At 45.8% G+C, this 576,716-nt stretch overlaps 4 protein-coding genes, 1 long non-coding RNA gene, 1 pseudogene and 1 gene segment (V, D, J or C); 5 read left to right on the plus strand and 2 right to left on the minus strand.

Moving 5' to 3' along the window:
• Positions 1-4,576: 4,576 nt before the first annotated feature.
• Positions 4,577-40,145, plus strand: KEL (Kell metallo-endopeptidase (Kell blood group)). 18 transcript variants are annotated; one of them, XM_048821696.2, is made up of 18 exons: positions 4,577-4,837; positions 13,887-14,076; positions 15,712-15,915; positions 16,770-16,894; positions 17,832-17,978; positions 20,219-20,284; positions 22,664-22,867; positions 23,526-23,671; positions 24,116-24,242; positions 25,036-25,146; positions 27,643-27,741; positions 28,303-28,380; positions 28,881-28,984; positions 29,635-29,745; positions 31,863-31,930; positions 32,306-32,472; positions 33,611-33,706; positions 35,029-40,145. In XM_048821696.2, the coding sequence occupies exons 1-18, from the start codon at positions 4,592-4,594 to the stop codon at positions 35,203-35,205; spliced, it is 2,466 nt and encodes an 821-aa protein (XP_048677653.1). In that variant the 5' UTR covers positions 4,577-4,591; the 3' UTR covers positions 35,206-40,145. The 18 variants fall into 18 exon arrangements, 17 of the variants coding, with proteins under 17 accessions (XP_048677653.1, XP_048677644.2, XP_048677663.2 ...); XM_048821757.2 differs by having other exon boundaries at positions 4,766-4,986; positions 13,887-14,028; positions 22,679-22,867; XM_048821687.2 differs by lacking the exon at positions 35,029-40,145 and having other exon boundaries at positions 33,611-34,060.
• Positions 40,146-76,742: 36,597 nt separating this feature from the next.
• Positions 76,743-123,234, plus strand: LOC125623037 (transient receptor potential cation channel subfamily V member 6-like). The gene is made up of 15 exons (XM_048821870.2): positions 76,743-77,389; positions 92,781-92,878; positions 93,709-93,831; positions 95,011-95,151; positions 95,672-95,770; positions 96,019-96,194; positions 99,152-99,298; positions 109,769-109,981; positions 110,252-110,338; positions 110,832-110,908; positions 111,244-111,409; positions 111,753-111,819; positions 113,793-114,061; positions 116,008-116,114; positions 117,347-123,234. The coding sequence occupies exons 1-15, from the start codon at positions 77,262-77,264 to the stop codon at positions 117,621-117,623; spliced, it is 2,175 nt and encodes a 724-aa protein (XP_048677827.1). The 5' UTR covers positions 76,743-77,261; the 3' UTR covers positions 117,624-123,234.
• Positions 123,235-232,054: 108,820 nt separating this feature from the next.
• LOC125623058 (transient receptor potential cation channel subfamily V member 6-like) lies at positions 232,055-307,849 on the plus strand. 2 transcript variants are annotated; one of them, XM_048821896.2, is made up of 15 exons: positions 232,055-232,375; positions 276,133-276,230; positions 276,477-276,599; positions 278,072-278,212; positions 291,565-291,663; positions 292,504-292,679; positions 293,343-293,489; positions 294,921-295,133; positions 296,044-296,130; positions 296,212-296,288; positions 296,455-296,620; positions 297,728-297,794; positions 298,805-299,073; positions 299,499-299,605; positions 305,950-307,849. In XM_048821896.2, the coding sequence occupies exons 1-15, from the start codon at positions 232,248-232,250 to the stop codon at positions 306,248-306,250; spliced, it is 2,199 nt and encodes a 732-aa protein (XP_048677853.1). In that variant the 5' UTR covers positions 232,055-232,247; the 3' UTR covers positions 306,251-307,849. The 2 variants fall into 2 exon arrangements, with proteins under 2 accessions (XP_048677853.1, XP_048677854.1); XM_048821897.2 differs by lacking the exon at positions 278,072-278,212.
• Positions 307,850-308,554: 705 nt separating this feature from the next.
• Positions 308,555-440,456, minus strand: LOC125623041 (ephrin type-B receptor 5). 2 transcript variants are annotated; one of them, XM_048821883.2, is made up of 17 exons: positions 439,087-440,421; positions 404,542-404,769; positions 388,584-388,648; positions 387,048-387,744; positions 340,381-340,536; positions 337,454-337,792; positions 321,493-321,617; positions 320,051-320,213; positions 319,029-319,143; positions 316,080-316,135; positions 315,846-315,965; positions 314,280-314,527; positions 313,018-313,233; positions 311,711-311,860; positions 311,372-311,565; positions 309,907-310,062; positions 308,555-309,115 (listed from the first exon to the last, which is right to left on the minus strand). In XM_048821883.2, exons 2-17 carry the CDS (start codon positions 404,636-404,638, stop codon positions 309,007-309,009), a joined length of 3,006 nt encoding a protein of 1,001 aa, XP_048677840.1. In that variant the 5' UTR covers positions 404,639-404,769; positions 439,087-440,421; the 3' UTR covers positions 308,555-309,006. The 2 variants fall into 2 exon arrangements, with proteins under 2 accessions (XP_048677840.1, XP_048677847.1); XM_048821890.2 differs by lacking the exons at positions 308,555-309,115; positions 309,907-310,062; positions 311,372-311,565; ... (8 more) ...; positions 337,454-337,792; positions 340,381-340,536 and adding an exon at positions 382,370-383,000 and having other exon boundaries at positions 439,087-440,456.
• Positions 440,457-466,854: 26,398 nt separating this feature from the next.
• Positions 466,855-486,258, plus strand: LOC125632938 (lymphocyte activation gene 3 protein-like; annotated as a pseudogene).
• Positions 486,259-555,000: 68,742 nt separating this feature from the next.
• LOC142069357 (uncharacterized) lies at positions 555,001-563,283 on the minus strand. Its single transcript, XR_012665148.1, has 3 exons — positions 563,196-563,283; positions 559,079-562,095; positions 555,001-555,609 (listed from the first exon to the last, which is right to left on the minus strand). It is a non-coding gene; the product is annotated as an uncharacterized LOC142069357 (long non-coding RNA).
• On the plus strand, positions 562,828-565,197 carry LOC125623084 (T cell receptor beta variable 30-like). The segment is given in 2 exon segments: positions 562,828-563,155; positions 563,260-565,197. Coding segments are annotated over 2 exon segments (450 nt in total).
• Positions 565,198-576,716: the final 11,519 nt, after the last annotated feature.

The raw sequence follows: 576,716 nt of genomic DNA on the forward strand, positions 1-576,716 counted from the left end.
GGCTCTCAGGTAATTCAGTTACAGGCAGCATTTAAGTAGCTAGCTAGATATGTAAACAGTTAGAATAAGTTTTCTTCTATCCTCTATTGATGAACCGGGGGAAGAGACTTTAGGAGCAGACTGTATTTGCATAGACACACCTGATTAGCAGAGAGACCTGCTTTGCGAAAGTAATCAATTTTGGCTGTTTTGGGTTAATATGCACTTTAATCTTGGACCTGGGGATAATGAAATGTTATTATCCTGATTGTATGATGAAAGGGCAGCAGAACTTAATGTGTCCTAATTGAGGGGGTTACCCTCACTTTAACCTCACTCTCTTACCTCGCTCATTAAGCAGGGAGTAGTGATGCCAAATCCAAGGGAAAGTCAGAGAGGATTGGAATGGGTGTTCCTACTGGGTGATGTGGTGTTACTTAAAGAGCCTGTACCAGTTGATACTCCCCTCCAGTGTCTAAAGACAGAGCTGATCAGACTCAAAGGAGAGTCCTTGTTTCTGCTCACTAATTACTCACTAGAGGTGAAATCACTGATGGCAAGGTCTAGGGCAGCACTTCTCAAACTGAGGTCTGTGGACCCCTGGGGGTCTGCAAGGGTACTCCAGGGGGCTTGTGGGCCCCACTGATCAACTCCTCCCCCTCCCTCCCAGCGTCTCCTGTGAACTGGAGAACAGCTGTTCAGTGGCATGCAGGAGGCGCTGGTAGGGAGCGGGAGGAATGGGGACGGGGTGCACTTGGGCGAGGGTGTGGAAAGAGTCAGGGAAGAGGAGTAGCAGAGGTGGAGCGGGGATGGGAAGAGGTGCAATGGGTGATGGGGCCTGGGGCTGATCGGGAGGTTTGGGGATCCATGAAAATTTTAAAATCAAAATGGGGGTCCTCAGGTTGCTAAAGTTTGAGAACCGCTGGTCTAGGGGGTTGAACCTTAGACCTTGCGTAGAGACAGTATTGCACTGAAATACAACACAAAGGATACAGCAGCAGTAAGGTTCCCAATGAAATCACTAAGAATCACTACCCAATGAAATCACTAAGAACTGGACTAGGTAGTGGAATCATCACAGCTAGATGCAGAGATGGCAGGCAACAGCATAGACAACAGCGGTAGCAGTGAGCAGCAGAAGGGGCATTGCTCAATGCCCCCCTCAGGGGTGGGAGCTGAACCCACGTGAAAGCACCTCTGACTTCTGGGACTTTGCTGACTTTGGACAACTGACTGTGAGTGAGGTGCAGCATGTTAAAGGGACATTTGTCTGTCAGGCTTTCACTCCACCAGGGGAGAAATTGAGGCAAAGGACACTGCCCAAGATATTGTGGGGAGGTGTTCACTTGTAGTTTGCATATTTTTGAATCATTATTGTGGTGTTTTCCCAAAGTAATGCTGCATTTCCTTTCCCTTGCAATAAAAGTTTTCTTTTGTTATTCACAGACTCCTGTTTGCAAGAGGGGAAGTATTGCCTCTTAGAGGTGCCCGGGATGGTATTTAGTTCTCCCAGCTTTTTGTGTGGGGATGTTAGGATATAGATATTCAGGCCTGTCTGTAAAGGCCTATACTCTAAGAATTTAGGTGTATTCTTATCACTTAGCTAGTTACAGAGATATAAAAGAAAGAATCAAAATCACTGTCTGCTGGTGTAAGGGCCTTCTCTGACTGTGACAGTCTGAGGCCCTGTTCTTAGGCCTTTGGCTAAGCAGCAGAGGCAGCCATAAGCTGGGAAGCGAACGGTCACATCCTCACATTCCAAACTAGCCACAATGAAATAAAGTGCTATTGGGCTATTAGGAATACTGTCCTGTCCTGATAATGCCTATCGCCTCCAGAGAAAGGGAAGTGCCTAGAAGACATAAAAGGAAACTTAGTTTGATAGCATCCTGTTTGGTAAGAACTCACTTATCAATCGACGCAGCTGGGAAACCCTTATGTCTTTATAGATGTAGTTGTGAAATCCTCTCTTCTGTATTGTTTTGTCATTATACTTCCCACTTTGCTATTGTTTATTTGCATGGTCTCTGTCTGGTTCTGTGATTGTTTCTGTCTGCTGGATAATTAATTTTCCTGGGTGTAAACTAATTAAGGTAGTGGGATATAATTGGTTGGCTAATCATGTTACAATATGTTAGGATTGGTTAGTTAAATTTCAGTAAAATGATTGGTTAAGGTATAGCTAAGCAGAACTCAAGTTTTACTATATAGTCTGCAGTCAATGAGGAAGTAAAGGGGGGAATGGGGAGAGGGAATGGGGGTGGGGAAGTTGGAATCATGTTTTGCTAAGGGGGGGAATGGGAACAGGGACACAGGTAAGGCTCTCTGGTGTCAGAGCTGGGAAGGGGGACACTGAGGAAGGAAACTGGAATCATGCTTGCTGGAAGTTCACCCTAATAAACATTGAATTGTTTGCACCTTTGGACTTTGGGTATTATTGCTCTCTATTCATGCGAGAAGGATCAGGGAAGTAAGCGGGTAAAGGAATAAGCCCCTAACAGGGGGCTTGAGGCATTTCTGTTTTGCAATATTAACAGGAATCTCTAGATATGGAACCTGGCCCTTGTTGCTGCCAGCACCACCAGGTGTAAGCAGGGGTGCTAGAACAATTTGTATAGTGGGGGTGCTGAAAGCCATTTAGCCAAACTCTAAACTGTATATAATGGAAACCACTTCAAGCCAGTGCGTGTGGCAGCACCCCCAGGACCCCTAGTTCCAGCACCTCTCGGACCAAGGGTGACAGAGGGACAGAGTCAGAGAGCAGATAGAAGTGAAGAAATTTGGCTAGTTTATTCACAGATGCTTATAGGTGTCATGGAAGATTTATGTTTTGAGAAGGGATATGAAGGAGGAGAGGATGGAATGGGGGACCTATGGATGAAGAGTACAGGAGTGTGAGCCCCAGAGTGAAGGCACAGAGACAAGTGTGGCAGAGGGACATGAAAGGATGAGCTAGACACAGCTTGGAAGGGTCAGGGAGCAAAAGTAATCATGAGCTGAGCAGTAGGTAGAAGTTAAATTGTGCAGGGCCTTGAAGGCAAAGACAAAGAGCTTGAATATGAATATAAATACTGCTGTAATTCATCTTGCCAGTTGTCTGAGAGAACACATACCAAAGTGAAGACATGGGCATGAGGGTCCAGGCCACCTGTCAGGAGAGCCTTATCAACCAGTCTGAGGACAGATTGAGTACCTCAGTCACATGATATAAATCACTCTGTCACTTCACAGTTATTCTCCCTACCCTGGTTGGGGACAATAGTTTATGTTGCTCAGGGGATGACAGAGGCTGTGCTAAATAAAGGAACCACGAGGCTGAAGTGGGTTACCTATTCCCACCCTATTCAGGATCCTGGTTCATTGTTCAGGGGCTCCTAATTTAAATAAATAACTGGTGGTTTGACATAACATCTCTCAGGTCACACCAAGTCATGTGTCCCTGTGTCTGTCAAATGGTTCTGAACATTCTGAGACATGATGCCCTCAGTCTCAGAGACTTGATTTGGGGTGACCCAAGAGCTATTTTCTCATACACAGCTAGATGCAAATTCGAGGAGCATTTGTAAAATGGAGGCTGAGCTGGGGGTGACACAGGATAAAACACTGCACAAAAAGAAAACTTCTAAAGGGACCTCCATGTTCCAGGCTATTCAGAATCATCAGATGGATATGGAGATGTATGACTTGGGGTGACACAGAAGTATAAGGAACTGGGGATAAGTAATTGACTTCAGCTTCATAAGGGATCAATATCCTTATCTCATAATTATAAAACTATGAATCTGCATGTGCACTTCACGGATACACAAATAACCTCACTGTAAGATCTTTTTTTGGGGGGGGGCGCTAATATCTGGGAAATTTCTGAATGCCTGAACTGGAATCCAAGCCTATTTGTACATCCCAAAGGCAGTGTGGGAAGACAATAGCACATTCATCTGGGGAGTCTGTCAGAGTGGAGTGGTGAGGGAGGACCCTGCCCCTGGACCTCTGCTCAGGTCTAACCTTTCTGTAAACTCTCACCCCCCCAAATAGGGCCCAGCCACCCCTCTGTAACTGTCCTTCCCTGTCACTGAGCTTTAGGGGTCTTGAGGGAAGTAACCTAGACTCCCACTCCACTCATGAAACCTTCAAGGGACCACCAGCTGGTTTCTCTAAGCAGAGGAACCACGCCTCTTAAATCCTCCCAGGAACGGTCTTTTCAGGGAAGTGGGCTGCTGCTATTTTGTACCAAGCTGGAATGCACACAGGGTGCACCTGCCACCCTGGAATGTATACTGGGTGCAGAAGGAAGAGAATCAGAATTCCATTTCTTCTCCTGCTGGAAATAGATACTGGTGCTTTTGTAGAAGCAGCAGGAGAAGCACATCTGGATTTTTGCACCTTCTGTGGGTGGAGGAGCACCAGAATGTGCTCCTCATTATAAGTGTCATTATCTTGGAGGTTAGCAGAGGCCTCAGGGCCCAAAACAGCAGGTTCAGACAGGCAGTTAGAATATCAGAGCAGGCATGTGGAGTGGAGGGAACAGCAGGGCAGCTGGGGTAGGAAAGAAGAAGCGGTGAGTTGGCAGGGGGGAAAAATTGCATATTTGTGACCAACATGGGTTCCTGGCATGGCGGAGAGGGAGCAGGTCCACAGGGTAACTCAGACAGATAGGCTGTGGTGGAACCTTGTTCCCCCAAAGGGAAGGAGAAAGCGAAAATGCACTGACGGGGGAGGAACTGGTATCAGCAGGAGAAGGTGGGCGGGGAGTTGCAGAAATGTATCCATATCTCTCTCTCTCGGCCTCCTGTTTTCTTTAAGGGTGTTTTTCAAAGCCCTTTTTCTCATCTCCTCCTCCTCCGAGCACTCAGCCAAGGTGGGAAAGAGAGACTGTCTGTGATCTGAACTGTGTTCTTTACCAGCTCTTGGGGAGGAGTAGGGCATAAACAACCTAGCAGCAGCAGCAGTAACCATACAGGGAGCAGGAGAGTCTCCACAATGAATGGCATAAGGACGCCTCAGCAGGTAGGGAAAGAGCTCTAGTCCCCTATTCATATCATTTAACACACTTGTGCTCCCTCTCTTTTCCTTCCTTTCTATGTCTCTCTTTCACTCTTATCCTGCTCTGTGCCCTAAGGGGGGTTGAACAGCTGGACTCAATCGCACTTGAGAGTTGGGGTACAAAAGCACTTGCACAGGGCCCAGCACTAGGGGTTCAGGTTCCAGCATGGGGATCTACAAAGTTTGAGTTTCAACTTTGTTTTGGATTTGCCTAATTTACACATAGATAACTCCTGGCTCCCCCTCCCTGCTGCCGGTGAGACAAGATATCAGAGTTTTCTGTCTCTATATTTATCTGTATCCCCTGCTTTGCCCACATTTGTCTCCATATCTCTGTATCAGAGTGAGTGAATTTGCAGGGGAGGCTCATTTTGCACGATTCCAGTTGGTAACTGCTGCTAGAACCACCAGCTACAATTCAGAGTCATCCGAGTGGACAGTTTTGTCTTGGAGTTGCTGTCCACAGTTAAAGATTTTAGAAAACTGGTTCCCACTGGTGGCCATTTTGAGGTTATACTGAGACCTAAATGAACAATTTGCAACAAATAATGTATCTGATGAGGTTTTTTTATAGTATCCACAATTTGTCCACACACAAATTGCAGAATTCCAGATACACTCTTTATTCAGAATTATTTGCAATTTTTTTCAACATTTTTTTTTTAGTGTGAGCTCATTCTTCAGTTGAAAATATTTGCAAATTGAAAATCACATTGTATTGGCTAATTATATGTCATGTGGTTTTGTTTCTCTTTCCTGACTAGATGTCTTATGTAATTGGAATCAACATAACTGCACATTTATAATCAAATGTACATTTGCCAAGCAGTGCTAATTTGGTTAAATATATAAGATCCAAATGGAACAGAAACAATACCATATGAGTTATGTAACTAATCAACATAACATTAATTTCAAAATGTCTATTAGGTTATAATTAAAGCTGTTGAATTCAGCAAAAAGCAGAGTTCATAAGCCTTTGTTTGTATTCTAAATTGCTGTTCCATTTGTTCGTGTTCATACCCATTTTTATTTTCTGTTCAGACAAATGGGGTTTTGTTGGCATGTATATTTGGGGAATGGCTGTTTTACATACAAATACCCACATTCTCATGAGAACAAGAGTAGTTGTCATTCATTATTTCAATTTTTTATTGGCTGTTTTTATGCTTCACACTTTTCAGTCTTCCAGGCCAGTGTTCAGCAAACCATCTCTGTTCAGCAAACCACTTTAGTATATGCTTCACTTTCAATGTGTGCTTCAATCCCACATTTTCCAGGGATTTATGCACGTGCTTAAGTGCCTTGCTAAACAGAGATGGATTTAAGGATGTGCTAAAGTGTTTTGCTGGATTGGGGCTCCAAATCTGAGAGGATAAGGTCTTTGGTGCAAGTGCATCCACGGAAATCAGGCCCAGATTAACCAATGTGCACTGGGTGCACTTGCACAGGGCCCCCCATATCAGGTTTTGCCCAGTTGCCCCTCCACTATGATGGAGGGGTGTTGGGACCCTCTGCACCAGGTTGCAGCACCACTCAGGTTTGGATCAGCCAGTCCTCTGTCATGATGGAGGAGGGCGCCGGGCCAAATCTGAGTGGTAGTGTGACCCTGGGTGCCAGGTCACAATGCCTGGAGCAGGGAGCCGGACAGAGCCCCGTGGGACAGAAACCGCTGCCCGGGTGGTAAGTGTGAGGCAGGCTTGTTCTCCAACCCACCCACTTCACCCACCGCTCCCTGGGACCTCCCATCTGCCATGGGACAGTATTAGCATTGTAGTGCTGAGGCGGAGGGTGCTGCTGCTTGTGGCCAGTGCTCCCGCAGCAGGGCAAGGAGGAGGAGGCATTGTGCCTCCCATTGAATCGGGAGACTACATCCACCCCTGCATGTGATTACTGTGGCAAATCATGCCTCAGGCCCACTGAATAGCAAATGGTCAAAGTGAACAGTTTGTGAACAACCCAATGGCTGAAAATAATTCATTCAAGTTATTTAGAGAATACTTACAAATAATAGCTCTGATTCACCACTGCCTTGCACCTTTTGTTTCATCATTTACACCCATACTAACTGAGTGCAAATTAGATGTAAAATGCTACCATTCTGCTTTAGTAGTGTTTTACACCTGCTTTGTGCTCATTTTGCACAAGTATAAATGTTAATGACAAGGGAGAACCAGGCCCAGTGAATGCATAGGCAGAAATCTGTCACAAACAGAAAAAGGGCTAAATTATTTGGAGAATTTATTTGCAACAAATAATTCTACTAGCTTTAACTGTAACAGTCTCAGTTCATGTCCTCTTAGTTTATAAATCATATGGTTGTTGTATCAACCAGACAAGGTACTAACAAGCTTCAAGAGGACTTTATTTTCAAAGTGGAAATCTTTTTACCAAGCTGCTTTTGCACCCTCTCTAGCTCTCTCCCAGCCTCTCAACTCCTCCCCCCTCCTTCCTGTTTCCTGTCCTTTCAGACTCCCAACAGCCCATGCTCCCAATTCTAATAATTACAAACAACATCTAAACACCACATTTCTTAAGAAACTCTCTCAATTAAAATAAATGTTGTTCTAACCACAGGAACAAATATGAAACACGACACTATATTGTTGGCAAAAATATTACACTGAAAACACTGTAGATACTACATAAATCGTCTCTAGTCCAGACAGGAGGTCGTCTGGGTCTGACAGGCCGTCTCTCAAGCCCTGGTTCCAGTGTAATGTCTTGTGGTGTTGGTATTACGGTGAAGTCATCCACTGCAGACTGGGTGTTGGCATAATTTCCTCTTGGTGCATAGGCAGGTGCAAGATAATAAGCATTCCATACCCACCCATCAGAAAGTCAATCGGTGTAAGGTCCTTTCTTCTCTATGATTTTAAGAGGAGCTGTGAATTTATGGTCCCCTTTGCATAAAATTCCTGGTTTTCGTATTCTAACAAAGGAACTACACTCAAACTTTGGTTCCTTAGCATCTCACTGCTTGTCTGTGAAAGCCTTATACTTTGCTTGGCTCTGTTCAGCTGTTTTTCTCACATCGTCCTTGTTTGGGGCATCAGGTCTTGCCTTTAACAATCCAGCAATGTTCAGTTTAGTTTTCATCTGTTTTCCACGCAGTAACTCTGCGGGTGATCTTTGCGTTGTGGCATATCTTGTAGCCTGGTATGCTTGCAAGAAATCAGTAGTGAAGGGTATCCACAATCGTCCTTCCAGTATAGCCGTTTGCAAACTCTCTTTCAAACTTCTGTTAAACGGTTCGATTTCCCCATTGGCTTGAGGGTAATATAGGGATGACCTTCTGTGTAAAATGTTCCTCTGTGCTAGAAAAGTTTCAAACTCCAGGGAAGTAAATTGACTACCATTATCTGAAACCAGTTCTTTGGGGTTACATTCCCTGCTAAAAACTGAAGAGAGGAACTTAATTACTGTATCAGAATAGATTTGCGATGTAAACACAAATGTTTACTGTTTACTCAGGCCATTTACTGAAATAGTCTATTAAAGTCATGGCATAATGGCAGTCAGTTGGAGCAGTATCAAAGGGTCCTACAATGTCAATTGCCACTTTTTCCCATGCAGATTCAGGAAGAGGAACAGGCTGTAATGGAGGGGTACATATCACTGCTGTCTTATCATGCATTTGGCAAGTGACACAGGATTTTATAAAAAGAAAAGGAGTATTTATTTGGTTAGTCTCTAAGGTGCCACAAGTACTCCTTTTCTTTTTGCGAATACAGACTAACACGGCTGTTACTCTGAAACAGGATTTTATGAGTGCTTCAGTTTGAGAGTCCATCTGTGGCCACCAATACAGATCCTGTAGTCATTGTTTGGTTCAGACAATTCCCTGATGTGTATCTTGTGCCAGGTGTATGAGTTTTGACTGTAATTCTTCTGGCACAAGGAGCCAGTGTGTACCTCGTAGCACACAGCCATCAAACAAAGAAAGTTCATCCCGAACTCTAAAATAAGGCAGCAAAACTGAGTAGATGACTTATGTAATTAACCTACGCACTGTAAATTCCAAATTGTGTATTTTACTCTTAAATAATCAGTTAGAAATTAGCTTCCAGTGACTATACAAGCATTTGGGCTGACATGGCAAATTTGGCAAGAGTTGGTGTTAGTAAAACTTGAGTGCCTGAATTTTCATGGGAAGCAAATAGGATTGTGAACATGGCTGAGTCAAAGTACACCTTCCCCTTCAGACTAATATTCTTAGAAAATTGTTTCCTTGCTTTGTTCACCTCTAGATATATCTTTGCTTTAAATGCCGATTCTTTCTCTTTCCTCTCCCTCCAACCACCAAGAATTTCTCCCACATTCAGCACTTCAGTATCTGAGCACTTTACAAAATTATCATTACCACAAGACAAAAGCTTCTTCCTTAGACACTCTGGGTTGTTTTTTTTCAGCGATTTCCTCTCCTCCTCTATCATCCCCGTTATTGCAGATGTGGGGAAAGATCAGCTGAAGAAACAAGTTTTATACTTTGCGCTAAGAGCTGTGAGCTCTGAGCTTATTTTTCATGGGAAGTGAATTCTATCCGCTTGAGACAACTGCTGAAAAAGCTCTGCCTTCTCCTCTCTCAGGATTAATTCTCCAGACTAACATTTTCATAGTTCCTTATTAGACATCTATGGAGATGGACAAAGATCTTTTCTAGCACTGCACTAGTTGAAATTATGGGCCAAAGATTCAGCAAAAAAATTCAAAAGTAAATTGAACAGTTTTGTTTTGTTCAAAATTTTTCACATTGTTTTCAATTTTTGAAAAAAAAAGGGAAAAGAAAATTACTTTTGAAAAAATGTGTTTTGAATTTCTGGATTCCCCGCCCCCCATATCAGTTTTTACTTCTGCCCATTTTTTAAAAAGGCAAGGGGGTGTAAAAATGCGGGGGAGGGGAGTGATTTTCTCTCACTATATATACACATTTTCATACATTTCCTGTAGTGAATCATTTAAATAGAGATAGTCGGGTTTTTCCACGTATTTCTCTAACTTCTTTACCTTTCCTATCCCCCTTTTTCAGGGGAAGGAAGTTAGGAAGTAAGTAAAATTGAGAGAAACTGGGAAATTTCCAACTATTTTGAAATAAAAAATTCAAACGTTTAAAAGTTTTGGATATTTTAACATTTGTGTTTAGAAATTTTTCTAAACAAACAAGTCATCAACAATAATATATTTTTTATATATTTATTCACCAAAAAAAATTAATTAAACCCTATTTTTGGAGTCACACACACACACACACACACACACAAGTGTATCTGCCCAGGTGATTACTTGGCTTGGCTTGATTCTGTGTCTAACCTTAAAGACTGAAACAGAAAATTTGAATTTGGCCATTTATTCTGTGAGGAGCTCATGAAGTAAGCAGAGCTTTTGGGAGATCTGCTTTTATTGACATTGGAGCTTACCTTAGCCCTGCTGCACTGCCGAATGGACTTTTAACGGCCTGGTCAGCAGTGCTGACCAGAGCCACCAGGGTCCCTTTTCGACCAGGTGTTCTGGTCGAAAACTGGATGCCTGGCAATCCTATCTTTATTAACATATGTAACCTATAAATGACAGGGTCCATACCCCATTTGCCCATGCCCACCCCCCACCCTGGAATATCCAGTCCCCACAACATGGAGCAGCACTGGAAATGTGACCCACTCCTCAGTCTCCTGTAAACCATTCAGACTCCACACTCCTTCATGAATTGAAGCTAGTGATGGCTTGGAGGTGAAAGGCTCTCTATCCTCTTCCTCAGTCTCCTCCAACCAGACAGCCAGTTTACCCACTCACTCCTCTCTTACCTGGAAGGGGCAACCTGCACATGATAGGCTCCATATCCCATTCCTCAGTCCCCTGTAAGCTATCCAAATGTCTTGCACCCCACAACTTCAGGCCAGATTGGAAGATGTAAAAGCTTCCATATCCCATTGCCAAAACCCTTTGAGTATCCAGACCTACCTGAGCTGAGACCAGACTGAAGCCAGAGACTATTTGAAAAATTCTGTAGATCAGTGGCACCCCTTGCCCCCTACAGTTTCCCAGAGCCATTTTATCCCCTTTGGACCTAAGGTCAAGGGTAGTTAGTTTGTGTTGGGCCATGTGTATCTAGCCATGAGAGGCAGAGGAGGCATTCCCCCATTCTGTATCTTCTTCCCACAGCACTAAGGGAGGAGATCAGTGTCCTTTTGAGCAGACCCAGGACATTGTTATTTCAAAAGTTGAATGTCATTCCTTCAAACCCAACATAAAATACAGATAAGCTAAATCCAAACGCTATTATTTAGGAAATATGAAATGTTTTAGGAACATTTGTTCTTGTCATGATCTTCACAGCACAGACCCTAAAATCTCAGCTTCTTCGCATTATTCAGAATTGTGGGTTTGGAGGGAGCACTGTAAATATCCGGTTTGTTTGCTTGCTTGCTTGCTTTGTTTTAATCACTATTCTTTAAACAGAGGCATTATTTAATAAGGAACATATTAATACACTTTATGTAGGGTCTACTGTGAATTATAGATTACACAGCGAATGAAAAGTCATATCTTGCTGCTTCCTGTCTTCTTATACCACAACTTTCAGCATTTGAGGAGGAGATATAAGTACCCTTCAAAGACCACAAGACCACAGTACTCCAGGATTTTGAACAACTTGTAATCAGGCTGCCAACCTGAAAAACAGAGAAACATATTGCAGGGGCAAGGAGGGGGCACAAGGGATAGTTTTGGAGGGAGTGAAGGAGTTGCACACAGAAGAAAAGGGTACCCACTCCTCTCTGTTCTTAAGCCATGCAAATTCTCCCTCCCTTTCCACCCCTTCCCTGAGACTGTCTTCACTTTTAGAGTAAAACCCAGTGTGTGTTACCGTCACCGTGAGGTGGAAGAAAACCATTTTTCTTTTTTTTTTGTGTTTGGTCTGGTCACTTTCTATGTTTTCTACCCTATATGTGTAGGCCCAGCTCCTGTGTATTTGATTTCCTTTCTCCTATTCCAAATCCTGCCTTAATTAGTTGGGGGCAGATTTTCAAAGGCACAGTTATGCACCCATTGAAGGCCAATGGGAACTGGGCACCTAACTGGAATGTCTGCCTTTGAAAATCCCACATTAATGATTGTGCTGCCTTTCCTTTCCTTGGTGAAACACTGGAATGCGTTACCTAGGGAGGTGGTAGAATCTCCTTCCTTAGAGGTTTTTAAGGTCAGGCTTGACAAAGCCCTGGCTGGGATGATTTAACTGGGAATTGGTCCTGCTTCGAGCAGGGGGTTGGACTAGATGACCTTCTGGGGTCCCTTCCAACCCTTATATTCTATGATTCTATGATTCAAGGATGTAAAATACTAGTGTGCTAAGCATTATGGCCCCAGATCCATAAAAATATTGAGGCAGGTTCCTAAATTCCATTGAAATCAATGGAAGTTAGAAGCCTCAATACCTTTGTGGATCTGGGGCTAGAACCCTGCTTTTTGCTCTTCTTCTATTCAGCTCTGTATAGGATCTTATATCATGCTCATCACTATAGTGTGTGAGCAGCTTCCAGCAGAGATAGGAGCACTTTCCAGCACTGCATTAAGCAGCGGGACTAACGTCTGCCATGTCTGGTTAGTTCTCTCATATTCTCACATGGGGAGAAGAGTGTGTAGGAGTGTCATAAAAATAAAGGGAAGGGTATTTCTGTATACAGTGCTATAAAATCCCTCCTGACCAGAGGCAAAACCGTTTTACCTGTAAAGGGTTAAGAAGCTAAGATAACCTCGCTGGCACCTGACCAAAATGACCAATGAGATGACAAGATACTTTCAAAGCTCGGGGGGAGGAAGAGAACAAAGGGTCTGTCTGTCTGTGTGATGCTTTTGCCAGGAACAGATCAGGAATGCAGTTTCAGAACTTCTGTTAGTTAGTAAGTAATCTAGCTAGAAATGCGATTTCCTTTTGTTTAATGGCTGGCAAAATAAGCTGTGCTGAATGGAATGTATATTCCTGCTTTTGTATCTTTTTGTAACTTAAGGTTTTGCCTAGAGGGATTCTCTATGTTTTGAATCTGATTATCCTGTAAGGTATTTACCATCCTTAGTTTCTGGAGGAGTCCATTCCACGCTCTCAGATCAGCCCCTGAGAAAGCTCTGTCTCCTGCACCAATGACCTTATAGAATCATAGAATATCAGGGTTGGAAGGGACCTCAGGAGGTCATCTAATGCAACCCCCTGCTCGAAGTAGGACCAATCCCCAATTTTTGCCCCAGATCCCTAAACGGCCCCCTCAAGGATTGAACTCACAACCCTGGGTTTGAGCAGGCCAATGCTCAGACCACTGAGCTATCCCTCCCCCTTCTGTTTCTATACCATCTCCACATTCCTCCTCCCCCACCTGGGTTTTCTGTTATCTTTTCTCTGCTTTTATTATGATTATTGTTTATTATTAATCATGTTTATGGCAGTAGTGCCCAAGGCCTAGATACAAACACAAAGCAGCTGCTGGTCCCAGCCCAAAAGAGCTTACAGTCTGAACAGACCAGAGAGACACAGGGTTGGGGCAAGGGGGTAAAACACAAGCAGAATGAACAATAGGATGGCAGCATGTTAGTGCCATGATTTTGGGGGAGGATTTGGGGAGTCAGCTAAGTGGAAAGAAAGGGAAGGATCGCTGCAGTTGGTGAGGAAGAGGTGCAGAAACTGCTGTTGAGGGTTCTGCAAGGCATGGATAGAAGCAACTGGGGAACTGGTACAATTAGTAATGTCTCTGGTTACCACCCCTCCTGTGTCAATACTAGTTGAACAGGTGGAGCTAGGAGGGCATGTGACCTGGTGTGACTTTAATAGGAATGTTTCTCTCTTCATCTCCTCTCTTTTCCTCACTCCCCCTTTTCAGGCCTGTGAGGAGGATCCGAGAGAGGCTTCAAAGAAAGGAAGATGGCTCCGGGGGAAGAGCCTGCTCCTGTGTGCTCTCATGCTCAGCACTGTCCTTGGGTTTGCATTGCTTCTTGCCTACACCATCCTGACCGGTGGCCTGGGTACAAGACATGACAGTCCTTCTCCTTTCCCTCACACCCGACCCACCAGTGAGACCCCTTCCTCTCTCCTCTCCCTTCATTGCCTTTTGGGCTGAGCATCTATGCTAGGTCCAGGCCCTGGATGATTCCTAAATCTTAGGAAAACAAATGTCTGAAGTAAATAAATTGTAATAAAGAGATATTGCCCTACCCCTCTCCAAGCCCTCCCTGCCATGTGAAGGCCTCCTCACTCCCAAGCTCCCACACTTCCCAACCTAGTGTGGCCTGGCCCAGCTTCCATGAAGAGCAGCACTGCACCTTCTAAAAGCTATTGTATTACAGTACTCTCATCCCCTCTCTCTTACCCACAGCTTCTGTATCCCTGAGCAGTATTGGTCTGTCTGTAGGTGACCCAGCAGAAATAGGGATAAGTCTGGAATTTGGGGCTGGGGCTTGGAATTGCCCCTCCTTTCCATCCCTGAATTCATAGGCCCGTCTTAGTTTTCACAGATCCAACCAATGGAATCCTTGTACTAATAAGACAATTAGAGAGTTCCTGTCAGTGGCAGAGCTGGAAATAGAGCCCAGGAATCCAGATCCACAAGCAGTCCACTTTTCTAACCACTAGACAGATCTCTGCTATAAAGGATCTATAAATATGAAGAGGCCAAGTCATACATATCCTATTCCCCAGTTTACTTATTTTCCCCTTAGCTGGCATTTCCTTTTAACTCCTCTCCTATCCTTTCCCCATTTGTGAGGGCTGGGGATACCCTCACTATAGACCCCTAGAAGGCTGCATTATTTCAAATCTCCCACCTTTTCCCACGTACATCATACCAACCAGTGAAGGTCTGAGCCCTACTTGTATATTATACAGGAATTTGTTTAGGCCAGTGTCCTATGTCTCAGACAAAGGCCCTTCCACCCTTCACCTTGAGACATTATGCTGCAGCTTATGGCCTTGTCTAGACACAAACATCCAAGGGTTTAACTAAAGATGTATTATTATTTTGACTGAAGAGTAGCTTATTTCAGCGAAGAACTGACTTAACTGGAAACCAACATAAACCACTCTTAAAACAAAATAAGAGTGTCTACCCAGGAGTTTACACAGGCTTAATTAAATCAGTTTTTAAATCAACATAAGTTGGACTGGTACAACTTTCCTCTGTAGAAAAGGTGTGACAGATTTCACTTTTGGGAAATGCTTCCTGATATATCATTGTTCAGGTTTCTCTCTTTTCCCCTAGCTATGCCCTTCTCTTCCTCTCTGGTGTTTACACCCTTCCTAACCTTGTAGTGGTTATCATGTTCCCTTGGGGTCATTACTTGGCCAAACACCCACTGACACAGTGAATGTGGTAAGAAGATGGAAATAGGAGAAGTTCGCTGATAATCAGCTTTGTGGCCGCTTGGGTTGTGCCCAGATGGGACCTCCTCCCTGGGGTGACCCTACAGCCTTTATTTTAATGGCTTCCCTTAATTGGTACTTATTGTCATCCATCCACAAAGTCAGACATAGGATAACACTTTATCCTCTGTTCAGCAATCATTTTTCAAAGAATCCAACACTGTGCCAAAAGCATAGGATTTTTACCACAAATAAAACTTCAAAATAACCTCTTTCCTATATTTTCATACAGTTGTCCTGAATTTCCTTCACCCTGCTAATGATGGCTCCTGTCTTTGCTTCTTGCCCAGAACCTTGTGACACGGAGGAATGTCTCATGCTCCTGGCCAGACTCCTGGAGGTGAGAAATGCCACCATAGACCCCTGTGAGGATTTTTATGGCTATGCCTGTGGCAACTGGGAAGCCAACCACTTGCGCACGGAGACTATGGAGTCATCAAATGTGTTTGATGTCCTGCTGGAAGAAAACCAGCTGATCCTGAAGAGGCTCTTAGGTAGGGAGGGGAGATGGATGGTGTATGTACTGCCAGCATCCTCTTCAGTCAGAGATGTGATTACTGGACATACAACAGTGCAGCCATTCCCAACAGGGACCAAACCCAACCCGTCACCTCTCTGTCACTGCAACCACAAGCATGAGCCCCAGCATGCACCAGTATGGGACCGCACCGCTGGGAATAACACCATCCCCGTCACCACAACCACCAACATGCATCACTACAACCTTCCCCAGAAAATGATCAAACAATTTCAGTCACAATAGACACAGTGACAACCACATGGTCTCTCACTTCAGCCCCTTAAAGTCCAAATCATTTTCCTGACATCTCACACCACCACTGTTGAAGTAGCCATGCCAATCAGGCAGCAATACAACCAACTGTGCATTGACACACAACCACCCCCATGTTATCTCCCTGTCATTGCCACCAGAGCTATAACCATCCTAGATGGGAACATAAAGCTCTCTTGGGATTCTCCAGTGCTGACTTGTGACTGTATCCCTCTGCCTCTTAGAGTTCGGATGTGATCATGTCTCTCATTACTCTCTTGGCCCCTAGAAACTATAGCAGAAACCTCCTTGCTTACAGCTAAAGCTACTGCTTTGGTTTAGGTGATTGTGAGTTGTACTTTTTAGTGTGGAAAATCCAGATTTGATCTGCACTGGTGACCATGGGGTTTATCTATGCAGCTCCAGTATGCTATATTTTGTCATGGATTATCAAACAAGCTGTAGTTCCTGATTCAGGATGCACATTACCTCTTACCAGCCCCACCTCCTCACCTGATGCTGCTTCTTGCTCTTTAATTTTTGGCTTGTTAGCGTTGTGCGCTTTCCTTTTCTCAGAGGTTCCACAGCTCAGGGTTGAAGGCTCGGCCAAGGGAAAAGCCATCCAGTTCTACCACTCCTGTATGGATACCCAACAGATAGAAGCAGAAGGGGCTCAGCCCTTGAAGGAGCTCATAAATCAGGTGATCATTGTTCACACTATATTATTTCTGAGCATACGTATACCCTTACACTTCAGAAAAGAGTTCTACCAGGAAAAGGATAGAAAACAATAGGGGGAAAGGTAATCTGCTTCATTATTTGCTCCTTCATTATTGCACTTGCTAGCACCAGGTCATTGGCGACTAAGGTGTCAGTGATGGCAAGTTGGTGGCTTCTGCCCATAGAATGAGTATAATTTGTAAATGAGGAGTCATAGCCTAATTTATAACTGACGAGACTCCTTGGCACAAACAGCATTTCCCTAATAGATATGATGGGCCCAACGCTCATACTTGGCTGCCTGATTTCAGGCCCTGACTATGTATTTATTACCTTAATGTCCGTTCAGGCTAGTGCAGCCTTGCAGTTTCAGAATTCCTCCCATCCTGAAGGCAGGGATATTTTTCTTAACAGAAACTCAGTGTAATTCAATAAGATCCAGCCTGCAGGATAGGAAACTCCCTGCAAAAAACAGATGGAATTTTGGGGCCCAGTGAATGTACGATCTGATTTAAGCACCTAAATCCCCAAGTATGAAAAATGAGCCCTAACTGCCCTGCTTGAGGGTCACAGTGAAGTGTAGACACTTTCCTTTCATCCCCCTCTACCTTCTTAAGTCACCTGTGGCCATCATGTGGCTTTCTCTCATCCTCTTGCCCTCCCCTGCCCTGTATGGCAATTTTATGTCATTCCATAAAGATAAAGTGACAGGGTCACTTTAGGGTCACACAGTGAGTGTGAAGATTTTCATGGGTTCTTCCCATTCTTCTTCATTATTTATACTGATCCTGAACTTTGGCTGTCATATTCATCATGTTCCATGGGGTGGAATTTGGAAATCAGTATCCAACAGCTGTTCTTGCTTCTCTTTCCACCAATGGTGATCAGTAAGTTCTCTGTTTGTCACTCTTTCCTCAGGTTGGTGGCTGGAACTTCACAGGCCCCGGGAAACAAACCGATTTTAACCAGACCCTGAAAACACTCATGGGCAAATACAACACTTTCCCCTTCTTCAGAGTATATGTGGGACCCAGCTCTTCTGATCCCAGCACCAATATTATCCAGGTGAGAGGATCAGCAGGAGATGGCAGTCGGAAAGGACAGAGTCAGAGCAGTACCTATTGGCCTTTAGGATCAAACAACTGCTTAAGCTACTGCGAGTGGAAACTGGACATATCTTATGAGTATTATAAACACATTAGCTCCATAAAAAGATCTCTGCAAATCTATGCAATTAAAACAAACAAGAAGAACTGTTTTGCCATGCAGAGTGTAATTAAGCCGTGGAACTCACTGCTGCAGGATATCATTGATGCTACTAGATCATTGAGACTAGAAGAGGATTAGGCACTTTCATGAACTGAACCAACACCAGCAGTAACACTATGTAAGGGACAAATTGTTTTGGTCATCAATCCTCATGAGCTGGGAGGCCAAGGAGTCCTCCTTGCTCCAGTTGTATAATATTACATAATAAGGTATGCTGTGGATATTTTAAAGCCTTTGTCTGTCAGAGACTAGAGATCAGATACTATTTTGTACCAGTTCATTTTCTTACATTTTCCACTAATTTCTTAATTTTGTAATTACTTTTTTAAAAACAACAACCTTTATCATTCATTTCTGGAAATTGAGCATAGGGGGAGTGGGTTAGGGTGAGCACATGCAGATAAAGTTATTTCCCTTTCTCCCACCCTTTATCTGCTCTTGTCTAGTTATATAGTAAGCTGTCTTAGAAGGGACTGGCTCTTGTTATGTGCATAGCACAATGGGGCCCTGGTCTCAGATGGGTCTCTTGGCATCACTTATATAAACAAGTTATGAATTTTTATTTATTATATGTAATAATAATTAGGGCTGTCAAGTGATAAAAAAAGTCATGATTAATTGCATTAATTGCACAATTAATTTCACTGTAAAAACAGTATGTTTCAATTCACTTAATACAAGTACTGTAGTGCAATCTCTATCATGAAAGTTAAACTTACAAATGTAGAATTTGATGTACAAAAATAACTGCATTCAAAAATAAAAAACAACAATGTAAAACTTTAGAGCCTACAAGCCCACTTAGTTCTACTTCTTCTTCAGCCAATCACTCAGACAAACAAGTTTGTTTACATTTGCAGGAGATAATTCTTGTTTACAATGTCACCTGAAAGTGAGAGCAGAGGTTTGAAGGGCACTAATGTAGCCAGTGTTGCAAGATATTTATGTGCCAGATGTGCTAAAGATTCATATGTCCCTTCATACTTTAGCTTCAACCACACTATTCCAGAAGACATGCGTCCATGCTGATGAGTTCTGCTCAATAACAATCCAACGCAGTGCAGACTAACGGATGTTCGTTTTCATCAGCTGAGTCAGATGCTACCAGCAGAAGGTTGATTTTCTTTTTTGGTGGTTTGGGTTCTGTCGTTTTTGCATCGAAGTGTTGCTCTTAAGACTTTTGAAAGCATGCTCCACACTTAATCCCTCTCCGATTTTTGGAAGGCACTTCAGATTCTTAAACCTTGGGTCGAGTGCTGTAGCCATCTTTAGAAATCTCACATTGGTACCTTCTTTGCATTTTGTCAAATCTGCAGTGAAAATGTTCTTAAAAACGAAAAACATGCTGGGTCATCATCCGAAACTGCTCTAACATAAACTATATGACAGAATGCTGGTAAAAAAAAACACAGAGCAGGAGACGTACAATTCTCCCACAAGCAGTTCAGTCACAAATTTAATTAACACATTATTTTTTTAATGAGCATCATCAGCATGGAAGCATGTTGTTTGGAAAGGTGGCCAAAGCATGAAGGGGCATACAAATGTTTAGCATATCTGGCATGTAACTACCATGGAATGCCGGCTACAAGAGTGCCATGCAAACATCTGTTCCCACTTTTAGGTGACATTGTAAATAGGAAGCGGGCAGCATTATCTCCTGTAAATGTAAACAAACTTATTTCTCTTAGCGATTGGCTGAACAAGTAGTACTGAATAGATTTTTAGGCTCTAAAGTTTTACATTGTTTTGTTTTTGATTGCAGTTATGTAACAAAAAAATTACATTTGTCAGATGCGCTTTCACGATAAAGAGATTGCACTACAGTACTTGTATAAGCTGAACTTAAAAATACTATTTCTTTTATTTATCATTTTTACAGTGCAAATATTTGTCTCAATAAAATCAGTTTATGACAATCGTAAGCTGCTTGCAGACAAATTTCTTGAACAGATAAAGAAACAAAAGTCATTGAATACATTATCTCTAGTGTTTCTGGTATTAACTAAGTGTTTTTCCTTCATTTCGTTCCTCAGATTGACCATCCGGAGTTTGAGATGCCACCAGAGAGTGACTACAATGAAAAAGCAAATTATCCCGAGGTACCATGTCAGAGGCTGGGCAAGGCAAAAAAATGCCTACTGGGTTAAGGGATCTACTTTGAAATGTCCCCTGATTTGGAATGGTTTGTGAGTGGTGATCACATGGGCTCAGTGTCGGATGAGATCATGGGGCTATTCTAGGGCTTGTCAACACTAGGACAGGATGGGGGTGTTTTGGAACATTTTTAGCTAACAGGTTTTTAAGTCGTGGTGTAGGAAGGGCATGTTGAAGTTTTTTAATGTGTTAGCTTGTCAAGGGGAACATGGCTTACAAAAAACTTGTCCTGATTATACTAGGACTTTATAATCTGTTAGCTAAAATGTAACGCATTTCATCCTAGCGTGGATGAGAGCCCTTGGAATCAATCACCTTTGAATTCTGTCCAGAAAATCCAATTCCGTTTAGTCATTTCATCTTCTTCATCTTCCTGAACTGGATCAGCTGAATTGCCTGCAATTTACTGAGTGTGGGTCTTTCAGAGATCTTAAATACCAAAGTTCTGTCTTCCCACTGTGGATATTTAAGATCCCCTGATAATCCAAGTAGAAACAGGAGACTGGTCTGCTATCTCTGTCCAAAATTTCCATTCTGTTTGACTCACTGTCTGGAGTGGCTAACAACTGTGAGTGCCAGTCTCAGGGCAGACTGTCAGAAAACAGGGCAGACACCCCAAACTGGTGGTGTATTCTATAATTAGATTTCACCAAGCCAGTAACAAATGTGCACTCCTGGATCGCTACATCAGCCTTACCATGGAGTCATAGCCTCTCCAGCCTATCTTGCCACCCAGACAAACTGGACTTTATGATAAAAGGTTGTATAATCCAATAATCACATCACATTAGGTTACTCCCAATCCCAAAGGATCAGTCACTTACCCCAGATCAACTCTGGATCTCACATCAAAGACAATGCTGGCAGCCAATTCTCTAGTAAACTAACTAAAGATTTATTAGATAAGAAAAGAAATGAGAATTAATGAGAGGTTAAAGCAGGCAAAATACATTAATAGGTGAGTCAAAGTTTGTAAGTCCAAAATGATAGCAGCTGATATAATTAACTTCTAGTTGCCCAAAAGTCTTTTCAGGGAACACAGATGTTTCTGGGGATCTCCACATTGGACTTTTACAGGGAAGATACCAAACATGAACAGTCAGAGGTGACGATTATTCCTTTGAATCAGTATTTATAGTTTCTGCTCACAGAAGACAATCTGAAGAGGGTCTTCAACCACATGGGCCAGTAAATTTCCATTGTCAAATACAATGGCCCTTGCTTTGAAGTTAGCACTCTTCTTCATTTAAAGAAAAGGAGTACTTGTGGCACCTTAGAGACTAACCAATTTATTTGAGCATGAGCTTTCGTGAGCTACAGGTGAGCTGTAGCTCACGAAAGCTCATGCTCAAATAAATTGGTTAGTCTCTAAGGTGCCACAAGTACTCCTTTTCTTTTTGCAAATACAGACTAACACGGCTGTTACTCTGAAACCTGTCCTTCTTCATTTAGATTTCCAAGGCTCCAATCACTTTTAATGGGTAATTTAGTTACAGGGATATATACAATGTAAGAGGTAATGTAATAGCAAACAATCCTTCATTAGTTTTCATGAAGTTTACACATCAAGTACACCCTCATTTTAACACAAACACCTTTGATCTAGGGTTATCTAGTTACAGGGATATACATAATGTAATGTGATAGCAATCAACAGGTTATAGATAAGCAAAGACAATACCATTAACAGTTCTTTTGTGTGTTCACAAATGAATTGGCCTGATTACACTCCAATACCTTTTGAGAGGAAGGATAGCTCGGTGGTTTGAGCATTAGCCTGCTAAACCCAGGGTTGTGAGTTCAATCCTTGAGGGGGCCATTTAGGGATCTGGGGCAAAAGTTGGGGATTGGTCCTGCTTTGAGCAGGAGGTTGGATTAGATGACCTCCTGAGGTCCCTTCTAACCCTGATATTCTATGACACTCCTTTGATTTCTATTAGCATATGGATGAATTAGCTACAGCCCCGTCCTGAGCTGGCACCAAAGAAAACAGTACCACACTGTTGTTCACTTCTGCTTCATGCAATTAAACAGCTGCCTCCTCTCACCCAAAAGTAGCTGCATTTCAGTGCTAAAATGATCCCTATATTCAAACCATTTATAAAGTGTAAGGGAACTATAACCTATTATTTCTCACTGATAATTCAGTTTTGTTCACAGGTCCAACAGCCCTACTCAGCAAACCTTGCTCCAGGCAGATACACAGGAACATTGGGATGAAAGGGGTGGTTTGTGGTGATGAGATGGTGGGGAGCAACCCCTGAAAGATTGAGGGTTGGGTGGGATGGCTCAGATCCCAATTCATAGCTCTTCTACTGGTGAAGTGTTTTAAATCACAGGTTGTCCGTGTGTATTTCTCATACCTGATGAAGCTGGGGACATTGTTGGGAGGGCCACAGAATGTTACCTCCACCGTCATCTCCTTCGCCTTGTCCTTCATCTCCAACCTCCAGAAGGAGGTCACCCCACTGCAGGAACGGCAGGAGAGAAGGATGCTCTTCTATCACACCACTATCAGGGAGCTGCAGGTGTGTGTCTTGAACTTCCAGGTGAGAGAGGATGTGTGGCACCCCTTGAAGGAGCCTGGCAAAAATTGCCACTCTCCTGCCTCCTAGAGTCTCCTCTGTCACTGAACTGTCAATTACAGACTAACACGGCTACCACTCTGAATCAGTAAAAACAATGAGGAGTCCTTGTGGCACCTTAGAGACTAACAAATTTATTTGGGCATAAGCTTTTGTGGGCTAGAACTCACTTCACCAAATGCATGGAGTGAGAAATACAGTAGGCAGGTATAAAGATCCATCTTTTCATGTGCTGTATCTTTATACCTGCCTACTGTATTTCTCACTCCATGCATCTGATGAAGTGGGTTCTAACCCACAAAAGCTTATGCCCAAATAAATTTGTTAGTCTTTAAGGTGCCACAAGGACTCTTCGTTGTTTGAGCTATCAGTGCATCCCCAATCTGCTGAGGTTGTTCTTTGCTGGTTCCAGGGTGAGACTTCCATTCTTCACCCTTTCAGTCCTGGTAACTCCTCTCCCTGCACTGTCACCGCCCCTGAATCTCACTCTGGTGAGATTGGTACCACAAGGGGGCAGACACACATTCCTATTTTCCCCATTCAGTCCTGGGGATAGGCAGGGAAGTCACATTTCAGCATTTCTGTTTGGCTTTACCTTTAGGAAAAGGCACCCACAATCGATTGGCTGTCATGCCTCCAGGCAGCCTTCCATCCTGTGCAGCTGAACATCTCCCAGCCAATCGCAGTGCACGACATGGATTATTTGAAAGGCATGTCACGGCTGATTGAAAAATGGCAGAAGGGGAGGTAGGAGCTGATGTCTGATACCGTAGCCATTGTGCCTTGAGGAGGTGGTGATAGCTTCAGGTGTTAAACTAACCATGAACGGACTTAGTCAGTGTTCAGATGGGAGATGGCCAAGGAAACACTAAGGCACTGCAGGAGGATGACCCAGCAGGGGCTGTTCCCACTTGTAGTCATTAAAGATCCTATGGCACTTTCTGCAAACTTTGACCTGTTTCCTGGCCCAGTTCCAGCTCAGGCAATTATATTCTGCCAAACTAAATTCTTCCTGCAGTTCCAGGCAGAGGTATTGTTAATCATTCCTTGTCTTCACTGTTAAATGGTATTGCTATTTGCAGTTAAACAGCTGCCACAGTTTACCCAAGATATGAGTGCATTTGGTGCTGACTGAAGAGTTCCTTATATATTAATCCCTATAAATGTGCTGCTTTGTGTCTTTTCCCCCAGGGTCCTACAGATCTATATGATCCTCTGCCTGGTTGGAAATCTCTCCCCAGCCCTTGACAGCCGGTTCCAAGATGCACGCAGGGAGCTGTTTGAAAAGCTGCATGGAAAGACAGGGGAATCTGGGATGGTGAGTCAGCTTCCCTTCAGTTCCCCCAACCCCCAAGGGAGCTCTATAGATGTTCTGCTCCCATGGCCACCCCCACTGGCTGCTGCCCCCGATCTCTAGTCATAGAATCATAGAATATTAGGGTTGGAAGGGACCTCAGGAGGTCATCTGGTCCAACCCCCGGCTCAAAGCAGGACCAATCCCCAACTAAATCACCCCAGCAAGGGCTTTGTCAAGTCTGACCTTAAAAACCTCTAAGGAAGGAGATTCCATCACCTCCCTAGGTAACGCATTCCAGTGTTTCACCATCCTCCCAGTGAAAAAGTTTTTCCTAATATCCAACCTAAATGAAGTAGAGTTTCTCATGTTGGAGGGACAGAGTGGAAGGACATGCTGACCGTGATAGCAGCATTACTTCCTATTTCCCAGCACTTTCCCCTAGTGATGATGCCATCAAGGAAGCCAGCCCTGTACCTACCGCACCCATGGAGTCCAATCCACATTAAGAGGCTTCCACAAGGACAGGGGTTGGAGAACAACATATAGATGGGCAGGTTTCCCTTTTCTGTCCCTTCCAGCCAGGATATGAGTCCCCTCCACTTGTGGAAGTGAAGAGGGTGAACCAGCCTTGAGTTTTATGGTCATGTTTTCTGAAGTGCTCAAAGCCTTTTAGGGTTGATAAAAATCTAATTAAAATAAATTAAATTCTTGATTTGCTATGATCATTACTACACATGTACACATTTCTCTGTCCCTCTCTTTCTATGTGTTGTTCTGCCTTCCTCCTCTCTCTCTGTCTCTCCCTGCCCCCCAGGTACTGGCCCATCGCTGGAGGAAATGCCTGAGGGACACCAGCACTTTCTTTGAGCCTGTCCTTGCGGAGATGATTGTGCAAGAGATTTTCCCTCAAGAGACAAAGGAACTCGTAGGTATTCTTCTTCCCCCACCCAAACACAAACTCAGCTTCATTTGCTTCTCCTCTTTCCATTCTTAGCTGATACACTGTCAGGGTCTTGTCACTTCCTTACAAATGTCCCATCATTCTTTGGGAGTGAGGTAGGTTATGGGATCAATATACTTATTGCTAAAATAGTGAGTACTAGGACCTCCGTCCTTATTCTCATCCCTTCAGTAACAAAGCAGAGAGTGGGGCCCCCAGTACTCATGTGTGATCCTACACTAACAAACCACTGTGTGCAGCCCCAGCACTCATACAGGACCCTACAATAACAGGCCAGTGCATGCAGCCCCAGAACTCATACACAACCTACAGTAACAAACCAGTTCAGCTCTAATGTTCATGAGTATCCCTACAATAACAAACTAGTGCATGTAGCTCATGAAAGCTCATGCTCAAATAAATGTGTTAGTCTCTAAGGTGCCACAAGTACGCCTGTTCTTTTTGCGGATACAGACTAACCCGGCTGCTACTCTGAAACCTGTCAGTACTTTCATGTGATCCTACAATAACAAACCAGTGCATACATTTCTAATGTTCATGAGTAACAATACAATGACAACCAGTATGAACATCATTTATGAACAACCCTAGAACAGTAAGTGCAGTTCCAGCCATCTCATGATAACAAACTAGCATAGATTACCCAGTGCTTGTGAGCAATCCTATATTAACAAACCAAAATGCCAGGGCTTCTGAATGGTTCAGTAATAACAAACAAGTCTGCATACCCTGGGGAAGGGGAACCTTTTTGCTAAGGGATCAGATTTCCATTTCCATTTCCAAGTGTAATGGGGCGGGACTCACCCCTGCAGCACCTCCTGCTGGTCATCCAGGGAATTAGCATTTCCAGCCTCCAGAGCACCTTCTGCAGGCTGGTGTCCCGCTTGCCACTGGGCCGAAGTCCCTCCTCAACCCTGGTGCCCCTTTCAGGCCAGGGTACTGCCCCCTGGCAGTATCCCCACAGATCTGGGTCTCCCCTCCCCAAGGAACCCCCATCCTCTATCCCCACCTCACCTCAGTCTATGGCCACTGCCAGTCATCAACTAGCCCCCATTCCCTGGGGCAGACTGCAGTGTAAGTGCCACTCATCATCAGCAAGGGGGGTTTGGACCTGCTGCCTCTGCCTACCCTTGGGCTGCCCTCTGCAACCCCAGTACCTTTCTTTAGCCTTTAACAAGGCCTGCAGCCTGGGGGGTTTCCAGGCCAAAGCTCCCCAGCTCCTTTGGCCTTCCCCCAGCCCTGGTACACTGCTTAGCTCCTAGCAGCCAAGCCCATCCCTCTCCACATCGAGAGAGAGAGTGAGTGTTTGCTCCTGGCCCACTGCCTTCTTATAAGGGCCAGCTCGGCCCTGATTGGGGCATGGCTGTGTCTGTGGCTGGTTCCCCAATCAGCCGAGGCTTGCTGCTTTTCCTAGCAGCAGACCTCTCGGCCACCTCAGCCTTCTCCCAGGGATGATTTCAAGCCCTTCAGGGCAGTAGCAGGTGGCCACCCCACTACACCAAAGTTATTGGCACAAGCACTGAATTTATAAAGGGTTTGCAATGTATGGAAAATGCCATTGAAAAAATAACCCAGGGACATGGGACAATGAGAGACTGAGACCTTAAGAGGAAAGAGCAATGAAGAAGCAGAGAAGAGAAAGAGGGAAGAAGGACACAGGAGAGCATGTCAAACTACAGCACTCAGCACCTTGTAAGGGCAGCAGTGAAGTGAATTTGCTGGGCTTCCTCCAGGGCAGAATATAGGTTCCACTGTGGGAGAAGTGTATGTGTGTGTGTACATGCTTGTAGCGAAGCCCTGAACGGACTGATTGAATCCCCCTCAGATACCACCAGCAAAGAGGAGGGTCAGATTGTGTAATAGAGGGAGTTGGAACTAAATGCATTCTGAATTTTCCTTTAATTCAAGCAAAGGGAAAGTAGTCTAGAATAGATCCCATCCCATGTTAGGAGAGGAGAAGTCTAGAACTGAATGAACAAGGGATTGTGTTTTCCTCTCACCTAAGCAGAGGCAAGGGGGATGAGATGAGAAGAACAGGGCAGGGTTAAGGGAGCAGTGTATAGGGACAAGCCCATGGCTGAAAGGATATAATGTCTTCTGTAGTTTCCACGGTATGCATCCGATGAAGTGAGCTGTAGCTCACGAAAGCTCATGCTCAAATAAATTGGTTAGTCTCTAAGGTGCCACAAGTACTCCTTTTCTTTTTGCGAATACAGACTAACACGGCTGTTACTTTGAAACCGATGTAAAGAATGAATTTCTTTCTCACTTCCTGGAAAGAGGGATCCTTACCAGGGCTGGGCTGTAGCTCAATTTGTGGAGCATGGAGAGAGAGTAGCCCAGGACTGAATAAACATGGGCCCCAGTTGCTCCCCTCTCCTCTCAGACCCAGATATGGCATTTTCTAAGGAGCAGCTGCTTTTCTGTAGCCCTGAGTGTATCTCTCTTTCCCCTTGGCAGGCTGAGAAGATGTTCTCTCTGGTCCGAGATGCCCTCCAAAGTCGGCTGGATCAGGTGGAGTGGATGGATGAGCAGACCCGACAAGAGGCCAAGGACAAGGCATGTGTGGAAGACACAGGTCACTGGGGTCTTTATGTCCCAGAAGCCCCTGGAGAATGGATGGGTGTCTGCACCTGCACATACTTTGACATGCATGCTCATGTACATGATCCTACATGGACAATTTTATACATACCTGCTCAACACTTTTAGGTGGATACACATATACCATCATATGCACATGGTCATACACTGACATGTATATATGGAGAAGCTCAGTGTTTATCCATGCGGACCCACAGCTGCATACGTGCCAACATATATGAGCACCAACAAGCTTACACATGGAGGGAGATAAAAAACAATTCCATGGGCTTCATGAGAGCAGCTGCTCTTTATATCAGGGCTGCATTTGGCCTTAGGGCACTGACTTGGGAAAGGAGAAGAGCAAGGGGAGATGTGTTCCCTGGAGAAATCAAATAGGACAGCTCTTATTTTTACAGAGCTAATTTATAAGTCCTACTTACCCTGCCCTGAAACACATTATACGGACATTCAAAATGTAAGGAATCCTCTTGGTTATGTAAATTATTTAATTTAATTTTATTTTAACGATTTAAGGTTTCTAAGCTTCAGGTGGAAATTGGCTATCCAGACAGCATCCTCCAAACTGCTGAAATGGACCAGGAATTCCAGGATGTGAGTTACACAATGCAAACATACCTGTCTTGTTACTGGTAATATACCTGTTCCATACCCAAGGGCACCTTCTGCTGGAGGGGAAGGGAGCAGAGCATACTCCATACAACTAGCATACCTTCTCCTTTCCCTCCAATGTCTTGTTTTGAAAGAGGTTGGGTCTGGAGAAGCTGGGAGATCCAGCCAGTGCTCTTGCGTCTTTGCCTACTCTGTCTCCTGTTGCGGAAGGAGAAGTTGGGGGTGGCACAGTTCATCCCCCAAAGAAGGCGTGCTCTGCTTTGCTTATGATAATATCTCCTGCAGTCCTTTTCCACATCTTAGGTTGGAGATTTTGAGGGTTGGGAGAGAAAAGAGAGAATATTTGATTTTTGATTAACCCCATTTTCTGCCCTGTTTGGTGTTGTCTCTTTTGCGCCATCCTCTCTCTGATTCTCATCTCTCTCTTACTCTCTCTTCTGTGTCCTTTTAAATACGCTCTCATTGCCTCTCTCTTTCCTCAGCTGGAGATACATGACAATACCTTTTTGCTCAATGTGGTGGCCTGCCTGAAGGCTGTGAGGGAAAATTTCTCCCTGAGGCTCCTTCAGCCCCACCTGCAGGATAAGTATGTTTCAGCCAAAGGTGGTGGGGATGATGTGTGGTAGGGGGCAGGTTATAGGAGGTATATAGGCATTGGAGAGGAGGTATAGGAGCAGCTGATCAGATACAGAAGACGATACAACAAAAACAAGAGGATAAGTACTCCTTTTCTTTTTGCGAATATAGACTAACACGGCTGCTACTCTGAAAAGAGGATTTGAGATATGGTATAGGAATGGGCCAAGACAGTGGGGAGGAAAGTTGCTCTTGTGGTTAATGAACTGAGCAGAAAGTCAGACAAGTTGGGTTCATTTCCCTGTTCTACCACATGCCGCCTGCATGACCCTGAGCAAGTCTCTTCACCACTCTGTAAAATGAGGCTACTAGCACTGGCCTACCTGACAGTGGTGTGGGGAGGGTACATCCATGAATGTTTTCAATGGTAATAAGTGCCTAATAAATAAATAAAGGCAGATACAGTGTTTGTATTGAACACATGAGGTTCTGAATAATGTGAACCTATAACTCTGCCTCCTCTCTGTATGGGATTGCACTGGGGAGTCCTTTCTCTATGTCACCACCATTCCCACAAAGGTCCAGTAGGGAGAGAGATCAGGAGAAGGTCCCAAGCCATTAATAGTGGGTGTTCTCTCTCCTTTCTTTTTCTGTTTCTAGTTGGGAGGTCTTCCCTTGGTCTGTCCATTCCTACTACTCAATGAGGCGCCACACCGTGGTCTTCCCTGCGGGAATGTTCCGCAGCCCCTTCTTCCACGCTGAGTTCCCCAGGTACTAAGAGGCTGCAAAGCCACCAACATAAATCTCACCCCTTCAGCACGCTGGGTTTCCAGCATACTTTTTCACTGCAAAAAGCCAAAAAGCAGGAGGGAGGGTCCTGCTCTGACTGACCTCAGTGGGAATTTGGCCACTGGCTTCAGTGAGAGCAAAATCAAAGCCTAAGTGATTTCCATGTGGGGCTGAGATAAGCCGCTGACGCTGAGTAACCTCAGACTCTTACCCTGAGACTCAGGCGGGCAGTTTTCCTGGCCCTCACAGGCACGCAGAATATATTAGAGCAGAAGGAAAAAAGACATGAGGCTTATCAAGACAGGCTACAAAGAAGACAGTTCCTGAGCCCACCTCAATATTGAGTCACTCAAAGATGGGGATATGTTATTTTCTAGATTCCAAGAATAAATCCTGTGAAACCTTTCGGCAATCTCCTGTCCAAAATGTCTTCAAATGGATCAAAGACAACTCTGCTTCCCCTTTATAAAAAGACCACCTCTACTAAGCAACCATTTATTTATTTTTGCATTATGAGGTTTGTGTGCCTTCCTGTGAACCATCCAATAGTACAATTCTGTTCCTCTATTATAATGAGAGCACCTCTGTTGAGCAACCAGTTGTTGTCATTGAGTGGTCATTTGAGACACATCAAACATTGTTTGATGTAATTTTTTGTCCCCCTGGAGAAAGGTTTGCACAGAGAGAATAATCCCAGACTCATTAAATTCCTATTGTACAAAAATAGGCTCTCACTATGGGAAGGAATGAAACAGGTGGTCTGATCAATATAATAATTCTTTTCAGTCTATAGTGAAACTTACACCCCCTATCTGTAGAACATCCATGTGCCCTTGATGACTCATAAAACTCATAACAGGATTAAGAATGGGACACAGCTGAAATGAATAATAGCAAAACAAATATACTTTTCTAATGCTATGTGCTTCCACTTAATGAGTGAGTCACTTCGGAATCAGCAGATCTGCCCCCTGTATCAGTCTGATCTACCGATTAAATTGACTGTGACGGAAGTGCGTTTGTTACGACTGTTAGCCCAGCAGAGCCAACCATTAAGAGAGAGAGAGCATTAGATTCAGGAGTCAGACATCCAGGGTTGGTTTGTTTTTTTTCCAAAAATGCAGTTTGAGGTTGACAAAAACATTTCACGAATTCATTTTGAATTCTCCAAGTTGTTTCAGTTGAAATAAAAACAAAAAAATCAAAACATTTTGTTTTGACATTTTTTAAATGCAATGTTATGATTTTTCAATACTAAATGACTTTTCATTTTGAAATTTACTTCAATTTTATTAAAGAAACTTTTTTAAAAACTGAAAATGAAATTTCTTTTCAGGTGGAACTGAATGTTTCATTCAGCAAATTTTTTTTCAGCAGTTTGCGGAAAAAAAATTAAATTCTCGTCAATCCTGAAATAAAAGTTAGTTTTGATTTTTCAGAATGACCAGTAAACTGAAAAATCAGTTATACATCCAGCTGTAGTTGCAGATAACCTTTAAAATGTGAACTGAGTGTAACCAGTGCAGTGATGTCTACTGAGTCTGCAGAACTCTTAAAGCAGCAGCTGTTAGAGAGATGCGAGCTGCTCCTATTCACTTCAGTGACCTATTGATTCTGAAATCTAGTAATGATCACTACATACATGTCAATGTTCTTTGCTTTTTCATTATTGATCAAGACATGTAAGAAAGGAGAGGGATGATCATACTGTGGAAATTTGATTGTGAGTGGACTCATTCTGGTGTTTCAAATGGGTGGAGCTTGGTTTGTGGGTGGAGTTTGTGGAAGTACCACAACTATTTCTAGTGAAACCCCTGATTAGATTACTATCTTGCACGTCTTTAGCAGACTTGTTAACAAACATCCCGTTGCAATTGTTCACTTGTACAATCCCACTGTCTTTACATTATACATTTACTGAACATGTTGATATGGAATAACAGAGACGATAAGCGTGTAGCCCCTGATACTGGTTTTACATCATCATTTGGCAGAGTAGACTCATACTTGATGGAGCAGGGCTGTACAGAGAAACCCGTGCTTCCCCTGCCTCCTGCAGGTTTAGCAGCTGATACCTCTTTACGTTCTGTGTTTTTCAGTGCTGTGAACTTTGGAGCCATGGGAGTCATCATGGCACACGAGCTGCTTCATGCCGTCTATGATTACGGTGCGTATTGTGACCCATTCAGGGTGCAGCAACATCCCCTGGTTTGAAGTAGTAATAATAACTAAATACATGGTTTCCACTTTCAGCACCCTGACTTTAAAAATAGTTCCAGTGACCCGAACCATTGCTGGTAATTTATAATAGAATCTGTTCCCTCTGCTCACTGTCACAGGCCTCAGGGGTGTGTTCCCTCTGGAGAGCTCAGGGGAGTTCCTCCAGGACCTGCTCCCTATTTAAATGTATAGTGCAAAGGTGGGTTTGGTAAATTCAAAAGACTCAATCCCAGACCATGCTCATTACTGATGGGAGAAGTGACTGAATCCCAGTGGATACTGATATTGCATTTACCTTCTTGGATTTCCCTCTTCTCCACAGTGGTGCCTGAGAGCTGTCCTAGATGCAACAGGGATGCATTAGTGCGGGGTACAGACTGCCTGGTGGAACAGTATGAACGCTACTCTCTGCAGGGCCTGAGAATCAATGGCACTTTCACCCTGCTGGAGAATGCAGCTGACACAGGAGGACTCGCCATCGCATACCAGGTATCACAAACTACCTGCTGTTCTAGTCTTGTAGTTTCACACAACTCTGCCTGTGCCCCTCAATCCTGCCCTGCAACCACCTGCCCTGCTATTCTGGTCCTGGGCTGCCCAACTTCCTGTCCCTATGTAACTCCACAAATGCACCTCAATCCAAATTAACTGCACTCCTTGCTGATCCAGTCCTCCACCCCATCCCTCCTTCCCCCACAGCTCTACCAATGCCCCTCAGTCCTGCCCCTCAGCCCCCTGCTATTCCAGTGCTGGGCTCCCCACACAGTCCTATCAATGCCCCTCAGCCCCCTGCTATTCCAGTGCTGGGCTCCCCTCACAATTCTGGCAATGCCCTCAGTCCTGGCCTGCAGCCCCCCTGCTATTCCAGCCCTGGGTTTCCCACACAGCTCTGCCAGTGAACCTCAGACCTGTACTGCAGACCCCCTGCTATTCCAGTCCCTGGTCTTTTTTATTCCAAGACGGTTCTTTGAATGAAAATAGGTGACTATTATTTCAAGCTGATATAGGCCCCTGGGAACTAAACTGATGTCCTTCAATTCATTTGTCTTGGTCCTTGATGAATCAATACCCATATCTATGGAGGTGAAAGTACTCTGTAGAAGGAAGTTCCTCTTCAGTTTTCTGTTGCTGGGGAAGTTATGAGGTTTAATTAAATAATGTCTGTCACATGCCTTCAGATCTTTAGACAGAAGGTACCAGTGATATGAAAAGCATGGCAAGAATTTTTTGAGCATGGGTGACTCAAGTTGAAATAGTTTTTATTCAATTATAGTGCATCAAACAGCATCATCTTCTGACCTTCTGCTGCCACTGTGTGGTATTGTCTGGAATGGGAAGCACAACAGTTAGGTTGATAGGGAAGAGGGCAGGGATAAGCCATCTCAGAGAGCAAGGAGACGGGATGGGAGAGAAAAGGATGCTACACTTTCTCAGTGAGTGGGTGGATGGATGTCTATGTCCCAGCGTAAGAGCTCCAGGGCAGCACCAGCAGGCAGCACCAGCATTCACACTGGGAGGATGAAGGCTCCTGATTTCAGCTCTCCCTTGTGCGTTAAACTTTAATGATATTTGTGGGACACAATCTGAGGTTTTTTATTTTAATTTATCTGTTCCTCTTTCCCCACAGGCCTATAAGAACTGGCTGAAAAAGCACAAACAGGAGAGGAATTTACCCAGGAGTGGACTCTCACACCATCAGCTCTTCTACATCAGCTTTGCCAATGTAAAGAACATCCTGCTGATCTTGTCTGTCCCAGCCCATCTGGCCTCTTTTAATGTATCTTCCTCTCATACTTTCTGGTCTGTGTGTCTGATTATCGCCATCTCCCTCCCTCCTGGTCTGAGTCTCTCCCCCAACTTCACAGCACTGGACTGCTCCCTAGATGCTGATCAAAGGCCTCACTGAAGACCTACACCGGGCTCTGAAGCGATAGACTGTCAAAGGGACCAAGCACAACAATATCTATCTACTATCCATCATCTAAGGTTTATCTAAGGCAGCAGTCACTGGAATATCTAAGAACCCTTGGTTATGATGACTGATGATAATGAAATAAAAAAAACAAATTATATTTAACTTCCCTGTCAAAAGATAATTTACTTACCGGGGAAGAGTGGACAAGAAGAAATTTAGGTTTGCAGGAAGGAAAAGACAGCAAGAGTGAACCTGCACCGCCACTATGATGGCTTTAGGGAGAGAGCTGATCAAGTATTTTAGTGATGGGGGTCAAGCACATAGATGGATGGATGGAGTGAGATTTTTCAGGTACCTTCCTCTTAGCAAGTTTAGGGCTTATACATAACCAAACCCTTGAGCTGCAAGTGAAGTGCACTTCATAGATCACTGGTGTTATGCTCTCATAGAGGTTCAGGGAACATAGAGATCAGCCATTGTATTTGACACTAGCTGGAGCTTCAGGGTGCTTATTGATGGTAGCCCTGAGAAGAGTGCAGAAGAAGGTGATCCAGTCCTGAGGCTACAAAGGATTGGGTCACTCTGGTAAGGTCTGCATTAGAGAAGGGATGTGGCAGCTCTAGGACCAGCTGTCAGTGAATGCAGGCAGGATTAACCAGAGTGATCAACTGGGCTTCCAGCAACAATGATGAGTCCAGTATGACCCAGACACTGCAAACCACCTGAATAAAGGCTGGACACTCCCCTCCAAAGAATGACATATTCACAGCACTGCCTGTCCTATAGGTGCTTCCCCTTCCAGCCAGCATAATTTTTGCTTTGTCAGGGCTGTGACTAAATCAACACACTGAAATAAAATAGTGACAAGTTTAGGACAGATAGATATGGATACATGGAAATCTACCCCTCTACTATGTACTAGGAAATGGCAGTATCCAGGTGTTGATCTGAGTGTCATCCTCTCTCCTGGCACGGTTGTCCAGCATATCTCTCTGTCTCTCCTGTCATGCTCATGTTGCTCAGGAAGGATGACAAGCTGGAACCCTGCAGAACCTATGTGAGGGCTCGTGGGCAAGTAAGCCTTTGGGATCATTCTTAGATGCTGACATGATTGTTTTGTTTCCCTTCAGGGGATGTGTGGGCACCAGAGCCCCGAGAGACTGCGAGCCTTCCTGCACAGGGACCCGCACAGCCCCCCACCACTCCGTGTCCACGGACCCCTCAGCAACAGCCAGGACTTTGCCAGGCATTTCCACTGCTCCAGCACAACACCAATGAATCCAGCCTTCAAGTGCCACATCTGGTAATCCACATGGAGAAGGAGGGGGAGAAAGAGAGACGGGCAGATGTATGGAGACTGGAGCTTTGTAGAACTTTTCCCTGCTGAAGAATGGCCTGCCCTCACGCAGAGACATGCTGGAACCTAACCAATTCCTCCCCATCCCTTCTTTCTCATCCTTTTTCCCCGCCAACAGGTCGTGGTGGCAGAAGGTTCAGGTCTGGGTAGCAGGAGGGAAGACAGGCTAAACATAGCAGCCAGTACAGTGTGTGCTATTCCCCGACTGCTCCGCATGCCCTGCCCCAGTTAGGCCAAACTTGCTCTTCAGAGTGTGGGGGCACAGGCTTGCAAGGTCAATAGACAAGCTGCAATCATTAACAACTCGGGGGGAACCTCACAAGTCCCCATGCACACCTCCCACCCATGCCACCCACCCTGGACCACCAGGGATAGAAGAACCTGGTTCTCTCACTCTGAAAGCACATTGGGGCGGGGGGGAGGGAGAGACATGCTGGTTACTGCTTCCAGATGGGAAGATGAGACATTTAATTAATGTACATTGCTAAAAACCCCAGCTAGATATGTTATGGCACACCTGTCTTAGCACCCCCAATATGAGTGGGATGGTCCTGGGATTTTATCTTATTTTCTGCTACTTAGCCTAGTGTCCTGGATCTGACCTGCCTAGCTCTTTGGGATTGTTTTTTCCCTTGTTCCTCTTACCTCTGACCACTAGGGGCCCGGCCCAGTGCCAGCTTGAATGGAAAGCTCAGTTCCATTAACTTCATTGGACTTTGGATCAGACCCTAGATACCACTCCTCCAATGCAGCAGCTGCCTCTCTTTTCTGATTGCTCCCCCTGCTGACTTCTGCCGAGAAGGAATAGCAGCAGCAGCAGCAGCTATGCTCAAGCTTTTTCACACTCAGAAGAAGGGGAAGAGCATGCACTGGCTGAGGGAGAAGAAAGGCTGGAACGGTGGAACCCCTTCTGTGGAGAAGAGGAAGTGGGGAAGCAATTCATGGACAGGACAAGGAGTGGAATCTCAGGAGTCAGTGATGTAGATACAATGTTGCAAGTAATGAAGTTCCACCAGAACCATTGAGTTATGAGGTTATGGGGGACTTCCAGATGGAATGGCGCTCTGGCACGTCACTTGGTCCATAGGGTGGCAATGTCGCTCAAACAACTTTGCCCTTACCCCACTGGGGCCCAGGCCAGATTTGAGCGGCATTGTGACCCAGGTGACACCACTCATCACTCAGATTTGGTCTGCTGTGTGATGTGGGGTGGACAATGGGGTGAGAGGAACTGAAGGGCAGCCGCCAGCCAAGATTAGGAGTTGGGTCCCTAGCCTGGGATGGGAGCGGAGTGCTGAGTTGGGCACTGGTGAGTGGCCTGGAACGTCCTGGGGGCTGGTGAATGAGGGGTTGAGGGTGTGAGGTGTTGGTGTACTATGGGGCAAGTGGGAGAGTTGGGGGGAGTTGTGGCAGACAACTGAAGATGTGGGAGGTGGTGGGGTCGGATGTGGGCCCGATGCTGGGCATAAGCAACATTTTAGATTTTGGAAGGGAGCCCCTAACCTAGTCCTGCACCAGGGCCTCGTCGTGTACAGTCAGGAGAAAATGGGGTCTGGGAGGGTGTTAGAGATTCCTACTCGTTGCCCCCAGTCACTCCATATGAAGATAACAGACAAGTCTTGTTCCCTCTCACAAAAAGGCATCGGGTTAGGGTGACCATATATCCCATTTTGGCCGGGACAGTCTCTTTTTTTAAGCCCTGTCCTGGCTGTCCCGACTTTTTTTTTTTTTTTTGGCAAAACTGGGCATTTGTCCCATTGCTCCTGTCAACTGATCAGTTAGCAAGAGGAAACTGTACACATGCTCAGTTTTTCCAAAAAGGTTGAGTGCAAACCTTAGCGGGGCATGGAGGAACATGTGTGTGGGGGCGAGCAGCAATGCCAGCCCTTTGCAGGAAGAGGGCTTGGGAGAGCGGCTCGAGCTGGGCCAGCCCTCCACAGGTGGGTGGCAGGGAGTCTTGGGCTGGCTCCACACAGGAAGGCAGGCGGGGGTGGAATAGCTCAATGGTTTGAGCATTGGCCTGCTAAACCCAGGGTTGTGAGTTCAATCCTTGAGGGGGCCATTTAGGGATCTGGGGCAAAAATTGGGGATTGGTCCTGCTTTGAGGGGGTTGGACTAGATGTTCTCCTGAGGTCCCTTCCAACCCTGATATTCTATGGTGCCTTGGGCTGGCCCCATATGGTGTCCCATTTTCCCTTTGGGAAAATATCATCACCCTACATCAACTTAGCTAGGGCCTGGGCCTGTTTAAGGAAAGGTTGGGATGGTAGGGGATGGTTTCCAGGGTTTATGGGAGCCTCCAGAGTCAGACTAACCATCCAGATTTTAGAATGCTTCTCCAAATACCAAACTGCTTTTCAGGAATTTTTGCTATCCAGATAGGGGAGTTTTGCTGCTTGTCAAGGTTCCTCCCCCACTCTGAACTCTAGGGTACAGATGTGGGGACCTGCATGAAAAACCTCCTAAGCTTATCTTTACCAGCTTAGGTCAAAACTTCCCCAAGGTACAAAATATTACACCCGTTGTCCTTGGACTGGCCGCTACCACCACCAAACTAATACTGGTTACTGGGGAAGAGCTGTTTGGACGCGTCCTTCCCCCCAAAATACTTCCCAAAACCTTGCACCCCACTTCCTGGACAAGGTTTGGTAAAAAGCCTCACCAATTTGCCTAGGTGACTACAGACCCAGACCCTTGGATCTTAAGAACAATGAACAATCCTCCCAACACTTGCACCCCCCCTTTCCTGGGAAATGTTGGATAAAAAGGCCTCACCAGTTTGCATAGGTGACCACAGACCCAAACCCTTGGATCTGAGAACAATGAAAAAGCATTCAGTTTTTTACAAGAAGACTTTTAATAAAAAATAGAAGTAAATAGAAATAAAGAAATCCCCCCTGTAAAATCAGGATGGTAGATATCTTACAGGGTAATTAGATTCAAAAACATAGAGAACCCCTCTAAGCAAAACCTTAAGTTACAAAAAAGATACACAGACAGAAATAGTTATTCTATTCAGCACAATTCTTTTCTCAGCCATTTAAAGAAATCATAATCTAACACATACCTAGCTAGATTACTTACTAAAAGTTCTAAGACTCCATTCCTGTTCTGTCCCTGGCAAGAGCAGCATACAGACAGACACAGACCCTTTGTTTCTCTCCCTCCTCCCAGCTTTTGAAAGTATCTTGTCTCCTCATTGGTCATTTTGGTCAGGTGCCAGCGAGGTTACCTTTAGCTTCTTAACCCTTTACAGGTGAGAGGAGCTTTCCCCTGGCCAGGAGGGATTTCAAAGGGGTTTACCCTTCCCTTTATATTTATGTCACTGCTGTTATGTTTTTGTGACCTAGTATCGTTGTAACCAAATGTCCTGTAGCAATGCAGTGTAGGGGAGGCAAAGAGTGAAGATATAGTGGATTTCAGGAGCAGCAAGAAAACTGGCATTTAAGAATGTTTGTGTGTTACTAAGAAGAGCCTGAAAACTATCAATTTGGAGGCCCTGATAATTAGACCTATATTTAAAAAAACAAAAAAACCTAAAATTCACTAGAATTGGTGAACACACCCCTCCTGCAGCTCACGGATGCCTGGTTTCTTTGTAAAGCTATCTCTGGGAAATTTTTTAAATGGTGGGAGCTGTTTTATTCTGACCATTATACAGTAACTCCTCACTTAATGTTGTAGTTATGTTACTGAAAAATCCAACTTTAAGTGAAATGATGTTAAACTAATCCAGTTTTCCCATAAGATTTAATGTAAATGCGGGGGGTTAGATTCCAAGGAAATTTTCTGGGGGCAGACAAAAGGCATTATATACTGTACGGTACTGTACTGTACTGTGGTTGGAAAGTGCCCCTGGCTTACTCCACACAGGCAGAGCCCGCTGCAGGCAAGGACACTAGGAAGCACCTTCGCAGCAGCAGCAGAAACTTCCCCCCTGAAGAACAGGCTCTGACTTTGCCGGGGAATGCTCCAGGCCCGCCTCTTCCCATCCCCGCTCCACTCCAGGCCCACCTCTTCCCACCCACAATCCACCTTCTCTCTGGAGCACACCGCATCCCTGCTCCTTCCCCCCTCCCAGAAAGTCCTAACAGCTGTTTGGCAGTGCTTAGGACTTTCTGCGAGGTAGGGGGAGGAGCGGAGAAGAGGATTCTGTTCAGTGAGGAACAGCTGTTTGGTGGCAGAGGAAGCGCTGGGAGGGAGGGGGAGGAGGCAGAGAAGAGGAACTTGTGCAATGCTTCCTTGTAAAGTTGCTGCTCTTCCACAGAACCTTACAAGCAGTGGACAGAGCAGGCAGCCAAACCTGTTATAAGAAAACATTGCACAACTTTAAACAAGCATGTTCCCTAATGGAGCAGTGACGTAACTTCGAAACAACATTAAGCGGGAGGACATTAAGTGAGGACTTACTGTATTACCAGTGTGGTGATTCTTTGGAAGTAGATACTGGTATTGGGAATGAGCATCAAAATTAAAGCTGGAAAAGACCTATTAATTGTCTTATGACTGTGACAATTAGCAAGGGTTGTGGAGGATTCTCAATCTTTGGCAATTTTTAAATTAAGACTGGATGTTGCTCTAAAAAAACAGGAATTTTTGGGGGAAGTTCTATGGCCTGTTTATACAGGAGGTCAGACTAGATTATCACAATCATCCCTTCTGGCCTTGGAATCTATGAATCCAGTGCCAGCCAGCGTAGGCCAACACAGTATATTCTTCAGCAGCACTTCTTTTGAAAGACTATTCCACTGTTCTGTTCTCACTGATTAAAGCCAAAGAGAAAGTACATGAATAAAAGGTTCCTTACCTGTGTTGTTATTAGTAACACTTTTGACTGAAAAATTATAATTGAAATAATTTTAAAATATTAAATGTACTATTTACTATTAATGCTGATTGATTCATTTTTGAATTTCACTCAGTATGAGAGAATGAAAATAGACTGCTGAATTTCACTTTTTTTCTGTCAGTTTTATTTTCCAGCTCTCAAGCAGTAGGTCATTGCTGTAATATCAGAGTTACAAATGCTGCAGGAGAATGTTTAAATCCAAACAAAAATCTGTATTCCTTGGAGTGAACAAAGAAAATCATAGAAACATTTCTACTAGTCTTGAGAAAATGGTGTATATCAAACTCACATTTTGATATAAGTAATAGCACATATGCTGGTGATTTTCATACATAGATCTCAAAGCACTATACAAAGAGGGTTAGATATCATTATCTTTATTTTACAGATAGGGAAACTGAGGCACAGAGACACTAATGACTTAACCATTATCGCACAGCAGGTCAGTGACAGAGATGAGAGAATAAACCATAGGTGAAATCCTGGCTACCTTGAAGTCAGTGACAAAACTCCCTTATGATATTAATACGGCTGGATTTCACCCCAGGCCTTCCAACTCTTACCCCTATGCATTATCCACTGCATCACACTGACTCCCTTTAAAAAAAACAACCTAATATTACATATTTAAGATTACTTCCAATGAGAAACAAATGTGGATTTCTGGGGTTTTTCTTTTCTTTTATTTGTTTGCTTCCTGAATGTGTTGGCATTCCCCCCCTCCCCCAATATTTTTTCTTTTTTTTTTTACATTGGAAATTCAGGTCTTGTGAGCCATGCTTTTCTTGGAAGCCTCTTGGACTACCAGAGAGCTAGGATCTTTATGACATCAGAGAAATCATGCAAATGAAACCTGATTCATTGAGATGGAAAGAGATTTTTTTCTACTCTAACTGTTTAAAACCATTTGTTTGGTTGTTGGTGGTGATGCTTTTGTTTTTTAAACATCTGTTTAACAAACTCAAATACCTGAATAATCAGTGTGAAGCAAAGCTCTTGTAAATAGGGCATACCTTGCCCTTCCAGTATGGGCTGTGAGATCTGAGAATCTACATATCCATGTCTTCCAAGAAAGACCTCTAGCAAAACAGGAAAAACAAGATTTATTTTCCTTTTATTTCTAAGGTTAAAAAAAAAAAAGAAGGTGGTGAATACCTTAGAGCTTAACTACTCATGGAGTTATTCAGGGACAGCTATTATTGAATAACTCCATGTGTTGACACACCCTTACTTGGACTGTAAACTCTTTAGGTAGGGCTCCCTTTTTGTTCTGTATCTGTACAGTGCCTAGCAATGGGGTCCAGGTTCATGACTGGGGTGCCACCTTAACAAATCCTGTTAGGCCTTTTTTGTCCCTCACAAAGAAGAGCACAAGCCAAATGTTGCTATCCTTTGCAGATCACTCTTAAAGTGTTTACTGATTCCCACACCCGAACTTTTCCTCTGTGTTCAATTTTGTTCCACTAATTCCTAGTTCAGTCACCTCAAGCAAGACTCCCTGAAAAATACTCCTCTTTCCTTTGCATTTATTTCCTTCAGATACTACAGCCTGACCTAATGAATTATGAGCAATATATACTGAGAATGATTCAGCTCATTTTGACTCACTCCATTGTACTTGGGTTGCATGTCTCCTCCTTTGCTTCTTTACAAGAAGGCTTTATAAAGAAAACCTTTACAAAAAATAAGGCTTTCTTTTCTGGTTGGTGTTTGCTTTAGAAAGATCAGCCTGATCTTTCATGGTTTTTCCAGAGGACTTCTTGTGGGGTGTCCTAATACCTGTATTCAGAGTAACAGCTGTGTTAGTCTGTATTCGCAAAAAGAAAAGTACTTATGGCACCTTAGAGACTAACCAATTTATTTGAGCATGAGCTTTCATGAGCTACAGCTCACTTCATCGGATGCATACCGTGGAAACTGCAGAAGACATTATATACACAGAGACCATGAAACAATACCTCCTCCCACCCCACTCTCCTGCTGGTAATAGCTTATCTAAAGTGATCATCAAGTTGGGCCATTTCCAGCACAAATCCAGGTTTTCTCACCCTCCGCCCCCCCCCCCCCCACACACACACACAAACTCACTCTCCTGCTGGTAACAGCCCACCCAAAGTGACCACTCTCTTTAAAATGTGTATGATAATCAAGGTGGGCCATTTCCAGCACACGGTATGCATCCGATGAAGTGAGCTGTAGCTCACGAAAGCTTATGCTCAAATAAATTGGTTAGTCTCTAAGGTGCCACAAGAACTCCTTTTCTTTTTGCGAATACCTGTATTGTGAGCTTCCATAGCTCAGCTGAAGGGGTAGACATCCTTTGTCCAAACTGTTGATTCATTGGATTTTAATAAAAACAAAGAGTTCTGAACTATCTATAAACCTTTCCCATCACAATTGCTCAGACTTCAGTCTCTGTTGACTCTAGTAATGTCATCTTTTCCCTACTTATCCAATTTCTGTAAAGTCTTTTAGGATTGGGAAGACCTGAATTTCAAATATAAAAAAAAAAAAAAAAAAAAAAGGAAAATAAATTAATAAATCCTTCCCAGGCCAGCAAAAGTTGGCACAAGCCCAATTTTTAAAAATCCTTTGCAGGTCAATTTTAATATTTCTCATATGCTTTCTATTGGCTATTTTGGTGATTTTTTTTATAATTGGTATCTCAAAGTGTATTTAGTTATTTTACTCATAATTTTCATCATCAAAAAAAGATTGTGTTATGTCTCCAACAAACCTATTCTTTATTATTTAAACTGATGCTTACAGTAATCTACATTGGGCTCTGTTTTGACTTTTTTACTCCTTGTTAATCAGGAAAAAAACATTTTCTCTGGAATGTAGTTGAGAAAAATGTTTGTCATTCAGTAGTTTCTTTTCCAGCAATGTATGTAACATAATTGTGTAAGCCCTTTACACTGCTGCTCTTTCAAAGACAGAAACATCTTTAAATATGGGACATTTTTGGCCATTACAGTGTCTGACTTTATTACACAGGGCATAGTTGGCCTGTGGAACTCATTGTCTCAACATATTATGGAGATGCAGAGTAAAGTGGGATTCAAAGCAGGCTGAGATGTACCTGAGTAAGAAAATATCTGCAGGGACATTGGATAGGATCAGCTCTTATAAAGAATATCAGACCTACTAGTTTATGGATCAAACAAACACTAACTGCTTGCATTAAGAAATACCTTCCCCTGTAAGCACATGTTTGTATATTTATGGTGGACTTTGCAACTTCATGTGAAGCATCTGGTAATGGCCCCTGTTGGAGACAGAATACCAGACCAGAGGGACCAGCTGCTGCCCTTTGTGTAGCAAGTTCCTTTCACTCATTCTCATGTGAACAACCCATGTCATTGGTTTAACTATTAACCATTAAGTACCTACAGGGTGAGTCACTGCGCTGGTGGACCGTTAGGTATTTTGGCTGCCACACTGTAGAAACTGGGTCTCTGTCACCTTAGCAGCACCAGGTGAGAAAGGAATTGAGACTGTGACCCATAGGTAGGTCACCAACATGGCAATGCAGCGCATAAGCCCCTTTAGAGCCCCCTGGCCCAGCTCACTGAGGAGTGCTCTGCTCTGCCATAAAAAGCAGATGGGAGACAGAGGATGGAGATCCTGAGATGGGGAAGTCTGATTTATAAGAGATTCCACAAGCTTTGGATTGAGGGTTTATTGCTGTTCTCAAGGGAGTTGGGAGATGAGCCAGGTCTGGGTGATGGGGAAGGTGCCTGTTGTTGTCACTTGGTCTCACAGGTTCCCTGGGGTGTGGGTAGTGGGGAAAAGCACTGCTGCCTAGTAGGCAATCATAAAACGCAGGTAGACATTCAGGTTGTCTTCATCCATGAGCATGGCAATGATTTCTGGTTCTATGTCACGCATAAAAAAAAGAGCATGATGCTGCCTGTGTTCAAGGAGATGGCCAGATCCAACAGCAAATCCTTCACCACTGCGTTCCTCAGTCTTTGTGCATCCTCGTTCTGCACCATGTCAATCACCTCCATGCCTTCCCCTGTTGACGAGGCCACAAAGGTTTCTTCCATTTGCTCCCAGCCTGCAACCCGAGAGGGGGAATAAGCTCTCCTCTCTGCCTCTCTCAGTCCTCTCTGCCTCTTTCACTGTCCATCCTGTCTGTTCTCTCATTCTTTTTGGTCTCTTACTGCTTCTATGTCTGTCTCTCCTCTCCTCCCACTCCTTTCTCCATTCTCTCCCTCAATTCCTCCTCACCCCATCTCCATGCTCTCACTCCTTCACTCCCTTCTGTACTCAGTCCCCTCCAGCTCCTTAACTGCTTCCCCTCCTGTTCCCTTTTCTCTCTTCCGAACTCCCTCCCCTCACTATCCTTCCTCTCCTTAGACATGTCCCCTTAGCCCATCCCTCACCATATTGTTGTCATAGCTGCCAAATTCTATGTAGCTCCTTGTGTGACATGCTTATGGATTTGTGTGAAGTGAATGAACTTTTTCTACACCAGCAAAATCATCTAATGCTAATAAATGAAAGCTAATGCTAGTAAATGAATGCTACACTGTCATCCGAGGCTATGAAGGTGCTCTCACCCACCTGTGACCCAAGATCATTATAGATGGGGAAACCGAGGCAAAGAAGAGGGATGAGACTGGCCCAAGGCCCTACCGCAAGTCAGTGGCAGATCTGGCAATGGAACTCAGGAGTTCCAGGCCTGTGCATGAGCCACATGACCCTACAGCATTTTCCCTCCTCCCTTTCCCTTTCTCAACAACAATCTCTCATCTAGTCCCTCCTACCTTCATTTCTTCATGGTTGGCCCTCTCTCTCTCTTTGGTCTCTCCCATCCCTTTCACCTCCCCTTTTCTGCCTTCCCTCTTCCCACAGGGATCCAGTGCCCCTCTCCCAGAGCCTTTGCTCTCCCTGAACTTGTGAACTCTGGTCCCTTCTCCCTCATTGCACAGAAGGCTGCTGGAGGTGGAATGTGCACAAGCTAACAGCCTGCTCACTTCTCTCTCCCCAAGTGAGGTAGAAAGCAGTGGGGCCAAGTGAGGGTGGGGCAAGGGGAGGAAGCCTTGGATGCCTGTTCAGAGAAGCTCTGAGAGCAAGCCCTGCTGGGAAGGGGAGCTGAGCGGATGAAGGGGAAACCTTGCTCCCTGCCTATGAGTGGCATTTCAGCTGGCATGAGTGAGAAAATGGCAGGACTGTATCATTTAGTAATTATATTTGTAACACCGACACTCCTGGATGGGTCATCAGCAGCGGGGAGCAAACCTGAGACCTCTGGATCTTAATGCAGGAGCCCTCTGCTGCCTGAGCTAAAAGACAGAATTTTCAGCAACAGTTGCAGCAGGCTTACCAATTTCTAGTTGGCCTAGCCATCCCTAGAGAAGGACAGAGTGCCAGACGGGGTATGCATCATTTACATATCATAGTACCACTCAGAGGCCCTGGTCCAGAGTAGGGCCTTATTGAGTTGAGGCATTGCACCTATAGATAACTAAAAAACAAGCTCCTCTGAAATCGCCTCTCTTTATATGTACCCTTCCCTTATGCTGTCACTTCTTATCACCTTTCTTCCCTCCCCATCCCATTCCTTTTTCCCTCTCATTCCTCTTTGCCAACCCCATTCCCGCTTTTCTATCCATTCCCCTCCCTCTTTCTCCATCTCTAGCTGTCCCCTTGAACCCTCCCTTTTTTTTAAATCCTCACACTCTAACCCCTCCTTCACCACATCCTTTCTTCCTTCCCACTCTGCCATCTTCTCAGTCCATCCTCTCTCCTCATTGTCTCTCCACATAGGAAAGCCAGAGACAGCCTTTCTAACCTGGTGGTGAGCTCCTTCCCTCAAGCTTCCTGTCCTTGACTCCATGGAGCATGGTCTGGCTTTTTGATGGTATGAAGGCATCAGAGAACACCAAGAAGTGGGTGGCCAGGAGTGCGGCCAACAGATGGATGGTGTACCCCAGGGAAACCATCAGGATTGGATCACCCCTCCTCCACCTCTCCCGTCCAGCAGGAGATGCCTGTACTCATTGCCCCTTGAATTAATGAAGGACCCAGGATCCTCCTGGCAGACTGACTCCAGCTCAGGGTGGGCTATGACATCACTAGGCCCTTGTGACATACCGTGATGTCATACTCTGTTGTGCATCTGCCCTGTGAACTGGGGGTGGTGGGGGGAGGAAGAGTCCCCTTCAGAATGGAGCAAGGACTCACTGCTAACAAGAACCTAGAATGTGGAGAGAGTGGGGAAGCACTTTGGGAATCTGTCGGATCATGATTTACTTACAGCAAAGACTGTACAAAACTAAAAGGGAGGCTAAGGAAATTGGGCTAGCAAACTCTAAGACCATAATTAAAGGGAGACCACTGATCTGAAAATCACACTTCACTCTGAACATGTTGTACCTATGATTGTTACAAGTTTCACTTCATACATTATAACAGAAACAGACTTCACAAATCATATTTGTCTCTGTTTTTGTGCCAGGGGGAAGGGATTGTGTAGTAGTTTCCCTGTATTACCAGTTAGCTAGAATCCCTGTTGTTTGTACAGATCTTTCACACAGCGCCAGTGGAGAGAATTCAGAGTAACAGCTGCGTTGGTCTGTATTCGCAAAAAGAAAAGGAGGACTTGTGGCACCTTAGAGACTAACCAATTTATTTGAGCATAAGCTTTCGTGAGCTGCAGTGAAGTGAAGCTGTATGCTCAAATAAATTGGTTAGTCTCTAAGGTGCCACAAGTACTCCTTTTCTTTTAGTGGAGAGAATCACATTTTTAAAAATAGGAAAATGTGCTTGTAAAACCATAAAAAATGTGAAAGGGACTCAGGGGCAGAGGTGGGATCTGAAACTACATTCTACTTAAGAAGGAGATGACTAGATTTCAAGATGCTTAAATAGAAGCATATGCCCTAAAACAGCCTCCAGATGGTGCTCTAGCATCATCAGTGAAGAGACACAGCTGCTGTTATTGAGTAGTTTTATATTATAGATGAAAAAGTTATTTTAGGTCATGTCTTGTCCGTCACTTCTCTTTCCCCCAGCCTCTAGTGGATTGTCCACTACAGTTTAGCGTTCAGGTCTTTGTCTGGACCACAGTTATATGTCTCAAGTGATGGGGTTTCCAGCGTGTGGCTTGGGAAGCAATTTTCTCTAATCATTTTCAAACTCACGGTGTAACCACAACTCCATTTGCCGTTAGGAGATGCTGACAAAGTTTGTGGAATTTTAAGCAGAAAGTTTTGCACCATCATTTATAGGCTGTTCCTCTGCCCTTTGCCCTCCCGCCCCTGCACATTTTCTTATTCCTCCTATTTGTTTCACATTTTCTACCTTTCATCTATTACTATGGGACAGGCTCCTGGGCTATTTACTCTTTCCTGGATATAACTGTTGGGCAGTAGCCAGTTAACAAACTTATCTGTGTCAAACCCAAAGTAATCTTACACTCTTTCTTCGGGGATGCTGCTTCTACTCTCAGGTATTTGCTTCTTTCCTGGGTGCCTGGGATTTTTAGCCTTATGCTCAGGATACCATTTCTTTCAAGCCTAGGAATTTATCAGAAGACTGAATGGGCTGGAATATGACTTTCTACATCCTGGGATGTTCTGCGGCCATCTCCAGATTCCTGACTGGGACTTTGAAACAATCCAAAAAGAGACTTGCCCCAGGTAATCTTTCCCTGTTTCTACCATGAGCCCAGGCCATGCTGGCTGGGACAAGACTTCAGGAGTTTGTGGCCAAATGTTCACAAAGGCTCAGCACAGTGAGGGCCATTAGTGCCACAATAGGACCTGCAGTGTGCTGAGCTCCCTTGAATATCTGGCCTTTAGTGAGTGCTGTATATATGTCCTGCCGTGCAGGTGAGATCAATAAAGATCACTGTTTATGAATACCACTATCAAGTCTCAGTGCCTTGATTCAAGGATACTCTAGTACACAAGACACCACAGGTTCCATATGATCCCCAGATATAGGCAGTGCACACCGGATGGCTCAAGGGGAATGAGATTGGGCTATGGAGTTTTTCATTTCTTGATCACTACTTGCAATCAACTTGTCCCTGTTTAAAATGGGTGCAGTCGCTGGAAAGGTAACTCCCAGGAGCATGTTCCCTACAGAGACCCCAGGGGACCAACTGGACCCTGTTCCCAATTTAAGGATGGTGTAGTGTGTATCCCAGTGGTGTATCCCTATGGGGACATATTTATTGTTTAAAGGAGGTGCAGTACCTAGGGAGCTGAGTCCTAGGTTAGAAACTCATGGGCCCATGTCATAAATATAAAGGGAAGGGTAACCACCTTTCTGTATACAGTGCTATAAAATCCCTCCAGGCCAGAGGCAACATCCTGTTACCTGTAAAGGGTTAAGAAGCTCAGCTAACCTGGCTGGCACCTGACCCAAAGAACCAATACGGGGAGAAGATACTTTCAAATCTTGGGGTGGGGGGGGGAAGGCTTTTGTTTGTGCTCTTTGTTTACATGGTTGTTCTCTCTTGGGACTGAGAGAGGTCAGACAGAAATCCATCTTCTCCAACCCATCCTAATCCAAGTCTCCAATATTGCAACCAGTATAGGTAAGCCAGGCAAGACGGATTAGTTTATCTTTTGTTTTATGTGAATCTTCTCTTTGTTAAGAGGGAGGTTTATTCCTGTTTTCTGTAACTTTAAGGTTTTGCCCAGAGAAGGATCCTCTGTGTTTTGAATCTGAATACCCTGTAAAGTATTTTCCATCCTGATTTTACAGAGATGATTTTTACCTTTTTTTTTAAAAATAAAATCCTTCTTTTAAGAACCTGACTGATTTTTCCATTGTTCCAAGATCCAGGGGTTTGGGTCTTTGATGATTTTGTAACCAATTGATTAGGATATTATTCTCAAGCCTCCCCAGGAAAGGGGGTGTGTAGGGCTTGGGGGGATATTTTGGGGGACGACATCTCCAAGTGGTCTCTTTCCCTGATTCTTTGTTTAAAACGCTTGGTGGTGGCAGCATACTGTTCAAGGACAAGGCAAAGTTTATACCTTGGGGAAGTTTTTAACCTAAGCTGGTAAGAATAAGCTTAGGGGGTCTTCCATGCGGGTCCCCACATCTGTACCCTAGAGTTCAGAGTGGGGAAGGAACCCTGACAGCCCATGAAACGGGAACAGGATGATTGTATTATCTTCCCCTGATTACACAAAGGTCTGGCCACTCTGCTTTCACTTAACCCACAGAAAAATGAATCTGGCAGCAGAGCAGACACGTAACTGAGATAGCACTAACCCATACAGAGGTGCTGTAGAGAGTGATAGGACTTTGGGCTAATGCCAGCACTACTTAAAAACAGTTCTTGACTGAGCAAAAAAATCAGGAAGTAAAATTCCTAAAAATAGAGACTCTGTGCAGGGTGGAACTGGGGGGCACCGATTGGTGAGGAAGAGGCAAGTTGCCTTAGCAGCCGCATCAGAAAGAGGTGCTCAGGCACCACCCTTCCAGCACTTGAGTGTATATTGCTCTGACTTTATGCTCCCATCCCCAGATACAGGCAGGTACTCTCGTCGGAGGAAGCTCAGGGTCTGTAAGGAACTGGGAGGCATTGGGGCAGTGGGATGTTTTTGCCTAGGCCATCAAGCTAATAAAACACTCAGCACAGCGAAATTATGAGTGAGGCAATACACACAGGGGAGGAGCCTGGTAATTTCATAAGGCTCCCAAGCAACTAGTATGGTGCAATCCAGTGTTTTCCCACATTTTGAAAGCTGACTTCCCCCACCTCCCCCTTTAGGAAAATGACCCCAATCATGGCCTGTTGCTAAAGGCCTGCCCAGCTTCTGCTCTGGTCAGCTAGTCCTTCATGCCCATCCCCACCCCCATGTTTGGGAAATGCTGGTGTCAATCTTAGCAATATGATTCTTCATAGTCTTTCCTACATGCTGTGATGAACAGCATTCTCCTTTGGCAAATCTCCCTTGGTTCATCATAGGGCCCCTGCCTGGAAGGCTTTAGCAAGTTCACCAGCCAAGCCCCCTGCTGTGGAGGGTTAAGTTATCCCTCCCGCCTGTAACCTCCTCCAGAGATCTGCAGCAATAGTTCAGGTCCAACCATGTGCTCAGATGCACAACTTTAACTCTGACCTTGTATTTTCTCCTGTACAGACAACACACTGTAGATGGTTCCACTACTTGTCTGTGTATAGCACCAGGCCAACTGAATGTTTAAACTTTTATATATATTTTTTTCAGTGAAAGGGATATGGGTCAGCTGGGATGTTGGGATCTGGATTGAACAGCAGGTTGTTCAGAGGTGGGATTTTGGTTTGTGTCCCGAATGAAACCCTAATGAAAATAAGTATCAGAGAGACTTTAGCGATGTACACAATACCACTTAAGTTGGCAAAATTTATGTTGTTCAGGGGTGTGAATATTCCACCTTCCCGAGTGACATAAGTTACGCTGGCCTAAGCACCAGTGTGCACAGCGCTATGTCAGCGGGAGCGCTTTTCCCACCGACATAGCTACTGACGCTTGTTGGGGATGGATTAATTATGTCGATGGGAGAGCTGTCTCCCACTGGCATAGAACGGCTACACGAGAGATCTCCAAGCAGCACGGCTGCATCAATACAGCTGTGCCACTGTAAACTCTCTAGTGTAGGCATAGCCAGAGTAAAAAGGGGAAAAGGGAAGAGTGAGAGTGGGGGCTTGACTACACTAGGAAGTTTTACCACTTTAGCTGTGCCAGTATAATGAAATCCACTCCACCTCACCCCTAAGTATAGATATAGTTATATTGGTCTAAAGGTGCTTACACTAGTATAGCTGAGACCATGTATGCACTAGGAAGGCTTTACCAGTATAAGAATACCAGTGCACTATACTAGCCAAGTGTTCCTAGTAGGGACGCAGCTTATGTCAGAAAAGCTGCACATTTGTTAACATAGCTTCTACCACCCCCCCCCCCACCCTCCTCCCACGTGAAATAAGCTATACCTATAAAAGTGCAGATCTGCTGCTATAACTTTTGCCAGCACAGCTCAGTTGGTCAGGGATCACACCTCTTCACACTCCCTGAGCAACCGAGCTGAGTCAGCAGAAGTCTGTAGTCTAGAGTTGGCCTTATTCTGGTTCAGTTAGGGGAATAACTTGTACCAGTATAAGGCCCCTTCTTACTGAAATAACTGTGTCCACACTAGGGGCTTTTATTTATACAACTAGTTTGGTTTAAAAAAATCACCCCTTTAATCAAACTAATTATACCAATAACACTTTTAAGTGTAGTCCAGGCCTAAGAGAATGAGACCAGGAGACAGGGAGAGGGTGTGAATCAGAGGGGGGGGGGGCAGGAGAGAAAGAAGGGGGGGCAGGAGAGACAAGGTGTGGAGAAAGTGAATACGGAAGTGTTATTTACCCCTTTACATAACACAAGAACCAGGGATCACCCAATGAAATTAATAGGGAGCAGGTTTAAACTGAACAAAAGCAAGTATTTATTCACACAACACAGTCAACCTGTGGAACTTGATGCCATGGGATGTTGTGAGGGAGAAAAGTAAAACTGGGTTCAAAAAAGAATTAGATAAGTTCCTGGAGAACAGGTCCATCAATGGCAATTAGCCAAGATGGTCAGGGATGCAACCCCATGCTCTGAGTGTTCCTAACCCTTTGACTGCCAGAAACAGGGACTGAATGACAGAGGATGGATCACTCAATAATTGCCCGGTTCTGTTCATTCCCTCTGAAGTATCTGGCATGGGCCACACTCAGAGGACAGGATACTGGGCTAGATGGACCATTTATTTGCCCCAGTATGGCCGTTCTTATGTTCTTAAGTAAAGAGAGAGAGGTTAGCAGGTGTGTGTTGGAGTGGGGAGGGAGGGGGTGAAAGCCCCCTGGCTCTGACATTGCAGTGTGAATGGCCATTCTGCATTGCTGGCTTACCTGTCTGAGCTAATTGTTCTTTGTACTCAGAATCTCCTCACGCTTGGACTCCCCCAGCCTGCGCTCTTACAGATTGCAAGGCAGATTAAACACCACTTACCATTTCTGAACTAGGTCGGCTTCCCCCGTGCCCCTGGAAACCTCACCGCACTCTTCCCCCTCCTGCTGTGGCAATAGCCCCATTCTGCTAATATCAACCCTGACTCCTACAAGCTACCAACCCCGGCCCACCCCCGCTCTTCACCATCCAAAGCCAGAAACAACTGAATTTCTGTGCCCCTTGCAATGGAGTCTAGGTGCAGCTCCTATAGCCCTTGCAGAAGGCAGCCCCAGGTGTGAGAGAATAGCCTGACTGGATCTAGGGTTGCCAGTCATCCAGTTTTCCACCGGAACATCCAGTCGAAAAGGGACCCTGTGGCTCTCGTTGGTACCACCAACTGGGCCATTAAAAGTCCAGTTGGTGATGCAGCAGGGGCCCGGGGCTAAGGCAGGCTCCCTGCCTGCCCTAGTTCCACACAACTCCCAGAAGTAGCTTCCAGGTCCCTGCAGCCCCTAAATGTATGGGCAACCATGGAGACTCCGTGCACTGCCCCCACCCCTTGGGAAGGCTCTGCAGCTCCCATTGGCCAGGAACCACGACCAATGGGCGCTGCGGGGGTGGCGCCTGCGGGTGCAAGGGCAGTGTGCGGAGCCTCCCTGGCTGCCCATGCACCTAGGGACCGCACTTCAGGGACCTGGCAGCCGCTTCCTGGGAGCTGCAGTAAGCACCATTGGGACCCCGCACTCTGAATCCCCCCCACATTCCAACCCGCTGCCCCAGCCCAGTGAAAGTGAGTGAGGGTGGGACAGAGCGAGCGACGGGGGGATGGGGGATGGAGCAAGTGGGATTGGGGCCGCGGGGAAGGTGGGAGGAAGGGGTGTTTAGTTTTGTGTGATTAGAAATTTGGCAACCCTAACTGGATTCCTGTGCCCCCTAAATGGATTCTGGGATAAGCTGCTTAGAAGAGAAAGGAGGAATGAAGCAATGAAGTAGCAATGTAGGAATGTAGCAATGAAGTAGGAGGAAGCCCAGGACAAGGGCATTCAGAGGGTTTGCAGGTGACTACATCTTTCAGGGCTCTACCTAGCAAGTGCTCTCTGACATGATCTAAAGGGAGGGAGAAACAAAGGCCATATTTCCCAGCCACTCTCCAACAGAGGCAGGTCCAGCCACTGCACATGGATCAGCAGTGGGAGAGGGCTAGGACAGAAGGGTTAATGTACCCTCTTCCCCGCCAAGGTGAGTGAGCTGGCACATGAAATCCAGTCAAGCAGCTCTACGGTCCAGTGGAGCACAGAGCCATCAGCCACACCAGGGGGATTATTACTCTCCACATCTGATGACTCTCCTCTTTTGAGGCCGAACTCCAATACGTTTGCAGGGGGGAGGTGGAGAGGCTGTAAAGTCATTCCCAAGATGTGGGAGTGAAAGCCTCGAGGCAAAAAGCAGCCAGTGGAGGGAAGAAAAGAAATGGATTAAGAGATCATATCAGTGAGGTTTCTGCATCCTCCCCCCAGGTGCTGCTCCTCAAAGGACAGGAGAGAGTTAAATTACACAAAGACTCCCACAACCTGTCTGTGAGCACCAGGTGCAGCAGGCTGGGACACTGGCAGAATTAGGGGACTATGGGGGCCCAGAGCTGGGATAGAATGGAGGTTGCAGGGCAGGACTGTGGGGGAAAGAGGGAAGGGGTGGAGGACTGGATCAGCAAGGAGTGCATTTAATTTGGATTGAGGTGCATTAGTGAAGTTACACAGGGACAGGAAGTCAGGCAGACTGAACTGCAGGTCAGCAAAGCATTGCATTGGCACAGGTGTGTTGGGAGTACTGCACTAGGAGTACTAGGGGGTGCTGCAGGTCAGAGACAGGTACATTAGGAAAGCTCTATGGGAGCCCCACGACTGGACTAGAAGGGAATGTTACTGGTATGGACTAAGTGACATTGGCAGAGCTGTGGGGGAAAGTGGCCAGGGCTGGAATAGAAGTGGGTGCTGCAGCTCAGAATGTAAACCTATTGGGATGGAGGTGAAGGAGTTCGTACCAGACTCCAGGGGAATTGTCAATGAAGTGCCTCAGTCCAGAGCCCACAGTAAGACTGGCACAGTGATTACAGACTGTGATAGGAACAGCATGGTATCTGTGCTGGGAGTCAGTGAGTACACTGCAAGGTCTGAGTGGCCATTCCCCCTGGGACAGATAATCCATTACAGCTCTCTGTCCTGCTTATTATAAGGGTGTTAAGCAATTCTGCCAGAATCTGTTTTTCATGCTTCTCATATGCATTCCACCTCTAGGCATGCCCTCTTAGCTCTTTGTTTTCTCATGCAGCATTCATGGCCTGTAAGGGGGACTTGGGGGAAAGGGCAAAGTAGTACAGAAACCTGACATGGGGTTCAGCAAATAACCCCTTTCCAGCTCTGACACAGAGAAAACATCCTGCTGCTTCTCTTACTGCAGGTGCCAGCAGTTGACAAATAACAAGCCTGAGACCCTGTTACCCCAGTGTATGGCTTGCTTCTCTCTCCTTAGCTGCCTGTAGCAATAAGATGGAAGTTATGGTGATTTGTGAGCTATAAGAAAGTCATTTTAGAAGCTTTGCACAGACTGTGTCAGACATATGTTTCCTCTGCAAACTTATCTTCCTCCTCAGCATTGTGCATGAATGCCACTTCCTTACCTTGCCCTCTGCCTCTCTCATCCGGGCTTCCATCTTCTCCTCTTGCCTTAATTAGCATTACAACAGTTTTTAAAATATAATAAAAAACCTATAGGGGCTACCTGCCATAAATTACCAAACAAAACTAGATTCCCCACAGAACACCAAACTCCCCTCTCTTCACACAGCTGATTTCTCACAAAGGCCACCCTCCTCAGCAGTCCATGTGAATAGATGGGACTTACAGCATGCTCTGAGGATCAGGAGACTAGCAGTAACATTTTCAAAAGCACCTAAGTGATACAGGAGCCTAAGTCCCATTTTTAAAAGTGACTTAGGGACTTAGGAACCTTAATCTAATTGAAAGTCAATGGAACTTAAGTTCCAGAGTTCCAAGTTATCAAGTCATATTGTTTAAGGCCACAGGGGCCCACCAGATCATCCAGTCTGACCTCCAGTACATCACAGGCCACCAACATCTGCACACTTAACCCAACAACCAAAAAGAGACCAAAGTATTACAGCCCCAGGAGACTAGAATCATAGAATCATAGAATATCAGGGTTGGAAGGGACCTCAGGAGGTCATCTAGTCCAACCCCCTGCTCAAAGCAGGACCGATCCCCAATTAAATCATCCCAGCCAGGGCTTTGTCAAGCCTGACCTTAAAAACTTCTAAGGAAGGAGATTCCACCACCTCCCTAGGTAACGCATTCCAGTGCTTCACCACCCTCCTAGTGAAAAAGTTTTTCCTAATATCCAACCTAAATCTCCCCCACTGCAACTTGAAACCATTACTCCTTGTTCTGTCATCTGCTACCACTGAGAACAGTCTAGAGCCATCCTCTTTGGAACCCCCTTTCAGGTAGCTGAAAGCAGCTATCAAATCCCCCCTCATTCTTCTCTTCCGTAGACTAAACTAGACTAGTATGTGCCAGAAGCAGAAAATAGGAGTGACCAAGACCCACCAGTGCCCGAGCCCCCTACAGTGGAAGGGAAATGAGTGCCTGAGTCACTGTTAAAAATGAGACTTAGGTTACTAAGTCACTTAGGTGGTTTGGAAAATTTTACATGTGGAGGTAATTTGGATTGGTGGAAGTCTGTGCCAGAGCAGAGGGCCTCTAACAGAGAACACTCTACTGCCAGCCCCATCTCTTAAATGGAGGGGCAGCCTCTGCGAATCATAACTGTGGCAGTATGGTATGAGGGGAGAGGCCAGGTCTCAAGTTGCAGCTGTGATTACTGCAGCTCCTTTAGAATCATAGAAGATTAGGGTTGGAAGAGACCTCAGGAGGTCATCTAGTCCAACCCTCTGCTCAAAGCAGGACCAACACCAACTAAATCATCCCATCCAAGGCTTTGTCAAGCCGGGCCTTAAAAACCTCTAAGAATGGTGATTTCACCACCTCCCTAGGTAACCCATTCCAGTGCTTCACCACACTCCTAGTGAAATAGTGTTTCCTAATATCCTACCTAGATCTCCCCTACTGCAACTTGAGACCATTGGTTCTTGTTCTGTCTTCTGCCACCACTGAGAACAGCCGAGCTCCATCCTCTTTGGAATCCCCCTTCTGGTAATTGAAGGCTGCTATCAAACCCCCACTCACTCTTCTGACTCTTCTCACCCAGTTCCCTCAGCCTCTCCTCGTAAGCCATGTGCCCCAGCCCCCTAATAATTTTCATTGCCCTCTGCTGGACTCTCTCCAATTTGTCCACATCCCTTCTGTAGTGGGGGGACCAAAACTGGATGCAATACTCCAGGTGTGGCCTCACCAGTGCCGAATAGAGGGGAATAATCACATCCCTCGATCTCCTGGCAATGCTCCTACTAATACAGCCCAATATGCCATTGGCCTTCTTGGCAAAAAGGTTCTCGTCCACTTCTCGTCTGCTTCTCGTCCACTGAAATCCCCAGGGCCTTTTCTGCAGAGCTGCTGCTTAGCCAGTCGGCCCCCCAGTCTGTAGTGGTGCATGGCATTCTTCCTTCCTAAGTGCAAAGCTCTGCACTTGTCCATGCTGAACTTCATCAGATTTCTTTTGGCCCAATCCTCCAATTTCTCTAGGTCACTCTGGACCCTATCTCTACCCTTCAGCGTATCTACCCCACAGCTTATTGTCATCTGTGAACTTGCTGAGGGTGCAACTAATCACATCATCATTAATAAAGATGTTGAACAAAACTGGCCCCTGTGGTTCCCAGTTCACTGACATTAGAATCATGAGGCAGGTCCCAGAAAATAATGACACTGGCTTTAAAAGCCTGAGATTTTTTAAATAATACATTCTGGGTCGTTCTGGTTTCTGAGTACACTTGGTTCAGGTTTTTCTCTGGCTAGCAACTTATTTTTTAAAATAAAAGAAAGCAAAGATTTTTGTGTAATCACTTGACTCCAGGATCTGGAGCGTGAAGAAAAACACCAAATAGTGTGAAATGCATGCTAAAATCACAAGACTGGGCAACATCTCTTGTTTCTTTCTACTCTCTTCCCTTGCTCCCTTTGTTTGTCTGGTAACAATCCCTCCTCTGTCTCCTGACACATTATTGCTACTCTCAGAGTGGAAGCCTCTGCAGAAGACAGCCTCTATCTATTTTCCACCTCATTAGCTTGCCATCCCTTTTCAGATCTCCACTAAAATGTATCTTCTTTCTATTGAACATGAGGCAACTTGACTGAGTGGCTCAAGCACAGGACTAGGGAAGGATTCTTCTCCCCCAGCCCAGTCCAGCATGGCCCGGCCCCTGTACCAACATTAAAACCCAAGTAACACTCTGTAGCTGGTAGGGAAAAAGAGAGAATTCCCTCATCACAGGTACTGCATAAAGCACCCAAGGTAGTTCTCTGAAGGACACTGCACAAGCCCAGGTAGTGGGCATGCCAAGGGTGGAGGGAGCTGAGAGTGAGATGGAGGAAGGAGCATGCCCATAGCACAGTTTTATGACATTACCAGCAGTGCTACTGCTCATAGGGCAGCCTGAAAATTTACTATATCTTAGAGACCTCCTGTCCCCCAGGGCTGCCCAAAGTGTGAGAAGCATTGAAGTGGATTAAAGACACCTTAGCTCTGTGCACCGGAACTGTGAGTTCTGAGTTGTGCCTCTCATTGTCAGGCTCTGCCACAGACTTCCTTGGATGAGTCACTCAACCAAAAATTGGAAAGAACCCTACTTGCCCACTTTACTGGGAATACGGCTAACTCTGTCTCCACTGCATGGAGCAGGGGAAAGTCTCTTCTGTCTGAAGCTGCTCACACAATCTGTCTGTTGCAACTCCTTCCCACGTCATAGAATATCAGGGTTGGAAGGGCCCTCAGGAGGTCATCTAGTCCAACCCTCTGCTCAAAGCATGACCAATCCCCAATTTTTGGCCCAGATCCCTAAATGGCCCCCTCAAGGATTGAGCTGACAACCTTGGGTTTAGCAGGGCAATGCTCAAACAACTGAGCTCTCCCTCCCTCAACCCAAAGGGAGAAATAAATTTGGGAAAGCAGCCAGGAAAGTAACAGTCAGTAGTGGCACTTATGTCATGTACCAGAAGATGGGGTAAGTAAGATGAGACAATAGGGGGTGAGCAGAGACCCCAAGCATTCAAAAATCATGTGTAAGACTCTCAAAAAATCACGAGATTGTCTTTAAAATAATGGGATTTTTTTTTTTTTTAAGTTGAGCTAGTTTTGCTTGCCTTCTGTTTTTCAGCCTTAGGGTCCATGTTTTCAGATGTTTGTCTGCACAACCAGGAGGGCTAGAAATTTGATACTTTTTTCTTTTAAAGAAAAGCTGAGATTCTGATGTACTCAAATGGCAAGATTTAAGATGAAATAATGAGAACTGGCAACATCAAGATCCATTAGGGATTGGGGATGCTGGAGTACATGATGAGCATGTAAACTTCCAGGTTATGTAGGGTTGGGAGGGTGTCAGGAGATTGGGTCATGGGCAGTTTGGCCTAGTGGATGGAGCAGGAGTCAGTCCTAGTGGGCAGAGTGAGGGCCAGAACCATGGTCAGAGTTTTAATGCAAGAGCCCAGGGACAAGGCAGAGTCAGAGCCAGGGATCAGAGCCGAGGGTCAGAAGTACATGGAGCCAGAGGAGGCAGGAACTGGTTGGGACAGGACTGGAACAAGGCTGGGTGCAGGGCAGGGTCTAGGCTGGAGCAAGGTTGTATGCAGGTCATGATCTAGGGAGGATCAGGGCTAGAAGCAAGATGAGCACCAGGAGGCAGAGAATCTGCAGGCATGGGCATTGAGCAACCAGCAAGCTCCTGCTGTTGCTGGGCCTAAGAACCAGCGTTCTGGCTTGCTCAGCCAATCAGGCAGGGCAGTGTATCAGGCAGCCTCACTGGCTCATTTGGCCATACTCCTGACAGTGGGGCTCTCTGAATTGTGTTTGGGGACCCATCCAAACACTCTTACACTCCTGCCCTAAAGTGAGACATTTATAGACAAAGAGTGAGGGTCTAGATAATACCTTGCACTTCACCTATCCCGAAATACTTTGCAAACCAATATACAAGCTATATAAGGATCTCTCACATGCAGCACTGAAATAAAACCATTTCCACAGTGGCACCCAGCAGACATATTCCACTAATGATAAGTCTTTTCACTTCTAGATCTCTTTATCCATTTGAGTGTTCAATCTCCCTATATGATAGGTCAGTATAGTATGTAGCTATGTAGGGAGGCACAGTACAGTTACCCAAATTGGTGTTTGGCCAAGAAACCTGGGGTAACTTCCTCATTGCTGTACAAAGTTCTGTGGGATCTTTAATTTAATGAACATGAGTGCCGAGGACTTCAATTTTATGTCATACCCACCACAAGCATCTAAGCAGAGGGGCTAAGGGTCTCAGGATGGAGGCCAGAACAGCAGCACAGGGCTTCAATTAGGGAATCCATGAGCACAAGACCTTAATGGAGGGTCCTTGGGATTGCAGGACCTTCATCCAGAGCATCTGTTTGGGAGCAAGGCTACAGGGCCACAGTGAGTTCATTGCAATAGGCATGCAAGGCCTTGATTTGGGGTCTGTTGCAATGGTGGGGAACAGGGAGGGGGGCGTGACATGGGCGGTAAGGCCAGGGTTCTATACCTACCTGTCTTGCTGTGGAATCTGTGTATATCACTGCTACCCTATGTATCTTGGGTTCACCCTCTGTGAGATGTGGGCATAATGCTGCTTCTCCTCCTTTGTAACGTGCTCTGAGATATATGGATAAAAGCACCACCTCAGGGCTAGGTGTTCTTATTTCTAACAGTCGTAATTACTATTATTGATATGGGGGCCACTGGAAAGGGAGTGCAGGCTATCTACTTGGGCTACCTTGGGTCTGGGGTGCCATGCCTCAGTGAATGTGCTTACCGAAAGCAATGGTAGGAGGTTGGCATAGAGCTGCTGCACAGAGTCACTGAGTGCACTGGCAGGCCACTGCGTTCATTCCTCCCCAGGCACAGAATCACTGACATTTTTCTGACATGTTTTCTTTATGAATGCACAGTTCTGCTGGATTCTGTCTTCATTTCCCTGTTCCAAAGTAGAGCACATGATTTAACTTTTCATTTGCTAAAACATGCGAATCACTGTTGCAATCTTCTTCCAGGCTGCAATTAGGGTAGGATGAATGAGGGCAGTAGAATGTTAGGCTCTGGGTGCCAAGGAAACCTGGTGTCTGTGAAACTGGAGGTGCAGGGGTTCACTTGCTATCTCAGCTGCTGCCATAAACTGCCTCTATATTAGTGAGCTCCATCACCGACCCATTTAGATATCCCTTTCTAACAAGACAGAATATCCAGGGTTGAAAAGAACTAAGTAAATAAATAACTCTGTGTTTAAAATTTAAAAATCCTGATTATTGGAGAGATTATTCTTATTTAATTCTCATTATTCTAATCACATTCTCCAAATAGCCACTGAATATTATAATTTAACCCAGACGACTTTAACTTCCGAATTAGTAACAAAATTGAAATCACTGCAGTTTGCTTCTACTTGGAGAAGTTCCTCTTTCCCAGTCTCTCTCCCTGTTTCTATCTCTGTATTTCCCATATCTGCCATATTCATGGAGCTTATGTAGCTATGTAAATTTTGGGGTGATGAAAAAATTATCTTTTCCAGGTGTTGTACCTTTAAATATAAATGGTGAAATCCTGGCTCCATTGAAGTCGTTGGTAAAATACTCACGATTGTGAGTCATTTCAAAATGGCTGGTACGGAGAGTTTGATGCTCTGCTCTCCCATAGACACCTTATATTTGTTCTTACTTTATTTCGTTGCTTTCCTTACTCCTTACCAGGAAACAAAAGTCAGCCAGACTGAATGGGAATGTTTTGCTATTTGTGTGTGGGAAATATAACCATTTTAATTGTGCCCATGAAGGTATATGGAGAAAGAGATGGAGGACACCCATTTATATTCCATTGAAATTCATTTTCAACATAGTTTGAAAAGGCAGATGGGGCAAATGATTGCTACAACAATAAAGAACTGACCTTCCCAAATACTGGCACTGCTGGGACTTACGGTGGTGTGTGAGTTGCTCTACATATGTGTGTCCCTGTCTGTATCTCCTTTTCTTGCATGCCTGGAGCTCTCTCATCTCCTCCTCAGAGAGATTTCCTGCACAATAATCATAAAATAATAGCCAACAGTTAATACTTCCCTGTTACAAGACAAACTTAATATAAAGTGTGCACTATATGCTGAATGTTTAAAATATCTTTTTATGTTTGGCCCAAATATTCTCTGGTACCATGGCCTATCTTTGCTGTTCTCACAGCACCATGGTAGAGAATCATTCTGGAATATGCATTCTTCCCACAGTGTTTTTGACAGTATGACCTCCAAGTATCTAATCTAATCTATCTGTCTTGGAATTTGTACTATGCTCATCACTGTGATACCTGTGCTTAGATATATGATGAGTTTGTTTGTGTTTGCCTCATAGTCTTGCCCCAGGAAATAAATAGCATGGGGTTTTGTTTGGTTTTTGGTTTTTTTGCCGGGGGGTGGGGGTTTGTTTTTTTCTGGTTGTTGTGGGGTTGGTCCTTCATTCCAGAGGGATCACAGAATCATAGATGTTAAGGCTGAGTTGGATCTCAAAGGTGACCAAGTTCAAATTCACTGAGAGCTTCTTATCATGTTATATGACAACCGACCCCCAAACTCTCCATATTCACTGTAGTTATAAAGTGTGTCCCTGGTATTTTTCCACTAGAACCTTTATTTATAGCTTCTAAGGGTTGTCAAGTATGTATGATTTGAACATGCTATTATTAATAGAAAACCTTTATTTTATATAATGGCCTTCATACCAATGGATCTTAAAAGGCTTTACAGATTTAGTAAAAGTGTTACAGAAATTGCCTACATAGTAGAGTTAAGCTAGCAGAACTAGCTAACAGAAAATAATAGAAATAATTATAATATTTGCTTGGTAGTGTAAGCCATAGTTAACATTGGAAAATGCTTTCTCCCTGTTTTTATTTGTTCATAACTTTTAAAGAAATTATCCATTTGGGATTCCTCTTGGAGGAAGAGCATACAAGTCTCTATCTTCAAGTGCAAAGGAGATGTGCAATTATATAGTAATTACCAATCCACCAAATTCATGGTTCATATTTTGAAATTATTAGAAAGAATTATTGAGAAAATACTTTGTAAGGAAGTGAAGCACCAAGTAGATGACAACCACTTTGGGTTTATGCCTGGGAGGTCAACAATGGATGGATGTAGTATTTGAAACCCAAATATCGCAGAAATACAGGGAGACATGCAAGGCATTTAGTGTTTGTGGGTTTAGAGAAGGCTTATGACAAGAGTCACTAGAGAACTGATATGGTGGTGCCTGCAGATGCACAATCTGCAAGGATATATGTTCAGACTATCATGGACAAGTACAAGGGTAGCAGAACACTAGTGAGAAGAAGCTGTGGCTACAGTGAACCATTCACTGTGAGGGTAGGTCATCAATGATTAGATTTAAGTCTGTTGCTATTTGTTGTTGCAATGGACACCTTGATTCAGGTCATTAGGGGAGAGGCTTTATGTATCTGCTTTTCACCAATGACATGTTGTGTTGTGAAGATTAATACGAACTGGAAAGGGATCTAGAATGAAAAAGGGCTGCATTAGAAGAAAATGGTTTACAAATCTACCTGCTCCTGCAAACCCTGCAATTTTTCACTTTGAAACTTTTTTTTTTTCTCCACTCCCCCAGGACCAAGTCCCAGCTCCAGTCTCTAAAGGTAGTCTGTTAACTCTGCTTTTGACTTTAAAACCTGTTGTGCCAAATCATCTTTAACCACCCCTAACTAATTTACAACCCTTCAGCAGCCCTTGCTGAAGCACCAAACTTGAAAGATTACTGGCAGCTTCCCAAAATGCTGCCCTTACTTCAAACCTGTCACAAGTGGACTGAAGTGCCTCCTTTCCCTGGAAGGCATTCAGTCCCCATGGACAAGGACCTTCTTCCACTACCCATATACCAAAGGAGGGTGGGCTCCTCAACCACCTCCCATCCCCCTGGGTCCCCTAACACTGCTTCCATTTCCTTTTTAATCTCATCCCAGGTTGACCTCTGCACCTGGTATGGGTCCTGGTTCTTCCTTATCCATTTATCCAAAAAATCCTTTACCCTGGCTTGCCAGAATCCGCAACTACCATCACGAGAGTTCGCTATACCCCCTCCAAGTAGCAGTGCGGACTGTTGGGGTGGGGGATTTACAAGCTGCCACTCACCTATCCAATGCGATGCATCCAAGTCATAGCACCAAGATGTTAGAGGGCTTATTCCTTTACCCGCTTACTTCCCTGGTCCTTCTCGCATGAACAGAGATCAACAATACCCAAATCCGAAGGTGCAAACAATTCAATGTTTGTTAGGGTGAACTTCCAACAAGCAATGATTCCAATTTCCTTCCTTAGTGTCCCCCTTCCCAGCTCTGACACCACAGAGCCTTGCCTGTGTCCCTGTTCCCACTCCCAGTTCCCATTCCCCCTGGTAAAAACAGGGCCTCAGACTGTCACAGTAAGAGAAGTCCCTTACACCAGCAGACAGTGATTTTGATTCTTTCTTTTATACCTCTATAACTAGCTAAGTGGTAAGAATACACCTAAATTCTTAAAGTATAGGCCTTTTCAGACAGACCTGAATATCTATATCCTAACAGTGCTTTGTTGAGAGGGACAATGAGAAGCCAGTAAAGCTAGATGGTATAGAGTTAAAGTCTATGCAACAATTTAAATACTTTGGTTCATCATTAAGTCATGATGGGAAGGTGGATGGGAATGTTAGGAGTCGCAGGAAGAGGGAACTGACAGGAATTCTCTGCAATAAGAATATGACAAATAAACTAAAGAACAAAGCGTATACAACCATGATTAGGCCAGCCATGATGTATGCATCAGAATGCTGGCCAATGATGAAGAGAAAAGTACAACTACTTCACACTGTCAAAATGAGAATGCTCAGGTGGAGGCTGGGTAAGTTGAGAGCTGATAGGCTATGCCGGGGCAGTCAATAGGCAGACAGAGGGTCAAATGTGAACTGCAAAATGCTTTTGAGTGGACCCCCAAATTTTGTATTTATTTATTATTATCATTATTGCTATTTGTAAGAGTACAAAATCTAGTAGTCACAGAACAAAGACCACGAGGCAGACCCAGAAAATAGTGGTTCAAGACACAGAAGGAGAACATGAAGAAGGTTGGTATCAGCTTGGAAGATGCACTTAAGAAGAACTCTTGGAGACAAAGAACAAGAGCAGCTGACCCCAACTAATGGGACAAGGCGAAAAAGATCCATTTGGGCTGAAAATTTCCATTATGGTAGGTAGCGTGAGGAAAATCTCTTCAGTCATTTTGGAATTCTATGTGGCTAAAATACAGTTCTTTCTGTAAAAAAAGAGAGAGAGGGAAAGAAAAGATTGCTACACTTTCTTATCCACACAGATAACTAAAGTCTATATAATGCCAGTAGGTAGCATAAATCAGTTCATAATCATACCTCAAATATTATATTCAGTTTTGATCACATCATCTCAAAAAGGACATAGATTAAAAAGTTTCAGAGAAAAGCAGCAAAACTGGAAAGGTTAGAGCCATAGGAGGAAGGAAGGTTTCCATATTAAGAGAGATTAGATAGTTTATTGTATAGTTTGGAGAAAGAAAACCCAGAAAGTGACATTACAGAGATCTGTTATGACAGGAAGCAAAATCCTGACTGGATGAGCCAATAATCTGATCTGTTAATGGTAGGAATCAGGATAGCAGATTAGATGCATATTAAATGAGCATTGGCCAGGAGTTAATTTTTATAATTGACCAATCGATCGCAGAAAATAGGGACTTAAAGGGGGAAAGTTATTATTAAAATGACTCTTGCCTCCTGAGCTATCGACTCTAACCTCATAATTAATTTCACAGAGAGGAGGATGTGAGTGAGGAGAGTGTATTTGCTAAGCATGTCTCTGGATAAACTCAGTGACTCCAAAGAATGTAATGTGGAAAAATGCCCTTGGGTGGATGGAGGATGCTCAGATGGAAAAACACTCTAGACACAGGGTCTGGATGAAGGTCACACTGAACAGGCCATCAATCACTGACCTACGGTATATTTGGGGCAGCCCAGGAGACCTGCCCTGTATCCCAAGACCTTGAAATTAGAAGAAGCTGGGAAGGAATGAGGGCCCACAATGCCAGTCAGTAACCCTCTTGCTCTCATGAAGAATCAAGCACATGGGATGTTCAATGCATTACAGGAAGATGAACCCCAAGTTCTTACAACTGTATCCCATAGGTTTGGCGAGTGGGGAGTGACTCCTTCACAACAACAGACATGACGGTCACATATGCAAGAATAATTTATAATATTCCCAGTTTCCTTTCCCTGTAGGTATACTTGATCCTGCTGCAGCAAGGGGGGATGAACTAGATGACCTCTTGAGATCTCTTCCAGCCCCACCTTTATATGATTCTTTCAACTCGTCCATCACCCCAGACCGCCCCCTACTCAATCCTGTGTCCTTCCTGCTGCTTCCCCAACTCTCACCACCAAGCCTTTCCTCAAACTTCTACTCTAGGCTGAACCCCCACCCTGCTGCTGCATCCTAACCTAGGAGGCATCAGATTAGAAAATAGATGGATCACATGGTGTTGTTGGGTCTTGGCAAAGTTAGGAGGGTTTCTGAGTGAATCATGGGTGAAGCTGGAGTTTAGGAGGATTGGCGACAGCTTCTGGCATTGGGTAGAAGGTCACATGAGAATTACATCCTAGGTAGGACAGATCAGGAAAGGTTTGCCTCCTACACTGTAAGGTGTCCAGGGCAGTGATTGTCTTGGTGTCTAGTTGGACACTTTCTTCTTCTGAAATCATTGGTCATGGTTGTAAAAGGAGCCCCTGGAATCAGTGGATATTCACTCCTGCCATGTGACAGGGGTTATACCTTAAAACCTTTTTTAACCCTGACCACATAAAGCAACTAACAACAGGAAATAAAGAGCAGCCTTCAGCACTCCTGTGTGTCCCACCTTTACAACAATGATAAACATTCCATCATCAGAATTCAGTGGACAGGTATTAATACCAAAAAGCTATAGGTGTGGCAGCTTTTTTGCTGGTATTTCGGGAGATACTGCTCATTATTTACAAGGATTTAGATGGTTGCCAACTTATTTGTGAAGAAGTTCATAAATCCCAAAAGGTTCATGAATTTTAATGCAAATAGTCATTCATCCAAAAATTCAGACAACAAAGTTAATTGCTTCTCTTTCTCATAAATCATTATTCTTCTGTTTTAAAAGTTTCAATTGTCCATCTAAGGACTAGAAACAGTAGATGTAACATACAACCAACTGGACCCACAAACAGCAAAGAGCCAAAGATACCAATGAAACTGCTAGTTTGTGAACATCCCATAAACTGACATTTGTTTGTAAAAACTATTCAGTAAATATCTGAAAATGCTGAAGAGAGCTGACTATATTTTAAAGAATCCTTATTGAGGTTACAGGGACAAACCATCCCGATGTGTAGAAAGAATAGTAAATATGGCAGGCGACCAGCTTGGCTTAACAGTGAAATCCTTGCTGATCTTGAACACAAAAAAGAGGCTTACAAGAAGTGGAATATTGGACAAATGACCAGGGAAGAGTATAAAAATATTGCTCGGGCATGCAGGAGTGAAATCAGGAAGACCAAATCACACCTGGAGTTGCAGCTAGCAAGAGATGTTAAGAGTAACAAGAAGGGTTTCTTCAGGTATGTTAGCAACAAGAAGAAAGTCAAGGAAAGTGTGGGCCCCTTACTGAATGAGGGAGGCAACCTAGTGACAGAGGATGTGGAAAAAGCTAATGTACTCAAGGCTTTTTTTGCCTCTGTCTTCATGAACAAGGCCAGCTCCCAGACTACTGCACTGGGCAGCACAGTATGGGGAGAAGATGACCAGCCCTCTGTGGAGAAAGAAGTGGTTCGGGACTATTTAGAAAACAGGGAAGAGCACAACTCCATGGGGCCGGATGCGTTGCATCCGAGAGTGCTAAAGGAGTTGGCGGATGTGATTGCAGAGCCATTGGCCATTATCTTTGAAAACTCATGGCGATCGGGGGAGGTCCCAGATGACTGGAAAAAGGCTAATGTAGTGCCCATCTTTAAAAAAGGGAAGAAGGAGGATCCTGGGAACTACAGGCCAGTCAGCCTCACCTCAGACCCTGGAAAAATCATGGAGCAGGTCCTCAAGGAATCAATTCTGAAGCACTAGAAGAGAGGAAAGTGATCAGGAACAGTCAGCATGGATTCACCAAGGGCAAGTCATGCCTGACTAATCTAATTGCCTTCTATGATGAGATAACTGGCTCTGTGGATGAAGGGAAAGCAGTGGACGTGTTGTTCCTTGACTTTAGCAAAGCTTTTGACATGGTCTCCCACAGTATTCTTGTCAGCAAGTTAAAGAAGTATGGGCTGGCTGAATAGACTATAAGGTGGATAGAAAGCTGGCTAGATTTTCGGGCTCAACGGGTAGTGATCAATGGCTCCATGTCTAGTTGGCAGCAGGTATCAAGTGGAGTGCCCCAAGGGTCGGTCCTGGGGCTGGTTTTGTTCAATATCTTCATTAATGATCTGGAGGATGGTGTGGATTGCACTCTCAGCAAGTTTGCAGATGACATTAAACTGGGAGGAGAGGTAGATATGCTGGAGTGTAGGGATAGGATACAAAGGGCCCTAGACAAATTAGAGGATTGGGCCAAAAGAAATCTGATGAGGTTCAACAAGGACAAGTGCAGAGTCCTTCACTTAGGACGGAAGAACCCCATGCACCGCTACAGACTAGGGACTGAATGGCTCGGCATCAGTTCTGCAGAAAAGGACCTAGGGGTTACAGTGGACGAGAAGCTGGATATGAGTCAACAGTGTGCCCTTGTTGCCAAGAAGGCCAATGGCATTTTGGGATGTATAAGTAGGGGCATTGCCAGCAGATCGAGGGATGTGATCGTTCCCTTCTATTCAACATTGATGAGGCCTCATCTGGAGTACTGTGTCCAGTTTTGGGCCCCACACTACAAGAAGGATGTGGATAAATTGGAGAGAGTCCAGCGGAGGGCAACAAAAATGATTAGGGGACTGGAACACATGACTTATGAGGAGAGGCTGAGGGAACTGGGATTATTTAGTCTGCGGAAGAGAAGAACGAGGGGGATTTGGTAACTGCTTTCTACTACCTGAAAGGGGGTTCCAAAGAGGATGGCTCTAGACTGTTCTCAGTGGTAGCAGATGACAGAACAAGGAGTAATGGTCTCAAGTTGCAGTGGGGGAGGTTTAGGTTGGATATTAGGAAGAACTTTTTCACTAGGAGGGTGGTGAAACACTGGAATGCATTACCTAGGGAGGTGGTGGAATCTTCTTCCTTAGATATTTTTAAGATCAGGCTTGAGAAAGCCCTGGCTGGGATGATTTAGTTGGGGATTGGTCCTGCTTTGAGCAGGGGGTTGGACTAGATGACCTCCTGAGGTCCCTTCCAACCCTGATATTCTATGATTCTATGATTCTAAGAGATTCATAGACATTTTGGTAGGTTTGCAAATAATTCATGAGCAGAAACATGGGCCAAATTTGTTGGATACTTTTTTTTGCAGTGAATAATTCACTGAGTTCCAGCAGACACTTAGGATGATGGTGCATGAAGAATAGACTCCATCTAGAGGTTGCCAACCCTCCAATATTGTCCTGGATTATGTCATATGAGGAAGTCTCCAGGAATACGTCCAACCAAAACTGGCAACCCTAACTCCAGCTCTCAAGTTTTGGTGGCTCTACTGTTCTGACAGGAGAAAAAATGTATCTGAGTCAGTGAAGTAGGCACAGGTATGATTCAGGCACAGTGGTAGCAGATGTGTTGCGTAACGAAGTGCCATTTTTACACAGCTGTCATTTTTCAGACCTTAACCGCACTTTTAAGAAGTTCGTAAATGACAGAGAAACATGGCAAAACCTTGACCGAATACTCTCATTACATCACTAGAGGGCAGTAACTCACTTCTCGGTGCAGCGAAGAGAAGGGTTGAGAGGAATATGTACTGGTATGCATTGTTACACCATATTGCAATCATGCCACCCCTGAGCTGTGATCTCATCGGGTCTCTTAGCTAAGTAAATTCAGATTAGGACACTTGGATTGGAGACCCAGAAATAACCTCAGTGCAGCAGGTGATTCTGTAGTGGGTGCCTGTACTCTCTGAGTCAGCCTTAACTAGTGTTGTGGAATGCTAGACTGTGCAGTGCTCCCTAGCACTATGGTGGAGAATTGAGATCAGTACTGAATCAGGGAGAAGTAAGCCCCCCTACTGAGTCACCTTCCAACATAGCACTCCCTAGTATTATGCTATGTTATTAACTTCAATGCTGACTCTATGAGATGGGTGCCCTCTACTGCATCACCAGGACTACTGTCTGCAGCATCCCCAAACTATAAAAGAAACTAAAGTACTGAAATATAGTGAATAAAAATAATGTGCACCACAGCAATATGATAATCTCAGGTTTACTGGAGGCTGCAGGGGGCTAAGTGCCTGGAGAATTTTTTGAGGCATAGCTATGAAGGGAGGAAATAACCTATTAGGTAATCTCTTATCTCAAACCCTATTCCCCCAAGCACCAAGCCAATGGAACATTTTTCCTTACAGTCTATTTTCCAGCACTTCATCAAGTCTAGTTCTAAATAATTTAAGCAATGGAGCTCGCCCCATCTTATTTAGGAGACAATTCAGAGATTAGTCTATATAATCGCTAAGAAAATGAGCTTTAAATGCTCTTACTTTTATCAGCATAAGGGAAATTAAAAACCTCTGCATCCTGTGAATTTCCCAAAGAGCTGATCTCTGAAATTAAATCCCCATGGATAAAAACAATCTCCTACTCGAATGGGAAAGCACAGAAGCTTATATTTGACTGCAATGAATGTCAAAGCTGGGAGAGAGGGGTTTTGTTTTTTTTCAAGACTTTTACCCTTTTATCATGTTCCTAACTTTGCAGTTGGGGTGACAGTTCAAAATTTTTGCTACAAAGTGGAATTTTTTTTAACTCCCAACATACCTTAAGACTACTGACTTAACTGCAGCTGGACTGGAGGTTTTTCGTCTTCCTCTACTAGGGTAACCAGATGTCCCAATTTTATAAGGACAGTCACGATTTTGGGGTCTTTTTCTTATATAGGCTCCTATTACACCCCACACCCAACCAATTTTTCACACTTGCTGTCTGGTCACCCTATCCTCTGCAGCATGGGGCATGGGTCACTTGCAGGTTTAAACTAGTGTAAATGGTGGATTCTCTGTAACTTGAAGTCTATAAACCATTATTTGAGGACTTCAGTAACTCAGCCAGACATTAGGGGTCTTTTTCAAAAGTGGATGGGTGAGGTTCTGTGGTCAGACTAGGTGATCATGATAGTCCCTTCTGATCTTAAAGTCTATGAATCTATGAGACTACTTTGGGGTCTTGTGATTTCATCAGATTTCACCAGCTACATAGATTTTAGCCTATGTGCCGCTTGGATGGGATACCTACAAGGAATATCCAGACTGCTGCAAGAGCTAGTGAAGGGAATGCTCTTCCCGCTGACTGAGTATGAAGACCATTGACCGGGCATGGTATTAGGGGCACACAGTACTGCTCAAGATATCAACAAAGACATGGGCCATTAAAGAGCCCTTGACACATGACACTCTTTGGTTTTAGTGTCCTGGCCGCATCACAATTCCCTTTAAAGAAAAGTCCTATATAATTTAGTAAGGATGTTTTACCCTAAAGAATTTAAAATTTGTATGGAATTTTTAAATCACCCTATAAAATTTAATACGTCAATTAAAAATTCCATTGAAAGGCTATCAATTCTCAGTTAAATCTGTAGGACTTTTTTCTATAGGGGTTAGTTAGGTGTATTCTAGCTTCATCAAATTACCCTTGCATTTTTCAGTTGGATACAAGATTCTTCAGTTCCTCACCTAAACTGTTATATACTTGGCACAGTTCAACAGCTAGTAAGCTCCACCTTGGTGGTGGCTGCACTTTAGTGGTTGGTGGGGTGAATGATCCATGTGTATACACCCCTTTTGTACCCCTCAAGATAAAATTTTGTAAAGAGCTGTGAGATAGTATTATTAGCATGCTCTTCCTAGAATCTCTAGGCATTGTACTGTATTTCACTACTGCTTAGTTTTGTTTTACTTCAATATGTATTTTTATGCATTTACATATTATCCTTACAGGAGCATAATGTGGCTTGGTGCTGTCTGCATATGTAAGCTGCTATAACTTGGCTGAGGAACTATTGTGTTGTAACACTATCCTTTAACATGGTAGGAATGCAGTGTAATTCAAAACCTAAAGAAGTGATGTAAATGGCTTGTTGGATGCACGTATACTCTCTATCTGAAGATGGCAGCATATCCCTGACTGTATGAACCATTCCCTTGCTCTGGAATGGCTGTATCTCTCTCATGATTTGTGAAATAGGGGCCATCTAAGAGGAAACGTTTAAGAGGTGTGAACTGGAATCCATTTGTGATTCAGATCACAAAAGCAATCCTGTAATCTTGTTTCAAGCAGGTTGAACATGAAGAAGAGATTCAGAGAGGAGGGGAACAAGAGAAAGTGAAAGAGGAAGCAAAAGAAGGAGGGCGAGTGGACGGACCACAGGACTGGGAGCCATGACTGGAGCCCTAATCATGTTCTGCTACTTACTCTCAGCCTGGTCTTGGGCAAGTCACTTGACCTCACTCTGCCCCAGTTTCTGCAAGTGTAGAATGGGTGTGACTATACTTATAGCCCACAGAGATGATGTGAGTATTGGTTAGTCAATGGGCTGCTCAGTGCTTTGAAGATGTAAAACCTGTTCTAAATGCTAGGTATTGTTATTGAGGCAAAGAGCCTCGTGTGTCCATCAGGTGAGTGGCATGGATTGGGGAGAAAAGTTAAAGTTACACACAAGTACAACCACAAAAGAATGTAAGTTTACCAAAACGCTTTCGTCATGAGCAAGTTCTGTTAATATCATCCGCTGTCACATTTTCTGTTCTCTGTTTAAAAGAGATCTAAGTCTCTTCAGGAGCTATAAATGAGGGGCTCTTGCAGCATGTCAATACACATAGCTTCTTCCTTAGATGGAACATCCTCCCTCACTCTTGTAATATCCTCCATCACACCCATTAGCTGCTCTTCACATTGCAGATATTGTAGGAGAATAAGGTGCACTTACCATTTCCTCTTTGGAGAAATATTTGAAGCATCTCTTCTCCCTTGTATTTTTTTCTATTCCTAAGGAGATGTTTGGACCCTGTGAATGAAAGGGTGGGGGGGGGGGGGGAGAGAGAGAGAGCTCTCTTTCTGACTTGTCACAAGTTAAATACATTGGATCCAATCCTACATTCCTTGGGCACTCAAAATTCCCACTGAAGTCAACAGGAATTTTGTGAGAATAAGGAATGCAAGGGTCAGAGTCATTTAGACTAAAGGAATCCATACCCTATAGTGAATGAATCATTTGTGACTATAATTTAATTTGCATATGCTGGCATCAACTATTTTGATTACAGTCAAGACAATAAAACTGCCTCCTGCCTTGGCCTCAGCTCCTCCAGATGGTCAACACCCAAGGCTCTAGTGTTCCTACATCATGCTGCAAACAGACATGATCCTGATGTTGTCTTCTGACTCGACTATTATTGAAATAGACTTTAAAAGACAAGGGTCCAGTTTGCTCTAGGATAATACCTGGAATTCACGCTGGCTGTTGCGTAATGTAACTTTGGGTATAGATTAGGCCCTTTAAGCCTCACAATACCCCAAGAGTTAGGGAAGTATTGTTATTTTCATTTTGCTGATGAGAAAACTGAGGCACAGAGACGGGAAGTGACTTGCCCAAGGTCTTGCAGTGAATCAGTGTCAGAGCTAAAAGTAGAATGTAAAACTCTTGACTCCCAGTCCACTGATTTAAAACTACATTTCCTTGCACTGGAATGGGAAGTACTGGGATTGATTAGGCCATCTAGTACAAATCCACACAAAGCAAGATTTGGTGCATGAAAATAAGAATGGGAAGCACCACATATCTGCTCAGTTAGTGCTCTACATGGTTTATGAATAGCCAGCAATTGGTGGTGATGACAGAAGTACCCCATGTGCCGAAGAGAGCAGAAGGACTGTGTTATAACCATGGCAATACTATATGACCAAACAGCATGTTCCCAGTGGTCAACGTGGTCTTGCAGTTCCCCTTAACTTGTAGTAGACGTGTGCAAATGGCCATTCTCTGGCCTTGTGAGTATCTCTATTTTTCATTTGTCTCTCCACCAAATAGTACCATCTACTGATTTATCTGTGCCGTTCCACTTGCTCTCAAGGCCAGGCCTGTGCTGGCTGTGATGTACACAACACTGATTGAGCTTCCCCCAAAAGATAGGGGACCTGAATGTGTGCCACCACAGAACCATCACCCCCAAATGTCATTACCACTTGTTCTGACCATTGTGTTGTGTGTCATCTTTCCATGAGGTCACTATTACACATGCTCTGTAGCCTTCCTTCACCCACAAAGACCTTTACAATGTTTTGTCTGACAACCAGCCTTGGCCTCTGGAATGTTTTCCCATGGTGTAGCCAGCTTCCATCTGTTGTCCATGCTGGCAATTCACCTAAAGCACATCCACTGCTATAAGCAGAGAAAACGCCCTCTTGCAATGTCTGGGTGTTATGTGTGTATGTGTGTTGTGTCATGATGCCCTCCAGTGGCTGAGCCACAAAAAGGATAAGAGACCTACAATTATTGTTGGAATTCTTCTTTAGCTCAAGTGTGTTTGGAGCTGAAGGACCAGCTCCCCAAGTATGCATGTGTATGTGTTTGTGTGTGGCTGAGCTAGTAACTATGTTGCTAGTCTGCAGATGCAATGTATGCTTGTATCCACTTTCATCCATGGCTACATTGTGGTACCACTGCAAAGGGGCAGCGCTTATTGCTGCTTGGAACAGCTTTGGGAAGGAATGTGTACCACTATTCATTCCCTTTCACCTAGTCACGTCCCCTTTTAAAGTAACCAGGCCCTTGTCTCCTTGAGACACATCACTCACACTGCACTGCCCCCCCTTCCCTATGCCATTGGGCAGCAGGATGACATTAGTTACAAAATTACATTTTCCCCCCCTGCATCAGTCAAAATAGACACATTTTCCCTACACAGCATTGGGTTAGGGGGATACCCCCAGAGAGAGAGAGAGAGAGAGATTTCCCATTCCTGGCCTGTAATGGCTGTACAATCAGCACTGGATTTAACCTATTTAAATTGGAGGTGTAACATTTACACACTAGAGTCCTTCTAACTGTTAGTCTTAGCCTGCAGGTATGACAATACCCCCCCACCCTCCTCTCACCCCCCAGAGAGAGAATGCCAACTATGCACCAAGAGCCAGTAACCCAAGAGCGGGGGTGGGGAGAGCAGCTCAACTAAATGGGGACTTATCTGTCTATCTACCTTAGGTATTTGTAAGGTGCCTATCATCTTGGTATCTAAGAGCCTTATCTTACTTCGACCCTGGCTTCCCTACCCCACCCGCTCTCCAGGAAAAGCAGGAGGGGTGTGTGTGTTTATTTAATTATCCAAAGGCTGCATCCCTCCCACCACCATCTGTCTCTCCTGGCTGGCATTAATGGCTGAGCCCTCACTGACTGCAGTGAGGAATGAATGCCCGCAGAGTTCAGAGATTCATAAATTCCAAGACCAGAAGGATCATTGTGATAATCTAGTCTGACCTCCTGTATAACACAGGCCATAGAACTTCCCCCCAAATAATTCTACAGTATCTTTTAGAAAAGCATCCAATTTTGATTTTAAAATGGTCAGTGATGGTGAATCCACCACTTCCCTTGGTAAATTGTTCCAATGGTTAATTATGCTCACCGTTAAAAATTTACACCTTAGTTCCAGCCTGAATTTGTCTAGCATCAACTACCAGCCATTGGATCATGTTATATCTTTCTTTGTCAAATTGAAGAGTCCACTATTAAATATTTGTTCTCCATGTAGGTGCTTATAGGCTGTAATCAAGTCACCTCTTAACCTTCTCTTTGTTAAGCTAAATAGATTGAGCTCTGGGAGTCTATAAATATGAGGAAGGTTTTCTAATCTTTTAATCATTCTCATGTTTCTTCTCTGAACCCTCTCCAAGTTACCAACATCCTTCCTGAACTGTGGACACCAGAACTGGACACAGTATTCCAGAAGTGGTTGCACTTGTGCCAAATACAGAGGTAAATAACCTCTCTGTTTCTACTCCAATTCAAGATCCCTGTGTTTATGGATTCTAGGATCACATCAGCCCTTTTGGACACAGCGTCACATTGGGAGTTGATTATCCACCATGACCCCCAAATCTTTTTCAGAGTCACTGCTTCCCAGAACAGAGTCCCCCATTGAGTAAGTATGGCTTGCATTCTTTGTTCCTAGGTATGGACATTTACATTTAGGGGTATTACAACACATATTGTTTGCTTGTGCCCAGTTTATCGAGCAATCCAGATTGCTCTGCATCAGGGACCTACCCCCCTCAATATTTACCACTCCGCCAATTTTTGTGTCATCTGAAACTTTATCAGTAATGATTTTATGTTTTATTCCAGGTCAGTTCAGTTTGACACTTACACTTACACTGCAGGATTCAGAGAATCCTAGGAGTTAGAGATCAGAAAGACCTGTTAGGTCTCCTGCATCAGCCTCTGCAGATTAATCTTTATTCCTCCTTCCCCTGGTTATTTTGGTGCTTTACTCACCTTTCTTCCCCAAAGCCCTCCCTTCAGATTTCTGTTCCTAACTGCTGATTCTGCTTAATGTCCAATGCCAAGTCCTTCAGACTTCACTCAGACAAAATCCCTACTGACTTCAATGGGAATGTAGCCTGAGTAAAGACTAAAGGCCTAATCCTGCTCCCATTGAATCACGACAAAACTCCCATTCTCTTTGTGGATCAGGGCCTTGTTGCAGGGTTTGGCCCATAGTTTCTTTGCTCTCAGGTAATATCCCCTACTGTCTTTGCTCTGACAATGTGGCTCCTGCTTATCAATACCCCAAGCCCATGGAGTCACTTTGTGCTTCTTTCCATCAATGAAAGAATAGTACAGACAAATGGTAAATTTCACTCTCCTTCCAAATACATTGTACTGACAAAACAAGGTAGAGCAAGAAAGTAAGAGAGAATGCAAGGGAAAAAAGGAAGAGGAAAGAGAGGAGGGGAAGTCTTTCTATACAAATATCTTTAAACTCTTCTGCCACCTCCTAAAAGGTTTGGAGATTGGAAATTATTTTGTATGCGTACACGCGGGGGTGTGTGTGTGAGAGAGAGAGGTGGGGATGGGGCAGGCCGGCCAGCTCCTTAAACACAAGCTGTGTCTCTGATGTGATTTGCGGAGAGGAGAGTTGGGAGGTGTGGCCTCCTTTGTACTGTGCCTCGGTGCCTTCCCAGCAGATAGTATCTTTCATAACACACTCTCATATGCTCACAGAGCTAGATGCTGCTCTGCCTGATCTGCTCAGTCCTCTGTCTATGCTCAGATGCACCTTCCCACAGGTAGCCGGGGTGGATAAGGAAGAAACTTCTCTAAATCCTAGACCTTAGAAATGGAAAATACATGTTAGGAGCTGAAGCCTTAGATATTCCTCAGCAGCTGGGCAGGGTCAGAGCACCTGAAGCATAGGATCCCAAGTGGCTGTCTCCAAAACAGACACACTTTTGGGGCGGGTTATTTTGGGGATCAACTCGCTGCTCTGTCTGTTTTGTTTCATTCTGATGGTCGGCATGGCTCAGGATGGCCTGCTAGCCAGAGGTGGTTACATTTTTCTTTTTGAACAGATACATCTGAGCTAGCTGTGCACAGGAGATTCCGGGAAGAGTTAATAAACAGTGCGGAGAGGAGAGGCAGCCCAGGGCCATTCAGTAAGACTGCCTTAAATCTTTCTGGGTGAGGGTTGCTGGCTTCTGCTTTGGTATAGAAGGCTGCTCCAGCTGAAGAAAAGGAGGAGAAAGGGAAAAGACAATGGGGTTGCCCCTGCCTGGGAATAGCAAACCTTTCATCCAGCTCTGGAATAGGCTCAGACACAAGTTACAGGGCAAAAAATCCTGGGCTCGGCATCTGGATGAAATCCACCTGCTACAGCAGAAAAGGTACAGTGTCGCTCAGACTTCTTGCTTTCCCTCCTCCGCATGCTGCTTTCTCTGTTAAAGCTTGTGTGTCTCTCTGCCCAGGCTGTAGATAAACTCAGCAAGTGCTTGCAGCACTTGTCGATCGGCCTTTCTTTCAGACTTTTTTAAGGAGGAATATCTCTGGAGTTCAGATTGTATCTCTGCTCATCTGTGAAATGAATTTAGTGGGTCTCAGTTTCGTCCCCACGAATTCATTGTGTAAACCTACTGCATGACTGGGCACAATATGCAGTTTCTGCTCAAGAGGGATGCAGCGCTAGAATAGCAGGGTGTGTGTTAGGATAGAGAGGCATTGGCAGAACTGGGTGAAGTTCCCAGGACTGGAATAGCCAGGGCGAGCACTGTAGGGCAGTATTGAAGGGAATCGGGACAACTGATTGTAGTTCCCAAGGCTGGAATAACAGGGGGCTGCAGGATAGGTGTGGGGTCCACTGACGCATTTGTGTGGGGAGCCCAGGTAGAGATTAGCAGTTGCGTTGCTGGAGGTCAGTATTGAGTTGTATGTTGAAGAACTGTATGTGGGGAAACACACAGCATATGTCTTCATTATGCCTGCCTGTGACTCGTAGTATCTGCTCCTTGCTTTCACAAGTACTGATTTCACTCCCTTAAAAATATACCGGTTATGCTCTCTGTCCAGCTGCCGCTCATTCAGAAAGGTCATGTCAATATGAAAGCGTTTTTGTGCAAAACATCTGATGAAGCATCAGCAGGAAATTCATGTACTTGCTAATTATGTGTGTGTAAGTGCTGCCATAACGGCTTGCTTTGAAAAAATGAGGGCTTGTTTCAGAGGAATTGCTTCCTACCTCCCTGAAACCCTTTGCCTTTCTTTTCTCCCTGAGCACAACGGGTCCGAACCCTGCACAGCCACTTGCGCCAAGTGGCTATAAAATGCTACTGGATCAGACTGATGTTTTGCACCCACTTGGCACAGGCATAGGTGACTACCCAAGGTGCAGAGCAGCAATGGGCTTAATCTTCCTCTCCAGGGGGAGTTATAGGTGCTCAGAGCTTCTGTCTGTATGAAGTATATTGCCCATCACCTTAATAAGTGTTGGATCAAGCTCTTTGCTGCTGACATTGCTGCTTGTTGTGTGAAGTGTACGCTGTGCATGCTCAGTTTGTGGTCCTGTGGAATCTTTGTATAACAGACCTTTGCAGAGGTGACAGTCTTTAGGCTGATGTGTTGCACACCGTTCACTTAGAGATCTCTAAGATCTTCAGAGAGCTTCTTTTTCATATATACTTATGAAAGCCCTCTTCAGTTTATCCCTTCCAAATGCACACACTTGATAGTTGTGGGGGGATGTGGACATTCCTTCCTTTCCAATACCCCTTCATACAGTTTATGCCACTTTGGAAGCAATATAAGCAACACTGGCATGAAGTCCCCACAGGGAGTTATACCATAGAATCATTGAATATCAGGGTTGGAAGGGACCTCAGGAGGTCATCTAGTCCAACTCCCTTCTCAAAGCAGGAACAATCCCCAATTTTTGCCCAAGATCCCTAAATGACCCCCTCAAGGATTGAACTCACAACCCTGGGTTTAAGCAGGCCAATGCTCAAACCACTGAGCTATCCCTCAGCATAGCTATGGAATAGCTATAGTAGACGCAGTATGTTTATAACACTAGAGTTCTGCCAGTCACTTTCCCCATGGAGAGAAGCCCTGAGTCTTATCTTTAAACCTTTATTCTCTCCCATTATTGTTATTATTTTATTATTATTTGTATTAAAATAGCAAGACCCCACTGTGCTGAGCACTGTACAATCAGAGAACAAAAAGATGGCCCTTAGAGCTTAATCTTCTCGCTTCTGAATAAGGTGCCACTGAATTTGATCAAGCCTTTAATACAAAATATTACAGAGAGGTAATATTACAGAAGAGAGAGAAAATGCTTTTAAAGGTAGAAAAGTTTTAAGTCATACTAGCCTGTGGAAATTCTCTCTCAGAAATAGGGACAATATATAAACCTACCCAGTCCTTTCAATAACAGCTCTGTCCAGTGCATTTCTATTACCGTTTTCTCTCCAAATAGATCTAACTCCTTCCTTTGGGGAGAGGGAGGGAATGTTTTACAAGGAGCTGGAGGCTGCTTCGTGGATTTCAGTTTTGTAATCCATGTATAGGTAGAAACAGAAGGGAAACTTCTGCTTTGGTGTCTTACTCATTGAACTGTTCCTAGAAATCCTTCACTGCTCCAAGTTTTTGGGAAAAAAACTAGTGTAAGCCAGTGAGGCTTGCACCACATTTGGGTCATTTTGTTTTTGCAGTCTTAGTGGGCCATTCTTGATTAACTTGTTCTACTACTACTATAGAAAACACATACTGGATAGACAATAATATTTCTCCTTTCCCTTTCAAAACTCCAGACTATCCCATTATAATCAGTGCTGAAACTAGTGCAGAATTTGGCTCTATTTGTCTGTCTAGTCCACAAGCCTATCTAGGATAGCAGCTGATTTTATAATTTGCCTTGTTGTGTAATATTTGTATGATGGGACAATAACAGAATTTCTTCCTGATCTCTTCCAGTTGACAAAGCAGAGGGATTGATAGCTATTTCCCCATGTTTATTTCCCTCCCTCTGCCCCCACTGTTCCTCAGACGTTCTTGTCAACTACTGGAAATGGCCCACCTTGATTATCACTACAAAAGGTTTTCTTCCCCCCCTCCCTTCCCCCACCCTCCGGCTAGTAATAGCTCATCTTAAGTGATCACTCTCCTTACAGGTATGATAACACCCATTGTTTCATGTTCTCTGTGTATATAAATCTCCCCACTGTATTTTCCACTGAATGCATCCGATGAAATGAGCTGTAGCTCACGAAAGCTTATGCTCAAATAAATTTGTTAGTCTCTAAGGTGCCACAAGTACTCCTTTTCTTTCTCCTTACAGTGTGTATGATAACACCCATTGTTTCATGTTCTCTGTGTATATAAATCTCCCCACTGTATTTTCCACTGAATGCATCTGATTAAATGAGCTGTAGCTCACGAAAGCTTATGCTCAAATAAATTTGTTAGTCTCTAAGGTGCCACAAGTACTCCTTTTCTTTCTCCTTACAGTGTGTATGATAACACCCATTGTTTCATGTTCTCTGTGTATATAAATCTCCCCACTGTATTTTCCACTGAATGCATCCGATGAAGTGAGCGGTAGCTCATGAAAGCTTATGCTCACATAAATTTGTTAGTCTCTAAGGTGCCACATGTACTCCTTTTCTTATAGCAGTAGTAATTTCTCATGTGTGTCCATCCTTCTTTGAATCTTATTGTGCTATTTCCACAGCTTAATCTTGCATTATATAACAGTTCCCATAGGAGTATCAGAGTGTAGCAAACATGACAGCATTTCACACTGAGAAAGAAGGGTCTTTGAGTTCACTTTTCCTCTCCCCTACCATTCCTTTATTGCTAAGCAGCATTTCCTCCCCTGAACAGCATGCAACTGGGCATGGGATACTGGGAACTTGGCAGCTCTCATCCATGTGTCTGCTTTGTGAGGTTATCTGTGTAATTGAACTCTGAAATTTGCACAGGATTTAGGTGTATTAGCTTATAAAAAGCCAGTATAAAGGAGATGTGCAAGAATGCAGCAATTACCAGCCCATCACCTTAACTTTTCTACCTTGGGGTAGGAATAGCTCAGTGTTTTGAACATTGGTCGGCTAAACCTAGGGTTTTGAGTTCAATCCTTGAGGGGGGCATTTAGGGATCTGGGGCAAAAATTGGGGATTGGTCCTGCTTTGAGCAGGGGGTTGGACTAGATGACCTCCTGAGGTCCCTTCCAACCGTGATATTCTACGATCACGTTAAGTATTATGGAGGGGGGGTCAATTTGGGTTTATGCCGAGAAAGTTAATAATGGATGCAGTGTTTGCATCCCGAATAGTGCAAGAGGCGGACAGGGAGAAATGCATGGAGCTGCGTTGAGTGTTTGTGGATTTAGAGAAGGCTTATGACAGAGTTCCTAGAAAATTGTTCTGATGGTGCCTGTATGTACTGGTCAGAGTGCTGGCCAATGAGGAAGTGAGAAAAACAACTACTTCACACTCCCAAAATGACAATGCTCAGGTGGACACCGGACAAGACGAGAGCTGATAGTCTATGCAACAAAACAGTATGAGCCATAATGCAGATAGGCCCCATCATGGAAAAGCTGAGGGAGTATCAATAGAGATGATTGGGTCTGTGAAACAATGAAATCTGAGATATGTTGGCCAGATAGTACAAGAACCAGTAGTCATGGGACAAAGACCATGAGGAAGACCTAGAAAAAGGTGGTTTGAGAAGCTGAAGGATGACGTGAAGAAGGTTGGTGTCAGTTTGGAAGAAGCACTTGACAAGAATGTTTGGAGATTAAGAACAAAAGTCTCCAATCCCAACTGATGGGACATGGTAAAGGCGAAAAAGGAGAACTGATAAAAAGTAACATTTAGCCTGGGATTTTAGCGAGCTAGGAACTAAAAATAATTCATATTAAAATAATACCTATTTTACCTCATGAGACATTGTGAGGCTTAATTAATTTATGTGTGTGAAAAGACTTTGAGATCATCAGTTAAAAAGCACACTAGAAATTAAAGGTATAATTATAATTACATGTAAATGGCATGGGGTGTTATAAAGATTCTATTGCCATGAGTTTGGGATAACCTGCATAACTTGCAGAGAGATATGCAGGTCATTCTGAAGTAGTCGCAATATGAAGTTTATATCCCTCTACATCATCACGTATCTTGGTAATGTACATATTTGCCTTAGTTTACTGGGGAGGGTGGTTGTGTGACTCTTTAGTCTCAGGTAATTCAAAGGGGGTGGCAATCTAAGGGGAATCACACACCTACAGGAACTTGGTACAATATCCCAAGAATAGCAGCAGTATTTATTTAATCTTAGCTGGCTTTCTCCAGGATAAGTAATAAATTTATACAAAATCTCTGGAATCTGATTATAGAAACTACGCCATAAGAGAATTCCACCGAACACCCCCAAAAATTCCAATACATAAAACTTGGGTATACAGTGCAGACTAGGAGTTAGAGCAAGCAGGTGACTGGGAACTAGGATAACTGGGTTTTCTTTCCATTTCTTCCACTGACTCACTACATGACTTTGGCTGGGAAAATCATTTCACCTCTGCACACTTCCCATTTGCCCCATCTGTGCCATAGGAACAGTAATGCCTATTGTACCTCATGAAATATTGTAAGGCTTAATTAATTAACGTGTGTAAAAAGACTTTGAGATCATCTGTTACAAGGCACAAAAGGAATTAAAGGCATTATTATAATTACATGTAAAGAGCATGGGGCGTTATAAAGATTCTGTTGCCATGAGTTTTGGGACAACCTACCTAACTTGCGGAGAGCTATGCAGGTCATTCTGAAGTAGTGCCAATACAAAGTTTACATCAACATATCTTGCTAATGCCACATATTTGCCTTGCTTTATTGGAGGGGGGAAGGGGGAAGAGGGAGAGAGAATTGTGTGACTCTTGAGTCTCATCCATGCAGTTTTTTTTCCATTTGAAGTACTTTAATTACTGTGTACTCAGTGTCATAGCTGTATGAAATAAACTCAGCTTTATGCCATGAGGTTGGATGGCTCAGGATTCGTGAAGGCATACACAGAGCCTTTTGCCTCTAGATCAGTGGATCCAATCTGCCCTGTGCTGCTGGCAACAATGATAATAGCATTTTTCATCTGTAGTTCTCAATGCCATTTACAAAGGAAGTTGGTAATGTTTTAGAGAGTGAGAAACTGAGGCACATGACTGGCCTAAGGTCACCAACAAAGCCAGGAACGGAACCCAGGTTTCTTGAGTACCACTCCAGTGCTCTAGCCGCTAGTCCACAGTGTCTGAAAGTTAGTATCAGCCCTTAGCATTTCATTGGCCTAAGCGAAATGATCAGCAACTTAAGGCCTACATGTGCCATGGAGCTAGAGCTACATGCTTGCCCCCTTGAGCTTCATTCCCCTGAAGTCAGTCACAGTGTTTGCAGAACACAAACAAATGGCCTGTCACTCCACCTACAGGCTGTGGGATAGGCACCTCTCTTCTTACGTCTCCTGTGTCTGCACCCCAATGAAAACAGTAGGCCAAGATTTTCAGAAGTAGTAAATAAGTGACCTGATTTTCAAAGGTGCTGTGCAAGCAGCCCTCGCTGAAGTGAGTGGGAGTTGTTGTGTGTTCTACACCTGTGAACATCAGTCCTCTCTCTCTTTTTTTAAATCTAAATAAATATGGATTTAGGAGTTTAGCTCTATGCAGCCAAATTTTTAAAATCTTGGCCTTCATGTTTTCTCTGGGAAAGGTGTGGAAGTGCTTCTCCATTACAAGCAGCTGTCAGGGGAGTGGGCCTGTTCTAGGCCTGGCTGGTAAGGTTAATGAAGACCTGCAAGGAAGGGTCTTGTGATTCAGGACTAGCTGGTTCTTACTGAGGGGGTTAAGATTTGTGTTGCAGGATGGGAGATAAGTTTCAGAGAACAATTTAAACTTGCTATTGTCTTGGTGGATGTACAAATGATGAATTGCTGGCGCAGTTCTAGTCTCTTAGTACACACCTTAGGTCCCCTAGTGGAGGAGTCCTGGGATGTGGTTCCTGACTGGATACTATCCCCCAGGAGGAGTTTCTGTTTGCAAGCCAGGTAAGTAGTTTAACCTTTGAAGGGGGGGACACCTGGGTTTGCAACTTCTTGTCTGTAAGTATCTGTAATTAGTAACTCAGAAACACAATGAGTTTTATTTAATCTGAGTTTTATTGCTACACTTTGTTTTCACATATTCATGCTGATAGGCACCTTAGAAATACCTAACATACTTATTGTAACAAACCTGAGGCCACCTAAGACTTCACATTTGTCACTGAGCTGGAACACTATGGCTTTTTGGTGCTTAGAAGTAACATCAGGGATAAAACATGGATTCTTGGCCTCCTGCCCAAAAGCACAAGCCCCAACACTTCAGAATGGGGTCTGACATGCAGTTGGCAGTTCTCCGTGTGTGTGTCTCTCTCTCTCTCTCTCTCTCTCACACACACACAGTTCCCAGTCTCTCTCTCTCTCTCACACACACACACACACACACACAGTTCCCAGTCTCTCTCTCTCTCTCTCTCTCTCTCTCACACACACACACAGTTCCCAGTCTCTCTCTCTCACACACAGTTCCCAGTCTCTCTCTCTCTCTCTCTCACACACACACACAGTTCCCAGTCTCTCTCTCTCTCTCTCTCTCACACACACACACAGTTCCCAGTCTCTCTCTCTCTCTCTCACACACACACAGTTCCTCTGAAACAGTTCCCAGTCTCTCTCTCTCACACACACAGTTCCCAGTCTCTCTCTCTCACACACACAGTTCCCAGTCTCTCTCTCTCTCTCTCTCTCTCTCACACACACACACACACACACAGTTCCCAGTCTCTCTCTCTCTCACACACAGTTCCCAGTCTCTCTCTCTCTCTCTCACACACACACACAGTTCCCAGTCTCTCTCTCTCTCTCTCACACACACACAGTTCCCAGTCTCTCTCTCTCTCTCACACACACACACACAGTTCCCAGTCTCTCTCTCTCTCTCTCTCTCTCTCACACACACACACAGTTCCCAGTCTCTCTCTCTCTCTCACACACACACACACAGTTCCCAGTCTCTCTCTCTCTCTCTCTCTCTCTCACACACACACACAGTTCCCAGTCTCTCTCTCTCTCTCTCACACACAGTTCCCAGTCTCTCTCTCTCTCTCTCTCTCTCTCTCACACACACACACACACACAGTTCCCAGTCTCTCTCTCTCTCTCTCACACACAGTTCCCAGTCTCTCTCTCTCTCTCACACACACACACAGTTCCCAGTCTCTCTCTCTCTCTCACACACACACACTCACACAGTTCCCAGTCTTTTTCCTGGAAGCCCTTGTTCCAAAGTATTGAAGTTTGGGTTCCCCATCCCTTAGTCCCATCTCTCCATACCCCAAATGGTTACCCATTCATTTTCTCTCCTTTTCATTCCGTTCTTTCCCTTCTTATCTTGGCTTTCTAATTGAAAAGTAGTTTTGCTCCTTTTCATATTTTTTGCCTTTCTCATCATTCTATAACTCACCTGAAGGCTACATGCTGCTGGATGAGAGGAGGAGGGACTCTGGTGGTAGCAGGGAGGAGGGGGAGGGATGTCTGTGGGTGATTCCATAGTGCTGAGCTGTTTCTGTTCTCATGGCTGTGCTGGGGACCATAGGTACAGAGGAGTGAAGCTTGGGCCAGTGGGCTACTTCTGAATATGCGTGTTAACCCTGTTTATGTTAGAGCTGTGCCGTGGTATTACATGCTACCACAGGACCAGGGAGTAAAGGTTGGTAGGTTTCAAGATTCTGTCTGAGGCTTTATCTGCAGCTTTCAGAGGTACAGCAGGAGTTTGGGGTGGATCCAGCATCAGGGATCTCTCTCTGCCCTTGCTGCTCCTCTTTTCAGATTTCACCCTTTGGACTAGTCTCATGTCCTTGTGGTGAGCCCAGTCTCAGATGTAAAACCCTGACTACACACTAGATCGTTTGTTTCATTTCAATCAATACACTGGCTTTGAAAATATAAATTCTTTATTTAAAAAAAAAAACCATAAAGCCAAATTCCCCTGGGGTAAATTGCATTGAATTCTATGGGGTTATCTTAGGGATGGTTTGGGCCCATATCCTTTCCCTCCTTACCCTGTCAGCCAGGGTTCAGCTTGCAGACTCTTTAAAGAACTGGCTAAGAAGCTGTCAGTACAGAGGGAAGCCACCCCTTCTTGCGCTTTAGCAGAAGATGTTTGTGAAATCCCGTGTTTGGAACCATTTCTATTAGGAGGATACAGTGACTCTCCCAGTCAGTAGTTGACCCACATGCTCCCATCCTCATTGTTTCCTGTTGGGTTTTCCCCTGCTCCTTACTTTACCCCCATCCAGCTGATGAAAAACAAAGTGTGACTTCTGCAACATATTACTGAGTCATTTACTAATAATTATATCTAATAAATGCTGCACAGCTTTGATACACAGGACATAGGCTCAAGGAGTAACTGCAAACAGCTACATTCCTTCCCTTGCTACAAGGAATCCAGTTTAAGTTTCAAGATCTTCCTCATTGCCCACTACACTGTGGTGTGGTGGGGTTGTGCTTCCTTATAGCTTATGGGACAGTCCCAATCCAGTCTTATAAAGGGGTGTTCACTAATTAAAGACAAGTCTCTGCAGCTCCCAGGAGGCACCCTCAACTTCCTCGGCTTTTCCAAACCTCTGGAGACTGGGCAAGCAGGCTAGAAATCCTGGGCGGGATCTTTGTGAAATTCCCTCTTCTTGCCACTGGTCAGACCAGAAATACGCAGAAACAGCCTTCCTGTCTTCCAGTCATGTAAAGTGGAGCCAGAGGAGGCAGCTCAGTGAAACAGGGAGTAAAAATTAGTTGACATTTAAAATATTCCAGAAAGAATTAATATTTTCAACTGGCCCAAGATTTTGTGACTTTTTTTGGTTTGTTTCTCCCATTATCTGAACTGGTTCACCCCTTTCCTGATATTTACACACTTGGAACACTGCTGTAGCTTATAAAAGTCTGGTTCATAGTTATAATTATATGGTTTGGATGACTGCCAATTTCCCCTGTTAGGTGCCAGAAAATTAAATGAGGATGCATGTGGAGCAAGTATGTAGGTTGAGGTAGTATAATTCAGTGGTTACAGCAGGGAATTAGGAGTCAAGGTTCCTAGGTTCTAGTCCTGGCTGAGCCACTGATTTTCCTGTGGGTAAGTCCACATTTTGAAAAGTGGCCACTGATCTGGGTGCCCAACTCAAGACCCCTAAAATTAGAGGGTATTTTTGAAAAAAATTGGCCTAATCTCTATAAAATGAGGATAATAATTAATATTTTTCTGAGAAGAGACTGCTGAGCTTCAGTTCATTTGCAAATTTGACACTATCAGCTCAGGGTTAAACAAAGACTGTGAATGGCCGGCCAACTACAAAAGCAGTTTCTCCTCCCTTGATGTTCACACCTCAACTGCTAGAAGAGGGCCTCATCCTCCCTGACTGAACTAACCTCTTTATCCCTAGCCTGATTCTTGCTTGGATATTTATACCTGCCTCTGAAAATTTCCACTCCATGCATCTGAAGAAGTGGGTATTCACTCATGAAAGCTCATGCTCCAATACATCTGTTAGTCTATAAGGAGCCGCAGGACTCTTTGCCGCTAATACTTGGCTGTCTCTCAGAGGCTTCATTAGTAGTTTGCAAGGGGCATACAGATCCTTGTATGAAAGGTGCTACAAAAGCTCATCTGCATCCATGCCCTCCCAGAACAGTCTGTTGCCCAATCCTCCCTTCTCCTGCAGTTCATTCTAACAGCAGAGGGCTACCCAGTAAAGCATCAACATGTTAATTATAGCATTGTTAGTATTGTCCAAATGTCTTCTTAGCATGTCCTGGTTTGGGGGGGGGGGTGGGGGGGAGGACTTTTCCAGGAGCATAGGATCTTCCTGGGCCAAAATCCTGACAGCACAGTACTACATCTTGCAACCTTGCTTCACTTGTCCTGAAGGTTATGTTCCTGGAGTGTGATTTCCTCCCACCTTGTCTGGTCCTAGCCATAATGTCATTAAGTCCACCTGCTTTAAGCAACAACATACAAGTAGGCTAAACAGAGCATTCCTGTAACTGAATATGTGCTAGGGCAGTGGTTCTCAAACTTTTGTACTGGTGACCCCCTTCACACAGCAAGCCTCTGAGTGCGACCCCCCACTTATAAATTAAAAACACCTTTTTATATATTTAACACCATTATAAATGCTGGAGGCAAAGTGCGGTTTGGAATGGAGGCTGACAGCTCTCGACCCCCCCATGTAATAACCTCACGACCCCCCGAGGAGTCCTGACCCCCAGTTTGAGAACCCCTGTGCTAGGGGTCAGAAAGACACTTACAAGATCACATTTTAACCGCTCCCTGGCTTATTCAGGATTGTTCCCTATAGTCTGTTCTCCAGGGCTTTGTTCAACCTTGTTTTCTATAACTCAGGCAATGAGGCTCATACTGCTTCCTCAGTGACAGGAAATATTTCCTGATATTCAGTAGGAAACACACCCCTTTGTTCACTTTCACCACTTTATTCCAAGTCCTATCTGTACTCAATTCCTCCCCTCCCTGCTGTTTGCAGCCATCAAATATGCATAGGTAGTTACATCCCCCCACACACCCTTCTTAGTTGTGACTTAATCAGACTATTTTTTCCACTTATTCTTCTAATGTTTCCTGATTTTTCTTTCTTCTCTGAATTCCCTCCAGTTTGTCGACATCCTTCTGGCACAGAGATACTCAAAATTCAATGTCACATTCTAGGTGTGACTAGATGAGAGAATGAAAAAGTGGATTTCAAAAGAGCTTTTAGTTTCAGGGCTCTAAGGTAGTGCTAGCAACAGAGAGACTGAAATAAAAAATTTCATCAAGAAAAGAAATCTGATTTTTATACTTTACAATGTCTCCAACTTAAAACATTAGTTTCCTTGCAAGTTCCCTGGTAACGGTGTGGTGTGGTGTGGATTTGCATGTCAGTTCTCCATTCAATGGATTGCTGTTGAGAGACCCTGGCTGTGTGCTACTTCTCATCTCTGGGACTGCCCATTCTAATAATCAGAGTGGGTTGCAAGGTGATTTTTGTGAATAAACAAGGCTACTTCCTTTCATTATGATTATGTGACTGACCATGGGTGTATTGGTGAATATGTTCTTGAGTCCCAAATGTTTTAAAAATGTTAGAATCCAGAAATTCATCCCACAAAGTGCATAGTTCATTATCAGCTATTTCTTATATATTTAAAATGGTTTGGTCATCCCATAAGGGAGTGGAAATGATACCATAAGACTTAACAGTATGTAGCTCATTGGCCAGTTTGTAATGCCCTGCCATGGGCCATAGGAGCGATAGAACTACTTAAACTAAAGGAGAAGTTTTGCTAGATGCTAACATTAGTAGTTGGTTATCTTCTGTGGACTACCTACTAGAGGCTCCTCATGAATAGTGAAGAGTTGAAGAGAACTGTATGTAAACACTGCATAGGCTGAAATTTGTTCCCATAAACCACTGATTCGCAGAAACCAGGACTGGGTATTGTATGATTCACAAACAGAAAAGGGGTAAACTCATTGGATAATGTGTTCTGACAAATTCCACCAGTTCTATTAACAATGCAAAGCACCTTTTGTTTTGTGCAGCGCCTTTCATACAAACAGAGCCCTGAACCCACAGAAACCATAGAGCTAAATAGTAAACCATGAGTAAGAGACTTGGGAGGTAACTTTAGAATTGTCCCAAACTTTATGATTTTGATTTACAGGGGTTTGTGCCTTCTTGCTTTCATTTTGAATTTCAGGCTACAAGGATCTCCACCAACAGTGACTAGATTATGAGAAGAGACAAAGAAGCACCAGTGCCGTATAAGAGACAAAAGAGGCTGGATTCTGCTCTCACATCAGCATGACTCTGGAGTAACTCGAGTCATTAGTGGCACTTACTCTCACTAGTACACCAGTGTAAATGAGATACAAGATGGCCTAAGGCCTCTTTTAGGTAAAACAGAATAAGTGTAATGAATGTATTACATGAGTGTAGAGATCAGACAAAGTTACAGAGTTTGGATCCAGACTCAGATTTAAACTGGAATTTACCCAACGGGAATTTCATTATCAATGTTGCCAGATCTCACAATGTCATCATGAGTTTAGTGATACTTGGTCTTTTGTCTTAAAGCTTCAGCTCTTGGAGTCAAGTGACTCTGACAAACTCAGATTTCTTTTTTATTTTTTTTTATTTTTTAAGTAAGTTTCTAGGCCTTGTGGTTGAGGAAATAAAAATACATGTTCTGAGTGCACCTCAAAGGCTCAGAAACTGGGAGGCAAAAAAAAAGGAATCCAAAATTAGCCTTTAAAAAAATCATGATTTTCTGGATGTCTGATGCATGAATTTTGAACACTTGGGGTTTGACAATACTAATTTCTTGTTTGGGCCTGCTATATGGAGGCATGACCATTTCAATTCTCATCCAAACTTCATCACAGTGTGAAGGGTTTGGGTATGGTTATTTTTTTTAGACCCAGGAGACATCTGACAATGTAATAATTTGGTATGATGGGGAACCTTCATTCCCATCTAGTGAAAAGTTAAATTTAAAACTCTGCATGTGGGGTGGGGTGGAGAAGCAAGCCTGCAAAGGGCTTGGGAAGTGACTGGGTGAGGGGAGACCAGCTCCTTCTAGTCCTCTGTATGCATTTGTATTTCTCTGTGTGTGCTTCTTTCATTCATTATCCAGAAAACTGTGATCATTAACCCTTCAGTCTCAGGGTTCCTTAATCCCCCTGGGAAACCGGATACTTCTTCCTTACAAATGGGCCTAAGCTCTAGCCTGTCTCTATCACAAGGTAAACGTCTTCCTTCCCCCTCCTCCAGAGACTGAAGCCCACATAGTAGGGTTAAAGGTAACACTCCTGTTGACTATCCTTGACCCCTTTCTACTGAGATTCCCAAGGCTGGATAGAGCCAGCCGCTTCTTATACTCAGGTTGGAGGGACACAGGCAGACTTCAAGGGGTGGCCTATGGAATTTCCCCAGCCCTCTGTGGAGGTGGAGGGGCTGCACTATGACTCATTCCTCACACTGAGAGTCTGTGCATCAACTCCAATCAGGGCAGCCGTTCTACCTTGGGAAGAATGCTGGCCTGGCAGCCATCCATGCTTGGGTCTGGTGGGGCTTTCAGTTACTACTGGCTAACTCACTGAGCATATTTCCCCATTTGCTTGTTTCTCAGAATTTTTCTTACCATGTTTGCTAATTATTGAATGTAGGTGTTGCCATAAGACCTAAGACCATTGGTCCATCTAAGCCAGCATCCCACCTCTGGCTGTACTGGGTCAGATTGATGGTCCTCCTCGTGTTGAATCAACAGTGAGCTACTGTATGTGAAAACAGCAATAGCAGTTGGCAGACTGGGCCTGCAGCATCCCCCCACCAATTCAAAAATCATGAGCCAGGCACCCAAAAATCCTGAGACCAGATTAAAAATTATGAGATTTTTAAAAATAATACATTTGGGGTTCTTTTTCTTTGCCGCCTGGCTTTTGAACCTTTAGGGGTCACTTGGGTCATGCTTTAAACTCTTTCCTGCAACCATGAGGGCTAGAAACTTGCTGCTTTAAAATTGAATGTTGAGAATTTCACATCATCATGTGGAATTATGTGGGGCTAGAAGAAAAGAACCAAATATTGCAAGACTGGTGGGCGTTGACGGCCCTCTCTTGGCAAGGCTCTGTGGAGTTCAGGAGATTGATCTCATCATGGGACCCTGCCATAGGTGAAACCCAGGGCACTGTGTGGATGCAAGTTCTTAGTCAACCCAAACAAATCTGCTGAAATAATCAAGACCCTGGGGTGTGGGTAAAACCAGCCAAGGACATGCTTCTCCTAGAGTTGTTTCACTTTGTCTGGAGCTTGTTTGATGGCACATGCTTTACCGGCTCAGTTTCCCGTAGCTGGCATCAAACCAGGCTGCACAATTTCAGTGCTCCATAACTTCCATAATTCCCTTCAGCAACAGGGGAAAGATTGTTCGTCTTAAGATTTGGGTCTTTAGCTCCCACACAGCATGAGATTATCGTTTAGCTCTTAGTCCATTCATTGTGCCTCTGGAGCTTTGGGGTGTTGATGAGGGGATTTTTCTTTTTATCTCCTTTTCCTTCCTACCCATTATGGTGAGAATTTAGGTTTCCAAGTGAAGAGACACCATTTGTATAGGGATCCCTGAAATAAGGGGATGTAGTTGCTGGCTTTTTTGCTCCCAAGCTACCTGGACTACTGATAGCACAGGTCTCTAATGACTGGCAATGCAGTCTCTGAGCCTCTTTCACTGACACACTTTCAAACAAAGAAACTATCTGTTTTAAATGTGGGTAACAATCTAGAAATTGAAACAGTTTGGGAGTCACTTATTCCAAAGCATAACTGACTCTTTCTCATCTCTTTCCCTTTGCTGCCACCATGTGGTCTCATGTCAGTGCAGTAAGAATTGATGATTTCCCAGTTCTTGTTATTCTTTTATTGAGCTCTGTTTCTCTATCGCAGTGTTGTTGTTTTTCTTTTTGTACAGGGGAGGAAATTCAAAGAGTAGCACCAGTGCATAACAAGCACTTACCTATCAGAGAAGGTGCTAAGCTTGAGGGTTGCTACTGGCTCCAGAAAGCCATGTTGATCTTGAAGAATTAAATTCTAGGTCAGAGAGAAGTGGGTGAAATTGTGGTTTTTAACATTTGTTTTTTCTTGGTTGCAGAATCTGGGAATCTCCACTTCTCCAGGCTGCCAAGGAGAACAATCTCCGGGCCATCAAGAAACTGATCTCTGATGGCACCTGCGATGTCTATCAAAGAGGTAAATTGTCCCTTACTTTCCTGCTCCCTACCCATGACAGACATCCAGGTCCTACCAGTGTGAGTCTGTGGTTATTTGTCCTGAGTTTCTTCATTCTTCCTCGGGAAACCAAGACACTACTGCAGTGTTTGTGCACACCACTACCTTCCCGTGCGTGGTATCAGAACTGCCTGACTGTATATCCTTAGCCCTTTTACTGCTAACAGCTGAAGGAGAGTGTCTAAGGCCTGGGCTTTTGGAGCAGGAGGAAAGGAGGAATCCAATGGCCTAAGTACTGCCTCAAAGTAAAATTCCTAGTTCAGTCCCAATTATTCTATCAAAGAACTATTCAGCTCGTACTGTGAAACTTAGAGGTGGAAAAGACCTATTGGGTAATAGTTTGTCTAGGCCTCTCTTCTCCCTTGCCCTACCCAGCCTACTGTAGGACTGTTCTCTGCAATAAATATCTCCACCCATCACCTTTGAGAAACTCTCTTCCACACTGGCATATTATTGTATTACAGTAGTGCCTAGAGGCCACAACTGAAATCAGAGGCCCATTGTGTTAGTCACTGCACCGACACAGTAAGAAGTAATCCTTGCCCCAAAGAACTTACAAGACAAGAAGGACAAAGGATGGGATGGGAAACAGAAGCATGGAAAGGGAAAGTCAAGGTCACACAGCAGGCCAGTGGCAGTCAGAAATAGAACCCAGGTTTCCTGAGTCCCTCTATTTGCTAGACTTCACTTCCACTCAGAAAGCTCCCACCATTAATATGAAATCTGTGCTCAGCTTTGTCTTATACATATGAATGACTAGATGACTTGAATGCTTCTCCCACTCTCTCCAGGCGCAGTGGGAGAAACAGCTCTTCATGTGGCTGCCTTGTATGATAATATGGAGGCTGCTCAGGCTCTGATGGAGGCAGCTCCAGAACTCATTAATGAGAGGATGACATCGGAGCTATATGAAGGTACCATCACCAAGACATGAGACTGAACTGGGATCCCTCTGGAGAGTCAGGAAATAAATATTACCCAGTGAGGACAGTGGGTTAGAGATCTCCTGTTTTGCTGTATTGCTAAACTATAGCATTGTGAAACAAGTCCTCAAATGTCTCCTGTTTGCTTGGTGTAACCTGGGGTTGAACTCTGCATAGGAACAAAAAGAAAAGGAGTACTTGTGGCACCTTAGAGACTAACCAGTTTATTTGAGCATAAGCTTTTGTGAGGTGAGCTGTAGCTCACGAAAGCTAATGCTCAAATAAATTGGTTAGTCTCTAAGGTGCCACAAGTACTCCTTTTCTTTTTGCGAATACAGACTAACACGGCTGTTACTCTGAAACCTGCATAGGAACAGTCACACAGATACACAAAGGACAGGCTCTGGTCCCTGTTGGATCAGCTGGCTGTGCAATGGAATGTGGAAAATGATTATCATGCTATTTATACTATATTAGATTTTTGATGTTCAGTTATCTGGTCCTCAGTGATCCCAGGGTTAACTCCTCCCTCCCCTTGCACAACTACTCAGGGAAAGGGCTCTAAAGCATCAAGAGCTAGGCAGATAGTGAGGGTAAGCATATACAGCTGAAATTTTTTTAAAGATTTAAATGGTGCTAAATGGCCAGATTCAAAAATAGGGAAGGAAAATGGAGCCAGGTCTGAAAGAATAAGTGCAATTGCAGAAACAGGAATGCCAAGCTAGGATTCTAAACAACAATGTTCCTCTCCAAAATATTTTTTTTTAAAAAAGAGGGTTTTTTACCCCAATCTCCATCTTGAGAACTGAAGCTGGTGTCCCTGTCTAGTCACAGCTTAACCTGCTATTCATTCCCCGTGAGAAAAAACAGGGTCTTCATCTGAGTATTTGGGCTCTCAGTTCACTTGCCAGATGAGCCTGGCACCTCTCTGCCTCATGGAAAGCCATCGTTCAAGCTGCCCAAGTGTTTCTTCTGTCTCCACTAGCAAACATCTCAAACGTGCAGCCTGCGCATCTTCTTGGCAAGTGGCAGAACTCTTTCTGGCACAAGCCTATTAAACTTCACAATGTACACACAATAAACCTGGGCGCAGATCACTGATTTCTGCTTTAATGGCTGGAGGTGGATTTCCCAGAGGATGTGTTTTATTTGGGTGCACGTGTGTTGCAGGGCAGACAGCTCTCCATATCGCTGCAGTGAATCAGAACATTAATCTGGTGAAGGCTTTGCTCAAGAAGGGGGCCAATGTCTCCAGCCCACGGGCCACTGGACTTTTCTTCAGGCGCAGTGCCCATAACCTTATCTACTTTGGTACGTCCTGTCTGCAGCTCCCAGGACAGACTGGGTTTCTTTTCCTTCTCTCTTACTAGAGGATTGGGTGATGGAGGGAGTGTGGGGAAGGCTTGCAGTGATGCTGCCCATGCTATACCCACTCTAGATAAATACAGGGCTCTGCTCTCCAGGGCTGTCAGTTACACAGTTTTTACCAGGCACGCCAATTCATTTTAAACACAGATCATCCTAGCAGCATAGCAGCAATTCTCTCACCTGTCAACTAGCTAAATGGTGTCCTTTCTAAGAGCCTAGGTCTCCCCGAGCTGTGACCCATCCTGTCATATTGACGGGAGGAGGGGGTGGGGGGGGGATGTGTTTCACTCAGTAGTATGACTTTTTTGAGGGGTGGAATTTATTGAACTTCTGGGTAACTCTCTTCCCTTCCCAAGCTCAGACTGATCAGCATGCACAGATTCCCATACATGTCTCCGTCTGGCTTGTGTGCTTATTTCCTTGTGGTCTGGGTTGTATTTTCCCTCTGTCGCTTCCTCTTCAGGGGAGCATGTTCTATCATTTGCTGCCTGCGTGGGGAGTGAGGAGATCGTCCGGTTGCTCATTGAAAATGGAGCTGACATCAGAGCACAAGACTCTCTGGGTAAGAGTTCTTCATGGGCCAAGTGACTTGTGTATGGCCAAGTTCTGCCACTTTTACACACACTGAGCAGTTACTTTACTCCACGTGCAGTCTCTGGTATGGAGGGTGCTAGGGAAATGTAAGAAGATGTTAATGTTATCAATCAATGATATGCTCCTTAGTTTTGTTAATCAAGAATTATTTTTAATGCACATCAGCTGTTTGAGTCTGTATCATGTCTCATGGTCCCTGCATTGCTTCCTCCATAGGCAACACTGTTCTCCACATCCTCGTATTCCAGCCCAACAAGACTTTTGCCTGCCAAATGTACAACCTGCTTCTCTCCTATGACAAGAGCGATGGGAGTCTGGGAACCCTGGACTCAATTCCAAACAGTGAGGGGCTCACTCCGTTCAAACTGGCTGGAGTGGAAGGCAACACTGTGGTAAGTTCATTCACAGCACAGTTAGCTCTTCACAGAAGAAGGCTTTCAGAAATGGGTAGCTCAGGTGTTCTGTGTCTAAGGCGACTGGCATCCAGGTAGCCTATTAATTGTGTAGAAAAGGAATATCAAGTCTTGTCTTTCTTCCTTTGCTGTGGATCTTCACGGACATGGAGGACCAGGGAACTTCTCTCCATTACCTAGCCTTCATTACTCTCGATGCCATACATTTAGCATTTCTCCAGTCAGCCACAATCTTCCAAGAAAAACAGTGTAGACAAGAACTGAATTTCTAATATAAAAACTAGGGCTTTCAAGCGATTAAAAAAATTAGCACTGTTAAACCATAATAGAATACCATTTATTTAAATATTTTTGGGTGTTTTCTTCATTTTTAAATATATTGACTTCAATTATAACACAGAATACAAAGTGTACAGTGCTCACTTGATATTATTATTTTTATTACAAATATTTGCACTGTAAAAAACAAAAGAAATAATATTTTTCAATTCAGTTAATACAAGTACTGTATTGCAATCTCTTTTATCTTGAATGTTCAACTTACAAATGTAGAATTATATGTACAAAAAAACCTGCATTCAAAAATAAAACAATGTGAAACTTTAGAGCCTAGAAACCCACCCAGTCTTACTTCAGCCAATAGCTCAAACAAACAAGTTTGGTTATAATTTGCAGGAGATAATGCTGCCCACTTCTTCTTTAAAATGTCACCTGAAAGTGAGAACAGGCATTTACATGGCACTGTTGTAGCTGGTGTCGCAAGATATTTATGTGCCAGATGTGCTAAAGATTCATATGTCCCTTCATGCTTTGACCACCATTCCAGAGGACATGCATCCATGCTGATGATGGGTTCTGCTCAATAATGATCCAAAGCAGAGTGGAACAACACATGCTCATTTTCACCATCTGAGTCAGCAGAAGCTTTATTTTCTTTTTTGGTGGTTCGAGTTCTGTAGTTTCTGCATCTGAGTGTTGCTCTTTTAAGACTTCTGAAAGTATGTTCCATACCTTGTCCCTCTCAGATTTGGGAAGGCACTTCAGATTCTTGAACCTTGGGTCGAGTGCTGTAGCTATCTTTAGAAATCTCACCTTCTTTGCATTTTGTCAAATCTGCTGTGAAAGTGTTCTTAAAATGAACATATGCTGGGTCAGGAGCCGAGACTGCTATAACATGAAATATATGGCAGAATGTGGGTAAAACAGAGCAGGAGACATATAATTCTCCCCCAAGGAGTACAGTCACAAATTTAATTAACACATTTTTTTAATGAGCATCATCTGCATGGAAGCATGTCTTCTGGAAAGGTGGCCAAAGCATGAAGGGGCATACGAATGTTTAGCATATCTGGCATGTAAATACCTTGCAAAGTCAGGTACAAAAGTGCCATGCGAACACCTGTTCTCACTTTCAGGTGACATTGTAAATAAGAAGAAAGCAGCATTATCTCCTGTAAATGTAAACAATCTTGTTTGTCTTAGCGATTGGCTGAACAAAAAGTAGGCCTGAGTGGACTTGTCGTCTCTAAAGTTTTACATTGTTTTGTTTTTGAGTGCAGTTATGTAACAAAAAAAAAATCTATATTTGTAAGTTACACTTTCACGATAAAGAGATTGCACTACAGTACTTGTATGAAGTGAATTGAAGAATACTATTTCTTTTGTTTATCATTTTTCCAGTGCAAATATTTGTAATAAAAATAATAATATAAAGTGAGCACTGTACACTATTCTGTGTTGTTATAGAAATCAATATATTTGAAAACGTAGAAAAACATCCAAAATATTTAATAAATTTCAATTAGTATTCTATTGTTTAACAGTGCAATTAATCACAATTAATTTTTTAAATCATGATTATTATTTTTTGGTTAATCGCATGAGTTAACTGTGATTAATTGACAGCCCGAATAAAAACAAAATGGTGGGAAATCATCCAGACTTTCCCCTAAACAAACACACACAAAAATGTCAGGACTCTTTTTATGTACCAATATAGGACAAGAACACTTCCCCCCCTTACCAGGTTGCCTTTAAAACAGAGTAAAGGGAATTTTTTTTGCGACCAGCATGTAATTAAGCTGTGGAATCCATGGCCACAAGATGGCATTCAGTCAGATATCTTAGTAAATTTCAAACAGGTAAGGCCAGTTTGGATGAAATTCAGATCTAGATCTCAATTTGGTGATACAGGCTCAGTGCTAGATTAGACACGTACACAAAGGAGAATTGAGAATCAGGTCCTCAGCTCAAGTTGATGGAGCTAAGCTAATTTACACCAGCTGGCTAGGCTAATCCTTCTACCGCAACGCATGAATTGATCATCAGCTGGGGATCAAGAAGAAATTCCTCCCCTCCCGCCATAATATTGCATTTCTAGATGCTTGAAAATACACAGATATAAATATTGGGGCTTAATGCCTCTCTCCAGAGTATTTGTTATTGGCCACCACTGTAGGCAAGGTATTAGGCTTAGTGTTCATTGATGTCTTCCAGAATAGCAGCCCCCTGTGTCGCCCTAGATAGATCTGTGTGAAATATTTGTGACAAAAGGTGAAACTGCTCGAACTTGTGGGGGAGACGGGATAATTTTTAAAAAAACACTTTCTTACAAATGAGCTCGTTTCATCCCCGAAATTGCCTTTTTTGTGATTTTATTTTTGCTTGAAGGTGCTAAAAATGACACCTGAGCTAGAGGAGGCTTCAGCACTTTGTGTGCGGCAGATGGTTGGATGTAGAGTTTGTTAATGCAGCAGCAGCCATTTTGTCAATGGCACAGAAAAGCAAACCTTTGCAAGATATGAAAACTGCAAAAAGACCCAGTGCCAAATTTTAATGCAGAACTTGTTTTACCCAGTTTGGCATATGTGTACTGTAAATTGCATGAATTCCTGGGCATTGACTGATTCCGCACCATCCCTCTCCTTACTCCTCAGATGTTTCAGCACCTCATGCAGAAGCGAAAGCACACTCTGTGGACTTTTGGCCCTGTGACTTCTGTCCTCTATGACCTCACGGAAATTGACTCCTGGGGTGAAGACCAGTCCTTCCTGGAGCTTGTTGTCTCAACCAAGAAGAGAGAGGTACACTGTGGGGTGCGTGTGTGTGTGTCAGATTCTCTGTACAGAAAATGTTTGTTATGAAAAGAGAAATCCAAATGGACACTGAAAGTTCCAGCTGTGAGGCTATTCCATATAGCCCACAAGGTCTGGCACTTCTTGCCCATTTGAGACAGGGAACAAGTGAAATGCAGCAAACCCTTTGTGACACAGCAAATATGATTCTACACGGCAGTTACACCATAGACTTGCAGTCTGAGAGGCTGGTTTAAAGAATGTTGCCTTAGGCTCTGTGCCATGTTCAATACGCCCAAGGATGCTAAAGCTACAGGAGGCGATGTCGCTAATTCAGCAGAAGGTGCTCTGTGATTCTGTAGTATCACAGACATAAATAAGAAGTATTCTGTGCAGCTGTAATACTCCTTGCCTATATCATGGGGGTGTTGTGAGCTTTTCCTTAACAGTTATCAAGGTGCTTTGAGTTCCTGGGCTGGAAGGTGCTTTAGAAATGCAAAGTTTGATAATTATGTCCCTCATTAACTAATATTCCAAATTATCTTCTGAAACAAAAATGGATAAAACCCATCCAGGTTTGACGTTGGGGAAAAAAAAGATACCCTCCAACAACAGGTTTCCTTACAGAGAAAACGCAAACATCTTCAAGGTTCAGTTAGTGTCCTAAAGCATTAATTGTAATGACATCAACAAGCAATGAGCTAGACCTCCTAATATATGGAAAATATCAATAGATACTGAAATTATAAGAAGGGGAAACAAATCCAGCACATTGTTAGTTATGTTATTTAATTTCCATACAGCAGGAGTCTAGAAACACTTATGAAATAGATAGTCCTAGATCAAAAATGAATGATGCCTCTTCCAGCTACGAGAAACCGTGGGAAAATATGCTGATGTCACTATGTTTTTTTCCCTATATTCAGCATCCCTTAAATCCCTGAATGAGTTGGTATCTGTGAGCATTGAGAGGACAGTATACATTATGAAACAGATCTATAAAAAGTACCTGAGAGCCAGTCCAGGAGACTAATTCCAACATTTAAAATAAATTCTGATGACTCCCTTTCTTCCAAAGACATGCATACATTTGCAGATCCACAATTCTTGATGCCATGAGCTAAATAATGTCCAGAAAGCCATTTTCCCAAATAGAGGAAAACATGATGGGCTCATACTATGTAATAACTCTTTCTCAAACACTGAAAATTACATTTGTTGTCAGACTAGCCCTTCCTTTTCTATCCCATACATATATGGATCATACTGTTAAAGCACTATTTCCCATTCAAACCCTTCTGTAACTTACACACCCACTTTTGCTCTGCTGTAACTCCATTATTATAAGTTATTTGCACTGCAGTAGTATCTCGAGGCTCTAACTGAGATCAAGGCCCTATTATGCTAGGCACTGTACAAATACATGCCAAGAGATAATCCTTGTCCTTTTACAGTTTAAAAGGACAAGAATGGGAGAAATGTTCATGTCTGGGAGCTGAATCACAGAGAGATTACTGGTAAAATTTCAAAAAACCACTTAAATCCCATTTGAAAATGGACCTTAGGCTCTTAAATCACTTAGGTGCTTTTGACAGTTTTCCACTCAGTGCAGTGCCCAAGGTCGCAGAGGAAGTCAGGAGCAGAACCTGCATTGACACTCAGTTCAGTGGGATTTAGGCATCAGTTGAGTTACTTTTGTTTTACACTGATGTGAGAGGAGAATCAGGCCCTGGGCAAGGGATGGGGGGGGTGGTGGTCAGAAGAAGCTAAATCTCCTCATTTATATTCATTTGGGTTCAGCTCCATACTAGGCTCACAGAATCCTCACCTCTGCTACCATAACTGGACTAGTTCAATATCAGTGATACACTGCCACCATTTTAGGCAACTAGAGGATTTTAAGCTTATTATAGATTGTTTTCAAGACAAAAGCCTGTATTCAGGTGAATATTTGTAATTTGTGTACGAAACAGAAAATATTGTATGTACTGTGGCTACACTGCTGTTTATACTCACGCTAACCTGATGAGAGCTAGTGTATACGCAAACAAGGAAATCGCACCCCTAGCTCAGACGCAGGCTTAAAGTTTGTGCCCTTTGATCTACCTCTCTTTCAAAGTTGAGTAGATCACAGCGCACTAAGCAACTTTTAGTGCATGGTACAGGGACAGGGTCCATATACCCAGTTAGTGCGCTGTAGATTTACAGCCCAGCTTCCCACGCACTTAACTCATCATCTAGACAAGCCCTTAGACTCACACCTACTTACCAGCATGTAACTTAGCTATGCACACCCCATGCACAGCACCCACCACGTCTAAGGGAGTCTAAGCTGGAATGATGGGCTTGGAAGAGGAGTGTAGCAAGAGAAACAAAAATAGGGTATTCTAAGAATCATAGAATCATAGAATATCAGGGTTGGAAGGGACCTCAGGAGGTCATCTAGTCCAACCCCCTGCTCAAAGCAGGACCAATCCCCAACTAAATCATCCCAGCCAGGGCTTTGTCAAGCCTGACCTTAAAAACTTCTAAGGAAGGAGATTCCACCACCTCCCTAGGCAACGCATTCCAGTGTTTCACCACCCTCCTAGTGAAAAAGTTTTTCCTAATATCCAACCTAAACCTCCCCCACTGCAACTTGAGACCATTACTCCTTGTCCTGTCCTCTTCTACCACTGAGAACAGTCTAGAGCCATCCTCTCTGGAACCACCTCTCAGGTAGTTGAAAGCAGCTATCAAATCCCCCCTCATTCTTCTCTTCTGCAGACTAAACAATCCCAGTTCCCTCAGCCTCTCCTCATAAGTCATGTGTTCCAGACCCCTAATCATTTTTGTTGCTCTTCGCTGGACTCTCTCCAATTTATCCACATCCTTCTTGTAGTGTGGGGCCCAAAACTGGACACAGTACTCCAGATGAGGCCTCACCAATGTCAAATAGAGAGGGACGATCACGTCCCTCGATCTGCTCGCTATGCCCCTACTTATACATCCCAAAATGCCATTGGCCTTCTTGGCAACAAGGGCACACTGCTAACTCATATCCAGCTTCTCGTCCACTGTAACCCCTAGGTCCTTTTCTGCAGAACTGCTGCCTAGCCATTCGGTCCCTAGTCTGTAGCGGTGCATTAGGTTCTTCCGTCCTAAGTGCAGGACCCTGCACTTATCCTTATTGAACCTCATCAGATTTCTTTTGGCCCAATCCTCCAATTTGTCTAGGTCCCTCTGTATCCTATCCCTGCCCTCCAGCGTATCTACCACTCCTCCCAGTTTAGTATCATCCGCAAATTTGCTGAGAGTGCAATCCACACCATCCTCCAGATCATTTATGAAGATATTGAACAAAACCGGCCCCAGGACCGACCCCTGGGGCACTCCACTTGACACTGGCTGCCAACTAGACATGGAGCCATTGATCACTACCCGTTGAGCCCGACAATCTAGCCAACTTTCTACACACCTCATAGTGCATTCATCCAGCCCGTACTTCTTTAACTTGTTGACAAGAATACTGTGGGAGACCGTGTCAAAAGCTTTGCTAAAGTCAAGGAATAACACATCCACTGCTTTCCCTTCATCCACAGAACCAGTAATCTCATCATAGAAGGCGATTAGATTAGTCAGGCATGACCTTCCCTTGGTGAATCCATGCTGACTGTTCCTGATCACTTTCCTCTCATGTAAGTGCTTCAGGATGGATTCTTTGAGGACCTGCTCCATGATTTTTCCGGGGACTGAAGTGAGGCTGACTGGCCTGTAGTTCCCAGGATCCTCCTTCTTCCCTTTTTAAAAGATGGGCACTACATTAGCCTTTTTCCAGTCATCCGGGACTTCCCCCGTTCGCCACGAGTTTTCAAAGATAATGGCCAATGGCTCTGCAATCACAGCCGCCAGTTCCTTTAGCACTCTCGGATGCAACTCGTCCGGCCCCATGGACTTGTGCACGTCCAGCTTTCCTAAATAGTCCCTAACCACCTCTTTCTCCACAGAGGGCTGGCCATCTATTCCCCATGTTGTGATGCCCAGCGCAGGAGTCTGGGAGCTGACCTTGTTTGTGAAGACAGAGGCAAAAAAAGCCTTGAGTACATTAGCTTTTTCCACATCCTCTGTCACTAGGTTGCCTCCCTCATTCATTAAGGGGCCCACACTTTCCTTGGCTTTCTTCTTGTTGCCAACATACCTGAAGAAACCCTTCTTGTTACTCTTAACATCTCTTGCTAGCTGCAGTTCCAGGTGCGATTTGGCCCTCCTGATTTCATTCCTACATGCCCGAGCAATATTTTTATACTTTTCCCTAGTCATATGTCCAACCTTCCACTTCTTGTAAGCTTGTTTTTTATGTTTAAGATCCGCTAGGATTTCACCGTTAAGCCAAGCTGGTCGCCTGCCATATTTACTATTCTTTCGACACATCGGGATGGTTTGTCCCTGTAACCTCAACAGGGATTCCTTGAAATACAGCCAGCTCTCCTGGACTCCTTTTCCCTTCATGTTAGCCCCCCAGGGGATCCTACCCATCCGTTCCCTGAGGGAGTCGAAGTCTGCTTTCCTGAAGTCCAGGGTCCGTATCCTGCTGCTTACCTTTCTTCCCTGTGTCAGGATCCTGAACTCAACCAACTCATGGTCACTGCCTCCCAGATTCCCATCCACTTTTGCTTCCCCTACTAATTCTTCCCAGTTTGTGAGCAGCAGGTCAAGAAAAGCTCCCCCCCTAGTTGGCTCCTCTAGCACTTGCACCAGGAAATTGTCCCCTACGCTTTCCAAAAACTTCCTGGATTGTCCAGTTTATTTAGATTGAATGTGTAGTTTAAAGTAGCCTCTCAGTCCTTAATTTAATTTACAACTTTTTTCCTGCTTCTGGGTACATAAGCTGGCCAAACTTGGACTCTGTACACCTGTAAATAGATTTTGGGGAGTCTGAACTGGGTGTAAGGGTATCTAGCTCATACTTCTGAATTTAGCCCCATACGTCTCCACGTATCTCATACAAAAATCTCAGGCTTAGAGAAGACACCTAGGACTTGGTATAGTTGAAGCAAATGGGTATTGGCAACAAATGGGCAACAAATGTACAGATTGTTTAAAATATGCAAATATAATATTTCATTGGCCTGAGAATCTTACTTGTTGTCCATTGCTAATCAAATTAGGAAAGATTTACCTGCTTCTTGCCCCTAAAAATATCTGATATCAGGAACTCCTGTATTTCAGGGTGTATAGGAATGTATCATGATCCCAAATGTTTGGGAATCATAGGATTTCTTAAAGTCCTTCCTAGAACAATAATAGATCTCATTCTCTTGCTGTCTCTGCAAAGAACTGTCATAACTCAGACTAATTCTAAATGAGTTAGAAATCTGCCATCCATTTTCCTTTTTGGAGAAAGAACTCATTCACCTTCAGTGGTAAACCAACTGTGAACTCTTTGAAACATAAATTGTTTGCCAGTGAGGAGCTTGTTAACCTGGCCAACTCTCTTTGAGAGCAAACAAATAAATTCCCTGAGGTTCATTTTTTAATATGTGAATAACTTTCAAGTGAAATAACATCATATGCTGACTTCTGCTGAAGCAGTAAGCAGCTGGCTTTGAGTCTTGCCTTAGCATGTTATGACTGATGTCTGTATAAACTATTTCTCTTGACCTCTGAAGCAGACTTTGATCCACCATAAACGTATCAGCTATGTACCTAATTCTGCCTTTGAATACATGGGTGAAATTTCTCCTGAAGTCAGTGGGAGTTACGTTCACATATGGGAGAGAAAAACTGAGTCCCAAGGCCCATCTGGAATAAACCAGCATAATTCCATTTACTTCAGTTGAGCTATACTGATTTACACCTCTTAGGATCAGGACCTACATCACTACAGTGAAGTTATTGACGAGAATGGCCTCTGTGTCAATCTTTTGGCTTTGTTTTTCAGTTCAAATATATAAAATATCTCCTTTCTATGGGCCATGTCTAGGAAGTCAGACAGTCTGTGTGTATCTTCCTTTAAAAACTTTTAACCAAAGTGTACAATTCTAGAACAGGGACACAATTTGATAGCTGCTTTCAACTACCTGAAAGGGGGTTCCAAAGAGGATGGATCTAGACTGTTCTTAGTGGTGGCAGATGATAGAACAAGGAGTAATGGTCTCAAGTTACAGTGGGGGAGGTTTAGGTTGAATAGTAGGAAAACCTTTTTCACTAGGAGGGTGGTGAAACACTGGAATGCATTACCTACAGAGGTGGTGGAATCTCCTTCCTTAGAAGTTTTTAAGGTCAGGCTTGAGAAAGCCCTGGCTGGGATGATTTAGTTGGGGATTGGTCCTGCTTTGAGCAGGGGGTTGGATTAGACGACCTCCTGAGGTCCCTTCCAACCCTAATAGTCTATGATTCTATGAATACCCTAACAAGTATTTTATATTAGTAAAGAAATTTTATAGAACATTCTCTGTTACATTGGACAGGACATTTAGAGACATTTCTATAGAATCCTATTGTCTCATGCCTTTTAAATTCTATGGGCTTTTCCCATAACAGTATGTACCAAAATGTTCCCATGAAAGAACTATCTATAATTCAGAATCTTTGCAAAAGGATGTGTTAAGCATTGATTACTGAAAAGCTGTAAATGATTTTCTCAGTCTGATCCTATGGCAGATCTATGAAATTTTTTCTTCTTTTCATTCTGTAGTTACAGGCTTGATTTCAGTTTTGTAATAGCCTGTAGGTGCCTTATTAATGTTGTGGAAAAAACTCACATATGAAAACTAAAAAAACAGTGCAGTGTTATTTTTACTCTTGCAGTTAAAACCTCAATAAAAAGATTGACATACACTTATAGGATTATTTTATATCTATGAACTCCTTGGCTGGTGAACAAACAAGCCAAACCCTTTGTATAGTTATCACATGTTTCTCTTGTTTTCTCTGGACTGTTTTTCTTTTGCTGCGTTTCCCAGTCAGCTGTCTTCCAGCCCTCTCCCTTTCTTCTCCTAAAGGAGATAATTGGTTTAATGCCAACAAAATCTTTGATGTGAGGACTTTAGAAACCTACTAAGGCAAGACTCAAACCTGCTCCTTTGCAGGAGGAACTTCATCCAGCAGGAGCTACTGGAAATTCTGTTTGTGAAATCCTAAAAATGTAAAGGTGGCCAGAGGGAGAGAATATGATTACAATATATTCTTATTTCCATTTCTCCATGCCCCCATTCCTAATACATCCTTCATAGCCATTGCAGAAATGCTTTTTTCAAGTGCTATTTCAACTGGCTCAAATAGACAGAGCTGCCATCATTTCCTGGAGTCAATTATCCTACGTTTTGATGGACCCTTCCCCATTAGCAAATGTTGACTGATGGTCAGGGTCAACATCACCCCATTTATAGTAATAAAAACAATGCTTGACGCTTCTAGAACATTTCCCATCTGAGGATCTCTGCACACTTTGCAAATATTAGAGAATCAAGGGCCAGGTATTCAAAAGAGCTCAGCAACGAACAGTTACTATGTACTCTATTCTGTGTAACTTAAGTTCTTATATTACCTTCATCATTGTTATATGTGAATGCCTGTCAATAATGCATTAATCAAGGGGACTAATGTTTGTCACGTTTGGTTCATTCTCTCTCAATCCCCTGAGAGGTAGAGAAGTGTGTGTGCAGTGGAGTGTTTAGTTGTGGTAGAGTTTTGTTTTTTACAATGTGTACGGTCTCCCACAGTATTCTTGTCAGCAAGTTAAAGAAGTATGGGCTGGATGAATGCACTATAAGATGGGTAGAAAGTTGGCTAGATTGTCGGGCTCAACGGGTAGTGATCAATGGCTCCATGTCTAGTTGGCAGCCGGTGTCAAGTGGAGTGCCCCAGGGGTCGGTCCTGGGGCCGGTTTTGTTCAATATCTTCATAAATGATCTGGAGGATGGTGTGGATTGCACTCTCAGCAAATTTGCGGATGATACTAAACTAGGAGGAGTGGTAGATACGCTGGAGGGCAGGGATAGGATACAGAGGACCTAGACAAATTGGAAGATTGCGCCAAAAGAAATCTGATGAGGTTCAATAAGGATAAGTGCAGGGTCTTGCACTTAGGACGGAAGAACCCAATGCACCGCTACAGACTAGGGACCGAATGGCTAGGCAGCAGTTCTGCGGAAAAGGACCTGGGGTGACAGTGGACGAGAAGCTGGATATGAGTCAGCAGTGTGCCCTTGTTGCCAAGAAGGCCAATGGCATTTTGGGATGTATAAGTAGGGGCATAGCGAGCAGATCGAGGGACGTGATCGTTCCCCTCTATTCGACGTTGGTGAGGCCTCATCTGGAGTACTGTGTCCAGTTTTGGGCCCCGCACTACAAGAATGATGTGGATAAATTGGAGAGAGTCCAGCGAAGGGCAACAAAAATGATTAGGGGTCTGGAACACATGACTTATGAGGAGAGGCTGAGGGAACTGGGATTGTTTAGTCTACAGAAGAGAAGAATGAGGGGGGATTTGATAGCTGCTTTCAACTACCTGAGAGGTGGTTCCAGAGAGGATGGTTCTAGACTATTCTCAGTGGTAGAAGAGGACAGGACAAGGAGTAATGGTCTCAAGTTGCAGTGGGGGAGGTTTAGGTTGGATATTAGGAAAAACTTTTTCACTAAGAGGGTGGTGAAACACTGGAATGCGTTACCTAGGGAAGTGGTAGAATCTCCTTCCTTAGAAGTTTTTAAGGTCAGGCTTGACAAAGCCCTGGCTGGGATGATTTAATTGGGGATTGGTCCTGCTTTGAGCAGGGGGTTGGACTAGATGACCTCCTGAGGTTCCTTCCAACCCTGATATTCTATGATTCTATGATTCTATGATACACTGTTCTGTATTTGTGTCAGAGAAGGCAGGTTGAAGAAGTGCGCCTTGCACTTGGGGAAGATGATGGTGAAGTTGTGATGGTCCTTGATTCTTGTGGAATTTCATTCCGCAGTCTGGGACCAAACCCCAGGAAAGTTTTGTCTCCTGTGCAGATGAGCTTTACCCTGATGGTAGAAAGTTCCATTGTGCCTGAGGAGCAGGGCTGTTGAGCATGGTCTTCGTCCTGGAACATTAGCCAATCTTCTAAGGACGAGTGACCTGAAGAGGAGGACCAAGACCTTGAATTTGATTCATGATTCTATGGGAAGCCAGTGTGGAGAACAGGCCTCATATGCTCCCAATAACCTGTGCTGCTGAGGAGATGCACTGCGGTGTTCTCAGTGGCAGCTGTTGGGTGATGAGCACATTTGAAAATTTGACATCTTCATTTAGGGGCTTAAAGGGGAGTTAAGCAATTCTGAAGCTCTGGCCACAAGCCTTTCAAACCACCAACACCCAGTAAGTTAAGAGAAGTATCTACCCACTTTACAGAGGAGAAAAAGAGGCAGAGACATTAAGGGCAGAATTTTTCAGCTTTGGGGACAAGTTTTCCACAGATGCAGAATTTCCAGCACTCCAAGGGACAAGGTGGGTGAGGTAATATCTTTTGTTGGACCAACTTCTGTAAAAGATATTACCTCACCACCCTTTTCTCTCTGATATCCTGGGACTGACACAGCTGCAATTACATTGCACACAACTCCCAGTGAAGTCAATAGAAATGCCTTTGGAAAACATACCATTTATTTAGGAGCCTAAGTTTAGGCACTGTCTAAAAACTGACTTAAGTGACTTACACAAGATCACTTGAGAAATCTGTGCCACTACTGGAAATAGAACCCAATGTTCTGACTTCCAGTCCTTTCCTTTAATGACTGGATTATGTTTTTCACAGTGGAAGGTGTCTTGTCTCTTATATAACACAGGTTACCTTTAACTTTAATTGAGTCAGTCTTCAAAACAACTTCCAATCACAGGAAAAGAAGATTCACAAACTTGAACTAGTTTTGTGCACCCTATGAACCTCCAGAACAGTTCGCAAGGTTCAAAAACCACTGACATCGTGAGGTTAGCCCATCCCTATTGTATACAAATCATACAGTGTGTAAAATTACTCATAAAAGAGGTAGAGATCTTTCTAGATGGAGGAGATCATAAAAAATAGATTACTGTTTTCAAGAATACAGTTTCTTTTCTGCAGTGCCTTACATCCCCACAGATTTTATAGGGGTCATTCAATCACTGCAGAAATATATCCACCTCTGGTCTAGAACCCAGTAGTAAGTTAGCAGTACAGAGCAACACATCAGGATAGTAAGTGCGCGCACACACACACACACACACTCTCTCTCTCTCTCTCTCCTCTCCCCTCCCCTCCCCTCCCCCCAAAACGAATAAACCAGAGTGCAAGGGTGTTCCCTCTTTTCTTAGCTGGGCTAATGATGCAACTTGACCTGAGAATTCGCTTGTGTATGAGATGAATGTAGTGTCCTCATGCTGAGATGCTTTTGGAGAAATTAGCTTGTGTTAATGTCCTCCCAGGAACTAGTGCAGAGTGCCCATAAACCAATGTCTCTCACAGTTAACAACCGATCTCTCTCTCTCTCTCTCAGGCCCGTCAGATTTTAGACCTGACACCTGTGAAGGAGCTGGTGAGCCTGAAGTGGAATATGTATGGACATCCCTATTTCTGTTTCCTGGCCTTGTTCTACGTGCTGTACATGATTTGCTTCACTATGTGCTGTGTTTACCGACCTCTGAAAGCTCGATCAGAAAACAAAACGAATGACAGAGACAACACCATCTACGTCCAGAAAATGCTGCAGGTGCATTGTGTATGGGGATTGGCGGGCCACATGGGCACCAGTCTGACCTATCGGGGAAATCCTACTGTCTCCTGACCTCAGTGGCTGCAGCTAGGCCTTATTTCATTTCCTCACCCTGTACTCTTTTTCAGAGCGGGAATACAGTTGGGGAAATTCTCTGTGTCCTATTGTCTTGGGTGCTCAGGCTGGACCTGGATGGCTCTTGTGGCCTCTCCAGACACAATAGTGTTCCCCCATACCAATCAGTAGCCCCTCTTTTTCTCCTTTCAGGAATCCTATGTGACATATGAGGATGAGCTCAGGCTGGTCGGTGAGCTGATCACAGTAATTGGAGCTGTAGTGATATTGATCTTGGAGGTAAGGACAACACTCTGAGTCATGCAGCCCTGGATTCTAATCAAGAGAGCGCTTACTTAAGCTAAACAGAGACTGGCCTGTGTTGGTGACAAAGTAGGGGCTATTCTTTGAACCCTAGTGCCTCAGCAGGGTCCTATGGAGCACTATGCTACTGGAAGTGTCATCTATCAGATAAGACCTGAAACTGATGTTGTGACCACTTGGCAGTAAGGATTTCAGGCACTTCAGAGAAGAGTTAGGGTGTTGGCTCCACTGTTTTGGCCAAATGTAGCTCCACTTGGATCTGGGATGTTTGTGTAATGCTCTGTGCTCTTAAACAGCTTCCATGTTCCTCCCCATATGTTGCTGTATTTCCTGAATATCCAGGACAATTAGCTGTTAATTTAAGATCAATGGATGAACAGAACTCTATGTAGATTGAGAATTATCATTCTGATCATCTCCTTGTGCGTAACCCAGTTGATTCCCAAATTTAACAGAGTGTTCCTCTTAGATTCCAGATATCCTTAGAGTTGGAGCCACCAAGTACTTCGGACAAACCATCCTGGGAGGACCGTTCCACGTCATCATGTGAGGTTCCACCTCTTCAAATCTCATAAATAGCTTGTCTCTCATTTTCTATCCGTCTGTTCTTTACCTTGTCATTAGACCTGCCCTCTCTCCCCTTCTGGGTGTTGCTTTTCTTTGCTTCTTTCTCTTTCTGCATCAGTTTATGTGCATGAGAGAGACACCGAGAGAGAGATGCCGACAGCCAGGCAAGTGAGCAAGCACAGATGAGCATAAAGATATCACTAGCCAGTTTTCATCTAGATGTGGAACAGAGTGTACCTGTGTGTGAACAGAAAGGAAAGAAGGATGATTTGATTCCCATGCTGATCCTCCTGGCTCTCCCTCTTCCTCTACAGCATCACCTATGCCTGTATGATCCTGGTGACCATGGTGATGCGTCTCACCAGCACCACTGGAGAGGTGGTCCCCATGTCCTTCGCCCTGGTGCTGGGATGGTGCAATGTCATGTACTTTGCACGAGGCTTTCAGATGCTGGGACCCTTCACCATCATGATTCAGAAGGTAAGGACAACACAGCCTTGTTACACAGAGACTGATCCCAGTACACAAGTCCAGAATGTGGAAACCAGAAGAACAGACTTCCTCCAACAGCATTTATATTAGAACATAGGAATGAGGTCTTTTCTGTGACAGGAAGAACTCAGGGTCTTGCCCATACGGGAAAGATGCATGTCTTTTCCAGTGGACACAGGTGTTAGCCATAAGGGCTTTCTGATGCTCCTTTCTTCAACATACCTGTAACAGCAGATATATTTAGTATCACACAGTGAGAAGGGGGAAAGGTCTTTGGGTTGGTGGGAAAGTCGGGTCTCATGGCAACTATACCTGTCGCTTTGCTCTGCAGATGATATTTGGAGACCTCATGCGCTTCTGCTGGCTCATGGCGGTGGTGATACTTGGCTTTTCATCAGGTGAGACCATAATTTGTAAACCAGGCTGTGTTCCCTCTGCTGTCTCTCCATGTCTTATCTGGGTAATTCAGCCTAGCATCACCTTGTCCTCTGTGAGAGAGCCAGCTAGGGCTGTGACAACATCTGGCTTCTATTTCTACTCCTGGGGCAATTCTGCACCACTGCTCGCATGCAGAATTAATATCTGCGGTAGATTTCTTTGCTTTCGCACAGAAAAATGACTTTCTGATGGGGAAGCAAAGGGAAAATGAAAGAGTGGCCATGCGCCCCTCCCCAGCAGCACGGGCACATTGTTTCATGTGCCTGGAGCAGCCAGCAAAGAGGTAAATCACTGAGGGGGGTCAGGACTGGGGACACCCCAACTGGTGCCAGGTCAGACCCACCCCTCATCCACCCAACACCCATGCATCTATAGCCAGACTCCCTATATCCAGATCCTCTGCTGAGCCTCAACCCCTGAATCTGGAGCCCCCTGAACCTGGACCACTCCACCCCCCTCGAGCCCCACCCTCACACACCTAGCTCACGGGACACCCTGACCAGTGGTTCCTATCCTGCACTAGGATCAGCTGCTAGTCCCAGCTGGGCTGAGGGTGGGGGAGGAGCGTATTTCCCCTGCATGGAGTAGCTGGTGCCAGAGAGGGGTAAGACCCATCCCAAGAAACCTCCCACAGCTCCGCAACCCCTCCCCCACACCTTCCTGCTCCCATCATTCCTCAGCCACCAGGGAAGGGGTCACTGTATGGAGAGCTGCTCCCCCATCCACCCACCATCCGTGCATTCGAGGGCCCCCAAACCCAGACCCTCCTGCTGAGCCTCACCCCCAGAACCCAACTCCCACCGCATCTGGACCCCTCCTCCTTGCAAACGGACCCCCGCACCCAAACCCTGACTCACCAACCCCCAACACCTAGATCTCCCCTGCCAAGCCCCACCCACCTGCATCTGGACCCTCTCTGCTGAGCCTACCCCCCTGCATCCAGACTCCCACCTGTGCACCCAGACCACCCCTGCTGAGCCTCCCGCACTCGAACCCCCTCCCCAATGAGCCTCACCCTCCATGCACCTCGACCACTCCAATGACCCCCCCACACACACCTGGACCCCCAACCCCACTGAGCTCCAAGCTGCACCCAGATGCCCACCCCACCAAGCCACACTACCCCACCACCCAGACCCTGGTCAAGCTCCAACTACCTTCACTTGGGTCCCCCGGCAGAGTCCCATTGCTCCTGCACCTGGAACCCCACAGCGAGCTCCTGTGCATTCAGATCCCCGCACACCCAGGTTACCCCACACAGAACCCTCTCACCCTACACCTGGATTCCTCCACACTAAGCCCCTCCATACTTGTATCCTGCTGGGCTGAGCCTGCCTGCCCCCATCTGATGTGCCTGGTGCGGAGGGGCAGGGCCCAGGGTGTTTCTGGGGCAGGTCCGGGCCTTACGCTATGTCAGGATCGGGTGCAGCCTCACCACCAAGTCCATGTCCTGGGGGTGGTGGGGTCTGCAGGGTGATCTCCCACCTCCATGCAGCCAGTGGCCTGTGCTCCCCACTGCTGTGCTGGAGCCTTCGCATTTATTTGTGGACAAATCAAATTGCAGAATTTTGCAGAATTTTAAAATATTGTGCACAGAATTTTTTTTTTGGCACAGAATTTTTAATTTTTTTGGTGCAGAATTTCCTCAGGAGTATATTTCTGTGGAAATGATGCTAGAACTTTCCCCAGCATGGCCTTCTGCTATGTCACAGCTTGTTTATTATTAATTGCTTATATTACTGTTAAGCCCAAAGGTCCCAGTCAGGAATTAACTCCCATCATGCTGTGAGTTACACACAGAGATAGACATAGTCCCTGTCCAGAAGATCTTACACTCCAAGAATCCCCATTCTGACCCCACCCCTCAGATTCTCTTTTGCTGACCACAGGGCATTATTCCTATTTTAACTTTCTCTCTCTTCCTTTCCTCCAGCCTTTTACATAATCTTCCAGACAGAGAACCCCACAGAGCTGGGCCAGTTCTACAGCTATCCGATGTCTCTGTTCACCACCTTCGAGCTCTTCCTCACCATCATTGACGGGCCTGCCAACTACAGCGTGGACCTGCCCTTCATGTACAGTGTGGTGTACTTTGCCTTTGCTGTCATCGCCACCCTCCTCATGCTCAACCTGCTCATCGCCATGATGGGTGACACCCACTGGCGCGTGGCCCACGAGCGGGACGAGCTTTGGAGAGCACAGGTGAGGGCCCTGTCGTGTTAGGCCATGCAATGGAGAAATCTTTCCAATACAGAATGAGGAGAGTTGGCCCTGGTGGAAGTGCTGATAGGTGCAGCTACTCGCTCCTGCAGTGTAAAGAAGCATGGCCACATCACCCCCATCCTTACACGGCTCCATGGGCTGGGCCTCCCATTCATTTCAAGATTCAGTTTAACTCACCACCACCTCGATAGGTCTGCTCCAGCCTATCTGTCTCCTGTCTCATTCCCTCTGCATATCAAGTACCATCTTTTCTGTTCCTTCACATAATAGGGGCACTCTCGGTGTGAGAGCCTTCTCCTCTGAAGCTCCTGACATCTGGACCAGCCTTTCTGTCTCTTTGTGCCCTATCCACATCTCCATATCATTTCAAACCACCATCCAGAAACCTGTTTGTCCTCTCTTGTCCATCCCAACCCCTTTATATTCCTCACTTACTAACACTCCTCATAGATTCATAGATTCCAAGGCCAGAAGGGACATTGTGATCCTCTAGTCTGACCTCTTATAAGAACACAGGCCATAGAACTTCCCCTAAATAATTCCTAAAGCACATCCTTTAGGGAAAAAAAAACATTCAATCTTCATTTAAAAATTGTGAGTGATGGAGAATTCACCACGACCCTTCGTAAATCGTTACAATGGTTAATTACTCTCCCCATTAAAAAATGTACATCTTATTTCCAATCCGAATTTGTTTCACTTCAATTTTTGGCCACTGGATCATGTTATACCTTTTTCTGCTACCTCCTGCCTTTCCAAGACAGACCAGGAAGTTTAATGGTTGACTTTCCTGATGTTGCAGGGTATTGAGTTCCTGATGGTAACTAGACACTCACCCTGCTCATGGCTGTAATATTTGCATAAGCACAGTGGCATCTCCTATAGACTGTGCACTGACTGGCTTATTTCCTGCCACCATGTGTAAGGGGGACGAACATTCCATTTTCTGTTGTTTGAAGATGGTCCATGGTTTGCTCAACCCTTGGTGAAATTAAAGCAAAAATAGTGAGCAACCATTTAGTAGACAGGATAGAGATGCTGCCTCTCTTTCCTTCAGTGCCTCTAAACCAGGGGTGGGCAAACTTTTTGGCCCAAGGGCCATATCGGGGTTGCGAAACACTATGTAGGGCCAGGTAGGGAAGGCTGTGCCTCCGCAAACAGCCTGGCCCCTGCCCCCTATCTGCCCCCTCCCACTTCCCACCCCCTGACTGTCCCCCTCAGAACCCTCGACCCATCCAACCTTGTCCCCTGACCACCCCCTCCCAGGACCCCCCACCCCAACCGGCCCCCCGGGACCACATCCCCTATCCACCCCCCCCCGCTCCCTGTCCCCTGGCTGCCCCGACCCCTATCCACACCCCTGCCCCCTGAGAGGCCTCCCCGGAACCCCTAACCCATCCAACCCACCCCCCCGTCCCCTGGCCGCCCCTCCTGGGAACCTCCCCCAGGACCTCCCCCATCCAACCCCCCTTCCTGGGACCCCCTGGGAGCCCCCCATCCAACCTCCCCTGCTCCCTGTCTCCTGACCACCACCCCGAACCTCCACACCATCCAACCGCCTCCTGTCCCCTGACAGCCACCCGGGACCTCCTGCCCCTTATCCAACCCCCCCTCCCCATGCCCCCTTACCAGGCCGCTCAGAGCAGCAGGACAGGCTTATTGGAAAGCCTGGGAGGTGGGCGGGTGCAAGTCGTGCTGCCCGCGCAGCGGCATCACTGCAGGGGAGGGGGGACAGTGGGGGCAGGGCGGGGAGTAAGCCTCCCTGGCTGGGAGCTCAGGGACCAGGCAGGACGGTCCCACGGGCCATAGTTTGCCCACCTCTGCTCTAAACTCTGCTCATGGAGTCGTCAATGATTTTCAAAATGAGGTTTTTCAGATAGTGTTTTGGGTTTTTTTTCTTATTTTCCTCTCTCTTATTTGGAAAGGTTGTTGCCACTACTGTCATGCTGGAACGGAAACTCCCACGATGCCTCTGGCCTCGCTCTGGGATCTGTGGACGGGAGTATGGACTAGGGGACCGGTGGTACCTCAGGTGAGTTCCCCTCTCCGACATGTCCTTTGTGGATGTGCATGCATGTGCATGTGTGCACACAAAAGAGCTGGTTAGAAAATGGATTTTCCATCTTGTGAAAAGTTTCAAGATTTCAAAAAAATGTTCATACTGAATCAAGACCAAAAACCAAAATTATGACATTTTTCACAAAATGAAATTTCAAAAAACATTGATTTCAAGTCAATTGAAATAATTTGTTTTGATAAGTTTGAAATGTTTTGCTTAAATTTTGACCCTTCCATTATTTTTTATATAAAATACAGTAAATTTCATACAAAAAGTAATTTCAACATGAAAAATTGAAACTTTTCATCCCTGGAATGTCAAAATGGGACACTTGGACATGGTCACAAAAACAGATTTCCATTTTTTGTCCAAAAGGATGTTTTGTTGAAATCAATAGGATTTTGAAAAAAAAAAAAAAAAAATCATTTTAATCGAAACAGTATTTTCCAGTGAAAAGATGGTTTGCCTAAAACTTTCTGGCCAGCTGTAGCAGGGGTTGGACTAGACGACCTCCTGAGGTCTCTTCCAACCCTAATCTTCTATGATTCTATGATACACCCACCTGTGAGGAAATTGCGCAGCACAGAGAAAGAGAAGGGGACAGCGTCACAATGCAAGGAATGAGATTGGGACTAGCTGGCTCCAGTAGCTCAGGGAATGGTCCATGAAGCTATTCCGCCATACAGATTCCAACCTGGCTTAGGACAGAGCTGGCTAAGCACTGGTCCCATTAGAGGCAATTCAGGCTGTAGCCCACAAAAGCTTATGCTCTAATAAATTTGTTAGTCTCTAAGGTGCCACAAGTACTCCTGTTCTTTTTGGGAAGAGGAAGTAGATGTGGGGTCAAGTCGAGCAAGTCCACCAAGAATTTGCAGTTGGTCAAAGGGAAAGGAAGAAGGTGTGGTTAGGAAATCAGTAAAGGGGATAGAGAATTGGGGAGCAGGGAGGAAACAATGCCAGTGAAGGTTTTGGGGCAGTGGGGAGAATGGATAGAAGCCAGTGGAGGTGGTGGGTCTCCTTCAATAGTGTGTGTGTGTGAACAGGAGGAAGCTAAAGGAGCTCTGCTTGTGACAAGTTCCCCCATGGATGTGCTAAGCCTTGTGCTGGATGTGGTGTTGGGAGAGGGCTGCTTGGTGGAGCTGCTAGTGGTTGTTGAGAAGCTGGGATGTTTCTGGTGTATTCAACTTCTTCTCATCTTTCTACAGGGTAGAAGACAGGGTCGATCCCAACAAGCAAAAGATGCATCGTTACACAGAAGCGTTTAAGACCCAGGATAAAGAGAACTTTGATAAATACTCAGAGAACCTGGATGGGGAGATCCCCTACAAGAAGGACCTAGCACCAGTTGCTGCTTCAGTGTCCCGGAGCACATCCCAGAGCAGTTCCCACCGTGGCTGGGAGATCCTGAGGCGTACCACCTTCAGACAACTTCAAGGGGAAGTCAACCATGCCATGGAAGAGGAGGAGGTCTACCATGTCTGAGACACATCTCTGCTGACTCCACAACGTGGATGCCCTGTGCTGAAGCAATTACCTTCTCCAGATGCCAGTGGAAACTACAGTATGGACACCACACTCCATAGCTATTAAGAGCTCTCCAGATGCAACAGGATTGCTCCATGCTGCAGGATGGATACTGCTGCCCAAGTCTCCTCTCCCCCTCTTCCATGTGTCCTTGTTGCTGTGTTGGCTAGGAGCTGAGTTGAGGGGTTTGTTATTTGTCCAGCTCTGTAACTCTCCACAGAAACAGACAGAAAAATGTTCCAGCCCTGGGGTTTCATCCATTTACAGGAGATCCTGACTACAGGGCAACTATGAACTGATCAGTAACTCCTCTCTCGCCCTGTGATACATGGTATATTCCTTTCCTCAGTCCCACAAAGACCACAGTGCTTTCTGAATTGAGGAGAGCTGACTTGGGAGATTTTTTTGGTACAGAACTGAAAACAATATTTAAACTCAGGAAACTAGTAGCAGCTGACACTGCGGTGATTAAAGGGAATGTCCCCATACAGCTGGCATTCAAGAAGCTGCCAGATGTCCCTCCCTGAAGAAAGACAAACCTCTATTAGTGGCATTTTCCACACTGCTACTCGAGGAGGGACTGAGTGTTTTTCTGCCATATGAATGCACTTTAATCATATTTGTTACAGAAATGTGACTGTTGGTTTCCTAAGGATATGTCACACATTCTGTGCTGGGACTTTTACCCAGTTTTAAGAGGGTGCAGGGGCTGGTGAGATGACTCCCTAAAGAGATCCCAGGTGAATTGGTCCCAAGCAGTGTTTCCGATGGAAAAGTAGAAATCTCTGGCTCATGGTCTGATATCTGCCTGCCATCTATTATCTTTGCTGTGTTGAGACTGCAGGCTGTTTGGTCCTTGTCTTCATGGAGATCAGTGGTGCAGCTGTGGGCCTGCTGTGGTGAGGCATGCCAGCTCCAACTCACCCTGTGCTATGTCATGAGGGGAAGGGGGAGCTATATGGCCACTGTCAATCAACATGGGAAGCAAGTGCTGGGTGAGACACAGTGGGAGGTATTGCTAGGCAACTTGGAAACAAGTCTTGACTCTTTTAACAACATATAATGATGCCTGGTCCACAATGACTCTGATTCATCCACATGGTCCCCCACTCCAGGTTCAGTCCTTTTTCACCTCTTCCTTTAGTCCTCTGCCAGGACGTCCCTTCAGGAAAATGACTACAGGGAAGAAATGAGATGCCCTTTTGCAGGGCCTCATGCCCTCAGCAACTCACAGTGTAATCCCAATAGCAGAACTAATTGGAATGCAACTTGTAGCCTGACATTTCCTCTGTAACAGGTCCTGTGAATCAAATTCTGTGTCTAAGGGGAACCCAAAGATAGCTTGCTTGCATTAGACCCTACCATTGTAACAGGACATCCTTTACTGCTCCTTGGCATCCAGAACCAAGGAGTGAAGGAACAGAAACCAGTGGCTTTCTTATTAATGGTGTTATTCCCACCCTTCACAGCAACTATCCCCTGCATGGGACTGCTGCAGACTTTAGTGCCATATCCAGATGCATGGCCTTTGAGGTTATGTGCATTTTATTACATGTACTATTTCCCCCCTACTTGAATGTGTGCTTGAGTCCTAAGGAGGAGATTTTTCCCCTTGGGTTAAGATGAATACTTGTATTAGATACACTGTGATTAATTGAAGTCATGTGAGTTGGTCTTCTTTTCATCTCTATACTCCCAGCCCGTCCTGTTGAACCACAGGGATTTGCACTAAATGTTTATGGAAATGGGAAATATGTGATTTTGCACATGTACCAAAACTGTGAATTGTTGCTGTAATTGTAATTTAATTTCCTTAATCAATGGAGGAGAGAAGGGAAGGGGATTGGTGGAGTCTTCCTTAATCTTTCCACATCTGCCTGTGCTCTTCAACCAGTTGGAAATCTGCCTGAGAAACAATTAAGTTAGAACACCATGAGGTCATTTTTACCTAGCATTTCCCAGTTGTGATTGGCTTTATTTGCAAATCAAAAAATGATTGTTCTAAGTGTCAGCTGTGCATTTTCTGTCTCTGGTGTCACCATAATCACGCTTTAAACTTTTAGTGCCAGTATCTCTCCTCAGTTAGGCCTGCACAATTTCATTAAAGCCATTGGGATTGCGCAAGAGTAAATGAGAGGAAACTCCAGTTGGTCCTGTGTGTTCGTAAAGACTCACTAGCCAAAACTGGTGCATCAGGGACAAGACAAGTGAGATCAGTAGGTGTAAAACCTCTATGAATTGTTGTTCCTGTTACTTCTAAATTCTGTTTATAAAATGGGGTTAAAATGTAGACCAATGTGATTGATTCTGCTGTTTTTCACTATGACATTAACTGGAACTACTTTGTCTCATCGAATCCTCCAATTCATAATCTCTTTAGAATCATAGAAGATTGGGATTGGAAGAGACCTCAAGATGTCATCTAGTCCAACCCTCTGCTCAAAGCAGGACCAACACCAACTAAATCATCCCAGCCAGGGCTTTGTCAAGCCGGGCCTTAAAAACCTCTGAGGATGGAGATTCCACTACCTCCCTAGGTAACGCATTCCAGTGCTTCACCACCCTCCTAGTGAAATAGTGTTTCCTAATATCCAACCTAGACCTCCCCCACTGCAATTTGAGACCATTGCTCCTTGTTCTGTCTTCTGCCACCACTAAGAACAGCCGAGCTCCATCCTCTTTGGAACCCTCTTCAGGTAGTTGAAGGCTGCTATCAAATCCCCCCTCATTCTTCTCTTCTGCAGACTAAACAAACCCAGTTCTCTCAGCCTCTCCTTGTAAGTCTCGTAAGTCATGTGCCCCAGTCCCCTGATCATTTTTGTTGCCCTCCACTGGACTCTCTCCAATTTGTCCACATCCTTTCTGTAGTGGGAGGGGGGCCCAGACTGGATGCAATACTCCAGATGTGGCCTCACCAGTGCCGAATAGAGGGGAATAATCACTTCCCTCGATCTGCTGGCAATGCTTCTCCTAATGCAGCCCAATATACCATTAGCCTTCTTGGCAACAAGAGCACACTGCTGACTCATATCCAGCTTCTCATCCACTGTAATCCCCAGGTCCTTTTCTGTACAACTGCTGTTTAGCCAGTTGGTCCCCAGCCTGTAGCAGTGCATGGGATTCTTCCGTCCTAAGTGCAGGACTCTGCACTTGTCCTTGTTGAACCTCATCAGATTTCTTTTGGCCCAATCCTCCAATTTGTCTAGGTCTCTCTGAACCCTGTCCCTACTCTCCAGAATATCTACCTGTCCCCCCAGCTTAGTGTCATCCACGAACTTGCTGAGGGTGCAATCTATCCCATCGTCCAGATCATTAATAAAGATGTTGAACAAAACTGGCCCCAGAACCAACCCATGGGGCACTCTGCTTGATACCAGCTGCCAACTGGACATCAAGCCGTTGATCACTACCCAGTGAGCCTGACAATCTAGCCAGCTTTCTATCCACCTTATAGTCCATTCATCCAGCCCATACTTTAACTTGCTGTTAAGAATACTGTGGGAGACCGGGTCAAAAGATTTGCCAAAGTCAAGGAACAACACGTCCACCGCTTTCCCCTCATCCACAGAGCCAGTTATCTCGTCATAGAAGGCAATTAGATTAGTCAGGCATGACTTGCCCTTGGTGAATCCATGCTGACTATTCCTGATCACTTTCCTCTCCTCTAAGTGCTTCAGAATTGATTCCTTGAGGACCTGCTCCATGATTTCTCCAGGGACCGAGGTGTGGCTGTAGTTCCCCGGGTTTTCCTTCTTCCCTTTTTCCTCCTTTCTTACATCAGAAACTTGCAAAGCAAGGCAGGGGGAAATATAATATGGAGATCTGAGAAGCTTTTGTGAAATACACAAAGGATACTATGAAGGAGAAAATAATCTTTTTTTTTTTTAAATGGCCTTATGTATGTTGCTAATTATAACAACTTAGAAATCTTTTAAGAATTTCAAAGTCTAACTGACTTTTTGCCATTCCTGCTGTTTTTACTGACTTTAATTTGCAGTTCACACATACTGAATGGGAAGGCTTGACCTGCCAGCTTCATTCTGTCTCCTGTAACTTGGGCAATGCTATTGCATTTGGGCTTCCAACAGAACAAGGAAACATTCACATTTAAAAAAACAAACCCCCTAATTATTTTCACTTCATGCAAATGGTTTGGTTCAAATTAGATTTTGAGAGTTAGTGAAACTTCTTAAAATTACAAGCCCTACATTTTGAACCTAAATATCTTTACAGTATATCTAAGTAGCAAGTATAAGATCTCAGTCAATCATCAGGTATCTGTAGAATTTAAAATGAAAGATACTTGTAATTTTAAAAATAATTGTAAATAATAACCTCAGTCTCTTACCTGTCTAACTGTGGGCTCAGCATTTGGTATTAGGAGAAATGCCTGATAACCAGAACTTACATGGAAGTTGATGGAACTTTGGCCATTAACGGCAATAGGAATAAGGGTGGGCCCCAATAGCTGGGCTGGGAGTGTGTAAATACTCTGCTTTAGGGGCCCAAACCAGCCATAAACTGAGCTCCTCATAGGAGTTGGTGAGTGCCCTGAACTTCTGTTCACTTCAGTGCTCAGCTGAATGAAGCTGAAGAATGAAGCTGACATACTTGCAATGACATCAGGTCTCTGGGCAGGCTCCCGTTAATTTTAATTGGCTTTGGATCAGGCCCTAAAAAAGGATTCTAATCTAGTAAGGATGACTTTTTTTCAAATGCAATTTTAAGCGATCTCATTATTATTTAACCAATTTGAATCTTAAAAAGGGTTCTATATAAAAAAACCATGTTCCCATGATCTGTTTTTCTGAACTACCTTTTGCTGTAATTTAAAGTGTAATTTTTATGGTGGCTCCGTAACAATGATATTTTGTGTTTCATGGTCTGTGTTGCTGATTCAGTTTCCAGTCAAAAAGTTCTTCTAACTGGCAACTCTACAAACTACACATGGGTTTTGAAAATCCAGCTGTGTTTTTTCTATGTCTTTCCTATTCATCATTCATAAAGCTTCCACAATCATAATTTTGCTAAGTGCTCTGTTGGTGATGAGTGAAGCAGTCTCACTCTTCCACAGCTTTATTGACTCTGCAGAAGCAGAAACTTGTTTGGGTCAGGAAAGCCAGCAGAAATGATTCAGATCAAGGGCCAAATACATTGGGTGAGTTTATACTAAAACCTTTTATATCAAAACTGCACATTTGTACTGTATTCTCTTCTACCTCTGTAAACATGGATTAACACTTACACTGATGTAATTCGGCCCCAAGACTCTGAAATGTGGTACTGATTAGAACAGATGATCATTATTGCTATAATACTCAGTTTGTTTTCCTCCAGTGTTGTTGTCATTTCAGAACAGACCTTCCTCTTTCCCCCACTCTGCCAACTGTTGACCTCAAACAATCTTTAATTGCTACTGAAGCAACTTCAGGGTTTTAAGATCTTGTCTTGTATCTGGAAAATTGGTAGGTCAGAAAATGTCTCTGAGATAAGATGGATGAACTAATTTGATCTGATTTTGTTGATTAAGTAAATTTTGTTCAAAATAAAAATGTAGAGATTAAGCATGCATTGGCTTTGTGTGTGTTTTTGTTTGTTTGTTTGAATAAGAGTAATAATTTATCACAGTTCTTGTGATTGTCCCCTCATCAGCCACTGTGAGTACTAGACTTTACTTGAGTCTTTTGTGTGTCTCCAGTTATTTTTATGATCCTATCCCACCCTCTTCCCCCATCAAAAAACTGATTACAATGCATTTTAGAAAATCCTTGCTTCAAACTGTAACTGTAAAGGATTCAAATAATCATCACCAGAAGATAACATCAAGGTCCCTTATTTGCTTGATTTTGGAATAACTGAATGGGACTGGACCATATTTTCCTCTCTGTTTGTGTGTGTATATGTATGTGCGTGCTCATGCATGTGCAGCATGTGGCGCAATGGGACATAAGAACATAAAAACGGCCATACTGGGTCAGACCAAAGGTCCATCTAGCCCAGTATCCTGTCTTCCGACAGTGGCCAGTGCCAGGTGCCCCAGAGGGAATGAACAGAACAGGTAATCACCAAGTGATCCATCCTGTTTCCCCATTCCCAGCTTCTGGCAAGCCATCACTAGGAACACCGTTATCCTGATTTGAGTTTGGATACAGACAAAACTGGATACAGACAACAGTGTTTTTCTTTCCCAATATTGGACTTTTTTTTTTAAAAAAAGATGAACCTATGGATTTGATTGTCAATTTTTCGTTTTCACAGTACCTTCCCTCCTGTTCAGCTGTTACTTAGAAGAGTAAGCATATTGATCCTGGGGGAACACTTGCAAGGTCAGGTCCTAATCATGCAAACCTTTGTGGAGCTCAGCCCCCCTTCCTGTTGAAGTGCATTCAGTAGGCCTCAGCCCTAAGTGAGCCAGATCCTGCTCTCATTATGAGTAAAATTCCTATTGATTTAAATGGAAGCAGAATTGGGTCCTTGTACTGATACTTGCTTGTTCTTTTGTTTCCACTATTTATTTAGGTTTATGTACAACAATAACAAAGTGCCAGCATGATACTGGAGGCACTTTGAGAAAATCCTCCAGAATACAATCAATACAGCTAAGAAGTGCAACAGCACTTCACCCATATTCCATGAAGCAATAAAAAGATGTATTTCTAACTTCTAATTTTTGAAACCTTTTTTTCCAAACATTAATTGAGTTTAAGAAACCCCAAACACTCCAGTAATGCCCCCGAACACTCCACCTTCAATAATGTTAGTGCAGTGTTTGGGGCCATTGCTGCCTTTTTGTTTTGTTTTTGAAGGGTGGCATTTTATAATTGAGCACCCATATTGCCACAAGGTACTTCTCGAAACCAAAGACAAATTCCCTGTCAAAAAGAGCTTACAATCCCAGTTCAGACAAGACACAAGCAAGAACTGTAGACAAAAGGCACATTAAGAGAGAGGTAGGACAATCACTAGTTATCTGACCTTGCTTCTACTTTATGACTTGTTGATCAATGCAAGGAGGGTGTGTTCCACGGTTAGTTGTTTCAGTGACTGTGCATCATTCTGTCTCCCTGGCTGAAGAACTAATTTAAATTTGCCTGCAGGGTCACCTCCTTCTTTGTGTATTGAAGCCTGTTGTTGGCTGGTATTTTCTCTGCTGTGAAAGAGATGAATGTCTGCAAGGAGTGCAAAGCAGGGTGAGGTGATAGTGCAATGTTCTTCATGCCTGCAACTCCAGGGCTAATGATTTTATAAACTCTGCAGAGCTGTCCTCAGTTGAGCTGAGGATTTTCGATTTAAAATAGTAAGAAATGAAATATTTACACAGTCTAAGCCTTGTTCTTAGGGAAACCAACACCCCAGCACAAAAACCAGCTGGCTATCTTCCTCAGCGCAGAGGCCAAGGACCAAATGGCTGCTGGAAGATGAAAGTTCCTCTCATCTCTAGAGAAGGGGTCTCCATAGCTGCTTACGCTCCCAACTTTTGCAAACCTGACCTGGTTAATTTCAATTTAGATTGCCAAGAAACACCCGCCATTTCCGTCCATCCACCCTACACAAACACAGTTATAGCTCAGTTAAAAATACTTATTGATGTTGTCATAAATATAAAGGGAAGGGTAAACCCCTTTGAAATCCCTCCTGGCCAGGGGAAAGCTCCTCTCACCTGTAAAGGGTTAAGAAGCTAAAGGTAACCTCGCTGGCACCTGACCAAAATGACCAATGAGGAGACAAGATACTTTAAAAAGCTGGGAAGAGGGAGAGAAACAAAGGGTCTGTCTCTCTCGGTATGCTGGTTTCTGCCAGGGATAGACCAGGAATGGAGTCTTAGAACTTTTAGTAAGTAATCTAGCTAGGTATGTGTTAGATTATGATTTCTTTAAATGGCTGAGAAAAGAATTGTGCTGAATAGAATAACTATTTCTGTCTGTGTATCTTTTTTGTAACTTAAGGTTTTGCCTAGAGGGGTTCTCTATGTTTTTGAATCTAATTACCCTGTAAGATATCTACCATCCTGATTTTACAGGGGGGATTTCTTTATTTCTATTTACTTCTATTTTTTTATTAAAAGTCTTCTTGTAAAAAACTGAATGCTTTTTCATTGTTCTCAGATCCAAGGGTTTGGGTCTGTGGTCACCTATGCAAATTGGTGAGGCTTTTTATCCAACATTTCCCAGGAAAGGGGGGGTGCAAGTGTTGGGAGGATTGTTCATTGTTCTTCAGATCCAAGGGTCTGGGTCTGTAGTCACCTAGGCAAATTGGTGAGGCTTTTACCAAACCTTGTCCAGGAAGTGGGGTGCAAGGTTTTGGGAAGTATTTTGGGGGGAAAGATGCGTCCAAACAGCTCTTCCCCAGTAACCAGTATTAGTTTGGAGGTGGTAGCGGCCATTCCAAGGATAACGGGTGTAATATTTTGTACCTTGGGGAAGTTTTGACCTAAGCTGGTAAAGATAAGCTTAGGAGGTTTTTCATGCAGGTCCCCACATCTGTACCCTAGAGTTCAGAGTGGGGGAGGAACCTTGACATGGTGGCATAGTGGTGGGATTAACCTGAAATCATTTTGAGATCCAGTTGAGATTTTTTGAACTAGAAATACAGATTTTAAAAAGGAATTTTTAGGAAGTCCAGAAAGCAGCTTTGAAACTGAAAACAGCTTGGTTTCTCTCTGCTTTGTGGCCAAGCAGAGACAAAAGGGGATTATCTTGTGAATTGCAGGTTTTCTTTGCCTGGAGGCAGGGTACTTAACTCCTGCAGGGAAATTCACAGTCTTCCAACCCAGAGGTTTTTTTTTTCTTTTCTTCCTAAAAGTAAATAGGGGGTGTGTGTTCTACCCATTTGCTTTTTCTTTGGGCTGGGTAAGCAGGTTTCCAAGCAGTTGGAGGTTTTTTGCTTTAATTTGGGCCCAGAGCAGAGACAAGGGAATTGTCTTTTTCTGTAGGCTGACAATCACTATCAGAGAATAGGTATTCTATTGCAGCACAGCAAAATTTTACAGCCAAGTTTTGTTTGTTTATTTCTAAACCTCAGGTGTAAAGGTAGTTAAAAACAGAGAGGTTAGAATGACCAAATCCTCAGCTCGACTTCAGCTGGAATTAGCCAAATTTCAGGCTGAGGAAAGACAAAGGGAACATGAAAGACAGATAGAACTCATGCGGCTGGAGAAGGAGGTACAGGAGGCTGCCCACAAGAGGGAAATGGAGGCAAGGAAGCATGTGGAGGAGGAGAAGGAAAAAGAGAGGAAGCATGTGGAGGAGGAGAAGGAAAAAGAGAGGAAGCATGTGGAGGAGGTGGAGAGGATAAAGGCCCAGCAGAATATACCAACAAACCCTAGCAATCCTTCTCCAGGTACCACTTCCCATCCCAGAAAGTTCCCCACCTACAAGGCAGGTGATGATACTGAGGCCTTCTTAGAAAACTTCGAAAGGGCCTGCCTTGGGTACAACATCTCTACTGACCAATACATGGTAGAGCTGAGGCCGCAGCTCAGTGGACCCTTAGCTGAGGTGGCAGCTGAAATGCCTAAAGAACACATGAACAAGTATGAACTGTTTAAATCCAAGGCGAGAGTCAGAATGGGGATAACACCCGAGCAGTCTCGTCGGAGGTTCAGAGCCCTAAGGTGGAAACCAGACATGTCATTTACCCGACATGCCTACCACATTGTGAAACATTGGGATGCCTGGATATCAGGAGCAAGTGTTGAATCTCCAGTAAATTTGCCCTTCCTAATGCAAATGGAACAATTCTTAGAGGGTGTTCCTGAGGAAATAGAAAGATACATCCTAGACGGGAAGCCCAAAACTGTAATCGAGGCAGGAGAGATTGGAGCCAGATGGGTGGAGGTGGCAGAGAAGAAGAAAACTGGTCGCAGTTGGAGTGGAGACCAGAAGGGACCATCCCAGACCACACCCTATTACCGGGGGCCGCCCAAAGCCCCACCTACCTCCCAAAGAACCCTCCAGACCCCTTATCGTCCCACCACCCCGTTCTCCAGCAACCCTCCTCGCCCCAGTGACCCATCAGCTGGACGATGTTTTAAATGTAACGATCTGGGGCATGTAAAGGCCAACTGCCCCAAGAACCCCAACAGATTACAGTTCATTGCACCGGAATCACACCAGAGGTCCACAGGCCCAGATACCTCCCAGATACCCTTGGAGCGGAGGGAAACTGTGAGTGTGGGCGGGAAGAAGGTCACCGCGTGGAGGGACACCGGAGCACAAGTGTCGGCTATCCATGCTTCCTTAGTGGACCCCAATTTAATCAACCCAGAGATCCAAGTGACGATTCAACCCTTCAAGTCCAACTCTTTCAATTTGCCTACAGCCAAGTTGCCTGTCCAGTACAAGGGCTGGTCAGGAATGTGGACTTTTGCAGTCTATGATGATTATCCCATCCCCATGCTGTTGGGGGAAGACTTGGCCAATCATGTGAAACAGGCCAAGAGGGTGGGAACGGTCACCCGCAGCCAGGCTAAACAAGCCGTGAGGCCTAGCTCTGTTCCGGAAACTTCTATCAGGACCCGGTCAGAGGTGATGGACCTGGACCCCAGGCCAATGTCTGCAACAGCAGTAGTGGATCCAGTCCCAGAGACCCAGACGGAACCAGTCCTAGAACCGGAACCAGCCGAACAACCAACACCAGACCCCGTGTCAGCACTGAATCCAGTACTTGCAACCTCAACACCAGAGGGCCCCACCGAACCTGAACTGGCAGCAGCCGATAACCCTACACAAGAGGCTCAGCCGGAGCCTGAATCCCAACATAGTGCACCAGCGGAGAGCGGTTCACAGTCAACAGAAACAGCTCCATCCCCTATATCGCTTCCAGAGGGACCAAGCCTAGGTCCACAATCCCATGAGGAACTGATGTCTCCAGCATCAAGGGAACAGTTCCAGACCGAACAGGAAGCAGATGAAAGCCTCCAGAGAGCTTGGACGGCGGCACGGAGCAACCCACCGCCTCTCAGCTCTTCTAATCGATCCAGGTTTGTTATAGAAAGAGGACTTTTATACAAGGAAACTCTTTCTGGTGGACACCAGGAAGACTGGCATCCTCAGAGACAGTTGGTAGTTCCAACTAAATACCGGGCCAAGCTCTTGAGCTTAGCCCATGATCACCCTAGTGGCCATGCTGGGGTGAACAGGACCAAAGACCGTTTGGGGGGGTCATTCCACTGGGAGGGAATGGGCAAGGATGTTTCTACCTATGTCCAGTCTTGTGAGGTGTGCCAAAGAGTGGGAAAACCCCAAGACCAGGTCAAAGCCCCTCTACAACCCCTCCCCATCATTGAAGTTCCATTTCAGCGAGTAGCTGTGGATATTCTGGGTCCTTTTCTGAAAAAGACACCCAGAGGAAAGCAGTACATACTGACTTTCATGGATTTTGCCACCCGATGGCCAGAAGCAGTAGCTCTAAGCAACACCAGGGCTAAAAGTGTGTGCCAGGCACTAGCAGACATTTTTGCCAGGGTAGGTTGGCCCTCCGACATCCTCACAGATGCAGGGACTAATTTCCTGGCAGGAACTATGAAAAACCTTTGGGAAGCTCATGGGGTAAATCACTTGGTTGCCACTCCTTACCACCATCAAACAAATGGCATGGTGGAGAAGTTTAATGGAACTTTGGGGGCCATGATACGTAAATTTGTAAATGAGCACTCCAATGATTGGGACCTAGTGTTGCAGCAGTTGCTCTTTGCCTACAGAGCTGTACCACATCCCAGTTTAGGGTTTTCCCCATTTGAACTTGTATATGGCCGTGAGGTTAAGGGGCCATTGCAGTTGGTGAAGCAGCAATGGGAGGGATTTACACCTTCTCCAGGAACTAACATTCTGGACTTTGTAACCAACCTACAAAACACCCTCCGAACCTCTTTAGCCCTTGCTAGAGAAAACTTACAGGATGCTCAAAAAGAGCAAAAAGCCTGGTATGATAAACATGCCAGAGAGCGTTCCTTCAAAGTAGGAGACCAGGTCATGGTCTTAAAGGCGCTCCAGGCCCATAAAATGGAAGCATCGTGGGAAGGGCCATTCACGGTCCAGGAGCGCCTGGGAGCTGTTAATTATCTCATAGCATTCCCCACCTCCAACCGAAAGCCTAAGGTGTACCATATTAATTCTCTAAAGCCCTTTTATTCCAGAGAATTAAAGGTTTGTCAGTTTACAGCCCAGGGAGGAGACGACGCTGAGTGGCCCAAAGGTGTCTACTATGAAGGGAAATGTGGTGGTGGTGTGGAAGAGGTGAACCTCTCCATGACCCTTGGGCGTATGCAGCGACAGCAGATCCAGGAGCTGTGCACTAGCTACGCGCCAACGTTCTCAGCCACCCCAGGACTGACTGAACGGGCATACCACTCCATTGACACAGGTAATGCTCACCCAATTAGGGTTCAACCTTACTGGGTGTCTCCTCAAGCTAAAACTGCTATAGAACGGGAGATCCAGGATATGTTACAGATGGGTGTAATCCGCCCCTCTGAAAGTGCATGGGCATCTCCAGTGGTTCTAGTTCCCAAACCAGATGGGGAAATACGTTTTTGCGTGGACTACCGTAAGCTAAATGCTGTAACTCGCCCAGACAACTATCCAATGCCACGCACAGATGAACTATTAGAGAAACTGGGACGGGCCCAGTTCATCTCTACCTTGGACTTAACCAAGGGGTACTGGCAGGTACCGCTAGATGAATCTGCCAAGGAAAGGTCAGCCTTCATCACACATCTCGGGCTGTATGAATTTAATGTACTCCCTTTCGGGCTGCGAAATGCACCCGCCACTTTCCAAAGACTTGTAGATGGTCTCCTAGCGGGATTAGGAGAATATGCAGTCGCCTACCTTGACGATGTGGCCATATTTTTGGATTCCTGGGCAGACCACCTGGAACATCTACAAAAAGTCCTTGAGCGCATAAGGGAGGCAGGACTAACTGTTAAGGCTAAGAAGTGTCAAATAGGCCTAAACAGAGTGACTTACCTTGGACACCAGGTGGGTCAAGGAACTATCAGCCCCCTACAGGCCAAAGTGGATGCTATCCAAAAGTGGCCTGTCCCAAAGTCAAAGAAACAGGTTCAATCCTTCTTAGGCTTGGCCGGTTATTACAGACGATTTGTACCGCACTACAGCCAAATCGCTGCCCCACTGACAGACCTAACCAAAAAGAAACAGCCAAATGCTGTTCAGTGGACCGGAAAGTGTCAGAAGGCCTTTAACAAGCTTAAAGCGACACTCATGTCTGACCCTGTACTAAGGGCCCCAGACTTTGACAAACCGTTCCTAGTAACCACAGATGCATCCGAGCGTGGTGTGGGAGCAGTTTTAATGCAGAAAGGACCTGATCAAGAATTCCACCCTGTAGTGTTTCTCAGCAAAAAACTGTCTGAGAGGGAAAGCAACTGGTCAGTCACTGAAAAAGAATGTTATGCCATTGTCTATGCTCTGGAAAAGCTACGCCCATATGTTTGGGGACGGCGTTTCCACCTGCAAACCGACCATGCTGCACTGAAGTGGCTTCACACCGTCAAGGAAACTAACAAAAAACTTCTTCGGTGGAGTTTAGCTCTCCAAGATTTTGATTTCGACGTCCAACACATCTCAGGAGCTTCTAACAAAGTGGCTGATGCACTCTCCCGTGAAAGTTTCCCAGAATCAACTGGTTAAAATCGTCCTTGAGATGTGGAAAATATTGTTAGTCTTTATGTACTTGGTAGTATATTTAGAGATGCATGTGTCTTATTAACTCTGTTTTTCCTAGAGCTCCAGGAAGAAATCCCAGCCAGTGTTTCACCCTAGCTGAGATTTGGGGGGCGTGTCATAAATATAAAGGGAAGGGTAAACCCCTTTGAAATCCCTCCTGGCCAGGGGAAAGCTCCTCTCACCTGTAAAGGGTTAAGAAGCTAAAGGTAACCTCGCTGGCACCTGACCAAAATGACCAATGAGGAGACAAGATACTTTAAAAAGCTGGGAAGAGGGAGAGAAACAAAGGGTCTGTCTCTCTCGGTATGCTGGTTTCTGCCAGGGATAGACCAGGAATGGAGTCTTAGAACTTTTAGTAAGTAATCTAGCTAGGTATGTGTTAGATTATGATTTCTTTAAATGGCTGAGAAAAGAATTGTGCTGAATAGAATAACTATTTCTGTCTGTGTATCTTTTTTGTAACTTAAGGTTTTGCCTAGAGGGGTTCTCTATGTTTTTGAATCTAATTACCCTGTAAGATATCTACCATCCTGATTTTACAGGGGGGATTTCTTTATTTCTATTTACTTCTATTTTTTTATTAAAAGTCTTCTTGTAAAAAACTGAATGCTTTTTCATTGTTCTCAGATCCAAGGGTTTGGGTCTGTGGTCACCTATGCAAATTGGTGAGGCTTTTTATCCAACATTTCCCAGGAAAGGGGGGGTGCAAGTGTTGGGAGGATTGTTCATTGTTCTTCAGATCCAAGGGTCTGGGTCTGTAGTCACCTAGGCAAATTGGTGAGGCTTTTACCAAACCTTGTCCAGGAAGTGGGGTGCAAGGTTTTGGGAAGTATTTTGGGGGGAAAGACGCGTCCAAACAGCTCTTCCCCAGTAACCAGTATTAGTTTGGTGGTGGTAGCGGCCATTCCAAGGATAACGGGTGTAATATTTTGTACCTTGGGGAAGTTTTGACCTAAGCTGGTAAAGATAAGCTTAGGAGGTTTTTCATGCAGGTCCCCACATCTGTACCCTAGAGTTCAGAGTGGGGGAGGAACCTTGACAGATGTAAAATTTGACAGGGATTATTTCTAATGATGCATTTTTTCACTATGCTCTCGGGCAGCTGGCTCCACTGCCTGAGGCCTAGTTCCTGAGAATTGGTCTGTAAACTTTGGCTTAGAAGCATCTTCCATCCTTATGCATACCAAGGACAGAGGGAGTTTGTAAGCGGCTTCAGTGGCTCATTCAACTCCCAGATCGTGACTGCTCTGGTCTCCAGGCTGGAATCCCAGCTTGCCAGCCTCCATGTCTGGCTGTCCCGCTTCTTGGCTGTAAGAGGGGCTCCAAAACCATCTCCCTGACCCCTGAATGCCTGGCTCCAAAGAACAGTGCAGAGAACGTGCACTCAAACCCAATTAATGTCCCCCGTAGGGAAAACTGGAGAACAAGAGGCAGCTGTAGACAGAGACAGAAAACGAAGTGTCAGGGCCTGGCTGAAGAAAAATGGAAGGGAAGCTGAATTTCTATGATATTGTGAAAAAGGTGGCAAATTCCCTGACTGTTTAATTGCAAAGTCCATGGAGCGCTGACTGAGATGAATCGGGCAGTTTACATTTCTTGGTGCTATTGTTCAGGCCCCCTGCAAACTCAGGAGACCATTGCTGTATCAGTTACGCTCTCCTCACATTTCCAAGGTTCACACTGCAACCATAAAGGCGAATACACAATTTTTTATATAAAATTAAGATTCTGCAATATGGTTCTGCAGCAAGTGGTGAACTTCATGACAAATCCCATGGACACAGAATAAACTGGGCCCTGCCTCTAAGGAAATAACAGCAAAGGGGATGCTATTCTCCATGTCTGTTGTATTCTAGTGAATTGTAAGCAATTTTCTCTATCTTTTCAACTCACCCATCTAAGAAAATAAGCTAAAACTCACCAGCATATGCAACCCCCGAGCAGGGAGCTGGTATCAGCCTTCCCCTCTCCGCCCCACAGAGCTTTGTGCTTCTTTCTACTTTACATCCCTCAGCAACCCTCTGTGCTCCCTCTCTGTTTCCCTCTGCCCGGTTTCCTCCCCCAACCCTGCCACTTCAGAGCTTAAGAACACTTAGTTCATACTTCTGCCTTTACATGTTCAAAGACAGTAACTAATTAACCCTCCCAGCCCCCTCGTGCTGAGTAGGTGTTATCCTGCTTTTCAGCTGGGGGAACCAAGGCACAGAGCAATCAAATGACTTGTCCAAGGCACACAGCAAAATAGTGCAGTGCCAGGATCTGAAGTCAGTAGCGTCTGATTCCCAACCGCCATGATTGCCTTGGACTCCCCTGACTTGTGGTGTAGGAGACCTCTGAAATATTTTGACTGTCTGGCTCAGATAATGTGATTATAGAGCACTTAGACCCAACAGGTTCTCTAGTTCAAGTCCAGTTCATGTTGGCGGTAACTGAAAAATGTTATCACCTGAGGGATGACTGCTGGACTGTGTGAAGTCATTTTGGGTCTCTGTCATGTTCCGAGTGGGCATCACAAAAGACATCACTAAGCAGCCTGTTGTTGGCAGGCTCAGTGGAAGGTCCAAAGACTGCATGGGCCTTGGAGACTGAACCCAAGAGGGGAGTGAGAGGCTGCTGCTTGTGCTGCTCCTGTTCTGTGGATACAGAGATTTGTTCTCAGTTCACCTTTTTTTTACAAGGCACTGGATTTGTTTGGAAGACGTGATAAATAAACAGCCCAGCCTGAACTGGTTTAAACTGTCATTAAAGGGATTGAGACTCCATTTCCTCCAAGGTCACTGAGTCTGAGCCCCACCTTGGTTTGGCACCTTGCTCCAAAAGGGCACTGAGTGTGAAGTATGTCTGACTCAGCCTTTCCCACTGCTTTGTGGTGCTGCCAGAACACATAAAGACTGGCAAATTGCTCTCATGCTCTCATCATACCATGTGGGGTGATGCGGGGTCAGCCTCCCCCAGCCATCCCATCTGCACTGCCTGGCCCATGCAGCCCAGGGCTCCGGCTGCTGGGAGACCCAGGCCCTTTTAAATTGCCAACCCCAGGGCAGATGCCCCTTTTGCCCCCCACCTTCCCATTGGCAGCCCGGGGGGGGGCAAAAGGGGCAAGGATGTTATAGCACTGCCACGGCAGTGCTTTACCCTCGACCGCGTACGGGCTGGTGCTGGCTTCTTTCTGGTACACCGTAGTGGCCCACTTTCACCCCTGATGCAGAGTCTACATTCCCACATGCTTCCTAGAGGATCCCCAGGAATCCACAGGATCCAGCTAGGAGGATGCTTCTTCTCATCCCCACACCTCTCCCAAGTGTGAAGCAGTGGCTATATTTCTTCACCAGCAACTTCCTTACTACAATATTCAGTGAAATAGGTAAGGGATCACTTTACTCATTGCTAGTGTTTCCAACCCCAGGCACATGAAAATAATGAGATTTTTAAAAAATATTCAATTTGGGGTTCTTTACCTTCTGATTGCTCAACCATTTGGGTGCACTTACTTCACTCTTTCAAACTTTTCTCCACAACCATAAAGGATAGCAGCCTGCTCTTTTTACAGAATGAAAGCTGAGATTCTCAAGCATTCTCTTGAATTCAGCTGTTTGGGCTACTCTGAAACTAAATATCATGAGAGCTGGCAACAGTTTTTGATATGCTGCCTTCTCTGCAGTGGAATACAGAAACTCTTTAAGTGTGTGCAGCCATGTCATAAATATAAAGGGAAGGGTAACCACCTTTCTGCATACAGTGCTATAAAATCCCTCCTGGCCAGAGGCAAAACCCCTTCACCTGTAATGGGTTAAGAAGCTAAGATAACCTCGCTGGCACCTGACCAAAATGACCAATGAGGAGACAAAATACTTTAAAATCTGGAGGTGGGGGGGGAAACAAAGGGTCTGTCTGTCGGTCGCTTTTGCTGGGAACAGAAAGGAATGGAGTTTTAGAGCTTAGTAAGTAATCTAGCTAAATATGCGTTAGATTCTGTTTTGTTTAAATGGCTGGTAAATAAGCTGTGCTAGAGGGAATGTATATTCCTGTTTTTGTGTCTTTTTGTAACTTAAGGTTTTGCCTAGAGGGAATCTCTATGTTTTGACTCTAATTACCCTGTAAGGTATTCACCATTCTGATTACAGAGGTGATTCTTTTACCTTTTCTTTAATTAAAATTCTTCTGTTAAGAACCTGATTGCTTTTTCATTGTTCTTAAGATCCAAGGGTTTGGGTCTGTGTTCACCTACACAAATTGGTGAGGATTTTTATCAAGCCTTCCCCAGGAAAGGGGGTGTAGGACTTGGGGGGATATTTTGGGGGGAGAGATGTTTCCAAATGGGCTCTTTCCCTGTTCTTTGTGTAACACTTTAGTGGTGGTAGCATAAGCTCCAAGGACAAAAGGGTAAAAGTTTGTACCTTGGGGAAGTTTTAACCTAAGCTGGTAAAAATAAGCTTAGGGGGTCTTTCATGTAGGTCCCCACATCTGTACCCTGGCGTTCAGAGTGGGGAAGGAACCTTGACAAGCCACATTATAGAACATCTTAGGCCAGCATACAAAAATCAATAACAAGTGAAACTGCAGACTGGAATTTGACCACAACCTCAGAGTTACTTTGTGTTACAACACCCTTTTGCTTTTATGGGATCACATCAGCAGATATTTAATGGCCACATAGGGCCAAGAATTTTATATCCTGGTGGAGAGATAGTTTTATTAGAAATTGTACATCAATAAAGTTTTCACAATAGTAAATTGAAGACTTGCAGGTACAAGGGATTAAGTGCTGTTGAAACTCATATATTTGAAGGTGTCTGTCCATATGAACACCTCTCTTTATCAGCTAGTCTATGAAGCAGCTACTGCTAGCAGCTAGTAGAATTACTCCTTTAGCTCAAGACAGAGAGGTCAGTGCTCTTGGTGCTGAAAGTTTCAGGTTCTAAACCAGCTGCGAGGGGAGTCCTTAGAAGTGCATGTGAATCTGCCTTTCTCTGTATGTTAAAGAAACCCGAGGCAGAAGCAGCTTAACAGGAGGGAATGTGTGTTTTTTTTTTATATCTATTTTCTCTCCACATCACCCTTCACTTTGTGCCCTGCTCACACAGCTTTCTTTGAATTGTAGAAAAGGCCACGCAGCCCTCCCTGCCTTTCAAGAGCAGCTACATTCACCCCTCCGGTGCTGCAGTGGGTCAGCAGTTGGAAAATCCACTCCTGCAGACCCCTCCCCTGTGTATAAAAACATAACTCAAGAAATGCACTGGCTGTATGTGGTGGCTTTACAAACTTCTTTGTAAAGCCCTCAGAGCTGTGCAACTTATCAGAGTACAGCAGCTGCCAGTCATTTCCTAATCCTGCAGCTTTGCATGTAGAAGTGTGTGCAGGTAACTGTAACACAGAATGAGACAGTAAGAATGAATGTTCATCATTCCTCCCACTCCCATTGCAGTCCAGGGAAACTGCCAGAATGAGCTAAATCCCTTACTCTGATTTGGCAATGGACTATCCCTCCCTCCCTCAGTCCTACAACCCTAACCCAATATGTCTTGAGGATGGGAGGGAAGGGAATTCCATCTCCAACCCACTTCTGGGTGAGCAAAGATCCCTACTTGAGTCTATAGAATTCCCTTTCCACCTAAAGATGATTATTACATATAAGCTGTGTATAAAGCATTGGAAATGTGTGATACGATGCTTTACAGAATATGTAGTCTTGTTCCCTGCCCCCAGAAAATCTAAAGAAGGGAAGACACAAGACAGGAACTCAAAGGTGGGGTGTCTGTGGGATATTAATAATGAGAAGAACAGAGGAATTTCATTTTGAGGTACCTTTGAAGAAACAGAGAAGTCATTTGGCAAATGAGGACACTGTTAAGTTTCCATACATAAAGAGCAAAACAAATATTTTCAGTATAAGTCCCGGTCACCAAGAGAAAATGGTACCGATTTCACTTAATTAGTTTAGAAACTGATTTCATTAAATTGGTATAATCCTCAATGTGGACAGTAATTTCACTTTGATAGTGCCTTATATCAATTGAGTTTAAAAATGAGTGTCCACTAAAGGAGATTGCACTGATTTAAGTAAATCAGTTTCACCCATTTAGTGAAATTGATACCATTTTCTCAAGTAGACAAGGCCTGGATGGATTTTATTTTCAGTTAAGGAAAATAATAAGAAAGAACAAAAGTAAAGTCTCCACATGATAGAGCACAGTAAGTGTGTTTCCTTTGCACAGGATGCTCCACCTCTGAGAACAATATGGCTGCTGAACTCTGCAGATAGTTAGAGGTTTTAGACACATAAATGTGCAGTACACAGAATAAAAAGGCATCAACTTTTCACAAACATCACCTCTGATATCTCCTCTCTCTCTCTCTTTCTCCTCAGCCTCTTTGTCTTTCAGTTCCATGGCTCACTTGTGCGCTGCCTCTTCAGTCTCCCTGGCTTGCTTTTGGGCTTCAGCCTCCAGAGCAGCAGCTGCCTCTTTATCTTTCGGCTCCATTTCTTTTGCTTTCGGTCCCATTTTGGCTTTTCTATGGGCTACTGCTTCTGCTTTCAGTCTCATTTCTGCTTGCCATTTCTGATGCTGGCGTTCCTCTTTCTTTTCTGCTGCTTTCAATTTGGCCTGCTCTACCTTTGCTTCATCATCTCTCATTTTTACATTTTACTGTTTCTATTTCCCTCACCTGAAATAAGCAAACAGAAAACAACAAAACTGCAACTTTTCCTTGACTGTTTCCAGCCATCATACTAAAGCAAATAACAGAAATATGCAAAACACAAGACCTGGTAGCAAGTGGGGATTTTAACTATGCAGACATCTGTTGGAAAAGTAATGTGGCATAACAAAAGTCTCCAATAAATTCTTGGAATGTGCTGGGGACAATTTCTTGTTTCAGAAGCTAGAAGAACTAACTGGAGGAAAGCCATTTTAGATTTGATTCTGAGTAAGAGAGAGGAATTGGTTGCAAATCTTAAGGATGAAAGCAATTTGAGTGCAGGTGATCATTAAATTATAAATTATAAGGAAATGAAGAAATGAGAGGAGCAGAATAAGGAAAATGGACTTTAAAAAAGAAGACTACAACAGACTCAGGTAAGGTCCAATGGGAAGAAAATTTAAGGAAAAGGAATTCAGGAGAGTTGGCAATTTCTCAGAGACAATATTAAAGGTTTCAGAGTAACAGCCGTGTTAGTCTGTCTTTGCAAAAAGAAAAGGAGTACTTGTGGCACCTTAGAGACTAACCAATTTATTTGAGCATGAGCTTTCGTGAGCTACAGCTCACTTCATCGGATGTGATGCCAATTTTTAAAAAGGACACCAGAGATGCAATTATAGGCTGATAAGCCTGACTTCAGTACCAGGCAAACTGGTTGATACCATAGTAAAGAATGAAATTGTCAGACACACAGATGAACATAATTTGTTGGGGAAGATTTCCAAAAAGCCTTTGCAAGGTCCCTCATCAAAGGCTCTTAAGGCAAAGTAAGCTGTCATGGGATAAGAGGGAAGGTCCTCTCATGGACTGGTAACTGGTTTAAAGATAGGAAACAAAGAGTAAAAAAAAAAGGTCAGTTTTCAGAATGGAGAGAGGTAAATAGTGGTGTCCCCCAGGGGTCTGTTCTGGGACCAGTCCTATTCAACGTATTCATAAATGATCTGGAAAAAGGGGCAAACAGTGAGGTGGCAAAATTTGTGGATGATACAAAAATACTCAAGATAGTTAAGTCCCAGGCAGACTGCAAAGAGCTACAAAAGGATCTCACAAAATTGGGTGAACTGGTCAACAAAATGGCAGATGAAATTCAGTGTTGATAAATGCAAAGTAATGCACATTGGAAAACATAATCCCAACTATACATATAAAATGATGGGCTCTAAATTAGCTGTTACCACTCACGAAAGAGATCTTGGAGTCATTGTGGATAGTTCTCTGAAAACATCCACTCAATGTGCAGCAGCAGTCAAAAAAGCAAACAGAATGTTGGGAATCATTAGGAAAGGGATAGATAATAAGACAGAAAATATTATATTGCCTCTATATAAATCCATAGTACCCCCACATCTTGAATACGGTATGCAGATGTGGTCGCCCCATCTCAAAAAAGATATATTGGAATTGGAAAAGGTTCAGAAAAGGGCAACAAAAATAATTAGGGGTATGGAATGGCTTCCGTATGAGGAGAGATTAATAAGACTGGAACTTTTCAGCTTGGAAAAGAGACAACTAAGGGGGATATGTTAGAGATCTATAAAATCATGACTGGTGTGCAGAAAGTAAATAAGAAAGTGTGATTTACTCCTCATAATACAAGAACTAGAACCAAATGAAATTAATAGGCAGCAGGTTTAAAACAAACAAAAGGAAGTATTTTTTCACACAATGCACAGTCAACCTGTGGAACTTCTTGCCAGATAATGTTGTGAGGATGTTGTGAAGGCCAAGACCATAACAGGGTTTAAAAAAAAAAACAAAACTAGATAAATTCATGGAGGATAGGTCTATCAACGGCTATTAGCCAGGATGGGCAGGGATGGTGTCCCTAGCCTCTGTTTGCCAGAAGCTGGGAATGAGCAATAGGGGATGGATCACTTGATGATTACCTGTTCTGCTCATTCCCTCTGGGGCACCTGGCACTGGCCACAGTCGGAAGACAGGATACTGGGCTAGATGGACCCTTGGTCTGACATAGTAGGGCTATTCTTATGTTCTTAAGCACTGGAGATCTTTATCTTATGTTTATGGCAGGCCGACCATGCAGGCTTTGAGCCTGCATCAGACGAGGTCGAGGACCATGAAGGCCAGCAGCCGATGGTGAGGGCTGCCACTCCATGGCAGACTGCCTGGACCGAGGAGCTACAAGCGACAGCTTCCTTTGACGACTTCGACCTCCTCGTAGACAGGCTCACCCTAGAACTGTCTGTGGAAACCTCTCCCAGGAGAAGTTCCAACCAGGAGAACGCCAGGCCCGCCCACAGAACACCTGCTCCAAACCACAACACCACCACCAGGGGAGCCAGAAGCAGAGACGCCAGCCGCCGCTACGATCCAGCAGCGGCTTCAAGGATCCAAAAGCTGTACCGGGCAAACCGCTCGAAAGCCATGAGGGAGATACTTGACAGGCCCTCGCCCTACTGCACGATCCCATCTGAGCGTCTCTACAGCTACTTCAAGGATGCATTCGACCGCATAGCCCGGAATGACGCACAGCGCCCAGAACACCTCCGCCCCCTGCCCCGTGTTGACGACGCAGGTGTCCTGGAAACTGACTTTACGTCCAAGGAAGTGTTGGCCAGACTCTCAAAAACAAAAAACACAGCTCCTGGGAAAGACGGCATCCCCTACAGCCTCCTGAAAAAGCGAGATCCCGGCTGCCTGGTCCTCGCCACGCTCTTCAATCAGTGCAAGCGACTCTGCCGGACTCCCAGCTCCTGGAAGAAGGCCATGACGGTACTGGTGTACAAGAAGGGTGAGCGGGATGACCCCAGCAACTGGAGGCCCATCTTCCTCTGCTCCACGATGTACAAGCTCTATGCCAGCTGCCTGGCGTCTAGAATATCGTAGTGGTCGGTGAGCAGGGGAGCCATCAGCTCCACCCAGAAAGGCTTCATGTCCTGCGAGGGCTGCTATGAACACAACTTTGTCCTCCAAACCATCATCGAAATGGCCAGAAGGGGGCGGAGGCAGTGCGTGGTAGAGTGGCTCGACCTGGCCAATGCCTTTGGGTCCATGCCCCACCACCACATCTTTGTCACGCTCCAGGAGTTTGGGGTGCCAGAGAACTTCCTCCGTGTGATCCGAGAGGTGTACAAGGGATGCAGCACCACCATTCGCTCAGTCGAAGGGGAGACTGCCGAGATCCCGATCTGGAGCAGAGTTAAGCAGGGCTGTCCCCTCAGCCCCATCATCTTTAACCTCATCGTGGAGCCGTTGCTGCGAGTGATCTCCAATGATGCAGATGGCTTCAACCTCCATGGTGAGAGGGTGAGCGTCCTGGCTTACGTGGATGACCTGGTCCTGACCGCAGACGACCCAGAGAACCTCCAACGTATGCTAGATGCCACCAGTTGAACTGCCGATTGGATGGGGCTCCGCTTCAATGCAAAGAAGTGTGCATCTCTCCACATCGACAGCAGCAAAAGGGACTCTGTGCACTCGACAGAGTTCCAGATCCAGGGCGAGCCTGTCATCCCCCTGGCAGAGGGGCAGGCCTACCAGCACCTCGGCACGCCAACGGGTTTCTGTGTCCGGCAGACACCTGAGGATACCATCCAAAAGATCTTGCAGGATGCCGCCAAGATTGACGCCTCCCTGCTAGCACCGTGGCAGAAGATAAATGCCCTGAACACCTTCCTGATCCCCCGCATGTCATTTGTCCTAAGGGGATCCGCCGTGGCGAAGGTACCCCTCAACAAGGCAGACAAGATCATCCAGCAGCTGGTGAAGAAGTGGCTGTTCCTTCCCCAGAGAGCCAGCAATGACCTGGTCTATATCGCCCACAGGCATGGCGGTGCCAATGTCCCCGCATGGGTGACCTGTGTGACATGGCAGCGATCACCCACGCCTTCTGCCTGCTGACGTGTCCCGACGCCATGGTAAGGAACATCGCAGCAAACGCCCTCCATGACGCAACAAAGAAGCGGATCGGCAGAGCCCCCTCCAACCAAGATACCGCCAGCTTCCTGAGCGGTTCCCTGGATGGCGAATTCGGATGGGATGGGCACGACATTGCTTCACTGTGGTCCTGTGCTCGCAAAGCCACACGTCGCCTGGGGAAGTGCATCAGCTGCCACTGGAAGTGGTGCGAGAAGCGCCAGGAGCTGGGAGTCCTGGTGCCGCAGATCAGGTCTGAGGGCAACACCATCGTCACCCCAAGCGCCAGGGGCATGCTGGATAGGACCCTGAAGGCAGCCATCCACTCACTGTACATGGAAGCCCTGAAGCGTAAACCGGACCAGGGTAAAGCCTTCGAACTGATCAGCGAGTGGGACGCCAGCAACCACTTCCTCACCAGAGGTGGCTTCACCCGTTTCGCCGACTGGCGGTTCATCCACCGCACCCGGCTCAACTGCGTCCCGTTCAACAGAGCAATCCGCCATGGGAACCGAGACAAGCGTTGCAGGAAGTGCGGCTACTCCAACGAGACCCTGCCCCACGTCCTGTGCAGCTGCAAGCCCCACTCCAGAACCTGGCAGCTGCGCCACAACGCCATCCAGAACCGTCTAGTGAAAGCCATCGCACCGCGCCTGGGGGAGATCGCCGTGAATGGCGCCATCCCCGGTACTGACAGCCAGTTGCGACCCGATGTGGTAGTCACCGACGAGGCCCAGAAAAAGATCATCCTTGTCGACATCATGGTCTCCTTCGAGAACAGGACCCCGGCCTTCCACGAAGCCCAAGCTCGTAAGCTGGAAAAATACGGCCCCCTGGCCGACACCCTGAGAGCGAAGGGCTATGAGGTGCAGATGGGTGCCGTGATCATCGGAGCCGTGGGCTCTTGGGACCCCTGCAACAAGCGTGTGCTGTGGACCTGTGGGATCGGTCGACGCTATGTACGGCTCATGAGGCGCCTCATGGTCTCGGACACCATCTGATGGTCCAGGGACATCTACATCGAACACATCACCGGCCACCGACAGTACCAGGAGGTGTGAGCCGGTACGACAACGTGCATCCACTATGGGAAAGGGACTGAGAGGCTTTTTCCACTGGACCGTATGAACTGGAACCATAAACTCACTGAACATTAAATCCCACCAAATGAGGGTAGATCCATCTCTATCATCGTATCCGCTCATTATACTCTACACCTGAACATAGCCATTATATGGACAACATACCCCCATATCTCAATGTCTGTACTTTGACCGGTTAAACTTTTACCCCCAATCGGGGAGATTGCAGATTATGTATTCCTTATGCCACCAGCTCCTAAACCGAATTTCGCACCCCTTGATAATCTGTACCTTATTCCCTGATAACCAGAAACTTCTATGCCTAAACTCTGTACTGTTTTCTTTTTATTTCAACATTATCTTAATAAAATTATTAAATCCTTGCCTCTCAGAGGCCAAGAAGCAGAAACATACAGTTTCTCCTTGTCAAGGATTTTTATTCCCATTCCACCCCTTCTCTGGGCTGCCAGCTCAGCTGATGGGAGGAATTCACTTCTCTTCATGAGGCAGGGGAGAGAAAGCAATCAGCAACGTCTTTTGTCCTCTTTGATGTTCCACAAGCTGGTGTTGATGGGCCTTATCTGTGGGGTAGAACATAACCCCTTTTACTGTAGGCTAGCATTCCACACTAATTACTGTCTTCTTTCCCTCTGGTGATTTATATAGTTAGAGCCTTACAATGCAAATGCTCAAATATTACCTTACAATATGGGTGTGATGTTCTGTACCTTGTAGGAACACACTACACCCCCATGTTAATCCTTATAATATGACTGTGTGGTATCTAAAAGAAAGTGTCATGTCAGATGTATTCAGAAGGCTCATGATGTACTTAGCATTATTGTTGTAGTAATCGTTGTTATAGTAATGTTATAGGTTGTAATTTCATGTATATAGTTATGAGGCTGAAAATGAGTCCTCGTGGCTTAAAGTAAGCCTGGGTGAAAACTCCCCAAGAGCAGAGGGGCAGTTCACACCTCGTCAGGGCTTGTATGGGACGAACCCAGCCCAGCCTCACAGGAACAAAGGACACTGGCCTAGGCATCAACAAAGGATATATTGGACTCTCCAGTGAGTCACCCCATTTCGTTTGATCAGTTCGGGAATGGGATGAGGTAATGCTTACCTGACTCTGAGCAGTGGCGGATTAATGATTTTGCCGCCCCTAGGCCCTGAAATAATTGCCGCCCCCCCCCCAGCAGCTCCCTGCCCCCCCGCACCAGCTCACCTCTGCTCTGACTCCACCTCCACCGCTTCTCCTGAGTGCACTGCCAGGCTCTGCTTCTCCCTGCTCTCTGCCAGTGCTTGTGCACGAAACAGGTTCACAAAGGAGGCGGGAAGTGGGGGGAATGCAGTGCGCTCAGGAGTGGAGGCCGGACCAGGGTGGGGATTTGGGGAAGGGGACCAATAGGGGCAAGGAAGGGCACGAGTTGGGGCGGGGCCAGGTCGGGAGCAGAGGGCGCGAACTGACGCCAGGGGAAGCAGCCTCTGGCTGCTATTATATATTTGCCGCCCCTGCAATTTTGCCACCCTAGGCCTTGGCCTTGTCAGCATAGGCGTTAATACCCCACTGACTCTGGGGGGGCAAAGCCAAGAAGGAAGAAAGAACATGATAAAAGGGGGAGACATTTGCCATGCTCTTCCAATCTCTTCCACATCCATCTACAAACATCACCACCAAGTGACTGAAGAGTTGATCAAGGGGAGAGCCTGGCTGAAGGGCAACCAGCCAGCCTGTGGTGAGAAGCATCTAAGTTTGTAAGGGCACTGAAAGTGTTCAGATCAGCTTAGAATGAGTTTTGCTTTTATTTCATTTGACCAAATTTGGCTTGTTATGTTTTGACTTATAATCACTTAAAATCTATCTTTGTAGTTAATAAATCTGTTTGTTTATTCTACCTGAAGCAGTGCCTTTCATAGAATCATAGAATATAAGGGTTGGAAGGGACCCCAGAAGGTCATCTAGTCCAACCCCCTGCTCGAAGCAGGACCAATTCCCAGTTAAATCATCCCAGCCAGGGCTTTGTCAAGCCTGACCTTAAAAACCTCTAAGGAAGGAGATTCTACCACCTCCCTAGGTAACGCATTCCAGTGTTTCACCACCCTCTTAGTGAAAAAGTTTTTCCTAATATCCAATCTAAACCTCCCCCACTGCAGCTTGAGACCATTACTCCTCGTTCTGTCATCTGATACCATTGAGAACAGTCTAGAGCCATCCTCTTTGGAACCCCCTTTCAGGTAGTTGAAAGCAGCTATCAAATCCCCCCTCATTCTTCTCTTCTGCAGGCTAAACAATCCCAGCTCCCTCAGCCTCTCCTCATAACTCAAACTTTTCAAACTTTGGTTTGAAGCATGTCAGAGACTCCCCTTGGGATAACAAGCCTGGTTCATATCAATTTCTTTGTTAAATTGACAAACTCATATAAGCTTGCAGCATCCAGCGGGCATAACTGGACACTGCAAGACGGAGGTTCGTAGGGTTGTGTCTGGAACCAGAGATATTGGCTAGTGTCTTTCAGTTGCACAATCCAAGGAGCAACTTACATGCTAGAGGCTGTGCGTGAACAGCCCAGGAGTGGGGGTTCTCACAGCAGAGCAGGGCAGGATAAGGCTGGCTCCCAGAGTTAAGGATTGGAGTGACCTAGAAGATCACTGGTCCAGATAACACCAGAAGGGAATGTCACACCCAGCTCACAACACGGCCACACCCCTCCCCCCCACCAATGCAGCACTCATCATAGATCCTCCAGATTTTTGGGGTTGTTTGTTTGTCTGGAGCAAATTTCTAGACCTCATGGTTGCAAATAAAAACTTGAAAACATGAGCCCAAAACTAAAAAAAAGAATAACACACACACAAAATCACCATAACACCAGAGGGGAATGTCACAATGGGATACAAATGTTATAAATGAGATTAATGCATGCAGCAATTTACAAGCATTCAATAAAGTCTAAACACTAAGCACATTTTTATAACTCTAAGAACCATTTTAATAATACTAACAGGTGAACCAGATAAGGTATGTGTTGGCACTGCTGGACCCTAGGCATAACTAACAGTATGAACCAAATGCTGTGAACCAGAGGAGGCCTGGCCTTGGCAGAACAGTAACACGCTTGGTGTCAGCTAACCAAGTAAGCACATTGCTAACCAGAGAGGATGGTACAAAAACACACACATATCTCAGGTCACTACATAAACACATTCCTAAGAGATGGTACAAGAACACACTGACACCTTGTAAAGATAAGGATGGAATGACAGGATAATGGATAATGAGGATGTTTTGTTCGAACTAGCAGGTGGCAACTAACAGCATCTGGAGTGTAATATGTAACTTGGTTGTATCAACGTATAAAATGAAAAATCATAGGAGGGGCAACTTTGTACTAGTTTGGGGATGGCTGATTGAAGTGGTACCTTGTCGCAGGCATGCATGTGTTAGTGTACCTGTAGCTTCCAGGACTGTGCTTTGTCAACAAAAAACCTGGTCAAGTGCCTTCACCACTGAACTGTGGTATTTCTTATGAATAACATCAAGATCTGTCTGCTAGTGCAGCAGACATTAGCGTTCCAAGAACAGCAGCACTCTCTGCATTAACAACCCTGAAGCATCAATAAAATGGCACAGCACTAACCCTATGTAACTGTCAATATCCAAGTGTGACATGGGGACCTAGACATAAGCTGGCACCTGGTTTGCCAGTGTCACACACAGCACAGAGGGAATTATGGGAAGATATAGTTCTCCAAGGAGCCCTGCCCATAGGAGAGAATTGGGGCCTGAACTACAATTCCCATCAGGCAATGCAAAGATATGGAAATACAATTTCAAGTTTGGTTGAACTGATTGAAAATGCAATGTTTCAAGTCATTTCAAAAAATAAAATATTCTGATTGAGTCTAAATAAGTTGAAATGAAACGTTTCATTTGTCTACTTTCACAATGGGAAAATAACAGTTTTCAGCAAAAATGAAAATTTTCCTGAGAAAAATTTTCTTTTTCAGAAATTCATTTTCCATCAGAAAATCATTCCAATGGAAAATTCATGACCTTTCATGCACTCAAACTAAGTGTCCCCCTTCCTTCAACATGCCAAAAGTAAAATTAATTAAATGATTTATATTACATTATCACGCCCCCCCCACCGCAATAAACTCCCAATAAATAAGCACAAAATGGAAGAACAGAATATCTTTGGCCTGTGATGCACATCTGCTGTGCTCAGTATTTAGAGTCTAAGGTCTGGCAGCAGAGGTCTTCCACTGCTGAAAGGTAGAAGCCAGTAGTTGTAGTAATCCCAAAAGTGAAGCATTCCAGTCCTCACCGAATACCTCACCTTTGCTTTTATAAATATTCCGAAGGTGCAGCAGATGCCTATGAGCTCTTCAACATTGTTCACCAGTCATTGTAAGTGAGTAACTTTCCTCTGCCTAGCACTGCCACATGCTTCTCTTTGGTCTTGCTGTTGTTTTGGTGGGTTTTTCCCCCTCTAATTTCCGAATTTTAGTGCCTGTGGGCACATGCGTGTTTGTGGGAGTATGTAAGACAGTGTGGTCTCCTCTCATAATTTTATAATGAGGCTCAGAATATTTAATGATTATCTTGAAGCCCCAGCTCCTGGAGTCACGTGATTACATGAGAATCTCAGGTTTGATTTTTGGGGGTGTTTGTTTGTCTGGAGTAAATTTCTAGCCCTCATGGTTGCAAATAAAAACTTGAAAACATGAGCCCAAAACTAAAAAAAAGTATTCTTTTTAAATCTGAAAACTTTTAACCCAATCTCATGCTATTGGGGATTTGACTCATGACTTTTCAATGCCTGAAGTTGGTTTAATGCATGAACACTCATTAACTTTTTTCAACCTCTAATTTTCTGCCTATAAACATTTAATTTAATTTTTTTGTCATTCCTTTATGCCTCGGTGTATGTACAAGTCAAAATATTAGCCAACATTACAAAGTAGACAATTAAAAATCATAACCCATGGACTCTCCTCACCCATCAGCCTATCAAAATTATTAATACTATTCCCAGTATTTCCAATCCAAAATGCTCAAAAACCAATGACATTTTAATAATAATCCATTTTAGTGTTCTTTTCTTTGCCTTCTGGCTTTAGAATATTTAGGTTTCTCAGTTTCAAGCTTATTTTTTGCAACTCTGAGAGCTAAAACTTTTTATTTTAAATGAAAGCTGAACTTCTGGTAGATTCACAAGGCTTCAAGCACTGACGATTTAAGAAAAAGCTCAGATTTTGCTAAACCCACACTAAAGCCCTGAAAAATAGCAATCTGCATTTCCTTTACCCAACATACACACATTATAAATCCTACATCCCTCCTGGAAAGTATGGTGGACTTGATAGGCCTGGTAGAGAGTTGAAGTTTGTGTCACACTGTTGGACAAAAGGGAAAGAAAACTCCGGACACATGGATCCTTCACCACAAATGTACAACTAGTAACTTTGAGAAACTCCTGGGGAAGATGTTGTTCCAGAAGATGTGATGGTGCCTGGCTAGAAAAATGTCTCTTTGACTGTAGTGCCATTCTGCTTTGACTAGTCTGAGAAGAAATTAGATCCTGGGTACTTCTCTGCTAGAACACGGCCTTTGTCCTTTTTACAGAGAGAAAAAAATACTGAGGGATAGGTTGTTGTTGTTGTTGTTGTTTGTTGTTTGTTTGGGGGTTTTTTTCTTTCCATTTGTTGATCCAGCAAGGCTCAGCTATGTTCTGAAGGATGCAAATCAGGGCTGGATTCTATTACTGACTTTCATTACCATGGACACACACTAAGAGCCATGCAACTGACTACAAACAAATTAATGCTTCATCTAATAATTGCAATTGTAGAAGTAAACCTGACTAAACTGCTCACAGTGGATAATTTACTCAGCACATTTAGCCTCTCCTACTCTTTGCAAATAATCTATATATAGAGTTCCATCTTGCTGAATCTGTTCATTCACATTAAGACTATGTCTAATATTTTGAATGTAACCTAGTCACGATTTTGTGACCAAGGGATTGTTTGCAAACAATTCAGTGTAGCTACTGTTATGACTATTAGTTGCTAATAATTTACTACTCAATCTGTTTCAGAGTAGCAGCCGTGTTAGTCTTTATCTGCAAAAAGAAAAGGAGTACTTGTGGCACCTTAGAGACTCAGCCCCGGTCTACACTAGGACTTTAGGTCGAATTTAGCAGCGTTAAATCGATTTAAACCTGCACCCATCCACACAATGAAGCCCTTTATTTCGACTTAAAGGGCTCTTAAAATCGATTTCCTTACTCCACCCCTGACAAGTGGATTAGCGCTTAAATCGACGTTGCCGCCTCGAATTTGGGGTACTGTGGACACAATTCGATGGTATTGGCCTCCGGGAGCTATCCCAGAGTGCTCCATTCTGACCGCTCTGGACAGCACTCTCAACTCAGATGCACTGGCCAGGTAGACAGGAAAAGAACCGCGAACTTTTGAATCTCATTTCCTGTTTGGCCAGCGTGGCAAGCTGCAGGTGACCATGCAGAGCTCATCAGCACAGGTGACCATGATGGAGTCCCAGAATCGCAAAAGAGCTCCAGCATGGACCGAACGGGAGGTACGGGATCTGATCGCTGTTTGGGGAGAGGAATCCATGCTATCAGAACTCCGTTCCAGTTTTCGAAATGCCAAAACCTTTGTCAAAATCTCCCAGGGCATGAAGGACAGAGGCCATAACAGGGACCCGAAGCAGTGCCGCGTGAAACTGAAGGAGCTGAGGCAAGCCTACCAGAAAACCAGAGAAGCGAACAGCCGCTCTGGGTCAGAGCCCCAAACATACCGCTTCTATGATGAGCTGCATGCCATTTTAGGGGGTTCAGCCACCACTACCCCAGCCGTGTTGTTTGACTCCTTCAATGGAGATGGAGGCAATACGGAAGTAGGTTTTGGGGACGAAGAAGATGATGATGATGAGGAGGTTGTAGATAGCTCACAGCAAGCAAGTGGAGAAACCGGTTTTCCCGACAGCCAGGAACTGTTTCTCACCCTAGACCTGGAGCCAGTACCCCCCGAACCCACCCAAGGCTGCCTCCTGGACCCAGCAGGCGGAGAAGGGACCTCTGGTGAGTGTACCTTTTAAAATGCTATACATGGTTTAAAAGCAAGCATGTGAAAGGATTACTTTGCCCTGGCATTTGCGGTTCTCCTAGATGTAGTCCTAAAGCCTTTGCAAAAGGTTTCTGGGGAGGGCAGCCTTATTTCGTCCTTCATGGTAGGACACTTTACCACTCCAGGCCAGTAACACGTACTCGGGAATCACTGTAGAACAAAGCATTGCAGTGTATGTTTGCTGGCATTCAACCAAAATCCGTTCTTTATCTCTCTGTGTTATCCTCAGGAGAGTGAGATATAATTCATGGTCACCTGGTTGAAATAGAGTGCTTTTCTTCAGGGGACACTCAGAGGAGCCCATTCCTGCTGGGCTGTTTGCCTGTGGCTAAACAGAAATGTTCCCCGCTGTTAGCCACAGGGAGGGGGTAGTCACGCGGTGGGAGGAGGCAAAATGCGACCTTGTAACGAAAGCACATGTGCTATGTATGTAATGTTAACAGCAAGGTTTACCCTGAAAGACTGTAGCGACTGTTTTATAAAATGTGTCTTTTTAAATACCGCTGTCCCTTTTTTTTCCTCCACCAGCTGCATGTGTTTCAATGATCACAGGATCTTCTCCTTCCCAGAGGCTAGTGAAGCTTAGAAAGAAAAAAAAATGCACTCGCGATGAAATGTTCTCCGAGCTCATGCTGTCCTCCCACACTGACAGAGCACAGACGAATGCGTGGAGGCAAATAATGTCAGAGTGCAGGAAAGCACAAAATGACCGGGAGGAGAGGTGGAGGGCTGAAGAGAGTAAGTGGCGGGCTGAAGAGAGTAAGTGGCGGGCTGAAGACAGGGCTGAAGCTCAAAGGTGGCGGCAGCGTGATGAGAGGAGGCAGGATTCAATGCTGAGGCTGCTGCAGGACCAAACCAGTATGCTCCAGTGTATGGTTGAGCTGCAGCAAAGGCAGCTGGAGCACAGACTGCCACTGCTGCCCCTCTGTAACCAACCGCCCTCCCCAAGTTCCATAGTCTCCACACCCAGACGCCCAAGAACGCGGTGGGGGGGCCTCCGGCCAACCAGCCACTCCACCACAGAGGATTGCCCAAAAAAAAGAAGGCTGTCATTCAATAAATTTTAAAGTTGTAAACTTTTAAAGTGCTGTGCTTAAAGTGCTGTGTGGCATTTTCCTTCCCTCCTCCACCACCCCTTCTGGGCTACCTTGGTAGTCATCCCCCTATTTGTGTGATGAATGAATAACGAATGCATGACTGTGAAGCAGCAATGACTTTATTGCCTCTGCAAGCAATGATTAAAGGGAGGAGGGGAGGGTGGTTAGCTTACAGGGAAGTAGAGTGAACCAAGGGGCGGGGGGTTTCATCAAGGAGAAACAAACAGAACTTTCACACCGTAGCCTGGCCAGTCATGAAACTGGTTTTCAAAGCTTCTCTGATGCGTACCGCGCCCTCCTGTGCTCTTCTAACCGCCCTGGTGTCTGGCTGCGCGTAACCAGCAGCCAGGCGATTTGCCTCAACCTCCCACCCCGCCATAAACGTCTCCCCCTTACTCTCACAGATATTGTGGAGCACACAGCAAGCAGTAATAACAGTGGGAATATTGGTTTCGCTGAGGTCTAAGCGAGTCAGTAAACTGCGCCAGCGCGCCTTTAAACGTCCAAATGCACATTCTACCACCATTCTGCACTTGCTCAGCCTGTAGTTGAACAGCTCCTGACTACTGTCCAGGCTGCCTGTGTACGGCTTCATGAGCCATGGCATTAAGGGGTAGGCTGGGTCCCCAAGGATACATATAGGCATTTCAACATCCCCAACAGTTATTTTCTGGTCTGGGAATAAAGTCCCTTCCTGCAGCTTTTGAAACAGACCAGAGTTCCTGAAGATGCGAGCATCATGCACCTTTCCCGGCCATCCCACGTTGATGTTGGTGAAACGTCCCTTGTGATCCACCAGAGCTTGCAGCACTATCGAAAAGTACCCCTTGCGGTTTATGTACTCGGCGGCTTGGTGCTCCGGTGCCAAGATAGGGATATGGGTTCCGTCTATAGCCCCACCACAGTTAGGGAATCCCATTGCAGCAAAGCCATCCACTATGACCTGCACATTTCCCAGGGTCACTACCCTTGATATCAGCAGATCTTTGATTGCGTGGGCTACTTGCATCACAGCAGCCCCCACAGTAGATTTGCCCACTCCAAATTGTTTCCCAACTGACCGGTAGCTGTCTGGCGTTGCAAGCTTCCACAGGGCTATCGCCACTCGCTTCTCAACTGTGAGGGCTGCTCTCATCTTGGTATTCATGCGCTTCAGGGCAGGGGAAAGCAAGTCACAAAGTTCCATGAAAGTGCCCCTACGCATGCGAAAGTTTCGCAGCCACTGGGAATCGTCCCAGACCTGCAACACTATGCGGTCCCACCAGTCTGTGCTTGTTTCCCGAGCCCAGAATCGGCGTTCCACAGCATGAACCTGCCCCATTAGCACCATGATGCATGCATTGGCAGGGCCCATGCTTTCAGAGAAATCTGTGTCCATGTCCTGATCACTCACGGGACCGCGCTGACGTCGCCTCCTCGCCCGGTATCGCGTTGCCATGTTCTGGTGCTGCATATACTGCTGGATAATGCGTGTGGTGGTTAATGTGCTCCTAATTGCCAAAGTGAGCTGAGCGGCCTCCATGCTTGCCTTGGTATGGCGTCCGCACAGAAAAAAGGCGCGGAACGATTGTCTGCCGTTGCTCTGACGGAGGGAGGGGCGACTGAGGACACGGCTTACAGGGTTGGCTTCAGGGAGCTAAAATCAACAAAGGCTGTGCCTGTACATCAAGGAGTATTTCAGGCAGGACTGCACGGAGGGTTCCAATAAGAAATGGTGCACCTAAGTTATCGTTGTTATTGGAACAAGGAGGTTAGCCTGGCCTCTGATTGATACATGGCTAGATTTACCTCGCTGCACCTTCTCTGTGAGTGACTGCAGTGTGATCTAGACAGGGGAGGAGGCAAATGAGTACAAAACAAATCTGGTCTATTTCTTGTTCTGACCCACTCCATCTATCTTTTACATCTTTGGCTGGCAGCAGACGGTGCAGAAGGACTGCATGCCATCCACATCTCATGGCTGCTCGGTAGAAGATGGTACAGTACGACTGCTAGCCATCTTCATCTCTTGCCTGCCTGGCATAAGATGGTACAATACGACTGCTAGCAATCCTCATCTCTTGCCTGCCTGGCAGAAGATGGTACAGTACGACTGCTAGCAGAGAGACCAGAGAGATTGAAGTGTTCTCCAACTGGTTTTTGAATGTTATAATTCTTGACGTCTGATTTGTGTCCATTTATTCTTTTATGTAGAGACTGTCTGGTTTGGCCAACGTACATGGCAGGGGGCATTGCTGGCACATGATGGCATAGATCACATTGGTAGATGTGCAGGTGAACGAGCCTCTGATAGTGTGGCGGATGTGATTAGGCCCTATGATGGTGTCCCCTGAATAGATATGTGGACAATCCATTGGTGATCTTCCAGGAAAAAAACACAGTCCTGGCCTTTATGGATGTAGAAGCCCTCTACACCAACATTCCACACAAAGATGGACTACAAGCTGTCAGGAACAGTATCCCCGATAATGTCACAGCAAACCGGGTGGCTGACCTTTGTGACTTTGTCCTCACCCATAACTATTTCACATTTGGGGACAATGTATACCTTCAAATCAGCGGCACTGCTATGGGTACCCGTGTGGCCCCACAGTATGCCAACATTTTTATGGCTGACTTAGAACAACGCTTCCTTAGCTCTTATCCCCTAAAACCCCTAGTCTATTTGTGCTACATTGATGACATCTTCATCATCTGGACCATTGGAAAAGAAGCCCTTGAGGAATTCCAGCAGGATTTCAACAATTTCCATCCCACCATCATAGAATCATAGAACCATAGACTATCAGGGTTAGAAGGGACCTCAGGAGGTCATCTAGTCCAACCCCCTGCTCAAAGCAGGACCAATCCCCAATTAAATCATCCCAGCCAGGGCTTTGTCAAGCCTGACCTTAAAAACTTCTAAGGAAGGAGATTCCACCACCTCCCTAGGTAACGCATTCCAGTGTTTCACCACCCTCCTAGTGAAAAAGGTTTTCCTAATATCCAACCTAAATCTCCCCCACTGCAACTTGAGACCATTACTCCTCGTTCTGTCATCCGCTACCACTGAGAATAGTCTAGATCCATCCTCTTTGGAACCCCCTTTCAGGTAGTTGAAAGCAGCTATCATATCTCCCCTCATTCTTCTCTCCTGTAGACTAAACAATCCCAGTTCCCTCAGCCTCTCCTCATAAGTCATGTGTTCTAGTCCCCTAATCATTTTTGTTGCCCTCCGCTGGACTCTCCAATTTTTCCACATCCTTCTTGAAGTGTGGGGCCCAAAACTGGACACAGTACTCCAGATGAGGCTTCACCAATGTCGAATAGAGGGGAACGATCACGTCCCTCAATCTGCTGGCAATGACCCTACTTATACATCCCAAAATGCCATTGGCTTTCTTGGCTTCAAGGGCACACTGTTGACTCATATCCAGCTTCTCATCCACTGTAACCCCTAGGTCCTTTTCTGCAGAGCTGCTGCCTAGCCATTCGGTCCCTAGTCTGTAGCAGTGCATTGGATTCTTCAGTCCTAAGTGCAGGACTCTGCACTTGTCCTTGTTGAACCTCATCAGATTTCTTTTGGCCCAATCCTCCAATTTGTCTAGGTCCCTCTGTATCCTATCCCTGCCCTCCAGCGTATCTACCACTCCTCCCAGTTTAGTGTCGTCTGCAAACTTGCTGAGGGTGCAATCCACACCATCCTCCAGATCATTAATAAAGATATTGAACAAAACCGGCCCCAGGACTGACCCTTGGGGCACTCCGCTTGATACTGGCTGCCAACTAGACATGGAGCCATTGATCACTACCCATTGAGCCTGACAATCTAGCCAATTTTCTACCCACCTTATAGTGCATTCATCCAGCCCATACTTCTTTAACTTGCTGACAAGAATACTGTGGGAGACAGTGTCAAAAGCTTTGCTAAAGTCAAGGAACACCACGTCCACTGCTTTCCCTTCATCCACAGAACCAGTTATCTCATCATAGAAGGCAATTAGATTAGTCAGGCATGACTTGCCCTTGGTGAATCCATGCTGACTGTTCCTGATCACTTTCCTCTCCTCTAGTGCTTCAGAATTGATTCCTTGAGGACCTGCTCCATGATTTTTCCAGGGACTGAGGTGAGGCTGACTGGCCTGTAGTTCCCAGGATCCTCCTTCTTCCCTTTTTTAAAGATGAGCACTAAATTAGTGTTATACCAATAAAATAAAAACCAGCAGGATCTTATTAAAGAGGAAAAGGCAAAATACCACATTTATTGTGAATACAGAAAGAATCACAGTAAACAGTTAGTTATAGCTATAACATTCCATTCAATCTCATATTTATTCACACATTCATTCATACAAACACACACACACACACAGGTTCTGCACAGTTGTTATCATAGTTACCAGCCTTAGAGTTGCTCATGCCAAGCCACTGGCCAGGTGGCCTGGACATGAGGAGGGAGCAGGGCCTTGTCAGATGCTCATCTGATGCTCCTGGAAGTTGGTTTGCAGAATCAGACCCCAAAGTTCTCACTTTCTAGAGTCCATCTTTATAGGAATTTCTTCCTATGCCAGTCTATGGCAATTGCTACATCATATTGTTGCTGAATCAATCAGCAGATGGCACATTCCTGACGAGTCCGTGCTGCCAGATGTTATCTTGTTCTTTGGTTCTCCCATTCTTGAGGCTGTTGGGTGGATTCCAGTCTGCCCTCAGGGGGTCCTCTGGTTATTTCCACTTGACACCTTCTTCAGCTGATGGACACTGGATTCTTAGGCTGGCACCTACCTGATCATTCAGTTATTATCCACACCAAGCATCCATCCACATACATCCTCTATCTCTATTTTAATCACAATTGTTAACAAAGCGAGATGAATACAACAAAAGGGCGGGGAGTCTCTGGGTGCTGTTTCTGTTGTTACAGAGTATTACTTTGAGTCTCTCTCTGTGTGAGTAGTTGTTATTACAAAGAAATGCTTTGAGAACAGACTCTGTCTTAGAATGTACTAACACAATTAGCAGCTTGCAAGTTTCACACATAGAGGGAGAGAAACAGTGCCAAAAACCAAGAGACCTCTTAATTAGTAATACCCTGGAATTTAAACTATGGGGAATCAAACTCATTTGTGATTTTAAGACAGAACTTCTTTAATATGATCCAACATTAGCCTTTTTCCAGTCGTCCAGGACTTCCCCCGATCGCAATGAGTTTTCAAAGATAATGGCCAATGGCTCTGCAATCACATCCGCCAACTCCTTTAGCACTCTCGGATGCAACTCATCCGGCCCCATGGACTTGTGCTCATCCAGCTTTTCTAAATAGTCCTGAACCACTTCTTTCTCCACAGAGGGCTGGTCACCTCCTCCCCATGCTGTGCTGCCCAGTGCAGTAGTCTGGGAGCTGACCTTGTTCGTGAAGACAGAGGCAAAAAAGGCATTGAGTACATTAGCTTTTTACATATCCTCTGTCACTAGGTTGCCTCCCTCATTCAGTAAGGGGCCCACACTTTCCTTGACTTTCTTCTTGTTGCCAACATACCTGAAGAAACCCTTCTTGTTACTCTTAACAAGAACCTCAGCCTAGACCAGTCCACACAAGTGGTCCATTTCCTGGACACTATCATAGAATCATAGAATCATAGAATATAAGGGTTGGAAGGGACCCCAGAAGGTCATCTAGTCCAACCCCCTGCTCGAAGCAGGACCAATTCCCAGTTAAATCATCCCAGCCAGGGCTTTGTCAAGCCTGACCTTAAAAACCTCTAAGGAAGGAGATTCTACCACCTCCCTAGGTAACGCATTCCAGTGTTTCACCACCCTCTTAGTGAAAAAGTTTTTCCTAATATCCAATCTAAACCTCCCCCACTGCAGCTTGAGACCATTACTCCTCGTTCTGTCATCTGCTACCATTGAGAACAGTCTAGAGCCATCCTCTTTGGAATCCCCTTTCAGGTAGTTGAAAGCAGCTATCAAATCCCCCCTCATTCTTCTCTTCTGCAGGCTAAACAATCCCAGCTCCCTCAGCCTCTCCTCATAACTCATGTGTTCCAGACCCCTAATCATTTTTGTTGCCCTTCGCTGGACTCTCTCCAATTTATCCACATCCTTCTTGAAGTGTGGGGCCCAAAACTGGACACAGTACTCCAGATGAGGCCTCACCAATGTCGAATAGAGGGGAACGATCACGTCCCTCGATCTGCTCGCTATGCCCCTACTTATACATCCCAAAATGCCATTGGCCTTCTTGGCAACAAGGGCACACTGCTGACTCATATCCAGCTTCTCGTCCGCTGTCACCCCTAGGTCCTTTTCTGCAGAACTGCTGCCTAGCCATTCGGTCCCTAGTCTGTAGCTGTGCATTGGGTTCTTCCGTCCTAAGTGCAGGACCCTGCACTTACCCTTATTGAACCTCATCAGATTTCTTTTGGCCCAATCCTCCAATTTGTCTAGGTCCTTCTGTATCCTATCCCTCCCCTCCAGCGTATCTACCACTCCTCCCAGTTTAGTATCATCCGCAAATTTGCTGAGAGTGCAATCCACACCATCCTCCAGATCATTTATGAAGATATTGAACAAAACTGGCCCCAGGACCGACCCTTGGGGCACTCCACTTGATACCGGCTGCCAACTAGACATGGAGCCATTGATAACTACCCGTTGAGCCCGACAATCTAGCCAGCTTTCTACCCACCTTGTAGTGCATTCATCCAGCCCATACTTCCTTAACTTGCTGACAAGAATACTGTGGGAGACCGTGTCAAAAGCTTTGCTAAAGTCAAGAAACAATACATCCACTGCTTTCCCTTCATCCACAGAACCAGTAATCTCATCATAGAAGGCGATTAGATTAGTCAGGCATGACCTTCCCTTGGTGAATCCATGCTGACTGTTCCTGATCACTTTCCTCTCATGCAAGTGCTTCAGGATTGATTCTTTTGGTTATTTGACTATTTGATTATTATCACTACTGTGATAATAATAGATGGTCACATAAACACCACCCTATACCAGAACCTACTGACCGCTATACTTACCTACATGCCTCTAGCTTCCATCCAGGACATACCACACGATCCATTGTCTACAGCCAAGCTCTAAGATACAACCGCATTTGCTCCAACCCCTCAGACAGACACAAACACCTACAAGATCTCTATCAAGCATTCTTACAACTACAATACCCACCTGCTGAAATGAAAAATTAGATTGACAGATCCAGAAGAGTACCCAGAAGTCACCTACTAAAGGACAGGCCCAACAAAGAAAATAACAGAACGCCACTAGCCATCACCTTCAGCCCCAAACTAAAACCTCTCCAGCGCATCATCAAAGATTTACAACCTATCTTGAAAAATTATCCCTCACTCTCACAGATCTTGGGAGACAGACCAGCCCTCACTTACAGACAGCCCCCCCCAACCTGAAGCAAATACTCACCAGCAACCACACACCACACAACAAGAACACTAACCCAGGAACCTATCCTTGCAACAAAGCCTGATGCCAACTCTGTCCACATATTTATTCAAGTGACACCATCATAGGACCTAATCACATTAGCCACGCCATCAGGGGCTCGTTCACATGCACATCTACCAATGTGACCTCCTGAGGTCCCTTCCAACCCTGATATTCTATGATCATGTGCCAGCAATGCCCCTCTGCCATGTACATTGGCCAAACCGGATGGTCTCTATGCAAAAGAATAAATGGACATAAATATGACATCAGGAATCATAACATTCAAAAACCGGTAGGAGAACACTTCAACCTCTCTGGCCACTCAGTAAAAGATTTAAGGGTGGCAATTTTGCAACAGAAAAGCTTCAAAAACAGACTCCAAGGAGGAACTGCTGAGCTTGAATTAATATGCAAACTAGATACCATTAACTTGGGTTTGAATAGAGACTGGGAGTGGCTGGGTCATTACTGATGAAGTGAGCTGTAGCTCACGAAAGCTTATGCTCAAAGAAATTTGTTAGTCTCTAAGGTGCCACAAGTACCCCTTTTCTTTTTACATATTGAATCTATTTCCTTAAGTTAAGTATCCTCACACCTTCTTGTCAACTGTTTAAATGGGCCATCTTGATTATCACTACAAAAGTTTTTTTCTCCTGCTGCTAACAGCTTATAGATCCATAGATATTTAGGTCAGAAGGGACCATTGTGATCATCTAGTCTGACCTCCTGCACAACACAGGCCCCAGAATTTCACCCACCACTCCTGCAAAAAACCTCACACCTATATCTGTGCTATTGAAGTCCTCAAATCGTAGTTTAAAGACTTCAAGGAGCAGAGAATCCTCCAGCAAGTGACTCGTGCCCCATGCTACAGTGGAAGACGGAAAACCTCCAGGGCCTCTTCCAATCTGCCCTGGAAGAAAATTCCTTCCCGACTCCAAATATGGCGATCAGCTAAACCCTGAGCATATGGGCAAGATTTATCAGACAGATACTACAGAAAATTCTTTCCTGGGTAACTCAGATCCCACCCCATCTAACATCCCATCACAGGCCATTGGGCCTATTTACCATGTATATTTAATTACCAAAACCATGTTATCCCATCTCCTTCATAAACTTATCAAGTTTAATCTTAAAGCCAGATAGATCTTTTGCCCCTACTGCTTCCTTTGGAAGGCTATTCCAAAACTTCACTCCTCTGATGGTTAGAAACCTTTGTCTAATTTCTAGTCTAAATTTCCTGGTGGCCAGTTTATATCCATTTGTTCTTGTGTCCACATTGGTACTGAGCTTAAATAATTCCTCTTCCTCTCCGCTATTTATCCCTCTGATATATTTATAGAGAGCAATCATATCTCCCCTCAACCTTCTTTTAGTTAGGTTAAACAAGCCAAGCTCCTTGAGTCTCCTTTCATAAGACAAGTTTTCCATTCCTTGGATCATCCTAGTAGCCCTTCTCTGTACCTGTTCCAGTCTGAATTCATCCTTCTTAAACATGGGAGACCAGAACTGCACACAGTATTCCAGGTGAGGTCTCACCAGTGCCTTGTATAACGGTACTAAAACCTCCTTATCCCTACTGGAAATACCTCTCCTGATGCATCCCAAGACTGCATTAGCTTTTTTCACGGCCATATCATATTGGCGGCTCATAGTCATCCTATGATCAACCAATACTCCAAGGTCCTTTTCCTCCTCCGTTACTTCTAATTGATGTAACTTAACTAATTAATCTTAACTAATCATCTTAACTAATTAGCCTCTCACAGTTTGTATGGTAACTTCCAACTTATCTGTATTTATATATATCTGTCTCTTACTATATGCATCTGATGAAGTGGGCTGTAGCCCACAAAAGCTTATGCTCTAATAAATTTGTTAGTCTCTAAGGTGCCACAAGTACTTCTGTTCTAGTTGTCTAAAAAACACCATTTGTGTAAAAGAAGTGTTATCTCCCCCTCCCTTCTTTCCCAGCTACACAAGTGAGCCCTGAGTCATGGCCCCTTCCTCCCTCTCCTGAGAGCTGCTCATGGCCCCTTCTTCCCTCTCCTGGGAACTGCTGATTAAGGAAATTTGTAGTAACAAATTATTGCATAGAAATGTATTTTCAAGGTAAAAATGCCTGTAAAACATGTGTAATGTTGTAAACAATAGAGAGGGGTGGATATACTAATTGTTTGGTTGTTTCTATTACTTAATAATGGGTTTTGGGGTGTTGTACCGGATGTAGGTGTTTGCATACTAACTTCAATAAAAAGTGTGTTCTGTAACTAATCCAATGCTTACTTGACAATTGGGTCAAGGGGAAAAGTATTGCAATAAAGAAGCCTGTACTCAAATCCGCCTCTGGGTCAACCTGCTCTTTCTTCTAATAAGATCATTCTGAATTTTAGTCCTATCTTCCAAAGCACTTGAAACCCCTTCCAGCTTGGTATCGTCCGCAAACTTTATAAGTGTACTCTGTATGCCATTATCGAAATCATTGATGAAGATATTGAACAGAACTGGAGCCAGAACTGATCCCTGCAGGACCCCACTTGTTATGCCCTTCCAGCATGACTGTGAACCACTCATAACTACTCTCTGGGAATGATTTTCCAACCAGTTGTTTTTCTGTTCTTTTTCTTCAGGGTGTCAGAGATGATTATCAGGAGCTCTTACATGTTAATTAAAGGCTCAAGTGTTTTGAACCTAGAACAATGTCATCTTTCCTTCCCAATGCTCAATAAACATTGGAGTTAAACAGATGTTAACAAAAACAAATTAAAATTTGAAAGAGTCTAAGTATCCCTTCCTCTTTCAGATGCTCATCTTTTTGGGTAGTGTTTCCTGTGATTCTTCACTAGTTCTTCACTAACAACAGCGTGTTTAAGGGTAGAGAAAACACAATGAAAAAAATCAAGTAGGAAAAAAATCTTATTTTTTAAAACAACAAACAAAAAAAACCTGTCTAGGCCTTATTGACACACCATACTGATGTAAAAAAAAGGGCACAAGACAAATTTTGTATTTCCTCTGCGAGACACCTTTAGCACAACCAATTTGCAAGGAGGCCACATCCTATCGGGATTTGCCATGATGTTGATGATGATTATTTAAGGTAATAATACATAATAATAACAAAAAGAGTATAATTTTGAATCTAATTGAGAGTTAATTCAAGTCTCTAAAAATAATGTGAGGGGTCATGTTTTATAATTCCAGGAAAGGAGAGAAATTGGCTTCTAGGTGGGATTGGGGTCTAGTATTAGGCACAAGGATTGATGTAATTAGCAAGATTTTCAACCTGGCCTTCAATTCTGTGTCTGCGGATTCCAGCTGCAAATATTTAACTGGTTTATTTCTTCTTCCTTCTCCCTAAATGCATTCACAGTAGCAACCAACTTTTCAAATTAAACAAATCACAAATCCCAATTTGTTGTCTTTACTCCTCCATCATCCTACCAGCATTAAATACCATCCCTCTTAAATTATTACACTTTGCCTAACTCTGCCATTACTGGACTCCCTGTGGCCTTGTTTAGATCAGAATTTAAAGGTGTGACGTTGAAAACAGCTCCCAAACCCAAGCAGGCCTATAGCCACTCAAATAGAAGTGAGGTTTGGGGAGTTACGGGAGGCAAGGAAACATTCAAGGGAAGATAGTGCTTCTTTCTCAGAGCATTTTGAAATGCTTGCCCTTTACATCCAAAACGTCATGACCAAAATCAGTATGTGCTGCATTTACTTCTTTGTGGCTCATGATTGGTCTCTAGGGCAGCAATAGGCCCTCAGGATTGTCACTCTCCCAATCCTGTGGCCCTCACCTCCCCTTGGGAGAGGCAGTGTCACTCTGTGTCAAAAATGGCATTATCTGTTTCCAAGTCACTGATAACTCAGAAGAAAATGATTTTGAATGCTTCTGGATCAATATCCTAACAGATAAAGCACAAGGTATAGACCACAAAATCACACTAGGGAACAGGATGACTGGCTCCTTACACACCTATTTATGATGTGTAGCTGCATGATCATCGGGGACTTCAATTTGAGTGACATATACTGGAGATCTCTTGCAGCCACTGCAAAAACGTCCTTGGAAGTCCTAGATATGATACATGAAAATGTTCTAATCCAAAAGCATTGCATCCAACATGAGAAAATTCTATATTAGACCTTGTCTTGGTAGATAAAGAGGAATGGATCACAGAACTAAAAATTAATAGATTAGATACATTTATAATGTGCGAACAGAATAAAGTCCAGAACAGTAAAATGAGGGGGTTTTTTAGGTATATTAGGAACAAAAAGAATCCTAACAATAGTATTTGTCCATTACTAGATGGAAATATTAGAATTATCACTAACAATGCAGAAGTGTTCAATAAATATTTCTGTTCTCTATATGGGGGAAAAACAGATGATGTAGGTATATCATATGACAACACTCCACTAGTATGTTAAGAAGTATGTTAAACAGCAGCTACTAAAGTTAGACTGGTCCAGATACTTGCTTCCCAGAGTTTTAAAAGGGCTGATGAGGCACTCACCGAACCATTAATGTTGATTTTCAATAAGTCTTGGATCACTTCCAAAAGACTAGAAGAAAGCTAATGTTGTGCCAATATTTAAAAAGGGTAAATGGGATCACCCGGGTAATTATAGGCATGTCAGTATGACATCAATCCCAGGCTGCTACAGGACTTGATTAATAAAGAATTAAAGGAGAGTAATATAATTAATGAAAATCAACAAGGGTTTATGGAAAATAGATCATGTCAAACTAACATGATATCTTTTTTTGATGAAATTATAAATTTGGTTGATAAAGGTAATAGTGCTAACTTAAAATACTTAGATGTCTGTAAGGCATTTGACCTGGTACTGCATGATATTTTTTATTAAACAGGGTTACTGATACAGAGTGATCTGGGTCGCCTGGTAAGCTGACCGCAAGCAAACAATATGCATTTTAATATGGCTAAATATAAATGTACACATCTAGGAACAACTAATGTAGGCCATACTTACATGATGGGGGACTCTATCCTGGAAAACAGTGACTCTGAAAAAGATTTATGGGAGGGAGTGGATAATCTGCTGAACATGAACTTCCAGAATGGCACTGGGACCAAAAGGGCTAATACAATCATTGCAGGCATAAACAGGGGAATTTTGAGTAGGAGTAGAGAGATTATTTTATCTTTATATTTGGCACTCGTGCAACCACTGATGGAATGCTGTGTCCAGTTCAGGTGCTCACAATTCAAGAAGGATGTTGATAAATTGGAGAAGATTCAGAGAAGAGCCTTATAGTGATAGACTCAAAGAGCCCAATATACCTATCTTACGAGAGAGAATGTTGTGGTGTAACTTGATTACAGTCCGTGATTATCTACATGGGGAACAAATATTTAATAACAGGCTCTTCAGTCTAGCAGAGAAAGGTATGCTACTACTCAGTGGCTGGAAGTTGAAGCTAGACAAATTCATACTGGAAATAAGATGTAACAGTTTAATAGTAAAGGTATTTAACAATTGGAAACAGGGCTGTCGATTAATCACAGATAACTCACACGATTAACTCAAAAAAATTAATTGCGATTAAAAATTTTGATCCCAATTAATTGCACTGTTAAACGATAGTATACCAATTGAAATTTATGATATATATTTTGGATGTTTTGCTACATATTCAATATTGATTTCAATTACAATAAAGAATACAAAGTGCACAGTGCTCACTTTATATTATTATTTTTTATTACAAATAGATGCACAGTAAAAATGATAAACAAAAGAAATAGTATTTTTCAATTCACCTTATACAAGTACTGTAGTACAATCACTAGCCGGCGTTGCAAGGTATTTACGTGCCAGATATGCTAAACATTCGTATGCCCCTTCATGCTTCGGCCACCATTCCAGAGGACATGCTTCCATTCAGATGATGCTCGTTAAAAAAATAATGAATTAATTAAATTTGTGACTGAACTCCTTGCGGGAGAGTTGTATGTCCCCTGCTCTGTTTTACCTGCATTCTGCCATATATTTTATGTTATAGCATGATGATGACTCAGCACACATTCATTTTAAGTTTCAGAGTAACAGCCGTGTTAGTCTGTATTCGCAAAAAGAAAAGGAAAGAATACTTTCACAGCAGATTTGACAAAACACAAAGAAGGTACCAATGTGAGATTTCTAAAAATAGCTACAGCACTTGACCCAAGGTTTAAGAATCTGAAGTGCCGTCCAAAATCTGAGAGGGGGGAGGTGTGGAGCATGCTTTCAAAAGTCTTAAAAGAGCAACACTCTGATGTGGAAACTACAGAACCTGAACCACCAAAAAAGAAAATCAACCTTCTGCTGGTGGCATCTGACTCAGATGATGAAAATGAACATGCGTCGGTCCGCTCTGCTTTGGAACATTATCGAGCAGAACCTGTCATCAGCATGGACGCATGTCCTCTGGAATGCTGATTGAAGCATGAAGGGACATATGAATCTTTAGCATGTAAATATCTTGCGACGCCGGCTACAACAGTGCCATGCTAACTTTCTCACTTTCAGGTGACATTGTAAACAAGAAACGGGCAGCATTATCTCCTGCAAATTGTAACCAAACCTGTTTTGTCTGAGCGATTGGCTGAACAAGAAGTAGGACAGAGTGAACTTGTAGGCTCTAAAGTTTTACATTCTTTTATTTTTGAATTCAGGTTTTTTTTGTACATAATTCTACATTTGTAAGTTCAACTTTCATGATAAAGAGATTGTACTACCATACTTGTATTAGGTGAATCAAAAAATACTATTTCTTTTGTTTTTTACAGTGCAAATATTTGTAATAAAAATAACTACAAAGTGAGCACTGTACACTTTGTATTCTGTGTTGTAATTGAAATCAATATATTTGAAAATGTAGAAAACATCCAAAAATATTTAAATACATGGTGTTCTATTATTAACTGTGCGATTAATTGCACAATTAATCATGATTAATTTTTTTAATTGTGCGATTACTTGCGATTAATTTATTTAATCGCTTGACAGCCTTAGTTCAATTAAATCTACAATTTCTACCCTTCAAAGCACCATGTGCCCAGATGCATGGGTGAAGCCGAACACAGAATTTTGGAAGTATAAGATAATTTAAAGAGAACAAATGGCAGGTTATGAAGAACTGTAATGATGTCAAGACTATTAAGACCAAGCTAATTGCTCTAGAAAGCCCCTCACAACAATGTAACATCAGTATTGTGGGTGTCCCTGACAGTATAGAGAAACGTAAAAGCTTTGAATTTGTCCCTAACTTGAGAACTAAGTTGTTTGATCTGCCAGTAGATTTTTGTTTTGCCCCCTAGCTAGCTGCAGGAGATCAGCCTAGAGGACTGATTGTGAAGTTCCTGAAGTTTACTCAGGAGCTTATATTGCAGAAATCCGGGGGTGGGGGGGAGAACTGTTATGGGGAGAACCAGCAATTAACACAGTACTCTTTCAAGATTATATCTGTGATGTGGTTGCAATAAGGGCAGCTTTTCCCCAAGAAAAACAATTGGCTAGGAAGATGATTACTAGAAGTATTCTATTAAATACCAGGGAGTACTCCATATTAAGAATGGTAAGAAGTATCATTCAGTTCCCCTCAGGAGGCAGAGAAATACCTCAACAATCTCCAAACTTCTCCCTCACAAGAGGAGACATCTATGGAATGATCCTTGCCCTCTGAGATCTGATATGGTGGCTCTAAATAAGTTGATAGGCACTAGTTGATATTGATATGTTAGCTGATTTTCTTTTTTCTCTCTCTTGTTGGGGTTAAAGGGTTTAAAGGAATATTATCAATTTATTTCCTGTAGCCTTAACTCATGGGAAAGGACCAACAGTAAAATCTGTAATTTGATTATTAAGTGTATGTATATAAAATCATTGCTTTATTAGATGGTTCTTCCTTATGGACTAATGTATCAAAGTTCTATTGATAATAGGTGATTATTATAGTTGTAATGTTTGGGGCCCTAGTGGCTGTGAGGATCTCCAAGTTTTACTTGATCCAGCTGTCCCCTCTGGGTGTCATGTGTTTATTTTTGGACCATTTAAACAGATTCTTCATTTGGATTGTATGGTACTAATGTGTATTTCTATCTTCACTATCTTTTCTGTTTTGTTTTCTCACTTATTAATTCCTTTTCCTGTCTCTTTCCTGTTACCCTTGTAGCCTACAGGACTAACCTGCTTGCTTGCTTGCATATATCTATATCTATATCTATATATATATGTCTATCTTTTCTTATAGTTTTAGTATTTGATGTATTGTAATAGGTTTATAAATTTATATTAAAGTAAGTTTGGCTGTAATGCAAGAGACCTACAGGCCATATCCTGTATGTTAAGCTAAGGCAAAGTTAGAATATCTATATTAAGACCTTTTACTCAGAAAGCAAAGCTGACCTATATCTTGTTACCTAAATAGATAAGTACCCACACCTATGTCTATGACCTTTTATGCAGACCAATAGACAATGGAGAATGGCATCGGGTTTTTTTTCAGTGTTGTATCCACAGGCTTAACAAGTACACCACAAGAGACTGATGTGCGTACATACCTGTTATCAATACGCACATACATATTAGCCTATGGGGTAAACGTACCCTAACATTTTGTGGGTGAGGAATGAAATTTGGGCATAGGAGGAAAGATTTTGGCACTTTGCCCTATAAAAGAGGTGACCCACCAACTTTACTCTATCTTACTTTCATTCACTCTTTCTATTTTATTTTATTTTATTTTATTTTATCTATCTAGCATGACTACCACTATTAGTAGGCTATACTTGTTCTTAAACTTTAAGTTTCAAGGGAACTAGGCTAAACTTGGTTTCCCTAAGTTTTTATTTTTAGTTTGTTTATTAGGTTTTGATTTTAAGTTTAAGTTAGTCAAGTAAATCTAAGTTAGTTTTGATAGCTCTTAGAATGAGCTTTTTCTAAGCACTACATCCTCACTCAAGAATTGAGAAACCTGAACGGCAAGGCTGGTCCTGTGTCTCTTACCACCAGGTTATCAAGGAAGGGTGTGAGTATATTAACCAAAGCTTTGTTGCATATAATTCTATATTGTCATATGTATCTTTTGAATAGCAGTAATACAATTGTAACTTTGTAACTCTGGGTATTTTACCATTTACTTACTATTATTGATTTTAATAAAAAGTCTTTAAGGCTATATCTGTCTCAGTGTGAGCTTCCTGCCATACCCCCAAGGTTCCTTTGTAAATTCTGGGGAGCCTGATTTGGGACAAGAACTTTTATCTTCTGATCAAACAGACTGGTGAGCCTATAGCCCATACTAATTAATATTATTAATAATAATTGTTATTAATTAAAATTAATTAAAATAGAAATTAAATTGATAAATTAAATTAATATTATCAGTACACCCTAAATCAGGCTACACCCTTCCATACTGGGAATTTCCTTCCCACTCTTGTAGAATATGTACTGGAAAGTGACACTCTATTCCTGGATTATATAACTTTTGCTTCTCAGATATGCAAGAACTGTATGCTGCTCAGGAGAATAGGAAATTTGTCATTTATTCACAAAGCAACTGTATATTTTAGCCAATATTTTTGACCCGTGCTGGCTCCAATAATTAAATGCGCCTCCTGGAATCTCAAGGGTTTTAATAATCCTATTAAAAGAAAAAAATATACTCACTGTTCACAAAAGAAAATGCTCACATGACCATGCTCCAGGAGACACATCTGACGGAACTCAAAGCTTATAAACAGAAGAGAGATGGGCTAGGCCTCTCAGCTTCTCGTTGCTTTAATTGTAAAGTGCGGGGCATTGCTCTACCAATACATAAAAAGGTGACTGTTAATATTCTGAGTACAAGGTATGACAGGGAGGGCAGATTTACTGTCATACCTGAAACTGACAATTCTGTAATCATCTTTGCCAATTCCTGTGGGCCAGACTAGGAGGATTCCGAATTTTCTCATGATTTTTTTTTAGTATAAATGACGTGGGCCATCATCCTATTATTACACCTGAAGACTTTAACAACACTCTAGCACTAATCCTTGAGAAATCGTCTCCATCTCCAAATAAAACACTAGTACTAATACTTGGTACATACATGGATGACTTTGGTGTACAAGAGGTGTGGAGACTAGGTGATCCTGCAGCCAGAGACTATAGGGTTTTTTTCTGCAGCTCATTCAACATATGCAAGATTGGACTATTTCTTAGTGTCATAAGACTTGATCAATTCTGTCACTGATTGTGGCATTGGTACTATTGACTCCATACATAGTCTTTTAGGCCTCGAGGATATGCATCCCCAACTAAAATCTGGAGATTAAATACCTCACTGTTGTGTGATACGCCATTTGTTAACTCTATCCAGCAGGATTTAGAACTTTAAAAAAAAGCAAATGCCCTCACCTCTTCATCAGCTGCCACACTTTTGGAAGCTTCATCAGAGGCTGTGTCAATTCGTATGCCACCTTTCAAAAAAATTGAAAGAGCATAGAATTGATACACTTGCAGAGGAAATTAAGACCTTGCATGTAGAGTATGCTTCTTCCCCCTGGCCAGAGAAACACAGAACCTTCATAGAACCATAGAATCATAGAATATCAGGGTTGGAAGGGACCCCTGAAGGTCATCTAGTCCAACCCCCTGCTCGAAGCAGGACCAATTCCCAGTTAAATCATCCCAGCCAGGGCTTTGTCAAGCCTGACCTTAAAAACCTCTAAGGAAGGAGATTCTACCACCTCCCTAGGTAACGCATTCCAGTGTTTCACCACCCTCTTAGTGAAAAAGTTTTTCCTAATATCCAATCTAAACCTCCCCCACTGCAACTTGAGACCATTACTCCTCGTTCTGTCATCTGCTACCATTGAGAACAGTCTAGAGCCATCCTCTTTGGAACCCCCTTTCAGGTAGTTGAAAGCAGCTATCAAATCCCCCCTCATTCTTCTCTTCTGCAGGCTAAACAATCCCAGCTCCCTCAGCCTCTCGTCATAAGTCATGTGTTCTAGACCCCTAATCATTTTTGTTGCCCTTCGCTGGACCCTCTCCAATTTATCCGCATCCTTCTTGTAGTGTGGGGCCCAAAACTGGACACAGTACTCCGGATGAGGCCTCACCAATGTCGAATAGAGGGGAACGATCACGTCCCTCGATATGCTGGCAATGCCCCTACTTATACATCCCAAAATGCCATTGGCCTTCTTGGCAACAAGGGCACACTGCTGACTCATATCCAGCTTCTCGTCCCTAGGTCCTTTTCCGCAGAACTGTTGCCTAGCCATTCGGTCCCTAGTCTGTAGCGGTGCATTGGATTCTTCCATCTTAAGTGCAGGACCCTGCACTTATCCTTATTGAACCTCATCAGATTTCTTTTGGCCCAATCCTCCAATTTGTCTAGGTCCTTCTGTATCCTATCCCTCCCCTCCAGCGTATCTACCTCTCCTCCCAGTTTAGTATCATCCGCAAATTTGCTGAGAGTGCAATCCACACCATCCTCCAGATCATTTATGAAGATATTGAACAAAACCGGGCCCAGGACCGACCCTTGGGGCACTCCACTTGATACCGGCTGCCAACTAGACATGGAGCCATTGATCACTACCCGTTGAGCCCGACAATCTAGCCAGCTTTCTACCCACCTTATAGTGCATTCTTCATCAATCTATGATATGAAATCAACAAATGACTGTCCCAAAAGGCTGAATTTGCTTTATTCTGTTTGAAGCAAAACACCTTGGAATCTGGAAAAAATGCTTGCAAGCTGTTGGCACGTAGATTTAAGCAAAAGGCTAAGAGAAATAAGATTATTATTTGTTATAGTAGCAATAAACTATATTACAACACAGACAGATATTAGATAGAGGTAGTTAGGGACTATTTAGAAAAGCTGGAAGTGCACAAGTCCATGGGGCTGGATGAGTTGCATCCGAGAGTGCTGAAGGAATTGGTGGCTGTGATTGCAGAGCCATTGGCCATTATCTTTGAAAACTCGTGGCGAACGGGGGAAGTCCCGGATGACTTGAAAAAGGCTAATGTAGTGCCAATCTTTAAAAAAGGGAAGAAGGAGGATCCTGGGAACTACAGGCCAGTCAGCCTCACCTCAGTCCCTGGAAAAATCATGGAGCAGGTCCTCAAAGAATCAATCCTGAAGCACTTGCATGAGAGGAAAGTGATCAGGAACAGCCAGCATGGATTCACCAAGGGAAGGTCATGCCTGACTAATCTAATCGCCTTTTATGATGAGATTACTGGTTCTGTGTAGTCTCTAAGGTGCCACAAGTACGCCTTTTCTTTTTGCTGTCTGTATGTATGTATCATTTTTGTATTTGAAGTTATGAATATTGGCGATGTACTTGTATCGCAATGTGTTTGATTCTAAGTAACCTCAGTGAAGCATTTGGTCAGCTTCTTGAGAAAGGACTATTCTCAATAAGTGCCCAGTTGAGAAACACTTAACTAAGAATGGACTTTGGGAGACACCAATCGACATCTGAGCTTTCCTGGGAACATTAAAACGAACATGTAAACAATGGCATCGGACTGCAAAAAGCTGAAACGTTCATGGACATGTGACTTGCCCAGGTGGCTACAAACTCCATTTTGTTGCTGTGACTTTGTACAGAAGAAAAAAGGAGTTTCCGCCCCCAAAAGAGAATATAAAAGGTTCTGGAAGCCTCTCCATTTGGTCTTCAGCTGGCTTAAGAGATGGCCTCTCCACCGCAAAGAGATGCCTGAAAGGAACTGGAACAAAGGACAGTAACTATGGGGGTGTGAGTGATTGCTGGACCCAGACTAGGGAGGAGTCCAGTCTGTGAAAGAAGCTTATTGGAACATCTCTGGGGGTGAGATTTCATCTGTAATCAGTTTCTTAATGTATTAGGCTTAGACTTGTGAGTTTTGTTTTATTTGGCTTGCTAACTTACTTTGTTCTGTCTGTTATTACTTAGAACCACTTAAATCCTACTTTTTATTACTTAATAAAATCACTTTTGTTTATTATTTAACCCAGAGTAGGTCATTAATACCTAGGGGAGCAAACAGCTGTGCATATCTCTGTGATGCACTGAAACTAAGTTTTCAGGGTAAAAATTCCCTGTGTATATGTTTCAGCCTTTGGGTATATGCACTGCCCCCACCCGCCCACCCAATTGTCTTCACTCCTGAGCCCCACAGTGATTCACAGACCATGGGAAAATAGGTGTTTGGCCTGGTAAGTTGAATGTGTGGGCCCAGGCCATGGAGAGATTTGAAGATAAGGACCAAGACCTTGAACCTGATTCTAAATTCTATGGGAAGCCAGTGTAGAGAGTGGAGGGCAGGTGTAATGTGTTTGAATCATAGAATCATAAAATCATAGAATATAAGGGTTGGAAGGGACCCCAGAAGGTCATCTAGTCCAACCCCCTGCTCGAAGCAGGACCAATTCCCAGTTAAATCATCCCAGCCAGGGCTTTGTCAAGCCTGACCTTAAAAACCTCTAAGGAAGGAGATTCTACCACCTCCCTAGGTAACGCATTCCAGTGTTTCACCACCCTCATAGTGAAAAAGTTTTTCCTAATATCCAATCTAAACCTCCCCCACTGCAGCTTGAGACCATTACTCCTCGTTCTGTCATCTGATACCATTGAGAACAGTCTAGAGCCATCCTCTTTGGAACCCCCTTTCAGGTAGTTGAAAACAGCTATCAAATCCCCCCTCATTCTTCTCTTCTGCAGGCTAAACAATCCCAGCTCCCTCAGCCTCTCCTCATAACTCATGTGTTCCAGACCCCTAATCATTTTTGTTGCCCTTCGCTGGACTCTCTCCAATTTATCCACATCCTTCTTGAAGTGTGGGGCCCAAAACTGGACACAGTACTCCAGATGAGGCCTCACCAATGTTGAATAGAGGGGAACGATCACGTCCCTCGATCTGCTCGCTATGCCCCTACTTATACATCCCAAAATGCCATTGGCCTTCTTGGCAACAAGGGCACACTGCTGACTCATATCCAGCTTCTCGTCCACTGTCACCCCTAGGTCCTTTTCCGCAGAACTGCTGCCTAGCCATTCGGTCCCTAGTCTGTAGCTGTGCATTGGGTTCTTCCGTCCTAAGTGCAGGACCCTGCACTTATCCTTATTGAACCTCATCAGATTTCTTTTGGCCCAATCCTCCAATTTGTCTAGGTCCTTCTGTATCCTATCCCTCCCCTCCAGCGTATCTACCACTCCTCCCAGTTTAGTATCATCCGCAAATTTGCTGAGAGTGCAATCCACACCATCCTCCAGATCATTTATGAAGATATTGAACAAAACCGGCCCCAGGACCGACCCTTGGGTCACTCCACTTGATACCGGCTGCCAACTAGATATGGAGCCATTGATCACTACCCGTTGAGCCCGACAATCTAGCCAGCTTTCTACCCACCTTGTAGTGCATTCATCCAGCCCATACTTCCTTAACTTGCTGACAAGAATACTGTGGGAGACCGTGTCAAAAGCTTTGCTAAAGTCAAGAAACAATACATCCACTGCTTTCCCTTCATCCACAGAACCAGTAATCTCATCATAGAAGGCGATTAGATTAGTCAGGCATGACCTTCCCTTGGTGAATCCATGCTGGCTGTTCCTGATCACTTTCCTCTCATGCAAGTGCTTCAGGATTGATTCTTTGAGGACCTGCTCCATGATTTTTCCAGGGACTGAAGTGAGGCTGACTGGCCTGTAGTTCCCAGGATCCTCCTTCTTCCTTTTTTTAAAGATTGGCACTACATTAGCCTTTTTCCAGTCATCCGGGACTTCCCCGGTTCGCCACGAGTTTTCAAAGATAATGGCCAATGGCTCTGCAATCACAGCCGCCAGTTCCTTCAGCACTCTCGGATGCAACTCGTCCGGCCCCATGGACTTGTGCACGTCCAGCTTTTCTAAAAAGTCCCTAACCACCTCTATCTCCACAGAGGGCTGGCCATCTCTTCCCCATTTTGTGATGCCCAGCGTAGCAGTCTGGGAGCTGACCTTGTTAGTGAAAACAGAGGCAAAAAAAGCATTGAGTACATTAGCTTTTTCCACATCCTCTGTCACTAGTTTACCTCCCTCATTCAGTAAGGGGCCCACACATTCCTTGGCTTTCTTCTTGTTGCCAACATACCTGAAGAAACCCTTCTTGTTACTCTTGACATCTCTGGCTAGCTGCAGCTCCAGTAGAGTAGCCTATGTTGCCAAGGAGATGAACTGAAGCATTTTGTACTAATTGGAGTTTTCTAAGTAGCTGAATTGACCAATTGTAGATTGTCAACTTGTGAACTTTCATCCAAAGGAGACTGCACTGTGGCTACAAACAGTTCAAACTATTCACCTCTGCCCACCACTGCTCACCTCAGTCTTCAGTTCAGTTTCCGAAGTGCTTAAGCAGAGAACTTCGTGGAAGTCAACGCAGGTGGTGTCGGAGAGAAGGCTTTGGATTCTTTGACCATGGGATGGTGTTCCATGAAGGAGGAGTGCTGGGCAGAGATGGGCTCCATCTTACGAAGAGAGGGAAGAGCATCTTTGCCAGCAGGCTGGCTAACCTAGTGAGGAGGGCTTTAAACTAGGTTCACCAGGGGAAGGAGACCAAAGCCCTGAGGTAAGTGGGAAAGCGGGATACCGGGAGGAAGCACAGGCAGGAATGTCTGTGAGGGGAGGGCTCCTGCCTCATACTGGGAATGAGCGGCGATCAAAAGGTTATCTCAAGTGCTTATATACAAATGCACAAAGCCTTGGAAACAAGCAGGGGGAACTGGAGGTCCTGGTGATGTCAAGGAACTATGACGTGATAGGAATAACAGAGACTTGGTGGGATAACTCACATGACTGGAGTACTGTCATGAATGGTTATAAACTGTTCAGGAAGGACAGGCAGGGCAGAAAAGGTGGGGGAGTAGCACTGTATGTAAGGGAGCAGTATGACTGCTCAGAGCTCCGGTACGAAACTGCAGAAAAACCTGAGTGTCTCTGGATTAAGTTTAGAAGTGTGTGCAACAAGAGTGATGTAGTGGTGGGAGTCTGCTATAGACCACCAGACCAGGGGGATGAGGTAGATGAGGCTTTCTTCCGGCAGCTCACGGAAGCTACTAGATCGCATGCCCTGATTCTCATGGGTGACTTTAATTTTCCTGATATCTGCTGGGAGAGCAATACAGCGGTGCATAGACAATCCAGGAAGTTTTTGGAAAGCGTAGGGGACAATTTCCTGGCGCAAGTGCTAGAGGAGCCAACTAGGGGAGGCGCTTTTCTTGACCTGCTGCTCACAAACCGGGTAGAATTAGTGGGGGAAGCAAAAGTGGATGGGAATCTGGGAGGCAGTGACCATGAGTTGGTTGAGTTCAGGATCCTGACGCAGGGAAGAAAGGTAAGCAGCAGGATACGAACCCTGGACTTCAGGAAAGCAGACTTCGACTCCCTCAGGGAACGGATGGCCAGGATCCCCTGGGGGACTAACTTGAAGGGGAAAGGAGTCCAGGAGAGCTGGCTGTATTTCAAGGAATCCCTGTTGAGGTTACAGAGACAAACCATCCCGATGAGTCGAAAGAATAGTAAATATGGCAGGCGACCAGCTTGGCTTAATGGTGAAATCCTAGCAGATCTTAAACATAAAAAAGAGGCTTACAAGAAGTGGAAGGTTGGACATATGACCAGGGAAGAGTATAAAAATATTGCTCAGGCATGTAGGAATGATATCAGGAGGTCCAAATCCCACCTAGAGCTGCAGCTAGCCAGAGATGTCAAGAGTAACAAGAAGGGTTTCTTCAGGTATGTTGGCAACAAGAAGAAAGCCAAGGAAAGTGTGGGCCCCTTGCTGAATGAGGGAGGCAACCTAGTGACAGAGGATGTGGAAAAAGCTAATGTACTCAAGGCTTTTTTTGCCTCTGTTTTCACTAACAAGGTCAGCTCCCAGACTGCTGCGCTGGGCATCGCAAAATGGGGAAGAGATGGCCAGCCCTCTGTGGAGATAGAGGTGGTTAGGGACTATTTAGAAAAGCTGGACGTGCACAAGTCCATGGGGCCGGACGAGTTGCATCCGAGAGTGCTGAAGGAATTGGCGGCTGTGATTGCAAAAACTCGTGGCGAACAGGGGAAGTCCCGGATGACTGGAAAAAGGCTAACGTAGTGCCAATCTTTAAAAAAGGGAAGAAGGAGGATCCTGGGAACTACAGGCCAGTCAGCCTCACCTCAGTCCCTGGAAAAATCATGGAGCAGGTCCTCAAAGAATCAATCCTGAAGCACTTGCATGAGAGGAAAGTGATCAGGAACAGCCAGCATGGATTCACCAAGGGAAGGTCATGCCTGACTAATCTAATCGCCTTCTATGATGAGATTACTGGTTCTGTGGATGAAGGGAAAGCAGTGGATGTATTGTTTCTTGACTTTAGCAAAGCTTTTGACACGGTCTCCCACAGTATTCTTGTCAGCAAGTTAAGGAAGTATGGGCTGGAAGAATGCACTATAAGGTGGGTAGAAAGCTGGCTAGATTGTCGGGCTCAACGGGTAGTTATCAATGGCTCCATGTCTAGTTGGCAGCCGGTATCAAGTGGAGTGCCCCAAGGGTCGGTCCTGGGGCCGGTTTTGTTCAATATCTTCATAAATGATCTGGAGGATGGTGTGGATTGCACTCTCAGCAAATTTGCGGATGATACTAAACTGGGAGGAGTGGTAGATACGCTGGAGGGGAGGGATAGAATACAGAAGGACCTAGACAAATTGGAGGATTGGGCCAAAAGAAATCTGATGAGGTTCAATAAGGATAAGTGCAGGGTCCTGCACTTAGGACGGAAGAACCCAATGCACAGCTACAGACTAGGGACCGAATGGCTAGGCAGCAGTTCTGCGGAAAAGGACCTAGGGGTGACAGCGGACGAGAAGCTGGATATGAGTCAGCAGTGTGCCCTTGTTGCCAAGAAGGCCAATGGCATTTTGGGATGTATAAGTAGGGGCATAGCGAGCAGATCGAGGGACGTGATCGTTCCCCTCTATTCAACATTGGTGAGGCCTCATCTGGAGTACTGTGTCCAGTTTTGGGCCCCACACTTCAAGAAGGATGTGGATAAATTGGAGAGAGTCCAGCGAAGGGCAACAAAAATGATTAGGGGTCTGGAACACATGAGTTATGAGGAGAGGCTGAGGGAGCTGGGATTGTTTAGCCTGCAGAAGAGAAGAATGAGGGGGGATTTGATAGCTGCTTTCAATTACCTGAAAGGGGGTTCCAAAGAGGATGGCTCTAGACTGTTCTCAATGGTATCAGATGACAGAACGAGGAGTAATGGTCTCAAGCTGCAGTGGGGGAGGTTTAGATTGGATATTAGGAAAAACTTTTTCACTAAGAGGGTGGTGAAACACTGGAATGCGTTACCTAGGGAGGTGGTAGAATCTCCTTCCTTAGAGGTTTTTAAGGTCAGGCTTGACAAAGCCCTGGCTGGGATGATTTAACTGGGAATTGGTCCTGCTTCGAGCAGGGGGTTGGACTAGATGACCTTCAGGGGTCCCTTCCAACCCTTATATTCTATGATTCTATGATTCTAACTAGAAAATGGCCTCCTAGCTGAAACACCTCACTTTATAAAAGTTCTTCCTACAACATATCCTGTTTTTTTCTGGTAATTGGAGGATCAAGAACTCTGAGTTCACCTCATCTCCACTCTCATCACTGTGCCATCTCCCAAGTTTCTCGTACTAAAGGCATAGTGCTAGGGTGACCATTTGTCCCATTTTGTCTGGGATAGTCCCTTTTTTAGCCAGGTGGCAGGGGCAGGGGGGCGCACGTGGGGGAACGGGGCCATTGGCAGGCAGTGGGGAACCTTGGGCTGGGCCTGGGCAGTAGGCAGGGCGGGCTCAGAGCCAGTGTTAGACTCTCTGGGGCCCAGGGCAGAAAGCTGAAGTCCCACCATATGGGGCTGAAGCCCTTCCACCTGGGACTGAAGCCGAAGCCTGAGCAACTTAGCTTCCTGGGAGCCCTTGTGGCATGGGTTCCCAGGCAATTGCCCTGCTGACTACCCCCTAATGCCAGCCCTGGCTTTTATATGCAGAAAACTAGTGGTTGTGGCACAGGTGGGCCATAGAGTTTTTACAGCATGTTGTGCGGGGCTGCGGGGGCCTCAGAAAGAAAAAGGTTGAGAACCCCTGCCCTAGGTAGCACACATCTCAGAGCTCCAGCAGCCAGTGCCAGATTCTTCAAAGGAAAAAATTCTGTAGGGAACAGCTGGGGATAGCCAGTCCACACGGGAAATTGTTTCTAACTTCTTGCCAGTTAGTGTTTGGCTTGTTGCCTGTGTGGTGATTTGGGAACCCTGTGTATGAATAACACGTGAATCCCAGTTTGATTTTATGAATTGTCTGTATTCTTATGTCTGTCATTTTACTGTATTCTTTCCTCACACTCCTTGTGCTAAGGAGTAGGGGATGGCACTGCAGCATCTGTCTATGAATAGGCCAGTCATTAAAGACTATCAACATTTGAATATATCTTGCCCAAGCAGAACAAAGGAATAATTGAATCCTAGATAAATCCAAATTTTCCTGCCACTCACACAGCTCCCTGCCAATGACCACTGACTGTACACAGAACCTTGAAAAGCAAAATCTACCAACATGACAAGCATTCCTTCCAAGACTGAAAACTTGCTTGCATACTAACAAAAAGAACATACAAGACTATGTGTAACAGTGCCACCCGGTGACAGCAGCACATGGAGCAGAAGTTTTCACTGAACCACCACAAAGATGTCCAGGTCTTTAAATTTAAAATTAAAGACTCACAACTACAATAAAAGGGAGTATGCATTTTATGAAACTGGTACCCTTCTCTGCTGATTGAAGGCACATATCTTTTGCCCTTATTGTCACACAACACCAGTCAGGTGTGAACCAGTATTCTGTTCATGCACACCCAGTTGGGCTTAATGCTATAAAATCCTTGCTAGATGTGTAAGTAAGTTTCTGTGAAACCAGTCTGACCTTATCTTCTATGCTCAGAGAACTTTCCAGGTCATGCAGTTTGAATTTATCTCTCCTAATGAACCAGTTGGTAATTTTCTAATTTGCAACTAGGCTGCTTGCTTTTCCTCTGAACCCAGCACTTGGCCTCTATATATAGTATGCAAAGATACCTCTCATCCACTTCAGAATGACCATGTGGGACTCTACTTGTAAGAAATAAAAATCTAATAAACACAAAGCTGCAGAGTAGCCAGTTAGCAAAACCAGTGGACAAATGAGATTTTGTTTGCTTTTACCCTTTGGTGACTGGATATTTATCTGGGAGCTATAGCTTTAAGAAATTTCAGTGTCAGACATTCCAGTGTAACAAATTTCTGCATACTCACAGCAGGCTGAATCAAGAGAACATGTAGGAGTTCTGCTGCCCTCAAGTGTGCAGTTTTGTAAGAGCAGGAGCAAATAAAGAGAAAATCCCCAGTATGATATTCAGTCCAGTTCTCTGACCCATGTGACTGAAGTCTGATCTCCATGAAGAAATTCTCCCAGCTTTTTCTCCCAAACAGTACTCTCTAGCACTTCCTCTGAACACCTCCCCAAACCAGAGGAGAGAGAAGCTGCGGTAGAATCACCAGAGTTCAGATAGTGACCCTCTACCCTGCCACAGTGATTCTGAAAACAGAGAGCATAGCAGTACGATATAGGGTAGCCAGGTGTCTGGCTTTCAACCAGAAAGTCTGGTTGAAAAGGGACCTGGCAGTGTTGAGTCAGCATTGCTGACCAGACACTGAAAGTCCGGTTGCCGGAATAAGAATGTTCAGTCTCCCGCCGAGAGGGCCTGAAGAGCCACAGCTGCTGTTGCTGAGAACTGGCTGGCTCCCAGACCTGGCTCCAGCCTCTCTGGCAGAGAGGTAGGTACTGGCGCCTCTGCCACTGTCCAGGGAGGGGATACAGGAGGAGGTGACAGATCTCCCCGCCCCGGCCCCTCACTCATGGGACCAACACCCCCCCCACCCGTACTACACAAAGCACACATCCTCTCCCCCCCACTGCCCATTACTGACTCTCTGCCTACATACAACACCCCCCCGCTACCCTTTATTGCCTCCCCCCACACAGCGTGCACCCCCTCACTGCCCCTTACCACCTCTCCTCACCACACACACTCCACCCATCCCTGCTGCACATTAGTGGTCCCCCAACTCCAGTGCTCCCTCTCTGCCAGTGACTGCTCCCTCCACACCCCCAACACTTCCTCAATGACACTTACTGCTCTCTCCAAAATCCTAGTACCCCCCCCCCCCAGCATTCCCCCTCAATGCCTGTTAATGCTCCCCCATATCTTTGGGAAGTAGGGCCCGGCTACTTTTTTTTTGTCAGTTATCATGAGTGTGGATTAATACTAGGGCTGTCAATTAATCACAGTTAACTCATTCAATTACCTCAAAAAAATTAATCGTGATTAATCGCACTTATAACGATAGAATACCAATTGAAATTTATTAAATATTTTTGGATGTTTTTCTACATTTTCAATATTGATTTCAATTACAATAAAGAATACAAAGTGCACAGTGCTCACTTTATATTATTATTTTTTATTACAAATAGATGCACAGTAAAAATGATAAACAAAAGAAATAGTATTTTTTCAATTCACCTTGTACAAGTACTGAAGTGTAATCCCTTTATCGTGAAAGTGTAGCTTACAAATACAGATTTTTTTTGGTTACATAACTGCACTCAAAAACAAAACAGAGTAAAACTTTAGATCTTACAAGTCCACTCAGTCCTACTTCTTATTCTGCCAATCACTAAGACAAACAAGTTTTACATTGATGGGAGATACTGCTGCCCGCTTCTTATTTACAATGTCACCTGAAAGTGAGAACAGGCATTCGTATGGCACTTTTGTAGCCAGTATTGCAAGGTATTTACATGCCAGATATGCTAAACATTTATAAACCCCTTCCATGCTTCCATGCAGATGATGCTTGTTAAAAAAATAATTAAATTTGTGACTGTACTCCTTGGGGGAGAATTGTATGTCCCCTGCTCTGTTTTACCTGCATTCTGCCATATAGTTCATGTTATAGCAGTCTTGGATGATGACCCAGCACGCGTTTGTTTTAAGAACAATTTCACAGCAGATTTGACAAAACCCAAAGAAGGTTTCTAAGTGAGATTTCTAAAAATAGATACAGCACTTGACCCAAGGTTTAAGAATCTGAAATGCCATCCAAAATCTGAGAGGGATGAGGTGTGGAGCATGCTTTTAGAAGTCTTAAAAGATGATGTGGAAACTACAGAACCCAAACCACCAAAAAAGAAAATAACCTTCTGCTGGTGACATCTGACTCAGATGATGAAAATGAACATGCGTCAGTCCACACTGCTTTGGATTGTTATCAAGCAGGACCCACAATCAGCATGGACCCATATCCTCTGGAATGGTGACTGAAGCATGAAGGGACATATGAATCTTTAGCGCATTTGGAACGTAAATATCTTGCAACGCCTGCTACAACAGTGCCATGCGAAAGCCTGTTCTCACTTTCAGGTGACGTTGTAAACAAGAAGCAGGCAGCATTATCTCCTGCAAACTGTAACATAGTACATAGTATCTAAGCACCTCACAGTCTTTCATGGATTTGTCCTCGCAACACACCTGTGAGGCAGGGAAATGCTATTATTCCCATTTTACAGAAAGAGTAGCTGATTTACCTGAGAGGTTTCAGAGTAGCAGCCGTGTTAGTCTGTATTCTCAAAAAGAAGAGGAGTACTTGTGGCACCTTAGAGACTAACCAATTTATTTGAGCATAAGCTTTCGTGAGCTACAGCTCACTTCATTGGATGCAAATAAATTGATTAGTCTCTAAGGTGCCACAAGTCCTCCTTTTGATTTACCTGAGCTCACACAGGAAGTTTATGGTGGCACTGTAGCTCCCAAGTAAATATCCTGTCACACAAAGGTGAAAATGAATGACTGAACCCAAGTGTCCCAAATTCCAATTTAGTATCCTAATCCCCTGGATGATTCTTCCTCCCATCCTTTGTAAAACCCAATTCCTTAGCACCACAAGTCCAGATATGCAGGTCTCAGCAGGAGACAAATTACAACATTTCAAAATCTATAAAAGTTCCCTGCAATACCCTTTCCCATCCATAACTTTATGACTAAAAGGGACAGTATTGTGCAACCTACCAGGGCTCAAAACAAATGCCTTTATGTACTGGAAAAGGAGCTTTCACTTCATGGCTTTCTAGTAGCATAGAGCTTGGCTTTATAACCCTTATGGTTCACAAGTCAGTTTTCAATCCATAGGTTCACTACTGCTGCTCATCACCATAATATCAGCACACCTTCCATGCAAAATCGATAGCAATAGCTGAGTTTGTGGAGTCTCTGGCTTTTGGCATTTTTCTTTCTATCTGTCCTTTCTTTTAATTTTTGAAGGGGGTGTTTGCTTAGCTGGGGGTGTCAGTGTTGGGAGTGCCATTCTTGCTATGAAGAAAAGGAGTACTTGTGGCACCTTAGAGACTAACCAATTTATTTGAGCATGAGCTTTCGTGAGCTACAGCTCACTTCATCAGATGAAGTGATGAACATCTGATGAAGTGAGCTGTAGCTCACGAAAGCTCATGCTCAAATAAATTGGTTAGTCTCTAAGGTGCCACAAGTACTCCTTTTCTTTTTGCGAATACAGACTAACACGGCTGTTCCTCTGAAACCTGTCATTCTTGCTATGGTCATTTGAAGCTACTCAGGGGTCTGGAAGGCTAGAAGGAGCCCCAGCGGGAGAGTGATCAGTGGGCAGAGTGCATCAGAGGTGGTAAAAAAAACAAGAAAAATTGAATTTATTGCATTATTCTGTAATTTATCATCGTAGTCCTATAAGGCTTAATTAATTCATGTTTATGAAGTTCTGTGAACTCTCAGGGAATTCAATCAAGTTACACCAATGCTGATTTGTCCCAGTGGGCATTGTATAATTCTGTAAAACTTGCCCAGAGGACTTGAAAGGATAGGTCTGTTGATCTGTCCAGAATTTTATACCGAACCCATCTCTGTGATATTTGGATGCTATTGGCCAGTAGCCAAAGTCTCTTCAGGGGGCTGTGGAATTAGCAGATCAATATAGCACAAATGGCTACTGGTAAATTGAACCATTCATTTTAACATAGGATCCTCACAATTTCTCCTTTTGTTTCCTTTTCTTTTTTCAATGTAAAGACAAGGAAATTAAATCAAAATTCACAACGTTATAGTTGAGGTTCTGCATCCACCAAATACAGGAAATTCCAAGTTACAGCATTTGTCAGTCATTTCTGTTACACATTTATTGTAACTCCACTCCACCTGGGTAGCCAGGGATGACGGGGTGCAAGTCCTATACAATACATTGCCCTGCAGTCCACCAAACTGCATAACATTAATTGCTTATATTACAGAAGCATCTGCAAGTTTCCAATCAGGTTCAGGGCCCTTTGTGCTGCCAATGCCTGACTAAAGCAATGGCTGAGCTACCGAGTTTACAGCAGCGAAGCTGCACGGATGCAGCTGGGTCACTATAGTGCAGCTAGTGTAGACTCTCTAAGCCAGCAGAAGAGAGCTCTCACATCGACTTAATTAATCAACCCTGCTGACATAGTGCTGTCCACATCGATGCTTAGGTTGGTGTAACTTATGTCGCTCAAGGCGTGGCTCATTCACATTCCCTATACAAGGGCATAATGCAGGAGTAGTTCCAGTGAAGTCAATGGTGTAACACCAGCATAAGTGAGTGGAGAATCAGGCCCTGAGTCTCTAACCAAGTCTGTTGGGATGTATCCATGTAGGGATGGGAGGAGCCATGCCATTCAGACCCAGAAAGAGACCCACATCTAAACTTCCACTTACTTATTGAGGGATGGGGTTGTGTTTTCTATTCTGATTCAAACCATTATAGTGACAGGCCTGCCTGAGTTATGCAGTCAGGGTCTTGATTCTCCTCTCACTCTTGATTTACTCTGGCGTAACACCACAGGCTTCAACAAAGTTACTCCTGATTTACACCGGGCTGTGAGAGTGGTGAAACAGGTTTCTGGATTCATATCCAAACTTCAGGGAAGGAAATTCAGCATGTTATTCCCATTCAGGCCCATCTTTAGTGCCCTGAAAAGAAGCTGCAAGCTGTGATGCTCAACCCACAAACGTTCTCACCCAGTCCAGAGGCATTGCCTATATAAATGGGGAAATTGAGCAACCTCCACATTTTACAACCGGGGAGGAGATATCTACCCTAAATACCAGGGTGGGTGCAGATTCGCTTGATAAGAATCCACACATTACAGAGACAATAAAGGAAGGATGTCATATCAGGCTCAGCCTCTGTCTACACTTGTGATGCTGTGCTGATCAGGTGTGAGTAATATGGGGTAATGAAGCACATCGAAAAATGGGAACTTTAAAGAAAATGTGTCTGATCAGACAATGCATTTGGTGCACACTATGCTGGCACTGGTGAAAGGGGCAAGGGAGTTGGAGGGTAAGGCTTTAGAGTGGTGTGTGGAAAACTGTATTGAAATTGTAAGCTGTCACTTTAAATGCTCAGAGGTTTCTCCAGGTCTTGCTCACAGTCAGGGGGCTCTGTAGGGAAGTGTGCAATCTGGGCCTACCAGCAGTCAGCTTGGCAGAGAGTCAGCCAGCCTATAGTAAGGTGGATAAAGCTGTGCCTCACTGCTTTAGGGAGCAGCCTGCTTTGTCTTTCTCTGTAAGCAAGAAAATAGTATTACACTGCAGCCCTCCGGCAAGTTTTCATTAATTTTCTCTGTTTGTACACCATGAATATAACATTTTGTTCTTCTTCGAGTAATGTCCCTATGGGTACTCCACTGTAGATGTGTGTGCATCCCTGCGCTGCTAATTGGAGAATTTCAATAGCAGTGTCTGTTGGGCTCACACATGCGCTGTCTCTCCTCATTCTGTGCCATAAGGCTAGTCAGCGCACACAGGCTAATCCTCGCTGGGCTTCAAGAAGTGCTATACCTGCAATGAGGTGATCCTGGTAGCAGATAAGCACCCCCAGTGCATTCGTTGCCTCAGTGATGGCCACATTCAGCAAAAGTGTACCCTCTGCCAGCAGCTGCGGCCAAATCCCGCAAAGACAGAGAGTTCTGCCAAAAGAGCGAGAAAACCTGGATTTGTGCTGGAAATGGCCCAACTTGATGATCACTTTAGATAAGGTATTACCAGCAGGACAGTGGGGTGGGAGGAGGTATTGTTTCATATTCTCTGTGTGTATATAAAGTCTGCTGCAGTTTCCACGGTATGCATCTGATGAAGTGAGCTGTAGCTCACGAAAGCTCATGCTCAAATAAATTGGTTAGTCTCTAAGGTGCCACAAGTACTCCTTTTCTTTTTGCGAATACAGACTAACACAGCTGTTACTCTGAAACCTTCATGGAGGCAGCACTCTGACCTCAATCTTCCTGCAGACATGAGTCTTCCACACAACCTTTGACATCTAATGAAAGTGGTTCAAAGAAGCAGGTTGAGGACTCCTCTCATGAGTCCTCTGAAGAGAGAGTGGGAAGTCCTCTAAGTGAGCTCAGAGATAGCCACAAGTGATCACCATCTTGCTTGGTATCCTTGGCACGGTCAACACCAAGACCACCCCAATCCGGTTCCCATGCCGCACGATGACCGTGGGCTATCAGTACCGTCAACAGGCCCATGGACACTATGGGCACAAACCCCCAAGTCCTCGGTACCAAGGAATAAGAGTAAACACTCTAAGGAGATGCTCGTGGGACATGTGTCAACCTCGGTATCACCAGCGACAATTCACCCAGCACTGGAGATCCTGGTGCAGACAAGGTCTTTGTCCCTCCCTAACCCACCCCACGCCCCGGCACCGACACCAGGACGTTTGGTACCAGTGGAATTCTGCAGAACCAAAGACCTCAGACTATGGGATGCACCTGAGTCCCTGCCGCTTAGTGCCGACATCATGACACCAAGATTTTACCGGGCACAGAGGATATTCCCACAGCCAAGCCATGCCCCTCCACTGACTAGTGAGGGCTGAGGTAGTGAGCCAGAGGAGGTGGTCTCACAGTACTCCTCGCAGGCTCCATATCAGACCCACTACCAACAAGGCCCAAGAATGTACGCACAGATGGCTCCACCACAACCATCTTGGTATGGCCACCCATGGGCACCTCCATCAGGCTGTATGCCACCACAATGGCTGTATTGGGACCCTTGGGCTGTGCACTGACAGCCTGCTGCCTGAGCTTCAGGCCTTGCCCAAGATCCCTCCAGGCACACCTCCTCAGCTGCAGCATCCAGGGCCTCAGAGGTGCCTCAGGAGATGGAGGAACAGGAAGCTGGCACCAAGGAAGACACAACACCAAAGACCATATCTTCCTCTTCTCCAGACAAAACCATCATCTCTCACCCAACCATCTCTGGCAGACGACTTCCACCTTTTCCAGGAGCTGTCAAAGACAGTGGTGAACACCCTCTACATACCACTAGAAGAGGTCAAGGACAACCACCATCAGCTCCTTGATATTCGCCACTCTTCATCCTCCTCAAAGATTACCCTCCCAATTAATGAAGCCATTTTAGACCCCGCAAAACAGTGTGGCAAACCCCAGCAACAATGGCACCAACTTGCAAATGTACAGACAAAAAATATTATGTCCCCATCAAGGAATCGGAATTCCTCTTTTCCCACTCACCACCCAATTCCATCGTGGCGGACACTGTCAATTCCCATGGCCAGCAACACCAGTCCAGAGCTACCCCCTATGACAGGGATTGGAAGTGCCTTGATCTTTTCAGAAGAAAGGCTTATTCCTCAGCCACCTTACAGGTCCATATTACCAACTATCAGGCACTCATGGCCAAATACAATTATACAAACTGCAGTAAACTTAACAACTTTATTGATAAACTGCCAGAGATATAGCAGTAAACCTTCACGGCCATCATAAAGGAAGGGCAACTGGTGGCAAAAACATTGCTACAATCAGCCCTTGATGCCACCAACACAGCAGCGAAATTCATCTCAACGGCAGTGGTGATGCGACGGGCATCATGGCTCCACTTGTCAGGATTCCTGAAAGAGGTGCAGTCCACGTTGGAAGATCTTCCCTTTGAGAGCACGAAGCCCTTAGCTGAAAAGACCAACGCCTCTCTTCATACCTGAAGGATTCCAGGGCCACCCTCAAGTTTCTGGGAATCTATACACCAGGGCAAAAGAGACTATTTAGTCCGCAATCCCAGCATAGACCATATGTAGCTCAATACCAACCGCAGCCACGTTACGAGCTGCAAAGAAAGAAAGGGAAATTCCCAAAACATAAGTCGTCTGGCCCACACCCTTTATCCCAACCACATGCATCTAAGCATCACTTTTGACTGGCAGGTCGAGGCACTGCAAAACCACTCCCCCTGACTGACACAACTGACTATTGTTGTACACCCATTTGGCCAGAGACTGGCAGAATTCTGTAGTGCCTGGGAATGCATAGTGTCAAACCAATGGGTCTTGGAGATCATCCGATCAGGGTACTCCATCCATTTCACCTTCCTACCCACTCCACAACACTCCTCATCCCTCTTCAGGGGCCCTTCTCATGAGAGTTTACTACAACAGGAGACAAATTGCCTCCTCCAGTTAGGAGCCATAGAACCACTGCCTCACAATCTACAAGGCAAGCAGTTCTACTCTCATCACTTCCTAATACCCAAAAGGAAGGGAGTTGGAGCTCCTTACTGTACCTCAGAGTTCTCAACAAGTTTGTCAAGGCTCAGAAGTTCAAGATGGTCATGTTATTGATGATCATTCCAGCACTGGAACAAGGAGACTGGTTTTGGGCCCTCAACCTCCAGGATGCCTATTTTCACATCTCAATCCTATCAGCTCACAGACAATTTCTTCAGTTCACTCTGGGACATGACCATTGACAATACAGCGTCCTCCCCTTCAGGATCTCATCAGCCACTGTGTGCAAAGGGATCCCCTTCTTGCATCACTGTTGTTAATCCTCACCACCGACACATCACTCACAGGGTTGGGTGCACATCTAAACGGTCTTATGACTCAAGGCAAATGGTCGCTCATGGATATATCCCTTCACATCAAACTTGAGCTATGAGTGGTCAGGAACACCTGCACCTATTTCCTCCTGCTGATCACAGGATCACACACAAAGTTCCTAACAGATAACATAGCTGTATGTACTACGTCAGTCAGCAAGGGGGAACCAGGTCTCCCTACCTGTGCACAGAATCATAGAATCATAGAACCATAGAATATCAGGGTTGGAAGGGACCTCAGGAGGTCATCTAGTCCAACCCCCTGCTCAAAGCAGGACCAATCGCCAATTAAATCATCCCAGCCAGGGCTTTGTCAAGGCTGACCTTAAAAACTTCTAAGGAAGGAGATTCTACCACCTCCCTAGGTAACGCATTCCAGTGTTTCACCACCCTCTTAGTGAAAAAGTTTTTCCTAATATCCAACCTAAACCTCCCCCACTGCAACTTGAGACCATTACTCCTTGTCCTGTCCTCTTCTACCACTGAGAATAGACTAGAACCATCCTCTCTGGAACCACCTCTCAGGTAGTTGAAAGCAGCTATCAAATCCCCCCCTCATTCTTCTCTTCTGCAGACTAAACAATCCCAGTTCCCTCAGCCTCTCCTCATAAGTCATGTGTTCCAGACCCCTAATCATTTTTGTTGCCCTTCGCTGGACTCTCTCCAATTTATCCACATCCTTCTTGTAGTGTGGGGCCCAAAACTGGACACAGTACTCCAGATGAGGCCTCACCAATGTCGAATAGAGGGGGACGATCACGTCCCTCAATCTGCTCGCTATGCCCCTACTTATACATCCCAAAATGCCATTGGCCTTCTTGGCAACAAGGGCACACTGCTGACTCATATCCAGCTTCTCGTCCACTGTCACCCTTAGGTCCTTTTCCGCAGAACTGCTGCCTAGCCATTCGGTCCCTAGTCTGTAGCTGTGCATTGGGTTCTTCCATCCTAAGTGCAGGACCCTGCACTTATCCTTATTGAACCTTATCAGATTTCTTTTGGCCCAATCCTCCAATTTGTCTAGGTCCCTCTGTATCCTATCCCTGCCCTCCAGCGTATCTACCACTCCTCCCAGTTTAGTATCATCCGCAAATTTGCTGAGAGTGCAATCCACACCATCCTCCAGATCATTTATGAAGATATTGAACAAATGTAACAAGAAAAGCCAAAAAAGGAGTTTGAAGAACAGCTAGCCAAAAACTCAAAAGGTAATAACAAAATCTTTTTAAGTACATCAGAAGGAGGAAGCCTGCTAAACAACCAGTGGGGTCCCTGGACAATCGAGATAGAAAAGGAGCACTTAAAGACGATAAAGTCATCGCAGAGAAACTAAATGAATTCTTTGCTTCAGTCTTCACGTCTGAGGATGTTAGGGAGATTCCCAAACCTGAGCCATCTTTTGTAGGTGACAAATCTGAGGAATTGTCACATATTGAAGTGTCACTAGAGAAGGTTTTGGAATTAATTGAGAAACTTAACAGTAACAAGTCACCAGGACCAGATGGCATTCACCCAAGAGTTTTGAAAGAACTCAAATGTGAAATTGTGTAACTATTAACTATGGTTTGTAACCTGTCCTTTAAATCAGTTACTGTACCCAATGACTGGAGACCAAAGCAGACTGTGAAGAACTTCAAAAAGATCCCACAAAACTAAGTGATTGGGCAACAAAATGGCAATTGAAATTTAATGTGGATAAATGTAAAGTAATGCACATTGGAAAAAATAACCCCAACTATAATACGATAATATGATGGGGGCTAATTTAGCTACAACTAATCAGGAGAAAGATCTCAGAGTCATCGTGGATAGTTCTCTGAAGATGTCCATGCAGTGTGCAGTGGTACTCAAAAAAGGAAATGGGATGTTCGGAATCATTAAAAAAGGGATAGAGAATAAGATGGAGAATATCTCACTGCGTACAGATGTGGTCCCCTCATCTCAAAAAAGATATACTCGCATTAGAAAAGGTTCAGAAAAGGGCAACTAAAATTATTAGGGGTTTGGAACGGGTCCCATATGAAGAGAGATTAAAGAGGCTAGGACTTTTCAGCTTGGAAAATAGGAGACTAAGGGGGGATATGATAGAAGCATATAAAATCATGAGTGGTGTGGAGAAAGTGAATAAGGAAAAGTTATTGACTTTTTCCCATAGTATAAGAACTAGGGGCCACCAAATGAAATTAATGGGTAGCAGGTTTAAAACAAATAAAAGGAAGTTCTTCTCACTCAGCGCACAGTCAACCTGTGGAACTCCTTGCCTGAGGAGGTTGTGAAGGCTAGGACTATAACAGGGTTTAAAAGAGAACTGGATAAATTCATGGAGGTTAAGTCCATTAATGGCTATTAGCCAGGATGGGTAAGGAATGGTGTCCCTAGCCTTTGTTTGGATGGCAGGAGAGAGATCACTTGATCATTACCTGTTAGGTTTACTCCCTCTGGGGCACCTGGCATTGGTCACTGTCAGTAGACAGGATACTGGGCTGGATGGACCTTTGGTCTGACCCAGTATGGCCATTCTTATGTTCTTATGTAAGCTAAAGGTGAAAGGTTTGCTCATGGGTGGAGTGCTGAGGCAGACCACCTGGCTGCTGATTTTGAGCAGCCAGATACCAGGGCTATCAGAGGGGCCCAAAGGGGGGCAATTCAAATCAGGTTTTGAGTCAACATTTTGAAAATGAGAACCAGTAATGTATATATCTATGATTGGTACTGCAACATTATGTTACATCTAGTTTTCATAGGAAGCAATTGTGAAATCTGGGGCCTTAAATTCCAGTAAGCAAATGATTAAACTGCCTCTGTATGTCTTGGTAGTGCCTGGTATCTCAATTTGTCGGACACAAGTAAAGATTAGTTATTGTTCAAAAACTTTGCTTCTATTGCACAAAAAAACAACACACATGCACACACACACACAGGGTGGGAAAGGCGGTACCAAGGAAGAGAAGACTTTCAGAAGTGTGTGTAGGTCCAGCTATCATTTTGAAAGTTGTCCGAGGGGGTGGCGTGAATGGGAAACCAAGAACACCCAGAAAGCGGAAAGGACCGTGTGGGCAGAGTTTGGGGTCGGGGAATAGAAAAGAGTTCTGAATGTGTTGCAGGGATAGCGGGCATGCATCTGCTCAGTCTGCAGCATTATTAAGGAATTCAGCATCTGCATTTGCTCTTAAATGACTTTAATCATCCACACAGTAGTGTCCTTAATGAACTCCTGATTTTCTTTTCTTTCCTGCCTGTTGGCTTCCCTCCACTCCCTGCCAGGGATTTCCCTACATCCTCCTCGACCCCGGAATTTCTTCAGCACCCCCACTAATTGTCAACTAGTTACACGCAGTGTTGCCAAGTTAGTCATTGGTTGGAAATTTGAATTGAAATGGAAACATTAATACACACTTTAGCATATGCAGTCTATGATAAAATACTTGTACCTGAAAAAACATAATAGGTTTGAAATGTATGAACAAAGACTAGCTTCCTCACACAGCTGTTGTTTTTACGACAATGTCAGTGCATTCCTTTTAGTGGTGTTGGCCAACCTAATAATTTCAAATTAGGATTTGTAAGCAAGGTTTAATGAGCTCTCCCTGACAGCTAGCGATGAGCTGGGGGGCTACGGGGAAAGGCTTCAGTACCAGATTTTATTTACATGAACACACCTAATCTGCCTAAGTATCCAGCAGACAGAGCTGTGTTGCCCAAGTGGTCAGTTTTGGCTGGTTTTGGGTTACAAATCACCTGAATGCAGTGTTAATGAAATGTTGTTACCCTTATTGTATGAGTGAAGGGAAGCAGAACTGTGCTTAGCCTGTCCTGGTTGAGGGTGCTTCACCCTAAACTGAAATGCACTTGCTAAGCAGTGGGTTCGGATGCCAGTGGAGCGAGAAAGTGGGACAGGTGTTTTGCTTGATGGTCTGCCTAAGAGTAACAAGTACTATTTGACCTGCTCCTCTCCACTGTTTTGAGATAGAGCTGATTAGGCTTGATAGAGAGTCTTTTGTTTTGTTAAGTGACCACTACAGCTGAAATCACCGATAATCAGGTCTAAGTGCTTAGACCTGCTGTGGGACAGTGGTTCTGTGGAAGAGACAGCCCAGCCTGCACTAGCAGTTAGTATCCCCCACTGAGAGCTGGGTGGAACCTCAAGAGATCAACTCGCAGAGGTCGCAATGGCAGGTGGCAGGAGAAGGCGACAGCGCAGGGTCATCTGCAACAGAGCAGTGGAGTGAACAGTGGCACAATGAACAACAGTGGCCAGAGCGAGCGGTGAGCAGCTAGAGGACAAGCAAGGTGCCTTCTCCCCTCCTCACCACCCCCTGCCCTGGGAGGTAAACTCACGTGAAAGCATCTCTGAACACTGAGTCTCCACTGACCAAGGACAACAATGGTGAATGGGGTGTGGTGGAGGGAAAAGTGAGGAGCACGTTAAAGGAACATTTTTTGTTGGACTATGTTTTAGTGACTTATATAGCATCTTTATGATATTTTCTGTCTTGTTGTCTACCCCTTTCCTAATGGTTCTTAACATTCCATTAGCTTTTTTGACTGCCGCTGCACATTGAGTGGATATTTTCAGAGAACTATCCTCAGTGACTCCAAGATCTGTTTTTTGAGTGGTAACAGCTCATTTAGACCCCATCATTTTGTATGTTTAGTTGAGATTGTTTTCCAATGAGCATTACTTTGCATTTATCAATATTGAATTTCATCTGCCATTTTGTTGTCCAGTCACCCAGTTTTGTGAGATCCCTTTGTAACTCTTCACAGTCTGGTTTGGACTTAACTATCTTGAGTAATTTTGTATCATCTGCAAATTTTGCCACCTCACTGTTTGCCCGTTTTCCAGCTCTTTTATGGATATGTTGAACCGCATTGGTTCCCAGTACAGTCCCTGGAGGGACACTATGATTTACCTCTCTCCATTTTGAAAACTGACCATCTATTCCTACGCTTTGTTTCTCATTACTGATCCATGAGAGGATTTCCCTCTTATCCAAAGACTGCTTACTTTTCAAAAGTCAATTTAAATTAAATATATTTTTTAAAATATTTGTTTTAGAAATCTAGACCTGTTATGTGTTTTGGTGTAATTTGCATTGTCCTTATGTTAAATTTGCATTATCCTAACAAAATATTTAATTTCTTCATATCTCTTTTATATGTTGCAGGTCAAAATGAAAAGACAAAAACCAATGCAACTATTTTTTCCACTCAAAGGCCTCAAAAACTAACCAAGGTGAAGAACACACCAAGAATACATCAACATGTCAACTGAAGGTTCAAGTGGTGCATCTACCTCTGACCAGCCCGAAGCACAAATACAGCTACCTACTGAAGAAACAGTGTCTCTAAAACCTAAACACAGTTTGCAATGTTTGTTGGTAAAGTTTTCTCATTTATTGAAGTTACAAAAGATGGCTACTAGTGCACCTCTTGCAAAAAAGCTAATGAAGAAGGAAAGCTTCCCAATGCTATAATTGGTAAAAGTGGAGGAGATTGGTTTGCCAGACAGATCAGCAAAGTCAATGCTGACAAACTACGTGAAAAGACTGCAAAACATCAAGTCTCTGAACTTCAACAACATGCAGAAAGCCTTATAAGCCAGTCACTTTTCAAAGCCAATTTCAGAAGTAGTTAATGAGGCTGTGTCATGGGTCTGGCCCGCGGTTGTGCCTGCGCACCGCCAGCCGGGACTGTGTGGCATAGTGGCCAGAGTCAATCCCTGCCCCCCAGGCTCAGGGCTGTGCGGCCTAGCGGCCAGATGAAGTGGGAGTGGGGGCTTGGGGGAAGGGGTGGGGTGGGAGTAGGGCAGGGAGGAACAAGGGTGGGAAGAGGCAGGGTGGGGGCAGGACCTGGGATGGTGTGGGAGTAGAGCGCCGCCCCCCCCTCCCCCGGGTAGAGGCGAAGTCGGTGCCTAAGGCACAGCCTCCTCTCCCCAAATACTGAGCAGATCCTGCAGTTCCACAGAGGTCCAAACGGGAGAGCATTTGCTGCATGAAGGTGCCATGGTCACCTTGTAAGATGCAATGAGACCTTTCCAAGCTGAGCAAATGGGAAATGGAATTTCAAAAATTCCTGGGGCTTTAAACAGAAAGGGACAGATGGTTGTTTACCTGACTGCAGGGCAAGAGAGTTCAAACTGCTGACCAAAGCAGTCAGGATGGGCTTTGTGGGACACCTCCTAGAGGCCAATTAAAGCAATAAAATCAAGCGTGGTGTCTACACTGGCACTTTGTCGACAAAACTTTTGTGCAAAAAGCCTTATGCCTATCATTGGGGTGGTTTTATTTTGTCACCAAAAGAGGGCATTTTTGCCACCAAAAGTCACATTGTAGTGTGTACGCGTCCACTGTTTTGTCGACAAAAGCTGCCTTTTGTCAACAAAACTCTGTACGGTAGATAAGGTATTTAGGTGACTAAGTCCCATTAATTGATTGAGTTAGGCACCTAAATACCTTTGAGGATCTGGACCTAAGGGACTTGGCCAAGGTCACACAGGAAGTCTGTGGCAGAGCAGGGAATTGAACTTTGATTTCTTGAATCCCAGGCTAGATATTAGCCCCAAAGTTGGTAGGTTATGCCTTGGGCTGAGGTGCAAGAGGAATGGATTTAAGGTGCAGGAGAGCAAATTCAGATTCAGTATTCTCTCTGCACTGGCTTGTTAGAATAATTGGACTCTCCTCTCTATCTATCTCTATCTGTCTGTCTCACCCCTTTTCAAATTTTCAATTATCATGTCTTCTCGCAGAAGGAGGGGAGATGGAGCAGGGGGAAGAGAGAGAAAAGACCAAAAGAGAGAGAGAGAATAGAAGGAAATATAGAAACATGGGAAAGAAATAGAATGAAGGAAGAAGTGTAAATTGAATTCCAAAACAGCAATCTCAGATGTTAAGAGTCTTATTTCTAAGGCACAGTAAGGATAATCTTATCTAGTAGCATCACAGGAAATGAATTCTAGCCCAGTAGCACAGATTGAGCCATGTCATGTGACAATGGATCTACAGGGAGTTTCACAAAAGAAAAGGAGTACTTGTGGCACCTTAGAGACTAACAAATTTATTTGAGCATAAGCTTTCGTCAGCTACAGCTCACTTCATCGGATGCATTCAGTTTCAGAGTTTGCTGTTGCATGTTGAAGGGCTTTCTATATAGATGACATTTTCTGCTAGCAGTACAGCTGCTGAGCCCTGGTCTACACTAGGACTTTAGGTCGAATTTAGCAGCGTTAAATCGATGTAAACCTGCACCCGTCCACACAATGAAGCCCTTTATTTCGACTTAAAGGGCTCTTAAAATCGATTTCCTTACTCCACCCCTGACAAGTGGATTAGCACTTAAATCGACGTTGCCGGCTCGAATTTGGGGTACTGTGGACACAATTCGATGGTATTGGCCTCCGGGAGCTATCCCAGAGTGCTCCATTCTGACCGCTCTGGACAGCACTCTCAACTCAGATGCACTGGCCAGGTAGACAGGAAAAGAACCGCGAACTTTTGAATCTCATTTCCTGTTTGGCCAGCGTGGCAAGCTGCAGGTGACCATGCAGAGCTCATCAGCACAGGTGACCATGATGGAGTCCCAGAATCGCAAAAGAGCTCCAGCATGGACCGAACGGGAGGTACGGGATCTGATCGCTGTTTGGGGAGAGGAATCCGTGCTATCAGAACTCCGTTCCAGTTTTCGAAATGCCAAAACCTTTGTCAAAATCTCCCAGGGCATGAAGGACAGAGGCCATAACAGGGACCCGAAGCAATGCCGCGTGAAACTGAAGGAGCTGAGGCAAGCCTACCAGAAAACCAGAGAGGCGAACGGCCGCTCCGGGTCAGAGCCCCAAACATGCCGCTTCTATGATGAGCTGCATGCCATTTTAGGGGGTTCAGCCACCACTACCCCAGCCGTGTTGTTTGACTCCTTCAATGGAGATGGAGGCAATACGGAAGCAGGTTTTGGGGACGAAGAAGATGTTGATGATGATGAGGTTGTAGATAGCTCACAGCAAGCAAGCAGAGAAACCGGTTTTCCCGACAGCCAGGAACTGTTTCTCACCCTGGACCTGGAACCAGTACCCCCCGAACCCACCCAAGGCTGCCTCCTGGACCCAGCAGGCGGAGAAGGGACCTCTGGTGAGTGTACCTTTTAAAATACTATACATGGTTTAAAAGCAAGCATGTGAAAGGATTACTTTGCCCTGGCATTCGCGGTTCTCCCAGATGTAGTCCTAAAGCCTTTGCAAAAGGTTTCTAGGGAGGGCAGCCTTATTGCGTCCTCCATGGTAGGACACTTTATCACTCCAGGCCAGTAACACGTACTCGGGAATCATTGTAGAACAAAGCATTGCAGTGTATGTTTGCTGGCATTCAAACAACATCCGTTCTTTATCTCTCTGTGTTATCCTCAGGAGAGTGAGATATAATTCATGGTCACCTGGTTGAAATAGAGTGCTTTTCTTCAGGGGACACTCAGAGGAGCCCATTCCTGCTGGGCTGTTTGCCTGTGGCTAAACAGAAATGTTCCTCGCTGTTAGCCACAGGGAGGGGGGAAGGTTGAGGGGGTAGTCACGCGGTGGGGGGAGGCAAAATGCGACCTTGTAACGAAAGCACATGTGCTATGTATGTAATGTTAACAGCAAGGTTTACCCTAAAAGAGTGTAGCCACTGTTTTATAAAATGTGTCTTTTTAAATACTGCTGTCCCTTTTTTTTTCTCCACCAGCTGCATGTGTTTCAATGATCACAGGATCTTCTCCTTCCCAGAGGCTAGTGAAGCTTAGAAAGAAAAAAAAATGCACTCGCGATGAAATGTTCTCCGAGCTCATGCTGTCCTCCCACACTGACAGAGCACAGACGAATGCGTGGAGGCAAATAATGTCAGAGTGCAGGAAAGCACAAAATGACCGGGAGGAGAGGTGGCGGGCTGAAGAGAGTCAGTGGAGGGCTGAAGACAGGGCTGAAGCTCAAATGTGGCGGCAGCGTGATGAGAGGAGGCAGGATTCAATGCTGAGGCTGCTGCAGGACCAAACCAGTATGCTCCAGTGTATGGTTGAGCTGCAGCAAAGGCAGCTGGAGCACAGACTGCCACTGCAGCCCCTCTGTAACCAACCACCCTCCTCCCCAAGTTCCATAGCCTCCACACCCAGACGCCCAAGAACGCGGTGGGGGGGCCTCCGGCCAACCAGCCACTCCACCACAGAGGATTGCCCAAAAAAAAGAAGGCTGTCATTCAATAAATTTTAAAGTTGTAAACTTTTAAAGTGCTGTGCTTAAAGTGCTGTGTGGCATTTTCCTTCCCTCCTCCACCACCCCTCCTGGGCTACCTTGGTAGTCATCCCCCTATTTGTGTGATGAATGAATAAAGAATGCATGAATGTGAAGCAACAATGACTTTATTGCCTCTGCAAGCTGTGATTGAAGGGAGGAGGGGCGGGTGGTTAGCTTACAGGGAAGTAGAGTGAACCAAGGGGTGGGGGGTTTCATCAAGGAGAAACAAACAGAACTTTCACACCGTAGCCTGTCCGGTCATGAAACTGGTTTTCAAAGCTTCTCTGATGCGTACCGCGCCCTCCTGTGCTCTTCTAACCGCCCTGGTGTCTGGCTGTGCGTAACCAGCAGCCAGGCGATTTGCCTCAACCTCCCACCCTGCCATAAACGTCTCCCCCTTACTCTCACAGATATTGTGGAGCACACAGCAAGCAGTAATAACAGTGGGAATATTGGTTTCGCTGAGGTCTAAGCGAGTCAGTAAACTGCGCCAGCGCGCCTTTAAACGTCCAAATGCACATTCTACCACCATTCTGCACTTGCTCAGCCTGTAGTTGAACAGCTCCTGACTACTGTCCAGGCTGCCTGTGTACGGCTTCATGAGCCATGGCATTAAGGGGTAGGCTGGGTCCCCAAGGATACATATAGGCATTTCAACATCCCCAACAGTTATTTTCTGGTCTGGGAATAAAGTCCCTTCCTGCAGCTTTTGAAACAGACCAGAGTTCCTGAAGATGCGAGCGTCATGTACCTTTCCCGGCCATCCCACGTTGATGTTGGTGAAACGTCCCTTGTGATCCACCAGAGCTTGCAGCACTATCGAAAAGTACCCCTTGCGGTTTATGTACTCGGCGGCTTGGTGCTCCGGTGCCAAGATAGGGATATGGGTTCCGTCTATGGCCCCACCACAGTTAGGGAATCCCATTGCAGCAAAGCCATCCACTATGACCTGCACATTTCCCAGGGTCACTACCCTTGATATCAGCAGATCTTTGATTGCGTGGGCTACTTGCATCACAGCAGCCCCCACAGTAGATTTGCCCACTCCAAATTGATTCCCAACTGACCGGTAGCTGTCTGGCGTTGCAAGCTTCCACAGGGCTATCGCCACTCTCTTCTCAACTGTGAGGGCTGCTCTCATCTTGGTATTCATGCGCCTCAGGGCAGGGGAAAGCAAGTCACAAAGTTCCATGAAAGTGCCCTTACGCATGCGAAAGTTTCGCAGCCACTGGGAATCATCCCAGACCTGCAACACTATGCGGTCCCACCAGTCTGTGCTTGTTTCCCGAGCCCAGAATCGGCGTTCCACAGCATGAACCTGCCCCATTAGCACCATGATGCATGCATTGTCAGGGCCCATGCTTTCAGAGAAATCTGTGTCCATGTCCTGATCACTCACGTGACCGCGCTGACGTCGCCTCCTCGCCCGGTATCGCTTTGCCAGGTTCTGGTGCTGCATATACTGCTGGATAATGTGTGTGGTGTTTAATGTGCTCCTAATTGCCAAAGTGAGCTGAGCGGCCTCCATCCTTGCCTTGGTATGGTGTCCGCACAGAAAAAAGGCGCGGAACGATTGTCTGCCGTTGCTCTGATGGAGGGAGGGGCGATTGACGACACGGCTTACAGGGTTGGCTTCAGGGAGCTAAAATCAACAAAGGGGGTGTCTTTACATCAAGGAGTATTTCAGGCAGGACTTCACGGAGGGTTCCAATAAGAAATGGTGCACCTAAGTTATCGTTCTTATTGGAACAAGGAGGTTAGCCTGGCCTCTGATTGATACATGGCTAGATTTACCTCGCTGCACCTTCTCTGTGAGTGACTGCAGTGTGACCTAGAGGAATGAGTCCCCTGGACAGGGGAGGAGGCAAATGAGTACAAAACAAATCTGGTCTATTTCTTGTTTTGATCCACTCCATCTATCTTTTACATCTTTGGCTGGCAGCAGACGGTGCAGAAGGACTGCATGCCATCCACATCTCATGGCTGCTCGGCAGAAGATGGTACAGTACGACTGCTAGCCATCCTCATCTCTTGCCTGCCTGGCAGAAGATGGTACAATACGACTGCTAGCAATCCTCATCTCTTGCCTGCCTGGCAGAAGATGGTACAGTACGACTGCTAGCAATCCGTATCGCCTGCCTGCTCACCATAAGATGGTTCAATAGGACTGACTGCAGGACTAAAGAGAATGACCTGGTCAAGTCACTCCAAATTTAGTCCCTGCGTCCATGTCTGTCCAGGCGCTCCCAGCCGACGTGGCCAGGAGCACCTCGGACATGACGATGACGGCTACCAGTCGTACTGTACCGTCTGCTGCCACAAGGCAAGGGGTTGCTGCTACTGTGTAGCAATGCCGTACTGCGTCTGCCAGCACCCAGGAGTCATAGGGTGACGGTTACCTGAGCGGACTCCATGCTTGCCATGGTATGGCGTCTGCACAGGTAACTCAGGAAAAAAGGCGCGAAACGATTGTCTGCCCTTGCTTTCATGGAGGGAGGGAGGGAAGGGGGGCCTGACAATATGTACCCAGAACCACCCGCGACAATGTTTTAGCCCCATCAGGCATTGGGATCTCAACCCAGAATTCCAATGGGCAGCGGAGACTGCGGGAACTGTGGGATAGCTACCCACAGTGCAACGCTCCGGAAGTCGACTCTAGCCTCGGTACTGTGGAAGCGCTCCGCCCAGTTAATGCACTTAATGCACTTAGAGCATTTTCTGTGGGGACACACACACTCGAATATATAAAACCGATTTCTAAAAAACCGACTTCTATAAATTCGACCTTATTCCGTAGTGTAGAGATACCCTGAGCCAGGAAAGAAATAGAAGTGTTGTTCCAACTTTTACTTTTACTTCCTTCAGACTATAAAGGTGGAATACTCTATCTGAGGACCAAGACAGCAGCAGTATAAGGTCATCTGAGGTTCATGAGAATAGCAACATAAGCCTCTAAGATCCATGGGGATGGAGATGCATGGTTTTGAGCTCGGGTCCTTGGGAATGTGTTCTTGAACTAAGTGCATAGGAATGGGGTACAGGGCTACACAGGGCTCTTGAGGATGTGTGGCTTTCATACATGGGAGTGTAAGCGCACTTCTGATCGTGGGGGGTCACTAGAAATGGGAGGCATTCTCAATCCAGATTCTGTGGGAACAACAGTGCAGGGCCTTGATCCAGGGTCCATAGAATGGCAGTGTAGCCTTAATTTGGGGTCCCTAGGAACAGGTGTGCCATGCCTCCATGCATGTGTTTATAGAGAGCAGTGGTGGGAGGGGAGTCACTGAGTATACTGGCAGGCCCCTGAGTTCATTCCTCCCCAGGCTGAAAATTGCTGACATTTTTCTGGCATGTTTTCTTTATGAATGGGCAGTTCTGCTGAACTCCGTCTTAATTTTTCTTGAGCTTCCTCCAGAGCTGAGCACAAAATTTATCTATTCCTTTGGTAAAGCATGTGTATCGCTGCTGCAATCTTCTTCCAGGCTGTAATTAGTGTTGGGACAAATGAGGTCAGCTAGAATTTCAGCCCTGGGTGCTGAGAGAATGGTATGCAAACTCCACAACCCACAGAACCACATTCATGTTTCGCAGACCTTTCATAACATTCTAAACATTCCCACCAATCACGTGGGCTACTCAAAACTGCATATCAAAAATGGGATTAGAAAAGACTTTTAGATTTAACCCTCAAGATTTTATCCTACCAAAGGCGTGGCCATTCTTTGCTCCTCACCCTGCCTTTACCCTGTGATAAGTAAGTACTCTCTTCTGAGTAGAGGGGTGGGGTGAATAACTGATTTTTCCATTTACAGTTCATTCTGAAAAATTGAAAAAAAAACAATTGGTTTAAGTCAAACTGACACTGGAATTTTTAGCCAGTTGAAAAAGTTGAAAAACTTTTGTTTCATCTCAAAGGGCTAGAGTGACAAAAATAGAGTCAGAGTCTGACAGCCCAGCAGTTAGGGAACTCAGCAGGTTACCTCTCCCTGCTCTGGAGGAGGTACTTGTACCCACATCTCCCAGCTGACTGTCATAACCAGTGGGATACAGAGTCTTTCTTTTGCCCAGTGACTATGCATGTATCTCATGCAAAGTAGAACGGCTTCAACAGGAAAGACAGAGAGGCCAACACCAGACTACCCTGTAGCCTGAGAATTAGGGCTCTCAACTAGTAGAGGGAAGGCCTGGATTCAAGTCACTTCTCTAAAGTAGGAACTCAAACCTGGGTCTCACACCTCAGAGGTGAATGCCCTAATCACTGGGCTGTTTGGGCATGACGGGGGAACCTTACCATTGCCTTTGTTGAGTGGCACCTCAATCCTCTTGTGAATCTAGCCCAAAAAATCAAAATGTGTCATTCTGACAATGTTGAAATAAACCATCTGACATTTCTGAAATATATTTCTTTTTTGGTTTTGTCTGTGAAAGAATAAATGTGAATTTGTGAAATGGTTTGGTTGACACATTTTTCATAAAAAAAGTCTCCTGAAAATTGTTGCTCACCCTACTTCTGAGCTGCTTCCTGACTTCTCACAACTCCTCAGCTCTCACCCAAGAGTGCCCTAGCTCTTCCTCTTCTATGTCTTCATCATGTCATGGTTGAAAAATGGAACCATGGACCAGAGCAATGGAGGTTTTCCAGAAACTGGTGTCACATATGGACGATATGCTGGGGAATTGGGTAGGCTGTAGTAGGGAGGCAAGTCACATGGGAAATGCATGCTGGAGGTCAGAAGTGCTTTCTAGCACTAGGTGGACTGCAGTTTTCCAGAAGATTGGCGAAGGCAATGGGAGGCAGGTTTGCATGAGCAGCAAGCATTTCTGACATTCTGGAAATTGGGTGGCCTCCCCCACTATGAGCAAGTTTCCTAGTCTGGCACCCTACTCTTTCAATCTCCCAGTCTCTTGGAAAGAACCTGTACCGATTGTCAGTGACTTAGAAGCTGCCATTCTGCTGGCCCAAGACTGGTGTACAGTGCATGGTGGTGTGCAGCCAGCTCTGCCCTACCCTTTGCCATGGGAATTCCCAAATGGCTCTTTAATCCAGCTTTCTGTTGCCTTTGTGCAAGAGTTGCAGAAAGGAGATGGACTGGAGCCAAATTCCTGGCCCTGAATAGAAGAGGCAGTGTGGTCCAGTGGCTTAGATACTTGAGTGGGTCTTGGGAGGTGTGGGATTTATTCCCATCTCTGCTGCTGACATTCTGTGGTTCAGGCAAGTCAATACCCCTTTTTGTGCCCCTGTTTCTCTTCCCACCCCATTGGTCTACTTATGTATTCTGTGGGACAGCGACAGTTCTCCTGGTATGTTGCCTAGCATGGGACCCTAACCTGAGTCAGGGCCTTTAGGTATTACCATAATAAATCTGCAGTACAATGAAAACTAAGGTGTTATAGTTTCAAACTACATATGTAACAGTGGCACTGAAGTGAGTAAAAGGGAAAGAATGTTTAGTTAGAGAATCAATAATCAGTGTTGTCTAGATTCACTGTAACAAGGGTGTGTATTACTTTTCTGAATTTATAGCAAAGCCCTAATGTATATTTAAGGATATTTTCCCCCAAGGTCAGTGAGAAACTTCTGGGTAATGAGGTAGCAAGTGAACTGAGAGGAAAAAACAGCCTTTTAAATTTCCTATTGTGAGCAGGGGTGTCCCAGGGTTGGCAGCCTCAGTGGAAAAAACAAAGGAGAATCATAGAATCATAGAATCATAGAATATAAGGGTTGGAAGGGACCCCAGAAGGTCATCTAGTCCAACCCCCTGCTCGAAGCAGGACCAATTCCCAGTTAAATCATCCCAGCCAGGGCTTTGTCAAGCCTGACCTTAAAAACCTCTAAGGAAGGAGATTCTACCACCTCCCTAGGTAACGCATTCCAGTGTTTCACCACCCTCATAGTGAAAAAGTTTTTCCTAATATCCAATCTAAACCTCCCCCACTGCAGCTTGAGACCATTACTCCTCGTTCTGTCATCTGATACCATTGAGAACAGTCTAGAGCCATCCTCTTTGGAACCCCCTTTCAGGTAGTTGAAAGCAGCTATCAAATCCCCCCTCATTCTTCTCTTCTTCAGGCTAAACAATCCCAGCTCCCTCAGCCTCTCCTCATAACTCATGTGTTCCAGACCCCTAATCATTTTCGTTGCCCTTCGCTGGACTCTCTCCAATTTATCCACATCCTTCTTGAAGTGTGGGGCCCAAAACTGGACACAGTACTCCAGATGAGGCCTCACCAATGTCGAATAGGTGAACAATGGAGACAGAATCCCATACAAGTTGATTCTCTGGGTCAGAGACAGTGTGTGTGAGAGAGAGAAGCTGCAAAGAGACAAGGAGTAAATGGGAGAGGAAACCCCAGTATCCTTTGAGTTTAGAACTGAGGCACATTGACAAGGACTGGAGTGTGTGCAGGCAAGGTTTACACTGAGTCTGCCTTACTGTACCTGGGCATAAGCAGAGATCATCTGTCTGAGGTGCTGTCAAGTCAGCATTTCACCAGCATTTAGTTGAACTTATAAAATGTTAAAGGCAAAGAAAGAAAACAACACAGGAGCAAAGGGGCTGAGTGCAGAGAGTTTATTTGCTCTGCATTTCTCTGCATAAACTCAGTGACTCCAATGGGTGTAGTGTGGAAAATATCCTTGGGTAGCTGGAGGATGCTGAGATGGAAAAGTACTCTCTGATCTGTCCCTAGACACTGGGGAGTGGCCAGAAGGAGGTGGGGGAGGAAGTGGATGGAGAATGTGAATGTGGAAAAATACTTGACTTCGCTACGTTCCAAATGGAAGCAGTGGTCTGTGGCTGGCCCAGATGGCGTAGGGCATTCCCCATGTTTTCCAGAGTGGTCCAGATCAATCCATGTTTAATTACTCAACTAAATATGCCAAGTCCAAACACTAGCATAGTGGACTAACCCTGCCCTTCTCTACCATGACCAGAAAGTGCATTCTTCTAGCCATCCCACTCTGGACAGGCAACTGGTTTTTGGCACACCCGCTCCATGAAGGCTTGCTACTTTCTGCTACACAGTAGGGATTTAGAAGTGAGGCTGGGTGGGTCAATGGATCTAGTGCTGAGCAGATTCATAGATTATAAGGCCAGAACAGACCACTGACATCATCTAGTTTGACCTCTTATATAACATGGGCCATAGGACTTCCCTGAATTAATTCCTGTTTGAACTTGGGGATACCATTTAGGAAAACCCAATCTTGATTTAAAAATCTCCAGTGATGAAGAATCCACCACAACCCTTGGTAAATTGTCCCCATGTTTAATCACCCTCTCTTTTAAAAATGTATGCTTTATTTCGAGTCTGAATTTGTCTAGCTTCAACTTCCAGCCATTGGATTGTGTTATACCTGTCTCTGCTAGTGTGAAGAGCCCTCCATTATTAAATTTCTATTTCCCATGTAGGCACTAATACACTATAATAAAGTCACCCCTTAATCTTCTCTTTGATAAACTAAATAGATTTTGATCCTGAAGGCTATCACTAGAAGGCACATTTTCCAGTCATTCTCATAGCTCTTCTCTGAACCTTCTCCAATTTTTCAAAATCCTTCTCGAATTGTGGGCATCAGAACTGGACACAGTATTCCAGTGGTGGTCATACCAGTGTCAAATACAGAGGTAAAATAACCTTTCTACTCTTACTCGAGATTCCCTGTTTATGCATCCCAGGATCATATTAGCCCTTTTGGTCACCGCATCGCACTAAGAGCTCATGTTCAGCTGATTATCCACCATGACTCCCTAGGCTTTTTCAGGTTCACCAGTCATTCCTAATGCATGGAGGGCCCACAAAGCTAGATGCTATTTCAGCCCTGTAGCTGTTACACTGCCTCTGCTTGCCTTATGGGAGAGATTCTTCCCGCCAGCCCTTAGCAATTCCCCTCATCACTGTTCAGAATCTTTAACTAGAGCTGGATGCATTTTTTCATGCAAATAGGGTTTTTTTCTGAAAAATGCTTATTTTGGGTGACGGAAACTATTCATGAATTTGGGTCGATTTTGGCAAATAGTTTTGGTCAAAAAATGTTCAAAGGGTTCCAACTTTTCATTTTGGAAAGATTTTTTTTTATTTTGAATTTCCTGAAATTTTACCCAAAAAATTAAATTACATTAAAAACCTCAAGACCAGAGAGAAACATTTTGTTTAACCTGAAATGAAATTTTTGTGACTTTTCATTTCACTGAGAAATTCAAAAACTTTTCATTTTAGTTTGATCCGATATGGGTTTTTTTCCAGTTCACCCACCAAAACAAAAAAATCAGTTGTTTTCCCAGCTCTAGTTTCAACATCTTACTATCACTTCTCAAACTAAATCCTTTAGGCAAAATGTTATTAGTTTAGTCTCAGCCCAAAGGGGAATTCCAAAGGGAAGGCTTTTTTATTTATTTATTTTTTAAATTCGAGTTAAACAGGTTAATCCACTGTTGTGTAATACAAGGATGAAAAATATACACTTTGCCCATTTTAAATATGCAGTTGGATTTACCATGCCTCTTTTACTTTAATATACAATGAAGTGTGCAGGTATATTTTATCCTAATAGATGTGTAATTATCGTCTAATTAGCTAGGATATCTATAGGATGGTGTCTACACTCCAGTCACAATCTCATTGAGAACTTCTTTCTTTGTCTCATGGTGATGTCAGTGTTTTGTTATTGTGTGTCTGCATCTAAAGGCAGAAGGACATAATTCCTTGGGAAGCCTGTATCAAGGAGGTGGATTTTGCACTTGGATATGAACACAGTGGAAAAAAAGAGCTAAATGCTTTGCAGAGTGAGAGAGAGAGAAAGAGAGAGGAAAGACAAAGAGATGAGAATTGTATGGACAGATAGATCCATTTAGAATTTTTTAGATTTTAAACTCTCTGAGGCAATGACTGTCTCTTTCTATGTGTTTGTACAGTGCCTCGCACAATGAAGCCCTGAACCTGATCAGGCACTATTGTAATACAAATTATTATTAATAATACTACTAATAATTTTCACAGCCAGGATCCTGCCTTTGTCACTCCCCTAACCCCAGCACTCAAGGATTTAAATATATGTCTCTCTTCAGTGACACAGTTCTTGTGGAGTACAGCCATTTTGGTGAGTTCTCCTAGACAATCAGCCTAACTCTGAGGTAGCTCTGTGTGTCACAGTCAGCACTATTTAATTTTCAAGGATTTAATTATTAATTCATTTCCATTTAATTATTTTTAACATTGAAAATTTAAACAAACCTGTGCATGAAAAAGCTGTTTTCAAATAGTGCTTGCTAATGGTCTCAGCTACAACTGTTGTAATCTGACACAGACACAGTGCTAGGGCTAGACTGTGCCTTTAAGGGAGTGTCTACGCTTGCAGCGGTATGTAGAGTAGACACTGCATGCACAGCTCACATGGGTATAAACAGCAATGTAGACAGTGAGGCTTTTCTTCGGTGAGTGGACTACAGAAGCCTACAGTAAAGAGCATGCCTGGCTGTCTACATGCCCAAGGAATGCCTCCCCTGTCTACACTGCTGTTTTTATCAATGTAGTATCCTGCTGTGAGAGCCTTTCCCCACTGCCAGAGAGGCTTTCACTGCTGTGTGTAACTACTCACAACAGGGTGAATGTAGCCTGCTTTTCACTGCAACGTGTAGCCACATGTACCCTACACACCGCAGCCAATGCAGACAAGGCCTAAGGCACAGCCTTTAGTGCGCAAACCATGGCTTGCCTCTCCCCATGACCCTGTGCACTCACTATCTGGAGCCCATTCTATAGAAATCCCAGGCATCCAGCATTTGGCAGCAAAGCAGTGTTCTATGGCACTGCTTTCAGATACTGGCATCATGGCCCAGAGAACAAAGAAAGGAAGCCGTCTCCTAAGCCACTACTGCAACCTCATGGTGGCTGCAGCACACCATGCCTGCTGCATCCTTCTCTATGGGAGACAGTGAGGAGGAATGGCCTTGGTCTCTGCTGAGAAGTGATAACAGGGCAGCAGGGTGGTGCTCCAGCTTCCAAAAAGCAAAATATTACTATTGTAATGAAGGTGGTAGAGAACAAGAGGTGGAGTGAGAGAAAGGAGAAAATCAGCCCAACAGACAGAAAAGCGGAGAGAGAAGGAAGGAAAACAAAAGGGGAGAACAGAGAGCAAGACAACTGGTGGAGGGAAGGAACTGAAGAAAAAGAGGAAAGAAAACAATCATGAGCAGACATGGATTGGGGAGTATTAGTATCTTTTAACCCTATCATTTCTGCAGTGGTTTTCTTGCATTTTCCCTGGCAGGAGTCCTGTACATTTGTCAGTTATGGTGGAATAGCTCAGGTGATGGGACTCCAGTCAAATTAGTCTGTACAATTATCTGTAGGCATGGAACTGGCTTAATGGGGCATTTATTTTAAAAGAGAAATGATAAAACTATGAAAGATGGTCTCTTATTCCCTAAATTTCAAGCTGTGCCTTAGCTGTTTTCCTGGTGTCATCTGTTGTTGGAGGTGAGACACAGAATTTCACATGCAGAGACAGCAGGTGCAATGGTAATACTAATGTCTTGCAATTTTACCAGTTTGGTTTGGAGGGGCCATCTTAAGAGTGAGCAGGTAGTTCAGTCTCCCGCCTCCCTACTGAGATTGACAACAAGGAGGCCAGTAATGCGAGCTGTGATGGATTTATTTCCATGTGTACATCTGCCCACTTAGGAATTGGACTGAGAACCGCATAGTCCATTGATATAGTCATTGGATGAGAACAACTCTCAGACAAAACAGATTGAGGGTCAGAGTAGAGCCAGTCCAGTCAGTAATCCACCCTGAGTCGCCCTTGCCCTTCTGAGCTTTCCTAAGAAGTCTGGTGTTCTGAAAGCATCCAGTATAATACCTGAGCTACTTGCAAACTTATTCAAGTGAACATAAAAAGATCACCGTATCAGTCTGTCTCTCTTTCTCTCTTTCACCTATTCATGGTCTTATTTCTGTCACATCATCCCTGATTTCTCCCTCATCTTCCTTTGTTTGTGATCATCACTCAACAAGTTATGTCTTATTTCAGGGCTGGATCCTGCAGACACATGCAGTACCACTGGGCATAGTACTTACCACTATGCCCAGTCGTAAGCACTATACCAGTAGCAAAGTATCTGCAGGATCAGGATTTTCGTATGAGTCACAATTTCCCTGCACTTTGTGTCGTTCTTTACACCAGTAGAAACAGGGGTTAATAAACTACCAAATCTAAATGGCAGTGTTTTATACTCACTGTGTACTGGTGTAAATAATGGCAAAAAGTGTAGGGCAGAGAATCAGGCCCGCTGTCTTTTCCTGGACTATTAGTTCATGTATGCAATTTCACACATAATATATTAATAATAATACTTTATTGTTATATTAACCTCCTCTCAGATTTTATCCTGGGATTGTACCTTCTCCGGATATTCAGTTTTTAACCCTGGATGAAACTGATGTAATCCTCCACAGACACAGTACAGACACAGTTAATTTCAGATTTGTTCCTATATATTTCCTGACATAGTATTAGAATCATAGGGTTAGAAGGGACCACAAGGGTCATCTAGTCTACCCCCCTGCCAAGATGCATAATTTGTTGTGTTTAAACCATCCAAGACAGATGGCTTTGCAGTCTCCTTTTGAAAACCACCAGTGAAGAAGCTTCCACAATCTCCCTAAGCTGTCTGTTCCATTGTCCTACTGCACTTACAGTTAGGAAGTTTTCCCTGAGATTTAATCTAAATTAGTTTGTTAGGGACTAACTATTGTTATTATTAGCTGGCTTTCAGCCAGATCTAGCTGCTCCATTGTATAACAGCTCCCTGATTTACTTAATAAGTGGCTAAGTTACAGTTGATGGTTTCAATAGCTGCCCGTGGGGGATTATGTTGTTCTGTTAGTTTGCAATTAAACTTTATTTTGTAGCACACTTTCATGGTGTACAGAGTTAAACAGTTCACTAACAGCCACAGAACTTCAATAAGGCAGAAAATATGATTCCTGTAAAAATGATAACGGAGAAGTAGAGTCAAAAATACATACATTAAATAAATAAAACAAATAAACCACTCCAAAGTCAGGAGATCTGCAATTGCCATTGCAATGTCAGTTTTGAAGATGGCTGGAGGGAGAGAGAAAATTTTATTGTAATTTCTGGTGTTACTACTTGGCAAGAGGTTGGAGTCTATGATGAAAATAGACAGATAGACTGACTGTCAAGTTTTTTATAAAACTTCAAAAGAAATGCTCCACTTTATACACGCTCCAGTGGAAATATATATTTCAAACACATGTTTGTCACACTTCATAACACTTTGCTAGTACAAGGGAACCTGATAATGACAAGAAACAATGTGAAATTGCCTAGTCTCCTTCGTCCAGATGTGTGACACACACAAACTCAGCAAGCAGTATAAATAGTGCATCGGATTCAGGCACCACATCTTCATCTATAAACCTTAAATAATCTTGCACCATCTACATTTCTGCTGCCATTTTTTCTCTCAGCTTCACAGTCATGCTGCCCTGCAAACCAGGGATGTCATTTCCCTTTCTTCATCTGAAAATGCCGTCTCTCTCCTCCCACCTCATCTAGTAATCCTTTCTTTGTGTCTGCTTTCATTAATAATCCCCTCACATCTCTTGTCTGGAACTTGTTCTATGTCTTCTATGTGTCGACTGTAAACTCTTCTGGGAGGGCAACACTGCTTTATCTATATTTGTAAAGTGCTGTGCAAATTTACCGTGCCACGCACATAATTTCCAATAATAATCAGCATAACAGAGAAATTTCAGGTCAAAACTTTTGCTGTAAATTAGGAGGAGGCAAAAATAGGGTATAGGTCATTGAGGTTATGGACTCATAACAGTTCACACTTTGTTCTTATATAGTGCCTTTTATCTTAAGTTCTCCAGCTACCTGAGCTAGTAAAACCTAACAAATGAACAAATAATGCAACACATCATTTATTTGACTTATAGTTGAAACTGTCTCGAGGATTATGAAGTTAGGGAAGAGAAAAAAAGTGAGAGGTTATGGAGGTATGGAAGGAAAAATGATAGTGCTGGGGTCATAAACATAATGAATCTATCTGCTGCAGACACACAGCTGGAGGAGGCCCAGGCTGCCCTGAGCCACCCCAATCATACCAGATGGCCCAAGCCCCGGGCCGGCCCCAGCTCCTGAATGGGAAACAAGCCATGCTGTGCCTGCCCTCCCGAGATGCCTGACGGGAAAAGCAAAAGCTCTTCCAGAAGCACGTTGAACATTTTATATGCACCATGCAGGTTCTGGGTCTGCTGAGGGGGCGGTATCCGCTAATCAGTTTCCTGGGCTCATCAGTAATCTCTCTTGAGCCCAGGGAGATTACCAATGAAGCCAGGAAGCTGAATAGAAGATACCATCTCCTCAGTCACCCCAGAACTTGCATGGCGCATAATAATAAGCAAAATCTTCCTCTGGCAGAAGCCCAGCACTCACAAACTGTCAAAACCTGAGTCCAGCAGCGGCAGCTGCACCAAGGGAGGCTTAGCCTTCCCTGATCTAGTATAGCTGCTGCCTATACACAAGAGTCTGGCTGTTTATACAGTACAGATAAAATTGGATTTTATGCCTCAGTGAGTTTACAGTTACACTGACTTAATCTAAAATAATTTAAAACCGAGTTAAACCAGATTATGTATGTACTGTACGGGTTGCATAGGTTTAACTAAATTCATTTAAATCAATCTTGTTAAAACTGGTGCATCTTTTCTGGTACAGACAAAGCGTCTCTCTATGTCTTTGTTCCCAGCTGGAAGTAATGTAGCCTGCAAATCATTTTCACATCTTCCAGCTAGATATGCTGTATGCTTCTGGCAGAATTCCAGTGATGGTGATACTAGTATTTGGCATGTCCACAGTCTCTGCCAGGTAAAGAGTCCAGAACACTTGAATGAACTGAGCCTCACAACTCATCTATAAGGTAGGTGGCGGTTATTATCCCCATTGTACAGATGAGAAAACTGAGGCACAGATCATAGAATCATAGAATAACAGAGTTGGAAGGGACCTCTGGAGGCCATCTAGTCCAACCCCCTGCCCAGAGCAGGACCAATCCCAACTAAATCATCCCAGCCAGGGCTTTGTCAAGCCTGACCTTAAAAACTTCTAAGGAAGGGGATTCCACCACCTCCCTAGGTAACGCATTCCAGTGTTTCACCACCCTCCTAGTGAAAAAGTTTTTCCTAATATCCAACCTAAACTTCCCCCACTGCAACTTGAGACCATTACTCCTTGTCCTGTCATCTGCTATCACTGAGAATAGTCTAGATCCATCCTCTTTGGATCCACCTTTAAGGTAGTTAAAAGTAGCTATCAAATCCCCCCTCATTCTTCTCTTCCGTAGACTAAACAATCCCAGTTCCCTCAGCCTCTCCTCATAAGTCATATGTTCCAGACCCCTAATAATTTTTGTTGCCCTTCGCTGGACTCTCTCCAATTTATCCACATCCTTCTTGTAGTGTGGGGCCCAAAACTGGACACAGTACTCCAGATGAGGCCTCACCAATGTCGAATAGAGGGGAACGATCATGTCCCTCGATCTGCTGGCAATGCCCCTACTTATACACCCCAAAATGCCATTGGCCTTCTTGGCAACAAGGGCACACTGTTGACTCATATCCAGCTTCTCGTCCACTGTAACCCCTAGGTCCTTCTCTGCAGAACTGCTGCCTAGCCATTCGGTCCCTAGTCTGCAGTGGTGTATGGCATTCTTTTGTCCTAAGTGCAGGACTCTGCACTTGTCCTTGTCGAACCTCATCAGATTTCTTTTGGCCCAATCCTCCAATTTGTCTAGGTCCCTCTGTATCCTATCCCTACCCTCCAGCATATCTACCACTCCCCCCAGTTTAGTGTCATCCGTAAACTTGCTGAGGGTGCAATCCACACCATCCTCCAGATCATTAATGAAAATATTGAACAAAACCAGCCCCAGGACCGACCCTTGGGGCACTCCGCTAGATACCGGCTGCCAACTAGACATGGAGCCATTTATCACTACCCGTTGAGCCCAACAATCTAGCCAACTTTCTACTCACCTTATAGTGCATCCAACCAGCCCATACTTCTTTAACTTGCTGACAAGAATACTGTGGGAGACCGTGTCAAAAGCTTTGCTAAAGTCGGAGAATAACGTGTCCACTGCTTTCCCTTCATCCACAGAACCAGTTATCTCATCATAGAAGGCAATTAGATTAGTCAGGTATGACTTTCCCTTGGTGAATCCATGCTGACTGTTCCTGATCACTTTCCTCTCGTCTAAGTGCTTCAGAATTGATTCCTTGCTGACATGCTCCATGATTTTTCTGGGGACTGAGGTGAGGCTGACTGGCCTGTAGTTCCCAGGATCGTCCTTCTTCCCTTTTTTAAAGATGGGCACTACATCAGCCTTTTTCCAGTCTTCCGGGACTTCCCCCGATCGCCATGAGTTTTCAAAGATAATGGCCAATGGCTCTGCAATCACATCCGCCAATTCCTTTAGCACTCTCGGATGCAAAGCATCTGGCCCCATGGACTTGTGCACGTCCAGTTTTTCTAAATAGTCCCGAACCACTTCTTCCTTCACATAGGGCTGGCCACCTCCTCCCCATGCTGTGCTGCGCAGTGCAGTAGTCTGGGAGCTGACCTTGTTCGTGAAGACAGAGGCAAAAAAAGCATTGAGTACATTAGCTTTTTCTACATCCTCTGTCACTAGGTTGCCTCCCTCATTCAGTAAGGGGCCCACACTTTCCTTGGCTTTCTTCTTATTGCCAACATACCTGAAGAAACCCTTTTTATTACTCTTAACATCCCTCGCTAGCTGCAACTCCAGGTGTGATTTAGCCTTCCTGATTTCATTCCTACATGCCCGGGCAATATTTATATACTCATCCCTGGTCATTTGTCCAATCTTCCACTTCTTGCAAGCCTCTTTTTTGTGTTTAAGATCAGCAAGGATTTCACTGTTAAGCCAAGCTGGTCGCCTGCCATATTTACTATTCTTTCGACACATCGGGATGGTTTGTCCCTCTAACCTCAATAAGGATTCTTTAAAATACAGCCAGCTCTCCTGGACTCCTTTCCCCCTCATGTTATTCTCCCAGGGGATCTTGCCCATCAGTTCCCTGAGGGAGTCAAAGTCTGCTTTTCTGAAGTCCAGGGTCTGTATTCTGCTGCTTTCCTTTCTTCCTTGTGTCAGGATCCTGAACTCGATCATCTCATGGTCACTGCCTCCCAGGTTCCCATCCACTTTTGCGTCCCCTACTAATTCTTCCCGGTTTGTGAGCAGGAGGTCAAGAAAAGCTCCGCCCCTAGTTGGTTCCTCCAGTACTTGCACCAGGAAATTGTCCCCTACAGTTTCCAAAAACTTCCTGGATTGTCTGTACACCGCTGTATTGCTCTCCCAGCAGATATCAGGATGATTGAAGTCGCCCATGAGAACCAGGGCGTGCGATCTAGTAGCTTCTGCGACTTGCCGGAAGAAAGCCTCGTCCACCTCATCCCCCTGTTCCGGTGGTCTATAGCAGACTCCCACCATGACATCACCCTTGTTGCTCAGGCTTCTAAACTTAATCCAGAGACTCTCAGGTTTTTCTGCAGTTTCATACTTGAGTTCTGAGCAGTCATACTGCTCCCTTACATACAGTGCAACTCCCCCACCTTTTCTGGCCTCCCTGTCCTTCCTGAACAGTTTATACCCATCCATGACAGTACTCCAGTCATGCGAGTTATCCCACCAAGTCTCCGTTATTCCAGTCACATCATAATTCCCTGACTTTGCCAGGACCTCCAGTTCTCCCTGCTTGATAATTTAGGGCAAATGTTTAAAAAAGTGCCCACTAGTCTCTGTAAAGTTGGGCACCAAGATTAGTAGACACTTGGAAATTTAAACTTAAGCAACTTGTCCAAAGATGCAGAGCAAGTCAATGTCAGAGCTAAATATAGAAATGAGTTCCCTAGGTCACAGCTACCTGATGTAACTATGAGTCTGCCTTACCTCTCGTGATCCATTGGCTCTAACAGAATGACATGCAGCTCCCCGTGGACAGGACTTGATAGCAGTTTGTATCTTGCTTTTGGGGTGGCATGATTACAATAGACTTTCTTATTCACTCCCTGCTTCTTTACCTGACTTTATGGAGTTATCCTGGCCACATACGCTCCTTACAACTGCCGTGTGTTGCCATGGACACTGAACACAACTCTGAGCAGCTTGTTTGAGAGCTCACCCCTTGCTGCAGTCAATTATACCAGTGAACATCATTCCAAGCAGCATCTTGAAGTCAATTAAAGTACGTGGAATATGGACATCATTCCTCAGTAGGCAGCTCCTGGGCAGAATTCAGCTCCTCCATCCACAGCAGTGTCATGCTCTTGGCAGTTTCTCTAATGCTTGACCCAAGAGTGAGCAAGGTGAAGGTGAGTGATGCTAATTCACACTTCTTCCCAGAGGGAGGGCCAAATCCTGATTGGCGCTGAGAACTTGCAGCTCCGTTGGAAGTCAGCAAGAGAGGAAGGTGCTCAGTGTCTCTCAGGATTTGGCCTGGGGTGTCAGCTATTATAGTAAGTCTGCTGTATGCTCTCCTATCAGCTGGGGGGAGGGATAGCTCAGTGGTTTGAGCATTGGCCTGCTAAACCTAGGGTTGTGAGCTCAATCCTTGAGGGGGCCATTTAGGGATCTGGGCCCGGAATTGGTCCTGCTTTGAGCAGGGGGTTGGACTAGATGACCTCCTGAGGTCCCTTCCAACCCTGATAGTCTGTGATTCTATTCACTCCCAGAGTAAATTGTTCCTGTCTGGTGACCCCAAGCTTATCCAGACTGGCAAATGGCTTTAATTTGGGTCTGTGCAGACAATGAAACTAGTCTACAGTGTCATGGGCTAACATGCCCTCTATGAACTTCAGTATTTTTTGTGCAACAGCATCTTTGACACAGCACAGAGACTTAGCATCAATCCCAGGAGCTGGAGGTGAAGTTACTGTAACAATAATTTGCTCTGACAGCATATAGCTCCTTTTAACCCATAGCACTTCACAGGAGGGGAAACTGCAGCACTATCAAGGGAAGGACTTGCCCAAGGTCATGCAGCAAGTGGGTGCCAGAATCTGTATTAGAAGTTAGTCCAGGTTTCCCTCGCCCACCAGACCCCAGGGCCCCCATGTTTACTGAGCACTGTTTGTTGTCTGGAGAAGCTTCTGATTCAGCCTCAGGCAGTTCATTATCCATTTGTTGATAAAAGCTATTTACTGTGGCCTCATTTTGGTGCTGCTTCTTTGTGTTTGTTGCTTGGGAACTCATGTCACACAACATGTGACTAAGTGATGCTTTAGTCATATCACCTCTCTGTGTCTCCATTTCCCCATCTGAAAAATACAGAGAACAATGCTTACTTACCTGTGAGCTATACAAACAGAAGTGCTAGGTATTTAATAATACCAATGCATTATTAAAATCATTAAAATTATTATTAAAAATCATGTGTATAGTGCCAAACAATAATACAGTGCTTTACTAATACAGAGTAAGACATGTTCTGTGCCTCAACAAGTTTACAATCTAAGAGAGACAAGAGCAGAGATTAACAGGTCAGCCTGGACATTCCAGTAACATGGGTTGTTTTTTGGTTTGGGTTTTGGGTTTTTTTTAATTTATTGTAATATGCTATAAATAGCACCTTTCATTCCAAAGTATCCCAAACCCCTTATGCTCCTGTCATCTTCAAAGTACAGTGCAAACACTAACTAGTCCACACAAGAGCACTGTGACCTGAAGCTGATCTAGATAACAATTCAATGTCCACATAGAACTTCAAGGTGTCACTTCACTTCACTGCATCCTCTCGCACCAAAAGCCCAGGCCCCAACCATGTGTGATAAAGGAGAATTGCTTGTAGCGGTATAAGGTTTACAATATGCAGCTAAGCAGTTCTGATTCTACCCAATAGAAGGCAGTGGTGAGACACCAGCTAGTTCAATAGTGTAACACTATTCTCATTTTACAGTTGAGGAAAATAGAATATGGAAAAGTTAAGACGCTTGTCTAAGGACACACAATGAGTCCAGTGGCTGAACCAGGCTGGGAATCCAGGATTTCCTGACTCCCCATCCATTTCTCATTTATCATTAACCCAGTTAAGGATTTATTAATGAGTTTAATGTTGACTACATTCCCTTATATAAAAGGTGCTGAGTCCTGCAATTCCCACTGAGTGGCAGGTGGTGAGCACCTCTTAGGATCAGGCCTGAAAAGTTGTTTTCAATCTCCAAGCTAGGCAGATATGTGATGGCTAAGCCTGGTAGTGTGTGTGTATGTATACATATATATGCTAGTGTAGGATAGCAACTGAGTACTGTGAATGCCAAAGAGAGGAGGGGTGACAGAAAAGGGAGATAAATCAATGGTGTGGGTTAGAGGACAGAGGAGATAAGAATAGGAATCAGGGAAGAAGCAATAGGGGTAGATTTTGCTTATGGGTCACAAATGTTTACCATGGCTCTCGTGATTCTGCATGATGGCTAGCTGCTTGTGATCCCTATTCCTTCTGCACTCAGCAGTACTTTTATTAAAGATGCTGTAAGGTAAGTCATATTGGATTCCTTAAATACCTAGGACTTTTCACATCAAAGTGCTTAAGTGGCCTTCTGCCTCTGGTGTGATGCTGGAGCTACTCAGAATTCTGCCTGTAGGTCAGGGCATGGATTCTGTATCCTCCAATGCACTGCATGTGATTCTCTTCTCTAAAGCCTGATTATTCAGGCTTTTGGGGGATGGGAGTGGGGTTGAATTCCACCCTAGGGAATTATCCATTTTTGGTGAACACTATGGTGCTCTGCTTCCCATTCCATACATACAGATTACTGCATGGGTGGTTCATATGATTATGTTCAGCAGCTGCTGTTTTCAGTGGATGGGATGGGAGGTTTATTTTTTGTAAGAAAGTGTAACAGGGTCCATGACCTGCCCCTCTTCCTGGGGCCCACTTGCTGCCCCCAATAAGGCTCAGAGAGGCTTCAGAGTTGTGCAACACCTGTGTCCTTATTTACCTGCAGTTATCCCACCACCAGTGTTTATCTATTTACAAGCTTTACAGGATTATTCAATCTCTTTTACAGGCAGAGTCAGCCTTCAGCTAGGAGGCCTCCAGTTCCCTCCCCGACCCACCGACTTCTCCCTGGCTGCCCCCCTGGCTTCTGGCTCCCTCCCCAGTCTTTATAGCCCTTGGCTTGTCAGGCCAGCAGGTGTAGCCAATCCTCAGGCCAGCATCAGGCTTTTTCGATCAGCCCCAATCTGTTTCCCCTGTTTGTTGCTGACTGGGCAGGGGCTAATTAGGTGCTTTTGCACCAGCAACCTGCTACATACCTCCCCCCTTAAGCCGATGCCAAGCCTGATCTTCTCGGCCCCGCTTTCCTCGGCCTGGGGTTTTACTCTGGGGGTGCCCTCCCTGCCCAGTGGGATGGTCCCTGGACTCCACCCAGTGTTTTCCCCAGGAATTGAAATGGGGGGGTGGGGTTCAAATTTACAGGGGCCGATGAGGGGTGAGACCGTGAGGGTGAAGGCAGGCTGTATGGCACCATAGTAAAAACTGAAAAATGTTTCATGACCATTTTATTAGATTTTAAAATCATCACACAAATTAAAGTTGGCTACTCAAGCCTTCTATGAAACACTACATCTACATCCTTCTTGGTTTCTTGTTATAATTTTAATGAACTTCTTGATACAATGCATTCATCTTTGGTGGCTTCTCGTGTGTCCGGTACTTCCATTCCTTCAATTGATATGTTCATTAGTTCATTCACATGATCAGGCAGAAGGCGACTTCTTTCAAAACACAAAATTTTATTCAATGATGAAAAAGAATGTTCAACTGTAGCCATTGTGACTGGGAGTAGCAAGAGATGAATTTCTACTTCTTTCAGCCCAGGAAACATAGCACAAAGATTGGGTTGAGCCACTAGTGATAAAAAAAGAAGTTGAAGTCAAATCTTCATTCATTTGTCATATGATATTCCACTCTCTGTTCAAATTCTCTATTCTGTCCTGAGCACATGGCAGCCCCATTGCTGGTAGCGCCTCACTCCACTCAACTGTCAGTGTTTTATAAGACAGGGATCTGTAAAAGCTACGTAGAGGTTGAGTAGAATCAAGAAGTCGCTATTGTAGATTTTTAAGAATCAAGTCTGTGTACTTTTTCAGTTGTCTTAACAAACACTTCTTGTCCTCTTCATTTAAGGATTCAATATAAATGCCTTCATTAGTCAACTTCTGGACTGAAGTCTTTGCTTCTTCCAGTACTTTTTCAATGGATAGCTCTCTGATTGATCCAAATGTAGCTTCTATTGCTGAACAAAGATCTACTACTGTTGTAGCAGATGCCTGGATTGTTTAATGACCCAAGTGGTTTCAACAGTAGACTTACAAGAGAGAGAATGGCAATAGTCTTCTCTGAAATTAGTAACAAAAGTAGTCCACCAGCCTCACTACTTAGATCCGTCCTATCTTGGCAGATACTTTTCAAAGCCAGTAATAATGGCTGGAGTAATTTTAAGACAACAGCCAAGGATTGCTCATGAGAAAGCTAGAGGTATTTCCCATGTTGGACTAATCTGAACTTCAATCCCAGTGTATCTTCTATATTTTCCAAGATATTCAATCTTTTTAGACTCTTGCTGAAAAAAGAAAATAATGAAGACATTAAATTTATAGCTTTTTAAATGTCTTTTGAAGAGTCTGCAGCTCGTACTAGCGCTAGTTGGAGTAGATGTCCTCTGCAGTGTGTATAGGAGAGACTAGGGTTACACTTTTCTCTGAGCAAAACTTGTGCTCCACCATGTCTTCCAGAGAAGTTTGCAGCTCCATCCAATGCACAAGCAGCCATCTGTTTGGGGTCCAACTGACAAGCATTTAACTCTTGGAAGATATGGGTTGTCACAGATGCAGCCAATCTGTCTTCTATAACTTGAGCATCTAGAAATGCATTACTAGCTTACCACTGACATCAAGATAATGTACAAAGAGACTTATACTTGATGACCATTTCATAGAATCATAGAATCATAGAATATAAGGGTTGGAAGGGACCCCAGAAGGTCATCTAGTCCAACCCCCTGCTCAAAGCAGGACCAATTCCCAGTTAAATCATCCCAGCCAGGGCTTTGTCAAGCCTGACCTTAAAAACCTCTAAGGAAGGAGATTCTACCACCTCCCTAGGTAACGCATTCCAGTGTTTCACTACCCTCTTAGTGAAAAAGTTTTTCCTAATATCCAATCTAAACCTCCCCCACTGTAACTTGAGACCATTACTCCTCGTTCTGTCATCTGATACCATTGAGAACAGTCTAGAGCCATCCTCTTTGGAACCCCCTTTCAGGTAGTTGAAAACAGCTATCAAATCCCCCCTCATTCTTCTCTTCTGCAGGCTAAACAATCCCAGCTCCCTCAGCCTCTCCTCATAACTCATATGTTCCAGACCCCTAATCATTTTTGTTGCCCTTCGCTGGACTCTCTCCAATTTATCCACATCCTTCTTGAAGTGTGGGGCCCAAAACTGGACACAGTACTCCAGATGAGGCCTCACCAATGTCGAATAGAGGGGAACGATCACGTCCCTCGATCTGCTCGCTATGCCCCTACTTATACATCCCAAAATGCCATTGGCCTTCTTGGCAACAAGGGCACACTGCTGACTCATATCCAGCTTCTCGTCCACTGTCACCCCTAGGTCCTTTGCACTGGTGCATTCATCAGCCATGTATGCAAATTTTCTGAATGCGGTGAGAGTTCTTCACTTTTTCAACTGTTGAGTCTTTCACTGTTGCACCACATGCATCTAGCCAGTCAGCTGAGTTTCTTGCAGAAAGATAGTGGGGGGGGGAGGGTGAAGGGAAATCCCTGGCTCCACCCTGTGGGATTTTGGCATGCCCCACCCACAAAAGGTGCATTGGGTAGGGGGTGGGCCTGCCCACAAGTCCACCTCCGCCCAGAGGTCATCACACCAGTCGCAGCCTTAGGCAGGTCACCCTGGACGCTCTCTTTCCTTCTCTGGTGGGGGAGACGGATCAGAGCCAACTGCCCTGAGTCTGCCCCCTGCCTCCGGTTCAGGCCCTCTGCCTCTTGGAGTTTGGGCCTCCCTCTTTTGGGTTTCTACCTTCTGATATTTCTTTAGCTTCTCTACCTCTATCACTGGGATTCCCTCCCCGGCTGGTCCTGTCCTGGGACATTTGTTCCTTCATCGGTCCCTCCAGTAGGGTCCCGATCCTGGCTGTGTTGTCTAGGGTTTGTTCTTTTTCCCCTTGAGGTTGTGGAGACTCCCCTTTCCCAGGGTCCACCCCCATAGGGGAATGGCCCCCTCCCTCTAGGTCCTTCTCTCCCGCTTTCTCTGTTGGTCTCCTCCCTGTGCCCTCTTTCTCTTTTGGGGAAGGGTTCCAATCCAACCCCAGGACCACGGGGTAGGGCAACCCCTCTATTACCCCCACCCGCTTCCAGGCGAATCTTCCCTGCACCTCCAGGGGTATCTGGGCCATGGGACAATACTCCCCATCCCTGTGGATGCACTCCACCAGCATCCTTTCTCCAGGGATAAGCCAATGCGGCTTCACCAAGCAGCGCTGTATGAGGAGCGGGCTGAGGCCGTATCCACTAGACCCCTCTGGGGCTTTCTCCCCACCCGCATGGGGATGGTGGCTATTCCACGCCTCTTCCTCTGGTCCTCCAACCTTGGTCCAACCACAGAATTCAGCAACCCCACAGTTCATCACTGGGCAGTCATGGCTCTTATGCCCCGCTGTCCAGTGCCAGCACACAAGCTGCCCCGGGCGGCTAGGGGTTCCCTTGTGCTCCTCCCATCGCTTGCCTACCGGCTTCCCAGTGGGGTGCTCATGGAGTTTCTTGCCTCCCTCTGCGTCTCGCAGGGTCCAATGCTCCCTCGGGGAGAAGTTTGCCTCTGCATACTCCTCTGTCTTTTTGACGGTGGCTTCTACAATGCCAGGCTGATGTCGCCGCACCCAGACCTGCATGCTATCGGGGAGGCACTGCACAAATTGTTTGAGGATCACCTGATCCATTATCTGCTCCACTGTTTGGGCGGCAGGCCTCAACCACCGTGTCACCCAGTCCGTCAATCTCTGGGTGAAGGCCCGGGGCCACATACCCCCCGGGCTGCCTGAAACTTTTGCCGGTATTTCTCTGATGAAAGCCCCAGGTGGTCCAAGATCGCTGCCTTCACTGTGTCATAGTCCCTAGCCTGGGCATCTGTCAGGGCCATATACCCTGCCTGTGCCTCTCCAGCAAGATATGGGGCTAGCCACACAGCCCAGGTTGTCCTGTCCCATCCCGTGCCCAGGGCCATCCACTCAAAGGTACCCAAAAAGGCATCGGCTCATCTGCCAGGGCCATCTTACAGATGCTGAGGGCAGGGGCCAGGGGCCATCTCCCCCTGCAGGACTCATCAGTTTCTGCAGGACTGCCGCTGCACTGTTGCCTGTTCCTTGATGAAGTCCTGCAAAGTCCATTGCTGCTCAGCCTGCCAAGCCAGTAAAGCTGGCCTCTCCAGCTGGTGGGACTGCTGAAAGGACTGCAGTGTCTTCTGCATCTCCTCATGTTGCTCTGTGAGCCACTGCAGAGTGCCCTCCAAACTGTGTCTCTGGCAAAGGATCCCGGACAAGCCCCCACGTGTAACAGGGTCCACAACCCGCCCCTCTTCCTAAGGCCCACTTGCTGCCCCCAATAAGGCTCAGAGAGGCTTCAGGGTTGTGCAACACCCATGTCTTTATTTACCTGCAGTTATCCCACCACCAGTGTTTATCTATTTACAAGCTTTACAGGATTATTCAACCTCTTTTACAGGCAGAGTCAGCCTTCAGCTAGGAGGCCTCCAGTTCCTTCCCCCAACTGACTGACTTCACCCTGGCTCCCTCCCAGCCTTTATAGCCCTTGGCTTGTCAGGCCAGCAGGTGTAGCCAACCTTCAGGCCAGCATCAGGCCTTTTCCATCAGCCCCAATCTGTTTCCCCTGATTGGAGCTGACTGGGCAGGGGCTAATTAGGTGTTTTTGCACCAGCACCCTGCAACAGAAGGCTAAAAACTGAAACCATAAAAATTGTGTTGAACAAATCACACAAAACAACTGAGAAGGAAAAATATTGTAAATTTATGTAAGGCAATGAAATCACACCTGATAAACACAATTACAGTGGAAAAATATCATCTGGGTCTGAACAGGACATACCTTACTTATTCCTATAACAAACAACATGGGGACAGAGAGGTCACCGTCACCTGTACTCACATGGCAGATGTGTAGTCATGTTGCTTAATACAGTACTGGAAGGAGCAAAGACACCTACAGTGATGAGGGCCATATAAGAGCCTATATAGAAAAGAACCAAAAATATTCAGACTTCCCTCCTCATCCTACCTCACCACAGGGTGTTCAGTTTCTAATGAGTTTCTCTCTGTACTCCTCATGCACTTAGCATAGTGTGGTTGCTGTGGGATATCCAATACCCAATAAGAACATAATTAAGTATTACGATATTGATAGTTACTATAGATATGCTGCCAAGATTTCAAAATTGGGTGGCTAAAGTTGGGTGCTTAAGACCAAATTAAGGCATCTAAATAACTGATTTTAAAAGCTGCTGAGCACCTATAAGCTCACTCATTTTACCCATTTGTGAAAATCTTGGCTTGTAGAAAGATACTATAGGTAGGTAGGGCAGACAGATATCACAGTATCATAGCAGATACACAGATGCTATGGTATGTAGACATGGACAGATGCATATATATATACAAAAAAAAATAGTACTGATAGAGTAGATAGAATACTGCACTGCAGATGAAACTTCAAATAATATCCATTGATTTTATTTTAAATTTCATTAAATGTTCCTATTCATAATTAGACTGATTTTATATCTATATCTATATTTATGTTTATCTATTTATCTATCTAGCTAGCTATAGATCTAGATCTAGATATAGATCTTAATTTGGTCTATAAACGTACTAACAGATGGTTTATGTGCAGAGTGCGCACTCGGTTCCTTTTCAACATTCATATTTAATTTTTACGAGTACAAAACCACAAGGACATCAACTCTATGATCTGACCAAATTCCAGTTTGAGGAATTGACTTCTGCCAACTTGCAATTTCTCAGTCTGCATTGTGGTCAGGAACAAGATTATGTACAATCCGTGTCACAGAATGAAAGTCCTTTCTCTCCTGGCCATGTCTTCATGGGAAAAAAGAAACTCATGTTCTTAACTCAAGTTAGCGAACACACAATAAAATCCCTGAACACAAGGCTGTTTTTGTTTTCATATGAGTTAGTAGGTCGAGTTAAAGACCAGGCTTCCCCCTAAGTCTTTAACTTGACCTGTTAACTCATCTGAAAAGTAAGTACTTGAGTTAAGAACACACAATTTTTCCTGGTGAAAATCCATTTTGAAGCACTTGGAGGAGAGGAAGTTGATCAGGAACAGTCAACATGGATTCACCAAGGGCAAGTCATGCATGACCAACCTGATTCATAGATTCATAGATTCATAGATTCATAGATATTTAGGCCAGAAGGGACCATTATGATCATCTAGTCTGACCTCCTGCACAATGCAGGCCACAGAATTTCACCCACCACTCCTAAAAAAGACCTCACACCTATATCTGTGCTATTGAAGTCCTCAAATTGTAGTTTGAAGACCTCAAGGAGCAGAGAATCCTCCAGCAAGTGACCTGTGCCCCATGCTACAGAGGAAGGCGAAAAACCTCCAGGGCCTTCCAATCTGCCCTGGAGGAAAATTCCTTCCCGACCCCAAATATGGCGATCAGCTAAACCCTGAGCATATGGGCAAGATTCATCAGCCAGATACTACAGAAAATTCTTTCCCGGGTAACTTGGATCTTACCCCATCTAAAAACCCATCACAGGCCATTGGGCCATTGGGCCTATTTACCATGAATATTTAATTACCAAAACCATGTTATCCCATCATACCATCTCCTCCTCCTCCTAATCCTCTGATTGCCTTCTATGATGAGATAACTGACTGTGGATATGGGGAAAGTGGTGGAGGTGATGTACCTTGATTTTAGGAAAGCTTTTGATATGGTCTCCCACAATATTCTTGCCATCAAGTTAAAAAAATACAAATTGGATGAACAGACTACAAGGTGGATAGAAAGCTGGCTAGATCGTTGGGCTCAGTGGGTAGCGATCAATGGCTCAATGTCTAGTTGGCAGCCGGTATCAAGTGTCCTGCCCCAGGGATCTGTCCTGGGGCTGGTTTTGTTCAACATCTTCATTAATGATCTGGATGATGTGATGGTTTGCACCCTCAGAAAGTTCGCAAATGATACTAAGCTGAAGGGAGAGGTAGATACGCTGGAGGGTAGGGATAGCGTCCGGAGTAACCTAGACAAATTGGAGGATTGGGCTAAAAGAAATCTGATGCGGTTCAATAAGGACAAGTGCATAGTCTTGCATTTAGGACAGAAGAATCCCATGCAATGCCACAGGCTGGGGGCCAATGGGCTAAGCCGATCGAGGGAAGTGATTATTCCCCTCTATTCGGCACTGGTGAGGCCACATCTCGAGTATTGCGTCCAGTTTTGTGCCCCCCACCACAGAAAGGATGTGGACAAATTGGAGAGAGTCCAGCCGAGGGCAATTAAAATTATTAGGGGGCTGGGGCACATGACTTATGAAGAGAGGTGAGGGAAGTGGGCTTATTTAGTCTGCAGAAGAGAAGAGTGTGTGTGGGGGGGGGTGCGGATGTGACAGCAGCCTTCAACTACCTGAAGGGGGTTCCAAAGACGATGGAGCTCGGCTGTTCTCAGTGGTGGCAGATGACAGAACAAGGAACAATGGTTTCAAGTTATAGTGAGATAGGTCTAGGTTGGATATTAGGAAAAAACTATTTCACTAGGAGGGTGGTGAAGTACTGGAATGAGTTACCTAGAGAGGTGGTGGAATCTCCATCCTTAGAGGTTTTTAAGGCCCAGCTTGACAAAGCCCTGGCTGGGTTGATTTAGTTGGTGTTGGTCCTGCTTTGAGCAGGGGGTTAGAGTATATGACCTCCTGAGGCCTCTTCCAACCCTAATCTTCTATGATTCTATGAAAACAAGGCCTCAGTGACTCCAGATCAAAACTGCACTGTTTCCAAATCAAAACCTGATTTTCTAACCATCAGCATTACAAACTCAATCTAGAATATGAAAATCCATGTGTGTTCTTTTTGTGTCTTGTATAATAATACCTAACACTTTAAGTACTTCCTGTCTTCAAAGTACTGTTCAAACATTAGTTACAGCATCTACCATTACAAAGACAACAGTTATAAAACACAGTGATATCTGAGATTATTACCTTTACCCCCGGGAATTAGAATTGGAGATTGGTAATTGGTAGTCAAGACTGGCAAATAAGAACTCCTTAATGGTTTGTACTCTAGTTAATTCTCACCACAACGTTGCAAAATTGTTAAGAATCATTGTCCACATTTTACAGATGGGCAAACCAAGACATGGAGAGGTTAAGCAACTTGCCCAAGGAAAAACAGTCCTTTGTGGCAGAGTCACAATTAATATTATTAATATTTAACACCTGAATATATCAGCCTCGGAAAGCCTGGGTCTTTGCATTTCAAGTAAAGAAACAGTCCCTGCCTGAAAGAATTAATAATCCACACCAAGAAGATTAAAATCCAGCCTACGGCCTCAGCTCCATTTTGTAAGTAAACTAAGCACAAATTGGTCTTGGAAGTAGGATTCCCACAGGATTAAAACTCTGGACAAGCAATCCCCATCTCTGATTTGTACCAGAAGGTTATGTCATGTGTCATATATGCTTCTTGGAACTGCAAAACTGAGCCAGAAAACTTGCCTGATTGTTGGTGTGTCATGGTCAGCAGTAGAGCTGGGTGGAGAAAAGTAATTTAAACTATTTTGTGTAGGATTTTAATATTTCAAATTTTTTTAAATTCTCCACGACAGGCAGGGAGCAACCCTCTGAGGGCCATTGGAAACTTCTTGGTCAGTACCTCTGAGATAGGCCAGATAAGAGGTGGAGGAGGGTGACAGTGTCTGTGAGTGTATGTGTGTGTGTGTATGTGTGTGTTGTATGCCCCCTGCTGGCATGGATCAGCCCTGCTCCTCTCTGGACCCCTGGGGCACTCCACATGGAAGACATCCTTAGAACCATAGATCCAGAAGCCTCGGCTCCCCAGCCGGCAGCTGAGTGGGCGAGCTGACTGGAAACCAGACAGATTTTGAAACCCATCTGGCAGGCAGGGTTGCAGCTTCCATCAGCACTTCAGCAAAATCACCATATCTCCAGGAACTATTTTGATTTTCCAAAAGAAACAAAGTTGTATTGGAATTTCCTGGCCAGGTTAGTTTTAGGTGGGATAGGGTAAATCACTTCAGCTGCATATGCTATCAGAGAAGGGCTGAACTGCAAGGTCCTGAGTGTCCTCAAGTCCCTCAGGAGTCCATGATTGCAAGGTGCTCCTCATCTCAGAGAACCAGGCCTTAAGTGATGGCACGTCCAAGGGCTTCTCGGTGCTGTTTTGGCTAACTGCTAAGCTGTTAAGTGGGGTCCTGCTGGTGCTACTTTGGAGTATGCCCCTATTGAAACATGCACATATCCAAGAAGCTCTCTGGCCCCTTGTGGATTTTGCATCTGGAGGAGCCTGTCCCTTGAATTAACTGCTGTAGATTGTGCAGAACTGTGATGAAGGCAAATTAAATCTGCAGCGATTTGATTTTCGGAGTGGGGCAGGGGCCCAGTTGCTTCAGTGGCAGAAATGCAAGCAGGGCCAGAAATAGGATATTAGCGAATGAATTAGCGCATCCAGTACATCTTATGGAGGTCTGAATAACTGCCACTTGGCTGCCACTCTCGGGACTGAACCAGAGACCCCCAGACCTATTATAAAAACAACAAACACAGTCTGTTACAGCTTGATCTATGGATCCATAATTAATAGGTAAAGGGGAAGGCACGATAACAACTCATGTTCTCATGGATCAGCACAGAGGGTGACCTGTAAAACACACTCACCAATGGGTTACACCAGTGCAAGATTATACCTGTTCCGGGGCTCTGTCTGGTCAGACTTTAAACTTCTCGTGTTGCGTGGTTTCCACCACTCTCCTTGGGAGAGACTAGTCTCAGCTCGGGCCATTAGAACAGCTGATATTTCACTAGTATCTTTTACCGGGTGCTTCTGGAAAGCATAGAAGCTGTCTTTAAATGCAAAATAATGAGGATCACAATTGTGAGCATATTGTTTTAAACCCACAAAAAGGTTCATGGGTGGTTAATTTCTATTTAACCTTAACTCGCTCACCCACATCACGCACAGCAGGAGTCGGTGGGGCAGCTGTGGACTGAAGTACTTTTCCGATCATAATCCCACTCAAATGTTTGCACAAGTGCAACTCTAACTTCCTGATTGGCCCTGGCACGGGGAGAGAAAGTGGTTTATGACCCCAGCCACCCATGCTCTGATTGTTTCTGTAAAAAGAAAACAGGAGTCGGCTCCTAATTGCCAGCTACAGCGAGATAGATTTTATTCTGGGTTCACAGGGTTTATGCTCACAGAGTTCAGCAGACTGGCTGCACCTTGGGGCCAGGTTCAGGCAGGGGTGCCAAACCTGCAGAGGTAGCAGGGTGCAGCAGTGCTCGTATGATCATTACTGTTCATGCCTCAGTGCCGTGTGCTTCCCTAATAACAATTTTAAAATCAGGCTGTCTCCCCCTTTGTCATGGTGCTGGCTAGGGCACATTGCAGGTTCCCCACTCTCTGTTTAGTAGAAACATCCACTGACCTAATCCCCATACCATAGACCAGGTCCGGACATGTGCCGTTTTCTCTGCCCACACCTGCATGGGCTGAAATCCAGGCCCAGCTGGCAAGGCAGAACAGTCTGGGACAGGTGGGCAAGAGGGATGAAGCAATATAATGATCCTTGGACTTTGAGGCCAGGGATCATAGAATCATAGAATCATAGAATATAAGGGTTGGAAGGGACCCCAGAAGGTCATCTAGTCCAACCCCCTGCTCGAAGCAGGACCAATTCCCAGTTAAATCATCCCAGCCAGGGCTTTGTCAAGCCTGACCTTAAAAACCTCTAAGGAAGGAGATTCAATCACCTCCCTAGGTAACGCATTCCAGTGTTTCACCACCCTCTTAGTGAAAAAGTTTTTCCTAATATCCAATCTAAACCTCCCCCACTGCAGCTTGAGACCATTACTCCTCCTTCTGTCATCTGCTACCATTGAGAACAGTCTAGAGCCATCCTCTTTGGAACCCCCTTTCAGGTAGTTGAAAGCAGCTATCAAATCCTCCCTCATTCTTCTCTTCTGCAGGCTAAACAATCCCAGCTCCCTCAGCCTCTCCTCATAACTCATGTGTTCCAGACCCCTAATCATTTTTGTTGCCCTTCGCTGGACTCTCTCCAATTTATCCACATCCTTCTTGAAGTGTGGGGCCCAAAACTGGACACAGTACTCCAGATGAGGCCTCACCAATGTCGAATAGAGGGGAACGATCACGTCCCTCGATCTGCTCGCTATGCCCCTATTTATACATCCCAAAATGCCATTGGCCTTCTTGGCAACAAGGGCACACTGCTGACTCATATCCAGCTTCTCGTCCACTGTCACCCCTAGGTCCTTTTCCGCAGAACTGCTGCCTAGCCATTCGGTCCCTAGTCTGTAGCTGTGCATTGGGTTCTTCCGTCCTAAGTGCAGGACCCTGCACTTATCCTTATTGAACCTCATCAGATTTCTTTTGGCCCAATCCTCCAATTTGTCTAGGTCCTTCTGTATCCTATCCCTCCCTTCCAGCGTATCTACCACTCCTCCCAGTTTAGTATCATCCGCAAATTTGCTGAGAGTGCAATCCACACCATCCTCCAGATCATTTATGAAGATATTGAACAAAACCGGCCCCAGGACCTACCCTTGGGGCACTCCACTTGATACCGGCTGCCAACTAGACATGGAGCCATTGATAACTACCCGTTGAGCCCGACAATCTAGCCAGCTTTCTACCCACCTTATAGTGCATTCTTCCAGCCCATACTTCCTTAACTTGCTGACAAGAATACTGTGGGAGACCGTGTCAAAAGCTTTGCTAAAGTCAAGAAACAATACATCCACTGCTTTCCCTTCATCCACAGAACCAGTAATCTCATCATAAAAGGCGATTAGATTAGTCAGGCATGACCTTCCCTTGGTGAATCCATGCTGGCTGTTCCTGATCACTTTCCTCTCATGCAAGTGCTTCAGGATTGATTCTTTGAGGACCTGCTCCATGATTTTTCCAGGGACTGAGGTGAGGCTGACTGGCCTGTAGTTCCCAGGATCCTCCTTCTTCCCTTTTTTAAAGATGGGCACTACATTAGCCTTTTTCCAGTCATCCGGGACTTCCCCCGTTCGCCACGAGTTTTCAAAGATAATGGCCAATGGCTCTGCAATCACAGCCGCCAATTCCTTCAGCACTCTCGGATGCAACTCGTCCGGCCCCATGGACTTGTGCACGTCCAGCTTTTCTAAATAGTCCCTAACCACCTCTATCTCCACAGAGGGCTGGCCATCTCTTCCCCATTTTGCGATGCCCAGCGCAGCAGTCTGGGAGCTGACCTTGTTAGTGAAGACAGAGGCAAAAAAAGCCTTGAGTACATTAGCTTTTTCCACATCCTCTGTCACTAGGTTGCCTCCCTCATTCAGTAAGGGGCCCACACTTTCCTTGGCTTTCTTCTTGTTGCCAACATACCTGAAGAAACTCTTCTTGTTACTCTTGACATCTCTGGCTAGCTGCAGCTCTAGGTGCGATTTGGCCCTCCTGATATCATTCCTACATGCCTGAGCAATATTTTTATACTCTTCCCTGGTCATATGTCCAACCTTCCACTTCTTGTAAGCCTCTTTTTTATGTTTAAGATCCGCTAGGATTTCACCATTAAGCCAAGCTGGTCGCCTGCCATATTTACTATTCTTTCGACTCATCGGGATGGTTTGTCCCTGTAACCTCAACAGGGATTCCTTGAAATACAGCCAGCTCTCCTGGACTCCTTTCCCCTTCAAGTTAGTCCCCCAGGGGATCCTGGCCATCCGTTCCCTGAGGGAGTCGAAGTCTGCTTTCCTGAAGTCCAGGGTTCATATCCTGCTGCAGGATCCTGTTCGGATCCTGATCTGGGGTGAGATTTTCCAAGTCATAAAAATGTGCCACCTGTGGGGACAGTTTTGTTGGTGTGAGCATGGAAGGGTCTTGCAATTGATGAGAAGTGAAACTGAAGCCCCTCCTCCCTTCCCCACTCCTCACCATCCCCAGTACCCTACACATTTTACTATACATGCAGGGGGAGGAGTGGTTCCAGGACTCATTGAAAGGGGGCTCATTTGCAGGCCTCCTGGTGGGAAAGGAGAGGATAGCAGCATTGGCAGGCCTGGAGGGAGCTGGTCTTTGGGATGTGCATGTGCTACTCCTGGGGGAATTCTGTGCCAAAAATTAAAAATTCTGAACACAGTATTTTAAAATTTTGCAAAATTCTGCATATTTTGCTTGTCAAAATAGCACAATATAATCACTCCAGTTTGAATTATTTTGGTAATTTATTTCAAAATACCTGTCTACAAGTATGTCAACAATACTGACAACAACAACAAAATTCTCCCAAGAGTAGAGAGTTAAAGAAACCCCTATGACAACCCACTTCCAGTTGGGAGGTGTTGGAGCGGGCTGCGTGGGACCCCCAGATCCCAGATGCCCACACTCTCCTCCCCTCAGAGCCCAGCCATGGGGCACCCCCCAGCCCAGACACCTGCACCCCCAGAGCCTTTACTCCCCCGAGCTTCTTTACTGTCCAGCTGGGGGATGTGTTGCAGTGTGGCCCTGCCCTTCTTCACCCTTTGCCAGAGCTTGGTCTCCCAGGACCTCTCCTGTCTCCAAGAGAATGAGGATTAAGCCAAGCAGCCAAAGCTTTATGAGCCTTCATCCCCAGTGGGCTAGGCACTCTGCTCACTGCAAATCTGGCTTCTGCAGAGTCCAGTGGCCCCTAGTGGCACCCAGCAGCTATGCAGCCTCAATTCTGTGGGGAAACATGGACTTCTGCACAAATTCTGCATTGTGCAGTTGTGCAGAATTCCCCCAGGAGTAATGTAGTGAGCCAGGCTTGCAAAGCTTGGCAAATAACTAATTTTTCAGTTTACTGGCAGTTCCAAAAAATTGAAAAAAAAATCAGTTCTGGTAGAACCAAACCCTAACATTTTGAAAAATTTTGGCAAATTGAAATGGTTTTATTTGGGGCATTTTTCCAGGCACTAGATTTGCAAATGGCCAGATGAGGCACCCCTGCCATAACTTTTAGTCCAGAGGTTAGGGCATGCATCCATGGCATGGGTGATTCAGGTTCTATCTCCCCACTTCCTCCAGCAGGTGAGTGCTCTAACCACGGGGCTATGCAATCATTCTCACACACTTTCCCTAGGCCAATAACTACCCATTGTCTTTCATAGTGCCAATTCATAGTCATTCATAATGATAATGACTAGTCATTGGGACAAAAAGAGAGTGTGAGAATGACTGTATAGCCCATGTTAGGACACACACACAGGAGGCCCACATTCAATTCCTTGTGCCAATAAATATTTAATTATTTATACAAAGTGAAACAGCTTCAATAGCAGAAATTGAAAGATGCCTCCCTCCACCCCTAAACACACCTCAGAGTAGCCCATGGCCCAGTGGTCAGAATGCTCTTTTGTAATGCGGAATTCTCTACAGAAGAATTCTCTACATCCTTTGCTTGTTCTTAAAAAAATTCTTATCAGCTTTAAAATATCCAGTGGAAGTTCTGTGTAGCTTAGAAGTGAGATTGCTCAATAGACATGTGGGAGTTTGAGCGGCTTCCAAACAAAGCTGTGTCTCTTTAAATCAGAAGGTAACTTAGTAGAGAGGGGTGTGTTCTCGCTCTCAGCAACTCCCCGGCAGGTAGTATCTGTTTCTGAGACACAGCCAGGTGCCTGCCTCAACTAAATGTTGTAACCATCCACCTCTCTCCCAAACTGACATTTTCTGAAGGAGCATCCATCTCCCACTCAGATCATCCTGCCCTCCTGGAATGAAGAAGTAGAGAGTCATTCACAAAGAAACATCACAGGAAGAAGGGGATAGAGCAGCAGGTCTGAGTTCAGCTGACGAGGAGAACACAGGACAATGGGGATGTTCCTGCCTGGGGATCATGGGCTGCTCCTTGGGCTCTGGAACTCTCTGTTGCACAGATTTCAGACTGAAAAATCCTGGACCAGACGCCTGGATGAAATCAGTTTGCTGCAGCAGAAAAGGTTAGTCCCAGCCTGGCAGCTCCCTCCTACTTCTTCTTCAATCCCTTCTCTCTCATGTCGTTTCTCCTGGGGCTCTTCCTGCAACAGGTAAATGGAGAGTGGGCTCTGAGTAGTTGCTTATGTCCTGGCTACCTCCCCTGCAGACAGGTGATCCTGTCATTTTACATTCCCAAGGCAACTGTGCAAAACACTGTAACTAGATCCCCAAGGGAAAAGCTACTTGTAGTTTTCACCTGCTTTCTGCACCTGGCTGGGATGAAAAACATAATCTCTGTCTCCAGCCAGCAGAGAAGCACTTCTGTCTTTTCTGGAGGAAAGAGGCACTTTTTCCTGTGTTTCTGGCTTTAGGACAACTATGCCTCTTGAGCTGCTACAGACACCAGCCAACAAACTTTAAATAAATCTACCACACCCAGGTGCACCCTGATCTTAGAAGTGGGACTGGTCCAGTCAGGGAGGAAAAGAAGAGTTTGATGGGGATCCTGTGCCAGCTGTGATGTTCTGTGGCAGGGGTGGGCAAACTTTTTGGCCTAAGGGCCGCATCGGGTTTCGGAAATTGTATGGAGGGTCGGCTGGGGAGGCTATGCCTCCCCAAACAGCCAGGCATGGCCTGGCCCCTCCCCCCATCCCTTCCCCCTGCTTCTCACCCCTTGACAGCCCCCTCCGTCAGGAATACTCCCCCATCCAACCCCCCCTGTTCCCTGACAGCCCCCCTGGTACCCCTGCCCCATCCACTAATACTGTTATAATAAATCAATGGGATACCATCTGCTGTAATGATGCACTCAGTTTTGGTTATCTTATATAAAAAAGGAGATCGAAAATGAGGGGGCTCTGAGATGGGTGACAAAAATTATTTAAAGGCATAAAGAGACTTGGTAAAGGCTGAAAAGATCAAAATTGTTGAGTGTAGAGATGAGAGGTGTAAAAGGAGATGTGAAAGCGGTTTACAACACAATGAATGGGATAGAGCAGGTAAATTTGATAGTCCTGTTTATCCCTTCTCATAATACAAGAACAAAGAGATGTTCAATAAAATTGAAAAGCAATACATTTAGAACTGATTAACGGAAGTAGTTTTTTGAGCAATACATAATAAACTAGTGGAACTTGTTGCCGCTAGGTGTGACTGAGACAAAGAGTGTGGCATGATCCAAAAAAAGAATTAGACACGTCCATGAATCATGAGAACAAGAGGTATAAATAATGTGCAAGAGGTATAAACCCTCATGCTTTATATAATAAGCCAACCACTAAGTCCAGATCCTCTAATGTGTTTAGGCACCTAACTCCATGAAATAGCTTTGAAGATCTGGGCATAGTTGCCTGAGATTCAAAAGATACCTGTCCTAAGGACATGTTCATACTGAATGGGCCTCTTCCACCTTCCTTTGAAGAATGTAGTATTGGCTACAGCCAATGACAGAATACTGGACTGGGTGCACCACTGTTGTGATCCAGTATGGCGATGGCTAGGTTACTGTAGTTTCATACAGCAAGACAACTATAGTGCCATTCAGTGTGGCTTAGAGAAGTGAGTGCAGGCCTAAGAGTCAGGTAATCCTGACTTCTTATCCTGGATTTACCTACCTTAGTTTCCCCATCTGTACACTGGGGATAATAATATTTATCCACCTCCCTCCCAGAGGTATTGGGAGGAAAGGGAAATTAATTAATTAATGTTTGCAAAGAGCTTTGAATAAATAAAGTGCAGTAAAAGGTGCTGAGTATTATCATACAGTAAATCTGAAATATTTATAAATATGAGTTGGATGCCTTTCCAATTGTATTATTTCATTCCATTACAATCTGTACATCATGCACACATTCTTGATACACGAACAGCCCCATGCCTGCAGTGGGATGTATGTACCTCATATTGTGTCAGCCCTGAGTGGTGATCTGGAAATCAAAAAGGTGACTCAGTGCCTAGGGGAATTGGAATTTCATGTAGAACTGTCTGGCGCATTCTTCTGAATGATCATATAGATTGGTAGCTGCGGAATGCAGTATGGTGCACTCAGCCATGTTGCTGGCCTGTTAACATAGCAGTGATGATTGTGAACCACTCAGATGTGATTGATGTTTAAGAGTTGTGTTTTAAGATATCTTTATCTTTATCTCAGGTTTTATTATACAACTCAACCAGCCTAGAGCCATTTTATTTTTACGGGCTAAATTCTAACCTCAGTGACACTATCCAACCTCAAAAAGAAAAGGAGTACTTGTGGCACCTTAGAGACTAAGCTTTGATGAAGTGAGCTGTAGCTCACGAAAGCTTATGCTCAGATAAATTTGTTAGTCTCTAAGGTGCCACAAGTATTCCTGTTCTTTTTGCGAATACAGACTAACATGGCTGCTACTCTGAAACGTATCCAACCTCAGTGAGATTATATGGGTGTAAATGAGGCTAAAACTTGGCCCTGTGGCCCAAAGTCATCCCTGGTGTAAAGCCACTTCAGCTGAATAAGAACAGGGATGAATTAGGTGCTGTGGAGCTGCTTTTCAGAGGTATTGACTGCTCCTGGCTCCCATTGACTTTAAGTGGTGTTGACAAAGGTCAGTAATTTGGCAAATCATCAGGCCCTATGGGTTTATCTCTTACCAGAACAGCAATCTGATGGGTCATGCAGGATAAATCTTTTCACTTGCTGAAATATTTCTGGTAAAACTTTGCAGTAACATCTCACCAGTATTGCTCTGGAAGAGGCCTGTGCCTCATGCTGATGTTAGGCTGGGGCCCTTAAACAAGAACAAACTCTTCAATGGCCTTAAGCCAACTGCAACACTGTTTTGGGTTGTTGTTTTTTTAAGTCAGCAGTTACCATAAAGACATTTTGTACCTTCAGCTGTTCTTTTTGTTAGTAAGAATAATCTGATTAGATATGTCAAACTGGATCTCAAACGCATTTACTACACTCTATTAGGGCATCACTATACAGGTGCTTATAAAAGACCCTGTCTGTTGGGGCAAAATTCTATGTTTTAAAGAAATCATAGACACTAGATATGAAAATATCTTTTATCTCATATAGTTAAAGCTAAGATTTTGTCACAGATATTTTTAGTAAAAGTCAGGGACAGGTCACAGGCAATGAAGAAAAATTCACAGAAGCCGTGACCTGTCTGTGACTTTTACAAAAAATATCTGTGACAAAATGGGTGTCTGCAGGTCCCCACACTGGCTGCTGTGGGGCAGCTGCACGTCAGCTAGGAGCTGCAGGGGCCCCCACTGCAGGTTGGGTATCGGAGCTCGAGGGTTCCCTGCCACCTACAGCTGGAAGCTGCAGGCCCAAGCCACCTGCAGCAGCTTACAGCTCAAGGGGTTCCCCCACCACCCATGATGGCCAGGAGCTGTGGGGTGCTTCTGCCCCCTGTGGCAGCAGGGAGCTGCAAGGTACCCCTGCCGCCATGGCTCTAGGGGCCTGTGGCAGCCAGGAGCTCAGGGGTTCCCCTGCCACCTGCGGCATTGGGAGCTCCAGGGTTCCCCATCACCCGCAGCTCCAGGGGCCCCCACCACTCACTGCAGTTGGGAGCTCAGGGGTTCCCCTGCCGCCCACGGCATTTGGGAGCTGCGGGGTTCCACCACCACCTGAGGCTGCTTGGAGCTCTGGGGGCCGCCAGAGGTGGTGGGGGTGCCCAGGAGCTCCCTGCCCCTGTGGATGGCAGGGGACCCTGCAGCTCCTGACCACCGCAGGCTGAAGTCATGGCGGTTGCTGGAACTCACCAATTCTGTGACTTCCACGATCTCCGTGACTAAATTGTAGCCTTACATATAGACCATCAACCTGCCAATACGGAAGTGTTCTTAGCAGTACACGTCTCAAAGCATTCAGCATATGGGATGGTTAATACTGAGATCTATTAGGCTGTGGAATGGTCTTCCAAGTGGAGTTGTGGAAGGCCTTTCTCTTAAGTCCTTTTAAATTGGACTGTATAATATACTGCCAGGGCCGGCTCCAGGCACCAGCTTTCCAAGCAGGTGCTTGAGGCGGCATTCAGAATGGGGAGGCAGTCTGTGTCCCGCGGTGGCAATTCGGCGGCAGCTCCGCCTCTCTTGCGGCGGCGGCAATTCAGCGGCGACTGCTTGGGGCGGCAAAATTGGTAGAGCCGCCCCTGTACACTGCCATCCAGCTGTACTGTATTATAAGGAATAACCCTGAACTGGTCTGGTGAGGAAAGAACAAGATGTACCTTAATGGGAACTTTCCATCTCTGCGTAATTTTTATGATGAAGATAATGGGTTGTTAGTGCTATTTTTGTAATGTTCCTTTTTATACTTCCCCTCCATTGAAATTATTTTCAAATAGGATGGATCTGAAGTAATAGACAAAGGTCATGCTGGTTTTAAGCTAGGTATGCAACTACTCTGAGGATTGTACTGATTTCTACCAGATCCCATGTTGAAGGATCTCTGCTAATGATGAGTAAATACCTAAAAAGTTCTGCTTGCTTAGGAGAACAACCCCAAAGTTTGAATGTTTGGCTTAACCTTCTTGGGGCTGCAAGGAGAAATTTCAGGAGAGAACATCCTTGCCCTCAAGAATTCAAGAGAGGCAGCGCTGTCTAGTACTTAGTGTAGGACACTGAGAGCCAGGAAACCGGGGTTCTTTTTTCACTCTGTCACTGACTGTCTGTGAGACTTTCAGCTCATCCTTTCACTTCTCCGTGCCTCAGTTTCCCAATCTGTATAATAGCAATAATAGTAGCCCCTTTTTGTAAAGTGCTTTGAGATCCTCAGCTGAAAGGAGCTATAGGAATATGTAATTTGTCACTTCCCACTTCATGTCAAACTAAAAACACCTTGATAACAGTTTGTTTTAGGTTGGCTTTAACATTTAGGCCTGGTCTACGCACAGAAATTGCACCAATTTAACTTTGCTGTTTTCTAAATTGATTTAGCTAAATTGGTACAATTTGAAAAGGAGTACTTGTGGCACCTTAGAGACTAACCAATTTATTTGACCATAAGCTTTCGTGAGCTACAGCTCACTTCATCGGATGCATACTGTGGAAAGTATAGAAGATCTTTTTATACAGACAAAGCATGAAAAAATGGTGCAATTTCTGTGTGGAGAGAAGCTCTTACAGTACCAGCTAGGATCCAGAAGCATGGAAGCAGCCACAGTGAAAATACAGAACTAATATGGGGGAATGTATCAGCCTTTACAGTGCACTTAAAAATTAAGTAGCACATAATGTCTTCTCCAAGAACATTTGAATAGGACAGGAAAAGTAGTTATGGAAAGTACTTGGGTAGTGGTTACTGTCAAGTCTCCTGCATCTTTGTATGTGCATAGCACCTGTCATCCAAGGATCTCAGAGCACTTTATAAACACTAACAAATTAAACTTCACAACACCTCTATGAGCAGCATATCATTATTTCCATTTTACAGATGAAAAAACTGAGCCACAGCAGGACTAACTTTGGCAGTCTGAGTAGGAATCCTAGGGCCTGGGATTCCCTTTTAATATGTGTTCCCTTTTGACAACAACAATGATCCAACCTTCAAAATACAGATTGGGGGAAGTGGAAAGGCCATGTGAAATGGGGACAATATTGGACATGCAAGGAGGGGCACAGTAGATGATTCATAGATTACAAGGCCAGAAGGGAATCTAGATTGTATAACACAGGCTATAGAACTTCTCCCAAATGATTCCTAGAGCTTAGTTTTTAGAAGAAAACATCCAATGTTGATTTAAAAGTTGTCAGTGATGGAGAATCCCCCAGACCCATGGTAAGTTGTTCTAATGGTTAATTACTCTTGCTTTTAGTAAATTGCACTTTACTTCCAGTCTGAATTTGTCTAGTTTCAACTTCCAGGCATTGGATCACGTTATACCTGTCTCTGCTTGATTGAAAAGCCCATTATAAATATTTATTCCCCATATAGATACTTACAGACTGCAATCAAGTCACCCCTTAAACTTCTGTTTGTTAAGCTAAATAGATTGAGCTCTTTGAGTTTTATAAGGCAAGTTTTCTAATCCCTTAATCATTCTTGTGGCTCATCTCTGAACCCTCTCCAATTTATCAACATCCTTCTTGAACTATGGGCACCAGAACTGTACACATTATTCCAGTAGCCGATGTACCAGTGCCAAATACAGAGGTAAAATAACCTTTCTACTCCTACTCAAGATTCCCGTTTATGCAACCCAAGATTGTATTAGCTCTTTTGGCCACAGCGACACACTGTGAGCTCATGTTCAGCTGATTATCCACCCCGCCCCCAAATCTTTTCCAGAGTCGCTGCTTTCCAGGATAGAGTCCCCCATTCCGTAATTATGGCCTACATTCTTTGTTCCTAGATGTATACATTTATTTGTATTAAAACACGTATTGTTTGTTTCAGAGTAGCAGCCGTGTTAGTCTGTAGCCGCAAAAAGAAAAGGAGGACTTGTGGCACCTTAGAGACTAACCAATTTATGTATTTATTGCATTTAGTTTACCAAGTGGTCCACATTGCTCTGAATCAGTGGCCTGTCCTCTTCATTATTTACCACTCCCCCAATTTTTGTGTCATCTGCAACCTTTATTGGGGATGATCTTATGTTTTCTTCCAGATCATTGATAAAAATGTTAAATAACGTTGGGCCAAGAACAGATCCGTGTGGGACTCTGTTGGAAACACACCTGCTTAATGACAATTCCCAGTTTACAGTTACGTTTTGAGACCTATAAGTTAGCTAGCTTTTCGTGTGTTTAATGTGTGCCATGTTAGTTTGATATCATTCTAGTTTTTTAATCAGAAGGTCATGAAGTACCAAGTCAAATGCCTTACAGAAGTCTAAGTATATTACATCAACACTATTACCTTTATCAACCAAACCTGTAATCTTATTTAAAAAATCAAGTTAGTTTGACAGGAACTATTTTCCATAAACCCTTGTTGACTGGCATTACAGTAGAACCTCAGCGTTATGAATATCAGAATTATGACTGACTGGTCAACCACGCACCTCATTTGGAACAAGAAGTATGCAATCAGACAGCAGTGACAGAAAAAAAAAAGAAAAAAAAGAAAAGAAAAGCAAATACTGTGTTAAATGTAAACTACTAAAATATAAGGAAAGTTTAAAAAAGATTTGACAAGGTAAGGAAACTGTTTCTGTTCCATTTAAATTAAAATGGTTAAAAGCAGCATTTTTCTTTTGCATAGTAAAGTTTCAAAGCTGTATTAAATCAATGTTCACTTATAAACTTTTGAAAGAATAACCATAAAATTTTATTCAGAGTTATGAATAACCTCCGTTCCTGAGGTGTTTGTAACTCTGAAGTTCAACTGTAATTACATTGTGGCACCTTAGAGACTAACCAATTTATTTGAGCATGAGCTTTAGCTCACGAAAGCTCATGCTCAAATAAATTGGTTAGTCTCTAAGGTGCCACAAGTCCTCCTTTTCTTTTTGCGAATACAGACTAACACGGCTGTTACTCTGAAACCTGTAATTACATTGCCCTCCTTTAACTCTTTCTTATTGAGTCCCATGTCAGCCGCTGCATTACCTTGCCCAGTATTAATGTCAGGCTGACAGGCCTATAATTAACTAGGTCATCCCTGTTACCCTTTTTAAAAATTGGCACAACATTAGCTTTCTTTCAGTCTGCTGGAACTTACCCAGTGCTCCAAGACTTATTGAAAATGAATGTTAACAGCCAGTGAGTTCCTCAGCCAGATTTTTTAAAACTCTTGTATGCAGTTATCTGGACCTGCTGATTTTAAAATGTCTAACACTTTAGGAGGAGATGGTATGATGGGATAATATGATTTTGGCAATTGATTGATCTTTAAATATTCATGGTAAATAGGCCCAATGGCATGTGATGGGATGTTAGATGGGGTGGGATCTGAGTTACTACAGAGAATTCTTTCCTGGGTGTCTGGCTGGTGAATCTTGCCCATATGCTCAGGGTTCAGCTGATCACCATATTTGGGGTCGGGAAGGAATTTTCCTCCAGGGCAGATTGGAAGAGGCCCTGGAGGTTTTTTGCCTTCCTCTGTAGCATGGGGCACGGGTCACTTGCTGGAGGATTCTCTGCTCCTTGAAGTCTTTAAACCACGATTTGAGGACTTCAATAGCTCAGACATAGGTGAGGTTTTTCACAGGAGTGGGTGGGTGAGATTCTGTGGCCTGCGTTGTGCAGGAGGTCGGACCAGATGACCATAATGGTCCCTTCTGACCTTACTATCTATGAATCTGTGAACATTAGTAGTTTCTGTGTAACATCCTCCAGAGATACCAGTGGAATGGAAAGAGTGTTATCATCACCATAAAATGAAATTATATCATCTGTTTTTCCCCAAGTACAGAATAGAAATATTTATTGAACATTTCTCTCTCTTCTGCATTATTATTGATAATTCTACCATTTCTATCTAGCAATGGACCAATACCATTGTCAGGATTGTTTTTGTTCCTAATATATTTTAAAAAACTCCTTATTGATATCCTTAGCTCTTGGCCATAGATTTCTCCTTGAGCCACTTTGTTTCCCTCATCAATTTCCTACAATTCCTAACTTCTGATTTATATTCATTACTATGCGCTTATATAGCTGCCTTAAATCAGCATGGCCTTCTTCACTCAGTTGTGGGATTGTGGCTTTTGGGCATCTAGTAAGGTGTTCTTAAATGATTCCACATTATTACATTTTTCTGATTAAATTCTTCCTCACAACTGATTTAGCTCATAATTATTTTCAGCTTTGTGGAACTGGCCCTATTAAAATACCAAGTATATATATTATTGATCTGGACTTTATTCTGCTTGCACATTGCAAATGTATAAACACCTTAGATGGTAACAAAATTTCCTGCAAGGGGATATAGGAGTTCAGAGCAAGGGGCTGACCTGGGAGTGGTGAATCTCCCAGCCGTGCTACTGAATTACTTCATGACCTTGGTCAGGCCACTTAATCTTGCTGATTCAGTTTTCCCATTGGTAAAATGGAGATAATGCTACTCAGGGTGAGGTGAGGCTTAGTTTTGCTCTAGAAATTGCTATGAGATCCTCGGATGAAGGGTGCTATATAAAGACAAAATATTTACTTTTATAGCTCCTTGCTCATGGTCCCTCACACTATACTAGATTGTTTTACTACATCATACAGTGAGAGACTGACCCAAGCCACCAAGTTGACATTCAAGTCTGAGTCTAAGCATTTGAGGCTTGGGGGAAAATTTGCATATGGACTGCTCAGATTCGACCCACTTCTATTTATAATGGTAGAAATCAAAGATGCAAAAACCTTTTAGGCTATTTGGTCCATTCTCCTCCCTCATAGCTAATGCAAAGTAGTGCCCTACTGAACATTTTCCAAAGCTTTGCCTTGACTTGAAAGGAAGGATGGGTTAGTGGTTATGGTGCTAGTTTGGCCATTGCAAGTCTTAGGTTCAGTTCCTTTGTTGTATCAGGTCTCCTATAGGACTCTGGGCAAGTCTCATAGTTTCTCTGTGCCTCAGTTCCTCATCAGCACAATGGGGATGATGGTCCTTTCCTCCTAACAGCAAGTGTTGTGAGGAGACTGTGGTAATGGGGGCCATTTAAGCACCTCACATAAATGAACAGGAGTACTTGTGGCACCTTAGAGACTAACAAATTTATTAGAGCATAAGCTTTCGTGGGCTACAGCTCACTTCATTGGATGCATAGAATGGAACATATAGTAAGAAGATAGATAGATAGATATATACATACAGAGAAGGTGGAAGTTGCCATACAAACTGAAAGAGGCTAATTAGTTAAGATAAGCTATTATCAGTGGAGAAAAAAACTTTTGTAGTGATAATCAAGATGGCCCATTTAGACAGTTGACAAGAAGGTGTGAGGATACTTAACTTAAGGAAATAGATTCAATATGTGTAATGACCCAGACACTCCCAGTCTCTATTCAAACCCAGGTTAATGGTATCTAGTTTGCATATTAATTCAAACTCAGCAGTTTCTTGTTGGAGTCTGTTTTTGAAGCTTTTCTTTTGCAAAATTGCCACCCTTAAATCTTTTACTGAGTGGCCAGAGAAGTTGAAGTGTTCTCCTACCGGTTTTTGAATGTTATGATTCCTGATGTCAGATTTGTGTCCATTTATTCTTTTGCGTACAGACTGTCCAGTTTGGCCAATGTACATGACAGAGGGGCATTGCTGGCACATGATGGCATATATCACATTGGTAGATGTGCAGGTGAACGAGCCCCTGATGGCGTGGCTAATGTGGCCAGACAATCCAGGAAGTTTTTGGAAAATGTAAGGGAGAATTTCCTGGTGCAAGTGCTGGAGAAGCCAACTAGGGGGAGAGCTTTTCTTGACCTGCTGCTCACAAACCAGGAAGAATAAGTAGGGGAAGCAAAAGTGGATGGGAATCTGGGAGGCAGTGACCTTGAGTTGGTCGAGTTCAGGATCCTGACACAGGGAAGAAAGGTCAGCAGCAGAATACGGACCCTGGACTTCAGGAAAGCAGACTTCAACTCCCTCAGGAAACTGATGGGTAGGATCCCCTGGGAGAATAACATGAAGGGGAAAGGAGTCCAGGAGAGCTGGCTGTATTTCAAAGAATCCCTATTGAGGTTACAGGGATAAACCATCCCGATGTGTTGAAAGAATAGTAAATATGGCAGGCGACCAGCTTGGCTTAACAGTGACATCCTTGCAGATCTTAAACATAAAAAAGAAGCTTACAAGAAGTGGAAGATTGGACAAATGACCAGGGAAGAGTATAAAAATATTGCTCGGGCATGTAGGAATGAAATCAGGAGGGCCAAATCACACCTGGAGCTGCAGCTAGCAAGAGATGTTAAGAGTAACAAAAAGGGTTTCTTCAGGTATGTTGGCAACAAGAAGAAAGCCAAGGAAAGTGTGGGCCCCTTACTGAATGAGGGAGGCAACCTAGTGACAGAGGATGTGGAAAAAGCTAATGTACTCAATGCTTTTTTTGCCTCTGTCTTCACGAACAAGGTCAGCTCCCAGACTACTGCGCTGAGCAACACAGCATGGGGAGTAGGTGGCCACCCCTCTGTGGAGAAAGAAGTGGTTAGGGACTATTTAGAAAAGCTGGATGTGCACAAGTCCATTGGGCTGGATGCATTGCATCCGAGAGTGCTAAAGGAGTTGGCGGATGTGATTGCAGAGCCATTGGCCATTATCTTTGAAAACTCATGGCGATCGGGGGAAGTCCCGGACGACTGGAAAAAGGCTAATGTAGTGCCCATCTTTAAAAAAAGGGAAGAAGAAGGATCCTAGGAACTACAGGCCAGTCAGCCTCACCTCAGTCCCCGGAAAAGGCATGGAGCATGTCATCAAGGAATCAATCCTGAAGCACTTACACAAGAGGAAAGTGATCAGGAACAGTCAGCATGGATTCACCAAGGGAAGGTCATGCCTGACAAATCTAATCGCCTTCTATGATGAGATTACTGGTTCTGTGGATGAAGGGAAAGCAGTGGATGTATTGTTTCTTGACTTTAGCAAAGCTTTTGACACGGTCTCCCACAGTATTCTTGTCAGCAAGTTAAAGAAGTATGGGCTGGATGAATGCACTATAAGGTGGGTAGAAAGTTGGCTAGATTGTTGGGCTCAACGGGTAGTGATCAATAGCTCCATGTCTAGATGGCAGCCAGTATCAAGTGGAGTGCCCCAAGGGTCGGTCCTCAGGCCGGTTTTGTTCAATATCTTCATAAATGATCTGGAGGATGGTGTGGATTGCACTCTCAGCAAATTTGCAGATGATACTAAACTAGGAGGAGTGGTAGATACGTTGGCAGGTAGGGATAGGATACAGAGGGACCTAGACAAATTGGAGAATTGGGCCAAAAGAAATCTGATGAGGTTCAATAAGGATAAGTGCAGGGTCCTGCACTTAGGACACAAGAATCCAATGCACCGCTACAGACTAGGGACCGAATGGCTCGGCAGCAGTTCTGCGAAAAAGGACCTAGGGGTTACAGTGGACGAGAAGCTGGATATGAGTCCACAGTGTGCCCTTGTTGCCAAGAAGGCCAATGGCATTTTGGGATGTATAAGTAGGGGCATAGCCAGCAGATCGAGGGACGTGATTGTTCCCCTCTATTCGACATTGGTGAGGCCTCATCTGGAGTACTGTGTCCAGTTTTGGGCCCCACACTACAAGAAGGATGTGGATAAATTGGAGAGAGTCCAGCGAAGGGCAACAAAAATTATTAGGGGTCTGGAACACATGACTTATGAGGAGAGGCTGAGGGAACTGGGATTGTTTAGTCTGCAGAAGAGAAGAAGGAGGGGGGATTTGATAGCTGCTTTCAACTATCTGAGAGGTGGTTCCAAAGAGGATGGTTCTAGACTATTCTCAGTGGTAGAAGAGGACAGGACAAGGAGTAATGGTCTCAAGTTGCAGTGGGGGAGGTTTAGGTTGGATATTAGGAAAAACGTTTTCATTAGGAGGGTGGTGAAACACTGGAATGCGTTATCTAGGGAGGTGGTAGAATCTCCTTCCTTAGAAGTTTTTAAGGTCAGGCTTGACAAAGCCCTGGCTGGGATGATTTAATTGGGGATTGGTCCTGCTTTGAGTAGGGGGTTGGACTAGATGACCTCCTGAGGTCCCTTCCAACCCTGATATTCTATGATTCTATGATTAGGACTTATGATGGTGTCACTTGAATAAATATGTGGACAGAGTTGGCATTGGGCTTTGTTGCAAGGATAGGTTCTTGGGTTAGTGTTTTTGTTGTGTGGTGTGTGGTTACTGGTGAGTATTTGCTTCAGGTGGGGCAGCAGTCTATAAGTGAGGACTGGTCTGTCTCCCAAGATCTGTGAGAGTGAGGGATCATTTTTCAGGATAGGTTGTAAATCTTTGATGATGCGCTGGAGACGTTTTAGTTGGGGGGCTGAAGGTGACAGCTAGTGGCGTTCTGTTATTTTCTTTGTTGGGCCTGTCCTTCAGCAGGTGACTTCTGGGTACTCTTCTGGCTCTGTCAATCTGTTTCTTCACTGCAGCAGGTGGGTATTGTAGTTTTAAGAATGCTTGATAGAGATCTTGTAGGTGTTTGTCTCTGTCTGAGGGATTGGAGCAAATGTGGTTGTATCTTAGAGCTTGGCTGTAGACAATGGATCGTGTGGTGTGTCCTGGATGGAAGCTGGAGGCATGTAGGTAAGTATAGCGGTCAGTGGGTTTCCGGTATAGGGTGGTGTTTATGTGACCATCGCTTATTAGCACAGTAGTGTCCAGGAAATGGACCGCTTGTGTGGATTTGTCTAGGCTGAGGTTGATGGATTTCCATCCCCCCATCACCTTCAGCCCCCAAATAAAACCTTTCCAGCGCATCCGGATACAGACTAACATGGCTGCTACTCTGAAACAATGTCACATAAATGACTGTAAGTTGTCTCAAGTGATGGGACATCCACCATTTCCCTGGGTGCACTACTGTACATTTAAATAGCCCTAGTCTTACATACTTTTTTCTGATCTCTTCTAGAAGTTTTCCAGTGACTGCAAATCCTACAAGGGTTGGTTGGGGTATGATGACTTTTTGGATTGTAGGTAAAAATGACAAAGGACATTTAAAACATGTGGTTGTCATATTAACCGATGTGTGAATCATAGAATCATAGAATATCAGGGTTGGAAGAGACCTCAGGAGGTCATCTAGTCCAACCCCCTGCTCAAAGCAGGACCAATCCCCAATTAAATCATCCCAGCCAGGGCTTTGTCAAGCCTGACCTTAAAAACTTCTAAGGAAGGAGATTCTACCACCTCCCTAGGTAACGCATTCCAGTGTTTCACCACCCTCCTAGTGAAAAAGATTTTCCTAACATCCAACCTAAACCTCCCCCACTGCAACTTGAGACCATTACTCCTTGTCCTGTCCTCTTCTACCACTGAGAATAGTCTAGAACCATCCTCTTTGGAACCACCTCTCAGGTAGTTGAAAGCAGCTATCAAATCCCCCCTCCTTCTTCTCTTCTGCAGACTAAACAATCCCAGTTCCCTCAGCCTCTCCTCATAAGTCATGTGTTCTAGACCCCTAATCATTTTTGTTGCCCTTCGCTGGACTCTCTCCAATTTATCCACATCCTTCTTGTAGTGTGGGGCCCAAAACTGGACACAGTACTCCAGATGAGGCCTCACCAATGTCGAATAGAGGGGAACGATCATGTCCCTCGATCTGTTGGCTATGCCCCTACTTATACATCCCAAAATGCCATTGGCCTTCTTGGCAATGTGGAAGTATAACATTGTATAAGTATAACGTTGTATAAGGGGACATGCTGGATACATTGTATATGAGAGGGCATGCCAAAACATGTTACAAAGTATCTGAGGGAGCACACGTAGGGACAGTTATCTTTTGAATGGAGAAGCAATCAAGATAGAGCCAGCACGTCTAAGAAGCAGGCATCAGAATGGAAGGTGTGAAGGGCAATTAGTTAAGTTAACTGGAAGCTGTTCAAGGAGATTGTTGAGGGTGGCAGGTAATTGAAGATACGTGACTGGTCTCAGGGATCTCGAAGGGTGGTGACTAAAATCTTTTTCTTCTTTTGTCTGTAACTTCTCTGTAACTTGTTCTCCAAAAAACTGTATAAATTAAAAGACACAAGCCCCACTCAGGCGACTCACTTCTAAATGTATTAGCAGAGCAGCGTTGCTAATAAAACAGAGTGGTCTGATAAATTGTGAGTCTGAGTCAAACTTTGACAATTTGGAGGTTCCACCGAGATGGCAAGCGGCTTCACTGAGGCTGTGTGATCCCTGACTGCCTTGCAGGATGATCATGGCAGCCGGCACCTGGACGCTTAGTCCAAGCGATCCTCCATAAGACAGAAGGTACACAGCAGCAGCGCAGTCTACGCCATTGAACTTGTTGGTTCCCACTCTGTTCGGGTAGGGGTCTTTGGATCCAGCTTCTGGAATCAGACGTCTCAGATAATTATTATTTTTGTGCTTTAACCGGTTTGAGGACTGTCTTGTCTTTGTGTCTATCTGTCTTCCTCATGGTGTGTGTGTGAATCTGGGAGCCATCTCTGTCCGGAGACTGGCTGACCAAGGGGTCCCCATCCCCACGGTCTGAATAAGTGGAATCTGCACAGCTGCAGCCGCACCACGCCTTGGGTGTAACCCCTGGTGTGAAAGCAAGGGCAGTTGAGGCAGTAGCCTGTGGGCTCCTTTCTGTGTGTTGCACCAGGTACCGCTCTGCTGAGCCCGAATTTCCTTCTTGTGTGAGTGCTGTGTGAAGTCTCCTGGATGGGTAATCAGAAGTCTAAGGTAGAACAGTTCCCTAAGGGAACTCCAGCTTATTTTATGTATTTTAGGAGGGGTCTGGACTCTTGTAGGTTTCTTGAAAAATGGTCCAAATTAGCTCTCGAGAACCCCAAATTACAGTGGCCACTGTTAGGTTCTTGGGACAAGGATCGAGTGGACGCTTTAAAAAGCAAACTCGTCCTCCCAAAAACCAAATTGGAGAGAGGAGAAGTAGACTGCTTCATGCAGTGGTGGGAAGAGGCAAATCGTAGATGGACTGAGTCAAAACTCACCTCTCTTAAAAATTCTATCAAAAAACTAACAGTTCAATTGGATGCAGTCTCTCCCACCACTAGTCCGAGCGCTCCCCTTTGCCCAGTCCTGTACAATGATCCGGATCAAACCCGACCCCCACCATACTCCTGCACAAATAAGAAATCAGAAAAGGAAAAATCTTCAGTGACTACAGATAATGAAAGTGAAGAAGATACCCTCATTGGCCTTGCAGCTCTGCAAAATATTATGAAGAAGAAATCCAAAGCAGACTGCAAATATTCTCTTGACATTTCTTCTTGGAAAGGAGAACCTGATGGGAGGTTAATGAGAGACTCTAATCAAATTGTTGTGGCACCCTTACGAGTCCTTAGGATGAGAGAAAGTGAGTCCATATGGGATTATAAGCCCTAGACTCGTACGGAACTTTTATCTATAGTTAAAAGTTTTCCCAAACCACAGGAAAACTCTGTCAAATTTACTGAGGAGTTTCTGTTAATCTGTGAAACCTATGAACCCTCTGAGACAGATCTCCTCCAACTGTGTAAATTGTTAGCTCCTGCCAGTTATTATGAAAAATGGTTGGCTGCCGCAGACTGGCCAGCTGAGGCACGCCACTCAACCATAAAAAGTGCTGGCCCAGATTCGGCATACAGAGACTGGTGTATGGCTCTTTGGAAGCGCCTGCATCAAGCCATTCCCAAAGTGTGGTCTCCTAAAACAAACTGAACAGCAATACGTTGCTGTAAGCAAGGGCAAGGAGAAAGCCCAGGAGACTATAGGTCCTAGCTAACTGATATTTTCCTAAAATATTCAGGAATACAAGAGCCCGATGTAAATGGGCAGGGGGCCTTGGCACATGCATTTGTTGATGGTCTTCTCCCTGGCACAGGCAGCATGTTAAAACGAATAAGTGTGGGATGGGAGACTGAAACCATGGACAAATTGCTAGCAGTAGCAGAGCATTGCCACCGCACTTTAAAAGGAAAGGAGGAACAGTCCTCCCAAAAGTTAATGGCTCTGCAGATACAGCATTATTCAGGACTAAGCAGACCACACCAGGGACAGGGACGGGGTTGCGGAAGGGGGCGGGGGGCTGGATTAACTGGGGTTTGTAACTACTGTAAACAGCCTGGACACTGGAAAAAAGAGTGTCCAAGACGACCTAATAATTGTATGGAAAATGAAGTGAACCCCCCACTGGTTCCTCCAGCTGATCCCCAACCCTATTTTTCACCCCAACAATGACGGGATGCTGGGGAAACTCACAAAGTTTTAGCTTCCTTATTACCTCTGTCCCCTACTGGAGAATGTGTCCTGACTGTAAATGATCTCTCTCTCCCTTTCCTTGTTGATACTGGAGCTTCTCTTTCTACAATCCGCACCACTGACTTGCCTGAGGTTCCCCAGATCTGGAAAATCTGTGTCTGCTGTTGGCATTACAGGGATCCCTACCTCTTTTCCCCTCTCAAAACCTTTGTCTGTTCAGGTTGGTCCCCTCTCTGAGGAGCATGCATTCCTCCTCTCTGATTCCACCCCTGCAAACCTTCTGGGACAGGACTTGCTATGCAAACTTGGCTGTTCTATTTACTGCTCCCCAGATGGTGTCTATCTGCAAATCCCTCAGTCTTCCTTATGTGATTCTGTAGCCTCCCTGCTGTCTGAAACTTCCCTCTCCACTCCGGTCCCTTGCTGTCCCTTAACTCCGTCCCTAGAGCACCTAATCTCTCAGGTTCCTTCCTCCCTATGGCCATCTCACCCATCTGAAGTGGACCGATTAAATACTGACCCAGTTCGGATTACTGTAGACAATTCCAAACCTCTGCCTCGCCTGTCTCAGTATACTTTGAATCCTGAGGCAGAGGCTGGGATTGCTCCAGTTATATCTGCATTAAAAGAACAAGGAATTATTGTCCCTTGTTCCAGCCCCTGTAACACCCCTATCCTCCCAGTTCAAAAGGCTGATGGCAAATCATGGCGATTTGTTCAAGACCTTCGAGCTATTAACCGTATTGTCATACCTTCTTTTCCAGTGGTTCCTAACCCTGCTACAATACTAGCGTCTATTCCTCCAAATGCAACCCACTTTACTGTTGTAGATTTGTGCTCCGCTTTCTTCTCTGTCCCAGTTCACTCTAAATCCCAGTATCTCTTTGCCTTCTCCTACTAGGGTCAGCAATATACATGGACTACCCTTCCCCAGGGGTATACAGAGAGTCCATCCTATTTTTCTCAAGCCCTAGCCAGGGATCTCGCTGATCTGGTTTTCCCATCGGGATCCACACTGATCCAATATGTGGACGACTTACTCCTGTGCTCCCCCTCTCTGTCTGCCTCAGAAACTGATTCACTAACACTTCTCACAGCTTTAGCAAACAAGGGTCATAAGGCTTCTCGCACAAAATTGCAGCTCTGCCAAACCTCTGTCACATACCTAGGCTTCCTTCTCTCCCAGGGCTCCCGTACACTCTCTCCAGCCCGGGTACAAGCCATCCTTAGCTTTCCCCAGCCTTGCTCTCCACGCCAGGTCAGAAAATTCTTAGGCATGACAGGGTTCTGTAGGCAATGGATTCCCCAATATGCTTCTCTGGCTAAACCACTCCAAGAACTCACTCGATCCTCTGTACCTAACCCCATGCCATGGCCACTTGAAGCAAATGCTGCTTTCATCTCCCTTAAGCAGAATTTAGCCTCTGCCCCTGCCTTAGGGTTACCTAACTATGACAAGCCTTTTACCCTTTTCTGTCACGAACAATCTGCTTGTGCCCTCGGGGTTCTTACTCAGGAGCACGGTGACAGAAATCGCCCGGTGGCTTATTTTTCTGCAACCTTGGACCCTGTAGCCCAGGGTTTACCCCCTTGCCTACGTGCTGTAGCTGCTGCAGTGCGCCTAGTCGAGATGTCTGAGTCCCTTGTCCTCCGCTCTCCTCTCACTCTCATGGTTCCCCATTCTGTGGAAACTCTCCTTCTGCAACGCAACACTGCTCACCTCTCCTCTGCTCGCCTCACTATGAACTTTTGCTGCTTTCAGTCTCACATATCATTATTAAGCGCTGCTCCCGGTTAAACCCTGCTACCCACCTTCCTTTACCTAGTGATGGTGAACCCCATGACTGCCTTACAACTGTCTCCGCTATCACTGTCCCGCGCCCCAACCTTTCAGATGTACCTCTCCCTAACTCTGACCTGGTATTATTCACTGATGGGTCCTGTTATAGAAATGACCAAGGCCACCTTCTTGCAGGGTACGCTGTGGTCTCTCTCTCTGAGACCATAGAAGCTGCGCCCTTACCCTCTGTGACCTCTGCCCAGGTGGCCGAACTGATTGCTCTAACCCGTGCCTGCTTTCTAGCCGAGGGGCTCTCTGCCACTATTTTTACTGATTCTTGGTATGCCTTTGGGGTTGTGCGTGACTTTGGCACCCTCTGGCAGGCTCGAGGTTTTCTTACCTCTACTGGTACCCCTATCAAGAATGGCCCCTACATTGCCGCCCTCCTGTATGCAGTTTTACTACTGTCTGCCTTGGCAATTGTTAAGTGTACTGGCCACTCAGCGGCAGACACCGAGGTGGCAAAAGGTAATGCACTTGCTGATGCTGATGCAAAACATGCTGCCACTATAAAACCTTCACCAGAAGCGTTTCTTGGTCCCCTCTCTGTCTCTGTAACGCCACCATCCCTGTCTCATCTCGCTCAGCTCCAGGATTCTGCCCCAGAAACAGAGAAAGACTGCTGAAGTGCTTTGGGTTGCTCTTTGCATTCTGATTCCCTTTGGCGATCGCCCACCGGTACCTTTGTAGCCCCCCTCTCACTCTACCCGTCTCTAGACGCCCTGCTACATGGTGTTTCACATGTCGGCAAGGAGGGGATGGTCTCTGCTATGAGTAAGGCGTGGTGGTGGGCTCCCCATTTCAGCTCCTTTGCAACCCGCCACTGTGCCGCTTGTGTTACTTGTCAAAGCCACAATGTAGGCAAATCTGTAAAAGTAACACAAGGGTTCCGGGGTTTGCCTCAAGCACCTTTCCTACACTGGCAACTTGATTTTGTACAAATGCCAAAGTGTCAGAAATATGAATTCATTTTAGTTATGTCTGTTTTCGGGTTGGATTGAAGCCTTTCCCTGTCGCAAAGCTGATTCATTGTCCGTTGCAAAATGTCTGTTAAACCACATTATCCCTACCAAGAGAATTCCTGCCACTTTGTCTAGTGACCGGGGAACACATTTTACTGGAAAAATTGTTCAACATCTAAACCAGGTATTACATGTCACCCACCTGTTGCACTGCCCTTACCATCCACAGAGTGCAGGGGCAGTTGAAAGGCAAAATGGTGTGTTTAAAAATAAGCTGGCAAAAATCTGTAGTTCCACAGGGTTAAACTGGCCAGCTGCTTTACCACTGGCCCTTATGGAAATTCGGTCATCCCCATCCCAGAGACACAAACTGAGTCCATTTGAAATCATCATGGGACGCCCTATGCGAACAATGGCTACTATTACCCCAGCCCCAGACCTAAACCTAACTCACAGCACGCTCCTCCAGTACTGCAAAGGGTTAATGCAAGCTGTGAGCTCCTTCCATTCGCAGGTGCGAGCAGCTTGGCCAACGGAACCCACCTCTGCTGCCTGTCACACTCTGAGCCTGGTGATTGGGTCTACCTGCGGCACCACCTTCGGAAGCACGCCTTGGAACCCCGGTGGAAGGGTCCATACCAGGTACTGCTCACCACCCAGACAGCAGTGAAATTATCCGGCATCGCTGCATGGATCCACGCCTCACAGTGTAAGCCAGCACCACCTCAAGGGGACCAAGCACCTCTGCAAGACCACGCAGAACCAGCTTCAACCCCAGAAGACAAAGAGGAACAGCCTGCAATACCTTACAATCTGCGCTCTCGTAAGGGTTGCCAGAAGCAGAGGGTAAGCAGACAGCAGGACCCAACAAACAAGAAGTAGTAGTGAGCCTAGCGCCTGCTGCCTGGTGGACATAAAACCGTGACTGCGGTCCCCTCGAAAGGGGTTGTCGGAACCAGAAAGGGTCCTGCTTCCAACATGTGTCCTTTGAGAAGCTTAATTCTCAGCTACTGTGTCCTGAGGGTCTGGGGAATCCAGAGTGACAGTGACAATTCTTTCATCCAACAACAGGTGCAGATAGCCCAGATCCTGAATATTTCTAATTGCTGGGTCTGCAGCCACATCCCAGCTCACTCACAAGCTAGTATCCCCACCATGGCAATCCCTTTGAATTCCTCAGAGCTTGCTGGAGAACCCTATCCACTTAAAAAGACATGGAAGGAAAATGACACTTGGGGGCTGGGAAAAACATATGTTCCTAAACTTATAAGTGTGGTAAAGGAAAGGGCCACTGGTGCTGGGTGTGTAATGGGACAGGGCTGAATCTAGGGAGGAGCAGCTGTCTCCAATACATCGTGTCCCATGGTGTATGGGACTATTCAAACAAGGTTGGAGAATGGCGAACAGGGTATGGAAAGATAAACTTCCTCTCAACCTGGGATCAAACCAAAGATTCAATCTCTTGCTCCCCCTACAGCCTCCCTGAAGAAAACAGCACCATCTACAAATGTCATGTGAATGCTACCTCTTCTCCCAGTGAAAATCATCCTGTGCCCTTTGGGGGATACTATTCCTCCTTCGTAAATTCTTACATGTCAAAGGGTTGCAGTCAACCCTTCCCAGCTTTAATGGGACATCATTGGGTTTGTGGGGAAAATGCTTACACTGTGTTACCAGCAAATTGGTCAGGTATCTGTTATCCTGCTCAGCTTTTCCCACAATTCTGGGTGCTTCAATCCCTCCCACGAAATCACCTCCGTAATTTCAGGTGAAAAAGGAGGGACTTGCCAGATGCTAAATGGTATGTGGATAACATAAACCCCCTAACTTGGGAAGAAGCTGTTGGCATTTCTTTAGTCCCAGTAGGGGGGGTAATCCACCATGCAAAAAGGCTTTTAAGGTTACAAGCGGTGGTTGAGATCATGGCCAATGAAACAGAAGAGAGCTTAAAAGCTCTAGCCAAAGAAGCAGGAGCGGTCCGACAAGTGGCCCTCCAAAACCGTCGGGCATTAGATATAATACCGGCAGCCAAAGGAGAGACCTGTGCTCTAATTGGAACAGAATGCTGTGTATACATACCTGATAATACTAATGAGGTAATAAATCATGCTAGCCATCTGGAGCAAATTGCATACCTTCCCCACGAAGAACCAAGTTCCTTGTGGAAATGGATAAGTAACTTATTCAATTTCTCTAGTCTGGGAAACTGGTTGTTTCAAGGAATCCTAACTATCCTATTTGGAATTCTAATAATCTTTGTGTGTTTTCAATTGATTTCTTGTTGTATCCAAAACTGCACAAGACACACCATCCATCAGGTTACCCCAACCAGAGTGCTAATCTAATGTTGTTAAATGTCACCAGTGAAAGTAATGAAAAAGAACGATTGATGTATGAAATCCAGTAAGTCATTGGTCATGGGCGTAGCCTTGACCAAAAGGGGGATTGTGGAAGTATAACATTGTATAAGTATAACGTTGTATAAGGGGACATGCTGGATACATTGTATATGAGAGGGCATGCCAAAACATGTTACAAAGTATCTGAGGGAGCACATGTAGGGTCAGTTAGCTTTTGAATGGAGAAGCAATTAAGACAGAGCCAGCACGTCTAAGAAGCAGGCATCAGAATGGAAGGTGTGAAGGGCAATTAGTTAAGTTAACTGGAAGCTGTTCAAGGAGATTGTTAAGGGTGGCAGGTAATTGAAGATACGTGACTGGTCTCAGGGATCTCGAAGGGTGGTGAGTAAAATCTTTTTCTTCTTTTGTCTGTAACTTCTCTGTAACTTGTTCTCCAAAAAACTGTATAAATTAAAAGACACAAGCCCCACTCGGGGGGCTCACTTCTAAATGTATTAGCAGAGCAGCTTTGCTAATAAAACAGAGTGGTCTGATAAATTGTGAGTCTGAGTCAAACTTTGACAGCAATAAGGTCACACTGTTGACTCATATCCAGCTTCTCGTCCACTGTCACCCCTAGGTCCTTTTCCATGAAGAGGCTAGTATTCTTGAAGAGGCTAGTATTCATGAAGAGGCTAATTCCATCCGGAATTCGGCACAGTAATCTCTTTGCTTATGCTGTGTTGCCAGCTTTTGTGACTTTATTGTGCATCTTGTAATACTTGGCATTTTTCTTGAAGTTTCAGCTGCTGAAGTCATATAAATGCATTGAGAATCTCAGCTTTCATTTAGAAACAAAAGAAAAGCTTGAAAATATGAACTGAGTGCACCCTAATGGTTTAAAAACCAGAAAGTAAATAAAAATAACCCCACATGTATTGTTTTAAAGCCAATCTCCTGATTTTTCAGAGGCATACTATTGATTTCTGAATGGTTGAGGCTTGCAACTGCGGCTCCGTTCCGCAGGTGAACGGTTCGAGAAAGCAACATTAAGACACCACAAAGTGCATGCTACTTTGTTATTCAGGAGCCAGTAAGGTGAAGTAAGAGCTTGTCTACGTGGGAAATTGACCAGAATAGCTACTGCAGAATAAGCTATTTGAATTTCACAGGAGCTAATCTGGTCCATTGCCCATTAAATAAAACTTATGTTGTGTGGGGGTATTGTACTCTGGTATCCTTGCTGTTGTGCCAACTGAATTACAACAGCTCATTCAGAGCGAACTCCTGAAAGTCAGTTGAGAAGGGTTAGCATTGCAAGAAGTGATGTGTGCTGGCCGGACACAGCCATGCTGAAATGAACGTAGGGCATTCTTAGCTTGTGCAGGATATGCCAGCAACTGTATGCTTGCATCATAGATCGTGGCAGAGAATCCATATGGCCTTTACAGTGCCATTTCACAAAGAACTGTTCCTTATTGTAAATGATGCCCATGCTATGTTGCCTCATGCAGTCCTTCAGATTATGAAATCAGCTAGTGCTGTTGCATCCATACAAGCCTTAAGGGAACTCTTTCCCCATTTGGCACTACCAGAACAGTTACAGATAGTGATCTGCTCTTCCTGTAGCAGAAATTTGAAAAAATTCTCTAAATTACCTTGGATGCAACATATCTGTTCTGCACCTCATTGTGGGTTATGCCAAAACTTGAGTCATTTTTAACCTATTGCTTTCTGGTGTGTTTGCTGAGCAGCACCTTAGTGACAGGGTAGCACCAGTATGAAACTTGACACAAATGAACCTAGGGCCTGGCACAAGGTTCTGTATTGTGGGGGTGGTGCCAATGGTAAGGAACAAAGCAACAAACACCCACCCATCTGCTGCTATCATGCTGGGATCACATTGTTGTGACTCTGAATCACTCACAGATATAAAAATGAAAGGAGGGAACTGCTCCAGGGAAAATGTTAAACTGAGCTGTTTCACCCAGGGCTTTTCAAACAGCTGAACCAACCAGAGAGCTCATAAGAAGAACCAGTTCTGATGAAAATCCATGGACCTGTTTCAAAGTAATCTAAGAAGGGCTTACATGCATTTTCCAGTACAATTGCTAATCTCAATTCTGGGAATTCAGCACATGGTCTGAAGGAAAGAGCAATTAGGGTGGTTTCCTAGCAGTGCAGTTTAGTGCAACAAGCACAGAGTGGGGATTCAAGAATTCCTAAATTCGAATCCCAGCTCTTCCACTGACTCACTCACTGTGTGGCCTTGGGTGTGTCATGGCACTATTTATGGTGGAATTATGGTTCTGGCAAACCCAAATTCATCAGTTTCCCCATCTGTAAAAGGGGTATGATATTTAATCAATTCTGAAGGACTTAGAGGAGAGGAAAGTGATCAGGAACAGTCAGCATGGATTCACCAAGGACAAGTCATGCCTGACTAATCTAATTGCCTTCTATGTTGAGATAACTGGTTTCCCCATCTGTAAAAGGGGTATGATATTTAATCAATTCTGAAGGACTTAGAGGAGAGGAAAGTGATCAGGAACAGTCAGCATGGATTCACCAAGGACAAGTCATGCCTGACTAATCTAATTGCCTTCTATGTTGAGATAACTGGTTCTGTGGATGAGGGGAAAGCAGTGGACGTGTTGTTACTTGACTTTAGCAAACTTTTGACACTGTCTCCCACAGTATTCTTAACAGCAAGTTAAAGAAGTATGGGCTGGATGAATGGACTATAAGGTGGATAGAAAGTTGGCTAGATTGTTGGGCTCAACGGGTAGTGAACAACGGCTCCATGTCTAGTTGGCAGCCGGTATCAAGTGGAGTGCCCCAAGGGTCGGTCCTGGGGCTGGTTTTGTTCAATCTCTTCATAAATGATCTGGAGGATGGTGTGGATTGCACCCTCAGTAAGTTTGCAGATGACACTAAACTGGGAAGAGAGGTAGATATGCTGGAGGGTAGGGATAGGATACAGAGGGCCCTATACAAATTAGAGGATTGGTCCAAAAGAAATCTGATGAGGTTCAACAAGGACAAGTCCTGCACTTAGGATGGAAGAATCCTATGCACCGCTACAGACTAGGGACTGAATGGCTCGGCAGCAGTTCTGCAGAAAAGGACCTAGGGGTTACAGTGGAAGAGAAGCTGGATATGAGTCAACAGTGTGCCCTTGTTGCCAAGAAGGCCAATGGCATTTTGGGATGTACAAGTAGGGGCATTGCCAGCAGATCGAGGGACATGGTCGTTCCCCTCTATTCGACATTGGTGAGGCCTCATTTGGAGTACTGTGTCCAGTTTTGGGCCCCACACTACAAGAAGGATGTGGAAAAATTGGGAAGAGTCCAGCGGAGGGCAACAAAAATGATTAGGGGACTGGAACACATGACTTATGAGGAGAGGCTGAGGGAACTGGGCTTGTTTAGTCTGCGGAAGAGAAGAATGAGGGGGGATTTGATAGCTGCTTTCAACTACCTGAAAGGGGGTTCCAAAGAGGATGGCTCTAGACTGTTCTCAATGGTAGCTGATGACAGAACAAGGAGTAGTGGTCTCAAGTTGCAGTGGGGGAGGTTTAGGTTGGATATTAGGAAAAACTTTTTCACTAGGAGGGTGGTGAAACACTGGAATGCGTTACCTAGGGAGGTGGTGGAATCTCCTTCCTTAGATATTTTTAAGGTCAGGCTTGACAAAGCCCTGGTTGGGATGATTTAGTTGGGGATTGGTCCTGCTTTGAGCAGGGGGTTGGACTAGATGACCTCCTGAGGTCCCTTCGAACCCTGATATTCTATGATTCTATGAATGTAAGCACATGTAGCAAAATTTCTGAGAAAGAGAAGACAAAGGCTTGTAACCTGATTGTTACCATAGATGCTATATCATCGGCACAGTGACAGTGTTGGCTACAGCTTTTCTTAGGAAGATAAGGTTGCATGATATGTGTTGTGTCTCCCTGGCACTGACATACTACAATGCTCATGGATTACAGTAGGGACTGACAGTGGTTCACGAGAGATGACTGAGCTCTCGAGAGGGACGGTGAATAGGATACCTATCCTTTCAACATTAGGCCCCATTTCCAGCCTGGATCCAGATTGGGGGTAGGGCAGGACTGGATAACTCAGTAAAAAATGAAATTCTAGGACAATATATCCACTGTTGCTGGATGATGGCTAAAGAGGGAGTGGATGGTTTAGGGGAATGGGATATAGAGCCTTTCAGCTTTAAGGAACTGGTTCCATTATGGCCACCAGTTTGGGGGATTAGGGAATGGGATACAGACTCTTTCCCCTCTAGGGTTCTGTTTCAAATCCACCCACAGGATCCAGCATTCAACAGAAGTGGACCCAGAGGCACTGTTGGGTTTACTATGATGAGGTTCCACATATTCCCTTCCATAACTCCTTAGTTCAGGCCATGACATAGGGAGACCTTCTGTGGTGATGCTAGGCAATACAGACTGCATTAATCAACCTGGGAGGTATAGAGCCAGAAAGAATAACAGGTTCTGTCTGGGTTCAGCAGACTCAGTAGAGAATTGCCTTTATGAGCATTACAGTGGAATACTGTCCCTTCCCTACACTGGCACCCTGGCGTGCTCTCCCCTTTCTCACTGGGTATGTGCTAGTAACATTCCTCAGGCTGTAATGCCAGATGGTTTCCTGTTCGGCTGCCTGCTTTGGGGCGTGATAATGTTTATTAATTATATGTTGTAGGTTGTTTTGCTTATACTCCTGCTCCTGTAATTATTGATATGGCTCTCACTGGACTGAAGGTCATACGTTCAACCACTTCCCAATAAGGTGGCACCCAGAGGCCTCCACGTAGTGGGTATCTACACATTAGGGACATAGGACTGGAAGGGACCTCCTGGATCATAGATTCCAGCCTCCTGCTATTGCTGGTAACCCAGTCATGTTATCCCATTCATAAATGTATCAAGCTCTATCTTAAAACTACCTGGGTTGTTTGACTCCACTACACCTTTTAGGCGGCTGTTCCAGAATGTCACTCCTGTGACAGTTAGAAACCTTCTAATTTCCAGCACAAATTTACTCCTGGTCAGTTTATACCCATTTGTTCTTGTGCCAACATTGCCCTTAAATGACTCTTTACCCTTCCTGATGTTTACCCCGATGAATTTATAGAGAACAATTAGATCCCCTCCCAGCCTTTGTTTTCCTCGGCTAAAGCTCGTCCTGTCTCCTCTCATGCAGGGGCAGCGAGTTGTATGGGTCTGTGGTGCCCAGGCTCCAGCAATATTCAAGGCCCGGGGGCCCAGCTCCACCAATGTTTGGGGCCAGGTCTCTCCCCTGGCCCTGCCTGCCGCACCCCTGTACCTCCCCCGAGTGCCCCCTGGCCCCCACTTGCTGCCCCCATGCACCTCCCTGAGGCCCCAGAGCATCCATGCCTCTCCCCCTGCAGCTCCATGCTGCCTGTGCTCTGCTGGCTCCCAGCATCAGCTGCCACCGCAGGGTACTAGCACCCCACATCCACTGGTGGCAGGGCAGACTGACCCTGAGCCTGCCCTTCCCCCTCAGACCCTTTCATTTTCCACCAGGACCCTCCACCAGCACAGAGGCCCCCCTCCCACCCGCAGTCACCGCTCCTGCCCCACACTAGACAAGGGGCAGCCCCATCCCTCACCCCCCAGTGAGGCTACAGTGAGGGGCAGCAGGAGGGGAGGAGGCGCACATGTGATGGCAGCCCCCCGTCCCCCACCACAGGGGCGGCAAGGGAGCTTCCTGGGCCTGAGAGGGGCCCTAGGAGCATGTGCAGTGACAATGGTGCGGGGTGAGTGTGCTGCTGGGGGTGGGAGAGGGGGCCCCTCCCCCGGAGCTTGCTGCTGCCTGCAGGGAGAGAGCTGAGGGGAGTCCTCTCTGGCCCCAGCTCCGGGGCAGTCTGCCTGCACCCCAAACTCATCCCCAGCCCTGCCCCACCCCAGAGCCCACACCCCCAGCCAGAGCCCTCAGCCCCGCACCCCGATCCTCTTCTCCAGCCCTGAGCCCCTCCCAAACCCCTCATCCCCAGCCAGAGCCCTCATCCCCCACACCCTAACCCTCTGCCCCAGCCCTGAGCCCCCTCCTGCATTATGAACCCGTTGTCCCCAGCTCCACCCCACAGCCCTCACCCCAAACCCCCTCATCCCCAGCCACATCCCAAACCCCTCATCCCCAGCCCCACCCCACAACCCTCACCCCTGCAGCCCCTCCCTCTGCACCCCCTCCCACCCCAAACTCCCTCCCAGTGCCTGCATCCCCCACCCCCTCCTGCACACACACCCCTGCACCAGCCTGCACCCAAACTTCGTCCCAGAGCCTGCACCCCCACCCCCTTCCCACACACCCTCTCCTGCCCCCAAACTACCTCCCAGAGCCTTAGGCAGGTGTGGGCGGGATCTGGGCACCACCAAAATTTCTATAAACCTGCCACCCCTCCTCTCATGAGATACAACCTCTATTCCCTTGATTATCCTGATCGCTCTTCTCTGCACCTCTTCCAGTTTGAATTAATCTTTCCTGAACATGGGGGACCAGAACTGCACACAGTAGTCCAGATGAGGTCTTATCACTGGCTTGTACAATGACTAAGGCTACAATTTAGTCATGGAGGTCGCAGAAGTCACAGAATCCGTGACTTCCAGTGACCCCTGGGATTTCAGCGTGCAGCAGTCGTGAGCTTCAGGGTCCCCCACTAACCATGGGGGCAGGGATCTTCTAGGCACCCCCACCGCCTCTGGTGGCCCTCAGAGCTCCAAGCTGTCACAGGTGGTGGTGGTACCCCACAGCTTCCAGCTGCCGCAGGCGGTGGGGAATCCCCAAGCTCCTAGCAGCGACGGATGGTGGGGGCCCCCAGAGCTGTGGGAGGCAGGGAAACCCTGCAGCTGCTCCCGACTGCTATGGGTGTCGGGGGTACCTCCAAGCTCCCAACTACAGCAGGTGGTTGGGGCCCCTGGAGCTGCAGGTGGTGGGGAATCTCGCAGCTCCCAACCGCTATGGGGGACAGGGGATCCTGGAGCTCCGACACCCAACCCGTGGCGGGGGCCCCCGGAGCGCCTAGCTGCCAAGCAGCTGCCCTGCCACAGGCAGTGTGGGGACTTGCAGATCCCCATTTTGTCACCGATAGTTTTAACAAAAGTCACAGACGGTTCACAGCTTCCATGAATTTTTCTTTATTGCCCATGACCCGTCCCTGACTTTTACTAAAAATATCCATGACAAAATCTTAGCCTTAAAAATTGCATTAATACTGTAAATAAATCAAATAGATGTCAGATTAAGTAAATGGTTCCTCCAAGCTGCTTGACCAATGCCCTCGAAGTGTCCTGCGCATTAGCCATTTGAAACCTCCTCCCTTTGTACAGGCTTTGTATGTGTAGGTGTCAGTGTGTGATACTGCCTTCTGGTGACAGGCTCTCAGAGAAGATAAGTAACCTCCTAATTAGTCTGAGCTAATGAAGATCTCTTTTAGGTAAAGGCCTGTGCCTTTGGAACTAAAGACCTGGAGTGTTAGTTCAGCGGTATGTGAGAGGGTGTGATATCTTTGTCTCTGTTGCCTGCAGAGCAGCATGGATTCATTGTAGTGGGTGCTACCTGTTCAAGAAACTGCCAGTCAGTGTAAAGTGGTAACCAATTCGAAAAATCAGTACTTTTATTGTTGTTTTTATTATGTGTGGGGAGAACATGCTTTGAGGGGTACCTGCTGATGTTTAGATAGTGGCTGGGAAAGACATTAGAGCAGTAACCGCATATGCAGCTCTCTATGTGTTATGTGGACTGCATCCAACTATATATATACTACCTGTATGGCCCTGAGTATGTCACATAGGCCACAGCTGTGTGTTGATTGGGCCACAAGCAGACCCACAGGCCGTGGGTTGAGAACCACTGCATTAGAGGAACATTGAGTGCATGAGGTCAACTCAACATGAAGATCTTTTCTTAGGCACTGGAATCTGAAACAATTTTCTCATCTCTCTGTTTCATGTGGACTGAACCTACTGATTAAGTTTGCCTTGTCATATCTGTTTCCCTTGGCTCTGACAATTAGAATCATAGAATATCAGGGTTGGAAGGGACCTCAGGAGGTCATCTAGTCCAACCCCCTGCTCAAAGCAGGGCCAATCCCCAATTTTTGCCCCAGATCCCTAAATGGCCCCCTCAAGGATTGAAGTTACAACCCTGGGTTTAGCAGGCCAATGCTCAAACCACTGAGCTATCCCTCCCCCTACCGCCAAAGTCCTCTCCTTCGAGCTGGAATCGAACCAGCGACCTAAGGATGTACTGAAGGAGGATATCACTCATGCCCTAAAGGCAGGGTGAGACCCAGGGACTGGTAAACTGGTTCAATAAAGCTAAATACTCATCCTTTCACCCTCTCTTAATCCCTTGCAGATTTCTAGGCTTGAATGCAGGTTTACCCTTCTTTAAGCTTCTAAGATGTTTGGTAACTTTTCTTCCATGGTTTCTTAGATCACTGCCTGTCTAGGCATGTCCTGATTCTTAGGACTGTAAAGCCAGGGAGAGGAAAAAATGTGTTTGTGATATATCTTTGTAATAGTTTCAGTTTTGCAATCCCAAGCATTCAAAAATCTTGAGCAGACCTGGTTGAAATTTTTCCACTGGAAAATGCCGTTTCCTTGAAATGCAAACTTTCTGTTTTTGGAAATGCATTCATTTCAACATTTATTTTACATTTTAAAAATTGAAATAACATGTTAATCAACACATTTTGATTTGTTTGAACCTAAACAATCTGAGTGACCCAAAATGAAACAATTTGGAACAAAAAAAATTAGAAATAGCAAAATTTTCCACAAAACAGAAATTCTGGTTCCTACAGATCTCTAAGCATGAATTGGGACTCCAAAAAACATGCAATTAGCTTAAAAATCATAAGCCTTTTAATATTCAGGATTTTTAGCTTTGCCTCCTAGTGTTCTGGCCTTAAGGTTTCACATTTTCAACTTTTTCTTCACAACCATAAGAGCTAGAAATTACATTTTTTAAATGAAAGCTGAGATTCTGACCTAGTCACATGAATCCAGGAGCTTTAATAACAGTACCAACTATCACGAGAGTTGGTAACACTGTATTTCATCAAGGACTGATAGCTAAAAGTGTTGGCTATATTTTACGAGAGCTTTGTGGGGATACGGTGAGAGAGCCTTGGTTTTTCACACACAGAAGCTCTTGTGTTCCCCTCCAGTTGCAAGCTTGTAAGATTCAACCTTCACAAAATTAGCACCTAGGTCTCCAGAGATGAAAAGCATAACCCCAATGATGATCTCACCTTCCTTCATCCCATTAAGTGGCTGAGTATGTGGTCAGACTGTGCTGGCTTGTGTTTCCTTGTTTGGGGGTAGTTAGCAGTTTGTTTTCCATACACAAAGAGCAAAATGTCCACTTTCGCTTTAGAGCTAGATTAGATCAAGGAAGAAAATGACAAGAATAGACAAAAGCAAAGTCCGATGAGAGAGCACTCTGTAGTCTGTAGGTATGTCTACCTAGACATCTGCAGCTGGCCCATGCCAGCTGACTTAGGCTATGTAGCTGTTTCATTTCTGTGTAGACTTCCAGGCTCATGCTGCAGCCTGAGCTCTGGGACTCTCTCACCTTGCAGGGTCCTAGGGCCCAGGCTCCAGCCTGAGCATGGAAGTCTACATGGCAATGAAACAACCTCTTAGCCTGAGCCTCATGAGCCCGAATTGGCTGGAAGGGGCCAGCCACTGGTGTCTAGTTGCTGTGTAGACATACCCTGGGTGTTCACTGCAGAGTTAGTCCAGGATATTACTTGGGTGTTGCCCCTAACTCCTCTCCCGCCCACACATAAGAACCCTCTCAGCCGAGTATGGTGCAGCTTTGGACTAGCTGGGAAGGCCTGGAGCTATAGGCTAAAATCTGAGGGAGGCTTTTACTTGGCTGGTAACCTCCCCACTTTGCAGTGTGAAGATACAGGCTTAAACCACCTGAGTTCTGATAGTTATCCAGTGCCTTCCCACAATTCCTCTCATGTGCCCAGAAGGACAGACACATGCTCTCACAGTTCACTGGGAAAGAATTATAGAGCAGCTCAGCTTGCTGCAGCTCTAAGAGCAGTGGGGTGTGTCCCCAAAGGTCTTAGCAACCCACATGAAGAGTTTCAGAGGAACAGCCGTGTTAGTCTGTATTCGCAAAAAGAAAAGGAGTACTTGTGGCACCTTAGAGACTAACCAATTTATTTGAGCATGAGCTTTCGTGAGCTACAGCTCACTTCATCAGATGTTTAGTGCAGCACTAGTGAGATCACAGTAGGTAGCTGTCTCTGCAGTCATATGGTGTCTGGTTTCAGAGTAACAGCCGTGTTAGTCTGTATTCGCAAAAAGAAAAGGAGTACTTGTGGCACCAATACCTCCTCATTGTTTCATATTCTCTGTGTGTATATAAAGTCTGCTGCAGTTTCCACGGTATGCATCCGATGAAGTGAGCTGTAGCTCACGAAAGCTCATGCTCAAATAAATTGGTTAGTCTCTAAGGTGCCACAAGTACCCCTTTTCTTATGTCAAGGCTGTGGGTCCTCTCAGGATGAAAAGAAGTCTCTGAATCCTCTTCCAGCAGGGGTGCCATGTTGCAGCGCTGCCAGGGCTGCAGCAGGGGAATAGCTTTTGAGCTGTTGGCCTCCTGTTCGTGTAACCAGCTTAGTGTGGAGTGCTTCTAACTTCCTCCATGTGTGCTGTGTAAATAAACCACAGATCAGATTTAAAGAGTAGGTGTGTGTCACCAAAACCACAGACTTGCCTGGGGGAAACTACCTGCCCTTTGAAATGCCGTCTGCCTGGAAACTGTCACTCCTGGCTCCAGGAAGGGGAGGAAGGGGTTGTTGCTGTTTTTATTACAAAGATGATGAAAAATAGGATAATTTTTTGAGAAGATCAATGAAAATGATTAATAGTCTGGAGGGACTGATTTGTGAAGAGAGATTGGAAACCTGACTATGTATTGTTTGACTAAACATTGGCTCCAGGGGGAATGATAGGCATCTACAAGGATCCGATGTGTATAAACACCATAAAGAAGGGGGAGGAACTAAACAAGATCAAACTGAGCAAAGGGAATCCAGGCTGCATAACAGGGAAACATTTCCCTTAAGTGAGGTCTATTAGCATGTGGAATAGTCTCCCCAAAGGAAAGGATGAAAGACTCCTTGCTGGGATATGTCTGGTGTGACTCTTTCAGCCCTTTTATGGACACTTTTTCAAACAACTGTCCGTTGTCATACAGCAGTCTAATCCAAAGGGCAGGTACTAAGCCCAGTTCTGATTTCAGCTACACCAGAGTGATTCTTAAGTAACTCCACTGAAACCAATGGCAGGTTTCAGAGTAGCAGCCATGTTAGTCTGTATTCGCAAAAAGAAAAGGAGTACTTGTGGCACTTTAGAGAGGTGCTCAAATAAATTGGTTAGTATCTAAGGTGCCACAAGTACTCCTTTTTCTTTTTACTGAAACCAATGAAGCTACTCCTGATTTATGCCAACGTAAGTGAGAAAAGACTAGGGCCTATACATTGCAAATTGACTGTAAAAGTAACATTTTGAAGTTCAATTTATTACTCTCAGTGATTCCAGATCAAATCTGGAGCACTTACAAGTAAAAATATAGTGTTTTCTAATTGGTAGCCCTTGCAAACTTGACCTGGGCTCTGCTCTCAGGGTCAAGCTGGGATCTTTCCTGCTTGGCCATCATTAAAGCTTGACTTCAGATCCATTCCCCAGGTGAGTAGTGTACTGGCTGGCAGTCAGAATATTCCTCTTTATACTCCTGAACTGAGCAAGACTTTCAGATCAGAAAAACCTCACATCAGACAGTTCCCAGTTGAGCCCTGTAGTTTTTCAGCCTTTTCTCACACCATTCAGACCTTTGCTGCCACTCTGTGGCCATTACAATCACTGCAGTAGAATGGATTTTTTTATTTCCTTTCTGCATCTGTGTGCCTCTATTGATCCCAAGCTGTTGAGCTGAAATCACAGAATGAAGCAGCAAGTGGGAGCATAGTGCCCATATTTTAAAAAGGGAAGAAAGAGAACTCAGGGAACTACAGTCTCACTTCAGTCCCTGGCAAAATCATGGAGCAGGTCCTCAAGAAATTCATTTTGAAGCACTTGGAGGAGAGGAATCAGAGTAGCAGCTGTGTTAGTCTGTATTCGCAAAAAGAAAAGGAGTACTTGTGGCACCTTAGAGACTAACCAATTTATTTGAGCATAAGCTTTCGTGAGCTACAGCTCACTTCATCAGCTGCATAAAGTGGAAAATACAGTGAGGAGATTTATATACACACAGACCATGAAAACGTGGGTGTTTATCATACATATTGTAAGGAGAGTGATCACTTAAGATGAGTATTACCAGCAGGAGAGTAGGGTGGAGGGAGACAAAACCTTTTGAAGTGATAATCAAGGTGGGCCATTTCCAGCACATTTCCAGGAGTTAACAAGAACGTCAACCTCTCCCCCCACCCCCCCACCCCCCCACCCCCATCCACCCTCCCCTCCCCCCCACAGTTCCTCAGACGTTCTTGTTAACTCCTGGAAATGTGCTGGAAATGGCCCACCTTGATTATCACTTCAAAAGGTTTTGTTTCCCCCCACCCCACTCTCCTGCTGGTAATAGCTCATCTTAAGTGATCACTCTCCTTACAGTATGTATGATAAACACCCATTTGTTCATGGTCTGTGTGTATATAAATCTCTTCACTGTATTTTCCACTTTATGCATCCGATGAAGTGAGCTGTAGCTCACGAAAGCTTATGCTCAAATAAATTGGTTAGTCTCTAAGGTGCCACAAATACTCCTTTTCTTTTTGGAGGAGAGGAAGGTGATCAGGATTCACCAACATGGATTCACCAAGGGAAGTCATGCCTGACCAACCTGATTGTCTTCTATGATGAGATAACTGGCTCTGTGGATATGGGGAAAGCGGTGGATGTGATATATCTTGACTTTAACAAAGCTTTTGGTATAGTCTCCCACAGTATTCTTGCTAGCAAGTTAAAAAAGTATGGATTGGATAAATGGACTATAAGGTGGGTAGAAAGCTGGCTAGATTGTTGAGCTCAATGAGTAGTGATCAATGGCTCAATGTCTAGTTGGCAGCCGGTATCAAGTGGAATTTTTGTTCAACATCTTTATTAATGATCTGGATGATGGGATGAATTGCACCCTCAGCAAGTTCACAGATGGCACTAAGCTGGGGAGAGAGGTAGATATGCTGGAGGGTAGGGATAGGGTCCAGAGTGACCTAGACAAATTGGAGGATTGGAACAAAAGAAATCTGATGAGGTTCAACAAGGACAAGTGCAGATTCCTGAACTTAGGGAGGAAGAATCCTATGCACTGCTACAGGCTGGAGACCAACTGGCTAAGCAGCAGTTGTGCCGAAAAGGACCTGGGGACTACAGTGGATGAGAAGCTGGATATGAGTCAGCAATGTGCCCTTGTTGCCAAGAAGGCCAATGACATATTGGGCTGTATTAGTAGGAGCATTGCCAGCAGATCGAGGGAAGTTATTATTCCTCTCTATCCAGCACTGGTGAGGCCATACCTGGAGTATTGTGTCCAGTTTTGGTCCCCCGACTACAGAAGATATGTGGACAAATTGGAGAGAGTTCAGCAGAAAATGATTAGGGTGCTGGGGCATATGAGTTACAAGGAGAGGCTGAGGGAACTGGAGTTATTTAGTCTGCAGAAGAGAAGAGTGAGGGGGGTTTAATAGCAGCCTTCAACTACCTGAAGGGGGGTTCCAAAGAGGATGGAGCTAGGTTGTTCTCAGTGGTGGCAGTTGACAGAACAAGAAGCAATTGTCTCAAGTTGCAGTGTAGGAGGTCTAGGTTGGATAATAGGAAACACTATTTCACTATGAGGGTGGTGAAGAACTGGAATGCGTTACCTAGGGAGGTGGTGGAATCTCCACCCTTAGAGGTTTTTAAGGCCCAGTTTGACAAAGCCCTGGCTGGGATGATTTAGTTGGTGTTGGTCCTGCTTTGAGCAGGGGGTTGGACTAGATGACCTCCTGAGGTCTCTTCCAACCCTAACATTCTATGATTCTGTGGAGGTGCACTGAGTTCCACATTTGAGGAACATCTGTCCCAGTGCCGAGCCATGCTAAGTGTGTCTCAGCTTGGAGCACTAGTCGTTGCAGATTTTGCCTGTGTTAAAAAAAATCTGAACATTTTTCCTGGCCCAGATCAAATTTACCCAGCACTGCCCCTCAAATAAACTTCACCTCCAAACTTGAACCCTGAACCTTTATGTAGAGATTTGGATAAATTTAGGTAGTAATAGAATTTTCATTCATTTAATTTCTGCAGCTGTCTCTGTGCTTTCCAGTTAGAGACACTAAAATGCCAGCCAGAAAGCAAGATCAGTGGCTTTGGAGGGAATATCCCATTTGCTTTGTCAGTGTAGCACAGACTTTGTCAACAACCTTTAACCTGGCACCATGCATTGTGATGCCATTGCTGTAAGGTCAGTATTGCCTTATTGCTACAGGCAGGGAACTAAAAGGCACCTCCCCTTTGAACCAAGTCATTAGGAACCATGTTGGGGCATGTCTCAGCTGGGAAACGTCTCCTCTCTGAGCTGAGTCAATAGAAGCAGCACTGGTGTGCCTTGGCTGGGAGTTGTCTTCTTCCCTTGAGCCACTCATTCAGAGGCATGCTGAGCATGTTGGCTGGGAGCTGATCTTTGCAGATCTCCCTATGTGCTCAGAAAGAAATCTGAACATTTGTTGCTTCTTGAACTGGATAACTAGTCAAGGCCTCTGTTATCATGAATGAGTCCCCTATTGAGCCAGTTGAGTGTAATTTGGCTCTGATTCATTATTAAGCCCCTCTCTACAAAGCAGCAGATTTCTATGCTGGCAATTCTTCAGTTGTCATTGTTTTATTTCGTATAGCTCCTTCTACAGCGCTCATCATCATAGTATCTGAGTGCCGTCCAGTAGTGCATTAAGAAACATGACTAACATTGTCATGTATTTGTTTTCTCATCCACTCCGCTGGAGGGAAGTGTATGCAGTGGAGTGTCTTGTTTTTGAATTCAATTTTTATTGTATATATATATATATACACACACACACACGTTGATATTGTTGTTGGTGGAGAAGGCAGGTCAAAGAAACTTGTCTTGCACTTACAATGTAAGATGGTGAGGTTTACGATGGTCCATAGTTCCTGTAGGAACCTCAAAGTTCAAAGCCCTAGACCTCATTGTATGTCTGAGAGGCCCTTAGGGCCAAGAGTGAAGGTATCTCAACTAGTGGGGTTGAGAAAGTCTGCTCTGGAGAAGCTCCATGATTTCTCGGCACTTGTTTAGAAGAAGTTGGATCATTCCAGATATTCTGCTAGCAGGCTGATTTAGATACATACATTGTTATTGTTATTGTAACATACATATGTTGCTACAGGAAGCATAATGGCTATGAGGGTGCATGAGAATTTTGTACAGGTATTTAATAGGTATACAAGCCAAGAAACAAAAGGAATTTTTTAGGGAGGCCTGCAGAGGTATAAATAGAGAACAGGAAAATAAGAAAAGAGAGAAAATTAAGTCTGGATACCAGGAAATATTTCTTAATATTAATAATAAAATATTTCTTAACAAGGGCTCTATTAGTCTCCCCAAGGGAAGTGGTGGAAGCCTCCAGGCCCCCAAATCTTGCCTGGAAAAACAGAAATTTCACCTTTCAAATGGGGTGTACAAACTATGTACTTGGCATGCTTGGCCATGCAGAAAAGAAGAGGGACCTGGGGTGCACAATACCTGCAAATATCTGAGATGTAAATGCCCAAGAGGTTGTGGAATTATTTAAGATAGTGACTAGGACTAATGGGGTGGCATTGAACAAAGGGGAAATGTTCAGGTTGAATATTGGCAGGCATTCTGGATAGGGTTTTGGGCACCTTTCGCTGGAGCACTGAGCTGGGCTTGTTTGTTAGGATCAGCTGTGTGTAACCCACAGGATCCATTCATTTCTCATAGTGAAGGGCGGAAAATATGATGGACCCTGCCCCAAAAAGGGTGGCAGATGGAACAGGATCCACATGTATGTGTGGAAAGGCTTCATAGACTCATAGAATCATAGAATATCAGGGTTGGAAGGGACCCCAGAAGGTCATCTAGTCCAACCCCCTGCTCGAAGCAGGACCAATTCCCAGTTAAATCATCCCAGCCAGGGCTTTGTCAAGCCTGACCTTAAAAACCTCTAAGGAAGGAGATTCTACCACCTCCCTAGGTAACGCATTCCAGTGTTTCACCACCCTCTTAGTGAAAAAGTTTTTCCTAATATCCAATCTAAACCTCCCCCACTGCAACTTGAGACCATTACTCCTCGTTCTGTCATCTGCTACCATTGAGAACAGTCTAGAGCCATCCTCTTTGGAACCCCCTTTCAGGTAGTTGAAAGCAGCTATCAAATCCCCCCTCATTCTTCTCTTCTGCAGGCTAAACAATCCCAGCTCCCTCAGCCTCTCCTCATAACTCATGTGTTCCAGACCCCTAATCATTTTTGTTGCCCTTCGCTGGACTCTCTCCAATTTATCCACATCCTTCTTGAAGTGTGGGGCCCAAAACTGGACACAGTACTCCAGATGAGGCCTCACCAATGTCGAATAGAGGGGAACGATCACGTCCCTCGATCTGCTCGCTATGCCCCTACTTATACATCCCAAAATGCCATTGGCCTTCTTGGCAACAAGGGCACACTGCTGACTCATATCCAGCTTCTCGTCCACTGTCACCCCTAGGTCCTTTTCCGCAGAACTGCTGCCTAGCCATTCGGTCCCTAGTCTGTAGCTGTGCATTGGGTTCTTCCGTCCTAAGTGTAGGACCCTGCACTTATCCTTATTGAACCTCATCAGATTTCTTTTGGCCCAATCCTCCAATTTGTCTAGGTCCTTCTGTATCCTATCCCTCCCCTCCAGCGTATCTACCACTCCTCCCAGTTTAGTATCATCCGCAAATTTGCTGAGAGTGCAATCCACACCATCCTCCAGATCATTTATGAAGATATTGAACAAAACCGGCCCCAGGACCGACCCTTGGGGCACTCCACTTGATACCGGCTGCCAACTAGACATGGAGCCATTGATCACTACCCGTTGAGCCCGACAATCTAGCCAGCTTTCTACCCACCTTATAGTGCATTCATCCAGCCCATACTTCCTTAACTTGCTGACAAGAATACTGTGGGAGACCGTGTCAAAAGCTTTGCTAAAGTCAAGAAACAATACATCCACTGCTTTCCCTTCATCTACAGAACCAGTAATCTCATCATAGAAGGCGATTAGATTAGTCAGGCATGACCTTCCCTTGGTGAATCCATGCTGGCTGTTCCTGATCACTTTCCTCTCATGCAAGTGCTTCAGGATTGATTCTTTGAGGACCTGCTCCATGATTTTTCCAGGGACTGAGGTGAGGCTGACTGGCCTGTAGTTCCCAGGATCCTCCTTCTTCCCTTTTTTAAAGATTGGCACTACATTAGCCTTTTTCCAGTCATCCGGGACTTCCCCCATTCGCCACGAGTTTTCAAAGATAATGGCTAATGGCTCTGCAATCACAGCCGCCAATTCCTTCAGCACTCTCGGATGCAACTCGTCCGGCCCCATGGACTTGTGCACGTCCAGCTTTTCTAAATAGTCCCTAACCACCTCTATCTCCACAGAGGGCTGGCCATCTCTTCCCCATTTTGCGATGCCCAGCGCAGCAGTCTGGGAGCTGACCTTGTTAGCGTCAGGGAAGCCTCAGCAAGCAAGACACCTTTATTTCCACCTGTACTGAGCAGCAGGGTCCGGGTTTATGCAGGAAAACAGACATGGCTCTGGGTGTTTATGGCATCTGCAGGGCAAGTTCGTGGGTGTTACAGCCTCACTATCTTATCTGTCTTTTTTACTATGGAAGAGATTGTGTTACTCACAGAACTGAGTGCCTGATGGCACTAGCTAGAGTGGTATATAGAGCAGGCACATACGGAGCAACCTTTCCCCTTCCTCCAGTGCACCTGAATTCTGACCTGCATTCCCCTGCTGCTCCAGGCTCGGGTTTCTCCACACAACTCTACTGAGGCAGGTCCAGAGAGAGATGCAGCCCCCTTTCCTGCCCCCCACCCCCTTCGTCCCATGACCCCTGTCAACGTTCCTCCCCCACTCTGAACTCTAGGGTACAGATGTGGGGACCTGCATGAAAACCTCCTAAGCTTACTTTTACCAGCTTCGGTTAAAACTTCCCCAAGGTACGAACTATTTTACCTTTTGCCCTTGGACTTTATCACTGCCACCACCAAACATCTAACAAGTATATAATTGGGAAAGAGCCCGTTTGGAAACATCTTTCTCCCCAAAATCCTCCCAACCCTTACACCCCCTTTCCTGGGGAAGGCTTGATAAAAATCCTCACTAATTTCCATAGATGAACACAGACCCAAACCCTTGGATCTTAAGAGCAATGAAAAAACAATCAGACTCTTAAAAGAAGAATTTTAATAGAAGAAAAAGTAAAAGAATCACCTCTGTAAAATCAGGATGGTAAATACCTTACAGGGTAATCAGATTCAAAACATAGAGAAAAGGAGTACTTGCGGCACCTTAGCGACTAACCAATTTATTTGAGCATAGAGAATCCCTCTAGGCAAACCCTTAAGTTACAAAAAGACACAAAAACAGGAATTTACATTCCATTCAGCACAGCTTATTTTCTCAGCCATTTAAAGGAATCAGAATCTAACGCATATCTAGCTAGATTACTTACTAAGTTCTAAGACTCCATTCCTGTTCTGTCCCCGGCAAAAGCATCACACAGACACAGAGAGAGGCTTTGTTTCTCCCTCCCCCCAGCTTTTGAAAGTATCTTGTCTCCTCATTGGTCATTTTGGTCAGGTGCCGGCGAGGTTATCCTAGCTTCTTAACCCTTTACAGGTGAGAGGGTTTTTCCTGTGACCAGGAGGGATTTTAAAGGTGTTTACCCTTCCCTTTATATCTATGACAACCCTCCCCACACCTGTCGAAGCACCTCTGTCCTGAATTGCAGCACCCTCTGTTGTTTCAGTCTTGCTCTGCACTGCAGCTCTGCCGGTGACCTCACTCTTGCCCCACTATTCTAGGCCTGGGCATGTCTTAGTACACCATGCTGCATTATGTGCTGCTAGAGGTGCTTTACATTTACATCATCTTTTTCGGAAACATGGGAGTGCATCTAATCCGTATATTTGCTTGGGCTATCACATTATTTTACTGTAAACTGCTGACTGACTTTGGCAGACTAAACGGGCTGGGTGAGTCCCTGTGCTATGGTATGTATGTGACCCAAGTGCCCCACCTTGGCAATGGATGGGGGTACACAGTTACAAGTCTGTACCCAAGGATTTGCCTAGACATGCCCAGACAGGCATGTTTTGCCTGTGATCAGCCTGATATTTCACTGAAGAGGGCCGTGTGCATAGGTGCTGGCTTCCTTCAGGCCTGGGGGGTGCTCAACCTCCCCGCTCCACCCCAAGCCCCCACCCTGTCCCACATCTTCCCGCCCCCTCCTCCCAGCATGCCCGTCCCCACTCCAGCTGATCACAGCAGGTGGGAGACACTGGGAGGGAGTGGGAGGTGCTGATCAGCGGGGCAGGAGGCTTTGGTGGGAGGCGTTGGTGAGAGCTGGTTAAACAGCCACTAATTTTTTTCTGTGGCTGCCTATGCCCATGTGTGGTCTCTGCTGAAAGTTAAGAACTCACTGGTCATCATAGTTATTGCAGGATGGATGGATGGATGGATGGATGGAAAAATTTTAAGAGTTATGTAACATGTAGAACATTGTGCTCCAAAGCTGCTGGAGGTGAAACTGGTCATCTGGGGCAAGGTGGTTCTCATGGCTAACTCACTCAAGAGTGGGAACAGCTGACAATCTATTGACCCAGCCCAGCCAAGTGTTTACACTCTGACAAGATGCAGGCTGGGCCTTTACAGAGCACAAGAAGCCCAAGACAAAGGTCTTCACTGGGGGTTAGTATCAGGGCAAACTGAAGGTAACAAAATGCCCTGATTATGAAAAGAGACAAAAGGTCTGGAACTGTCTAATAGGAGAAAGAAGGGCCCAAGGTGGTATCCATTAGGGAGGCAATACTCTGTCAGCGTCTCATGAAAAATGGATCCCAGCACTTTAGACCTGATACTTGAAGTGCTATATGGACTGACCGTTGGGAGAGAAATACCACGTTAGACAGGAGAGGAACTTGTTAGTAAATATAGGCTGTAGATTATGTTTCACATTTTTCTTTTATCTGTAGCTATATATTTCTAATCCTTATACTTGCTTCTATTTGAATCTTTACCTTAAGCTTTGTTAAATAAACTTTAACTTCTCTTTGATTTTACTATAGACACTAGTAAGTGCTGTGTGCTAAGGAGAGTGTTGTAACTGAGGTCAAACTAGTGAGCTGGTGGGCACTGCTTCCAAGGGGGCAGTGAATCTATGTGCACTGAGGGTATCCAGAGGTGAAGGGACTGAGTGCTTGAGTGTAATGAAGTGAGGTGTACAGACAGGTTAGCAGGATACATGCCCCGGGGCCAAAGCAGAACTCTGGGGGCTAACTACCTCCAGAAATTTAGTAACAGGTTCTCTCTGCTCTGCCTCAAGGACTCACTCAGGAAGCCTAAAGGCTGGGGAGTGCAAATTGCTAGCCTGCAGAGGGAAAGAGTGGGGCGATCAGAGTCCAGGGTAGGGCACTCATGTTGCCAGCAGCCAGTCGTTTTGGGTGAATTTCCCTTGGTGGGCCCAAACAAGTCTCCCTTGACCCATAAGCAGGCAGTAGCAATTCACCTATACCAATGGGTAACCTCAAAAGTATCACAATGTGCCACATGACCTTGTAGCTTATGGGCACACATCCATTTTTTCTTTGAAAATTATATTAATTTGAAGCTCTGGTGGCAGCTTATAAGGGGTTGGAGAAAATTCAATGTCATGCTGTCTGATTGGCTCACAACTAGGAGCAGGGCAGATGTCAGAAAACAAGGCAGACACCCTAAACTGATGGTGTTGCTATAATTATATCTCACCAAGCCAGTAACAAATATGAAATCCTGGACCACTATCCCAGTCTTTCCATGGAGTCACAGACTGTCCCCTTATACTCCCCAGTCTATCTTGCCACCCAGGCAAGCTGGACTATGTGAAAAATAGTCACACAAGAAATCACACCACATTCAGGTTGCTCCTAGTCCCAAGAAACCAGTCACTTACCCAAGATCTTACACCAATGACAAAAAGATGAGAACGTTAGCTAACTCTCTTCTTTGACAAGAATCACTGATCCAATGTATACTGGTCTAGAATCACAAAATCTGCTGGTGAATCTGAAATGGAAATACAGCATTTTACAATCATTCAAAGAATGTATTGAAATGTTACACTCATGTTCAGATATGACAATGCTGTGGGTTGGCAGTGGGAAATTAGTGGGAATTTGACTTGTTACTTTGCAATTTCTTACTATTTGCAATTTCTACTCAAGATTTATAAATATTGTAGAAATAACTTGGAATCATAAAGTACCAAGGGAGCCAGAAATTCTGTTCCCTATGTGACATTTTTACTAGGACTACAAAGGCTTTTTAAAAAAGGACTATAGTTCCCTGGGTTATGCAGAAATTGACCTTATAGAAAGTGGATTACTCATGCATGTGCCTGTCTAGCTTTCTTAGACATTTCTAAGCTATCATCTTGATAATAAAATATTGCATCCCCGTTTTTTGAATGCTTTGCTGATATGGAAGAAAGTGTTTACGATGAGCATCTTATTTGTTATAAGGTTCTAATCTGGTGATTTTTCTTGTTGCAGGATCTGGGAGTCCTCCTTGCTCCAGGCTGCCAAGGAAAATGATGTCCAAACCATCCAGAAACTGCTCACCTGCCATACTTGTGATATTCATCAAAGAGGTAGGGTACTCCATATGGTGTCCATGACTAGGATAGCTGCAAGGAGAGGACACCTTGGGACTGAGAGTCTGGAGGATGGCAAAGCTTCTCAAGCAGTAGAAAAGGGTGATCTTGGCAGGTCGGAGTGAAAACTCTCTTTGCGTGAGGGTAGGGAGTCCTCAGGATTGAGTGTATTACTCTCTAAGATTCATCTCACCAGGCTAGCAAAGGAACTTATGACACATATACATGATTCTCTCTCTCCAGGTGCCTTGGGGGAGACAGCTCTTCATGTGGCTGCCTTGTATGATAGTGTGGAGGCTGCACAGATGCTGATGGATGCAGCTCCAGAACTTGTCAATGAAGCAATGACATCAGAATTCTATGCAGGTAAGAATGCCAAGATGAATAGACATGGTCTGAGACTGCCGAAATGGCTGGGAGATATGGCATAGTCGCTGAGATTCTGTTAGCTTTGTGTCCAGATCCCAAGGTGCCCTTTATAAAATGGTCTGTTTCAGGGAATCATGTTTTACTGCCACTTACCTTCATTTTCAACTACCCATGGGTGCTGTTGTGTTCCCAACAGATCTCCAGGAAATGAAACCTATACATATTCCTTTAAAAGAGGGTGCATTTAGAGGGTCATTTTATCCTTGGAGGATATCCTATTCCCAACTACCACCCCAAAATCTGAGATCCAATAATTATATCTGGACTCCTAGCTAAGCACAGTCAACTTTTGAGTGGAAAACCTCCAAGGAAAGATCTAAGTGCTGGAAGAAGTAGTATTGATTCAGTAGGTGATGCTTTTCCATCTAAGTTATTCCTGAACCTAAAGTGTCCCAGTGTGGTGCTAGAGGGAGATATGCTCTAGGGAGTGGTGTGATTGATTCCCTAGAGGTTGGTCACCTCTCTGAATCAGTACTGTCCCAAATGCCTCACATGTTGTCAGGAGGATGCAGTGCTGCTGGAGCGGCCATCTTCCAGATGAGACATAAAATCTAGGCCCTCCAGGGTGGGGTTATTAATTCCAGGGTTTGTAAATTACATTCTACCTCCATTAATTCCCTCTGCATTTTCACTTGGATATGGATTTTTTCTTAAGGGTCTACTGACTGTATTGTCACTGTGCATTGTTAAAGAGTTGCCTCCTTCTACCCCAGAACCAGCTGCAAGGGAGGAGAGAATATGGTCTAGTGGCTCGAGTAGGGGATGGGAAGTCAGGAGACCTGAATTCTAGCCACCATCCTGTTACTGACCAAGTCACTTAATTTCTCTGCATTTAGTTTCAGGCTAGATATTCCAGGCTCTTGCATACGGGTTAATGTGAGGTTTAATTGATAAACATTTGTGAAGTGCTCTGAGATCCTCAGCTGGAAAGTGTTACAGAAGTGTAAAATATGAGCAGGAGCATAAGTGGAATTAATGAGGCACTAAACCACTTCACTGAAAAGTGGTGAGAGAGAAGTTGCAAGTGTAAGTCATTTAACAGCAATTAATTTCACAGTTGCAAGTCCTACCTTAGGGCTAAGACACAATAAAGGCGGTATTCGTGAAAACACTGGGCAAAATTCTGCTGGGGTTAATCCACTGAAGTCACTGGGATAGCCAGTGTAACAGAGATAAGAGTTTGGGCTGCAATTTTCCAGGGACATTAACCACTCACATGCAACTGGAATTCCATGGGAGCTGGGCAGGTGACTTCCTTAAGGTCCTTTGAACACCCCAGACTTTGCCCATTGGATTTTTCAGCTATTTACTAATAAAGTGGCCTTGGTTGCACAGTTGATCTCTGAAGTGCCTCTGTTCCCTGTGGTGCAATGTTGGCATTACAAAAGGGGTGTGATTGTGTGTTGCAGGGGAGACTGCTCTCCACATCGCTGTGGTGAATAAGAACTTCAAACTTGTGAAGGCGATGCTTGAGAAGGGGGCTGATGTCAACAACCCACAGGCCACTGGCTACGTCTTCAGACTCAGCAGCCACAATCTCATTTACTTTGGTAGGGCTCCATCTGCAGGCCTTGACTGCCACCAGACTCTTCTTCTCTGACACACTATGAGTTCTGTGGCCTCTCTGGATCTGGTATGGTCTGCTCCCTTTCTGTCCCTCTCTCTGTCAACAGGGCCCCATGTGCTCTGGGAATTCTTGTCTATGCAACTGCTATGCAATGCAGACCTTGCTACAGAATTGTGCTCTAGAAGTTCAGCTTTCATTTTCTAAAAAATGTTAAATCTCTAGCCTTTGTGTAGACCACTTGCCCTAACATGACCTGAATGAAACCAATGGAGTAATGTCTGCCTGAGTCTGTAGCCAGCCTATCGTAATAGCTCTGTGATGAGCCTACTTATCCATTCTTTTCATTTGGGTGATAACTCTGAAGCCTAACGAGAATTATTATGCCATTGTTTCACTCCTAGACCAGGGATAGTTAAAACTGAAGTTTTATAAACTTTAGTATAAAAAAACCAAACAAATACACCTTGCACAAGCCCCATTACTGCTCAGCACACCTATCTATGTCTCTGCAACCAGAAAGAAAAGGAGTACTTGTGGCACCTTAGAGACTAACAAATTTATTTTAGCGTAAGCTTTCATGAGCTAAAGCACTAACACGGCTGCTACTCTGAACTCTGCAACCAGAGTATCCCCTTTGACCCCCCTGAGCAGACTTTCAGTCCTTAAAGGGATAGGGCACAGGAGAATATAAGCCTGATATTGCCTTATGAGTGCTACTCTCCCTCCTCATAAATGTAATGTCATCCCAACATTTCTATTTAAAAAATATATCATACAGTCCATCCATTTGACTTATTAGCAGTCATCCAAGTTCCACAAGTTTGTAACAGTCATTCTCAAGTTAGTCTTTGAGTATCTTCCTCTGTAACAAGCTCTGGTACTGACAGTGAAATCTTCTGCAAGTCTCTTTAGTTTATTTTACATTCAGCAGAAAGTTTCTGTGGCAATTTTAGTTCCATTAGCCAACTGAATAGTTAGTTCTGAACACCTCAAATTCCCAAAGATATTCATACCTTATGGAATAACAGTTCCTATACGATCAGTGCTATAACCATGTCATGCCAAGTTACTGGGCATATGGCAAGCTAGTTAGAAACCATATCTCTCACCGTGCCTCAGTGGGTCACAGCTGAGGATGCCAGATTCAGGACAAGCTGCTGAGAAATGGGGCAGACTCTCCCCAAAATGGTGGTTATTCTACCAAGCTAGTAACAAAAGTAAACTTCTGTCTCACCACATTGGTTAACACGAAGTCAAAGATGCAGTCTCCTTAGGCATCCCAGCCCTTATTTCACCCCCAGACACTAGACTTTGTGATGAGTGGCTATTGAAAACCAATTTAATCAAACCAAGGTTTCTTCTGATATCAAGAGACCATCCACTTAGCCAGGTAGATATATAATTCAGATCTTAGCCAATAATCACACTGCTGCCAATCCATTAGTAACTGAAATTTAAAGGTTTATTTATAAGAGAAAATAAATAGAAGAGAGTTAAAGTGGTTATGGAAATCATGTACATACAAGAGATTGAAAAGTTCTTATATCAGATTTGAAGCAGTGATGGAATAAACTGCTAGTTTGCAAATTTCTCTCTGGAACTTACCACAGCAGCTTGGGGGTCATGAGTCCTTGATTAGAGCTTCCTTGTTATTTTAGGCCCAAGATGGAGTCCACAGTCACATGAGCAAGTCACATGCCCTTACATGCTTTGAAGACTCACAGGAGCAGCCTTTACCCATATTCTGGCTAAAGCATCCACAGGAAGGCTCACTGGGTGGGGACAAGCTTCTTCTGTGGCCCATTGTGAGTGTTAGATGTTCTTTAATGGGCCATCAACTTGAATAGTTCATTCACAATGTGCTGGCCAGACTGGATGTAAATTACCTTGGGGATGTTATCCCAGGAGCAAACACATTTGGGATATAGATCTATATAGCCTATATTCTTAACTTCAAATACTGTGATGATACACGGATATAAACAAGCTAATCATACTTAGCAAATCATAACGTTTTCATTAACATTGTACATGATTTACTTTGTACACAATTTGTTGCAATTGTCTAACAATGGCAATATTCATTATATAAATGGTCATGTTTCTATCATACAGCATCACAATACTAAATTAACATAATTATAAACTATCCAGAGCTATCAAATACTTCATTTCCCAATATTACATCAGCCTTGGAGAGAATGTAAGATTAGGTCCAGGAATAGGCGCTTGGTATGACATGTGACAAACAAGTGGATAAATCCATGATGCATTCACTAGTCCAAAAGTTGGATTTAGACACTTATAAGTAGGTGTTCCTAATCGTTCATATGTCAGTGGGACTCTTCTCTCGCTGGTCAGGTGACTTCACATGTTAGTGGATTGTTCTGGTGATCTGTCCTCTTGTGCAGTGCTTGTTTCAGGTTCCATGGTCTCATTTTGGCATTCATGTTTCTCTACAGCAGCTGTGAATGTCATATCACTCCACTCAGCTGCTTTCAAGTTTACAGAATCAACTACATCCTCATTTCCCAGGAATTGAGGGTCTGTACTATGGGCAGTATCTGGAACCATCACGTAATGTGGTTCATCTTCACCCTCACTGCTGTCCTTTTGTTATCTCTTATTGCACTAGCTTGCCTTGTTTTCTGTGTCTTATCATAGAATATCAGGGTTGGAAGGGACCTCAGGAGGTCATCTAGTCCAACCGCCTGCTCAAAGCAGGACCAATTCCGGGCCCAGATCCCTAAATGGCCCCCTCAGGGATTGAACTCATAACCCTGGGTTTAGCAGGCCAATGCTCAAACCACTGAGTTATCCCTCCCTGCCTGCAGTGGGTTAGAGGATGGAATTATATCCCTAAGTAAGAAGTCACAGGAAAGTAAAAGATTGCAGTGAAGAGCTCTAACATATCCTTTTACATCTTCTGCTTTTACTTCATAGACTGAACTATCCCCTTTCCTTTGAAGTACTACATGAATCTTATCTTCCCACTAGGATCTTAATTTGCCTTTTCCTCCTTTCTCTGAAAGGTTCCTGACAAGTACTCTGCCACTTGGTAAGAGAGCAGCACCATGCACTTGTGGAACTCTTGGATTTGACTAATAAGTCAAATGGATGGACTGTATGTTAGACGTTTTAATATAAATGTTGGGACAACATTACATTTACAATGTGTTGTCTTGTGGTTTCGTAAGAAGGAGGCACAGTCTGGATGTAGAAGTAAGGCTTTATTAGAACTAAAACAGAAGTACATAAAACAAAGGGAAGCCATGTGCTCCTAGCTGTGTAGCTGGTGAAGCTGACTCTGGAGTGCCTCCAGCCAGTTCTCACTGGCCCCAATCCAGTTCCCGTTAACATGTGCTCTGCTCTTAAAGGCCCAGTACATGCTCCTAACATTTGAGGGGGGAGTGTAGCACGCACAAACGAATGTCAGAATTAGATTTACCTTTGCCCTTTAAGAAGCTCTTTTGCGGCAGCAAGCACTGGGAGGGAGGGGGGAAAAGCGGGCACATGGCGTGCTCATGGAGGAGGCGGAGTGGAGGCGGAGCTGGAGCGGGGGCAGGAAGCTGTCAGTGGGTGCAGAGCACCTACCAATTTTTCCCCATGGGTGCTCCAGTCCCGGAGCACCCACGGAGTTGGTGCCTATGCACCCACCTATAACGAACCCCCTGGGTCCAAGCCATTTGGCTATTATAGCTAGGTGTTTGTTGTAGCAAAAGAGAGGGAGGGCACAGCTCCTCCAGCCCCGGGGCCACGGTGTTCGCAATGTCACAGAGCTCCTCACCACCCCAATGTGCCCCCTACCTCCCCTTCACCTGGACCACCTTGGTGAGCCCTCTTCACCCAGAACCACTCCCCACTGAACCCCAACCAGCTGTACCTGGACCCCCACCCCACTAAGTTCTCCTGGATCCCCCCTGCTGAGTCCCCTACACTCAGACTGCACCAATGAGCCCCACTACTTTTGCCTACACCCCTTTCAGAATCCCATTGCCCCTGCATCCAGAACCCCCGAACCAGACTCTGTGCATTCAGATCCCGCCCCCACCCAGACACCTCACTCAGCTGCCCACACCCAGATTGCACCACACAGAACCCTCTCATCCTACACCTGGATCCCCCCACACTTGGATCCTGCTGGGCTGAGCCTGCCTGCCCACACCTGGTGCACCTAGCATGGAGGGGCAGGGCCCCAGGGTGTTTCTGGGGCAGGCCCGGCCCTTGCATTGTGTCAGGGTTGGGTGCAGCCTCACCACAGAGTCCATGTCCTGGGGAGGGCTGCAGGGTGATTTCCCACCTCCATGCAGCCAGTGGCCTGTGCTCCCCACTGCCATGCTGGAGGCTCCACATTTATTTATTGACAAATAAAATTTGCAGAATTTTAAAATATTGTGTGCAGAATTTTTATTTTTTTTTTGGCTCAGAATTCCCTCAGGAGCAGCAACTGCAGGCTGCTCCTGGTAAATCAGATGCAGTATCAGCTTTATCTCTGCTTTTCCTATACCACATCCTGACTCTGCCAGATTGCCTGCAACAACACATCTTCTTCTCTGGGCTTGCTTCATGTCTGCATGACTGCTCATACCATTATCAGTTCTTTTGTCACAGTCCTGGACAGGTTTCAGAGTAACAGCCGTGTTAGTCTGTCTTTGCAAAAAGAAAAGGAGTACTTGTGGCACCTTAGAGACTGTGCTGGAAATGGCCCAACTTAATGATCACTTTAGATAAGCTATTACCAGCAGGAGAGTGAGTTTGTATGGGGGTGGGGGGGTGAGAAAACCTGGATTTGTGCTGGAAATGGCCCACCTTGATTATCACGCACATTGTAGGAAGAGTGGTCACTTTTAATAAGCTATAACCAGCAGGAGAGTGAGTTTGTGTGTGTGGTTTTTTGGAGGGGGGTGAGGGAGTGAGAGAACCTGGATTTGTGCTAGAAATGACCCACCTTGATTATCATACACATTGTGAAGAGAGTGGTCACTTTGGATGGGCTACCAGCAGGAGAGTGAGTTTGTGTGTGTGTGTGTGGGGGGGGGGGGGGGGGGGCGGAGGGTGAGAAAACCTGGATTTGTGCTGGACATGGCCCAACTTGATGATCACTTTAGATAAGCTATTACCAGCAGGACAGTGGGGTGGGAGGGGGTATTGTTTCATGGTCTCTGTGTGTATATAATGTCTACTGAAGTTTCCACGGTATGCATCCTATGAAGTGAGCTGTAGCTCACGAAAGCTCATGCTCAAATAAGTTGGTTAGTCTCTAAGGTGCCACAAGTCCTGGACAGCTTGCTTTAATATGTTAATTTCAACTATCACATCTTAGATTGCATCAATACTAGCCTTTAGTTCCCTTACCTCATTGATCAGTATGGGAGACTCCTTTTCCTTTGGGAGGAAGTGTTGCTTTACTCTCTGATCAGTGCTCTGTGTATAGGACGACCGAACAGAATTATATGCAACTGCCGTAGCACATACGCCTCCATTCCCCAGCTTCTGCTCTCTCTCTATCTGATCATTTACAAAAGTGTGCAGCTTCTCAAACAAGGTCTCATCTGCAACCTGATTATCTTTTAAATAAAGTTGAATCATAGTCTGAATATTGTCATTCTGCAGTCCTGTCAGGACTGTATGGAGGAACATGTTTTGTACAAAGACAAGGTCATTTCTTAGGTCAGAGTCAGCTTCTTGTCAGGCTGGCAAACATTATGTCTCAAATCAAGGGCTCAGACTAGGAAATCCAGAGGTGTCTGTTTTGGCTCTTGTGTTGCTCTTGAGAGCTGCAGGTAAAGTTCAGTGGCACATTTTCTTGATTATAGGTTTCAGAGTAACAGCCGTGTTAGTCTGTCTTCACAGTTAAGATGCATCCGATGAAGTGAGCTGTAGCTCACGAAAGCTCATGCTCAAATAAATTGGTTAGTCTCAAAGGTGCCACAAGTACTCCTTTTCTTTTTTCTTGATTATAGGATCTTAAGATACCCCTCAGTTTTGGCAGGCTCAGATTAGTTTTTCTCTCCAAGTAGCCCCTGAAGCTCCGTGCTGGGCAAAGAGCCCCAATCACATATTCTCTACCTCAGTGTACCCCGTTTGAGTCCCACTTTCAATTGATTGGCTTAACCTGTACTTTTGGTGGAAATTCCCAATCTTCTCTGTAGGTTTAAAGTCTTTCTTTAAAATTGCTTTTGTTTTCTGTGGTAGGCTGACAGATTTGACAACAGGGGGCTGGTTTTAATTTTTTTCATCATTTCATTCTATTTTAATTTTTCACTTTACCGTTTCTGAATGGTCTTTCATCAGTTTTTCCCATTTGCTTCTCCATTGCTGTGAGGTGTAAAATCTTATCTTTTAATGACAGCAGTGCAGACACTTCCTGATCTTCCAACTCATCCTGCTCATGTAAATTGCTTCTTCTATATTTGACTAAAGCAAAATGACATTTAGCTGCAGTTTCACTCTGACTTGACCCAGAAATACCCAGAGAGTCACAAACTTCTCTTAAAACTTCATCCTTTAGCAGGTATTAAAGGGCTCCTATGTCCATGTGAAGGTCCTCTAACTCCCCCCGCCAGAGTACTTACAAACCATTAAATCTCCCCTAGCAGCTATTCCTGGAACAGTCTACAAAAGATTCAGGTTCAGGTTTGTCTCTTAGGGTAGGTTTGCATAGCAAAAAAAAAAAAAAAAAAGGAAAAGAAAAAAGACTGCTGCAGCAAGTCTCAGAGCCCAGGCCAACTGACTCTGCCTCATGGAGCTTGAGGTGCAGGGCTAAAAATAGCAGTGTAGAAGTTCAGGCTTAGGCTGGAAGGGGGAGGGTCTCAGAGCCCAGGCTCCAGCCCTAGCCCAAACAGCTACACCAAGGGTCCCCAGACTTTTCATGGCGGTGCCCTCCCTTACCCCTGTCCGCACCTCCCTTCCCAAGAGCCGGGAATGGGGCCGCGGCTAGGGGGGTGTGAGGACAGGGTAAGGGGGCTGCGGCTGGGGCCGCAACAGCTGGGGGCAGGTTTGGGTCTGGGTCCAGGAGTCCCAAGACTGGCCAATCAACTCCCAGAAAATGGAAGTCACTCCCTGGTTCAAGTACAGCTGCTTGGCACTTAATACTTCCATTTTATTCTGACCGCTGAGTGAACCTTCTGCTGTATTTGTTATGGCCACCAACATGAAGAAGTCCTTGCTAGTTGGTCACAGGTGCACAGCCAGATTTTGGTGAATCTCTGGTGCAGTGGTTCTCAACCTATTTATCTTTGTGGCCCACAAAATATTTCCTGGGCCATAGGTTGAGAACTACAGTGCCCCACACTTAAGCCCACCCGCAAACTATTATGCCTAGTGCCCTCTGCCCAGAGACCCCTCCACAGAGTGGGACCAAGAGCAGAGAGCGGGGTGCGGGGCCCTGGCACAATTTGGAAACCCCATTTTCTCAAAACCAGCAGATACTTTTGGAATATCTTTTATGATCGCCACCTTGGAGTAAACCACACACCTGATTGCCTCTGCCACCACTTTACCCTCAGTTGACTTTGCAATGCTGAACTGGTTAGCAATCGGCCTGTAGCATTATGGGGTAGCCAGCTTCCAGACAATTACGGCAACCCACTTCTGGATTGGTATTGGCCGCCCCCATATGTGTGTCCTGATGCTGGAGGGTCAGAGCAAGCTGCTCACAAAGCTCCAGAAACATAACTTTCTTCATGTGAAAGTTCTGGACCCACTACTGGTTGTCCCAGATCCACATGACCATGTGGTCCCACCAGTCTCTGCTTGTGGCCCAGTCTGTACTTGTGGATCCAGAAGTGCCAGTCTACACAGGTGGCATCAGTGGCTATCCTGAGAGTTGTAAGCAGCATCAGCTAGTTCAAGTCCTCAATGTCTGTGTCCTCTTCCTCCTCCGACTCCTCCTCCAGATGCCTTTGGTGGGTCAGGAAATGCTGCTCGAATGTCCACCAGCATCTCATTGAAGCTCTGCCCATTTAGTGAAACAGGAGTGAAAACACAAGCAAGAGAAGCTCTTCAAATGGTGACTCCGCCATGATGCTGTCTCTGGTTGCCCAGAACATGCAGACCCAAAATACGGCTCAGCAAGATGTTGGGAACTTGGTGGGCTGTGACAGCTTCTTGTAACATGCAAGATGGACAGTCAAGTTTTCCCACACTGCACTATAATCTAGGGGCTAGAGTGGCCACAGCTGGGAGGGTTGGGGAGAGCACCAGGCAGCCTGGCATAGATGGTTTGACTCGGGTGCTGCAGTGTGGATGCTGGATCTCCAGATTTGGGGCCCAGATCCACAAATTGTAAATCTGTGGTCACCAATGTGTGTGGATGCTCAAGCCCTGGGCTTGCAAACCCAGGGTCTGCGGATTCGAGTCCCACTAACTGTGGGCTTACATGGCAGAGTAGACATACCCTGGGAACACTCACAGCTCTGCTGTTGCCATGCAACCAGAGCTATCCCCTTTAATACCTTCAGCAGACTTTCAGTCCTTAAAGAGTCAAGGCACAGGTAAATGTAACCCTGATGTGCCCTTATGGGTGCTACACCATCATTTGTAAATGCTTCACATTGGACCATTTTAGCAGAAACATCCAACTAATGTGTTAATCCCAAATTGCCTCCTACTCCTTCCCAGGTGGTCAGATCCCCAGTTGCTTCCTACCCAGCTGTTAAAACCTCCAGCTTCCCCCAGCACCCTCCCCTATATAGTTACCCAATACAAAATTCTGCAATACACTGAAAGTAATAAAAAGTAAGGGCACCATAACATGAATGAAGTTTCATGTCAAAGGGGCAGATTATGTGCACATTCCTCTTATTGAGTAGTATTTTTACTTCACAGATGGCCCTATTGATTTCAGTGGAGCTACATGTGCAGCAAGATACTATTCAGTGTGTGTAAGGAATTCACAGACTGGGTCCCCAAAATAACCCAAAGGGCTCGGTGCTCATGGCATTATTTTTTCAATGAACATGTCCATTTAAAAACAATATGATCTGATGCTGCCACAGAATTTCCCTTTTGCTGAACAATAGGCCTGCAAAAACCTGAGGGCCTTGCCACAGAGAACTTGGGTTTGTCTGTCAGCCATCTTTCTGTCTCTCTTATTCATCTCTCTTTCTTCCATCCATTCATATCTCTTTCTCTTTCTGGCTAGCATCTATGCCATCTCATCTTAATGCCATAGATCATCTCATTAATGATCTGGAGGTTGGCGTGGATTGCACCCTCAGCAAGTTTGCAGATGACACTAAACTGGGAGGAGTGGTAGAAACGCTGGAAGGTAGGGATAGGATACAGAGGGACCTAGACAAATTAGAGGATTGGGCCAAAAGAAATCTGATGAGGTTCAACAAGGACAAGTACAGAGTCCTTCACTTAGGATGGAAGAATCCCATGCACCGCTACAGACTAGGGACCAAGAGGCTAGGCAGCAGTTCTGCAGGAAAGGACCTAGGGGTTAAAGTGGACGAGAAGCTGGATATGAGTCAACAGTGTGCCCTTGTTGCCAAGAAGGCTAACGGCATTTTGGGCTGTATAAGTAGGAGCATTACCAGCAAGTCAAGGGACGTGATCATTCCCCTCTATTGGGCATTGGTGAGGCCTCGTCTGGAGTACTGTGTCCAGTTTTGGGCCCCACACTACAAGAAGGATGTGGAAAAATTTGACACAGTCCAGCGAAAGGCAACAAAAATGATTAGGGGACTGGAACATATGACTTAGAAGGAGAGGCTGAGGGAACTGGGATTATTTAGTCTGCAGAAGAGAAGAATGAGGGGGTATTTGATAGCTGCTTTCAACTACCTGAAAGGGCGTTCCAAAGAGGATGGATCTAGACTGTTCTCAGTGGTAGCTGATGACAGAACGAGGAGTAATGGTCTCAAGTTGCAGTGGGGGAGGTTTAGGTTGGATATTAGGAAAAACTTTTTCACTAGGAGGGTGGTGAAGCACTGGAATGCGTTACCTAGGGAAGTGGTGGAATCTCCTTCCTTAGAGGTTTTTAAGGTCAGGCTTGAGAAAGCCCTGGCTGGGATGATTTAGTTGAATATTTGTCCTGCTTTGAGCAGGGGGTTGGACTAGATGACCACCTGAGGTCCCTTCCAACCCTGCTATTCTATGATTCTATGATCATATGATCTCATCTCATCCCATCCTCCTTGAAGCATGTGCCCAGTAGACAGAGGAATTGTTAAAGAGACTCCATAGGGGCTAACTAAGAATAAAGGGGTGAAATTTAGCAATGAGAAAATGTAGGCTGAATACCAGGAAACATTTCTGAAAAGCAAAAATATTTCCCCTGTGAGATTAGCAGAAGCCTCAAAGCAGGAGTCACTTAAAACTAAAAGGATAACATCTCAGATAATAAGAAAAAAACTGGAGCAGAATAGCATTCCATATATTTGGTACTAAGTGGGGCTATCTCTTAACAGGAGACTGGTCTGTTTCTTGAGCAGAATGCTGGGAACATTTCTGCTTCTGGCTGGGCTTGGGGACATGGGGTATAGATAAGATGTGACCTAATAGGCCTGGGACCTTACAATTCTGGCTAACCTACAGGAAAGGAGTGGCTCCTTTATTTCAGAAACTTTGTGCTGTTCAATGGAACTTCCCCTACAGGCAGGAAATTCCCTGCAGCATAGATGGAATGTTAAGGCTACAGGATTGTAGCAGGCCTTTTCCATATCCAAATCCTATGATCCACTTCAGGAGTATTCTTGTATTTAAAGATTGATTTTTCCTTTGAGATTTTGCTGGGCCAGAGCCTCAGGTGACATAAATTAGAGTAGCACAACCATTCTATGCTACCCATTTCTCACTGTAATTAAACTGTATCTAGCAGAGAAATTTACTTTTTTTTTTTTTTTTAAATGAGCTTTCATTAATTTTCACTTAGAGTAGTTTGAAACACTCTGGAGAGGAGTATGTGACTGTGGGTTGAGGAGGTTGGCTCAGGGTTCTGCTTTCCCCATGCAGTTTTACTCCTGATTAAATCAAAATCCACACCCACTGAAACTTGGCGTCTTTGAGCTTTTAGCCCCAAAGGGTTTTTAATATTCTCTTGTATATCTGCCTGGCTATTGTTTAATTACAGAGTGGGGAAAGCAAGAGCACTTCAAAAATAAAGGTAATAATCTCCCCATGCGATTGCTTTTAAAAAAATAGAGATAGATTTAGATAGAAACTGTTCAAACAAAATGTATCAGGTATGATTCTGCTCTCATTCATATGCGTGTAAATTGGAAGAAGCTCCACTTAGGTCAGAGTATTTTAGTTCTTGCTTTAGATAGGGCAACTTTTGCTCTTTCTGGGTGAAATTCAACCTTGTGAATAGGGCCAGTATAAGACTGGTGTACTCCTTACATTCCACTTAGGCCATGTCTACACTAGCACTTCTGTCGGCAAAACTTTTGTCACTTAGGGGTGTGAAAAAACACCCTGTGTGACATAAGTTTTGCTGGTATAAGAACTCGTGTGCACAGCGCTGTGTCAGTGGGGGGATGCTTTCCCACCAACATAACTATTGCCACTTGTTGAGCTGATTTTATTACTCTCTCCTGTTGGCATGCCGTTGCTACATGAGCGCTCTTACAATGGCACAGCTGTATCGGTACAGCTGTGCTTCTGTAAGCTTGTAAGTGTAGGCATGGCCTTACACTCTATTTTGCAGGCTTAACTGAGACTGAAATAGTGCATGGGCGCTGTGCTGTTTCTCTGCACAGAAGTGCATTTCACCTTCTGTTCACATTAAGTTTATACTTCCCCTTTTGACCTATTTTATTCTGTTCACTCATGGACTCATAGAATCATGGAAATGCAGGGCCGGAGGGGATCTTGACCAGGACCAAGTAAATCTCGAGCATCCTTGACAGTTGTTTGTCCAACCTGTTATTAAAAATGTCCAGTGATGGGGATTCCACATACTCCCTTGGAAGCCTGTTCCAAAGCTTAACTACTTTTATAGTTAGAAAGTTTTTCCTAATATTTAACATAAAACTCCCTTGCTGCAAATTAAGCCAATTACTTCTTGTCCTATCTTCAGTGGACCTGGAGATATAACAGCCCTTAACACATTTGGAGACTATTATCAGGTCCCACCTCAGTCTTTTTTTCCCCAAAACTAATCGTGCCAAGTTTTTCTAACTTTTCCTCATAGGTCAGGTTTTCTAAACTCTGATAATTTTTGTGGCTCTCCTCTGGACTCTCCAATTTGTTCACATCTTTCCTAACACATGGTGCCCAAAAATGGACACAGGACTCTAGCTGAGGCCTTTCCGGTGCTGAGTAGAGTGGGACAATCACCTCCCATATCTTATCCACGACGCTTCTGTTAATACACCCCAGAATGATATTAGCCGTTGTCACAACTGCATCACACTGTGGACTCATATTCTGCTGTCATCCTAAGCAATTTCTCTTCCTCCATGGTGTTTTCCACTTCAGACCCTTATAAACAGTTATTATGTCCTCTCTTTGTTTTCCTTTAACTCCACTGTACAGCTCCTATTTAACTATTGTAATCTTTCTTCATAAGCAATCTCTCCATTCCCTTAAAGGTGTGCTGAAAACATTGTCTGTGACCATTTTGTTTCTGTAGTATGCATGAAGCGGGAGGCCTGAGAGAGTTTGTTTTAACTCAGGGTTAGATGCGGCTCGCGCTGACTCACTGCTATACGGCCTCCTCTAAATCCCAGCTCTTCAGCTGCCAGCTTATGCAAGATGTCCCTACATGTCTTCTCAGGTGTGAGCAAACCAGCCCTCCTCCGCCCACTCCACTGCCTTCCCATTCATTGTGGGATCCAGCTCCAACTGGATCCAGTTCCAAATTGTCCTCCTGAGTTTTAAAACTCTTTGTGGATTTTCCCCACTCAGTGTTGCAGAGCTAGTTTCTCTACCCAACCCCAGACCCTCCCTGCTCCCTCTAGCTGTGTGACATAAGCCTTCGCTTTCCCTCTTCTCATTGTTTTAGTTTCACTTTGTTGGTTCAGGACCCTTCTCCTCTGTGGCTTCCTTCTCCTCTGTGGCTTCTTCCATGTGGAACAGCCTCCCTGGATCTCTTTGCCTCATTCATTATCCCACTCTTTTAAAAATCCTGTCAGCAAACACGTCTCCTTTGCCTTGCTTAGGCAGTACTTCCTGATTTCTGTGCTCCCCTCCCTGTTGGGTACCTCTGCAAAGCATTTGGAATACAGTTTACATGAGTTTTTTACATAAAGATGTGTGTGTGTGTGTGTGTGTGTGTGTGTGTATAAGGGATGTGTTTAGTGGTCTGGGTTTTTTGCCCTCTTTTCGTCTCCTCTCTTTAACTCCATATTATGTATTCCCTTGTCTCCATTCCTTTCTCTTCAGGGGAGCACATCTTATCCTTCGCAGCCTGTGTAGGAAGTGAGGAGATCGTCCGGTTGCTCATCAAACATGGAGCCAACATCAGAGCACAAGACTCCTTGGGTAAGAGCTCTTCAGTGGCTTCTTTCAAGGTGCTGTGCGAATGGTGTGGTACCAAATGATGGTACCTTTGTGGGACTGTGTCTGAAGTTGGTCAACTCACTTTAAGAAAGGTTCTGGTGAGACTGAGAAGGTCCAGTGAAGGGCAACAAAGGGACATAGCAATATGGTATTGTAATGTACTCAGCAGCAAGCAGTCCCTCCCATAAGAGCATAGTCCAGGCTTTAGGGAGACCCTGTGTGGTGACAGTAGGCTGCAAAGGCTGTGTCTGAGAGCCAGAAAGAGAGAGAAAGCCACAGGGTCCATCTGTGTGCATCAGTCTCATTAAAAAAATCCCCTTTGTGTTCATTACAGCTGAGACCTGTCTCTCCTCTGCAGTGAGACACACCACGGGCAGGATTTACATAGGAAATGAGATGGCCAGAACTAGTGTTTCAAAATTATGAAAGATGCTAACTTGAATCCCAGGGAAAAACATCCCAGTTGATGAGGTGGTAATATCAGAGCTGGCTAGCTGGAACAAGGGTCTGTTCCAGGATGACTAGTTCTATACTGGAACCTTAAATAGACTTTTGCCTAGATAAAATACGACACCAGCTGTCTTTTATTATTCAGTTTTCTGTGGATTGAAGGACTTTAGATGGGGGCTACTTTTCCTTAATTGTCAAGTGGGGCTGTTCATACTGTGCAGAGCCACACAGAATACTAATGGAAAACCCTCTTGTACAGAGGCTGAGCAAGGTCTGTATATTGACTGTCTGAGAGTCTGTCAAGATTGGGAGGTGATTTGTGTTTCCCATTTTACCAGTTATCTCATCCCTCTGTCTCTCTCTCCACTACAGGGAACACTGTTCTCCACATCCTGGTTCTCCAACCCAACAAGATTTTTGCCTGCCAGATGTACAACTTCCTTCTCTCCTATGACAAGAGCGAAAGGGAGCTGGGAGCCCTGGACTTAATCCCTAACAACAAGGGGCTCACTCCATTCAAGCTAGCTGGGGTTGAGGGCAACACTGTGGTGAGTTTGTGTGCAGCACTTGGCTTTCATAGTTGCTGATGTTGCTGAGGCATGTCTCCGTCTGAAGGATCCCAAAGCACTTTCCAGATATCACTCCAAAATGCAGCTGCCTCTGGGGCGGCACACAGCAACTGCTCTGTGTCAGTAACACTACAGGGGAGTGTTGCTGGAGGGGAGCTGTAATATTCTCCACTGACAGTTCAGGGGAAAATGCTGGAAGACTAGTTCAGTGCTGATTGAGAGAGAAGAGCACCACCTCCTGCCTCATCAGCACCATAGTACCAGGCTGAGGTGGAGACTTAGAAAAGGAAACATCACCTACCGAGTCACCTGCACCATGGCATTTAACACTGTGCTGGGGCTTAGGGTCAGTACTAACTTACAAAGGAGAGCACCCCCTACTGAACCAGTAATACCTATAGCACATAGGTCTTCCATCCGAGTTTTGACCCATCCCAAATTTGCTTGGCTTGAGAATTAATAAGATCACAGTCCAACCCCCTCTCTGCAAGGTTTCTGTAGACAAGTGTTTTCGGAGCTGAGTTGGAAGTAGGGGTGCAGGTGATTTCAATGTCCTGGGATACTGGTGCTGGTGGTGATGGGTGGTTTGGGCAAATGTGTACAGCCTTCCATGAGCCCAGCTCTGCCCTTCTTGCCAATCAGATGTTCCAGCACCTTATGCAGAACAGAAAGCACATCCAGTGGACCTTCGGCCCCCTGGTCTCTACCCTGTATGACCTCACAGAGATCGACTCGTGGGGAGATGACCAATCTCTCTTGGAACTCATTGTCACCACCAAGAAAAGAGAAGTATGTTGGTGTGACAAACTGGGGGGTCTGTTTGTATCACTTCTGAGTTGTGGATGACTTTATGAAATTGTATTTTGAAATTACTATGTCCTGGAAAAAAGCCTATATGGATGTGGATCCCCCAAGAGTTAGCAGGGTTGTGGCATGTCTCTCTGCCAGGCCAGATCATGGTGAATGATCAGAATTCAAAATAAAACACCTTGGGACAATAGGTTTGCACACTCTGAGAGAGGTGGCTTCCTCCTTGTGTCTGAAGGGAGGGGGTTTGGGAGTAATGGAGGATTACCAGAAGGCAGAGCAAAAGAAGCAGGTGACCCCAGCAGGAGTCTATAAAGGGACACCACAAGAGGAACAGGGAAAGAGAGAGCCATTTTGCAGCAAAGAAAGATTAGGGAGGCTGCTGAAAGGGTAGGACACACAAGGGCCTGGAGGACCCTGCCTGCCTACCTGCCAGAACACAGATGATCCCTCAGGGACTCCCAAAGGGAGGGTGAGCTAGGGAGGGGCATTGTGTTTAGGATGTTTTATTGTGTGGTATGATCTGTACTGTCCTGTGCTTCATCTACTAAATAAAGAGCATCAATTTGGTAGATTGAACAAAGTGTGCATGTGTTGATTGCTTCATAATTACTGCATGCCCCTGAAGGAGTTAAACTGTAAACCAGATGTTCACACCTGATGGGTAGAGTCCAGGGAGAGGGGTGTGTTTGAGTACTGCGGAGTCAGAAGGATCAGCTCTGGATCCAGAACCGCTAGGAGGAGGGTGCCAGATAGAAGATCTGCACCCTGTGAATGTGCCTAGGGACCCTGAAACTGGAGTAGTGGCTGGACTCCATTCAGGTTCCAGGAGACCCAGAGTGTATAGACCAGGAAGGGGCACCCACTGGGATCTGTTGGCAAGTCAAGTTCTTGATCTGTAACCTCCCTTATAACAAGAAATTATTACAATATTCTAGAGTAATGGTCTGAAGCATTACAGCTTTCTGTAGAGACACTGCAGGGTATGGGACTATGACTGTAGTATATTACAGTATTGCCATGTGGGCATCAACCTGTCATAAGAAGAGCCTGTCATTTCTAACAGGACTGAGGTCTTTGTCTCCTCTCTTCTTCTCCTACCTTGCTCTCTTCTTTGTTATTGGCATGGCAAGGTATCCAGGTGTTTCCAGAGTGAATGCACTCTGGATGGGTATAGTGGCATTAATGGACCAGGTGGGACAAATTCTGACCTGTTCCTGCAGCCTGTCTCTGCCCATGTCCTTTGAGTCATTGCTCTGTGTTTGGCAGACAAAACGGGACAGACAAGTATTCCAGTCAGATTTGATTTAAGATATTGTGATTGTTTTCATGAACTTGGGGTGATTTGCCAGTTTGCTCTTTGGGGACAGAGAGGTGCCCTGCAATGAATGAAGTCTGGTGTTTGTCTCTCAGGCCCGTCGGATCCTGGACCTAACCCCTGTGAACGAGCTGGTAAGCCTGAAGTGGAATAAATATGGGCGTCCCTATTTCTGCATCTTGGCCTTGTTCTATGTGCTGTACATGATTTGCTTCACCATGTGCTGTGTCTACCGACCTCTAAAACGTCGACAGAGCAACAAAACACACGAAAGGGACAATACCATCTACGTCCAGAAACTGCTGCAGGTACATTGTGTACACCATTAATATCCCACAAATCTTCCCAGCTTTTTAGCCCAAAGGTCCCAAAGCACTTTACAGGCTATGTAGGCAAATGAATACCTGCAGCCATCTGCTCCCTGCAGCACAGCACCCCCAAGCAGCACGCTGGGAAGTTGGGCTCAGTACTGACTCAGAGGGGAGAGCACCTCCTATAGCACCCTTCTTATTATAATAATGCATCCTGTTTCTGGTGGTAGTGCCTAAGGGCAGCCAAGAGTGGGGCCCCCATTGTGTTGGGCAATGTACCCAAAGAGCTTACAGCCTGAAGAGACCAGACAGATGCAGGGTGGGTAAAAGGGTAGAACCCACAAGCAGAGTGAACTAGGTGGTGATGTCAAACAGTGTGTTGGTCCACTGTTTGGGGTGGGGGGATGGGTTTACTTAGGAGAGGATTAGCTACATGGAAAGGGAAGGGGAGTAAATGGGACAGAGCAGGGGAGGGGAAGGGAGGTGGACAGATGTGGGCTGGAGCTCAGTTAAAGAGACTCACTTGTTTCCCGGGGGCCGATTCTTCAGGAGCGCTGGGCACCCAACTCCAGCAGAACTTAATGGGTACTGCAGGTGCTTAGCAGCTCTCAACATCAGTCCCACAGTGTCTTCAGTTGGGCACCCAAAACCTAAGGGACCCAAAAGAGGAGGCTTTGTTGGTCCAGGTGACTGTGCAGTCATCCAGTGCCAGAGCTGGGGGTAGAAACCATGTTTCCTGATTCCCGCTGTCATGCTTGATCTTCTAGCCTAACTGCCTCTTCCGGAGACTATGGCATGAGCAATCCTGAAAGGCGAATCCTGTTTTGCTCAAACCTAGATGGGGCCTAAGAGTCCTCTCCTGGCCATGCACAGTTTGACTGAGAGGGGGCTCCTTCTCTCCTTTCAGGAATCTTATGTGACTCCCGAGGACAATCTGAGGCTGGTAGGGGAGCTGATCACGGTGATAGGAGCCATAGTAATATTGATCCTTGAGGTAAGGGAAATCAATAATATTTAATGTTCTGTGCATATGTGAACTTATTGAGCCCCAATTTGAACAGCGTATTCTTTTTAGATTCCAGATATCTTCAGAGTTGGAGTCACCAAGTACTTTGGACAAACTATTCTGGGAGGACCTTTCCACATCATCATGTGAGGTTTCCCCTCTCCTTATTTCATACAGATTTCTTTCTGGTGTGGATGGAGGTTGGAGGAATTACAGAGAGTTAGTCGTTAGGAGAGACTTGAGTGTTCAGAGGTGGGAGTGTGGAGTGGAAATGTGATTCTGATCCTCCTGGCTCTGCCTTATCCTCTATAGCATCACCTATGCCTGTATGATCCTGGTGACCATGGTGATGCGTCTCACCAGCACCACTGGAGAGGTGATCCCCATGTCCTTTGCCCTGGTGCTGGGCTGGTGCAATGTCATGTACTTCGCACGAGGCTTTCAGATGCTGGGACCCTTCACCATCATGATACAGAAGGTAAGAACAACACAGCCCACTGCCTGACTGAAAGAGGGAGAGAGACTGTAATAAAGATATCAGCAAAGATGGATCCTGAGCAGCAGTTATCCAGCCATGCCATGCATCAGCATGTGCCCATGGTCATATCTTGGTCCTTCCATCAGAATGGAAACACTTTCCCAGGAGTTTCTGGCGTAGGATTCGAGTTGCTGGAGCCAGACGGGAACCCCTTTGGCCTTTATCTAGTAGGCTGTTTTAAGTGAGGTTCGTCTTTTATGTACTGAGGTAGGCCACAGACAGGACAGTGAAGGGTACAGTGGACATTAGAGACATAGAAGTCACTAAACTGGCTCAGAACATTAGTCAGTTCAGATTGGTTTCTCATCTCTGTCATACTGGTGGAACAGGCTGTAGGGTCCTCTAGTTCAATGGATGACACTGCTGGAAAAAATACTGAGCCAAGCAATTTAGTAATATTAAATATATAGATAGATTTAATTGGACTGATAGCCGTGCCTACAGTAGTATCACTGCAGCTGGGTAATCTTATCCAGACAAATTATAGCTCAGTCCTTGTGCTTTAGCTGAGCAGCAGCTGGGTGGCCAAGAAGAAATCCCTGTTTTCAGTGTTTTATGGTGGACCAAGTGTATTATGGTGGTGTTCCGACTTCCCTCTGAAATATCAAGTATGAGCCATTCTGCAGCCCGGCTACTAAACGACTAGTACTACTAAAACATTTCGATAGCACTCCCATCCATAGAGCTCAGAGCACTTTCACAAAGTGAGTGTGTATCATTAGCATACAGTATTACATATCTGGAGAAACTGAGGTTAAGTAAATTTCCCCGGCTCACACAGTAACTCCTTTGGATTAGAAATTAGATCTGCTGACTTCCAGTGTCCTGCTTTGGCTACTGGACCATGCTGTCTCCTGACTAGAAGGACTAGTGGTCTGATCCAATCTGACATGAGATACAAGACTGGATGGACCATTGCTCTGATTTGCTATGGTGGGAGGTGAGAGACCAGGATACATGGACCGGTTAGACAACAAAGCCTCAGTTTCAGGGCTGTCATTGTGAGAGAGTGGGGTCTCATGGCAGCTGCTTTTGTTTCATCTGCAGATGATATTTGGAGATCTCATGCGCTTCTGCTGGCTCATGGCAGTGGTGATACTTGGCTTTGCATCAGGTAGGTATGATGCTATACACAGTGTCTATTAATGTACAGCAAGGTGCCACAAGCCCAGTTACAAGACAGCAGGGTCACAATGGACACCCTGAGGGGCACCATGTCTTGCAAATCCATCCACAGAATACTGGGTTTTATGGAACAGTTGTCTGGAAAGAGGGCACTCAATCCTCCAGCTCCTTCATAGCTTATATTAGAATACAATTCAAAGCTCCCAGGACTGCCCATGCTGCTGGGCTTTAAGTTGCCTGTTCCATTTTCTCCCTTCCCTTTCCCCCTGCTCCTTGCTATTCACAGTCCATGCCTTCTCCTCTTCCTGCCTTTTCCTCCCCATATCTGAGGTTTCTTCCTACGAAATTGCCCCACCCTCTGTGAAAATAAGCCAGTCTCTCTTCTCATTCACGAACTGATACATCTGCCTAGGAAGTTATTGATTCAGCCCTGAAGAGGACAGGCTGCTTGGGAGATCTCAGCAACCTGGACATGGGGAAATGTTAGGGGCTGGTGGGACTTGACCCAGTTCTGAAAAAATGTCAATATTCCACAAAGAGGAGGAGCCCACCTCTCTACTCCAGAGGGGATGGGGTGGTACTTAGTTAGTCACTCTCCCTTCAGAATTCACAGTGTTTTGTGATCAATGTAGGGCACGGTTGCCTTTTGACACAAAATAATCTCAGCCTGATGCTGCTATGGTTTTTTTATGCCTATTGGTGTCATGATGAGGGCTCTGGATACCACGTGAAGTGCGGACATAATGTTGTCCTGTTATGATTAAACAAAATGAGTCCCAAATAGCGCTCAGGACTCTTAAGTGTCCTATGAGCTCTGTGACACAGGAAGGCCTCCCTGGAAACTGGGGCTGTCTGACTGCAGCTGGGATGCATGGCTGCCCTGGGCTAAAATCTAACTCTATACTATTTTTTCAGGCAGATGGTAGGATGGTGCAGGGCAGAGCAGAGAAAGCACAGAGGCTTCCTCACTCATTTTCCCTCCTTTCCTCTCTATGCCAGCTTTTTACGTCATCTTCCAGACTGAAAACCCCGATGAGCTGGGCCACTTCTATAACTACCCCATAGCTCTCTTCAGCACCTTTGAGCTCTTCCTCACCATCATCGATGGGCCCGCCAACTATGAAGTGGACCTGCCCTTCATGTACGGCATCACCTACTCTGCCTTCGCTGTCATTGCCACCCTCCTCATGCTCAACTTGCTCATCGCAATGATGGGTGACACCCACTGGCGCGTGGCCCATGAGCGGGACGAGCTTTGGAGAGCGCAGGTGAGGGTGCTGCTCAGCCACATGTGAAGGGGCCTTAATACATAGACTCACTCTGAGCCTAGGACAGGGCAGGGTCAGGAGCTCCTATTAGGGTATGTGTATAACCCAGGAGTGATGACCGCAGAGCCTTGTGGGTTCGTCCAGTGTGGGGAGGGTTGAGTTCTTGGCAGTAGAAGGCATGTGTGTTTTTGGAGGAGGAGATCAATGAATGAAAAAACATGGAAGAGGAATGTATTTCAGCCCAGGGCAGAGGAGGGCTGAAATGGGGCCCATTGTTTAGGCACGTGTGTGGTATATCTCTCATATGTGTCTATGAGAAGTATAGATGCCATCTATGCCCCCATGATTTCCTGCTGCTTGTCCTACCCACTTCCCCGTCTCTGCACCCCTTGTTGTCTTGCCAACACCTTTTTTGTGTTTTGAAGGTTGTTGCCACTACTGTCATGCTGGAGCGGAAACTCCCACAATGCCTCTGGCCTCGCTCTGGGATATGTGGGCTGGAGTATGGCTTGGGGGACCACTGGTACCTCAGGTGAGTTCTGTGGGGCTTGCCCACATGTTGACTAAACAGAGTGGATTCTCTTGTGCAAACCTGTCAGAGAGAAAGATGGCGTTAATCCAACCTGTTCTGGCAGTGCAGCCCCCTGTGAAAGGGAGGCAATAGCCTGGGCTCTGCAACCTGAGGATGGGCAAGATCCATGGGAGAATTATTGGAATCGGAGATGGAAAAGGCTGTGAGCTCACACCTAGTCCAGCTCCCACCCACCCAATGCAGTCTATCTTCCATTGTTGTGCAGTTCAGCTTATAAATGACTCAAGTAATAAAAGCTGGACAGTGAGGCCTCACCAATGTCGAATAGAGGGGAATGAGCTGTTAGGCAGTGCTGTCTCACTGTTGAGCAGTGCTTCCAGATATGCAGCCTTAAATGTCCCCCCCCAGTTCCCATCCCTTCCACGAGGAAAGGAGCTCATTGTCCTCTGCACGCATGCATGTACCAGTTTGTACTATGAGTGAGGGGGAAGGAGCGTGGACTCAGGGTTCCCTGACAACTTTTGAAGCTTAAAAACTACCAAACCAACTGTCTTCAATGTTAACTTAATGTTTAGATCTCTCTGGGAAGAGAGTTCAGCAGTTCAAATGAGAAACATTTTAAATGTGCAAGTTTCCACGTGTACACAGTTAAGAAGTTGCCTACGATGCATATCTAAGCTGGCACCTGCTTTTCTAGTGGGTGTGTCTGATTCAATTTTCAAACAGTCTTTACATATTTTTAATTAACAAAAAGTAGTTTTCTAATCAAGTAAATATTGGGCAGGTTTGATACAGTTTCTACTGGGCGTTGGATACAGTTTGGAAACAGTCATAACCTTTTGTTAATTAAAATTAATATTTCTCCAAACAAGTAAAGACACTAGTTCTCAGTGCAGACTTCATCCAGGCCAAGTTTCAAGCCACTGCTATTTTTGCTGCAGCTCTCCAAAGGAAATAATGTGTGGGGCTTTTTTAAAGGGGGGAGGAAGGGAAACAAGTTTTTTTTTTTTTTTTTTTTTTTCCCATCCTGGCTGAATTTGAAAACAGCTGAAGGGATTTTGTTTTAACTTTCCAAAACAAAAGCAAAACCAAAACAACAACAAAAACACATCCACACAGAGCCTAAACTTGGAAAACCTGGATTTGTGCTGGAAATGGCCCACCTTGATTATCATACACATTGTAAGGAGAGTGATCATTTTAGATAAGCTATTACCAGCAGGAGAGTGGGGTGGGGGGAGAGCAAACCTTTTGTATAGATAAACACCCATTTTTTCATGGTTTGTGTGTATAAAAACATCTTCTGTATTTTCCACAGTATGCATCCGATGAAGTGAGCTGTAGCTCATGAAAGCTTATGCTCAGATAAATTGGTTAGTCTCTAAGGTGCCACAAGTCCTCCTTTTCTTTTTAAGCTTGGAAAATTACAGCAGCCCTGAAGGTGAATCGTTTTGGAAAGTTATGAGCATGTGAAAACAGCGGATTATAATGGCAACTGTTTTGCAACTTTCATTATTACAGAAGCTATTATGCACCCATTATAATTAAGGTTCTTTTGATAAGACAACATTAAGTTGAAGGTTCTGCTCAGAAAAGTAACTATGTAAAAACTGCCTTTATCACTCAGCATATCTGACTCTGGTATCTATCAGATTTGCTGACTTATGGCTAAAATAAGTTTTCATTGCTTTTTACTCCTGGTTGTCTGCAGAGCCAACACAGTTCAGAGAGAGGGAATTGGAACCTATTCCTTCTGGTGCAGCATTAACAGAATTGTTCATTAAGTGTCAATCTGTTACATCTGTGCAAACGTACTGATTACAATAGGGTTGCACAGATGACACCAGAGATAAAGCATGGAGGCATGTGGGTTGCCCAGGTAGAACTGAGAGCTTAATGTGACCTGCAGAGCCTTTATTTCAGGTGATGATGTGTGTGAGATGGAAAGAGCCCATCTTGACTCTCAGGGCCAGACTGAAAAATGTATTTAAAGATGTGCCTAAAGATGCAGGTAGTGGCTTAGTGGGATTTTCAAAAGAGTCTAGGTGCCTTGAAATGATGCACTTGAAAATCTCACTAGGTCATTACCTGCATCTTTAGATACCTTGAAAAATCTGGTCATTAGATTCTAGGCTAAGAGAGACTGTCAGAAACAAATGGCCTTTTATTGGTAAACTGAGTGCATTTGATCAGGAGTCTCTGAGGCCCATGATGCCATAGAGTCACTGTCAGAATAGACCTGCTCTGTGAAGCTGAATAGCAAGGGGGTTCCAGTTGCTGACTTTGGGCTTACTCCAAACTGCACTACAAAAGTGCCTGAAACCATAGTGGCTGCCAGTATAGGAGCAGTATCTGTAGTTAGATTAGTTAGGGAATGGTTCACACTGGGCATCCATCTTCATTTCTTCAAGGAATAAGCTAATCAGCAGTTAGGAAAGTCAGGAAGAAATCTCCCCTCATAATATTGTATAGCTCAATCAGGAGCTGTTTGAGATAGGATCCAGCATCAGCAACTGCTAGAAAAGAAATGTGCAATAACTGAGCCACTGGGCTTTTCCAGTACACTTAAGTATAGCACCCTCCTCTCTGCACTTCATGCAGCAGAGCATAAGGGGGAGTAATTTCTCCCTACTGTCCAAGACTTGCAGGGGCATGGCCTGCAGCAATGGGCACAGAGATTTCACATCAGTTCCATACAGCAATTAAAGCAACACTGAAGCGGAACAGCCTCATGCTCAGAGCACTGTGACCCCCTGAGTGCTGGAGCATAGTGTAAAATCTTGGGGGGAGGTGCTGGGCTGGAACATGAAGGATTATGCTGCATGACTGTAGGTGTTACTCTGCTGGGCTATCCATCAATGACAGTCCACCAGTTCCTAGAGTGCTGTATGATCAAGAGAAATTGACCATGCTGGATACCTACTGCACACATCTGTGTACATGACTCAGTGCTCCCTTCCCTCAAGGTCCCTGTTGGTATTCCCCTACCAGGGAAGGGCCAGTTCCTTCCAGACCCAAAACCTAGCTATAAGTTTAGCTCCATTTGTGTGCACAAGGATAACTTTTTGTGAAGCATTTAATCCCATTGAGATTCCATAACTGTATATACAGTAGATAATGATGGTACCGACAGAGACTAAGGGTGTGTCTTCACATCACAGTTAGCTTGAGTTATAACTCGTTACTAGAGCTGTCGATTAATCGCAGTTAACTCATGTGACTAACTAAAAAAAAAATCACGATTAATCGCAGTTTTAATTGCACTGTTAAACAATAGAATATCAATTGAAATTTATTAAATATTTTGGATTTTTTCTACATTTTCATATATATTCTGTGTTGTAATTGAAATCAAAGTGTATATTATTTTTTATTATAAATATCTGCACTGTAAAAATGATAAACAAAAAAATAATATTTTTCAATTCACCTCATACAAGTACTGTAGTGCAATCTCTTTGTCACAAAACTGCAATTTACAAATGTAGATTTTTTTGTTACATACCTGCACTCAAAAACAAAACAATTGAAAACTTCAGAGCCTGCAAGTCCATTCAGCCCTACTTCTTGTTCAGCCAGTTGCTAAGACAAACAAGTTTGTTTACCTTTCCAGGAGATAATGCTGCCCGCTTCTTATTTACAATGTCACCAGAAAGTGAGAACAGGAATTTGCATGGCACTTTTGTAGGTATTTACATGCCAGATAAGCAAAACATTTGTATACCCCTTCATGCTTTGGCCACCATTCCAGAGGACATGCTTCCATGCTGAGGATGATCATTAAAAAAAGTATGTGTTAATTACATTTGTGACTGAACTCCTTGGAGGAGAATTGTATGTCCCCTGCTCTATTTTACATGCATTCTGCCATATATTTCATGTTATAGCAGTCTCGGATGATGACCCAGCACGTTGTTCATTTTTAGAACACTTTCACTGCAGATCTGACAAAACGCAAACGTACCAATGTGAGATTTCTAAAGAAAGCTACAGCACTTGACCCAAGGTTTAAGAATCTGAAGAACCTTCCAAAATCTGAGAGGGACGAGGTGTGGAGCATGCTTTCAGAATTCTTAAAAGAGCAACACTCCATTGCGGAAACTACAGAACCCAAACCACCAAAAAAGAAAATCAACCTTCTGCTGGTGGCGTCTGACTCAAATGATGAAAATGAACATGCGTCGGTCTGCACTGCTTTGGATTGTTATCGAGCAGAACCTCTCATTAGCATGGACGCGTGTCCCCTGGAATGATGGTTGAAGCGTGAAGGGACATATGAATCTTTAGTGCATCTGGCACGTGAATATCTTGCGATGCTGGCTACAACAGTGCCATGAGAATGCCTGTTCTCACTTTCAGGTGGCATTGCAAACAAGAAGCAGGCAGCATAATCTCCTGCAAATGTAAACAAACTTGTATGTCTGAGTGATTGGCTGAACAAGAAGTAGGACTGAGTGGACTTGCAGGCTCTAAAATTTTACATTGTTTTATTTTCAGTGCAGTTTTTTTTGTACGTAATTCTACATTTGTAAGTTAAACTTTAATGATAAAGAGATTTCACTACACTACTTGTATTAGCTGAATTGAAAAATACAATTTTTTTGTTTTTTTACAGAGCAAATACTTGTAGTCAAAAATAAATATAAAGTGAGCAGTGTACGCTTTGTATTCTGTGTTGTAACTGAAATCAATATATTTGAAAATGTAGAAAACATCCAAAAATATTTAAATGGTATTCTATTATTGTTTAACAGTGCGATTAATCACGATTAATTTTTTAAATCACTTGACAGCTATATTGGTTACCCTTAACTTCCCTCCTGTCCACAAACAAAAATCTCTAGCTCAAATTAAGCAGTGCTGGTTGGGTTGGGTTGAAGGTCGAGTGATCTTGAGCTAGTGATGCAGTGAGGATGTAACAGCTTGAGTTACAACTCATCAGCAGCTACTCCAATCACTCTGCTAACCCAGTCACTCCAGGCTGCTAATTAAATCAATAACTCCAGCATAACTAAAAACCGTAACAGTGAGGGTAACTCCATACCCATCCCTCAGTTATTGCTAGACTCCTTGGTACTCCTCTTCATCTCCCTCCATGCCCCAGAGCCTTTTTTGCAGCTCAGTAGGGCTCACGGTGTGGGATTCAAGGAGCTACAGCCGCTCCTTTATTTCCTGAGATTCCTGAACACTGGAGATATCTGTGTGAAGGGACAGACAGGCGCTCTGTGACCCTGCATCAGCCAGAGGGTTAATGGGCTAGGAAGAAGGGATGCTCCTAGCAAAATGTAGGCAGACACTAACTGATCCCTTGCCCTCCAGCCCTAATGCAGAGCTGCCATAGTGCACTAGCGTTTCCCCTAGGCTGCAGGCCATGCCATTTGCCCACTCCCAGCTGGGTTTTTAGGAGAGAGAACGTCTGCACTCTGCACTGCTCAGATTGCCACCACCTTCCTTCCCCTCCAGGAACAGATACAAAAGCCTAGCACCAGTGGCTCCTTGCCTTGGAAAACTTGTGGGAAAGGCCTTGCCTTTGAGGTAAACAAACTGTTGCTTGGGTGAGACAGTGGATGCACACTGACTCAATATCTATGTCGGCAGAGAGACCAGAGGGGGAGGGCACTTGCTGCCTGCTCTGGTTTTCGGCAGCAGGACCCAGGAATTGCCAGACTGGCGCAGATCCCGCTAATCTAGTATCCTGTCTCTGACAGGACCCCGTAACACGAACCTCGGAGGCAGGCGTAAGGAACCCCAGCATGGGTAATTATGAAATAGTTGGTCCTTAGGGGAAGTTCCTTCCTTGAGCCAGCCTGCTGGAATTTGGCTTGTTCTCCAAAGCAGAAGGGTTTTATAACCCTCATAGTATTTTATCCTTGCTAATGGAACTGTGGCTGTTTTCATTACTCACAGAAATGCAGAATGCTTTCCTGAATCCTTCTCAGGTCTTTGCCCCAGTGAGATCTTGTGCAAATGAATTCCACAGGTGACTTATGCATTGTGTACTAAAAGCACCAGATGGAGGGAGGTCAGGCAATAATTTGCTTTCCATTCTGCTCTTGCAGCGGCTGCTATTGCAGGGGAGGTGGAGCATGGAGAGTTACCTCTCTGTGTCAGTTCCCACTGCTAGGTGAGAGATCATCATGTAACACGAAAGTAAGATTTTTCCCCTGACTGCAGTGGCTCAGGCCTGTAGTGTAGTGTAGTTCTTTTGGAGAGAGGGAGACATTGCATTGGTAGGAGAGGCCTAGTTCGTTTGGCTTCTGCTTTGGCTTGGGGCTGAAAAGTGTGAGATGTAGGTATTCCTAGCACACTGGTCTTGACTGACTTTGTTCTCATCCTGCCTACAGGGTGGAAGACCGATGCGAAGGCAGGCAGCACAAGATGCACCGCTACATGGAAGCATTTAAGTCCCAGATCACAGAAGACTTTGACAAGTACTCACAGAAGAAACAGGAGCTGGAGGATGAGAAGGACATGGAGGCTCCGTACAGGAAGAAGACCCCTTGCAGCACTCCAGCTGTGTCGCCAAGCCTGTCCCGGAGGAGCTCCAGTCATGGCTGGGACATCCTGAGGCACAGCACCCTAGGCCAGCTGTACGGCCATGTCAACCTTGCCATGGAGAAGGAAGAGGAGGTCTACCATGTCTGAGTGACTGCTCGTCTGCCTCCTTGCAGTGAGTGATCCCTCTCTCCTGCCAGTGGTAAAGGCCACGTTCTGGCATGGACACCTTGCAGTAGTGAATGTCCTATTGCCTGCACTTCCGTGTGGACGGCTCACTCCACAGCAGCTCTCTGTGGGGCTAAATGGAGTGCCTGGAGCGTGTGAGGACATGGGGCTGGTCACCCATTGCAGGAATGTAAACACTCACTAACTTCTTCCCCACCAACCCATTCAAGAGGAAAAATGTCCGATTCCTCACACAGATGGCAGTACTGCTAAAGTATATTCACTAGTGCAAACATGTAGCAGTGCCCTCAAGTGGAGGCCTGTGGAAGGTGCGTCTGCTACCATGGTAGGGGTAGCGACTGGAGCGTCTCCTTAGCATCCCATGGTGATGTCTGTGTTTTTGGCACTGAAGGTGCGAGTTTGGTCTCAGACGGTGTAGATTTGGCTGGCAAGCATAGCGGGTGTAAATCTGGATCAGGTTGTGCTCTGAATTCCCAGACACTTTGGCAAGCAACAGAGAGCTTTTCTAGGCATGGGCTTGCTGACGGGTTCCAGCGCTGATGCTTCTTTATCCTCTGACTGTCTTTGTGCTGCTGTGACTCTCTTGTCCCCCAGCCCTACCCCCCAGCTCAAAGGGCCCCTGGATTATTTTTGTATTTAGTTTTATTTACATTTGAATCAGGAGTTTTCTCTCTCGCTCCCTCTGTTAAAGATAAATTAATATATTTTACTATTTCAGTGCATTGAAGGGTCTGAACTGTGAATTTTACTTGGAGTAATGTAGACCTCCTCCTTTAAAAGAAATCTCCTCCAGTCCCTTTCTGAGTCCAGCTGTCAGTCTGTTTATTACCTTTAAAGAAATGGATTCCTGCCCTCCTCTCAGCTGCTTAGCTGACCACAGGACTTCAGCCCACGCAGGGTTAATGTCTACAACAGCCCTGCCTTTCAAACTCCACCCCCAGGCCTGGGTGTTGGGAAGTGGTTTGCTATAGAATGGTAGGCTGTACTCCAGGGGGCTAGCAGAGGGGTATGGATGGGTCAGGACATCTCATCCTGCAGAGGCACCAGAGAAGACTTGTTGGTACAAGGCCCCTGAGGTGTTCTGCTCACCCATGCCTCAGTGCTTCTATAAAGCCCTGAAATCTGGGCTCAGCTTCACCCTTTAATATAGATCTGTACAGAGGCACCCACATGTCTTCTCTTGGCTCCCAAAGGCCCTGCCCCTTACCCAGGGTGAAGATGTGTCAGCAGGCAAGTACTAGCCTATCAGAAGGGGACACACAACTTGCCTCCTGTAGACTTCGTCATGCTAGAGTGACTTTGTTTTACTGCCAGATAATGGATTTTATGGTGAGTTCCAGAGTATGCATTCCCTGGGAGCTCTCCCTGCTGTTTAAAGATCAGAGATATGATTGGTTGGGACTGGTTACTTCCTCTGGTTGTAGGCCATGGCTGATTGATCTTGGTTGGTCCCTTCTTGATGGGGGATTATGAAAGGTGCTAAGTGTGTATGTTGATCCATGGTGATCAAATGGCCTGTATGGAGTTCAATTTCCTCCCACTAAAATCCTCCACACACTCCCCTTCTCTGGTCTGTGTTTATTTCATTTTCGCCTCTGCTCTGGGGGGCCAACTGGAGTCGGCGAAGAAAGAACCTTCTGCTCCAAGAGGTCACTCTGTCACCTTCCCCAATGTCCATAATGGTGTGGGAAGCGAATCAGAAGCCCCTGCGCCTCTTGGGTGCAAAGTGGTGTGGAATCAGAACTTAGGTCTCTCCTTCCCAACAGGGACTGGAATGGAACCAGAACCATCTATCAGTGGGAGTCTAAAGGCTCTGCTCTCCTCCCTTCCTCTGTGATCCCTAGAACCAGAATCCTCTGCTCCCCCTCGAATGGCCAGAGCCCAGCAGGGGGGATCCAGGAATCTCTGCTCAGCCACCCTTCCCAACTCGGGAAATGGAGCAGTGTGGATCCAGGGACCACCTGATTCCCTTCCCCACCCCAGGCACCAGTGAATATGTTCCCCTCCCATCCGCTGGGACCATGGTGCAGACTCAAGGCCCCACTGTTGCCTGCCACGAAGCGGTGTGGAGCTCTGACCTCACTGTTGCCTTCCCAGCCCTTCCCTGGAACAGGAAAGCACAGCAGTAACCAGGTCACTCACCCCATCTTCTGTTACATAATGTATCCCCACTTGGTGCTCCAGCTCCCCATCAAGCCGAGGATGGCAGGTGGCTGGCCTGCCCAATCCCCATAGTACCTGAGAAAGAACCTCACACACCTGGACTATTTTCTTTTAGAAAAAAAATGTAACTTTCCTCTGCCTTTATTTTGCCTGGTTCAGGGTGAAAAATGTCTGTGTGGCTTTGATGGGCTCCCAGCTGCAGACACAGTCCAATGACAGCTTTGTAATGTTTTTGATCCCATCTGCTGGCAGAGAAGAGGCAGCAGGTGTGTCTGATCTGTCCAAATTATCTTCCAGCTCCTCCCCACATTACAGTAGCTCCCTCTTCCCCCAGTCCTTCCCCAATGTACAAGATCACCCACATCTGAATGGCACAAGTTCTGTAGCATTGCAGTCAAATCACTGCAAGGGTTTGGTTTGGTGGCATGGGACATTTAATGCCCACTCTCTCTCTGCACAAAGTCTCCAGGGAGCTCCTCGCTTGCTCCCATTGATAGTGAAAATCCCTCTGAATTCCCTTCCTGGAGTTTGGAGGTGGGAGAATGGTCTAAACCTCAGACCTCCACTGGTTCGAGCTGGTTCAAGTGAACTCTCATGAGCTGGATGCTGTTGAGAATCTTCTTCTGGTGACCAACCAGGGTGATCCCAATGCGCTGGATATCTCTGTGAGAGAAAGGGTGCATGGTAAAGATGGGGCTCCTGTTCTGAACTGTCCCAACCCACTTCCTCAGTGTCACTTCCCTTTCTCTGGCTCTGTCTTTGTCTTCACTGTTACCCACTTTTAACCCAATTTGTGGCATGGTTGGCACTAAACATGGTTTATGTCACAGCCAGCATGGTTAGTACCAATGGTGCTGCCACAGGTCTAGCCTGGCAGGTAGTTGTCTCCCAAACAGCACAGTATTTCTGCTTTGTAGATAGACACCCTCTGACTGTGCCGTGTGCCTGGTCTGGCTGGTCCTCCTCCTTCCCAGCTCTCAGTGTGGATGGAGATCCCAGAGTGCACTGTCCCATGAGCTGCTGGTGTCGCTCTGTGTTCCTGCCCTCCTGCTGGGGTATTATGGGACAGCAGCAGCCCAGGTTTTCCCAGAATGCACTGATGCAAATTCAGTTGTGCAGTGGTGTGGCGGCTGATGCACAAACATGTCCCACACATAATCCTGGTGTGGAAAAAGTGGCTGTGTGGGCACAACTCCCTTGTGTATGTTTTACTCGGGTCAGATGAGTGTCAGAGCTGGTTACAAATACGCAGTTGTACTTCGAGGGTAGAAAGGGCCTAAAAGGATGTTAGATGGCAGTTGCCCTGCTGTGAACTGCCCCTCCATTACCTCTGTGTGTATCCTTTGAAGAGTCCCTACTCCTTATCTCCTAGGTCCTCTTCCACTCTGGAAGTTTCTCCTTAGGCGGAAGCCCTCAGCACCCAGCATCCTCTGCTCCATCCCAACTTTACTTACTCCAGTGTCATACGTGAGATGACATCGAAGGTGGTCAGTCCGGCCTGGTCAAAATTCTCCTTGTAGCGGCCCATCTTGATGGCATCCAGCCATTCATGGGCACTGGTGAGTGAGGGGAAGTCTGGGGGTGAGTTGCTCAGCAGGGGCTGGGATGGTCTGCAAAAGAAGAGGGAACTTAAGTGCTAAAAGTTCACATGACCAATGCTTACCAGCCAATTACAATACTGAGTCCAGAGGAGAGCAGAAAGGAAGGGGGACAACACCAGAGCAGCAAGGAATAAGGATAAACACTGATATCCCTTCACCATGCCCCAGCATCTCCACAAGTTCCTGCCTGGTGCCCAGGCTCTCTCTTACAAGCATCTTCCATTTCCCTTAAAAGCACCCAACCCAACTCACCCTGCTAAACAGGTGACAGTCTCGCCCTAATCGCGCTCCATCATGAATCCCTCTGGACAAGCATCCCCAGTTGTCCCAGACTCTCCGGCACTTGCTGGATCTTGCCTCACCGTTTGGGTGAAGACCCCTTGGAGCTGGGGTGGCTTTCCAAAACTGGGGAGATGGGGCTGGTGAAGTCACTCCCTATGTCTCCCAAGTTGTGGACGAGCTCTCCCTCTCTGAGCTACTCCCCTTAGAACAGCCCTTTAGCAGTTATCTCACGCATATAGAGTGGCTCTTTTAGGCTCCAACACTTTCCTTCATCAAAGGGAACAGGAGTAAGCAGCAGCCAAAGGCTAAAGAAACCACGGTATATAAATGAGATTTTCTGCTTTTCCTGCCTTTTGAATCTGTCCCAAGGCTAAAAGTCTCTTTCTATATTGGTGTTTAATAAACTGAGCACAAGCACGCACTCCTCCCCTCCCCCAGCCTTGCACTGTGCTGTGCTGGGCCGAGGTTTAAAACCCACGGGAAAATCCCTCCAGGCCAGCAGGACGTGTTTCCGTCATCCACTCTGGAGCCATCTAATCCTGGCTGCATCTATCCCCAGAGACATCCCCTCTGCTGACCTCCTGCATCTGGTTCCAACAGGCTGGGAAATGCAGATGGGAAAATATCGTATGCGAGACACATTTCTAATTCCAGATTTAAGTAAAGATTTCCTTTTCTCCACAGTCTGGGTCCTCCTTCCTCTGCTCACCCCTAATCCCCGATGTACCCACCACAGGTATTCCCCTCCCTTCATCTGCAAGGTCCCCCATTTCATGCTCACCCCTAACACTGGCTGCCCTGCTGCAGAGATTCCTCTCCCCTTATACTTAGCCCCCACACTCCCATCACCAAGATCACCCCTAATCCCATTTGTAAAGTGCACTAGGCACTGGTTCCATCTTCACACACACACATACATGCCCTTTTTAATTCATAATTGATCCCAGTCTCAGATCTCCCCCGCTTCTTCTGCTCATGGTCCTAGCCTAGCACCCCAGCCACACCTCACCTGCTTTCTGCCCATGGCCCATCTCACCTGCTGCTCCCTGTGCCGGTGGCTTTAAGCACGGATGGCTTGCGGATCATCTTGTCTAGAGCACTGACTATCTGCTCGAATTTGGGCCTCTGAACCCGCTCCTTCTGCCAGCAGTCAAGCATGAGAAGGTGCAAGACAGTGGGGCAGTCTGGGGGTGGTGGCAGGCGATAGTCCTGGTCAATAGCATTAATTACCTGCAGCAAAGGAAGAAACATGCCACGATAAGACCTGGGAAACACTGGCTTCAGCCACTGAGATGTATCTGGGCCTGTTCCACCTTCAGGAGGGACATCAGTGAGAGCAGAGAGACACACACATTCCTGCCCAACCAGAACTTACATCCTGATTAGACATGTCCCAGTAAGGCCTCTCGCCATACGACATCACCTCCCACATGACGATGCCATAGCTCCAGACATCGCTGGAGGATGTGAACTTGCGGTACTGGATGGCTTCGGGAGCAGTCCAGCGGATGGGGATCTTGCCACCCTGAAGAGCAGAGGGAGAGGAGGAGAAAGCAGAGCGCTTGTGAGGCCTGGAGAATCCAAGGAACAGACTTCATTGAATGGCTGAGCCCAGATCCCAGCACCCAGCCCAGCCCAGAGAATGTGGCGCCAGGACAGAACAATGATATTTTGTTGGTTGTTTTGGGGTTAAATTAGTCATGCTCAGATCCCCACCTTGTCCCATGGTATGGATGAGAGCAGAATCCAACCTGTGATTGCTGAAAATCCAATTGTCTAATGAAGTTTAACCCTTATGGTTGGATTTTTCACTGGCGTCGAAGGTGCCCAAATCCTATTGAACATCAATAGGAGTCAGGCACTTGAAGTCCTTAGATTCCTTTGAAAATCCCAGCGTCCAACACCAGAGACAAATGTACTTGATCAGCTTTTCATCCCTTTCTCTTCTGGCCTGACTCTTCCCAACTGACAAAATATTCAAAGCCACTCAGCTGCTGGCTCTTGCTCAAAGCACACTAATCTGATCCCCATCTCACCACCCAACTAGTGGATCCTCCTCTGAGCCCTGCACAGAGGATGATGGCTCCAGTCCCTCTCTCTTGCAGGGAGCCCAGGGGGGGTCTGAGCTCTACATATATAATGGCTGGTTTAGGTATTGCTCATAGGTGCTGTACAAGGTTTTTTGGCAGGTGTTTTGGGTATAGCACTTACCCCATGCACCCCAGAGGCAGGAGAGGAGTTCAGTCTCTGTGGCGCCTCAGTGCTCAGCCTCTCTGCTGAGCTGGCCAGCACACTGCAGCTGATCGGGTTTGGAATGTGCACCCTTACCCCACATGGCAATGTTCTGAGCTCACCAGCTCATTTTGTACAGCTGATTACATGGCTGCAGTTGTCAGTCACTATCTGACTGGGGCTAGGTTAAAACTGATGACCTCAAGGTGAAAGGTTCTACACCCCATTCCCAATCCCTCCAGTCTTTTCAATCTGAGGCTGAGCTGGAAGTGGTGCACTTGGGGTGGAAGATGCTGTACCCCATTCCTGGTATCTTGTCCCCGAGATACTGCCTGTTCTATAGGTAAGAGGAGCACACACAAGATTTGTATAAAGAATTAACAGTGAGTGGAGGACAGGCCTGTGCAGGGCAGTCACAGTATAAGCCCAGTTTCCCCACCAGTAACTCACCAGGGCCCCAGTATAGGTGGGGTTTGAGGCATCATCTTCCAGGAAGCGGGACAAACCAAAGTCAGACACCTTGCACACCAGGTTGCTGTTGACCAGGATGTTACGGGCAGCCAAGTCACGGTGGACATAGTTCATGTCCGAGAGGTAACGCATGCCAGCTGCGATCCCCCGCTGCATCCCCACCAGCTGCAGCATGCTAAACTGTCCTTCTCGTTGCTGCAGACAGAAGAGACACACCCAGAAGATTCAGGCCTCAGTGGACACAGGCATTACAGCCAGCAGAGAAAAGCAACAATGAGGGATTGGAGCAGGAGGGATTATGAAGTTAGTTAAAAGAACTAAATAGGTCTATGTTCAGCCAAATTTGGGAAAGACAGAACCACCTACAGGCACCATACAAGTGTAAACACCAAGGAAGGAGAGGGGAGTTTAAGGCAATAGATCGCAAACAGTTTCATACTGGAGACCCACTTCTGAAGATACATCTAATCTTGGGGACACTTTCTCTTCTAGCCTCCAACTCCTGATCCTCCATCATCTCTGTAGCAGCTAGATGACCAGGCTACAGGAAAAAAGAACGACCTGCAGCCCTCTCTGCTCTGATCTTTCAGGTCTCTAATTCGGTTCTATGTGCTGTATAAGCTTCCAATTGTAGTGTCACCTGCAAATCTGTCTGTGGTTAAATTATCATCAAACACCTGGTAAAGAAAGAGGTGAAGCAGCTCACAAGGAGCAGAGAAATCCATCTTCAGTTCTATTTTAATTTAGTTGATCAAAAAACCTCTGAAAACTCTAAGAGGCTATAATTAGCACGAAGCTTTACTTCTTGAAGGCAGAAGAGCCACTATTTGGTCAACAGGAAGCTCCATGGACCACCTAAAAATGCCTTATAATGCACAGCTTGAAAACCACATCCCTAAGGAGGCCTCGGGGGATAGGATTAATAGTAACTGCAGGACAGGAAGCAGAGTGGGGCATTTTAGCCTGGATATCAGGAAATATTTCTCATCAGTGAGTTTGTATTGGACGGTGGAACAGTCTACCCATCTCCCACTGGGTGACCTGGCCAGTGATGGAAGATTCTCGACACATTGGGCCCAGAGAGATCCATTCAGTGTCTCATCATTATCTCCATCACACCTCCAGGGAATTGGCCTAGAGATATGACAGATATAGAGAAGAAGAGGATGGAGAGATTAAATGATGGAGCTGACAGTGACAAAGAGGTGCGGGTGCATGGAGCAGAGTCCAGCTTGGGATACCCTGAGGAAGGAATCCAGTGAGCCGTTCTCCATGAACTCTGTGACGATCATGACGGGTCGGCTCTTGGTGACCACACCCTCCAGGCGGATGACATTGGGATGCTCAAACTGCCCCATGATGCTGGCCTCACTCAGAAATTCCCGACGCTGCTCATCTGTGTAACCTGACTTCAGAGTCTTGATGGCCACTGTGTACTCCCGCTTCCCCGGGGGTTTCAGGCGCCCAAAACACACCTCTCCAAACTCTCCTGCCAAGGGAGGAAGAAAACACAGCTAGCATGAGATGGGGAAACATGAGATCCTAGTGAGGGATAGACTGGAAAACAGTCTACTGTTAAGATCCCAGGGACCAACAAGGACCAGGGTAGTGGTTAGAATCATAGCATATCAGGGTTGGAAGGGACCTCAGGAGGTCATCTAGTCCAATCTCCTACTCAAAGCAGTACCTAATCCCCAACTAAATCATCCCAGCCAGGGCTTTCTCAAGCCTGACCTTAAAAACCTCTAAGGAAGGAGATTATACCACCTCCCAAGGTAACCTATTCCAGTGCTTCCCCACCCTCCTAGTGAAAAAGTTTTTGCCTACTATTCAAACTAAACCTCCCCCACTGCAACTTGAAACCATTACTCCTTGTTCTATTATCTGCTACCACTGAGCACAGTCTAGATCTATCTTCTTTGGAACCCTCTGTCAGGTAGTTGAAAGCAGCTATCAAATCCCACCTTATTCTTCTCTTCTGCAAACTAAATAATCCCAGTTCCCTCAGCCTCTCCTCATAAGTCATGTGCTCCAGCCCCCTAATCATTTTTGTCGCCCTCCGCTGGACTCTTTCCAATTTTTCCACATCCTTCTTTTAGTGTGGTGCCCAAAACTGGACACAGTACTCCAGATGAGGCCTCACCAATGCCCAATAGAGGGAAATAATCATGTCCCTCGATCTGATGGCAATGTTCCTACTTATAAAGCCCAAAATGCCATTAGCCTTCTTGGCAACAAGGGCACATTGTTGACCCATATCCAGCTTCTCGTCCACTGTAACCCTTAGGTCCTTTTCTGCAGAACTGCTGCCTAGCCACTCGGTCCCTAGTCTGTAGCAGTGCATGGGATTCTTCCGTCCTAAGTGCAGGACTCTGCACTTGTCCTTGTTGAACTGCATCAGATTTCTTTTGGCTGAACCCTCTAATTTGTCTAGGTCCCTCTGTATCCTATCCCTATCACTCCTCCCAGTTTAGTGTTAGGGTTCGGGTTAGCATAAAATTCATGGTCAAAGCTCCAATTTGAACGAGGATGTGTTTTAAGGTTTGAAACAGAACAGGGGGTCAACCAAGGATTTGGGGGTGGCCTTTTCAATGCTGCTTTAGATGCAGCTTTGGACCAAGCTAGGGATTAAAGTTAAGGTGCATTCTGGTCAGGATGCAGGCTAGCTGCACTGATATTGTTCCAGGAAGTAGGGCAGGGGTTAATTCTCAATGGAGGCTAGCAGTGATGTGGGTCAGGATTGAGTCACACCAGGAGTTGCAAAGCTATCGGCCATAAAGAGGGGTTTGCCATTCTCCCTGCATTACCTGATCCAATGACCTCCTCAATCTTGACAAAAGACACATCAATCTCCTTGGCAAATTCCCGAATAGCCTCATTGGGGTCCTCGTAGGTCGAAGGGTCAATGTAATACTTCACCCCAAGCCCTACGAGGAAGAAGAGATAGCCCAACCATGATCACAGCCAAGCCCCAGGGAGGAAGAGACGTGAGTGAGCCCTGAAGAGTCTCTCCCTGCCACCTATCCCTGGTGAACACTTACCCCGCGTGCTGATGTACTGCTGCAGACGGTCTGTATATGGGGTCTCTCGCCTCTTACTGTGGGACACAAAGAAAAGGGGAAATCAAAGCAGGCAGGAAAGGGTCTCCCAGGCTTCCCACTGTGAGGTCAGAATCAAAGAAGCACAGAAGTCAAGGATGGAATAGACTTATTAAGGTCCCCACCATCTGCTGGTGGTCAATGCAGGGTTGATCCCTACAGCATATCTACCCTTGCTGTATCCAGTCAAGTTTCAAACATGCAAAAGGTTGGGACCTCCACCAGTCCCTCTGGGAAACTATTCCATAGCCGAATACAATTATCTGGGAAGGTTTTCCCAATATGCTTGGCTAAACTTTTTAAATTTCATTCCATCACTACAGGTTATTCTTCTTAGTACCACCCTAAATAATTCCTTTCCTTCTGTGTTTTTTATACTCATCAACTATGTTGTTCTCCCCTTATGTTGTTCTTACCACAGCCACACAGATTTAGTTCTTTTCAATTCTCCCCATAAGTCAGCCCCTCCGTATCATTTCTGTTGCTCTTGTCTGAACTGTGACCACCTTGACACATCTTTCTGGTAGTGTGATACCCCAAACTGAACACAGAGATCATACAGACAGGGCCTCCCTGTTCCACGATATGATGCCTTTGTGCATACAGCTCAAAATCGCAATAGTCTGTATTTCTGTCATCATATTGCAAAGACGTATCTAATTTCCAGCCTCCGTTGTCTCTTTGCAAGCTTCTTCCTCCCATTCATTATGTATGTCTCAGGTCATTCTCCAGCCATTCTAGATAAACTTTCCAAGTTGAATCTTGTTTTCTTATTTTTCTGCCCATATTTCTAATCTCTCTTTATTTTTATATGACTTTATAATACTTCTCTGTACTCACAGGTATTCACAGCTCCTTCTAATTTAGTATCATCTGTGTATTTCATTTATATGACCAACTTCTTCTTGATCAGATTAAATAAGACCAGGCCCCAAACCAAGCCCTGTGGCATCTCAACACACAGATACCCAACAACTCAATGCTTTTCTGCTTATCATCATCCTCTGGTTACAGTTTTTCAGCCAGTTTTCAATCCATATGACTGTTTCTATCCAATCCAACTGGAATTTGAGATACGATTTCACAAAACACAGGGTTTAATTGCTTTATTAGTGTCCAGAGTTCAACATATCTACAACTACCATCCACTAATTCTGTAATTCTAAAAAATAACAACCATCAGGCTCGTGCGGCACCCTGCATTATTCATAAACAATGCTTTTTTCTCAGGACTCTGTTAAACCTTCACAACTTTAGTGAGCGATTTTTCTCTCAAGATCTGCTCAGTTATTTTATCATGGACAGAAACTGGCATTACAGGGTAATGATTGCCAGCATCATTTCCCAATGTTTATTGTTTTGAAGGTCAGCACTACATTTGCATTCTCCCCCAAGTCCTCTGATACCTCTCCTGGTTCCCATAATTTTCAAAAATAAGTTTATCTGCAGAATTCCCTTTAAACCCTGCATTGCATATTGACAAGACAATATGTGTTAATGTTTCCAAGTGTAATATATATTTATAATGTATTTAAATTTTCTAAATATAAACCTAATCATTTTAATAGCTATTTTGTAAGGTTTTCCTTATTTACCAAATGTCCAAACTTATTTTTCTTATTGAAAGCAGATTTAAAATAAAAAGGAGTAGGATATCTCAGCCATTTCGGTGTCATCATTAATTTCATCCATTCTCTCATTGGTAAGTGGGCCTTCTTTGTCTATGGTATTTCTTCTCCCACAGACGTATTTACAGAATCCTTTTAGTCCCCTCCTCATCCCCAGCTTTGGCTAGTATTAATTCATTCTGCTTTTTGTAAAAAAAAAATATATGCTTTATTGAGTTGTGCACATATCATCACATATTTCCAACCGTAACAGGAAATTATAGTTTTAACAGTCCAAAGTTACAACAGGAGACTGTAACAGAAATATAACAACATTTGTATTTTTTCATTCTTTCCTCCCCAGAAAAAAATAACAAAAGAAAAAAATGTACATGAAAAAGGAAAACAAATATTAAAAAGGGAAAGAGGAGAACAAAAAACAAACCCTAGATTTTGCTCCATATACATGAGAGGAAAGGCTAAAAGGTTCCTTTTTGCAGAATGCAGGGGGGTAGGGTGGAGCAGAGACACAGAGAACACATATAGACGGTCTAAGGGTTCAGAGATGGGGTGAGTTTGAGGATGGGGATGTTGATCGGTTCTTGTTTTTATCTTTCAAAAGGACCCCATCATTCATTGTCAGACCCCAGGGGGTGTTCTTGTTTTTCTGTTGTGCTTTGGTTTATGCTACTCTTCTCTTTTCCCTGCAAATTGTTTATTTGACTTCTCTTTTTCTACAGTGCTTTCTTTAAACCTACCTTATTATCTTTGAATCAGTCCTTCCTGGAGCCACGTGGGCTGCACTCCTTGTATTCTTGTTTTTCAGACGAGCTATAATTCCTAGGATCTTAATTAGAGGGTATTTTCAGACTCCCCAGGCACCTTCTACATCAGCAGATTTTAATGCTTCCTCCCATCAGTTTTTATTCACTAGATTTCTTCATTCCCTAGAGTTTGTTGGCCTAAAATTTTAATCTACAAGTCCATTCTTTACTGTGCTGCAGGCAAACACCTTGTGGTCACTAGTTTTAAGCTTCCCTTTTGTTTTCACTTGAGGCCCATCCAATTCCCAGTGACATCAATGGGAGTATTTCCAATGGATTTGGTCCTCAATTAGGAGCAGTGGGGTAGGATCCCCCTTAGGGAGATGCAGAGCAAGATGGGAGCTCATGGGGGTTTGGATGAATGTACAGTGGAACTGGGTTTCCAGAGGGATGGGTTTAGGTAGGGGGGGCTCCACTGGCTGGGATGCAGGTGCTGGGCATGAGGAGGGGAAGGAATTCACCTCTTGAAGATGATGGCAAGGATGGCAATGGCAGCAATTACCAAGAAGGCCAGACCACCGAGTGCTGAGCCCACGATAAGTGGCAGCCGGTCCTGAACCACTTCCGAGCGTTCGCCTGGCAAGGGAGAGACACACACATACAGAGGACAAGGGCTGTCATAGTCTCCTACCAGTTCAGCCAGACTCCACCCAGAGAACTATTCCAGCCTCCCCTAGATCCCGCAGTCAAACCCTGATACCGCAACACCCTCCAATTAACTCTTCCATTACCCCCTTCAATCTCTCTGTCTCCAATGCCTCCCTTCCTCCCCCTGGAAATCCCACAGCCCTTCCTATCCCCTTCTGCCTCCCCTGCTCCCCGCTTGCCTGGATCCACTGACTCCTGAGCAGCCACCTGAGTGTAATCCATCTGGCACCTTGGTTCCCGGGGCCAACCTCTCCCCTTCCTTCAGCTCACAGGAGAGATGTATGAAGAGGTCGCCCTGACCCAGCCCCTTTGATCCACGCCCAGAGCTGTCACAGGTGATACACAGCTCCCTCCATGAATGGAGGCTGAACCTGCCAAAAAGCAGGTTTTGTCTGGATGCTCTGGGGCCTGATTTCCACCAGACCATTGCAGAGCACTGAACTGTGACCGGTCTGAACTGCGATCCCCTGTGCAATGCGGTACTGGGCTCCCCTACAGCTGCTAACACACTCCAGTCCTGATGGGCATTTGCACAAGAGTGTCCCAAAAGCCTGAGTAACAGGTATGCTCGAGATTGCACACAGGCGCATTAAGTTTGTGTGAGTGATCATATGGGTTTGTGATCTTTTGCAAACATGCACCTGTGAAGGCCTGTGTGGGTCTTCAAGCATGAAAAAGAGTTGGATACAAGTGTATTATGTGAATAGGAGTGCAAGGGCGAGGGGGTTTGGGAGCATGAGCTAGTGGGCATGTATACAGGCATGTGTGAGCGTGAGAGGTGTGGGTGTGTGCGTGCAGGTACCAGTTCGAGAGTGCATGCAAGTGCATCACTCACCTCCCACCAGGGTCTGGAAATACATCTTGCCACTATATGGCCCGTAACCCACAGCTGTCCTGGCTCGCACCTGGAAGGCATAGATCTTGCCTGGGCTCAGGTTTGAGATGGTGGCCATGTTGGTCTCACTGGTTATGGTGAATGAGTTATCCTCATCTTCTGCCTGCAAGCCAATGCCAATCAGAGAAGATGACAAATGTGAGACCCCAGCTACAGATGAAACTCTTCAGCAAATAATCCTAGGTTCCCTGTACAATGCCCCTCGATCCTGCCCTGCAGCCCCTCCCCCCCAGTAGTCCAGTCCTAGGCTCCCCACCCAGCTCTGCCAATGCCCCTCATTCCTGACCTTAAAGGAAGTGAGTAGTAAGGGAAAAGGAAAAGTGTGATTTGGTCAAGAGTGAGGAAGATGAGTGTAAGGAGCTAGGACATGGACGGGTGGTGTATCTTCCGATGGGGCCCTGGTGCAATGCTATTCATCTCAATAATCTCCCAACTTGTCCTGGAACATTGCCTCCTATGCCCACCAAACTCAGCCACTCCCTTTCCAGAATCCACTGCAACAGCAGATATAGTGCTCCATAGGACAACCTGCTGGAATTGGCACTACCATTTACAAGACACCCTTACAACCAGAGAAAGGACCTGTACTGAACAACTGTGCAATGTGTTCCAGTGGAAGAGCAGAGATGAGGCTTGAACTCTCCTCCAGACATCTTGCCCTGCAACCATCAACCTCCAGTTAGGAGTCATGACTGATGTGGGTGGAAAACAACTATTGTGTCCCATCTGCCAGCCTATAATGGATCGACATGCTGCCTAATGAATGGCAGGTGTGAGTTCGCACCATCCCATATTCCAAACTCCTGTAGCACACACCCAAGCAGAACAGGACCCAGTGCCAACCGAGTCTGAGTGGCAATGGACAGTTCCTAGCATTAATCCGCAAAGGGTTTTTTACAGGTACAGAGAGATTTCTATCCACCCTTGGCTGGAGATGCCAGTATGTCCCATGGGATTTCCCTCTGTGAGGGCATAATGGGAGTGTTCCTGCTGAAAATGAGCCCATCCCCTCAAAGATGTATCATTTCTGGAACTCCAGTTCCTTTTATCATCTTTGCATCTGGCATCCCTAAACTCTTCCGAAAGATCTAATCTAATCCCAGGGATGAACTCAGCTAGAGTTCTCCCCTCTACTGGTCCACACCATTTGGTTCTATCAGTCTGGGAAATACAAAAGAGAAAATATTGGATGAAAAATACATTTGCAATCCCAGTTTTTGCCACAGATTCCCCTTTCTTCGCACTGGAAGTACCCTTCTTCCCCTTGCTCACCTCAGTTCTCAGCTGTATTCCCAATCTAGAGAGATTTCCCTTTCCCTTCTCCATGTTCCCCCACTAATGCACACAGTAGGGCAGTTTCTTTTCCATTGCCCTCCACTCACCTTGTCGAAATAGCGTAACAGGTAGTCCAGGATGACTCCATTGGGCTGGTCTGGCTGTGGCCAGGACAATGTGATGCTGTTGGCGGTGCGACTCACCTGATGCATCATAGGAACTGCAGAGGGGACTAGAAACAAGACAGAAAGGAGGAGGAAGAGGTTGTAAGGGGAAAAGCTTGTTCAGAAGATATAATTTAATTTGAGGTGACAGTGTGGGCTTCAGCCTCTCCTTACTTTTCTCTGGAGTCTCATCACGAAGGATCCCACAGTGCTTTACAAATATACCGAAAGACATCCAGGGGCAATTTAATTTCACTGAAATTAGTCACCTCTTGGGTAGTATAGTGAGGCAGAGTGGTCTCCCATGGACCCAGAGGAGGAGGGACCACTCACTGAGCCCTGGTGGATGGAGCCAGGAAGTATAAAAGGAGGGTCTGGGAGCTCAGTTGGGCTGCAGCCGCCGAAGGAACCAGACGCCTCCAGCCTGCTCCCGAGCAGGGAGACTGCCGTGGGCCCCTGCAGAGCTGAGGACTGGCCAGAGCTGACTCTTGTTGTCCTGCCATGACTAAGGGCTTGGGCTATCCTAACTGTGTTTGCGACTCTGCCCTGACGGCAGGCCAGAGCCCCAGGCTGTATGTGGCCCTGCTAATTCCCCAACAGTGGGCGACACACAGGCACGTCATGAGGCGAAGTGGCTTCCCACAGACCCAGAGGGGGGACCACCACCAACCTACTACAGAAATATGGCAGTCTGTTAAAAGCGCACAGCAACCATGTGCAACACATTAAGACAAGAAGTGAAGAAGAATCCCTTATCCCAGGGAATTTAGGTCAGCAGAACGAAATGCCCCAAAATGGACTTTGGCCAGGACACTGGGGTTAAAACCCCAACTTTTATATAAGAGGATATAGGCTCTTCAATGATCAAAGTGTTCAGTGCCACTGATGCTACCTTCTCCACAGCTCTGAGCCCCACCACAATGCCAGAGTAGTAATTTAGACTCCTACAATACCTTTCATCAGTAGATTGCAAAGGGGTTTTCAAAAAAATTAATTAAGCCTCCTCCTACTCTCCTATGGTGTAGGTCAGTTTTATTTGCTGTACTGCACTGATGGGGCAACTGAGGCAAGGGATTGAATGATTTTCCCAAGGCAAAGAGTGAGAGTAACTAAGCCAGAAACAGAAGTGCCTCTAGATTACACTCCCTTAACAACAGTCATATCAGATGAATCACTGGAGATGAAGGATGTGACCCAAAGAACACCTGGCCCAGCTCTTTTCTAACCTTCTCTAGAAAGCAGCAGGCTGTATGTGTCAGGATGGAGGTGAGGAAAGTCACATCCCCTGCCACTAGAGCCAGTGAATGAAGCCAGGAAATCTCAGTCAGTCATGAGGGAGTGATAAAGTGCAACATGGATTATTCAGTGAGCAGGGGGAAGGAAGAGTAGTGCAGTGAATAAGAAACAAGACTTGGAGTCAGGAGACCTTTGCTCTGCTGTTGGTGCAGTATGTTGCCTTGGGCAAGTCAATTAGCATCTCTGTGCCTCTGCCACCACAATTATAAAGTGGGGATGATGCTAGGCCTATTGCTTTCCCTAGGAGCACGGCTTCCCTGGGGCCTGTGTGACATCACAAGCTCCTTGGAGGTAAATTTGAAAGATTTCTGCAACTGCATATGCACATAAATCAGAGCTAGGTGGCATGGAGAACAAGCTTGGATAGTTGGAGCAACTGGGAAGAAGATATGGGGCCTTTCACCTCTAGGTCACCAGTTGCAAGCCAGGAGCTGAGGGAGTTTGATGAGTCTGGGGGCTTAGGGACAGGGTTGGAGCCTTTCCTAGGTCACTGGTTCCAATGCCGCCCTAGGTCAGTAAAGAATGAAAGTTGCTCTCATTTGGGTCTCAGTCCAGTGTCTTCTGGGACAGGTGCCCAAATGGCAAAACCTCTGCTATCCCTGAAACTAATCAGCCCCTTTGTTGGCAATCCTGGCGCAGAGGCCCAGGACTGAATGGACCTTTCAACATGAACTCTGCTTTGGCCCCTCCAGCTCAGGGCAGGAGGCATGCTGTCAGGGGTGATCCCAGCACTGCACTCACTCTGGGGATAAATACAGAGCCTCTGTCTCTTTGGGGTGGGACAGTCTGGTACATTACTTACTCTGTGTCACCAACTCTCGTTATCTGATCGTGAGTCTTCTCTTAAATCCTCAGCTCTGGGAGGTGACGTGATGATGTGAGAATCTCAGCATTCATTTATTTTAAACAGCAAGTGATCACTTCTCAGGGTTGGAGAGACATGCTTGAAAACATGACCCCTAAAAGCTCACAAGCCAGAAGGCAAATAAGAGAAACCCCATTTTCATTATTTTTAAAAAATCTCATGATTTATTAAGATTTATTAAGGCCCTGGTTCTCATGGGACACTTTAATCACCCTGATATCTGCTGGGAGAGCAATACAGCGGTGCACAGACAATCCAAGAAGTTTTTGGAAAGTGTAGGGGACAATTTCCTGGTGCAAGTGCTGGAGGAACCAAATAGGGGCAGAGCTCTTCTTGACCCGCTGCTCACAAACCGGGAAGAATTAGTAGGGGAAGCAAAAGTGGATGGGAACCTGGGAGGCAGTGACCATGAGATGGTCAAGTTCAGGATCCTGACACTAGGAAGAAAGGAGAGCAGCAGAATATGGACCCTGGACTTCAGAAAAGCAGACTTTGACTCCCTCAGGGAACTGATGGGCAGGATCCCCTGGGAGAATAACATGAGGGGGAAAGGAGTCCAGGAGAGCTGGCTGTATTTTAAAGAATCCTTATTGAGATTACAGGGACAAACCATCCCGATGTGTCGAAAGAATAGTAAATATGGCAGGCGACCAGCTTGGCTTAACAGTGAAATCCTTCTAATCTTAAACACAAAAAAGAAGCTTACAAGAAGTGGAAGATTGGACAAATAACCAGGGAGGAGTATAAAAAATATTGCTCAGGCATGCAGGAGTGAAATTAGGAAGGCCAAATCACACTTGGAGTTGCAGCTAGCAAGGGATGTTAAGAGGAACAAGAAGGGTTTCTTCAGGTATGTTAGCAACAAGAAGGTGGTCAAGGAAAGTGTGGGCCCCTTACTGAATGAGGGAGGCAACCTAGTGACAGAGGATGTGGAAAAAGCTATTTCAAAAATAATACACCAAAAAAATTAGACTGATTTGTCTGACCATCATCTTCCCTTGCTTTTAACTGCATCACCGAGATATAGGCCCCGTTCAAATACACCAAGTGAACATGTGTACTGACGTGCTGAACACCAGGCACACACTTAAGCATGCTGCTGAACTGAGGACGTACTAAATAGCTCCTCTAGAAATTACCTCTCTAAGCAGAGAAGCAAGAGCATGGAGGTGAGTAGGCACTGATTCGTAGAGCTGGCTTGAAATGAAAATTTATTCCCATAAAAATTATGCTTTTTTGAACCTTTTTTCATCCTGAACTAGATGAACAGTAATAATACTAATAATTAATAAACAGCTTTTTTATGAGAAGGAATTTCCAGGAAACATCCATTTCAGGAGAACCAAAATGGGATGTGCTGAGGTGCCAGCTGCATGCCTGGAAGGCTCCTGTCAATTTTACTTTCTCCCTGGGGGTGGAAAGTGAAATTGACAAGAGTTCCCCGGGCAGGCAAGGCAACATCATTTTGAATTTCTCAACAGAAAATTCAAATTTTCTGGCAAAACTGAAATTTCCTCATGGAAAATTTTGTTTTTGCAAAAATGCCATTTTCTGTTGGCAGGTGATTCTGACAGAAAATTCCCAACAAACACTTCTGATCAGCCAGCCCCCGAATGTGTGAACACCTGGGATGGGTGGAGAGAAAAGCAGGGACATCTGGCAAAGAAGCAAAGCCACAGAATGGCTCTTCTTCCTTCCCACCTGCAAGAAAGACAAAAGAATTGTTTTTCATATCCAACGAGATAAAATTAGTCAGGAAGAAGCAAATCAAAGGAGTTTAACCAGCTCAGGCAAGTAGGAACCAGTTCAAATAATGTAAGTGAAAGCAGAATGTGAGCCAAGCGTTACAATAAAATATTTTACATCTCTCCTGTTCCTTTCATTCTCAGAATGATAGCACTTTCCTTTTAAACACAGGTTTGTACACAAAGGAGTTGCTTCATCTGCAGTGAAATGCGGGTATCTGGGAAAGAACTAAACAACTGTTTAACAGTGCACACCACCACCATGCAAGACTTCAGGACACAACTGAAGAACATTGTACCCAGACATGGCTGCAAGGAGAATTTTAGGGAGGTAGAATGTAATTACTTTGGTTGGAATTTGACCAAGAACACCCCACTGCTGCAAAAAGTGCGACAGGACTTTTAAAACTATTTGTAATGTTTCTGTTAATGCTTGTGAAAAGCAGCAGGGTTGATAACTGGCCCTATGATGGCACGTACTGCATGGGCAGCCAAAAGTGCACTCTCCACCCCCCACCCCCCACTGCCTCTAAGGGCCAGGTTTCAGGCCCATTCCCTTGTTTTTTATTACTAATTTTGTATAAGTGTCCTGAAATAATCATGGTACTAGATATGGATCTTCACCTTTCCATCCTGGACCTCCATATGCTTTCCATTCCTAACCCCCAATCACCATCAGACTATAATCCCCCGATATACCCAGCTCACCTCAAAGAGGACACCATAGGCCTCCCAAAATAAACAATATTTACCAGCATTTTAGATTGAATGTACATACATTTTAACATTTACATACACCAGTGTATTTTATATGCCCATTTCCATTATGTTTCATAATGAAGCTGAGCAGCTACATTTTAAGGCAAAGAAGTATGAAAGAGTAAAATAGTTTTAATGAAAATAACAATAAAGTAACTCAAATTAGCATGACTTTCACCAGTGAATTCCAAATTTAATAAACAAAATTTCAGGGACAAAGCTTGTAAAATACCTGCAAAGGAGACATAAAAGAATCATAGGTATACAGGACTGGAAGGGACCTCAACAGGTCATCTAGTCCAGCCCCCTGGGCTGAGGCAAACCCTAGGCCATCCTTGACAGGTGTTTGTCCAACTTGTTCTTAAAACCTTCCAGTGATGGGGACTCCACAACACAACCTCTCTTAGAAACCTATTTCAGATCTTAGCTACCCTTATAGTTAGAAAGTTTTTCCTAATTTTTATCTTAAATCTCTTTTGTTGCAGATTAAGCCCATTACTTCTTGTCCTACCTTCCGAGGACATGGAGAACAATTGATCGCTGTCCTCTTTATAACAGCCCTTAACATATACGAAGATTGTCATCAGGTCCCCCCTCAGTCTTCTTTTCTCAGGATGCCCAGTTTTTTTAACCTTTCCTCAAGGGTCAGGTTTTCTAAACCTTTTATCATTTTTGTTGCTCTTCTCTGGACTTTCACCTATTTGTGCAAATCTTTCTTAAAGTATGGTGTTCAGAACTAGACATAGTACTCCAGCTGAGGCCTGGCCAGTGCTAAATAGAGCAGGAAAATTACCTCCCATGTCTCACAAAGTACACTTCTGTTAATAGACTCCAGAATTATATTTGCCTTTTTTGCAGCCACATCACATTGTTGTCTCATATTCAGTTGTAATCCACTATAAACCCTAGACCCTTGACAGCAGTACTACCACCTAGCCAATTATTCCCTATTTTGTAGCTGTGCATTTGATTTTTCTTTCTAAATGTGGTATTTTCCATGTCTTTATTGAATTTCATCTTGTTGGCTTCAGACTAATTTTCTAATTTGTCAAAGTCATTTTGAATTCTCATCCTGCCCTCCAAAGTGATAGCAACCGTTCCCAGCTTGGTTTCATCCGCAGATTCTATAAGCATACTCTCCATTCCATTATCCAAATCATTAATGAAAATATTGAAAAGTACTGGACCCAGATCATACCCCTGCGGAACCCCACTAGATACGCCCTCCCAGTTTGAGAGCGAACAATTGATAACTACACTTTGAATACGGTCTTTCAAATAGTTGCTCTCCCACCTTATAGTATTTTCATCTAGACCACATTTGCTTATGAGAATGCTTATGAGAATGTCATGAGGGACAAAAAGAAAAGGAGGACTTGTGGCACCTTAGAGACTAACAAATTTATTTGAGCATAAGCTTTTGTGAGCTACAGCTCCACTTCATCGGATGTCCAATGAAGTGAGCTGTAGCTCACGAAAGCTTATGCTCAAATACATTTGTAAGTCTCTAAGGTGCCACAAGTACTCCTTTTCTTTTTGCAAATACAGACTAACACGGCTGCTACTCTGAAACCTGTCATGAGGGACAGTGTCAAAAGCCTTAATAAAATCACGATATATCACATTTACTGCTTCCCCTTTGCCACTAGACCAGTAACCCTGTCAAAGATGGAAATTCAAGTAAAAGTATTTAGCTTTCTGTTCTCTCCACTTCTTAAGGTGAAGTTAAGGTCACAGGTATGTATCAGTAGAATGAGTGCAGAGCTCCCATCAGGAATTATTTAGTTAAATAACCCCCCCAATGTTAGAAAACCAGGGACTGCAGAGTTTAAGGCTGCACTTTTTAAATAAGGACCCTACTCCACACCACACTAATTCTGCCTCCACAGGAAAGCCAGTCTACCATCTTCCCTTTTTTGTTTCTGGACTATCAAAAATGTGCACCCCAGAACATTGGTTTTATAATTTATTTCATGCATACATGTCTCCAAAACTAAGTGTGATGCTTTGTCACTGATCTAACTTTTGCTCTTTTCACATGAGGTTTATATATGGAGACATGATATCTCTGTGTCTAATAACACTTGCTTAATTGGCTGCCACCTGAAATCACAGGTGCCTATAACATATCATGAGATCAGGCCCTTTATGAAGAGTGGGAAATGATTGCCTTCAGTATGCTACTTGTCTAATCAGGTATATGGAAAATTCTTGTACATGTACCATATCTGGCAGTAAAGGAAGCCATGAGACAGCACAACCACTACATATGAAAGACTGAGGCATTCTGTTTTTTGTGGTCATTGGTAAGTGAAGCTCTTTGTTATGGATGGAGAAGATAATAAGTTTTTTTTAATGTTTTTATGGCATCACAATGGATCAGAGTTAAGGTAGCTTGGATGCCTTGTCTGAGAAAAACAACATTCCCTGGCTTTCCTATAATGGACGGATTTTTGTTTTGTTTTATTTTTAACTCTCCTATTCCTGAACAGTAATACCCACTCAAACCACTGACATGTGCCTCCAACCTTACCTTGTTTTTGCTATGTTTTTTGTGGATGAGAATGTCCTTAGTTTTAAAGATAGTTAAAGCAAGAAATTGGGGAATGAAAGAAGCTGGGGACAAAGATGGTGCTTCCTCCTTTGCTCCTGACTCCCTGAGGTCTGCAGCAGTGGAGAATCACTAATGCTCCCAAGAGCCTTAGGAAGAGAACCTACAGACCTTAGGAAGTGCACTGTAATACACTCCACCTGGATCAACACGTGACTTTCCAGGTGATACTCATGAGACTAGTCAGGAGTCACACCATCCCTACAGACTTTATGACCCTTGTCGGAGTCCCTCTACCTCACCACACCTCACTGCACACATGGGCCTTATGCTTGTGGCTTGGGAATGGTATGTGAGGAAGCAGGGCTGCAGGGGCATAAAAAGAGAGTGGACTTTTGGTGGGAGATACACAAGAAGTACGGGGTGCGGGGGAGGTCATTTGTAAATGGACTTTCAAGGCATTCATATAAATGAACTACTGACACTGATGGGATCTCATGCAGCATTAAGTTTTACCAAGTTAAACTGAAGATATGAAAAAAAGTTTTAAGAAAAGAGATTTCTCAATTACCAGTATTGTTTGTGTGCCAATGTTGCCCACCAACAAGCTTGATAAAGACACCTCCACCACAATAGAAAGGCAGTTAGTCATGGTCAAAATCTTGTCCACTTTATTTTGCACATGAGACACTCCAAGAAAGTGTGGAACCACTAACCTGACACATTACTCAAATAACTCTACCCAAAAGAGGCCTGGCCTAGAGTTTTCATAGCAACCAGGAAAGACGAAAGCAACAAAGACTCGTGCCTATGTACAATGAACTTCAACTAACATCAATAAAAAATCTCCAAGAAGCAAAGAAGACTCTTCAATTAACAAGCTCTTCCTGATAGGCCATCTGCAAAGGATGAACAACAGTGTTTTCCTGAAGAAACAGCGCACAACAGCTGGAACAGCCAAGACACTGAGATGTGTTTGTGGGGGCCAGATCAACATGCAAACAGCATCATTTAGGGATAGCACCTCTTTATCCTTACATTAGTATCTGTATTTGGAGCCAGTATTCTAATTTGGTGGAGACAATTAATAATATGAACTATAATTAATAATTGCTCTAGACATAAATCAATTCCCCAGGGAAGTTTGTTGGGCCTGAAAAAGAGCTGCCATAGGAGAGAGGCCAAGATTTTCCAGTTCTATTAGTGACTCTGGGTACTTTGACTTTTTGGTCCCCAACTTGAGACACCTTAAATGGTGTCCTGATTTTCAGGAAGCGCTGCACATCCATCCTCTGGAAAATCAGGACCTTTGAAAGTGTCTCAAGGTGGGCACACAAAAATTGAGGCATCCAAGTTTTCTAGTCACTTTTGAAGATTGTGGACTAGCTCTATGGATTTGATTGGTAAGTAATTCCTTTGCTGTTCATCAGTATTTTGTTAACACCAATCCACAAAAAAGGGGATTCCCTTATAACAAGCATAAGGACTCACATAAATTAAGAGTAAAATAGCCACATTTTCCAAGAGATGCCTCTGATTTTGTGTGCCCAACTTTTGCCAACTTAGCCCTGATTTTTAGATTTTTTTGCTGACCCCTCTCGGTTCTCAGAGTTGTCAGTGGTTAGCATGCCAGAAGGCCAAGCCCAAAGTGCCTCAAATTGGGCAACCAAAAATGGAGGTGTCTAAAACCTAACACTTTTGAAAATGTTGGCTTTCGTCTGTTTACCGTCCACCCATGAATGTAGTTTCCCAAGACCCACAGATAAGATTTACTGAAACTGAGTATGGTAGTGTTAGGAAAACTGCATTCTGAGTAACACAGATGTTGAAAATTGATACACTGAGCTGAAATATTCTGTACTAGTAATCACATTTATTGGCAGTTAATAAATCTAGTTACCATTAGAGTTTCTCTTGTTGTGACTGGGAAATGACATGAAGGTCAAAGTATTCACATAAATTGGTAAGTGATGAGATGAACAGACATTATTAAATCAATTAAGATGCTGTTTAATTGGTTAGTAATGTTAACTATTTGTTAGGTTCTCAGGATACTAAACTCTCTCACAGGTGAGCGGTAAATCTAGCATGTATTGATGATTTGCCTATAAGTTAAGTTTTGAATTTCATGAAAATGAAAGAACCAGACAAGGCTATGAACATGTAGAACTAGGACACCTTCCTGGACTTCTTTCTGCTCCTCCCACTCCCACCCAGTCCACCCCTCTCACTTCCCTCTTCGGTCAGACTCAGCCCTCCAATGAGGAGCTGTTATTGCTGTCACACCAAAACTCAGGTGGATTCAAATTCATTCTCTCCTTCAAACTCTTCTCTTTCTTCAGCCCTCTCAAATTCTCTGTGGTCTATCACATCTGATAACTCCCTCCCCTCCCAGATCTATGACTTTCCCACACTCAGCAGTTTCTTCTCCTCTGATATAATGTCACTGGAGATATGACATGCATGTTGAAGCCACCTTTGAACTTCTTTCCTTTGAAGTCCTCTCCATCTCTGACTCCTTCAGTTATAGGGACTATGCACCCTGTGCAGGCCTCTACATTGATGCTCTCCTTCTTCTCTCCACAGCAGCTTCCAGCAGCACCAAGTGCCTTGAGAAAACCACTTCTTTCTTGACTCTCTTCCCTCTTCTATATTTTGGTCCTATCTCCCCAAATGAATTCCTTATATTATTGCCATTGTCGACAAGTCTTTTTCCTCTAGTACTTTCCACAAATCTATCACTGTCAAACTCTCTTTTGTCCTTGACTTACATTCCCAGCAATCCCATCACTAAATTTCCCTCTCCCAGCAAAATGCATGAGGAACCTGTTTTTTCTCCAAGTACCTTTCACACATCCTTATCCTGAACAGATTTCAGCCTGGACACAGCACAGAAATGACTTTCCTCTGTGCACTTAACCAGTTCCTCTGTTTGTTGGCCTGCAGGCCTTCACTGCAGGCTTCAACATTGTTCTGTCCATCTCCCTGAGTCACTTCCCTAGCTATTCAGGGGTCTCAGATCCTGTCAGGATGTTGCACTTTAAGTTCTTTGGATGGACAGCAATTTAGAAAGGCAAAATATTTATTTATTATTACTACTCTACTGTTCTGTGTCTGCCTATCAAATAACACCCCTTTTTGTCCCTAGCTGTCATTCCACTTTTGTGCAGAAACTTTTCCTTGGGTACCACTAGGTTCCATTCTCTGCTATTTTCCATCTACTTCTACCCTCCTGAGTAGTGTATCTTTGCCCTTATCCAAAGTGCGCTGTAATCTGAAATGTGAAATATGGCACATTCTTTTTCTGTTCAGTCTGCAGAGACAACACAGCTCAGAGAGAGGGAACTGGAGCATATTCCATCTTGTGCGTCATCCACAGAATCTTTTACTAAGTTCCAGTCAGTTATACCTCTTTAAACCCTCTGAAGACAACTGAGACCTGGTCTATACCAAAAATTTAGGTCTATCTAGCAATATTCTCAGGGCTGTGAAAAATTTTGCACCTGTGCAATGTAGTGAGGTTGAGCTAATCCCCATGGTAGACACAGTTAAGTCTAAGGGAGAAATCTTCTATTGGCCTAGCTACCGCCTCTCAAGGCAGTAGCTTGTTACTACACCAACAGAAAAATGCCTTCTGTTGATGTAGGAAGCGTACACTACAGTGCTGCAGTAGCACTGTAGCTGTGCTGTTCGTGCTGTAGTGTAGATGTACCCTAAGCTGAGACAACTCTCACTGAGGGAAAAATTTGCCTTGCAGAATCTTTATTACTGGTGATGATGTGTGAGAAGAAAACAACCCAGCTTGAGCCCAGGCTGAGCTTTCAGAGTTAACAATTAGGAAACAAAATTTACTTCCAAAATGAGCTCTTTTGATCTGCAATCAATGAGAGACAATGAATATGGAGCCCTGCGATTCATGTGTCCAGTCAATTTTCATAGCAGAACTGCACTTCATCTGTCAGCTATATGCTGATTATACTAATCTGTAAATGTAGTCTTCTGACAGCCTGTAATACACTCTCTGTCTCCATGTTCCCTTTCTGTTTTGACTAAGAAAATTTGTAGTTTTTGTCTCACCTTCTACCAGCTAAGTCAGATGTGCTTCTCCTGGGCAAGAAGAACATCCTCTAGTACATTTCCCGGCTAAACCCAGAACTTCCATTTGATTTCACAGTCAGTAACTTTGGCATCATTCTTTACTCTAAAGTCTTCTCCTCCTCCTCATACAGCCCATCAGCCTGAAAATCTGCTGAATGACCCCCTGCAGCATTGCCCTTGAATGTCACTGCCTCCGCTCAGCCTCTGCTGAAACCCTCACCCAGCCCTTCAGATTCTCTTGCTATGATTACTGCAGCTCCCTTGTCTCTGGCTGGCATCCCCAAGTCCCATTGCTCTGACTCCAGCATGGGCAGAATGCTGCTGCCTATTTTCTCACAGCTACGAGGAAGCCTGACCACATCACCTCCGTCTTCAGACTGCTTCATTAGCTCTCTTTTGTTTCAGGATTCAGTTTAAAAATACCCCAAAACACTCTCCTTGCTTTTAAAACACTCCATGGACTTGCTCCAGCCAATCTCTTTATCCCTTTCCCCACTTTCTAGCAACACAGGAAATGCCAGTCTAGATCAGCGCAGTGGTCCATCTAGTCCAGAATCCTGTCTCTGACAATGACCAGTAGCAGAGGCTTCAGAGGAAGGGGCAGGAAACCCCCTAATGGACAATTTTGGAATAACCATAGGGAAGTTTCTTTCTGACCACTTTCACATGGAGATAGTTATGCCCTGAAGCATAAGGATAGATATTGTAACTTCAAATGGTATAATCTATATAAATAAATAATCCTTTTTTAAATCCTATGAAGCTCTTGGCCTCAATAACATATTGTGGCAGTAGGTTCCACAGGTTTTTTGCTTGCCATGTGGCAGCCTCCCATCTTTCCCACTGCACAACCGCACCACTATTCATAGAAGATCCTTCTCCTCTGCAGCTTCTGTTTTCTGGAATGGCCTCCACCTCTTTATCTATCCATCTTAAAACCTCAAACCTCAGCTGAACATGACTTTTCTATCTTGCCTTATCTTTGAATATTTTCCTCCCTCTCCTAGTTATCCCAGCAAGCATGCCATTTTACTCTCCAAACTGTTTTGGGATAGCAGCTTGCTGGAAAAGATCAAGTCAAATTGTACTGCAAGGATGTAAGCGTGAAGAGTTTTCCTGTGTCAGTCCCTTGTGCCCTACCTTAAATGAAACCCCTTCCAGAGATGGGACATCATCATTGGATGCCATGGAAATGACTGATGTAGCGATCATCGGATCCCATCTCTAACTGTGGAGCAGGAGACAGTGAGCCACTAGGTGTAGCCAAACTCTTAAAGCGGCAGTCATCTTGGAAACAGAGAACAAGGGAATGGGAAATACGGCTAAATGGAGGAGAGTAAAGGAGAGAAATTGTTCCAAGAACAGAATATTGTCCTCAGGTTTTCTTGGGCATGGGGAAGAGGGAAGAGTGGATGCGAAGAATATATGCACCCAGCCATAGAGGGGAGTGAGAGAACCTGTGGTTAGTGCAGGGCCAAAGGGGAGATATAAAGGCTGCTGGGGCTGAAGATTCTTTGTCCGGCTACCCTTAATTCAGTGGAGAGGAGATGAGTGTTACACCCTTTCATTCAGAAATTCTGTCCCCCAACTTCTCGCTCCTCATCTCTCCATGTCCTCTCATCCATTCCATCCAACCCGCTTCCCTGTCTCTCTTGGAGTGGAAGAGCTGAGAGTCCATCTGTGTGTGTAACAATAAAAAAAGAAAATCTAAGCTAAAGTGAAAAGCTGCCAAGGGGGCTGAAGGGAGGGGTCAGGAGTGAGACAGGCCACGTGACAGAGGAACAGAGGCCTCGTTAGCGTGAGCTGTCACTATGAATTGAGGGCAGCTCATCTCAAGCTCATTGCTAATGATCTTGGGGAAGAGTAGAGGTAAAAAAGGACCCAACCACAATAAACATCCAGTGCACACTGCAGCTCTGGAGAGGAGCCTGTCAGGACAGCTGCTCCCCTGAGACCATTCTGGAGCATGAGAGACCAGCCCCCACAAGCCAAGAGGAAAAGGGGGGCTGCAGAACAGGACAAACAAGTCAGGCATCAGCAAAGGAAAAGAGGAGACTTGGTGATTCAAAGGCAGAGCCAGAAGGAAGAGGTTACACTAGATTCCACCACCGCTGACTCACACAAATGAGGCAGGGATGGGAAATGGTGGAGGGCAGGGGAAATCGTTTGGGAGGTTAATGTACCACCTGCCCCCCCCCCAGCAGAGTTCAGAGATACCACCTGGAACCATCCTTCCCACAGGAGTCATCTCTCCCTGTGTCTGTGTCCCAAGCCCACAAAATACCCAAGCAGCCACTTGTGGCGCCACTCTTTGAGGGGCCAGGTATCCCACATAACCGCTGCTAATCGCTGCTTCCCTGGTAACGGGAGCGATGGGGCAGAAAATCCCCCACCAGATGCCTAACACCCTCCAGCACCTCAGAAAGCAATTTGTGCCCTAGATTTTTTCCTTTCAAAAACCTGGAATCCCCCCAAGTCATATAAGTGACCCGGCCACATGTTCATGATCCAGCCACAGCTCACCTGCAGCCTCCTCTCTGCTCGCGGGGAGCATTATCCACCTCTCCCTGTCCTCACAGCAAGACGCTCTGCAGAACCCATACATTAAAGCAGGAATAGACCTATTAGCACAGTTCACGTCTGGTCCCCAGCCAGGGCAGAATAGTTCCCTATAGTATGTTCTCTTGGGCTTTGTCCAGGCCTAATTTTACATGATTTAGGCAATAGGGCTTCCACCACTTCTCTGGGGAGTCTAATTAGTAGAGTCTAATTAGGAGTTTAATAGAGCTCAATGGTAGCAAACAGCTCCTGATATTCAATTTAAATTGTTCCCCCTTTTGCTCCATTTCATCCCATTACTCCTGATTATACCCCACCCCGAGCCCACCCGAGAACAATTCCTCTCTCTCTAGCTATGTACACCCTTGTAGAGAGTTGCCATGTCCCCACCCAATTCTAGCTGTCACTTAGCAGAGCCAAATATGTGCATTCAGTTCTCTCAGGCTACCTTTGTAAGTCAGGTTTCAGAGTCCCTCCACTCTCAGCCAAGTACAGCCCTTCTGCAACAATCCAGGATTCTCCTGATTTTATTGCCATCTCCCCTCCATATACTAGCTTCCTCTATTCTGTCCATCACTCTGATAGGCTTTGCAACCCTTCACTCACCACCTCCAGGGCTGCCCAGACAACCAACTGGTCTCTCAGGGTACTTCTAAACTGCATTGTAAACCTGAGTCGGTGGGACCCAGTTTGTGAACTTGGTGTTTCCCAAGCCCATGCTTGAGAGTCTGAATTACAATGTAAACCTGGGTTTTCAACTGCTGGAGCTGGGTTCACAGCCATACTAATATGTCCATACTGCACTACACAGACCTTCTCACTCATGTCTAAGGCTTGACTGCATCCACATTGCAATATGACATTCTTTGGATCCAAGTCTCAGCAGGACTTGGGCAATTAGTTCTAGTCATGATGCTTCCAGGATCACACCCCTTTCATTATTATTATAACAGACATTTAGATGGCAGTCATCAGTGTAATATCTGGGCAAATACCATTTCCCATCCACAGGGAAATAACATCCCAGGATCATTCTTTAGCACCATGGCACTGAAGGTTAGAAAAAAGGAAACTTTGGCCAGTAGAAGAATCCATGACAGTTTTTGTAAAATGGGGTGTTAACCTCTTTTTCTGAGTCTTGACTAAATTTCAGCTTGGGTCATTGCATTCTTTCACCCTGGCATTCCCACAGCAGTTGGCATTGATGTGTTTTTCTTTTTTGTCTACTGACCTGAACAGTTGTGCATCCTAGAGGTAGATGCACTTCAGTGGTGGATACAGCCATTCATATATACTATATTTTATCATGCTGTGCCCAGCTGTCATCTTTTTCTCTTTCGAGACAGACACTAAGACACAGACGGGCACAGTTGGTGAATTCCCAGTGATGTTTGTTAAGGAGTCATGAAATATGAACTGAAATGGAATCCAGAGAGAGGGAAGGGGACAGGAGAGGAGCTGAAGAGATGCAGGAGGAGAAGTAAAGACAAACAGGAGATTCACTCTTTTTTGAAAGAGGGCAAAGGTAAAGAAGGAAACTGAAGAGTGACTTAAGGGAAGAAAGATGAACTAGAGAGAGGAAGGGGGGGTCGAAGGGAAAACGAAGAAGAGCAGGAGATAGAGGGGATGATGAAAAGGCGAAGAAATGCTAAATCTTCTGCAGCAGCTTAAAACTCGCAGGGCCCCTGACAAACGATGACAGTGGCTCCTGCATCACACAATGAAACAGCTGCTCCTCTGACCAGTGGAGATACTTCGCTCACTGCTGTTCCCTCTGGGCCACCTCCTGCCTCTGACACTTCCTTGTTTCTTCTTGCCCATTCACACTGGCAGCTAAACTCAGCTTCTCCACCAAGAGGGGAAGGGAAAAAAGGGAGCAGCAGAGAACCATTCAGAAGTGGCAGGTCAAGATGAAGTACAGCACACAGCCAAACAAGTCAAAGCCATGCCTGCTACAAGGCACGGAATGTAAAGGAAGGAATGAGAGAAAGCAGTAGGAGGGATGAGAGTCAGATGAACAGGCCTCCTCACCTGACTGACTGGTGCTGACGTTGATGGCTGCATATTGGGGTGCCTCTGGGCTCAGCTCGGTCACCAGGTTGACGGCCTGGATCTCGAATGTGTACTGCACACGGGCCAGCAGGTTGGAGACCTGCACACGACTCTCTGTTAGCCCCACCTGGCGTGGCTCAAACTGAATGCTGTCCCCACAGCGCACGCAGGGCCCTGGAGACCCCGTCGGGCACACCTTGCAGATGATATTAAAGAAGACATCCTTGCGGCCACCCAGGTCCTTGGGTAAGCGCCAGGTCAGGAGCACATTGGAGCCAATGATCTCGTAGCTAACATCCCGGGGGGCGGAGGGAGTGCCTACAAGAGAGGAAAATGAGATATTAAAAACCTACAAAAGAATGACAGAGAGAAAGAAAGAAAAGGAAAGAGAAAAAGAGGACAAGTTCCTTATTTCTCATTCCTCTGCAAAAAATGTTTCAGCTGTTTCCTAGAAGGAGGCTAGGGACAAATACATTGTTTTGTCCCTATTCAAATTTTCTTTTCTTATAAGAGCTCTAGCACCCCCATGCTTTGGAGCAAGGACTTGAAATTTAGCAAGGTGGTGGCTTTTTGTCAGGGATGAGCCTTGTGTTGTTCTCATAAAAAGCCATCCAAATTATGAGCCTTTTTAAAATCTCAGTACGCACATGTTCAGTAGAGACTTGTTACAGTCTGGTAGCTAAATTCTCTGAACATTCTGTCTGCATTAAGCATGCTATAGCAAAGTGCTGCAAGGGCTCCATGTGTCCCCTTTTGTTTTTCTGTTTTCCCCAAATATCAATAGGGTTCTGGACACTGATGCCTAGAACATTCCCTGAAATTTTGAAATTGCTCCTACTTGGCATTAACAAGTTATCACTTTACAGATGAACAGACAAACAGAGAAATGCCTGCAAGATGAGTGTAGGCCTTCATAAACTGGCCAATGTTCATATACTATTTTTTCCAAAGGACCCCTATCTCATTCAGTGCACAGGATGGACATCCACTGGATATGAATCCGGGTGGTGAATTGAAGGAATCTGTTGTCTGTAGGACTGTTGCCTCATTTGTTGCAAAAGCTGAAAGGTGTGCAATGAATGATGCAAGGGACTGCAGAAGAGAAAGGATCATCTCATGTTTAAAACAGGTGAATGCTTCCCTGGAAAACTGAATTCTAACCCTGCCTCTGCCACAGAGTTCCTGTGTGATGCTGGGCAAGTCACTTAAGCCAAATTTTTCACAGGTGGTCACTAATTGTGTGTTCCTAATTTTTTGGGTGCCCAACTTGAGACCCAGGGATCTGATTTGGAGAAGTGCTGAGCGCTCACAGCTGCCCTAAGTACAAAGAAAATAGGTTATACTTACAGGATGGGGGACTCTCTCCTGGGAAGTAGTAATTCTGAGATTTGGGGGTCATGGTGGATAATCAGCTGAACACGAGCTCTCAGTGTAATGCTGTTGCCAAGAGGGCTAATGCAAACTTGGCATGCATAAACAGGCCAATCTCAAGTAGGAGCAGAGAGGTTATATTACCTCTGTATTTGGCACTTGTGTGACCACTACTGGAATACTGAGTCCAGTTCTGGTGTCCACAATTCACGAAGGATGTTGATAAATTGGAGAGGGTTCAAAGAAAAGCCACGAGAACAATTAAAGGATTAGAAAACATTTATTATAGTGATAGACTCAAGGAGCTCAATCTATTTAGATTAACACAGAGAAGGTTAAGGGGTGACTTGATTTCAGGCTATAAGTACCCATATGGGGAACAAATATTTAATAATGAGATGTTCAGTCTAGCAGAGAAAGGTATAACACATCCAATAGCTGGAAGTTGAAGCTAGACAAATTCAGAATGCAAAGGAAGGAATAGAATGCATAAATACTGGAAAGAATGCATGAATTTTTAACAGCAAGAGTAATTAACCATTGGAACAATTTACCAAAGATCATGGTGGATTCTCCATCACTGACCATTTAAAAATCAATGTTGGATGTTTTTCTAAATGACATGCTCTAGGAATTATTTTTGGGGGAAGTTCTATGTCCTGAGTTATACAGGAAGTCAGACTAGATGGTCACAATGGACCCCACTGGCCTTGGAATCTATGAACTGAAGACAATGGGAGTTGTGCTTCAACATATAAAGTGCTATATCATACTAAGTACTCTGAAAAATCAGGTCCTAGATATCTCAAATTGGGAAACCAAATTTAATGGACACTTTTGACCTTAATCTCTCTGTGCCTCCGCCCCTTATCTGTAAAATGGGGATAATACTCCCTCTCCTCACAGGGGTGTTATGAAGACAAATTCATGAATGTTTGTGAAGCACTTGGACTATAGAGATAAGCACCATAGAAAGCCCATGAGGAAATTAATATTTCTTTCTTCCAAGGAGGGTTTCAGTAGTGTGTAGTCTGGTGCTACTCATTGTACAACAAGGATAAAACAACATATGAAGTAACTGCTCATTCAGTGAGCACTATCATCCTGTGCAATTAATGAGGCAGGGGTCCTTACAGAAAAATACTATGTGATCATGTAATTAAAGACTGTATCATAATGCATACACACAAGGAGGCCGAATTAAGGTTGCCTGGGCAAACTGAATTCTGACATTTCCTAATTTCTGAGAGCCTGATTTTGCAACATAAATGTTCTTTTAATGCAGGTTTTTGTATCTACTATATTGAGAATTGTATATAATATATGGGATTAATGAAATGTCTTCAATACATTTGGTGGGTAGACATACCCTGTAGTGGATTAGAAGTGGTGCCCCCCAGATTCCTGCAGGGGAAAAGAGTGAAGAGAAATTATTCTCTCTTTCTCAGGGGCTCTTAGAGGCGATGACTCAGAGACTCCCCGGAATCATTGGCCATCCCTCTTCCTCCCCTCACATACTCTACCCAAACACTTACCAGTGCAGGGGGTGTCAGACGTGTCCGAAGCAGAGCGGTAGTATCGGCTTTGGCAGGCACATTCACTGGAGCCTGGCACTGGAGCGTGGCTGTGGGTGGGGCAGAGTCTGCAGGGGGCATCTCCCACATATGCTTTAAAGGAACCAGTGGGACAGGCTAGGGGAAAGAAAACAGTGACAGATGAGAAAGGGGAACCAATTACTTCAGATCCGAGAAGGAACACATTCTCCTTCAGGCTGAGACCACACTGTTGCTGGGAGAATCCTGTATTGACTGGCTGTGCAGTTTCAGTCACCACACCGCTGGACAGGCATTGCCTCCTTTGAGCTGGGATATGTGCCATTTCTCATCCCCACTAGTGACTGAGACTGCCATTAAAGTTGAAGTGGAGGTAGCAGGCCTCCCATCTCAATGTGATTTCTTAACCCTCTCTTGAAATCTCCAATCTGGAAAGGACTAAGAGATTCAAGGTGGATTCATTTGTGGATGGTTCAGAGAAAGGGTTTTATTATCTAAATAGATTTGACTTCTATTACTGGCCAAGGAGCATTAGCAATGGAGATGGCTAAGAGAGTAACACTGAAACTAGCATGGAAGTCTACCACATAGGAACACAAGCTGAGTGAAGAGTGCAATACAGCAAAACCAACTCCCTAATATGACAGCAGGCTCTGGGATACCACCTGGCAATGCAGGTCTCATGTGGCGAGTCACCCACATGTCAGATGCTACAGCCCTATTTCTGCTGACTCATGCTAGCAGGTGGGTCTTTCTAGGTCCAGTTCAGAATAAAACAGGTTCGAGTTTCCCTCTGAGGCAAAGGAACATCCAATGAACAGCTGAGCTTAGGAGAAAGCTTAGTCTGAGGTTTCTGTTTGGTTGTTGTTATTTAAGTTCACAATCAAGTAAATTCCCAGGAAGGAGGTAAGCTTGGACCAGACATAACGCATGTACCTTATGTTAGGAGCAGAGTGAGAATGCTGTCTTATTCCACTATAATAAAGAATATCCCCGATGGGTTGCATGAGCAAAACAACTCAAAGGGGGAGGAAAGCAGGACCAGGAGAAATAAAATGTGATAGATGGAGGGGGAGTTGGGGGGGGGGGAAGGAGGAGAGTATACACACAGCTGTACCTATCAAAAAGTGTAAAACATGCACTGGAAGGAAGATCAGGAACAGTCAGCATGGATTCACCAAGGGCAAGTATTTGTTACAGACTCTTGATTCAGCAGCCGCATCGTCAGCCACAGTTAGAGACATGGGGGCCAGGAATGGGCAGAAAGGATGGGCTGGAGGCAGACTAGGAAAAGAGTATATTGTGATACTCTCCCAGAGCTAGGGTGACCGGGTGTCCAGTTTTCGACCAGAACACGTGGTCGAAAGGGGATCCTGGCGGGCCACTCACTGTCCAGTTGGCAGCGCCGCACAGCAGGGCTGGAGGCTCCCTGCTAGCCTCCACGCCGCGCGGCTCCCGGGAAGCAGCTGACATGTCCCCTCTCCAGCTCCTATGCGTAGGGGCAGCCAGGGAGGCTCCACTAGCTGCCCCTGCCCTGCAGCTCCCATTGGCCAGGAGCTGCTTGAGGTAAGCACCACCCGGAGCCTGCACCCCTGGACCTCTTCCCCCCCACGCCCCACCCCCCTGCCCTAGCCCTGATCGCCCTCCAAACTTCTCGATCCCAGCTCAGAGCATCCTCCTGCATCCCAAACCCCTCATCCTCAGCCCCGCACCTCCAGACAGAGCCCTCAACCCCTCCTGTACCCCAGCCCCCTGAGCCAGGCAGGTGAAAATGAGTGAGTGAGTGAGGTTGGGGAGAGCGAGCGACAGAGGGGTTGGGGGATGGAGTGGGGAGGGGGGGCACTAGAAGAAGGGCCAGGGCATGGGCGGGGCCTTGGAAGAGGGGCAGGGCAGGGGGTGTTCAGTTTTGTGCAAATAGAAAGTTGGCAACCCTACCCAAAGCTCCACTTACTCATGATACAAAATCAGATGCCACTCACAATACATTGTGCAGATCTTCAGACTATGATTGTCACTCTCCTTTGTGTGCACTTTGAGCAGCAGTCCACTAGTTAACAAGGCTGCATTTAAATGTGGGTGTGTGCAGGCTGCAGACATTAATATCCCTTTATAATGAAAAAGGGCAGTCCATACCTCTCAGAACCATTTCTTCAGGATGCCAGCAGGCTCTGATTGACATCACTGCATTGGTTACACATGATTTATGCTTGCAACGTTATCTTCACAACCGTAAAGGCTAGACTTTTTTTTTTAAATGAAAGCTTACAGATTCTGGCACACAATATGGCAGCCACTCCAGGGAAAAGGACCCTCTTACTAAACCACCTCAATTTGCCACTTGGAAAAGAGGCCCCTGATTTGTGTGTAATCAGTAACTACTGTTTGCTCTCAGGTGTGTTTGGAAGGGGCCAGAGAAGGTCCAGAAGCAGCAGCAATCCTCTCTCCAGACCATGTTTGTACAGCAACAAACAGAGTTTAAAAGAGGCTGAAGGGGAATGCTATGAGGAGCAGCAGGTGAAGTGAAATGGAAAGAGCCCCTTTTTTAGCCTAGGTGGAAAGCTCTGTTTGGTCTCCTGGAATTCCTGGGGGCGAGATCATCTACCCTAGGATTCACTATAGCACTCGTGGCCACAGAATATAAGCGCTTCCCAGCAATGACCGAACTTAGCAATTTTTACCCTTGGAGCTCAAAACGCTTTAGAAAGGTGAGCTAAGTACAATCATTCCTGCTTTACAAATGTGGGAAGTGAAGCACCAAAGGTAAGTGACTTGATTAATGTCACACAGCAGATTAGTGTCTGAGCTCCTGACTCCTAGGCCGGTGCTCTACCCACTGAACTAAGCTGTGTCCTATCGACAAGCAATATAGGTTCTTGCCTTGCAAACACAGACTCTGGGGAGTGTGTTTGTGTGTCATTTTGAAGATTTTGTACCTACTTTGTAGATAATAAATTCAAGGGTACACTACTCAGAGATCCTGACAATATTGGTTACTTGTGCCCTTCACTATTAAGCCAAATCCCAGGGAAAAGGGAACATTTTCACATGAAACAGGTTTGTTACATCCTTTTTTTGTATTGTCTTGCTTAACATATGAGCAGGGTGATGGCTGATGCAATCTGCCGTGGCCTTGGTCACTGAATACATTACACACATGCAGGCCCCCTCCCCACCTGCAATCTCTTCTCAAACCAGGGGCAAACTAAAATGTCAAGTCACAGGCAAACTCCCCTTGGCAGTGACAACCACTCTGTCTGCCAGGTGCAGGAGGGAAGCTAGAAGGGAGGGGTCTTTGCCTCTAGGCAGCGTCTGATTTCAGAACTGATCAGTGAAGCGGAGGTGAAATGATGAGGGACACTGTCCCCTCTGGGTGAGGCACCTGGGAAACAGGTTTGAAGCAGAAATAGTGAAGGCCACAAAAAAAAAAAAAAAAAAAAGAATCTGTGTGGACAGAGACCCAACCATTCATTTCAGCCCCAAGGACAGAGGCAGCAATTCAAGAGCTATGGAGCTGACAGAGAAAGGAATCCTGAGCACCACCGGGAGAGGGCTCTAGCTTATTTTTTAATTATTCAGTGGGACAAAATAATCATTACATTGTCCTGCATGAAACTAGGGGCTCATGCTGGGATTTCCAGGAGGTATGGGGGCAGAGCCAGCTGGAAGGGGATCACACTGGCTGGATACCTCCATTTCTATCCCTCTGGGATTCCTACTCTCCTATTGCCAGTCAAGAGGAAAAATAGCAACATGAAATCATACTGCAGGCAAAGCCGATTTGTGGAGATTAAATGTGATTCACAGATGTTCAAACCTCCCCCACCTTCCTAATGAAAAGATAATTGGAGAAAAATCACCATGACCTAAAATTTCTAGGTACTTACATTTTTCATTTTCAACCTTAGTCAAAGGGGCTGGATTGACAGCACTAGAGACAAATGGCCTCTTTGTATCCAACGAGCAGGTTCACCGTGGGCAGGGGGAGCAGCAGGCCAATCCCTGCCTCCCCGCCCACACTGCCCACAACTCCTGCCCACCTGCTCTTGGAGAGTCTCCCTTCAGGAGGGAAGGGAGGGAGTCCACGCTCCAGTAAAGCTGGTCATGGAGATGGTTATTTGTGATATGGACATCTATCTCTCTATGACACTGACTGAGAACTACCAACTCATTTCACACAGAAGCCCTCAGATGGGAACAATGTTTGATCACTGCCCACCTAAATGGGTTTTCACAAGCATTTCCCCTCCCCCATCTCTCTGTAAAGAGGATGGCAAGGGTTAACTCTGAGAGAGCTAGAAGACAAATTCGACTGGCATCTGAATATTTAAAAGCCATCTCCTTCTGCTCCAGCAATCACAGCGAGCCCAGGGGCTGCCATTCCACACACACAGCCCAGCCCTGCCTGTTTCAATGGCCCACTGCAGGATCCCACATCTCCCCCCTTCACAGCTTGATCAGATCTTACATGTCTCATGCTACCCTAAGAATAAGATTAATTCTCTTTTCCCCGTGGAGGAATAACCAAGGGTCCATGCTCTCTTCCCCTGCGTTGTGACCCTGAGCAGTTTCTGTTAGTGAACACTACTCACCTGGGACAGTCATGGAGGAAATCCCAGTCTGATTCCGCCCCCCTGCCCCGCCCATACCTGCACATGTGCATTTAGTCTGACTCCAGTGCAAGTTCAACCAGCCATAGAAAATACCTACCTGTACCAGCCTGATCAGCTGCATGGTCCCAACACCCTGGAAGAAAGCATGCGTGGGGCCCTTGACAATTCCTGGTACTCAATGCCAGCACAGAGGGCTGGAGCCACAGTGCCTCGGGGGGGCACAGAGTGCTGCCTCTTCCCATTAAGTCAAGGGCAGCACTAGAGAAGAAGCCACAGTCAGGAAAGGCACAACTGATTCCCTTTCTGTCGGCCTCGGTCTGCTCATGGCTCTTGGCATGGTGTCAGAATGCCAGTACGGCTCAGCTGGGCACTGCTCAGGCTTGGAGACACTGACCCATTTTCCCGGGTCCTCCTCCCTTCCCCCCTTGTGCCTGCTTATCTTTCAGAACGAGTTCCGATGGGGAGGCTGGAGCACCCCGCCACTGACTTGTATCAGTGACAAGTTTGGAGAATGGTGAGTCCAGTGGGAGAGGGTCTGCAGAGAGCAGGGAAGGGACAGAACCAGAACAAAAGGAGATAGGCTCAGGGGAGGGAATGAGAGAGAAAAAAACAAAACACAGGAAGACAGGAACAGAGAGAAAGCCAATGATACAAAGCAAGACAAACAGAGCAAGGGGGAGAGAGTGCAGGGAGAGACAGACCAACAAAGGCAGAGCCAGGCTTTGGGCACCAGCAGTGGTGATTCTCAGACAAGAGGATACATATAGCACTCTTTGCTCAGATGCAGCTTGGATGTCGGCTGCCCTGGGAGTTGGGTGGTGTGTGTGCTGCAAGAACAGGGAATGTTTCCCCAGGCTTTCCCAGGGAAGGGGAACTCTGCATCTGCTTGGGGAAAATCCACATGCTTCTTCCCCTTTGAAAGAGGGTGTCTTGGGCTGGTACCCAGGTCCAATGCAACAGACGGGCCTAGGTGAGACCGTGAGCATCCACTACAGGCTGGGATGGAGAGTGGGCAAGGTGCCAAGCCTCCAGTGGTACTTGGGGTGTGAATTAGATGGGATGCCAGTGGAGAAAACAGGGAGAAAGGAATGAGAGTAGCACATCTGGGAAATCGCTGCCACTCCAGGATGCCAGATGGATGGGGAGGGTGGCTCAAGTCTCTCGCGCACATGCACACACTTCCCCCACCATCCTTTCAACATCACAAATAGCACAGGAGGTTTGGACGACAGAGCATGGAACGGGGAAGGGAGGGGAGATTACTGGATGGGATTTAATGGTTTTAATCAGAACTTTCTCTCCATCCTCCAATCCGCTTCCTGCCCACTATGATATTATTGAGGAAGAGCACGGCGGGATTGGAGGGAGACCCCCAAGATTGCATGTGGGTGAGGGGAGCCCAGAGAGCACGGAAGAGGGAATCAGATTGTACAATATTCACGGGACAAAAAAAACAAACACAAGCTCCTCTGTGAATGAGAATATACAGCAGGGTAGCAAAGATATAGACCAGCCCCAGCCCTCACTCAATCCTCCTAATATCTCAGGTGCACAGACACAGTTTAGTGGAACTTCAAAGAGACACTCGGAGGAACGATAAATACATACAATTATCAACAATAGCAATACATATAATTAGTTTTAAAAAATACATCTTAGGGTTGTATCAAGCCAGAAGATAGATAATACCCACAACTTCAGTGCTCAGTACCCATCAGGAAAAATTATACTTATTAATAATAAACAGTAATAAAAGAACTATAACTATTATTAATACTTAGAAGCTGCCCAAAAACTGGTAATAAAATGATATAAAGATATGATCACTTTATTAAATGTTTCTATTTGTTGATAGTTCAAAATCTTACCAGTATTTTCAAAAATCAAAAAACTTTGACCAGCTAGTGCTAGTCAAAAATGTGAAAAAACAAACAAAACAAAAACTGCCAACAATTGTGAACGTTTCATTACATTTTTGAAAGGTTTGGGGTTTTTTTCCTCTCAAAAATAAAAAAGGCAGAAAAAGTTCAGCTGGTTCTAATAAGAACCTACTATGTCAACAGCACTTCCCTTCTGAAGGACTGAAAGCAATACATGACATTAAGTACACATTAGAATCTTATTAATTAGCATTATTAATATAGCACCAAAAATGCCCCAGCCCCTTTACAACACAAACAAAAGAGAAGATACAGTGCTGTGTCAAAGAACTTATAAATCAGCTTAGACACAGTGAGAGTAACAGACTATAACAGGAAGGGGATGGAGTGGGCAAGAGCTAAGGTTACAGTAATAGGTTATGGTACATCCTGATGTAGGGTGACCATACATCCTGTTTTGGCCAGGACAGTCCCCTTTTTAAGCCCTGTCCCTGATGTCCTGACTTTTTTTGGCAAAACTGGGCATTTGTCCTGTTTTGCCAAAAAAGTGGGGTGCACCCTCCCTGGGGGGGGGCGCAGATGAACATTTGGGAGGGGATGAGCAGTGATTTTTGGACAGGGGGGATAGGAGCCTGGATGATGTGTCTCCGCTATGCCCTGCCCCTCTAATCAGGAAGCAATGTGGTGTCATGTGCTCACTCTGCAGCCCAATCAGTGGGCAGCGCAGTCAGGACCCTAATTCAAACTCTTCTCCAGTTGGGCCATGGAGCCGTGTGACTTGTGGACCCTGGGCCCTACTGGACAACCCAACTGGTAAGTGACCAGCCAGGTCCCGCAGCATTTGCTTGTGCCAGGGCACCAAGCATAGCACTGCCTCCCCACAGGCCCCCCCCTCCCCCGAGCGGTCCCTGCAGCCCCCACCCCAACCTCGTGTCCTCCCCATCCACTGTCCTTCAGAGCCGGTCCCCAAAACCCTCTACAGCCCCGCCCCAACAGGCTTCTTTCCTTCTCCAGTCTGCCTCCGGTAGCTTGCTTCTGCCACATCCCAGCAGGGACACCATTTAGGGTGGGCATCTCCCCCCTCAAGTTTTGTACCACTGGCTGGGACCAACTCCCCCGCTCCCAGGTCATAGAATCATAGAATATAAGGGTTGGAAGGGACCCCAGAAGGTCATCTAGTCCAACCCCCTACTCGAAGCAGGACCAATTCCCAGTTAAATCATCCCAGCCAGGGCTTTGCCTGACCTTAAAAACCTCTAAGGAAGGAGATTCTACCACCTCCCTAGGTAACGCATTCCAGTGTTTCACCACCCTCTTAGTGAAAAAGTTTTTCCTAATATCCAATCTAAACCTCCCCCACTGCAGCTTGAGACCATTACTCCTCGTTCTGTCATCTGATACCATTGAGAACAGTCTAGAGCCATCCTCTTTGGAACCCCCTTTCAGGTAGTTGAAAGCAGCTATCAAATCCCCCCTCATTCTTCTCTTCTGCAGGCTAAACAATCCCAGCTCCCTCAGCCTCTCCTCATAACTCATGTGTTCCAGACCCCTAATCATTTTTGTTGCCCTTCGCTGGACTCTCTCCAATTTATCCACATCCTTCTTGAAGTGTGGGGCCCAAAACTGGACACAGTACTCCAGATGAGGCCTCACCAATGTCGAACAGAGGGGAACAATCACGTCCCTCGATCTGCTCGCTATGCCCCTACTTATACAGGGGTCCTCCATCACTTCCTGCTTTCCCCCCTCCCCGAATCTGAAATGGCGGTCCTGAATCACGGCCTTACCCCACTTCCCTAGGGCTGCTCTCTGGAGTCTCCTTGGTCCCTCCCACTACCTGGAACTTCCTTCCTCCACCTCTGCTATCCCAGTCCCCAAAGGGACTTCACGCTGCCAGAATGGATCATAGTCCAATAACTTTACCTCCTGGCTACAAGTCCAAAAGTACTCACACCCATACACTCACACCCTGCTTTGCTGCCCAGATCCTAGCTCATACCCATTCCTCCTCCCTCTTTCCCCCATTTCTGTTACTTGGCTCTACTGGGGGCATGGAGGAGTGTTTGCGGGGGCATAAGGGATGAGCGGTGTCACCAGGCAGCTTGGGTCAGCCCTACACATCCCATTTTCAGTTTAGGGAAATATGGTCACCCTATCCTGATGGCTCCTTTCAGTTTAAACATACACAGTTAACAAGGTTACTCTGTTCTTGGGGGGTGATGTGGAAGAAGTGGACTTTAGAAAGGATTTATTTGCATGACAACAGAGAGGGTGGTGGCTTGGCAAAAAGTTTTTGGGAGGGTGTTCCCGACACCGGGACACAGGTGGGGCTGAAGGATGTCTAGTGTCAAGGTTCACATTGGTGGTGTAGTGGAAGGACTGGGATGAGCAGTGTAGAAGGCAAGGTCTGGGAAGCACTAGCTGCACACTACTGAGCACGACCTTCAATGAGAGAACTGGACATTTAAACTAGATACTCTGGGAATGGTGGGTTGATTCAATGAGGAGGATAATATGGTCTGAACCACCAGCCCCACTGCTATAGAGATGTGGTAGGAGGCACTACACACCCCTAAATGCCTTCTGTGCAGAGATATGGTGAGGTCATAATTAAACTGATTAACGGGGGAAATATAAAGGGGTCGGTATGTAGATAAGATGGTGGGAAGGGCCTGATAATTGATGAACAGGGGGAAGGAAAAATAAGGGGACAGTCAGTGAAACTGAAAGGCAATGAATGTGAAGCTTACAAGAAGTGGAAGATTGGATAAATGAGCAGGGAGGAGTATAAAAATATTGCTCAGGCATGCAGGAGCTAAATCAGGAAGGTCAAATCGCACTTGGAGACGCAGCGAGCAAGGGATGAAAGAGTAACAAGAAGGGTTTCTTCAGGTATGTTAGCAACAAGAAGGTGGTCAAGGAAAGTGTGGGCCCTTATTGACTGAGGAGGCAACCTAGTGAAGGGGGTTGTGGAAAAAGCTAATGTACTCAATGCTCTTTTTGCCTTTTTGTCTTCACAAACAAGGTCAGCTCCCAGACTACTGCACTGGGCAACACTGTATGGGGAGGAAGTGACCAGCCCTCTGTGGAGAAAGAAGTGAATGAGTGGTCTGTGGATGAGGGGAAAGCAGTGGACGTGTTATTCCTGGACTTTAGCAAACCTTTTGACACGGTCTCCCACAGTATTCTTGCCAACAAGTTGAAGTATGGGCTGGATGAATGGACTATAAGGTGGATAGAAAGCTGGCTAGATCATCAGGCTCAACGGGGAGTGATCAATGGCTCCATGTCTAGTTGGTAGCAGGTGTCAAGCGGAGGGCTCCAAGGGTCGGTCCTGGGGCTGGTTTTGTTCTATATCTTCATTAATGATCTGGAGGATGGCGTGGCTTGCACCCTCAGCAAGTCTGCAGATGACACTAAACTGGGAGGAATGGTAGATACGCTGGAAGATAGGGATAGGATACAGAGGGACCTAGACAAATTAGAGGATTGGGCCAAAAGAAATCTGATGAGGTTCAACAAGGACAAGTTGCAGAGTACTGAACTTAGGATGGAAGAATCCCATGCATCGCTACAGACTAGGGACCAAGTTGCTAGGCAGCAGTTCTGCAGAAAAGGACCTAGGGGTTACAGTGGACGAGAAGCTGGATAGAGTCAACGGTGTGCCCTTTTGGCCAATAAGGCTAATGGCATTTTGGGATGTATAAGTAGGGGCATGGCCAGCAGAACGACGGATGTGATCGTTCCCCTCTATTCGACATTGGTGAGACCTCATCTGGAGTACTGTGTCCAGTTTTGGGCCCTACACTACAAGAAGGATGTGGAAAAATTGGAAACAGTCCAGCGAAAGGCAACAAAAATGATTAGGGGGCTGGAGCACATGATTTATGGGGAGAGGCTGAGGGAACTGGGATTTTTAATCTGCAGAAGAGAAGAATGAGGGGGGATTTGATAGCTGCTTTCAACTACCTGAAAGGGAATTCCAAAGAGGATGGATCTAGACTGTTCTCAGTGGTAGCAGATGACAGAACAAGGAGTAATGGTCTCAAGTTGCAATGGGGGAGGTTTAGGTTGGATATTAAGAAAAACTTTTTCACAAGGAGGGTGGTGAAGCACTGGAATGCATTACCTAGGGAGCTGGTGGAATCTCCTTCCTTAGAAGTTTTTAAGATCAGGCTTGACAAAGCCCTGGCTGGGATAATTTAGTTGGGGATTGGTCCTGCTTTGAGTGGGAGATTGGACTAGATGACCTCCTGAGGTCCCTTCCAACCCTGATATTCTATGATTCTATGATTAGCAGCAGCATTTTGAACAAAATGTAGCAGAAAGGGATTTGAGTATAGGGAAGATGTCAGAAAAGGAAGTTGCAATAATCAAGTGTGAGATCAAACTGACGGTCAACACTTCTGTGATATACTGGGATGACTTTGGCCACTGCTGAAAAGCAGCCACTTTTGGGGTGCACCAGCTGTTTAATAGCACACAGAAATGTTCCACAATAGTTTTGCTACCTTAGCTAATCCCATGGTGGGACACCAATTCTGTATTATTTATTAAATACTAACTGTGTGCACGGTACTGTACAGTCAGAAGATACAGGCCCAGATCCACAAAGGGACTTAGGTGTTGCAGCACCCAACTTTTAGGCACCTAGAACATGAGTGGCCATACTGGGTCAGACCAAAGGTCCATCTATCCCAGTACCTTGTCTTCCGACAGTGGCCAATGTCAGGTGCCCCAGAGGAAATGAATAGAACAGGCAATCATCAAGTGATCCATCCCCTGTCAACCATTCCCAGCTTCTGGCAAACAGATGCTAGGGACACCATCCCTGCCCATCCTGGCTAATAGAAACAGCACTGGAAAATCACAGGAACAACACTGGGATCTGCAAAGCCTGAGTTAGGCACCTCAGTACCTATACAATGAATGGGGAGAGGCAAGTGCCTTAGAATGCTATCCACAAGAGCCAGCACACTGGGCAGGAGCTGCCTAAATTAGTCAATGGGGGATGCTGACCAGTGGGGGTTGTCCTAAGCCCTGCCCCTCTCAGGGAGATAGGTACCTAAGTCACAGGCTGCAGGGAGGTGCCTAGCTCTGCTAGCAAGCCACAAATCAAGGGAAGATAGGTGCTTCTCTTCCTAGCTTATGTGCAGGACACAATCCAGTAGGTATGCTCAGGTATTGCCTAACAGCCGTGGGAGGAGAATCATAGAATCATAGAATGTCAGGGTTGGAAGGGACCTCAGGAAGTCATCTAGTTCAACCCCTGCTCAAAGCAGGACCAATCCCCAACTAAATCATCCCAGCCAGGGCTTTGTCAAGCCTGATCTTAAAAACTTCTAAGGAAGGAGATTCCACCAGCTCCCTAGGTAACGCATTCCAGTGTGTCACCATCCTCCTACTGAAAAAGTTTTTCCTAATATCCAACCTAAACCTCCCCCACTGCAACTTGAGACCATTACTCCTTGTTCTGTCATTTGCTACCACTAAGAACATCTAGATCCATCCTCTTTGGAACCCCCTTTCAGGTAGTTGAAAGCAGCTATCAAATCCCACCTCATTCTTCTCTTCCGCAGACTAAACAAGCCCAGTTCCCTCAGCCTCTCCTCATAAGTCATGTGTTCCAGTCCCCTAATCATTTTTGTTGTCCTCCGCTGGACTCTTTCCAATGTTTTCACATCCTTGTAGTGTGGGGCCCAAAACTGGACACAGTACTCCAGATGAGGCCTCACCAATGTCAAATAGAGGGGAATGATCACGTCCCTCCACCTGCTGGCAATGCCCCTACTTATAGATCCCAAAATGCCATTGGCCTTCTTGGCAACAAGGGCACACTGTTGACTCATATCCAGCTTCTCGTCCACTGTCACCCCTAGGTCCTTCTCTGCAGAACTGCTGCTTAGTCATTCGGTCCCTAGTCTGTAGTGGTGCATGGGATTCTTCCATCCTAAGTTCAGGACTCTGCACTTGTCCTTGTTGAACCTCATCAGATTTCTTTTGGCCCAATCCTCCAATTTGTCTAAGGCCCTCTGTATCCTATCCCTACCTTCCAGCGTATCTACCTCTCCTCCCAGTTTAGTATCATCTGCGAACTTGCTGAGGGTGCAATCCACGCCATCCTCCAGATCATTAATGAAGATATTGAACAAAACCGGCCCGAGCACCGCCCCTTGGGGCACTCCGCTTGATACCGGCTACCAGCTAGACATGGAGTCGTTGATCACTCCCCGTTGAGTCTGATGATCTAGCCAGCTTTCTATCCACCTTATAGTCCATTCCTCCAGCCCATATTTCTTTAACTTGCTGGCAAGAATACTGTGGGAGACAGTATCAAAAGCTTTGCTAAAGTCCAGGAATAACACGTCCACTGCTTTTCCCTCATCCACAGAGCCAGTTGTCTCATCATAGAAGGCTATTAGATTAGTCAGGCATGACTTATCTTTGGTCCATGCTGACTGTTCCTGATCACTTTCCTCTCCTCTAAGTGCTTCAGAATTGATTCCTTGAGGACCTGCTCTATGATTTTTCCAGGGACTGAGGTGAGGCTGTCTGGCTTGTAGTTCCCCGGATCCTCCTTCTTCCCTTTTTAAAAGATGGGCACTACATTAGCCTTTTTCCAGTCATCCAGGACCTTCCCCAGTCGCCATGAGTTTTCAAAGATAATGGCCAATGGCTCTGCAATCACATCCGCCAAGCCCTTTAGCACTCTCGGATGCAGCGCATCCGGCCCCATGGACTTGTGCACGTCCAGCTTTTCTAAATAGTCCCAAACCACTTCTTTCTCCACAGAGGGCTGGTCACCTTCTCCCCATGCTGTGTTGCCCAGTGCAGTAGTCTGGGAGCTGACCTTGTTTGTGAAGACAGAGGCAAAAAAAGCAATGACTACATTAGCTTTCTCCACAACCCCCTTCACTAGGTTGCCTCCCTCATGCAGTAAGGGGCCCACACCTTCCTTGATTTTCTTCTTGTTGCTAACATACCTGAAGAAACCCTTCTTGTTACTCTTAACATCCCTTGCTAACTGCAGATCCAAGTGTGATTTGGCCTTCCTGATTTTGCTCCTGCATGCCTGAGCCATATTTTTATACCCCCCCCCCCCGCTCATTTGTCCAATCTTCCACTTCTTGTAAGCTTCTTTTTTGTGTTTAAGATCAGCAAAGATTTCACTGTTAAGCCAAGCTGGTCGCCTGCCATATTTACTATTCTTTCGACACATCGGGATGGTTTGTCCCTCTAACCTCAATAAGGATTCTTTAAAATACAGCCAGCTCTCCTGGACTCCTTTCCTCTTCATGTTATTCTCCCAGGGGATCCTGCCCATCAGTTCCCTGAGGGAGTCAAAGTCTGCTTTTCTGAAGTCCAGGGTCCGTATTCTGCTGCTCTCCTTTCTTCCTTGTGTCAGGATCCTGAACTTGACCATCTCATGGTCACTGCCTCCCAGGTTCCCCTCCACTTTTGCTTCCCCTACTAATTCTTCCCGGTTTGTGAGCAGCAGGTCAAGAAGAGCTCTGCTCCTAGTTGGTTCCTCCAGCACTTGCACCAGGAAATTGTCCCCTACACTTTCCAAAAAACTTCCTGGATTGTTTGTGCACTGCTGTATTGCTCTCCCAGCAGATATCAGGGTGATTGAAGTCTCCCATGAGAACCACGGCCTGTGATCTAGTAACTTCCTTTAGTTGCCAGAAGAAAGCCTCGCCCACCTCATCCCCCTGGTCCGGTGGTCTACAGCAGACTCCCACCACGATATCACCCTTGTTGCTCACACTTCTAAACTTAATCCAAAAAGAAAAGGAGTACTTGTGGCACCTTAGAGACTAAGACTAAGACATCCGATGAAGTGAGCTGTAGCTCACAAAAGCTTATGCTCAAATAAATTGGTTAGTCTCTAAGGTGCCACAAGTACTCCTTTTCTTTTTGCGAATACAGACTAACACGGCTGTTACTCTGAAACTTAATCCAGAGACTCTCAGGTTTTTCTGCAGTTTCATACCGGAGCTCTGAGCAGTCATACTGCTCTCTTACATACAGTGCAACTCCCCCACTTTTTCTGCCCTGCCTGTCCTTCCTGAACAGTTTATATCCATCCGTGACAGTACTCCAGTCATGTGAGTTATCCCACCAAGACTCTGTTATTCCAATCACATCATAATTCCTTGACTGTGCCAGGACTTCCAGTTCTCCCTGCTTGTTTCCCAGGCTTCTTGCATTTGTGTATAGGCACTTGAGATAACTCGCGGATCGTCCCTCTTTCTCAGTATGGGGCAGAAGCCCTCCCCTCTCACGCTCTCCTGCTCGTGCTTCCTCCCGATATCCCACTTTCCCACTTACCTAAGGGCTCTGGTCTCCTTCCCCCGGTAAACCTAGTTTAAAGGCCTCCTCACTAGGTTAGCCAGTCTGCTTGCGAAGATGCTCTTCCCTCTCTTTGTTAGGTGGAGCCCATCTCCACCTAGTACTCCTCATTCTTGGAACACCATCCCACAGTCAAAGAATCCAAAGCCTTCTCTCCGACACCACCTGCATAACCATTCGTTGACTTCCACGATTTGACGTTCTCTACCCGGGCCTTTTCCTTCCACCCCTCCCTCATGTATAAAGGCTAGTCAAGGGATTAGAGCATTCACCAGTTCAAGTCCCCACCTGACTGATAAAAAGGGGTTTGAACAGGGATCTACCATCTCTAGGGTGACCAGACAGCAAATGTGAAAAATCGGGACAGGGGGTTGGGGGTAATAGGAGCCTATATAAGAAAAAGACCCCAAAATTGGGACTGTCCCTCTAAAATCGGGACATCTGGTCACCCTAACCATCTCTCAGCTGAGTGCTCTAACCACTGGATTATAGAGTCACTCTTACTTTTTCTCTAGCCCAATTAATATTTAATTAAAGTGGAACAACTTCAACAGGAGAGATTGAGGTAGCCCATAGGAGAATATCCAAGAGTCCAATGGTTAGAGCATTCCTTCAAATCCCTTCTCATCAAGTAGGAGGGGACCTGAACCAGGGATTTCCCACATCCTGGGTGAGTACCCTAATTACAGGCCTAAAGGTTATGAGTGGGGGCGGCTCTTTCTCCCCCTGGGACCAGTGTATGGAATTCGGAGGCCTATAAGCACACCTACCAGATTGGGCCCTTTGTGTGAGTTAGGTGAAGAAATACCTCTCTCTCCCCTCTTCATGGATCGCTCTGAGGTTTAGGTGGAGAGAGGCAGCTGGAGACCTATAGAAAGGCAGGTGTATGCATTCTCAGAGGCAGAGACATAGGCTTCTAGGGAACATTTACAATGAAAACTAAGGTGCTGAGTGAGTTTAGGCATTTACAGGGTTAGAGGCAGCCAAGCAGAAGTTTTATGGATTGCAGTGGTCCGTAAAAACAGGAATTAGGTCCCTAAATCTGGAGATTAGGAGTCTAAATACTTTTGTGGATCCAGGCTATAGTCCCTGCCACAAGGTGGTTACAAATTAAAGTGAAGCACAGGAGAACAAGGAGAACAATGGATAAGATAGAGTCTGACAATATCCTTTGGGGAAGGAAGCTACCAGAGGTTCCCTTGGGATAGTGATTGGGGTGTGCTAAAGACCCCCAGGATCCAATTTGGATTAATGTTTTTAATGAAATAAATACTACTGGGAACTGTGTGACTATGGAAGATTTTGACTTCCCAAATATAGATTAGAGGATAAGTGCTACTAATAATAGTAGGGCCCAGATTTTCCTGGATGTGATAGCTCATAGATAAGGCTATAGAATCCGTGACTTCCAAAGCCCCCCGGCGGCTTGAAACTGCAGGGTCCCACAGCCTCCCACAGTAGCAGGGAGCTGTGAGGTACCCCGCCGCCTGAGGCAGCAGTGCCCCCAAGCTCCCAACCACCATGGACAGGGGGGCACCCCGCAGCTCCCCGGCTGCCATGTACAGCATGGGGGACCGCAGCAGCTCCCCACAGCTGCTGGTGGCAGGGGGATCCCCACAGCAACACAGCCGCTGGTGGGACCATGGGAGAACCCTTAGCTAGCTGGCCGCTGCCATGGTCGCAGGGGGATCCTGCAGCTCCCAGCCACAGGTCGTGGTGGTGGTGGTGGTGGTGGGCGGGGGGGGGAGGGGCGGGGGGCTGGAGATCCCAGCCACCAGGCATCTGCCCAGCTCCTTCCCATTTTATCATGGATATTTTTAGTAAAAGTCAGGGACAGATCACAGGCTTCTATGAATTTTTCTTTATTGCCTGTGACCTGTCCCTGACTTTTACTAAAAATATCCATGACAAAATCTTAGCCTTACTCATAGACTTCTTCACCAAATAGTTGCTGAACCTACAAGAGGGGATGCCATTTTAGACTTGGTATTGGTGAGTACTGAGGACCTCATAGAAGAACTGGTTGTAGGGGAAAACCTTGGTTTGAGTGATCATGAGCTAATTCTGTTTAAACTAACTGGAAGGGCAAACAAAAATACAGGGAGTCCTCAGATTTACGACGCCCAACTTACGTTGGATGCCACTTACGACGCTTTTCAATTGACTGCCCGTTTTGCCCCTACAATGCTTGTTTCACACTTACAACTCTCGATTTGCATAAAGGTCACTTGAAATGACTTCCTGGTTGTGTTATACTGGTATGGAACTGGAAGGGGTCTCTTCTGATTGGCTTTGAGGCAGTAGGGTAGCTTGTTGCCGGGTAGGGTTGCTGCTTGTTTTTGATTGGCTCCCGGCCCCGGGCTCAGACGATCACAAAGCTTGAACAGTGACTGGCTGAGGCTTAGCATGTGTGCTGTTCTCCCTGGCTTTCTGAGCCTGTGTTGCCGACATTCTGAGATGCATATGTGAGTTTATATGTCTATTTGAATGCTTTTTACAAAATACAGTGTACAGTAAATACACTGATGTCGCAACATTAGTCATCTATAATTCATATAGTACAAAATCTGGGTTATTGTGGTGAAAATAGTGTATCAAGCCTTGGTTCAGGAACCAATCCCTCCTTCATACCATTGATTCCTATGGGAAAAGCAGTTTCGACTTACAACATTTCGACTTACAATGCAATTCTAAGGAATGAACTGTGTCATAAATCTGAGGACTCCCTGTAGGTCTGCAACTACGGTCCCTGATTTCATAAGGGCAAACTTTAAAAATTAAAGGAGTTAATTAGGGAAGTCGACTGGACTTAAGAACTCAAGGATCTGGATGTGAAGAAACCTTGGACTTATTTTAAGTGAAAGTTGCAGAAAGTATCTGAAGCCTGAATCCCAAGCAAGGAAAATATTTATAGGGAAGAGTTGCAGACCAAGCTGGATGAGCAAGCATCTCAAACAGTTTATTGAGAGACAGAAAGCCTACAAGGAGTGGAAGATGGAATGGATCAGCAAGGAAAGCTACCTCTTGGAGGTCAGAAAGTATAGGGAAAAAATGAAAACTGTCCAAAGCCAAGCAGAGTTGGACCTGCAAAGGGAATTAAAACCAACAGTAAAAAGTTCTATAGCAATATTAGAAAAAAGAAAACAAGGAAAGAAGAAGTGGGACCACTAAACACTAAGGATGGGGTGGAGATTAAAGATAATCTAGGCATGGCCCAACATCTAAACAAATATTTTGCCTCAGTTTTTAATAAGGGTAATGAGGAGTTTAAGGGTAGTGGCAGCATGGCTCATATAAATGAGGATATGGAAATAGAAATTACCACATGCAAGGTAGAAGTCAATCTCAAACAGTTTAATGGGACCAAATTGGGGGGGTCAGATAATCTCCATCCAAGAATATTAAAGGAATTGGCACATAAAATTGCACGCCCAATAGCAAGGATTTTTAATGAATCGTAAACTTGGGGGTCACACCCATGACAGGAGAATTGCCTAAATAGTACCTATTTTTAAGAAAGGGAGGGAAAATCATCTGGGAAACTATGGGCCTGGTAGTTTGACCTCAATTGTATGCAAGGTCTTTGAACAAATTTTGAAAGAGAAAGTAACTAAGGACACAGAGGTATATGAAAATTGGGATAAAATACAACAGGTTTTACTAAAGGTAGATCCTGCCAGAGCAACCTGATCTCTTTGTTTGAGAAGATAACTGATTTTTTAGACAAAGGAAATGCAGTAGAACTAATCTACCTGCATTTCAGGAAGGCATTTGATACAGTTCCACATGGGAAATTATTAGTTAAATTGAAGATGGGGATTAATATGAGAATTGAAAGGTGGATAAGGAACTGGTTAAAGTGGAGACTACAATGGGTCATACTGAAAGGTGAACTGTCAGGCTGGAGAAAGGTTACTAGTGGAGTTCCTCAGGAATTAGTCTTTGGATCAATCTTATTTACCATTTTTATTACTGACCTTGGCACAAAAAGTGAGTATGCGCTAATAAAATCTGTGGATAACACAAAGTTGGGAGGTATCACCAATATGGAGGAGGAATATCATACAAGAAGATCCGGACAACCTTGCAAACCGGAACAATAGAAATGGGACTAAATGTAATAGTGCAAAATACTTTGTATTTAGGGACTAACAAGAAGAATTTTTGCTGTAAACTGGGGAGGTATCAGTTAGAATTGACAGAGGTGGAGAAAGATCTGGGTATATTGGTTGATCACAAGATGACTATGTGTCACCAATGTGACACAGCTGTGAAAAAGGCTAATGCAATCTGAGGATGCATCAGGCAATGTATTTCCAGTAGAGACAGGCAAGTGTTAGTACAAGACACTGGGGAGACCTCATCTGGAATATTGTGTGCAATTCTGGATTCCCATGTTTAAGAAAGATGAACTCAAACTGGAAGAGGTGCAGAGAAGGGCTACTAGGATGATCCCAGAAACGGAAAATTTTATTTGCAAGAGGAGACTAAAGGAGCTTGACTTATTTATCCTAACAAAATGAAGGCTGAGGGGAGATATGATTGCTCTTTATAAATACATCAGAGGGATAAATACCAGGGAGCCAGAGGAGTTATTTAAGTTACGCACCAGCGTTGACACAAGAACAAATGGATATAAACTAGCCATCAACAAGTTTAGGCTTGAAATTAGATGAAGGTTTCTAACCATCAGAGGACTGAAGTTCTGGAACAGTCTTCCAAGGGGAGAAGTGGGGGCAAAAAACCTAACTAGCTTCAAGACTGAGCTTGATAAGTTTATGGAGGGGAGGGTATGACAGCACTCCCTACAGTGGCATGTAGCCAATCTGTGATTGCTAGTAGCAGATATCCCCAATGACAGGTGATGGGACACTAGACAGGGAGGGCTCTGGGCTCCGAAAGAGAATTCTTTCCCAGGTGTCTGGCTGTTGGGTCTTGCCAAAATGCTCAGGGTCCAACTGATCACCATATTTGGGGTCAGAAAGGATTTTTCCTTTGGGGCAGATTGGGAGAGACCCTGTGAGGGCGGGGGGGTGTCACCATCTTCTGTAGCATGGGGCATGGGGTAACTTGCAGCTTTACATTAATGTAAATGGTGGATTCTCTGTAACTTTAATCCACAATTTGAGGACTTCAGTAACTCAGCCAGAGGTTAGGAGTCTATTACAGGAGTGGGTGGGTGAGGTTCTGTGGTCTGTGATGTGCAGGAGGTCAGACTAGATCAAGGGTTCTCAAACTTCATTGCACCACAACCCCCTTCTGACAACAAAAATTACTACACAATCCCAGAAGGGGGGATCGAAGTCTGAGCCTGCCCGAGCCTCTCCACCCAGGGCAGAGGGGCCAAAGCCCAAGGGCTTCAACCCCAGGCAGGGGGCCTGTAACCTGAGCCCCGCTGCCCAGGGCTGAAGCCCTTAGGCTTCTACTTTGGCCCCAGGCGGTGGGGCTCAGGCTTTGGCCCTGGGTCCTAGCAAGTCTAAGTCAGCCCCAGTAACCCCATTAAAACGGGGTTGCGACCCACTTTGGAGTCCCAACCCACAGTTTGAGAACCGCTGGACTAGGTGATCATTATGGTCCCTTCTTGCCTTAAAGTCTATGAGTCTGATAATATACACTAATATGGTTGCTTTGACGTTCTTCTTGTTTTGGGGAGGAGGCTGTTGTTTGCAGTGTCTCACAAAGTAAGAACACCACACACTGAATCCTCAACACCATTTCCTACTTGTTGCTCAGTGGCCTCCCATTCAAGTACTGACTCAACCCAAACCAGGCTTGTGTGAGCTGATGAGATCACAGCACAATGTGCTATGGCTCCAGGCTATGTGAAACAGGCAGAAACAAAGGAAAGAAAAATAAAGGAAAGAGTGCATTGGCAAGAATCACTAGATCTGCAGTGAATGTTTTACATGTTTTATTAAAATGTTCTGGACACAGATTCCCTGTCTTCACTCCATATTTATATCTGTTTCTTCTGTCATGAAATGAGGCATGCAGCCGCTTTGATAAATGATTGAAAGGTCATCCAGTGAAACTGCAGCTTCCGTTAGATCCTCTGCAAATGTTTGTATAACTTTGTATTTGTGATACTTCCACCCACCTCCCAGAATAATCGTCCTGGTGAGTCACTACAGATCTCACTCTGCCTTCACGGTAGAAAGAAAAAAATGTTTTAAATGCTATCAGATTTCTAAACAAATCCCTTCAATCATATCAAAAAGCCCCCAAAAATGCATTAAAAAAAGTTTGTTAAGGCATGGTATTATTGCTTTCTTACAGTCTGGCATTTCCCCACAATGGGCAGATGGAGTTCTATGTATGTCCCACAAAAGCAATTCACCTTTGGGAAGAGAGAAAGCAGGAGACATTTTAGCCTCTCAAATAATTATTAGGGAGTGGAAGATAAAAGAGCCACAGAACTAGAACAAAAGGCCTTTTCAACCAGTGCTATGGCTTTACTAGATTCCATGTAGTCCCAGATGTACCTTGATCCAGACTACTCTAAACAACCCCCCCTCCCTCCTTAGTATTTACCCCCATTAAAGAATTTGCGGATAGTTATCAGATTCCCCCTTAATCATCCCTTTGCCGAGCGACTCATTTAAATTCTGATGTATCCCTGCACTACTACTCTGCTCAGCCCCTGGGAAGATGCCAATGGTTCATAAGCAGATTTCCTCAGTTCATAGAAATTGGTATATTTTGGATGACTTCTCCTTTCTGATAACATGCTCAGACCAACTGCTGGAGCCATAGTCCAGAAGTGTGGGAAATGGAGTCTTTTTAATATCACTTCAAGCCAGAGGCCAAAATTGGGGAAAGAGCAGCACTTGGACTGATTTACCTGTAGCAAATGAGACCACATAAAGGGATGAATGTGCCAGATTTCCAGCCCCGGAGAAGGCAGCTTGTTTAGAACAGGCACCCTGGGCACCAGAATAGTGGTGCACATTTCCACCTCTTGTGTTTACTCCAATATATGCTTCATATCAGTGCTAGAGGAACTGCCTCTAGAGACAGTCTCATGGCCCATTCGGTCCTTTCTGCTAATGCTGCCTAAAGAATGACCTATGAGAAAATAACAAGACTGCAGCAAATCAAACCAACCCACCAATCCAAACACACTCTACCCCTAGTGTCTCTCTATCCTCCTGGATGGAACACCCTACTGCTGATGTGCTGAGATCATAGTCTCCCATGCTGACCATCTTGTCTCTTTGGGAATGTCAACACTGTAGCTGGAGGTATAATTTCCAGCTCATGTAGACATACCTGTGCTAGCTCTAATCGAGCTAGTACACTAAAAATAGAAATACAGCATGGGCTGGCTGCTCCCAGAACACAACAAAAGTCTAGGATGGGATCATACTCAGATCAGCTACCTGCTTGCACTGCCCTAGCTACACTTCTATTTTTAGCCCACTAGCTCAATCAGAGCTAGTACAGGTATGTGTAGCCGCTGGAAATTACACCTCTAGCTCCAGTGTAGACATACTCCTGGTTTCCAAATGCTCCCAGTCTGCCTGTACCCATCTGTTGTTTTTTGTATTGCACCCTGTAAGCTTCTTGGGGCAGAAAAAGTATTTTTGGTTCTGTGTTTGTACAGCACCTAGCACAATGGGATCCTGGTCCATGATTGGGGCTTCTAGGTGCTACAATACTACTATGCATAATAATACTCAAGGCTTGAGAAGGGAGCTGAGTTCTCATGCTCCATTCAGTGGATGGGCCCTCTGCTGATACTGCCAACAAAAGGGCCAACTAGTGCTAGTTGGCAACAGCGTGGCTTGATATAAATAACTGATTTTAATCATGATTTAAATCAGCAAGCAGAAAACCTTGATTCACATAATCAATTGTAATCTTATTTTGTATTTATACTGTTAGTTATTTTCCCAAAGAACTTCTGATTCTCATTGGCTGGTCACCATTAAAACATGTTGATTAGCAACTAAATATAGCATTCACGCTAAAATTGGTACTTTTTTTTGCTAACTAGGAGGATAAACTATCAGTACACGTTTATTTATGCAATTATTTAGCTTAACATACATTTATTCAGATTCTTATTGTTTGCATTTTTGTATTGTTAGAAAATGGTGAATGATTAATTTCTTATTTACTAAATGATGATTAACTTTTTTGTCTTGATTTGTGCCAAATGGCATTTGAATGGAAATTAGAGTTCAACTAAAAATGCAGAAAAACAGCATTTTAATTTTTTTTTAAATTAATGACATAAAACTGCCTCAAAGGGGTTGGATACATAGGGGGAAAAATAAGTTTATCAAAACATGTTTTGCATCTAAAACTAACTGATTTATTAAACAAAGAAAATATTAATTTTTGTAAGTGAATTGAAAGATTGTCTCTGGTCACCATGGGCCAGATTTTCAAAGGTATTTAGATGCCTAAATATTCAAAGAGAACCTGGTGGGATTTTTGAAGGACCTAAGCAGGTTAGGATGGGTGCCTAACTACCTTTACCTCACCCACTTTCTCTTGATTAAAATCAATGGATGTTGAAAACAAGGAGAGTTTGGTGCCTACATTGCTGAGGTGCATTTGAAAAATCCCACTAAGTACCTATCTGAATCATAGAATATCAGGGTTGGAAGGGACCTCAGGAGGTCATCTAGTCCAACCCCCTGCTCAAAGCAGGACCAGGCCCCAAATGGTCCCCTCAAGGATTGAACTCATACACCTGGGCTTAGCAGACCAATACTCAAACCACTGAGCTATCCTTCCCCTGCATCTTTAGATACCTAAATACCTTTGAAAATCTGGTCCCATGTTCTTCAAGTTTTCATAATAAATAGATCTTATTCTCACCTTGCTTTTTATTTATAGACTGGAAGAAGTAAATAAGGTTTCCTACTTTTATTCAACTCCCAAGCGGTTTCTCAGCTATGAATGAACTAGTCCAAATGAAGAAAACATTTTTTCTGCACCTGCCAGCTAAACTTAAACCAAAACTAATTAAGGCAAAAGCTTTTCTGCACAACAGAAACTGAAAGTACTTACATTTCAAAAAATGTCAATACCAGCATTCGCTTCATTTTAAAGACTGAAAATAATACCAACACTTACACAATGGAGTACATGATATTATAACATTGACAAAGCTTGCAGATGTTAAAGATCTTTCCCCGATTCTGAATTCAATTAAAAAAGAAGCCCCTTTTAATGCATTAAAACTTGAGGAAGGCTCCTTGAAGCTGCATACTAATTTTTATTTATTTATTTAAATTATTTTTATAGATTGCAGTGAGTTTTGGCCATATCACAGGTTGCAAGTGTCACATTTAATGTTAAATAAGTTTATTTTTAGAAAGAGAAAGGTATTTAATTTAAATTAAAACAATCTGATTTTTGTTTTCTTTTGAAATCTTCATGTTTTATCCACCATGGTGGGCAAAGACATGTTTTGTGATATGAGCACCTACCCCACTTGGAACTGGACTGAAATCATCCAACTCATTCTGCACACAGACTCAGTGAACAGTCATAAGCCGTGTTGCCAACCTCAGTGGCCTCTGCTACAGGCAGCCCCACAATCAGTATTGGGTTGACAGTGGTGCCAGCAGCGCCATGGAGCCAGGCCCATGCTCAGAAGGGGCCCCGGCCTGCTCCACTTGCAGTGTACCCCGAGACCCCGTCAGCCCGCTGGCTCCTCCCACCCACCACTTGCTCCTCTTGGCCGTCCATCCATCCGAGAGCTCCTCTTTGCCCCCTGGCCCCACCCACTGGCTCCTCTCTGCTCCCTGGCCGGACCCCAGTGCACCTCTGGCTCCAGGCAGTCTCTGCTTCCCACCACCTATGGGGCCCCACCTGTCTCCCCGGAGCTGAGTCACCTGGGACTGATGCAGAATCCTGGCCAGTCTCGTCCATTTGGAGCAGCAGGGACAGCGGAAGGGGGTAGGGGTGGCTTGGCTGGGCCCCTCCAGGCTGATTGCGCCACTCCCGAGGGCCTGGAGCGATTTCCCGCCCCAGGACCAGCCCTGGCTGCACTGCTGGCTCAGCCCGGCAGACACAGTCGCCTCACAGTAGGGCCAATGAATGCGGCCGGGAGGCAGGGCAGGGGGAGCAGGTCTCTGGGAGGTCGGGGGTGCGTGCGCTGGGCTATGAGGGGATGTGGAAGATCTCTGTGTGTTGGGGCACTAGGGAGTGGGGGTTCTGTGAGGGGTGCTGAGCAGTTGCGGTGGGGCTGTGGGCAGGGGGGTGCTGGGCAGGAGTGGTGTTGTGTAGGATGCTGTGCATTTGGGAGGTTGGGCCTAGGTGGAGAGGGGGGGCTTGTGCATAGTGGGTCCGGGTGGGGGTGGCCTCTGGCCATAGGCAGTTGTGGGGGGGGGGGGTGTTGCAGAGGTGCCGACTTTCTGATTTCCCCAGGGGCCCCAGGCCCTGCCTCCATTCCACCCTTTCCCCCAAAGCCCCACCTCAGCCCCGCCTCTTTCCACCCCCTCTCCACCCCTGCCCTGTCTCTTCCTGCCCCTGCTCCTCCCTCCCAGCGCCTACCGCCCATCGCTGAACAGCTGTTCAGTGGCAGGCGGGAGGCGCTGGGGGCGAGGGGGAGGAGCTGATTGGCAGGGCTGCCAGTGGGTGCTCAGCACAGACTATTTTTTTTCCAGCCCCGGAGCACTCACTGAGTCCGTACCTATGGGGTGTTGGATGTTGGGGGGGAGGGGGAGGAGGGCTTTGTGGGGTGGCATGGGCCTGCCCCTGAGGGAAAGGGGCATACTGGCAGCAGAAGACCGGGTGGGCCACTGTGCATCTGGCAACTGCCGGTTTGTAAATAGTGCCCTTGCTCTGGGCTGGGGGGATTGGGGCCACCCCTGCCATGCCATGCACCATTGCCCTTGGCTGGCCCCTCGCTCTAGGGACTGACCTCCCCACACCATGTTCCATTGCCTCCTTGGGGAACCACAAATATGTTTGGCGCCAGGCCCACAAAAAGTTAATCAGGGGAGAAGGGTCAGCCTTCACCTGATTTTGAGACCTAAGAAGGTCAAATCCCCTCTGACTGTCTGCCTTCTCCAATCCCAGGGCCAGCCTTAGGGGAAATGTATTTTGGCAACCCTGGCCTCCATGGGCATGGTGCCCCCCATTGTCCCTGGCCTCCGTGGGTGCCCCTGATTGCCCCTGTCCCAGGTGGCCCACTCCTAACGGCCCTGTCCACTCCCCTGCCTCCTGAGGAAAAACAGCCAATCACAACAGCTACAGGAGGCAGGCTGCACTTTCTCTTCCTCCCCAGGAGCCACAGACGTTTTTGAATAGGGGAGAGGAAGCCACCAACACCATCCTCACAGGAGGGGAGGGAGGAGGAGGCAGCTAAAAAGCCAAGCAGCTCACGGTGGCTCTTCTCCCACAGCTTATCTTCTGAGCAATGGATTGGTGCTCTCTGCTCCTCCCTCTCCCTTCCCATCTCTCTGTCCCTGCAACACCAGTCCTGGGAAAGGAGAGAAGAGCCCTAAAGCTGCAGGAGAAGCAGATGTGTGGCTGTGGGTGTAGAGCTAATGTGGGGCTGGGGCAGATGTGGGAGCTAGGGGCACAAAATTCATTGATGTAGGGCCAAGGGGGTGCAGCATAAGCAACATGGGGCTGAGGGACAAGTAGATGTGGGACCCATAATTAATTAATTTGCAGGGGGCAGGGAGAAACTGGAAGCTCCATCAACTTTATACAGATGTTTGTACTTTGGTCTCAGGTTTTCTAGCAAGAGTTCCTTCATCAGGGGCCAAAATACCCTAACTTACTTTCTTTGTGAGAGCTGGCAACACTATTTTAAAAACCAGAAAACAGCCCCCAAATATGAGTTAGGGTACAATTTTCAAAAGTGCCTAAGTGACTTTGGAGTCTAAATTCCATTTTCAAAAATGACATTGGTACTTCAGAGCCTAGCTCCTTTTGCTTTTCAATGAGAATAAGGCTCTTAAACTACTTAAGTGCTTTCAAAACCTTTACCCTTAACCTTTTTTTTTAAAATCTCATAATTTTTGTGGATCTGACTCAACTATCTACGTGAGATTGTGGTCTGGTTGACTCCTGACTAAGGATGGCTCCAAGACCATCAGCGGGGTTCCCCCAGGATCTGTACTAGGAACTGTGCTGTTCCACATATTCATTAATAATCTGGAAAAGGGGGGAACAGTGAAGTAGAAAAGTTTGCAGATGATACAAAATTATTCAAGATAGTTAAGTCCAAAGCTGACTTCAAAGAGTTACAAAGGGATCTCACTAAAATGAGTGACTGGCCAACATAATAGGAGATGAAATGCAACATTGACAAGTGCAAAGTAATACACATTGGAAAAAATAATCCCACCTACACATGTATATAAGGATCGGTTCTAAATTATCTGTTACCACTCATGAAAGAGATCTTGGAGTCACTGTGGACAGTTCTCTGAAAACTTCAGTTCAATGTGCAACAGAGGTCAAAAAGGTAACAGAATGTTAGGAACTATTAGAAAATGGATAGAAAATAAGACAGAAAAATATCATAATGCCCCTATATAAATCCATAGTCAGTTGGTCCAGTTTTGGTCGCTCCATCTCAAAAAGGATATAGAGGAGCTAGAAAAGGTTCAGAGAAAGGCAACAAAAATGATCCAGAGTATGGAATAGCTTCCATACGAGGAGACACTAAAAAGTTTAGAGCTGTTCAGCTTAGAAAAGAGACAATTAAGGGGGGATATGACAGAGGTGTATAAAATCATGAATGGTGTGGAGAAAGTGAATAGAGGAGTGTTATTTACTCTTTCCCACAATTCAAAAACCAGGTGTCATCCAACGAAATTAATACATAGGAGGTTTAATACAAACAAGAGGAAATACTTTTTCACACAATGCACAATTAACCTATGGAACTTGTTGCCAGGGGATGCTGTGATGGACAAAAGTATAACTGGGTTTAAAATGGAACTAGATAACTTCATGAGGATAGGTCCATCAATTGCTGTTAGTCAACATGATCAGGGACATAACCCCATGCTCGGGGTGACCTCTGTAAACCTCTGGCAGAAGCTGGGAAGGGTAGACGGGATGGATCTCTCCAACTTCCCTGTTCTGTACACTCCCCCTGAAGCTCTGGTACTGGCCACTATTAGAGACAGGATACTGGGCTAGATGTACCATTGGTCTGACCCAGTATGGCTATCCTCATGTTCTTATGTTGGTAAGATGGGGAGGGTGGGGGATGACTGGGGAGGGGATCAAGCAGAAGAAGGGATTTGGGAAGGTGTGATGGGAAGGTCTTCTGTTTGGCATCCAGATTCACTATTTGGATGTCTTTGTAGATCCTAGCTGCTCATAGATGCTTGGGTTGAAGCTATGGGGAAAGAGCATTTCACACTGGTAAACTCTCCCTATTTTATCAAAAGCCTTCTGACATTTGGTGTTTTTCTTAATGCCCCAGCCACACGAGAGTCTCAGCTTTCATGTATATTTTTAGCCATCATAGTTGTAGATAAAAGTTTGAAAAATGTGACTCAAGATGCACCTCAAGAGTTAAGACTCAGAAACCAGAAGACAGATAAAATAGACCCCAAATACATTTTTTTAAAAACTCATGTTTTTTGAGACCTGACTCGTGATTTCTGAATGCATGGGGGTGGCAATACTGGTTTCCTCCCCAACTAGAATAACAGAAATGTGAGACTGGAAGGAACCTCAAGAGGTCATCTAGTCCATCCCCCCAGACTGAGACAAGATTAAGGATACCTAGACCAGCCCTGACAGGAGTTTGTCTAACCTGCCCTTAAAAACCTCCAATGAAAGGGATTCCACTATCTCCCCAAACAATCTGTTCCAGTGCCGTAACTCTCATTATTGTTAGACGTTTTTTTCCTAATATCTAACCTGAATCTCCCTTGCTGCAAACTACCTTGGGTACATACGGAGAACACTTGCTCACCTACCTATATATAGCAACCTTTTACATATTTGAAAAATATTCTGGCCTTCTTCAGCCTTCTCTTCTCTAAACTAAATAATGCCCGATTTTTTCTGCATTTCCTCACAAATCAGGTTTTCTAAACCTTGTATCATTTTTTGGTTCTCCTGTGGACCCTCTCCAATTTACCTACACCTTTCCTATAATGTGATGCCCAAAACTGAACACAATACCCCACCTGAGGTCTCACCAGTGCCAAGTAGAGCGGAATAATTATCTCCCATGTCTTACATACGACAGTCCTGTTAATACACCCCGGAACTACATTTGCCTTTTTTGCAGCAGCATCACACTGTTGACTCATATTTAGGCTTGGCAGAATTCAAATTTTTATTTTTGTATAATTTCTATGGATAATATCAATGTTTATTTTAAGCATTTTTTCTATTTTTATCAATTTAAATTTTCACAGCTGCAGGAAATTATGCGTGAGTGTGCCAGACAATAACTATTCAATGACATTAGACACTGACATTCAAAAAGTTAAGGTTTTTTAACCATTAAAATACAAATCCCCCACTGAAATGATATCCCTGCATTACAATATGTTTTATACACATTAAGGTGGAACTCTAACAAGTTCTCAAGCATCATTTTTCTTACTTCGCCTGTCTATAAATTTTTATTATTATCCATGTAGTATTGTATTCATTGGTTTGTGTATGCACAATGAAATCGATGTTTATCAACACTTACCAATAAAAATTTAATCCTTCTATGCCTACTCATATTCATCTGATTTTTCCCTCCCAAGGGTAGTACTTTGCACTTGTCTTTATTGAAATTCATCTTGTTGAGTTCAGACCAATTATCCAATTTTCAGTCATTTTGAATTCTAATCCTCTCCTCCAAAGTACCTGCAACCCTTCATAGCTTTGTGTCATCTATAAATTTAATAAGTGTACTCTCTACTCCATCAAATCCTTAATGAAAAATTGGAATAGTACTGGAACCAGGACAGACCCCAGTGGAAACCCACTAGATACATCATTCCATTTTGACATCAAACCATTGATTTTTGAGTATGATTTTTCCACCAGTTGTGCACCTATTTTGTAGTGGTTTAATCTAGACCAGATTTATCTCGTTTTCTCATGAGAATGTCATATGGAACTGTGTCAACGCCTTCCTAAAATCTTCTGGGATCTATTTGTCCCACCTAGTTTAAAACCCTTCTTGTTAGGTTGGCAAATTAGTATCCTAAAATGCTCTTTCTCATCTTCCTCAGGCAGACCCCATCCATGTCCGGCAATCCACCTTTACAGAACACCATTCTACTGTACTCATCTCACCATCCCACTACATACCATCCCACTGTGCTCCTGTGCTTGGCTACTCCTTCAATTTCCCTATTCTGGTCTCCTTTGCCCCTACCTTTATTTGCCTCAACCCTCAGAGAGAAACTTATACACTTTTTTCCTCCTAGCTTGGAGCTAAAAGGACCCGTCTATTCTGCCTGGCAGGGTGAGCCAGCAGAATAGTTCTGTATTTGTGTCCCAGAACCTGAAAGGTTATCACACTTTCTCTCTCTCCATAGGATGTACCTGTAGTCACAAAAGGCACTTCACTGAGAACTCCCCCTCTTCTACAGCTCTGAAACAGTCCTCTCTTTGGTCTACAAGGGCCCAGGTGTGTTAACGGATCTAGAGCATTGTGCAAAATTTTCTCTATTTTTCAGTCATTCAGGTAGTGATTTGAGAAATAGAAAGAAGATGGTAGTAAGAAGTGGTATAGTGATTGGGTAGATGTTGTTTTTGTTGGCAAGTACAGTAGTATGGTGCTTTATCTGAGTAGTCTAACATAAAAGAATATTTACATATTTGTGTTTGATTAATTCTAAAATCATTTTTGTGTATTTTAACTTGTGTATACATTCCAGGAATAAGAATTATTGATTATACCAAAATAACTAATAAAAAATTAAGTTAATATGATGGTGGTGTTGTCTAGTGGTCAGATTAGGGAACTGTAAATGAAATCTCCAACATTCTCTTTAAGGATATGACATCGATATGTGATAGATACACAGACAGAGTTTTTAAAAGGAATGTGAATATTTATCCACAAAATAAATATTTTATATAATCATGCAATGAATGACATAATATTTAGATGATTCCTGACTTAGGGCAATGATGCTATATTAATAACATGTTCTGTGATGTTAGTCCTAGCATAGTGGCTGGAGGGTCAGAGTACAAATAAGACAGCCATTTAGTGTTCCATGAATTACAGACGTTAGAAACAGAAAATGCCTATTAGATCATCCAATCCATTTCCCTGTGAAAAATGGATTTTCCCAGGACAAAATTGTTCCCTACAACTCTTTGTCTAGGTTTTGTCCAGTCTAGTTTTAAAAGCCTCTAGCAAAGGGCTTCCACCCCTTTCCTTGGAAGACAGTTCCACAGCTGCCTACATCTCACTGTCAGGAATCTTTTCCTGATATTCAGGTTATGTTTTTCCCTTTCTTTATTTTATCCCATTATTGGTAGTTACTGCCCATGCACCATACTAAATATTCCTCTTCCTGCTTTGTGTTTAGACCCTTTAAATATTTGCATGCTGTTAGTTAGTGGTGAGGGGGCAGGGTGTTTCCCCCAATTGCTTAGCACACACGCAGAGATCGCAAACACACAGGTAGATGCTGCCATTTCCGTTACTTTTCTAAAAATGCTCAAGAAATGGTAGTTTGCCAATGATAATAGCCATGTTGTCCCCTATGATAATGTTTGAAACATTAGAAAAGCTTTCAATGATTGCAGTGTGTATGGTTGGGCTGGTTTTGCATACCCCCTCAAGCTGTGCATTAATGATGCTTTGTTAAAGCAACCAGCCATAGGCAAAAAGATCCCCAGATGCTGGAGGCTGGCTGACCATTTTAAGCATTATTTCACTACTGCCTCCAACTTTCACAGCAGCCACAAGAAAATGGCCCAGCCTATAATTCAACTAGTTTGAGATAGTGCCACAAGACTAAACAAGTCACACTGTATCTAAAATGGTAATGGGGGGAGTTTGCTTCCTCTTTATAAATCAATCATAATATCTGGAACTGAATGAAACGAGAGGGCTGAGTGTATTAACCCAGAATATGATTATTCCTGGCTCACCAAGAACACAGCACCCGCAGACTATACTGAGCATTTTAAATAGTCAAATTTTAAACAAAAGAAGAAAAACTACAAACCACCACCAATAAGGCTGTCATACTGCTCAAAGGGAAAGAGGAAAAACACTTTTGGCCCTTTATAAATCAATGTCTTGCTCTCATCGGGAATAAATACTGTGTACCATTCTGGTCATCCCATCCCCCAAAAGATATCGTAACTGCAAAAGGGTCCAGACACAGCTGGCAAAAATTATTAGATGCCTATTAGATAGGTTTCTGTATGGGGAAATTGAAAATATTAGATCCATGTAGTATTGAGAGGAGGCAAATAAGATGGGACCTGACAAAGGAATAAAAAATAATGAATGGGACAGCAAAGGTGAACTGGGCAATTCTATTTACTGTCTCCTAATATAAGAACAAGGGGAAGTTCAATGAAATTGAAAAGTAACACATTTAAAACTGAAAACAAGAAAAGAAATACTTTTACAGGATGCATAATTAACCTGTGAAACTCCTTCCTACAAGATCTCACTGAAAGAAAGAACTTAGATTCAAAAAAGGAGTAGACAGTTCATGGAAAATATTAATATCCACAGTTACACTGGATAAAATAAAAAATATGTAAGAGACAGAAAGCGAAGTCCTGGCTCCATTAAAGCCAGTGGGAATTTTGCAATAGATTTCAATAGAGCCCTCATGATTCACAGTGTAAGTTAATCATTAACTAATGTTGTCAGAAAGAAACTACGGGCCAGGTATTCGGTGGTGATGAGTCTTGCACATTCATTGGAAGCATCTCGGGCTGGCCACTGGCCCACCATACCTTCCACCTCTTCTATATTGGCTCCTTTCTGAAACCCACCCTTTCCCCCCTGTCTGCAGGCCAGTAAAGCTCATGTCCCCAGAACATTTCCAATACATCGTTTACATTGTGTTTCAAAACTGAAATGACAGGGAGGAGCTGGAATTCTCCTGGTGTCAACTAGCAGTGAATATATGCTAGTTAGTTTAGGCACAAGAGCCTTACTGACCTATAGGAAAGAGGCAGGAGGGAGAAGGGAAAAGGGACATTTTAAAAAGAATTTTCCTTTCTGCAGCTTCAGCCTCATTTTCATTACTTTTTGTGCAGTGAGTTTCTTGTAGGTTTTAGTGTTTTACTGCTTCAGCTGAAGGGAGCAAGAAGCGGAGATGGCATCATCGTTCCTGTGAAACAGCTTGAAGATTCTGAGCGAAGGAGAGAGTGTCTCAGCAGATGGATTATAGTAGCCAGTCCGGAGTAGAGGGATTTGCATAGTCACTCTACAGTTAAGAAATAGCTGCACAGCCATCATGCAAATCAGACTCCCACAACCCGAGTGCAGGGAATTCCTTAACTGGGGGAAAGTGTACAGTTCTGCTTCAGTAAGTACACAGCATCCCAGCACTCTGACTGGTGGAGACAATCCTATTTCCACATAACATATGGTAAAATGCTTCACTGTAAATGAGCAGGCTCAGTGCCTGTTTTGATAGTTGATTTCAAACTCATTCTCCTCCTCCCAATGGAACGTAGCTGAGACGACAGCAACAATACTTTTTGTGCCAGGGGGTTCCCTACATATCAGTATTGATCAAGCCTATATTTCCATTCTTCTGCTGGCTGTATTATAAAGAAGCCTTATTGAGGGCGCAGGAACAAACCATCCCAAAGTGCAGAAAGAATAGCAAATATGGCAGGCGGCCAACTTGGCTTAACATCTTCGGTGAGCTTAAACCTAAAAATGGAAGCTTACACGAAGTGGAAATTTGGACAGATGACTGGGGAGGAGTATAAAAATATTGCTTGAGCATGCAGGGGTGTAATCAGGAAGGCCAAGGCACAACTGGAGTTGCAGCTAGCAAGGGATGTGAAGGCTTTCTACAGGTATGTCAGCAACAAGATGATGATCAGGGAAAGTGTGAGACCCTTATTGAATGACGGGGGCAACATAGTGACAGATGATGTGGAAAAAGCTGATGTACTCAATGCTTTTTTTGCCTCCATCTTAGAATCAAAGAATATCAGAGTTGGAAGGGACCTCAGGAGGCATCTAGTCCAACCCCCTGCTCAAAGCAGGACCAATCCCCAACTAAATCATCCTCAGACAATAAATCATCCTCAGACAAGGTTAGCTCCCAGACTGCTGCACTGGGCAACACAGTATGGGGAGGAGCTGACCAGCCCTCTGTGGAGAAAGAAGTGGTTCGGGACTATTTAGAAAAGCTCGATGAGCACAAGTCCATGGGGCCGGATGTGCTGCATCTGAGAGTGCTAAAGGAGTTGGCGGATGTGATTGCAGAGCCATTGGCTATTATCTTTGAAAATTTGTCATGATCCGGGGAGGTCCCAGACAATTGGAAAAAGGCAAATATAGTGCCCATCTTTAAAAAAGGGAAGAAAGAGAACCGGGGGAACTACAGATCAGTCAGCCTCACTTCAGTCCCTGGCAAAATCATGGAGCAGGTCCTCAAGGAATCCATTTTGAAGCAATTGGAGGAGAGGAAGGTGATCAGGAACAGTCCACACGGATTCTTCAAGGGCAAGTCATACCTGACCAACCTGATTGCCTTCTATGATGAGATAACTCGCTCTGTGGAAATGGGGAAAGCAGTGGACGTCATATATCTTGACTTTAGCAAAGCTTTTGATACAGTCTCCCACAGTATTCTTGCCAGCAAGTTAAAAAGGTATGGATTGGATGAATGGACTATAAATTGGATAGAAAGCTGGCTAGATTGTCAGGCTAAACGGGTAGGGATCAACAGCTCGATGTCTAGTTGGCAGCCGGTATCAAGCAGAGTGCCCCAGGGGTCGGTCCTGGGGCCGCTGTTGTTCAACATCTTTATCAATGAACTGGATGATGGGATTAATTGCACCCTCAGCAAGTTCACAGATGACACTAAACTGGGGGGAGGTAGATCTGCTGGAGGGTTGGGATCGGGTCCAGAGTGACCTGGACAAATTGGAGGATTGCGCCACAGGAAATCTGATGAGATTCAAGAAGGACAAGTGCAGAGTCCTGCACTTAGGACAGAAGAATCCCATGCACCGCTGCAGGCTGGGGACCGACTTGCTAAGCAGCAGTTCTGCAGAAAAGGACCTGGGGATTACAGTGGACAAGAAGCTGGATATGAGCCAGCAGTATGCCCTCGTTGACAAGAAGGCCAATGGCATATTCGGCTGTATTAGTAGGAGCATTACCAGGAGATTGAGGGAAGTGATTATTCCCCTCTATTTGGCATTGAGGCAGCCACATTGGATATTGCTTCCAGTTTTGGGTCCCCCACTACAGAAGGGATGTGGACAAATTGCAGAGAGTCCAGTGGAGGGCAATGAAAATGATTAGGGGGCTGGGGCACATGACTTATGAGGAGAGGCTGAGGGAACTTGGGTTATTTAGTCTGCAGAAGAGAAGAGTGAGGGGGGATTTGATAGCAATCTTCAACTACCTGAAGGGGGGTTCCAAAAAGGATGGAGCTAGGCTGTTCTCAGTGGTGGCAGATGACAGAACAAGGAGCAGTGAAGAGAATATCCCACTTCTATCATGCGAAGAACCCAATGCTATATGGGATCTGATGTTATATGGGATCATGTCTGATGTCCGATCATGTCTGATGTTATATGGGATCATGCACGGTAGAAGTGGGATAGATGGTTCAAAAAATGGGGGGAAGGATCCATGATCATGGCTGGTACGCCGTCCTTGGGCGTCTCTTCAAAAATCCTTGTTTGGGTCCCAACGATGGCTTGGTCAGGCCCTGCCCTTGGCCTGACGGAGGGTTGGAAGGCCTATGCCTGGAATTCCTGCCCCTACAGTATTCGTATTGCCTCTGCTGCTGTACCAGCTGAGGCTTGAAAGGTGTGTAGCAGGTGTGTGAATCCCCAGAGATTTCATCATTGCCCTGGAATTCTTAAGGCCGCGAAGCCTTGAATCTATCGGATCTGAAAACAGCCCCGCACCCTCAAAGGAAAGGGTCTGATGAACTTCGGGGGAAGGGATAGCTCAGTGGTTTGAGCATTGGCCTGCTAAACCCAGTGTTGTGAGTTCAGTCCTCGAGTGGGCCATTTAGGGATCAGGGTAAAAATTGGGGATTGGTCCTGCTTTGAGCAGTGGGTTGGACTAGATGACCTCCTGAGGGCCCTTCCAACCCTGATATTCTATGATTCCGGGGGAAACCCGGATGCTTAGAGCCAAGCTGTTCTCCTCATGACCACCCCTGAGGCGATGGTACATGCTGTGGAGTCGGCCGAGTGGAGTGAGGGATGTCCTGGCAACTGCCTTACCCTCCTCAAACAGAGCGGAGAACTCAGCCTTTGACTCAGTGGTGAGTAACTCCTTATATTTTGACATGGAGTTCCACGAGTTAAAACTGGTTAGCTATCCTCAGCTGTAGATCCCCTGCAGCATAAATTTTCCTGCCGAAGGGGCCCATCTGTTTGGCCTCTTTGGCCTTGGGAGCCAGTGCCTGTTGTCCCTGAGGCTCCTTCTCATTCACCGCAGAGACTACCAGGGAGCAAGAGTGTGGGTGGGAGAACAAGAATTCATAACCGTTAGAGGGGATACAATATTTTCTTTCCACACCTCTGGCGGTGGGTGGAATGGAGCCTGGAGTCTGCCACAGAGCATTATAATTGTTGCTAATAGTCTTAATCACTAGCAACGCCACCCTGGAAGGACCCTCCGGAGTAAGAATGTCCACTACCGGGTCTTTTGACTCAATGACTTCCTCCACCTGTAGGCCCATATTACGGGCGATGCAGCGGAGTAGGTTCTGGTGAACCCTGTGGTTGATGGGTGGAGGACCTGAAGCGGACACTCCTATCATTGCCTCATCAGGCAAAGACAAAGAGGAGGCCAGTGGTGGCACAGGGTTGTCATGGCCCACCATGTGCTCAAGTTGGTCCTGGGTAGCATTGGTGTCAAGTGGTGCAACGTGGTCCAATGGGACCTGGGATGTGGGGGACCTGGGCCCTCTGTAGTATGTGGGGGTGGTCTGGATAGAGCCGCCTCTGTCTTACGAGGGGCGGTTCTGTCTGTAGGTGACCCTGCCTGGTGATGCCTCGACATAACGAACCTAGAAACCCTGGAGGAGTACCCTGGGCCTGATGGTAAGCCTAGGGGGTCCAGAAGGGCCATTGTGCAGCGGGTGGCCACTGTGGTTGCCAGGACGAAGGAGCGTGCCTCCCGCACTTGTCCGGCCTGTGCCTACTGCGCCGTGAATAGTAGGAGCCGATCCCAGAGTCCGAGGATCCTGAGGGCGATGACCACAGCGGTGCCAAGGATCCCTGCGCCGGTGGTCGGTGCTAAGAAGAGGAAGTCCGGGATTGGTACCGCGACAACCATGTAGATGATCAGTGTCGGCTTTCCCATGACTTAGATCGGTGCTGCAAGTCCAGTGCTGGGGAACAGCTCCTGTGGTCCGGTACCGTATCCCGGTGCCTGGTGATAGAGGGTGATCGAGACCATTGCCGACTCCTCAGTGCCGGAGACCCCAAGCATGTGAAGTAGACTTGGAACAGTGCAGTGAATGGTGCTGGTCGGATGAGAAAGAGGATCTCATCACTGCCAGTTTGCCTCTAGATGGCACCCGTCTAAGCGGTGCCAGAGGCTTCTCTCTAACAGTAAGGAGGTGAGGCGCAGTACTTTCTATCAGCTACCTTGAAGCCTTGAAAGTATCTGAAGCGGAGGGGGGTTCCAACTCCTCCACCAAGCAGTGCCCCGCCGGAGAGGCGCTGGGTTCTGGACTCAATGGTGCTGACTGGGTTGCCAGAGTTGATGACATGCCTTGGAGCCCAAGGAGGGGTGCGGGGAGAACAACCCACTCACCAAAGCTATAGTACTAAACAATAAACCAAAAAATAAAACAAAAGAAAAGCTGTGAAGAAGAACTAAAAATGGCTAAGGGAAGACTTGCAGGCAATCAAGCTAACGCAGTTCCAACACCGCCACGGCCGGTAAGAAGGAACTGAAGGAGGGTCAGGTTGGTATGGTCATATATTGGGCGCCACTCCAGGGGCTCCCTGGCCGACCCAACGGGTGCTGCTAAGGGAAAAAGTTTCTGACAACCGGGCACACTGCATGCACACACCTGATTGGAATCGACATGAACAATCACTCGAAGAAGAACAGAGCTTTCCTTTCCTTTCCTTTCCCCAAAACCCAGTCAAGAACAGCCCAACACTATCATGTTCCAGGGTAAATGTTGTAATTAGGGCTGTCAAGCGACTAAAAAAAAAATAATAATAATTGCGATAAACAATAGAATACCATTTATTTTAAATATTTTTTGATGTTTACTACATTTTCAAATATATTAATTTCAATTACAACACAGAATACAAAGTGTACAGTGCTCATTTTATATTTTTATTACAAATATTTGCACTGTAAAAAACAAAACAATTGTATTTTTCAATTTCCCTCATACAAGTACTGTAGTGCAATCTCTTTACCATGAAAGTTGAACTTACAAATGTAGAATTATGTACAAAAAAAACCTGTATTCAAAAATAAAACAATGTAAAACTTTAGAGCCTACAAGTCCACTCAGTTCTACTTCTTGGTCAGCCAATCACTCAGACAAACAAGGTTGGTTACAATTTGCAGGAGATAATACTGCCTTCTTCTTGTTTACAATGTCACCTGAAAGTGAGAACAGGTGTTTGGATGGCACTGTTGTAGTTGGCATTGCAAGATAGTAACATGCCAGATGTACTAAAGATTCATATGTCCCTTCATGCTTCAACCGCCATTCCAGAGGATATGCTTCCATGCTGATGATGGGTTCTGTTTGATAACGATCCAAAGCAGAGTGGACTGATGCATATTCATTTTCATCATTGAGTCAGATGCCACCAGCAGAAGGTTGATTTTCTTGTTTGGTGGTTTGGGTTCTGTAGTTTCCGCATCAGAGCGTTGCTCTTTTAAGACTTCTAAAAGCATGCTCCACACCTCGTCCCTCTCAGATTTTGGACGGCACATCAGATTCTTAAACCTTGGGTCGAGTGCTGAAGCTATTTTTAAATTCTCCTTCTTTGCGTTTTGTCAAATCTGTTGTGAAAGTGTTCTTAAAATGAACATGTGCTGGGTCATCATCCAAGACTGCTATAACATGAAATATATGCAAAATGCGGGTAAAACAGAGCAGGAGACATACAATTCTCCCCACAAGGAGTACAGTCACAAATTTAATTGATGCATTAGTTTTTTAATAAGCATCATCAGCATGGATGCATGTCCTCTGGAATGGTGGCTGAAGCATGAAGGGGCATACAAATGTTTAGCATATCTGGCATGTAAATACCTTGCAACGCCGGCTACAAACGTGCCATGAGAACGCCTATTCTCATTTTCAGGTGACATTGTAAAGAAGTAAGCAGCAGTATCTCCCGTCATTGTAAACAAACTGGTTTGTCTTAGCGATTGGCAGAAAAAGAAGTAGGACTGCACAAACTTGTAGGCTCTAAAGTTTTTACACTGTTTTGTTTTTGAGTGCAGTTATGTAACCAAAAAAATCTGCATTTGTAGTTACACTTTTACGATAAAGAGATTGCACTACAGTACTTGTATGAGGTGAACTGAAAAATACTATTTCTTTTATCACTTTTACAGTGTATATTTTTTATTTCAAATATATGAAGTGAGCTCTGTGCACTTTGTGTTGTGTTGTAATTGAAATCAATATTGAAAATGTAGAAAAACATCCAAAATATTTAATAAATTTCAATTGGTATTCTATTGTTATAAGTGCAATTAATCGTGATTAATTTTTTGAGTTAATCACGTGCATTAACTGTGATTAATTGACAGCCCTAGTTGTAACGAAATTTCAGTCCACAATTTCTACAGTGGCATTGAAAGACCAGCTCTGCACCATCTGTCAGAGCCAGGCATTTCTGTCATGAAATGTTGGAAGCAGATTATCAGGATGTCAGTTATGAACTACAATCAATGAGATTACTCATGGAGTAAGGTACTACTCCATGTAAATTCAGCAGAATTGGGCTCTTTATTACCACTGTTATTATGCAAGGGGTGATAGCCTCCCTGTGGTTGACATTGGAACCAACTGTCCATTATTAGCTCAATTTTTGGACCTCCATAAAATCCTCAAAAAAGTTCTTTTCCACTGCAGGTATTGGACAGGTGATGTTTGGCCAGAGAAAAAATTGGAGACCAAATTTGGGGTAAACTACACAAACTCTTTCAGAGATGCTGAACATCAGGTTGAGTAAATTCTTAGAATGCTTTTTTGCCACATCATCTTTCCAAAGATGATGGCCTAGAAACTTCAAGTATGGTTTATGCAAAAGTTCTTGATCATAACTGTCACATAAGTCTATTTTCGAAGAACTGGGGCACATATTCTCGAAATTAAACAACTTGAAATAAAGAGATTTAGGAATGCCCAATCCCAATGAACTTCCCAGAGTCCCCCTACCACCACCCTTATGAAGCATGCCAAGGGTCTGACAGACTTTATGTATATGTCTACACTGCAAAGGAAAACCTGTGGCACCAAGTCTCAGAGCCCAGGACAACTGACTTGGGCCTACTGGATTCAGGCTGCAGGGCTAAAAATAGTGGTGTAGATGTTCCCACTAGACTGGGGCTTAGGATCTGAAACCTGGAGTGGGGAGTGGGTCTCAGAGCCTGGGCTCCAACTTGAGGAGGGCCATCTACACTTATTTTCAGCCCCACAAGCCCAAGTCAATTAACCTAGGTTCTGAGACTCAGCACTGTGGGTTTTTCTTTGCAGTCCAGATATACCTAAAAAGTACATTAGGACCAGCAATACAATAATAGACCAGCAATACAATAATAGACCTACATACAGTGCAGCCTAGTGTACTGAGCACCATGCACACCTGAGTTATATTCTTGCATAGTTGGATGGGCTCAAGCCATAAAATTCAGGTCCAGATTCTGAACCTACATTCAGGCTCTTCAGATCTAGGGTTTTCATTCAGCCTATTTGAAAGAAAGGGGCCATTTCTGACATCCAGATATGGGTTCAGATTTTTAACACTCAAAGTTCAGATCCTGACCCTTTCTAATTCCCAGTTTTTGTCACACCATGTGACCGTAATAATACATTTCCCTTATAGCTCCTCCATAACATCCTTTCCTGTGAGATAGTTATCCTCATTGTACAAGTAGGAAACCTTTGAATGGGGGACGGAGAGAGAGAGACCCTGTGAAAACAGTGTCTGCACACCATGCATCTTTACCACTAACATTGTCATGTATTTTAATAATTGGAGTGGCAGGTTCTAAGACCCTGCATATTAATGCAGAGATATTTTGCTGACTCATCACAGCCAGACCAGTGGGTCTGATTGATCTCTAACCCAGGATGTAAAAGGGGTTGATGGTCTCACTGGGAAGGGAACTAAGAGCAGGGATAAAAGGATCTCACGGGGAAAGCCTTAAGACCAATTAAATTGAGAAGGAAGCTTAGATTGTGATTTGTATTTTGTTTTGCTATTTAAGTGAACAATAAAGGCAAACTCCAGGAAGGGGGCAGGTTTGGACCATATTCAAACTGAGTACCTCCTGCCTGGAACAGGATGGGGAATCTACCTGTTCACACTATGACTGTATGCACCTGCCCACTCACAACATATGAGCAACCTATTCAAAGAGTATCACCAGCACACGGCCTCTTACGCTCCATAATGATAGAAATCCCCACCCCCATTTCATGTAAAGTCTCTATCACGTCACGTTAGCCGAGATACTCTTTACACATATGTTAGCTTTACATGGAGTGATCACATAGCCATGTGGAGGCAATAACTGTTCTGGTTCATTTGTTGTTTTGGAGTGTGGGGGGAGTAGGTTAAGTGTAACCTGGCTTTCAGAAATGCTACCTTAACTAAGTTTTTTGTCTGATAAATAACAAACAAATCTCAATACTCATTGCATGCATCATTATATCCCTTGCAGTTATAAATCATTTTTAATCAAAGAGAATGCAATATATAAAGCTAATGCATCTTTATTAAAAGATTATTAGATTGATAACAAATTGTTGCTAATACTAGGAGATACTTTATTCATTTTTTAAATCTAGTCCATCCCAATGAAGCATTACACCTGATTCAGCAGAATTGAATACAAATTACACATATATTTGTAAAAATATTCTTCTAGCTTCTTTTTTACAATATTAATGTTACCACATGCAGTTGTAAACAAGTGACCAGTCACTTTAAAGCCACTTTTTTCCTGACCTGTGTGGACCCAGGTTCAGAGTACAGTGATGGACTTGAGCTAAGTATTTGTTCCAGCAAGGGCTAACTGGTTAATGTATAACTGCAAAAGTGGATAGGACAAGGTTTGGGAGGAAAACTATTTCCATTTAGGAAGACACAAATACAAAGACACAGAACTAGGTCAGGCCACACCAATAATAGAGTAAAAACAGTCTCAGCCTAGAGCCCACAAGTTTTTGTGGTACAAAGTTCTTCCATTATCCTTGATCTTTGAGAAATACTATAGATGTATAAATACTATAAATAATACAACTGAAGACTTCCCCTCAGGAAACTCATTCTCTCCATCTCTGAAACATCCACTCAGGGCGGCTCTATTTTTTCCCTCTATATTTGCCAGACCCTGCACCCACTGAAGTCAATGGCAAAGCTTCTGTTGCTTTCAATGGGGCAGGTTCAATCTCTGAAGGAATAAAAGGAAGTAAAAGTCAGTTGGTCTTTTCTAGGGCAGCCATCAAGTAGACAAGTTTATCTTTTCTATTTAAGAGGAGAAATAGGACTCACTTTGGGGCAAAGTGCATACCAAAAGTGCAGGAAAACTTGAAGAAAACAATACAGCATCAAGAAAACTATATGAAATTCAAAAATCCAATCAGAAATATGACAAAGGATGACAGTGATAGCAACCTCCACCAGTGTAGAAAAGTATGGCCAAAATGCAGACACTATGTCTTAGACAACTTTCCCAAATGAGATTATGGAAGTAGTCTGGTTGTCTTCAAAGGAAAGCAAGGGAAGAGAAAATGCGTAACCATAAACTAGGGAAAAGGGCAAAAGTGCAGACAAAATAAGCAAGTCTTCTGCTTTCAATATGCTTCAAGGAGATTAAAAACAGAAAATATTTTAACTCTACCTTATCTTTAAAGAAAGCACATACTTGCTTATTAGAAACTCTGTTAATTTTGAAATGAGTTCAAACTGTGAAGCTATCATTAACACTATTACTGTCACTATTAGCCTTCAGAAATGTGTATGAGCATGTTTTAAGAGTATTGTACAAGGTACCTATTTGTCTTGATGCTATCGCCCAGGGAAATGTTTAATTGAAAGCTAAATGAAGGTATGCGTGTTTTATTTAATGTACTCCTTCAGGACTGGTTTGGTACATCATTAGTGTACACATTCAAATTGAACTGCAATAGACAGGGCAGCGGAGCTTTCACAGGACCTGTCACTTCAGGTGTTTAAGCAACGAGAAGTAAAAGCCAGATTTACTTGAACTTAAATGGAAGTGATTGTTAACAAAGACCTGTGGAGGGGAATAATTTGGGAAATCTTAGGAGACTTCATAATTGCTTAAGATAAAGCATGTAGGAATGGAGGAGGAAAGCTCTTAAAAAAGGAAGCTGGAAGTAAAACCTAAAGGGGTTGTGCATAATTTAGGAAACCCTTAATCCTTCGCATGTAGTTTTTTTAGATAAATACAAATAATTTGTTCGATAAACTACATCAGCCAAACCATTCCATTTCAAGAAAATCACATGCTTTTCCAGCAAAGCCGGTAGCATTTGAACTCCCTATTAAGTCCAAGCACTCTGGCTTAAGAAATGCATGTCTCATTTGAATATATGGGTCAAGATATTCAAAAGTGGGTGCCTAAAATTGGGCTTCTAAGTCCATAGTCTACCTAAATAAGTGGTTTGATGTTCAAAAAGGGAGAGCACCCAACAGTTTCAATGAGACTGTTGGGTGCTGACTACTTTTGAAAATCAGGACCCTTGCTAGTTACCTAAATATGGTTTTAGGAGTCAAACTTTGGTCACCCGTTTTTGAAAACCATCGTATAGCCTTTACATAAAATGTTGTCTATCTAAAGCATGTTTTCACATTTTTTTTAAAAAGGTAAAAAAATTCCCAGGATGGGGGGCTGACCTTTAAGATACATTTAATGTTGTAAATAAATTCCAGTTTAATTAGTGAACTTAGAACATTGATGCATCTGAAGAAGTGGTTTTTTTACCCACGAAAGCTTATGTCCAAATAAATCTGTTAGTCTTTAAGGTGCCACCAGACTCCTTGTTGTTTTTATCAGAACATTGTAATTACTTGAAAACCACAAAATACTTGGAAGCCTAGAAATTCAAAGTGAGGGCTCCACAAAATCTTAGCTCTGACTATGTAATAGGTCTCATCTTTTAGCTAATCCCTAATAATTGCCTTACACTTAACAAGCATACCTCATACACACTTCCAGTATTGCCTTTTCAGCTACCATGATGTAAAAACAGAAAAGATATTGAAGAAGAGCTAGTGGGATACCCTCAGTACTGGAGTAACTTGATTTTAATTCTGATTCATATTGGAAGTACCATATCACCTAGAAATGTATCACCCATTATGGTGTATATACAGTACAGATCTAGAAGCCAGCTTCACATCACTGCTTATGTCTTCACTGCAGAGTTAACCCAGGCTCTCACATGGATTTTAGTCCAACTCACAAAACCATCCACACACAAAAACCTCTGAGCCGGGTTTGGAGGTGCTTTGAATCAGAGTTAGCTGGCCTGGCTGTGGGTATAGATTAGAGCCCGAGTTCTGCTTTAACTCAAGCTAACCCACCCACTTTGCAGTGTAGATGGAGGCTACCTAACTCAGATCCTGACAGTCCTCCAATGCTTCCCCCCCCCCCCCAATACCCTATTCTGGGAGCGAGACACTGTAGAAACTCAGAACAAAAAAAGATAGTCCCTGTCTCCAGAAGCTTGCTAAGAACCTACTCCTTTCTCCTGCACCAGAAGTCACCTACCAGTTTATATACACTGAGATGTTTAAACCCCATAATCCAGGCAGCCTGCTCCATTTCTACACAGCATTTGAACAGCAATGCCATCTGGGAGTTCCTTCTCTCAGCCTGTTGCCAGCTGGCCAGAGGCTGACACTAAGGTTCTGGTGGATATCTGGTGTGAGGTCACTAAACAGCATGATTTGAGGAGATGTACCCAAAATCAACATGTCTACAAGAACATCTCCAAGAACCTGGCAGAGGAGAGGATTTACTGGATGGGAATTCAGTACAGGTGAAGAATCAAAAACCTGAAAGGTGCATGCCACAAGGCAAAAGATGCCAATGATAGCAACACACTGGAGTGCACTGTCAGGTAGATGGACTTTTGAGATTGGACAGTTATTCTTACTGCTCAACTGGGGACAGAGGGACTGGAGGAACCAGGCCAGACCTTCCTGCACTTCAGTTATTGCTGACGGTGAAAAAGACAGACATTTTAACACTTTAGCTTGAAGTTAGCAGGTCTAATCAAGCTGAATGTGTTAAACTTTGTCTACATTGGTGTTAAGTGGAGATTTCAATAGAGTTTAGCTAGCTTGACTGAGTTAACTGCGTTGCAAAAAGCACCAGTTTTCCAAGTCGAGACAAGCCCTGAGTCAGCCAGAAAGCCTTCCAGCAAAAACAGGAAAGATGGGACTTGGCACTTGTTTCTAAGGTGAAAAACAAGTAGGAGAAATAGGCCTCCACTTTTCAATCCATTTTAAAACATGAAACAAATAAAAAGTCACAGAGCAATTTTTTTTTCCTTTGCAGATCACCTGCACTACGAATTTCCCAACTGTCAAACTTTGTTTTTGATTTTTCAATTTAACTTTATTACATTTATGACAATACTTTGATAAGGTTGTGACTTAATTGATATGCATCTAAAATCTTAACTGCACCCTCGATCAATTCACATAATGCATGTACAAGGTGATATAAATAAGGTTCTTTAAAAACCTCATACCGTTTTTCACTGGGCATTGACCACAGGAATCTTAATCCCAATGTCCTGGCCAATTTCTTATTTGGGTAGATTACATTCTGACTGTGTACAATTGCCCCTGCAGTTGAAACTAAATAATACATTACTCTTATTTCTCGCATTGACCTAAACTGCTGTGTTGTGTTGCTATGTGCTGAGGTGGCTGCCCGTCAGTGCTGGATGGAGCATAGTAGGAATCTACATTGTATATAAACCACTTAAGAAGCAGTTTAGTCTAAGGGACTGAGCACAGGGTTAAGAGTCAGGAAATCTTAAACTCAGTGTGGAATGTGGATGCTCAGGACTGCCCAGGTTTAGGCCCAATCTGAGTCTTGTGTGAACTGAGGATGAAGTAGGGGTTGAGTCCAATTCCTAGTGGGCGGCTGATCTTTTCACACCAATCATCATCGCTGGCACTATATGCTGGCAGCCTCAGCACAGAAGCTGAGCCCTGAATGGGCCATGGAGGCTCAAACCCCCCCTCTTTGGCCCTAGAAGTGCCAGGTCAGGTCAGCCTAAGTCAGGGCTGAGACTCACTGATTGTGAAGAGGTTGCTGTTATGCCTGCTCTGGGGTGGGGAGAGGATTTGCTCTCCAGGGGTCTCATTCTGGCACCTTTCAACAACTGCTCTCTGTGGCTTATAAACCCAACAGGAAAAGGTATAGGTAGTGTGGGGGAAGGAGGTAGTCTCTCACCTTTGCAGGCTCCTTCGTCGTTAGCAGGTTGGTAGCCAGGCCTGCAGGTGCAACTCCCAATGGCCACCATCCACTCGCCTTCCCCATTGCAGTGCAGCCTGACACCAGAGGACCCTGCCGTACTTGCCTCCTCTGCGTCTGCCACACAGGTCCCCACTGCCTCCACCAGCGAGGTCCTCTCCCCACCGGCAAAGGTCTCAGGGAAGGAGGCAAACCCCCTCACCACAGCTGGGCACTTGTAGAAGAAGACTTGTACAGCCACCAGTGACATGCAGGCCCCTGAGTCCTGGAAAGCCAGGTAGAAGCCACGCTGGGTGAGCGGCCCAAAGCTGCGCACCTTGACATTCATCTTCACCACCTTCCCAGTGCTGTCCACCTGTGAGAAGCTTTCGTCAGCTGCAATGGTATCCACCTTGGTCCAGGGCCCCTCGCGCCATTCAGGCAGATCCTGCGTAGCCATGTCGGTTTCTGCCTGGTAGTAATAGAGGGTGAAGGTCTCCTTGCAGGAAGAAGCCACGGTCCGCATGCTGGCACAGTCACGCACTGAGAAGCGGAGACGGACGTGGACTCGGTGGGCCCCACACCGCTCTATGAAGTGAGTGCGCAGCCAGTTATTTTGGCCTGGCTCAGCCACATTGCAGACCTCAAAGGTTCGGATCAGGAGCTTCTTGTCGTCCAGGACACTCACCTCGTCCCACTGTAACGAATAGGCAGCAGAGAGAGAGGTGGAGAAGTTGTTAGAGGGGTTTCAAACATGCGGCAAATCTGGGATATAATGATCACTGGTCTCTGGATCACAGGGACCAGGACTCAATACCTCTACAAGAGGCTCCTTCTATCTGAGCTTTCTACTTGCCTCTTGGGCAAACAGTGCTGGGGCCCCACACTGGGACTTGGGCTGATGCCTGATGCTAAAAGCACTCAGAGCAAGGACTGCTGCACTGTTAGAGGGGCTTCCCTGCAGTGGAGGTGTTAAACAAAGTTCAGTTCAACCCTCTGTTGGGCAGGGAGTACCCCAGGCCGGCACTGCTGGAGAATACTAGGGGGAAATGGGATACTGCTGTGCAATGTTAGCATTCTAAATGCCATGGCGACAACTCTGTTTGCCCTCGCCTTTCCCATCTTAAGACAGAGAAGACACACACAAAAGAGAGACAGTCAGTGCAAAACAGAGACAGAGCATCCATTGGAGAAGGTGTTAAACACAGCCCCCTTGCACCCAGCTCTGACTCAGCTGGGCTGTCCCTGTGGAAGCTGAAGATTTCATAAGTACTTCTGAACAGGGAAAAACACCAAGAGAGCTGGAAATGAACCTAAGATTGTAGCTCTAGTATCCCACTCTCTCAGTTACATGCTTCTAATGCCTTTGCCTGTGTGGTCCAGTATCTGAGTCAGCACAATGTAAAGCACTTTGGATACTCCATATGCAAGAAAACTGGAAAAGAAACCTATTCTGCTCCAACCCCACCTTCCCCGATGGCTGTGTAAGCCCTCCCACAGTTGGTGGAGGAAGAAAGAGGGTCAGGGAGCACTTACCCCATCAGGAGGGTGGGTGGTCCAGCCGATTTCCGAGGTCTCTCCTGTTGTATCCAGAAGTATTTCTGTTTTTTTTTAAAAAAAATTATATTATATATATATATATATATATATATATATAGTCTTTTGTGCTTTTCCAAGCATCAGCTGCTCAAACTCGATATGTTCCCTACAAGACTCCTTCCTGCATCTCATCCCCTGGAGGGAATATACTGTGTTCCCAGCCCCACATACCCCACTCGCAGAGAGATCTGTGTTCTGAGATAATGCCTGGCCTCATCCAGGAGTCAGAATTCGGTTCCCAGCTTTCCCCTATGATCTAGGGAAAGGTCTACAATTCAGTGACTCAGTGGATGATCTCTGGGATTCAGCTTGATCCAGTGGTTAAGGCACCAGATGCAAAGGCTGTGTTTTAATCCCAGCTCCACCAATTGCCACTGTTAAATGATTTTGGCCAAGTCTCTTACAACCTATTGACTTTCCCAGGAGTCCAGTATACTTGGCACCTCCAAGGATCAAGCCCTATCCAAGCAACCATTCTACATTTCTTTCCTAAGAAATTTTAGCCCTGGTGGAAGATGCCAAACTTCATTACCCTTGGAGATTAAAGTCCTCTATTTAGGTCCAAAGCAGTACAGCACTGGCTACAGTAGCATAAGCTACACACACAAATATCCCACATCAATGCACCTCATTTCTGAGACCAGTAAGAAAGGAGAAGGGTGGAAGGTCATTGTATGGTATTTACACATGCTGGTATTTTTTGCGAGTCAACAGCACTCTGAAGGCCTGGAATTTAAAATTCCGTTTGCTTGTTTGTTACTGTTTCTCTTTCATTTTGTTTTCTATAAAAATTAGGAAATACCATTTAAAACAACTTTGTGAAAAGAATATTAAAGGTGAGCATGTCCCAAGGCTTTATAGAGGGGGGGAGCCCAAGGAGGACACAACAGCAGAATCAAGTGAGTGCAGGGATTTCTCCCTTTGTATGCTTTTAGGGATGCACATCACACCAAAGGAGGCAGGGAGGAAGCAGGGCCACATCTCTCCTCCATGAGGCACAATCCTTCCCTAAGCCACCTCTGAGGTGCTCCAACTCTGCACCACACCATAGTCATCAGTGCCTGAATGGCACAATCTGGCACTGGGGTGGCACTTTGACATCTCTTTGCTTCACCAGCATGTTCCCGGGGCATGGCTTCATTCTGATGGAACAGCCAATGGGTTTATTTTTTGATGAACAAAGAACATTTTCTAAATCAGGTTTGAGTCATTCCCTCTGCTTAAGTGTACCCAAACGCAGAGCATGAAAATCTGAGAAGAAAGAAAGCCTGGGCCCCGGGCTGCTGGCAGGCAGTATATTCCCCAGATGGCTTCTCTCCAGTGACCCAGGTAATCTTTATCGAGCGCATGGATATTTCACGGACTAACGGATACATGCAGCCTGGAGCTGACAGGGCTCTCCCTCCAATGGTGAATATTTAAAAAAGACAAGATGCATCAGAAACAGACAAGACTGTGCATGCACGGCACATGTGGGGAACATGGCCCTCCAATGACATAACTCCAATGCAAAGGTATGCAACAAGAGTGCAGGACATTTACAAGCACAGCACTGTTTCCCCTCCTCTTCCCCACTCTCAATGGCTGCATGTCCTGGATCAGATCAATGGTCCCATCTAATCCTGCGTCCCTGCCACATTTAGTCAGACTAGTGGCCTACCTCATCCAGGATCCTGCCTTCCACCAACACAGATCACACCACTGCTCTGTTTAGTCCAGTACCCCATCATGGAGGGAAAATAGATCCTGCTAGGAATCCAGCCTCCCGCCATGTTAGATCAGACCAACAATCTATCTAGTGCAATATCCTACCTAATGTAGTATCCATACCAGATCACATCACTTGATCCTTTTAGTCCTGTACCCCATCTCTGGCAGGGGACACCACCGAATATTTTAGCAGAAGACAAAAGTTCCTCATACAACATTCCAGTCAACTGAGCAACATTCTATACTGCGTTAACATCCCTCCTTGATCCATGAAGCAATCTTAAGTCTTATAAGATTTGACAATCTTGTTATCCTTACTGTTATTTTAGTGCTCACACACAAAAAATTATTGATCATAAAACTGTCCACTCTCCCTTCCTCCTCCCCCCAAATCCAGCTACAGTATCGATCTCCATGACTTTCCATAGCAGTGAATTCCACTGGTTAATGATATTCTGCCTAAAATGCATTCCCTTGACTATTCGTTCATTCTAACTTGACTACTCATTCATTTCATAGTCACCCCTTGTTCTCAAATTATGGGGCAAGATAAAAAGGAAAGGGGATAAAGAGGAATTTCCATTCTCTCCTTCTCTATTCTGAATATATTGACTCAAACTAAGAACTGTTCACATTGGGAAGATTTTTAAGGGATTACTTCAAATTTACCAAAGATTTTGGCCAGGAATTTCCTTACATTTTTACAAAACATTTAAGAATTGCTTAGTGACAGGATTCCCTGCGGAGCTCACAGGAACGGTCCATGTTGCTCATCAATCTGTTTCACCCCCTCTCCATATGGCTTCCTATGTCTCCCAGATAGGAGCTTCCATCGCCTCCCCCCTTTCATTAAGGTCCCTGATTCTCCCATCATCATGTAGGGAGGGGCATGTAAAGTGGATTTAGTAGATTTATTTGGGAAAGGGTAAAAATGCTGCTAGGTGGACCTTATTTCCTCTCAATACCTCATGTTGCTCATTCCCTCCTATACTCTCCTCTTGTCTCTTTTCTTTGCACACTCCCGCCAGCAATGCCCCTCTGCCATATACATGGGACAAATCAGACAGACAGTCTCTACGCAAACAAATAATGGACACAAATCAGACATCAAAAATTGTAACATTCAAAAACCTGTAGGAGAGCACTTCAATCTCCCTGGACACTTAATAACAGCCTTAAAACTGGCAATTCTTCAACAACAAAAATTTCAAAAACACAGACTTCAGTGAGAAACTGCAGAACTGGAATTAATTTGCAAACTTGACACCATCAAATTAGGCCTGGGAATGGCTGGGTCACTACAAAAAAATAATTTTCCTCTGTTGATATTCACCCCTTCTTGTCTACTGTTGGAAATGGGCCACATCCACCCTAATTGAACTGGTCTCGTTAGCACTGACCCCCCTCCCCCCCCCCCACTCGGTAAGGCAACTCCCACCTTTTCATGTGCTGTGTATTTATACCTTCCTACTGTATTTTCCACTCCATGCATCTGATGAAGTGGGTTATAGCCCACGAAAGCTTATGCCCAAATAAATCTGTTAATCTCTAAGGTGCCACAAGGACTCCTCATTGGTTTTTACTCCCTCCTACACAGTTCCCTGCCCCCCCCACCTCGATCTTTCCCCCTCTCACTCTCCCAAAACTAGCCCCATCCCTTGCCCATCATGGCTTCCTGTAGACCCCTCCCACAAAACCCCAAATTAGAAAATAATTATACCCACAAACCCCAAAATTCTGGTCAAAGGCACCAATCCTTGCCAAAGCCAACATATTAAAACAAATGGGGAGTTCCTAGACCTAGTCACTTTGGAGTCATGACAAGCCAAATAAGGAAACTAAAATGTAAGAAACTACTTTCACACCACATTATGGTCACCCAGCAAATGGATCAGAATTCAGGATATAACAGTGTGAAACATGTGCCACCTTAAAACTGCCTCTCTCAAAACATTCTCAAGTAATCTACATATCATAGAGTTGTTTCAGCAGCCTTTGATACACCTGTGTTGCATCTTTTAATATTATTTTCATTATGAAATGCTACATTTAATTTCATTCTCTTCATTATCCAGCATATCTTTTGAGAGCTGCTGAGTAGCTAAAACTCCCATTGCCTTCTGGAAACCCACAGCCCTCAGGATTCAACACTTACACATTTTACATGTTGAGCTCTCTTCTCTTCAGGATAGCAATTTTAATAATTCTCTCAGCAGGAATATACTACACATTCAACAGGATTTTTTAGTTCCCCTCATACAGACAGATACACCTCTGAGCAGTAATTTATTACTGTAGGATCTTGCAATCTGTTGCCTATAAACTAGAAATAAGTTTATAGAACAGCATTAACACTGTGCAATTTTATGATTTCTTGTTTGCAATGTCTCATAACAGGGGAACTAATTTGTATTTTTCAGGTGACCTATATTCAAACTGTCATAATAAAGTTAAAATATTGATTTTTCTGGCTATTGGCTGTCTCTTTTTTTTACATATTTTTTTTTATTTAGGTGGCAATAAGAAATATTATGGTAAAAAATACACAGATACCACAGTCCAGCTTTAACCAGTTTAGAAATACGTCCAGTTCTGGAAAATAGTGTGGCGCAGTGAAATAAGACAGATTGGAGTGTCATCCTAATAGTAGTGGCTATTTTTTAAAAGAATGACTAAATAAAACAAGCAAAACAAATAAGAAAAGCCAAACAATGGTTATTAGCCAAGATGGTCAGGGATGCAACCCCATGCTCGGAGCGGCCCTAAACCGCTGACTGCCACACTGGGCATGGGAAGATGGGATGAATCACTCCATAATTGCCCTGTTTTATACACTACCCCTGAAGCTCTGGTGCCGGCCACTGTCAGAGACAGGATTATGGGCAAGATGGACCATGGTCTGACCCAGTATGGCAGCTCTTATGAACACAGTTCAAAAACGTACCCACCAATAGCAATTTTCATATAAGTTCAGTATCAAATACAGCAGCAGACTTTACTCTTAATAAAAATTACTTCTTTACAGTCTGCAGTCCCAAAATAACAAAGTATAGGGCAATGTTATAGAAGAGACCATGTCATATAAGAGAGGGGGTTCTAAATTGACCCAAATGAGACTTGGGAGGTTGGATTTCTTGTTGGACATGCCTTCCTTAAAATGCTGCAAATTTTTTCTTTAATGAGTGAGAATCTCTGTACCCATATTCTACTTATGTTACTGATATGAAAGTTACTGGGACAGATTTAACATATATTTAGCTAATTCCAAGCAGTTAAGGTAATTAAGCAGAGGTTATACCGATGTGAAATTCTAAATGCTGATCTTTTAATACAGAAATTGCTAATTTTAAGGAGTGTTCTTTTCTCAGAACATGAGGCCTCCATTCAAGGGTTCTGCTAGCTTCTGTCAAGGATGTCAGGATCGCCAAATGGCCTGAGATTAAGAAATTTGCACAAACTGTAAATCAGCAGAGACCTGGAGCTTTGGACAGTGATAATCCTTTTTTTCTAGGGTGGATAAAAATAGATAATTTAAAAACACACAAAATATATTTTTTTAATTTAAATACTATTTTGTTATTTAAATTAAATACATTTTTTAAATAAATCCAATTAAAATTAAATTTGAAATTATCACAACCTATATTAAGGTCTAATTTTACTGTAATCTATTCAAATCATTTACATTCAATAAAAATAACATTCAAGCACTACATGTTTGTTGCTGAAATTTTAAAGAAAGCCATACCACTGAACAAGTGGAAGTCACTGGCTAAGCACCAGGAACCAAAGTTTGTTGAATTGATAAACCAGCTTTTGATAGTAGTTGTCTCTTTTGCAGGTGCAGAGAGAATATTTTCCTCATTTCATTTCCAACTAGTTCAGTTCAAATGACTATTTCATTCAAAGTTGAGAAACCAATTGGGAGTTGAAAAAGCAGGACAGCCTATTTTCCCCTTCGATGCTATGAATTGAAGCAATGTGTGACAGGATGAGATCTACTAATTCTAAAATCTTGTTGGACATGGTGACCAGTAACAATCAGTTCAATTCACTAACTACAGATAAAACTTTTTTTTTTAAATACCCTTCCCTTTTTCTTATGTATCCACCACATTTAAGATTTTTTTCTATTAGTTATGTAAAACTAAAATTCTTTTTTTGTTCATTTTTAATTAAATTCCAGTTCCATCCAAATACAGCTTAACATTAAACATTAGTAAAAAAAAAATCAGTCAACTAGAAAACCATACATCATTAACCATTTTCTAATATAATACAAAAATGTAAATATTAAAAATCTGAATATGTTAAACTATGTAACTGCTTCAATGAATGTATACTGAATAGTGAACCCTCGGATTAGCAAGAAAAAAGTACCAAATTTAGCAAGTGTAAAGGGTACGTTTAGTTGCAAATCAACATCCTTTAATAGTTGACAAATGAGAATCAACCTTTTTTAGGAAAATAGCTAAAAAGTACAAATGCAAACAAGATTAAAATAGATTATGCAAACCAAGATTTCCTGCTTGCTGATTTAAATCATGATTAAAGTGAGTAATTTAAATCACTTGGATTTAAAATCAATCCACCCTGCTTTTTTCCTTTCTTTGTTGTTGCGGTTGTTTTGGTTTTTTAAAAGCTTTCAAATTGGGGAATTTCAGTGTAAAAAAAAAATAATCCCTATGTTAGTGTCAGGTTGTACACAGTTAATGAGTCAGAAAAGGAAAGTCAAGAAAGTTAAGACTAAATGCCCAACTTTACTCCGCATATGCATTGTGATAATCTAATCATATGATCACCTATTATTCCTCTAGTAATACAGTATTAAATATTTTCTTCTACAACTGAAAGGCTGATCCTGGCAACATTTGCTACTGAGTCAAGCACCTCCTCTTCTGCATAGTCCTACTACAGTCAGGCTGCCCTTTAGGGCATATAAAAGTGGCCTGACATTTTTTTCCTGCCTGTTTTTTGCCTTTGAAATATCAGGAGTATCTGGTTTTCCTTGGTTTTGCTGGAGCATCTGTTAGGGAGTGTAAACAGTGCATAATGTAAGCACTCACTCTTCATTTGATCGGTCAGGGGTGTTGAACTTTTAATACAAGCTTCTCTTCTCCAAAATGTTCATTAGTCAATGAAGTTAAATAGATGTTTACAAAAACAAAAAGGCTCCTAAAGTTTTAAACAGCCCCACTAAAATCTGTTCCCCTTTCAACTGTTCAGCCTCCACACTCTTGCCTCTTGTGATGTCATCATTTTACTAGTTCTTTATTGAGTCTTCCAGCTTAGACAGGACCCAAATTTCTAATACGAAACACAAGCAGGAGAATGAAACAGCGAAAATGTTCTTTAAAAATAAAACCTTTCAGGCCTTCTTGATACAGAATAAAGTATGAGCCCTCTTTTTTTTTTTACTTTGCAGATGCCATTTAAAAGACTGCTTCAAAGATAATTTCTTCTCAAGGTTATTACAAGACCTCCTCCAGCAAGCAATTGATTACTGTTGGGCACTTAAGATGATTTTCACTATATTAAGCTCAGTCAGTGTAAGAGTTAGGGGTAGAATGTAGGACTGCCTGGGCTCACAGCCCGATATATATTCTCTTATGCCAGTGAGGCATTTTGGTAGGAAGATATGCTACTGAAGCAGCAGAATTATCCTTTTTACCATATCTTGAATTTGCCCAAAACATTTGGAAAGGTTATCCAGTGTGGTATGGAGCCATTCTGTAGTCTTGACAGTTCACTGTAAAGCAAAATTAGCCACTCACCCATACAGAACACATTTTTCCTTAGGTGTGCACTTACCAAGTTTAACCAAAAAAACCAAACACACAACTGCACGAACAGTACATGATTTTCAAACATTTATAACTCAGTCAAATCAAAACCAATTTTCTATATGACAAGACTGCACACTGTTCCTTGGGGAGGGCTATTGCACTGACAAAACAACTCTAATCTCAATCATTTGGCCTCTATTATATAAAGCTGCAAGTTTTTCTTACGCATGGTTCATAAAATGTAACTCCCCCCCCACCATGGAGTTGGTTGTTCCTGGAATATTACAGTGAGCCTTTAGTGCAGTAGTTTTCAACCTGTGGTCCACAGACACCTGGGGGTCCCAGACTATGTCTAAGATTTCCAAAGGATTCCCACCTCTGTTCAAAATTTTTTAGGGGTCCACAAATGAAAAAAGACTGAAAACCACTGATCTAGAGGACTTACCCCTGCACTACATCAGCAATGGCTACAACGGTTCAGGAGTTTGTTTTCCAGATTGTCTAGAGTCCAGGACGGAGTTAGAACAAGCTGGAAGTTACATCAAGAACTAATCATAAACAAGAACTCAAAGACAAAGGGTTTGGTTTTACTTTTGGTGTTGTCTGTTGGGGCGGAGAAAGAAGCATCTCAGCCTGGCAGGTCCCCATTCAACTTCCCATTCCTACCCAAAGGGAAATTTGAACTCAGTGGGAGGTTACTGGGTCATTAAACGGCATCAGCCCAGCAGAGACTAGCAAGCCAGGAGGTTCAGGAGTGATTCTAAGGCCTTGTCTACATTGCTACTTTACAGCGCTGAACCTGTCTTGCTCAGGGGTGATGCAAGTTTCAGTGCTGTAAGGTGGCAGTGTAGACAGTGCCCCAGCAGTGGGAGCCGCACTCTCTGCGCTGGGAGCTACTCCCCTCGTGGGGGTGGTTTTTTTACAGCGCTTAGGAGAGTAAAACTCTCCCAGCGCTGATGCCACAACTACACAGCAACGTGAAAGCACTACCATGGCAGCGCTGCCGCAGCAGCGCATTCACGTTGGTAGTGAAGAGATACCCTGAGTTAGGCTGCCGAGAGCCAGCTTCACCTTCCAATGGACTCCAGACCAGGGAGCCTCAGCACAATCCTACCCTTCTGGGGGTGGAGATCATGTAAGAAATCCATGTTATTTATTTTGCTTGTGAGTTTTAAGTTGACCAATGATTACGGTGCTGTATCACCCAGTAAAGAACTGACTCCCTATCCACCATCTGCCTAGGCAGGTGCTAGGAGGGAGCTGGGCCCATCTAAATCTGGGGAGGGGGAGGGTTTAAGATATTGTTGATATTTTATTATTCTAGTTACTCCCATTCATTCATAATCCCCTATCCTTTGTGGGATATCATTTACCTAATAAAGTCCCCCCTGTTGCTGTATTGTTACTTTTGGGATTGTGATAATTATTTTATTCCCTGTGTACTGGACTACACTCCTACTATATTATTTGACAGAAAACATTTTCCCAAGGGACAGAGCTCTTGTGTTCCAGGCACTAGCGGGGTCCCCCGTGGGTGGAGGCACCAGATGCCAAGATAAAGAACCCAGAAGCAATACCACTGAGGGTGAGAGGGAGGAAAAAGGTGGGGCTTGAGCCACACCTTAGGGGAAAGGCTGCAAATAGAGACATTTCCCTCCCATTTCCCTTTCACTGAAAAAAAAAAAAAAATTCTCCCCTTGAAACGTTTCAAGGAAACAAAATGTTCACCTTGAAACCAAATCAGGAAATCTCAGCCCACAAATGTAATAGCTTCTCAAAGCTGTAAATGTCTGGAAACGGAATCATCATGGAAATTTATGCAACCTTAATTCTGGTGGGTTGTCTCCAGAACCCTGTTATAATGTTCAAGCAGTGAAGAGGCTACAAAAAATATCCATCTCCAAAACATCTTGCCCACATTTTCTACAGATGTTCTATCTATTCTAGTCTACCTAGTCTATTTAAGACTACACCTGTGAAATTTCAAGGGGTTTGGGTTCCATTGCAGTGAAGCTGACGTGTCAGGGTGTCAAATCTGTGTCAAGTGTCTTCAGTCTAGTGTCCCCCTCTTATGCTGAAGGAACCCAGGATTCATTCTGAATTGCCGGGGGGTGGGGGGGGTGGCTGCTCACCCCGTTCTTGGCAAGTCCCTGGCCAGTTCTACCCAGAGAAGTGCACTCTCAAAGGAAAATATATATTGGGTTTTTATTCTTTGCTCTTTTTTACTTCTTTATGATGTATAAAGGAAAGGCCTGAACATTTTATTATTTTTTCCTCCCTCCAAAAGCCATAACACTTATTTTCCTATTTTTTTCCTTTATTTTTTATTCAGTATACATTAAGGTCTTGTCTGCCCTGCTTTTACCATGATTGTAGAATACTAGGATTATGACCATTCAAGCAAAACCTGGTTTGAGAAGGAAAGTGATTCATATTCAGGCTGTTTAAATCTAACTCAAATGCCTGAAAAACATTCAGCAACAAAAAAGTCTCTTCACTGAAGATTGATATACATAGCCCTACACCTTTAGTTAAGGCAGTGGCTCTCAATCTTTCCAGATTACTCTACCCCATCAAGAGTCTGATTTGTCTTGCATACCCGCAAGCTTCACCTCACTTAAAAACTACTTGCTTACAAAATCAGACATGAAAATACAAAACACACTAATACTGAAAATTGCTTACTTTCTCATTTTGTCTGTATGAAATTTTAGTTTGTACTGGCTTTGCTAGTGCTTTTTATGTAGCCTGTTGTTAAACTAGGCAATTATCTAGATTGATTGATGTACCCCTGGAAGACTTCTGCGTACCCCTGGTTGAGAACCACCGAGTTAAGAGATGAGAAAGAACAGTCAGCATCTGAGGCTTCCAATTATTCATTCTAAAACCAACAAAGATTAGACTTGAGATTCTTTATATTATATATTCCTTATATTTTCAAACTTTACCAGAAACACCTTCAACGATCAACACCACCCACAATATACTTCCAAGATCCAGGGGTTCTACACATGCCTCTAACAACACTGTTACTCCTGGGGGAATTCTGTGCCACTGCGTGTGACGTTATTGACTTGAACTGAATCATAGAATCATAGAATATCAGGGTTGGAAGGGACCCCAGAAGGTCATCTAGTCCAACCCCCTGCTCGAAGCAGGACCAATTCCCAGTTAAATCATCCCAGCCAGGGCTTTGTCAAGCCTGACCTTAAAAACCTCTAAGGAAGGAGATTCTACCACCTCCCTAGGTAACGCATTCCAGTGTTTCACCACCCTCATAGTGAAAAAGTTTTTCCTAATATCCAATCTAAACCTCCCCCACTGCAACTTGAGACCATTACTCCTCGTTCTGTCATCTGCTACCATTGAGAACAGTCTAGAGCCATCCTCTTTGGAACCCCCTTTCAGGTAGTTGAAAGCAGCTATCAAATCCCCCCTCATTCTTCTCTTCTGCAGACTAAACAATCCCAGCTCCCTCAGCCTCTCCTCATAAGTCATGTGTTCTAGACCCCTAATCATTTTTGTTGCCCTTCGCTGGACTCTCTCCAATTTATCCACATCCTTCTTGTAGTGTGGGGCCCAAAACTGGACACAGTACTCCAGATGAGGCCTCACCAATGTCAAATAGAGGGGAACGATCACGTCCCTCGATCTGCTCGCTATGCCCCTACTTATACATCCCAAAATGCCATTGGCCTTCTTGGCAACAAGGGCACACTGCTGACTCATATCCAGCTTCTCATCCACTGTTACCCCTAGGTCTTTTTCCGCAGGGACCATATAGAACTGGGACCATATAGAACATTGTTGCAACCAAGGTCCTATTGTGGCACCAAATCTTGTATAAAGGGGGTCAGATAAGGTGTCTAAGACGAGATTATGGTTTGCTGGTTATGATTATGCTATCTGTTTGCATGTATCATTTTTGTATTTAAAGATATAAGTATTGGCTATATACTGTCTATATTTCAAACTTATGCTATGCTTCTGGGTGACACCCCAGACAAGTTGGTGTCAGCTCTGCCTAGCCTGCTTGATGGCTCATTAAGGACCATCAGCTATACAATTGACCCACTGAGAGAAGGCAGACACGCCTTGCGACTCAGCAAGGTATGAAGGGACCTGCCTATGGAGAGAACTCTGAGGTTTCTCAGAGACAGCTTGTCTCTGGAACAAAGAAAGAAAGATCACATGGCAAGAGAATATAAAAAGCTGCTGCAGCTCCTCCATCTTGACTTCAATCCTGCTTCATACCTCTGGAGGAACTTTGCTATGCTGAAGCATTGAACAAAGGACTGAATGACCCATCCCAGCTGTGGATGTTCTCCAGAGACTTGATTTGAACCTGCCATTTATTCTTTCACTGCTGCAAGCCTGAACCAAGAACTTTGCCATTACTGTATGTAATTGATTCCATTTAACCAATTCTAGCTCTCATCTATATCTTTTTCCTTTTATGAATAAACCTTTAGATTTTAGATTCTAAAGGATTGGCAACAGCGTGGTTTGTGAGTAAGATCGGATTTGTATATTGACCTGGGTCTGGGGCTTGGTCCTTTGGGATTGAGAGAACCTTTTTTCTTTTACTGGGGTACTGGTTATCATAACCATTTGTCCCCATAACGAGTGGCACTGCTGGGGATACTGGGAAACTGGAGTGTCTAAGGGAATTGCTTGTGTGACTTGTGGTTAGCCAGTGGGGTAAAACCAAAGTCTTCTCTGTTTGGCTGGTTTGGTTTGCCTTGGTGTGCCTAGAAACCCCAGCCTTGGGCTGTAACTGCCCTGCTTTTAAGCAATTTATCCTGAATTGGCACTCTCAGTTGGGCCCCGCCAGAACCAGCCACGTTACACTGCGCAATGCAGAATTTTGCAGAAATTAATGTGTGCGCAGAATTTCCTCCCCCCCAGAAATGGGCTGAAGTGCTGCTGGCCGCCACTAGGGGCCGCTGGACCCAGCAGAGCCCAGCTCGCTCATAGAAGACACTGCTGGGAGGAGGGGGAGGAAGCTAGAGGGTTCCCAACAGCTGCAGTTTCCAGCATGCCCTGGGGGAAAGAGACGGTGGCATGCAGGAAACTCCACACAAGCTGGGGACTCAGCATGAGACTGTTTCTTCCTCTTGATCCCTGGGCTCTGAGGGGTAGGGGGCAGGTGTCTGGGCTGGGGGGGAGGGCGTGACTGGGTTCTGGGGACCTGGGGGGGCAGTCTGGGCGGGGGTGCCCTGTGGTTGAGCTTGGGGGGTAGGAGGTTTGGGTGTATCGGTGGGGGGGCACGGCTGGGCTCTGCGGGGGAGGGGTTGTGGGTGTCTGGCCCCACGACTGGGCTCGGGGGGGGGGGGGGAGGAGGCAGAGAAACAGAAATTGGGTTGTCATAGGGGTTTCTTTAACTCTCTACTCCTGGGGAATTTTGTATGTGTGTCTGTATTGATACAGACATACTTGCTGGCAGGTATTTTAAAATAAATTACCAAAATAATTAAAACTGGGGTGATTATGTAGTGTTATTTTGACAAATAAAATCTGCAGAATTTTAAAATATTGTGTGCAGAATTTTTAAATTTTTGCGCAGAAGTCCCCCAGGTATACAACATGTGGTATACCTCATTCAGTTCACTAAATGCTCCAACAACAACTATGTGAGTGAAGCTAGACAATCGCTGTGCTCTCAAATGAACACATACAGGAAAATGATAAAAGGCATGAACACCAGCTCCCCTGTGGGTGAACACTTTTCACAAAGCAATCAATATATCTGACCTATCAGTCCTCATCCTCAAAGGAAACCTACGCAACACTTTCAAAAGATGAGCCTGGGAGCTTAAATTCATAACTTTGCTAGATACTAAAAAATCATGGTCTTAATAAAAACACTGGATTTATGGCTTATTATAGCAAACCCTTCCCCCCCCCCCCTTTTTTTTTTTTGGTCCTATGACTACAGGGGTGTTAAGTGTCCATTTCCAGCAGGTTCCCAAGTTCTGGTGAAATCTAAAGGGCTAGTACTGTATGTAGGAAACCCCGTCCACCCCCTCAGTCAGGGTGTGGAGGGTCTGGTGGCTCAGACACATGGACAGCCTATGAGCTCAGTGCAGAGACAGACCTTCCTCTCCGGGCTTGGGGCTTCCATTATTATATCAGAGGAAATCATGTCAGCACACCAAATCAGTTTATATTATAAATCTCGGCCCATCTCTCCTCTCCCCATCCCTTTCATATAAAGACATGTCTCTTCCTGCCCTTGATCTTAGTGACAATGCTTTAAATATGGGTTTCATTTTCCCTTTCATTTGTCCCCCAGTCTCTGTCCTCCTTTCCCCTTCCCTATCTCCCCACCCTCCATTCCCCCCTCCTCCTCTCCCTCTACATCTTTCTTTCACCATCTCCGTCCTGCTTTCCAACTCCCTATTTTTTTCCCCAGAGGCTTTCACGTGTGAGTGAGAGATGAGCATTCATCACAAACCAGTTCGGGTCAGCGAACATATGTGGCCACAGGGATTTTCCTTGGCACAAACAAGGGGGTTGTTTACAACATCTCTACCCCTCTTCTCTAATTTTGTCTCTCTCTCCCTCCCCCCTTTCACCTACACTCTCTTCTGCCCTTCCTTCTGCCAGCACTCTTCTCCTCCCTGCTTTTTCCTGTTCTCCCTCTTCCATCCTCCCCCTCTCCTTCAGTGGCTCAGCATAAACTGCCCCCTGGTGACAGTGTAGAACATTCCCCTCATGTCTGCAATTTTGGGGATGGTGGTTAAAAAACGTATGGGCAAGAGCTGCTGATTGCAGCCCGATGGACACAGTCTCATAGAAGAGTATCAGCTCTTTGGAGACTGAATTCCACAAAACAGGCATGACATGGGTGTGACGGGTTCAGTCACAGAGATCCCCTTTGGACGGTCACCTGATGTGCTGAAGTTACCTCTGAGCCTATTTTCCCTGATAGCTTGGAACTTCCAGAACCCTGCCTTGTTGAGCCAGACACAGTAGCCTGCTGCAACACAGACCCAGGTCTGGTTCATGCCCCCAAAGCTGCAGACTTTAACCAAAAACTGCTCAGCAGGTCACCTATCTCCAGCACCCAGACCCCAATGGCATCCAAACCCCAAATAAATCCATTTTACTTTGTATAACGCTTATATAGGGTAAATTCATAAATTATCCACTCTCTAGAACACTGATAGAGAGATATGCACAGCTGTTTGCTCCCCCAGGTATTAATCACTTATGCTGGGTTTATCAATAAACAAAAGTGATCTTATTAAGTACAAAAAGTAGGATTTAAGTGGTTTCAAGTTATAACAGACAGAATAAAGTAAGTCACCAAGCAAAATAAAGCAAAAACATGCTAGTCTAAGCCGAATACATTAAGAAACTGATAACAGATAAAATCTCACCCTCAGAGATGTTCTAATAAGCTTCTTTCACAGACTGGACTCCTTCCTAGTCTGGGCCCAATCCTTTCTCCTGGTACAGTTCCTGTTAGCTCCAGCTCAGGTGGTAACTAGGGGATTTCTCATGACTGGAACCACCTTTGTTCTGTTCCACCCCCTTATATAGCTTTGGCACAAGGCGGGAATCTTTTGTCTCTCTGGGTCCCCACCCCTCCTTCTAAATGGAAAAAGCACCAGGTTTAAGATGGAATCCAGTACCAGGTGACATGGTCACATGTCCTGTGAGACCCCAAGCCTTTATTCTTCCTGGCCTGACTCACAGGAAGACTTGCAAGTAAACAGAGCCATTTACAACCAATTGTCCTAGTTGATGGGAGCCATCAAGATTCCAAACCACCATTAATGGCCCACACTTTGCATAATCACAATAGGACCTCAGAGTTATACTTCATATTTCTAGCTTCAGATACAAGAATGATACATGCATACAAATAGGATGAACACACTCAGTAGATTATAAGTTTTGTAATGATACCTTACAAGAGACCTTTTGCCTAAAGCATATTCCAATTATGTCAGATACATACTCATAAAGCATGTTTCAATAAAACATATGGAGTGCAACATCACAATGGGCAATAGCAATACAAGCATCCCACACATTCTAACCAATCCCCCCCTCAACTGCCTTACCCCTGGGAACAAAAGGGGAGTTTTGTCTCAATGCAGACCTTGGCCTCTCTGCCAAGACAGCCAATAGGGATGCTGAATAATGCTATTGGTGCTTATTGCAATGTGGATGCCTGTCCCACTAAGAACTGGACTAAGACCCTCCACGACTCATAAAACACTGAACACCCATCAGAGAGGGACGCATTTTGGTCATTACTGATCTGGAGCAGAAGCAGAACAGATTAGCATGCTGGAAGCTCCATAGCCTGCTCCCCAGCACCCCCTGAGCCATTCAGTCTCCTCAGGCTTTAGAAAGAGGTTACCTTAACTAAAACCTGCTCTTACCTTCCAGTGAGGCGGCTAGGTGAAACAGACAGACCAGCCACAGCCAACCCATTCCCACTGCTCTTCTCCTTGCCCTTAAGGCAGCGTTAAGATCCATGTAGCTTCTCCAGGGACTCCACCATCTCCAAACAACACCCCCCACTCCCTTCAAGAGTTCCAAGGTGGTGTTAGGTGGGTCAGGGCCTCTCCAAGCCAAAGCACAAGTGTCTCCACACAACAGGGGTGACTCTGGAGAGACAGAAGGTGAAGAAAGGAAATCAGGTAGCCACGATTTCAAGCTATAACATGGCAGCTTCATAAGTTCCAAACACAACCCTACCCCAGCACATGCTGTGCCTGACCCATAGTTGCAGAGTTATATCAGACTGAATGCATGCAATGACAGCACTGCCCCTCCCCCCTCCTCATGCCCCATGCCTCAGCAGTGGTTTAGGAGGCCTCCAGACTCCTGCAGATGCTGCTGTCTCAGCAGGGAGTGCTTCACTGAGTCAGTATTGACCCAGGCCCACAGCATGGTGCTAGGGAGCACTGTTGCTGCATGGCCAAGGCCCTGTCCATTTGCAATCACTGGAAACATCCCATGGCACTTTTTCAAAAAGAGTGGAGCGGTTAAACCTTGCGCCCTTTCCAAATACCAGCCCACGTAATTGCATTTTGCCTCCTTAGAATTTCCAGGGGCAGTTTCAACGAGAAAGATTATTTTTCAGATCCTGTAACACTGTTGTGTAAGACTGCTGACACATTTCATTCCAGAGATAGATGCATTTCAGCTTCAGGACAGTTATCCCTGCAAACATTTATGGTTTTAGCCCCACAACACCTCTGGCACCTAAGGAAGCATTATCCCCATTTCCGAGATGGGGAAATAGGCAAAGAAAGTGACTGACTCTCGGTCAAACAGCAAGTGTGGAACAGCCAAGGAAAGAACCCAAGTCCCAGTCTGATGCCTTTAACCAAAACTTTGTGCTGCCTCTCTGTATAAAGATAGTCTGTAAAGCCCATCCTTCGTCAGGCACCGTACACACCTGCAGCAGCCATACTGAGAAAGTGGCATCACAAAGAGGATTCACTCAGCCTACCACAGTGCAACAGCTTTGTAACACCAGGTCCTTCTGGGCCCAACCATCAGCAAACACTGCTCAGTCCCCATCCCTCCACATAAATGTCATGGACACATGTAGGTTACTCATAGGAAACAATACATTTTGTTTCTTTAGGGCACCATTCATGTAGCATTCCAAAAGGCACTTCAGGGAGACAGTCAAGCGTAAGCTAAGTAGAAAGACAAGGTTCTCAGGGAACACAGAAAGAGGGGAAATGGCTGGGCTAGAGGGGGGAGGGCAGAGTTGCAATTAGAAGAGCCAGGCATGCAGGGATCATCTCCAGATCCAGCAGTGAGGAAAGAAAAGCAGGAGGGAAAGTCTGGGGGAGCAGAGGGTGGAAAATTTGGGGTCGGGTAGTAGAGTGGAATTTGAGTTGCTTTATTTGTGTGAGAGAAAGAGGCATCACCAGACAAAGAGGAGAGTGTCCCTTCCTGTACAGCCCTAGTGAAACTGCACTAGAATGCTGCATCCAAAGGGATTAGAGCAGGGGTGGGCAAATTTTTTGGCCCGAGGGCCACATCGGGGAATAGAAATTGTATGGTGGGCCATAACTGCTCTCAAAATTGGGGTTGGAGTGCAGGATGGAGTGCGGGCTCTAGGTTGGGACCGAGGGTTTTGGAGGGCGGGAGGGGGATCAGGGCTGGGGCAGGGGTTCAGGAAGGGTGCAGGTTCCAGCTGGGGCTCTGGGGTGGGGCTGGGAATGAGAGGTTTGGGGTGCAGGAGGGTGCTCCAGGCTGGGATCGAGGGCTGGGGCAGGGGAGAGGCTCAGGGGATGCAGACTCCAAGTGGCTCCCAGAAGCAGTGGCATGTCCCTTCTCCGGCTCCTATGCAGAGGCGCAGCCAGGCAGCTCTGCACACTGCCCCATCTGCAGGCACCGCCCCTGCGCGTAGTCGCCAGAGCAGGGCCATGCCGTAGCTTCCAGGAGCCATGTGGTGCAGCCCCCGACCCTGCACCCCAGCTGGAGTGGGGCCGAAACACATGTTCCGGCCCTGACCCAGCACCCCGGCCAGAGCACCAGAGCGGGGCCGAGCCGCGTGGTCTGGCCCCCAACCCAGCACCCTGACCAGAGCGAGGCCAAGCTGTGTGGTCCAGCCCCCAACCCAGCACCCCAGCCAGAGCGCTGGAGCAGGACTGAGCCATGTGGTGTGGCTCGCGGGCCGGATCCAGCCTGTGGACCATAGTTTGCCCACCCCTGGATTAGAGCCACCCCAAACATCAGGAAGATATAGGAAAACTGAAGGGGGCTCAGAGAAAAGCAAGAAGCATGATTCAGGGGGACTGATTTGTGAGGAGAGATAAACAGAACTAATTAAATATAACTGGGACAAATGACTAAAATGTGTGTGTTGGGAAGTGGGGGTGAGGAGAATACAGTAATTGGCTCCAAGTCTTATAAAGGTGTAAACACTGAGAAAGGAGAGAAGCTGATTGCAGGGGTCCCAGAGAGCAAGGGGATGAAACAGAGCAAAGGGGAATATTTCAGGCTGGCTAATCAGGAAATATTTCATAACAGTGAGAACTATTAGACTGTGGTGAAATAGTCTCCCCAAGGGAAGTGGTAAAAGATCAATTGCTTGAGCCATTTAAAACTTGACTGGCAATGCCTGGGAGAATACGCTGTAGAGAGCTGAAAATAATAACCTTCTGTTCTCCTATGCAGTCTTTAATACCAAGATCTAAAAGCACTTTACTATGTTAGCAGACCCCTGAAAGGAAGATATTGTAAGTATTGTGACCACTGTTTTACAAGGAGGTAAACAGAGGAACAAAGACAAATTCAACCCAGGCGTTAAGTGCAGAACTATCCACTGAAACCAATGGAATTTTATCCACTTCTATCAGGCCTGACTTTGGCCAACGGGTGAAGTGAATTGCCCAGTGTCATGCAGTAAGTCAGTGGCAGAGCTGGGAACATAACCCAGGAATCCTGACCTTGTTCCAACCACCAGATCTCAGTCTCAGTGTTGGGTCAGACAGGCAATAGTGGGAAAATTGACAAAATGTGACTGAAGATTCTTATCAGGAATAAGGCAGAATTTGAAACAAACTGATAGAAGTAGACCCACTGTTGGCCTGGGGAAATGGCCACTCTCCTTCCCCACCCATCTGTAGGGTACATTATCTGCCTAGTTTATACTGCTTTCCTCAGTATTCCTAGCCCCAATGAGTTTGCGTTGCTCTTTACTTGGCAGCACACATCCCTTTGTCAGTCTGGATTAGGTTGGAAAATTCTTTTTCCCCCTTAAATAAATTGTGGCTAATCCCAAAAGCTGGTTTTGATTTAGACAGCAGCAAAAATGTAAATACCTGCACATTTCAGATGCTATCTCTTCCCCCAGCCAACATGCTGGCCCAAAAATAAGGACAATGGAAGATGTTATGGCTGGGGGCCATGTATATATATGGGATGGCAGGAGGAAGCATTTCCTTCAGAAATTGAGGAGTACTGAGGCCCTAATCCCAAATTTAGTCTCCTGCCCTTTCCTCCCACTCCTGCTGGAAACCCAGACCTGACCATCTCCTGGTTCTTCCATCCTAAGTGTCCTGCACACACCTCTTCCAGTACTGAACCCTCCTGTTACTAGGGTGACCAGACAGCAAGTGTGAAAAATAAGTACAGGAGGTGGGGGATAATAGGTACCTAAATAAGACAAAGCCCCAAATATCAGAACTGTCCCCATAAAATTGGGACATCTGGTCACCCTACCCGTTACTTCTCAGCAACCTCAATCTAGCCCAGCTTCTCACCCACCCCTTCACTACTACAGACAGACACCCGTCCTGGTCACCCATGCAGCTCCTTCTTACCACTCCCACAAGGATATTCAGTTCAGATCTAATTCTCTAATTCACCTATCCTTCCCACTCTGCCAGCCCAAATGAGAACCTCCCAATGTGGAATCCCTCAGTGCCTCCCTGCTCCGCTTCCCTCTCTCCCAACCACTCATAATGGGCTGTTCCCACTGTCAATCACTCTTGCATTAACTCCTCCATAACAAGCTTCTTGTATTGCCCCAATGCTCATAGCTCCCTAACTCCTGAATGACCTCTAGTTCCCAGATGGTGCTGGGAATTAGACAGTGTCCAAAAAGAGAAATGGCTCTTCAGTCTCCTCAAACTTCTGGAGGGAAGAGTTGCTTTAATGATTCTGTCCAGTAGAGCAACCAGAAAGGAGTCCAGTGCAAACCCATAAAGACAGGTTTCAGAGTAACAGCCGTGTTAGTCTGTATTCGCAAAAAGAAAAGAAGTACTTGTGGCACCTTAGAGACTAACCAATTTATTTGAGCATAAGCTTTCGTGAGCTAGAGCTCACTTCATCAGATGCATACTGTGGAAACTGCAGAAGACATTATATACACAGAGACCATGAAACAATACCTCCTCCCACCCCACTCTCCTGCTGGTAATAGCTTATCTAAAGTGATCACTCTCCTTACACTGTGTATGATAACCTGGATTTGTGCTGGAAATGGCCCAACTTGATTATCATACACATTGTAAGGAGAGTGATCACTTTAGATAAGCTATTACCAGCAGGAGAGTGGCGTGGGAGGAGGTATTGTTTCATGGTCTCTGTGCATATAATGTCTTCTGCAGTTTCCACAGTATGCATCCGATGAAGTGAGCTGTAGCTCACGAAAGCTTATGCTCAAATAAATTGGTTAGTCTCTAAGGTGCCACAAGTACTCCTTTATGGGTTTCGCAAAAAGAAAAGGAGTACTTGTGGCACCTTAGAGACTAACCAATTTATTTAATCTTTTGTGAGCTACAGCTCACTTCATCGGATGCATACACAAGGTACCACAAGTACTCCTTTTCTTTTTGTGAATACAGACTAACACAGCTGTTACTCTGAATTCTGTCACAAAGCAGCTTGGTGTGTGAATATTGTACATTGGGGTGGGCAAACTATAGCCCGTGGGCCGAATCTGGCCCGTCATGGCTTTGGATCCAGCCCGCGGGATTGCCACCCCCGTGGCACCGCAGGTGCCGCATTGCTCCCGGGAGCGGCTGGCACCACATCCCTGCAGCCTCGTTGGTGGGGGGGGGGGCGGGGGAGAGGAAGAGGCCTCCGTGCACTGCCCCCGCCTATGGGTACCTGCCCCGAAGCTCCCATTGGCCGGGAACGTGGAGCCTTGGCCAATGGGAGCTTCAGGGGAGATACCCAGAGGTGAGGGCTGCACGCGGAGCCCTCTGCGACCACTCCTCCAGGGCCACAGAAACTGCTGCACCACTCCTGCACCCCAAAACCCTGCCCTGAGCCCCCTGCTGCACCCTGCACCCCAACCCCCTGCCCTGAGCCTCCTCCTGCACCCTGCACTCCTCCTGCACCCAAACCTCTGCCCTGAGACCCCTGCCACACTCCTCCTGCACCCCAACCCCCTGCCCTGAGCCCTCCCCGCACCTCTGCCCTGAGCCCCCTCTTGCACTCTGCACCCCAACCCCCTGCTGAGCCCCCTCATACACCACACAACCCTCCTCTGCCCCAACCCCTTGCCCTGAGCCCCTTCCTGCACACTGCAGCCCTTCCCATACCCCGCACTCCCTCCTGCACCCCAACCCTCTGCCCCAGCCCTATATTCATGGCCCTGCATGCAATTTCCCCACCCAGATGTGGCCCTTGGGCCCAAAAGTTTGCCCACCCTTGTTTTACATCATCTCAGTGGCAAGCAGTGCAACACACCACTTCATGCAGTCAATGTCATTGCAGCAGCTTCTCCACTCAGTGCACAGACGAGTTCAAGCATTCCCAACAACAACACATGCTAGTAGGTGGGGAGCACAAGCAGTGCTGAGCAAGCTCACATTGATTCCAGAGCCCCTCCACCCCCCACCCCACTATCAGTGGCACTAGTGTTTCTACCGGAGCTGGAATAAGCGCTCAGGTGTGTGCCAGTTATTCATCTGAATTCTGCCCACCTGCATCGCACTCATTGTTGCATGGCTTATTTGAGGCCATGTATATGTAGCTATGCACATGCCAAATCTGTGTGGGACTTCTCCAGACCAGGTGTGGTCTGTTGTGTGTGCTTGTGGCTAAGAGGTGGATTGACAAGGATAGTAACAGGGAAATGTACACTAGCACTTCTCTGCCAGCCTCATCAGTTTCCCCTGAATCTAAGCTTTTATTAAAATAAACCCTTTTGATTTAAAAGATAAATTTCCAGATGCATCCTTGCTGCAGTGTAGTCTGTAGACAGCCTGAAGCCATAATTCACAGAAAAATGCAAACTGCTCCATTCACCTCAGTGGGACATTAACTCAGAAGCCTCATGATGTCAATTTAAAATATATGCGTTAACTCTTTCAGTGCTGACCAGAAATATTAAGCTATTTGGGGAGTGTGGACAAAACTGGGGATTGGAGGAGGAATTTGGGCACAGTACTACCATTCGACCCCAATGTGACCTGGGCTTGAGCAGCTCATCCGCAATGTGAGGAGGGAAAGGAAAACTCAAAAATTTCCATTCAAAAACCAAAGCCACATAATACCTACCCTGCATTTGGGTCACTCTGTATATCCCTTCTGTGCACAGGGACTCCGTAAGGGGAGCAGGAAGGGACTAGGGGGGCATAAGGAGGGGAGAAGATACACAGCCTGTTCAGCTACCGTAAAAGCATCTTGGAGAGGAGCTGGGGGTCAGACAGGATTACCTTTACCAGGTGTCTATGTGGCCATTCCTTTAAGTTCTGGGTTTTCTGAGGATTTAACTGAGCAGGGTAGAGAGGGGAGGAGGGATTACCAGTCCCTGGTGCCCCTTGCATTGTGGCAGCTGAGCCTGGTGCCTCCACTGAGTAGTGTCCTCCAGGAGACTTGAGTTTGATTCCCCAGTCCCACTCTCTCACTCCCCCTAGCCTGACAGGGGCTGGGTCACAGAAGGTGGCACCACAGCCCTGGATTTCAAAGTAGAAGGCCCGATATCAAGTAACAGTCTGGGTCTCTCCAGTCACTCCCTGGGGGGCAGAGGAGGTGGGAAGGGCTGAGGGTCTGGGGAGCGCTGTTGGGGAAAACTCCACCTGTCAGTCATAGATCATAGAACATAGAATATCAGGGTTGGAAGGGACCTCAAGAGGTCATCTAGTCCAAACCCCTGCTCAAAGCAGGACCAATCCCCAATTTTTGCCCCGGATCCCTAAATGGCCCCCTCAAGGATTGAACTCACAACTGTGGGTTTAGCAGGCCAATGCTCAAACCACTGAGCTATCCCTCCCCCCACACCCCCCAGAGGAACAGTCAACAAGGAACAGCATTGACTAGGTTCTGGGACAGCTAGTACCTGAGGAATCTGACCTCAAGTGCTAAGGGGCTGTAAAGGTAACAATCCCCACAGCTCCAAGAAGGGACTCTAGAGCAGACTACATTGCAGAGGGATCTCAGACCCTGACAGTAGGAAGGGCCTGGACCAAATCCTCTACTCTCCCCAGTCTCCTTGTTACCCCCAAGGGATCTTCCCCAAGTCACCTCAGTCCTTCACAGAGCTGCCCTACTCTCCCCCAGCCAGCTTTACCTGCCCACTCTGCTCCTGGCCTGCAGTGGAAACAATGCTGTTCCCAGCTTCCCTACGCAGCACTCAATCCATCAGTAGAAGGCCAAGCTTGTGTTACATTTTCTCCTCCCCTACCACCAATCATTAAAACCCAGTTGACTTGGCTGCCTTGTTTCCTCAAACACTCTTCAGGGTGGAAGGAGCCCTTTAAAAATTTCTTTTGGAATTCTCCTTCCTCTTCTTCCCCATTCTGTACTGTGAGCGTTAACAACCTAATATTATTTATCAGTAAGGTGCATCCAAAGAGGTAGGTGGGAGCCTGACTGCAGGAGATTCAACACGCTGTTGTACCAGTACCTCTGTTCTGTTCATTGATACATCAGGTTTAAGTCACAGAGGAGTGAACATGGGAGTGAGTATCTCACCCCTCTGATGCTAAACTGGGACTCATGCTGATGTCATAAGTCAGATGAAGGACAGTGCTTTTCCAACTTCCTGTATTGTAGTACCTGTCGCTGCCACTGACATACTGTATGGCCTTTGGCCAGTCACTATACCTCTGTGTCTCAGTAAGATAATACCCATTTGCCTCCCAGATATCTTATGAGGATTAATTAACCAATGTCTGTACAGTTCTCTGAACACATACATAATAAAACCTAATGCTACCTACTCTGCCTATCAATACGAATAACAAATTCTACCTACCGTACTAATACGGTTATATAGTGCTTTTCATGCACAGATCATAAAGATCCATATGAGGACTAATTTTATCACTGTGTACCTAGAGCAGGTGGTGAATGGCAGGAGAATTACAGTCCATTGAATTGGGCATGGTCTTAATATTACTTAATGTGATTTTCCCTGATACATCATTCAGGTGTCTATAGCAATGCATGGGAGGGAGCATTTAATTCAATGAAATAACTTTGTTGTGTTGATGGTATTTTACCCTCTATTACTACTTAGAGCTATTTTGAATGACTCCAAGGAAGGTAATACCCACACACTCTCAAAGAAACTGAGGAACCACATGATTAGCATCCTGTACAGCATATAGGAGAAGATCAACAATGAGCTCTCAAAACTGGAGACTCTCATACAAACCAAGCTTCCACACAAACTTCCACGTGGCTGGACTTTAAAAAAACGAGACAAGCCATTTACAACACACACTTCACTTTTCTACAGAGGAAAAAGGACAGTAAACTATCTAAACTCCTACATGCCACAGGGGGCTACAACCGTGGTACCCTCAACTCACTTAACGATATTGTTAATCTATCCAACCACACACTTAGCCCGGAGGAAGAGTCTGTCCTATCTCGGGGACTCTTTCTGCCCCACCACCCCCACGAACATGATACAATTCTGTGGTGATCTGGAAGCCTACTTTCGTCACCTCCAACTCAAGGAATATTTTCAACACACCACTGAACAGTGCACTGACCCACAGGAACCCTCCTACCAACATTACAAGAAGAAGAATTCAACGTGGACTCCTCCTGACAGTCGAAATGACAGACTAGACCTCTACATAGAGTGCTTCCGCAGGTGTGCACAGGCTGAAATTGTGAACAAACAGCATCACTTGCCCCAGAACCTCAGCCGTACAGAACACAATGCCATCCACAGCCTCAGAAACAACTCTAACATTATAATCAAAGGGGCTGACAAAGGAGGTGCTGTAGTCGAAATGAACAGGTCGGATTATGAACAGGAGGCTGCCAGGCAACTCTCCAACACCACATTCTACAGGCCACTCTCCTCTGACCCCACTGAGGAGTACCATAAGAAACTATACCATCTGCTCAAGAAACTCCCTGCTACAGCACAGGAACAAATCTATACAGACACACCCCCAGAGCCCCGAACAGGGATATTCTATCTGCTACCCAAGATCCATAAACCTGGAAACCCTGGACGCCCCATCATCTCAGGCATCGGCACTCTTACAGCAGGATTATATGGCTATTTGGACTCTCTCCTCAGACCCTACACTACCAGCACTCCTAGCTATCTTCAAGACACCACCGACTTTCTGAGGAAACTACAGTGCATTTGGTGATCTTCCCAAAAACACCATCCTGGCCACCATGGATGTAGAAGCTCTTTATACTACTATTCCACATGAGGATGGACTACAAGCTGTCAAGAACAGTATCCCTGATGAGGCCACGGCACACCTAGTGGCTGAGCTTTGTGACTTTGTCCTAACCCACAACCATTTCAGATTTGGGGAAAACTTATACCTTCAAGTCAGTAGTACTGCTATGGGTACCCGCACGGCCCCCCAGTATGCCAAAATCTTTATGGTTGAATTAGAGCAACGTTTCCTCAGTTCTCGTCCTCTAGCGCCCCTCCCTCTACTTGCGCTACATTGATGACATCTTCACCAGATGGACCCACAGGCTGGAGGCTCTTGAAGAATTCCACCTGGATTTCAACAATTTCCACCCCACCATCAACCTCAGCCTGGACCTGTCCACACGAGAGATCCACTTCCTGGACACTACAGTGCAAATAAGTGATGGTCTCATAAACACCACCCTGTACCAGAAACCTACTGACCGCTTATACTTACTTACATACCTCCAGCTTCCATCCAGGACACATCACACGATCCATTGTCTACAGCCAACCCCTAAGATGCAACCAAATTTGCTCCAATCCCTCAGACAGAGACAAAAACCTACAAGATCTTTATCAAGCATTCTTAAAGCTACAATACCCACCTGGGGAAGTGAGGAAACAGATGGACAGAGCGAGATGGGTACGCAGAAATCACCTACTACAGGACAGGCCCAACAAGGAAAATGACAGAACACCACTGGCCACCACGTACAGCCCCCAGCTAAAACCTCTCCAGCACATAATCAACAATCTACAACCTATCCTGGAAAACGATCCCTCATTCTCACACACCTTGGGAGACAGGCCAGTCCTCGCCTACAGTCAGCCCCCCAATCTGAAGCAAATACTCACCAGCAACTACACACCACACCACAGAAACACTAACCCAGGAACCAATCCCTGTAGCAAACCTCGTTGCCTACTACGTGCCCATATCTACTCCAGTGACACCATCAGAGGACCCAATCACATCAGCCACACAATCAGAGGCTCATTCACCAGCACGTCTACTAATGTTATATATGCCATTATATGCCAGCAATGCCCCTTTGCCATGTACATCGGCCAAACTGGACAGTCCCTACATAAAAGAATAAATGAACACAAATCAGACATCAGGAATGGTAACACACCAAAGCCAGTGGGAGAACACTTCAATCTCCCTGGACATTCTATAACAGATTTGAAAGTAACTGTACTTGAGCAAAAAAAAAGCTTCAGAAACAGACTTCAAAGAGAAACAACAGAACTAAAATTCATTTGCAAATTTAACACCGGGCTTGAACAGGGCCTGGGAGCGGCTGGCTCATTACAGAAGCAGCTTTGCCTCTCCTGGAATTGACACCTCCTCATCTTTTGTTGGGAGTGGACTACATCCACCCTGATCGAAATGGCCCTGTCAGCTCTGGTTCTCCACTTGTGAGGTAACTCCCTTCTCTTCATGTGTCAGTATATTTATGTCTGCATCTGTAACTTTCACTCCATGCATCTGAAGAAGTGAGGTTTTTACCCACAAAAGCTTATGCTCAAATATATCTGTTAGTCTTTAAGTTGCCACTCGACTCCTTGTTGTTTCTGTGGATACAGACTAACACAGCTACCCCTGATACTTGACTCCAAGGAAGGTGTGGAGCTAGTACTGGGACTATGCAAGCGCTGGGCTGGTGGATGTTTTAATGATTCATGAATTGTTTAACGATTTGATCTCGAGAGATTATATCTTTGTTAAATATTTCTAAGGTGCCTAATGTGGGATTTAATTACACTGAACTTAAAGGGAGTTCTATTTTCACACTGTAATTTATAGTAGGCTTCCTGCAGTCTTTTTAATTGTTTATCTTTCTTAACGGAAAATAAAGGAAAGGAAAACAGTTGGACTTGTGCCCTTATGGGCTTCTTTATGACATCCAATGGCAGCATGAAAGGTTGGTTTGAATTCTTTCCTTTATATGAAAAAAATAAGAGGTTTATTTCCTGCTTATTTTTTACCTCAGAAATGTTAGGAGTGTTGACCTTGTCTTCCCTCCTTTGGCTGAACCCAGGGATGCCCTTTTTAAAAAAAAAAATGTCCATCAACCAACCCCCTTCTGTGCTTTCTCCCATGCTGCCCCTCATGCATGAGAGGATATTCCTGTAACTATCCATAAGGACACCTCACTGTCCTCAAACTCTTCTCTGTTGTGATACCTCAACTCAACAAGATAAACTCAAGCTGTAAAGGGCTTTGACCCCCATTTATCATGCTGACCAGTATGATCTCATTCTTTCCTTGTGCTCCCCCTGTTTGTTTCATCCATCTGTTGTCTACAGACTTACACTTAGGCCCGGTCTACACTTAAAAATTAGACTGGCCTAGTTACCTTGCTCAGGACTGTGAAAAATGTCACACCCTGAACACTGTAGTTTGGTCAATCTAACCGCTGGTGTGGATGTGGCTAGGTCAAGGAAAGAATTCTTCCATTGACCTAGCTACCACCTCTTTGACAGATAGATTAACTACATCAATGGGAAAACCCCTTCCATAGATGTAGAAAGCATCTATACTACAGTGCTACAGCGGCACAGCTACAGCACCATAGCAGTGTCTCTGTAGCAGCTGTAGTGTAAATGTCCTTAGACTGGAAGCTTTTCAGGGAAGGGACTGTCTTTTTGCTTGTACAATGGGGCCCTGGCCTCTAAGTGCTACAGTAATATAAATAATAAATAAGAAGGGGTATGGTTGCTAATCTTTTAACAGACATTTTCTTCCAAGAGCTCATTAGGCATTTGAGTTAAATATGTATAGAGTGCACGTGCAAACACACACAATCTTCTAAACAGTCTGAATAAAAATCTCTTCCTCTCGCAACTGGGTTTCACTTGCTTGACAGTTTTTGAAGCAATAATCCTGTCAATTCATGAGTACTCCATAGAGTATTCCAAGGAAAACAAGACATACATTTCCAATATTAAAACAGGCCAAAAATAAACACTCCTAAAAAAAATTTTTAGGCCTTTTTTATACATCATACAGAATCAAAAACCAGAACAAACCCATTTTTTGTCATCGCGTGTCCCCCTTCAGATGTCTTGTAAAAGCTGCCCTAAAAATAGAAAGGCTGGAGAAATTATATCTTTCGAATTCTCACATGAGAAATAAAATGGAGAGTGCCCAAAGGAAAAATTTTGTGGCTACCCCATCACATTCATCTTCTTTGCTAGCAAGAGTGGATAATAGCTCTAGCTACTGATTCTCCTGATCAATTTCAATCTATTATGTCTAGGGAAACTTCCCTTGATACAACCATGTAAAGGCCCTTGAAATGCAATTTTATCCACTTGGAAATGAACTTGATGCTTTCAACCTTTGAGTGTGTGATTAGGAAAGGATATATCTGCAGAGAAGGGTGTTTAACATTTTGGAGGAAAAAGTGGTGAATTTACTGCCTCAGGGACAGAACACTAAAGCTTTCCTGAAGTGGCTCACTGAGTGTACAAAACAACCTTAAGAGCATTTGTGTGTTAAATATTCCTGACAGTCATAATCCATAGAACATTATCTCCTTTTGGGTGAAAAAAAACCAATTCACCTTTGTGGTGTTTAGAATTCTTTGCAAATTGGTTCCCTTTCCTGCACCAGGAGCAAGAACAACATTTAGATTAACAAAGTCATTTTCAGTCACTTCTGTGGCAGACAGTGCCCCAAAACCATCACATAAACAAGTTTGAAAATACCAAGGAGATGTTTTTTTAATCAAGGAAAGAAAATTCATAACCTTCTTGCATAAAAGACAGAAGAAAGATAAATCATTTCCCCATACAATGTTCAGGCAATGGAGGTCAGAAGTAAAAAGCTCATGTCCCATGTAATGGGGCGGGACACACCCCTGCGGCGCCTCTTGCTGGTCGTCCAGGGAATTAGCTTTTCCAGCCTCTGGAGTGCCCTCTGCAGGCCGGTGTCCCGCGTCCCTCCTGGACCCCAGTGCCCCTTTCAGGCTGGGGTGCTGCCCCCTGGCAGTACCCTCACAGATCTGAGTCTCCCCTACCCAGGGAACCCCCACCCTCTATCCCCACCTCACCTCAGTCTATGGCCACTGCCAGTCATCAACTAGCCCCCATTCCCTGGGGCAGACTGCAGTGTAAGTGCCACTCATCATCAGCAAGGGAGGTTTGGACCTGCTGTCTTTGCAACCCCAGTACCTTTCTTTGGCCTTTAACAAGACCTGCAATCTGGGGGATTTCCAGGCTGAAGCTCCCCAGCTCCTCTGGCCTTCCCCCAGCCCTGCTCCAGTCTTGGTACCCTACTTAGCTCCTAACAGCCAGGCCCATCCCTCTCCACATCGAGTGAGCGAGCATTTGCTCCTGGCCCACTGCCCTCTTATAAGGGCCAGCTGTGCCCTGATTGGGGCATGGCCGCATCTGTGGCTGGTTCCCCAATCAGCCAAGGCTTGCTGCTTTTCCTAGCAGCAGCCCTCCCACCGCCTCAGCCCTCTCCCAGGGCTGATTTCAAGCCCTTCAGGGCAGTAGTGGGTAGCCACCCCGCTACATCCCAGAAAACAGGAACCAACCTTCAGAGGCTACGTCTATGCTACACACTCCTGGTGGCAGTGTGTAATGCATGTGTAGCTCCAGCAGTGGGGGTGCTGGTAGAGCCTTTCCTCACTGTCAGAGTCTTTCCCTGCGGCGGGAAAAGGCTCCAGTTGCAGGGAAAAGCTCCAGTTTTTGGGAGCTGCCAGAACCTTTCCCCACTGCTAGTCTTTTCTTATGCCAGGGGAAGGCTCCAGCAGTGGGGCGCTACACTGCTAAAAATAGCTGTGTAGGGAGGGAGGCACGGCATGGGTGAATAGAGAGCTGCACAGACTATGAACATGGGTATATACCCACGCCCTTCAGGTATGTCTTTATTTGCCTCAGTCATGCCTCACGGTCTATACCCAGGTTAGGGGCCAACACGTCTAACTATAGTTTGTGCTGCCACAAGAAAGGTGAAACTGCTAAGCACCAGGACCTAAGAGGGGCAACTGCTAAGCACCAGCAACTAACTTCACTGGGAGAAGGTCCAGAACTGGTTTCTTCTGTGACTGAAGCTAAGATTTTATTCCGTGCCAAACTTTGATTGCAGATGGAAGGGCTTTGTCTGGACTTTAATGATTTGGCTCTGCAGCTCTAGCCCTGGATTTTCAGGAAAGTGGGAAGTGCAACTGGTTCAGCAGTTTAGGAGTTAAAGGGAGTTAAAATGACTTTTTGACCTTTAGACTTTTCTTCGACTCCCTCTGCTAACAAATGGCTCTAACACTTCAAATTTTCAGCCCATGTAGCGCTGAACACTCTCCTCCCACATAGGCTACTTTTATTTTAAAAATAATTATTACCATTATTTATCATCACTGTTTTTATGTATGCCAAGGGGCCCGAAAGTAGAATGCTTCCTTTTAAAACGACCAGTCCACAGCACAAGTGGAGATTACCTCAAGCACAGTCCCTTTGCTGCCTCTGCTGCTACCTTAGACTTGCTCCCCCCAGCTCCACTTTGTACCCCTCACTCCCAGCCAGCTCCTCACCCCAGCCTGCTCTCCTTGTACCCACTAACCTACCACTGCAAATACTGAGGTTTGTCTGGGCTGTAACATTGCCTTAACTGGTGCTCTTTGAATAAGGAACTGAGAACAAGGAACCAACATCACCTTTGCTGATTTCCCTCTATGCTGTGGATCCCATTGACAGGCAATGCACTGAGCAGCCGTTAATTGTAAGTTGAAGTATTTGGTGTGGGAATATATACACAAAAATATGAACCAGTGAGAGAGGAGCAGGGAGGGAGAGGAACCTTTTGTCCAGAATGCAGCTCTACTGTGTAGCAAGCACCCTGCTATGATTGATGCCTATTAGCAGGGGCTCCAGCTGGTGGGGAATTTTGGTCCTGTCTCTTCTCTACAATCAGCAGCAGCTTAAGAACATGAGAACAAACATAGGGATCAGACCAATGGTCCATCTAGCCCAATATACTGTCTCCCAACAGTGGCCAATGCCAGATGCTTCAAAGGGAAAGGACAGAACAGGGCAATTATCAAGTGATCCATATCCCCTGTTGTCCAACCCCAGCATCTGGCAGTAACAGAGCATGGGGTTGTATTCCTCACTATCCTGGCTAATAGCCATGGATGGACTTGTCCTCCATGAACTTACCTAATTCTTTTTTTAACACAGTTATAGTTTTGGCCTTTACAACATCCCCTGGCAATGAGTTCCACGGGTTGACTGTGCATTGTGTGAAGGTTTTAATTTTAAACCTGCTGCCTATTAATTTCATTGGGTGACCCCTGAATCTTGTGTTATGTGAAGCATAGGCACCGACTTTCCAAAGTGCCGGGGGGTGCTCAACTCCCACCTCTGCCCCAAACCCCGCCCCCACTCCACCCCTTCCCCCAAGGCCCTACCCCACCTCTTCCCACCCAGTTCCGACCCCACTCCCAAGCGCGCCGCATCCTCGCTCCTCCCCACTTCCCCCTCCCCCTAGAGCCTCTTGAATGCCGCAAAACAGTTGATTGCGGCGGGCGGGATGGGGAGGTGTTGATCTGCAGGATCCACCAGCAGGCAGGGGGGGAAACTGATAGAGGGGGCTTCCGGTAGATGCTCAGCACCCACCATTTTTTCCCCAGGGTGCTCCAGCCCCAGAGTACACACTGAGTTGGTGCCTATGATGTGAAGGGATAAATAACACTTCCTTATTAACTTTCTTCACACCATTCATGATTTTATAGACCTCTATCATATCCCCCCTTAGCTGTCTCTTTTCCAACCTGAAAAGTCCCAGTCTTTTAAATCTCTCCTCATATGGAGGCTGTTCCATATCCTTTAACATTTTTGTTGCTCTTCTCTGTACCTTTTCCATTTCTAATATATCTATTTTGAGACTGCATGCAATATTCAAGGTATGGATGTGCCATGGATTTATGTAGTGGCATTATGATATTATTATCTATCCCTTCCTCAATGGTTCCTAACATTCTGTTCGTTTTTTTAACTGCCACTACACTTCGAGTGGACAGAAAACTATCCAGAATGACTCCAAGATCTCTTTCTTGAATGGCAGCAGCTAATTTAGACCCCCATCATGTTGTATGTACAGCTGGGATTATATTTTCCAGTATGCATTACTTTGCATTTATCAACATCGAATTTCATCTGCCATTTTGTTGCCCACTCACCCAGTTCTGTGAAATCCCTTTATAAATCTTCGCAGTCTGATTTGGACTTGACTGTCTGGAGTAATTTTGTATCATCTGTAAACTTTGCCACCTTACTGCTTACCCCTTTTTCCAGCCCTTACTTTAAAACTCCTCTACAACCATTTTAATTGCTGCTTCCATATGAGGAGAGATTAAAAATTGGGACTTTTCAGCTTGAAAACGAGTCAACTAAGAGGGGATGTGATACAGGTCTACAAAATTCATGACTGATGTGGAGAAAATTCCTGGAGGATAGGTCCATTAATGGCTATTAGCCAAGATGGTAAGCGATGCAATCCCATGCTCTGAGTGTCCCTAGACCAGGGTGGCTAACCTGAGCCTGAAAAGGAGCCACTGTTTGGAGACAAGATATTGGGCTAGACGGACTACTGATCTGACCCAGTATTGCCATCTTATATTCTTCTGTAATTTGACATACCAGCAGTCTGGTTCTGTTTTGATTTAGGTGGAGCCTATTCTTCATGTATAAGCTCGTCCTGCTCAAAAAGGTTTCCTAATTCCTAATAAACCTAAAGCCCTTTTCACTACACCATCATCTCATCCACGCAGCGAGACCCTGAAGTTCTGCCTGTCTAACTGGCCCTGCACATGGAACTGGAAGGATTTCAGAGAATGCTACCATGCCGGTCCTGGGCTTTAATGTCTTACCTACAAACCTAAATCTGACCTCTAGAACCTCTCTCGTACCTTTCCCTATGTTGTTGGTACCTACATGTACCAGAACCACCAGCTCCTCCCCAGCACTGCCCATAAATCTGTCTTGATGACTCAAGAGATCTGCAACCTTTGCACCTGGCAGGCAATTCACCAGGTTGTTCTCTGGGTCATCACAAACCCAACTATCTATGATTCTAATGATCAACTCCCCCATTACTATTACCTGTCTCTTCCTAATAATTGACATTCCCTCCCAGGGAATACGTCTCCCAGGGAGAGGTATTCTCAGTACAAGAGAATACCAGGCCATCATCTGGAAGGAGAGTCTCAATCAGAGGTAGTCAATTATTTTTTATCAAGGTCCAAATTTCTTGGTCAAGGTATAGTCAAGTTCCAGACTCCAGAGAAAATAATAATTAAAAAATAACAATAATAATAAGTAAATAAAACAATTTTGGGGTTGATTCAAAAGCATCTGGCGATCCAGATTTGGCCCACGGTCTACCTATTGACTACCCTTCGTCTCAACTATAGGACCGTTTCCCTTCACTGCAGTTTGATATTCTCCTTCCCTGAGACTTTCATCCTCCTCAACAGCACAGAGGCTGTCAGACTGGAGATGGGACCACTCTACTGTGCCCCCAAAAGTCTCATCTATGTCCCTCTCTATCTCCTTACCTCCTCTAGTTCAGCCACTCTGGTCTCCAGAGCCTGTACTCAGTCTCTGAGGACCATGTGCTCCTTGCACCGAATCCACACATATCTACCCTGTAGCCACGGGGTGTAATCATACATGCTGCATTCAGTGCAATAAAACTGGACAGACCCCCAATCTGCTGCTGGACTTCTGCCTGCATTCTTTTATCTCCTGCAGCCTTTGGAGGGGTTGTTATTCTTTTTTTTTTTTGGGGGGGGGTGTTTTTGGTATTTGGAGGGGTTTGGGAAGAGAGGTGTTTATTGGCCTAAGTTTAGAGAATGTTAGGTGTATCAGGATCTCACAATCCCTCTCTAAATTCCCTCTCAAAACTTCTGTTTGCTAGCTCCTCACACTCCCACTCACTCAGATGCTAGATAGAGCATGATCAGTAAATCTCTCCCTAGCACTGGTGGGGCCCGGGGGAGCTGCAGGTTGGTAATATTTCCTGGACTGTCTGTGAACACTAAAGATCCCATAGCAATCGAGTGGGGGTACGGCACAGTGCATAACCTGATTACCCATGCAGCTCTCCCATTGGGCAGAGTAAAATTGCAGGGCTGGGGACTGTAAGGCCAAGCCATCATTCTGGGAAAACATAAAACCTCTGGTGGTCAGAGGTTGGAGGAGTCCTTGGAGAAGCAGCTCCTGCCATTGGAGGATCAGGCTATGGCCAAAGCAGAGACTTTGCTTTGCTTTGTGTGTTATATTCTCTGCCTGCTGAGGTGCAAGAAGAAAGCCTGGGAGAACACCACACTGGGCCTTTTCTTCTGTTGCTGGAACAGCTGGACCACTGTACATGAGGCTTTGCTCAGTGTCCTTGGCCAAAATCTCCCTGTTATTTTGCAGCATCTGAAGGAGTGGCTGCTCTCCTGCACTGCAGAGCTAATTTTGGTACCTGTAGATATGCTCTGTGAAGTACCTTAATGCGAGCTTACTCTGCAAAAGCCACTGTGGCACCATGCATAGCAACTTGGCTTATAAACCAGGATTCTAGCTCCACCTCTACTATTAATTCTACCTACCTCCATTTCTGTAAAATGTAAATTATTACACTGCTCATCCAGCTTTATGTTGTGTGTTTGGATCTGCAGAAGAAAATAGCAAGCGCAAACTGCTATGACCTGGAAACTGGCTACTTCTAAAGATCCTCATTACACTTAAAATCAACTGTGCATGGCTGTAACATGGGTCAGGATTTTTTTTAAAATATGGTTCAACCTAATCTGTGCAGCAAGAGTGAGCCCCATTTTAACCATACTGGGGACTGCTGGGTTGTAAGTAGTCTCTTTCCCCAACCCTCCCAACCAAAACACATGGTAGGAATTACATTGGAGACAGAACCTAAGGAGGCAGAGCATGCAGGGGAGGGGAACTAGGAAGGGCTTAGGCAGATTTGTGTGGTGGCAAATATCAGGTAGAGACCTGGCAAAGATCAAGGGGTGCATTAGGCTGGGGTATTATCATAACAACTGTAGGTCAGGGAGTTGGTTGTGTCACATCAGGGAAGAGATAGGGGAAGGATCAGGACTGGAAAGGGAGCTAAGACACCACTGGATGGGGAGAATCAGCAGCAGGAGAGGATTCAGTGAGGATGCTTTCAGTGATCAGGGTTTGTGAAAGGCACCTTGAGATTAGGAAAGGAGAGAAAAGGAGGATCACCAAGGGACACAGGACATCTGTATGGAGCTGCAGTGGTAGGAGAGGGAGGGAAGAGGACCTCAGGACCAATATTCTCTTCCTTGGTGTGTCAAATGGTTAAACTGAGCAACAAGTACCAGGGGTTTCTTGGGCCCCTGCTCTGCTCCAGAAGAATATTCAAATCAGTAACATTAATTTGTCTTCATCCCAGTACCATGAGATGAGGCTGGAAGGGCAGCATCAGGGGGAGGGTGGAGTGGGGTGTGGAGCAAGGAGGCAGAGAAGACGGGTGGATAGAATAGGGAAGGAGTGACTGGGTATGAGGATGACCTAGATTTGCCAGTGGAACATTGGCAGAGACCTTGTGGAAGCGGTCTCCTTCCTCGAGAAGCACTGAGCAGGGATTCAAGGGACATATTACACACAACAGCTTATGGAGTCAAGTAGGGCACTGACAGGTTTTGATCCTTTCCTCCTCCTCCTCTTCCTCCTCCCTGTCCTGCACTTCTAGCTCGTTATGTCCAACATCAGGACAATGTTATGTACCATTAATATTTAGGGAGAGGATAGCTAGCCTCAGAGGGTGGCATGTATGTGTGTTGAATAAATATTTCAGGATTGTAATATCTCTTTCTGACATGTTTTTGGATTATTTGTAGTGCCGGAGATGAAAGTAATAATGTATAAATCTCAAAGCCCATCCTTCCTCCTGCATGTCTCATAGGCTCATCTATATTTCACAATGGATGTTGGGGACCCGTTCATCTTGTCACAGCCACATTTGGCAACAAGAGATTACACCTAAAATGAAATCAGGGCACAGAGCTCACCCACCACCTCCCCGCTATGTACCACTCTCTGCTATTACTCAGTGGATCCTGAACCTGTCAGTGTTGGATCATATTAAAGAAGTTCTGTATTAAAATCACAAATGAGTTTGATTCCCCATAGTTTAAATTCCAGGGTATTACTAATTAAGAGGTCTCTTGGTTTTTAGTACTGTTTCTCTCCCTCTATGTGTGAAACTTGCAAGCTGCTAATTGTGTTAGTACATTCTAAGACAGAGTCTGTTCTCAAAGCATTTCTTTGTAACAACAGCTACTCACACAGAGAAAGACTCATAGCAATACTCTGTAACAACAGAAACAGCACCCAGAGACTCCCTGCCCTTTTGTTGTATTCATCTCGCTTTGTTAATAATTGTGATTAAAATAGAGATAGAGGATGTATGTGGATGGATGCTTGGAGTGGATAATAACTGAATGATCTGGGAGGTGCCAGCCTAAGAATCCAGTGTCCATCGGCTGAAGAAGGCGTCAAGTGGAAATAACCAGAGGACCCCCGGAGGGCAGACTGGAATCCACCCAACAGCCTCAAGAATGGGAGAACCAAAGAACAAGATAACATCTGGCAGCACGGAGCTGTCAGGAATGTGCTATCTGCTGATTGATTCAGCAACAGCATGATGAAGTAATTCCCATAGACTGGCATAGGAAAAAATTCCTATAAAAATGGACTCTAGAAAGTGAGAACTTTGGGGTTTGATTCTGCAAACCAACTTCCAGGAGCATCAGATGAGCATCTGACAAGCTCTGCTCCCTCCTCATGTCCAGGCCACCTGGCCAGTGGCATGGCATGAGCAACTCTAAGGCTGGTAACTAAGATAACAACTTTGCAGAACCTGTGTGTGTGTGTGTGTGTGCGTGTGTGTATGAATGAATGTGTAAATAAATATGAAATTGAATGGAATATTATAGCTATAACTAACTGCTTACTATGATTCTTTCTGTATTCACAATAAATGTGGCATTTTGTCTTTTCCCCTTTAATAAGATCCTGCTGGTTTTTATTTTATTGGTATAACATTAGGATGGGTTTTCTACAAGGATGGGAGCCCCTCACCCCAGATGCGGCTGAGATTCTTATTAGAATGAAAGGAACTGGAAGGGGGGAAAAGACCTCTTTAGTTCGTTGACATCTTGCTTATCTTCCCTTCCCAGCCAAATGCAGGATTGTTCCCTGCATATTTTTCAGGGGTTTATCTAGTCCTACTTTCAAATGGCCCAAGCAATGGGGCTTCCATCCCTTCCCTTGGGAGACCATTCCACATTCTCACAGGCCCTCATGGGTACGAAAGATGCTCAATATCCCAGCTGAAATTCTCCACCTTTGACAATTTCATCCTGTTTCTATTTATTTTGGCTACACCCCTTTGGGTCCTCTAAACAATTCCTCTCCCTCTCCAGCATTTACAACCTTCAACTCCAGAGCAGCTCCTCTTTACTCATCATTTCACCAGTACCTGTAGTTCTTTGAATAGCGCCTTATGAATTCCCTAGAGCCCCTTAATCACTTCTGTTACCCTTCTCTGAACTCCCAATTCATCAATGTCTTCCAGGCACAGAGGCGCACACAATTAAACACAATTATTCTAGGTGCAGTCTTGCTAGTGCCATACAGAGACAGATTATCTGATCCCATCAGGGTGGCTCAGAAGCAGGGAGGGAAGGAAGACAGTAGAAGAGACTGATAAATTTACCCTAATCCCAGGAGCTGGGTATCCAAGGAAAAAGTTTAAAAAGGGTAACAGAAATCATCTGATATTCCTAAATCTCCCAGCACTCCCCCACTGCCTCCCTCCCAAAAGCTGCCTGTATCACTTTTAGGCACAATGTTTTTAAGGACTAGTTTATATCCTCAGTTGGCAAAGCAGGTCAGGGACAAGAGCAGCTCTCCATTTTTTTTAACCCTTTCAGCAGCTAATTACATATGTTAGGGTTGTCCAATGGTGAACACTTTAATAAAGGACAAGAAGCCCATTTTTGATAATTTTCCATTCTTGGCCTCTTTCCAAAAGTTGGTTTGCCTTTTTCACTCTCTCCAACATTTTATTGTTATTATGATTATTTATTAAAAGAGGACAAATTAACAAAATCCTGTTAGGATAAAACATCCAAAAGAGTAGCCACCATCTTTGGGTGCTGAAGATACACAGAGGCCTGGTTTTCTGAGTTCTGAATACCTGTAGCTCTCATTGATTTCAAGTGGACTTGTGGGTGCTCAGCACCTCTCAAAAGCCAGATCCTCAGTCTCAATGGGGGATACCCACAAAGAGAGATAACCCCAAACCAGTTGCCACTTTTGAAAGTTTGGGCCTAGCCAGCTTCAGCCTGGCAAGTGGGGCAACACACTACCCTTGCCCCAAACTGATATTTTTTTCCCAAAACTGAGGCCACTTGCTTTTGTGTAAAGCTCCAAACCCAGCACAGAGGTTGTTCTCACTAAGGAATGAGCACTTTGCCAAGCTGATTTTTAAAATAAAAATTAGGAAGGCTTGAAACGGAGTCACTAAACCTGAGCCATCCCTCAGTCTTGTCACAGCACAGAATGGGCCCTTCCACACTGAGAGTCTGTCTGGAAGTGCAGCTCTTAGCCCTGAGCATCCAGGGAGCACCTCACCCACAGGCGCCATCCATCTTTAGTACTTCACTGCACATGCATCTTTAGCATCTGCCTTACTCTCCCACCCCCAGATGCAAATCAAGCCAACACACACACACACACAGAGACCACTGAAACCACCTGCATCAAGGGGGGAGAGAGAGCCACAACCTCTTGACCCACTAGATGCTCCTACCAGCCTGTTGATTTGCAATGCAGCCCGTGCAGCGTCTTCCTCATCCTGACCCCCAACACAGCCTGCCTCACCTGTGCTGATTTCTGATCTAAAGCAGTAGTTAAGAGCTAGCAGTTGGGGAAAGAAGATCACTGAGGCCTTGTCCGTGCTAGAATTCATCTGCCCATTTTCCCACTGGTGCACTCATACTAGCAATGGCACAGTTAGGGATGGCACAGATCAACTGCTGGTGTTGTGACCACTCTACCATCTAGAGCTGCTTGGAGGGTGGATAGTTGACATGACAATTAAAATGCTAGTGCATGTTCTACACTCACATTCCCCATCACTTCTAGCACCTAAGGTGCTACAGTGCAGAGCTTACAGAAAAGAAAGCACAAACTAAGAGTGGAGGGACCTTTGGGATTCAACTCCAGCAAGAGTCCCAACCCAGACCTGCCTTGTCACAGCCAGAAACCCGCCCTTCTCTGTGCCACTGCACCAGAGAGGAATCATTTCTTCCTAACTGTTTTTCCCTGAAAGAGGTAAGAAGGGGTCTTACTCTACAGCTCCCAGGATCAGCCTTAGCATGAGTAGCAAGTGAACCTAACCATTCGGAAGTTGGTTCTGACACCCATTCGAAAGTTTGGAGGCTCTCCTGAACATCGAGTCTGCAAAACATATCCAGGAATCTCATGAAAACAGGTCTCCTTCAGCAAGCCTTTCCTCCACCACCCCAAAAGAAATACTGTGAGAAAGGCCCTTCTTGTGGGGAACTTTGCTTCCAGTTCTAGACAGTCTTGGGTTTGTCAAACCCTGCAGACAGCCAGATATGTAGGGCCCTAGGCAGCCTTCTGTATCCTGCATGGTGCAGCTGAGGTGGGCAGCTAGGTAGATCATGCTTGGCATGATGGAGGGTGATATCTGGGAGAGAGGATCAGGTCACTATTGGGACTTTGAAAAGGTTACAATAACTGGGAGGAGGGTCAGCGTCCCACAACTCATCTTCAAAGTCAAGGCGTTAGGAGGAAAGATTTAAAGATTTTTCCCATCTCTAGCACACATGATTTAATTATGCAATTTACCCACTTTGACTACTTTTCAGGGTGTCAGTGCAGAAAATGGCTAAAACTGGAAACTGCAGACACAGCAAAGGACACATATACATGGCAAATTTGGAAAAAAGACAAGCTGCAAAATCATAGAACCATAGAAATGTTGGGCTGGAAGTGACCTCAAGAAATCATCAAGTCCAGCCCCCTGAACTTAGACCATCCCTGACAGCTGTGGACAGGGATTCCACAGCCTCCCTTGGAAGCCTGTTCCAGATCTTAACTGCCCTTATAGTTAGGAAGTTTTTCCTAATATCTAACCTAAATCTCCCTTGCTGCAGATTAAGCCCAGTACTTCTTGTCCTGCCTTTAGTGGACTTGGAGAACAACTGATCACCCTCGTCTTTTTAACAGTCATTAACATATTTGACAACTGCTATCAGGTCCCCCCTCAGTCTTCCTTTCAGAAGACTAAACATACCCAATTTTTTTAACCTTTCCTCATAGGTCAGGTTTTCTAAACCTTTTATCGTTTTTGTAGCTCTCCTCTGGACTCCCCAATTTATCCACCTCTTTCCTAAAGAGTGACACCTAGAAATGGTCACAGTGCTCTAGTTGAGGCCTCACCAACCTCGAGTACAGTGGGACAATTACCTCCTGTGTCATACATACAACATTCCTGTTAATACAGCCCAGAATTATAATAGCAGTTTTCACAACTACATCACATTGGTGATTCATATTTAAGACTATGTTTTAGTCACGAGTATTTTTAGTAAAAGTCATGGACAGGTCACAGGCAGTAACCAAAAATTCACGGCCCGTGACTTGTCCCTGACTTTCACTATATACCCGTGACTAAAACTTGGGGGCGGGGGCTGAGGGAGGGCAGCCCGGGTGTTGGGAGTGGGGCCGCCTGGGACCCCTGCTGGTGCTAGGGTGGCACAGGCGGCAGCACGCAGCCCGCGACCCCCGTTGGTACTGGGGGCTGGGGTGTGGCGGGGCCCGCAGGCTCCCTACTGGGCTTCGTGCCTCCCCCGCCCAGCAGCAGCAGAGTTTGAGTGTGGGAGGGGGCAGTAATACCACCAAGACAGTTATTCCCCCATTTTGTACTTTTGCGTTTGTTTTTCTTTTCTCACAAAGTACACTTTGAACTCGTCTTTATTGAATTTCATCCTGTTGATTACATACCAATTCTCCAATTTGTCAAGGTCATTTAAATTCTAATCCTGTCCTCCAAAGTGTTTGCAACGCACCCACCCACCCCTATTTTGGTGACATCCACAAATTTTATAAGTATACTCTCCACTTCATTATCCAAGTCATTAATGAAAATATTGACTAGTATCAAATCTAGGACTGACCCCTGTGGAACCTCACTAGATCACTGTCGAACTGGAAAGGTATATCTAGCGATAACTACTTTTTGAGTATATCTTTCAACCAGTTGTGCACCCACCTTACAGTAATTTCATCTGGGCCACATTTCCCTAGTTTGCTTATGAGACTGTCAAGTGCAGGGGTCTCAAACACGCGGCCCACTATTTCCTGCGGCCCGCCAGCTCCCTGTGGTCTCCTCGCCCCCTGCGTTTACCTAGAGTAGCTCCGGCCCGGCACACACCAGAGGTAGGGCAGGCTCCCTGCTGCCTACCTTGCCCACGCAAGGGAGCCTGCCTGCCCCGGTGCGCGCCGGGCGAGAGCCCGCCCCCCAACCCTCTTCTGCAGCCAAACCCCCTGCCGCACCCCAAACCCCCTGCCGCACCCCAAGCCCCTCCTGCACCCCAACTCCCTGCCCTGAGCCCCCTGCCACACCCTGCATCCCAACCCCCACCACACCCCAAACCCCTCCTGCACCCCAAACTCCTGCCCTGAGCCACCTGCCGCACCCCAAACCCCTCCTGGGAATGGGAGCTGGGAAGGGGTGGGAAGAGGCGGGGCCTCATGGAAGGGGTGGAGTGGGGCGGGGCCGAGGCAGAGGGGGGGCAGGGTGCCAGTGATGCAGCCCTCAGGCCAATGTATTAATCCTCATGTGGCCCTCGTGGTCATTTGAGTTTGAGACCCCTGGTCAAGTGGGACTGTGTCAAAAGCCTTACTAAAATCAAGACATTTCACATCTATTTCTTCCCCCCATACGCTAGGCCAGTGGTTCTCAAACTTTTTTTTTTCGCAAACCACTTGAAAATTTCTGAGGGTCTCAGCAGACCACTTAATGATCTTTCCAAATGTTAATTGTACAGGTAGCTAACTATTGTAAAGTGCTTTGGATAAATGCACTATATAAAAAAACCTTAACAATAATTAATGTTTTTTTGTTCTAGAAATAAAAGCACACAACTCATATTTTAATATCATTAGTCTTACCTTTCTAATGCGATGGATGTACCCTCTCTGCCCCGCCACAGCAGCCCCCAAGCTGGAGCTGAGAAGGGGGGGCGGGGTCTCTCCCTCTCTCCCCCACCGCAGCAGCCCCCCGAGCTGGGCTGGGAAGCGGGGGGGTCTCTCCCCCACCATAGTAGCTACAGAGCAGAGGCTGGGAAGAAGGGGCATCTCCCCCTGGCAGCCGCAGCCCTGGAGCTGGGGAAAGTCACCTCTTTCTCTGGCCATCGCAGCCCTAGACGTCCCAAATTCCCCCCACCCCCTCTTCTCACCCCACTGCCCCTCCCACCTATTCCCCCCAAGGCCACTACCTCACCTTACAGGTGCATCTTCTCCAGGGTCCAGGCACTTAATTGAAGCCAAGCCTGCGCGGCTCCACTAATTAGTAGGGGGCCCTTCATTCTCTCATGTTTGACCACCCAGGCGCGCACCTTAGAGAGAACTATCTGCGGACCACCTGAATGGAGTTCGTGGACTACTAGCGGTCCATGGACCACAGTGTGAGAACCTCTGCACTAGGCCAATAACCCTGTCAGAGAAGGAAAATAGGCTGGTTTGGCATGATTTGTTCTTGACAAATCCACCCTGGCTATTCCTTATAACCCTATTATCATCTAGGTCAGGGGTGGGCAAACTTTTTGGCCCAAGGGCCACATCGGGGTTGCGGAACGGTATGGAGGGCGGGGTAGGGAAGTCTGTGCCTCCCCAAACAGCCTGGCGCCCGCCCCCTCACACTTCCTTCCCCCTGACTGCCCCCCTCAGACCCCCGACCCATCCAACCCCCCCTGCTCCTTGTCCCCTGCCTGCCCCAACCTGGGACCCCCAGCCCCTAACCATCCGCCCGAGACCCCACCCCCTATCCAATCCCTCTGCTCCCTGTCCCATGACTGCCCCACCCCCTATCCCACACCCCCGCCCCCTGACAGGGCTCCCAGGACCCCCGACCCATCCAAACACGCCCCACTTCTTGTCCCCTGACCACCCCCCTTCCAGGACCCCCGTCCCTAACTGCCCCACCAGGAATCCCCCCATCCAACCCCCCGCTCCCAGGACCCCCCATCCCCCTGGGACCCCACCCCCTATCTAACCCTCCCTGTATCCTGACCATCCCCCTCCCCAAACCTCTGCCCCATCCAACAGCCCCCTGTCCCCTGACTGCCCCCCAGGACCTCCTGCCCCTTATCCAACCCCACCCCACCCCCCCGCCCCCTTACCAAGCTGCTCAGAGCAGCAGGACAGGTTTTTTGGAAAGCCTGGGAGGTGGGCGGGTGCAAGCTGTGCTGCCCGCATGGCAGCACCTCTACAGAGGAGGGGGAGTAGCAGGGGAGGAGCCAGGGGCTAGACTCCCCGGCCGGGAGCTCAGGGGCCGGGCAGGATGGTCCCATGGGCCGGATGTGGACCGCAGGCCGTAGTTTGCCTACCTCTGATCTAGGTGTTTACAAATTAATTGTTTAATAATTTCTTCCATTTCTTGTCAGGTATTCAAGTTAGGCTGACTGGTCTATAATTCTCCAAGTCCTCTTTGTTCACCTTTTTGAAAATAGGTACTATGTTTGTCCTTCCCCAGTTCTCTGGGACCTCACCCTTCCACCATGAATTCTCCAAGATAATTGCTAATGATTGAGATTGCTTCGGCTAATTCTATAAATGCCCTAGGATGAATTTCTTCAGGCCCTGCCATCTAACTTATCTAAATATTCTTTAACCTGTTCTTTCCCTATTTTGGTTTGCACTACTTCTTCCTTGTTGTTAAAATTAATTGTGTTGAGTATCTGGTCACTATTAACTTTTTTATTGAAGACTGAAGCAAAATAAGCATTAAACACTTCAGCCTTCTTGATGTCATCAGTTATTAGCTCTCCTTGCCTGCTAAGAAGACATACACTTTCTTTTGCTCCTAATGTCTTTAAAGAACCTCTTCTTCTTGCCTTTTATGTCCTCTGCTAGGTGTAACTCATATTTTGCCTTAGCCTTTCTGATTTTGTCTCTACACGCTTGTGCTATTCTTTTGTACTCCTCCTTAGCAATTAGTCCATGTTTCCACAGGTTATGTCTGTTTGAACACACAGGTCTGGGCAAGTTGGAATTTTCAGCCCATTGTAAACCCACCACTTAACCGTCAGTGTTCCATGTACAAGCACATGGCTTTCAGAGAGTGCACTGTTTCCAAAATATCAGGCATCTTCCCCTTCTCCCTGGCCAACCCTCTTATTCTCCCCCCTGAGCTGTGCGTGTCTGAATGAGTAATCATTAGATCACAGTCACATCCAATCCCAATTTCCTTTGCAGTCGAGCTTTGAGCTCAGAATGCACCGAAGCCTAGAGCCCTGGAAGTTTGAAACTGGAGATTCTAAGAGGTTGGATACCAAGCTGCTATTTGTTTCAGGAGCTGGTCTCCAAGCATAAGCGCCAATTCCATGGGTGCTCTGGGGCTGGAGCTCCCACAGGAAAAAAATGTTGAGTGCTGAGCACCCACCAGCAACCCCCACATCAGCTCCTCCCCCTCCCCCAGCGCCACCCACCTTCCAGCATCCCCGCTGATCAGCCCCTCCCCCCTGCCTACTGTGGATCAGCTGTTCCACAGCATGTAGGAGGTGCTGAGGGGGAGGAGTAAGGGTGGGCCACACTCAGGGAGGGGGAGGAATGGGGCAGGAAGAGGCGGGGGGCAGGAAGGGGCAGGGATGAAGTGGGAGTGGGACCTGGGACAAAGCTGGGGGTCGAACAACCCCCGGTACATTAGAAAGTCGGCGCCTCTGTCTTCAAGCACCTCTCAGGTGGTGTATATCTGGGAAAGAGGAGTCTTTTCCCCAGGTCTCCAAGTGGCTCCCAGCTGACTTTGTAGAGGCATAGGTGCATTTCCTGCAAACACAGCACCAATGCCTCCATTAAGTGCATGCTTCTTTAAGAGCAGATGTAGTAAGAGTGTATTTAAAAGAGTACACAATTTGTGAAGGTACAGGAACATTGGTTGTAAGCACTGTATGTGTGCAGCTGGGAAGACAGCACTGGTGCATTTTTTTAAAAAAAATTATAAACATATAGTGCATTTCAACTCTGAAAAGTGATATTGTGCAAATGGCCTCTGACTCAGCAGACCTGTTCCTTATGCATATTCAGAGCCAGAGAGGCTGATTTTAGTGTTTAAAATGAGATTTTCCTGTTTTTTTACTTCTGCTCACCCTAGAGAGAGAGGGTGCTGGACTTCTGTGGATAAGGCACAAGAAAAGATGATGTACTTACTAAGCTCTAAAAAGTTACACCTGTGCACAGTCACTGAAGGTCACGAGATTGCACAGGTGTTAATGAGAGCAAATATGAAGGCATTGGGGTGACACAGATGTAACTATGCAAAAGTTCTGTTAGTAGTAATGAGGTGAGAGTTGGAAAAAGCCCGGCTTGACTTTCAGACATGAGCTGAGTTTGTGGGACTGGCAGTTAGCAAACCAATCTTTAAAATACGTGATTGCTGTAAGATGATACAAAGCTTTCTGACAAAACAGAGCAAGAGGATTTTCTTTTTTATAATGGTAAGAACAATAGTACTATGACATTTAAGCAGGAGGAGAAGGAAAAAAGAGAGAAAGATGGGGTGAGTGGCAAGGAAAAGATAAATAAGAACAAAGTACAGAGGTTAAATTCATCAACTCCCTCCTAGGTTTTCTTTTAGGTGAGCTTTCCACTTTGCATATTTTTTTTGTTTGTTTTTCTGTAAAATCTGTTTACATGTAAGCTGAGCACATTTGTTCTGGAATTGCTGATGGATGATAAACATGGAGCCCCATGATGCCATTTCTACACAAGCTTTGCAAAGCAGAATTGCACTGTAAGGCAGCAGCTAAAAATCACAAAAAGACAAGCAATGAAACAAGTTAAGGTTCCCTCAAGCAACATTAACTTTGCAACACTGATTATATGTAATATATTTTATTTCTGTTTCTTCTGCATGTGTTTGTTATTGTTTGTGTTAAATATACATTATAAAATATGCACATAGCCAAGCTATTTGTGCTGGGGGAACTTTAAAATCAGTCAGGAGAAGCAAAAGTTAACTCCACCACCATAACTGTCATTAATAGTGTTTTTGTTTTGAAACAATAAAAGGGCAGGGAGGGGTGTTATGGGTGCATTCCCCTGCTCTCCCAAGGGGTTGGAGAGGGAAAATGGTGGAGTGCACATATAGAGGGGATGCATGTCTCAACAGGAGCAGATGGAAGCATGCATGATGAAGATGAGCATCTCAGGGGAGAAGACATGTAGAGGGGCAGGAGATGCACCTGCAAGAGTCAGTCACATTGCTCAGAGAAGGGAAAGATGTGTGTGTCTTGGGGGGAGGGGAACATACATGATGGGCATAAGGAAGATGAGCATTCATGGGTTGAGGGAGCAGCAGTGTCAGGTTTACAGTGGCTCCATGGAGCTGGGCCCATGCTGAGGGGCCCTGGCCTACTCAACTTGCACTGCGCCCCAAGACCCTGCTGGCTCCCCCCGCCCACCACTTGCTCCTCCTGACCTGCCTGCCAGCTGGCCGAGGGCTCCTCTCCACCCCCTGGCCCCACCCCCTGCTCCTCTCAGCCCCCTGGCCCAATCCCAGTGCACCTCTGGCTCTGGGCAGTCTCTGCTTCCCATTACCTGTGGGGCCCCACCTGTCTCCCTGAAGCTGAGCGCCTGGGACTGGTGCAGAAGCCTGGTCAGCCTCAGCCAGGTAGGGGAAGACAGTGCGGAGAGCTTGGCTGGGCAAGTGCATCTTGAGGGACCCTGGCCAGAACAGGCCCCTGGCTGATCGCGCCACTCCCGAGGGGCCGGAGCGATTCCTCGCTCTGGGACCAGCCTTGGCTGTGCTGCCGGCTCAGCCCGGCAGAGACAGTTGCCTCCCAGCAGGGCCACTGAGTGCAGCCAGGAGGCAGGGCTTAGGGGAGTGGGTCTGTGGGAAGTATGGGGAGTATGGGGGGGGGTGCTGGGCTGTGAAGGGGCGGGGATGATCGCTGTGTGTTGGGGCACTAGGGAGGGTTCTGTAGGGGGTGCTGGGCAGTTGTGGTGGGGCTGTGGGCAGGGGTGGTGTTGCGCAGGACACTGCATTTGTGGAAGGGTCTGCGGGGAGAGCTGGGCATAGTGGGTCCAGGGGGGCTCTGGCCAAAGGGAGTTGGGGGGGTGTTGGGCAGGGGAGGCTGTGTGGTGTGGCATGGGCCTGCCCCCGAGGGCAAGGGGCATGCTGGCAGCACACAGCCGGGCAGGCCACTGTGCGTCTGGCAACTAAATAGTGCCCTCACATTGGGCGGAGCAGGGCTGCCCCTGCCATGCCATGCCCCATTGCCTCTGGCTGGCCCCTCGCTCTGGGGTCTGACCTCCCCATCACCATGCTCCATTGCTTCCATGGGGGCCCACAAATATGTTTGGCGCCAGGCCCACAAAAGGTTAATCCGGCCCTGGGGAGCAGCTATCTTTGTTATGGGCATATACAGCAGCTTGTGGGACAGTGACACACACTGGGGGTGAGCATGTGTCTCTTTGAGGTCACCAACTGCCTTTCCCCCCAAATATTTACACCTTATCATCAGCATGTGTTCAAGTAAAAGGCAGGGAGGTGAAGACTGTAGCAGGCTTGGGAGAAAGGAGAGAAATGATCCCTCCTTGCCAAATACAGCCTCCACCAGCTCAAGCTGTTCTCGCTAAAATAACAGTTTGGAAGAGCTGAGGAGCTCAGCATACAGCAGGGAAACTACTGTCCCTTTCTCCGGGCTTCTCTACACTACAGCAGCACAGCTGAGGTGCTGCAGCTGTGCCACTGTAGGGCCACAGCATAGACACTTGCTACAGCAACAGAAGGAGTTTTTCCATCACTGTAGTTAATCCACCCCCTCGGGAGGTGGTAGCTAGGTTGAGGGAAAAATTCTTCCATCAACTTAGCAGGTCTATACTGGGACTTAAATTAGCTTAACTACGTCTCTCAGTGAACAACTAGTTCAACCTATCTTTTAGGTGCAGACCAGGCCTACATTGCTCCAGCACTCAGAGCAAAGAGGCAACAGCCCCTCTTGATAAGGCTCCACTGCTCAGAGTGAGGAGACGATATTTTACTCAGTATTAAGGCACCTCACACACATACAGTCCTGGGCACGCCATTGCCAGAAAGATGGTGACAAACTGGAAGGAATTCAGAGAACAGTAAGCAAAATGATTACGGGGCTGGAGAGAGGGATTGATTTGTGAGGAGAGATTAACAAATCTAACCCGGCTAAAGGAGTATGGGTGGTGGGGGAACAGGGACAGGGATATAACTGCCTGCAGGTATCTGAGGGCTGCCAACACACAGAGGAATTGTTTAGGGAGATGCAAGGGGTTGAAACTATGGGATGAATTTTAAGCCAGGGTGATATTTTCAGGCGGGAGCTCAGGAAACATGTAAGAGCAAAGACTGAGTAGACTGTGGAATAGTTTCCCCAAGGGAAGCCTCAGCAGGAGAATAGATAGGAGAGTACAATCCTGCAGTGGCAGTGGGGGAGGGGGAGGAGAGGGAGATGGATTAGCTATGTTCTAACAGAGCTTTCCAGATCTAGTTTCTAGGATTCTGATAAGGACCCCACTACAGTAGGAGGGAGGGAGCGCCCCCTTTCTTCCCAGCTGAGGTGGCAACCCTGCTTGGATACGGGGAGAAGAGGCAGTGCCAGGCTAAGCAGCAGCAGGAGACATGGCTGGAGGCAACTCCCCCATCAGCACTGCCTTCTGCTTTAGTAATCCAGTTTGCTATTTGCATTTGGTTTCTCCCTCCCCACCCCCAGCAGAATAATTAAGGAGTAATAGGGCTATTGAGGGAGTCCCCTCTTGGGGCACTCTTTCCCTCACTATCTTTCATCTTCTGTCCACGTAGCTGGGGGAGAGGGCAAGAGAGCTCCTCCTCAACCAAGGGACAGGGGTATAGGAGGTGAGACTTTGAATGAAGTTAGATCATCTCACTGGGACCATAGAGTAAATGTTAGGTTAACTGTCACAACCCACAACATTCACACAGATTTTGTCAGTTGAGTATATTAATTTCCACCATCCCCAGGAAGTAGGTTAATTTTAACCCCTACCCTGCCCCTCCTTCCCCCACAAACACATATATACCCTGCATGCCCCACTGCAGGCACATTAAACAACCTACACGCAAGGGCCAAAGGCATTCCTTTGTAATTCCATCAACCTCAGCAGAGTTACACCAAGGGTAAACCTACTCCACACATTTCTCCGTTTCAGGAAAAGAAAAGGCATCATTTAGCAGATGCTCTTGAAAGAGCTACAGAGAGGAAAAATAGCCAGAAACAAGCAAACTGAAAGCCATGCATGTGGGAGAAATATCTGCTTGTGCTTGTAATATCCATGAGCCCAGCTGTGCAGTAGCAAAACCATGACCTGATTTCATACAGCTCATCTCTCCCGTCTCTGCTTCCATATAGCATCTGACAGAAGAAGGAAGCCTGGACACCCGCTTCCAGCCCCACTAACACAGGTTTTTAAACAGCACAAACCCCCTTTCCCATAAAAAAGGAGTTGGAATGTCACTCAGAAAAAGTACCTGGTTTGTTTCTGTTTCTCCCCTAGGATCTCACAACAGAGAACTGAGGATGTCCTGGATGATGGCTCCCTCTCAGATCTCTTCTGATGGGATCACAAAGTCTTTACTCTATGATCTCGCTCTCTCCTGTGTTCTCCCTTCTGCTGGTATACGATGATATCTCTTTCTCCCTCTCTCTTTCTCTGCAGTCTATTCTGCAGGGATCCTAATAATATTTCTCTTTACTTTGATCTTTCTAGGGTCATTCAGGAAGCTTTCTCAGGGATCTTTTCTGCTAGAATTATGCCAATCTCATAGCATCAGAAAAGTTAAAACACAAAGAATGTAGGTTTCATCTAGTCCATCTCCTTGGGGCCAGTGCAGGACTGTTACTTACTGTACATTGACTAGTGCTTTGTCTTCTCAGGCTTGTTGATCGCTTTCTGCCTGCCTCTCTCTGTTACTGGGATTGATTTTTTCATAGGATCTCTTGCTTGGGAGACTCCTCTCATGGGGGTCTCTTTCTTGCTAGGCTCTCACTCCCTCTTGCTGGGACCTTTCTCCCGATCTCTTTCTTCTTCTAATCTCTTCTTGGAATTTCCCTCGTGCTGGGATCTCTCGCTCTCCCTTGATTTGGGATCTCTTTCTCTCCCTTGTTCTCGCTCTTCCCCAGGGTGGGATCTCTAGGTCTCCCTTGCTCGGATTTCTCCCAGTATCGCTCTCCCTTGAGCTGCCTGTCTCCCTCGAGGGGATCTCTCTCCCTTCAGCCCCCTGCTCCTCCTCTCCCCCTGCAGAGGCCCGGCTCAGCTCCCGAGGTTCAGTGCAATGCGCAGGGAGCTCTGTATGGCTGCAGGACCCCCCCGCCCCGGAGCAGCAGCTCCCGCTACTGCTGCAGCCGCTGCTTCCCCCACCAGATCCCCAATCCCAGCCGCCGCGGCTCCTTCCCTCTCCACTCCACCGGCAGCATTTCTCGAGCTGCCGGAGGCGGGGCTCCGCGCGGGGGCCAGTCCCCCACTCAGACTCCCTTGTCCCTGCGGCTCCCCTCTGCCTGTGGGGTGGGGCGGGGGCGGAGCTCTACGCTGGGGCCGTCTCCTTTCTCCTCACGCTCCGCCCAGCGCCTCCAGGGCAGGCTGGGGTCCCTCGTCCTTCCAGTGCCCGGGACTCAGCGCTCCGGGCTGGGGCTCCCCTCTGCCTGGGGGGTGGAGTCAGAGCTGCTGCAGGCTGGGTCCTGCCGCACAGCTCTGCCCTGGGCATCTCTCTCGCGTGTCACCGAGGCCTAGGTGCTCCCGTGAGCTGGGCGCCGAGAAGTGCTGCAGCTCACTGCAAAACCTCCACCCAGTTCGGTGCCCCAGCTCTGCCCAGAAACGCCCAGAGGGAGCCCAGCTCCCAGCGCAAGCGAGGTCCCCCACGGGACACTGTCCCCTCCCCTGACAGGGGCTGGTCCGCGGAGGTGTGGGATCAAGAGGGGGGCGGAGCTCAAGAGCTGCACATGCTGCTCCGGCAAAGCAAAGTAGGTTGTTCAGAAAAGTGACAGCCGTGACCCACAGCTCCCAGCAGAATTTGCCCTGGGGGGGGGGGGAGAGATAAGAAATTTCCAGCCCCTTGGGCTCTACACCATGGCCACACCAAACTTTGTGGTGCCTGTTGTGGGTACCAGGAAAATGGAAGACACAGCGCAAGGCACTCCCCTTAGCCAGGGGCTGTGCCAGCAAACCCAGGCCACAACTGAGTACTTGGGACAACAAATGGAAAAACAGGGACAGTGAAGGTCTTTGGCAAAAATCAAGTAGCCAAAAGGGGACAGCACCCACTGCTCCTCAAAGGTTTCTAAGGAGCCAGTGAACACTGCAGGGAACGAAAATGGGCCCCACACCTATTGAGTTCCTGGGGAAAAGGGTGGGCCCAAGCCAGGCTACATCTAAAGATCCCTCCCCCAGCCAAAGAGGAGGAGCAACTGAACCCACTGCTCAAGTATAAAGAAAAGGAGTACTTGTGGCACCTTAGAGACTAACCAATTTATTTGAGCATGAGCTTTCGTGAGCTACAGCTCACTTCATCAGATGTTTACCGTGGAAACTGCAGCAGACTTTATATACACACAGAGAATATGAAACAATACCTCCTCCCACCCCACTGTCCTGCTGGTAATAGCTTATCTAAGCTATCTTATCTTACCAGCAGGACAGTGGGGTGGGAGGAGGTATTGTTTCATATTCTCTGTGTGTATATAAAGTCTGCTGCAGTTTCCACGGTATACATCTGATGAAGTGAGCTGTAGCTCACGAAAGCTCATGCTCAAATAAATTGGTTAGTCTCTAAGGTGCCACAAGTACTCCTTTTCTTTTTGCGAATACAGACTAACACGGCTGTTCCTCTGAAACCTGCTCAAGTATAGTAAATTTGGGGGACAACAAATGAAAAAAACAGGGATGGTAGTGAGCATCATTGGTTCAAAAGCAGGGAGCCCCAGACAGCACCCACTGCTCCTCGAAGGCACCCAGGGAGCCAGAGGAGATGACCTAGATGAACTCTGCCTGGAGATGTGACTTCAAGAAGGAGCAGAAATAGGCCTCACAGTTGCAGAGCAACCCCTTCAACCCCATCCAACTTCCTCCTTCTGACATGATGGATGGCCATCATGGCCAGTGCCAGGAAGAGGCTGTTGAGGAGATCCTGCAACTTTGTGAGGCCACAGATGGAGTGTGAGGATCAGGAAGTGCAAGAAAAGTGCAGCCAGAACTTCTATAAGAGCTTCTGTAGGAGCTGGAATCGGGCCTGCAACCTGATGCAACCTATATAGATGTGTGCCAGGATCTCTTTCTTGCTGCAGAAAGGACAGGTGTCTGGGGAGTTTGTAAACTGTGCCAGGTAGACACCTGTGCTTATGGCTTCATGAAGGAGCCACCAGCTAATATCACCTGTGAACCATGGGACCAGAGTGTAATACAGACTGGCCCAGTGGGGCTCTTCACCCTCATTAAGTGGCAACAGGTCCAACCACGTGGTGTTGGGGTGTGGCACAAGGGTGAGGAACTGGATGGTATGAAGCATGAGCACATACAGATGGTTCCTGGGTGCTGTTCAGAGGCAGACAAGCTGGATGGCATTCAGCTGACTTAATTTGCACATCGGGGCAGCCAGGGAGGCTCGCGGGGCAGAGACCAGATGATGAGTTCCAGAGGCACCCACTGGCAGCCCCCCTATCAGAATCTTCCCCTTCCCCCAGTGCCTCCTGCCCGCCAGCGGGCCCTGCAAATCAGCACTTCCCCCACCCTCCCAGCGTCTCCCGCCTGCCACAAACAGCTGTTTTGTGGCATCAGGAGGCATAGGGGAGGTGAAGGGGGAGAAGTGAGGGCGCAGCGTGCCAGGGGAAGGGGGCAGAACTGGGCATGGAAGAGGCGGGGCAGAGCGGGAGTGGGAAGGAGCAGGGTGGGGGTGGGGCACTGGGGAAAGGGGTGGAGTGGGGGCAGGGCCAGGGCGGAGCCAGGGTGAGCACCCCCCGGCAGATTAGAAACTGGGCCTATGTTAGTGGAAAGGGGTAGAACTTGGAGGTGCCTCCTCCTAAAGCCCAGGTGACAGCTATTGAAGGGGAATCTTCCTTTGCTGCTAGCAGTGTAAGGCCTATGACACACAGTTAAGCAGTTATGATTCCCTCCAGAACGAGGCACAGCTATAAACATACACACACACACCCCACCACAATACATATGATTCAGTGGCTATTTTAAAAAGGGTCCATCTGCAGACATGGCCACAGGTCTGACTGTAAGGTACTCTAAAAAGTTTTCTGCACTTTTCCACACACAGTGGCCCTTCCTGCAGATTATGCTTTAAGTGTAGCAGTGCACAGTTGTCTACACCTTTCCCAAAAGCATAGCCGGTTTCTTAATCCCCTCAGTGGGATCCCCTTAATCCCCACAGCCCCTGATTACTACAAGCCTTTTCCCCCCTCCTTATGACTAGATGGATACATATTAATTAGGGTCCTAATCCTGAGAGATGCAGAGCACCTGCTGAGCTCTTGCAGCTGCTATTAACTTCAGTGGAAATTTTAGGTACTCAGCCCTTCTTAGCACCAGGCCCTTACTCAGCTCAGTTCTGTAGTAAATTTTTTCACGTCTTTCCCTTTTCTGCCCCTTTTAACTACAAAGGGGAGCATCTGGCCCATAGAGAGGAGCAGCAAGACTCTACCACTCCATTGTGGGTGGAGAAGAGAAGAAGTAGCTGCTTTGTTGGATGGGTATGGGAATACTTTCTCCCTGCTGAGCTAATGGAACAGTCCCCCTCCCCGCTCTGTCCTCCTCCTCCTCCAGTGAAAGCCAAGGCTGAAAGAGGGGCTGCTCTGAATGAAGAAGTTTGGGCAAAGTTCCTGTGTCACAGACACATACACGCATATGCAACATCCAGACCTGCTGTTTCAAATCTCTCTTGCTGGTGGGCTGGGGGTGGAGACTCCCTTAGTTGGGATTTATTTCAAGGTGGTGTTTAAATTCTCTCCCTCCACTGGATTCTGCTGTGAGTGCAGTTCAAGGGGGCTTTTAAAATATTTTCCACCTTCTGAAATCTCCCCTCTTCCCCAAGTCAGACTGTCACATCTCAAGGCACAGCCCTGACATGCACATGGAGTGTTGCACCCATTCACAGCCATGACACAGAAACAAACGTATCTGACAGAAACATATACACAAATACACTCAGTCTCAGACCAGTGTGTATAGGCCTAATCCTGCTTACAATGAGGTCAGTGGCAAAGGTCTTACATGTAACAGAAGGATCGGACCCTATGTATTTGTGTGTAACATGCACAATGAAACAGATACACCAATTTACATATACACATTCATACTATAGACACACAGACTCACACGTAGTAAAGAGACACACAAATATGTACAGAGACACACAGACATCCTAATACATAAAACAAAAGAAAAAGGTGTGTTCTGAAAACAAAAGACTGAATAGCAAAGCATAATCCATTTTATAAATCCCCTCTCTGTGTGGAACATGTTGGGTCCTGAAGAGAAAAGAGCTGGAATGTGCAGGGCAGACCACACAAACCAGAGAGACAAAACCACCCATGAGAGAGACGCAAAGGAGGCCAGGAAGGGAGGGGTGAGTCAGACAAGGGGAATGGAGCTTCATAAGAGAAAGGGGAGGTGTGTTGGGAGAGGGAGACAGAGAGAACAAGACACACACAAAGAAAGAGAGAGAGAAAGAATGAGAGAGAGAGAACAAGTCTGAAAAAAAGAATGTGGGTGTAGAGGTAGAAGAGGGGGGTAGGTAGGAAGCCAATGAATGGGGTGGGAGGTAGGGGAAAGAATAGGAAGGGAACTATTTGTTACACACTGGGGGCCATATTTAGCCATCAGTCTCAAAGCAGAATTCCTAATTGATTTCAGTGGGGAGTTCTGCTTCAAAATCGTAGACTCATAGAAGATTAGGGTTGGAAGAGACCACAGGAGGTCATTTAGTCCAACCCCTGCTCAAAGCAGGACCAACCCCAACTAAATCATCCCAGCCAGGGCTTTGTTAAGCCGGGCCTTAAAAATCTCTAAGGATGGAGATTCCACCACCTCCCTAGGTAACGCATTCCAGTGCTTCACCACCTTTCAGAACATGGCTCCAGAAATCTAAATTAGCACATTTTCCTGATCCAGTTCTGAGAAAAATCCCACAAAAGCAGATAAATAGCTGTGAGTCAGCAACACTGGTTATCACATATTTCTAGTGCATTTCAAATATTTTGGCCTTGATTTTTGCCACTGATTATACCCATGGGATTAGTTAGGCTATATCTACACTACAGACCTTATAGGAGCACAGCTGTACCGCTGCATCTGCACCACTGTAAGGTCTCCTGTGTAGCCGCTCTATGCCAAAGGGAGAGAGCTCTCCCACCAGCATAATGAAACCACCCCCAACAAGCGGCAGTAGCTACATCAGCAGGAGAGCATCTTTCGCTGACACAGCTCTGTCCACACCGGCACTTTCGTCAGTGAAACTTATGTCGGTCAGGGTGTGTGTTTTTTTCACACCCTGACTGGCAAAAGTTTTGCTGACAAAAGTGCTAAAGTAGACAAAGCCTTCTTTTTCTCTCTGATACATAAGGGAGACCCCTAGCACAGAGAGTGGAGTCCTGGGGAGGATGAAAACCATTGAAGATCACAGATGAGATCTTGGGAAGGCGGTAGGTAGCCAGAAGAAGTGAGAGGATGAAAAGGTGAATACAAAGCCAGTGATGGTACTGGAGGATGAAATGTTCCTGCTTCCCAGAGAGGCACTGTGCAGTTTGCCTGCAGCATTCCACGCTGGCCAGTCGGCATCTATAGCTGGTGGCACTCAATACTGTCCAGTTATGTGCTTTGCTTTTCTAATCGCACCCTGAGTTGCAAGATTTTCCACCAGCAATGAGGCTTCTTCTGGGCTTTAGCCAAACCCTGTAGGGAGGGGGATGTTCCTGCTTCAGCACTGCTGTGGACTGACTCACCTCCTTGTTCTCTCTCAGCACTCATTAACTTCTTCTCGGAGTGTCAGGGTTGCTGTTGTGTCTTTTGCAACATGGGTCTCCATCCTGCAGGGAACAAACACAAACCAGACAGGGAAAAATCAGCACCCAGCAAAGAGGCATGTGTCTATCTTTATTATTGCTATTTATAATGTGTACCATGCCCAAAGGTGTGTGGGGACAGCCCTAGGGTTAGCTAGACAGGTCCCTGCCCATAGGAGCTTGAAGTCCATCTATCTTATATAGCTATCCACTTTCCATCAGTCTGCCTATCTGTTTTATTCAGTCCTATTGTTCCATCTATCTATTGGTCAAACTATATAGTCAAGGCATTTATAATACACTCAGCATCACAGTATTCCAGCCCCACTTCTCATATAAGTAATGCCCAGGAGGAATACCAGTCATTTAAGCTCTGGACCAGGATTTGAGGAAGACCCAAGCAGAGAGGCTGCCGCCTGTAGAATCCGTGCCGGGTTTTACAGCAGGCCTGGTTCCATGCTGGGACGGGGCATTTTTGGAAGTATTCAGTCAATTCCGTGCAGACCTTCAGCCCGTCTGGGCGTGTTCAATAACAGCTGCTGGCTCTTTACCTGAATGCCCAGACGTAGTGGATTAATTCAAAGCTCCCAGGAACACGAGACACCACAGGGATGCTGCAGCTGCAGAGGGAAAAGAGGGAATAACTTCTGTGAGTCCTACAGATCTGGCTCCCTAGCTCAGCTCAGGAACAGAAGAAACATGCAGCCCTGAGAAGTGGAGAGATGAATGTGTGTCCTGTACAGAGTAAACTTGACGATACATACATTTATCCATGTGGTCCCCTCCCCCAAGTGCCTAAGCCCCCTCCTTGTTACTTAACCCTCCTAAATTCCTCAAGATCCCCAAATTCCCTCTCAGTAGCTCAACCATCTGCAAGCCCCCTTTGCCCCCAACTCCTCCCTGTTGATGAACACATCTACATCCCCAAAATTTCCCCAACCCAACCTCCCCCTCCCAGCTATCAAACTGTCCAGTCCTCCCTCCAAATGAACTTACCCTCCTAGTGTCTATGAAATATGGAGTCCCCTCTAACAAACAGCCATCTCCCCGCATCATTTGCTGAACCTCCCCCTTAAAATGCCCTGCCTCCAAACACTCCTCACGGCAAATTAAATATGGCGATCCAATCCCACCTGCCAAACCCCTTCAAGTGCCCAGAACGCCCTCCATCTGTCAGTCAGTCAGCCCTGTTATCCCTGACAAATACTCAGATCCCCATTCTAATCTCACTCACCTCCTGAGTGTTCTCTCCATGAAATTATGTTGCACTCCTAAGGATTACATATCTGGCACCTCTTGGTCCTGCTAGATCTCTGAACACCTGGAGCCACTAAAGCCAGGTCTATACTATGGACTTTTGCCAGCATAACTGTGTCAGTCAGGGGAGTGAGGAGGGGTGATACCCGATCGAGAGCTGTTTTAGGAAAGCTGAGTCTTTGCCGATATATCTTATTTTGCTTGGGGGGCTGGAATAAACTATGCTGGCAAAACAATCTAAGCTGTGTCCACACAAGGAATCCTTTGCTGGTATAGTATACTGGTGTAGTTATACCAGCAAACAGCTACTAGGATAAAGCTGGCCTTAGACTCATGTAACCATTGCCAGCTACCCTGGTGCAGTCACTCACCTGAAGGGTGATTCCGGGCCACTGCTTCGTATTTCAAAGCGCTTCATTTTCTTTCACACACTAGTATATGAGCAAACAAGTCAGCAGTTGCCTGGAGGTGAGGAGAAGCCGCTTTCCCCCAGCCCCTGTGGATTTCCTCTGCCACTTGTGAATAATTCTAGAAAGGCCTGGAAACCACAGCTCCTCCTTGGAAGCTCTATAGGGAACAAGCACAATGTTTTTGGGGAGCTGAGGTGCATACATCTGAAGGGAATCACATGTGATGTCCCTCACTGCAGACAAGAGCTGGGACACTGTGGCAATGAATATGAAGGGATTCTTTATTAAGGCTACTGGACACACACAAATTCTATGGTTCTCTTTGGCTCTTAGGCTGACTAATGCAGCTTGTGCTGCCTAATCTCACAGCACAGGGTCTCTCTAACTAAGGATACATCTGCACTGCAATCAGAGCTCAATCGATTTAGTTTAACAAAGAGAAGGTTAAAGGGTGATTTGATCACAGTCTGTAAGTGCCTACATGGGGAATAAATATTAGTAATGGGCTCCTCAAGCAAATAGAGACGGTATAACATGATCCAATGGCTGGAAGTTGAAGCTAGACAAATTCAGACTGGAAACAAGGCATACATTTTTAATGGTGAGACTAAGTAATCATTGGAACAATTTACTACGGGTCATGGATGGATTCTCCATCACTGACAATTTTTAAATCAAGATTGGATGTTTTTCTAAAAGATCTGCTCTAGTAATTATTTCAGGGACAGGTTAGCCGTGTTAGTCTGTATCAGCAAAAACAACAAGGAGTCTTTATGGCACCTTAGAGACTAACAAATTTATTTGGGCATAAGCTTTTGTGGGCTACAACCCACTTCATCAGATGCATGGAGTGAAAAAGACAGTAAACAGAATATATATTCTAGCACAGAGGTCGGCAACCTATGGCACGTGTGCCAAAGATGGCACACAAGCCAATTTTTAATGGCATGCTGCTGCCTGCTGGGTCCCAGCTGCCAGCCCCGCTCAGCCTGCTGCCGAACCCAGGCCGGGACCCTGGCAGGTAGCAGCGTGCCATTAAAAATCCTGCCCGCCCTGGCCCTCTCTTCCCCTCCCCCCCCCCATGGGGGCAGGGTGAAGAAGCTTGGTCCTGCTGGCTGCTGCTGCAGGGCGGACAAGGTTCCCCGTCCCCCGCCTCTTCCCCCACCGTGCTGGGTTCCTGCCCCTCCTCCTCTCCCTCCCTGCCGCCCATCAGCTGATGGCCCTTGCGAGGGAGGGGGAGAATCGGAGCTGCAGCGCGCTCGCTGCTCTGGGGAGGAGGCGGAGACGGAGCCTTGCTGACGGGGGAGTGGAATCAGGGCATATAGTGGAATCCAGCCCCCTGCCGTGAGCTGCTCTGGGCAGGGGGCTGGGGGTGTGGGCTAGGGTCGCGGGGGTGCTCCCAGCCCCCTGCCCTGACCCCTGCACCCCCCCACACACACAGCCCTCTGCCCTGACCCCTGCATCCCCCATGACCCCAGCCTGACTCCAGCCCCCGCACATCCCATGCCCTGACTCCTGCACCCCCTCACATTCCCCCAGCCCCCTGCCCTGACTCCTGCACCCCCCACACCCCATGCCCTGATTCCTGTACTCTCCTCACATACCTCCAGCCCCCTGCCCTGACTCCTGCATCCCCTCACGACCCCAGCCCTGACTCCAGCCCCCCCACACAAACCCAGCCCCCCCACATCCCATGCCCTGACTCCTGCACCCCCTCACATTCCCCCAGCCCCCTTCCCTGACTCCTGCACCCCCCACACCCCATGCCCTGACTTCTGCACCCTCCTCACGTGCCCCCAGCCCTCTGCCCTGACTCCTGCACCCTCACACATACCCAGCCCCCCCCACACCCCATGCCCTGACTCTTGCACCCCCCACATTCCCACCCCCACCCTGAGCACCAAACGGGAGCTCCTGCATCCCCCACACATTCCCACTTGCACCCCTCGCACCAAATGGGAGCTGCCCAGGTAAGCACTCCACACCCAAACCTCCTGCCCCAACCCTAAGCCCCCTCCCTCATTCTAGCTCCTGGCCAGACCCGATACCCCAGCCCCTAGCCTGCTCCTTCACCCCCAGCCCTATGTCAGTGCACTTCCACCCTCAGCTCAGTGCAGAGAGAGAGAAAGAGAATGGGCTAGAACCAGGGAGAAGGTAGGTACCCACTCTATGTGGGCAGGGCCGGGATCCCAGACTGGCGTCCCGGCCGCCGGCCCCACTCAGCTCACTGCTGGTCTGGCGTCCCGGCCGCCGGCCCCGCTCAGCCTGCTGCCGGTCTGGGGTTCTGGCTGCCTGCCCCATGCCAGCCGGGATCCCGGCCGCAGGCCTTGCTCAGCCTACTGCCGGCCTAGGTGAATGGAACCCCAGGCTGGCAGCGGGCTAAGCGGGCTGGCGGCGTAAGGTCAGCATTTTAATTTAATTTTAAATGAAGCTCTTAAACATTTTGAAAACCTTGTTTACTTTACATACGACAATAGTTTAGTTATATAATATATAGACTTATAGAGAGAGACCCTCTAGAAAACGTTAATATGTATTACTGACACACAAAACCTTAAATTAAAATGAATAAATGAAGGCTTGGCACACCACTTCTGAAAGGTTGCCGACCCCTGTCCTAGCACATGAAAAGATGAGCGTTGCCTTACCAAGTGGGGGGTCAGTGCTAACGAGCCAATTCATTTAAGGTGGAAGTGGCCTATTCGCATCAGTTGACAAGAAGGAGTGAATACCAAGGGAAGGAAAATTACTTTTGTAGTGCTAATGAGGCCAATGCAATCAAGGTGGCCTATTTCTAACAGTTGACAAGAAGGTATGAGTATCAGCAGAGGGAAAATTACTTTTTGTAGTGACCCATCCACCCCCAGTCTTTATTCAGGCCTAATTTGATGGTGTCAAGTTTGCAAATTAATTCCACATCAGCCACACCATCAGGGGCTTGTTCACCTGCATATCTACCAATGAGATATATGCCATCATGTGCCAGCAATGCCCCTCTACCATGTGCATTGGCCAAACCGGACAGTCTTTGCGCAAAAGAATAAATGGACACAAATCAGACATCAAGAATTGTAACATTCAAAAACCAGTAGGAGAACACTTCAGTCTCCCTGGACACTCAATAACAGACTTAAAAGTGGCAGTTCTTCAACAAAAAAATTTCAAAAACAGACTCCAATGAGAAACTGCAGAACTGAAATTAATTTGCATACTGGACACCATCAAATTAGGCCTGAGTAAAGACTGGGAGTGGATGGGTCACTACAAAAAGTAATTTTCCCTCTGCTGACACTCACACCTTCTTGTCAGCTATTGGAAATGGGTCACCTTGATTGCATTGGCCTCATTAGCACTACAAAAGTAATTTCCCCTCCCTTGGTATTCACCCCTTCTTGTCAACTGTTGCGAATAGGCCACTTCCACCTTAATTAAATTGGCTCGTTAGCACTGACCCCCCACTTGGTAAGGCAACTCCCATCTTTTCATGTGCTAGAATATATATTCTGCTTACTGTCTTTTTCACTCCATGCATCTGATGAAGTGGGTTTTAGCCCATGAAAGCTTATGTCCAAATAAATTAGTTAGTCTCTAGGGGGCCACAAGGACTCCTTGTTATTTTGGGGAAGTTCTCTGACCTGTGTTATACAGGACATCAGACTAGATGATCACAAGGGTCCCTTTTGGCCTTGGAATCTATAAAAAATAGTGAGCTTTGATCTAGCTGGCTTGAATAAAAATATCAGTGAAGCCAGGGAACCACGGGTCTGGGTGTGCAATTCAGCAGGTAGCCCATGCTGCTGCCCATACCATCCAGGCTTCACTGCTATTGTTATTTGATCTATCTAGATCAAAGTTAGCTCATGTCTACAAGTGCTGCAGTTACACCTCCGATTGCAGGGTAGACATACCCTAAGCCGTCATGGAAGGCCTGCTGATTACACACCAGGGGTCACAATATGCGAAGATTGAAAACTCCCATAGAATAGGCAGGGCTCCCACGAAACCATCCTCCTCCAAGTGGATGTGGTGGTTTAAGCCCTTTCTCACTTTGTTGTGATTTGAACATGGGTCTCCAGAGGTGGGGAGTGCCAAGGTACTCCTCTGTGCATGTGCATGTGTTAGCATGCACACACATATGCACGCCCCCCTCTTCCTGAACATTTTATTCCGTAGAACAGTTTTTACGCACGCTGTATTCAAAAACCCTTTACGGAGATAGATAATAGTGGAGAGGAGGAGAGACAGTCAGAGACAAGGAATAGAAAGATACATTTTCAGCGAAGATATGAACCGAGACCGAGGGATAAGAAAGTTGCGAGAGATAGTTCAAAAGCTGTAGAGGAGAAGGATTTATTACCAACAAAGATAGGGAGAGACAGCTAGGAGGCCAGTAGTAGAAGAGCAGAGAAGACAGCTGAGGTGAATAAAGAAAGAGAGGATCTGTGAAATAGCTTGGAACAAGTCAAGTAAGGGGTTGGGAGAGGGACAGCAATTTTGAACTGGATCCTTAAATGACAGGGAGCCAGTGCAGGTATTTGGCAATGGGCTGAGCCTGCCTTTTTTGAACATATGAAGAGTCAGGCAGCAGCTTTCTGCATCTGTCTGAGTCTGGAGAGCCGAGACTCAGGGACACAAGAGAGAAAGGAGCTGCGATGGCCTAGGTGAGAGGAGATGATGGAGGAAAAGTTTGATTTAATGGGGATTCTAGTGCTTCTCCAGGTCTTTCATGGGGATTTTGACATTCTTCTCATTTGAGGTGTATGTGTATGTGTGTGAGTATAGCACAAAATATGGAATTACATCTTTTCGTTCAAGAACCACATGTGTTCCGCCCAGAAAACACCTTGCATTTCTGTAGCACAGCAGTGACACTCAGTGGACAGATTTGTTATTAGAGAGACAAGGTGGGTGAGGTAATATCTTTTACTGGCTACACAAAGCTCATCTCCAGGTCTTTTCAGCTCTGTGTAGCTCAAAAGCTTGTCTCTTTCACCAACAGCAGTTGGTCCAATAAAAGATATTATCTCACCCCCACTTGTCTCTCTAATATCCTGGGACTGTCATGGCTACATCAACACTACAAACAACAGTGGAAGATTTGTTATTGGTAGTTGATGAAGGCTATTTCAAGTATTATAGCCTTTGCATTCAAAGATGCAAAAGCACTTAAAAATCTATATATACAGGAATTGTTATTCCCACCACTGAAATGCAGCCACCTCTAGATGGAGTATGCCAACTGTTTAACAGAAGAATAGGCAGAAAAATGCCACACACACACAAAAATTGCAAAAATTCCACTGAAAAATCAAATTTTGGACAATTTGAATGATCTCTATCTAACAGTGCATAATACCTCACAACAGTTGAAGGCAAGAAATAAATATCTTATCCAATTGGACTTGTGGAGAAAAGAACTGGAAATTGGCCATCATGTCTCTAATATTGCAAAGGATGCCCTGGTGTTTTATTTGATTGCAAATGGTCTTTAACTAGTGCCCCAGTGTCATGTCAGGGTTCACTGTGCTACATTGAATGTGGGGATGATTCAGTAGAGGGTGTTGTCTGTTGAAAGTCAGTACTGAGCCCAGTGCTCCAGTGTGGTGATGAGGATGCTGTGCTGTAGGCAGTGATGTGGGTGACTACAAAGAACACTCTTTCCTCTGAGTCACTCCATGGTCCAGTGTCATGCAGAATGGGATGGTTCTGCTGCTTCAAATTCCTTTGTTTCAAATGAGATCCAAAGCTAAGGTCCTGACCACTTGTGGCTTTTAAAGATCCACTGACATTATTCTCAAGTGTAGAGATGTTATTCTTGGGTGCTGGCCAAATTCCAATGTGGTAATTACAACCTGTCTCTAATTACATTTCCCTTCCTATAGCACCTTTGTTTAATGGCACTGGTGTAGAATGGCTGCTATCTTCCACCCCAGAGGTGGTCACATATCAGTGGTGGATAAATGATCTCTATATGTAAAGTGCTATGGGATCCTTCAGGATGAAAGACACTGGAGGAATGGTTGGGAATACTTTTAGTACTGTTTTAACATAGAGCACCCCCTGCTGCTTCTCCCTATGGTCTGACACAGCATCAGTCATAGCCCTGTTACAGACCAGTTGAGCTTCTATCATTGCCAGAGGTTATTTTCTGAAAAGATGAAGAAGGTGAATAAACCAAGGAGGAGTCATGTGATGTTTGTGGACAGTGGCAAATGTTGGTGGCTTGTGAAAGCTTGTTGTTCATGGAGCACAACCTACCGCTGGGAGTCAGGTTATTAAAAATGCACTAGCCTATTTCTCCTGGGAGAGTGGAGTAGCTGCAGAGAACTCTACCTTGCTGGCCAGTTTCATTCACTGCTGCCTGTGGTGTTCTGAGCAGCCATATACTGACCAGAGTCTGATAAGTTACAGAGCTATGCAGGATGGCCCAGGTGCTTAGAGCCCCTGCTGCCCACTCACCACATACAGGGATTTCCCTACACCCTCCCTATGGGGGTGTTTACCCCCCTAAATTTCCCCAACACCTCCCCCCCCCAGTTTTGTGAATTAGTTACATGCAGTGTTGCCAATTTAGTGATTGTTTGGAAATTTGAATTGAAATTGAAACATTAATACACACTTTAAAAGCATATACAGTGTATCATAAAACACGTGTATCTGAAAAAGTATAATAGATTTGAAAAGTGTGAACACGGACTAGCTTCCTTATACAGCTGTTGTTTTTATGATAATATCAGTGCATTTATTTCGGTGATGTTGGCCAACCTAATAATTTCAAATGATGATTTGTAAGCAAAGTCTGAATGAGCTCTCCCTGACAGCTAGTGATGAGCTGGGGGCTGGGGGGAAAGGCTTCAGGACCAGATTGTATTTACATTCACACCTAATCTACCTAGGTATCCAGCAAATAGAGCTGTGTTGCCCAAGTGATAGATTTTGGCTGGGGCTGGGTTACAAATCACTTGAATGCGGTAATAAATTTTGTTATTGTTATTGTATGAGTAAAGGGCAGTAGAACTGTACTTAACCTGTGCTGATTGAGGGCATCAAGAAAGAGGGTGGGAACAGGTGTTTTGCTTGATGGTCTGCCTGAGTCACAAGTACTATTTGACCTGCCCCTCTCCACTGTTTAAAGACAGAGCTGATTAGGCTCCATAGATAGTCTTTTGTTCTGTTAAGTAACCACTACAGCTGACATCCGGTCTAAGTGCTTAGACCTGCTGTGGGACAGTGTTTCTGTGGAAGAGATGGCCCAGCCTGCACTAGCAGTGAGGTTCCCCCACTGAGAGCTCAGCTGAAATCACTGAGAGCTGGGTGGAACTTCAAGAGACCAACTTGCAGGGTCACAGTGGCAGCAGAAGGTGATGGCACAGGGCCATTGGCAACAGAGCGATGGAGTGAACGGTGGCACAATGAACAACAGTGGCCAGAGCGAACAGTGAGCAGCTGGAGGAACAAGCAAGGTGCCTTCTTGCCCCCCACCTGGGAGGTGAACTTATGTGAAAACATCTCTGAACTCTGAGTCTCCACTGACCAAGGACAACACCGGTGAGTGTTAATGAGGCTGTTACACAACACAGTTCATGTGAACAAACATGGCTGTGGCATCATACTTTCTATTTAGGCAAGAGATACCACACACTACAAACTGGAGGCCAATGTTAATTGCATTGTCACTTGTTCATCCTGAAGTTGAACACTGGTTCCGAACAAGAACAGCAAATGCTCACTGTCTTTCTGCAAGAAACTCAGCTGACTGGCTAGATGCATGTGGTGCAACAGTGAAAGACTCAACAGTTGAAAAAGTGAAGAACTCTCACCACATTCAGAAAATTTGCATACATGGCTGATGAATGCACCAGTGCAAATGGTCGTCAAGTATTAAGTCATTGTGTACGTTATCTTGATGTCAGTGGTAGGCTAGTACATGCATTTCTAGAAGTTCAAGTTATAGAAGACAGATTGGCTGCATCTGTGACAACCCATATCTTAGAAGAGTTAAATGCTTGTCAGTTGGACCCCAAACAGATGGCTGCTTGTGCATTTGATGGAGCTGCAAACTTCTCTGGAAGACATGGTGGAGCAAAAGCTTTGCTCAGAGAAAAGTGTAACCCTAGTCTCTCCTATACACACTGCAGAGGCCATCTACTCCAACTAGCGCTAGTACGAGCTGCACACTCTTCAAAAGACATTTAAAAAGCTATACATTTAATGTCTTCATTATTTTCTTTTTTCAGCAAGAGTCCAAAAAGACTGACTATCTTGGAAAATATAGAAGATACACTGGGACCAAAGTTCAAATTAGTCCAATCTGGGAAAACCCTCTGGCTTTCTCATGAGCAATCCTTGGCTGTTGTCTTAAAATTACTCCAGCCATTATTACTGGCTTTGGAAAGTATCTACCAAGATGGGATGGATCTAAGTAGTGAGGCTGCTGGATTACTTTTGCTACACATTCAGAGAAGACTATTGCCATTCTCTCTCTTATAAGTCTACTGTTGAAACCACTTGGGTCATTAAATCCAGGCATCCGCTACAACAGTAGTAGATCTTTGTTCAGCAATAGAAGCTACATTTGGATCAATCAGAGAGCTATCCATTGAAAAAGTACTGGAAGAAGCAAAGATTTCAGTCCAGAAGTTGACTAACGAAGGCATTTATATTGAATCCTTAAGTGAAGAGGACAAGAAGTGTTTGTTAAGACAACTGAAAAAGTACACAGACTTGATTCTTAAAAAACTACAATAGTGATTTCTAGATTCTACTCAACCTCTATGTAGCTTTTACAGATCCCTGTCTTATAAAACACTGACAGTTGACTGGAGTGAGGCACTACCAGCAATGGGACTGCCATGTGATCAGGACAGAATAGAGAATTTGAGCATAGAGTGGAATATCATGTGACGAATGAATGAAGATTTGACTTCAACTAGTGGCTCGACCTGATCTTTGTGTTCCGTGTCCTGGGATGAAAGAAGTAGGAGTTCATCTCTTGCTACTCCCAGTCACAACAGCTACAGTTGAGTGTTCTTTTTCATCATTGAATAGAATTTTGTGTTTTGAAAGAAGTCGCCGTCTGCCTGATCATGTGAATGAACTAATGAGCATATCAACTGAAGGAATGGAAGTACTGGACACACGAGAAGCCACTAAAGATGAATGCATTGCATTCAAGAAGTTCATTAACAGAGTTGTGCAAAATTATAACAAGAAACCAAAAAGGATGTAGATGTAGTGTTTCATAGAAGGCTTAAATAGCCAACTTTAATTTGTGTGATGATTTTAAAATCTAATAAAATGGTCATGAAACATTTTTCAGTTTTTACAATGGTGCCATACAGCCCACCTTCACCCTCACAGTCTCACCCCTCATCGGCCCTGTCATAAATATAAAGGGAAGGGTAAACACCTTTAAAATCCCTCCCGGCTAGAGGAAAAACCCTTTCACCTGTAAAGGGTTAAGAAGCTAGGATAACCTCGCTGGCACCTGACCAAAATGACCAATGAGGAGACAAGATACTTTCAAAGCTGGAGGGGGGGGGGAAATGAAGGTTCTCTCTGACTGTATGATGCTTTTGCCGGGAACAGAAAAGGAATGGAGTCTTAGAACTTAGTAAGTAATCTAGCTAGATATGTGTTAGATTCTGTTTTGTTTAAATGGCTGAGAAAATAAGCTGTGCTGAATGGAATGTAGATTCCTGTTTTTGTGTCTTTTTGCAACTTAAGGTTTTGCCTAGAGGGATTCTCTATGTTTTGAATCTGATTACCCTGTAAGGTATTTACCATCCTGATTTTACAGAGGTGGTTCTTTTACTTTTTCTTCTATTAAAATTCTTCTTTTAAGAACCTGATTGCTTTTTCATTGTTCTTAAGATCCAACGGTTTGGGTCTGTGTTCGCCTTTGCAAATTGGTAAGAATTTTTATCAAGCCTTCCCCAGGAAAGTGGGTGTAGGGTTTGGGGAGGATTTTGAGGGGAAAGACGTTTCCAAGTGGGCTCTTTCCCTGTTATATATTTGTTAGATGCTTGGTGGTGGCAGCAATAAAGTCCAAGGGCAAAAGGTAAAATAGTTTTTGTACCTTGGGGAAGTTTTAACCTAAGCTGGTAGAAATAAGCTTAGTAATAATAAGCTTATAAGAAAAATAAGTTTTCATGCAGGTCCCCACATCTGTACCCTAGAGTTCAGAGTGGGGAAGGAATCTTGACAGGCCCTGACACCCCCCTGTAAATTTGAACACCCCCCACCCCCAATTTCAATTCCACATAGCACAACTCCAGCTGCTGCTACATCTTCTGGCAAATGCTTGGGTGTGCACATAGGAGAAGGTCAGCCCTGGGTCCTAAGAGAGGTGTGAGTTACTCCATTCATCTATATAAGAAGCTAATTCTGAAGCCTGATGTTGGCAATTTAAATGTTCAGTATTGTTAATTATTTAACTACTGGTCTTTTACCAGAAACATCCTGCTGCTCTGGGACTGTGGCTGGAGCTTGGGAATTGCAGGCAGCGCTTGGGTACAGTACCAGAAAGTCTTTGTCCCATCCCACCATCTGACCCCCCGGAATAGCCTACTCAAATGTGCTCCTAATTGGGCTTCCCTGGAAACTGATCCAGAGACTGAAACTTTAGAAGACCGCAGCTGCTTGCTATTTCCAAGGTGACTTCTGCAAGGTGTGGAGGTCTTTCTGCTCCTATTGAAGTCAATAGCTCTCCATCATTTGTGCTCTCTGTGAACTGCATAGGCTACAGGCTGCTCTGCTAAAAGACACTGTGACAAAGTCAGACTGATAGCTGTAAGAGAGTGGCCATATTGAGTGCCAGGAAGTGGACGGGCACAAGCCTGCCCACTGCTAAAGGCCCCTCCCACAGCCTAGGGAGGAGCTACTGAGCCCAATACTCAACTGAATATGTAGGACAGGGAAGAAAAAAAACAGGAACAGGTGTGGGGTCAGAGGGCCAAACTAGGGAACTGGAAGGGGACACCAAGCAGAGAACCCTGGAGAGCACCCACTGCTCCTCAAAAACATCCAAGGAGCCAGCGGACACCACCCAGAGGAACTCCGCCCGGATGCATGAATGGATGAAAGAACGAAAACAGGCCCCACAGTCGCAGGTCCCCCCTCAGCCAACCTCCTCTCCCTGGTATTATAAATGGCCACTTTGGCCATGGCTAAGAGGAGGTTGACGAGGAGGTCCCTTGACTTTGCGGGGCCACAGATGGGGTATGCATAAATAAACAGGTAAGGGGAAAAGTGCAGCCAGAACCTCAACAAGAGGTTCTGGAGGAGCCAGAAGAGGGGCTGCAACCTGGAGCACTGCAGATACACATAAGCCAGGGTCTCCTGCACACCGCAAAAAGGGCAGGCGTTAGGAAGAGGAGTGAACCACGTCAGGTACACGCCCGTGCTCACAGCTCCATGAAGGAGCCGCCAACTAATGTCCCCAGCAGGCCTAGAACCAAAGTGGAATACAGGCTGCCCCCCGCAGAGACCCAGTGCAGCCCTGGCCAAAAGAACTCCAGAACCAGCTTCTGGAGCTGGACAAGGAACCCCAGGGCTGGGCACAGGGTGTTGAGCTGGTGCCTGAGCATGGACAGGACTGGCTGATTGAACACCAGTGCTCTCCCCCAAAGGGAGAGGCACCGGAGCAGTCCTGTCCATCTCTGCAACCGCTCAACCACCCTGCCCTCCAAATAGTGCCAGTTCTCTGGCAGAGAAGGATGTGTGGCAGAAAGATAAATGCTGAGATAGAGCAGTGGATCCGCGCTCCACCGAATGGTCTGAAGCGCGGGTGGGAGGGAGCTTTCCTTTTGAGCACTGGGATGCGGGCTAGCACTAGCTCGCCCCCCACTGCTAAAAGCTCCTCCCCCAGCCTAGGGAGGAGCTACTGAACACAGAACCCAACCAAGTTTGGGGGACAACAAAGGCAATAATGGGAACAGGCGTGAGGGTCAAAGGGCCAAAACTAGGGAACCAGAAGGGGACACCGAGCAGAGAACCCTGGACAGCACCCATTGCTCCTCGAAGGTGTCGAGAGAGCCAGCGGACGCTGCCCAGAGGAACTCTGCCCGGATACGTGAATGGATAAAAGAACAAAAGACAGCCCCACAGTCGCAGAGCCTCCCTCTGCCAACCTCCTCTCCCTGGTGTTATGAATGGCTACCTTGGCCATGGCTAGGAGGAGGTTGATGAGGTGGTCCCACGACTTCATGTGGCCTCGGATCAGGTGTGCGTAAATAAATAAGTGTGGGGGAAAAGTGCAGCCAGAACCTCAATAAGAGGCTCTGGAGGAGCCGGGAGATGGGCTGCAGCCTGGTGCACTGAAGGAAAGCATGCGCCAGGGTCTCCCTCATGCCACAAAAGGGACAGGTTTCAGGGACAGAGGTGAACTGTGCCAAGTACATGCCCATGCTCATGGCTCCATGAAGAGCTGCCACCTAATATCCCCAGTGGGCCGCGGGACTAAGATGGAAGATAAACTGGCCCACCAGGGTTCTCCACCCTCCACTGCTGGTAAAAGGTCCTGCCACTTGGTATCTGAGCAGGACACTAGGGTGGGGTAATGAAGCATGTGCAGCATGAGCACGAGTATGGTCTCTTGGCATGGTTTGGAAATGAACCGGCTGCATAGCATGCAGCCAGCTCGGGGTAAGAGGAGGGGGAGGCCAGGAAGGCTCATGGGGTAGGGGGCTGATTCGGAGGAGTGAGGATTCCGGGAGTGAGGGGGGACCCACCCTCTCATAGGACCCGCTCGAGGAAAAACCGAACCACAGGGGGCAGGGCTGCCTCCACCTCCTGGAATACATGCCAGGGGGTCGTAAGGGTGGAGAGCCCCATGCGCCAACCGAGCGCCTGGGGATACATCCAATTCCCCAGGTCATAGTCCAGGAGGTCTCCGATCTTGGTGAATCTCACCAGGACCAACCTCCGGCACACCAAAGGGGACTCTACTACCTGCACACGAAGATGGGAATTGTGTAGCAGGGGCTCTGCGAGGAGATCTACCCCCTCAGTGGCCGCCATGGACCTGGTTGCTGAAACTAGCCTCCAGGTCCGGAGGAGATCCTGGTAGAAGACCGGCAGCTCAGAGAGGTCTCACGGAAGACCTCTCAAATGGAGAAAAAAGAGCTGCTGGTCATATCAGAGGCCTCGCAGAAGGTGGAGGAAGGTGTGCACCAATATGCTCCACGCCAAGTCACCTGCATCATAAAGGAGTCTCTGCAGGGCCTGGAGGCGGAAGACATGGACCTGCATGCGCATGCACGTCAGTCCCTGTCCTCCTTCCTCCAGGGGAAGATGAAGAACCCCTGCAGAGACCCAGTGCAGTCCTGACCAAAAAAACCTCCAGAACCAACCTCTGGAGATTGGCCAGGAACACTGTGGGCGGGCACAGTGTGTCGAGCCGGTGCCAGAGCATGGACAGGACCAGTTGGTTAAGCACCAGCACCCTCCCCCAAAGGGAGAGGCACTGGAGCATTCCTGCCCACCTCCGCAACCGCTCAACCACCCTGCCCTCCAAATTGTTCCAGTTCTCCGGCGGAGAAGGAAGCATGACAGAAAGATAAATGCCAAGATAAAGCAGTGGACCTGTGCCTCACCGAATGGTCTGAAGCGCAGGTGAGAGGGAGCTGTGGAAAACAGGTATATTAGCCCTAGAATGATAAGGACCCTTTTCCCTATAAGCTGAAAAGAGTTTTCCTCTGGTCAACTAGGGACACCTGAGTCCAATTAAGGGCTGCCTGGGACCTTTAACTCCTCCATTCCCCTTTTTGGTGAGATAGGAGGAGGAGGCTTCTTCAGGGGGAGAGGGAATCAGTCTAACTGACTGCCTCTGTGTAGGGGAAGGACTTGTGCACGCACACACACACACACATACATACGTTTGGAAAAGGTATCCTCCTTTTGTTTTGTGAATTTGTTTCTTTTGTTTGTGGACTTCTTGGGCCTGCCCCAAGGCCTATCATGAAAATATTGTTCTATAAACCCAGAGTGGGAAAACAAACACTGCCTAGAGTGGGGCTGATTTACTCCAGTCGCCCCTCCCCACACATCACCAGAGGGGGAAGTTCTAAGTCCAGTCAGACAGAGGAGGTGCCATGCCACAATACATTTTAAGGTCTTAGTCCTCCTGCATAAAGCCTAACTACCTGAGCCATCTCTTCTGACTGTGTCCCCTGCCTAGCAGCTATGATGGGTCAGGGCAGATCTGCTGCTGGGTTTGGTTAGGATCAGGCTAGGGGCAGGACTTTGCTGGGGGAGTGTCCTCAGCTCTTGAACACCCTCAAGGATGATTCACAAGGGTCCATTCCTGACTGTCTGTCTTTAGGGTACATTGCAAGGTCATACTTGTTTATTTCAACAGGACTGTCCTTGACTGATTTGTGGCTCCCTCTGGTGACTAAAATCTGATATTCAGAAACTGAAACACCAAAAATGAGTGGCTACTTTTGAAAACTGGCCCACAATTATTGGAAATATTTGTACTGGGGCAGCTTCCAGATGTACTTGTCAGGTGGGGCATTTTGTGTGTGCAAATATGTATGAAGACTTGATAAACCTGAGGAGCCAGGGACTAGAATCCTTGTTAGGACTGGTCGGAAACTGGAATTCCTGTTCTGCATCCTTCACAATTTCAAAAAAATGTAGTTCTGCATTGGAATGAAAACTTGCAATTTCAAAATTGCTCACAGAATTGGGGGTGGGGAGAAGAGTCCAAAACTTCTTGTTTTGAAAAATTGAAATAACATTTAGTTTCAACTTTTTTGAAACAAAAAGGCTGGTGGGCTACCAAGAAACTAGGATCCTAGAAGCCCTGAGAGCTCTGGCTTGAGGTGGACAAGCTGGCAGGAAAGATTAGATGTCAGAAGTGACAAAATTGACACATTTACACAATGTTTTACTTTCAACAAATCATCATTTTCCAACAGAAAAATGTTCCATTGGAAAATTTCCAACTAGCTCTAATCCTGATCCTTGAGGGCCTAAAAATCACAGGCCTCTACCATACACACTGAAAGAAATTCCCCTTAGTGTCTAGTAACAGGTCTCTTCCCTTCTCTGTGTAGCCATTAGGGAGCAGCATGATCCTACCCACATGCTAGCAGAAATCCAACACTTTACAACAAGAGATGTGGGCACTTTGTGAATTATGTGGGAGGATGGAGAAGGTGAATTTTGAATCAAAGCCAGCAAGAAACTCAGCTCAGTCTGGCCAGGAGTGAGTGGGGCACTGGTACACAGGAAGTGAGCAGTGGTCTGCAGCGCCACATAAACAGCGTAGGGGTTTCTCTTGTACAAAGGAGGGCCTCAGGACTGATGGGAAAAAAAGCAGACAGCCCATACAGTCCTTTCTGTTATGAAGCTGGTGCTGCGTGACTCTTGATGGTGACAAATACAGTTCCAGATAAACACTCTCTCTTGCTGTCTCAATCTCCCCTTCTCTTTCTGGGTTTATTCTGAATTCTAGACACCAGCTCCACACAGATCTTCCAGACAGCAGTCCAGGTCCTCATAAAAACTATTGGTGATTTAACATCCCTGGACTGGAGTGTGGAGGGGATTTCCATGTCCTATATGTTCTGGTACTGGCAGCCTCTCACCTGTGGGTCACTAACCCTGTTCTGCTACTCATTGATGACAGGATTCGTGCACAGAAACTCCCTAGAGCACTTTCAAGGCAGGAAACTGGTGACAAAAGAAACAGACTGGCAAGGATCTGTTTTGGCTCCAGGAGGAAATGACACAGCTGTATTGCTGAGCCTGGAGTCAGCATAGAGCCTGTTCCAAACCCCTCCTAGGGTCCGGTAAGCATCACTGATTCAATAACCCAGCCCTCAGAAGGACTGGGAAGGGCTGTTATTCTGGAAATACCTGGGCCTTGTGGAAAGCCACATGGAGAGTGTGCTGCTCTCAGTCTGTCAGCCCTGTTCAGCATAGGTAACATTCCTGAGAATAAAGCACAGGCAGTTAGACCACACCCCTGGCTGTTGAGTGGGGCCGCAGGGATTCAGCTCTGCTGTGTAAGCCCTTGCTGATGGGATGTGGAGAGGTGTTGTCATGGGGACAGACACCACGCTGCCCGCCTGAGCATCTCCCCAAATTAAATGCTCCAGACTGTTACCCTTCTTGGATTTGTGGAACGACAGGCCCAGCAGCTTCCAGAGAGCAGAGAATCCAATTGTGCAACTGACTGTCAGAAGCAAAACATAACCCCCCAAGATACCAGGCTGCTCTGCAAATGAACACTGAGACACTGGCTCTTGTTAAGGGCTTGGGAGGACAGTGAGGTAGGCAACACTAACTTGGAGGAACAGAAAAGCTTTTCAGGAGGTGGGAAGGCAGGTCTCCTCTCTTGGAAGAAGCCTTAAACTTTCCTGCTACCTGAAACCTTCCTCCATCCCTTGGAAGGAAACAGGAGGAAATTGTTTAACTGCTTTGTATGCAGTGGCATGACACAGCCATGCAGGGGCAGCAGAAGTAAAGAGATGTGAAATTCACCCCTGTGCTAGTGCAGAGAGCAGATGGAGACATTTTTGCCTTTCCTATTCAGAACTGCTGAGGTTGAGTCCCCAGCCCTGAAAGCTGACCTAGCTTGTGTACCCAGCTCAGAGCCTTCTGGGGCATGGCAGCAATGCAGAATCAATAGAGCTACTCTCTGGCCAATCCACCTCCCACCCCAGCACTAAAGTCTCCTGTGTGGGGTGGGAAGGGGGATTGACAGCCAGTGGGAGCCATTTACACCAGGGGTAATCCTCAGGTGGCAATGAGGCTGTTTTGTAGCTCCTTTGTGCTGCCATAACAGACCATGGTCCCAGAGACACTTCTTAAACAGCAGGTTAAGTAAGCTGCGTTTGAGTTGGTCCCTGTCCAAGAATGCACAATGGCCCCAAGAGTGAGTGTTACCCAGGCCAGAAACCCCTGTCTGATAGGATTACCATGCCCTTGCAGCAGACATGCCAAACCCACAGAAAAAATGCAGAAATTGGGCTTGTTTTTGGCTTAATTGGCTTGTGAGTTGCTTGTTGGCTAGTTTTTGGCTTGTAGCTTGTTGCTTGATTGGCTTGTAGCTTGTTGCTAGTTGTAGCTTGTTGCTTCTTTTTTTTGATAGGCTCCCGGCAAGCAGGAGCAAGGGGGGGCAAGCAGGAGCAAGGGGGGGAGAGAATCAGGGGTGCACAGAAGGCCCACCACAGTCCCAGACCGCACGCTGCGGGGATCTAGTCACATTGAGTGTTGGGGTTCTTAGGATTTGGCTTGTTTTGGCCTTGTTTTGAAATGGGATTAGCTTGATTTTTGGCTTATTGTAAAAGTCGGGGTGCTTATTTACTGCATGAAACTGTGCCTGGCAGCTAGATTTTGAAATAACTGGTGAGAAAGGTGTAGCGTAGCAGACAGCTCACACCACTGTCTCTATCTTGAAGGTGCTCAAGAAAATAGACATCCCCAGCTATTTCTCTCTCCCTCCCCATGGGAGCTTGGTGGTTAAGGTAATTGTGACGGGTTCGGTCACAGAGACCCCCTTGGGACTGTCACCTAGTGTGCCTAGTCTCTGAGCCCATTTTCCCTGCCAGCTTGGGACTTCAGAACCCTGTCTTGTTGAGCCAGACACACAAACCTGCTGCAAAACAGACCCAGGGTCTGGACCATGCCCCCAAAGCTGCAGACTTAACTGAAAATGGCTCGGCAAATACTCCTGTTTCCAGAACCCAGACACCCAGCACCCAATGGGATCCAAACCCCAAATAAATCTGTTTTACTCTGTATAAAGCTTATACAGGGTAAACTCATAAATTGTCCACCCTCTATAACACCAATAGAGAGGTATGAACAGCTATTTGCTCCCCCAGGTATTAATCACTTACTCTGGGTTTATCAATAAACAAAAGTGATTTTATTAAGTACAAAAATTAGGATTTAAGTGGTTCCAAGTAATAACAGACAGAACAAAGTAAGTTACCAAGCAAAATACAACAAAATATGGAAGTCTAAGCTTAATACATTAAGAAAGTGAATACAGGTAAATCTCACCCTTAGAGATGGTCCAATAAGCTTCTTTCACAGACTAGACTCCTTCCTAGTCTGGGCCCAATCCTTTCCCCTGGTATAATCCTTGTTAGTTCCAGCTCAGATGGTAACTAGGGGATTCCTCATGACTGACCCCCTTTGTTCTGTTTCACCCCCTTATATATCTTTAGCACAAGGCAGGAAACCTTTATCTCTCTCTGGGTTCCCACCTCTCCTTCTAAATGGAAAAGCACCAGGTTAAAGATGGATTCCAGTTCAGGTGCCATGATCACATGTCACTGTAAGACTTCATTACCCACTTGTTGGCACACACATATACAGGAAGGCTTACAAGTAAACATAGCCATTTACAACCATTGTCCTCGTTAATGGGAGCCATCAAGATTCCAAACCACCATTAATGGCCCACACTTTGCATAATTACAGTAGGTTCTCAGAGTTATATTTCATATTCCTAGTTTCAGATACAAATAGGATGACCACACTCAGTAGATTATAAGCTTTGTAATGATACTTTACAAGAGACCTTTTGCATAAAGCATATTCCAGTTACATCATATCCACACTTATAAACATATTTTTATAAAACACATGGAGAGCAACGTCACAGTAATCATGGTCAGAGAGAAGACTGGCTGCAAAGAGCTCTGTACCCTAGAGTCCTGAACTGCAATGCTGGGATTCATGTGGTTGGAAGATTTGCCAGCCTTCATATCCTGGACTATCAGGCCTTCATGGCTGAAGGGCAGGTTGAGCTCTGGCGTTAGTCAAGTCCCTTCCTCAGGAAATATAACAGTTTAAAAAACTAGTGTTTAAGGGTGAGGTTGAGGCCTGGCATTAGTAGCTTTGATATGGGTCATACTGTACCCAGTGCCTCAGCCTCTGCTTGGCATAAACCAGCAGTTCCAGAAAATACTAAATCCTCTGTGGGGAATGGGCAGAGCCCTCTCTAGACAAAGATTACCCTGGATTCTCTTGAGCCTATGTCCTGTGCAGACTTGCCATGGTGAGGGAAGGGAAAGAATGCTGGCAGTCGTATTGATGGCTAGCTTTATGGGGTTCAGTACCCTACTGTGTGGGGGCATTTAACCTCTGCGGCAGCAGGGCCTTCCTCTCAGGATCCCCAGGCTCACAGACCCCTCAGCACTGGAGGTTGGCTCCTGAGCTCCTGTTCCTTGGCTCAGTCTCACCCTGTTTCCCTTTGTTCTCCTAAACAGTCCCCCTCCCGCAGGGGTTTGTGCATCTCAGACTCATGCAGATGATTCTCATTTCCTTGTTCCAGTTGTAGCTTTGCTTGGCTGGATGGATTTAGCTCTTTGAATCTCTCCCAAGAACCCAACCCTTCTGGCCTCCTGAACTGTTGTGGCTCTTCTCTGAGCTCCTCCAGAACTGAGCACAATAACCCAGATGGGGGTCTCCCTAGGGCTAGACAGAGGGATGGACTATCTCCTCCCTGCTCCATGGTGAGGTTGCAAAATTGATGTTGAGACTATTGCTCCCCACACTTCCGTATGTTCTCCTCTGAATTCAGGTTTTCGTCATTTGAACCAGGAGATGCTCTACAAAGCTGTTAATTCCACCGTGTCCTTCTCCTACTCTCTGAGCACTGACCTGCAGCAGATAAGACAGCTGGAGTACATCACGGGCTTGGAGTGGAAACCAATGGCAGACAACGAGTACCTGGAGAAGTTTAACTTCAGCGTCACCTCTAAAGAGCTGCCCTTGTTTAAGCAAATAGCCAACATGCAGGTTACATGGAAACCCAGCAATCACCTGGAAGTGAAACTGCCCAAAGTCCAGTTCAAGGATGCTGGATGGTATCAGTGCCAGATCACAGTCAGCCGTGGCCATGTGGAGAAGGCCATCCACCTAGTGGTGATGACAGGTGAGAGGAAGTTGTGGCCCCTATGGACACTGCAGAGGAAATGGGGCAGGAGTATGGGAGGTGCCCCCCAAAAAGGTGCCTACCATCTGGAGACCCCGAGACTCTCTCAGACCCTATGGAAAGGTTGTTCCCATCCCCACACAATTATAGAATAAGCTGCCCGTGGGGGAAGTTTCCTCTTAACTCCTGTCAGTTTGAGGTTCTCTTGTGCAGGTGAATGAGTCCCTGATTGTGTGGCTGATGTGGCTGGGTCCTCTGATGGTGTTGCTAGAGTAGATATGGGGACAAAGTAGGGGACAATGTTACAGGGTTTGGTTCCTGGGTTAGTGTTTCTGTGGAGTGGTGTGTAGTTGCTGGTGAGTATTTGCTTCAGGTCGGGGGTTTGTCTGTAAGCGAGGACTGACCTGCCTCCCAAGGTCTGTGAGAGTGAGGGATCATTTTCCAGGATAGGTTTCAGAGTAACAGCTGTGTTAGTCTGTATTCGCAAAAAGAAAAGGAGTACTTGTGGCACCTTAGAGACTAACCAATTTATTTGAGCATGAGCTTTCGTGAGCTACAGATTGTAGATCATTGATGATGTGCTGGAGAGGTGTTAGCTGAGGGCTGTATGTGATGGCCAGTGGTGTTCTGTTATTTTCCTTGTTGGGCCTGTCCTATAGTAGGTGACTTCTGGGTACCCGTCTCACTCTGTCAAACTGTTTCCTCACTTCCCCAGGTGTGTACTGTAGTTTTAAGAATGCTTGATAAAGATCTTGTAGGTGTTTGTCTCTGTCTGAGGGATTGGAACAAATTTGGCTGTCTTTTAGGGCTTGGCTGTAGACAATGGATCGTGTGATGTGTCCTGGATGGAAGCTGGAGGCATGTAAGTAAGTGTAGCGGTCAGTAGGTTTCCGGTATAGGGTGGTGTCACGGAGTGTGGGGGAGTCCAGGCGCTGCACCCCTCTTCCTGGGATTCACTGAGACTCTCAGCCAGCCAGTAAAACAGAAGGTTTATTGGACAACATGAACACAGTCCAAAACAGAGGTTGTGGGTACAACCAGGACCCCTCAGTCAAGTCAGGGAGCTTAGACCCCAGCCCTGGGGTTCCCTGTGTTCCTCCACCCAGCACCAAACTGAAACTAACCCCCCCACCCCAGCAGGCTCCCTCCTGCAGCCTCTGTCCACATTCCCGGGCAGAGGTGTTACCTTCCCCTCCCCCTCCTGGCTCAGGTTACAGGCTCTCAGGTCTCCCACCCCCAGGGCACATTCCCAGGTCAACACTCCCCTCTCTCTGCTGCGTCACATCTCTCCCCCCTTCGAGACTGAACTGAATGGGGTCACTGTGACCAGTGACCTGGGGAAGTTCGGGGCCCCCTCTCCGGAACAGCGCATCCGCTATCATGTTGGCACTTTCCTTCACATGGACCACGTCCATGCCGTAATCCTGCAGGAGCAGGCTCCATCTCAGGAGCTTGGCGTTGGCTCCTTTCATCTGGTGCAGCCAGGTCAGGGGAGAGTGGTCGGTGTACACGGTGAAGTGTCGCCTGAAGAGATATGGCTCTAGTTTCTTGAGGGCCCACACCATGGCCAGGCATTCCTTCTCGATGGCCGCGTAGTGTTGCTCCCGGGGTAGTAACTTCTTGCTCAGGTACACGATGGGGTGTCTCTCCCCCTTTTCATCCTCCTGCATTAACACCGCCCCCAGTCCCGTGTCTGAGGCATCGGTGAACACCACAAAGGGCTTGCCAAAGTCTGGGTTTGCCAGAACTGGGCCACTGACCAGAGCCTCCTTCAGCGCCCAGAAAGCCTCCTGGCACTGCTCGGTCCAGACCACCTTGTCTGGCTTCCCCTTCTTGCATAGCTCAGTGATGGGGGTGGCTATGGCGCTAAAGTGGGGCACAAATCTTCAGTAGTATCCTGCCATCCCAATAAAGGCTTGGACCTGCTTTTTGGTGTGGGGAGTGGGCCAGTCTCTGATCACCTCCACCTTGGCTGGTTCCGGCTTTAGGTGGCTGCTCCCCGGACCCGATGGCCCAGGTAAGATACTTCAGCCACCCCCACCTTGCACTTCTCCGCTTTTACAGTCAGCCCAGCCCCCTGGAGTCGGTCCAGCACTTGTCTAACCTGGGACACATGGTCCTCCCAGGTCTGGCTAAAGACACAGATGTCATCAATATACGCCACTAAAACTCTCCATCCCCCTCAGTAGCTGGTCCACTAGGCGCTGGAAGGTGGCTGGCGCTCCCTTGAGGCCGAAAGGCAGGGTGAGGAACTCATAGTGCCCCAGAGGGGTGATGAAGGCCAATTTCAGCCGGGCATCTGCATCCAGCGGCACTTGCCAGTAGCCTTTTGTAAGGTCCATGGTGGTAAGGTATCGAGCTCCTCCCAGCTTGTCGAGGAGCTTGTCAGGCCTGGACATGGGATAGGCATCAGATACAGTGATGGCATTGAGCTTCTGATAGTCCACACAGAACCGGACCGACCCGTCCTTTTTGGGGACCAGCACCACCGATGAGGCCCAAGGGCTGGCAGACGGTTGGATCACCCCCAAAGCCAGCATATCCCAGACCTCTTTTTCCAGGTCCTGAGCAGTTGCCCCTGTGACTCGGAAGGGGGAGCATCTAATCAGCGGGTGTGACCCTGTCTGCACCAGGGGGACAGTCAGATTAGTGCGTCCAGGCTGGTTGGAAAACAGCTTTTGGTACGGATGCAGCACCCCCTGACCTCAGCTTGCTGGGCAGGGGTTAGCTGATCCGAGAGGGGAATTGTTTCCAGGGGGGAACCAGCTCTGGTCCCAGGGAATAGATCTACTAAAGGGTCATCTCCCTGCTCCTCCCACTGTCCACACACGGCCAACACCACATTCCCCCTGGCATAATATGACATCATCATATTCACATGGTACACCCGGCGGTGGTGCGCCTGGTTCAACAGCTCCACCACATAGTTTACCTCATTTAGCTGCTTGACAACCTTGAAAGGGCCTTCCCAGGCGGCCTGTAGTTTGTTCTTTCTCACGGGGATGAGAACCATCACCTGATCCCCGGTGGCATAGGCACAGGCCCATGCCGTGCGGTCATACCAGACCTTCTGCTTCTTCTGGGCTCCGGCCAGATTCTCCCTGGCCAGGTCCATGAGTTCAGCCAGTCTCTCTCGGAAGATCAGGACATACTCCACCACTGACTCTCCATCGGGAGGGCCTTCCCCTCCCACTCGTCTCTCATCAGGTCCAGGGGGCCCCTTACCCTCCTTCCATATAACAGTTCGAAAGGCAAAAATCTGGTAGACTACTGGGGTACCTCCCTGTACGCGAACAACAGGTGAGGTAAGTACTTGTCCCAATCCTGTGGGTGCTGGTGCATAAAGGTTTTCAGCATCATAGAATCATAGAATATAAGGGTTGGAAGGGACCCCAGAAGGTCATCTAGTCCAACCCCCTGCTCGAAGCAGGACCAATTCATCTTTAGCGCCCCATTGAACCTCTCCACCAGCCCATTGGACTGGGGTGATAAGCTGAGGCCCAGTTGTCCCGGACCCCACATTTCTCCCACAAGCACTGGAGCAGGGCTGACATGAAGTTGGACCCTTGGTCTGTCAAGACTTCCTTGGGGAACCCCACTTGGCTGAAAATGGTCAGGAGTGCATCTGCCACGGTGTCTGCTTCAATGGAAGCTAAGGGCACTGCCTCGGGGTAGCGGGTGGCAAAATCTACCACCACCAGAATGTATTTCTTCCCCGACCGGGTCATCTTGCTGAGAGGCCCCACGATGTCCATGGCCACCTTCTGGAAAGGCTCCTCTATGATGGACAAAGGTCTCAAAGCCGCTTTTCCCTTGTCCCGGGCCTTCCCCACCTTCTGACAGGGGTCACAGGATCGGCAATACTGCTGGACAGTGGTAAAGACCCTGGGCCAGTAAAAGTTCTGTAGCAACCTCTGCCAGGTGCGCCGGATTTTTGATGCCCTGAGAGGGGGATGTCATGGGCCAGATACAGTAGCTTGCGGTGATACTTCTGGGGTACCACCAGCTGCCTCCTGATCCCACAGGACTCTACTTCCCTTGTGGGAGCCCATTCTCGGTACAGGAACCCCTTCTCCCACAGGAACCTCTCCTGGCATCCTCTCCTCATGGTCCGTACCACACTGAGGTCGGCCAGGTCCCTGAGCTTCCACAAGGAGAGATCTTTCCTCAACTTGGCCTGGAACTCAGCAGCTAGGGAAGGGATGGGGACCGGCTCCCTCTCATTGGCCGGGTCTGAGGCCACAGCCTCTCTGAGACGTGCCCCTCGGTGCTCCCTCCCCACCAGGGTAGGGTCCTGTGCCTCTGGTATGTACCCTCCCCAAGGTCAGGGTGCAGTGCCCCTCGCCAGCTCTGGCTACGGGTCACAACCAGGGCGGTCTGGAGGTTGCTTGGCCAGTCCTCTAGGTCTCCTTGGCCCCCCATTTCAGGTGTACCCTTGCCACGGGCACCTTAAATGGGGTCCTGCCCACCCCCGTCAGGGTCAGGCAGGTGTTAGGCACCACCCGATCTGGGGCCACCGCCTCGGGCCGGGCCAGCGTCACCTCCGCGCCCGTATCCCAGTATCCATTGACCTTCCTCCCATCCACCTCCAGGGGAACAAGGCACTCTCTCTGGAGGGACAACCCCGCGCCCACCCTGTAAACCGAGCACACTGAGTCCAGAGCATCCAGCCCTCTGGTGGAGCTGGCCGGGGATACTCTTCCCTCCGGAGCAGCCCCCCTTGCCTGGGTAAGCTGGCAGCCCCCCTTGTCTGGGCCATCTTCCCCTTGTCCAGCTGGGTCCCTACCCAGTTAACCCTTGGTAGGTTGGGTCTGCTCAGTCTGTCCCTGAGCCTGGGGCACTGGGTCCATACGTGACCTCTCTGGCCACAGTGATAGCAGCTCAGGTCACGTTGGTCCCCTCGAGTGGGTCGGAGGGGCCCGACGCCAGGCGTTCCCCTTTGGAGGGGGTTCTCCCTATTTCCCCGCTGGGAGGTCCCATGGTGACTCTCTCTCTGCATCGGGGTGGGGGGGGGCTGTTCTTTTGGGACTCCTCCCTGCTATCCCCTGACCGACTGTTCACAAACTCGTCGGCCAGCTGCCCTGCGTGCTGTGGGTTCTCTAGCTTTTTGTCCACCAACCACAGCCTCAGGTCGGATGGGCACTGTTCATACAGTTGCTCCAGTACAATTAGGTCAAGCAGGTCCTCTTTAGCTTGGGCCCCAGCTGTCCACTTGCGGGCATATCCCTGCATCTGGTTGACCAGTTGTAGGTAGGTGACCTCAGGCGTTTTACGCTGACTCCGGAACCTTTTCCGGTACATCTCGGGGATCAGCCCAAACTCACGGAGCAGGGCCTGTTTGAACAGTTCATAGTCCCCTGCCTCCGCCTCTGTCATTTGGCTGTACACCTTCATGGCTTTGGGGTCCAGTAAGGGGGTGAGGAACTGGAGCCTGTCTGCAGGGTCAACCCTGTGCATCTCACAGGCATTCTCAAAGGCCGTCAGGAAGCTATCTATGTCCTCCCCCTCCTTACGCTGGGCCAGGAAGCATTTATCAAAGCTCCTTGCAGTCTTGGATCCCACCTCACTCACCGCAGCCGGGGCCCCACTGCTCCTCAGCCTGGCCAGCTCCAGTTCATGCTGTCTTTGTTTCTCCTTCTCCTCCTGCTCATGCCTACGTTGCCTCTCCTTCTCCTGACGTTCCCTCTCCTTCTCCTGACGTTCCGCTCCTTCTCCTCCTGCTCATGCTGACGTTGTTCCTCCTTCTCCTCCTGCTCATGTTGACATTGTTTTTCATGATCCTCCAGCTCCCTCATTTTCATCTCCCTCTCCCATTCCACCCGCCTCCGCTCCAGGGATGGGGAGCTCCGCCGGGAGGATCCCCTGCTGGCTGCTGGGTCAGGGTGCCCTCGGTATTCGCTGGGCCTCCCCCAACCCCTCCCCCAGGCATAGGTAGGAAGGGTCTCGGGATGTCCTCGGGAGCAGTCTGACCCCTCCCAGTCCAGTCAGGCCCCAGGGCCCATGCTGCGTCCATGGGGCGGCTTCCTTCAGCAACAGGGATCGGGTCATCCAAGCGATCACTCTCCTCCAACTGGGCAATCAGCTGTTCCTTGGTGGACCTCCCAATGCTCAGCCCCCTCTGCCTGCACAGCTCCACCAGGTCACTCTTAAGGCATCTAGCATACATCTCCCTGCTGGCCACTCACAGGTCAGGCAGTTTTCCACGGTTTCTAGAAAAAACCCCTAGTGTGCCATTCCTTCTTGAGGTCACCACCTCTTTGCCAGGGTCGAGCTGCAGACTCCTCCGCCCCTCGGACCGCTCGCTGCAATCCCCCGGGGGACCCTGTTACTGCAAAAGTCCTTCTCTCTGGTCACAAACTCCCATGGGTTAAACGCCCCCTTAAATCGTCTCTTTCTGAATCTTCAGTACGCCTGGTCCCTGTCAATCCCCCTTTGTTTTACTGTTCCCCAGTCACTTACTGCAGGAAGCGCCGTTCACGGGGTGCAGTACATCCCACCGCTAACACCAGTTGTCACGGAGTGTGGGGGAGTCCAGGCCCTGCACCCCTCTTCCTGGGATTCACTGAGACTCTCAGCCAGCCAGTAAAACAGAAGGTTTATTGGACAACAGGAACACAGTCCAAACCAGAGGTTGTGGGTACAACCAGGACCCCTCAGTCAAGTCCTTCTGGGGGAGCAGGGAGCTTAGACCCCAGCCCTGGGGTTCCCTGCATTCCTCCACCCAGCACCAAACTGAAACTAACCCCCCCCCCCAGCAGGCTCCCTCCTGCAGCCTCTGTCCACATTCCCGGGCAGAGGTGTTACCTTCCCTTCCCCCTCCTGGCTCAGGTTACAGGCTGTCAGGTCTCCCATCCGCAGGGCACATTCCCAGGTCAACACTCCCCTCTCTCTGCTGCGTCACATAGTCACAGGTGGTGTTTATGTGTGTTAGGGGGCTTATTCCTTCACCCACTTACTTCCCTGGTCCTTCTCGCATGAACAGAGAGCAACAATACCCGAAGTCCAAAGGTGCAAACAATTCGATGTTTATTGGGGTGAACTTCCAGCAAGCATGATTCCAGTTTCCTTCCTTAGTATCCTCCTTCCCAGCTCTGACACCACAGAGCCTTACACCTGTGTCCCTGTTCCCATTCCTACCCTTAGCCAAACATGATTCCAACTTCCTTACTCCCATTCCCTGTTCCCATTTCCCCCTTTAGCAAAACATGATTCCAATTTTCTTACCCCCATTCCCTGTTCCCATCTCCCCCTTTAGCAAAACATGATTCCAATTTTCTTACCCCCATTCCCTGTTCCCATCTCACACACCCACATGCCCACCCCCACCCACACCCAGTCACTTCCTCATTGACTACAGATTATATAGTAAAACTTGAGTTCTGCTTAGCTATACCTTAACCAATCATTTTCCTGAAATTTAACTAACCAATCCTAACATATTGTAACATGATTATGTAACCAATTATATCCCACCACCTCAATTAGTTTACACCCAGCAAAATTAATTATACAGCAGACAGGAACAATCACAGAACCAGACAGAGATTATACAGACAAACAACAGCAAAGTGGGAACTATAATGACAAAACAATACAGAAGTGAGGATTTCACATCCCAGCTATTGATAAGTGAGTTCTTGCCAGACAGGATGCTATCAAACTAAGTTTCCTTTTACATTTTCTAGGCACTTCCCTTTCTCTGGAGGTGATAGGAATACAATCCTGTCCTGATAGTGCCTAACAGCCCAATAGCACCTTATTTCAATGTGACTAGTTTGGAATGTGAGGATGTGACCGTTCGCTTCCCAGCTTATGGCTGCCTCTGCTGCTTAGCCAAAGGCCTGAGCCTAAGCACAGGGCCACAAACTGTCACAGTAAGAGAAGGCCCTTACACTGGCAGACAGTGGTTTTGATTCTTTCTTTTATACCTCTATCACTAGCCAAGTGATAAGAATACACCTAAATTGTTAGAGTATAGGCCTTTACAGACAGGCCTGAATATCTATATCCTAACAATGTGACCATCACTTATTTGCACTGTAGTGTCCAGGAAGTGGATCACTTGTGTGGACTGGTCCAGGTAACCTCCTCTTCTGTTGCAGTTCTGTGGACCTCGTACCACCTAATGTTGCCCTACACTCTTGTTTTCTCCAGGTTTTGCTGGCCCAGCATCTCCTGTAGCCTATGCTGCAGTAGGATCTGCCACCAACCTTCTCTGCTTCCTGAACCGAGACCCCAGTGCCTCCTGAACCGAGACCCCAGTGCCTCCTGAACCGAGACCCCAGTGCCTCCAGCATTCTAGGGGTGACAGCCCACTGGAGCCGTCTTGCAGGAGGGGATCTGGAAATATGGGGCATCTCCAGGAATGGGAGCAATGGGAGCTTCACCCTCCATCTCCCTGAGGTGGGTCCAGGGGACACAGGGCAATACTGCTGTGCTGTCTCTCTCCATGGCACGATCATCACTAGGGACGTGACCTTGACAGTGATGACAGGTGAGCAAGGGAAGCCCAGAGGATGCCAAGGGAACTCTTCCCCTCCAGCAGCTTTCACTGTCTTGGAGAAAATCTCCTTGCACACCAATGTGGTGAGTTTGGGATGTTCTCAGCTTGTCCAGCCTCCCCATGGGGGGAGACCCTGTGTCTCAGCTCAGGCATTTAGCTGCACAGGAGTGGAATCTCTCTTTCCACAGGACGCTGTGCCATAGGGAGGTTTCTCATGATGGTTCAATTATTTTTCTTTAAGAAATCTGCCTTAAAGTAGGAAAATGAAAGAGAGAGAGAGAGAGAGAAGGAGGAAGCCAGGGAGTCAATGAGAGAAGGTGTGTGAGAGAGAGAGAGTGAAAAAGGAGGAACGTGACAGAGAGAGGAAGGAGGTGCTGAAGGGGTGAGGCAGGAAGGGGCTCTACTTTTTTTGCTGAGGGTATTTCTGTTTCCCTCCCCCACAGTCACCCCAAGCATGTAAGGGCCAGTCGCTGAAGGCTCTCGTCTGCTGCTTATCTGCAGCCTCACCCACCCCAGGGGGCACGAGCACTTTCAGTGGAGGCAGCTGAGCTCAGGCCTCAGCAATGGGAGCTCATTTGAGGCCACTCCCAGGAGCCCAGGGGTCCAGCGCTACTATCTGGGTTCCACCCTGGAACTGACCCATGTGTCCCAGGAGGATATTGGCACCTGGGAGTGCAGTGTCCATGGCTCAGAAGGGAGGCTGGGAGCTGTGGAATATGAGCTGTATATTACAGGTAACGTCTCCCCTGTGCCTCATTTCCTCCACCCCACCCCACTTCCATCTCCCTGTGCCCCAAGACTTCTGCTCCACTTGACCGACTTGACCAGCCAACATTTTCCAAATCTCATCCACACCCCCAACTAGTCCCAACCCCCCCGACTCCCCACTCCCACTCTGCCAGACCAATCTCACTATTCCCTTTCCAATGTCAGCCCCCTCAGTGCAATCCCATCCCTTTCCCATTCCAACTGCCCCCCTTTCACCCTCCTTTCTAACTGTGACTTCACCTTACAGGTGCCCAGCTCTCTGGTCCTCGTCCCATTCTGGATGGGCAGATCTCTTTTGACCTTATCCTTGTCCTCTCCTTCCTGCTTGTGGCCTCCATCCTGGCTTTGGTCCTGCAGAACCGAAGGGTGAGTCAGTCCATTGACCTGTCTCTGTCCATCTGTCTTCTCTCTCCAAGGCCATTGTTCATTCCTCCTTGGGCAGAGCTGTCAAAGTATCTGAGTAGCATGACAAAGGGAGAGTGAATGGGAGAGCTGAGAGGGAAGAACCAGGGGGGAAAGGGCTATGATTGAGCCCATCTAAGCCCGTCAGCCTTGCTTTGGGTTGGGGCTGTGTGTGCAGGGCAGGGAGGCTATATTGGGTAGCCTCCCAGCTCTGCCCTGGTCATATGCAGTATGTACTGGGAATATAGGAATTGCCAGGCTGGATCAGCCCAGTGTCCTGTCTCTGACAGTGGCCAAGTGCCAGATACCTCAGAGGAAGGGGCAAAATACCTTCTAGTGGACAATTATAGAATAACCTGCCCGCGGGGGAAGTTTCCTCTTAACTCCTGTCAGTTTGAGGTCCTCTTGTGCCTTAAAGGATGAGGGTTTATATCCCTTCCAAACTATTGTGGCTGTACTTTTTCTTTTTTATAATCTGATGAAATGTAATTGTGGATGTTCTCAGTTCCCATATAGATTCATGGATTCCAAGGCCAGAAGAGACCATTGTGATCATCAGTCTGACCTCCTGTATAACGCAGGCCATAGAACTTCCCAAGATACTTCCTGAAGCAGATCTTTTAGAAAAACATCCAATCTTGATTTAAAAATTGCCAGTGATGGAGAATCCACCAAGACTCTTAGTAAATTGTTCCAGTGTATGTAAATGCCCAATACCTTTTTGAATCCTGCTAAGTTCTTGGCCTCCACCTTATACTGGGGCAGTGAGTTCCAGGGACTCATTATGCAAGGTGTAAAAACTGTTCCCTTTTATCCATTTTGAAATTGCAGCCTTTCAATTTTACTGATCATCTCTTTGTTCTGTGTTACGATAAATTCATCCTGACTGACTTTCTCACCCAGTTAGAATTTTGTTTACCTCTATTATGTCCCTTCTTATTTCTCTTGTCTCTAAACAAAACAAACACCGTCTCTTTTCACATGGAAATCTTTCAAGGCCTCACATCATTTTCATCACTCATATCTGAATCCCCTCTGTTTTACTATGACTTTTTATAGAGAGGGTAACCAGAGATGAACACAGTGTTCCAGATGAGGTCATCTCACTAATTTACATAGCAACATGGGAATAGCTCCAGTATTATTCTCCATCCCATTCCTGTACATGCTAACATTTTGTTGGCTTTTTAACTGCTGCTACCTGGTGAGCAGAGATCTTCAATTTTACAATAATGTCTAGGGGTATGTCTACACTACAAAATTAGGTCGAATTTATAGAAGTCGGTTTTGTAGAAAGCGTTTTTATACAATTGATTGTGTGTGTCCCCACACAAATGCTCTAAGTGCATGTAGTCGGCGGAGTGTGTCCACAGTACCGAGGCAACCGTCGACTTCCAGAGCGTTGCACTGTGGGTGGCTTTCCCACAGTTCCTGCAGTCTCCGCCACCCATTTGAATTCTGGGTAGAAATCCCAGTGCCTGATGGGGCTAAAACATTGTCGCGGGTGGTTCAGGGTACATATCGTCAGGCCCCCATTCCCTCCCTCCCTCCGTGAAAGCAAGGGCTGACAATTGTTTTCCGCCTTTTTTCTTGAGTTACTTGTGCAGATGCCATATCACGGCAAGCATGGAGCCCGCTCAGCTCACTGTCACCGTATGTCTCCTGGGTGCTGGCAGACGCGGTACTGCATTGCTACACAGCAGCAGTTTATTGTCTTTTGGCAGCAGACATGACTGGTAGCTGTCATCGACGTAGTCCTGGGTGCTCTTTTAACAGGGCGCCTGGGCAAACATGGGAGTGACTCAGCCAGGTCATTTCCCTTGTTTCGTCTCGTGGCGATTGAGTCCTACCGGCAGTGCACTGTCTTTTAACCTCCAGCTAGCAGAAGATGATGGCTAGTCGTCATACTGCACCGTCTTCTGCCGAGCACCCAGGAGATGATGATGGCTAGCAGTCGTACTGCACAGTCTGCTGCCAGCAAGATGTATAACGATAGATGAACAAGAAATAGACCAGATTTGTTTGGTATTCATTTTCTCCTCCCTACCTCTGTGAAATCAACGGCCTGCTAAACCCAGTTTTGAGTTCTATCCTTAGGTTTTGAGTTCTATCCTTGAGGGGCCCATTCAGTTTCTCACAAAGCCACCCCCTTTGTTGATTTTAATTCCCTGTAAGCCAACCCTGTAAGCCATGTCGTCAGTCGCCCCTCCCTCCGTCAGGGCAACGGCAGACAATCGTTCCGCGCCTTTTTTCTGTGCAGACTCCATACCACGGCAAGCATGGAGCCCACACAGATCACTTTGGCAATTAGGAGCACATTAAACACCACGCGCATTATCCAGCACCAGAACCTGGCAAAGCAAAACCGGGCGAGTAGGCGACGTCAGCGCGGTGACGTGAGTGATGAGGACATGGATACAGACTTCTCTCAAAGCACGGGCCCTGGCAATGTGGGCATCATGGTACTAATGGGGCAGGTTCATGCAGTGGAACGCCGATTCTGGGCTCGGGAAACAAGCACTGACTGGTGGGACCGCATAGTGTTGCAGGTCTGGGATGATTCCCAGTGGTTGCAAAACTTTCGCATGCGTAAGGCACTTTCATGGAACTTTGTGACTTGCTTTTCCCTGCTCTGAGGCGCAAGAATACCAAGATGAGAGCAGCCCTCACAGTTGAGAAGCGAGTGGCAATAGCCCTGTGGAAGCTTGCAACGCCAGATAGCTCCCGGAGGCCAATACCGTCCAATTTCGTCCACAGTACCCCAAATTCGACCCGGCAAGGCCGATTTAAGCGCTAATCCCCTTGTCGGGGGTGGAGTAAGGAAATCGATTTTAAGAGCCCTTTAAGTCGAAAAAAAGGGCTTCGTCATGTGGACGGGTGCAGGGTTAAATCGATTTAACACTGCTAAATTTGACCTCAACTCCTAGTGTAGACCAGGGCTAGATCTTTTTCCCTAAGTGGCTATGGTTCATTTAAAACCTAAAAATTTGTTGGAGTTCAGATGATTGCGTTCAATGTGCATTATAGAATATTACAGGGTTGGAAGGGACCTCAGGAGATCATCTAGTCCAACCCCCTGCTCAAAGCAGGACCAATCCCCAATTTTTGCCTCAGATCCCTAAATGGCCCCCTCAAGGATTGAACTCATAACCCTGGGTTTAGCAGGCCACTGCTCAAACTAATGAGCTATCCCTCCCCGCACCTTGCATTTGCCTGTTAGGGGGCTTATTCCTTCACCCACTTACTTCCCTGGTCCTTCTCGCATGAACAGAGAGCAACAATACCCGAAGTCCAAAGGTGCAAACAATTCAATGTTTATTGGGGTGAACTTCCAGCAAACATGATTCCAGCTTCCTTCCTTAGTGTCCCCCTTCCCAGCTCTGACACCACAGAGCCTTACACCTGTGTCCCTGTTCCCATTCCTGCCCTTAGCCAAACATGATTCCAATTTTCCCATCCCCATTCCCTGTTCCCATTTCCCCCTTTAGCAAAACATGATTCCAATTTCCCCACCCCCATTCCCTGTTCCCATTTCCTCCCCCAACCCCTCACTTCCTGATTGATTGCAGACTATATAGTAAAACTTGATTCTGCTTTGCTATACCTTAACCAATCATTTTCCTGAAATTTAACTAACCAATCCTAACATATTGTAACATGATTATATAACCAATTATATCCCAACACCTTAATTAGTTTACACCCAGCAAAATTAATTATACAGCAGACAGGAACAATCATAGAATCATAGAATATCAGGGTTAAAAGGGACCTCAGGAGGTCATCTAGTCCAACCCCCTGCTCAAAGCAGGACCAATCCCCAACTAAATCATCCCAGCCAGGGCTTTCTCAAGCCTGACCTTAAAAAACTTCTAAGGAAGGAGATTCCACCACCTCCCTAGGTAATGCATTCCAGTGTTTCATCACCCTCCTAGTGAAAAAGTTTTTTCCTAATATCCAACCTAAACCTCCACCACTGAAACTTGAGACCATTACTCCTTGTTCTGTCATCTGCTACCACTGAGAACAGTCTAGAGCCATCCTCTTTGGAACCCACTTTCAGGTAGTTGAAAGTAGCTATCAAATCCCCCCTCATTCTTCTCTTCCGCAGACTAAACAAGCCCAGTTCCCTCAGCCTCTCCTCATAAGTCGTGTTCCAGTCCCCGAATAATTTTTGTTGCCCTCCGCTGGACGTTTTCCAATTTTTCCACATCCTTCTTGTAGTGTGGGGCTCAAAACTGGACACAGTACTCCAGATGAGGCCTCACCAATGTTGAATAGAGGGGAACGATCACGTCCCTCGATCTGCTGGCAATGCCCCTACTTATACATCCCAAAATGCCATTGGCCTTCTTGGCAACAAGGGCACACTGTTGACTCATATCCAGCTTCTCGTCCACTGTAACCCCTAGGTCCTTTTCTGCAGAACTGCTGCCGAGCCATTCGGACCCTAGTCTGTAGCGGTGCATGGGATTCTTCCGTCCTAAGTGCAGGAGTCTGCACTTGTCCTTGTTGAATCTCAACAGATTTCTTTTGGCCCAATCCTCTAATTTGTCTAGGTCCCTCTGTATCCTATCCCTACCCTCCAGCGTATCTACCTCTCCTCCCAGTTTAGTGTAAGATCACTCAATCACAGAACCAGACAGAGATTATACAGACAAACAATAGCAAAGTGGGAACTATAATGACAAAGCTGTACAGAAGTGAGGATTTCACATCCCAGCTATTGATTAGTGAGTTCTTGCCAGACAGGACGCTATCAAACTAAGTTCCTTTTACATTTTCTAGGCACTTCCCTTTCTCTGGAAGTGATAGGCACTATCAGGACAGGATTGTATTCCTAACAGCCCGATAGCACCTTATTTAAATGTGATTAGGTTGGAATGTGAGGAGGTGACTGGTCGCTTCCCAGCTTATGGCTGCCTCTGCTGCTTAGCCAAAGGCCTTAGCCTAAGAACAGGGCCTCAGACTCTCACAATAAGAGAAGGACCTTACACTGGCAGACAGTGATTTTGATTCTTTCTTTTGTACCTCTATAACTAGCTAAGTGATAAGAATACACCTAATTTCTTAGAGTATAGGCCTTTACAGACAGGCCTGAATATCTATATCCTAACATTGCCTACACCAGCGATCCCCAAACTATTGAGGGTCACACCCTCCCCTTACCCTGTCTGCCCCCAGGAGCCAGGTCCAGGAGTGGGGCTGTGGCTTAGGGTGGGAGGGTCACAGACGGGGTAAGGGGGCCAAGGCTGGGACCACAGCTGGGGGTGGGCCTGAGGCTGGGAGTGGGGCCATGGCCAGGGGCCAAGGCTAGGAGCAGAGCCGGTGCCAAGGCTGGGGAAGGGGCCAGGTACAGGGCCATGAGCAGGACCGGAGCAGAGCTGGGGGCAGGGAAGTGGGTGCTCCCTCCCTCCAGCCCTGTTCCAGGCCCTTCTGTGCCCCCCTGGACTTTCCTCCACACCATGGGCAGCAGGTATAATAGGCTGGGCTTCCCCAAACAGCCCCGCTTGTGGCCCCGCTCATGCTCCAGCCCGAGGCCCCCTCCTGCTTGCCCTTCCCCCTTGGTCTCAGTCCAGGCAGGCTGCTCCTTTTCCAGGGAGCCTGATGGGGCTGTGGCTAGGGTGGCTGGGACTTGGGGTGACTTGTGGCTGGGGCTGCACGGCACTGGGGGGAGCCCCGGTGCTGGGGCTGCGGTGGCCAGTGCTCTGGGGCTGGGGGTGCTGGGGCCACACCGCCCAGTGCTGGGGAGGGTGGGGGGCTGTGCGCTGCCCACCTGGTGCTCTGCACTTGGGGAAGGGGGCACGCAATGCCTGCCCACGCAGTGCTCCGGGGTGGAGGTGAACGGGCAGCCCGGGGCTGGGGTGGGAGGGACTAGTGGTCGTGGGGGGGGCGGCCCTCTGGGCTTTGGTGGGGGAAAGGGCTGGGAGGGTGGGGCCTCAGGTGGAAGGGATGGGCCTGGCCAGGGGCTAGCCTCCCCAAGCCCGTGGTTCACTCACCACCCATGCTCCACGCCCCCCTCGGGGGCACACCCCGCACTTTGGGGACCTCTGGTCTACACTGAGTTTCATCTGCCATTGTGATGTCCATTCATCTAGCTTTGATTCATAGGTTCATAGATTCCAAGGCCAGAAGAGACCATTGTCATAAGCTAGTCTGACCTCGTGTAACACAGGCCATAGAACTTCCCCAGCCTAATTCCTGTTTGGACTAGAGCAGATCTTTTAGAAAAAAAATCCAATCTTAATTTAAAAATTGCCCATGATGGAGAATCCACCACAACTCTGTGCTAGCTCTCACAGTCTTCTCCAGTGTTGTTTAACTTAAATAATGTTGTGCTATGTGCATATTTTGCTACTTCACTGCTCATCCCCTTTTCCAGACTAGGTAAATTTTTAAAATCACTGAAGGACCCAGGATCTTAAGTTCCCTTTTCAAAAGTGATTTGGGTCCTTAGGAAACTAAGGCTTATTGCACTTCAATGGGCCTTAACTGCATAAAAATTGCCAAGTTGCTTCTGACAATGCAACTTCCAGGCTCCTAAGTAGGGTTCATTGAAAACTCAGTTTTTGACTACTTTAAATTTTTTGCAAAAAAGTTCCTTTTTCAGAAATGTTTGACTTGTCACTGAGAACCCAAAACCCAACATTTGGATTTGGAAATGCCCAAAGTGTGCCTCATGGGAGTTGTTGTTTGGGTGCCTCATGCCCCCATTCTTCTCTATGGGCCAAGTTCTGCAACCAGACTACATCTTCCATGATGCACCATGGCTGTAGAACTCCTATGATGCACCACAGTGGCTCAACAAGAGGGGAGATGTAGACTGACCAGGGTGCCTGGCCCATAGAGGAGAATATGGGCATGGGGCATCCAAACTACAAATCCCATGAGTCACTGTGGTAGCATTTCCAAATGGAAAGTGTTAGTGTTTGGCCAAAAATGTTTAGGTTTTGATTTTCTACCAGGAAGTCAAGTTTTTCTGTAGGGGACGCCCCCATTTTCTGGCCAGCTGTACTCCTAAGTCTTTTAGGCATTTTAAAAATTGTACACATATAAACATGGTAAACACCTGTCCTAGAATAGAACCTTGTGGCACACTACTATTAACCTTTGGCCATGATGAAAATGTATTATTTATTCCTGCTTTCTCTCTGTTAGCTGGTTTCTGATCCATGATAAAACTTAACCTTTCACACCATGCTACTTAATTCCTTAACGGCATCTCAGAAGGGACTTTGTCAAAGTCTTCTGAAATCCTCCCCAAAATCATGATAACTGGGTCATTCTTTATTCACAATATTGCTGATGCATTCAGAGAATTCCATTAGATTAGAGTGGCATGATTTTCCTTTGCAGGCACTAGTTTGTAGCTAACAGATCATGCTCTTCTAAAGGTTTTATAGTGCTCTAATTATTGTTTCAACCAATTTTCCTGTTCTACTATAATTTTCATGCTACAGTTTTTCTGGGCTAAGGTCAGACTTACTGATGTGTAATTATCAGGATCAATGTACAACATTTGTCAATGTACACTTGCTGATTTTAATGAGGCTGCATATTCTTGTTAGCAGCCTCAGACCCAGGTCCCATCCACTCCTAATGACTTGTCACTCTTTTAATTTATCAGTTTGTTCCAGGATCTCCTTTTTTCAGACTTCAGCCTCTCGCAGTGCCTCAGCTTTGTCACCACTAAAGAGCAGATTTTTGTTAGGTATCCTCCCAACATCCTCAGTGGCAAAGACTCATGCAAGGAAATCACATTTCTTCTGGGCAAACTACTTATATTGCAAATTCCTCCTCTAATTGCTCCCCTGGTGGTCCAGGGGACCCAATTATTCTCTCATAGGCTTCCTGATTTTTGTATACTTTATGTCTACACTATCACGGTAAGTCAACCTACATTATACAAGTCCAGCTACGTGAATAACTAAGCTGGAGTCGATGTACCTTAAGTCAAGTTACCATGGAGTCTATACTGCTGGGGGTCGACAGGAGAAACTGTCCCATCAACTTACCTTATTCTTGGCATCAGGGGTAGAGCACAGGGCTTGACTGGAGAGCGATCTGCTGTTGATTTAGCGGGTCTTCACTAGACCCGCTAAATCGACCGCCAGTGGATCAATCTCAGAGCGTCAATCCCAGCTGTAGTGTAGATGTTGCCTGGTTCTCAAACTCTTCAATACCAGGTCCTCTTTTTCTATAATAGGGACCGCTCCCATCTAGCAGGGATATCCCTCCCAATTTGCAATATAGAAAGGACAAGCCCCTGTTCCCTGTTCATCACCCACCTGGAGGTCACAAACCTCAAACTGAGAACCCAATGTACACTTGAAGAGTAACACCCCAGAGTGTACTTCAATAGAGATGATGCTGCGAACCTTTCAATACTATTTGAGCTATGTATCCACAGGATAGTGCTCCTGAGCGTATTTTGAATGATTCAAGGTCTGGAAAGCCTGTCTCACCATGAGAGACTCAAGAAGCTCAATCTATTTCATTTATCCAAGAGAAGTTAATAGGTGAATTGATCACCAGCTACAAGTATCTACACAGGGAAGAGATTTCTGATAGTAGACAGCTCTTTAATCTAGCAGAAAAAGGCATAATAAGGTCCAATGTCTAGGAGTTGAAGCTACATAAATATAGATTAAAAATAAGGTGCAAACTTTTAGCAGCAACTGTAACCACTGGAACAATTTACCAAGGGTTACAGTGGATTCTTCATCACTTGGAGTCTTTCAATCAAGACTGGATGTCTTTCTGAAAGATATACTCTAACTCAACCAGAAGTTATGGGCTTGATGCAGAAATTCCTGGGTGGGTTCTCTGGGTGGGTTTACAGAGGAGGTTAGACTAGATCATCATAATGGCTCTTTGTGGCCTTGAAATCTATGAAAGGAGCCACATTAAAGGCATAACTCAACTGCACACAGCATAATATCAAGCCAGTATTCTTTACAGGAAAGGGAACATGACTGTGGAGCATGACTCCTGGGTTCTACTCTCAGCTCTAGGAGATGACTGGGGTATAGTAATTACAGCAAAAGGAAACTGAGAGTCAGGTTTCCTGAATCCTATTCCATTGTAAGAGAGAAGGGTATAGTGGGTTAGAGCAGGAAGAAGTAGAAATCAGGACTCCCGGGGTTCTCTCTGTGACCTCCTAGGCCTCTGAGGGATAAGACCTACGGTGGCTACTCAGCCCCAGGGTCCAGATGTAAGCATCATGCTGGGGCAGGATGGAGCTCATGCTAGGTCCATTCCCCAATCATCTCTTCTTTTTCCCTTTCAGATATTCTCCCCAGCCTTCCCGGCACTGGAGTGGGTGGTTACCACCCCCACACCAGGGAATGCAGGGAAGGATGAAGGCCAGGAAGGGAAGAGCCTGCAGACAGAGTGCTGATGGAATAGAAGGCAGAAAGGTCAATTGGAATGGCAAGCACTTCAATGGGAAAACAAGACTGTGCTACACAGCTGGGGGATAGGGATGGGAACCATGCAGACTTGTCCAGAGGGCATGGAGGTCACATAGACACAGCATGGGGACCATGCCACTGCGGTGGGGGTGGGAGTCATATGACAAAAAGGAGATGGGTGTCACCTGGGTGCAGGAAGTTTGTGGGGGGGTTGTACTGGTTTTTGAGCTTCCTTTTTGGAAATGAAGGACTCCAGTGTTCATAACCTGCTTCACTTCCGCTTGTTTCTCTCTCACTCCCTTGTTCTTTCTCTCTCACACCCTCTGCCCTCTGTCTCCCTCTCTCAGCCTTTCTCCTTCCTTGGAGGGGTGTGAGTGGTCTTTAGCAGATGGGGAGATTGGCAGAGACCTGGCTTCCCTTTGCCCACAGGGAATTTAACTCCCTGCTGCTGACTTCCCTCTCTGTATCCCATAAGCACCCTGCTCCGGCACTCATTCGCTGGCACAGCAGATCCTGCAGCCAGAAATATTGCATAGTTGAGTTTGTTATAGTTTATTAGCACTCAGAAGAAAATATCCTGAAATAACCCCTCCCTCCCCCCCACTGGAAACCCTTTGGTCTCTGTGTGCATTTGGGGTGAAATGGGCCTGTCTAGCACATTGTTTGCATCTGGTTGTCTGTGTGAAGCAGCTTCTCTGAAATCTGCCCCCCTTCTGTGGATTTTACTTTTATTTTTGTTTTCCTGCTGTAGATCATTAGTTTCTGGACTTTCAGGAGGGAAAATGAAATGGCACCAGAGAAGGAAAAGTTACACGCTCTGTGCGTTCCTTTCTCTCAGTTTCAGTGTCTCTCTCTTTTTTCTGCCTGTCTCTCTCTGTGCCATTCACTCTCTTTCTTTCATTTTCTCTCTCTCCCCACTCTGTCTTTCTGATGAGACATCAACGCAAGAGATCCTGACCACTCATGGTCATTAAACTTCCTGGTCTTTTCCCCCCAGTTTGGGGCATTAACCTGTCAAATGCCCCACACCAGGATCCAGGAAGTGTGCTGGCCAAATCCCTGCTGAGTGCATGCATTTCACCACCCTAAATCCCACTGTGATCTCGCTGTATACAGAACTCCCCTTTGCTTCCTGTCCCAAATTATTGTGTAGTGCTGCTGTGTGGCTGTTAAACAGCTGCTGTGTCCTGCTCCAGAGGTAGCTGCATTAAATATTGTTATTACTGCAGGCTTGCACATTTTGTAGCTTGTGTAGGTCAAATGCATTGCACACACCAGGCGCTCTTTGCATCCCTCATTCCCCACCCCCAGTTCTGTGTGCCCCTGTCCCATTCCCCTCTATTTCAGGAACTCTCTATAACATCACCCCCCTGGCTTCATGCCAGGGGTTCTGTTTGCCCCCCCTCTCCATTACTAGGGTCCTCCATTTTCTCCCATGCCAGGGCATCTTTGTCTCCTCTGTCCTTCTTAATCCTTACCATTGGCCCCCATTCTCCCTATCATGCAGGAGTTTTGCATGCCTCCCTTGTCCTCTCCCTTTCCTGTTACACAAAAGTAAGGCTTTTGACACAGTCCTACATGACATTCTCATAAGCAAACTAGGGAAATGGGGTCTAGATGGAATTACTATAATGTGGGTCACAACTGGTTGAAAGAACATACTCAAAGAGTAGTTATCAGTGGTTCACTCTCAAACTGGGCGGGCACATCTAGTGGGGTCCTAGAGAGGTCAGTCCTCGCTCCAGCACCAATGTTCCCTCTAATTTTTTCCATCCATGTGCAGAATAAATTTTGTTATGTGCACTGAGGTAATGTGTGCATGTGCATCACCAGTAGAAACAAAAAACCTAGATATAATATATATATATATATATATATATATATATATTTTTTAAAGTTACCATAGGGATAATTACTCCAGCCAGGACAGATTAGGCATTTGAGAACTCACTACTCAAAGAATTAAATTTAAGTGTAAGACATAAATAAAAATTATGAAATGCACAGACCAGTCAAAACACTAAAATAACACTCTTTGAAAGAATAAAATTACAGAGAATATATGTGCACTGCAGGAAGTACCAAGAAGTAACAACAATAATACAAGTATCTGTTGGGAGGTGAGCGTGAAAGAGACAGTGTGTGTGTGAGAGACACACACACAGTGTGTGCATGTGAGTGACACAGAGACTGTGTGTGTGCATGAGTGTGAGTGACACAGAGACTTTGTGATGCAGAGGGTGTGTGTGTGTGAGGCAGAGACTCTGTGTGTTTGTGTGTATGTGTGTGAGAGAGAGACAGAGACTCTGTGTGAAACAAAGTATGTGCGACACAGAGACTGTGTATGTGTGTGTGTGAGAAAGACACAGAGACTCCGTGTGACACAGGGTGTGTGAGACACAGAGAGTGTGTCATGATAAAATGATAAAAGGTTTAGAAAAACTGACCTATGTGGAAAGATTAAAAAACTGGGTATGTTTAATCTTGAGAAAAGAAGATGGGCGGGGGGAGAGGGGTCCTGATAAGAGTCTTCAAATATGTTAAAGTCTGTTATAAAGAGGACAGTGATCAGTTGTTCTCCATGTCCACTGAAGGTAGGACACAAAGTAATGGGCCTCATCTGCAGCAAGGGAGATTTAGGTTAGCTATTAGGAAAAACTTTCTAACAATAAAAGTAGTTTAAGCTGTGGAATAGGATTGCAATGGAGGTTATAGAATCCCCATCACTGGAGTTTTTAAGAAGGGGTTGGACAAACACCTGTCAGGGATGCTCTAGGTCCTGCCTCAGTGCAACTAGCTGAATGTGATGACTTCTCGAACCTCCAGCCCTATGTTTCTGTGATTCTATGATTCCTCTTTCTTTTCTTTCTGTTTGGGGGAGGAATCATTCAGAGTATCAACATATGAAACTTCACTGGGAGAATAGGCAGAGCTGAGATGGGGGTGTTGTTATGCTGGAAGGTGTTAATAACTGCCATCAAGTGGTTCTTTAATATATAGACAATTACAGAAGTTATGTCACAGAAAGACAAAGGAATGCCATCAAGTTGAGGGTAGGGCCTTGCTTTGCTCAGTAAATTATTTTATTATTTCAGTGAAGAAGAGAAAACATCCCTGATCCCTCCCTGTGCATTCCTTTTCTTCCTCCTCGGGAGTTTGGAAGCTTCATACATGTAAACCACATTGAGACCCTCAAATGGAAGATATTAGTGAAGGGACAAGGGATATTAGGGTTTTAATGAGTCACCAGCAGTTGCCCCAAAGCTCCCAAATGACATATCCCAAAGACCTTAGTCAGCGTAATGCAGCATAAATATGGGCAAATCAGTCATTTTCGGTTCAATTGTCCTCAGCTTTACCAAAAATGTGATTGTTTCACCACTAAGTGGTATCCTAATTTGCAGAGATTTGTTAAGGCACCAGGTTGAGCTGTCCATGTAAAGTGTCCCATACAGTTTTGCAAGACACTGATTTTCTTTAGATTGGACTTGAGGCAAGGGGAAGATGATGTGAGGAAGCGGAGTCCATTTTAGTGCTAGAAGTTTACCTGAGAATTTTATAGGAACATAGGAATTACCAGACTGGGTTTGCCCAGTGGTCCATCTGACCCAGTGTCCTGTCTCTGGCACTGGACAGCACCAGATACTTCAGAGGAAGGGGTAGGCCATGCCAGAATAGGAAGTCGTAGGATAATCTGATACTCATGAAGGTCTCATCCTAGTCCCCAATAATTAGAGATTTGTTTAAACCCTGAAGCATATGGTTTCATATCCCTTCCAATAAGCTTTTTTAGCATTAGCTATAACTCTGGTTGTTGTTGTTATAGGTATGATCCCTCCGTGAATCTTGATATGTTCTTGGCCTCAACAACATCCTGTAGCAAAGAGTTCCTATGATCTGATTACCCTAAAATATTTCCTTTTATTGATCTCAAATTTCCCACCTTTCAATGTCACTAACAGTCCCTTTGTTCTTGTGTTAGGGGCGAGGGAGAACAGAGGTTCCCAATCTCCCTTCTCTAGACTAATCATTACTGTGTTGACTTTCTTTATGTCCCCTCTTATTTTCCTCCTTTCTAAATGTAACCCTTCTGCTAGGTGGAGGCTGAGCCAGCAGCAACCAGGGCCGGTTCAATATCTAGGGGTTCCTTTTCATCAATACAACACAGAACTGGCTTGAGCCCCCATCCAGTGACCTGGGACAATTACACACCACCCCTGGGCGCCTCTGAGAGGCAATACTTCCCCACTCGCAAGCAGAGTCTGAGTGAGAAAAGAAGCTTTTAATGAAAGGAGGGAAGTCACCTGATATTAATTAGGGAAAATGCCACAAGCAGGATTCATATCATAACCCTGTGAGCAGGCCCGCCAACAGCAATTCCGGGCCCCAGGGCAGAACAGTCAATGGGCCCCCGCAGGTGCCCAGCGAGCTACCGGCTGTGCTGCTGGGCGTGCTCTTCCGGCACAGCCAGGGCTTCCACATGCCCGCCCGGTAGCCTTCGCCACCACTGGTACCACTCCACGCGTACCTAGTAGCATAGGCTCCAGATTTCCTGGGAGGTGCTTGACCTCCCGCTCTGTCCTAGGCTCACGGGCGGTGAGTGAACACACCCTTGGGGGAGGCTAGCCCCCGGCCCCTCCTGCTCTGCCCGAGGGCCCGTCCCTTCTGCTCCCACGCTGGAGCCCAGAGCACACCGCCCCCCGCACCCCTGCTGGCTGGCCTGCACACCCTCCAGCCCCAGTGCCGGCAGGCAGCAGCTGCAGCACCTCCAGCTCCAGCGCTGGATGGGTGGGTGGGAAGCGCCCCCGGCCACAGCACTGGGCAGGTGGGCGGCAGGGCCGGAGCGCCCCCGGCTCTAGCGTGGTCCCAGCACCGGGAGGACGGGTGGCAGGCATGGTCTTGAATATCATGACCCCCAGCCTGCCTGCTCCAGCCTCTCAGCCACAGAAGGGAGCAGCAGGCAGAAGGGGACCTGGTGGAGCGTGGCAAGGCCTCCCCCGCCTACGATACCTGCCGCCCATGCCTAGGCCCCTTCCCCCAATGCCCCACCCCATCCCACCTCTTCCCATCCCTGTTCCATTCTTTCCCCAAGGGCGCCCCATATACAGCTGGTGGCTTCCCATAGTGTGTGGGGGGGGCACGATCTAAAGGGCAGGTCACGTGTTCCCCCCAAGCCCAGGGCCACCGCGCTCTCCCCACCCCATCTTACCTGAGGGGCGAGGGGGCGCTTTGTCCTCCCACTGTGCCTGCCCCGCCCCCAGCATGTTCTGCCGCTCTCCCTGGTGGGCAGGAGCCCCAGTGGGGAGCAGGAGGGAGCTGCTTTTAATGCCAGCCCCTCCCGGTCCAGCAGCTGCCTGAGAGAGCCTGACTGGGGAGGAGGCAGCTTCCGCTCCCCGCCCAGCTCGGCTGCCGGGGACCCAAAGCCCGGCCGGGGAGCGGAAATCACCTCCCGAGCCAGGCTCTCTCAGGCAGCCACTGCACAGGGCTGCAGAGCAGCGTCTCAGCAGCTGGAAGGGGCTCATCCCACCCCTTCCACTCCCGGCATCTGGGCCATGTGTCACTCAGGCCCAGCCCGCCTCTTCCCACCTCCCGCTCCTCCTGCTCCCCACAGTGCCTCCCGCCCGCTGCCAAACAGCTGATGGCGGCAGGTGGGAGGCACTGGGGGGAGGAGGTTGAGCTGATCGGCAGGGCATGCTGCTGGTCAGAGGCACTGTGGGGGAGGAGGGGCCTGCTGGTGGGTGCTCAGCACCCACTGGGCGCCTGTGCCTCTGAGCCCTGCGAATTTAAAATCGCCCGTGGTCCCCGGGCCCTTTTAAATCACCTGGGCCCCTGGGCAATTGCGCCCTTCCTCCCCCCTATCCGCCTGCCTGACTGTGAGCAGAATACCCATCCCAAAGCATAGGTGCCGACTCCATGGGTGCTCCAGGGCAAAAAGTTAGCTGGTGCTCAGCACCCACCAGCAGCCAAGCTCCCCATTCTCTCCCCAGCGCCTCTCTCCCACCCTCTCCCCCCAGCCCTCTCCCTCTTTCCGTCCCTTCCCTCGAGTGCGACCCATCCCCGCTGATCACTCCTCTCCCTCCCTCCCAGTACCTCCCACCTGCCACAAACAGCTGTTTTGTGGTGTGCAGGTTGGCTCTGGGAGGGCAGGGGAGGAGCGGGGATGGGGCGCACTCAAGGGAAGGGGCGGAAAGAGGCAGGGCGGGGGTGGACCAGGGGGGGTAGAGGTTGGATAGTGGCTTGGGGACAGGGGTGGAGTGGGGGTGGGGCCTGGAGCAGAGGAGGCAGGGAGCTGAGCACCCCCCCGGGTAGAGGGGAAGTCGGCATGTATGCCCCAGAGTGCGTGGGGCAGTGCCTTCTGCCTCATGTTCTTGAGTTCTACAATCAAAAGTTCCTTTTCTGTGCCTCTCTCAGCTCCCTCGCTACACCCCACTCACAGTGGTTGTCCTTGATCAGTGAAGACCTAGGGTTCAGAGGTGCATCTGTGTGAGTTCACCTCTAGTGGTGCAAGTATATTGTAACTCTTACAGGTACAGTACCAAGCCCCCGACCCTGCCCCCCCCCCAAATTTTTTTCATGACTAGAGCCCTGCCCAGATACAAATGTATACCCACGGATGTGGATATCAGCAGACTGAAATTGGTATCCGCTGAACCGCAGAGCTCTCCCAGGAACTGCAGTGGCAAAAGGAGCAAAACAAAGGGCTGCCGCTCCCAGGAGCCAGCGCCCCACGGTGGCAGCTCCTCTGGCGGGGCTGTAGAGACCCCAGACAGGAGACGCAGCTGCGTGGAAGGGCTGGGATGGGGCTTGGGGTGGTACAGCTGTGTCGGAGGAGATGCCAGTGCAGGGCCCAGGCTCCTGGGCATGGCAGCCCCATGTTCTGCTCTTTTTGCCGCTGTGGTTTATCAGAGCTGCATGCTCTACCTCTACAAAGATAGAGTTCAGAACATCTGCAATGCTTCAGATGTGGTTCTCAGGTCCCCAGCACTGGCAGAATTTGTATTCAGCACAAGCACAACTCAGAGGCTTTGCAGCATTTGTAAGTTTTGTTACCATAACCTAAATAGAGCACAGTCACCGGGCACCATTGCTCCTTCTGTCACAAGGAGCACAATCCCTTTCCACACACAAAGAATCAGCAAGGCCTCTCAAGAAGTGATAATGTCTTTGGAGACAATTACCTCATTCACAGGTGCTCTAAAATTTGATTCTCAATAACTAAGAATGTATGTACTTCAGCCTGTTCAAAACAGCACCATGTGCTATAGTTCATGTTGCGGACTAATGCAGAGAGCAAGACTGAAGTGTATTGCACTAAATGATCCCATTACCTTCATGGGGCTTCTAGCCCTCAGATACGTGCTGACAGGTTTCAGGTTCCCCCTACCCCACTGTCATAAATATAAAGGGAAGGGTAAACCCCTTTAAAATCCCTCCTGGCCAGAGGAAAAATCCTCTCACCTGTAAAGGGTTAAGAAGCTAAAGGTAACCTCGCTGGCACCTGACCAAAATGACCAATGAGAAGACAACATACCTTCAAAAGCTGGAAGGAGGGAGAGAAACAAAGGGTCTGGGTCTGTCTGTATGCTGCTTTTGCCAGGGACAGAACAGTAATGGAGTCTTAGCACTTTTAGTAAGTAATCTAGCTAGGTATGTGTTAGATTATGATTTCTTTAAAGGGCTGAGAAAAGAACTGTGCTGAATAGAATGACTATCCCTGTCTGTGTGTCTTTTTTGTAACTTAAGGTTTTGCCTAGAGGGATTCTCTATGTTTTGAATCTAATTATCCTGTAAGGTATCTACTAGCCTGATTTTACAGAGGTGATTCCTTTACTTCTATTAAAAGTTGTCTTGTAAGAAAACTGAATGCTTTTACATTGTTCTCAGATCCAAGGGTTTGGGTCTGTGGTCACCTATGCAAATTGGTGAGGATTTTTACCAAACCTTCCCCAGGAAGTGGGGTGCAAGGGTTGGGAGGATTTTGCGGGGAAAGCTGTATCCAAACTACGTTTCCCAGTAAACCCAGTTAAAGTTTGGTGGTGGCAGTGGAAATTCCAAGGGCAAAGGGTAAAATTAATTTGTACCTTGGGGAAGTTTTAACCTAAGCTGGTAAAGATAAGCTTAGGAGGTTTTCATGCAGGTCCCCACATCTGTACCCTAGAGTTCAGCGTGTGGGAGGAACCTTGACACCCACAGTCATTGCTAGGCTGAAGCAGCTGGATTGAGTGCTTTAAGCCACTCATCAGAGCTTGGCCCAAAACTACTATCTTCAAAAAGTGGAGATCCAGCACTTTTGCAAACCTTCTGGCTTGAAAATGGCTCACCTGATTATCCTTAAACTTCCCCCATAATCCTCCTTTAGGCTTAGGCTCCACATGCAAAATTTAAGGCAAAAAGAAGCTTTTTTTTAGATAAAGTTAGAGGGTGTCAAAATCCAGTTTCATATGGAAACTGCCTTTTAGCCATGCCTATGGAATCTGAGTAACTGATGTTCCTAGTACTACAAAAGGGATGGAATGCAGATTTCTGCAGCAAGGGGTCTGCACAAAGGGTATGGATAAAGGTTCTGAAATACCCTTCAGGTTGTTGCCTTAAATGCTCCATCTGTTTTGTTCCAGGTATTAAAATCCAAAACAACAGGTGTAGTCCTTGCAGGGTAATTGACCCTGGTGTGAGAGGGGAATTCGGCTGTTGCCTGTGTATATTCTGCTGAACTGACATTGCTCCTGGTGTTTCAGAAGAAGTCACATTTCACTTCTCCAAAACTTTCTCATTGTGCACCTATGAGACAGTTGAGACACCCCACTAGAGTAGTGGCTCTGGATGGGAGAAGAGAAAGTAAGGCATCCCATATGCACATGAAAACTGCAAATGATAGAAAGTCCTAAATTAGTGGAAGTTTTATTAGTGCCTACTGTTTATTATTATTGAGATGTTTTCTCTCCCCCCCCCCCCCATGTCTTTGTCTTTCTCCTTCCATTGACACACACAGTCTCTCCCACTGACTCGTCACTCCATTTTGCTAATTTCTGTACAGACATGCATGAAGCCATGTAAAGAAGAGCTTACCAAATCCAGCAGTGTCATAATGGGAGATGAGGAGTTGGAGGTCTTACTGAAGTATTCATACCTTCAGAGGTTCAGAGCTGGAGCCCATATGCTGTACAGTGGAGTATGCCTGTCAGGGACTTCTTGAATGCAGTAGGTTGCAGGACTGCTACTAGCATGTCGGGCTCTTGTACAGGATATGGATTGGTTACGGACTGTCCAACCCAGAGAGATACACCAGATATATGTTTAATACAAAATCCTTTAATCCACTGCAGGGAATGACCATTGTGAGCTTTAAAAAGGTATGAGGAGTCCGGTAGCACCTTAAAGACTAACAGATTTAATTTGGCATAAGCTTTCATGGGTAAAAAACCCATAAATAAATCTGTTAGCCTTTAAGGTGCCACCGGACTCCTCGTTGTTTTTGTGGATAGGGACTAATACTGCTACCCCTCTGATACTTTAAAAATGTATGTTATACATCCTGCCACCTAGTGGCTGAGCAGTATAATACAGTTTAGCATTCCATAACCGTACAGCGTCAATAACATATTTTGGGGTTCATGCATCTGTCCGAAGAAAGGGACAGTCTGACTTATTCTTGCAGTATCATGTCAGACAAAGAGTGATTTGCCATAACACTTCAAAGAATTCCCCACATTAACTCCATGGGGAACAGGCAAGGGGAAATCCTGTCTATACCCCTAATTTGATTCCCTAGCTGTTTTCAGGTTCTGCTCCTCTGGATCTGAGGTTATACTGCCACCTCGTGTCAGCACTCACAGAATACGTAGAGAAATAGAAAAAAAGATGTGCAGAGAGAGATAAAGGGACTGAGCAAAAGTCAGTCAAGAAAAGAGGGAGTAGAACAAGAAGATACACACATAGCAACAGCCCCCTTGGTGGAGGTTGTGTGAGTCATGAGCTGCTTGCCCCTGATGGGGATTTTGTTTTTTGCTCTGGAAATGCCAATTCAAAGGCAAATACTGCAGATTCCTCGCACTCCATCTCCTCAGAACGCCAGTAGCAATTTGGTCCCCAGTACCCACTGACCACTAGATCAATGAGGAAAGCAGCTGAGTCTAGCAGAAAACATGGACAAGCCAACTTGTGGAGACAGCTTCAGCACCCCACCTGGGACACTGAGCTTAAGCCTGGGTTCCTCAGTCCCAGAGGCTTCATGTCATAGACTCCAAGGCCAGAAGGGACCATGGTGATCATCTAGTCTGGTCTCCTGTAGAACACAGGCCATAGAACTGCCCCAAAATAATTTCCAGAGCAGATGATTATTTTTGTTTTCTTTCATGTCATTGATACAAATGTTAAATATTGTAGGGCCAAGAACTGATCCCTGAGGGAGCCCACTAGAGAGCCTGCCACTTGAAGATGATTTTCCATTTACAACTGAATTTTGGGGCCTATCAGTTAGCCAGTTTTTAATCCATTTAATGTGTCATTTTAATTTTGTATAATTTTTGCAGTACCATATCAAATGCTTTATAGAAATCCAATGGCCGTCCTGGAGCAGGGGAGGGATAATTCCTCTCTATGTTGTCCTGGAGAGACCCACCTGGGATAATGCACTCAGCTCTGAGCCCTTCAGTCTCAGGCCAGGTCTACACTACCTCAATAAATCAATCTAAGTTACACTATGGACTATGCCAGTTATGTGAATAATGTAACTGAAGTCGATGTAGCTAAATCCACTTACCACAATGTCTACAGTGCACTGCGTCGACAGGAGATGCTCTCCCACTGACTTACCTTACTCTTCTCGGAGAGGTGGAGTATAGACATCCACAGGCAAGTGCTCTGCCATCAATTTAGCATGTCTTCACCAGACCCACTAAATTGATGCCACTGCATCGATTGCAGCAGGCAGTTTAGCTCCGTAGTGAAGACATGGCATCAGAAAGTGGCAAACTGAGGGACGTTAGAGAATAGCCACAGAAACACTCAGGGGACCAAAGGGGTTGGGTTCTGAGGGCAGAGACAAGGAGTGTCTGAACTGAGCAACTTCTACCCCCCCCCACATGGCTACTGACATCATGTGGTATAGGCGATGGTGCCTTTAAGGGCTGAACTTCCCAGACAGGCAGTCTGGGTGGGGCGCTATGAAGTGCTAGCTATGCCCAGCACAGCCAGTTGAAACCAGACACATAATAAAACAGAGCTTTTGTGAGCACCTTAAACACTGAATGACAACTGAACACTGCACATAGCAACTCTTCCAAATATACCCCAGACGCAGGGATGTAGCAAAAGAAGCCCCTCCCCTCCTTGGCAAGGGAAAGGTGCACCAAGCTGGAGCCAAGAGGAATACATGAATTTCAGTAGAAGTTCTTCTGCTGACTAGTGTTAATTTGGGGCACTTATAGTACTTATTATTGAACAAGTCCCTATGCTCTAACCTGAGAGGAAAAATAATTATGGGATCACGTAATTCAGATCTGGGAAAGGTAATCATAGTGCCACACTAACTATAAGGTGGAATGGATTATTAAGCATAAGCATGAGCTGCTTGGCTTATGCTCAGATACCACAGAATATGCTCGGAGGAGAAAGTCTGGGATACACACCTTAACACACTTAAAACTCCCTTCACCAAACAAATCCATGCCACCAAAGAAGTAGATTGCATCATGGAATGGGCTATCCTAATTCTCTGACCGCACACCCCTAGTAGTCACCTATCGCCCCACACTGGAACTCAATATGTGATATCATCAAACAACCCATACTTGATGGGGATCACATCCTGACAGAAATCTTTCCCAACCCCCCTCTTCTGGCCTTCAAACAACCCCCCAACCACTCTGACTCATCATCAGAAGCAAGCTCCCCACCGACGCGAACACACCAAGCCAAAGTGGCACCAGACCCTGACAGAACAACAGATGCAAAACCTGCAGATACCCCTCCACTGCTATGATGATCAATATTCCTCACAACACACCTTTCAAGATTCATGGGTCCTACACATGCCTATCACAACATGTGGTGTACCACATCCAGTGCACTAAATGCCCCAATAAAAAAATGTGGGTGAAACCAGACAATCACGACACTCTCACATAAACTCACATAGAAAAATTATAAACCAAAAACACCATATCATCTATGGGTGACCACAATCACTCTATATCTGACCTCCCAGGCCTTGTCCTCAAAGGAAACCTGCACAACACTTTCAAAGATGAACCTGGGAGCTGAAATTCATAACTTTGCTAGACACTAAAAATTGCGGACTTAACAAAGATACTGGATTTATGGCTCATTACAGTAATCTATAATCCACTAACCCCACTTTTTTGTCCTGTGCCACTTCACCTTGAATGGGCTCTTAGAATATGTGCTAACTACTTATGCGAAATAATCTGTTCAAACCTTGTATTTAGGAGTGACACACCTGGTCTATACTGCAGTTAGGTCGATGCAAAGCAGCTTATGCCGACCTAACTCTGTGTCTATACTAAAATGTCACTCCCGCCAACATAACTTGCCCATTATACCAACTTAATAACTCCACCTCTGCAAGAGGCATAGCGCTTAGGTAAATGTAGTTGGGGCCATGCAGTGTCAGTGTAGACACTCACCACTGTAAATTGCTGTCCCCACTCCTCCTGAAGCACCCAAAACCTGACTCTGTCGCCCCCTGAGATGGAGGACAAGTGGTTGTGTGGAGGAGATGGAGTGGGTGGCAGAGAGATGAAATCTCAGCTATGTCTGGGGGCTCAGTGGGTTTCCGCTCTGTTGGCTGAGGATGAGATTCAGAGAAACAGACCAACAAGAGTGTGGGTGAGAAACCACAAAAGCCCCCGCCCCCACCCCCCAAGGGTAAATTGCTGAAATTCAGCAGCAGCAGAAACTCTTATCTACCTAGCATCCTGAGGGCATTGCTACATGCAGTGTACCCCTCTTCTCCCTGCTCACCCCTAATCCCAGCCGTGTCCCCCTAGAGATTTACCTCCCCTCCTGCTCAAGATCCTCTTCTGCCTGCTCAACCCTAATCCCAAACCTTTAGGCCTAGTGACCAAAAATCATTTCCATCTGACAGCTGTTCAGTACCTATGTGAAATGAGTTTGTGGTTTCTCAGCCCAGTTCCTAGCTGGTAGGACAGGAACTGTGCCTACCAGCAGAATGGGCAATAATTGGCTTCCTCTTTAGCAGCATCACAAGTGAAGCCAAGGAGGCTAAGATTTTGTCAAAGGTATTTTTAGTAAAAGTCATGGGCTGGACATGGGCAATAAACAATAAATCATGGAAGCCCAATCCTTGCTGCCCAGGGCTGAAGCCCGAGCCCTGCCGGCCAGGGCTGACAGCTCAATCCCTGCTGCATGGGACTGACAGCTCGATCCCCGCTACATGGAACTGACATCACAGAGGCCTTGTAAGTCACAGAATCTGTGACCTCTGTGACCAACTTGTAGCCTTATGAATGGGCCATGGAGTGTTCTCAGCCCTTAGGGTTTCCTTTGTCTAGGTGGGGGCACATTGGCAGGGGACAGTTCATGGGGGAATTGCTGCAGAAAGCTTGCCCTGCCACTGCCCAGGCTGTACTCACTCTTGGGGCAGGGAGGGGGGAGGACACAGAGTTTGTAGAGGTCAGGAACAGAGGTTGTGATTATTAACCCCAACTTAACCTTGACATATTCCAAATATACAAACCCACAGAGAATCCCCTGGGCCTGCTGCCACACAACCCCATAAATGCACACGCACCCTGAAACCATGCAGGTTTCCACTCATTGACCTTTCCAAGCCCCTGCCCAGTCATGACATCTTACACATGTGCATACAGCCAGTAGGCCCTCGCAGCTTTGCATAGGCACTTCCCCTAAGACAAGCACCGTACTAAATAACCCTCTTCTATAGTCAGCGTTTCCCTCGATACCAAGAATTGTGTTCAAATGCTTATGGGAAACCACCAGTCAAATAAGAAGGCGGTGCATGGACCCTGAGCAGAACATGAACTGTCATCAAGCCCTTGTTGGGACTGTTGTATGAGAGGAGGAGACAGAAAGGCCAACATCTGAGCAGCTTTCTGAAAATCATCATCTTTCTCTGCTGCGTCAGTTGTTGTTTCTCTTAGATCATGTACACCTGGTGACGAACACAGCGCACGAGAGAGGCAGACAGAGAGAGAGAGAAAAAGAGGTAAAGAAAATATTTTACTAAATATTGATCATTCTTTCTTTCAATGTGACCAGAACAAGGACATCTATTTTTTGTACTTTTCTTATTTTTTGACCCATTTTATTCATAAAATTCTGTCCCAAAGAGCATGCAGTACTGGCCAGGGACAAGTGCTACTTTTGCTGCTCTTATGGGCTATTTTCTAAGCTGGCAAAAGCGTTTGGAACTGAACTGTTGCTGACACCCGTCTTTGCCCTGCTCGCCAAAGGTGAGACATTTATTTTTAGCAAAAAATATTTTCTCCCCCAAAAAACTGCTCAGGCTCTGGGGTAGTGGCACAGGAGCTGCCCCAGAGCTCGGCTGGCACAAAGCAGGGTGTTACTGCAGCCAGTGTCGACAATGGAGGCATTCGTTCATTAGAAGTTTTCTCTTTCCCTTTCCGTTCTTTACCCTCCGTATTTGTACATGTCTTTGCTTTGGTTTTCACCCTGTTTTTTCACTGGATCCATCTCTCTTTTCTCCGTGTATGTTTCTAGAACTTTCTTCTTATATAGCTATTGAGTTCATTTTATTTTTCCGGTTTTGCTAAGACAGCTCCCACAGTAGTACAATACCTCTCCCTCTTTTGACTCCTTTCTTCACCCGAGGTTTCTGCTGTTCCTCCACTCCCTCTTCTGTCTCTCCTCAATTTAGCATGAATATCTGAGTCTAACTTTTGACCAGACACTGTCCACATAGATTCAGAATTAGGTTGGTTGTGACTGTGAGTCACTAAGAGATGGCCTGAGAGATCTGGTTATGCAAAATGGAAGAAAGAAAGAAAGAAAGAAAGAAAGAAAGAAAGAAAGAAAGAAAGAAAGAAAGAAAGAAAGAAAGAGGCCATATTGGGTCAGACCAATGGTCCACCTAGACCAGTATCCTGTCTCTGATGGTGTCCCATGCCAGATGCTTCAGAGGGAATGAACAGAACAGGGCAATCATCAAGTGATCTATCCCCTGCCGTCCACTCTCAGCTTCTGCCAGTTGGAGGGTTAGGAACACCTGGGGGCACGGGGGAAAAGAAAGAAAGAAAAAGCAAAAGATGAAGGCATAGTCAGAGAGGGAGGAAGAGTTACACACTCAACCCATATTGACCAAGATGTCTAGTAAAACCCAGATACACTGGGAGGTCCCAAGATGAGCCCTCTATAAGACCCTGACATTGACTTCCCCCTCACTCATGATGTACACCTGAACTCTTTTCCATACTGCAGTGGGCAGTAAGGGCAGCATGTGTGTAGTTGTGGGGGGAGGTGGAGCAGTGGTTCTCCCTGTTACCAGCCACCTGTTGTCGTCGTCCCCAAACACTCTCCAAGGAGGGGAATTTTATCATCAGACCAAAGTGCAGGACAATGAGATGGCAGCTCCCGGCCAGATGTATGTGTGTGTGTATGCGTGTGTGTGTGTGTGTGTGTGTGTGTGTGCTGTACGTCCGTTTCATATATTTTAAGGCCAGAAGGCACCATTGTGATCATCTAATCTGACCTCCTGTATTACACAGACCATAGAGGGTCTCAGTGATTCTACAACAAGTCCAATAACTTGTGGTTGAGCTAGTACGAGTCTTTTGGAAAGACACCCAGTCTTCATTTAAAATGCCTAAGTGACGGGAAATTTACCACATCCTTTGATAAATTGTTCCACTGTTTAAAAAATGCATTTTATGTCCAGTTTGAATTTTTCTCACTTGAGCTTCCAGCCACTGGGTCTTGTTAAACCTTTGTCTGCTACAAAGAAGGTAGTTATAGTTTGAGTTCAAGTTGCCTCTTTGATAAGCTAAATAGATTGAGCTCCTTACGTCTCTCACTGTAAGGCAGGTTTTTCAGACCTTGAATAATTTTATGTTGCTCTTCTCTGCACCCTCTCCAATTTTTCAATATCCTTTTAGAAATATGGACATGAGCACTGGATGCCGTATTCTAGTATCAGTCTCACCGTTGCCGTACATGGAGGTAGAATCACCTCCCTGCTTCTACGCATTACTCCCTTCTTTATGCATCCAAAAATCCCATTAGACCTTTTGCAACAGCATCACACTGCGAGCTCATGTTCATAAATGCTGAAACCCCAGAAAATGTCAAATGGAAACCACCTCGTGCACTGGCCACAGCTTAGATCTTTTTGTGAGCATCAGTCTCTTTATTACTGTAGGTACCATAGCTGTCTGTCTAATAATCCATCTGTCTCTACCATGCACTCATCACTATGGGAATGGATGGCCGGGTCTGTTGTTGGAGGGTACTTCACAAGGGCAATATCCAATTACTTCCTCTGGCTTCAAATATTTTCAGCTCAGTATTCATAGTTTGCAAGTGGGCAGGAATGTAAACTGGGGGGGGGGGGAGGGGCAATTGTTTAGGGAGCCAAGGAGGGATAAAATTCAGGAGAAAGGACTGAGTCTGAGCCAAGAGAAAGTCACACAGGAGCCGTCCCCAGGCTGAAGTGTCTGTGAACCTGGGGAGCCATGTCCCCAAGGGAAGGGCCAAGACTCCAACACTCAGGGCACTGGGGGTTAGAAGCCCTAGAGAACTGACAGGGGGAGAAGAGGTGGGACAGGCTCCTGCCCCAAGTCGGGTAAAGAGATGGGATCTGAAGGGGCTTCTACAGCTCAGATTTCATGGACTTTTTATCGCTGCAATTTGATGTATATTTTTAAATTGTTTGGAGGGAATTCGGCACTGACCTGACGGACTTATTTGGCATCCCTTCTATGTCACCCCAGCCTGCCACACATAATGCACAACACCCCTCAGCAGTATACCTGACCCTCTCCTGTGGGATCCTATCTCTGGCTGAGTGGGAGCTTCAGTCTCCATGGCCCACTCAATCCTGGCCATGAGGACGTTCAAGTCAGAGCAGCTCTGTGAGGTAACAACTCATCTCAGTGGTGGAGTGGCAATCAGAGGCATCGTGGTGGGAGATCAAAGCAGGGTCAGCGCCTGTAGCTTGTGTCTGTGTAAAAACTGGGCCCTCTGAGGCCCACAGATAATGGGGGCATGCTGAATGTGCCTGAATCCTGTCTCTCTTTGCTCTCTGGCTCTGTCAGACTCCTTTGTCTTGCTCGGTCTCTTCCTCTTACACTGCCCTTACCCATTGTTACGTTCGTACACATTTGTTGCTTTTATGATAGAAAGACAGTTTCAAAGCAATAAAACAGCTTCTTCCTGGCCAGCTCAGCTTAAGGCCTGGTCTACATGAGGAAATTAGGTCAGTATCAGCAAAATCCACACCCCTGAGTAACGCAGTTAATCTGACCTAACCCCCAGTGTAGACAGTGCTAGGTCGATGGGAGAATTCTCCTGTTGACCTAGCTACCGCCTCTCAGGAAGGTGGATTTTCTATGCAGGTAAAAGAAGCCGTCCTATTCGCATGGGTCATGTTTTCACTGTAGCACTACAGTGGTGCAGCTGCAGCTGTGCTGCTGCAAAGTTTTAAGTGTAGACAAGCCCTTACTTTAGCTTTCTAGATCATTTGCGAGAGATAACAAGAGATTAGTCTGATAAAGGAGCTAAACATTCTGAGCCCCAAATTCAAATCAAACTGAAGTGAAGTTTAGAAATGAGAAGTTGTAGGATGCTTCAGATCCTGTCCTGGGACAAAATAGCCAGGCGTGGGGAAACCTGGCTTGGGGAGGGGCTGAGGGGGTGGAAATCTTTCTGCAGAGGACTGGTGGCCTGCGCCATCTCTTAAGAAGCAAGCTGCCTCCAGATCAAAAACACAGCCACAAGCAAGAGCGACAACAAAACAAGGAAACCGCACAGCCTGAAAGAGAGAAAGAGGAACACACACACACACACACACACACACACACACACACACACAGATGTCTTGTTTGCACTTGGGACCTTTTCTAACGATTTCCCACTGTTACGAATTCCAGTGCTAGCTGTGCTGGGAACCCTAGAATGATGGGCCACCATCTGCCATTACCATTTGCAGTGCCATGTCATCAAATCTCCCTGAGAGCCAGTTTAAGGGACATGTTTCAGAGTAGCAGCCGTATTAGTCTGTATTCGCAAAAAGAAAAGGAGTACTAGTGGCACCTTAGAGAATAACCAATTTATTTGAGCATGGTGCTCAAGGGACATGGTGCTGATCTAATCAACAGCTGCCGGAGCAGAGAGCTGTCTACACCGGGGCGCCTAAGGTTACTACCCCAGCCAAGGCTGGAGAGAGTGAGAAAAGCTTCCAGACCAGAGCTGGTGGCAGACATGGTTTGGTATCTGTTGCCACTTCCCATCGCTTCTTTTCTCCACTGATTGTTTCTCGGCAGCATTTGACCTGCTTTGTGAGCTATGGAGACTAACACAGCCAGATATTCTGGGGGAGGGGAGGAAAAGGGAACTCAGTGCTAGGGGAGGAAGCAGCTTGGCAACCCCTAGAGACTAACTCCTGTATCTCCACAGGGTATATAGCCCAGGCAGGAGCAGAGCAAACTCCCTCTGGCACAGCACAGCACCTACGTACTGTGCTTCACCCTGCCCTGATGAGCGCCTGAGGGGATTCCAGTCTCCTGGCCCATTCAATCCATGATTTCTCTGCTCAGGCTGCCATCAAGTGGCCAGGTAGAGCCAACAGTGCTCATAGAATCATAGGATTGGAAGGGGTCTTGAGAGGTTATCTACTCCAGTCCCCTGAACTCATGGCAGGACTCAGTATTATCTAGACCATCCCTGACAGGTGTTTATCTAACCTGCTCTTAAAAATCCCCAATGATGGAGCTTCCACAACCTCCCTAGGCAATTTATTCCAGCGCTTAACCACTCTTGCTGCAATTTAAACCCATTGCTTCTTGTCCTATCCTCAGAACAATTTACTTCCCCCTCCTTGTAACAACATTTTATGTACTTGAAAACTCTTATCATGTCCCCCCCCAGTCTTCTCTTCTCCAGACTAAACAAACCCAGTTTTTTCAATCTATAGGGCATCTGTCCTATAGGAATGGGCCTGTTACACACAATTCATTTAATAAATGTCACCCATTCCAATCCTGCCCCCAGCTGAGGGTGACTGGCCGGATCAGGAGGATCAGGCCTGGTACATGGCTCCTTATACCTCTCAATACTGGTTCTAGTCCTACCTAGGATGACAGTGAATGAAAGTTATTCCCTTGATTGTTAAGCCCCTTCAATGGGCACATTTGAAATGAGTTTTGGGGGCGTTCTCTCTCTTTAATTCTCAGTGGGACAAGTGCTGTCATCTGAAAAGTCATCCGAGGAATTGGCACTGAGTGGTTTCCAGCTGGCACAAAGGCAAAGTACTGAATGGCCCACAGAGACTGAACTCCCTACTGCCCACGAGAGGGAGATTCCAGAGGAAGGGGGCTGGAAATTCAACCTTAATTGTGTGCGTTGGGGCTGCTGACCCACCTCTTCAGTACTGGATACACCGCAACTAGACTTTGACTTTATTTCCTGGTGAACCTTAGAGTGAATCCTCTCTGCCATTCAGTGGCAAATAAATAATATAAAGTAGCAGTTAGGAATTGTAAAAAATTGATAAGGGAAGCAAAGGGACACAAGGTCAGGCTTGACAAAGCCCTGGCTGGGATGATTTAATTGGGTATGGGTCCTGCTTTTGAGCAGGGGGTTGGACTAGATGACCTCCTGAGGTCCCTTCCAACCCTGATATTCTATGATTCTACAAGGCAAAATCTATGGCTGGCAGAGTTAAGGATAATAAGAAGGAGATTTTCAAATGTATTAGGACAAAAAGAATTGTGACAGTGTCATACTGGTCCATTATTGGATGGAAATGGTAGAATTATCAATAATTATGCAGAAAAGGCATATGTGTTCAATAAATATTTTTGTTCTGTATTTGAGGAAAAACAGATGATATAGTCTCATCCTATGGCGATGATAGTACTCTTTCTTTTCCATTAGTACCTCTGGACAATGTTAAATAGAAGCTAATAAAGATAGACATTTTTAGCTCAGCAGGTCCAGATAATTTGCATCCAAACGTTTTAAAAGAGCTAGTGAAGAGCTTGCTGGACTGTTAATGTAGATTTTTCCATAAATCTTGGAGCACAGGAGAAGTTCCAGAAGACTGGAAGAAAATTAATGGTGTGCCAATTTTTAAAAAGGGTAAACAGGATGACTGAGATAATAACAGGCCTGTCAGCCTGACATGGCTAATATGGGACTCGAATAATTAAGAATTAAAAGAGGAAATGTAATTAATGCACATCAACATATGTTTATGGAAAATAGATACTATCAAACTAATTTGCTATATTTTTATGAGATTACAAGTTTGGGTGATAAAGGTAATCGTGCAAGCATAATATTCCTAGACTTTTGTAAGGTGTTTGACTTGGTACCACGTAACATTTTGATTAAAAAACTAGAATGATATAAAATTACATGGCACGCATTAAATGGATTTAAAACTGGCTTACTGATAGGTCTCCAAATGTAATTTTAAATGGGGAATCATCACTGAGTAAGTGTGTTACCAGGGGGGTTCTGCATGGATTGGTTCTTCGCCCAATGCTATTTAACATTTTTATCAATTACCTGGAAGAAAACAAAAAATCATCACTGATAAAGGTTGCAGATGACATAAAAATGGGGGGAATGGTAAATAATGAAGAGGACAGGTCACTGATTCATAGTGGTAAACTGGGTGAAGCTAACACTAGGCATTTTACTATGGTAAATGTAAATGTATACATCTTGGAACAAAGACTATAGGCCTCACTTACCCTATCCTGGGAATCAGTGTCTCTGAAAAAGATCTGGTGGATAATCAGCTGAACACGAGCTCTCAGTGTGACTCTGTGACCAAAAGAGCTAATGCCATCCTGGAATGCGTAAACAGGGGACTCTCGAGTTTGAGCAGAGAGGTAATTTTATCTCTACATTTGGCACTTATGGGACCACTGCTGGAATATTTTGTCCAGTTCTGGTGCCTACAATTCAAAAAGGATGTTGATAAATTGGAGAAGGTTCAGAGAAGAGGCATGAGAACGATTTATGGATTAGAAATCATGCCTTGTAGTGATAGATTCAAAGAGCTCAATCTGTTTAATTTAACAAAGAGAATGTTAAGGGGTGATCTGATATCAGTCTATAAGTATGTGTATAGGAAAATATTTAATAATGGGCTTTTCAGTCTAGCAGACAAAAATATAACATGATTCAGGGGTTGGAAGTTGAAGCTAGACAAATTCAGACTGGAAATAAGGCATAAATTGTATCAGTGAGGGCTACTAACTATTGAAACAGTTTACCAGGTGAATTCTCCATCACTGACCATTTTAAATTAAGATTGGGTGTTTTGCTAAAAGCTATGCTCTAGGAATTCTTCTGGAGAAGGTTTATGGCCTATATTCTACAAGAGATCAGTCTAGATGATCACAGTGTCCTTTCTGGCCTTGAAATCTGTGAATCTATGAAAAAGATTATGTATGAATGGACAGAGACTGCCAGCTCCTTGTGACTCGGTGCGCCTGTGGCAGCCCTCACTGGAAATACCAAGGTCAAAGCAGGCTGCAAAAGGAAGAGAAAATATTCCCAAGACTGGTGGGTAACACTGAAGTTAAACTCCCCAACCAGTCACAAACTGTATTTCTGATATCCCACACTGATTATCAAGAAGCGAAAAAAAGAAATCACATAGACCCCTTTATTGCATTCCATTTCTCTGGCTCCCGGTCAGCACCTACGTCCAGTAAGGTGAGGAGTTATTTAAAAAACTCGGCTCACTATACAAAATGTTCATCTGAACCCCAAAGGGCCAGCCAGACACATTCCCAGGTCAATATTAGGTTGGATCTTACACAAAATACCACACTGCCAGCCAATCCTTTAGCATCTAAAACTAACGGTTTATTAAAAAGAATAAAGAACAAGAAGAGAGTTTTTAAATGGTAAAGCTATCAAATACATACAGAGAGTATCAAAGTCCATATATCAGGATCTTAGCAATATTGGTGAGTTTGCTGGCTTAAAAGATCTTCTGGAACACATCCACAGCTTGGATGGGTCATTCAGTCCTTTGTTCAGAGCTTCAGTTTGTAGAAAAGTCACTCCAGAGGTAAGAAGTAGGAATGAAGAGAAAATGGAGATGATGCAGCTGCCTTTTATAGTCTTTTGCCATGTGGCTTGTACTTTCTGTGTCCCAAACACAAGCTTCACAGCACATGCATGGAAGCCTTAGAGTTCTCTGTCCACAAGCCTACCACATGACTTGATGACTCATAAGGTGTCTTCCTTGGCTCCTTTCAATGGATTCATTGTACAGTCGATGGCCCTTGATGGGCCAACAAACAGGCTAGGCAGTGCTGATGCCAATCTGTCTGAGGGGGTGTCACCCAGAAACACAGCACAGGTTTGGAAATACATATATACCATACATATCTACAGCTCATGATACAAAGGTGATACAGACATATAAACAAGATTATCATATTTGGCAAATTGTAACATTTTTGCAGATATCTCACCAGGCATATCTGGTCAGGTTCCTTGCAATTTTATTATATTGGTGTCAACAATATCATAAAGTATCCCACATATTCCATACAGTGTCACACTCCTCTCTGAGGGTTATTTACTCCAGATGCAGCCTTGGGCCTCCTCAGTAACAGATTAGGGGCAAACAGGCCAGTCTCAGGCCTAGTCTACACCTAAAACTTAGGTTGATCTAGCTACATTGATCAGGGCTGTGAAAAGTTTTACACCCTGTACAGTATAGTTAGGTTGCCCAAACCTCCAACACAGGTAGGACGACACAGGTATTCTGTCAACCTAGCTACCGCCTCTTGGAGAGGTGGATGTACTACAGTGACAGAAAACCTCCTTCTGTCGCTGTAGTAGGTGTCTACACTACTGTGGCATATCTGCAGATGTGCTACTGTAGTGCTTAGTGTAGACACTGCAGCGATGGGAGGAGTTCTCCAGTCACTGCAGTAAATCCACCTCCCCAAGAGGCAATACTTGGATTGATGGAGGAATTCTTCTGTCAACCTAGTGCTGTCTGCACAGAGATTTAGGCTATGTCTGTACTTGCAGAGTTTTTGTGCTGTCAGTTTCAACGTTACAGTGAACCATTGAAAGAAAAGTGCTGGTTTGTGTACTCACGTACTTCCACAGGCATCAGAGCGTGTTTATATTTGCAGCACTTCCATCGTAGATGACAGCAGCGCACTGAGGGCAGCTAGCCCACAGTGCAGCTCTCTCCATTTTGACGATGGGTCTTGTGGGAAGGGGTGTGTGTGTGATTGCGGGGCATCCTGGGTCCCTGCACAGCCTCCTCTCCCCAAACACTGATCAGCTCCAGTAGCTCAGCATTGCTCCAAGCAGGCAGGGCCGGCCCACAACATTTTGGTACCTGAGGTGGGGAGCTCAAATGACGCCCTCATGCCCCCTCGCTTGGGCCAAAACTTTGAACGGTCTCAATTCTGCCTTATTCCTGTTCTACTCCTCTCATGGTACTGCTCTGCTACCTACCCCAATAAAGGAGAACTAACAACTTAAAATGCCTCATTCAAAAATTTTAATTAATACTTAACTTTCAAACGCCTGAACAGCAAATGTAACTTTTCTTGTCTGCATAGTAAACACTGGCATTTTTAGCTGTTTGAATAATCAAAGTGGTGCTTTCCATGCCTTGGTTGTAAAGATTTGAACTGCTTCCTGAAGGTCCACAGTCTGGGCCAGCTCATGCTCTATTGAGATGATTGCAAGGCCGACCAGCCTCTCCTGTGTCATTGTGGAGCATAGATGTGTTTTTATTAACTTCAGCTTGGAGAAGCTGCATTCTCCACTGGCAACTGTTACAGGAAGTGTTAGAAGTATGTGCAGAACAACAAAAGCATTTGGAAAGAGGGTGGTCATCTTATTTATGCACATATATTCCAGAACAGCCTTTGGAGTTGATCCTGCTGAAATGTATCTTGAAAGGGCTTTCAAGTTCAGCACCTAAATCACTCGCATCAATATTGCGCATGTCATCAGGTGTCAACACTGTCTCTAGTGCCCTGCATTGCTGGTGTAGGTCTTCTTCAGGTATAGTAAGGCGTTTTGGAATATCATACAACATCCTAAATATACTGCAGTGTTCCTTGAGGTGCATGAAATGTTCTTCAACTGACTTTATTGCACAATCTAGCACCTGGTTAAAGAATTCAACTTTGAATTGTTGTTTGGGGTCTCTTATGGGATTATCCTGTGTGATTATTCGTAATCACAATGTCTTCTGCTTCGGTGACTCTCGTATTCTTGAATGAGTGGGAAAATAGCTTCAGTGTGAAGTTCTTCTGTCAACTTCTGTGCACTCTTCAGAACATATTGAAATCCCTCATCTGACCGGTAAGACTGTAAGTATGACTTTGCTTTGACCAGTTGTTCCATTGCTCCAGGTATATCAAGGTCAACACCTTGGAGTCTCTTGCTTACAACATTTATTTCAAACAGTATGTCATGCGACAACACTAAGCCACACAGAAATGTGAAGTTATGTATGTTTCTGGTGATTCCATTTCCCTCTGCCACTGTTCTCCCACGAACGGTTCCTGGTCATAGCATTATCATCCATAATGGCAACTACGGCATCATCTATCTTCCCAGTTCAGTGTTTGATAGGCTTTATCGCCTCCACTCGACTTTTCCATCGTGTGGCACTCAGTGGTTTCAGTGTCAGAGAGGATGTTCCCAAATGTTGCTTCAAAATTTGCCATCGATGAGTTGATGCAGAGAAAAATACATAGATGCTTTGAATTACATTAAAAAATTCAGCAGCCTCACTAGAAGCTGATGCTGCATCACTGACCACCAAGTTCAATGAATGAGAACTGCATTGGCCAAAAAAAGCTTGAGGGTTTAACTCTCGGATCCGTGTCTGCACTCCTCTGTTCTTTCCTCCCATGTTGGCACCATTGTCATAGCCCTGACCTCTCATGTCAGCTATCGCAATTCCTGTATCTTCCAGCTTTTTAAGAATCACATTTGTCATACCAGCTCCTGTAGTATCATCAATGTCAATAAATTCTAGAAAATGCTCTCTGACAGTCACCATTGCTGCTCCAGCCCCTGCTTGGGCTCTTCCTCAGTGCCCCTGCCTCTGCTTTGCCCCAACTCCCCTGAGCTCTGCAGCAGGGCTGGGCCTGCACTCACCGGCTGCAGGAAGTGTAGTGACCCAGCCTCAGCTGCACTGCTGGTGAGTGCTGGTGGGTGGTTCCCCCCTGCCCTGCAAGCCAACCCCGCCCCCCTCGGAGGCCTGGGGCCAGCCCCCCTGCTCTCCCGCCCGTGGAGGCATGGAGCCTGCCCCCCCCCCCCAGCTATTCTGGGGCTGCGTAGGGCCCCAGAATAGCTAGGGACGGCCCTGACTGCAGGGCTTCTGCCTAGGATCTTCCCCACCCCTCCTGCTACAGATATAAAGAAGCAGAAAACATACTAGCTGCATAAGGAGGCCTGATCTCTATCTGAGACAGGAGAGCTCCTGGGACTTAACAGTGTCACCAATTTTCATGACTTTATCATGAGTCTCATGATAGTAGGTGTTTGTCTTAAAGCTCCAGCTCCTGGAGTAAGTTTCTAGCCCTCATGGCTGGAGAGAAATGCTTGACAATGTGAGCCATAAAGGCCCACAAACCAGAAAACAAATAAAAAGAAACCAACATTTAGTATTTTTTAAAATCTCATTATCTTTAATCCAATCTCATGATTTTTGCAATGCTTGGGATTGGCAATAGTGGGACTGTAATGCCCCTTCCCCACCCCAACCCCAGGCAGCCAAGCTTCCTGCCCTGAGAAGGAAATTCAGCAGAGCTTAAATTTAGAAAAAGGAACAACTCAAATTACCTGCCACCCCCTTACATTCTGTCCCCAGAGCTCCTCTTCCTGCTCTGTATCCGGCCCTAACCACGACCACTGCAGTGCGCTAAAGGGGTTACAGATATCCTGCTTTGTGGAACTGAGGAAGCTAGAAGAGAAGGAGATGGTGAGGGGGCATGAAAGGAGCCAGAGAGAAGGTAGGGAGAGGTCTGATACCAGATCATGGTGGCCCCAACACCATCTCTGAAGCCACCTGAGGTATGGGGTTTGTGTTAGGGAAACACAGGAGGCTTTGCTCTCTGGCCCCGTCTGTTCTTCCCAAGTCCTGCTTCCCTCCACTGTCCTGTGGTTACATGGGTGACTTTGTTCTCCAGCCCCATCCCTCCTGTTTCCTGCAAACCTGCACCATCCCAGGAATACCCAAGAGGGACTTGGCTCTCCTCGCCATGTCTGTCCCTCCTTTCTCCCGTGACTTGCAACCCCCACATTCCATGGCCGCAGAATCACAAAACACAAGAGCTGCAGGTGAGAAAGATAGATCCAGAGAATGAGGAAGGATGGTAGCAGAGGAAGGAGGGCCAGGAAAAGGGGAGCCCCCCTGCAGTGTATAACTGAACCTGTCCCTCTTCCTAGCTCTGCTTCCCCTGTACCATTCCTCCTCTTTCTTGGGATCCATCTATATCACCTGTGGCCCTTTCTGTATTTTGTGATTCTGCAGCCATGGAGTGTGCCTTACATAGAGTCCACCCCTTGCTCCAGAACTTGAACGGCCATTTATATAAATAAGGGCCAGATTCTCTGGCCCACAAAGTTCATTTTGCACTGTGTAAAGCAGTGTATGGTGAACTTAAACAGGCCGCAGAGTCCCACAGGGCAATTTTCCCTACACCCAGAGAATCTCTGCCAATGGAAAGCTGATGGAGACAGTGAAGATGGGGGAGGGGCCATTTTGGTGACAGACTGATGCATGTTGAGAGTGGGAGAGGAAATGGTAGAGCCAGCAGTAGAAGTTAGAGTAACTGCTGCAAAGCAGCCAAGGATCAGGGAGCCACAACCGGTTCCAATGGCCACTTCTCTGCACTACATTCAAGCATGGGGGAGAATAGGACCCTACATATTTTTCTAGCTCTTACACGCAGGGTAGGTCCGGCACGGAAATTACCTGGACATCTCCCAACCATCTCCAGCAAATTCCTAGTTTAAAGCTCTCTTAATCAGTTGTGCCAGCCTCCATCCTAGAAGTCTATTTCCCTCCCTACTCAGGTGAAGTCCATCCCAAGAGAACAGTCCTCTGTCCATGAATGCCTCCCAGTGGCCATACATCCCAAAGCCCTCCTTATAGCACCACTGCCTGAGCCATCTACTGATCATCATAATCTTGTCACACCTTTGTTGCCCTTCTCTAGGAACAGGCAGAATCCCACTGAAGATCACCTGAGCCTCGATTTCCTTAAGTGTCTTCCCCAGCCTGGCATAGTCTCCCTTGATAAGTTCCAGCGAGAATCTAGCCGTATCATTTGTTCCCACATGAAGGACAATCAGTGGCTTCTTTCCCGCTCCCATTAGGATCCTCTTCAGCCTCAGGTCCACATCCTGTATCTTAGCACCTGGCAGATAGCACACCCTTCTGTTCTCTGGATCAGCTCTGGTTACAGGCCCATCTATTCTTCTCAGTAAGGAGTCCCCAATCACATAGACCTGCCTTTTCCTGATGATGGTGCAATTCTCCAGTCTATCCCCTGTTCCCTCTGGCTGCAAGTCCTCTTGATTCCTATTCTCCCTTGCAATCCTCTGCAACCCATCCTGTATCCTCCTGGGGCTCATATTTGGTGTTATCTCCATTGACTCTTCCCCTTTTCCTATAGGACTAGCTGCTCTTTTCTTCTTTCTTGCCCTCCCACCTTCAGTGACCACCTGCTGTGCCCCTTCTTCATTTTCCAACTCTGCAAACCTGTTCCTGAGCTCTATTTCTCCTTCACTAGCCCGTCTTTTCCTCTGCCTGGTTCTCTTAGTCACATGCTTCCACTGTCCATTTTTGTCACCCAGCAGTCTCCCCTCAGAGTTCTTCGGTCCTGCTTCCATCTGCAAGTCTAAGCTTTTCCCTTCAGCCTCCTCATATCTTTGCTCCATCATCTGCTCCAACCCCCTTCTAAACTCAACCAGAGTTTCCACCTGCATCTCCAATCCTTGGATCTTTTCTTCCAACAGCTCTATCAGGCGGCACTTCATGCAGACAAGACTCTTTTTAGGTACCCCCTCCAGGATCATGTATATACCACAGCTTCCACATCCAGTCATCTTCATTGTGTCCTCCACTGCTTGGGTCACTCCCACTGCTGCCTCTGTGTCTGTCATAGTCTTCTCACCTAAATCCTGTTCGTCTGGTAAACACAAACCAAACCAAAACACCACCACCCACAGCAAAACAAACCCCAACGAGCACCAAAACACTGCCAGACCACTACACCCTCCCTTCACTACCCTGTCTGTTCCTCTGCCTGGCTCTCCTGGTCTTCCCCCCAAACTCCCCTTGCAAACTCCCACTCAAACTCCCCTGTTTACAGCTCTGTTTGCTGGCTCCTGTGCCGCTGAGCTGTCATACTGAATTCACCTGACTCAGTGATAGAATTTCCACCTAGCTGTGCTGGAGCACAGCAGACACCAGGGGCATTGACCAAGTACGTAGGCCCAGCCACGGAGCCATAAGACTTGGAAAATAAACCACTATTAATAGTTCATTTGGGTTTTTCCACATTAGGATCCCTTTATCTGGATGATATTTCCAGCTCACAGTTCACGGAGGGAAGGAACAATCCAAGAGGATGGACCCATCCAGCGTCATGGCAAACAGCATCCTTGCTGTCTTCTCTGTGTTGCAGCTCGGTGAGTCCCTGGCTGGACAGGGCATGGTGCAGCAGCTTGCGTATTTTTAGGTTCTTTACGATCTCCTAACTTCCTGCTTCAAACTAAACAAGTTTTGCCCATTTTTTAAATGGCTGCCATCTCTGATTCCTGACAACGGGACTGAATCCACAAGCCTAAAATGGCCTTATTCAGTAAAAGTGAGGTGACCACTGTAGCATTCATGCAAGGTTCATGCACTTGGCAACATTCAGGGCACACCCGGAGTGTTGTGTAGGAGCAGTGCACACATGGCTCCCCTCAAGGGCATGAACCTTGGAATCTTGCCCAGATGACATGAACTGTGGGAAGCCTCCCAGGACTGGGCTCAAGGCCTGAGAGCAAGGAATGCGGTAGATAGAAATTGGTAAATAAGAATATTATACAAAGCCAGTGTATTCTTTTTATCTGTTGGAGTATGTAATGCACGGGGGGAGAGAGAGAAATAAAAGAGAGGGTGAAAAGCTGACAGGCGGACCAGCCCGTTGGCAGACCAGCCTGCTTGCTTGCTTAAAGCTTGTCCTGTCTTGTATTTGAACCGCAACAGACCACTATGCAGCTACATGTAATAATACAAAAAACTGCAGCCCCAGGAGAACTGGAAATCTAGGGACAGCATAAAATACACTGAATTCGATATCAAACTCCAGGGAGAACACACTGGCTGGATCACCATACCAGGGAAGATGGCCCCTCTTAGGGTGTGTCTTCCCTGCACAGCACCCATGTCTGAGCACCTCGGTTAGCGTAGCCTGGGTGTGAGCAGCCATACTAAAAAACCATAACCTGTATGATTGTGACCTCACTGCCACTGCATTCACCCGTGGGTGTCTCTAGGACTCCTGGGGGCACATCCTGGGGTTCTTTATGCTGTAGTAAGCTGAGCTGTTTCATAATTCTTTCCCAGTGAATTGTGGGAGGACATGGGGTGGGGGGCACGGGAGGATTGTGGAAAGGCACTGGAGGACTATAAATACTTGAGTGATTTAGCCTGTGTCCTCCCTGCAAAGTGGGTGGCTTACTTGGGCACTAGCCAGTACCCCTAGCCAGGCCAATTAGCCCATGCTGAAAGCACCACTCAACTCAGGTCAGAGGGTTTTGTGAGTGGACAGGAGGGGGGTCAGAGGCAACACCTGGGTGAGAGCCTGGATTAACTCTGCAGTGAAGTCTTAATTCACCACTGAAGATCCATTAGATGGAAACAACCTTCAGTCTCAGCTGAGCTGTGCTGGAGTCAGACTGGTGACCATCTCTGTAACCCATTGGCGATGCCCTGAGGCATCCATCCCTCAATTAATGCTAGCTTAGGGGGGGTCCCATAGGAGGGTAAATATTACATACAAGAACATGGAGGTTTTAATGTTAAACAGTAGGAGATGCTGGAAATAATGCTAGTTATGGAGCCTAGCCCTTGGCTGCATTATGTGTTATGAGACAGTCTTTCATAAAATGATCACACAGTATTTTTTCCACATGGATTTTTTAGCAGGATTGGAAACCTTGGCTTTTCAGAGTCACAACACAGATCTCCTTGTGCTAAAGGAATACCTGGTAATAGAAGTAAGCTGGACGCACCCAAGTCCATGGGTCCAAATCTAATGCATCTGAGGGTGTTGAGGGAGTTGGCTGATGTGATTGCAGAGCCATTGGCCATTATCTTTGAAAACTCGTGGTGACCGGGAGAGGCCCCGGACAATTGGAAAAAGGCAAATATAGTGCCCATCTTTAAAAAAGGGAAGAAGGAGAATGCAGGGAACTACAGACCAGTCAGCCTCACTTCAGTCCTGGAAAAATCATGGAGCAGGTCCTCAAGGAATCCATTTTGAAGCACTTGGAGGAGAGGAAGGTAATCAGGAACAGTCCACACGGATTCATCAAGGGCAAGTCATGCCTGACCAACCTGATTGCCTTCTATGATGAGATAACTGGCTCTGTGGAAATGGGGAAAGCAGTGGACGTCATATATCTTGACTTTAGCAAAGCTTTTGATACAGTCTCCCACAGTATTCTTGCCAGCAAGTTAAAAAGGTATGGATTGGATGAATGGACTATAAATTGGATAGAAAGCTGGCTAGATTGTCAGGCTAAACGGGTAGGGATCAACAGCTCGATGTCTAGTTGGCAGCCGGTATCAAGCAGAGTGCCCCAGGGGTCGGTCCTGGGGCCGCTGTTGTTCAACATCTTTATTAATGATCTGGATGATGGTATGGATTGCACCCTTAGCAAATTCACGGATGACCCTAGGCTGTGGGGAGAGGTAGATATGCTGGAGGGTAGGGATAGGGTCCAGAGTGACCCAGACAAATTGGAGGATTGGGCCAAAAGAAATCTGATGAGTTTCAACAAGGACAAGTGCAGAGTTCTGCACTTAGGACGGAAGAATCCCATGCACTGCTACCGGCTGGAGACCGACTTGCTAAGCAGCAGTTCTGCAGAAAAGGACCTGGGGATTACAGTGGATGAGAAGCAGGATATGAGTCAACAGTGTGTCCTTGTTGCCAAGAAGGCTAATAGCATATTGGGCTGCATTAGTAGGAGCATTGCCAACAGATTGAGGAAAGTGATTATTCCCCTCTGTTTGGCACTGGTGAGGCCATATCTGGTGTATTGCATCCAGTTTTGTGCCCCCTGCTACAGAAAGGTTGTGGACAAATTGGAGAGAGTCCAGCAGAGGGCAACTAAAATGATTAGAAGGAGTCTGGTGGCACCTTAAGATGAGTAGTGCAGATTTATTAATTGGTTCACCACTTCATCAATGGAAAGTGGATATACACCAGCCTTTGCCAAACCTGAGCAGATTTGCCACACACTTCATACAAACTCGCTGGTAAAGATAAACAGTAAAACAAATGTATTGACTACAAAGGATAGATTTTAAGTGATATTAAGTGATAGGCAAAAAGTCAGAGTTAGTTACCAAAAGAAATAAAATATAAGTACGCAGTCTGAACTCTCAACCCTATTAGACTGGTCAACATCTAGACTAAGCAATTTTTTTCATCCCATTGGATATTGCAGTCCTTAATATACAGATTTCACCCTTGAAATCTGGGCCAATCCCCTCAGCTGGGGTCTTCAGAGTGTCCTTGTTGCTTTCAGCATAGGTGGGTGAAGGAGAAAGGCCCATACCTTCAGTCCATGTGCTTGGAAAACACAAGTCCAGGCATGTCTGGGGGCATTGCTGAGTCTCCAGGCAAGGTTGAGCAATTCCCCTGGTGTGGCCTCATCAGGTGAGTCTTTGAATTGTAGCTCCCTTCGTGGACAATGGCCTTTGATGGGTTGTTTGACACCCAGCCTGGGTATTGGTTACTCTCCCTGCTGTTGCCTCTGGGAAGCTAATATCTGGCTGAATCCCCAATTTAGAGTATGTTTTAATGACGATCTTACAACATAATTCACATAACTTCATATACGTTAATGATATACATCTATGGATTGAGAAATTACTTTCAGCAGATCATACCCTTTCCCCTGATACCTTACAAGGCATGCTTTATATTGCAAGATCACAATCATATATAAATGAAGAATATGGGAGTTACAGGTGTTAGCATATAGATATTCTGCCCTGTCTGTAAAGGCCTATACTCTAAGAATTTAGATGTATTCTTATCACTTAGCTAGTTATAGAGGTATAAAAGAAAGAATCAAAATCATTGTCTGCTGGAGTAAGGGCCTTCTCTTACTGTGACAGTCTGAGGCCCTGTTCTTAGGCTAAGGCCTTTGGCTAAGCAGCAGAGGCAGCCATAAGCTGGGAAGCGAATGGTCACATCCTTACATTCCAAACTAGTCACATTGAAATAAGGTGCTATTGGGCTGTTAGGAATACAATCCTGTCCTGATAATGCCTATTGCCTCCAGAGAAAGGGAAGTGCCTAGAAGATGTAAAAGAAAACTTAGTTTGATAGCATCCTGTCTGGCAAGAACTCACTTATCAATAGCTGGGATGTGAAATCCTCATTTCTGTGTAGTTCTATCACTGTAGTCCCCATTTCCCTATTGTTTGTCTGTATAATCTCTGTCTGGTTCTGTGATTGTTTTTGTCTGCTGTATAATTAATTTTGCTGGGTGTAAACTAATTAAGGTGGTGGGATATAATTGGTTAAATAATCATGTTACAATATGTTAGGATTGGTTAGTTAAATTTCAGGAAAATGATTGGTTAAGGTATAGCTAAGCAGAACTCAAGTTTTACTATATAGTCTACAGTCAATCAGGAAGTAATGCAGGGGGGAATGGGAACAGGGAATGGGGGTAGGGAAATTGGAATCGTGTTTTCCTAAGGGGAGGAAGGGGAACAGGGACACAGGTAAGGCTCTGTGGTGTCAGAGCTGGGAAGGGGGACACTGAAGAAAGAAACTGGAATCATGCTTGCGGGAAGTTCACCCCAATAAACATTGAATTGTTTGCACCTTTGGACTTCGGGTATTGTTGCTCTCTGTTCATGCAAGAAGGACCAGGGAAGTAAGCGGGTGAAGGAATAAGCCCTCTAACACAGGGCACTCCCCCAAGGTACAGAATGTCACAGCCACTTCCTGGCCTCACCAGAATTGGTACGCAGATCTACTTCACCTCTCCACTCACCCCACGGTCCATCTTCTGGTCCTCCAGGATCGACTCATGCAAGTGCACAGCCGCCTGCGTCACCCCAACCTGGGCCCTCTCCATCTCACAGCCTGGTATTTGGATGGAGCTTGCTTGTAGATGACTCCTGCTCTGCCCGCGTCTGCGACATCGTTACACGTAGCCGACGCTCATCCACTCGGGCCTGTTACCAGGCCAAGTGGCATCGTTTCATTTTGTGGGCATGCTGTCACCATCACTCCATCGACTCCGCCTCTATTCCTATTCTCCTAGATTATTCCTTCACCTCCTCCAGTCGGGGCCACACCTCCATCTGAGTACACCTGACAGCTCTTAGTGCCTTTCTTCCCCTCAGTGGATGGGTTCTCTGTCTTCACACACCCAACCACCTCCTGCTTCCTTCATTGCCTTCTGAATGCTTTCCCCATTGCACGTAAACCTACCCCTTCCTGGGACCTCAACCTTGTCCTCTGCACTCTCACTCAGCCAGTCTGAACCCCTGGCAACTTGCTCCCTTGCCCACCTCTCCATGAAAGTGATTTTCTTGGTGGCCATCACCTCTGCACAGCGAGTTAGTGAACTGGTGGCCGTGATGGTGAAACCCCTCCCCCCATTCACCATCTTCCACAAAGACAAGGTCTTCTTGTGCCTCCAAGTTCCTCTACAAGGTGGCCGCCCCGTTTCACCTCAGCCAGTATGTGCACCTCCTGATCTTTTATCCTAAACTACACACCTCCCCCTGTGAGCTTGCGTTCCACACTCTCAGGGTTTGCCAGGTGTTGGCCTTTTATCTCCAACACACCTGCACCTTCCGAGTGTCTCCTCCTCTCTTCATCGCCATGGTGGAGCGCTGCTGGGGTCGTGCCCTCTCTTCAAAGTGACTCTTCAAGTGGATCTCCCATTGCATTGTGGATCTCCCATTGCATTGTGGACTGCTATACACTCTCCCATGTCACCCCCCTCCTGGAGTCATGACCTACTCTACCCAGGCATATGCTGCAACGTCGGTGGTCCCTGGAATGACATTTGTAAGGCAGCCATTTAGACCTCTGTTCACACCTTTTCCACCCATTACCTCATCGCCCCTGCCTTGGTGTCAGATGCTGCTGTCAGTCAGGCTGCCCTTTGGACAGTGGTTTCTGGTGAGACCTCATGCCCACCTCCATGATGACCATAGCTCGCTACTCTCCCGTGTTTGAAATCCACATAGGGACCATCACTCAAAGAAGAATAAAAGGTTACCTGCCGTAACTGAGGTTCTTTGAGATGTGTGGTTCCTATCTGGATTCCAATTCCACCCTCCATCCCCTCTGCTCCGGGCTCCTCTGTTGCCTGGTAAGAGGAACTCGAGTGGCATCAACCCACACCACCTCTTAAAGCCTCAGGCATGCCACACAGTCAATGCACAACGCACATGCGGGTCAACGGACACTAGTGTGAACAGTTCCAGCTCCGGCGCATGGCACACATGTGTACCCAGGTTTGGAATCCAGATAGGGACCATACATCTCAAAGAACCTCCAGTTACGGTAAGTAACCGTCTGTTACTTTGCTCCCCCTGTGGGGACTATTGTCTGTCTAACACCCACCTCACTGTCAGGGAATGTTTCCCACTTCTTTTGGCCAGGTGCCCACTCGCTTCCTTTTACCTATGCATAGCAGTGAGACTTTTGAACCCTTAACAGGTAGAGCAATTAGAGAACAGCTACTAAGAGGGATTTTATAGCTACTGGCTGGCTGGGTGTACATAAAAGGGAGCTCTCCCGCCCCTTCATTTATCACAGGTTCTATGACCTTTTGACCAGAGATGGAATCAAGAGACGATTTCAGCTTGATATTAGGGAATCATCAAAGAAACCTCACAATGCCCCAGAGACAAGGAAAGAGCATATGAAGATAGGTTAAACTGCCCAAGGTCATGCAGTCAGTTGGTGACAAAATTAAAGGACAGAACCCAGGAGTCCTTACTCCCAGTCCCCTGCCTTTCCCACCAGAACCACTACTTTTCCTATTGGTGTGATTTATTAGACATATGGATAATATCTCTAATGGATGTGCTGGATATTGAAAAAGGAGCTAGAGGAAGGTGATCAGGAACAGTCAACATGGATTCACCAAGGGCAAGTCATGCCTGACAAACCTGATTGCCTTCTATGATGAGATAACTGGGTCTGTGGATATGAGGAAAGCAGTGGACATGATATATCTTGACTTTAGTAAAGCTTTTGATACTGTCTCCCACAGTATTCTTTCCAGCAAGTTAAAAAAATATGGATTGGATGTATAAGGTGGATAGAAAGCTGGCTAGATTGTCGGGCTCAATGGGTAGTGATTGTTACCCGAAATTGGGCCGGCTAGTAAGCTTAGGGAGGCTGACATATTGATTTTAGTGTCTTACACACATTTGATCCCAGCTGAGTTGGCATAAAATAAAATCGCAACAAGGGAAAGCAAGAAACAGCAGCACAGGGGTTGGATACTATTACTTTTTAAAATGTAATTGGTCAGAAAAGCATTTGTAGGGGCTAAATGGCCCTAGACTGGGCCACAACTACCAAAAGTCACAGCTTGAAAGGAATGTTCCTGTAAAAATTCCTTCCCAGCCACTAGGTGGTGCTCCTCCTCTACCTGAGGGAATCAGAGCTGTTGTGTCAGGAGTAAAACTAGCTGGAGAATGACAATTCTCTTTTAGGATAACCTTTGAGGTTTCAAAATTTATTTTCATTTTGCATTGGAATGAAAACAAAATGATCAAATGTTTCTGCAAAATGGAATTGTTTGAAAGTGCCCATTTTCAGTTTGAAAAGGTGCAGTTTTTGATGTGGGTCTCTCTCTCTCTCTTTCTCTCTCTCTACGTCTAGACTGTAGTCATAGGGTGTGATTGCAGCTCGAGTTGACATACTTGAGCTAGCTTTAATCTAGTTAACTCTGGTTCCTGAACAGTGAAGCCATGGTAGCACGCAACTGAGCCCAGGTCTGCCCGGAACCCTGGGTAATAACAGGGGTAGCCTGTGCTGAAGTTTTTTGCTACTGAGGCTTCATGGTTCAGTACTTGATCTAGGAAGATTAAAGCTAGCTTGTCTATGTCTACATGAACTGCAATCATACTCTGTGATTGCAGTCTAGACATACCCTCTGTCTCTCTTGGGGAGTGACCAGACAGGCCATCCTAGACTTCAGAAACCTTCCCATCAAAACATTGTTGAAATCAATATGTTTCTGCAATGTTTTGGCTTTGAAAAAACAGCATATTTTGATGAAAAAATGTTGTGTTGGTACTGTTCCAACCAGCTCCAGTGAAGAGGGCACAGAATACCAGTTGTTTCTCCAATGCTTCAGCCCCTAAGGGACATGTTGCTCAGTGGTTAGCACCCTTGCCAGAAACTCCTGAGTTCAAGTCCCCACACCAAGATTTGGGCAGATAACCAGGGTGCGTGTGACAATCAGGTTAGAGCAGAGGTTCTCAAACTGTGGTCCGTTGACCACCAGTAGTCCGTGAGCTCCATTCAGGTGGTCCGCAGTGTGGAGGAAAAATCTAGTAGGCCTAAAGTTATAGGCCTAAAACTTTGGTCAAGCTAACTGTGTATATAAAGCAGAAGAAGAGAGTGAGGAAAATTCCACTGTGGGGCAGTTACAACAGCACAGCTTAAGAAATGTAACCATAGCAGCTAGCAATTAGGAAAGACCGTTAACCACAAAAGAACAAACCTGTCAATAACAGAAAAACCCTCGGCCCCATCCGCAGATCTTATATGTAGACAGCCGGCTGCCCCTACATTACCTAGACAATCGAGTGCAGGTCTGTCTACTCCGGGCGGAACAAATGGAAAGCGCAGTAGATCCCACACGCCTCCACCACACTACGATCTGGAGGTTGACTCCACTAGCCAGGGACCCCTGCCCCAACCAGTAACACCAATCATAGAATCATAGAATATCAGGGTTGGAAGGGACCTCAGGAGGTCATCTAGTCCAACCCCCTGCTCAACGCAGGACCAATCCCCAACTAAATCATCCCAGCCAGGGCTTTCTCAAGCCTGACCTTAAAAACTTCTAAGGAAGGAGATTCCACCATCTCCCTAGGTAACCCATTCCAGTGTTTTACCACCCTCCTAGAGAAAAAGTTTTTCCTAATATCCAACCTAAACCTCCCCCACTGCAACTTGAGACCATTACTCCTCGTTCTGTCATTTGCTACCACTGAGAACAGTCTAGATCCATTGTCTTTGGAACCCCCTTTCAGGTAGTTGAAAGCAGCTATCAAATCCCCCCTCATTCTTCTCTTCCGCAGACTAAACAAGCCCAGTTCCCTCAGCCTCTCCTCATAAGTCATGTGTTCCAGTCTCCTAATCATTTTTGTTGCCCTCCTCTGGATGTTTTCCAATTTTTCCACATCCTTCTTGTAGTGTGGGGCCCAAACTGGACACAGTACTCCAGATGAGGCCTCACCAATGTCGAATAGAGGGGAACGATCAAGTCCCTCCATCTGCTGGCAATGCCCCTACTTATACATCCCAAAATGCCATTGGCCTTCTTGGCAACAAGAACACACTGTTGACTCATATCCAGCTTCTCGTCCACTGTAACCCCTAGGTCCTTTTCCGCAGAACTGCTGCCTAGCCATTCGGTCCCTAATCTGTAGCGGTGTATAGGATTCTTCCATCCTAAGTGCAGGACTCTGCACTTGTCCTTGTCGAATATCATCAGATTTCTTTTGCCCCAATCTTCTAATTTGTCTAGAGCCCTCTGTATCCTATCCCTGCCCTCCAACATATCTACCTCTCCTCCCAGTTGAGTGTCATCTGCAAACTTGCTTAGGGTGCAATTCACCCCATCCTCCAGATCATTAATGAAGATATTGAACCAAACCAGCCCCAGGACTGACCCTTGGGGCACTCCACTTGATACCGGCTGCCAACTAGACATGGAGCCATTGATACCTACCCGTTGAGCCCGACAATCTAGCCAGCTTTCTATCCACCTTATAGTCCATTCATCCAGCCCATACTTCTTTAACTTGCTGGCAAGAATACTGTGGGAAACCATGTCAAAAGCTTTGCTGAAGTCAAGGAACAACACGTCCACTGCTTTCCCCTCATCCACAGAGCCAGTTATCTTGTCATAGAAGGCGATTAGATTAGTCAGGCATAACCTTCCCTTGGTGAATCCATGCTGACTGTTCCTGATCATTTTCCTCTCCTCTAAGTGCTTCAGAACTGATTCCTTGAGGACCTGCTCCATGATTTTTCCAGGGACTGAGGTGAGGCTGACTGGCCTGTAGTTCCCAGGATCCTCCTTCTTCCCTTTTTTAAAGATGGGTACTACGTTAGCCTTTTTCCAGTTGTCGGGGACCTCCCCGTTCACCACGAGTTTTCAAAGATAATGGCCAATGGCTCTGCAATCACAGCCGCCAATTCCTTTAGCACTCTCAGATGCAACGCGTCCGGCCCCATGGACTTGTGCACGTCCAGCTTTTCTAAATAGTCCCAAACCACTTCTTTCTCCACAGAGGGCTGGTCACCTCCTCCCCATACTATGCTGCCCAGTGCATTAGTCTGGGAGCTGACTTTGTTCGTGAAGACAGAGGTGAAAAAAACATTGAGTATATTAGCTTTTTCCACATCCTCTGTCACTAGGTTGCCTCCCTCATTCAATAAGGGGCCCACACTTTCCTTGACTTTCTTCTTTTTGCTAACATACCTGAAGAAACCCTTCTTGTTACTCTTAACATCTCTTGCTAGCTGCAACTCCAGGTGTGATTTGGCCTTCCTGATTTCACTCCTGCATGCCCAAGCAATATTTTTATACTCGTCCCTGGTCATTTGTCCAATCTTCCACTTCTTGTAAGCTGCTTTTTTGTGTTTAAGATCACCAAGGATTTCACTGTTAAGCCAAGCTGGTCGTCTGCCATATTTACTATTCTTTCAACACATCAGGATGGTTTGTCCCTGTAACCACAGTAAGGATTCTTTAAAATACAGCCAGCTCTCCTGGACTCCTTTCCCCCTCATGTTATTCTCCCAGGGGATCCTGCCCATCAGTTCCCTGAGGGAGTCAAAGTCTGCTTTTCTGAAGTCCAGGGTCCGTATTCTGCTGCTCTTCTTTCTTCCCTGTGTCAGGATCTCATGGTCACTGCCTCCCAGGTTCCCATCCACTTTTGCTTCCCCGACTAATTCTTCCCTGTTTGTGAGCAGCAGGTCAAGAAGAGCTCTGCCCCTAGTCGGTTCCTCCAGCACTTGCACCAGGAAATTGTCCCCTACACTTTCCAAAAACTTCCTGGATTGTCTGTGCACCACTGTATTGCTCTCCCAGCAGATATCAGGGTGATTGAAGTCTCCCATGAGAACCGGAGCCTGCGTTCTAATAACTTCTGTTAGTTGCTGGAAGAAAGCCTCGTCCACCTCATCCCCCTGGTCCGGTGGTCTATAGTAGACTCCCACCACGACATCACCCTTGTTGTTCACACTTCTAAACTTAATCCAGGGATTCTCAGGTTTTTCTGCAGTTTCATACCGGAGCTCTGAGCAGTCATACTGCTCTCTTACATACAATGCAACTCCCCCTCCTTTTCTGCCCTGCCTGTCCTTCCTGAACAGTTTACATCCATCCATGACAGTACTCCAGTCATGTGAATTATCCCACCAAGTCTCTGTTATTCCAGTCACATCATAATTCCTTGACTGTGCCAGGACTTCCAGTTCTCCCTGCTTGTTTCCCAGGGTTCTTGTATTTGTGTATAGGCACTTGAGATAACTTGCTGTTTGTCCTGCTTTCTTAGTATGAAGCAGGAGCCCTCCTCTCACGCGCGCTCCTGCTCGTGCTTCCTCCTGGTATCCCACTTCCCCACTTACCTCAGGGCTTTGGTCTCCTTCCCCTGGTGAACCTAGTTTAAAGCCCTCCTCACTAGGTTAGCCAGCCTGCTTGCGAAGATGCTCTTTCCTCTCTTTGTTAGGTGGAGCCCGTCTCTGCCTAGCACTCCTCCTTCTTGGAACACCATCCCATGGTCAAAGAATGTCAGTATTTACTTCACCCCCTTCCCCTGTGTCGCCCTTGGATCCCACAAGAAGATCAATCACTACCCTAGCAGACTTGGTCCGATACCTATGTGACCGATTAGACAGACTGCCGGAAAATTCACCTGGACCACCAGCAAAGAATACTAGACAACAAAAGTTACGACCCCAGGGGCCCCTTATGTCCAGCCCTCAGGTCCTTTCTTCCCATCATGAAACAGCGTTCCCCTTGTGCCAACTCCCAGGCCCAGGTGTTGATGCTTCAGGTCAGGCGACCCTGGTGACTGTACATGCCTCTTGGTCTCCCATGGATTTGTATAATTTGATTGAAAAATTTTCTAAAATAAGGGAAGACCCCGTCAAATTTCAAGAAGAATTAAGAACAGTCATAAGCTGTTACAACCCTAATGGGGCAGATTTAAATCAACTCATGAGAGGAGTCCTGCCCAGGGAAACATTAAATCGCCTCCTACAAGAGGCCCAGTGGCCCAATGATGACCAAGGCCATAATAGGGACTTAAATACAGACAGGAACAACCTGCTGGTTGCAGTTCTTAAAATCTGCCCCAAAAAGGCAGATTGGACTAAAATTAGTGCTTGTAGACAAAATAAAGGCGAAAACCCTGCTGATTATATGCAGTGCCTTAAGCAGGTTTTCGAAAGATATTCTGGCATAGATAATGCAGAGCAAGATGCTAAACAAGCCATAGTGGCCTCCTTTGTCCAAGGACTCAATCCACGATTGGGGGACCATTTAAAAATTGGTACCATGGATTGGGAAGGAAAAAAACCAGACAAAATTCTGGCAGTCGCCCAGCATTACTACTGTCAGAAAAGAAAAAGGATGACATCGAAACTAAATTAATGACCCTCCAGATCCAGAATATACAGAAACCCCACAGCAACCACCCATTAAGGGGAAGAGGAGAAAGACACAACAGAGATCCCTACCGTCTCCCTATCCAGGGGAAAAATAATAACACCTGTTTCAATTGTGGACAAGCGGGCCATTGGAAAAACAATTGTCTCAATCGCCCTGACCGGTCAATCGACCCTGCCCTTGCACCGCAATATTCTTTCCCTGTTCCCTTGTGCCCTCAAAGCTGTTAGGATAGCCAGGAGGTGGGTGGCATCATTGCTCCTCTTGTCCCTTTAAATCAGACGGGACTATATGTAAACTGCATAATTAATGGCACCCCTACCTCTTGCCTGCTAAATACCAGTGCCTTGCGGTCCACCCTCCGCACGGGTGACTTCCCTTCCCTTCCAGTAACATCAGAAATAATGAATACAGTAGGAGTGAGCAACACTCCTATTCCCCATCCCGACTCCTCACCTCTGACTGTCTCTATCGGTCCTCTGTCTGAGCACCATGCTTTCCTCCTCAGCCCCTACTCACCTGTTAACCTTTTGGGAAGAGACTTGCTGTGCAAATTATATTGTACAATTTATTGCACCCCAGACGGTATGTATTTGGATGTCCCCGATCCCAGCCAAAATGAGGTCCTGGCAGTCCTACAACTGGGCACTCCAGAGGAGGAGACCGACCCCAGCCCTTCCTTGTTGCAACAGGAATTGCTGGCCAAGGTTCCTCCCTGTTTGTGGGCCGAGCATGCCAACCAGGTAGGGTGCATCAAGACTGCCTGATCTGTTCAAAATACAGTTAGTAAATGTAACACCCCCATTTTACCTGTAAGGAAACCTGGCAAGCAGACTTGGTGCTTTGTCCAGGATCTCCGTGCTGTCAATGCTGCTGTTCTCCCTACCTACCCAGTTGTCCCAAACCCTGCTATTATTCTCTCCTATATCTCTCCCTCTGCCATTTATTTCATGGTTGTTGACCTCTGCTTGGCTTTCTTCTCTATCCCTGTCCACAGAGATAGTCAATATCTGTTTGCTTTTACCTACCAAGGGTGTCAATACACTTGGACCAGGTTACCCCAAGGTTACACCTAATCGCCCACCTTGTTCTCACATATCGTCAGAAGGGATCTGGATGACATCGAGTTCAAAATGGGTTCCACTCTAGTCCAGTACGTAGATGACCTGCTATTGGCATCGCCATCTTTAGAGGCCTCTAAAACTGATTCCCTTACACTATTGCAAGCTCTAGCTGAGAAGGTTCATAAAGCCTCCAAGTCTAAACTGCAGCTCTGTCTGCCCAAAGTCCACTATTTGGGCCATGATATTTCAGCTGGAGAGAGACGCTTGTCCTCTGTGAGAATACAAGCCATCCTCCAGGTCCCTAAACCAACCACTAAGAAACAAATGTGCAGTTTCCTAGGTATGGCCAGGTATTGCTGACAGTGGATCCTTGGGTATACAGCTATTGTTAGGCTCCTGCAGGAATTAACCCTTGACAAGGTCCCTGAACCCCTTCCATGGACCCCAAAAGCCGAGGAAGCATTTACTAAGATTAAGAAGGCTCCTACCAGGTCCCCTGCCTTGGGCTTACCTGACTACCAGAATCCCTTCACCCTCTACTGCCATGAGAAGGAGGGAATAGCCTTGGGGGTCCTTCCTCAAACTCATGGTGACAAATGATGCCCTGTAGCATATTATAGCTCACTTTTGGACCCTGTAGCAGCTGGACTCCCTCCTTGTCTTCGGGCAGTAGCTGCAGCTGCTTCCCTTGTGGAGGCTTCATAGAATCATAAAATCATAGAATCATAGAATATCAGGGTTGGAAGGGACCTCAGGAGGTCATCTAGTCCAACCCCCTGCTCAAAAGCAGGACCCATCCCCAATTAAATCATCCCAGCCAGGGCTTTGTGAAGCCTGACCTTAAAAACTTCTAAGGAAGGAGATTCCACCACCTCCCTAGGCAACGCATTCCAATGTTTCACCACCCTCCTAATGAAAACGTTTTTCCTAATATCCAACCTAAACCTCCCCCACTGCAACTTGAGACCATTACTCCTTGTCCTGTCCTCTTCCACCACTGAGAATAGTCTAGAACCATCCTCTCTGGAACCACCTCTCAGGTAGTTGAAAGCAGCTATCAAATCCCCCCTCATTCTTCTCTTCCGCAGACTAAACAATCCCAGTTCCCTCAGCCTCTCCTCATAAGTCATGTATTCCAGACCCCTAATCATTTTTGTTGCCCTTCGCTGGACTCTTTCCAATTTATCCACATCCTTCTTGTAGTGTGGGGCCCAAAACTGGACACAGTACTCCAGATGAGGCCTCACCAATGTCGAATAGAGGGGGACGATCACGTCCCTCGATCTGCTCGCTATACCTCTACTTATACATCCCAAAATGCCATTGGCCTTCTTGGCAACAAGGGCACACTGCTGACTCATATCCAGCTTCTCGTCCACTGTCACCCCTAGGTCCTTTTCCGCAGAACTGCTGCCTAGCCATTTGGTCCCTAGTCTGTAGCGGTGCATTGGATTCTTCCGTCCTAAGTGCAGGACCCTGCACTTATACTTATTGAACCTCATCAGATTTCTTTTGGCCCAATCCTCCAATTTGTCTAGGTCCTTCTATATCCTATCCCTCCCCTCCAGTGTATCTACCACTCCTCCCAGTTTAGTATCATCCGCAAATTTGCTGAGAGTGCAATCTACACCATCCTCCAGATCATTTATGAAGATATTGAACAAAACCGGCCCCAGGACCGACCCCTGGGGCACTCCACTTGACACCGGCTGCCAACTAGACAGGGAGCCATTGATCACTACCCGTTGAGCCCGACAATCTAGCCAGCTTTCTACCCATCTTATAGTGCATTCATCCAGCCCATACTTCCTTAACTTGCTGACAAGAATACTGTGGGAGACCGTGTCAAAAGCTTTGCTAAAGTCAAGAAACAATACATCCACTGCTTTCCCTTCATCCACAGAACCAGTAATCTCATCATAAAAGGCGATTAGATTAGTCAGGCATGACCTTCCCTTGGTGAATCCATGCTGACTGTTCCTGATCACTTTCCTCTCATGTAAGTGCTTCAGGATTGATTCTTTGAGGACCTGCTCCATGATTTTTCCAGGGACTGAGGTGAGGCTGACTGGCCTGTAGTTCCCAGGATCCTCCTTCTTCCCTTTTTAAAAGATTGGCACTACATTAGCCTTTTTCCAGTCATCCGGGACTTCCCCTGTTCGCCACGAGTTTTCAAAGATAATGGCCAATGGCTCTGCAATCACAGCCGCCAATTCCTTCAGCAGTCTCGGGTGCAACTCGTCCGGCCCCATGGACTTGTGCATATCCAGCTTTTCTAAATAGTCCCTAACCACCTCTATCTCCACAGAGGGCTGGCCATCTCTTCCCCATTTTGTGATGCCCAGCGCAGCAGTCTGGGAGCTGACCTTGTTCGTGAAGACAGAGGCAAAAAAAGCATTGAGTACATTAGCTTTTTCCACATCCTCTGTCACAAGGTTGCCTCCCTCATTCAGTAAGGGGCCCACACTTTCCTTGGCTTTCTTCTTTTTGCCAACATACCTGAAGAAACCCTTCTTGTTACTCTTAACATCTCTCGCTAGCTGCAGCTCCAGGTGCGATTTGGCCCTCCTAATTTCATTCCTACATGCCCGAGCAATATGTTTATACTCTTCCCTGGTCATATGTCCAACCTTCCACTTCTTGTAAGCTTCTTTTTTATGCTTAAGATCCGCTAAGATTTCACCGTTAAGCCAAGCTGGTCGCCTGCCATATTTAGTATTCTTTCGACTCATCGGGATGGTTTGTCCCTGTAACCTCAACAGGGATTCCTTGAAATACAGCCAGCTCTCCTGGACTCCTTTCCCCTTCATGTTAGTTCCCCAGGGGATCCTACCCATCCGTTCCCTGAGGGAGTCGAAGTCTGCTTTCCTGAAGTCTAGGGTCCGTATCCTGCTGCTTACCTTTCTTCCCTGTGTCAGGATCCTGAACTCAACCAACTCATGGTCACTGCCTCCCAGATTCCCATCCACTTTTGCTTCCCCTACTAATTCTTCCCGGTTTGTGAGCAGCAGGTCAAGAAAAGCTCCCCCCCTAGTTGGCTCCTCTAGCACTTGCACCAGGAAATTGTCCCCTATGCTTTCCAAAAGCTTCCTGGGTTGTCTATGCACCGCTGTATTGCTCTCCCAGCAGATATCAGGAAAATTAAAATCACCCATGAGAACCAGGGCATGCGATCTAGTAGCTTCCGCGAGCTGCCGGAAGAAAGCCTCATCCACCTCATCCCCCTGGTCCGGTGGTCTATATCGGACTCCCACCACGACATCACTCCTGTTGCTCACACTTCTAAATTTGATCCAGAGACACTCAGGTTTTTCTGCAGTTTCGTACCGGAGCTCTGAGCAGTCATACTGCTCCCTTACATACAGTGCTACTCCCCTACCTTTTCTGCCCTGCCTGTCCTTCCTGAACAGTTTATAACCATCCATGACAGTACTCCAGTCATGTGAGTTATCCCACCAAGTCTCTGTTATTCCAATCACGTCATAATTCCTTGACATCACCAGGACCTCCAGTTCTCCCTGCTTGTTTCCAAGGCTTTGTGCATTCGTATATAAGCACTTGAGATAACCTGCTGATCGCCCCTCATTCTCAGTATGAGGCAGGAGCCCTCCCCTCACAGACATTCCTGCCTGTGCTTCCTCCCGGTGTCCTGCTTTCCCACTTACCTCAGGGCTTTGGTCTCCTTCCCCCGGTGAACCTAGTTTAAAGCCCTCCTCACTAGGTTAGCCAGCCTGCTCGGAAAGATGCTCTTCCCTCTCTTCGTAAGATGGAGCCCGTCACTGCCCAGCACTCCTCCTTCATGGAACACCATCCCATGGTCAAAGAATCCAAAGCCTTCTCTCCGACACCACTGTGTAGCCATTCGTTGACTTCCACGATTCGACGGTCCCTGCCCCGGCCTTTTCCTTCCACGGGGAGGATGGACGAGAACACCACTTGCGCCTCAAACTCCTTTATCCTTCTTCCCAGAGCCACGTAGTCCACAGTGATCCGCTCAAGGTCATTCTTGGCAGTATCATTGGTGCCCACGTGGAGAAGCAGAAAGGGGTAGCGATCCAAGGGCTTGATGAGTCTCGGCAGTCTCTCCGTCACATCGCGAATCTTAGCCCCCGGCAAGCAGCAGACTTCCCGATTTTCCCTGTCAGGGCGGCAGATAGATGACTCAGTCCCCCGGAGTAGAGAGTCCCCGACCACCACCACCCGCCTCCTTCTCTTGGGAGTGGTGGTTGTGGAACCCCCCATCTCAGGACAGCGCATCTCATGCCTTCCAACCAGCGGAGTCTCCTTCTGCTTTCTCCCCCCAGACATATCATCTGGTCCACTCTCCGCAATGGTACCTGTGGAGAGAACATGAAAGCAGTTAGTTACCTGTGTCCGCATTGCTGGAACCCGGACATTCCCCCTTCTTCTTCTGGAGGTCACATATTGCCAGGCTTCTTCACTGGCCTCTTGGCTCCGCTGTGCAACCTGCTCTAAATCTTTAGAGCTTTGTGCCCGTAGAAGCATATCCTGACTTTTGTCCAGAAAATCCTCCATATCTCCTATGCAACGCAGGGTCGTTATCTGTTGCTCCAGACGTTCAATCTTCTCTTCCAGTATGGAGACCAGCTTGCACTTTGTACACACAAAGTCGCTTCTGTCCTGTGGAAGAAAGACAAACATGGTACATCCAGTGCAGGTCACAACAGCTTCTGCTACTCTCATCTTGGGTTCCCTCCTATGTGTTGCCATCCCGCATGCTGTGACCACTGTGCTTCTAAAAAGCAAAACCCAGCATCTCTCTAACTCCAGACTAACTAAATATGAATGCTGCTTTTAAATGCTTCAAATGTAACTCTTGCTCACTGTCCTGTCCTTAACCCTGCTTCCCTACTTCCCACAGCAGCTGAAGGAGAACCCATTCCCTTCTGAGAGCACACTCAGCCCAAGTCACAGAACTTGTTGCCCTTATCCGTGCTTGTACTTTAGCCAAGGACAAGTCTGTTACCATCTACACAGACTCTCGATATGCCTTTGGGGTGGTTCATGATTATGGGCAACTACGGAAACACCAAGGATTTCTCACTTCGGGGCCAGGGCGGCAAAGATTAGTAATGGGCCCTCTGTTGATGCTCTTCTCTCTGCCCTTCAACTCCCTTCTGCCATTGCCATTGTAAAATGTACTGCTCACCAGAAACCTTATGATGATGTTACCAGAGGAAATGCACTGGCAGATGCTACTGCCAGACAGACGGTCCTTTCTGGGTCCATTTGATTTTATTTTCTTCAGTTCACAGTTCCCCTCCATGCCTGCCTCTCTCCACGATTTAGCTCTTATGCAAGATTTGTCCCCAGAACCAGAGAAGGACAGATGAAGGCGGGATGGATGTACTTTGCATCCGGATGCCTTGTGGCTCTCCCCAGATGGCTGCTTGGTGGTGCCCAAGGCTGTGCTCCCCTATCTCGCTCATGCATCCCATGGATTGGCGCATGTGAGCAAAGGGGGGATGATCGCTTCAGTACTGCGTCATTGGTATGCCCCAAATTTCTCCATTATGGCACAGCAGCACTGCAATTCTTGTCCGACCTGCTGAGCCCACAATAGTGGCAGACCAGTTCAGACAAAACCCCGCTGCGCACCCCACTCCATGGGGACCTTTTGTAAATATCGAAATTGATTTGATCATTATGCCAAAATGTTGTTCTTATGAATATTTTCTTGTTTGTGTCTTTATGTATTCAGGATGGATAGAGGCCTACCCTTGTGCCAAGGCCGATTCCCTCACTGTAGCAAAAAAATTGTTAAGGGATTTTATTCCTTGGTTTGGTCTACCTCTTTCTATTAACAGTGACCGAGGTACCCATTTTACAGGCCAAATCATGCAACAGATTTGCAAGGCTCTTAACATCACCCAACACTTGCATTGTGCTCATCACCCGCAGAGTGCGGGGGCGGTTGAGCACAAAAATGGGGAACGAAAGAACAAAATCTCTAAGATCTGTGCTGAAACCAGCCTTAAATGGCCTGATGCCCTGCCCCTTGCTTTCATGTATATGAGGAGCACACCTACACGCAAACATGGCCTATCCCCATATGAAATCCTTGTGGCCAAACCCATGCATATGCCAGCATCCCCTCCCCCACTCCCTTGCCAACTGGACCTGCAACTAAATGATGACACTGTTATAATATACTGTCAGACGCTAATTCATTGTGTTAGGTCTATCCACTCACAGGTCCAAAGTGCCCTGCTGGAACCAGCTGACACACCGTGCCACCCACTTCAGCCTGGAGACTGGGTTTATATTAAAGTATATCAAAGAAAGACTTCTTTAGAACCTCACTGGAAGGGCCCCTACCATACCCTACTGACCACCCATACAGCAATCAAGTGCAAGGGGTTTGTCAGCTGGATCCACGCCTCCCACTGCAAGAAAAATAACGCCACCCTTGGACCCAGACGCTGAGGATTTTCAGCCCCCAGATCCAGTTCCCGAAAACAACCAGAGTGGTCGTGACGGCAACCTTGCTTCAGGCCCCAAAAGGGAACCTCGGTACAACCTCAGGAAGAGAAAGTGATACCTCCAGTGATTCACCTTTATAGCCAGCTAAGGCTTCAGGCCTGCTGGTAAAGGGGACTCTGGAGATCAAACGCCAGAATAAAGCCTTTAGAAGTCCAGTGGAGAGCCTAGTGCCCACTGGCACCTGACTGCCATGACCGACCCCACGGTCAGAATAAAGGAATCAGCCATGATGCAAAAATGGTTGATGCCTTCTGTTTGGTTCGTATGCGTAACTATGTTCTTGCTACTATTGCTGAATTTTCATGATACTGTTATGTTCTTTTGGATGCACAAAGCCACCAGCACTTCGCTAATGAAAGAACCCTTTGAAGAACTGGATGCAGCGCCAATAACTTCTCCCTTGTACGATGCTAAACCAGGGATGCTCCAAGAAAGAAAAAGGAACAACCACTTTGCTGGAGCCAAGGTACAAGAATTTCTGACCACAAAAGAGAACTGGCCCTGGTGGAAGAGATGGAGTGTTGTACACTGGCAAGGAGGAAGTTGTGGACTCTTTGCTTGGGACTGTGGTGTTACTTGGTATTTAGGAAAAAGAAAAGGAGTACTTGTGGCACCTTAGAGACTAACCAATTTATTTGAGCATGAGCTTTCGTGAGCTACAGCTCACTTCATCAGATGTTTACCGTGGAAACTGCAGCAGACTTTATATACATATGTGTATATAAAGTCTGCTGCAGTTTCCACGGTAAACATCTGATGAAGTGAGCTGTAGCTCACGAAAGCTCATGCTCAAATAAATTGGTTAGTCTCTAAGGTGCCACAAGTACTCCTTTTCTTTTTGCGAATACAGACTAACACGGCTGTTCCTCTGAAACTTGGTATTTAGGGTTTCTCCCGGGGGCTGCACAATGCACTGTTGGGCAAGTACCCTGGGGATGTACTGCTCTCCCTAATTGGCTTCCAGACAATGAATATCAGAAACGCCTTGCTACCACAACCATCACCCCCAACATCCCTTCCTCCATTAACCTCACCACCACCCCCAGAACCTACCCAAATATAGATGATACGGTATATTCAAATGAAACCCAATGTCCAAGACCTTCACATTTAAGTGATTTATGGAAATTTTGCTTGGAGAAATTATTCTTTAAGGTTCAGGACTGTTCATATGAGCGAATGATTGAGTGGAGAACAGATGGGTTGGTGGAAATAGAAATATATGATATCACTGCATCTGAGCCCCAAAAGTCAGAAACTGAAATTGATGAGGCCCATAGAGGGACAGATATGATGGCCATTACCAGAGTTTGTAGCATGATAAGCAAAAAGGGCCCTTATCGTTATTTGGTCACCCAACTGATAAATAATCAAACAAATACCCAAAAAGTTTGTTCTGCTGCTGAAAAAATTACCTGTACTGAAAATGTCCCAATAACTAATAATTTAAACTGTACCATATTGCAGTACACCCCATCCTATGCTATTGACGCTGAGGCCTCTCAAAAATATATAAGGGTGTTCAGCCATCAAATCTGGTACAATACTTCATCAAAGAAAGATGGGTTGGAGTTTCGATGGACTGTAATTAATGCTACACTAGGGACTGTAAAATTTACACTACCCTTATCTAGTTTTCAGATTACCTCTATATATCCTAATTGTTCAAAAGGAGCTGCCATCAGGCTAGCACAGCAAAGGGCCTGGGTTTCCGCTAGAAAGAAAAGGGACTTGCCTGGACACCTATAGGATGGTGCAAATAGCATAGCAGCAATCTGGAATATCCATAAAGGCCAGCAACATGAGGAAAAATTGGGACAGTTGGAAAAAGCCACAGGCCTTATTACTGGAGCACAGCTAGTCCAGGTTCAGGCTGGTGTTGGTGAATTATCTGTTATCTCCGCTCTTAGTTCAATGTCCCAAAAGCTGTTAACAGAGATGGTACTGGGTATCACCAACACTGGAAAGGCATTGCAGTGGGATCAGGCTTGTTCAGAGGTTCAGGATTTTCTGAATGACCAGCTCAGGGCCATTCAGAGGGATCTTGATCATCAGGCATGGCCTACTGCCCTTACAGATACCTCAGGAATTCCATCTAATCTGTGGCTGTGCAGACATACTTGGAAATCTTCTGAGTGGAAATGTAGATGTTCATAGTGCTCCTTCCAAGCATATAGGCTGGTCTGAGGGGTATGGACTCCCACCTACCGAATCCTGCCAGGTCTGTGGGGAGGATGCATGTGGGATTGGATAATTCACTGAGACATTTGGGAACTTAAACTACCCAAACTATGCCCAATCGATTTGTAGTCAGTGCTCCTGGGGTAACGCCCAACATTTGGGTCGGGATTGGAAGCCAATGGACACTCTGGCCGTTGGAACCCCCTCATCTTCAGAGTGTACGTAAACTACAACCAGGAGAGGTTGTCACTGTCCATGACAACGTTTGTTGGGAGGGTATGGGACACGGGACTACCCTGACAGGACATCTACTTTTCCAGGCTAATAATAGTTGTGTGCATGTTGAGACCAATACCTTGAATGATGTACATTTTAATCTCACCACAGCCTCAGGCAATCATATCATTTATTGGCCTGCGGATCAAAATCTACAATTAGCCCTTAGGTTCCAAATACCCTTTAACTGGACTACTTTAGTACCTTACCGATTCCAAAATTTTCTTTCAAGCCTACCAGAGGTTCAGAAAATTTCTGAATTACAGGAACAAATTTATATGCTCCAAAATGTATACCAAGCCGAAAAGAATGCCTTTTATACTGCCTGTAGAATGTCTACTTTGTGTACCCAGACTGATATATTGTGTTTTGTGACTAAAGCTATACAACAATCCCAACCACATCATATTATCACCATGGGAATGTTGTTGCTTTTACTGCTGTTTAGCATAGGATTATGTTATTGTTGTTGTAATAGATGTATTTATCATTGCCTATCCAGCCCTAGACCTGCCAACCTCGATTCAAGAAAGCAGGTGGCACTAACGATTGTAAATGAGATGTATGACACAGTTTGGGCAGAAGAACAGGAGAATGAAAAGGAGGAAATTAACAGACTCATGGCTATAGAAGTTTAGGCCCAATTAGTGGTGCCAAAAAAAGGCACCAAAGGGGGGAACGCGGAGGAAAAATCTAGTAGGCCTAAACTTATAGGCCTAAAACTTTGGTCAAGCTATCTGTGTATATGGAGCAGAAGAGGGCGAGCAAAATTCCATTGTGGGGCAGTTACAACAGCACAGCTTAAGAAATGTAACCATAGCAGCTAGAAATTAGGAAAGATCGTTAACTGCAAAAGAACACACCTGTCAATAACAGGAAAAGCTGTTAGCCGCAACAGTTGTGTTAGAAAGGTCGCTGACCGCAAAAGAACAGACAGTGACTAACAAGAGGGGCCGAGTGGGGGAGATGCTTGTTTTTGCTTTTGACCAGTGTTCATTTTGCAATGTATTCCAAATAAGGTAATTAATATGGAAGTATGTGTAATTTGTCTATGATTTTAAGCTTTAAAAGGCTGTGTTTGCTTTGCATTGGGGGGCAGCTACTTCGAGCTGTTACCCCCCTGAGCTTGTAATCAATAAAGGAGCCTCAGGCTTGTTCTGATCCAAACACAATGCGTGGTTAATTTTCCACCACAGTGCATAGTTCCCTCTAAGGTGTGTGCCTGGGCAGCTGCACACAAGAGTATGAAGGGCCACCCAGCTAATTAGTGGAGCCATGCAGGCATGGCTCCACTAACTAGGTGCCTGGACCCTGGAGAAGAAGCACATGTAAGGTGAGGTGGTGGCCTTGGGGGGAATAGGGGGTAGGTGGGAAGTGGCAATGGGGTGAGAAGAGGGGGTGGGGGGAATTTGGGATGTGCAGGGCTGTGGAGGCCAGAGAAAGCACTTTACAATGGTTAGCTAATGGCACAAACAACATTTGGAAAGATCATTAAGTTATCCACCGAGACCCTCAGCAATTTTCAAGTGGTCTGTGAAAAAAAAAGTTTGAGAACCACTGGTGTAGAGACATGCTGGGGCAGAAAAGGAGTCTGAACCACAAAGAATAAGCAATTGAATCAACTGATTGTGTGTGATATTTTTGTACTATTAAAGTGTATTGAGTAAAGCATTCTATGAAATCTGGCTACACATTGGTAAATAATATCCTTGTGAAATGTATGCATTAACACTGTATGAGGAATTATGGCTACTCACTGATATTATGCTTTAAAGTCTTTAATGAAACAAAAAGGGAAACAGGTTTTCTCCCAGACAGGAAAGAAGGTTTTGGTCTGCTGCCTATGGTTTACCATGGCTGACCCTCCTGCAGCATTGTAAGAGGGGAGGTATGACCCTGGGAAGCCACTCACTGCCAACAGGCAGAGGGTCCCCCATACTTTAACTCACATCAGGCCTGACACACTCATTACCCCAACACACTGTTGTCATAATATGGATTTCAAAGGTGACAGGTAAGGGATCAAAACAATGAGTTTGGGGAAATATAAGCAGAAGCAAAGCTCCATTTTGGCATCCATCACTGAGGATAGGGTACAGCACCCTTTGAGCCCATAAAAGTTGGATCCCCTAGTCTGTAGGGTTCGGGATGCTGGTAACTTGATGTGAATAAGGAAACCGCTTAGATAAAGATTGTAACTTGGTAAGATTAAGTTTTAGTCACTAGAAAGCGGGTTTTATTTTGTTTTGTTTGTATCCATCCCTGTCTCTTTTTCTCTTGCTTGTAATCCCTTAAACCTCTGTTCTTGCTTAATACATTTACTCTTATTACAAAACCATCTCAGTACTGTGTATTAAAGTGAAGGGTGAGTCTACAGCTAACCTAGCAGGCTTTAGGGTTGACTTGCCAGGCATCTGATTCTCGACCAGAACGCCCGATTGAAAAAGGACCCTGGCAGCTCCGGTCAGCACGGCGAACCAGGCCATTAAAAGTCTGGTTGGCTGCAGTGGCCAGCTCCACGTGGCTTCTGGAAGCGGCTGACATATCCCTCCAGCTCCTAGGTGCAAGGGCGGCCGGGGGGCAGCACAGGCACTGCCCCAAGCACTGGCTCTGCAGCTCCCATTGGCCGGGAACTATGGCCAATGGGATCTGCAGGGGCAGCGCCTGTGGATGAGGGCAGCACACAAAGACCCCTGGCTGCCCCTGTGCTTAGGAGCCAGAGGGACAAGCTGGCTGATTCTGGGAGCCACCTGAGGTAAGCGCCTCCTCCCCAACCCCCCTGTACCAGCCCTGAGCCCCCTCCCACACTCAAACTCCCTCCCAGAGCCCACCCCCTGCATCCCCTCCCACACCCCAACCCCCTGCCCCAGCCCTGAGCCCCCTCCCACACCCAAACTCCCTCACAGAGCCTGCACCCCGCATCCCCTCCCCTCATTCCAAACCCCTTGGCCCCAGCCCTGAGCACCCTCCCACACCCCAACCCCCTGCCTCAGCCCAGAGCCCCCTCTCACACTCCGAAACCCTTGGTCCTACCCACAAGTCCAGAGCCCCCTCTTGCACCCCAAACCCCTCATCCCTGGCCCCACCCAGGAGCCCACACTCCCAACCAGAGCCCTCATTCCTCCCCACACACCAACCCCTTGTCTGAGCCCAGTGAAAATGACCAAGTGAGTGAGGGGAGGGGAGAACGAGTGACAGAGGCAGGGGGGATGGAGTGAGTGGTGGCGGGGCCTCGGGGCAGGGGCGGGGCAAAGGTCTTCAGTTTTCTGCAGTCAGAAAGTTGGCAACCTAGTGTATGCAGAATCTCTTTGGAGGTAGCAAACTCAATAATTTCTGTGAGTATCTAGCGAGAGGGACTGAATACAGCTGGGAGACATCTCGGGGGGAACTCAGGAACTCGGGTTTGTCGAGTGTTACCTGCAAAGTAAGGTTTGGATTGGCAGAGTCTTGAAGAGTTTGTGGGTGAAGCAGGGGCAGAGGAGTGATGGTGTCTTACAGTTCTGGGTGTCCTGAGCAAGACAATACAGGGTGCTGTACAAGCAGTGGGGGCCCCAGCCCTTTGGAGGAGATGATTAATTGAATTTGCTTTCATCCTGTCTCAGGGCAGGTCTACACTACAGCCAGGATTGACACTATGAGATCAATCCACCGGCTATCAATTTAGCAGGTCTAGTAAAGTCCCGCCAAATCGACTGCAGATTGCTCTTCAGTCGACCCCTGTACCCTACCCCCAAGGAGAAGAGTAAGGTAAGTCAACAGGAGATTTTCTCCCGTCGACCCCCCGCGGTGTAGGCCCTGCGATAACTCGACCTAGGGTACGTCGACTCCAGCTACGTGAATAACATAGCTGGAGTTGCGTAGCATAGGTCGACTTATCGCAGTAGTATAGACATACCCTCAGATGGACTCTTCAGGTGTAAATTAGATTCTCTGTCCCTGAGAAATTAGAGGAGATTAACCTGCTGCCCTGCCCAACTTCCCCAGTTAGGAATCTTGAACACCTAGCCAGGGTCACAGCCCTCCCCAGACCATGTCCTCTCCCCTCCCCCAAACATGGCCCATAGCCCGCCCACCAGTGCTGGAAAGGGACCAGAGCTACTAAAACCCCATGCTGAGGGACTGCCCCCTTGATCAGTGAGACGCAGATGGGGGTGTGCATAGTCTGGGGTGTAGCCATGTGTCTCTTGGGAGCATGTAAGACATTGAAATCCATGTCATAGTATTTGCAGAATTTGTCTCTCAATGATTCCCCGTGAGCTGATTGTTTTTGTGTCTGTCTTTTCTCTTTACCCCATAGGCCAAGGAGATGCTAAAATAACACAAACACCAAGTCTGGTGCTGGAGAGAGGACACACTGCATATCTCAGATGTGAACAAACCTATGGTCACAACAATATGTTCTGGTACCGACAGGATCCAGATCAGGGAATGCAGTTCCTCATTTATTTCTACAACAAAGAACAAAATGACAAAGGAAAGATTACTGATCGCTTCCAGGCCGACCAGCCGCAGAATGAGCTCTTTCGCTTGAACATCTCGTCTGTGCAGCCAGAGGACTCGGCTGTGTATTTCTGCGCCAGCAGCTTAGACACAGTGCTTCAGAGTCCCCTCCTCCCTCTACAAAAACCTCACCTGTTCCTTGTCTCTCTGCAGCCCCAGCACAGGAAGCAGCAGGCTGGCTGTCACCACATGGAAGCAACAGGGCTAATTCTCTGTGGGTGCTGGAGGGAAGTCTCGGGGAGAGGGAAGGGGGAGCCAGCTAGGTTACACACCTGCCATGTGCATAGGCAGTTGTGTGAGAATAACAATATTTTGCCTTTGCATAGCCCCTGATACCTGAGGGTCTCAAAGCGCTTTACAGACATTACTGAATATAGCTCCACAACACTGTCCTGTAAGGCAGGAAAATATTTTTGTCAGCACTTTTCAGAGGGGGAAACTGAGGCAAGGAGAAGTTAAGTGATGTTCTCACATGCCAAAAAGGAACTCAATGGTAGTGGAATAAATACTATATATTGTCATATCCAGTCCTCTGCTTTAACCACCATGATCCTTTTTCATGTGTCAAGAAACATGCAGGCCCCTATGGTTCTGAGCTCACCGCACACATATGAGTGGACATAAGATCTCACAAGCTTCCCAACACACAGCTTTCTTCCCCATTATGTTAAGCAGCAGCTCTATTTTTTCAGATGGTAGTGGAATCTCACTCACATGTAAATGACTGGTCTGTTATATTCCATCCAACCAATGGGGCCAGCAGTTTCTCTCTCATCCCCTCTCTGCCCCGCCCCCCACACCAGTCCATAAGAAGTGCTTCATCTTAAAATAAAATGTTGCTGGAGATATAACCACCAGGATTACCAAAGGGGAAAGACAGCCAGGAGTCTGTACACATCAGCCACTAAGAAGTCTGGGACTCTTCAACACCTAGCCAGGAGTATATAGGTTACGATGACCCCTCCCCAGAGGGTGCCCCCTACGTCTTTGGGAAACACAAACAGGCCCTGATCACCAGTGCTAGGAAGGAAGCAGAACTGTGGACTAGAGATACATAAAACTCCATGCTGGGCGACTGCCCCCTGCTCAGTGAGACAGAAATAGGGGTGTGCATAGGCTGGTGTCTAGCCATGTATCTCTTGGGAGCAAATAAGTTTATATCTGGGAAGTGGAATCCCCATCCTACCATTTGCAGGATTTGGCTCTAAATGTTTCCCTTGGGCATGACTGTTTTATTATGTCTGTCTTGTGTGTTTTGTTTTTTTTTCCTTCTACAGGAGAAACAGATGCTAAAATAACCCCCGGAGAGAGGACATACTGCCTATCTGAAATGTCAGCAAACACGACAGCATGTTCTGGTACCGGCAGGATCTGTGTCAGTTGCTCTTCAGCTATAAGGAGAAAGAGAAAAAGGCAAAATTGTGAGTTGCTTGAGGCCAACTAGCCACAGGATGGTCTCTTTCGCTCGAACATCTCGTCTGTGGAGTCAGAGTACTCGGCTGTGTATTTCTTCAGCAGCAGCAGTGCTTCAAAGTCATCTCTTCACTCTACAAAAAAACCCTCTTCTAGTCCTTGTCTCCCTGCAGCCCTGGCATAGAAAGTGGCAGGCTGGCTGCCACCACATGGACAGTGACAAGGGACATTCTCTGTGAGTGCTGGAGAGAAGCCAGAGGGAGAGAGGAGAATGGGGAAGAGAGTAACCTAGGGGAGAGCCACCTAGGACAGTGGTTTTCAAACTGCAGGTCGTGATCCAGTACTGGGTCGTGGAATGGAAGGCACTGGGTCATGGCAGCTCTGGTCAGCACCGCCGACCGGGCTGTTAAAAGACCCATCAGCGGTGCTTCCCAGCTAAGGCAGGCTAGTCCCTACCTGTTCTGACACCGGCTGTGCCCTGGTAGTGGCCAGCAGCAGGTCTGGCTCCTAAGCAGGGGGCCAGGGCTCCACGCACTGCCCCCGCCTCGAGCACTGGCTCTGCACTCTCATTGACTGGTTCCCGGCCAATGGGAGCTGGTGGGGCGGTGCCTGCAGGCAAGAGCTGCACGGAGCCGCTTGCGCACCTCTGCCTAGGAGCAGGACCAGCTGCTGGCCTCTTCTGGCGCGCAGCACTGTCCACGGTGCCAGGACAGGCAGGAAGCCTGCCTTAGCACCCCCACTGTGCCACTGACTGGGAGATGCCCAAAGTAAACCTGCACCCCACTCCCCTGCCCCAACCCTGAGTCCCCCCAGAGCCCCTTCCTGCACCGCAAACCCCTCATCCCCAGCCCCACCCCCAGAGCCTGCACCCTCAGCCCAGAGCCCTTACCCCCTCCTGCACCCCAACCTCCTGCCCCAGCCCTGAGCCCCCTCCAACACCTTGAACCCCTCATTCCCAGCCCCACCCCACAGCCCTCACCCTGCACCCCAGCCCTCTGCCCCAGCCCTGAGCCCCTCCCACACCCCAAACCCCTGATCCCCAGCTCCGTTGAGTCATGGGCATCAACAATTTTCCTCAACTGGGTTGCAAGAAAACAAGTTTGAAAACCACTGATCTAGGATACATACCTGCCATGCATGTAGGCTGTTGTGTGAGAATAACTCTATTTTGCCCTTTTGGAGCACTTAATACCTGAGGGTCTCAAAGTGCTTTTCAGACATCACTCAGCATAACTACACAACGATGTTCTGTGATGCAAAGAAGGTATCTTGTCCATTTTAAACATGGGGAATCCAAGGCAAAGAGCAGTTAAGTGACTTTGCCAAGGTAAAAAAGAAGTCAGTGGCAGAGGAAAGAATGAACCCCAGGTATCCCAACATCCAGTTCTGTGTTGAAACAACCTTGCTCCTTTCCCATGTGTCTAGAAACATACTGGCCCCATGGTTCTCAGCTCACCGCACACATATGAGTGGACACTGGAACTCACAACCTTCCCAAAACAGAGTTTTCATTCTCATTATGTGAAGCAGCAGCTCTACCTAATTGGGTAGTGGTGAAAACTCACCAATAAATGACTCGTTTGTCATCACCAACCCAGTAAGGGAGAGTAGTGTCCTCCTCCCGGACATACATACGTCTGTCTGCCCATAAAACTGCACCATGTTAATGTGAAATGTTGCTTGACATCAAACCACTAGGGACTCCAAAGGGAGTTACCAGCCTGGATTCAATCCATATTCTGCAGAAGAGCATTTATCTGGCAGCATTACAGTCACCTCTTTCCTCTTGAGCGTGTGTGTGTGTGTGTGTGTGGAAATCTTGCAGAGGCTGGTGAATTCCTATGTAAAAATCCATTTCTATTCTCTATGGCACTTCTCCCTGTTGCAATAGAAGTGGAGCTTTTACACAGGAGATGCCTGGTCCCACTGACCAGTGCTGCACCTTGTATAGTGATTTATACCATTCAGAATAAATACAAACCAGTACCAAAATCAGAATGGGAGCATTTTACACCCACTTTGCACCAGTGGAGATCACCACTCCAGGAGCTGGGCTGTAACTCCACTGGGCAGCAGTGCCAGGGCCTCATCTGAGAGGCAGAAATTGTAACCATCACCCCACAAGTGCTCCACTAAGTCTGAGCGCCTGAGAGATTGCAAGTGGGGAAGGGTCAGTGCAGTTTATAGGGGTGTGTCAAATCCCCACCCCAGCCTGGGCTCACACCTACTGCTAGCAGTACAGGGCAGCCCTGGGGAGAGGGAACGCTGCATTGTTAGCAGTGCCATACTGTGTAAGGGGGACTAAAGCAAGGCCCCTTCTGCCTGCTTCTGCTGAGTACTCGGGGCTAGGGCTGGAGGGGAGCAGTGGAGACAGGGGGCAACATTCAGCGAGGGGGGCTGGCCCTGACAGGAGATGTGATACCGAACTTGTTCATATTGTGTCCATTGCGGCAGTGCCTAAGGGACCTAGTCAGGGAGCAGGGCCCAATTGCACTAGGCACTGCATAAACAAGTAACACAAAGAGGGTCCCAGCCCCATGGAGGTCACAGTCTAGGATTTTGATAGCATGCTGAAGGTCAATAAAGACAAACGTACCAAGAGTTCGAGGAAACAGTAAAGAGGGGGTTATTTGCATAAGTTAGTAGCCACATAGGCTCAGGTGGCTACAGACCTTCCTGTATGTGGGAGAGTGTCCAGGTGGAAGTAAATAAACCTGCAGCATCCAAGGCTTCACGTGAGCTACTGCTGAAGTTAGAATGGTTGTTGTGTTTACCTTTGTAGTCCCTACATTCAGAAATGCCTCACTGTAATACTACCACAGAGACCTATCCCAGTCCCAACAGTCCAGTTTCCAGTCAAGACCCCTCATCACCTCCACCAAGTCCCTGTGCAGTGAGCCTGGAGTAATCCAGGTTGGTGGCTGCAGAAACCAGAAGTGGCAATAATACAACAGACAGTGTATTGCAGACATTAATGAAAATAGCTCCACAAAACCAATCTGAGGCAGGGAAGGCTTGTTTCCTTAATGACAGGTTTCAGAGTAACAGCCGTGTTAGTCTGTATTCGCAAAAAGAAAAGGAGTACTTGTGGCACCTTAGAGACTAACCAATTTGTTTGAGCATAAGCTTTCGTGAGCTACAGCTCCACAGTATGCATCCGATGAAGTGAGCTGTAGCTCACGAAAGCTTATACTCAAATAAATTGGTTAGTCTCTAAGGTGCCACAAGTCCTCCTTTTCTTCTTGTTTCCTTAGTACTTCACATGGCAAATTAGAGACACATCACAATTGGAAACTCACAGTTTACTCCTGGCTTGAGAGATGCACTCCCAGTAGGAAGGGAGAGGGCAAATAAGGACCATCAGAGTATAAAAGGATGACCCAATAGTGCAGATTATATAGTGCTGTTGACTGGGAATGGATCATAAACCCATTCACATTCACTCCATGTGTGTAACACTTCCATCCTTAGGTAAGGAGGTTGGAACATGGCTCATCATCAACATGGCCTATAATGAAAAGGAGAACTTTTGGCACCTTAGAGACTAACACATTTTTTGAGCATAAGCTTTCGTGAGCTACAGCTCACTTCATCAGATGCATTCACTGGAGAATACAGCGGGGAGATTTATATACATAGAGAACATGAAACAATGGGTGTTACCATACACACTGTAATGAGAGTGATCAGTTAAGGTGAGCTATTAAGCAGGAGAGCGGGGGGGGGGGAATAAACTTAATTATCACTTTTGTAGTGATAATCAAGGTGGGCTATTTCTAGCACTTGACAAGAACATCTGAGGAACAGTGGGGGGTGGGAATAAACATGGGGAAATAATTTTACTTTGTGTAATGACCCATCCACTTCCAGTCTTTATTCAAGCCTAAGTTAATTGTATCCAGTTTGCAAATTAATTCCAATTCAGCCATCTCTTGTTGGAGTCTGTTTTTGAAGTTTTTTTGTTGAAGAATTGCAACTTTTAGGTCTGTAACCGAGTGACCAAAGAGATTGACGTGTTCGCCGACTGGTTTTTGAATGTTATAATTCTTGACCTCTGATTTGTGTCCATTTATTCTTTTACGTAGAGACTGTCCAGTTTGACCAATGTACATGGCAGAGGGGCATTGCTGGCACATGATGGCATATATCACATTTTTGCGAATACAGACTAACACAGCTGCTACTCTGAAACATGGCCTATAATGATGCTGCCATACTTGGTGACTGGATGTCATGAGTAATGTTTCTTAGTGCAGTTTGTAACGTCAATTCAGCAGTAGCTCTCATAACAGCTCTGGGGACCATGCTTATCATGACAGCAGCTTTACCTGCTGAGAAGAAAGAATAGCCCATTGGTCTCTCTGTCCTAAGAGCTCCCTAGACTGTGTCCAGATAATGTACAGGATGGTGACTGTGATCTTTTGCTTGACTACTTCTCCCATGGAGACAGAGGCCTTGCTTGCTGAAAAAGCAGTTTCAACCCAGTATCTCATGGTGGCCTCCTAAATGCAACGCTACAAATCTCTCCAGCCTGAATCCCCGTTGCCTTCAAATCAGGCAGTGCTGTCAACGGAGTCCCTTAACTCCAATGTAAAAATCCATCAATACCCCTTGGCGGTACTCTTAATCTTTTAAACTGTAATGAGAGTTTTGGTAGAGCAGACTCTGGCTGTCTCTGATTTTGGCAGTAGGGCAGGGGACGGGGTCTCATTTTAGAGGCTGAGAAGGAAAGGCTGTCTCAGTCCAGCTCATTGTACATTTCTACCAGGTTTCAAAGTGACACTTTCCTACATGTGGGCCAGTCAAGTATCCATACTGCAGCATGAGCTTATAACCAGCACTGGCACTGAAGCACAGCCCCTAGGGAAAGGGCTTGTTCGAGGTGCTCTGCTTTGGTATCAAGCCCGGCTCCCTTCTGCCTTTGGTGGGTGCTCTGTGCTAATATCACAGGGGTTTCCCAAACACAGCCATGGGCTGCCTCTGAGCAGAGATGAGAATCTCTGACTTTCCTGTATCTGGTGGGCTGTTCAGAGGGAAGTGAAAGAGCTAATGGCATCTGAGGTTCTGTGAGCTAACTCTGAACGTGGAATGGCTGCTGTGTTTGCCCATAAAGCCCCTGAATTAAGACTTCTCTTAATAACAAGACCTAGCTCTTATTTAGTACTTTTCATTGGTGGATCTCAGAGTGATTTACAAAGGAGGTCAGTGTCATTATCCCCATTTGACAGATGGGGAAACTGGGGCACAGAAAGGTGGAGGGACTTGCCTAAGGTTATACAGCAGGCCAGAGCCAAGAACAGAACCCAGGTCTGTTGAGTCCCTGTCCAGTGCTCTATCCACACTGCCTCATACTTTCTGTATTTGTGCCTCACAGTTTTTTAAACTTCACTGAAATGAAATTACATGTTAAGTAAAAACAATCAAAACTGTCATTTTCTGTCAAAATGTTGATTTGAAACAAAAATTTTCGTTGAGTCAGTTTGAAACTTTCTTTGGGAAAATGGAGATTTTTTCCCCAGAAAAAAATGAACAAAGGATTGTTGTTCAAATATTTTTGCAGGAAAAATATAGGTTACCTGAGTAGCTATAATAGTGACATTGAGACAACAGATCATTTGCCAAATTTGTAAAGGTGTTGCCCTCAAGGTGATGTCATTTCTCTGTCTGTTCATAACATAAGAATATTTGAACTAGGCCTGTTGATTAATCGCAGTTAGCTCATGCGATTAACTAAAAAAAAATTAATCACTATTAAAGCAATTAATCACAGTTTTAATTGCACTGTTAAACAATAGGCTACCAACTGATATTTATTAAATATTTTGGATGTTTTTCTACATTTTGTATATATTGTATTCACTGTTGTAATTGAAATCAAAGTGTATATTATTTTTGATTACACATATTTGCACTGAAAAAATGTTAAACAAAAGAAATAATATTTTTCAATTCACCTCTAGAAATACTGTAGTAAAATTTCTTCGTTGTGAAAGTGCAACTTTCAAATGTAGATTTTTTTTGTTACATAACTGCACTCAAGAACAAAACAATGTAAAACTTCAGAGCCTACAAGTCCATTCAGTCCCATAGGCACCGACTCCATGGGTGCTCCGGAGCTGGAGCACCCAAGGGGAAAAATTAGTGGGTGCTCTGCACCCATCAGCAGCCAAGCTCCTCTCCCCACCGCCCCAGCTCCTCCTCCCCCCCGAGTGCGCCATGTCCCTGCTCCTCTGCCTACCTCCCAGCATTTCCCGCCCAGCTGCAGCCAAACAGCTGTTTGGCAGCATTAGCATGTTCTGGGAGGAAGGGAGGAGCGGGAATGTGGCGTTCTCAGGGGAGGAGACGGGGAAGAGGCGGGGCTGGGGCGGAAATTTGGGGAAGGAGTTGGAATATTGGCAGGGAGGGTGCAGAGTTGGGGCGGGGACTTTGGGGAAGGGGTTGGAATGGGGGCAGGGCAGGGGCAGGGCCTCATGGAAGGTGTGGAGTGGGGGCAGGGCCGGGGCAGAGCGGGTGTCAAGCACCCAGAGGAAAGAGGGGAAATCGGCGCCTATGTTCAGTCCTACTTCTTGTTCAGCCAATCACTAAAACAAACAAGATTGTTTACATTTACAGGTGATAATGCTGTCTTCTACTTATTTACAATGTCACCAGAAAGTGAGAACAGGCATTTGCATTTTTGTAGGTGGCATTACAAGGTATTTATGTGCCAGATATGCTAAACATTTGTATGCCCCTTCATGCTTCGGTCACCATTCTAGAGGAGATGCTTCCATGCTGATGACGCTCGTTAAAAAAATAATTCATTAATTAAATTTGTGATTGAACTCCTTGGGGGAGAATTGTATGTCTCCTATTCTGTTTTACTCACATTCTGCCATATATTTCATGTTAGAGCAGTCTCGGATGATGACCCAGCACATGTTGTTCATTTTAAGAACACTTTCACTGCAGATTTGACAAAACGCAAAGAAGAATCCAATATGAGATTTCTAAAGAAAGCTACAGCACTCGACCCAAGGTTTAAGAATCTGAAATGCCTTCCCAAATCTGAGAGGGATGAGATGTGGAGCATGCTTTCACAAGTTTTAAAAGAGCAACACTCAAATGTGGAAACTACAGAACCTAAACCATCAAAGAAGAAAATTAATCTTTTGCAAGTGGCATCTGACTCAGATGATGAAAAAGAACATGTGTCGGTCCACACTGCTGTGGATTGTTATCAAGCAGAACCAGCGATCAGCATGGACGCATGTCCCCTGGAATGGTGGCTGAAGCTTGAAGGGACATATGAATCTTTAGCGCATCTGGAACATAAATATCTTGCGACGGCGGCTACAACAGTGCCATGAAAATGCCTGTTCTCACTTTCAGTTGACATTGTAAACAAGAAGCGAGCAGCATTATCTCCTGAAAATGTAAACAAACTTGTTTCTCTGAGAGATTGGCTGAACAAGAAGTAGGACTGAGTGGACTTGCAGGCTCTAAAATCTTACATTGTTTTATTTTTGAATGCAGGTTTTTTGTACATAATTCTACATTTGTAAGTTCAACTTTCATGATAAAGAGATTGCATTACAGTACTTGTATTAGGTGAATTGAAAAAAGACTATTTCTTTTTTTTCAGTGCAAATAATTGTAATAAAATAAAGTGAACACTGTACACTTTGTATTGTATGTTGTAATTGAAATCAATATATTTGAAAACATAGAAAACAGCCAAAAATATTTAAATAAATGATATTCTATTATTGTTTAATAGTGCGATTAATCACGCGATTAATGATCTTTTAAATTGTTGGTTTCAGAGTAGCAGCTGTGTTAGTCTGTATCCGCAATAAAGAACAGGAGTACTTGCGGCACCTTAGAGACAAACAAATTTATTTGAGCATAAGCTTTCATGGGCTACAGCCCACTTCATCAGATGCATAGAATGAAACATATAGTAAGAAGATAGATATATACATACAGAGAACATGAAAAGGTGGAAGTAGCCATACCAACTGTAAGAGGCTAATTAATTAAGATGAGCTCTTATCAGCAGGAGAAAAAAAAACTTTTGTAGTGATAATCAAGATGGCCCATTTAGACAGTTGACAAGAAGGTGTGAGGATACTTAACATGGGCAAATAGATTCAGTATGTGTAATGATGATACATTACACACATTGAATCTATTTCCCCATGTTACGTATCCTCGCACCTTCTTGTCAACTGTCTAAGTGAGCCATCTTGATTATCACTACAAAAGTTTTTTTTCTCCTGCTGATAAGAGCTCATCTTAATTAATTAGCCTCTTACAGTTGGTATGGCTACTTCCACCTTTTCATGTTCTCTGTATGTATATATCTATCTTCTTACTATATGTTCCATTCTATGCATCCGATGAAGTGGGCTGTAGCTCACGAAAGCTTATGCTCTAATAAATTTGTCAGTCTCTAAGGTGCCACAAGTACGCCTGTTCTTTTTTAAATTAAAAACATTAATTGCGATCGTTTGACAGCCCTAGTTTGAACACAACATTGAATCAATTCCAAAATCTCAGGAAATGTTCTAGGCATCAGTTTCTGGAAATCTATTGATTTTCAGGAAAATTGGAAAACCCAGAGGAAGAAAACATGGGAGCATGGGATATGTCTACACTGCAATGTAAGCCTGGACTCAGACTCAGGATCAAGCCTCATAGAGTCCTGGCCAGCTCTTCAGCACAGCCACAGCCTCTAGTACCTCTGCACTGTAGCTGTGCATAGATCAAACAACTGGTTGATGTCAGCCACAAACTCCTGCCTCATACCCTTCCTGCTCCACCCCTTCCCCACGGCTCCCACCACCTGCTGTTGCTACCTAATGAGTCTTCCTCCTCCCCTCCACCCCACCCCCTCCGGAGTCCCTGCTGCTTGCCGCGCCCCTCCCCCCCCGTGTGGGCGGGGGTGGAGGAGGGATGTGGCGAGCGGCAGGTGGGGAGTGAGAAGGGCGGGGCTGTCTCCTGGCCAGTGGCGGGGGGAAGAGGGATGCGGCGGGAACGGGCGGGGCCTATGGGCGGAGCCAGGGTGGAGTGTGGGCAGGGCGGCGGGCAGAAGAGGTGGGACAAGGAGCCAGCCTCCTGCAGGGGAAGCTTCGCCCGCTGCCCATGCGAAGCGGGGCATAGGGTGTGCACAGCACCTGGCAAGGGGGGAAGGAAGTACTGGGGGGTAGAGGAAATGGAGGCACATGCAGAACCACTAGTATAGGGGAGAAATGGGGGACCCTGGTAAGGTAGGAGGAATTAGCAGGCACCCAGAGCCGGGGCGGGGGCGGCCATACGGGGAGGAATGGGTTGCAGAGAGTCCCTGAATTAGAGGTGGATGGTGTTGGGGAGGTACACAGGAAGCTCGTGGGGGTGGAATGGAATGATACAAAAGACTCCTGACGTATAGTGGGCCGACACAACTGCGGGGTTGGGGACTTTAGACACGCCCCCCCCCAAAAAAAATTAGGGACTATGTTAATAAATAAGGGCTAGACTGAGTTTGGAACAGAAGCTCATTTATCTCACTTTCTTACAAGTGGGCAAATGTAGTCATGTTATAAAACTACTCATTAAAGTAATATTCAAGAGCAAGTATTTTATTTTTTAAGTCTAGCCTCCACATAAAACAAGTTGTCTGTCTGTGGCCATGTGTGTGCAATAAGCTCACCTACACAGCTCTGAAGTGCGTGACCACCTAGTGCCTATTGGTGCAGAAACAGCCATATAGAGCAGAGTGGTATAAAACCCTCTGCTGGGCAAATGCTGCTCAGCTCACTGATCACTGCCCCAGAGACGGGGATGTGGTTAGTCTGGTGCACAGCAGCCCTGGGCATCTTGGGAGCAAGTAAGTCATCGGTAGAGCCATGAAATCCCTGTTCTGGTGTCTGCAGGATACAGCTCTTTTGTTTAACTGTGTTTGTTTCTTTTGTTTTGTTTCACAGGACACACAGATGCTAAAATCACCCAAACACCAAGCCTGGTACTGAAGAGAGGACAGATAGCCCAGCTGACATGCAGACAAACTGATGGTCATAGTTATATGTACTGTTTCAGAGGAACAGCCGTGTTAGTCTGTATTCGCAAAAAGAAAAGGAGTACTTGTGGCACCTTAGAGACTAACCAATTTATTTGAGCATGAGCTTTCGTGAGCTACAGCTCACTTCATCAGATGTTTACCGTGGAAACTGCAGCAGACTTTATATACACACAGAGAATATGAAACAATACCTCCTCCCACCCCACTGTCCTGCTGGTAATAGCTTATCTAAAGTGATCAACAGGTGGGCCATTTCCAGCACAAATCCAGGTTTTCTCACCCTCCACCCCCCCACACAAATTCACTCTCCTGCTGGTGCTAGCCCATCCAAAGTGACAACTCTTTACATAATCAAGTCGGGCTATTTCCTGCATAGATCCAGGTTTTCTCACATCCCCCCCACCCCCATACACACACAAACTCACTCTCCTGCTGGTAATAGCTCATCTAAACTGACCACTCTCCAAGTTTAAATCCAAGTTAAACCAGAACATCTGGGGGGGGGGGGGTAGGAAAAAACAAGAGGAAACAGGCTACCTTGCATAATGACTTAGCCACTCCCAGTCTCTATTTAAGCCTAAATTAATAGTATCCAATTTGCAAATGAATTCCAATTCAGCAGTTTCTCGCTGGAGTCTGGATTTGAAGTTTTTTTGTTTTAAGATAGCGACCTTCATGTCTGTGATTGCGTGACCAGAGAGATTGAAGTGTTCTCCGACTGGTTTATGAATGTTATAATTCTTGACATCTGATTTGTGTCCATTTATTCTTTTATGTAGAGACTGTCCAGTTTGACCAATGTACATGGCAGAGGGGCATTGCTGGCACATGATGGCATATATCACATTGGTGGATGTGCAGGTGAATGAGCCTCTGATAGTGTGGCTGATGTTATTAGGCCCTGTGATGGTGTCCCCTGAATAGATATGTGGGCACAATCGGCAACGGGCTTTGTTGCAAGGGTAAGTTCCTGGGTTAGTGGTTCTGTTGTGTGGTATGTGGTTGTTGGTGAGTATTTGCTTCAGGTTGCGGGGCTGTCTGTAGGCAAGGACTGGCCTGTCTCCCAAGACTTGTGAGAGTGTTGGGTCATCCTTTAGGATAGGTTGTAGATCCTTAATAATGCGTTGGAGGGGTTTTAGTTGGGGGCTGAAGGTGACCGCTAGTGGCGTTCTGTTATTTTCTTTGTTAGGCCTGTCCTGTAGTAGGTAACTTCTGGGAACTCTTCTGGCTCTATCAATCTGTTTCTTTACTTCTGCAGGTGGGTATTGTAGTTGTAAGAAAGCTTGACAGAGATCTTGTAGGTGTTTGTCTCTGTCTGAGGGGTTGGAGCAAATGCGGTTGTATCGCAGAGCTTGGCTGTAGACGATGGATCGTGTGGTGTGGTCAGGGTGAAAGCTGGAGGCATGCAGGTAGGAATAGCGGTCAGTAGGTTTCCGGTATAGGGTGGTGTTTATGTGGCCATTGTTTATTAGCACTGTAGTGTCCAGGAAGTGGATCTCTTGTGTGGACTGGACCAGGCTGAGGTTGGTGGTGGGATGGAAATTGTTGAAATCATGGTGGAATTCCTCAAGGGCTTCTTTTCCATGGGTCCAGATGATGAAGATGTCATCAATATAGCGCAAGTAGAGTAGGGGCTTTAGGGGACGAGAGCTGAGGAAGCGTTGTTCTAAATCAGCCATAAAAATGTTGGCATACTGTGGGGCCATGCGGGTACCCATAGCAGTGCCGCTGATCTGAAGGTATACATTGTCCCCAAATGTGAAATAGTTATGGGTAAGGACAAAGTCACAAAGTTCAGCCACCAGGTTAGCCGTGACATTATCGGGGATAGTGTTCTTGACGGCTTGTAGTCCATCTTTGTGTGGAATGTTGGTGTAGAGGGCTTCTACATCCATAGTAGCCAGGATGGTGTTATATGTACTGGTATCAGCAGCAGCAGGGGAAGGGGCTGCAGCTGATCTATTACTCAGTTGCTGTAGAGAACAAGGAGAAAGGTGATATTAAAGATGGATTCACAGCCTCCCGGCCACAGATCAAAGTCTTTGACTTGAACATCCCCTCTGTGAAGACTGAGCACTCGGCTGTGTATTTCTGTGCCAGCAGTTTAGACACAGTGCTTCAGTCACCTCCTCCCTCTACAAAAAACTCCCTCCTTCCCCCAACACCCCCTCAGAGAGAGCAGCTCCTCCCATCTCCACAGAAGGCTTTTCTCATGCAGACAGAAACAGCTCATTATGCATAGAAATAACAGCAAGGTGCTGCTTGGGGATAAATGAACAAAGGCAGAGCAGCTCCTTTGAGCATGGGTTATTTTCTTGTGACAGCCTCATTACATATAGCCACCTGCCATTCATTTAACTCTTCCTGGTTCAAGATGCTATAGTTGCAGTCATGTGGTTCACATCAATCAAATGCAGACATAAGACAGGACAAATGGAAATTGCAACTTTGTTTTCCCTAGTGCCATACTCTTTGTCAATAAAGCAGTGGTGTCCAAACTTTTCCTGTTGTGCCCCGTTATCAGTAATGGAATCTCTCCCCCAGCCCCCCGCAATCATTATTATAATGCTCCATTAATTGGGCAGCAGGTTGCACTCACACATCATGGAATTGACACCTTAAGGGCAGATTGGCCCAGGGTGCTGAATACACCTAGGCTTTTCTTTTAAAAGGCCTCTAATTTTGGGCTAGGGACAGTTTTCAGTAGTGCCCAGACAGATAAAAATATAGGACATTTACTGTACAGGTGAAAAGACCAATAGGGAAATCTGCATTGGCTGCAGATCTGGATTGGGGCTGCTGGTTAGATATGCACTGGTGAAGAAACAAGTCGACTGTGACCTGTGCTTGTAGCATTCTGTGCTGTGACCCAGCCAGCCTGTTCCTGACACCCTTCTCTAGGAGACCGGGGCCATCACCTCGCTGATATGTCTATTTACCCACTATAACCATGGCATTGGCATTGTCTCACACTGAAGCACAGCATAATCTGATTTCACAATCACCACAGCCATATACTTTCTTCTGTTTCCACACTTAGGTGTGAAGGGCCTTGCCTGGACAGAAGTCAAATATCATAGAACCACAGGGTTAGAAGGGACCGCAAGAGTCATATAGTCTAACCCCCTGTCAAGAAGCAGGCTGTGTTATGCCTCTTATCAGATGTCACAACATAGCTTCCCCAACTGAATGATACTTCCCACATTGGCCTTATACAAACAAGCCATTCTGCTATAATGCTTCACCTTTAAAGGGGCGTAATCCCAATTTGCTCGGCAGGATTCAGCAGGAGAAATGATCAGGTATAAACCAACCATAATATTGTATCAGGAAGCAAACAATAACCAATACTCTCAGAAAAATAAAATCACAATGCAAAAGGTAAAAAATAGAAATCTTACAACCACCCCCCAGCCCCCCAAATGGCTGTTTCCCTCATATAAAGGCCAGAGAAAGGGTGGCTTCTGCTTATACAAAGTCAGGTTCTATATTGGTAACTCAATTGCTAGATAATCTACCTCCATGGTAAATTCATTTGTTTGTTCACTCTTGAGTCCCTTTTATTCTCTGACGTGTCTGTTTATTCTAGCCATGGCCTCACTGTGGGATGATGGAAAACCATCAGTATCGCTTTTTTATACACAGAAATGCAATTTTATGTCTTTCTGAATATGTTTCATGCCATTAAGTCATTGTCGTATCCATATTTATGTTACAATTATTTTCAGTCCATGTATTTTTTTCAGTAGCTATCAATGAGTTAACTTAAAGGTTATACAGGACGATACTATAGGGTTGTTAAAGGATTGTATGAAAATTAATGTGGCACCTAAAAGAATCATACAGTAGCTTTTATTTTCTATGTAATGTACTGATACGCAAAAATAAACGCATTATCATTACTCTATAATATCCTAACTCATATCATCTAAAAAAACGCTGCTAGGGGGTGCAAACATGCTTGCTCACCCAGGGCGCTCAAATGCCTAGTTACAGCTCTAGCTGGGGGCAGAGCAGGGGGCAGAGTGGAGCTGTGGCTGGGGTCGGATCTGGGCTGGGGAGAGAGTGGGGATGGGTGGCGCTCTCTCCCCGACCTCAGTGGGGGCTGACCCGGGCCCCACCACATGCCCCCAAACATTCGTTCATGCCCCCTTGGGGGGCGCACCCCACAGTTCCACCATAGAGGGAAACAAAGAGAACTGTAAAAGGCTAAAGGTCTGAAACAGCCTGCCAAGAAGGGGGCAGTGGCATCCACCCACATAAGCATATATGTCAGAATGCTACAAGTCAGCTGGAAGTCTTGGAACGTATATTCTGCACTGCAGTTTGAAAGCTCACCCCACCATAAGGAGGTCACTATAGTTGGAGAATTCAGAGAACTGCCACAAAATTCATAGAATCACAGAAATGTAGGTCTGGAAGGGACCTTCAAGTGGTCATTTAGTCCATCCCCTTGTGCTAAAGCAGGATTAAGTATACCTAGACCATCCCTGACAGATGTTTGTCTAACCTCTTCTTAAAAACCTCAGGCCTCCTCTGGACTCTCTAATTTGTTCACGTCTTTGGTAAAGTGTGATGCCCAGAACTGGATGCAGTACTCCAGCTGAGGCCACAGCAGTGCTGAGTAGAGTGGAACAATTCCCTCCTGCATCTCATATACAACACTTCTGTTAATATTTCACAGAAAGACATTTGCCCTTGTTACCAGATTTGCCCATTACCTTGGGGTATGCTAATTTATTAGGGCTACTCTTCTGCGGGGGAAGGGGGCATTCTGTAATTCTATCAATGTACTATTTGTGTCACTTGTGTTCTCATACAGAGCTCTACTTCTCCCTTCTGCAAGTCCCTCCCAATGGAGCTATCCTGCAGGACCTAGGTTCCCCAGGGCTGGGTTCCTCTAGACCCAGAATCAGATGAACACACACACACATTAACAGAGCGCATCTGAGAGGACCGGGTTAATCAGTACTCCCAAGCTGACCCCTTATATGTCCCTGGACTCAGCAGGCTGGGTCGAACAGCACTTCCAAGCTGCCACCCTCCTATGCCACAGTTTCAGCACATCCCTATCCCCACTTTCACCTTACAATTTTTCTGGTAGTAACCCACTTGATGAGCAAACCACACAGGATTTTTGAGTGCTGCAGGGATCTTTAGCTTAGGTAAGAGGAGCGTTGCTGCAGAGCAAATGGGGAAGCCAAAAACACAAAAGAGAGAGAGAGAGAGGGAAGCAACCAGCCTAACCATAAAAGTTATTTATTACCAGGTAATGACCATACAAGGAGAGCCAAACAAACAAAACAGTTGCAATATTAAATCTAGCTTAAATTTGATTTTAAAAGTCAGGTTTAGAAAACTATAACTGATCACACAAGTCAGGGTTAGAAAGCTATACCTAGACTAGAAAAAAAACAGAGAGAGAGAGAGTTGGGTTCTCACCACTCCATGATGCTTGAACCTGTCAGGGTTCCCAGGTTGTGGTGGCTGAGGGTCCGGAGTGCTGGAGACAGGCAGAGCCTCCAGCACGATCAGTCAGGAGAAGATGAAGTCCCAATGGAACTCATGCAGATTTGGATCCAGGCATCAGAACACTTACTTGAGCATGGGTAGGGTTTTTTTTGGAGGGAAACAACAATGGTTCAAAGGAGAAGACTAGATTTGTTTATGGGTAAATTGATGGCTCAAGGGAGAATACCAAAGTTGTTTTGTTCAGGCTAGACAATAGGAACTGATCATTCCTGGCTACGGGCAGTGTACCTTCGACGGAGCTCACAATGCAATTAGGCAGCTTCAGTATTTTGGATACCAATAAAGGCTTTATTACTAGAATTCGTCTGATAACTACTGAGCTGGGTGTGTGCAGCCATGGGTTCATTAACATCTGGAGCAGAGATCCCCCATCATGCAGTGCTTCCGTGTTTTTCTGGTCCAGTTCTTGCCTTGGAATCTCTGTTCCAGAAGTTGGTCCAATAAAAGATGTTACCTCACCCACCTTGTCTATCTATTCCTTAACCTGTTCTTTTCTTATTCTAGTCTGAAATCCTTCTGTCTTGTTAATATTAATTGTTTTTGTTAATATTTATTGTGAAAAGCATATAATCACTATCAACGTTTTTAGGGAAGAGTGAGGTAAAAAAGGCATTTAATATTCAGCTTTCTCTGTGTCATCTGTTATTTGCTCTCCTTCCCCATTAAGTAATGGACCTACACTTTCCTTTGTTGTTCTCTTACTTCTAATATATTTATAGAACCTCTTCTTATTACTTTTTATGTTGTTTTAAAGTTATAGTACATTTAGCCATTCAAACTTTTTCCTACATATTTGTGCTTTTATAATGCTTTAAAACTCATTAGTAGCAATTTCTCCTTGTTTCCACTTTTTGTAGGATTTCATTTTGATTTTCAAGTCCTTAAAGAGCTCCTGATACAGCCATAATGGTCTCTTACTATTTTTCCTATCTTTTCTCCGCATTGGCATATTTTGCTGTTGTTCCTTTAATATCTTTTCTTTTAGACTATGTCTACACTGTGTGATACAGCATGGCCAGAAGGCAGCAGGAGAGTGATCTAGGAGAGATATGTAAGCCCCAGGATGAGGAGAAGCCTTATTCCCTATAGAGGGAAGAAAGGTTGCTATAGATTAATTAAAAGCACCTGAAGCCAATTAGAGCACCTGAAGCCAGTCACCTGATAAAAACCCCCTGCTTCAATCAGCCAGGGGAAGGAGTTGGAGTAGAGTGGTTTGGTGTTGGAGCAGACAGCAGTTTGGAGGAGTTCTGTGGCTGGCTAGAAGACCAAGACCCTAGGTAAAGAGACACCTGGCTTGTGCAGAGAGAGGGCAGGAAGCTCCACAAGCTGAAGAGCAGGAGAGGGAAGTAGCCCAGGGGAAGGAAGCACTAGTTCAAGTGGTTTGCCACTATCCCTAGGGCCCCTGGGCTGGGACCCAGAGTAGAGTGTGGGCCTAGGTCCCTCCCTCTTCACTACCCTTCTCTGGGTTACTAGTGGGACAGTAGATACCCTAGTTCAGGGGCATGAAACTGCACCCTGAACACCCCCCCCTACACACACAAACACACAAGAAGAGGAAGTGTGGGACCCATCATAATTGTGCTGGCAATTTGCCACAACTACAAAGATAAGCCAACCTATGTTAGGTTGACTTACAACCATTGCATTAATTACTGCAATGGCTGATGTCCATACATACTACCCTCCTTGGGTCGGTAGTGCATGTCCTCACCAGGAGCGCTTCCACCGACCTAAGAAGGGTAGTGTGGGGAGCTGAGAGGCGGGTCTCTCAGCTTTGCTGGCAGCTCCCTGATGGGAGCCCTGCTGCCCCACAGGGGCTGCCTGCCCTCTCAGCTCCCTGTTCCCCACTGGCTTTTGTTGACAAAACTGTGTGGTATAGTCAGGTTTAGAAACTGCCAGCTTTCCTGAATTCCTGTTTCCCTAAGATTTCCTTCCCATGGAACCAAACTTATCAGTCCCCTGAGTTTGTTGAAGTCTTCTTTGTTGAAGTTCATTGTTTTTAGTCTACTGCTTTAGTCACTCCTTCCTTTCCTCAGAATCATGAACTCTATAATTTCACAATCACTTGCACCCAAGTTGCCTTCCACCAACAGATTCTCAACCAGTTTCTCCCTATTAGAGTCAAACCAAAAATAGCTGCCTTCTTAGGTGCTTCCTAAACTTCCTGAAACAAAGAGTTGTCCCCTACACATTCCAAGAATTTGTTTGACAGTTTGTGTGCTGCTGTGTTGTTTTCCAACAGATATCTGGGTAGTTAAAGTCCCTCATTTATTCTGTGCTTTGGATTCTTCTACTATTTATTCTAAAAATGCCTCATCCAGCTCCTCTTTTTGATTTGGTGGCCTGAAGTAGACCCTTAGCATGACTCTACCTCTGTTTATTTCCCCTTTTATCTTCATCCATATAGACTGTATAAACACACAGAAATAGACTGGTTATACAAAGAAATATTGTAACATTTAAAATATTCTCTTTTGCTTTTAATTTCCACAATAAACAAAATATTTTTCTATCCATGCCAAGTATATAAAACATGTACAGAAAACATATGAAATACACAACTATGTAATAAGCTAGCACAGATCCCCGTGGCCCAAGGAACAGTCCCATTCATTTCAATGTTAGAACCACAGCTCTAGGATTCAGAGGCTACATTTCCACTGTGCTGCCAGTGTGTGTCACCCTCACTCCATTCACTGCTCATCTCTCCGTTGGAGGTGCTGATGCAACAGATCTGCTAAAGGAACCTGGTTTCAGACTGGGGTGCTTTTGTTTTGAAGAGCGAGGCCAGAAGTCAGGAACTTTTAAGTTCATCTCCCAGTTCAGTCACTGACTAGACATTTAAAGGCATCTCTGTGCCTCATCATCTTCACATGTAAATCACTTGTTACTTCAAAGGGTTGTTGGGAGACTTGCAACTCCTGTGCCTGGTGGAGTCATGCACACTCTGCCATTAGCATCAGTTGGAGTAGGGGCAGGCTTTAATTACTTAACATTTAATTGCTAAGTAGTATTCAGTAATGCAATGATATCAGGGCTGGATTTGCTGGGTCATAGGCCAGGAAGCCATGCTACAAATATTGGTCAAGCCAGACATACCCCTTCCCACAGGAGATCCCCCTTCCCTTCCTTATTATCCCACATTTTGATCCCTCCCTAACATAGGGGCCCATCTACCTGCCCTCCCATGGCAACCAGACACCCACCTTCTGCCTTTCCACTCCATTCTTCCCTCACTTAAATAGTGGCCCTATGCTGGCATTGGTTGCTGGTGGCTGGGCTGACACAGTGGTAAAGGTGCTTGTCACTACTTTTGGTGTGCTCTCCAGGATATCCCTCTCTTGCAATGTGTTGCCCCTAAGAGGAGTTATTGGGGAATATTACTGGAGCTGAGAGTGCCTTGGATTAGCCAGAGGGGAAGAGGGCAGCAGCATTTTCCTGTTCTGTCATGAGTGTGTGTGTGAGGGAGAAAGATAATTTCAAACAGCTTTAGAGGGAAAGGTCCAGGAACAAGGAAGGTGGACAGGATGCTGTGTTAGCTGGATGGTGAAATTCTATAACCTGACCAAACCTGGAGGGGTTGGCAGGGCCCACTGGTGGGCGAGGTTTGGGTAGGAAGGTCTGGGTGACGAGCAGTGACAGAGGCACAGAAATAAAATGATTTGTGCTTGAGCAGTTCGAGGGAGGGAAGAGGAGAGACAGAGAGAGGAGACTGGAAAGAGAAAGTGGAACAGAGGGGAGTGTCAAAGAGAAGGAGCGAATAAGGTTTATAAAGGGCCAGGAAAAGAGCGTCACAAATTGTGGGTCAAGAGGGGGAGAGAGGGAACATGTGAAAGGAGAATTTGAATATTGGTGTCAAATGTCTGAAGAGCAGCGTACGCGGCCTTAGAGAGACGATGGGTCCGGCTCTGCGATCTGTGAGTTTGCAGGGCAGCAAGATGCCGGAGCGTCTGTGGCTGCTTCTCACCCTTCTGACCCTCCCGCACTGTAAGGGGAGAACTGAGCGATATTTCTCATTGCCATTTACCTGCCTTCTTTCTTTCGGACTCATTTCCTTTCTTTCTCCGTTCATCTCTGTGTCTCTTTCACAGACGGGCGCTCTCAGACTCTCCACCAGACCCCCCGATTCCTTGCTCTGCCCCCCGGCTCCTCTGTCCAGCTGCACTGCTACCTGCAGGGATACAGTTCAAGCCCCTGGATGTACTGGTACCGGCAGCCGCCCCAGGGGGGAGCCCTGCACGCGCTCGTTCTCTCCAGAGGCGAGGATTCGATTGACGCCAGTTCGGAGAGACACTTTCGGGCTGCCCGACCGACCCAGCAGAACTTCACGCTGGACACAGACGGCCTCTTCCCCAACGACACGGGGCTGTATTACTGCGCCTGGAGCCGCACACCGAGCCGAGCGGGTGCAGCCCCTGGACAAAAACTCCCCCTCCCCCCGCCGCTGTGAGGAGCTGAGCTGAGATCAGGTTTCACCCACTAGCTCAGGCCCCTGCCCTGTCCCCTCCCACAGACCCGGTGAGTCACAGCCCCAGCTTCTCCCTTCGTTCCTTGATGCGGAGCGTCTGTGTCATGTTTCCTCACAGCTGTTAGCGATGGAAGAGATGTCTGAGGCCTCATCTGATGCAAGCCCTTTCCAGCCACGGCAGGATTATTCCCTGTGATGTATTCACCAGCCTAGGTATAAATGGACATTATTTTCTCCCTCCAGGGGGACTACTGCCTGTCTCACACACACCTCGCCTTCAGGGAACATTTCCCATTTCTCCAGACGAAAAGGTCCCCTTTGCTCAGTTGGCTCTGGTTCTGCGACCTTTTGACCACAGATGGAGTGGAGAGGAGATTTCAGCTTGATATTAGGGAATCATGAAAGAAACCTCAGAGAGACAGAGAGTGAGAGAGGGAGTATATGAAATGGGTTAAACTGCCCCAGGTCATGCAATGATTTGCTGACAGAGCTAGGGGATAAAAACTGGAGTCCTGACTCCCAGGCTCCTGCCCTTCCCAGCAGAACTACCCCTTTTTGTACTGGTACCAGCTATTAGAGGTAGGATGTGCTGGAAATTGACCAATGAGCTAAAGTAATGAAAACCAGCTTTTGCCAAGGTTTAAACAGTTGCATGTCCTTTTAAAGGTCTATGCCAGCTCATGTTATGGCTGAATTTATCCCCTCTGTTTGTATCTCTTGTTGGCAGTGTATGCTTTCCATGCACTGGAGCAGTTTTACATTGCAGGCAGTGGAGCTGTCTCCAAATGGGCTGATATAAAATCACTCATGTTATCTCAGTAAGAGAATATGAGTCTTTTGACCAAATCTAGCAACTGCTTACGGGATTCTGGCCTCCCCATGGAGCACTTATTCCCTTCTCCTGCTGTGCTATATTATTTTAAAACTGTACAGGTAAAAAAGAAAATGTGTGTGAGTGTCATGAGATAATAACACACCTCAAAAGAAATCAAATGTTTAGAAACATCAGAGATGAGAATGTCCAAAGTTCAAGAATATTCCCTCATGCCAATAGTCTGAGGATATGGCAGGTGATGGTGTATAATGTACCCATCTGATCCTAATGGAGGTTTCTTGCTCACAGCTCGAGAGGCACACCCTTATTCATCTTGATATGCCCCTGGGGTTGGGGAGTTCTTCCCAGACACCAAATCAGATGATCAGTTGAATCGCGCACATGCGGGTGAGGGATTCCCTAGCAGTTAAGCATCTAGGGCTCAATTCTGTAACTTCTCACTGAAGTTAGGGGGGAGTTAAGGGTATTCAGAACCTTGCCTAAGAGTGAGAACATGACTGTTTCTACCCTGCGATACTGTTGCTGAACAAGGTCCATTTTTTAAATTATATCCTGGTGGCGGTGATTCTGCTGGTATCGCCAATCAGTCACTGTGTGTGTCTGTGACCTGAGTCACTTCATGCCCCTGCTCCCTTAGAAATGCGCAGCAGGTGTCACGTGTCAATGTAGGAGATGGCTGTGGATGCAGTGAAAGGGGAAATGGCAGTTACACAGCCACTTGCATTAAGGGGGGGGGTACGGGGAGGGTGTTCACATTCTGGGGTAGATTTTCAGAAGTGCCCTTGAAAAATCTAGCTAGCTAGCAATATTTGTTTATATGAACATTATATTAGAGTAGATTACGTTAAATATGTGTAGTGTACAAATTTGTTTTATTTTATTAATTACAATATAATTATCATCTATGATTATGTAATTCATATATCAGTATTATAACACATACATTTCTAGAACACTATATCTCAAAATGCTTTACAAACTTTAGAAGCTATAATATGCTACTAAAATAAATATGTATATAAGATCTCACCTTGCTTTCACACAGGGTTCACAAAGACAGAAGAGTTACTGAGAAATTTACCCCAGGCTCAGTCCTGCAAGGTGCTAAAAATTGTGTACCTGATCCCACAAAGCATTTAAACAATTTGTATTCTTTTTAACTTTATAGGAAAAGGAAATTCTAAACTGGCTATTCATTGTAAAACCATGACACTGTGTTTTTATCACTTTAAGCTAAATCCATAGAACACTTTTATTCCCAATAAGTGTTTGCACACAGACTTGCACTGAAATAATGCAAGATGTTATTTACAAGTTATTTAGTTATTTTGGTGTAAATTTGTGTGTATACTGTCCCTTAGGAAAAAAAATACATAATGATTAACCATCAATCATGAAGAATTATTCACCAATAATTAATTCATCCTCTCTTCTTCACTTAATTTCCTACCATTGCATTAATCTCGGTTGCAAGGGGGGGTTCTATTTCATTCTGCTAATAGTTCCTGGTTTTCCTGTAGGTTTTTAGCTGATTGCTCTGCAGCCATTGTCCAGAGTCTGCAATCAGTGGTGAAACAGCTGGGCAGTCAGGCTTCCCTAGAATGTTCTTTGGAAGGGTCAGCTGACCCCAACTTCTACTGGTATAGGCAGCTTCCTAGTGGACAGATCCACATGCTTGCCTTCTCAGTAAGCAGAAATTAACAGTCCATGTCAAAGCAAGCAGACCCAAGCAGCTTCAAAGCTTCAAAGCAAGCAGACCCAAGGATGAGGAGTTCCTCCTGAACATTGATGGCCTCTATGCAAATGACACAGGGGTGTATTACTGTGCTTGGAGTTGACACAGGGCTAAGTGTTTGCAGCAACTGGACAAAACTCCCCCTGTTCCCCATGCACACAGGCCTGTCCACCCACCCCTTCCAGCACAGTTCAGCAGCTGCATGTGAATAGAGGAGATCACAAAGGTCAGTAGGAACACAGCTTTGGGGTGTCAGTGTTGTGGATAAAATCACAGGAAATGCCGTGTCCTGATTGGTCAGTGAAAAACACATACACTCCACCTAATCTTTCAGCAGAGAATCTCTTGGCAAGAGAATTGCCACAGTAGATTCCTTTGAAATCAAGGAATGAGAGAAATGATTTTGACAAAGGGAGGAGTGGGGTGAGCTGAGGGGGCATAACTGATGTGGTGAAACTAAGAAATTACAGGCAAGATAGCAAGGTAAATATTTTATAACAATACCATCTACTGCTCCGTACAGCAGAAGCGGGAATCTCCACTTTTTGAGTAATTTAAAACTAGACTGAACAGAGCCCTGGGGAATAGGCTGTATGGCTGCCATACTCAGCCTATTACTATTCTGTACATAGACCACATCCATCACATGGACACCTCCACTCCCAACTGCCTCATCTCACTCCTTATCAGTGGCAGCTATTACAATACAATAATTAGGACAAAGAAGACAAGAGTAAAGTGACCTTGCTTAATGTGATGGGGAGGCTCCTGGTTACATCCCTCCATTTTTTACAAGTGTTGTGACTTTATATCTACTGGGACTGTGTCTTCTCCCATTGCCTGCAGATCCCTCTGCTATGGTGTCTCCAGGTCATTGTAGTTTGGTTCTGTCCCCCTGTCTGTTTGCTGACATGATGATTTCAGGGTCTTATACAAATTTGGTCACAGCTGAATTGACATCACAGAAAATCCCAAGAAGGAAAGGCAGGAAGCAGGATCAGAAAGGTTTGGATACTGTTATTTTTTAAAATGTAATTGGTCAGAAAACATGTGTAGATGCTAAAGGGCCCTAGACTGGGCCACTACTAGCAAGAGTGACTGCTTGAAAGGCAATGTCTCCATGTAAAAATTCCTCGCCAGCCACTAGGTGGTGCTCCTCCTCTACCCTAGGAAATCAAAGAACTGCTGTGGCAGGAATAGAACCGGCTACTGCAGGACAAATCTGTTCTGCCATATCTTTTGAGCTTTAAAAATTTGTTTTTGTTCTTCACTGGAATGAAAAAAAAATGTTTAAATGTTTCTACAAAATGGAATTGTGCCAAAACCATCCCTTTTCTAGTAAAAAAAAGATCCAGTTTTCTGTGTGGGTCTCTCTCTCTCTTTGTCTGGGTATCTCTAGACTGTAGTCACTGAATGTGATTACAGCTCAAGTAAACCTACCAGACCTAGCTTTAATTTCACTAGCTTGAGTGCAGGAGCAGTGAAGCCACAACAGTGAAAACTTAAGTATAGACTGGACAAACCCACCCAGAACCCTGGGTAATTACTCTCAAGGCCAACCTGGGCTGAAGCTTGTTCTGCTGCAACTTCGCTCTTCCAGTACCCAAGCTAGCAAAATTAAATGTAGCTCATGTATGTCAGCTCCAGCTGCAATCACATGCTGTGTCCTCCATATTTCCAGAGTGTTTCACCTCTCGTGGAGTTTTTAGTTGCTTTGTTCTTCCTCTCAAGTTACTTCTTTAATTTCTGTTTGCTCCTGACACCGTGTGGTGTTCAGTGATCACTCTGGGCCTGAAGTACTTCAGATAGAAGCTCTTTATTCAATGATATAGCTCCTCAACTACCTCTGCATAACAGAGTATGAGCTTCTGCAGCGCCCCTCCACCAGACTGCCTGCCTCAGATGCTAGCCCACTTAAAGATACAATTCCCAGTACCACACACTTTTCCCAGGGTCAAGACAAGAAATAACCAGGCCTCCACAGAAGGGGCCCCCTGTGTCTGTGGGGAAACACAATCAGATCCTGCTCTCTAGTACCAGGAAGCAACCAAATCTATGTAAAAGCCCATGCTGGGGGACTGCCCCCTGCTCTGTGAGACAGAGATGGGGATGTGCATAGTCTGGTGTGCAGCAGTGTATCTCTTGGGAGCAAGTAAGTCATTGGCTGGGAAAAGAAATCCCTGTCCTAGCATCTGCAGAATTCTACTCTACACATTTCCCTCTGAGCTGATTGTTTCATTCTGTCTGTCCTGTGTGTTTTGTCTCTTTCCCCACAGGCCAAAGTGATGCTAAAATAACCCAAACACTGAGTCTGGTGCTGGAGAGAGGACAGACTGCCTATCTCAGATGTCAGCAAACATATGGGCATGACAGCATGTTCTGGTACCGGCAGGATCCAGGGCAGGGACTGCAGCTGCTCTTTAACTTCTACTATAAAGAAGAAAGAGAGAAAGGCACAAGTTCTAGTCACTTTCAGGCTGACCAGCCACAGGATAATCTCTTTCGCTTGAACATCTCCTCTGTGCAGCCAGAGGACTCGGCTGTGTATTTCTGCGCCAGCAGCTCAGACACAGCACTTCAGAGTCACCTCCTCCCTCTACAAAAACCTCGCCTGTTCCTTGTCACTCTGCAGCCTCACCACAGGGACAGCAACAAGGTACATTCTCTGTGAGTGCTGCAGAGGGGCCAGAGGGAGAGAGCAGAATGGGGAATAGAGTAATACTTTTCAGTGTGGGGAGCCACCTGGGATACACAGAATACACACCCCTGCCATGAACACAGCTGGTGTAAGAATAATAATCTTTGGCCCTTATAGAGCACCCAATATCTGAGGGTCTCGAAACACTTTTCAGACATAATGGACTATAGCTCCACAACACCATCCTGTGTCATGAGGAAGGATTCATATCCCCACTTCACAGATTGGGAAACAGCGGCACAGCAAGGTTTATGTGACTTTCCTAAGGACAAAAAAAGAAGTCAGTGGCAGAGACAGAAGAAGGAATAAATCTCATGTATCCTGACAGACGCTTCTGGGCTTAAACCACCATGATCCTTTCCCATGTGTCTAGAAACATACAGCCTGTTGCATTACTTTTGATGAAATATATGGGCCCAAAGAATCAAAAGTGTTAACATGATCCTGTCACTATCCAACATAAAACATGTGTTAAACAAGGCTTAGGGTTTGGTATACAGAGACTTTAGCCTGCTTAGCACCATGGCAAACACACCATTAAAAATTCTTGTTAACCTTTTATTAAAGATACAGAAAAAGAAGGAAAAACAGTTAAAGCATTTGAAATGTAAAGTATTAACTAAGACTTTCATTTTAATGACATCACTTGTTTCCTTTTCCTTCAGTTAAGAGTCTTTTTAAAAACAATGCCCATCTCTGCCCCATCCAATTTTGGAGAAAAGAGAAGAAGTTAGTTGAGTTGGGCTGGAGCTGTTGTTAAAGTCAAATTCTGTTAGAAGACAAAACGGGACAAACACACAAAAGAGGGGACAGCAAAGATATAAAATGCAGCTTCTAATTTTGGTGTTGACTCCAACTTGAAACCTTGCTGCTGGAGAAACACAGGCACATCCCACTGTCTCATCAGCCATCTCCAGACCTGACAAACTTGTACCAATGTTGGGTTGTTATGGCATTGTTTTAGCTGCCTTTCTGAACACAGGCTTACAGCCCTGTTGCAGACTTTTAATAATTAGAAGGCAAAAAGAGAAGGATATGAAAGAAAAGAAATAAGGTGAGGAAGGAAAAGAAAGCATTAAGCGCGGAGGGAGGATGATAAAGTCTCACATTCCTGGAAGTGTTTGGGGTTTAGCCAGAGTGACTGGAAGTGGCAGTGTTATCTGGTCCCTCTCCTTGTCCCAGTAGTCTGGTCAGGACATTTCTCCAGATCACAATGACAAAGGCCCTACGGTGTATGGTGAATTCTGGGATCTCAAAAGACAGTGAGAGTAGTAGCCATGATGGTGAAGCTCGCTTCTTCCTTTTCTTCAATCCTTCAGTCAGTCAGCTGTTCTCTATTTTCCTCCCACAATTTGTTTTATTTCAAAAACCCCCAAAGGGAGGGATAGGCAGAACAGCCCATCCTCTCATTATTTTGTTCACTATTTCGGCCTAATTTTCAACACAATAACTTTGGTTTATTGATTTCTAGTCCCATATTTCTTTTGTTTGAATGACGTGATTTGAACACATTCTCCTGCGTTATGTCAGTAGTCGTTTTCTTTGGACTGATTTAGTCTCTGTGTCTCCGTTTTGCACCTTTTCTATTAACATTCATTGTTACAGGTTATAGTGATATTTTATAAACTTGTTTTTACTTTCCCAGAGTACAGACTCTCAAGAGGGGTAGGCCTACCAGTCCCCAGTTATTATTACTGACCCCCCTGGTCCTCAGCTAACCACACACATATGTGTGGACACTGGAAATCAAGTCTTCCCAAAAATCAGGTTTTTTCCTCATTGTATTAAGCAGCAGTTCTAGTTATTTATAACTAGTGGTGGAAACTCACTCACATGCAAATGACTCATTTGTCATAATCAATCCAGGAAGGGAGAGCAGTACCCCGCAAACAACCATACAGAAGCCTGCCTATAAAACTGTGCCATGTTAATGTGAAATGTTGCTTGACATCAAACCACCAGAGGCTTCAAAGGGAGTTACCAGCCTGGATTCAATCCAAATGCCTTAGAAGAGCATTTATCTGGCAGCATTACAGTCACCTCTTTCCTCTGGAGCGTGTGTATGTGTAAATTTGCAGCAGCTGGTGAATTCCTATGTAAAAATCCATTTCTATTCTCTATGGCACTTCTCCCTGTGGCAATAAAAGTGGAGCTTATACACAGGAGATGCCTGGTCCCACTGACCAGTGCTGCATAGGGTGACCAGGTGTCCGGTTTTCAACCAGAACACCTCGTCAAAAGGGATCGTGGTGGCCCCGGTCAGCATCGCTGACCATGGCGTTGACTTCTGAGCTGGCACGTCGCTTCTCCGGCTCCTACTAGTAGGGGCAGACAGGGAGCTCCACTCACTGCCCCTGCCCCAAGTGCCGCCCCCACAGCTCCCATTGCCCAGGAACCACACAGCCAATGGGAGCTGCAGGGGCGGCGCCTGCAGACGGGGCAGCGTGCAGAGTCTCCTGGCCGCAGCTCTGTGTAGGAGCCAGATGGGGGACATGCTGCTGCTTCCGGGAGCTGCTTGATGTAAGCACCGCCCAGAGCCTGCACCCCTGACACCCTCCTGTGTCCCAATCCCCTGCCCCAGCCCTGATCCCCTTCCTGCCCTTGGAATCCCTTGGTCCTAGCCTGGAGCACCCTCCTAAACTCCAAACCCCTCACCCCCAGCTCCACCCAAGACTCTGCACCCCTAGCCACAGTACTCACCCCCACCCCCACCCCCTGCACTCCAACCCCCTATCTCAGCCTGGAGCCCCCTCCTGCACCCATAACCCTTCATTTCTGGCCCCCACCCAGAACTCACACCCTCAGCCGGAGTCCTCACCCACTCCCACACCCCAGCCTCCTGAGTCAAATCCCCACCCCAGCCTGCGCTCACACCTACTGCTAGCAGTGCAGGGCAGCCCTAGGGAGAGGGGACGCTGCATTGTTAGCAGTGCCATGGTGAGTAAGAGGCACCAAAGCAAGGCTCCTTCTGCCTGTCTCTGCTGAGTAGTCGGTGCTCAGGCTGCAGGGGAGCAATGGAGTCAGGGAGCAACATTCAGCGAGGGGGGCTGTCCCTGACAGGAGATATGATACCGAACTTGTTCATATTGTGTCCATTGCGGAAGTGCCTAAGGGCCTGAGTCAGGGAACAGGGCCTCATTGCATGAGGCACTGCATAAACAAGTAACATAAAGAGGGTCCCAGCCCCGGGATGTCACAGTCTAGGATTTTGACAGCATGCTGAAGGTGAGTAAAGGCAAACATGCCAAGAGGATGAGGGAACTGTAAAGATGGGGTTATTTGCATAAGTTAGTAGCCACATAAGCTCTGGTGACCTCAGACCAGTCTGGACCTAAAAAGGTATTCATGTGAAAGTGCACAAATCCGTAGAATCCAAGGCTTCACGTGAGCTACTGCTGAAGGAATAACAGCTGTTGTGTTGGCCTTTGTAGTCCCTGCACTCAGAAATTCCTCACTGTAATGATACCCCACACACCCATCCCAGTCCCAACAGTCCAGCTCCCAGTCAAGACCCCAGATCCCCTTATCAAGTCCCTGTGCAATGAGCCTGGAGCAATCCAGGTCTGTGGCTGCAGAAAAAAGTGATAACATAATTGACCAGTAATAATACAACCAAGAGACCCATCTCTTGCTCCTGAGGGCAGAACCAGGACTACAGAGCAGCTGTATAAAATTGTGCTCAGGGAAACTCCCCTGCTCAGTTAGACAGAGGTGGGGATGGGGATAGTCTGGTGCTGGCTATGTGCCTCTTAGGAGCAAATACGTCATTGGCTGAGGCATGAAATCTCCATCCAGGTGTTTGCGGGACGTGGCTACAAATGTTTCCCTCTGAGCCATTTGTTTTATAGTCTCTTCCTCGTGTGCTTGTCTCTTTCCTCTGCAGGATGCTCAGATCAATGAAAACCAGAGTCTGGTCCTAGAGAAGGGGCACCCAGCCCACCTGAAATGCAAACTAACTTACAATCACACTCGGATGCTCTGGTACCAACTGGTTCAGGAGGAGGGACTGAAGCTGCTCTTTTACTCACTTGATATAAAAGATGTGCAGAGCGGTGACACTAGAGAGAGAATCAGCCTCCTGGCTGCAGCTGTGTATTTCTGCTCCAGCAGTTCAGACACAGGTGTTCACTCAACAATTTTCTTTATAAAAACCTCCCCTTCCCTGCATCCTGCAGCACCAGTAACAGGAGGCTGGCTGCCAGTGCAGGCAACAAGGTACTGGTTAGCACTGGACAGGTGCACAGTGGGAGAGGTAACTGGGGTAGAAGAATCCTTCGAACTGGGATGTGCTCACCTGTCATGAATTTAGCCCGTTGTCACGTAAAAATGACACTTTCACAAAGCCTTCCATCTGAGGATCTTGGAGTATGTTGCAGACATTAATGAAAATAGCTCCACAACACCAGTCTGGGAGGTAGGGAAGGATTATTGCCTTCATGTTTCAGATGGCAGAACCGAGACACATCACCGGTGCAGACTCACAAGCATTGAGACCTGGCTTGAGAGATGTACTCTCAGTGGGATGGGGGCAGGGTCTAAAAAGATGATCCTATGGTGCAGATTATCTAGGGATGTTGACTGGGATTTGATCACAAACCCATTGATATACTCCATGTGTGTGTATCACATACACCTCTGGATGATAAATTCCTAAATTGGCTTGAGGCCTATAATGACTCTGTCCTACTTGGGTGCTGGATGTCATGAATGGCATTTCTTAGTGCAGTTTGTAAAGCCAACTCAGCAGTAGCTCTCATAACAACCCTGGTGACCATACCCATGGTGACAGCTGCTTTACTTGCTGAGAAGGAAGAATAGCTCATTGGTCTCTCTGTCCTGAGAGCTCCTGAGACTGTCCAGATAGCCTCAAAAATGGTGACATTATGGAGGGGAGTCACAGCTTGACTATCACTCCTGTGGAGACAGAGGACTTGCTTGTGAGTTTCTGATCCAGCAGTTTCAACCAACTGTTTTTGGGTGACCTCCTAAAAACAGGGCTACAAATCTCTTCAGCCCCTTTGCCCTCAACCACTGTTTGCTCACTGTCAATGGAGTTTCTCATATTGAAGATTGTGGGAAGTATGGCCTATAAGCATCAATGTAAAATCCATCCATACCCTTTTAAAATGGAAAGAGAGTCTCAGCAGAGCAGACTGGCTTTCTCTGCGTTTTGGCAGTAGGAAACCTTCAGCCTATCTCAGTCTGCATTTCCAATAGATTTCAAAGTGTCATCACAGGTTAGTGGATAGTGCACTTACATATGGGCTAGAAAACTGTAGATTTTTGTCTCCACACTAAGATATGGGTTTATACATAGCAGGACAGTTGTAGGGGAAAGGGCTTGTTAGAGGTGTTCTGCCTTGGAATCAAATTCAGCTCTCTTCTGCCTTTGGTGGGGACTCTGTGCTAATGTTGCAGGGGTATCCCACACAGAGATCCATGTGCTGCCCCTGGGAGGGGATGATAAGCTCTCAGTTTCCTTTATTTTGTGATCTGTTCAGAGGGTTGTGAAAGAGCAAACAGCATCTGAGCTGAGGACACTGTGAGCTGATGCTAAAGGCAGAATGGCTGCTGTGTTTACCCATACAGCCATGACATTAAGATTTTGTTAATAATATTTAGCTCTGATCTAACCCTTTCATTGGTAGATCTTGGAGTGCTTTACAAAGGAGATCAGTGTCATTATCCCTATTTTACAGATGGGGAAACTGGGGCAGAGACAGGTGAAGGGACTTGCCCAAAATCACAGGCTAGGTCCAAGAATAGAAGCCAGATCTGCTGAGTTGTCTGTCCAGGGCTCTATCCACTAGTCCACACTGCCTCATACTTACTGTAACTGTGCCACAGAAGCCCATTGCAAGTACTTGATTTTGGGGGCTGCAGATAAGCTCTCTCCGTGGCCCCGTGGAATGAACCTAGACTCCTCTAGAGGGCACCTCTGGCGCTGTAGGAGTCAATAGTGACTAGAATGGGGCAACATTTTTCATAAGCCAAATTTTCCCACCCAAAATATGTTTTAGTCAAAACAAGTATTTTTTATGGGAACATGTCAATTCCAATGAAAACTTTCAATTTGCCCACAGGAAATGTCAAATCTAAAATTTCACTTAACATACCATTGCACTATCTTTGTGGGTAAAGGAAATAGCATTTTATGTCAAAACATCAATTTGAAACAAGAATTTTTATTTTGTTTTGACTTAAAATGTTTCTTAATTTTTTCAAACTAAAAAAAACTGAAATGAAATGACATTTTAAGTCAAAACTAAATGAAAATTGTCATTTTCTGTCAACAATTTTTTGGACCCCCCCCACGTTTCATCTTGAGTCAGTTCAAAACTTTCAGTAGGCAAACAGAATTTTTTTTTGACAGAAAAAAATTGAACAAAGTGTTTTTGTTTTAATTTTTTTCAGGAAAAATGTTGGTTTTTCTGAATACCTATAATAGTGAGACAAGGTAAATTATTATCTGGGTTTACAAAGGCCTTAACTCTAGTCAATGGGATTTCTACGTTTGTGTGTCTGTAATGCGATAACTTTTAAATGCCACATCGCATCGATTCAAAAATCTCAGAGAATGCTCTAGTCATCAGTGGCCAGGACACTTTTGATTTTGGTGCAAATTTAAAAACCTCAAGGAGGAAAATGTGGGACACTTGAATCTGTGGTCAGTTCTTTAACACCCATGGTTTCTAGCACCTCTGAAATTGCCGATAGATGAAAAAACTGGTTCATGGCAGCCACTTCCAGCATAACAATACTCCATCTCCTCCTCCCAGCAGAGTTCAATATGTTGATACCCTGAATGACCTATCACAGAGTCAGAAAGAAGAATAATCGGGGGTGGGGGTGGGAAGAGTGTATAGGCATAGATATGTACATAGCCCCTGGTATAAGGGGGGGAGAAAAGGGAACCCTAACATGGGAGAGGGAGGGATTGGGTACACAGAACCCCTGGTGCTGGGGAGAGGGGCACGCAGAGCCATTAGCAAGGGGAAAGGGGGAAATGAGGGTTATCACAGAGCTCCTGCCTTTGGGGGAAGAATGGGGATCCTGCTATAGGGGGAGGAGGGAATGCAGGGCGCACAGAGCCCATGCCATGGGGATGCACTACGAGGTACTGTGGAATGGGTCGAACTGTGAATGGGGTGGCACACAGAACCCCTGTTGGAAATAGGGGGTAAGGTGCACATGGGGTCCCTGGGATAGAAAAGGGAATGGGTGATTCTGGAATGGGGTAGGAGGACCACACAGAATACCTGGTGTGGGGGAAAGGTGGAAACAGAGGGAGGGAGAATGAGGCACATGGGGAGGAGATTGGTGGACCCTGGTACAGGGGGAAGGGAGAATGAGAAAGATAGTGGAAAGAGGGGAATGGGGGCACAGAAAAAGTTTCTGCCATGAGGGGAATGCAGGACACACATAATCTCAGATATAGGGGACACTGGAAGAATTTGATATGAGGGAAGGGGAGCACAAAGAGTCCCCAACATGGGAAACACAGAGCACCTGGCAAGGGGAGGAAGGAGGGAATGGGGGACACAGAGCTTCTGGCATCGAGGGGAGTGGAAGTTATGCGGAAAATAGGAATTGGGTGCACACAGAGCTCCTGCCATTGGAAAATGGGGAGGAAGTGGAAATGGGGGTACACATAGGGGGGACCCTGAAATGGGGGACAGGAGGCACACAGAGCCCCAGGTAGCGGGGTGAAGGTGGGAACAGGGTGGAGGTGGAATGGGGCACACAGAACAGCTGGCAGAGGGAAATTGTTGGGCACTGATATATGGGGATGGGGACACAGACAGAGTCCCT

Source organism: Caretta caretta, chromosome 1, assembly GCF_965140235.1.
Source record: "Caretta caretta isolate rCarCar2 chromosome 1, rCarCar1.hap1, whole genome shotgun sequence".
NCBI lineage: Eukaryota > Metazoa > Chordata > Testudines > Cheloniidae > Caretta > Caretta caretta.

Coding starts and splice junctions, on each gene's coding strand:
- KEL (XM_048821687.2), top strand. CDS start 4,592: ATGGCGGAGAGGGAGCAGGTCCACAGGGTAACTCAGACAGATAGGCTG. Junction 14,077..15,711: donor CCCTCACACCCGACCCACCA/GTGAGACCCCTT, acceptor CTTCTTGCCCAG/AACCTTGTGACACGGAGGAA. Junction 22,868..23,525: donor CCACTATCAGGGAGCTGCAG/GTGTGTGTCTTG, acceptor CTTTACCTTTAG/GAAAAGGCACCCACAATCGA.
- LOC125623037 (XM_048821870.2), top strand. CDS start 77,262: ATGGGGTTGCCCCTGCCTGGGAATAGCAAACCTTTCATCCAGCTCTGG. Junction 77,390..92,780: donor CACCTGCTACAGCAGAAAAG/GTACAGTGTCGC, acceptor TCTTGGTTGCAG/AATCTGGGAATCTCCACTTC. Junction 109,982..110,251: donor ACGTCCAGAAAATGCTGCAG/GTGCATTGTGTA, acceptor TTCTCCTTTCAG/GAATCCTATGTGACATATGA.
- LOC125623058 (XM_048821896.2), top strand. CDS start 232,248: ATGGGGATGTTCCTGCCTGGGGATCATGGGCTGCTCCTTGGGCTCTGG. Junction 276,600..278,071: donor GACATCAGAATTCTATGCAG/GTAAGAATGCCA, acceptor TGTGTGTTGCAG/GGGAGACTGCTCTCCACATC. Junction 291,664..292,503: donor CAGAGCACAAGACTCCTTGG/GTAAGAGCTCTT, acceptor TCTCCACTACAG/GGAACACTGTTCTCCACATC.
- LOC125623041 (XM_048821883.2), bottom strand. CDS start 404,638: ATGGATCTTAACGCTGCCTTAAGGGCAAGGAGAAGAGCAGTGGGAATG. Junction 340,537..387,047: donor CGACGAAGGAGCCTGCAAAG/GTGAGAGACTAC, acceptor TCTTTCCCCTAG/CCTGTCCCACTGGTTCCTTT. Junction 311,861..313,017: donor CCACCTATACTGGGGCCCTG/GTGAGTTACTGG, acceptor TCTGCTCTTCAG/GGTGGCAAGATCCCCATCCG.